Below are 539376 nucleotides of genomic sequence, written 5' to 3' on the forward strand. Positions count from 1 at the left end.
AGGGGATGAATGCTAAGTCTACCTTGCTTAAATTTCAGCTCACCAATTCATTGTGGAAACTTCATGTCACAATTTCACAGGAGCGTAAGGGTATCTCTTCACTGCAGTTAGCTAGGTCTCTTTCCCAGGTGTTGCAGCTAACTCTTCTCCCATCCATGCACAAAGTTTGAGGGTGCATTCACCCTGAGGCTCTGAGTGCTTCCACTCAGACAAATAATCTGCCTACTTTGCAATTAAGACGCAGTCTAAATCACTCAAATGTTGATAGTCTTCCAATGCCTTCCCACAATTTCCACCATGAGGCTTTGTAGTATGGCTGCTCAGACCCACGCTAGGCTAACCTGGAGGCTGATCTTCTGAGTTGACATAGCGAAGACAGGCCCTAAATGTCTTGCCCTAGTTCATATGGAAGGTCTGTGACAGACCCAGGAGTAAAACTCAGATCACCTGATTCCTAGTCCTATGCCTTAACCATAAAGCCAGCTCATCATTATTTTTTAACCTGCTTTTCCATTTGCTTTAAACATTAAGTGCTCATCTAGACTTGGATTTGGAATGTGGTAGATAGTGCCTGTTAATAGCCTAGTGGAGACGTGTTGAGTTAAAGGCGCATTGTCTTGTCTACACGCTATGTAGTTACATGTTAACTAACACCTTCCAAATCCTAGTCTACCCAAGACCTACCACAAGGACAAATACTTACACTATAATGCCAGCATTTATATCCAAAGCCCATCAAAATCAATGAAATTACTCTCTTGGACAACTTCTACAGGGTTTGGATCAGACTGTTCTATTTATTGTACTGGAAATACATGATCTGTCCTCAAAATGAATTAAAGGCATTGGGCTATCCCAAAGTTATAAAGCTAAACGACCAGCCCTCCCAATTCTCCCTCCCAATTACTCCTACCTCACAAATGCCTTCAGCAAGTGAATTCTCTGCTGGTAAAACACATCCTGTGACACCCTTCGTTGCTTCAGATGACAGATTTGAGACTTGTGGCTCAGATTAAAAGCTTGATAATGTACCTTTGGGGGACACGTTAATCAGCATGTTGGTATAGCTGGACAGGCATTTTACTATCCGCTTCTGAATGTCTTGAAGACTTGAGGACACAAATGAAATTCCCTAAAACAACAGATGGAAAATACCAAGAAGCATTTCCGATAACTAGCTGCTGTGCTACATTCAAGGCTGTTGTTTGTTTGTTCGGAGCAACTCACACTCCTTGCTAGAGGATATTGTGAAGGCCAAGACTATAACAGGGTTAAAAAAAGAAGTAGATAAATTCATGGAGAATAGATCCATCAGTGGCTCTTAGCCAGGATGGGCAGGGATGGTGTCCCTAGCCTGTTTGCCATAAGCTGGGAATGGGCAACGGGGATAGATCACTTGACGATTGCCTGTTCTGTTCATTCCCTCTGGGGCACGTGGCATGGGCCCCTGTCAGAGGACAGGATACTGAGCTGGATGGACCTTTGGTCTGACCCAGTATGGTCGTTCTTATGTTTTTATGTTTGTAAAGAGAGTCACAAACTCCCCCTTAATCTTCCTCTTGTTTCTTCTAATTCGTTAAATAGCCGGGAAGCGATTCGCTGTCTCATCCAAGTGAAGTTAATGCACTGTAAATAGGCCTGGAAGGGTAATCAAGTCCAATCCCTTACTATTGCAAGCAACCCCATCACATAAACCCATTCATAAACTTTGGCCTGGTCTACGCTAGAAAATTAGCTCAGTTTAACTATGTTGGTCAGGGGCGTGAATAATTCACACCCCTGAATGGCGGATATAAACCAACCTAAGTCCTTGTGTAGACAGCACTAGGTCAGTGGAAGAATTCTTCTGTCAGCCCAGCTACTGCCTCTCAGGGAGATGGATTAACGACACCAATGGGAGAATCCCTCCCATCGGCGTAGGTAGTATCTACACTGAAGTGCTGCAACTGTGCTGCTGTAGTGTTTTAAGTGCAGACAATCCCTTACCAAGCTCCATCTTAAAAAACTGTGCAGACGCTCTATTCCAGAATAAAAGAGCTTTGAAAGCAGCGTAATTATACCAGAATTAAGTCACTTTTATTCTGGAATAGAGTGTCTATACAGGGAGTTGTACCAGCAGAGCTATAGCAGTATAATCTGCGGAGCGGAGAAGGTTCTGCCAATGCAGAAATACGCTTACCACTATAGAAATGCGAATGATTCTTTTCTTTAATAGAGAATTAAAAAATTTAGGAACTGGTATGTAGCTAAGCACTTCAATGTGCCAAAGGCAGTCTGTGGTACTGGCAGACCAGGTGCCATATCATGCCAAGATCTCCATGCCTCAGTTAAATACAGGCAAATATATAGATTAAATCAGTCTGGCTCACCTGTGTGTTAGTGTTGTTACAATAGGTATTAGACTTATAAGAATGTGTTTAGGCTTTATTGAATGCTTGTGAGTTGCTGCCTGCATTAATCTCGTTCATAACTAAGGCTATGATTATGTCACGGAAGTAATGGAAGTCATGGACTTCCATTGACCTCCATGACATTTTCTGCCCCGGGGCTGGAGCTCCCAGCTGCACCCCCACAGCTCCCAGCGCCCATCCTCGTGGAGGGAACTCTGCAGCTCCCCAATCACCGTGCTGGGGGGAGGTGGGAGGAACACCCCAGATCCCCAACAGCAGAGGGTGCTGAGCTGATCCCGCCTCCCCATTTTGTCAGTGAAAGTCAGGGACAGGTCACAGGCAATAAACAAAAAAATCATGGAAGCTCATGACCTGTCCATGAGTTTTACTACAAATATCCGTGACCAAATCTTAGCCTTACTCATAATTTCTGTATCTCATATTGCGAGGTAATATTTGAGCACTTGCACTGTAAGCTTCTGTAACTGTGTTAGTACCAGCTCGGAGACTTTAACTAGTGTGAAATGCTGGTCTCCAACAGAAGGTGTTATGGCTTGCCTGACAAGGAAGGCCCATCAACACCAGATGGACTAGAATGGAACGTTAAAGAGGTTGCAAGACTTTGTTGTTACTCTCCCCTCCCCACACCCCAGTGAAGATGAGTCTTGAAAATGAATTCCTCCCATCAGCTGAGTTTGCAGCTCAAATCAGAAGGGGGAAAGGGAATAAAACCCCCTAACAAGGAGGAACTAGATCTCACTGCTGCTTGGATTCTGAAGGCAAGGTTTCTAGGCATGAGCAAGGGATCCTGAGCTGCTTTGCCTGGTTAGTCCTAAAGGACACATAGATCTTGCTTATTCTAGAAGCTTCTATTACCTTTTGAAACGTAAGACTGTAACTGGTTTGTGTGTCTGTTTACCTGCTTTAGCCTAGTAAATAACTCATTTCTTTTTCCTATTAATACATTTGTATATAGTTTATTATAGGATTAACTACAAGCATTTGTCATTGGTGTGAGATCTAAGGTACAATTGACCTGAGATAATTGACTGGTCCTTTGTGACTGGAAGTAACCTGAATATTGCTGTGATATGACCATCCATCACAAAGGTAGGCTTGCCTAGGTGACAAGATAGATTGGCATACCCAAGGGGACTGCCAGTGACTCCACGTTAAGGCTATTATAGTGTCTGAAGAGTTTACACTTGATAATTGGTTGGTGAAATCTAAGCATAGAACCCCCAGCCAAGTTGGGGTTTGTGCCCTTGTTCTTAACAGTCTGCCCTGAGGTTGGTACTCACGCTCTTGAGTCACTGCAGAACAGCTTGACATAGTCAGTTGTTTGATTGTTTTGTGCACGTCACAAGCAATAACCTCTTGTCCTCGCTGCATCCTGTTTTTTAATAGTGATATACTTTGTCATTCAGTACTAATAGAAAAGCATGCGTTCGTTCACATGTCAGATAGGGCAAAATGGTTAGAATGAGACTGAAAATGAATTGCAAAATGTCCTACGTGATGTAAAGTGTCAGAAGCTACCAGCCACAAGCCAGGGGTATGGAGAAAGCATCCTTGCCATACTCTATGAAGTGAGCCTTGCCTACTCTGAGCAATTCACACAACATCACTCCTTACACTTCACTACCAAGAGATAAGGAAAGACAATGGCAGCCCTGTCATGCCATTCTCTACCCAGAATGCATAATTAACGCTAAACACGGTGGGGGGTGAGGGGGTTCAGCTGAACTGAGTCTGCCTCTGACAGAGGGGTTGAAGGCATTACATAGAGGGAGATCGACCATCCGTTGTTTTCTCTGACAGTATGAACTGTGAAAGATCTCCAGCAGCCCACGGTTTTGGAGAGAGACTCTCATTTGGAGCAAGTTCTTTTATTCTGACATCTATATAGGGGAACATCATGTCAGATATTGACCCAGAATCTCCAGTAGGCTCAGTGCCAATACAGGCGCTGTCAATGATTTTCTAATCAGTACAATACCGGGCAAAGTACATTGTTTTGTATTTGATAATATTTTAAATGTGGTGATCACTAGTGCCTGGGTAATTTTTTGTTGTTGTTTAGTCAAACAGAGAAGATCCAGACAGTTTATATAAGGAGTCTTGGCAAGTTCAACATTTTCTGTCCCAGGAATCAAATCAAAGATTTATCTCAAAAATAAGTGCATTAGGTTTTACCTTGCCTGACACATCACATGCTACTGAGGATCAATAACCTATGTGGGTCATCTCAGCACTTCTCCCATGTTTATATCCAGTACAGAAAAATGAAGAAGGAAAAAAAAAAACACTCTACTTATTTAAGATCAGTGGGAAAGTTTAGAACCAGCCTGGAGAACTTAATTTACGGATTCAGAAGAACCTAGTTATTTTCCTTTAAATGCATAAATATGCAGATGAAAGGAGACGTGATCTGGCCACTGGCCATCCTGCTTCAGGCTCAATCTAATTATCAGCTGCCAGATCTGCTGCTTTTAAAGTGGTGAGAGTGATTAAAGATGCAAGGGCAATTGAAGAAAGAGCAGTTCTTACAAGAACTTGTTTCTATTTTATAACCCCATGACAGCTTGGCCTTATGAGTGAATCTGCCCATACAAGCTGAGGGAGCAAAGTTCTGCTGATCATAAGGGGTTTTTTTTTTTTCAACCACATGCTTTTAAATAAATTGTGGTCCTCAGGAGATTTTACAGAGATATATTTGCCAAGGTAAACTAACTTCCTGCCCTGAGCCAAGTACAATGCTGTGCAATATAATATAGGAGGCATGGGCGGGGTGCATTTTCGTGAAGAGCAACAACACAAACAGAACAGAAGTTGAGTCCATGAAAAGCATCCGACTGTTCACACCATCCAAACCAGAGAGGGTTGGACCTGAGCTAGATTATGGTGAAAGCAGGCTCTCTCTCATGAGATTTCTGGGAATTTTCTTTTCAGGTTGAACTGGAAATGCCCGTGGAACAGAATCTTCCTGCAGTGCTTGGAGAGGAATGACAGTCTTGTGGTTAAGGCACTGGCCTGGGGTATCTTTTGCAGTGGCTGCCATTTTCCCCATCTTAGATTTGTAGCCCTCTGTTCTTATTTTAAGCAAGGTCAAATAGCCTGGCGGCATCTGTCATCTTTTTGGCCCATATTCACAAGGGGACAGAGTCTGGTTCCACAAAATATGGTCTAGGAAACCCAGAGGAGAATGAGTCTGTTAGATTCATTTTCTCTCTTATTATTAGGATCACCATTTCAGGAAGGAAGCATGGGCTAGCGATCAGGGCACTGAGCTGGGAATCAGGAGACCTGGATTCTCTTGCCTGACGTGTTGCGTAGCTTGAGAAAGTCACTTCACCTGTTCCTCTTTCCTCTGTCATGTCTAGGCAATTATGAGCTCTTCGGAGCAGAGCCTCTCTCTTAGGATGTGTATGTACAGCACCTAGCAGCACACTGGGGCATTGATCTCGGTTAAGGTTTTAAGGCACCATTGTAACAGAAATAATAACAATAATAAGGCTCTGTGCACACAAATGATTGGACACATTTGCACAGGATAACTGCAGGCGCACGCAGAGACCAGGCCACAGAGAAAAGCTGGGCCTCCAGCAGCCATTTGCATATTTGTTTTCCTGTGCCTGCATAGACAGTAAGTGGACAGGCAAGTGATGCAGCCACACCCAGTTGCATGCAGTTTTGCTACTGAAAATGTGACTCTTCCTCCCATTTGAGTTCTTCATTTCAGATATCAAGGGAAGCAGAATATTCTGTCTTCTCACATCTGTGACTTCTGAGGTACAGATTCAGGGAGTCACTGTCCCCTCAAGAATGGATGGTGCATTAATTAATGTAGGTATATCTGCCTAGGAGTAATGTATAACCATTCTTCTCGGATTGCCTAGTAGTGTAAGCAGCTTACAGCATATCATCAATGTGATACAAAGACTGAAGAAAACCTTGATTATTATTGTTTGTATTGCAATGGCATCTCGAGGCACCAGCCCACTGTGCTAGATGCTGTGCAAACATCTAGCAAACAAACTGTGATGTCCTTTCCCTTTAAATGTGCAAGGGACTCTGTACTCTCCCCGGCTCCACAGCCCAAAGCCTCACTTGCAGGTTGATTTCAGTTTTTCAGCCAGAACAATAAAGCAAGTACAGCAAGAAGCTGTGCGTTCATCAGCTCCCTCTGTGTCTGTTTGTTGTCTATCTCCTTCTCTGCTGGCTCCAGAGCTATAACAGAAACAGTCCCTGCTATGAAGGGCTTACCAGCTAAGTAACTTTCTTAGATCATATTTTTTGGGGGGATAAACCATTTAAAGAAATGCAATAACTCTATCCCAAAGTTATGCTTTAGAAGGCTCCCACTATAATTTTATGTTCAGTGCCAAGGCCTAATATTTAAACTGAGAGACAATAGCATCATTGTTCCAGACGTAGCCAAGAATCCTTAAAGAGCTCTTCTAGGATAAGGCTGGGATTTGCAATTTTCCATTATGATAGACTCATGATTCCCTGACCAGATTATATCTTCTAAGAATGAAGAAGTACTTGGCCGCTAACTTATAATCAAAACCGATTTCAGCTCCTAATTTGTTTCACTATTTGGCAAAACAAATGTATTTAGTCCAAACGAGGAATTCATTCCAAAAAGATGAACGCATATTAAAAGAGTTTAGGTACCTGCATTAATTAATTTTGCTGTAAAGGACATTTCACACTGCTCTAGTGTATATAATCATGCCACAGAAGACTGCTTTTGAAAGTATTAATAATACATAAACATGCTCTACCGTCTAGTCCCAGCCAGATGTCTGTGTTGTATGAAACTGTTCTTGTTAATGTAATTGCTAGTAGAGGAAAGGAAGTATTAATCACATTAATCAAGGGCAGGAATTATATTTTGTGATTCTTCTCTGTCTTCTGTTCTTATTTGTTTGCATTTAAGCATGAGGAGAATCTTCCTGCTTCAGTTCATGGGCCTAAGAGAGGTTAGGCTGTATTCTGTCTCTGTCTGTCTCTTTCTCTGGGGCATGGGAGCTATTCCTGGGTTAGTAGCAGAGTAGGGAACTAGGCGTTAGGACTCCTGAAGCCTCATTCCTCACTATCAACTCGCACTGAAGTCCCAATTTCTATCCCCAGCTCTGCCACTGTTTCATCCTTTGTCTATGAGGAAATCACTTAACTGGTTCAGCCATTTGTAAAATGGCTATTCTAATACTACCCAGTGGTGAGGGTGCTAGCCTGGGCTGTGAAAATCCAAGTTCAATTCCCTGCTCTACCACAGACTTCTGTGTGACACATAGTCTCCCTGTGCCTCCCTGTCTCAGCTGTAAAATAGGGTTAACAGTACTTACATTAGAGATTGTGAGGTGCTCAGATTACTCGGGTAATGAGAGCCATATAAGTGCTTACTCACACTGGCATTTTGAGGATTCATTAGTTCATATTTCTAAAACACTGTGAATGTAGCCAGGATGGTGTAAGCGTAAGTATGTTATCTACATTAAACTGTGTGAATAAATGCACACCATTTAAATGTCTGACTGGTCTTATATATCTTCCGTGCATTCATATGCACACAGACAGCACCTAACACAAATAATAAAAATCTGTTCTCCAAGTAATACCAGAAATGCCCCCACCCCGCCCCAGCGAGTTCACTTATCCCAGTTAAGCCAGTAGTAGCACACTCATTTTGGCATCCACAAAAGTAAACAGGTGCCTACACTCCAGACGTAGGTCCCTGAGTCTGGGGTTTAGGAGCCTAAGTCCCAGTTTTGGTTTCACTGAGATCCATAAAACACCTGCCCAACACGGTAGGCACCTAAACTCAGTTGGTGCCTAAGTTTTTCAGAGTAAAATTTCTCCAGGCACCTCTGTTTCCACCTGTGAGCGTGTGCGCTGCTGCCTCCATCTAGGCATTTGGATCCTATCTCCCAGCTAAGCCCCAGAGCGCTTCACGAAGCAGGGAAAGTTAGACATTCACACAGAGGGGCTCGTGTGTGTGTGTGGTGGGGGGCATTCAGGGGCATTCAGGGTCAGTTGCCTCCCCCAGATTGGCCTGCTGAGGGGTGGAGAGGGAGGGGGGCTCTGTCTTCCCACTGCGCCTGCCCCCAGCACGCTCGGCCCCTGTCCCTGGCAGCCGGGCCCGGGCCGGGAGCAGAAGGGGCGGGACTGGAGTAGTCACTTCTCACGCCCGAGTTGCTGCTCCATGCAGCACAGCAGCTGCCTGAGAGAGCCTGGCTGGGGAGTCGGCAGCCCACCCTGTCCCCTCTGCTCCCTGCCTGGGCCTACCTGCCAGGAACAGGGGCCGAACATGCCAGGGCGGGGGACGCACTGGGAGAAGGACAGAAAACCGCCCCCCGACCTGGGGCAGGGAGAGTATGGCGGCCCCAGCCTGGCTGCAAGGTGGGGGGAGGGGTCACTGGGCAGAGGAGACATGTGGGTCTGTCAAGTGTCCTCCCCTTTAGATTGTGGCCCCTAGGTCTGGGGAGGCATGAGTTGTCTATGGAGAGGCCATTCCAGTAGGCGTCCTCAGAGGCCACCAATCTGATTGGGTCCCATTAAAAATCCAGCCAGAGGAGGAGGTGAGAGGTATCTCTGCCCACCTTATAACTTTTAGTTCACCAGTTAGAGCACTCCTCTGGGATATGGGAGACTTGGTTCAATTCTCTCCTCTCTGCCAGAGGGGGGGAAAAGAGAACTCTCCTCTTCAAATCCTAACCAGTGAGCTCCCTGCTATTCTGGTGAAGGGCTCCCCCACTCTCTCCTGTTGAAGCTGTTGCACTCTGAATAAATAATGAAAAAGTTATTAGAGCAGTGGGACTGGACCCAGGGTCTCCCGCCTGCCAGGAGTAGATGAATTATTGTGGATGAATTTGCAAGTATCTCAAGATGGGACTGGGCTGCAAAGTTCAGGAGTGTTCACACCTAGTGTTTGGGCCCATTGGTGATAACACTGAATTTAAAAAGGCCAGACTATGAATGAAAAGAAAGGAAAGGAAAAGTTCCGTTGGTCTATAAGAACATTGAATTCAGGGACTGTATGTTCCTTCTGCAGTTACACATAACTAACCAAGTTCAATCAGAATTATTCATGGACGGGAAGAGAATAAGATCCTAGGAATCTGGACTCTACCTATACAGTAGACACATTTAATATAGTTCTCTGGTACAAACATATACTATGTCTTCTCTCTCATTTCTCCTATCATACCAGCTGTACAGCTAGGAGTGTGTGTAGTGTGACCAACTGCTCTTTGCTTTCCCGTGTATTTTGAATCCTACAACTTGGAACAGTCTCAGGAAATTTGCCTGCATCGGTGGTCAACTGTATTCCACCCAATGAGTCTGATTCACTACTGTCCTGAACCTCGTGAAATCATTAACACCTGGGCAAAGTGTGTGTAAAATACCAGCAAATCTTGGCATTCAGTTTACACACATGTAAATTATAGAAGGTGCAGGATAATGGCAAATCAAGCCCAGTGAGTCTGTTTGTAGTTTCCATTGAGCTATAGATTCATGGAGGGAGCCCCTCTAAGGGTATGTCTTAATTGCAAAGTTAGAACAGGTGGTCAGCACCCCAGTTAGCCCAGCCAAGGTGTGAGCAGCCACAGGGCAAAGCCATTCCTGAGTTATTGAATCCTCACTGGTGTGTTGCTAGGACTTCTGGGGATATATCTCAAGATTCTTTGTACTGTAGTGAGCTGAGCTGCTCTATGATTCTTTCCCAGTGATTTGTGAGAACTTGTGTGTCCTTGTGGACATAGAAGGGGAATTGTGGGAAGGAATTGGAGGACTATCAGCACATGAGTGAATTATCCTGCATCCTCATTGTGAAGAGGGTAGTTTATCAGCCTGAGTGTAAGTGGTATTCAAACTCTAATCCACAATCCCAGCAGAGCCAGCTAGCCTGGGTTGAAAGCACCTCCAAATTCAGGTGAGTAGGTTTTGTGTGTGAATGGGAGGAAGTTTGGGGACAACACCTGAGTTAGAACCTAAGCTAATTCTGCACTGAAAACACCCTGAGCTGCTTGATGAAAAATAGATCCTTACGCTTCACACAATCATACTCTGTGCAAAAGAGCTTTCATTTCAAACAATGTGGACAAGGTTTATTTCAAAGTCTCCTTGACTTGAACTGGTTTTCTAAATGCTGGGCTTTCGTCCAAATATAGATAATAGGCAGAGTTCTACCTATGCTGCATCCACCCTTACGGTAAAAAGGGAAAATAATGGAAGCTTAATATTCATCAAAGGAAACTTTCCGGCTTGTATTTCAAAAGAGATTCCTTGCCAATACTTCAGATTTGGTCTTAAATTTCATCCAAATTGCAGCAAGGTGGTAAATTGGTGTAGGAACCCCCCTCAAAGACACAACCTCAGTTCTCCAGTTCACTGATCAGAGGCTTCATTCCATCCATAACCTATAGCATTCCCTTTCTGTACCAAGGAACTCAGGAACAGCTGAGTGAGCAATGCTGACCTCTGTCAGGTAATCATTAGGCAATTTTGTTACCATAACACTCCTTTTGAAAGCTGATACTGTATTTAAGGGAGGATGCCCAGATTTTCTTAAAAGAATGATATATTCAAAGTCACTGATAATGGATTTCATTTCCTTTTGTGAGACAAACATGATTTGGTTCTGTCGTGCAGTAAATTTTAACAGGACAAATTCATTTTTGGTTTAACTCCATTTGTTTAATTTGCCTTGCAGCAGGATTGAATTTGGCCCTACACCTGAGTCAAGAGATGAGACTCTTCAGCCATGTGTAGTCATGATTCAAGGTGACTTCAGTTCAATTATCTGAGAAACTTGAAAGAAAGAGGGAGTGTTTTACAGCACATTCATCAGAACTTCAGCTCTTTGTAGTCTTTTCTTAAACAGAGTGGGCTGATCCTTGGCTGCAGCATATCTGCCTAACTATTGATTTCAGTGGAGTAATGCTGATTTAAACCAGCTAAAGATCTGGTCAGTATGTGAGCCATGCACTAAAATGGAGTAAAAGTTGTAAAATTATTTAGAATATTTACTTGTGGCAGCTTAGAGACTAATCAATTTATTTGAGCATAAGCTTTCGTGAGCTACAAAGCTCACGAAAGCTTATGCTCACTTCATCGGATGCATCCAATGAAGTGAGCTGTACCTCACGAAAGCTTATGCTCAAATAAATTGGTTAGTCTCTAAGGTGCCACAAGTACTCCTTTTCTTTTTGCGAATACAGACTAACACGGCTGTTACTCTGAAACCTTAGAATATTTAGAGGGTACAGGCTGGGGACCGGCTAAGCAGCAGTTCTGCAGAAAAGGACCTGGGGATTACAGTGGATGACCTGGGGATTACTGATTATGAGTCAGCAGTGTGCCCTTGTTTCCAGGAAGGCCAAAGGCATATTGGGCTGTATTTATAGGAGCATTGTCCGCAGATCGAGGGAAGTGATTATTCCCCTCTATTAGGCACTGGTGAGACCACACCAGGAGTATTGCATCCAGTTTTGGTCCCCCCATTACTGAAGGGATGTGGACAAATTGGAGAGAGTCCAGAGGAGGGTAATGAAAATGATTAGGGGCTGGGGCACATGATTTATGAGGAGAGGCTGAGAGAACTGAGGTTATTTAGTCTACAGAAGAGAAGAGTGAAGGGGGATTTGATAGCAGCCTTCAACTACCTGAAGGGGGGTTCCAGAGAGGATGGAGCTCGGCTGTTCTCAGTGGTGGCAGATGACAGAACAAGAAGCAATGGTCTCAAATTGCAGTGGGGGAGGTGTAGGTTAGATATTAGGAAACGCTAGTTCACCAGGAGGGTGGTGAAGCACTGGAATGGGTTACCTATGGAGGTGGTGGAATCTCCATCCTTAGAGGTCTTTAAGCCCTGGCTTGACAAAGCCCTGGCTGGGATGATTTAGTTGGCGTTGGCCCTGCTTTGAGCAGGGGATTGGACTAGATGACCTCCTGAGGTCTCTTCCAGCTGGAGCACAGCACACTGCAGAAATGAGAGGAATGGGGCTTCTGAATACTGTGTTGTACAAGGCAGGGAATCTCCTGGGTTAGGCGGAACCTGCGTTGCAAGCAGGTGTTTTGATTCTAAGCATATAAGGCATTTGTCTTTGAAGACCCATCTTGCAACAGTAACCCTGTATGTCCTTGTGGTGGGGGGTAACACTCTGGTTAACCTTTTTCCATGAGATTTGGTGAGGGGACAAATATTGCTGTTATAACAACGGCCAGAAATATGTGCACACATTTCCAAGGTCCCCTTTTGTAGCTGGTTTGATTTGTCTGAGAGGGATCACAGTAAATTACATAGCTTTAATCCTTGTTCCCCGACTGGCTGATCAGCCCCACATGATCAGGTGGGTGAGCAGAGCCATTGCCGCTCATTTGCTCAGATCTGGTGCAACTTTCCTGGACAAATCTGACTAAATTGATTTTTAATCTGATCTAGTTAAACCAGTGCAAATCACTAATGTAGACACACTGTACACAAATGACCTCCTAGAGTTAAATCATCAGCAACACACCAAAGAAAGCCAAATTGAGGGTTTAAGCACGGTTTAAACAGGCTTGAGTGCATTTATTCTACGTTAGGGGTTTGCACTGGTTTAACTAAGTCAATATAAACAGGTGCAACTCTTTTAGTGTAGCACCCTCCTGCCTCAAAGAGTGTTAGAATCCGCTCATTCTTCCCTCCTCACTAGCTCTGTGGCTCATTATGGGACCAATGGGCCCTGGCCTTTCTCTGCACCTTCTCTCCAAGAGCAACTCGAAGGCTGTGGGTCCTGTTGGTAGAAGCCCACTCCCAGCAATCAACTCCTGTTCTCCTCTCCCCAACTGTGTCTATCCAGGCTCAGCTCATGTGTCTGGGAGATCCCAGCCATGTACAGGCTTTCTGGAGCCTGAAATTGACTGCCCTGGCGTGTCAGTCAGCCTTCCTGTCTGGCCCCCACAGGTGTCTCGGGCAACTGAGTGGGCAGACAATTGGTGTCCTTGGGATCTGTCTCTTCTCTCAAGCCTCCAAAAGAGCAGGGGGCTCTAGTGCTATAGACAAGGGCCCAGCAGGAATGATAGCAGCGGAAATCTTTGTGCAGTGCTGTCTGTTGCAAGGCACTGTGGAAGAGGGACCGCATTTTGCTTCTCAAATACCATGCACGCTACTCTTCCTGGCAATTCCTTCGCACTGAAGACACCAGATGAGAACATAATTCATCAACCAAAGATGCCAGAGAAGGGCAGGGATAGCAGGTCATGCTTCCCTGCAAAGAATGAGTGCTAGGTGTGGGGTGCATTGTTTAGGGACAGAGGACCACCTGGCCTGGTGGGCTGGATGGTTCAGAGACGTATCAAAATTCTGAATCATTTGAGTTTAAATCCATCACCAGGTTTCTGTGCAGTTTGAGTAAGCTGATTTAGAGTGTGACTTGCTTTCACATGTGCTTTGGCTACGTTAATCTTGGGGGTGGCATGTTTCTGGATATTATTTCTCCGGTAGTCCTTGTGGGCAGGTCATAAAGATCAGCACTACTTTGGATGTATTGTCGGGATCCTGGTGAATGACAGGCCTGCTTATCTGCTACCATTTGGTTCCTTTGCTCTGGCTACTCAAAATTCTGATTTAAAGCCAGCTGCTCCCTTGATTGGAGAGTGCATGATTCATCACTAATCCCCAGGGCATGTCTAAAAGTTGAACTATCTATCCTGCACTTCTAGTGCCACTTCTGCTCTCATCTGACCTGCTGTACATGTATGTACAGCTTAATGTGTATTATCAATGGATGTGTTTTTCCATGTGTTGTTTCATCCCTCCCTGCCTTCTGTCCGCAATCCAGAATCACCCGAGGTATTACTGCATGCTCCATTTCAAACTGACAAAATCTGTAGCCAGAAATGAACTGCATGACTCAGAGAGAATTTCAGGGGGAATTTTGCAGTTCGCAAACTGTCATAGTGAATGAAATGCTGAGGATTGAAAAGCTCACCGGAATTGAACTGGCAAAAATGTTCATGAACAACTTCAGCCACACCCACAAATCACCAGTCTCTATTCATCCTAATTGCTCTATTTCACAGGTGGGGAAACTGAGACACAGAGAGGCTGCCAGTTCCCCCTGGTCACCCAGCAAATTTGTGGCCAATCTGGGAATAAAATCAGAATTCCTGATTTCCAATCTCCTGCTCTAACTCCCTCCCACCCTCAGGCAGGCTTTTCAACAAACCCCAGTGTTTCTGGGCTTGGCTTACCTACCATAACAAGTTATGAGAAAGCTGAGCCATAACTCATCCTGCAATAAAACATGAAGACATCAGACATGCTGTGGGAGTCGTATGATTATTTAAAGCCTAAGCCACAGTACATCAAAAGAGTTGTTCAATTAAATGACTTCACTACGTTACCTTCCATTTAGCAATCAATGGAATTTTTCCCTGCAGGGAAAAACCTTAAAGGGGGGAGTTGGGGAGGAAGTTGGGTCCGCTGTCTTGCCTGTGGTGCAAAAAATGAATCCAGATTCTCACGTCAGTGAGAGATTCGTATGCCGTGCATTTGGCAAGATGCTGCAGTGGAGGACTGTGGGGTTAGCAGTCAGAGGAAATTAATTGATCACAAAAGCAAGACAGGTTTCAGAGTAGCAGCTATGTTAGTATCCACAAAAAGAAAAGGAGTACTTGTGGCACCTTAGATACTAACAAATTTATATGAGCATAAGCTTTCGTGAGCTACATCTGATGAAGTGAGCTGTAGCTCATGAAAGCTTATGCTCAAATAAATTTGTTAGTCTCTAAGGTGCCACAAGTACTCCTTTTTTCTTTTTGTGAAAGCAAGACAGTTTGCTCCCTGGTGAGAACCGTAAGTAGGGCATTCAAAGACTGACAGAGCACTGGCTGGTTTGGTTTTCTGTGTAGCATTACTGCTGACAATTACTCTGCTGGCTACTGTCAAAATACCCAGAGTCCTTCTCCGGCACAGGTTATTGATAGAGCATTTCACGTCTCCAGTCAGCCTCTAATCAATGGTGTTTTCAATTAGAATAAATGCGTATTGATTGCAACAGGGCACGGCTGCTGCTCGGCTTCCTGGGAAGCAAGGCGCCGGGGCAAGACAAGTAGCTAGCCTGTGGGACTGGGAAAGAGCCTGGGGTTCTGAACATTTCCAGTGAATTTGACATTTTCTGGAACATCAAACCAATGAAGATGGGGTCTGATAAAGGTGAATGGTTAATATTGTTAGGCAATGAACGATGGGGCTGATCTAGAGCTCACTGAAATCAGGGAGAGTTTTTCGTTGACTGCAGGGAGAGATCCCAGGAGCCAGTGGCAGCCTGGTTATTGGCCTGGCCATATGATCATTGCTGTGATAGCAAGCAGTCCCCAGAGGAACACATAGGATGCTTCTGGTTGGGAGCTACTGGATTTCCTGTGGCTCCCCAGTTCACAAGACCACTTCAAGACCCCTCTCCACTTGCCCCAGGTGGAAGAGAGGAGTCATTCATTATGTATATAGTGCCCACAGTGTGCTGGTAGGTGGTGATGCGTGGCAGTGGGGCACATGAGATGTGCCTTCCCGATACAGAATATGAGTCTGGGGATGTGTCCCCTTTCTTCTCTTTTTGCACAAGAGGAAACTGTAGTCGGGGTAGGAGGGAGTGTCTTTGAAGCTCCGGGTGGTGAGCACTGTAGAAATCAGGAAGAAAAGAAAGGAGAGAGAACAACCATTGTTCTTAACTCACTAGTTCTCCCCTTCTCTGCCTCCTAATATTTATGACAGAATTGACCAAAACGTGTGGGATGTGGAGGCTAACAACTCTGGGGAACGTGACTATTTCCTATCGGAGACCCCCACAGCGGTTCTTCTAGGGCTAGGATGTCCATGGCCCTGGCATGGAGAACAGGGAGGACACAGCTCACTGCAGGAGGTGCCTTGTGTTGCCCATGGTGGTAAATAGAGTGATAATGGGGGCAGCAATGATACTTCATACTTGGCTTTTCATCTGGGGATCCCAAAGCACTTTTCACAGGTGGAAAACTAAGACAGAGAGGTGAGGGGGTTTATCTAAGGTAAAGAATAAGACTAGAACCCGGGAGTCTTGGTTCCTGGTCCTCCCTTGCTAACCATTTCCAAAATACCCACAGGTCAGCAAGACTGCCTCATATTTGATGGTACAGGAACCCTGACTACTTTACTTGCAGGCAGTGGTGAGAAGAGTATAAATGCTTAGAAAGAAAGATAACCTTCCTCATGACAAATCCTCTGTGCCGTATTTACCATCAGTGAGAGGTTGTATAGATATAAAGTTTCCTAAAATTACCTTAGCTGGACAGAAAAATGTTGAGCATGACATGCCCCCACTGTCCCCCTCTTCCGTCCCTGCCAATGGCACCAATCATTAATACTGTCAGATCTGGGCACTGTGCGCTTGAAATTACTGCATCTCTGGATATCTGAAATATGTAACTCATTAATAGACTTGTGGTATAGATGATATGCACCCATGACTTGATTATACACATTTGCCTTAATTTGGATTAATGCTCAGACTATCTAGGCCTGACTAGAGTGTCAGCATACTTTACACTGGGAGTGGGAATCCTACCTCCAGGCTCCGATCGCATTGTTACTTCAGAGCACTGCCCCAGGCCGAGCTACTTATTCATGACAATACTCTGATCAAGAATAGTTGTGTGTTGCCAATAAAGCAAAGTGCTGGTAAGATTTCCAGTCTTCTTTCTCCTTTTAATGCCACCTGCTGTAAAGCGTTTGCACCTCACTGTATGGGTGCCCTCCCCTGACGTTTCAGCTGGCACACCGCCTTTCTCTTATAGCTCACCAGCAGGGCCGGCTCTAGGCGCCAGCAAGCAAGCAGGTGCTTGGGGCGGCACATTTGCAGGGGCGGCATTCGGGCCATCTTTTTTGCTTGGGGGCTGGCCCTGAGGGTGCTCACCCCCATAGACGCTGTCCCGGCCCCCAAGCTGATGCCGAAGTCCAGGTGGAAGAGCCGCAGCGGGTGGCCAAAGCTGGCCCCGGGACTGGGGCCCAGCAGCAGCAGTGCAGGGGTGCCCTAGGGCCATGTGGTTTGCGCCACTGGCCACAGCCGAGGCATCTGGCAGGCTCTGACACCTGGAGAGCAGGACACTTGGGCTGGGGGCCGCCCCATGGGGCGCACGGAGCCGCCTGCAAGTGCCGCAGGGTGGCCGCCCCCCAGCACCGCAGCCGGGGCTGGGCGAAGTGGCCCGAGCCGCCCAGGGGCTGCAGCAGGGCAGCCAGGAGCAGCAGCGGGTCCACAGAGGGGACCGGTGCCTGGGGCGCTGCTATGAAGGGCCTGCGTCCCGCTCTCCGGGGCTCCACTCCCCACCGGCTGCTCCCTCTGGGGCTGCCCTGCCCTGGCTCCTCAGCCCCCTGCCGGGGCAGTCCCCTTGGCTCTGGCCTCCTGATTCCCAGCTGGTCCTGGAGACGGGAGCCTCGGCTGGAGGGACCCTGGGCTGAGGCGCAGCCCGGGAGCCCCACTGCTTACCCCGACCATGCCAGCGCCAGACCAGCTGGAGGCGAGGGGGCAGCGAGCGGAGTCAGGGTCCCCCTGGGCACGGGGAAGGAGTCGGGTGGATGCAGCCTCCACCCTTGCTAGTGTCATGAGCGGGATGCTGATGACCCGCCCTGGGAAGGAGTTACCAGTGACCCAGAGCTGGGGCGGGAGGGGGGGTGCGGGTGTGTGTGTGGGGGGAGAGTCCAGGGCTGGGACAGCAGGAGGGAAGGGGGGGGAAGCCCAGGGCTGGGGTGGGGGGGCAGCCAAAATTTTTTTGGCTTGGGGCAGCAAGAAACCTAGAGCCGGCCCTGCTCATCAGTTCTCCTAACTGATCCTCCTCAAATCTGACTCGAAGGTTCCTAATCTTTTACTGGGAGAGGAAGGTATTTCTTCTACTGCCACCTAGTGGATTTGACAGAAACACTCTTTGGGGAAAAAAATCAGAGTTTGGTTTGTTTATCAAAGGCTAACTCTAGGGAGTTCAATGCTGAAAACACACAGAGGAGGAGAAAACTCACTAAGCAGGAAAAAACAGGGGGTTGACTTTTGTTCCACCCAATGTGCAAGAAAGCTGGTGCAGCAGGCTCAGGGGGTGGGGGCTGAAAGGGGCCCACTTTGTGCCATGCAGGAACTTGGTGGTTTCAAGTTAGTTGGAAACATTAGTGCACAGCAAGGAAGCAAGTAGGAGAGGAAAAGAGTTGGGGGGAGAAAAGCCCTGAACAAGGGCTTGCATAGTTGCCACTAAGATAAATGCAAGAAGTTTTAGCCTTGACAGAGAGGCAGGGAGGTCCAATGGGTAGACCACAGGCTGCTGACTCAGGAGAGCATGGTTCTAGTCCCAGCACAGCCACTGGTGAGCTGAGGTAAGTCATTTCCACTCCCTGTGCCTCTGTTGTGTCCCCCCCCCCCACTCTTGTCTAGTTAGATTGTGAGCTGCTCAGGGCAGGGACGGTCTCTCTCTGAGTTTATATGACTCCAGCACAATGGAGTCCTGATCTTGTCTGGGCTCTCGAGGTGCTATTGAGAAACAAGAAACCAGGGCCTTGATCCTCTAATGAAATGGGGTCAGACAAACCCTTGGGCCCTTACAGAGATCTGCTGAAATCAGTGCAGCTCTGTGTGGGCACCAGGGTCTGCCCATGAGTGTCCAGTTGCAGAACCAAGGCTGATACGTGCCCTTGTGGTCTCTACATACAGGCTAGTGCTTGTCTATCTCCGCACCACTTCTCTGGACTTAGGCATTTCCTTGGCCATGCCCCAGGGTAATTTTTGTTTTTTCCGCCTACCCAAGTGGATGATCCCATAGAAGTTGCTGCCAACCAAAAGTGCATTTTTATTTGTTCTCTTTTGTGGGGGCCTTTGTCACATTTAAAGCAATGTGCGGATTTGACAAGGAGTTTGAATGGGATGTATCAGCACTGAGCTGCTGCATTTCTTAGCTGAACAATCACCAGTGGTGCCATCTGTCTGTAGATTTTAAAATTCTCATCAGCATTGGTAGGAGCAGGGTGGAGCTGTATGAGCTACTGTAACCCTCCAGTGTATGTTTGTGTTTTATGGGTCCCGCTCTGTGCCTCACCCACAGAGGATATGAGGCAGATACAACAGTGGCAACAGAACCATTTCTCTTTAGCTCACTCTGTAGCAGCTCATGCTTTTAGCTTCTAGTTCAGTCTCTGTCGCGTTGGCCAACATGGTGGCTGTTGCACTGTCTTAGCAAGTCCTCATAATGGTGACTTCAGAACAGGGCCTACTCCTTTTCGGTAGACAGTATGTTCTTTGCCATGCCCAGCTCCCACCGCCATAGTTGCAAGATCCCAGCGTCATTCTCAGTTGCCAGGAAACCACAAAGAAAGAGAAAACAGCTGCCTGACTACCAGGCCATGTGGAATTTAAAAGAGAAGTCAAATAATTTGAAGACTGAGCCATGACTCTCTCCATGGGAAGCAACAGCAACCAAGCTGTGGGATCCATATCCTCAAACCTCCAGACTGATAGGACCTTTCCCGTCCTAGCTAAATACAGTATGACCTTGTGCGGCATGAAAAGACAAAGTGTTCTGGACAAGCAGAAACAAAAGCACTTTCATGTGAAGGTCCAATACTGATGAATTGACTGTAATAGCAATTCTCTAAATGATTAATACATTCTTTTATTATTCCTGCCTGTGTCATAGGTGCTGCTAGAGGAAAGTCCCACGGCAAGTACTGCATAATGGATGTCTCCAGTGATAATGCAGGTGCTATGCCCTCTGAGAGGGCTGCAATTTCGGTGCAGTTTTGCTATGCCAATCCCATATGTAATGTCACTGGCACAAAACTGTCTGTTGTGCTGAGACACTGATTTTTTGTTTTTGGTGTTTTTTTTCCTGCTTGCATCATTGTGAAATGAGAGCACAAGTGTAGCTGTGATGGGTCCCCCTCTGGGGTGCCACCTGGAACTGAGGTCCAGCTGAGCCCTCTGTCTTGCTAATTTGGGTTCCCTCTTGCAATGTGATGTTGTGACAAGCTGCAAAGCCTTCCAAGCTTGCACTCACACCAGCATCCACAGGTAGGGACAACACCCAGTTGTGTTCATGAATGATCTGGCTAGCTACTCATGAACCCACAATAGAGAGGCTACAGCCAAAGTCTCCCCGGCACCCTCCCCGGGACCCCAGAGCTGTACCGTCCTGCCCTGGTCAAAACCCGACCAGTATGAATTTATTACCCAGTCCACCACTTCTATAAAGGAAAGTGGATGTGCACTAACTCTTGTTCATGAGCTGAGATTTATCCTCTTTGCACTTCAAACAACACACAGTGTTTTAGGTAAAATATGAAATAGCTTTATTAACTACAGAAAGATCACTTTTAAGTGATAGCCAACAGATCAAGTAGATTACCATAAGAAATAAAACAAAACACAAACTAAGCCTACAATATTAGGATGAGAGATTATTGATTCAGATCCTATCTGACTGTTGATTCAAGAAGTCCACCAAGTTTCCATACACAGGCTAGAAATCCCTTTAGCCTGGGACCAGCCCCCCTGCCCCCTCAATTCAGTCCTTTTCCTCCAGTAATTTCAGGTGTGTTGTTGTAGGGAGAGTAAGGTCTCCTCATGATGTCATTTCCTTCTTTTTATATCTTCTTTCAACTTGCTGGAAAGCTCTTTTGCTGTGACCTGAGTCAAACAGTTCCCATTGTGTAGTGCTATCTCTGAGAGGTTTCTATTGTACACAGTTCCTGGGGTCGTCCTTGTGCTGCTTTGTATTTCCTCAATAAGCCGTTAACATTGTTTGGCCTTTCTATTGTTGTACTTGAAAGGCGGCTTGTGGGTGTTGTCAACCTCACAACATGTTTCAGTAGCACATACATAGCCAAACTTCACATACAACGATAGCCCATACAATCCACTGAGAGATTAATGTCTAGCAGATCAAGACCTCTAGAATGATACCTCACAAGGCCTACTTTGTACAAAACATATCCTAATTATATGACAGTGGTGAATAAGGGGGTGCCAGGGTGTCACAGTAGCATCATGGTATTCAAAATACCAGATCACATCATGGATCCAGGGCCTGTATTATGCAGGAGGTCAGACTAGATGATCATGATGGTCCATTCTAGTCTAAAATCTATGACACATTGAATCAGTCTAGTCTGGTGTTGTCTGCAGCAGTGGGAGAATGAGATGCTTTCCTTCACAAATCGCCAAAACAATAGAGATGAGCATGAGCCACAAAGTTTGATCCAGATTTTCCCTACACCCCAGAGTTTTCAGGTCTGTCCCCATTTATAGCACAAGACAAGTGTGCAATGATCTACCCAGCAGGGAAGTTTATACATGACCTGTGTAGGTCCCACACCCTGAAGCATGAGCTCTAAGTGTCCACATCGTTATCTCAGCTTGCACTGCTGAAAATGTTATCTAGGAGGGAAAGGAGCACTGGGATTCCCTGGGAACATTCATGCCAATGCAGGACAATATAATTATTATTACCCTCAGAGGATGGAGCGACTAATAAGGATGAAACACACTCTCAAGATCCATCCTTCCCTCTCTGGCTTCAAAGGCCACTTTAAAAAGCATAATTAAATAGCCTGACTGCTAAACCTGCCTTAGCTCTTTTAGTTAATTTCTTTCTACTGTCAGGACATAAAGTGGATGATAATTTCCCAGCAGGCTTACATCTCTACACTTAATGAGCTAATGGAGCATCCATCTGTCTGCTTTTCTGTTGTGCTCCTGCTGTGCTTTTCTACCTGTTGTTCAGTCTTTCCCACTGATTCAAGCTCTGGAGCCCTGTAAAAGTGAACGTTTCTTTTAATCTCCGCTCCAGCTTCTCTGTGTAGGGTGCCACCTCCCGGACAGAGTAGCTTGACTGATGTTTGGATGGCTGTCTGCACTGAGAATTAGCCTGACTTTGGAATGAGACTCAAGTGCATCAAACTTATTTAGACCCAGTATGAGCTTTTCATTGGTTCACTAGGACAAAGTAGAGGTCTGTGTCTTTTCTGGTTTTGGAGGAGGAGATGGAGATAAATATGATGAAAATCACCACTGACAGTCTGTAGGGTTTTATTATTTGTATTAGCATAATGTCTAATGGCCCTAGTCATGGTCCAGGACCCTGCTGTGCTAGGTGCTCTACAAACTGAGAACAATCACATTACCACCTTGAGCCGTGATATAGAAGCAGCATTTGAATACTCATGAAAACAGTAGGTTTAAGCCAAATGCTCTGGTCTGAGGTTTACAGCTGAAATGTCTAACACATTGGGCCAGAGAATAGAAGGACTCTGTGGGTAGTATTAGGAGACTGCGGATATAGGCAGGTTCCCTTGTTTAAGGTGTTTGGAGGCTCCAGTTACAATGCAGTTGAAATCTTGAGTTTTCTGTGATGCTTGGGAGAGGAACCATGCCAGCTTGCAGCAAGCCAGGCTCAAAAGCACAAAGATCATGTCCAGATTCCTCATTGCTCTCACACAGTGGCATTGGTAGCGGTCTTTGCTGTCATAAGGGTTTTACACAGCCACCCATTGCCGTAGTGTCAGAGGGCCAGATTTGTAACAATATTTAGGCATCTAAAGATGCAGACAGTTGCCAAGTCAGATTTTCAAGAACACCGAGTCCCCTAACTCCCATTGAAACCAATGAATGTGTGTCCTGCAAGCAACTAGCTTCCTCCTTAGCTTTTGCCTCAATGTCCTGAATGTCTCCTGTTCACGTTCCCACTTCCCTCTTATGGCAGAAGGGTGAGCACGCACACTAGACAGTGCGGCTTCCCTGCCCCAGCCATCAGTGCTACCTGATAACCTCCTGTCACATCACCAGAGCAGCACTGGGCAGGCCTTTCTCACAGGTGGAGTAACAATCTTCCTGATTCACCTGTGTGATGGCAATCTAGTGAAATGTTCTTATTCAGTGGCAGGTGTGGCAGGACCATGCTGCCATCAGATGAACCTGATGCATCTGAGGTCAGAATTTGGTTGTTAGTGCTGAAGCTGGATAAATCTTGTTCTAATACAGTCACTTTATTATTTTCTTTTCATCTAACACTGGAACAAAAGGAAGGCATGGGCTGTTCTTTGGAGCACAGGACAGGTAGCCCCAAGTTTCTGCATTCTGCTCCCACTTCTGCAACTGATTCACTGTTACCTTTGTAAGCTTCTTTGCCTTAGTTTACTCAATTGTAAAGTGTGATGAATCAGTGCTTTTCTAAAATGCTAAGCATTAAGATATACTAGGTGACACGCTTCAGAATGAAAGGTTTTAATATTTTGTTCACTTTTTAAAAAAGAATGTCTGTTTTGGGAATAAAGCAAACAAGCACTTTCTTTGCCTCAACCCACTAACATTAGTTGACCAATTTACGTAATTTTGGAAAAGCAGTACTGCCAGCTTACAAACCAATCACCAGTTGGGGACAAATAGTCAGCTAAGCCCAGCTTAGTTTCTGTCCCTTCCTTCAGGGCTCTGTTTATATCGGTGGTTCTCAACCTATTTACCATTGTTGGCCGCATCCAATACTACCTGTATAGCCCTGAGGATGGCGCATGGACCGTAGCTGTGTGCTGATTGGGCACAGGTTGAGAACCACTGGTTTATATAATGGAATGCTAAACTGTGTTATACTGTTCAGCCACTAGATGGTGCTGTGTGAAAAAACCTTATTTAAAACTAACTTCCGCCATACACGGCAGAGCATTAAACAATCTTATGAGGAACACTTCTGGTGTGCATAAGCAAGTTCTGTGATCAGTCCATACCTGGTACAGAACTACCTGATGTCGTGTCAAGATTACATTAAGAACACAAACAGAAGGAAAATAGCAACAAAGGTTGCAAACAGAAGGAACAAAGCAGTAAAGGTGGCAGGATCTCATCAACATGGCACTCTTCAATGCCCCAGAGAACTTCAGCTTTGACACCCCCAGCAACCGAACTGTGGCCCTGCCCCACTGCTTCTCCTGAGGCCACACCCCTGTGCTGCCTCTTCCCCAAGAACCTGTCCCCCACTTGCTCCTCTCTGCTCAGTTGCTTGCCCTTACGGCTGGTAAAAAGTAATGGGGCCATGGTCCCCGGCGCGCCCCCCCCCCTTTCTGGTACCCCTGACTGGAAGCAATATTTTGCAGGATTTCGAACTGCAAACAAACTCCACAAAGAAGCTGGAGTGTGATGGGTTGGATCACAGAAACCCCTTTGGGACTTACTATCTGATGCGCTGAGACTACTTCTAACCTGTTTTCCCTTCCAGCTTGGGACTCCAGAACCTTGCCTGTTTGAGCCAGACACACTAGCCTGCTACAAACCCAGACCCAGGTCTGAACAACATCCCCCCGAAAGCTGCAGGCTTAACTGAAAACAGCTTCAGAAGTGTTTCTGTCTCCAACACTCAGATGCCCAGCTCCCAATGGGGTCCAAACCCCAAATAAATCTGTTTTACCCTGTATAAAGCTTATACAGGGTAAATTCATAAATTGTTCACCCTCTATAACACTGATAGAGGGGTATGTACAGCTGTTCCCCCACCCCCTGGTATTAATGCATACTCTGGGTTAATTAATAAGTAAAAAGTTATTTTATTAAATACAAAAAGTAGGATTTAACTGGTTCCAAGTAATAACAGACAGAACAAACTGAATTACTAAGCAAAATAAAATAAAACATGCAAGTCTAAGCCTAGTACTGTAAGAAAGTGATTACAGATAAAATCTCACCCTCAGATGTTTCAATAAATTTCTATCACAGACTGGATGCCTTCCTAGTCTGAGCACAATCCTTTCCCCTGGTACAGCCCTTGTTCCAGTTCAGGTGGTAGCTAAGAGATTTCTCATGATTGCAGCCCCTTTGTTCTGTTCCACCCCCTTATATAGCTTTGGCACAAGACGGGAATCTTTTGTCTCTCTGGGTCCCCTTCCCTCCTTCTAAATGGAAAAGCACCAGGTTTAAGATGGATTTCAGTACCAGGTGACATGGTCACATGTCCTGTGAGACCCCAAGCCTTCATTTCTCCCAGCCTGACTCACAGGAAGGCCTGCAAGCAAACAGCCATCCACAGTCAATTGTCCTGGTTGATGGGAGCCATCAAGATTCCAAACCACTATTAATGGCCCACATTTTGCATAACTACAATAGGACCTCAGGGTTATATTTCTAGTTTCAGATACAAGAGTGATACATTTATACAAATAGGATGACCACACTCAGTAGATTATAAGGTTTGTAATGATACCTTACAAGGGACCTTTTGCATGAAGCATATTCCAGTTACATTATATTTACACTCATTAGCATATTTTCATAAAATCATATAGAGTGCAACGTTACATGGAGATATACAGATATCTTCTTTAATTTATGCTACAGGGAAGCAAGAAGAGCATACCTTTAAATCCTCTTACTTTACTGATGACAGTCACAAAGATATCTATGGTCCTGGCTATGTTTGAGGCATATGTTATACCTAGAGAAATGTAGTTTACAAAAGAGCATTTTTTCATCAGAGAATTCAAGAACCAGGGGAAAATATTGTGTGTTGTATAAGAGCTTTGCATACATTGGCTGAAAACTGTGATTGGGGGAATGAAAATATCAGAGACAGGCTGGTTGTTTGGTTAACAAATAAAAACCTTTCACAGCAGCTACAACGGAAGAGAGATTTATCTCTAACCACAGCTATACAGAAAGCAAAGGAATCTGAGCTGGTGAGACAGCAAAACCAAGAGCATATTGGCAAACTTGAAAAACAAGAAACTGTCTCAGAAGATGTTAACATATGCAGCATGAGTGATAAAAGTCATTACCATAAAACCCCCGAGACAAGGAGAGAGAGATCCCAGGCTAAGAGGGGCAAATTTCAGCCTACATGGACAAGGTGTGGAAAAGAGATGATGCATATCCAGCCAGAGGCACATGATTTAATACATGCATGAAATATGGACATTTTGCAGCTGTTTGCCTCTCCAAAGTTGTCAGGGAGTTGACTTATTGCAGACAGTCAAGAGCCATTGTTTCTGGGATCTATCACTTGTGATGACATAGAGCCTGCCTGGAGAGTGAAACTGAACATTCATGGCAAGACTATTGCATTTAAAATCGACTCAGGTACTGAAGTCACAGTCATCTCAGAAGGGGCTTACAATCCCCTTCAACCCCTCCCAGAGCTGAAGTCACCTGACACAGCTTCTGATTAGCACTGGCGGTATTCTGAATGGTGCATGAGCCAGTACACCACATAAACAACTTATGCTCTGAATGCATTTCTTTTGGTTTTGTATGTGATCAAAAGACCACAGACCAATATTCTTCTCAGCCGCAATGTGGCAGCCATGATGGACCTAGTGCAAAAGGTGTAAGAACTCGATGGACTATTTGGTGGTATTGGACTTTTGAAAAGAGATCCAATACAAATAACCTTGAGACAATGTTGAATTATAGTGTACATACACGTTGCAGGATTCCTATCCCATTACTTCATAAAGTGGAAACTGAGTTAAATAGAGCAGATTGGTGTAATTAAAAAAATATCCAAGCCAACATCCTGGTATGCCCCAATGGTACCAGTTATAAAGAAAAATGGAAAGATATGAATATGTGTGGATCTTAAAAAATGTAATGAGGCAGTTGTGAGAGCAAAATGTAGCCTACCAACACTGGATGACATTCTCCCCAAAGTGAAAGGAGCTACTGTATTCTCCAGGCTTAGTGCCACAAGCAGATTCTGGCAAATTCCTTTAGCCAAAGAGAGTGCTAAACCGACTACATTGATCACACCCTTTGGGAGATTTTGCTTTTGAAGATTACCTTTTGGATTACCAGTGCACCTGAAATTTGCCAAGAAAAGAAGGTAGAACTGTTAACAAACACGAATGGAGTTGTAATTTTCATGGAGGATATTTTGATATATGGATCTTCGTTGGAAGAACGCACCAAAACCTTCAAAAAAGTCCTAAGCCTAATCAGTCAGTCTGGACTGAAGCTAAACAAGGAAAAATGTATTTTCTGCCTACCCCAAATGGAGTTTTTGGGACATCCAATAAACAAAGATGGAATCAGTCCTAGCCCTGAGAAAGTAAAAGCAATTTGAGATTGAATGCACCAACTGATATACCACACAGTACATTATAACATAACTTATATACTGGGGACGGTAAATTACCTTGGTCGATATCTACAAGACTCTTCTACAATGACAAAACCCCTGAATGAACTACCGTTACCCAACGCATTTGGCTATGTGGGGCCAAATCAAGAAATTGCCTTTGGAAAGGTAAAAGAAATGATCTCAACAGCCCCAGTTCTCAAGTACTACGATGTGAACAAACCCACAGCAGCCAGTGCAGATGCAAGCAGCTATGGCCTCGGTGGTGTACTGTTGCAACAACATGGCTCTGAGTGGAAGCCGGCTGCATTTTACTTTTGCACACTCACAGAAGTGGGAAAAAACTTATTCACAGATTGAAAAGGAGTGCCTGGAAAGCATATGGGCATATAAGAACTCTTACAGATATCACTGTGGACTAGATTAGTTTATACTGATAACAGACAGTAAACCACTTATAACCCTCATCAATGGAAAAGACCCCTGGATCAAGCATCGCACCATTGTCTATTACCAAGGTTAATACAATTTAACCTAATTGCTAAATATGTTCCTGGGGAAAAATCTAGTAGTACCAGACATTCTCATGGAGTCCAGCATTGCACTCAACTACCTCTGAGCATGAAGATGACATAAAGGCATAGGTGGATGCTGTGGACACATACAGACCATTGTCAGAAAAGAGACTACTACAGCTACAAAAAGCAACATTGACAGACATGCAACTTCAGGAAGTTCTAAGTTACATTAGGGGTGGCTGGCCCAAGTACCTAAAGGACACTAATAAAGTGACGAGACTACTTTGTGGTGCATGGAATATTAATCATGAGTCCATTTTACTTGCTTAAAGTCAATTCCATTGTAATTCCAAATGAAATGAGAGGAGAACTCCTATATCTTCTCCATAAACGACATCAAGGAGTAACTAAATCCCAGGAATGAGCCAACCTGTCAGTGTGTTGGCCAGGCATCTGCATGTGAAAATTGCAAAACTAACAGACCAACAGAGAGTAGCTGAATTCAGAGGACATGATTATCTTCTGGTCATGGACTATTTTTCCAAGTATACAGAAATAATGTACTTAAAGACACAATATGTCACAACTGTATCAAGAAACTGAAGTGCACTTTTGTTTTCGGTATTCCAGAACAACTAATAATGGACAACAGACCACAGTTCACTGCAGCAGAATAAATCATTCCAATATGACTTTGATCATATTAGTAGCAGCCACATTACCCACAAGTGAATGAAGAGGTTGAGAGAGCTGAACAGACAGCCAAGAAAATGTACAGCAGGAAGATCTATTCCTTGCTCTTCTGAGTTACAGATCAACACTAATAGCAAAAACTGGTTATAGTCCAACGCAACTCCTGATGGGAAAACAACTCAGAACTACTGTTCGAACTTTGGAAAGAATCTATCTCCAAAGTGGCCAGACATGAAGACAGCAACCAAATCGGATGAAAAGGCAAAAAGAGTTTATGAACACTCTCTTACAACAGACATTACTCTGACAGACCACTGCTGGGTCCAGAATTTGCTGACCATGTCAAATTGAATGGAGAAAAAGGATGGACATCTCCAGCTGTCGAAAAGAAAAAGAAGTCAGCACTCAGATCATATGAGATCAAAACTGATTGTGAATTCAACAGAAACCATCAATATTTACAATGTGTTCCTCAGGAAGAACAATCAACAGAGCAAATTCTACAGATGGTGGATGCCAATCAAGAAGACAACTCAAGAATTCCAGACCAACCACAACCAGTCAGGGCAACTAACGGACAGACAAATGACCAAGTTGTTATGTGTTTGGGTCGTGTAATTATAAACCCAATACAATTCAGAGATCCTCAACAGACAGATCTGTACTGAATTTCAAAGATAGCATGATAGTGTAAATATTGTAAATAGTACGAATGCAGAACTTAAAGGGGGAGATGTGATGGAATGCTAACTTGTATTATATTGCTCAGCCACTAGGTGGTGCTCTGTATAAAATACCTCATTTAAAAGGAACCTCAGCCATTCCTGACAGAGCATTAAAAGATCTTATGAACTCATTTGGTATGTATAAGCAAGCTCTGTGACCACCACACATCAGGTGCAGAGGAACATGATGGCTTATTATCTTCACAAACAAAGAAAGAGACAATGTGCAAAACGTAACACACAAAACAGTCTGGTTAAGGGTTCAGATTGGGGCCCTCTGGCCTCCAGTAGCTTGTGAGCAGGCCTGCCCCAACACTGTGGTATGGCAGGGGAGGGAAGATCCACAGGATGTGCCTGCCTGCAGCCTCCTGCTTTGATTATAGGGTGTATGCTCCCTAATCTCTCTTGGTTTCTTGTTCCTCTTTATTATCAAATCAGCTGCTGTTTACCTGCATCAGCTAATTCCCAGGACCTGCCTGCTGGGTTTCTCCCAGGAGCAGGGAGGGCTGCTCCCTGCCTGCCCTGCCCACATCAGTAATGGGGCAGATTGCCCAGTTACATGGGTAGTCTAAGAGGAATGTGTAAATCGACCAATAGGTGCCTCTGTGGGCTCTTCTTATTTGATTCAACTTCAAAGACGATGAGACAGATGTTGTGAAATTGTTTATACTTGTGTCCATCACCAGTGACTTCACTGAAGTTAATGTAGTAACACCAATGTAGAACACGTATAAGTGAATGAGGGCCAATTGGTTTCATTATTACCTACCATGTTACTAGAGTGATTCAAAAATGGCTATCAGCTGGTATTGTTAGGTACTTGCAGGCACACAAAGGAAAACCTCTGTGACTGTAGTGATGAAATATGGGGCAAACCTAATGAGCTTCTTAAATGATTAACGACATGTCCTCTTTCTCACACTGGAGACTAATTAGCCAAGTCAGACATTTTCATTCTGTAGTTGGAAGTAGGACAAGTATTTTGAACATGCTACTGTACTTTTGCCTTTGTTATATAACTAAGGAAGAAGCGAAGGAATTGTTCACAACTCTGCCATCAATTAGGTGTTAGCAGCTGGGGGCCGGACAGGAATCCAGCTTGCATTTAATTCAAGCGAGTTTCTGGAACGTTGAGGACTCCATATAGAAAGCAAACTCACGAGGAATATTTGTTCTTAGATGAAAGTTAAATTTGGTTGTTGCTGATCTAATGCTGCCACAGCATTAGGCTACCCTGCTACGGTAGCCTAAGGCTACCCTGCTAAGGCTACCCTGCACAAGCTAGCTTGACTCCAGCTAGCACGGGTAACAGTGAACCAGTGCAGTGAGGGCTTCAGCACAGGTAGTACAAGCTTGGCATGGACTCTGGATAGGTATTTGGCTCGCTAGCCTGCTCTGAAGCCCACGTTGTGCTGTCTTCACTGCTACTGTTGCCCAGGCTAGCTGGATTCAGCCTAGCTCAGACAGGCTAACTTGGGCACAGCTCTTGCTGCATAGACACATGCTGGGAAGAGGAAGAGAGAGATAAGGAATGGAGGACAGCATGATGGTATTACTTATTATTATAGTCTTTCCTAGAGGCCCCAGCCGAGGCATGGGCCTATTGTGGTTTGTGTTATACAGAGTAAGTGCAATCCCTGCCCTGAAGAGTTTATGACTTGTCAAGTCAGATCAAGGAAGGATTATTAGCTCCACTTTATGTACGGGGAAGCGAGGAAACTAAGCAACTTGCCCAAGGTCACAGAGAAGATCTGTGGCAGAGCCAGGAATTGACCCCTAGTTTCAGTGGCGTTGGAACAGTTTGTATTGCAGGGGTGCTGAAAGCCATTGAACCAAACTGTAAACCCTGTATATGATGGAAACCACTTCAAGGCAGTGGGTGCTCCTGCATCGCCAGCATCCCTAGTTCCAGCACCCCTGCCTTGTTTCTTGCATCCCAGTCTAGTCGATGGGGGGAAGCAGTAGATGTGGTATATCTTGACTTTAGTAAAGCTTTTGATACAGTCTCGCATGACCTTCTCATAAACAAACTAGGGAAATACAACCTAGATGGAGCTACTATAAGATGGGTGCAAAACTGGTGGGAAAACCATTCCCAGAGACGAGTTATCAGTAGTTCACAGTCATGCTGGAAGGGCATAACAAGTGGGGTCCCGCAGGGATGAGTTCTGGGTCCGGTTCTGTTCAATATCTTCATCAATGATTTAGATAATATCAGAGAGAGTACACTTATAAAGTTTAGATGATAGCAAGTTGGGAGGGGTTGCAAGTGCTTTAGAGCAGTGGTTCTCAAAGCTGGTCTGCTGCCTGTTCAGGGAAAGCCCCTGGCGGGCCGGACCAGTTTGTTTGCCTGCCGCGTCTGCAGGTTTGGCCTATCACGGCTCCCACTGGCCGCGGTTGGCCGCTCCAGGCCAATGGGTGCTGGGGAAGTGGCACAGGCCAAGGGACATGCTGGCCACCCTTCCTGCAGCCCCCATTGGCCTGGAGCGGTGAACCGTGGCCAGTGGGAGCCGCAAGTGGCCGAACCTGCGGACGCAGTGGGTAAACAAACTGGTCCGGCCCACCAGGGGCTTTCCCTGAACAAGCGGCGGACTGGCTTTGAGAATCACTGTTTTAGAGTATAGGATTAAAATTCACAATGATCTGGACAAACTGGAAAAATAGTCTGAAGTAATAGAATGAAATTCAATAAGGACAAATACAAAGTACTCCACTTCGGAAGGAACAATCAGTTTGCACACATACAAAATGGGAAATGACTGCCTAGGAAGAAGAACTGCAGAAAGGGATCATAGTGGACCAAATATGTGTCAACAGTGTAACACTGTTGCAAAAAGAGCGAACATCATTTTGGGATGTATTAGCCGGCGTGTTGTAAGCAAGACACAAAGTAATTCTTCCTCTCTACTCTGTGCTGATTAGGCCTCAACTGGAGTATTGTGTTCAGTTCTGGGCACCACATTTCAGGAAGAATGTGGATAAATTGGAGAGAATCCAAAGAAGTGCGACAAAAATGGTTAAAGGTCTAGAAAACATGACCTATGAGGAAAGATTGGAAAAAATTGGGTCTGGAAAAGTGAAGACTGAGAGGGGACATGATGATAGTTTTCAAGTACATAAAAGGTTGTTACAAGGAGGAAGGAGGAAAAATTGTTTTTCTTAACCTCTGAGGATAGGACAAGAAGCATTGGGCTTAAACTGCAGCAAGGGAGGTTTAGGTTGGACATTAGGAAAAACTTAACCACCCTGAATTAGGAAGCACTAAATAAATTTGCCTTGGGAGGTTGTGGAATCTCCATTTTTAAGAGCAGGTTAGACAAACACCTGTCAGGGATGGTCTAGATAATACTTAGTCCTGCCATGAGTGCAGGGGACTGGACTAGATGATCTCTCGAGGTCCCTTCCAGTCCTATGATTCTTTTCATGCACAAAACCAACTTTTCTCCTTGATCCTGGGCCTAATCTGGTAACTTCTTAAACAGGAACACAGCATTGTACTACAAGTGGTGAAAGCTCCTATTTAGCTAACTAAGGTTTTCATAGAGCACCTTCCAGTACACCATATAAGCACGTTGCAATGGGATGCCCAGATTAAATTATACTCATATTTAATACCCGGATGCATAATAATACAAACTTTTGCACTTGTGTAGGACCTGCCATCCCGGGGTCTTGGAGCACTCGGTACGTGCAGATTTCTACAGAAACTCATGCCCTTTCCATCACAATTAACACTGAGTGAGTAAATACTAAATCCATTATTTACAGCACTTTATTCTTCACCCAATACTGTACAGTCACAGTTTAATTTTTATTTCGAGTTTAAAACATCCTAAAGACTACTCAGTAATTTGCAATGGTGTAAGAAATGCAAATGTATCCTTCATTTAACCCCAGTATTGTATTTACTGTGATTAATATATAGGTGATAAAGAGGGTATAGGTTAAAGATGGATGTACTTGTAGGTATTAGTAAAATACCTTTCAGTAAAGCTGGTAAATTGATGTGTTTTGTAGTCTACCAAGAGCCGTCTGATTTTATAAGGCATCACAAAAGAAGGAGGTAAATCGATCTATAACCACATATGTAGAGTTATCACACTCACTGTACAGGGAGAGGCCCCTGACTCAGGACGGTGCAAAACAAGAAGCCTACACCAATACGCTAAAGGCTCAATTTCTGTAGTTCCCTCTGGTTAGGGAAATGAATCCATTAGCATTTCCGATATGTTCCAATAGAGGGCAGTGATATGTATGGTATTTGCCAGCAGTGAGAAACAATACAGTGTATGCATAAGAAAAATGATTATTTTTAAACATTAAGATTTACCTACTCACTCTGTTGTGGCTGCATTCATTTCACTGGGTGCTGTTGGTCTAAAAGATGACTCCAGACTGTAGGAGCCATTGATATTGCATCAAAACATTTTCCTTAACTGATCCAGCTGAATCATTCGTTCCCTGGGGCAGCCTGAACAATGCACCAGAAGTTTCAGAAAGCAACTGACAGGTATTACAGTACAAAGCTAAGCCCACTAGGGCAGTTATTTATTCACTCATATTCAAAGCTCTGGGCACATCTGTATTTCCTCATTAAGTACTGGCTGCTTCTCTAGAGAACATGTGGGGTACATTACATTACACCTAACCCAAATGTATTGACATTCTAAACTGCAGCTGTATCACTGGGAATCATTTGAAAGGTGTTATTAGTCTCTTTTATTATGTTAATGTAAGGTGGAAGTCAACACAAATATTAATTGCAATCCTCTTTAGTTGAATTGCCTTGAACCAAGCAGTTATCGTAATAAAGCTGAGAAGCTTTGTGTTTTATTTTAATTAACTCGACAAGAAAGGCAATTTAAATTAAATGTTTTCTGTTGTGTCTCCAATGCTAATCAGCCGCTCATTATCTTTAATAACACTGGCATTAGTCTTGTCCTTTTTGATTTCAGTGATACAGAGCCCGTGCATGGAGGAGTAACCACGCGCCTTTAACCTTTGCATCACTACAGCCCACTGAGGCAAACAGTAAGAGGGGAGCAGCCTTAGGGGAGTGTGGAGGGAGTCAAGCCCCTTCAGAAGGCAGCAGACATGGTCGGTGACATCTATCAGAAAAGTGAACCAAGCTGCTTTTCTTTCATTTCTGGAGGGTGTCGTGCTTTGTGTTGCAAAATGTGTGTCAGTTTCCAGTTAGGCATTTGTTCCAAAAGGACCTTTGAAAGAGGTGTATGGCAACAGGACCTCGCTGTCACAGAATGAATGTGCAGTTTATAAGGACTGATTAGTTAAAGCACTGACTTCTAAGGCCCAGATTTTTAAAAGTATGTTGGCAGGTCTCCACGCAGCATTGCAACGCATAATTAACTTAGTATCCTAAGTCTAATTGAAAGTCAGTGGGACTTAGGCTCCTATGGGCTAGCTCCTCAGAGATATTTAGGTGCTTTAGTCCACCATATAAGTGCCACTGACATTTCCAAAACTGCCCCTCCGCTGGCATGGTGCTTATCTTTCCACCACTCGACATTCACAAAGCCATTGAAGCCCTGATGAGCAGCTTGGTGCCCTAGTTCATGGGCGAAGCCCCAGTAGCTGCAAAGCGGGAGTCTGAAACTAAGCCAAAGGGCATCCATCTTACCTGCGGGCCTAATCCTGTAGGCATGTTCTGAGCACACCTAACAGCTGATCCCAGTCAGACCCCACAGCAGGAGGGGCAGATGCAGTCCATTAGGAAGTGTGGGGCTTGCACAGAACCTGCACAAAATACAGCCAGTGGCACAGAGGGCAGGTGTGCTAGAGGTATCACCATAAGCAGGAGACAGAGGGAGAGAGATGGTGTCAGCTGCCAGGGCATGGGCTACTTGAATGGCTGTCCTGGCTTAGGCACATACCTCCAGAAGAGGGTTCGCAGCTGAGGCAGGAGCAGTAGAAGTTCCCTAAAAGTCAGGGGGCCACTGGCACCCGAACTAAGGCCCTGCCACCGCACTACCCCTTCCCTCCGACCGCTTACCCTTGGGCCGCCTCTTCCCCCCTGACTCCGAGACCTCGCCCCCTGCTTGCTCCTCTCTGACCCGTCCCCCCCATCGCTCACCCTTATGGACAGTAAAAAGTTGGAGAGCATAGCCCTCTCACTTTTAAAAGTGGGGGGACCATGACCCTCTGGCTTCCACTGTTCCGGTGCCCCTTAGCTGAGGATCCTGATCAGGCAGGGCCTTGGGGGGCACCTATCTCTGGTCAGTCAGCCACACAGATGCCTAAGCCCCTCTCCTCTTCTCACCCCTCTCCTTGGCATTTACTCCTGGCTAGTTTAGGTGGCTCCTTTCTCAGCTGGCCAGCTTGTGAGGATCCCTCCCTTAGGCCCCTAACTCTCCCTATACAATGTAAAGATCAGGTAGTTCTTTCCAGTTAATGCTTCATAGTTTGGTAAACAATATTGTTATTATTTATATATCGTCATAGGACCCAGGAATCCTGCAACCTGTATTCATGCGGCTAATCCCAACGAATTCAGTGATGCTACTTGTTTAAGGATTATTTACAAGAGTGAGGGTTGCAGGATTGGGCTTTTAGTATGCATATTTACTTTGCAAAGTGTCAAAGGTGTAGTGCTATTATTTATACAGTGCCAGAAGTGTAGAGCTGGATATCAAGGAATGAAATCCCCACTTGCACGATCGGACCGTCGAAATCACAACTACATACAATGCAGAAACACAGATGAAAAAGAGACCAGGTTTTGGCTTCTTCCAGTCTCTATACAGAATAATATAGTACAGAATAAATACAGATTTCAGAGTAGCAGCCGTGTTAGTCTGTATCTGCAAAAAGAAAAGGAGTACTTGTGGCACCTTAGAGACTAACAAATTTATTTGAGCATAAGCTTTCATGAGCTACAGCTCACTTCGTTAGTCTCTAAGGTGCCACAAGTACTCCTTTTCTTTTTTTATAAATGTGGAGTGGCTAGTGGTCACAAAGATAAAACTGAAGGCTCAGAAAACATACAGCACCAGCTAGTGAGATGGGGTATTAAAAAGTTGCTGGGTAAATTAATGAATATATTCCTTCATTGCAAATATTATACAATACTCAATATAGGCCTGCTCCTGCTCCCAATAAAGCCAATGGCAATGCTCCCGTTGACTCCAATGGTACAGAATCAGGCTCTGCGTCTGACTTTGCTCATTTCCATGTAAGTAAAGTCTACACACACAATCTGCTTGAGGCCTGGCAATCCTTGGTGCCAAGATGGCATCTATCAGATGAGTGAGGGTTGCTGAGTAACTGCAGAATGCTATGGCCTGTGTTGTGATAGGGAAACTAGGCTGACCCATCAAATCTGTTACACTCTAGGAAGCTCTTTGCTGAACTCCCAAGGAATCTGAGTGAACTTCAAATTCCTTCTCAACAGCAGCATGAAATCTGCAATTTAACCTTGTAAATTCCAGAGCTGGGAAATCTCTGGCTGCATTTATGCACCATTAGTTCTTCCAAAAGTTATATTCTTTGCATCTTAATTTACGGATACTGATTCACTTTTTAGTGTATTCAGTAGAGATTCATACCAGCGTACATACCTTATACTGGACAGATCTGAAATAACTGATAGAGGTATGTTTTTGTGTTTGGACTAATTGGAAAAAATACTGTCCATACAGTCCACATTTTGCATGTAGACAGGATTTCTGTGTTACTCCTCATATTTTCAGAAGGCCCAGCTAACCTTTATAAAGAGTGGGAAGTAAATGAGCCTCAGAAATACTCATAAGGGATAATGACAGATCCAGATCAAAGAACAACAAGCTAAATGCAGCATAGTATCAGTGTCTCAGCCAGAGCAGTCAAGTTTATACATGTGTGCCTCTCAAGTTCAAATTTCCTGGCTATATCATTCAACACTGTATAAACACAGTGGGCCTAGTTCATTCCTGATGTAATTCAGTCAAATCAAATAAAGTACATTTAGAGCATTAGTTACCCCAGGGATGACTTTGGCCCATGCTGTTTAATTTAGATCCTGTCCAGTTTGAATTAACATTGGTTATTTCACACAGCAGGCAGGATTACAAACAGGAGTTTTCTGTTCACCTAATACTGTGTGTGTCCCGGTGCATCATCGTCCATCTTTGGAAAATTAAATACTTAGTCCAGTAGTGGCTAAGCAAAGAATTCATCAAAAGAGGAGAAAATGTGGATTAGCCCTACATCTGCTCCTGTCTCTGCTAAGGAACCGAGTGAAGTGGAGGAGGAGTTTTGCCAGGAGAAACAATAATAGAGAGCTGTGTAGATGTAGATAGAAGTAAAAAGCCTGCCCTGAGGACAACTGTCAAATGAATTATTCCCCCCCTCCCCTCACCCTTGTGTCACTAATTACAATTCTGAGGTGCAGAAGGAATGTGGACATGATAGAAAACGTTTACTTTTCCATGCATTGTTCAAGTGTATTTTTAAAGAGCCAGCATCAAGTCAGATTTTCATCTCATAAATCATAGCTTTTTCCTTCATCATTCATTGTTATGCCCACTAATTTTTACCTTGCTATGCTCAAAATAATATTTTATGCAGTACCATGGGCTACATAATGCATTGCTGGTTTCATCTTGGGGTATTGGCCAGAAGGATTCTGAAACTAATATTCTTTCCATGGCTGTATCAATTGTTATGTCAATGATAGCATCATTTCAACCATCCATAGCTGAACAAACAGTCCTAGATGCATTCTGTTTGTTAATGAGATCGATTGCAGGTAGAATTATGTATGAGATATGGAAAGTTTCATACTCAGGAATGCAATACACCTTTATTTAGTAGAGTGTATTTCATACATACTCCATCATGAAACACTTTTTAGACATAAAATATGCAAGAACTTAGTGTTACAGTAGCATAGTTACAGCCAAGAACCGGGCCTCTTCGTGGTATGTGCTGTGTTAACAAATAGTAAGAGACAGCATGTGCCCTGGAGAGGTTACAAACTAAACAGATAAAACAGAAGGTAAGTCTTGTTATCTCCATTTTGCAGATAGGAAACTGAGGCTCAGAGTGGTTGGATGTTTCTCACAGGATCACACTGCCACAAATTGAACCTAGATTGGCTGAGTACCAGTCCACTGCCTTAAGCATAAGACCATCATGCTTTTCTCAGACATAGCTAACTAGTATACAGGAGGGGGAGTGGGAACTCAAAAGGGAGCCAGGGAAGTAATGAGATGCTCCCAGCTGAGGTTTGAAATGACAGGGAGAGCCAATGCGGTACAAGGATACTAGAAGGGTAACAGGATTTGCAGAGAAGGTGGCTCTTCCCCCAACTATTCAAGGTGGCATGGAGTGAGTGGTAGCGAGTAGCCCAGTGCTAGAAGAGTGGGGGGCCCCGGGAAAATAGGAGAGAGAAAGACCATTCAAGAGAAAGGGACTCTCAAAAACAAAGAGAATAATGTTGGCCTGGTTCCTGAAATGGACGGGGAGCCATAAGTGGAAGTGTCTGGGGGTGGGGGTGCTATGCTTGGTATGAGTAAGCCAGCAGGCAGCAGCATTCTGCACATACTAGAGTCTGGAAGGCTAGGACTGGAATAAACCCATCGTCACTGTGCAGATGAGCATCCGTGTGAGCCCAGAGTAATGGAAGGAGATAGTGCCCCGTAGCAGGAGTTATCGCACCAAGATGGCAGGATCTAGTTCTGCTTTGTAATTTGTCAGGCATGAAATATCTCTGTAGCATATTGCCCGGGGCCTAGGCCTTTTGTTTGAAAAGGATACCAATGGTGGGCTTACCAATTGAGTATCCCCATGAGTTTATTGGTAAATAAAAAACATTTTATTGGCTCCTAGAGAGGATGGGGCCAAATTCTGCCTGCACATGCAAATCTCAGTGGCTTCAGCAGGAGCAGTGCATCCCCCTCTGAGGGCAGAACTTAACCCAATGAGCCTTTTAGAATGGCGGGTCAGCACTTGTGCAACAGGACCACTTGCAGAGTTCAGAGCTAGTCAGCGTGAGAGTAGCAGAAGGAGGTCCTCAAGTAACAGTGGGGAGAAAGAAAGGGGTCTTAAACCTTTGCAAATATACAGCAGCTTTTTGTGCAAATGAACTAAAATGAAAACTCAACATTACAAAAAATCTTTACTCTAAGCAAAGGTTCACTCTGACTGGAACTGCAATTGACACGTTGCCCTGCACTGAGGAAACATCTTGACACTTGACTATACATGAATTTCCTCATACGTGGGCTCTGCTGTGAGATCGATTTCTTAGAGTTTCTGCTGCTCTCTACATTAAAAAATTCCCTGGGGTTTTAATTTTCTGCTCTCTACCCTTTGCACTTTTCCTATCTATTCCTGGCAAGTTAACGTCACCAGTAATACGTTCTTGTAATTTTTGTCAGTATAATTTTCTGATAAAAATAACTATAAACTGATACTGTGTTTAAAAAATGCTGGGACCCATTATTAGTTCACATTAACTGCTGCTTTGATGGCCCGGGGGTGTCATTTCAGCACATCTAATCTAGCTCTGCCAAAGCACTCCGCGCAACGTGCTAGTAATTCCACACGCACCCCCCCGCTGAAAATCTATATTCCAGGATATTACAGCCAAGGTTTCACTCCCCTGCTTCCATTAATTCCTGTCATTGCTGTGAGTTAATAAAGACATAGACAGGAGATGCATCCAGGACATAGCAAAAACACTGGCCTGGAAGGGTTTGTGCCAACAGGGAAAGGAGGATAGTTAAGAACTACAATAGGTGGCCAAGCAGGGCTGCTATTGATAAGCAGCAGTCGTGCTGGAACAGTTGGGGAATAGAGCCTCGATTTCTGCTGACTGTTTGACTTGCATGCTAAAATGTTTTGTAATTGTTACATTCAATTAATTGTACTCGTCATATGTTGCATTGGAACCCAATCCTTTGGAAAACTATACTGAATAGGACAGCTGGTGTGAGTAAATACTGCTCCGGTGAGTTAATGGTTACAAGGTCAGGCCCTAATTTACCTTCCAGGGAACCACTGGACATCACTGTTAAGGTGATGCTGTAAAGTCTTGCCTAAAGTTGGGAAGTCTTTGTAAATGCATTTTCTTTGGAAAACTTTAATTTTTCAGTGGAAATTTGAAAATCAGATTTCTGCTGAAAATTTTTCAATTTTTTTCCATTTGGAAATGCTGCTATGGCACCTCACAGCAATTATAGTTCAACTGTCTCATGTCTCCATTCTCCTTTATGAGCTTTGAGTACATCTCCCATGATGCACCACAATCTCCACTTTTGAAGAAGGGATGGTGCATCATTGGAGTCCCTGGCCATGAAGCATTGTGGGAGTTGTTGTCCAGTTGGAGAGACCAAACCCTAGAAGAGAATGAGGACATGAAGCAACTGAATGACAGCTCCCACGTGTCTTCTCAGCAGCATTTCCAAAGTGAAATACTTTGTGTTTGGGGCTTTCAGTTTTTCAAAGAAAAAGGGGTAAAAAATGCTGTAGAAAGACACTTTTCATGGAAAATTTTGTTTAGTTGAAAATGCAATTTTCCATTGAAAACCACTTTGATTGGAAATTTTTCAACAAGCCTGATGCAGCAGTATGTTATGTTTATCCATACACCAAAAAGCAACCATATCCTTTCAGCCAGACATTTATTTTAGAGTAAGGGAAACAACAAAATAAGGAAGAATAAAAGTAAAGTCTGCATGGCTGAGCACGGTGTTGTCTGTTCTGTGATATGCATGCAGATAGGTATAGTCCTTAGAAATTTAAAGGTGCAGTACACAGAAAACAAAGCCATAGCTTTGCACATAGAGCTACATGCACAATCAAATGTGTGCCCAAGTTTATGGCAGACACAGAAACACGTATTTTTATTGCCTCAAAGACTAATCTCATGTGTTCTCTTCTTCTTCCTCTTCTCTTCCCTCGGTATCTTCTCTTTATTTCTCTCTTCTCCTCTCTACTGTTTGCTTTCACTTTCCTTTTTCTGACAATAATAATAATGAGGATAGGAAAATGCTACGCAGCGTATTTAAGACATTTATCTTCAGTGATGAGTTGATTTGACATCCCTGCATAGTGAATTCCTCAATTTTATCCACAGACAAGCAGCACGGCCTACTGAATAGGGCACTGCACTGGAATTCAGGAGACCTGGGTCCAATACCTGGTTCTTTCCTGGTTTGCTGATCTTGGGCAAGTCACTTTTCCCTGTGCCTCAGTTTCCTCATCTATAAAATGGGAATAAATATACTGACTTTCTCAAACACTTTGAGATCCATGGATGCCTTGATCAACCCTGACCTAGAGAGGACACTTAAATGGTAATGGAGTTGCTCATTCCTTATTCCCACTGAGTCTTTGGCCTCTTTGCAGACATGGACAGAACGGTCACCAGTTTATGCTAATTGTGATGGTGTTTCTTCTTCTTCTTCTTCTTCTCCAAATAAATAAGAACCAAAGTTCATTTGCAAACTTTCCTGCCATCCAATGCCATTGACAAATGCTTGCAAAGAAGTAAATGAAAATGGGTGTGAACGTGACCAGATTGAATTATGCTGCGGATTTTATGAACACCTTAGTGAATAGTTTTCCTCCTTTGTTTGCTCAACTCTGATTCCATTAACAATCCCTTAATTCAGTGGTTCTTAACCTTCACTGCAGCCTGCACCCCTTTGGTTCTCAAAATATGTTCTCGCACCCCTTATGAAAAATCATTGAAGTAGGTCAGTTCTTTAAACCTAGATATATTTTTTGTTTGTATATTACAGTAATTGTTAAAAAATGTATAATGTTAATGTTAATAAATACATAGGTTTGATGAAACAAAGTAGTTGTACTTACGTGCCTGTGCTTAATTTGCATTTTTGATAATTTACCTTCTAAAAAAAAATCTGGCATGTCTCGCACCCCCAGAAAGGGCATCTCGCACCCCCAGGGGTGCATGCGTTCCAGGTTAAGAACCACTGGCTTAATTCATCCCATCTCCCTGGATGGGAGACCTTGACTCTGCACCTTGAAGGTTGCAGTTGATTTCAGTGCAGGAGACTGTCTGGAGGATCATCTGATTTTACTACCTGCTCACTGTTTGCTGCTGGTGATTCCCAAAAGTCTGAAGCTGTGGAGAATCTATAAACTAATTGTGATGAGATGAGATATGATGACTGGGATTGCTATGAAGCAAAGATTCTCAAACTGGGAGGCACAGAATGTATTCATGAGAAGCTTTAGGAAGAAAAACTTACTGCACACATTTTATCCACAGCAATGAATAACTAGCAAAGCTGATTCCTCCAGACCTATCAGGTCCTCAGATGGTGCTGTGCATTTGACTCTAGATGACGCTGAGCATTTTGACGGATTTCTGTTAATCTTGAATAGCATTATAGAAAGTTGTTGTCATCTGTAAATTAATCTGTTTGCTACGACATAGGGCTTGTCTTCACTTACCGGGGATCAACGCTACCACAATCGATGCACTGGAGGTTGATTTAGCGGGTCTAGTGAAGACCCACTAAATTGACCGCCAATCACTCTCCTGTCGACTCCAAAGTACTCCACCGGAACGAGAAGCATAAGGTAAGTCAACAGGAGAGTGTCTCCCATTGACCCAGCGTGGTGTAGACACCACAGTAAGTCAACCTAAGCTATGTTCATAGATTCATAGATACTAAGGTCAGAAGGGACCATTATGATCATCTAGTCCGACCTCCTGCACAACACAGGCCACAGAATCTCACCCACCCACTCCAGCTATGTTGACTCCAGCTATGTTATTCACGTAGTCTAGATAAGGGCATAGTGTGCACATGGACCATGATCACAGTTGGTCACAGTTTTGCTTTTGCTCTTATTACAATGGATCATTGGCTCATTTGTGCAACAGGAAAAAAAAAAAACAACTCAAGTGAAAAACAAAGAAGCCAAAACTGATTTAAGTGAAGCGCTGCTGCCTATATCATTGCATGTACTTGTGTTGCGAGAGAAGCGGGGGAGTAAACTACTACAGACACAAAGAAGGGAGGGCGGGGGCATGATCAAATAAGTTTGAGAACCACTGCTATAGAAGGGTAGATGTATCAACCTCTGGCCTGGTCATCCAGCACACCTCTTACTACCCTTCTAAACCCACGAGTCAGCATTTGTTGGCAGATATCATATGCTTTGCTCCTGTTGCAAATATGGAGGGAAGCTATGACCTCACAGATGCCCCATTATGGTCACCGTTGGCAAGTGTTTTTTTTTTTAATGGTGAAAATGTCTTTCTTGATTTAAATGTGCACAGGTGGAAAATATTAGAGACAAAAGCTGGTGAAGCCTTATTCATTAAAACATGGGACTATTCAGGCCTGATAATGCTCTATTTGGGCCCACTTTTAATAAATCTCATTCTCTCAGGCGCAGGCGAGAGGTTCATCTCTGTCTCGCCTGCTCTCTCTAGTGTTCTAATTGGCATTGATCCTCATACTTTCAATAAAGGAGTGTGGTTTTCCTTCTCTTAAAACAAGATTTAGTATTCCCAGCATGGTTCCATAATTCATGGTATCTGGCACCTCATCTTCCTTTATTACTGAATTGAAATCCTTGGTCACAGACAGTAGCAATTAGTCTCCCAAGCACTTACAGTCCATAACTAAAGCGGTGGCTTTTGCCTTCTGAAAGGATGACATTGCCCCTTCTTAATTCCTCCCAGGACATTCCAGCTCTCCAGTCTTTTTTGTCAGTTAACCTTGGAGATCCAAGCTGTCTGGGGATGTAACTGATTCTACTCCTCTCCGCCTCCCCGTCCAGAAAGGCTGATTTATAGGAATTTTGGTAGGAAACACTGAAAACCTTGCAGAGCCCATTCATTTGCAAGTCTTTTAAGACCAGCCTCATTGCAGAGAGTATCTGTCTGCCTGAATTTTGTTTTTGCAGCTGCCAAGCCTTCTCGGTTTGTAGATTCTCACTTGCTCCTCAGATCCACCACTTGATAGCATAATATTTACATTCAGGGATTGAAGCTCTTTTTTTCCCCCACAAGGTTTGTGGTAAGTAGATTCAGCTGCAGGGGAATATAAAGAGCTCAATCCTACTCCCATGGAAATAAATGGCAAAGCTGCCATTGAAACCAGGGGCAGCAGGATCAGGCCTAAATTGTATAATTGTTCTTTTGCTCCTTCAGTTTCCCCTTGAGACTACCCATTAACGCCTGGAAAGTTTACATTGGCAACCCCCATTAACACTCATTGGAATTATGCTTGGAGATCAACTGTATATTGATGGAAGAATAGGCTTTACATTGATCTCGCTCTTTCTTTCTCTCTGCACTGAGTGAATACTGCAAGAATGCTGGTGAACATTTGCTCACATTTCTTATTTCAGAGTAGCAGCCGTGTTAGTCTGTATTCGCAAAAAGAAAAGGAGTGCTTGTGGCACCTTAGAGACTAACAAATTTATTTGCGCATAAGCTTTCGTGAGCTACAGCTCACTTCCACTGAATGCATCCGATGAAGTGAGCTGTAGCTCACGAAAGCTTATGCTCAAATAAATTGGTTAGTCTCTAAGGTGCCACAAGTACTCCTTTTCTTTTTTCACATTTCTTAGTGAGTGTGATAAGCCCAGTTTGTGTTCTTTTGTATTCACCTTCTGCAAATAGCTGTGCAAACAAATTTCATCCAGACAAATGCTCACGGCAAGTGGGATTTAAGCTTGCATATTCTGTTTGAATTCCAGTATGTTAGCAGCCATTGCTGCAGCTAAAAAACAATTCCACCTTTCAAATGGTAGTTAGCATTAATATTTTCTCCACTTAATTACAATGGTCCTTTGTAACTTCTCCCCGGAGAAAGCAGCTGCTTATAAATAGAATGGGACTGAAATGCCACTGAGACTCATGGACTATCTACTCTTTCCCTCTCAAAGACAAATCCTCTTCCAAGTCTTTGATCTTCTTATTTTATTTACTGTATAGAAACACCTTTGCATAAAGCATTTTCTTTGTGAACCAGCAATAGACTTGTGAGATATACGTTTCTTAGAGATGGCTGGAATTTCTCCCCTCCTTTTTTCTCTTTGAATGTGCAAAGTTCTATTCTGTGCTGCTGGATTCTTGTCACCTGACACAGATAATCTTCTAATCTTCTCTCTGGGGTGACATCAGAGGAGATGATGGAGACTTTTTCTCTCTGGAATACCAAGCTCACATTCAGTTGTGACCAGTAAAAATCTGGCTTTAAAAATCCCAATCTATAGAGCAAAATGTATGTGTCTAATATCAGGATCTCATAGGTACAAAACTACTGTAAATTCTACTGTATATAGTAATTACCACAAATATCTACACTTTATATATTAGTGTCAGTTATAAATATTATTGTAAATGTCATATTCTCCTCCCTTTTTTTCCAATCATCTCCCCCTCCAACATCTGAAAATAATTTGAGAAAATAGCCCTTAATGCTTCTTTGTGATGTATTGTCATTGTTACACATTATCTTGCAATGTTCCCGGGGGAATTCTGTGCCACTGTGTGTGTGCAGAATTCATGTCCTCCACAGATTTATTTTCTTCCCCGCAGAAAAATTACTTCTGACAGGGAAGAAAAGGGAAGCTGCAAAAGCAGTCATGCACCCCTCCCATGTAGCATAGGCATGCCATTTAGGGCATCCAAAGCAGCCAGTGGAGAAGTAAATCACTGTGGTGAGAGAGGGGCTGGGGATGCCCCGGCTGATAGGTCCTACCCTGCACCAGTCTCAGCTGCTAGTCCTGTCTGGGCTGGGGATGGGGGAGGACAGGACGACTTCTTCTCCTGCAAGGAGTGGTCAGGACCAGGCTGGGTCAGACCCACCCCCCAGAAACCTCCCCTGGCTGCAGGAAGCTCTGCCCCCCACTTCTTGCCCCCATTGCTCCTCAGCCATGGGGGGGTGTCATTGTATGGAAAACTGCTCCCACATCGTCCCAGCTCCTGTGCATCTGAACCCTCCCGATGCCCAGACCCCCTACTGAGTCTCACCCCCTGAGCTTCCCGAACCCCCACCCCACTGAGCCAAACCCCCTGCAGCCAGACCACCCCACACCAAGCCTCACCCCACTGCATTCAGATACCCACCGAGTCCCTCCCCTCCCCTTGCATCTGGATCTCCACTGCTGCACCCAGAGCACCCTCCACTGAGACCCCTGGACTCAAACCCCCATCCCAATGAGCCCCACCCCTCTGCACCCAGAGCCCTCTGCTGAGCCCCCCACACCCAGACCCTCTCTACTGAGCCCCAACCACCTTCAGCTGGAACCCACCAATGAGCCCCTATGCATCCAGATCTCCCCTGCACCCAGATTGCCCCTCACAGAGCCCTCTCACCCCACACCTGGATCCTGCCCTCCACACTTTTTGATCCTTCCAGGATGAGCCTACCTGCCCACACCTGGATTGGGGGCCAGGGCTGGGCATGCTTCCAAGATTCTGTCCCTCTTGCTTGCTTGGTTCAGAGGGGAAGGGCTTTGGGGTGTTTCTGGGGCAGACCCGGCCCTTGAGCTGTGTCAGGGTCGGATGCAGCCTCACCAGTGAGTCCATGTCCCGGGAGGGTGGAGGGCAGCAAGCTGATCTTCCACCTCTGTGCAGCCAGTAGCCTGTGCTCCCCACTGCCATGCTGGAGCCCTCTGTATTTACTGACAAATAAAATTTGCAGAATTTTTAAATATTGCGTGCAGAATTTTTATTTGATTGGTGCAGAATTCCCTCAGGAGTATTGCAAGAAACATATTACGCTTCTCTACCCCCCCCACCCCCCCAATGGAAAATCCAAAAAGATCATGTGTCAGAAGACCATAGGGGGAAAATGCCTTTCGTTGGCACTTAATGGTCATTGTGGTTTGGGTCTGAACTTGCTTGCTTTACTCAGGCAACGTTTCCATTGATTAAGGAGCAGAGGATGAGGCCTTTATACCAGCTGTTCTATAACCATTACTTTGCTGTATGATAAATCAAGAACTGAAGTGTAACCATCACAGTGAAGGTAAAAGTTAAGATTGATTCATGGCTTTGTCCTAAATACTAGGAACTGGATGATGGCTCCCCACGCCGACCACTTCATGTCGTTCTGGTGGTGAAAAGGGGCCAGAATGGCCCCCTTGGAAACGACCCCAGTGGAGCAAAGGCACAGGGTCACCACAGGCAGCCTTACCCCATGCTCCTGTGCAGCCCCCAGAGTAGGGAGTGGGGCCTGGGTGGGACCTGGGGCAGGAGAGAGTGAGTTCATCCTCTGGAGACTCCGGTAATTCTCGTATTTTGAAGGGGTGTTCGGTGACGGGAGATACATTAGGCCTGATTCTCCTCTCGTTTATGGACCATTTTACAACAGTGTAACTCAAGTGACTCCAGTAGCATTACTCCTGATTTATACTCGGGTGACAGGAGATTCAGGCCCCTTGTCTTCCCACTGGCCACAACCAGTATGTTTGTTCAGGCAAAAAATGTTTTTATTAATGAATCCATAACTTTGAAAAAAGCGGTGTCCTCTGCTGTTGAGAGCATAGACCATCTACTTCACAGGCGCCTGATTGATACATGAAAATTACCTGGGGACACTTTTAACTTGCAGGACTGACCTTTTTTTTTTTTTTTTTTTTTTATGCTCTAAGTGTCTGATTTTATATGCTGATGTAAATGTACTAATTTCAGCCGACCGCTTCTTTCCATCTCCCCACCCAACCCCCTGTTTCCTAATAGACAGGAATCTCTTCACACAGCGAAAAATATTCCAACCTGATTTGCATAAATTAGAAGGGAGGGAACATATTTCAGTCATTTTCTATTTAAAAAGCATGGAAATCACACAGATGTGAGATATAAATGTCTGCAGAATTGGACTATAAGATGCTCATGGACAAGTGCAAATGTAATAATTAGATCTGACTTGATTACCTCAAGAAATCATTCTCACTCTCAGTGATTTCCCTCTGCCAGGAGAGAGAAATGGAGAGTGAATGAGAACACTTCATCTGTACCACCAGATAAGTGACACGATTAGCGGAGCCCTTTCACGGGTGATTCTAGAGCGTGCCGACCCTGCTGCTCTTACCGAGGTCCAGCCAATGCCAGTCACAGCTTCCTCCGCTGCATGAGGGGTTTGGACCAGCACAACTACATCCATGGCTGGAAATGGGGCAAATTCCACCTATAAGCTAGGCCTAAGGGCCTAATCCTGCAAACCCCTATACCTATGGGACCACTCGGGGTGTGAAGTCACACATGTATATGTTTCATAGAATCATAGAATTCAAGAAGTCATCAAGTTCAGCCCACTGTCCTGAGGCAGGATCAAGTAAACCCAGATCATCCCTCACAGGGGTTTGTCCAACCTGTTCTTAAAAATCACGAAAGATCCATAGATTCTGTTCCCCAGTGAAGAAGTACCCCCTCCAGCATGAGAGAACCCCGTTCTCCCTTTCCATCCCATAAAGAGGGAATTTCTGCTCCTCTCACAATCAAGCCATCTCTTTTTCCACCCACCCCCTATCCTCTTCCCCAGCTGTAGGATAATTCTCTTCACACTGAGGGATCTCCCCATTTTCTCCCTCCTCAGAATTTCAAAGCAATTCATGGATCAAGCCCCAGGTACATTAAAGATGGAATTTTGAGCTGTGAGCCATTGTTATAGCTGTCCTCTTCAGGGACAATGAAGCTTACAAAGCCCAACTTGAAGTGTGTGAGGTCTCAGGACAGAGCATGCTCAATCAAGGGAGTCTGACTGTGGAAAAAACTTCCTGAAGAGAGAGCTGAATCGAGAGCCCTGATCAATGACCATCTTTAGAAAACTCTGCAAACTTTCCTCTTCTAAAAAACCTGTCCACCATAAGAATAGCAGAACTGTCTCCATAAGGCTGTGGATAAAATTTTCATAAGCACCTATGTGATTTAGGCACCAAGGGCCAGATTTTCAAAGGTATTTAGTTGCCTAAAGATGTGGATAAGCACCTAATGGAATTTTCAAACAGATTGGGCACCTCATTCCCATTTGAAGGCATTAGGAGTGAGGTGTCTAACTCACTTAAGCACTTTTGTAAATTCTGTTAGGTGACTATCTGCACCTTTAGGTGCCTAAATCTACAAATACCTTTGTAAATTTGGCCCTTTCTCATTGAAAGTCAATGGGACTTGGGATCCTAGGTCACTTAGGTGCTTAAATTTATTTTACCCTGTATGTTTTAATGACCATGACTTTGGAATAAGACCATGAGCCAGAAGCTTGCTCATGCTCAAGACTCCATGAATTCTTACAAATGTTCTGTGAATGTCCTTTCTGGCAGAGCATAGAAGAATGATCTGAGTTTTTTAAATAGCATTAAACCACATAATGTAAGAATAGATAACATATTCTAGGGCACATAAAACATGCTTTCTAGCACTTTATCATTTTTAACACATATTCCATATGGAGTTTGGTGCTTTGTTCTCTATCTGCTTTAAGGTTGGGCTGTTCCAAGGCAGCAGAGGGAGAACCAGCTCTGGAACAACCTTCCAGAGGAGATCAGGTGAATCCGGAGTCTGATCATCTTTAGGAAATGTTACAAAACCTTCCTCTCTGAGAAAGCCTTTCCATCATAAGTGACTCTCCCAATTTGAGCAGCCCTTTTATTTTCCCCAAATCCCACCAAGAAAACCCTGACCCCAAGCAGAGCTCCAACCCTGTAAATGGGGGTGTGGCCCAGGAACTCCATTAAGGGACTTTGCTATTGCTGTAGATTTTACGTGGGAGGTGCTTAGATAATACAGTGATGTGTGCTGTAAGATAGATAGACAGACACCCAACTCCCATTGAATTTTATGGAGCCTGACTCCCTTGCAGTCCTTTGGAAATCACAGCCTAGAGCCATTATTGACACCTATTTAATAACTCTTTTCTCATATTATCTTAACAATTATTCAAATGTGTGTTGTGATTTCCACTCCCTTTTATTCTTTAACTCAAATTATGGCTCTTGCACTTTTTGCCATGGTGAACACCCAGCCTTACTCATAACTTCACCTTTGCTCTCTATCAAAAGGTGATTCCTCTCTCCCCCTAGAATCCCAGAGTAAATAAGGTTCTGCTCCTTTTTGAATACGATGAGGGTGGAGAGAATTATAGTTTTCACATGAAAAAAAATTCTTATAACCATTAAAAAAACCAAAACACCTTTATGGCCCAAATGGCTAGGAGTAGAAAGTTTAAACCAGGGAGGGCAATAGCCCTCTTTGAGGATAAGTGTCATGAGTGTAAAAATGAAAATTTGTTTTTATGTGACCAAGCTATGACCTTTTGGATAATTGTATGTCCTGCATAAGCCTCTTGCACAGAGTTCTTCACAAAGTCCCTGATCCTGCAAACACTTACTCATGTTTAGCTTTACTCAGGGGAGCAGTTCCATTGACTTCAATGGGGCTATTCACATGCATAAAGTTAAGCTTGAGTGGAAGCACTTGCAAGATCGGGACCTAACTGTGCAAAGTGCCTTGCTAAGAAGGCTGTATATGCATGTGTGGCCAATACACTTAAGTAGTGAAAAGTGCACTGAAGTTTCACAAGAAGTTGGGGAGAGCAGCTGTGCCCTTTGTAAAGTGTGCAAGACAGAGCTCTGCTCTGATGCTCAACAGCTGGAGAAAAAGCAAAGCTCCAAAAGCTGGTCCAGACTGTCCCTCCCAGATCTGTGCCTGGAAGGTTTCTTCCATGTATGGATCTTCCCCTTATCCCTTGGTGCAGAAGTGGGGCTCAGTCACTTCTGTGGAGTCGTCCTTCTCCCTCCAGATCTGACAGAGGGTGCTCTGAGTTTGGGGCTTATGTGGAGGAGGGAGTAGAAGAATGGACAGGGCCCAGAGGGGGCACATAGCCTCTCTCTCCAGCCCTGTAGAGCATCCCTGGAAAATAGAATGCAGGATGCAACTTTATTATCATGTCTGCACAGCTGCCATCCATGTGAGTGTCCCCTCACTGAATAACCGTCTTGTAGCTCCACCAGGAGACCTACAGGTTGCCACAGCCTGGGACACTCCCTGGTAGAGCATCTCCAATTAAGCTTCATGCCAGTGACCAGGAATGAGAAAGGGCCATCAGGGCCAGAGCCTGTGCAGAGGCACAGGACCTCTCCACTTCCCCTTAGTCTCTCAAAGTTCCGGGGCAAGTCCCTTTTCCACCCACTCCAATGAAATAACAATGACCGAATGCAGAGCAGGAATTTCCTCACCTAGCTTCCCCTCTGTAGGGTGTTTTCAGGAGAGGACAATCCAGGACAATAACTGGAGAGAGGCCTGTCCTGGGCACTTTCTGAGGTGCATGGCAAAGGGCAGTCTGGTGTGTCACTGTGCACCATACTCAAGAAAAGCAAGGGCTCCTGAATCATTGATGTCACACATTTGACATGCACCTGGGAAGAGTATATATATACGTACATAGATGTACATATGTATATCTATACGCTCAGCATGCACCTGGGGAGAGTATATGTGGCTTTCTGCCTCGCCTTCCAGGCAACTCCCCTACACCAGGAGCTCCCCAGAAGTGCAAAGGGGATGGAGCAGGAATAGCATCTGCTCCTCTGTAGTGTTTAGAATGTTGTGAAAAGAGGCAGGACTCCTGTGGAGTCTAAGAACAGGACTGTTCAGCTCTGAGGAGCTTTCCCTCTTTGTTCAGGCCCATAGCTAGTCCATAGATCTAGATATATACCAAGGCAAAAGCTACACAGTGTATCTCAGGAATGACACTAACTCAGCAGAGAACTAGGAATGCCCTAGGACAGTAGTTTTCAACCTGTGGTCCTTTGACCCTGGGGGTCAACAGACTACGTCTAAGATTTCCAAAGGGGCCCACGCCTCCATTTGACATTTTTTAGGGGTCCGCACATGGAGAAAGGTTGAAAACTACTGTCCTAGCACTGCAGCTCCCGCCACAAACTTCACCTCACAGCAATTAGCCAGTTTGTTCGATACAGATTTTCAGCTTAGCGCTTAAAAGCAGTTTCATAAATATTCTATGGCCTTTCAAGCCGTGTAATTTGCCTCTGTGACATTAAAGAGGAAACTCTGTGGAGGGGAGGGATGACAACAAATTTATCCACCAATAGCATGCTCTTTTGGCACAAAAGCACATTCTTATCTTTACATCCCATAATGAGAAGGCAAAGACGGGATTGTTGCTACAACTCCCTGGGTGGGTAGATGTACATTATAGGAGAAGGGTTAGATATTTTTTCCTCTGCTTACCCTAACAGAAGAAACTGAGTTTGTATTTTCCTGTGGTTTTTCTACGTACGGTTGAAGAGAACTGTTCACATGATGTCAGACTGCGAGGGACTGGTTGTGGGTAAGTGCCAGATTTATATTTACCACAGTGTCCTGCCGACTACGTATATATTTACCACAGTGTCCTTCACGTTCTCAGATTGCAAAGTCACACACAAACCCGCTCGGTTTTGAAGGGAGTCTGAGCCATTGCAGGGGAAGAAATCTCATGCATCAGCAGAGTTCTGCAAGCTCTTAGTTACAAAATGTACTCGGGTAGCTGCCATTGGGTGGCTAGCCTACGAAGTTACGTTTTCTTAATAAAGGCATGAAAAATAAATGAGACTGCCTTTAGCTAATCAGGGAAGCAGTCTGATTCTGTCAAAATGACAGGATCACAATTTGTGCTCTGGAGCCTCTAAGCAAGAATTTCTGGGAACAGTTCCTGAAACAACTGCCCTGTATATGCACTATGTTAATACATCGATTAACCTTTTCAAATGGCAAGGGGCTGCAGAAAAGACAGCTGAATGCAATAAAGATGGGTCCTTTACTGAGAGAAAATACATACTCTCTGCACTTTATTTTCAAAATCAGTGCCTTGTGTATGCTGCCTATAGCTGAAAAGGTGTCGTTCCCTGACACACATAGCTAGGTCAAACTTTGCTGCACAGGAGTCTGCGGCATGTGGTAGGAAGACATTTCTTAGCCTTTTTGTTTTCTGCCTTTGTATACATAATGTAAACATTTGCTAGATTTTCTGCATGAAAGGAAATTCTTGTGGGGACATTGGAGCGATTCTGTGCCAAGGCTTTTGTTAAATAAAAGTGTTCCATTTAAAAACACTACTTGTATTTTGTCATTGCAAGTATTTGTCTTCTCATATTTATAGTGGAATAATTTAGTTTGACTGGCTTGTGATGGCAGAGAGTCAGAGACCAGGTTCTTGCTTTAAAAGTGGAGGTGAAGAGGGGGGAAAGTGGATGAACCATTTTCCCCCTCTCTCATTGTTTCCACTTCAGGGAAGGGGCAATATTAAAAAAAAAAGGGTAAAAATATGAATATTTTAGTTCAGCATAAGCTGTACCATGGGCAATTTCCTATGCCAGCAGAAGGTCGCTATCATTGTATGAAGGCAGAGCAGAAGTCTATGAAGATGAAAATGTCTTGCTTACCTTATCAATGGGCTGATACCATACCAGAATAGCTTCCTTTCTTCAGCAAAGTTGGCCTTGACTTTAACAGCTTGAGCTATATGTGCTTATTAAGGACTCTGAGTTGAACAGGGATATTTCAGGACAACACTGACAATATTTAGCTGGCATCTGATATTAATGATGAAACTGATATTCGGCATGCAAGGCATGATGGGTGTGAAAGTTGCTTATATCTGAATTATCTTTGCAATTGCAAGGGCCCAGGATGTTTCCTTTGCAGAAAGTTGTTGATAGTGTGTAGCTTTATGGGTTTGGGGTTGTTTTTTTGAGGGGAGGGAGGATGGGAGTTGTTGGATGAAGAAGGGAATAAATATCAGAGATGGGTCGAGCTGTAAAGTTTGGATCTTGATGCAGCTCTGAAACTTTCCTGCACTTGCAGGCTGTTCAGAGCAGGAGGTTTGGTTTCCTCACCATCGTTCTCATATTCTCCCCTCCTTCTCCAGTCATCTTGGCAACGTCTCCAGTCCACTCACTACCTCCTGTACCAGACATCATGGCTGACCCATGCTCTTTTCACTCTCCCTGATACGGAGCAGAGATAGCTGGGTGGTAGCCAAACCTGTGGACACCACATGTGATTTCCTGGATTTAGTGCTGTGCATGTGTAGAGTCATAAGTATCACTATTGCACTGTATGTGGTTATTAAACTATTTTTAATATTCTAGTTGCTGACAGTTTGTCTCATGTTAATGGATTTGGGGAAGACCAAATAATTCCCTTGATGGTAACATTTTTTTCCACCACTATTTGGAAGATTAAAACTTTATCAATAAAATCTCTGTAAATAAGGGTATAAAACATGAATAGAAAAGTCTCTGTTACAATATGATTACAACATGATGGTCCAAATACCACCCTGCTGATTCCGATGAGAATTGTATGGTGTAATTGAGGCCAACATTTGACCTCGTATTTTTAAGACTCATGTTGAATGGGCCTAGACAATAGACTTGCAAAAAAGTTACAGTAATATATTTAAGATTAACATTGTAAAGTGGCTAGACAATACAGATTTATTTATAGCACAGTGTGTGTGTGTGTGTGTATGTATTTACTCTGTACTATAAATAGGTCTGCATTGTCTAGCCACATTACAACGTTAATCTTATATAAAATAATTGTAACAACCTTTTGGAACGTATACGCCTAATAAACAATCTTACAAATTAAAGTTTATAGTTACAGTAAATGAATGCCAAAATTTCTACACGACTTTCAGCCTACACAAGAATGTAGTAGGAACAGTTGCATAATTGTTCAGGTCAGATAAGCGTTACAGAGAAAATTGTTGAATATGTCCTTTTGATTTTAAGTAGCAGGATATGAACTGGCCAATGTAACTTTTTAACAATAAACTTCATTTAATAGTAAAACTCATATTTCTGAATTAGAAAGAACTAGGCAGCTTTTCAGGGTCTAAACATTGAGTTTTTACTTCTGTAACACAGAGGCTTGTGACTTATGTTAGGTTCCCGTATGACTACAGTGTTTCATTGGTTCAGAATAGAATGTTAAATGGGCAGAAGACAACAGCCTGTAGAAAGAAGTTTCATTTTGTCTTTTCAATATAGCATATGAGACACAGAAACTGTCAGAGTTGCAGAAATGTTTAAAATAATTCACTGTCAGACTGGACTGAATTCCACCCAAAATGTGCTTGTGCACTTTAAAGTGCTGAGATCAAAATGATCAATTAGTGAACAGAATTTTTAAATTTATTCCATTAATTTTCCGAGACTATTGTGACATGAGTATATAAAGACAAAAGAAGGATCAGTCACTTCAGGACAAGTGCACTGCCTTCAGTTTCTTTCATATTAGCAATTATTGATATACCGATGCTATCCATTAGTGCGAGGTACATAGATTTACTGTCATTGCTACATGCAGATAAAAGCAAAATACATCAATTATTTAAGTGCTTCCCTGGGTGTGTATTATTTTTCTCTTGTAAGAAGACACAGTTCAGTCTCTGTACAACTGAACAACCTTTCATGCTCCCAGCATTTTGATTAGGAACAAGTGAGTCATAATGGTTCTGGTTCTTACCATAACCTCTCAGACTTCAGATAAACCTCTGAAGTCAAGGAAAGGTCCTTAAAATGTCTGTTCACTTATTTTCCCCTCAGAAACTGTTCATGAGAGAGTACCAGTACAGACTAGTTGTGAATAGCATCATTCTTTTGCTATAGTCCTGGAGAATTCAGCTGTGCTGTGATATAGATTTTTATTGCCAAGAGTGGGCACTACAGTTCAAATACAGAGAATCTCACCGATACATCTGTTATCTTTTATTTAGTAAAATGTTGCTCACATATGGAAGAAAAAGAATTGATTTCTCTAGGTCTGCCGCAGGTGTCAGGGGGCCCAGTACTCTTCCTCCCAAACTCTTATATTTGTTTGTACAGAGGAAGGGAAAAAAAACCTATGAAGTGTGTTCTTGAACACCTCATTAAATATCACCCCACATCAGATGAGAATTGTACATTTCAACATGCCCTGGAGATGTTGTGGGCACCTGGCTAAAATGTGGTGTGCTTCTCGGGAAAGGGATATCCCAGGAACCTATAGGCAGTACAGGTGTCTTACTAGACACACCATCTAGTCAGGTTATACAGGGGTACATTTGGGCCTGCACTGAGAACTTGGTTAGCAGTGCTGTTGATAATGGGTGAAAGGAAATAGAATCCAGCTCACTCTCTCATAGTCACGTTGTCTCCGCAGGACTAATGGGAATCAGAAATTATAAAAATATATTTTTGTCACTAAAAGCAGGAGGGATGGCACAGCAGACGCACAGGGAGCAGATCTGTCCAGGGAAATTGCTCCATTTTTATGTAGTCCCTTTTTAAATTAGAACAAGGCTTTGAAATGGTTTTTAAGGAGGCACAGTGGAAAGTATTTAGCTTTTTGCTCTTTATGGCAGGAGCAGACATTTTGCAGAACAAGAGCCCAATCCTACAAATGCTTAGGCACTTGATGAGTAGTCTCATTAAATTCATGCATTTGCAGGATCGGACCCTAACAATTGGCCCCATGCTCATGTTATGTCAGCAAGGGCTATGCGCAATATAAAATTAGTGCCCCCAATTTCCTGGGGTAAGGAGGAGGCTATGAGCCTTATTTCTTGTGTTTGCCCCAACTGCCCAATACAGATCAGAGCTATTGATTAACTGGAATCAGCCAGCCCTCTCAGGATTGTTGGTCCTCTCGGGCGTAAATGTTAGCTTCCCAACTCCACTCAAAATAGGCTGCGCTTTGTGCAGCACTGCCTTATGTATTGAGGTCCCTCAGCAAGTTTGGATGCTTGAAGACCTGGGCCCTGCAAACACCCCAGACAGTAATGCTAGAGCAACCTTGTAATCAATAAAAGGAAACCACCATAAACTTTTCAGCACTGGGGAAATATGCTCTGAGGACCAAATTCTCAGCTATTGTAAATGGGTGCAACTCTGTTGAAGTCAGTGGGGCTGTGCCCCTTTACACCAACAGAAAATTTGGCCCTGAATGTTAAGTCCAGAGGAGACAGATGCCTTTGCTGGTTATCTGGAGCTTGTGTAACCCACACACCACCTGTGTGTGGTGTTCTGTCCTATCTAGTGGCACCGAGACCACTTAAAAAGAGAGATTAAGGAGTTTGCTCTACAGCCTTAGCTAACAGCAAGTTGGCTTTTAGCTCATGTGGTAGAGACTCATGCACTAAGCTCTAGAGGTCCCAGGTTCAATCCTGCCCACTGACGATCAGGGTCTATTGGCATTACAAGTGGGGGCTCGTCCGGGATTTCAACTGGGAAGACTCTGAAGCATGGGACATGCTTCCTCAGCTAGGGGAAGTATGTAACCCCCACACCTCCTGGGTGTGGTGTTCTGTCCCATGTAGTGGCACCAAGACCACTTAGAGAGAGAAAGCAATTAATGAGTCTGTGCTACGGCCTTCGCTAACAGGCAGTTGGCTTTTGGCTCATGCACTAAGCTCCAGAGGTCACTGGTACGATCCCACCCGCGGCGACCAGCGTCTGTCAGTGTTACACTTGTACAATGCTACCCTGGAAGGCCTGCAAGTTCAGCATTGCAGTTGTCTAGTACATGGAAAACCATATTTCAAATCAGTCTACAAAAACAATGGCCACAGCTTAGAAATATTCCTAAAAGGGTAAAGTTAAAAATCAGCTAATATGTATCATGAAGAAAAATGCTGAGTCCACTGATGCAAAGTTGCTCACATCAAAAAGGAACACTATCGTGTGGCAGGTGGACCAGTGGGTTCTGTTCCTGGTTCTACTATGGACTTGCTGTGTGCCTTTGGAGAAGACATTTCACCTTTCTGCACATTAGTCTCTGTAAAAGTGGATTAATGGATCCTTGCCCAGCTTTGCAAAACACTTTGAAAACTGCAAATGAAAAGCACTGTGTGAGCACTTTAGCACGTGAGAGGTGTCCACTGAGACCATTGTAGAATTATGTATGTCAGAAGAAGCACTAATGGCTGTGTCCAGCAAATTGCTCTGCACGCTCAACACCTTTCATAATTCAGTGAGAGTTGTGGATGATGAATGCACCACAGAATCATTGGGCTAGGTGCAAGAATCGTTTGGCAAAATTCTATGGCCAGTGCTATCCAGGAAATCAGATGATCATTCAAAGATTTTCCAGTGGAATGTTGTTCCATCAGACAATGCCGGTTCAGTGAAACCTGCTGTACTGCTTGGATTGTAAGTTCTTTGATGGTGTCTTTTTGTCCTGTGTTTTGTACAGTGCCTAGCACAGTAGAGCCTGGTCCATGACTAAAGCTCCTAAATGCTCACACAATACAAATAATAAATAATAATAATGATCCCTTGTGGCCTTAAAAATCTATGAATCATCATAATCAGGCCGACAGATATTGAAACATAAATGTGAATCTAGAGCCCCCAGGAGTCTGTGTTTCACAGGAATAACATCAGAGGTAGATTTGTGGTAACAAGCTAGCCCTGCTGAGACACATGAAGGAAAACATGTCAAAAACAGGCCAGAAAAGCCCTCTCTATGCATGAAGCATTTCAAGAGCACCCCATGATCCACAATACCAAAAGGAGCCAAAGGAACATAAAGAGTTAAAATGTACTGTGTGAAGAATCCACCTGCTACAGAAGGACATTAGAATATAAACCTTGGTTAAAACAACTCTTGAGTGAGGCCTGATTGGAGATTTTAAAACACTGGTTTCAGAGAGATGCGGCTGCAGTAGCCTATTCATGGCTTCAACGCACTCCCACCCTCAGATCTTTTGTTGGCTAGTCCTGAAACCTGAAAGCTTCCTAATCAATGTCAAAATTGACGCAATCTTGTTAAAGGGAGAGAGCCATGGGGCTAGAATCTGCTCCCAGTTACACTTGTGTAAATCCAGACTAACGCCAGTGAAAGCAGAATCTGGTCCTTCATCATCAAAGCCAAAGAAAATGAGAATGGGGAAGTGAGACCTGTACCCAGTTATGCTCTTTACCTGGGCTTTGTCTACCCTGTGGGTTTGTCCTAGTTCCAGTAATCTGTGTAGCTGCACCAGTGCAAACCTCCAGTGCGTATAGACACTAAATCACTAACAGTCACAGTTCACACTATCTCAGAGGTAAGATCACTGACTCACTTTGTAACCTTGAGCAAGTCACTTATCCAAGTTATTTGCTACGTGCTTCAGTTTGCTCATATGCAAAGCAGTGATGATACTTAACCACCAGGTTTGTGAGGAGCTTTTATATTTAAGGATTGAAAACTAAACAAACAAAGTGTGATTATTTCAACTCATTCACATAGTTGGTGTTATGAATGTAAATCCCTCCTCTATTAACAGAGGGTGAAGGGCTGTGTGAACCATTGCAATTTGTTTGCTTTTAAAACGTTTGTGATTTTTTTCCAGTGTGCCTAAGTTTGCAGATGCTGCAGTTTGAAAGGTTTGGATCCAAATGAATCTATTCCTTTCCACATCTGAATCTCCTTTTAAATTCATGGGCTTGATTTGGCAAGCTCTGGATTGCCCTTGTTTGTGGGACTACTATTTATGTCAGAATTTTCCCTTTAAACCTGTAACAGTCATCTAATGAGTCTAAAACACTTCCAACTAACTAATGGGATTAACAATAATACATTAAGCCACTGTCTATGACAGGCACAGAGGTAACTCCATGTCGCTCTGATACATTACATTTATTGGGCTATTCACACAGAAGATGTCAAAAATATTTCAAAATCTATAGGAAGAGTGACTATTATCATCCTCAGCTCCCATAGAATAACGACCTCAGGATTTGGCTCCTAGATAGGAAAAGGTTCATCCCTTGGAGGTAATCTTACTGTAGCCTGGTATGGCAGAAGGTACCATGCAAAGAGTTTTCTAGCATTGCTGGGTCTGTGCCCCTAAAGTTCATTTTGCGGATACATCAGTCTTATATCAGGGGGTAGCTGTGTTAGTCTGTATCCACAAAAACAATGAGGAGTGCGGTAGCACCTTAAAGACTAACAGATTTATTTGGGCAGAAGTGGTTTTTTACCCTGAAAGCTTATGCCCAAATAAATCTGTTAGTCTTTAAGGTGCCACCAGACTCCTCATTGTTTTTATCAGTCTGATAGCATCTGCAAACAGAAAGAATCTTGAGTTGCAGGGACTTGAAGGTGTCTTTGAAACCAGCTATTCATGACTGTGGGTCCCAGTGAAGTCAGTGTCAAGCTCCCATTGACTTAAGGAGGAACAGAGTCAGGCCCAAGGAGTGAGTTGCTGAAAAGAATGTTCACTGAACTTTAGATTTCCTTGTGATGCCCTTATCAGCTGACCAACATCAGTAGGTTTCCACCATGAATGATGGCCAGCAGTGATCACTAGATGAAAATTAGCAAAATTGCCAAGCACTGTAGCTTCCACATTAGCTTCCGTCTTCTAAGGGATAGCTCACTGAATAGCAGAGAAGTAAAATAGTTATGCCTTTGCTGTTGCAACAATTGCCAGGAGCGAGGTTGTAGGAGACACCACCACAGGGCAAAGTGGATGAAAAAAATGAAGAATCACTAGCAACCTTCGCAGGCCAGAAGCGTCAGGACCCAGCAGCAATCCATGCAGCTCCTCACCACATGCTCTGATGAGAGAGAACAGCCCTGCAGATCCTCAGCTCCACACAAGTTATTTTAAAAAAATCTGCTTCAGAACCCAACACGAGCCAATTAAAAAGCAGGTTTGCTTGCAGAGCATTTGAGCTGCTGCCTGTAGAGTTTACTGAGCAGAGTAGGTTATCCCAGCAGGAGTCTCTCCTTCCCGTCCAGCAGAGATACAGAGAGAGTCACTCAAATTATAGGTTTTACCCAAAAGTTAAGCCCTTGTTAATCACGGATATGATTGAGGAAAAAATGACACCCTAGCTAATCCCCTGTTAAGCCCAGGACGTCTTATGTTATGAATTTATTTGAAAACTATTTTTAGTGCCCATATGCTGTTGTTTAGAACACGTTTCTCAGAATGATTTCACACTTGGGTTTTTTTATGCTTTTTCATCTTTCCTAAATCATTGCAGTGAGGCCTCCATGACAGATATCTAGCTGTAAATAGATAGATGGACTCAGATCCCTAGATAGGTCAGCTCAGTCATTCCTCTCCAGGAGGATTCACTGAGTTCCATGCAGTTCTGTGTGTGGTCTTTCGGATGGTAGTTTAACAACCAAGATTCTTTCGTGTGTGGGAACTTTAAAGTGCTTGTGGCCATAGGCGCTGACTCCAGGGCTGGAGCACCCACAGAGAAAAATTGGTGAGTGCTCTGCACCCACCGGCAGCTCCCCACCCTGCCCCCGACTCCAGCTCACCTCTGCTCTGCCTCCACCTCCTCTGTGAGGGCGCCGCGTGCCTGCTTTCCCCCCCATCTCCCAGTGCTTGTGCCGTGAAACAGCTGTTTCACGAGGTGGGGAGGAGGGGGAATGTGGCGGGAATGTGGCTGGGGGATGTGGCGGGGCCTGGGCAGGGATTTGGGGAGGGTTCCAATAGGGGCAGTGAGGGGGCGGAGTTGGGGCGGGGCTAGGAGGGTGCGAGCACCCATTGGCACTGGGGAAAGTTGGTGCCTGGGTTTGTGGCACTTAGCCTCGATGGTCAGAGCGTATTTTATTCACATTAAGAGTGCAGGGCACCTAATTCAAACTTGGTTAATTCATATGGGCAAAAGTTTCTAGTGTAGACCTGGCCTTTGATCCAAAGACCATCACAGAACTCACAAAACCTGTGGGTGTGCCTGAAAGCACCCTCCTTCAGGCTGAATAGAAGGAGCAATCAACCCCCCTCCACTTGTATAGTAAAACAGCTAGGGGTTGTAGGGTCCACCCAAGGCAAATGGCTGCATATCAGAATAGAACTAAGCTTATGGACGCAGGGATTCCCTGTGGCACAAATGGATGGAATAGAATGTTGGTTGTAGGCTATGTGCGTTGGAAGCAGAAGGCCTGAAGAAACAGCTGTGAATGTGATCCTGAGGGGAAGCAGAGGGACAGAGTTTCTTGGGTCCAGAGCTCACTGGAGTGACAGAGTTGGAAATTTCTGAGCAGTTCTTTGTTTCTGCGGGTGTTCAGGGAAATAGGACTTTGTGTACATTTTTTGTAAAATAGGCAACACTTTTACAATTGTAGACTGATTCTAGGAGCATACAGTTTTCTGTCCCAGCACTCACGGCTTCACCACACAGAAACAGTAACAGGAGCAGGAAATTTCAAAGTCCCTATCATTTGTTCCAATGAAATACATGTCTTTTGTGTAGTTGGTGTGACACTGCCAATCCTGCCAGACTATAGCAGAACCTCAGAGTTACAAACACCAGAGTTATGAACTGACCGGTCAACCACACACCTCATTTGCAATAGGAAATATGCAGTTAGGCAGTAGCAGAGACAAAAAAAGGAAACACAGTACTGTGTTAAATGTAAACTCTTTTTTTTAAAAAGGGAAAGTTTAAAAAAAAGCTTTGTCAAGGCAAAGAAACTGTTTCTGTGTTTAATTTAAATTAAGATGTTAAAAGCAGAATTTTTCTTCTGCATAGCTGCATTAAGTCAATGTTCAGTTGTAAACTTTTGAAAGAACAACCATAAAGTTTTGTTCGGAGTTACGAACATTTCAGAGTTACAAACAACCTCCATTTCCGAGGTGTCTGTAACTCTGAGGTCCTACTGTATCACTAAACAACTAGTGAAGTACCAAGTTATTATTACTACAGCAAGCTAAGGAAGTGTTGTTATCAGTGATCTGGGTATGAAATAAAAAAGCAGTTTATTTTTTTTTTAAACTGAAGTGCTTCCAGTGATGATATGAATGAGATGGTGTGTTCCTGCAAGACTGATCTGTCATCTTCAACAGACTTTGGTGTCTCCCAACCCTCAAGGAATTGTTTCCTGCATTTACAATCAGTCCCAAAAGGGCAATTCAGGCATAACAGTTTGTGTGAGGGTATTGAACCCATGAGATGGCGGTAATTTTCTCCAGGGAACTGCTCCTGAAATGTTGATCCATCTCAGTGTTGCCAAGTCTCGTGATTTTTGGTGTGGGTTTTTTTAAGCTCAATAGCTGGTATCATGAGACTCTCAGCTTTCATTTAACCACTCCTCCAACATTTTAGTTTACATGGGAAAAGCTGTAAAATGTGAACTGAGTGCACCCTAAGGGTTCAAACCAGAAAGAGAACAAAAAGAACTCCAACTTAGAGCTGGGCAACCTTTTTCAGCTGAAACTCTTTTTAGATTAAAAAATGCAGCTTCAGGTCAATCCAAACATTTTGGGAATTCAGATTGAATTCACCAAGTTGTTTGGCCAAAAAAAAAAGAAGAAATCTGGAAAAAAATCTAAACATTTTGTTTCAGTATTTTCAACATGAAATCTTTCAATTCTTCAATTTGAAATGGTTTTTCATTGCGAACTTCACTTCAATTTAAAAACAAAAGTGTGACAAGCCCCCAGAAGCAAAATGAAACATCAGATTTTGGGTTGAATAAATGTTTAGGTGGACCTCAAATGATTTTTCCCTACTTTTTCAGTTAATTCAAAAATGCAAAATAATTCATGTGATTTTTTTTTTGAATGCTTGGGATTGGCAGTACTGCTATCAAGTTGTCTGGAGTGGCTCAGGAGAATGAATACCAACCTCAGATCAGACTGTTAAGAAGCAAAGCACAATCCCCAAACTGGTTGTGAATTCTATACTCAGATTTCACTTACCAAGTATCAAGCGTAAATGCTCAGGCACCTTAACAGCTTAACCATGGTGTCACAGACAGTCCTCTTGGGTGCTCCAATCTATCTCGTTACCCAGATAAGCTTGCCTTGTGACAGATAGTCCCTTACACCAAAAATCACATCATCATTCAGATTACACTGAGTCCCAAAGGACCAGTCACTTACCCCAGGTCAATTGCACCTTTGATCCTACACCAAAGACAACTCTCATAGCCAATCCAATAATAAACTAACTGAAGATTTATTAACTAAGAAAAAGAAATGAGAGTTGTTTACAAGACTAAAGCAGGTAAACATACACACACAAATGAGTTACAGTCTTAGATTCCAAAAAGTAATGGAGGCTGCTGTAGTATGCAAGCTCTATATGTCCTCTAGGACTAACCCAGGCTAAGCAGCTGGGGATCCTTTGCTTATGCTTAGAAATTTTGCCCTTCCAAAATCCAAGCAGCATAGAGATCCAGTGTCTGCCTGTCAGGGTTTTTATTCCCTTCCCCAGAGTTCAAGCTGCTAGGATGAGTCCTCATGCACGTCACCTCTTCATGGGTGTATGGCGGGGGGCGAGGGGGGCCGGGAAGGGCAAATCAGCAAAGTCTAATGTCCTCTGATATTCCACAATAGCTTGTCTGGTGTCTGTGGGCCTTCTTTTGTTGGGCAGGAAATACCTCTTGTGGCAAACTAGTATTCCACATGTGGTAATGCTTCTCTCCTGACTGTCGGGGGTTTACAGTTTCAGAGCAAATACTTAACATGGAAAACAGATATTATAAGTCAGATTAATGTATGCAGCAACTTACAGGCATTTCATAAAGTCTAAACGCATTGTTATAAATCTAATACTTGCTTCACCAATACTAACACATAGGTGAGACAGGCTGTTTTCCAGCTGTGCATTTGTCAGTGTTCAGTTGAGGCCTTGGGGCTTTCACATGAGCTGGAACCTGGTCTGCCAGCATCACAACTGCTATCTACCTTCCACACCCATCATTCTAATATCACATTTTTCCCTAGTAGGGTTTGGGAGTGAGGCTTGTCAAGAGGGTTCAGTGAGGTTTTTCGATATTTTAGTCAAAATGAGAAGAGGTATGTGAGAAAGAGGGTGAATAAGAGGTTAGGCTGGGAAAAACACACAAAGCCCAGGACTGGAGGGCAGGTGGAGATTTTTTTATCTGATGAAAACTGCCTTTTTAAACACCCAACCACACTTTTGCAAAAAAAAAAAAAAATTAAAATAAATAAAATCCATTTTGAATCATTTTGTCAAAAAATTGGAAATTTCCAAAGAAATTTCTAACAAAATGAAATTTTCTGTTCAAAAATTTTCACAGGAGAAACAATTCCCAATTTTTTCAACCAAACTCTCAAAAATATTTGTGGGATGGGAAAACCATTTCCTGCCCAGCTCTAGTTATGAGGCAGCACAGGTTGAACAGCTAAGAGTTTATTTATTCCAGCAGCCACTACAAATACTGCCTTCCAAACATCAAAAAGGACAAGAGTACTTGTGGCACCTTAGAGACTAACAAATTTATTTGAGTATAAGCTTTTGTGGGCTAAAACCCACTTCATCAGATGCATGCAGTGGAAAAAACAGTAGGAAGATAGATAGATAGATAGATAGATATACACACAGAACATGAAACAGTGGGTTTTATCATACACACTATAATGAGCGTGATCAGTTAAGTTGAGCTATTACCAGCAGGAGAGAGAAAAAACCTTTTGTAGTGATAATTAAGATGGGCCATTTCCAGCAGTTGACAAGAACATGTGAGGAAGAGTAGCGGGGGGAAATAAACATGGGAAAATAGTTTTACTTTGTGTAATGACACATCCACTCCCAGTCCTTATTCAAGCCTAATTTAATGGTGTCCATTTTGAAGATTAATTCCAATTCAGCAGTCTCTCATTGGAATCTGTTTCTGAAGTTTTTTTGTTGTAATATTGCGACTTTTAGGCCTGTAATCAAGTGACCAGGGAGCTTGAAGTGTTCTCCAACTGGTTTTCGAATGTTGTAATTCTTGATGTCTGATTTGTGTCCATTTATTCTTTTACGTAGAGACTGTCTGGTTTGGTCAATGTACATGGCAGAGGGGCATTGCTGGCACATGATGGAATGTATCATATTGGTAGATGTGCAGGTGAACGAGCCTCTGATAGCGTGGCTGATGTGATTAGGCCCTATGATGGTGTCCCCTGAACAGATATGTGGACACAGTTGTCAACGGGCTTTGTTGCAAGGATAGGTTCCTGGGTTAGTGTTTTTGTTGTGTGATGTGTGGTTGCTGGTGAGTATTTGCTTCAGTTTGGGGGGCTGTCTGTAAGCAAGGACTGGCCTGTCTCCCAAGATCTGTGAGACTGATGGGTCATCCTTCAGGATAGGTTGTAGATCCTTGATGATGCGCTGGAGAGGTTTTAGTTGGGGGCTGAAGGTGATGGCTAGTGGTGTTCCGTTATTTTCTTTGTTGGGCCTGTCCAGTAGTAGGTAACTTCTGAGTACTCTTCTGGCTCTGTCAATCTGTTTCTTCACTTCAGCAGGTGGGTATTGTAGTTCTAAGAATGCTTGATAGAGATCTTGTAGGTGTTTGTCTCTGTCTGAGGGGTTGGAGCAAATGCGGTTGTATCGTAGAGCTTGGCTGTAGACAATGGATTGTGTGGTGTGGTCTGGAGGCATGTAGGTAAGTATAGCGGTCAGTAGGTTTGCAGTATTTAATTACCAAAACCATGTTATCCCATCATACCATCTCCTCCATAAACTGATAGAGTTTAATCTTAAAGCCAGATAGATCTTTTGCCCCCACTGCTTCCCTTGGAAGGCTATTCCAAAACTTCACTCCTCTGATGGTTAGAAACCTTTGTCTAATTTCAAGTCTAAACTTCCTGGTGGCCAGTTTATATCCATTTGTTCTTTTGTCCACATTGGTACTGAGCTTAAATAATTCCTCTCCCTCTCCGGTATTTATCCCTCTGATATATTTATAGAGAGAAATCATATCTCCCCTCAACCTTCTTTTAGTTAGGCTAAACAAGCCAAGTTCCTTGAGTCTCCTTTCATAAGACAAGTTTTCCATTCCTCAGATCATCCTAGTAGCCCTTCTCTGTACCTGTTCCAGTTTGAATTCATCCTTCTTAAACATGGGAGATCAGAACTGCACACAGTATTCCAGGTGAGGTCTCACCAGTGCCTTGTATAACGGTACTAAAACCTCCTTATCCCTACTGGAAATACCTCTCCTGATGCATCCCAAGACCACATTAGCTTTTTTTACAGCCATATCACATTGGCGGCTCATAGTCATCCTATGATCAACCAATACTCCAAGGTCCTTCTCCTCCTCCGTTACTTCTAATTGATGCGTCCCCAGTTTATAACTAAAATTCTTGTTATTAATCCCTAACTGCATCACCTTACACTTCTCACAATTAAATTTCATCCTATTACTATTACTCCAGTTTACAAGGTCATCCAGATCCTCCTGTAGGATATCCCTGTCCTTCTCTAAATTGGCAATACCTCCCAGCTTTGTATCATCGCAAACTTTATTAGCACACTCCCACTTTTTGTGCTGAGGTCAGTAATAAAAAGATTAAATAAGATTGGTCCCAAAACCAATCCTTGAGGAACTCCACTGGTAACCTCCCTCCAGCCTGACAGTTCACCTTTCAGTAGGACCCGTTGTAGTCTCCCCTTTAACCAATTCCTTATCCACCTTTCAATTTTCATATTGATCCCCATCTTTTCCAATTTAACTAATAATTCTCCATGTGGCACGGTATCAAACGCCTTACTGAAATCTAGGTAAATTAGATCCACTGCGTTTCCTTTGTCTAAAAAATCTGTTACTTTCTCAAAGAAGGAGAGTTATGGGTGAGGACAAAGTCACAAAGTTCAGCCACCAGGTTTGCTGTGACATTATTGGGGATATTGTTCCTGATGGCTTGTAGTCCATCTTTGAGTGGAATGTTGGTGTGGAGGGCTTCTACATCCATAGTGGCTAAGATGGTGTTTTATTACCCTCTGATCCTACTGACTTCCTGAGGAAACTACAATCCATCACTGATCTTCCTGAAAACACCATCTTAGCCACTATGGATGTAGAAGCCCCCTAATAATCTCTGTAATGATGTGTTTACTTGCAGAATATTATTGAACCACTAGATGTCTCTGTGGTTTCCAGACGGGGTGTGGTCCATGGTCAACAAGAGAGAAAAAATAGGAACTTAAGTTGTGAGCAAGACTGTTTGTGTCTATAATTTGTACTTGCTTTATTTTATAAATGTCTCCTGTTTAAAAAGGAATGTGATTCCATATATCATGCAATCACTATGCCCTCCAGGTCCTGCTAACAGCTGGCAGGATGGACCATTACTTTCTATCCTTGCTTTGCAAATCTGATTAATTGCAGCAGTATTAATTTTATGTCCAAACTCAGTTGGGCTATGAGGACTAGCTAGCTGATCACCTCTTTTTAATACAGTCTTTTAGGACGGACCATGTTTTGGCTGTACAAGGGGAAGATGAAATACTTTCGGACTACTCAACACATCACAAATTTTGACTTTTGCATATTACTAGTTGGCCACACATGTCAGAATTTGCTGTAGGTGAATGTTTGAGCATTCAGGCTTAAAATTTGCTTGTCACAAGTATTTGTGATAATAAAGTTTGTGTGTCTGTTCATGGAAAGCAAACACAAAAAGTAGTTTTCAACTTTGAGTGAAGATCTGGAGAAATTTTTTGTCTTCCAGTGTTTGCTCAGCTCTAATAAGGAATAATGTTTCCTTAATTGTATATAATAAATGTATAATTCTATCAAGGGGTCTGGTGACAACCCAAAACCAAAAAAGTGAAATGTGAGCAGCTTGTTCGTGTTACTAGAAGCCCAAACAGAATTACAGCCTTTAATTATGTGCATTTGAGGTATATTATTTAATGTAATTGGGATGGACCATCTCATTACACCGAAGTTCAACCCCACTCAAACATGGGTTCAAAAGTACAGCTGGAATTGTATTGGGTTTATCTTCCTCTTAGGAGAGAGGATCTGGAAAAAGGAGCAGAAAAAAAATGAAAGAAAAAAATAAATGTAGTACGCGGAGGTCACACATTTATGCCAGGTTAGCATGGGAGAAGGAGGAAGAAGGGTGGGGAAGAGGGCAATGGGGCAAGACTTCCATCCCAAATACATAGCATAGGGTACCTGTCCACAACAAAAACATGTTCCTGTGCGGTTTTTTTTAGAAAAACTGAATCACACTTGGAAAAAATCCATTGCTTCTCTTCATCACCGGTGTAACTTCACTGGGTTCATTGGAATTATTTCAGACATGAATTTGGCTCTATTCATTTAAATCACAGGAACCAGATTTTTTTTTAATTAACCTGTTTTGTAATCCCCAAAAATAGTCTGAGAAGTTTGCATAATCTCCAACTCTACTGAGCTTGTCCATCCCTAACTATAAGCCATGAATACATAATTCCTCTAACATTTTATGGGCTTGCTCCTGCTTCTATTGAAGTTAGTGGTCCAGATTGTGGGCTATGTTTTGGACCATTTACTCTGCTCTGTGGTGTAAAGGGGCTGGAAAGTAGCTAGGTCTCTCCACCTGAGAATTACTTCAGCACAGGAGAGTTCCCTACTACATGGTGTACTTTTAGGGCCAGCAAAACTTCTTGATGTTGCCCCTGGCATGCCTGGGAGTCAGAAGAGATATGTAGGGGAGAACAATAAACCACTGACTGACAGCATCATTGAATCTATGGATCAGTATAACACAGAGTGCTCTCGCTATTCTTAGCTACCAGGCAATTCTTTGGAAATCACAGCAGCTTGGTTGTAAATTAGGGCAGTCTCTGAACTGTGGAGATACAAAAGCAGCACCCTTGTCCCCTCCCATAGTTTCTGTGATGCTCCTTCTGGGAGGCATAGCTTGGAACTGGGGCCAACATCCATATTTCTATTCTCTCCAGGGTCTGCTACCACCTCTGTACCTCTAGTCCTCACTCACTTCTAATATCAATATTTCCTTCTCCCTTTTTAACAACATGCGTTTCTAGTTTTTAGCTCTTCCCTTGTTCTCCCACCTCCCCAACTGGAAAGTATGCATATTAAAATGATCTTCATTTCAAAAAGTGTGTAAGATGGTTATTTTTTCTCTGCCATATACATGTGATTTTATTGGCACTTTGTTATTCTGCATAATGATGCTAAACTAATACCACCGTGTAGGTTACGGTCTAAAATTTGAATTTGTGACAGAAAAGTAATGAATAATAAAGAAAGAAAAAGGGAGTTGAGATTATCTATTTCTTTATCTATCTGCATTTTCTGAAGGGTTTATCACCATAATGTTCAGACAGTATTTACAAAACATATTTTTGATAATGTCTCCACAGAATTTTTCTTTTAATTTCAGTTAAAGCTAGACTTGTTGTTTTGGATTTAAAACCTTCCTGAAATATCTGCAATCTAAATATTATGCCATTTAGTTTGTGCATCAGAACTGGAAAATAAAACTGACTCTAAACCAATTAAATTGATTGGTCAGTTTTCATTGTTTAAAGCAGTGGTTCTCAACCTTTCCAGACTACTGTACTCCTTTCAGGAGTCTGATTTGTCTTGCGTACCCCAAATTTCACCTCAGTTCAAAACTACTTGCTGACAAAATCAGACATAAAAACACAAAATGTCACAGCACACTATTGCTGAAAAATTGCTGACTTTCTCATTTTTAGCATACAATTAAAAATAAATTGATTTGAATATAAATATTGTACTTACATTTCAGTGTGATACTTGAGCCTGTTTTTCACTTCTGAGCCTTGTCTGAAGCCTGAGCCTCAGGCAGCAGGATTGAAACATATAACTTAGTTTCGCAGGACACCCTATGGCATGGCACCCCCCAGGCATTTGCCCTGCTTGCTGCCCCCGAATGCCAGCCCTGCACTTGTGACCCCACCAAACCTGTCCTGTGATGACCCCCACCCCCCCGCGAGGGCTGTAACCTGCAGGTTGAGAAGCACTGATCTAGATGAGATGAGTACCCCCTGGAAGACCTGTGAGTATCGCCAGGGGTACACATTCCCTGGTTCAGAATCACTGGTTTAAACTGAGCGAAACACAGAAAGCTAACCACCAGCATACATCACGGGAAATTAATTAATGTTCAAATTTCTTTCAGTTTTAATGTGGAGTTATTAAGGAAATTTATTTTTGAACACAATTTTTAACCTGACCGTGTCCCTTTAAAATCCCCTATGTAAGCCTATTACAAGCTTCTGTGTATTATTAGACTGATTACAATTAGCAAATATTAGTGGAGCAGCACAGTTCTAAGACATTTATTCTGTTCCATTTATCCTTCCTTTCTCAATTTCTTTCCTAACATAAACCCAGCGCAGATCAGATCCTTTCACACATCAGCCTTCCTGCTAGACAAGTGATGAAAGGGGAGAAGGACAAAAAGAAATATAAAATTAACTGTCAGGAGCAGCTGATGAGTCAAGAGGCTCTTGGGTTAAGTCCCTCACCAGTGTCATTCCTCGCAGCAGTGCCAATGGCATTAGTGGCACTAAGTCACTTATCTCCAATATAAAAATGATTCAGAATCATTTTATAGCTGTAGGCTTTAGTGACTGTAAATCCTCTTCCTTCTCCATTTCCTCCCCTGCTCTTTTGTTTGCCATCCCTTGCCGTCGCGTGCCATGTATAAATTAGATTATAAATCATGTGGAGGAGGGGGATATTTTCGTTTGTAGATCAAGTTCCATGCACAGCAGTGCTACTGTAGAAATAATAATTCCTGAAGGCCTTACTTTGGTTGTGTATTTTATTGAGTCCTTATTCAGACAAAACCCAGTAAAATCAAAGAAAGTTTTACCTAAATAAGGACTGAGGCCTAGATTTTTAAAGGTGTTTAGGCATTGCTCTGCTCAGCATTTCAAGGCCTAAGTGGCGTTGCTGGGGTATGAATCTCACCACACTAGCATGCTGCACACTAATGGGTCACATGGATCCTGTGACTGTGCATTAATAGTGCCATAGTGAGCTACTGCTGACCAAAGCGCGCTACGGAACACTTACTGCAGGGTAGCAGAGTCCACGTGGCCTGGTAATGCACCGTTTGCTAGATCGCTCGAGATTTACACCCCGGCTTGCCACGTGCTAACTCTCTGTAGAGACCTGCCTTAGACGCCTAAGTCGCATTGATGAGCAGGGTATAACAACCTGAACAGAATAGAATAGAAATGAAAGTCAGTGGGCCTTAGGCTTCTAAGTCACTTGAAAGTGAGATTTTGGTGTCTAAGTCACTTAGGCCTCGCAACACTGAGCAGAGCAATGCCAGTACCTTTAAAAATCTGAGTGAAAACTGAGTAAGGAGCTCATGATTTAGGTCAGCAATACTAAGAAAAAACAGGGTGGTCTTTATGGGACAAATCCTGCTATCTCCTGTGGTTGTAGAAGGATATAAGTGCTGCAGTTCCCCTAGCTAGTGTGGGGCAGGAATTGGGAAGCCCCTCTGCCACCTCTACAATTCATTTAGCACAGAGGTTTTCAAACTGGGGGTGTGAAAAAAGTCACCTGAATCCGGTGGAGACTAGGAGCCAGTGGATCGGAATCCAGTGGGAGCCGCCCGGTCCGGTTGGGCCACTGGCTCTCTGCACTGTGGGAGCTAGGGTGCTGGCTGGCAGCTCAGCATCCCTCTATGCTGTGCTCCCCGAGCTGGGCCAGGCTCTTGTCTCTCCCCCGAAGGAGCCTGGCACAAGCTAGGGACCCCCCTTAGAGCCAGCCCTGGCCTGCAGAGCCCAGTTGCCCTGAGATGCTCCCGATGCGCTCGCTTGCTGCTGCCTTGGCGCTCCTGGCTCTGCTGCTGCTCGTCAGCCCAGAGGCAATGTATAGGGGGGTCACGTGGTTCCCCTTCTCCCCCCGAGCCTTTAATTGTGCCTCCCCACCATCAAGAGTTATGCATCGTTTCTGACCACCACCACTGTATGCTGCAGAGCCTGGCTGAGGCAGGCCTCCCCACCACACATTGGGAATTAAAGAACAGGGGAAGGGATGGTGACCGGATTGGCTGATCTATCATTCCATGGATCCATAGATTGTCCTCCTGCAGTGGGGGTGTAGGCAGCTATTCCTACTTGGAGGCCAGAGCAGCAGATGTGTTTATGTCCTTGAGGGCTTCTCCACCCCAAGCCCTAGGCTAGGGCTTGGAGTGAGATGATGATTTCCTTCTCTGTGAAATGCAAAAATGCTGGAGTGCTTTGTGATTTCTTGTGAAACGGTGGGTGAGAGTGGCATTGGGAAGCCATATAGGAATGTAACCTCTGGCAATCTATGGTAGCCCTCAGCTTGTTCCACAAGGGTGACCCCATGGTCACGCAGGAGAAAGAATGTTGATGGTCTGCCAAGCTTCAGCCTGCTTGACTTGCTTGAGGTGGTTAAGGTTTTTATGGTCTGAGTGCCATCCACAGAAGCTGGATGTTCTGAATGCATTTGCAAGGACAGATAATAAGAGGAAACCTGCATGATTTAAAGAAGGCACTGTTTTTCTTGGTCTGGAAAGAGGTAGCTCCAGGAGGTACAATCATTCACCTAATTAAAGTGTTTTTAAGAAATATCCAGGAAGAATGTCACATAAAATTCAAAATCAAAGTCTGTAGGGATTGTTTCTGGAACTGAGGAATGAAGATCAATGTTTAACTGAGATCTAAAGCCAATAAACAAGAGTTAGGGGTCTGAATCACTGATGTTTTCTATTCATTTTACTAGACTGTATCTTTTCCCCTGTAGTCCCCCTCCTTAAGAATGCGCACCACCTTACTACTCTCTGATACGAATCCCAGGGTATGTTTCCTCCAGGGATGTTGTCTGCTAGTGATTCAGCAGTCCTAGTGTTTCTTTCAAGAGCAACTAAAATAATACAGTAAAATAAATGGTACCAAATAGTGAAAGTACCTGATGTGATGCAAAGACAAGTGGGCACTTCATTTTCAGGAATTCTCAAATCGTGAGGGGGATTCCCAGGATATTGGTGTTAATTAAATTAATTAATTAATAAGTGATCTGGTGCTTGTGGTGGGTACCAGACTGGCAATAACAGGGACTGGGCTCTTCTGTTGAATCACAAACCCGTCACTGTGCAGTGGAGCTGCATTATTTACAGCCTTCTGCAGCCACAGGTCATACAAGCTTCTTCACCACCACCCATCAGTGTGCCTCCAGCTGGATCTTGAGTTATCATGTGTAGAAGTGAGCACACTTCATTCTCCATGCCCTTCAGTCTGTCAACAAGGGTGCTGATTGGAGCTGATTCAGGAGGCAGTTTCTGTGCTGTGTTAAGTGAGCTGCCCAACAAAGACTGCAATGAGACCACCAATTTATTTCAGATCGATTACCAAACAGTCACTTCCAGTCACCTTCAGTCATCACTGGACTAGTCTGGATCTGAATTGCCAATTTAGAGTCAAGACCGTAAAACATTGTGACAGTCTCACACTCTGAGGTTAAACAACCACATAACTGACTGCACAATTTACATAATTAGCTTGGCAGAATTTAATTTTGTAATATACTTTTGATGGAGAATATCAATGCTTATTTTTAAGCATTTTGAAACATTTTATCCAATTAAATTTTCACAGTTTCAGGGGTGGTCAGATAATTATGTAGTGACGGTAGGTGTTGAGATAAAGTTTTATAACTCTTAAAGCACAAGGTTTCAACAACACATGTCAAAATATGAAGTAATTTTCCTTCAGTCAGTCTCCAATGTTCTCAAGCAGCATTTTTCTTGCTTTGCTGATCTGTAAATTTCAATTATTATGAATGGACATTTTTTCATCACTTTGTGTGTGTGTGTGTTCGGTGAAATCAACGTTTACTGACAGTTACAGATAAAAACCTGTTCTTTCCAAGCCTACATATAACTCACCCCTGGCCCCACCAGATTCACTGGGCAGAGGAAGGGGAAGGAGGCACCCTAGATCCTAAGAATCACCTTCCTACACACTGTTAGCTTTGTCCATTTTGCTTCTCTCAATCTGCTGGCTCAGCCACTCACTCAGGTCATTTTATTGGATATCCAGCCACGTTTTTCTTTCTTCCTTATGATAACATTTCCCTCCGATTTAATATGTAAATATCACAGGTTATATGTATCCAAAGTGTTTAAAATGATTATGTATAGAAATTTAGTATGTATACATTATACACACAAAAGTTGGCTTCAATTTGAATAGCCCCTCGGTACCCTCTACCTTGAGCAGGGCATATAGTACCCCTGGATACCTCTTTGTGACATCTGCTTTCCCAACTCTCTACTCCCTGCTGTTCCCCCACATCTGTTGGTTCCAGCAGCTCCCCCCCCACATCACTTCCTTACTGGTGTTCCCTGCTGCATAACTTGAGTTAAATGTGCTGTACAGGACATACAGTGGTAAGAGAGTGTGTAGCCTATTATCAGATATCTCAGATTTGCTGCAGTAACAGTAAGATGATCAAAAAATGCCATCATGGCCAAATAGAAAAATAGAAAGGAGCATATATTCTGGCAAGTCAAATGTAAAAGTATAATAAGGCAAAAAAAGAAACTATGTTCAAGCCTCACAGAGTGGAGAAATGTTCCAAGAACAACTCATCACAGAAAAAAATATTAACCCAGTAATGTCACCAGTGGCAGTGCTATGGTGCCATTACTACCACTATGTATATCTGATCCTTGTGTTGGTTGAGCAAGTCAATCAGAGCTGACTAGGGGTAGCCCATGGTGTACATTGACCAGCCTGAAAATACTCACATCGAGCCTGACCCAATACCCATTGAAGTCACCGGGAATCTTTCTATTGGGTCCATTGTGTAGAAAAGTGCTCTAGCTGTTCATCACATGACTTTCTTTTTTATGTTGTTGTTCCTAAAAACCTCAAATTATCACCCATTGTCTCTCACATTTTTGTGTGTGACCCAGTCTTGTGTGATCCATTTGTGAAGCGAATGTTGGGCTGTCAAATCTTTCACAAAGACAATCTCCATGACCGATCTGAAAAACTGCATTGTTACCTATTTCCATCACCTTTTCTGGAATGTATTTCAGACATAATGTATGTCTACACTAGAAGAGGTATAGCAGCATATCTACAGCACTAGGCCACTGTAGCATTGTAATGTAGACACTTACTACAGAGACAGAAGGAGTTTTTTAATCACTGTAGTAAATCCACCCTGTCGAGAGGTGATAGCTTGGACTAGCTTAGGTTGACCAAGCTGTGTCTACAGTGAGAATTAATTCAACCTAACATGTTGCACAGGACATGAATTTTTCACAGTCCCAAGCGATGCAACTAGGTCAACCTAAGTTAGTCCAAGTCATAGCCTAGAGATGGTGCCTTGGCTATAGAAGTGTTAGTAACAGCACCAAACTAGAGTCAGGCAATACGACAAGGAAGAAACATTTGTTGCAAAAAAATAAAAAAAAATCTTAGATAGAAGAGAGCAAAAAATATATATATCACATGTAAATTTAGCAGCATTTCAAAAATGTGTCTTTTGAAATGAATCAGCTATAATACTTAAAAATAAAATATCTTTTGAGAGATATATTCCATTCCACCTTTCATGTGATCAGTGTTAGTGGTTCACAAAAGATTTGAAAAGGAGACTAAATATTTGATTTGTCCTCAGTTGCTAAAGAAATCTGTTATTTCCTTCTGCTTACTTAGTGTATGAGAGTCAAGGCTCATGATTCTTTTTGTGCTTGCTGACTGCTGGAAGCTTTTCTCTCTAAGCTTGGAACTGTGTATGCCCAGTTCTTGAGTGGCATAAATAAATCAAAAGTTAGCTGATGTTGCCTCATTAGTGTGAGATATGTAGTCTGAGCATGTACAGTATGGATAACAAATGTGCCGTGGATCAGAAAATATTTTTGGAAACTTTCACAAATGGAAAGACAAATATATCAGTTTCTATCACCTTCCTTCAATGAGTGCATTTAAGATTACACCATACACTCATTAATGAGATCACTACCTCTCTCTTTAATATTCAGAGGTAAAGATGGCTTTTTTGGAAGACAGATCGTATCTACAGGGAAAAATCGTAAACATAATGATAAAAATAGTATTTTGTTGCAAAGCAACAACAAAAACAATCTGGTTAAGTGACCTTTCTAAAATGAAGACACTAAATATTCTAAAACAAAATATCCCCATCATAAAGGACTTTCATTACTATTCACAAATTATCTTATATATCTTGAAAAAAATGACTTGGCAGCAGCAAATGTTAAAGGCAGCCATATTTACAGTAGTTTCTAGAGAGTATCTGCATCAAAAGATAAAATATGTCAAACATGAGATCCTATTATAAGCAATGGAAAGAGTCATTAATCACAGTATTGCAGACACATTCCCTCTGGAGACTACATTAATAGACACAATGAGTCGCTACTGATGTTTAAAATCCTGTTACCAATGTACTCTTTAGTTTGAGATCAGTCCAGAGCTCTCAATTCCCTGCATGAAGATATCTCTCAGATTTCCGCATGAGCCTGCATAAGAATGCATGCTGTAGCCAAGGCGATTCTCTACACTTTCTTCATGTTTCTTAAAGATAATGGGCCAAATTCTGCTCTCAGCTAGGAGCTGTGCAATGCCATGCCAGCCAGTGGAGTTCCCCAATGTAAGGGCCTCACCCAATGGAATGCATTAGTGTAACAAGGTTTCAATTTTGGCCCACCTGTGTTTGTACTTCATTTAGCAAAAAGGAACTTGAATATATAGAAACTGCTCTGTTTTCTCAGTTAAACAAAGTAATATGTTTTGATTTCCCCCATTGCTTGAGTTGCAATCATTATACAGAACCATTTATACAAGGTAATCAAAGTACCACCATTACCCCTCACTCTATTCTAACCATTGATAATAAATCTACAGAAATCTCTTACCAAATATAAATATATACATCAATTATGATTTCAAAAAGATGCTAATAATATGAGAGCTAATGAAAACAATCAAAAAGAATCCATTTCAGTTTCAGTCTATCTCAATGTGCATCTGTAAGCTAACGCCATTTTTTTCTTATAACAACCACTTGCATGACAAGAATGTCACAGATGGGTCCAATATCATTTTCTCCCACTACACAGTCATTTACAGAGCTGTGATTTAAGCTTTGGTCATTGCCTCTGGTGAATATGTCCGGGGGAGGGGATACTGAATCGCACATGCAGTCCTTCTCTCTTCTGTAGAAATAACTGTACATTGAGAAGCCATGCAACACAGCTGTTTGTTGCTTGCACAAATCAGAGCAGTGAGAAAACTTTCCCCACATATTCATATTTGTTATTGTTGTGCCATATCTGGTTGTGAAAGGGCTTTTATAAAATGCTATACAGTCTTGAGGAAATAAGAGACAGTGATTTATTTGTGAAATTCCTAGTGGAGGCGGAAGCCGTATTTACGTCTTGCTGCTGTAGAGGGCGGTAAATAGAGTGTCCTAATATATTCAGCAAATGATAACATTACACATAGAAAAATACTGAGAAAAAGTGGAGAGACATACACTTGCTGGCTGGGAAATTAATGAGCCAGGGAACCGATAGTTTAGAAAGGGGAACTTCATGGGCACTCCCCCACCTACAGCTTAATCACTAATCCTTAGATTAATTTGATTGTTTTCAGCAGCTAAACCTACATTTCTTTAGCTAAAGAAATCTATGGGAAGTGCTAGATAAGTGTCACTAAATAGTCACAATAGGGTGAAGCCTAACTCCCTTACCTGGGCATGCAGTGCGTAAAATGCAGCAGAAAGGCCTTATTTTTGCTGTGCAATGGGACTACAAAATGAAGTGCCTAAGGGGAGGTAGTCTACATCCCCACTGCACACCATATTGGCTCCAGCACCTGCGTGGAGGGAGACGGTGGATGGTCTGGGGGTGGAGAATGGGTGTGGTCAGCTAATCTATGCTTCCCCTGGCCCCAAGCCCTACATAGGAAGAAACTGCAAGTTACATTTGCTATACCTTCCCAGCCCCTCCTGATGCATAACAGAGAGATTTCATCCTCCTGATCTCTGCACTGTTCTACTGGCAAAACCCTTTTACTCGGGCCTTTGGGATCATGGTTGGGCGCAATAACAGGAATCAGTACATGTTTATTTTTTTCATTATAGCCAATAGTCTGGAATTAATGGCCTTTGAGCCTTACATGATTCATGGCAGGGCATCACATTCATATCTCTAAAATAAAGTGAAAATGTCCCCCTTGGCAGCACTTAACAACTTTCTCTATTACTTTGATGTCTGATCACTTTGAATAGGAAGTGCTTATACACACACCAGTGAAGCTTGTGTATAGCCCTCCACCACTGAAAAATGCTGAGATGGTGCAAAAAGTAGAACTTAGAATTTGTCCTCTAGGGCAAATTCTGCCCGGATTCATGCTTAGTGCAGCTCCATTGACTGCAATGGGGTTGTACCAGGTACGAATCAGGACAGAGTTGGCCCCATTGTATGATATTTACAGGGAGCAGAACAGAGCCATTTCAAGTGCACTCTGCCTTTGCATGATTACCAAGTGGATTTCACAGTAAAATTCATGTATGAAATTGATGATAAAATATATACAGGTCTAAACCTGTCTTACAGGGATGGCGTACCAGGCAAAGTATGTACCCATTCTGCAGCAGAGGAAATACATGCTATAAACTGACATACTTGCATTTCAATCCAACAGATGAGCATATAGCCCTTGGGATGTTGTTCTTACTGTGATTACAAGTAACAACCAGCAGGAGAATGGGGTGGGATGGGGAGTGGAAAGTGGGGAGACAGAAGGAGTCGCATGAAGTGAATAGACATTTTTCTCTTAAGTCATACATATGATGACTACAGACATGGATAAATAGTTCTTACTGTAAAGATGTCAGTGGCAAATTGATTCCCATCTATAGCTCTGCTGGCTGCCTCTAGCTTTTCCATATGTTATACTGTGTGATCATTTTATGCATGGCAAGATAAATGTTTCTGCTCTAGAGCCTGGTTGTGCAACCATTGCTCACATGTGATACTCACACAAATAGTCCCACTGATGCCAACACTAATATGCAGATTGCAGAGACAATTTCACTCTGAGGATTGGAAACTGAAGATAGAGAAACAAAGATTATTTTCTTAAAGCTTTATAGCCACGTATCATGTTCTGACTCACTTCACCTCCTGTGGGACTGATGGTTAGAAAAACCCCCACTGCCATCTTTTTACCACATTTACACAATTCCAGCCTTAGGTTACACAAAGCAATACTCACTCCAGCTGATTCCATTAATGCTGAAGTCACAGGCTTATACTTAGTCAGTACTGATGGTAGAAAATGCTGCTTTTTCAGAGGATTATGTCTACAGCTCAGATGTACAGTGTTTACTGGTGGGAATATTTCACAGTGAAATGCTATTAACATTGGGCGTTTGCTTTATTTCTTATGCAAGATTCTCTCTTAAATCAGATCTTTTCATGGAAAGGGAATAGAAAATTTCAAAAGACAATTGCTTCTACTCCTGATTTTTATTGAATATATTAGGAACATGATACAAAGTATTATGCAAACTTAAAAACCCATAACTGGAATAACTTATATCAGCCTATGACATTTTGTGGCATCACTGTTATATAATTAATGATGACATAGTAATAAAGCATAAACAAACCACAAAAGAACTGAACTATAAGGCATAGCATGTTTGTGAGTTTTTTAATTCACTTACCCAAGACTGTTATAGTTTCTTTTTCCGTTCACCCATTCCAAGTCCTCTTGCTTTCCTGTTGGGTACTAGGAAATCTTCTATGTTTGTACTGCAGTATTTCGTGTGTTCTCAACACACTGACCATCATTAAGCAGTATAAAGATACTTCAATCGGCAGTGTTTTCTCCAAAGCAAAATCGTTCCAATTCATTTCTGGCCTAACTACACTGAAATTAATAGAGCGACCCCAAAGATGAATTTGGCCTAGTGTTCCTTGGTGATGGACAAGTGACATCTTCACAAATAAAGCTATTTCACAATGGTCCTGATCTTTCTTTTTTTTTTTTTTCTGCATGGACTGACTCTTTTGCCAGCATGGAAACCCATGGAAATCAATGGGACTCTGAGGTCCACCCATGTGGAACAAATTCCAAAATTGAGGCCAATATTTCCAGATTGACATATACACACAAATGAAAGCACTAGAGTTTTTAGCAGTAGATTACTGAATACAATGTGCCTGCTTCACCAGAGCATTGCTCCTATTTTATGTCAGTGTAACTATGAAATCAGTGGAGTTATACTGGCATAAAACTGGAGTTATGCAGTGGTGAATCAGGCCCACTATATTGTTTGGTCCCTTTATATATCTTTGAATGGGTGGATATAATAACTGAAGCAGGTGTATGAGTTGTATTTTGCAATGCTCACCATCCCTGCATGCCATTGATTTGGATATTTGTTTGTTTATTTCAGCTGATAGAAAAAAGCCCTCCTCCGGGTTATGCCAGGCTTGGCCATTTTAGTCTATGACAAATACATGCAAGACATCCAACAAAGGTCCTTTAAACTACAAATTGGTTTATTACTGGAATTGTATTCTCCCTTTCCAGTAACCTTGCTAGCCTAAGCCAGTTCTTATGACATCACCTTAATGCTGTGGCTTAAAGGCAGCTTAATTAATTTAGTGTCTTCGTATGTTAGTCTGCTCATTGTAACCTTTACATAAATAAAAAGAAGATAAGGGACCCAGCAGTCTCTCTCATGCAAAGCTCTTTGAATACTGGACATATTTCACCAGAAGCTTCTGAAGCATCTCTGACAAATATGAAATCCATTCCTGAAGAACCAGTTCAGACGGATCACATTGGAGCTCCAGAATTCTGTGCAGGTCACTACTTCTTAGCATTATGTTATTCTGCATCACCACTGACATGACGATTGGTCTGTACTTTATAACTTTTGCCTAAATCTACCAAGTAACTCAAAATCTTTGGTTTTATTGTAATGAAGCCTCTTTGTAAGGTGAGAGCTTGTTAGGGTTATTTTAATGATGCTTTTTTATAGCCTGGATATTATATTATAAGACAGATTCTATTACCATATTGGCATGTTTGAAATATCAAATATGGAGTGGATAGGAGAGATAGAGGGAAAAGGTTTAATGACTTTTTTTAAAAAATCTTTTGGTCATTATGTTGAGCTCTGAGGCCATAAACTCATTTCTCTTAAGTATTCTAATTTCATGGTGAGCATTTTAGCTTGAACTGAAGGCAGAAGACAGCTTTCCTCTTCCTTTAGTATAATTAGAAAAGCTAGACATGTGGCAATAAGTAAAGGGTTGTAAATTTAAACCAAGCTGTAATGGCATTAACAGTTTAATTCCATTTAATAAGAAGGGATTGGTTTGGTTATTAGCTCAGTATTGTGAACAAGCAAACTTTTGGGCAGTAAGAATAAAAGAAGTCAGTTAGTCAGTCACAATATTTGATGTCAAATGTATTTGATTTTCCTGTTTAGTCAATTTGTAAATCTTCTTTTTTATTTTATTCATTGGCTAACAAAAGAAATTCCCATCCATTGATCCTGGAAGCCCAGAAGGACTGGTATTCATGCTGAGGCTAATCTATGTAGATTAAATAGCTTTATGGTCTTTTCCTGCAAATTATACTTTGAGAGTTATATCCAGACAACGCACTCCAGAAACAGCAGCAGATTTAAGAAAGGAGAATGTGCAGTGTGCTGCATTTCCACCCAGCTCCATGTAGGTATCCCGGAAATACCAGATCTACCTTACCAGCAGGTACTAATGGTGTCCAAGGCAGCTAGTCTTATATAACATTAACTGTACTGTCTATGGGCCTAATCCTGTGAGGTGCTGAGTGCCCTCATTTAACTCAATGGGAGATGAGGGGGCTCATCATCACCTGACATGATTCAGTCCCATGAAAAGAGCTCTTGTGAGACAATTAGCATCACGGTGACAAATAGCATTACCTGAATTATGCATATACTGAGTCTACCCTGTGCACAGTGAGAGTAAATGAGAACACCAACAACTTTATCACAACATTACACAGTATCTGACAGTTTAATAAAATGCAGGTAGCTGAGACAATCCGAGAAGTCACAATCCAATCCAGGTGATAAAGGTAAAATCTGGAGCTGATGGTGAGGAATTAAGTTTGTTTACAGTGAGTTTTAAAAAACTGATGCTTAAGAGGAGTGATGTCAGCATTATCGGTGCTCAAGGTCAAAATGTGTGTGGTACTTTTAGGACAGGATCATATTGTTGAAGATGGAAAAGATCTATTAGGCAATCAAAGCTCTTCCCTGACATAGTTGCCCAACAGAGGGTCATATCACATATTACACTGATGTTAGAAAAGTTAATGGTGGTAGACACAACTCTGAAGATACCTGAAACCATGCCACCCCACTTGGAATTGACAGGATCTTCCAGGTGACAGCCACAGAGCTAAGAGGTCTCCTGGAAGATTTGGTCTTTAATCTCAGAGGAGGCAGTCTCACAAGGCCCATTTCTTGGGTAACTGTTACAGGGCAGGAGTAGGTGGAGCTCATGAGTTCGTGGGGAAGTACAGCCATCAATTCATGGAACTAAAGCAATGTGAACGTTTTTGAAAAAGCAGCCATTTTTGCTGTACCACAAAAATCAGTGAGAAGAAACATTTTGCATTAGTGAAAACCCAGGTCCATGGATTGCCTTCAATGTGCATCAGACACATACTGTATTCAACAAGAAATCTATTCACAGGTCTTGCGTAACATAGGGTCCTTCCTTTGTGAAGAGCAAAGAAAAAATCAGTCACAAGCCAGGGGCAAATGAAGCACAGATCCACAATCTGTTCATGAAAATTCATGGCAACAGTTCTGCCTCTAATCAGACACAGCAGGGCTAGAAGGGTAGACTACAAGAGCTGAGTTTCTCAAACTTTTTCATTGTGTTGACCACATTTTAAGATAGAGATTTTTCTGGTGAACAGCTGATTCCTCTCCTCTGTGACCGAACATCTTTGTGCCAACTATAGGAGCAACTGTCTACACAGAAAAGTGATGCTGGGGGCTTGTCTACACAGGAGGTTAGTGTGCAGCAAGTGTACTAAGCTGAACCACTCAAGGGCACATTTAGCATGCAGTAAGAGTGCCCACTCAGGAGTTAGTGTGGCATAGCAAGTGCACTGTAAATTCACACCCTAGTTTTCTGTGCATTAACATCCCCATGTAGAAAAGCCCTGGAGAAGTACATAATATATTTTTAGCTGACTTTTAATGCACTGTGGCATTTGGAAATAAGGAGAAGCAGTGACCAGCCAGCTCTCTGCGAAACACCAGCGCATACTCCCCACACCATAGAGTGGGTGTACTAGTGCTCTGTGAAATGCAGCAGTTTTGCTTTTCAGTGACAAGTGTGAAACATTTTCTTTGTCTTTGGCTCCCACATGTTGAAGCCCTCAGTTGACTTCTGACAGATCCAAAATCTCAATATGAATCTCACTAGAAACTACCCAGCTTTCACTGCTTTGGCGCTGAAATCATACAAAAGTCAATTTCACATACTTCTAACTCAAAGCCATACACTGACCCAGATTGACTTGTAAGTTTTGCTAGCTTTTTGGCACACTTGGTCTGGGTTGTGAGTTTGTAACAAAATGCCAAACCAGATGGGTTTTGCCTAGTTTTATTGCATCGCAAACATTCCACACATCTCTACAGATGACCCATGTTTATAATCAATGTGTAGGCAGCACTAATAATTGGAGGGTTGCTGGTATAGCATACCTCCCACGTCTCTTTCATTCCAAGCCTGCATTCTATGTGCATCCAAAAGGACCTATTGACATCAATTGGGTGTCCCATAGATTTTAACTTTATTGTGCAAGGAACAAAGAACCCAGCCCTTTACAGAAACTCTATAAAACACTTGGGAAGAAACTGTACCAATTATACTTTGCAAACAATAATTATGCTTTTCAATGGTGAGTTGGACATGTCAGTTTAATAAGTGTTTGATTTGCCGGTAACAAGTTTGCTAAGTGGCATTGAAACTGGGCCATGAGTTCCAGAGGTACTTCTATAGGGGAACCACAGAGGGAGATACTGAGCAAAAAGAGAGGGCCTCGAGAGGGTGGAAAGAATTAAATGTAGTATATTTTCCTGTTAAGGTACAAGTGAGTTTGAAATTATTTTGAAGAATGAATGCCTTGAAAAAACACCTACAGTACAAATAACACATAGACCTGTCTATGGAAACACAAGCATTTGCTTTAAAAACTCTTTTTAGGAGGGTAAAAATATGTTACTTGTGGTAAATAAAATGGTCTATTACGTAATAAAAGATAAATCTCTGTTTAGATGTAGTATTCCTGTGAGGAATGACTGTGGGCTTACTGAGTGAATCACTCTGTGACACGTTTCATTGCTGATATTCTAATTGCAATGATGACCAACAGTTCTTACAAATTGTACTGGCTTTCTCATTGCTTAGCATGTGGAAATGTTTACTAGCTAAAAGATCATGCCAAAACATGCAGAAAATGGTGAGTATTATCTGCACACTATCCAGTGTGGGGGTGAGAGGCAAACAAATCTGGGAAGGGAGAGAGAGGGGAAGAAGAAGATTGTAAATGTGGCTCTACATTGCTAGCCAAGTGGGAAAATGATTCAACAAGCAGGGTACCTGGTCGCAACAGTTATGTTATTGCAGGCATTACCTGTCAGATGTGTATGAAGAGCAATGCATCAGCCAACATGGGAAAGGCATTAGTGTATGGGAAAGGCGAGTCATGTTGCAAAAGAAGGCACTGCAGAAATGGACAAGCATGTAAAGGGCAGTGACATACCACAGCCAAATGACTCAGGCAAAATGCCCTGTGAGTCAGATTGACAGCTGGAATGTTGGGAAGGAGAACACACACATACTGTTGGGAAGAACTGTATTAAGTTCACCGCATGCAAACACTGTGATATTGATGGCCAGTCACTCAGCATCTGCTGGGCCCCTGCACAGTTCTATGTCTGCCTAGTACGTGCTGCAGTTTCCACGGTATGCATCCGATGAAGTGAGCTGAAGCTCACGAAAGCTCATGCTCAAATAAATTGGTTAGTCTCTAAGGTGCCACAAGTACTCCTTTTCTTTTTGCGAATACAGACTAACACGGCTGTTACTCTGAATCCTCCTACAGTGTCATCCTGGAGCTCTTTCTGTCTCTTTTTATCTTCATTAAACAGATTAACAGACTGCTTATGTGCTAGGGGGTCACTGACTTCCTGGGTTGTACTTTACAGCTTGAACTGACTCACCTTAATGTATACTTCTACTCCCTGACAGCTACATGTATGGAATGAGGCAGATTGTGACCAGCTGGACTTGATCTCATTGCCATCATCCACATATCCCATTATCTGACAATGGTCCTCTTAAGTGCACAATCCTCTTTGAGGCTGGGCCACACTGTGCTGTGCTTCTGAGCATCATAACAGAGGGCCTGTTCTGGTTCACCTGGGGTTGTACCAGGAGAAATGATATACTGTGTACCCTTCTGATCTGTTGCACAGCACATGAATTAGGGGACCATCGATTCCTACATATTTAAGCTCTACAAAAGTCACCTATTGATGTTATCTTCCAAAAGATTTTATGAGAAGCTCGCTGATAGAAACTGGATTTTTCTGGTCCCTTGTTTTGCCTACACACATTTACATACACACACTTTTAAAGTCACAGTAAAAGAGTTGGAAAGAATTACCATACAAGAGATTTGGGTTTTTTTTCAGACACAGATTAGAACTCACTGGCTTGGAACTTTAATAGTCCTGGATTTTCATAGCCCAGGAACAGGCCAGTCTGAATCCAGGAAAGCCTTACCCATTTGAGGGCTATTTGCATGACGGAGAACTACTATTGCCAGTAAGAGTTTGCAGGATCAGGGCCTCCTGTAATACCTGGACCACAAAGAATAAGATGTTTCCTTATATCCACACACTGGATCAAATTCATACCCTGCTGTAACTCCGCTGATTTCAATGGAGATTAATTTAGTTGGTTATGTGCACTTAATCCCAAAGGTGGTGCATTCCTAAAGTGGATAACATGATCCCTCTGTAAAATTTGTGATTCTGTTTGTAATGAATGAAAGATGTTTTGTGCATACAGTATGAGATGTTATACTCATTGTATATATTCACATAAACCTTGGTCAGGTGTGTCTCTGTACTTAGCTAAGTCTATATAGTGTGATAGGGTCGGGCCAGACGGCTATAGGAGAGTAATAGAAGGCAGATATATTAGCCCCAGGCTAAGTAGGTCCCTTTTCCCTGAGTAAGGTAACAGGGAAGGTTCCAGAACAATCAGGAACCTTCTGGAGAAAATTAAGGCAGGCTAATCAGGGCTTCTGGGTTTTTAAAAGGAGCTCACTTCAGTTTGTGGTGTGCGTGTGAGAAGCTGGGAGCAAGAGGCACTAGGAGCTGAGAGTGAGAACGTGGGCTGTTGGAGGACTGAGGTGTACAAGCATTATCAGACACCAGGAGGAAGGTCCTCTGGTGAGGATAAAGAAGGTGTTGGGAGGAGGCCATGGGGAAGTAGCCCAGGGAGTTGTAGCTGTCACACAGCTGTTCCAGGAGGCACTCTAGACAGCTGCATTCCACAGGACCCTGGGCTGGAACCTGGAGTAGAGGGCGAGCCCGGGTTCCCCCCAAATCCTCCCAACTCCTGACCAGACACAGGAGGAGTCGACCTGGACTGTGAATTCAGAAAAACGGCTAAGCTGAGGGCTGCCTTGAAGCTCCAAGGCAAGCAAATCCGCCAATAAGCGCAAGACCCACCAAGGTAGAGCAGGAACTTTGTCACAATAGTCTCAGGGTGAAATACTGGCTCCACTGAAGCCAAAGGGGGCTTAGCCATTGAATTCAATGGGACCAGGATTTCCCCCCAAAAGTTTTGTTTCACTTGCATGTAAATAATTTGCCTTACTCCACATGTAAAAGAAACTATAAAAAAATCAGGTATCGTGTACATACTGTTTTGTTACTCTACTAGATTAGGGAAAATCCCTGTTTTAATCTGTACTTATTTTAGTTGAACAAATACAGCTATAGCAATAAGAAACCTGTTACCTATGACACTAAGATCTTATCCACTTGCATGGAGTTCTTTCTCCTCTTGGCCCTAGAGTAAGTGGGCATAATTCCAGTGACTTCAGCCTACTTACACCCCACTTGAACTTTTGAGTCCAAAATTCATATATAATACTAAAATGTAAACATAAATCAATGAATAACCGGTCTACATTTTTCTATTTTTATACTGGAACAAAGAGGCTGGGAAGTCTTTGAATAACATTGTGTGTCCAAAACTAGAATAGAAGGGGATTTTTCCATAAATGCATGAATTCCAGAAGGTTGTCATTAACTCTGGTCTTAAAACATATGGCCATAGCTCACTGTTAACAAACTAAGCAGCCATAATTGTAAGTAGATCCTTAGCAGACAACTAGCCTATTACAGTGTTAACAAGACTAAGTCAATGCCCAGTTCTGCGCCACATCATCTAGCAGTAATTTTCACTCCTTTTAATGGAAGCCTTCGACATCCTTCTGCATTACTGCAAATGGACTTGTAAAGCAATGATTATTCTGCATATGCATAGTATCTTGTCTCATAGATTATTTATGACACACTGAAGTGTTTTAAGAAGTAGGACAACACCAGAGAAATGTGAAATACAGACTGTGTATTAAATGGGGGAGGGGAGGTTACAGCTTATAAGAAGGGATTTCATTTGAATCTATCTGTGTATTTTTAATGTGCTGTTCCTTGAAGCACTTAGCTGTCAAAGTTAAAGCGCTGAATGTTTTTTTTTTCTCTTAAAATGATATGATTTCCAATATACTTTAATTCAGCACGTAGATAATTTTTCAGACACTATACTTTCTCACCTAGAAAATTGGTTGCTATGTTGTTTCTACAACAAACACTAATTGCAAAGGATGAGATAAATTACCTGTACAGAAGCACTACCCTTGATTACAACAGAACTGTAAGCCTGAATTGGTTTACATTAATTGGCAGCCCTGTGCCTGGAGTATTGTGAGTCAGGCATAATGGAACACTAGAGAAGGATGGGTGCCTCACACCATGATGGCCACCCATTTGCCCAGATCTCTAAAGATAAAGCTTAGCAATTTTGTTTGAAATACAAAACCAGTACTGGATCAGCTGGGTTGGCTAAAATGAAATCTGCTGTATGCAAACTACATCAGAACTTTATTTTGCCTAAATTTTGCAATGTTTAACATAGCATCAAATGATCAAAAATGGACGTAGATAGATAGATACCTCCTCCAATTAATTCACAGAAAAAGATTGCCAGAAAAGATCAGAACTTACAGAGTGTTTTACATTTTGCTAAGAAAGATTGTCCTAGTCTTGTAACGGTTTGGGGGGATTTCTCAGCATATGCTGTGTTGTGTGCTCTTGTCAATGAAAGATGTCTATGTTAAAGTGGATATGGTCTTATTTTTATTTTTATGAAAAATTGTTCAAATACAATTTACATTTATTTATGGGGGTGGGGAGGGAATCTCTTTACATAGTATGGGATTAACTGGACAGTTCTTTCTTGAGCTTCATTGCCCAAGAAAGGACTGAAGGATTTGGTCCAATCTGAAGTATTTTTTAAAAAAACAACAGTATTCCAATATCTGAGAAAACATCATGTAAAAATCATTCCATAATATTCTGTTCATTAATTTTTTGGATGTATAATATAAAATCCTAGATGTGTGAACAGTCAGTAGTAATAAACAGTGACACTAAAGCACTCCGCTCCCACAAAAAGGGAGACCATCTTTACTCAACTCACCCTATTAGAATTCTATTTTCCATTGTAATTAATGCAGGCTTTTATATGTGCCTATCTTAGCGTCTCAGTCAACAGATTGACCTTGCAGTGTGCCCTGAAGAGCATCAGATGTAACCATATCAGGCCAAGATGGGAAGTGAATCCCAGACTGATGCACACCCCATTGAAAATGCTTTGCTATGTGCCCCAAAGCATAGAGGTCTTGATCCTGCAAGGGTGCCTCTTTAGACTTCTATGCCAGCATGGCATCCCATTGGCTTCAGTGGGACTCCCTGACGATGTAAAAGTCAATACCAGCACATCTGATGTCATGGTTGGGACCTTACAGACCATCAGCTTGAGCATGTTACCTGATCTGAACTCCTGAGGTATATCAAAGGAGGAGAGGGAGGCTTTAAAATACACAGGAGCTAAACCACAAAGGGAGAAGTTTTAGTTCAGCGGATTTATTTTAAAGCCCCATGCTACAGCTCTTAGTCAAACACAACTCCTGTTGACTAGAAGGTCCCTGGTCCTGTTAGAATATTTTCCAAATAACCTAGAAATATCCGGTAGATGTTGTTATTTTTGGAATGAGGTACTCTATGCAGTAGGTTTTTAAAGATCTCTCTGTTGCCAGCTTTTGCTGTCAGAATCATAATGGAACATTTTGATCAGACCTATTAGGTAATGCACAACTTCTGGCACCAAGTTCACTGTCTTCAGTTCAGTGGCCTAATGTTAGGGCTTACCAATGTTACAGATATTAGTTTTCCATAAATTCCATCAACCATAGTAAAACTGGTTTGTTTTTGTTTGTTTCAGTTAGTTTCTGCTTCATATGAATTCACCTGAACTGCCCTTGGCATTGCTGTTCTATTTGATCATTACCCTTTTTGTATTTTTGTCTAGGCTACTTTAATTCATCTTTAAAATAATTTCTGAGTCAAACGGGGAATGGTTCATTCTAATATTGGAATCAGTTTTAGTTCTTTTGCAGGATATGTGAGCACCTTCCTTACTTAAGGTGGGAAATTATTTTTATATTGTCCCAAACAAATGAATATAGAAATATTATTGTTGTGAATCTCAGAGAATCTCATTTATACAAATGTAAGTATTATTAATGAACCTTTGGAGAGGACCTAGAGATTGTAATTCAGTGCATGTAGATAGCTTATTTACAGTAGATACAAATTGCCAGGATGAATAGGTATTTCTAAGGAGGTGGCTTGCATTCTGTCAGATTGAGCATGAGAGATTTAACATGCGCACACCCCTCCAAGACTATTTTTTCCTTAATAGTATATTAATGATCTCCTATTTTCTTAAGTTTTTAGAATTCCTGTAACCATAATAAATACGTTCTACTCCAGATAATGCATTTTAGTTCCATTAAAATCCCAACATAAAAAACACAAAAGCAAACAAATTCAGCTAAGGACCGAAATCTGTGCTGAGCCTTCATCCTCAACACATATCCTGCTGCAAAATAAATAAATAAGCAAATAAATATAAGCTACAGTGACATGAATTAATACTAAAGGTCAGCCTATATTTCTTAGGGCTAAATCCTGACCCCTGTATAAAGAAAATGGGTTTTGCACAGGGGTTATCTGTATGGACTGGAATTAGAGTCACAGAGTTAAAGGCTAGAAGGAACCACCAAATCATCTAGCCCAGCAGTTCTCAAACTGTGGGTCAGGACCCCAAAGTGGGTCACAACCCTATTTTAATGGGGTTGTCAGGGCCAGCGTTAGACTTGCTGGGACCTGGGGCTGAAGCCGCAGCCGAAGCCTGAGCCCTGCCATCCAGGGCTGAAGCTGAAGCCCAAGAGGTTCAGCCTGCAGTGGCAGGGCTTGGGCTCTGGCCCACCCCCACCCAGGGTCATGTAGTAATTTTTGTTGGCAGAAGGGGGTTGTGGTGCAATGAAGTTTGAGAACAGCTGACTGACCTCCTGTACTTCACAGACCACCAACACCACCCAGCGTACATGGACTAAATCCAACAGCTGAAATTAAATTAAAGTATTACAGCCCCTAGGAGACCTGTTTCAGGCCTGGAGTCCCAGTGAAGTTGATTCATAGCTGCTATTGCTGCCTCATGGCTATAATATTCTCTTAGGCCTCTGTATGCTCCTCTGCTGAGGGTTTGGCCAGTTCATTCCTATTTTCATGGATCAATTGGGCACTCTCCGGCCTATGGCATCTGCTTCTCCAGCACTGCTCAGGAAATGATTCTGTATCTGCCAGGAGATTAACTACAGGATGTTAGTGTTTTTTTTTTTCTATCTCTAGATTCTGTGGGCCAAATTCAACACTGGGAGACCACCATTAAACTCTATGGATCATACACCAGAGATTAATTTGTCTCCATGATTCTGATCACTTACTGTGTGACCTGTGGCAAATCACTTAACTTCCTGTGCCTTGGTTTACCCATCCTTCTGTAAAATGAGGATAATTGCAGGAAGGGCGGTTTACTTTGGACATTAGGAAACATTTCCTAACTGTCAGGGAGTTAAGCACTAGAATAAATTGCCTAGGGAGGTTGTGGAATCTCCATCTATCAGGGATGGTCTAGATAATATTTAGGCCTGCCATGAGTGCAGGGGACTGGACTAGAAGACCTCCCAAGGTCCCTTCCAGTCCTATGATTCCATTAATAATGCCTAGTTCATAGGGACGAAGTGAGTTTTAATGTATTAATTAACAGTGTTAAAATGCTTTGATCTCCACAGATGAAAGGAACTTTAGAAATGCAAAGTTTTATTTTCAGTTATTATTTTCAGTTTACACATGTTCCTTGCTTCATAGTGACACTTGTGGGCCAAAGTTTTATTCCTGGATGCATGTGTGGTACTCATATCAAGTGAAATCAATGGGAGTTTTGCCACTGACTTTAATGAGGCCAGAGTTTCACCCCTGGACTTGAAAAAGATATGCTCATTAAAGTCCTCAGGTCAGACAAACACCTGTCAGGATGACCTAGTTATACGTGGTCCTGCCTCAGCATGGGGGGCTGGACTTGATGACCTTTCAAGGTCCCTTCCAGCTCTACCTTTCTATGATACTATGCAGAATTTGTCCCTTTTAATTTCTGCTCCATCAGGCCTGATTCTTACAGCCATCCCTCAGTGAAAAATAGTGAGAGTTTTTCCTCCGTTAGGGTTACAGGAATTATCCCTATTTCTTTACTCTTGTTTATAGCATACTCATAGATATTAAGGTCAGAAGGGACCATTATGATCATCTAGTCTGACCTCCTGCATAACGCAGGCCACAGAAACTCACCCACCCACTCCTGCAATAAACCTCTCACTTATGTCTGAGCTACTGAAGTCCTCAAATCATGGTTTAAAGATGTCAAGGTGCAGAGAATCCTCCAGCAAGTGACCCGTGCCCCATGCTACAGAGGAAGGCGAAAAACCCCCAGGGCCTCTTCCAATCTGCCCTGGAGGAAAATTCCTTCCCGACCCTGAATATGGCTATCAGCTGAACCCTGAGCATGTGGGCAAGATTCACCAGCCAGAGACCCAGGAAAGAATTCTCTGTAGTAACTTCAGAGTAGAAGTTCTCTAGAGCCCTCTCTTTTTCTCAGCTGTTCACTGATACACACCTGCACTAAATGCACCTTTCATGAAATAGTGGTAACTGCCCTTACAAAGAGGCTTTTATATTTGAAGGAAAAGGTTTTGGTAGTGCCATCAACCAATTAAAACTGTGACTCTGCAGGGATAATACGGGGGAAAATGTGTTGACACTGTTTGCAGTGAATTTAGCTATTACCCATATTGACATAGTAAACAAGTAATTCAACAGCAAAATTGATGAAAAGTACATTTGATTTTTACAATCCATTCTCAGGTAAAACTGCACCATAACCTGTAATTATCTGTACAGAAAAGAAGATGCAGAGTGTTGTGTAAATAAATAATTATAGGCTTTTTGACATTTATTCCGTTGTTTGATACCGCTTCTTTGCAAAAATTATAAACTGCTATGTAGGTATAGATATTTTCTCCGATAAGTATTGTATTTAATAGTTTGTACTGATTGTTCCTTCATCATTCCAGATATGGAATAAATAGATAAAAAAATTAATTATTGAAATTCCAATGGACATCTTACACCAAAATCATTGTCAATTATTTATTTGCGTTGGCCAGGGAAAAAGTTTAATGAAACCAGCAGTGCTACACAGTTTCATGTTGCTGAGCAACTATACTGCTGGCCAGTATTTTTAAAGTAAAAGAATACAGTATAATAATGTTTATGCCTGGGGGCTTTGTTGTACCCTCTCACAGTATAACCCATGGGAGTGGGATCAGAGAGTCCAGGACACTCTCCAGGGTCCAGCTCACTGAATTTGTGATGAAGAAGAAGGAGGGGCTTGCAAGCCAGAGTAGAAGAACGGGGGATAGGTTCCAAACTCCACATAGCCAAAGGATCCACAGAAAAAGAAGCTCTAACCTCTTCCATCATGGATAGATTTGCATATAAGAAGAGAATTGAAAGATTGGAACAGTTTAGATTAAAAGGGAGACATAACCGAGGTATTGAAAATAATGAATGGTACTGTACAGCATAGAAAGCTTGGGCACATCTATTCTCAGAATACAATAACAAGAGGATATTGATTAACAGTGAAAGGCGGAATATTCAAAATTCATAAAAGAAAAATATTCTTTCACATAACACATAAATTACCTGTGGAACTCAAAATTACAGAATATTGCTGAAGCCAGAAGCTTAGCATGATTCAGAAAAAGATTAGATATTTATATGGATCTGTCAAGGTTCCTTCCCCACTCTGAACTCTAGGGTACAGATGTGGGGACCTGCATGAAAACCTCCTAAGCTTACTTTTACCAGCTTAGGTTAAAACTTCCCCAAAGTACAAACTATTTTTTACCCTTGGACTTCCACTGCCACCACCAAACTTTATCTGGGTTCCTGAGAAAACGTAGTTTGGACACGTCTTTCCCCCCAAAATCCTCCCAACCCTTGCACCCCACTTCCTGGGGAAGGTTTGGTAAAAATCCTCACCAATTTGCGTAGGTGACTACAGACCCAAACCCTTGGATCTTAGAACAATGAAAAAGCATTCAGTTTCCTTACAAGAAGACTTTTAATAGAAGTAAAAAAGAATCATCTCTGTAAAATCAGGATGGTAAATACCTTACAGGGTAATTAGATTCAAAACATAGAGAATCCCTCTAGGCAAAGCCTTAAGTTACAAAAAAGACACACGGACAGGAATATTCATTCTATTCAGCACAGCTATTTTCTCAGCTATTTAAAGAAATCATAATCTAACACATACCTAGCTAGATTACTTACTAAGTTCTAAGACTCCATTCCTATTCTGTCCCCAGCAAAAGCATCATACAGACCCTTTGTTTTTCTCTCTCCTCCCAGATTTTGAAAGTATCTTGTCTCCTCATTGGTCATTTTGGTCAGGTGCCAGCGAGGTTACCTTTAGCTTCTTATCCCTTTACAGTTGAGAGGATTTCTCCTCTGGCCAGGAGGGATTTTAAAGGGGTTTACCCTTCCCTTTATATTTATGACAGGATCTAAAGAACATCAATAGATAGGATAATTTTTCTTAAAATAAGGAATATAATTTTTCATGCTTCCAGGGATAAGCCAATTATGAATCAACAGAATTGGAGAGAAAATTAATCTGTGGGCAGGTTATTCCATAATTGTCTATTTTGGGGTTTCTTGCATCTTCCTCTGAAGCACCTAAAGACCCTAGAATATTGGGCTAGCTGGACTATTGGTATGATCCAGTATGGCAGTCCTTGTTTATATGTTCCTGTGCAGTGGGTCCGTCTGGTCGTATGGCTCCGAAAGGACTGTGCTGCCTTTGGCTACCATCCCTGCACCTGGGCCATATTCCAGTTCCATGGAAAAGGAGTCAGTGAGAAGTGAGAGTTAACATATGCTACTTCCTCCCACGAGCCTCTGAGGCTTCACAAGCAAAATTAGCAGCCTGGCGATTTGGGAGAGGCACATAGTGATAGAGTGGCTGGACCCCACCTCCAATCCTGTCTGCCCAAACATGTTCCCTCCTGATTTATGCAGCCCCAATCATACAATAATCCTGAAGGGGGACACTATTCAGGCTCGAGGAGGTGCATACTGTGGATCCACTGCTGGCCTCTGCTTCCCTCTGACAGCATAAGGGAGTGGGAGTATGCAGCCCTAAATCAGGTTATGTAGCCACTTTCTCTACCAATAACCACATTGGTGTAGAGCAGTAACAGGCTCTGTAATGCCAACATTATCCACTACTTGTGCATATTTATTTTAAAAAGAGTATTATGTGTCCACTGGGAGTTAAGCTTTTCAATGTTCCTTTTTCTACACTCTCTGAGTCATTTTCCCATAATTCCTAAGCTCACAATATTTTCCCATTACCATAGTGACTGCTTGTGAAGAAGGCACAGCTGAGTAACAACAGGTTTTTACTGAACCCAAATTGGCCATTGGACTGGACCTCAGCTTGTATCTGTGTTACAAAGAACAATCAGTATGAACCACATAGCCCATTATTTCATCCATCAGAACTGTTTCTCTCTTCCCACGCAGAAAAAATTTGCCACCTAGCTGTCAGAGCTAAAAAGCCACTAAACACTCCCAAATGCCTTCCTGCCGTCTCATTGAGCAGCTCTGATCAGTGACTCCATGACTGAAGATTGACAGAAGGACACCTAGTATGGATTGGAAAGTTTAAAATGCCATTTTAATGAATACAGTGTTTGCTTGGGTTTGTTTTTTCTTCAGCTGCATTCCTAAAAATTAGAGATGGACCAAATCCCTGAATCTGAACACCGCTCTATGTTGTACATGGATAGCTGTCCCATCACTACAATGTGTTGAACTAGAACTGTCGGTCCAAACAGCCTTAACTTGATAAAGGAATTAGATTTGAACTTTCTGACTCAGGTCCATGAGTACTCCAAAGATGTCTAACTTTTGTGAGGTTAAATTTAAACCTTAGGTAGGTGTAATCCAAAGAGCTCTTACCCAAACTTGATTTTGCTTTGACTACAGAGTACCAGTTCATAAAGTGGACATTTCATTGTAGCCTTGAAGGTTAATAATTATTTTAATGCAATTATTATGGGATTGTAGCTTGATATCGCAATTGGAATAAAGTATCACTAATTTCTGGGGTTTTAGAGAAAAAAGTTTCTATGTAATGCTGTTTTCTGTACACAAAGTCTCCTTCAGAGAAATGCCTTTATGTAGCATAGAAAGTACTGTTTTCGTATGACCAGATGATACAAATATACAAGAACATTCTACTTTCATGTGCAGTGGCACTTTGTGATATGAAGCCAAATACAGTTTGATTTCAATTAAAATAATTTTAAAATATACTGCTAATAGGGAAAACATCATAAGTGTTACAATTAAGGAGCGCTGTTGTTTCCCAAGATTTATATTTGTCTGGTAAGCAATAAGCATATCCTTTCAAAGCAAAATATAACTGTGGGGAACCCCTCCCACTCAGATTTTGACCAGCTCTAAAATCCAGTGTGAGAAGAGAATCAGGCACAGAAACTATCATGCTTTCTTCAAGAAATAAATATAGTAAGAGTGGGCCCAGTTCTCAGCTGGTTTAAGTTGCTGTAGATCTGTTGACTTCAGCGGAGCTTGCTGGTTTACACAAAATGAGGCTCTGGCCCAGTATTTGCACTTTTTACATAAGTATACTGATTAGTAGGAATTAGAACATGTTTGAACTGGTAACAGATAGGTAGCCCTGCACACCTTGAGCATGCAAGGCTCCCATTCAGTTTTGACTCCATGAGTTTTGCCTTTGTGAATGTTACAGGATCAGGACCAGAAAAGAAACAACACTGCACAAAAAAAACAGACTTTCTTGCATTATTCACCATTGTGATTAACCCTGTTTTGGAGCAACCAGTTCTGAGGGTAGTTCAGTCACCATGCCCATTCAGCCCTCAGGTTCCTAGTTATTACCATTTGTAATGGTGGATTTAGCTATGTGGTGTCCCCTCTCTGTGTATTTTTTTCTTCCTATCTACTAGTAACTAGATAAGGGGCAGTAGATCATTTTGCAAAGGCCACTAGAAAATTGCTTTTGCTTGCTACTGGTACAAAGCAAGACGAAGAGAAGAAAGGCTCTCTCTCCTCCCCAATACCAGTTTCCTGGTTGGTAAAATCATCCCTTCCATTGGACCACTAAAAAGTTATATGCAAATGTTCTGGTAGAAAAGGGTGACCCTAAGTTTTGTATATTAGAATGTAATTGTTGGTTTCCCATATCTACATTGCTTTTTTTAAAAATCAGTCACACTGCTATTGATGTCAATGAGGATTTTAGAGTAACAGCCGTGTTAGTCTGTATTCGCAAAAAGAAAAGGAGTACTTGTGGCACCTTAGAGACTAACCAATTTATTTGAGCATGAGCTTTCGTGAGCTACAGCTCACTTCATCGGATGCATACCGTGGAAACTGCAGCAGACTTTATATATACACAGAGAATATGTTATTGTCTTAAATAGCGGCAAGATTAGGCCCATTAATATTACAAGAATGGTGCACTAGATGGTTCTTTTTACCTTTACCTTACTGGTTTAATTCAGCCCAGCTTAATAGTGACTGAGAATTGTTTTGTTGGTAATCCAAGTTAAATGACTTGATGGACTCAAGCCAGTTACAGAAAGAAATAATCATAGGCAAATGAAAGATAAGGAAAATAACTTTTGACAAACCAAAGGAAGAAAACATAGAAGGCTAATTTGTGTCAACACCTGCCAATGATTGGGTTGCACCAATGGGGTGGAAGTCAGGGCAGAATTTGGTCCAGACAGGGAAACAGCAATTTTCAGTAAGATTCAAGTATCCCTGATTTGCTCATCCAACCTGAACGGAAACAGATATGCTTGCTCTGCTTCTTGTCTGTCTAATTGTATCATTTTCTACAAGGTCACACATTTTGACAATTATAAATTGTGACTCATATTTATTCTTTTCCAGCATAAAGCTTTATTTATTCATTATCCTTGGATGGCAGCCAAGTGTAATTTAAAACAACAGGACTGTGAGAATGTCATTTAATACAGTCTTATGGTAGATGCCAGCTTAGATACCCTTTCTGGGAGGTAAATGGGAGGTGAGGGAAAGTGGTACCATTTACTTGTTTGAAAAGGATTTATTGTTATTAATCAAGCGTGAGAAATTGATTTACACCTACATAGATATCTTTTGTTTTTCTGCTGAAATGATTGCTGAATAAGAAAATAGTTGCTTGTATCTTGTATTGTTTGAAATAAATCACACACTGAAGAACTAAGGAAGAGATAATGTTTTAGATGGGTGCAAGCAGAAAAATCTGGATCCAAATTTCAAAAATTGCCAAAGAAAGATTGGGGGGAGTTTTGGTCAGGGCCCGTTTCAAAATAATATATATAACTGGTGACCATTATATAACTACCAGTGTTATTTTTAATTATTTGTTTATACAGTACCATAAATGTTCATAGCATATACAGGCACATAAAAATATGAGGTCAGATCCTCAACTGAAGTCAATGGAGCTCTGCCAATTGCCACTGAGGATGGCAAGAGCTTACAGGCTAAGTGCCCCATTCTCACTTATATGGGAATAACTTGCATACAGGGATGAGTTTATGGAGTAGGACAAGAGGATTTGGTCCTTAATTTCTCACTCTCCTATAAAAATACTACGATATATTTAAATAGTCATTCTCATGGCCAAAGTGTGTTTACTTTATTTAATAAGAACTGATATTTAAACAGGATGTTTAACAGGAAGAAAGAATCATAAGAGTAAAAGCATTAATTCAAAAAGGCTGTAGGTATTGGTAGGATACTGATAGAGCTGAATCTTAAAGCAAAATCTTAAACTGGAATGTACTGTAGTCATGCAGTGTCCCTTGGCAACCTTCAGCCCTTCATCAACTGCAGGGGGTTTATGTTCTTATTTCTTTTGGCTCATGCCTGCATCTTCTTGTTTAATTTATGACACACATTCCACAGTACTTATCTTTTGAAACTCAATCCACTGTTTTTATTGATTGATTGATTGATTGGGGCATGGGGGGGGGGGAAGGATTGGTTCTTGCACATCAAGGGGGATGAACATTTTTTAATCCAGTCTTTTCCTGAATTATGGGGGCACAAGTGACAAAATCCTTTGCAAATTCCCTCCATTCCGTTATCCATTGCCATGATGTTGTCTTGCTTCTTATTTTCTTGTAGTTTGGTAGCGAAATGTCAAGTGATGAAACATTAGTTTATGTTTAAGAGTTAAAATTCTGCATTGGGCAATATTCTCAACAATGAAATTACTTGTTAGCTGAGGCAAATATATAATTGTTTTTGTTTTAGTGGCTGGCAGGCAGGCAGGCATCAGAGCTGAAGCAGTTTCTCAGTGCTTCATTCAGGGAGTGTCATTATTGCCCCTGTGTCCATGACTCTCGTGAGTGCCATCACTCAAGAAAAGAATGCTGTGCGTGATCTCCTCTGAGATGGATTAGTAATACCACGCCATGGGTGGCAGAGGAGTTTTAAGGGTAGGGCAGTTGCATTCTTTCCTAAAGACAGTATATATCACCACTGTATGGCCCTGCAATCTGACCCATTATGCCCACACAATACCATGTTGAGGCCAGTGGGGCCCTGCATGGATCCAGCCATTTATTTATTTATTTTATTCTATTTAGATTTATATAAAAAATAAAATAAAAAGAGGCACCTATCTAAATTCTAGGCACCTCTGCCACAAATTACAAAACCAAGAAAATTAAACAGCCTGTATTACACAGAACTGATGTGAATTAGGTTGCAGGCTCTAATGTGTCTGCTCTTCGTTGCCAACCTGTGGAACTCTGTGGATAAATTTGGCCCCAAAGTAAATACAATAGCTTAATTTAAAACAAAATGATATTTACCCACAAAAATGAAATCCGTAATACTTGCTAGAATTAATTTAAGGCAATGTTAAAATCTGAAAGCATTGCTCCCCGTTGCATTTTCTGCAGCCAACCAGGTGGGAAGTTAGCAGGTAATTTATCTGCTTTCTTCCATCCCCAGGTGGCTTTGGGGAGATAGTGTTATGAAGGCAGAAGAGGGCTGGGGGTAGCAGAGGCAATGCAAAAAGGTAGGGCTTCTGTGCAGGTGGCCTTGGGCTCTGGCAGATATCAAGGGAATCTGTGTTTAGTGGGCTAAACTCTCTGCCAGTTCCAGGGGATTCAACTTTTCAATCCGCACCTCCCTACGGGACAAACCAGATCAGATTCCATAAGTGCAAATTAATGGAATTTCTAGTTCTCTAGGTAGGAATAATCCATGTGATAATAATGTGACCCACACTCTTTCCCCCGATTTGTACATATAAATATTTATACAACATTTGACAGAAAAATACTAGAGTGTTATTGGTTACCAGCAGGAAAAATACTGAGCTAGTTTAGCATAGGCAAAATTTACAAGTTTTCAAGTGTAATGGCTGTAGTACAGACTTCAAGTAAATTATATTTTTCTATACTTTTTTTAGTCACATAATTAAGGTTTTCCTATCAATCTTTAATTAAAAGGCAAGCACAGCATGTACACATTTATCAAATGAGGTCTATTAATTCTTCTCAGTTTGCTTCTCATAAGACATTAGCCATGATATGTGTCTATCAAATGCCATTTTCTATAGTTCCATGGGAACTAAAAAAAATACCATATACAGGCTCCTAATTTACAGTAATACAAGTTAGTAATTTAAACTCTAAACACAAGTAGAGAAAGTGAAATAAAAGATACTGGATACTTCTTATATACAGTTGATAATAATAAGCTAACGTGGTGTTTAATCTACTGCATACACTTTTGTGTGTGTATTATTTATGTGTCTGACTGCTAATTTAACCAAATGTGCAGCAATTCCCTTGAGATGACTCTATTTACCTTAATTGCATTGTATCCTGATGAGAAAATTATTAAACAGTGATACAGGAAGATGGAAGATTGTAGATATCAGATGGTATAATGCATAAATAAAATAATCCCTCTGCAGATTGAGTAATGTATCAAATAGCGGTCAGGTCTTTTCTCTGTCCACGGACCCTGACATTGGTTTGGGGTGCGGGTGAATAAGAGAAAGAGAGAGCATACTATCTTAAAAAGCAGTTCAGATACCCTGTTTCTTCATTGTTGTCTTCTGCTTCTTCTATCTCCACATTCTTGGAAATTGTTACATTCAAATCAAAATCTCATGCTAAACACTGACAGAAAAATGTCTAGTATTATTGCAGTATGTGTTAAATTGAGAGTTTTTATTGTATATCATCACTGCCGCATTACAGTGACTTTATTTAAATGTCTACTATTATTTTAGGTTTGTTTATTCTAGAGTGTGTATATATGTTCTGAGATATGGATACAAAAATGATATGCAGATATGACCTACCCCACCGATTCAAGCATTTTAAAGATTACTTTCCAAATTCTTCTCTAAATTACACCAAAGAATACCATTGAGTTAAGTGGGTTTACACCAGTGTAATTGAGCAGAACACATTTATTGGCCCTACACATTTATTTGCTTGTAAAATAAAGATAAAAACATATAGAAATGGCCTGCTGATCATAACAGGCTACTTGCATGTGTTTTGTTCAATATATTAATGGGATCTTATTCGCAAATCAAGAGCGTACTATGTTTACACTGGCATGTATTGTTGCCAGTAATTCATTATGAAAGTCTGTAATAATGAGCCAGATCCTGCAACCTTTAGCAGTTCTTAATCATAACAGAAGTTGCACTATATTTAATGGGACTACAGACAAGAGGAAGAACGACACACAGGATCAGGCCCCTACTTTGTATCTTGTTACTATCACACTCTATTATCTCATTCGTCAGTGATACAATCCAAAAGTCATAAACTGTAAATGAATATAGTGTATCTGTGTATTAGCTGGATTTCAAAGTGTGATAAGATACTAATATGACTTAGTGTATCTCTAATAAATAGATTTTGTCTGTTATCAAATTATTTACAGTTGTAACTCAGATATAAAAAATGAATCCTCTCTGGATAGCTCTTCCCTTCCCTGTGCAGAAGGTATGTCTATGGGGAGCCAGCTTCTTAGCACTATCCCTCTTTTTCTATCTGTGGAAGACTCTCCACAGTGACTGTGCAAGGGGCTCTGCAAGAGTTGGGTGGGTGATAGGAGAGAGACCACCCTCTGCAGCACCCTCCCCTGCTAAGCTCAGTCTGGGAGGGAATTACTACAGCTCAGATCTGTATTAACTGCCTCTAAGTCTCCTTGGTCTCTGTTAATGTGCCACCATGGGCAACCCTGACAATGGAGGACTGCTGCCATGGGGAAGAAATGGCAGTTCCATGGTATGCAATATGGTTCTTGCCTCTGTGCATAAAGGGTTCCCCTTGCCATAAAGCCTAAGGAAGCATGGGATTGGGAGGTCTCACACCCTATCTAAGGCAGGGATCACTAAAAACTGTAAAAAGAAAAGGAGTACTTGTGGCACCTTAGAGACTAACCAATTTATTTGAGCATGAGCTTTCGTGAGCTACAGCTCACTTCATCAGCTCATCATGCAGCTCATCATCATCATGTAGCTCACAAAAGCTCATGCTCAAATAAATTGGTTAGTCTCAAAGGTGCCACAAGTACTCCTTTTCTTTTTGCGAATACAGACTAACACGGCTGTTACTCTGAAACTAAAAACTGTGTTCTTGAAGGAGTGCTGAAGGGGAAACTTCTTGATGTGATCCTTGTTGAATTGTCTGTGTCTTTAGCCATGGGATGATAGGATCTGGCATAGATGGCCCAGGGTTGTGATTCTGAGAGAGAATTTTTGCACCAACACCTAATATTATTAATGTCTCAAAGGCATCTGTTGCTGTTCCCATTAGAAAAAAATGTGTTGTTTTCCTGTTCATTTGCAGTGTGTTGCATCTCCTCAGACTAGTACAGGGTGTCAAATGTGTAGATCTAATGCTATACATGCTATATATTTTCTTTGTTACAGGTATTGAAGTGCATTGTATCTAATTTGTGTCAGGATAGTTATGGTAATGAGAATATTATGAATCTGGCTATTGCACTTGCAAATATTTAATAATAAATTGTACAGGTACTGTCTGTAGCATTCATAGGCAGGATTGTTTAGTGGTTAAAGCACATGATTGAGAGTCAGTCTATTTTTGATTCTCCCTCTGGCCTGCTTGTGTAATGTTGGGTAAGTCTTGTGATTTTTCTAATCTCATTTTCCAAATCTGTAAAATAAGGATAATACTTAGTTCAAAATGGTGGCGTAAGTCTAAAATCACTATTTCTTGTAAAGCACTCTAAGATGTTTTAATTTAAGATGTTATCAAAATGCAAAGTATTATTCTTTTCATCTTCAAAGCACTCCATATACGTTTACAATTCAATCTATTTACAAAGTGCTATTTTTCTGAATGGATTGATTTTTCTATAGTATTTACTAATTACACAGAAAACTATACTTCATTACCACTCAAAACAACATGTTGTACACAGGCGTAATGCAACATACTTACATTTGGATTATAAAACATACAAACCTTTGACGGTTTCATTGCACATTTGTTATACTGTATTTTTAATGTACCCAGACTGTGCTTGTATAATCATGTTTCTTCCCTTGAATCCCCTCTTTGCCCATATGTATGAAGCAAGCTTTGTAGTGACACTCACAAAGACCCCTGCTGGTCTTGAAACAGTGAAACTGTGCTATTTAGAGAGAACCATTATTCTAGCAGTTGATGTGTTTGCACAAAGGTGACTAGGTGGTCACTGTTTCTTCCTTTCTTACAGGACAAATTAAAAGAAAATCTTTATTTGAGACTGTGATAGGGCCTAGTCACAGAATCCCACTTACAAATACCTGGAAATAGGTCTGTACTTGGAAACCCTCTTCAGGGAAAAAAGGTCATATTCTGCAATTTTATTCTTTAACAATTATTAGTGAATTTAGTGCTTGCTAAGCTTGCTGACTTAACTGTCTTGGAGGATACAGTCCGCTCACAGTGCACAGAATAGGTGCAGCATGAGCAGTCACAATGCAAGCTTCTTTGTGATGCCCTGCAAAAATGCATTACACTGACCTGAAGAAAACACCACCATGGATGAGGAAGCAATTCAGTCTTTGTGAAAAACTGAATGTTGGTCTCGGCTAAACCTACCCAAAGCGGGGCCCAACTAGTTCTAGTTGTGCTAATGTTTATTGTGATGCAGACTCTTGTTCACTACGGGGCAGATTCTGATACCTTTACTCACACTGAGTAGCAGTTTATTCTGAAAATAGGCTCATTAAGGCAATAGGATTTCTCACAGATGGAAGTGCTACTCAGTGTGAGAAAGGGTATTTGAATCTGGCTCTTTGAACTGAACTAAGATCAACCCCAAACAGCCATCAAATGGTAAAAACTTTCTGTCACTACCAAACTGGACTAGATTTTAACCAATCACCTAGCAGTTAAATACTCCATACCTTACTACTGATTCTATTAACTATGTGGAATGTGCTTGTGTTTATGGACTTCTCTCTCAACATTATTGTTAAATGTAAATAACATGATAATGGTTTTTATGTTCAGTTTCATTTATTTAGCTTTTGTACAATGATAGTATAACTTTCACTAGCCTAACTTCATTTTGACATTGTAACTGGGACTCCTTATCCTTGGTCTGAAATGATATATTAATCAGAAGCTCACATGATAATGCCATACAGTTCTGTGGGATTTCCATGGATATGAATTACTCTACTTTTGATGTGAAAATGCTAAATGGTAGTGTTAATGTGAAATATATAATACTTTTGATATTCACTGCTATTGCAAAAGGCTTAGCAATAACAAAGAAAAAGGAGCAAAACAGCAATACAGTACTCTAAATATCAAAAGTCTTTGATTATTGCATTGTAAATGGGTAGTGAGAGCAAAATTCCTTTGCCCTAAAATCAAAATAAATTATGTACTTGCACTACACTTTGAAGTTATAACTCTGGAAAATTCTCTGAAGGATTTTCAAAAGCTCTTTCATTCTCAGTAACCAATTAATTATTTGCATTTCATTACTCAGTACAGGAAATACTTAAAGAATTAAATAGTTACAAAATTGTTTTTCCAAAAATGAGATGTTGCCCAGAAATTTTACATTTTCAACAATAAACAATCACAAACACAAACAAATCAATCCCTAATGAATTGTTCAGAATGCTCCATTCCCATTTATACAGTTTCAGATTTTCAAATGCACTAGTTTATATTTGTACAAATCAATTAAGTATACAGTTTACTGAATAATGAATTATAAACATAATTTTTTCATTTGTTAGCTGCACCACCAGAGCTCTCACAGACACATTAGTGAAAATCTTTCAGATCTATTGTTCCATTGTGCACATTGTGAGGACTTAAGTTCTTTTTCATTTTGTGGTTCTATAGTGTATTTAATAAGATTGTAACAAGTCTAGAAATCTTTAGAATTAAATTATTATGTTGTTTTTCATTTCTAACCTTTGGCCTCAGAATATAATGGCATAACAGTGTCTAGGGACTTTAACTGAAATTATTTTATGTCACAGCATTCAGCTGATTTGCACAGCATGGATAACTGATAGGTTTCATTCAGGTGTTACCTTTATAGGAAATTTAACAGTTAGTCAACATTAAGGTTTTAGATATTTAATCTCCCTTTAATAGGGCTGCCCTTGCCTCAGTTTTGTATTTAATTTTCTAAATGGCTTTTAATTGCCCATCTCTGAACTGGAGCTGAGCAGCTCCATTTTGTCCTTTCCTCTGTTTGTCCAGATGTTGTGAAAGATATTGGCTCCCCCCTATCAAAACTTCTGGAGCCCTGGGATTTTATTGTGGGTTACCTTGCTGACAGTAGATAATTTACTACAAAGATAATACTTTTGAATGCAATTCTTAATTTAACTCCTACTGTATTGGGATCTCTACAGGCCTATGCAGAAATTTTTTGGCATCAAAATCATACATCATAATGAGGTTTTCATAGATTTATATTGAAGTTGTTTGACATCTTAATGAGGTATAGATTCCACTTCCATTGACACCTTGCTGAGAGCACAGTAATTATGTTTAATCTATCTGGAGCTAATGGGAAACTAGCATACCAAAAATATTTTTCAAAAAGAAAGAGAAAGAATAAACTAAAAATATGAAAAGGATGTTTTAAAAGGATCTAAATTCTCAGTTAATATTTGTATTAAACCTGAACTCTACTTTCCTATGCCTAGATGGTGTAGCAGGTATCTGTATGCTGAAACCCCCCCCACAATATTTACCTAAGGAACAACCTAGTGTTTTTGGAGTGGTTGGATGGACCATACATGCCTTAAAGAAAACGCCCAGGAGAGCTGTGTTAGTTCTGCAAGAAATAATTACTGCACATTTAAAATAGCAAGCAAGCAATTGCTGGACTGAGGCTAAGAAGGGATTTAGATCAGAGGTTCTCAAACTGTGGTGGTCCGCGAGCTCCATTTAGGTGGTCCGAGGATAGTTCCCTCTCAGGTGTGCGCCTGGGCAGCTGCACATGAGAGAATGAAGGGCTACCTACCTAATTAGTGGAGCCGCTCAGGCATGGCTCCACTAATTAGATGCCCGGACCCTGGAGAAGATGCACATGTAAGGTGAGGTGGTGGCCTTGGGGAGAGTAGGGAATAGGTGGGAGGGGGCAGTGGGGTGAGAAGAAGGGGTGGAGTGAATTTGGGACATGCAGGGCTGCAGTGGCCAGAGAAAGAGGCAACTTTCCCCAGCTCCAGGACTGTGGCTGTTGGGGAGAGGCAGCCCTCCTTCCTAGCCTCAGTGCTGTGGCTGCTGCGGGGGACAGAGGGAGAGACCCCCTTCCTTCCCAGCCCCAGCTCAGGGGCTGCCGCGGCAGGGGAGAGAGGAAGAGATCCCTCTCTGCCCCAGCTCGTGGGCTGCCGTGGCGAGGGAGAGAGGGCATAGGCGCCGACTCCGTGGGTGCTCCGGGGCTGGAGCACCCTTGGGGAAAAATTGGTGGGTGCTCTGCACCCACCAGCAGCTCCCCTCCCCAGCCCCCTGCCCCAGCTCACCTTCACCTCCGCTACGCCTCCTCCCCTGAGCGTGCCGCAGTGCCCTGCTTCTCCCCGCCAGTGCTTGTGCTGCGAAACACCTGTTTCACGTGGCAAGCGCTGGGAGGGAGGGGGAATGAGGGGGAACACGGCGTGCTCGGGGAAGAGGCGGGGTTGGGGTGTGGATTTGGGGAAGGGTCCAATAGGGGCAGGGATGGGGTGGAGTCGGGGCAAGACTGGGGGCGGGGGGCATGAGCACCCACGGGCACCAAGGAAAGTTGGCACCTGTGAGAGAGGGCACATCCACTGCATTAGAAAGATAAGACTACTGATATTAAAATATGAGTTGTGTGCTTTTATTTGTAGAACAAAAAAAGTTAATTATTATTACAGTTTTTTTTTTTTATGTAGCACTTTTATCCAAAGCGCTTTACAATAGTTAGCTAATGGTACATACAACATTTGGAAAGATCATTAAGTGGTCCGCCGAGACCCTCAGCAATTTTCAAGTGGTCCACAAAAAAAAGTTTGAGAACCACTTATCTAGATAAAATAGTGATAAGCATAAATATAAAGATGGATGCTGATATGGTGTATATATTATATGGTGCACTTAGGTTGACAATATGCATAATTCATCCCCAAAACTTAAATTGTTGAGATATTTAAATCTGAAAATCAAGGCTTCTAAGTTCTAAAACCTGAACAGTGATAGCAGAACTTCTCAGCAGGATGCAAGTGTATTCTGATCTGTGATCCTTAATATCAGAAACGTCACTTGGGAGAGTTTTGTCCCACTAAATCTGCTCAGTCACTTTACTGGCATCTTCTTGTCTTGTGTAATTTTCTATCCCAAAATTAAGAGATTCATTCTTACTGTACCTTGCCCCCTTGCTTAAGAACATTTTCTTTTAACAATACAACCTCTTCTGCTTTTCACTTGCTTGTATGAAAGGTAATTTTTATAGCTCTCAAAGGCCTCTGCCCCAAGGTGCTTACAATATAAATGAAACCAGAGAAATAGAAAAAGATGAAATCCCTTTTTCTTCTTACTTGTGAATGGAGTGGAGCGAAATTTTAAAATCCCAAGCACCACCAAGCAGGAGTTTGCAATGGAGATGCAGCAGGCCTTTAATGAGTCACAGAGCTCACTCCCTGGACCGGAGATTGTTTTACATTAAGAGTCTTTGCAGTCTCTTCCCAACCTCCTCACCCTCCCCAGCCCACCCCGTTATGTGACTGTGTGGATGCTTCTCTACATCAGTGAATGATAAAACGCCTGGCCGCTGCCTTTTGGATGGGTCGAGTGGTTCAGTCATTTATTTCCATTAGCAAATCTGTCTCCCCGGCCCTTCTGTGTGCTGGGAGCGGTGGCTGCTTCCCCATCTGGTGGCAAAAAGGAGCTCGGCTCGGCCCTCCCGGCAGAGTAGCCAAAGCCCGTGAGCAAGGAGCGTGGGAGGTTCGGGCTAGAGCGACTGGCCAGAAATGGCTGCTTTGCTGCTCAGCCGAACATCAGACACATTCATCATCCCTCCTACTCCTCCTTCTCACCCCCCTTCCGCACCCCGCCTTCTCTTTCACTTTCTTTTTCTCCTTCCCCATCTCTCCCCCGCCTCCCCTCCCCTCCCTGCGGCCGCCCGGCAGCGCTTTCACGCCTAGCTGAGCCGCAGCATCGCTCGCCCCGAGCCAGGCTCCTGTGCTGGTATTTCGGCCTAGCTGCTCGGAGGAGCGCCGCAGGCGGAGACCGCAGAGCTGGGCATCGCCCTTCTCGTCGGGGCTGGGGCAGGGGCTTCTCCCGGGATTCGGCTCGGCTACCCCTGCCTTGCCGGGGGGCAGCCAGACGCAGCCCGCTCCCTCCCTGCCTGCCACCCCCCAGGCGGAGAAGCAGCTCCACTGCCCCCAGCACTGCAGCGAGAATAGCCCCACTGGCCCCCCCACCCACCCCCGCGCGGAGCCGGAGGAGCCTCGACCCCCCCCATCACTCCCCTCACCCCACCCATGAGAGGGAGCCGCTAACCAACCCTCAGTGGGAGAAGTTGAACCAGCCCCCCCTCGCCAGTCACTGGGGGGGGAGAAGCAGCCCCCCCAGTTACAGCGGAGGGAGAAGTAGCCCCCCCCGTTATAGGGAAGGGAGAAGCAGCCCTCCCCCCCCCAGTCACAGGGGGGGAGAGCAGCCCCCCCAGTCACAGGGAGGGGAGAGCAGCCCCCCCCAGTCACAGGGAGGGGAGAGCAGCCCCCCCAGTCACAGGGGGGAGAGCAGCCCCCCAGTCACAGGGAGGGGAGAGCAGCCCCCCCCCAGTCACAGGGAGGGAGAAGCAGCCCCTACTCTCCCCCTCTCGTCAGTGGGAGAAGCAGAGTCCCCCCCCGCCGCGCCACAGGCAGAGGAGAAGCGGCAGCCCGAGCCGCGGCGGAGTGAATGCGTTGTCATAGTAACTGACAGAGGCAGGCAGCAGGCCGGCCCCAGCCGCCTCAGCTCCTCGGTGTGTGGGTGAGAGCAGGGAGCCGCCGCCAGCGCCGGGCAGACAGAGGCCGGGGGAGCGGAGCGGGGAGCGCCGGGATGGAGGACGGATTCTCCAGCTACAGCAGCCTCTATGACACGTCCTCGCTGCTCCAGTTCTGCAACGGTAAGAGCGGGCTGGGCCCCGCCAGAGCCGCCCGCCCGGGTGCGGAGCTCGGTGCTCCCGCGTTGAGCGGGCCCGGGGCCGGGAGGCAGCGGGCCCCGGCGGCAGCCCGGAGTGCGGGAGCTGCCTTGGAAGTGCCGCTGCGCCCTGGCTGTCTGCAAGCGGGGGCTGAGTGCGGAGCCGGGACCGGGCTTGGCAAATCCCCCTTCCGCACCCTCTCCCGAGAGGGCTTTTCCCGGGCTCTTGTGGATCTTCGCCTCTGTTCAAACTGTGGAGCTCCTGATTTTCACTCCGGGGAACAGGGAGGGGAAAACTTTGCCCCGCCGCCCTCCTGTCCCTCAGCGCAAAGCGGACTATGTTTGCTGCTGCTGTGTGTGGAGGGTAGTAGATGGCCCCCTTGTGCTGAACTTCTTTGGCATCTGGTTCGGTCGTGTGCGTGGGTCTGTAACAACGATCTGTTTCCCCCACATAGCGAAAAAGTGGACCCCCACCCCACCACTGTGTGTCCGTAAGACCCAGCTCTGCATTTGAATGTGCACGAGCCACCACCTTGTTGGTAAAACCATGTCCAACTGACACGTGTTTATTTCACATCACCATGTCTTGTATGAAGGGGTAGTGGGGGGGGGGGAAGAGTTGAAAGTTGTAAGTACATGTGCATTAGTTAAAGATTTTCTCTCTGAGGGTTTCATGTTTTGTGTATTGCTGGAGATTTGTTACATGTGTATACTTAAGATTTATGATCCCAAGTGAGGCTATTTTTAGGATAAAATGCTGGGTTGAAACTAAACCCATCAGTTACTAAGTTCTGTAGTTTCTGACATATTTCATAGGAGGGATTTGTTCAAATCGCAGTTGTGCTTGGATGACTACGTGAAAGAGATGCAGCTGAATTTGCAATAAAAGAGCATAAAAAAAAAAGGAAAGGGGAATAACCAATACCATCAGAGGAAATATTGGTATAATTGGCCTTGCAGGATGGTTGGAGGTATGTTTATTTTGATTAGCTGGTGTTTGTAGCTGCTTGGGGAAAATATTTAAGGTAACTTTAAAGTAATATAAAATTTTTAAAAATAATACTAACAATAGAATGCATCAAAAATGTAGAGTTTTTCATTGCAAATCTTAGAACCAAAACTAAAATATTTGAAAATTTGTTTATCCTTTACCACTAAAATTGTAAGTGTAAATGCAGTATTTTTTCTCAAAAGTTTTACTAGATATTGTGTGAGCACATATCTTTTATTCCTTCTTCCCCAGATTCCTTGTAATAATCAACCAGATTTTAGCTGTTCAGGTACTAGCGAGAAGGGAAAGTTAAATTATTTTAGGAGGGCAACTACTAAAACCACAGCTGCAAAACTTCTGTTGAACAAATAGTGATGATGATAAATTCTGCCTGATTTTTCTAGGGGGAAGACCTAGGCTAGCTGTGGAACATAAGAATATACTAACACTTTACAGAATGTTGAGAATACGATGCATGATCCATGTAATAGATTATTATGTGCTGCATATTCTTTATTTTCTGCATCCCTCAGAACATTAAACTTGACCTTTTTGTATTAGTATTATTAGTTTGTCTGTTAGTAGACTTATACATTATGCTTAAATTTAGAGAATAATTAATTTTGTTTCCAGGGAGGAAATACATTATAACTAATACTTTAGCCTCTATAATATATTAGTGAGTTGTTTTGCTGAGCAAAATTTCTAGATTACTTTCTTTTTAGGTCATTAGTGATATACATTTGTGAGCTGTAATAGCTGTCCCTCTGAATAGGTTAAAGAGAATATTATCTGTTGGACATAAATTTCCTATATTGACTTTGTGACTCTGGATAGATCATTGTGAATGCTGTAAATATGCTACAATACATGCTAGACAAAAGTTTAAAATCTCATTTCATCCCTTTCACATGAACTGTTTGAAGGTGGATGAATGACTTATTTACCTGTTTCTTCTGTAACATAAGACTTCTAGGTATTTTAAAAATCATATAATAGCAGATATCACAAATTGTATAATAAGTTAGTCCATTTTATGTGGCATTGTATTAGGGTGACCAGACATCCCGATTTTATAGGGACAGTCCGATATTCGGGGCTTTGTCTTATATAGGTCCTATTATCCCCCACCTCCTGTTCTGATTTTTCACAGTTGCTATCTGGTCACCCTACATTGTGTATGTAGATTGTTCTGTATATAGGAAGAACAAATGGCTGGATCCTGCAGCTTTTCCTTACATGAGTTAGTTTTCAATGAGATTTTCAAGGTGGGTGAGGTAATATCTTTTATTGGACCAACTTCTGTTGGTGAGAGAGACAAGCTTTCCATCTGACATAGACCTCTTCAGTGAGACTAACTTACATGATGAAAGGCTAGAGAATTGGACTCATATTCTCTGCCCTGAGGAGATCAGATAATTCAAACAAACCAGTGTGGCCCATGGGAAAACAACAAAGACAGAAGATACTAGTGGAGATGCTGTATTTGAGAGTGGAGAGGAAGATTGCTTCATGGGCATTTGAGAAGCTCTTGCATGCATAATGGGTTGGTGTGAAAGATGGTATAAGGCTGAGAGTAGGGGAGAGAGTAACAGGGAACAGTTAGAAGATTGGAGACAGCATAGATTGGAAGTGGCAGAGATCTGAGGAGCAAAGAAACGTGTTTGGCGCCTCAGAGAGGAACACAATTTCAAAACCCATATTTTGTATAGAGTGGCCTAGGGAAAAGTAATATGTGAGGAGGGCTGATAGGTAGAACTTGCAAATATAATCATTGTGTGTTTCAAGGTTTTCTATGTTGAGAGGAAATGATTCGTTTTAGTATTTTAAGAGAAGAAATAATGGGAGCTACTGGCCGCTTGGAACTGAGGGGTGTAGGGACAAAAGAAAAATCAAAGATGCATGCACTAGGCAGGGTTAAAATGTGTTTGATGGAGAGGATAGTGTAATGATCAGAGTAATTAGAGAAAAGAGGGCGAGAAGAAACAGAAGAAAAATAAGCTTTTTCATCTTCATTTTGAGTTGTTTTGTTTGTTTGGTATCCAAAAGCCTAGGGGTAAATTCTTTACACAATTAGTTGGTTACAGCAAGTGCTCCAGCCTTTTCATTTTATGGAATACCAGGAAGGGTTTAATAGACCACAGTGTGAGAACCACTAGGTTAGTGGTTGGAAATGTCAGTCACGAGTCACAGCTTCTATTTCTGGCTCTGCCACTAACTCACACTGTGGCTTTGGGAAAGTCACTTAATTTCTTTGTGCCTCAGTTTCCGTATCTATAAACTGGGAGCAAATAGTGCAACCCTAGTATAGTGGGGTTTAATAAGTTAGTTTGCAAATCACCTTGAGATCTTCAGAAGAAAGTCTCCCTAGATATGCAAAATATGTTATTGTTTTAAAGTTAGGTGGTGCTTGTGTACATATTGCTTTTTTTCAAAGTAAGACACTACCAGTTTCTCCTATTGATGACTGTCTTGTGCATGTTTGACAGAAATTACATTAAGGCACCTTCTCGGCAAGCAGAGCAGTCTTTATAACAAACAGATACCCATAATTGACTTGGAATGTTAGAAATTAGATCTTGGATAACATTTCTCAGGCTTGATTATGGAGAGCCTATCTAATATTAGAATAACTTTGCTATTATTCTTAGGAAGGAAGCCATTAAGTTTACCTAGCATATACAGTTAGTCATTGTAAAAAGAAAAGGAGTATTTGTGGCACCTTAGAGACTAGCAAATTTTATTTTGCATATCTAGGGAGACCACCTGATAAATTCATTTTTTTTCATCCTATCCCTGTTTAAATCAATGGGAGATATTGTACCGATAAACCATGAATATAAGAATCTTCCAATTTTGTCCCAAATTTGTACCTGATCCCTTATCTGAAATTCATGTTAGACTTTTTATGAAACCCTGATTTTGCAAAGGATGCCATGACTGTAATTAAAACTGGGTTTGCTTTTCTATCAAAAGTATAACTGCTAGCAGTAATGTCTTAAACCCTAAATTTTCCTTAAGAGGTAGACTAAGTGGTAAGATACCTTACCCGCTACATTGAATTTTTGTTTTTCATTTATATAAATAAAGACAATAATAGCAAAATACAAAGAAAACACAGAGGGTCACCTGCCATGAAGATTTTTGCCATATAATAGCTCTATGTGGCCATGTTGGTAGTAAGTGGTAAAGTCACAGAAATGTTGTTAGTTTCAGGGGAGAAAATAAATTAGCTTGGGCCTTGGTTCATGTGATCGTAGTCATCTTCAGTTGTTTGTTTCAATTTATATCCTTCTTTAGTGCCCATCTGAGCACTCTGACAAACATTAAAACTCAGAATAGTTAATACAATCAACAATTGCAATATAATAAAAATAGACTTCCCATACTTTAATAAAAAGAAAAGGAGTCCTTGTGGCACCTTAGAGACTAACCAATTTATTTGAGCATGAGCTTTCGTGAGCTACAGCTCACTTCATCAGATGCATACCGTGGAAACTGCAGCAGACTTTATATATACACAGAGAATATGAAACAATACCTCCTCCCACCCCACTGTCCTGCTGGTAATAGCTTATCTAAAGTGAGCAACAGGTTAGGCCATTTCCAGCACAAATCCAGGTTTTCTCACCCTTCACCCCCCCACACAAATTCACTCTCCTGCTGGTGATAGCCCATCCAAAGTGACAACTCTTTACACAATGTGCATGATAATGAAGTTAGGCCATTTCCTGCACAAATCTTAGACTAACACGACTGTTACTCTGAAACCTGTCATACTTTAATAGTTATCCACCACTGAGTGAAATAAATACATATACTCTACTCCCTACAACCTACCTTCTCACTAGATGCCTGTATCTGGAGATGAGCCTTGTAGCAGATGGATTTGGGGAGAGCCAAATTCAGAACCAAGGGATTTTAATGGAGAATGCCCTGCCAACGTCTCCCTCCCTTTAAATTTAACTGCAGCAACAATGGATGGGTGAGGGAATTAGCAATGGGATATAGAGTCTATTCCAGTGATTCTCAACCAGGGGCCCGGGCCCCACTGGGGCACTGCGAGCAGGTTTCAGGGGGTCCACCAAGCAGGATGAGGGTTAGATTCACTGGGGCCCAGGGCAGAAAACCAAAGCCTCACTACATGGGGCTGAAGCCCGGGGCCCTGAGCCCTGCTACCTGGGGCTGAAGCAGAAGCCTGAGCAACTTAGCTTCGCGGTGCCCCCTGTGCTGTGGTGCCCTGGGCAGTTGCCCTGGTTGCCACCCCTTAATGCCAGCCCTGGCTTTTATATGCAGAAAACCAGTTGTGGCACAAGTGGGCCGTGGAGTTTTTATAGCATGTTGGGGGAGGGGGGAAGAAAGAAAAAGGTTGAGAATGCCTGGTCTATTCACCTTGTGGGTTACTCGTTCAAATCTAGCAAAGGTTGGTAGTAATAGAAAGTTGTCTCTTTGTTACTTTCCAGAAATGATGTGAAATGAATCAGGTCTTAATTCAGTTCTCTGTGGACAGATGTACACATCACAATACACTATGCACAAATGCATAACTGGCACTGCTTGATGCTTTTATTGTTAGTCTTATAAGAAGTACAAAATTGAATAGGACATAGATACTAAACTATCTCACCTCTTATCCCTAGAGCCATTTCTTCCAGGAGTACATTTTGAGTTCACATGGAGAAGCTTGCAATGTTTGTATTAGCTTTGTAGATCAGTGGAAGACTTCATTCAGTAGCTAGAGCTGCTAATCTTGTATCTTCAGTGAGTGTTAATTTAATACCTGATAATAAAAAATGTTAATGGATGAAACGTCATCCTTTTCTTTGGTATTTTCCTTTCATCTGTTTTATTGCCCTTTTAAATGAAAGCAACAGAGAATCTATCTTTTGATACCTCAGTGTTTGTACCACAGAATTTTGAGGATGTGTGGAATATCAGATAATTTTTAATCAAACGTTTATGCTCACTTAGTGAAATTCACTGCAGTGTGGAGAGCCACACAAAGCCCTTGTGCATCACATATCTACCATGCTGAGGTCTTAATGGGGTGAAAGCAGTACAGAGAGCCTTGTATGTACACTGAACTAGGGTGAATTTTACTTACAAACATTACCCAGTTTTCTTCTGAAGTAACACTGTATTAAGTGCGGCCCGATAAAACACTATCTAGCTTTAATTTCAGGAACAGACTTCTTTTCCCCCCATTTTTTGTTGCATGTAACAGTTTATTTTTTGAGGTCACAGACCACTTTGTAATTGCTGATTGATTCACAGAAGAACTGGAGAAAGTTTTAAAAATAGCATCTATGGACTATTATAAATTATGCAATTTCCCTCCCCCCAAAAAAGTATTCATAAACCCATAATATTATACATTTGTTAATGTGGTAAATGTCTGTGGAATACAGTTGTATTTATATATATATATATATATATATATATATATATATACACACACATACGCACACATTAGGGCTGTCAAGCAATTAAAAAAATTAATCACGATTAATCGCACTGTTAAACAATAATAGAATACCATTTATTTAAATATTTTTGGATGTTTTCTACATTTTCAAATATATTGATTTCAGTTACAACACAGAATACAAAGTGTACAGTGCTCACTTTATATTTATTTTTGATTACAAATATTTGCACTGTAAAAACCAAAAGAAATAGTATTTTTCAGTTCCCCCATTACAAGTACTATGGTGCAATCTCTTTATCATGAAAGTTGAACTTACAAATGTAGAATTATATATACAAAAATAACTGCATTAGAAACAAAACAATGTAAAACTGTAGAGCCTATAAGTCCACTCAGTCCTACTTCTTGTTCAGCCAATCACTCAGACAAACAAGTGTGTTCACACTTGTGGGAGATAATGCTGCCCGCTTCTTGTTTACAGTGTCACCTGAAAGTCAGAATAGGTGTTCACATGACACTTTTGTAGCTGGCATCACAAGATATTTACATGCCAGATGTGCTAAGGATTCATATGTCCCTTCATGTTTCAACCACCATTCCAGAGGACATGTGTCCATGCTGATGACGGGTTCTGCTCGATAATGATCCAAAGGAGTATGGACTGATGAATGTTCATTTTCATCATCTGAGTCAGATTCCACCAGCAGAAGGTTGTTTTTCTTTTTTGCGGTTCAGGTTCTGTAGTTTCTGCATCAGAGTATTGCTCTTTTAAGACTTCTGAAAGCGTGCGCCACACCTAGTGCCTCTCAGATTTTGGAAGGCACTTCAGATTCTTAAACCTTGGGTCGAATGCTGTATCTTTAGAAATTTCACATGGGTAATGTCTCTGCATTTTGTCAAATCTGCAATGAAAGTATTCTTAGAACAACTTGTGCTGGGTCATCATCCGAGACTGATATTACATGAAATATATGGTAGAATACGGGTAAAACAGAGCAGGAGACATACAATTCTTCCCCAAGGAATTCAGTCACAAATTTAATTAACAAGTTATTTTTTCAACAAGTGTCATCAGTATGTAAGCATGTCCTCTGGAATGGTGGCCGACGCATGAAGGGGCATACGAATGTTTAGCATATCTGGCACGTAAATACCTTGCAACGCCAGCTGCAAAAGTGCCATGCGAACGCCTGTTCTCACTTTCAGGTGACATTGTAATTAAGAAGCGGGCAGCATTATCTCCCATAAATGTAAACAAACTTGTTTTTCTTAGCGATTGGCTGAACAAGAAGTCGGACTTAATGGACTTGTACGCTCCAAAGTTTTACATTGTTTTGTTTTTGAGTGCAGTCATGTAACAAAAAAAAATCTACATTTGTAAGTTGCACTTTCATGATAAAGAGAATGCACTACAATACTTGTGTGAGGTGAATTGAAAAATACTATTTCTTTTATCATTTTTACAGTGCAAACATTTGTAACAAAAATAATGTAAACTGTACACTTTGTATTATGCATTGTAATTAAAATCAATACATTTGAAAATTTAGAAAAACATCCAAAAATATTTAATAAATTTCAGTTGGTATTCTATTGTTTAACAGTGCGATTAAAGCTACAATTAATCAAGATTAATTTTTTTGAGTTAATCACATGAGTTAACTGCGATTAATCAACAGCCCTAATATATATAGTGTTAATTCCAATTTGTTACAATTTAATTAAACAGAAGTTATTTTAATCCATGTTTTAACACTGTATTGGCTAAAAAAAATACAGCATAAGGGAGAATTCCGCAATAATAGACAACCATCATTAGGAAATCTTTGTCAGTGTGGATAATATGAAGTGAAACCATCAGTATTAAGTATTTTATCATAAATAAAACAACAGTCAGAATTGTAAATTAAATCATTGGGCTCTCACTAGGAAATCATGTTTTATCTGATCATCAAAGAGTTGTTTAAAAATTAGTGGTACTTTACAATGCTGATAAAATGTGTTTTAATTTCTAATTAAGTATACCAAAATTCATTTTTGTGCTGAAGTCTAAACTACATGCAAATAATTTAAAATGGATTTAAAAATTTCTTTAGAAGTAAATTATTAAACCATTAAGTCAAACAATTCTATATTATTAAGTCTTAATAAAAAGTTTTATTCTGATTTTTTTCTCCTGGAAGTTTAAGGTGAAATATGTCAAGTTGATGTTGCAATTGCTTTTCTGTCACTGGGAACTTTGGTAGGCCATAGTGGAAAGTTTTTACTTTTCATCTTTATGGGTGTAGGATAAGGTTGGGGGGGAATAAATAGGGAAGTTGTCTACAATAATCTATTTAGAGTTATTTGCAATGGACACAATAATCATGTCAATAGAAGCAACTGAAAGTTTATAGAAGGGGACAAACTTTGGCTCAGTCAGCCTGTCCATCCTCCATGAAACTAAATTTAAAATGCTCATCCATTACATGATTAAAATGTGGAAGTAGCTTCCTGGGGATTTTTAGGGAGATGGGGTGGGGATAATGATACGTTAGCATGATTTCACTGAATTAGTTATTTGGAAAGTAATTAAGTGAGATTGCCCCACACTCCATTACTTTCAATGTGTGAAATCTGACATGGTCCATCATTTTCTTGTCTTCCCTTGAAAATGACCTATGATTGAATAAATATAATCTGCTTGTACTAAAATTTGTATCAGAAATCTCTAGTAATTGCCTTATAGAGTTTTAAATCTGAAATAAACATCTGGTGTTAATGTACAATTTGCATTCATTAACAGTATAGCTACTAATAGTAAGGCACTGAGCGATGACCTCCTGAGGTCCCTTCCAACCCTGATATTCTATGATTCTGTGATTCTATGATACTCTAGTTGCTTGGAAAATTATGTAAACCTCTTGTGGGCAAGAAGGAAATCAAATATTTTTTTATTTTTAATTATACCTTTATAATCCGGCAGAATCCACTCTTTCATATTGCACATGCCATCTTACACTTAATAATGTTAAAGCTGCCTGATAATCATATTATGCATTTGAAATATTGTCTTCAGCATTCTCTAGAGCAAAGTTCTCAGAAGCTTAGGTTTCTAAAATTGGAGCTAAATCTTGCATGGGTGAAAATAGGCACATTTGTAGGTGCAAATAGAACAAGGATGTCTATGATCACTATACCTAGAGCAGGTAAAAAAGTAAAAAAAAAATCAGGAATATCTTTGTAAAATTATTTTATTTTACTGAAACTTGAAAAATTTCAATCAGCCTAATTTTGACGAACCACACTGAAAAAACTTGAAATCTCCAGCTGTAGTTTTTTTAACAGGGATTAGATGACAGAAGTATGAGCAGTAAGAAGTCAAGAGTGGAAATTACCTGAGGCTGTAGGAGGTTCTGCTGCTCCTGTCAAGAGCGTTATTGGAAGCATATTGTTTTTACAAACAGCAAGCAAAACTACAGTTCTAAAACTTGAGAAATGCTGATAGTTTTTGCTAAATATAGTATTAAATATCATAGAATCATAGAATCATAGAATATCAGGGTTGGAAGGGACCCCTGAAGGTCATCTAGTCCAACCCCCTGCTCGAAGCAGGACCAATTCCCAGTTAAATCATCCCAGCCAGGGCTTTGTCAAGCCTGACCTTAAAAACCTCTAAGGAAGGAGATTCTACCACCTCCCTAGGTAACGCATTCCAGTGTTTCACCACCCTCTTAATGAAAAAGTTTTTCCTAATATCCAATCTAAACCTCCCCCACTGCAACTTGAGACCATTACTCCTCGTTCTGTCATCTGCTACCATTGAGAACAGTCTAGAGCCATCCTCTTCGGAACCCCCTTTCAGGTAGTTGAAAGCAGCTATCAAATCCCCCCTCATTCTTCTCTTCTGCAGGCTAAACAATCCCAGCTCCCTCAGCCTCTCCTCATAAGTCATGTGTTCTAGACCCCTAATCATTTTTGTTGCCCTTCGCTGGACTCTCTCCAATTTATCCACATCCTTCTTGTAGTGTGGGGCCCAAAACTGGACACAGTACTCCAGATGAGGCCTCACCAATGTCGAATAGAGGGGAAAGATCACGTCCCTCGATCTGCTCGCTATGCCCCTACTTATACATCCCAAAATGCCATTGGCCTTCTTGGCAACAAGGGCACACTGCTGACTCATATCCAGCTTCTCGTCCACTGTCACCCCTAGGTCCTTTTCCGCAGAACTGCTGCCTAGCCATTCGGTCCCTAGTCTGTAGCGGTGCATTGGATTCTTCCATCCTAAGTGCAGGACCCTGCACTTATCCTTATTGAACCTCATCAGATTAAATATATATATATATATTATAAATATATATATATTAAATATAAATAAATAAATAATATGTATATAAATATATATATATAAATATATATATAAATAAAATATATATATTAAATATAGTAGTATTACCCCTGTCCCCCCTCCCCTCCCCAAAAATGGTTTAAACTATATAGGCCTATTATTAGCTAGTGAGAAATCCTCACTGATAAACCCCCAAATTCAGATGCTACTTTGAATCTTTTCTGCAAAGCTTTTTGGATGGCACCAAAAATCTTTTTGGATGGCAGTTTTCTGAAGACTCCATTGCAGGGGCCAAAAGGTGGGTCTTCTGACTCTTCCTTCCAACCCTGAACTGGTGACACAGTTCAAAGTAAATTACGTGGCATTTCCCTATCCGTTGTAATCCAGATTACACTGAACACCAGAGAGGGAAAGTGCATGATGGCCTGTTGGAGGTAGCTGGGGTTAGGGTCTGGCTAGCTTGCTGAAATTCAGACTAGTCTTTATTTGAAACTTGCTGAAGTTCAGACTAGTTTTTATTAGAAACAGTCTCTCCATCCCTAGTTGTTACACACTGCTGTATATCTGCATTATATTTTTCCAAAGATAGACCAAAATTATAGGTCATTGACAGCTGTAGGTGCTAAACTCATCTGAAAAATCAGACCACTTTGATTTAGGTCCCAAAACACAGATTCAGAAACCTAAATTAAGTTACCCAAGTTCATACATTTTGTTCATACCTATGTCCAACTACAGTTAAATCAACTTTAAAAAAAAGGTTTTGTGTAAGAAAAGTCTCTCTTCTGATCCAAAGGTAACATACTGAAAACATTTATATATATGTTTATATATATGGTCCTATTAAAGTCAGTGGGAGTTTTGCCATTGACTTCAGTACGGTTAGGACTTCACTCTGTGAAGTCAGTTGCAAAACTCCCTCTTACTTCAATACGGCCAGGATTTCAGCCAGAACTCTGTGCTTTAACTAATGTATACTTAATATACACAAGTAATCTGGAGGAAGTATTCACTTACTGTCCTAAGCAGCTGATATGTATCATCCCAGAAGTGACTGTATTTCAATAGAGGATGTAGTAATCTTCATTGTGTGAAGTTATTTTTATAAACTGTTTTGGGATTCTTTTTGGATGAACAGTTTTATGCATACTATTATTTATTATTTTTAAGTTAAATACTTATGTAAACATGTGTAGGATTGGAGACCTTACTGAGTAATGCTTGATAATGCAAGCTCCCTCAGCTCACACTGAAGTTAATCTAATGAGATGGTCAGCACCTCAGAAGATTGAGCCCGAATTTTCTGATTCAGGAAAGCACTTTAGAATGTGTTTAAATGTTGTCCTGAATAGGGATACTTTCTGGAATCAGTAAATTTATGAGCAAAAAAGTTTAAAAGAAAAAACAAAGGACAGTACATCACAAAGTGTACTTGATTTTATTTTGTTAGTTGTCATTCATCTTAATTTATTTATATTTTTACATTCTTTATATTCTGCATTATATTTGTAAAAATACTAAAATCTTATTAATGAGACCCTTCTAGCCCCTACAGTAGTCTGGTTTTGTGATTCCTGTTATATCTTTAATGAGAGGTGAGGAGAGACCACCAATCTTTTTATGTAGATTATACATTTTGTGGTATTGCAGATATGGATTTTTGAGGCTGCGCTGTATATTTTTCTTGAGAAGAGACCGTTAGTAATGTTAACAAGTCAGTTAAGGACTCAGGTTGCACTTGATCAGCAGTTTTATAGTTTTATCAAAATTATTTTTCAATAATCCCACTGCAGATACTGAAGATGGAAAATTCATGATGAAAAATTGATTAGCTCTGGATTCCTTGAGAGCAAAGACCAGTGGGTTACACTGAATTAAGCCCCATTCCTGCAACATGTAGTACGTGGACACATGGCTGCATTTGTGCCTTGCCCCAGTAATTTTAATGTCCATAGCAGTCTGCCTGCCTGCTGCCCATTGCAGGACTGAGGCCTTATTATATAGCTCGTTACTATCACTGTTTCTAAGGCAGTATAAAGAAGAACATCAGAAAGTTATTTCTGTTCTTGCAATATGGTTGATTGCCATCAATGATAATGGAGTATGCTTTTACTTCACTTTATATGTCAAGGAAATGTCTAAAAGAATGTAATATATAACATTATTAGAAGAAAACTTTTTCAGGTTTCTTTCAATAAATTGCATTTTTTTTGGTGTTAGGAAAAATAGGTTAAAACACTAGATTGCTTTCTCATTTCCTTTACTAGCACACATTTTCAACTGAATATGTCAAATGTTATGTTAAAATATAACATGGGACTAAATGTTCACTTATGGATTTAAAAAATATGTCTATAGTTCATGTTACTCAAGTGCTTTATAGTTACAATTCAGTAATTTGTGTTAAAAGTAGAAGAAGAAAGTTTAATTCATCTAGGTTCTCACAAAGGATATTGTGGTATGGCGACTGTGCCTTTAAGGACTGAGCTTCCCAGATAGTCTGGGCAGGGCAGTATGAAGATCCTATTATGCACAGCCAGTTGGAACAGAACAAGGCAGATTTCCTGCAAGGTCCTTAAGCACTGAGTGATAACTGAACATCACAGATAAATATTTACATTTAATTGCTTTGTATTGTGTTCATGGCTTTAAGGATATTTTAAATCCTTAGTGATAGCCTGTTTTATCTGAATATCAACTCCAATATGTCATGCCTCTAGTGAAGCAGCAGATGTGACAGAGGGAATGGGAATGCCAGAGTGAACAGGAACGAGTGAATAACTGCCCATACCCTATCTGTAATTTCTGGGTAAGGACTAGAACTATGGTTAGCAACCACTTACTTTAAGAGATAGGCTTAGAATTAAGGATGTGGTTCATTCATGTTGAAGGAGTGTGGGGGAGTACATTCCACTGGCCCTATTTCATGTTTTTTGTAGGGCAAGACTGGGAAAAGAAAAATTGTTGTTTGCACATAGCTGTCTCTGGTTTGGTAAAGTTTGCCTTATCTCTGTTTAACACACATTTGAATAAAAATCAGTTTATACATTTTTGTAAAGCACTTTGAAGATGAAAAACACCACAGGAGAGAGTTTTTGTGTCTGAGTATGGATTAAATAAAACACCACCACAGATCAGGGAGGATGGCTGAAGGATATGAAAGAGGATAGACTGCCTCCTTCACATGTTAGGAGATGGGAAAGTGTGTAGGGCTGCTGAGGGTAAGGGGGTAAGCTACCTACAATTGTGGGAGCCTAAAGATTGGGTGGCAACATGGAGCTGGGGAGAATGGTTATATTGAGGGAAAAGAGAAGTTTGAGACATCCAAATGAGTGTGTGGAGCAATGGGGAAGACATGCAGCCACTATTGACTGTAAGGAAGAGTAAAGAAACAACTTTTGGCTACTACAGACTTGATTTAGATTTGAATTTGGTACATAAAGGTAGAAGGTTCCCTTACATTGTAAATATCCTCAACAATTCAGTATTGGACTGACTCCATAGCTCAGTTATTAGGGAAAGACTATTTTCATGCCGTAAAAGTAGAAGAGTGGTTCAGCAGTAACCAATTCCATGGATGAGATGTGTGTGTTCTGCACTTGCAAATTCTAACCTGGGCTTCTCTAGCTGAAGCACCCTACTGAATACAGCTGATATAGTGAGTGAGGACAGCGATATAGCTGGGTCATAGCCCATTTAGGGATTTAAAGGTGAAGACCTGCTCCTTGAAGTGGATTCTGTTTTGGTCTCAAAAATCTCTTGAGCTAGAGGGACTCAGCAAATAAGGATCCTAAGCAAGAGAAAGCACCTGTGTAGTCTAATCCTATAGAATCTAAATGAGTGGAGTGAATAAAGCCAGCTAAAGTGGCTACATTGACTCCTTCAAGGCTTTTGCAAAAAGAAAAGGAGTAGTTGTGACACCTTAGAGACTAACAAATTTATTTGAGCATAAGCTTTCATGAGCTACAGCTCACTTCATCAGATGCATTCAGCTCACTTCATCGGATGCGTTCAGTGGACTGAATGCATCCGATGGAGTGAGCTGTAGCTCATGAAAGTTTATGCTCAAATAAATTTGTTAGTCTTAGTCTCTAAGGTGCCACAACTACTCCTTTTCTTTTTGTGAATACAGACTAACACGGCTGCTACTCTGAAACCTTCAAGGCTTTGTAGGCTTTGTCATATTTGACAGATAAATCCAGAAACAATCTCTTTGGCTGCTAAACTGCCAACCCAGGGATTTATGGCTCAGAAGGGGGTGGGTATGTGTATATAGAGTGAGATGGGTGTACATTAGTTTTTTCCCCTTACTATATTTATTTTTGTATGAATTTAAATTTTTTAAATAAATGCTTACCCTCAGGAGCTTTTGTTGTCTGCTGAACTTGGCAGCTTCATCTTTAGCTTGAGTCTCTAGGCATGTTCAGTATGAAGTCTTTGAAGTAGCTGCGGCCTGGCTGAAGCTGCTCTCAAGAAGGGGGTGGGGAAGGACAATAAAATACACACTTTTATCACTTTTTTCTCTGCAGCATGTTTTGAGCCATGCAGCTATGTCAAAGAATTCGCACAAAACACCATTTGACATTGACTATATGCCAGTTTCAGCAGACACCAAAGGTCTTAGAGTCCTAAAGAACCTGGGGCCTCAAGTGGTTTCATTTTAAGTGGATTACAGTCAACAGAAAAATAGAACCATTATAGAATTTGTCAAGTCTTAAAACATTAACCAACTCCAGTTTTAAAAGTGGAATGCCACACTCCAGAGAGAGGCAATATGGTCTAATGAATTGAACAGAGTCTAGGAGGCAGAGACTTTAGAATGCTCATCCTGACTGTTTGGCCCTGGGCAGGTTACTTAGGCTTTTTCTGTTTAGTTTTTCCCTCTGCAAAACGGGATAGTGTTACCTACATCACACGGGTGTTGTGGAGATTAATTAAATATATGTAAAGTGTAGTACGTTGTAAATATTCAATCTAATTTACTACTCCATGTTACAGGGTTATGAGATTTACAATCTGCTGCTTGAGGCTCATGATTTTTGAGGTCATGTTTTACCATTTCATCTGAGGCATGTGTCTGTCTCAGCAACTGAATGTTGTTGCATGATTCCTCACAGAGAACACACATGTTGGAATTGATCGTTGGTCTTAGAATTAAATTGAATGATTTGGTTCAGCTTAGAGCTCTGAAGATCCTCTTCTTCAGAGTACAAGAGTTTGTTTCTCAGTCCTCACTTGACCTGATGTTCAACAGAGTGAAATTTTATTTAGTGAAATATAGTTGTTTTCCATTGGTTTAACCTAATTCTACAGTGTCTCCATTTTCATAACAGCACCTGTACATGATGAAAGTCTTGCCATGACTGGAACCTTAATTGCTTCTGTTACTACTATAAATTTGTTTTGGAGAACAGTGTAGTTGATCTGCTGATTCTAGTTGCAGGTTACCATAATATCTTCTAATGATCTTTTCTTCAACTTGCTAAATATTTATTCACTTCTTTTTACAAAGTATAGCATTCCTTCCTATTGAAAGAAACTTGTAAACCTATACAATAAAACTTAAACCATTCTCTATATTAGAAAGTGACATTTTGCAGAAACTGAAATTCAGTAGGATCTCTTGACATGCAAATTTAGATGGTGATGTAAAGTCAAAATCATCCCAAGGAAGATTGCATCCAAGGCTGCATCCAAGGAACAGTCTTAGAGTAATTTAACTGCCTCTGGAGCTATAAAACGTGGGATGTTCTTGGACCTTTTGTAGGCTCTTACAGCCACAGATGCAAATTCACACTGAACAAAGCAGTATTCTAAAAATGACATTTTCCAGCAATGTTGAACTGCTGATTATTTTTACATGTCAAAGCTTGTGGATTATAAAAAAGTCATTGTTCGGAGGCTTCATCATGATACGAAGTAGGTTGTAAAAAGACAACCTGTGATGGCTGCCAGGGCCCTAAATGTAGTCAATATGTAAAGTTGTGTGTAGTGTTTAATTTTCCTTAACCCAGCATTTTCTCACTCATAACCAGCCCTTACTATAATGAATGTGTGTGCACAAAATGGAGGGTATAATTTAAAAAGGAATCAGGTTTGTTTCAATCAACCCAAAAGGAGTTCTAAACAGGCCAGTAAGTGATTGGATCTTCTTATAGTGATGGGGCAGTGCTACTCTAGTTAAGGTTGTGTCACAACTTCTGTTTAAGGTTGACCTTTCTACCTTTCCTCTAAAATCAATGTGATGAGATGAATTCTTATGAAATTTTGTGTGCCTTTGCCAGATGCAGGGTAGAGTCATTTGACATAGGGGTTGTGGAAATGCAAGCTCTGAAAAAATAGCAAAGTTTCAAAATTTCTAGGCGTTTTGTGCATGCGTTTATGTGTGTGTGTGTGTGTGCATGCATGCTCCCGCAAAGCTAGAGATAAAACCATTGCTGTAATGCAAGTCAAAACGCTCTTAATCTGTCAAGTTTTACTCAAGGTAGTGCATGGCACCCGCTAATATTTGGGGGACCCAAACTGAGAACAATATGTAAGAAAATGTATATTTTTACAGTACATGTGCCAATACAGAAAAACGGCTAAAGGGTTTCCATTCTCACCACTTTATATGCTTTAATGCTCAAATATTGTAAGTCCCCTAAAATCTGACTGGTTACATGGATTGCTTTGAAATTTAGTGTGTCTCATGGAGATGTGGGGTAGTATTAATGATCCAAATTTGGGGTCATTCACCCAAGGGGTTCTTGAGTTATAGGCCCCCCAAATCCTACTGAGGAAAATAGAAAGGAGCATAAATTCTGACAAGTGTAAAAGTATAATTTGGCAAGCCAAAAAAGACTCTGAAGCTGCTAGCAAAAGACACAGAAACTAATAGTAATTTTTTAAAAAAGCACATCAGAAGCAGGAAGCCTGCCAAACAAACACTGGCGCCACTCGGTGATCAGGGTACTAAAGGAGCACTCAAGGAAGACAAGGCTGTTGCAAAGAAGCTAAATGAATTATTTGAATTGGTCTTCACTGCAGGGGATGTGAGGGAGATTCCCACACCTGAGCCATTCTTTAAAGTGACAGAATCTGAGGAGTGGTCCCAGATTAAGGTGTCAGTAGAGGAGGTTTTGGAACAAATTGATCAAGTAAACAGTAATAAGTCACCAGCAACTGATGGTATGCACGCAAGTGTTCTGCAGGAATTCAAATATGAAATTACAGAACTACTGACTAATCAGTCTTTGTACCAGATGGCTAGAAGATAGCTAATGTAACACCAATTTTTAAAAAAAGGATCCAGAGGTAATCCTGACAATTACAGGTCAGTAAACCTAATTTAAGTACCAGACAAATTGACTGAAATTTAGTAAAGAGCAGAATTATCAGACACATAGATGAACACAATATGTTGGGAAGAGTCAACATAGCTTTTGTGAAGGGAAATCATGCCTCACCAATCTATTAGAGCCAGTTGGTCTATTGTACCTGGTCTTCTAGAAAGCCTTTGACAAGGTCCCGCATTAAAGGCTAAAGTAGAGTTATCTGTCATGGGATAAGGGGAAGGTCCTCTCATAGATCAGTGACTGGCTAAAAGAGAAAACAAAGAGTAGGCATAGCTGGTCAGTTTTCACAACGGAAAGAGGTAAATAGCAGGGTCCCGCAAGGTTCTGTACTGGGACCTGTGATGTTCAGCATATTCATAAATAAGACTATTATGTCATGGAAGTCACAGAATCCGTGATCTTTGTGTCATTTTCTGCTTCAGCAGCAGGCCTGAAGCTTTCAGCCGGTAAGGGAACCCAGAGCAGGTAGCAGGAGGATCCAGAGCTCTGAGCCACGGTTGGGTGGGCCCCTACAGCTCCCAGCTGCCCCGGGCGGCAGGGAGACCCGGAGCTCTGAGCCAACAGCCCCAGAGCTCTGAGCTGCTGCAGTGGCGGGGGCACCCCGGAGCTATCAGCTACAGTGGCGATGGATGCTGGACACCCTCCCGCCTGGAACCTGAACTCCAAAACCTCTCCCACACGCCAACCCCCTACCCCAACCCTGAGCCCCCTCCTGTACCCAAACTCCCTCCTGCACACCAACCCCCTGCCCCGAGCCTTCTCCTGCACCCAAACTCCCTCCCAGAGCCCGCACTCCCTCCCGTGCCCCAACCCCCTGTCCCCGCCCGAGCCCCCGCCTGCACCTAAACTCCCTCCTGGAGCCTGCACCCCAAACCTCTTCCTGTGCCCCAACCCCCTGTCCCAGCTCAGAACTCCTCCCGCACTCCGAATGCCTCAGCCCCAGCGCAGAGCCTCCTCCTATACTCCAAACCCCTCATCCCCAGCCCCATCCCAGAGCCTGCATGCCCCGCCAGAGGCCTCACCCCCCCTTCACCCCAACTCCCTGCCCCATCCTGGATTCCCCCTCCTGCACCCTGAACCCTCATTTCTGCCCCCACCCCAGAGCCTGCACTCCAGCCCAGAGCCTGTACCCCCTATGACACTCCAACCTCCTGCCTCAGCCTGGAGCCTCCTCCCACACTCCAAATCCCCCAGCCCTGAGCCTCCTCCTGCACCTCAAACCCCTGATCCCCAACCCAGAAGCCGCACCCTCAGCCCAGAGCCCGTACCCCCTCACACATCCCAACCCCCTGCCTCATCCCAGAGCCCCCTCCCACACTCCAAAGCCCTCAGTCCCACCCCACAGCCCAGAGCTCCCTCCTGCACCCCAAACCTCTCATCCCTGGTCCCACCCCAGAGCCCGCACCCTCAGCCGACACCCTCATTCCCTCTGGCACCCCAATTCTCTGCTCGAGCCTGGTGAAAATGAGCGAGTGAATGAGGGAGAGGGAGCGACAGAGGGAGGGGGGATGGAGTAAGCGGGGGCTGAGCGTTGGGGAATAGGGGGGGCAGGGGTGTTCAGTTTTGTGCAATTAGAAAATTGGCACTCCTAGTTTCTGTGAATTTTTGTTTGTTGCCCATGATCTGTCCGTGATTTTTACTAAAAATAAGCGTGACAAAATCTTAACTTTATTCATAAATGATCTGGAAAAGGGGGTAAACAGTGATATGGCCAAGTTTGCAGACAACACTAAATTACTCAAGATAGCTAAGTCCAAATTTGATTGAAAGAATTACAAAGGGATCTCACTAAACTTAGTTATGGGCAAAAAATGGCGAATGAAATTCAGTGTCGATAAGTGCAAAGTAATGCTGATTGGAAAAAATAATCCCAGCTATACATACAAAACGATGGGGTCTAAATTAGCTATTACCACTTAAGAAAGAGATCTTGGAGTTATCCTGGAAAATTCTCTGAAAACATCTCAGTGTGCAGCAGCAGTCAAAAACTAACAGAATGTTAGGAACCATTAGGAAAGGCATAGATAATGAAACAGAAAAAAATGTAATGTCACTATATAAATCCCTGGGACACCTCCACCTTGAATACTGTGTGCAGTTCTGGTTGCCCCATCGCAACAAAGATGTATGAAAATTGGAAAAGGTACAGGGAAGGGCAACAAAAATGATTAGGGCTATGGAACATCTTCCATACAAGGAGAGATCAAAAAGATTGGGACTGTTCATTATAGAAAAGAGGCGACTAAGGGGGGATATGATAGATGTCTATAAAATCATGAATGATGAGAAAATGAATAGGGATGTGTTATTTACGCCTTCACATAATAGAAGAACCAGAGATCACACAGTGAAATTAATAGGCAGCAAGTTTAAAACAAGCATAAGGAAGTACTTCTTGACACAACGCACAGTCAACCTGTGGAATTCGTTGCTAGGAGATGTGAAGGCCAAAAGTATAACTGGGTTCAACAGAGAATTAAGTTCTTGGAGGATAGGTCCATCAATAGCTATAAGCCAAGATGGTCAGTGATGCAACCCCATTCTCTGGGTATTCCTAAACCTCTGACTGCCAGAAGCTAGGTTTGGATGACAGGGAATGAATCAGTCAATAATTGCTTTGTTCTGTTCATTCTCTCTGAAGCATCTGGCTCTGGCCACTGTCAGAAGACAGGATCCTGGGCTAGATGGACCATTGGTCTGACCCAGCATGGCCATTCTTATGTTCTTATTTTCTTATGATTTCCTTCTGCTGCCTTCTAATGTTAAATGGAGAGACACTAATGATCAGGTGAATCACACACCTCATTGAGAGTTATGGCTGTGAGCTCACCCTTCGGATAATGCAACTATGAATAAATTAATTAGAAGCCCCTAAGACAAAAGGGTTTTGGACTGAGTGGCTGGAGGTTGCTACAGTTTGTGAGTCATACGTGGCAAATTTATTTTGGGGGAATGTAATGGAAGTATTTTGGGGACTGGTAAATGCTTCTTGGGAGGGGAAGAGCATTAGGGGTGGGGGAACAGGGGAATGCCAGGAAATGGGGTTGGGGAAGAAGGCGGGGGATAAATGAGGAGGCATTGTAGGGGACAGGAAAGGTTGGGGCTCTGTGGTGCAGATGGATGTGTAGATGAGCCATTTCCCTTCATAGTCTCTCTATCCTTCCTGTCTAAGGAATGATGCTCCTAAATGTTCTAAAATTCACATGCTTATTTGGATTTTCTTGATATTTGCTATGCCTCATGGGAGTGAAGAGTAGAAGTGGTGACCCAAATATGGCATCATTTGAAACAGGGGTTCTGGAGATATAAGGTCTGAAAAAATAGCTGTTCTCCAAAAAGTTTCTGGGTGAGGTTTCTTTTGCACAGAGCTAGAGGTGAAACTGTTGCTGTGATGGGGGTCAACATGGTCTCAATCTGTCAAGATTTATCCAAGGTAGTGCATGGTACATACGAAGTATTTGAGGGACCCAAATTGTGAACAGTATTTAGGAACATGTGCTCTTCTTCGTTTACATAGATGTACAGTTTGGAAAGATTACTTTGTCCATGTGCCACTAAAGAAAAAAACTGTGAGACTAATTCTATGCAGCCTCTTTATGATTGTCTGAAAGTTTGAGAGAATGTACCAACACCATTGCCTTGGTGAATGCCCTGCCACCAGTGTTTCTAGTCCAACCATTTGTATACTTGTGCAATAAAGATTTAATAACTCATGTTGCTTGCTACAAGTTGTCTCTGTTATATTATAATGTGTTTTTATTTTATGGGGAGGTTTACTATGAACACAGCAGAATAGTGAGCAGACAGTCTAATCACAATTTTTGTTATATCAGGTGAGGAGGAACTGGAGAGAGAGACCACTTTTTGTGTGGGTCTTGCAACTGTGGAGGCGGCAGGAAATAAGAATGGGTTGTAGGCAAGGCTTGGATTGGTTGTTTGAGAAAATTTGTATTTTACTAGCTCCTGGGGGAGATGTGGAGGGGGGGGGCACGGAGGGGGGGAGTGGCTACGTCCTGATCTTGGGGCAAGTTAATGTGGTGTTTCCAAAGTCACACAGCATGGAGATTTGGACCTGACAGTGCAGGTACCTTGGCTGCTGAGGGAAAAGAAATATGCGCGCTTCCAGGGTTGCCAACTTGTGGATTCTGGGAAATTCCTGTGTCAGTGTTACAGAAGTTTTCAGGAGAACTTGGAGTACACCATGACATGGGGATTACTAACTATAGGCTGATTTCAGTGGAGAGAGGTAGCCTGCATAGGCATCATGTTTTGCCCACTCTGCAGGGCCCAACAAGTAGCTTAAGAGGTTGTGATCTATCAGAAGTTATTCACTTGGGCAAAAATGATCTGTGCCTTTGTCAGAGTTGTACACCAGGAATATGTATGAGAGCAGATTCGAACCGCATCAGAGATTTGTGTCTAGAAACTATGTTGTTTCTCTCTGCCTTGGCTGAGCTTCTGAATAATTGCTACAGGAACAATATGAAAGCTATTAATAAGTGTTGAAAAAACATGAATCAGGAAATTAGAAGGTTCATGGTCGACCAGAAAATGTGTATTGTGTGATATAGAAACATTACAAACTCTGACTCCTCACTGTTTCTTAGAGATTGGGTATATCTATTGGACAGGGGTCAGATGATCTTTTTCTCAAACATAAAACTGTCAGTATTTTGGAACAGAAACCCTGTCTTGGATTTTTCTTGCCAGCCTGCCACAAATTACACCCTCCAACCATTCTGAAATACGACCAGCATCACCATTTCGCTGTAACACAGTAGTCCTTCACTCCAGGCACTGCGTTTGAGTCTGGCTATAGGAGGGTGAGAAATAGTGGCAACAGAAACATTTTTAAATCAGGGAATGAGGATTTTGGGAGATGCCTTCCCTGCTTGTGGTGGTGGAGAGGTCGGAGTACTAACTCCTATCAAAAATATATATTTCCTGTTCAACGAATTAGAAAATTTAATGGCAAAAAACTACATTAACACAGAGTTAAGGTTGCTTGGAGTAAGTAATCCCCTTGCAGAATGTTGAGTTGAACAAAACTCAGACTTCTGAAAATCAGGAAACACCCAGTAAAGTTTGCTTATACAACATTAACTCTGCCCTCTTTCAGCAATGCCCCAATATGCCCCATTAACACATACACCTTTACCCTGCCAACCCCCCATTTGCTGAAATGTACAAGGTCTTCACCTTGTTTTACAACCCATTCATTCTCACCCACAGGATTCCATCTAACACTATTAAAAGACAAAAAGAAAGGAAGGGGAAAAAAGAAAATTTTCTCTGGAAGCTTGTTCTCAGGTAAAGTCAGTGGGGAGGAGATCCTTGAAGCTGATTTAGTATTCAAAGTAATCCCAGGGGAAATGGATTAATGGGTGCTGTGCAGGTGAGGCAATTGAAGGGGAATCCAATTAGTGTCAAGTCCTATCACTTAATGGAATTTTGCATGGGTTTAAGGAGCTACACTAGTACATCTGTTTGCATGATCAGTGACTATGTGTTGTGTGTGTGCATGTATGTATGTGTTATATTACAAATGGAGTTGGTAGGACTGCGTGTTGTTAAAGTTGGCTGACACTATAAGACCCTGTTTTCAGTGGCTTATTACTTTGCCAAATTTTAACAGTTTGAGCTGAAATTTTCCATGCTTGGTGTCTGCCTCAGAGAGAATTATTTTGGAAAATTTCACCCAAACTGGGTCAGCTGTTTTTGAGAACTAAGCTAGGGAAAAATACATTGTTTTGCCTATGTTAAAAAAATTCTTGAGAACTTCCTTGAAAAGTTCTGGTGCCCCTGTGCATTAGTGGATGGACTTAAAATTTGTCAGGGGTTTGAACTTTGTGTTATGGATGTGCCTTTGCAATCCCCATGAAAGTCTGCCCAAATTTGGCCAAGTTATATAAGCCTTTGAAAAATCACAGTTTGCACATGCTCAGTAGTAACTTCTTCAATTTTAGCAGCTAAAATCTTTGAAGATTTCACCTTTAGTGAGCATTCTCAAGTATCTCTCACCAATCCTATGTGTGACCAGAGGGTGGGGCTGGACACTAGAACTGAGTGCAGGGAGTGAGAGCCTGACTCCTGTGCTCTCAGGGACTACCCCCCTTCCCCACCTCATTTGTTGCAAAAGTTGGAAGGTGTGTAGTGAGTGAGGTAGGGGATTGCATGAAGAGAAAGGATGGTTTCATCGTAAAGATGCTTGAATGCTGCTCTGGAAAATTGGATTTTACTCCATTCTGTGTCACAGAGTTCGTATGTGATGCTGGGCAAATCACTTAAATCAGACTTTTCAGAAGTGGCCACTAATTGTGTGTTCCTCATTTTTTGGGCTCCTGACTTGAGACCCTGGATCTGATTTGCAGAAATGTTGAGTACTCACAGCTGCAACAGAAGTCAATGCGTGCTCTGATTTGAACATGTAAAGTGTTGTAGCTATATAAAGTTAAGTACTCTGAAAAATCAGGTTCTAAGCATTTCAGTCTAGACACCCAAAATTTAGGGGGTACTTCTGAACTTAATCTCTGTGCCTTAGTTCCCCCTCTGTAAAGTGGGGATTATACCAGCCCCTCACCTCACAGAGGTGTTGTGAAAATAAATTAATACTTTTTTTTGAAGCACTCATATTCTGTATTGATGGGCACCATAGAAAAGCCCATAAGGAAACTAATAATTCTGTCTTCAGATCAGCATTTGAATAGTGTTTAGTAAATAATGCATGAGGCCATACACTGAACAATGAGGAGAAAACAAAATATTGAATAGCTGCTGTCATAAATATAAAGGGAAGGGTAAACCCCTTTGAAATCCCTCCTGGCCAGGGGAAAGCTCCTCTCACTTGTAAAGGGTTAAGAAGCTAAAGGTAACCTCGCTGGCACCTGACGAAAATGACCAATGAGGAGACAAGATACTTTCAAAAGCTGGGAGGAGGGAGAGAAACAAAGGGTCTCTCTCTGTCTATATGCTGTTTCTGCCGGGGATAGACCAGGAATGGAGTCTTAGAACGTTTAGTAAGTAATCTAGCTAGGTACGTGTTAGATTATGATTTCTTTAAATGGCTGGGAAAAGAATTGTGCTGAATAGAATAACTATTTCTGTCTGTGTATCTTTTTTGTAACTTAAGTTTTTGCCTAGAGGGATTCTCTATGTTTTGAATCTAATTACCCTGTAAGGTATCTACCATCCTTATTTTACAGAGGTGATTTCTTTACTTCTATTTCTATTAAAAGTCGTCTTGTAAGAAAACTGAATGCTTTTTCATTGTTCTCAGATCTAAGGGTTTGGGTCTGTGGTCACCTATGCAAATTGGTGAGGCTTTTTATCCAACATTTCCCAGGAAAGGGGGGGTGCAAGTGTTGGGAGGATTGTTCATTGTTCTTAAGATCCAAGGGTCTGGGTCTGTAGTCACCTAGGCAAATTGGTGAGGCTTTTTACCAAACCTTGTCCAGGCAGTGGGGTGCAAGTTTTGGGAAGTATTTTGGGGGGAAAGACGTTTCCAAACAGCTCTTCCCCAGTAACCAGTATTTGTTTGGTGGTGGTAGCGGCCAATCCAAGGACAAAGGGTGGAATATTTTGTACCTTGGGGAAGTTTTGACCTAAGCTGGTAAAGATAAGCTTAGGAGGTTTTTTCATGCAGGTCCCCACATCTGTACCCTAGAGTTCAGAGTTGGGGAGGAATCTTGACAGCTGCTCAATTAAGAAGATACTGGAATAAATTTTTAAACAATCAATTTATGAGCACATAGAGGATAATCAGGCTATAAGGACTAGCCCAGGGGTACTCAAACTGAGGGTCTGAGTGGACCCCTGAGAGGGTCGTGAGGTTATTACATGGGAGGTTGCAATTTGTCAGCCTCCACCCCAAACTCTGCTTCACCTCCAGTATTTATAATAGTGTTATAAATTAAAAATATTTTATATATTTAAGTGGGGGGGGGGGAGGGGTCATCATACTCAGAGGCTTGCTATGTGAAAGGGGTCACCAGTACAAAAGTTTGAGAACCAGTGGAATAGCCAGCATGGATTTGTCAAGAACAAATTATGCCACACTAACCTAATTCCATTCTTTGACAGGGTAACTGGCCTCATGGATAGGGGTGAAGCAGTAAATGTGATATTGTATCTTGATTTTAGTAAGGCTTTTGACACAGTCCCACATCACATTATCATAAGCAAGCCAGGGAAAATGTGGTGTAGATGACATTATTATAAGGTGAGTGCACAACTGGTTGAAAGTCTGTCTTCAAAGGGTAGTTATCAATCGTTTGCTGTCAAACTGGAAGGATGTATCTAGTGGGGTGCTGCAGCGATCAGTCCTGGGTCCAGTACCATTCAATATTTTCATTAATGACCTGGATAATGTAGTGAAGAGTATACTTATAAAAATTTGCAGATGACACCAAGCTGGGAGGTGTTGCAAGCACTTTGGAGGACAAGATTAGAATTCAAAATGACCTGGACAAATTAGAGGATTCGTCTGAAATCAATAAAATGAAATTCAATAAAGACAAATCCAAGGTATTTCACCTAGGAAGGAAAAAACAAACACACAGCCACAAAATGGGGAATAACTGGCTAGATGGTAGTACTGGTGAAAAAGACCTGGGGTTATAGTGGATCAAAAATTGAATACGAGTCAAAAGTGTGATGCAGATGTGAAAAAAGCTAAAAACATTCTGGTGTGTATGAACCGGAGTAGCTTATTCTATAAGGTACGGGAGGTAATTGTCTTGCTCTAATCAGCACTGGTGAGGCCTCAGTTGCAGGTGCACACTTTTGGAAAGATGTGGACAAATTGGAGAGCATCCAGAGCACAGCAACAAAAATTATAAACAATTTAGAAAACCTGATCTATGGGGAAAAGCTAAAAAAAATGGGCACGTTTAGTCATGAAAAAAGATGACTGACCGAGGACTTGATGTTCTTCAAATCTGTTAAGGGACTGTTTTAAAGAGGATGGTGATCAGTTGTTCTCTATGTTCACTGAAGGTAAAACAAAAAGTAATGGGCTTAATCCACAGGAAGGGAGATTTAAGTTAGAGATTAGGAAAAACTTTCTAATTGTAAAGGTAGTTGTGACCCAAGAACTCCTTCATGCCAACTGACAAAGATGTTTTTGGAACATTCTGATTCTGGTATTTATGTTCTGGGTCACCAAAGAAAGTCATGCAAGGTCTTAAATGAAAGATAGGATCACATTAGCATCTTTGTGAAATGTATGTATATATAATATATGAGGAGTTATGTATAGATACTGACAATATGTTTTAAAGTCTATATCAAGCCAGAGTTGACGAACAGGTTTTCTGTCAGCCAAAGAGATGTGTATCCATCTATCTGGCTGTTGAAATGTAAGTTAAATATTGTCTCATTCACAGTGTGTCTCCCATCACTTGTCTAAGCTGAGTGCAGATGAAGGATTGTAAGAATTTCAGAAAGGAACTAACACTAATTAGTGAAACAAAATGAGGGAAGAGAACCTTATTTTGAGATATACTTCAAAGGTTTGCTGGACTATATTTGGGGAACAAAAAAGACACCCTGGCATCCTTCACCTAGGGACTAAATGGGAAGTGTGTTTAGATTCGTGAAAAGGGAATCACAACTAGCCTTGGTTGAAACGTTGCAGAGAACATTTAGGGTGAGGTAAACTTATTTAGACAGGAGGACAGCCTGTTAAAAGTATAGTCTCTGGAAAGCATGTTATGATTTTGTTTTATATGTAAAACAAAATTTATTGGCTAAAAACCAATAAATAATACTGGTGATCTTAGTCAGTCAGCTCAAAAGGACTCTTGTTTCAAGATTCTAGTTCAAAAAGGCACTTGCGTAGTTGAAATCCAATAAGAAAGGCTGATGATCTTTTTGTGACCTCTGATAGGAAAGTCAAGGTTCAAATCTGGTTTTTACCTTACTCAGTAGCTCATAATAAATGAGTGAACCAATTTTCTTTATTTCAGCTTAATGAGAATGTGGAATTAATTTTCAGTCACTCATTACAAGTGTCTGTAATATCTAGTTCTTGTGCATCAAACTCAGTCATTATTAGATGTGTGGCATTCAGAGCATGCTCAGAGCTGTGTTGGTCTGGGCATCATATTTATATGTTCCACTCGAGAATACCGAATGCCATATTTTATGGTCAGCTAAAGTAAGGCACACTGTAAAGACACACTAAAGTCAAACTTCAAAAGCATGTCAGGTTGACTCCAGCAGCTGGGAAGCAACAGCTCACAACAGAGCAAGGTGGTGGCAGATTTGTCACGTCACTGTTAACTACTTTGAAGCAAGATACATTAACACCTTATGTAAAAAACATGAATAGCGCAAAGCAAGGATACAACAGCCTGCAATGATCATGGAGAGTCTTATCTGTCCTACGTGTAACGGTGTTTGAAATTCTTTCATTGATCTGGCCTCTCACATACATGTATCCCTATAGTATTTGCAGAATCCTCGTGCTTCGACAATTGACGTGAGGCTCCATCATCATCTTTATGAAGTCTTCTCTTATTACCATATTTGGTACCATTTTTGAAATATCGCTAGTCTGGGATTATTTTTGGTGTTCAGAGGCTTGATATTGGTGCTTAGATGTTCCTTATAAATGTGAGTGTAGTTAGAACTGGTTGAAAAATTATATTTTGTTCCACAGAAACTTTTGGCCAAAAATGGAAATATCTAGATTCAGAAAAGATGCTGTGGTGCCTCATGTGAGCTGTAGTTCAAGTCCCTCACACTCACCCTCTATGGATGGGGTGTCGGACATCTCACACAATGCACCTGTCTTGGTGTAGTGCCTGAAGTGTCTGGAAGAAGGCCACTCACCTTCTGGATCCTTGATCTTTCAGCGCTTCACCTCCAGAGCCCACAAAGACAGCGGGACTCATCTGCAACTCCTTCTGCTTAAGGAAGCCTTGGAGGCTAGATCCTCTGGATCTGTTCAGACTTCAGTTCCAAAGTCTAAAGAGTCAGCGTTGCCCCCATCAGTTGCCCCAGCGTTGCCTCCATCAGTTCTGATCGATGGAAGGGTTCCAAGAAGCCACAATCCCTATCGGGACCAGACTTGGTTACTGAAGGCCCTGAGGTGATATATGGCCGAATGAAGGGCCATCTGGTTAGATCCCACTGTCCCAGTAACAGAATAAAGGATGAGGACCAGTTCAGTTGCCGTCACTGTGCCATACCTCATGCCCCACGGTGATCTGACCCTGACATAACCCTTGCAGCTGCAGGACGAGGGTTGGTTTTGACTGCCTCTTCCAGATCCCAGAAGACGGATGTAAGTGGCTCTCAGTGCCTTATCTCTTAGATGCTGAAGCACCGAGGAAAAAGAAGCATAGGAGCAAGATTACCAGTGTTTAGCAGTGCTGATTTCTGCACATCAGAGCTATCAGATCCACCCAGTTCTGATAGGGCTGCCATGGTTGGGAAGGGAGACCTGTTCCATCTCCAGCCTCAGTAACAAAGAAGATGAGCCCACATGTATCACTGGATCCAAGGATGTCAGAAAAGGATCTGGGGGTTATAGCAGATCACAAACTAAATGTGGGTCAACAACATAATACTGTTGAAAAAAAGCAAACATAATTCTGGGATGTATTAGCAGAAATGTTGTAAACAAGACATAAGAACTAATTTTTTCATTCTGCTCAGCACTGATAAGGCCTCAACTGGAGTATTGTGTCCAGTTCTGGGCACCACACTTCTGGAAAGATGTCGGAAAATTAGAGAAAGTCCAAAAAGGGGCAACAAAAACGTGACCTACAAGGAAAGATTGAAAAAACATTGGAAAACATAATCCCAACTATACATATAAAATGATGGGGTCTAAATTAGCTGTTACCATTCAAGGAAGAGATCTTGGAGTCACTGTGGATAGTTCTCTGAAAACATCCACTCAATGTGCATCCGCAGTCAAAAAAGCAAACAGAATGTTGGGCATCATTAAGAAACGGATAGATAATAAGACAGAAAATGTATTGCCTCTATATAAATGGTACGACCACATCTTGAATACTGCATGCAGATGTGGTTGCCCTATCTCAAAAAAGATATATTGGAATTGGAAAAGATTCTGAAAAGGGCAACAAAAATTATTAGGCATATGGAACAGCTTCCGTATAAAGAGTGATTAATAAGACTGGGACTTTTCAGTTTGGAAAAGAGACGACTAAGGGGGGATATAATAGAGGTCTATACAATCATGACTGGTGAGGAGAAAGTAAATAAGGAAGTGTTATTTATTCCTTTTCATAACACAAGAACCAGGGGTCACCAAATGAAATTAATAGGCAGCAGGTTTAAAACAAACAAAAGGAAGTATTTCTTCACACAACTCACAGTCAAGCTGTAGAACTCTTTGCCAGAGGATATTGTGAAGGCCAAGACTATAACAGGGTTAGAAAAAGAACTAGATAAATTCACAGAGGATAGGTCCATCAATGGCTATTAGCCAGGATGGGCAGGGATGGTGTCCCTAGCCTGTTTGCCAGAAGCTGGGAATGAGTGATAGGGAATGGATCACTTGATGATTACCTGTTCTGTTCATTCCCTCTGGGGCACCTGGCATTGGCCACTGTTGGAAGACAGCACACTAGGCTAGATGGACCTTTGGTCTGACACAGTATGGCAATTCTTACGTTTAGTCTGGAAAAGTGAAGACTGAATGGGGGCATAATAACCATCTTCAAATACATAAATGATTGTTATCAAGAGGAGGGTGATAAATTGTTCTCCTTTACCACTGAGGACAAAACAAGAAGTAACTGATTTAAATTGCAGCAAGGGAGATTTAGCTTAGATATTAGGAAAAACTTCCTAACTGTAAGTGTAGTTAAGCACTGGAACAAATTATCTAGGGAGGTTGTGGAATCTCTGTCATGGGAGGTTTTTAAGAATAGATTAGACAACACCTGTCAAGTATGGTCTAGATAATACTTAATCCTGCCTCAGTGCAGGGGACTGGACTAGATGACCTATCAAGGTCCTTTCCAGTCCTACATTTCTATGATTCTATGTTTAGAATTCCCTTGAATTTCCCACTGTACTGCCATAACCCTCTTCTGCTTTTATTCTCCCAATATTAAGGCAGATGTATTGCAGAAAAGTAGGATGCCCTGAGAGGCCATCAAGGAAATTTAAAAAACACCACCGCCACAAAATACTACTTTTCAATCTCCCTACTCCTCCCCGGCTCTAACAGGATGGTCAGGTTGTCTCTGCAGTACTTCTAATGGCAGGTAGTAAGGGATCAAATATTTCCATTTGAGTCTCAAGCTACTATCCGTACATGTAACATTGTGCTACTGCTGGGCTTCTTTCTGTCCTCTTCTGTTCCCCTTCCCCGCTAATTTTTTATTCTAGGGATTCTTCCCAGAACACAGTAGAAGGAATCATAAATCGTGTTGACCATATGAACTACAAACTATAACTATTAATTGAAAGTGTTTTCTTTGACAAGCCTATTCTGAGGAAGCAGTTTCTTCAACTCAGTGATGCATACATAGAAGAAATAAACTTTTATTTAGATAATCTTTCATTATTAAAAGAAAATGTGTAACTCTATTGGGAAATAACCATTCCCACTTTCCCCTGTGGTGCAAAACGTGGGAATCTCCTAAATAGAGAGTGTTAGCTACATGCAGTTCCAGGGCACATACTCTGAATTTTGGTTTAGTGAATGCTGACTAATTAGCAAGGAGGAGATTGCTGAGAATTTACTGCTAAGTTCATTTTATTTTTTTCTCTCATTTTGTTAATGAGAATAGGGCACCGAGCTGTGAGACTCACGATTGTGATTACTATTATAGGCTGATTTTCTTTTAAACTCTGCTCCTGATTTTAGGCAGTTTATATTTTTGTTTAATTTTCTACTAGCAAATCTATCAGTAAAGAGACAAGAACATTCTTCACAGAGTATTTTAAAATATAATAATTTGATAAGTACTGGGACTACGATTGGGAATATATTTAGTCTAAAGGCAGGAGGAAGAAACTTTTCTCATATTTAACAATTTTTTATTACATATATAGGAGCTACACAATAATTTAGGTTACAGAAGCTATTATTATTGTTAGAGAGCTGACAGTGTTGCTCTTCATATTGCATAAGTGTTACTGTAATTATTTCTAAGTCACCTTTCCCCTTAGTCTCCCAAAAAATTGTGTAGTGTGTGGATTTAGGTGGACATGCAAATTAGTACTGTTTACTAAAAGGTGTTTTTTTTTTGTTAATTTGTTCTTCTGAGCACATGGAAAAACTAATCTGGCCAGTTCCTATTGCACAATATGAGACAGACCTAATCACTCAGAACTAGGGCATATCCTTGCAATGCTAATCTGATTTTAAGTACATATATTAGGGTAAAGAGTGAACTGAAAAGTTGTCCTACCTGTTCAGAAGAATCCTCTGGATAGATATTGCTTTGTTCTTACTGGTGTCAGGTTAAAAATTTACGTATAATTTCTCAACCCACACAAACCTTACTTTCTATGTTCGGGGCTTTCAAATTAATCTAGCTTTCTGTGATGAGAGTATAAAGGAATAATCATTCTGCAATTAACAGAACTCAAATTACAAAGCACATTCCTTAACATTTTGCTGGCAACCAGTTTTGCTTTCTGTCTTAATGAAAAGCAAAGCAATTTCTAAATAGCTTCTAGTTACGAATTTTGTGTGTGAGTGTATGTCTAACCTCCCAGTATAACATGATTAAATAGCATCACCTTAGTCTTTAAACCCACTGCTTCTTACAGGGAAAGGTCTAATCTCGTACAATTTAGGAGCGTCAGATTTGAGTAAATCAGTCAAGTACGCATCAGACGGAGAAGTTCACATGCAGTAAAAATTCAAAAAAAGAAAAGGAGTACTTGTGGCACCTTAGAGACTAACAAATTTATTTGAGCATGAGCTTTCATGAGCTACAGCTCACTTAATCAGATGCATTCAGTGGAAAATATAGTGGGGAGATTTATATACACAGAGAACACGAAACAATGGGTGTTACCATACACACTGTAAAGAGAAGAAAAGGAGTACTTGTGGCACCTTAGAGACTAACCAATTTATTTGAGCATGAGCTTTCGTGAGCTACAGCTCACTTCATCGGATGCATACCGTGGAAACTCTGGTTTACTGTAAAGCAGCCAACACAATTAAAGAACCTCAGCCGTTTTGGCTCTAAAGCCTGGCCATTAGGTGAGAGTACTAAGAGCCTAGCGTTGAGTTGTGCCGCCTCCACGGGGCAAACTCTTGGGGCACCTGTCAGTCAATCCTGGCTGCCCGCTGCGAAGGAGCTCTGAGCTCTAGCAGTTAAAGTCACGGGTGTGGAGAGGCTCTTAGTGCTGCCATTGGGGCACCTGTCAGTCAGTATTGACTGCCCGCTGCGAAGGAGCTCTGAGCTCTAGCAGTTAAAGTCACGGGTGGTTAGGACCTTGGGGCATCCGTCAGCCTAGCCCGGGCTGCCCGCCGCGAAGGGACAGTGCGTCCTAGCGGTTAAAGTCACGGATGGTATAAACGGGCATAGCTGGCACCTCACCAAACATCCTTGGCCGTCGGCTAGATAAGCTATTACCAGCAGGACAGTGGGGTGGGAGGAGGTATTGTTTCATATTCTCTGTGTATATATAAAGTCTGCTGCAGTTTCCACGGTATGCATCCGATGAAGTGAGCTGTAGCTCACGAAAGCTCATGCTCAAATAAATTGGTTAGTCTCTAAGGTGCCACAAGTACTCCTTTTCTTTTTGCGAATACAGACTAACACGGCTGTTACTCTGAAAACTGTAAAGAGAGTGATCACTTAAGGTGAGCTATTACCAGCGGGAGGGGGGGGTGGTAGGGGGCTTTTTGTAGTGATAATCAAGGTGGGCCATTTCCAGCAGTTGACAAGAACATCTGAGGAACGGTGGGGGGGTGGGGTATTTTTTATGCATCCGATGAAGTGAGCTGTAGTTCACGAAAGCTTATGCTCAAATAAATTGGTTAGTCTCTAAGGTGCCACAAGTGCTCCTTTTCTTTTTGCGAATACAGACTAACACGGCTGCTACTCTGAAACCTCTCTTTACAGTGTGTATGGTAACACCCATTGTTTCATGTTCTCTTGTCTATAAATCTCCCCATTGTATTTTCCACTGAATGCATCTGATGAAGTGAGCTGTAGCTCACGAAAGCTAATGCTCAAATAAATTTGTTAGTCTCTAAGGTGACACAAGTACTCCTTTTCTTTTTGCGAATACGGACTAACACAGCTGCTACTCTGAAACCAGTAAAAATTCAGTTTTAAAGTGGTGGCAAACCTCTGCTTCATTTCAATTGTGGATTTACATTGCATCAGAAAAATACAGTTTTTTAACATTTAATCCTTCTAAACTAGTTAGTTAGTCAATACAATGTATTGTAGTCAACACTAAACTTTTTGTCATAAGTACCTCAGCATGGTGTTGTCAAAGGAAACAAAGCTGTCATCTTGTTGTCATGTTATTCTTTATTCTCTCACACAAAAAATCCTCTGGTGTGAGATCTGATTTGAGTTACCATGCTCATTTAGACCCTAGAAGCAGCCACCAGTAGAAGTCGTGGTGCCTTTTAGACTTCTCCCGTGTAAACCTAGGAACTGCATCATTGCTCCAATTTACTGTTTCTGTGCCACAGCAAAAGGCTCCTCTCAACAGCCCAGCACTATGTGATGGGGTTTTGAATTGGGTTTTGGCGGCTGTCCTCCCTTCTGATTCTCCTTTTATTCCCTCCCTGTTGGCAGCCTAGACCCAGAATGTACCTGTGGGGCTAGTAATGTGGGAGACCCCTGTGCCCCAGACTCAAAAAGCATTCCCCCTCAAATGATAGCGGTGCAGAGGAGGAGGGAAGACAGGGTTTTGAGAGGGTGGGAAGAGCCTTGGTACAGGTTCTGCAGTGGTAATGGGAGGCTAGGGCTGGAGAGTTGTTTGGTATACGGTTGACATGGAGTAGCCCCCCATTCTGCCTGGCCTCCAATCTGACTAGTGTAAATGGTAGAGTCTTTATAACCTGAAATCTTTAAATCAAGATTTGAGAACTTCAGTACCTCAGCCAGAGATTATGGGTCTATTATCGGAGCGGGTGGGTGAGGTTCTGTGGCCTGCAATGTGGAGGAAGTCAGACTAGATGACTGTGATAGTTTCTTCTTGCCTCAAAGTCTGAGTCTCCCGCTCTCTTGCCTTACAACCCTGCTTCCAAACTACTCCCTCCTCCCCCAGTACCAGAGCTCCAAGCTAGAAGGGGGTAAAAAGAGACAGAAGCAGAGAGATTATCTACAAGTTGGTGCTATTGTAGCCCCACGCAGCCAGAAAAAACAGCCCTTCCAGTTACATGAGATCTCAGCTGTGATGTGAGGAGGAGTGAGAGGGCTGCCAAATGTGTGAGCGTTATATGAGATGTGTGACCCTCGACAGCTCTGCAAAATTAGTGGACACTTCAGAAAATTTAGGCCATGTTCTTACTGTCTCAGTTTCTCTGCCTGTAAACTGCAGAATCTTTATAACCACATCTGATTGACATACTTATGGCCTAACATTATTGTATGTGGGTAGCAGTGTTAACCCAGGTGTCCTGGTCAAATTCTGTCTCTGATACTTATATTATCACTCCCTAAATTCATTTTCAGCATTCTTTCGTTATATTATTCTTAAATATCTGTGCTGGTCTGTTGTATAGTATACCTTTTCAGTAGCTGTCATGTCCTCTCCAAAGGCTGGCTGCATTTCAGAGAAAGGTGAAGTGATTACTCTATTTTTTACTATACCTACTTCATAGGATTCTAGTAAGATTTACATGAGTAATTCATTTTTAGAAAGCACTTGAAATTATTAGATAAAAGCTGCTAGATAAGCGCAGAAAATTATTTATTAGTAACTCATAGTGGCGCTGACGATTATTGACTATTAGGTAAAATTCAGGCCTGCTGGTGCAGCCTCTAAAACTTTTTGCCACAAAAGAGATTCACCTCTGAGGGTGTGCAGGTTATATTTTTGTTTCCAACTCTTCCCTGTAGTTTCCACCAGTTCGTGCAGCTTTAATTTCTGCCAGGGCCCACCAGTAGAGTTGTTTCATCAGTGCACTGCACCAAAAGGCTTGGCCAAGGCCCCCTTCCTGGAATTTGCTCCAATTTCGGGGGCTATTTCGAGTGGTTGAAGCTAGAGCTAGGCAAAGTGTTCTTTTTTTTTTTTTTTGGTTCAGCCAGCAAAACAAAAAATCAAAAAAATTTCAATTTGTTTTCCAAAATGTTTTCCAATTTGCAGACAAATTCCAAAATCCATTTCGGGTCATACAAAACACTTCATTCCAGGCTAGCTTCAGAAGACCATGTGTGTGCTCTTGTTAGTCTTATAACCTTTAGTACAGTGGTCAGGGCCCTTGCCTGGGATGTGGGAGACACAAGTTTTTGAATCCCTATTCTGGGGTAAAGACTTGAACTCAGCCCTGGTCTACACTACAAACTTACGTCAGTATAACTATATTGCAGAGGGGGTGCGGGAAAATCCATACCCCTGAGCAACACAGTTATACCAACTGAATTCCTAGTGTAGGCAGTGCTATGTCAGTGGGAGGGCTTCTCCCATTTACATAGCTACTGCCTCTTGCAGCAGTGTAGTACCTATGCTGACAGGAGAAGCTCTCCCATTGGCGTAGGTAGCATCTTCACTAAGCACTACAGTGGCACAGCTGCACTGGTGGAGCTGCAGCATCGGAAGTGTGGACAAGCCCTCAGTCTAAGCACTTGCCTGGAGGGTAGGAAATGTGAATTCAAATATCTCCTCTGAATCTGTCAGAGAGAAGATTTGGATCCAAATCTCGTGCCTCCCAGGTAAGGGCCTTCATCAGCAGGCTACAGAGTCATTCTCGCTCTTTGGCCCAGTCAGTGGTTAAGCAGTCATATAAAATGGAACAGCTTCAAGAGGAGAGATTGAGAGCAATTTACTGTAGAATAGCCTATAGCCTGGTGGCTAGGCTGCTCATCTCTAAGTGGGGGAGATCTGAGTTTAAGATTAAACTCGATAAGTTTATGGAGGAGATGGTATGATGGGATAACATGGTTTTGGTAATTAAATATTCATGGTAAATAGGCCCAATGGCCCGTGATGGGATATTAGATGGGGTGGGATCTGAGTTACCCAGGAAAGAATTTTCTTTAGTATCTGGCTGGTGAATCTTGCCCATATGTTCAGGGTTTAGCTGATCGCCATATTTGGGGTCGGGAAAGAATTTTCCTCCTTCCAAATGCTCGCAGATTGGAAGAGGCCCTGGAGGTTTTTCGCCTTCCTCTGTAGCATGGGGCACGGGTCACTTGCTGGAGGATTCTCTGCTCCTTGAAGTCTTTAAACCACGATTTGAGGACTTCAGTAGCTCAGACAGTGAGAGGTTTTTTGCAGGAGTGGTGGGTGAAATTCTGTGGCCTGCATTGTGCAGGAGGTCAGACTAGATGATCATAATGGTCCCTTCTGACCTAAATATCTATGAATCTATGAGTTCAAGTCCCTACTCCAGAGCAGGGATTCAAACATGAGTCTCCCACATCTAAAGATTATAACTCACTCACCCTTCTGAAGCTGGTCCTGCAAAACTTTTTTCCAGTTTACACTAACGAGTCAAATTTACGATTAGTTTTGGGTTGACAAAAACTGCATTTTTCAGCAAATAAATTATTTCCTTGAAAAATTTTACCCTTGCAGTACCACAACCCTCTTTTATGACAATTAATTAATTAATTAATTTGTATTGTGGTAATGACTAGAGGCCAGGGCTGCATTCTGCTACACCCTGTACAAACGTATGACATAGAGTCTATGTCCCAGAGAATTTACAGTCTAGAGCTCTGATCCTTCAGAGCTTAATCATGTGGCTAACTTTACTCTCTTTAACTTAAGCAGAACTATACAGTGTGTAAAGTTAAGTCTTTGCAGGATCAGGGCCTCACGTTGGATTTTTATACTGCTGGATTCCTTCTGCAGTGATCATGATTAATCCATCACTGGGCCCTACACTTCTGAGCCCCTACCTTTTAATCTAAATAACAATAAACGGTTGTATGTTGCAATGACCACAGCTGGGCTGGCCATGCTGTGGATCCACCAGGAATGGATGCTCATCCTGCTGCTGCGTGGGGCACTGCTCACTGTGATGGAGAAGTGGCAGGTCAAACCTGAGTGGCACTGCAATCCTGTGTGTCAGGTCATAATGCCACTCACTTGTACTTTGTCCAGCCGCCCCTCCATCATGGTAAGAACAGCATCCTGAGCAGCAGCTGGATGAGCAGCCAGTCCTGGCAGATCCACAGCGTGGCTATCTGGCTGAGGTGAGTGTGCTGTATGGCTGTTTGGCCCAAGCCACCAATGGATTTGGGCTGTAGGCCTGTGCCTACTTTGCCTATCCATAATCCAGCCCTGGCTGTGGTCTGTGATGGGCTGTGTTAATAGGCAACAGGTTTAACACAAAAAAATGTGAGGTTTCAGAGTAGCAGCCATGTTAGTCTGTATCCGCAAAAAGTAGAGGAGTACTTGTGGCACCTTAGAGACTAACAAATTTGTATGAGCGTAAGCTTTCGTGAGCTACGTCCAATGAAGTGAGCTGTAGCTCACGAAAGCTTATGCTCAAATAAATTTGTTAGTCTCTAAGGTGCCACAAGTACTCCTTTTCTTTTTACAAAAGAATGTATTCGTCGCACAATGCACAGTCAACCTGTGGAACTCGTTGCTATGGGATGTTATGAAGGTCAAAAGTACAACTGAGTTCAAAAAAGAATTAGATAAGTTCATGAAGGATAAGTCCACCAGTGGCTCTTAACTGAGATGGTCAAAGTAATGCAACCCCATGTGCTGTGTGTTCATAAGCCTCCGACTGCCAGAAAGTGGGACTGGATAGAGGATGGATCACTTGAAATTGCCTGTTCTGTTCATTCCCTCTGAAGCATCTGGCACTGGCCACTGTTGGACTGATCTGACTCAATATGGATGTTCTTATGTTCCTATGACTTGAAATGAATCTGAGTCAGTGTTTGTACATAAGTGGAACATGCTAGATAAATGCCAAGATTTAGTTTAATGAGGTAATTCTTTCTGAAAAAACTACTGCTAAGATGTGACAGTTTGGGGAATCTATGTACAATTTACAAATTACAGTTTGATTTTTGTGAACTGTCTTATGACTCTTTTTCTGTGTACTGCCTCATGCTCCTTGTGCTAAGGAGCAGGGGAGTGGCACCCACAAGTCTGACTTTGAAAGACACAGTCATTAAGGGCAATATCAACCAGTGAATTGACCTGGTCACAACAGAATAATAGGATGGCTGAAGTCTGGGGGAGGCCAGTTTTCTCCAACTTCTCTGCAGGGGACTTAGGGTTTGGAGCAGAGGAATTTCACAAGCAGCAGAACAAAGAAACCAGGTGTTAGTGGTAGAGCTTAAAAACACAAGAATTCACACAGCAAGAGGCAGGGGAGAGGAACAAAGGGGCATGCTTTTATAGCATAGGAGAGTGTTTCTGATTTTGTGACCAGCCAAGGGCAAAGAAAGCTGATCTAGAACAGAGGTGGTGTGGAGCGGGAGAGACTCCATGATTGAGAGGAGAAGCCATGAGCTGCATTAGTAGGTTTCTGGACACCCGAGAGGATTCTGAGCTAAGCCAAGAGCATATTCTAATGGTGCAGAAACTGAAGCAAAGAGGTGTGTAGGGTTTTACTGTTTTTGTCTAGATCTGTATATCTTTTGTACTATCTAAAGCAGTGGTTTTCAAACTTTTTTCTCACAACCTAATGGAAGAAATACACTTATCCCACAACCCAAACAATAATACCTTCTGACTAGAGTTTTCATAAAATCACGAGAAAGGGCAATGCTAGCTTTAACCACTTCACTTCAAGTAATAAATAAAATTAGACATTGATGTTACTTGTAAAACATTTTAAAATACAGTAAAGAAGACTATCAAGTTGAATTTCACTTACTTAATGTGATGGGACGGCCTGCCTTTTGTTCATGATCTCTTTCCAATGTGGATCACAAGGTGAAAGTGCTACCCACATGTCAGATGTGCTGTTGAGTCAGTTTCTTTCTTTTGTTTTTAACCATGTCAAAGTCAAAAATCCCATTTCGCACATGTAGGTGTTATGAACTGTAGCAACAACAGAACGCTTATCTTACTTAACAGTGGATATATTGTTTGAAAATACTTATCCAAAAGGATGACAAATTTAATGACTTGTGGTGTGTTTTGAGTGTGCTATCACTGGTGAGTGGCAGCAGCTCTTGTTCTTGCTCAGGCATCAAGTTTTACTCCATCATTGATTCAGGATTTTTGAAAGCAAAAGGATTTTTCACCCCAACACTTTTTTCCTTCAGATTTTCAAACCCCTCTGCAGGGAAGTAGCAACTAAAATTGTTACACAGCGCAGTCAGATGTAACTATGACACTTAATTTCATTTTTTCTTCACTGATGCTATTCTCTTCAGAGCATTGTAACAGTGTTGGGAACATGTAGTAGCTCAGACAATTACTTTTCAGTCATGCTTGTGCTAATGAATTTTGGAATGCTTTTATCTGTTCGCAGTGTCTAAACAAACCATTGCCTCTTCTTTGTAACTTCAAATTCAGTTCATTTAAAACTGAGAAAATGTCAGCTAGATATGACAACTTTATTTAACCAACTGTCATCGTCAAACAAATTTGCCAAGTTAGACGGTTTCTCTAGAAGAAAAATGTGAATCTCATTCCTGAGCTCAAAGAACGAGGAGTACTTGTGGCACCATAGAGACTAACAAATTTATTTGGGCATAAGCTTTCGTGGGCTAAAACCCACTTCATCGGATGCATGCAGTGGAAAATACAGTAGGAAGATATTTATACACAGAGAACATGAAAAAATGGGTGTTGCCGTACCAACTCTAACGAGACTTATCAATTGCTATGGCAATACCCACTGTATTTTTGTTGTATGTAAATTTTCTTACAATACAATACAAGTAAATACAGACTAACACAGCTACCACTCTGATTCTTGAGTTCGTACACCCTTGTAAGCACTCTGCCCTGTGGCAGCCACCATACTTCAGTGTGAAACAGTCAATGAATATGCTCTTGTCAGGGTTCCTCCCCCCTCTGAACTCTAGGGTACAGATGTGGGGACCCGCATGAAAGACTCCCTAAGCTTATTCTTACCAGCTTAGGTTAAAAAGTTCCCCAAGGTACAAACTTTGCCTTGTCCTTGAACAGTATGCTACCCCCACCAAGCATTTTAAACAAAGAACAGGGAAAGAGACCACTTGGAGACGTCTTTGCCCCAAAATATCCCCCCCAAGCCCTACACACACCCTTTCCTGGGGAGGCTTGAGAATAATATCCTAACCAATTGGTTACAACTCATCAAAGACCTAAACCCCTGGATCTTGGAACAATGGAAAAATCAGTCAGGTTCTTAAAAGAAGGATTTTATTATCTCTGTAAAATCAGGATGGAAAATACTTTACAGAATTATTCAGATTCAAAACACAGAGGATCCCCCTCTGGGAAAAACCTTAAAGTTACAGAAAACAGGAATAAACCTCCCTCTTAACACAGGGAAAATTCACATAAAACAAAAGATAAACTAATCTGCCTTGCCTGGCTTACCTATACTGGTTTCAATATTGGAGACTTGGATTAGGATGGGTTGGAGAAGATGGATTTCTGTCTGGCCTCTCTCAGTCCCAAGAGAGAACAACCACGTAAACAAAGAGCACAAACAAAAGCCCCCCCCCCCATTTGAAAGTATCTTGTCCCCTTATTGGTCTTTTCGGTCAGGTGCCAGCCAGGTTAGCTGAGCTTCTTAACCCTTTGCAGGTAACAGGATGTTGCTTCTGGCCAGGAGGGATTTTATAGCATTGTATGCAGAAAGGTGGTTACCCTTGCCTTTATATTTATGACGGCTGTGCTCTGATTTCTGATCATAACGCTTCAAAAAGCCTATTGTTCAGTGAGCTCCTGTTAATGAAATTAACAAGTTTCATTACTTCCTTCAGTACTGCCTTAAGATTGGGTAAATATCTGGGATGCCAAAGCTTTGCGGTGAATGAAACAGTGATTCCAAACAACATTACTAGTTGTCTCAGATATTTTTTTCACAACTCCGCTATTTCTAGCTGTCCTATTTGCTGCACCACCACTTGTAATTCCCTTGCAATTAGCCTAGTTCAATTTGTATTTTCCAAATATGCAGCCATGCAGTGCTTCATGTATCTGTACTCCTGTTGTATATTTTGGTAAAATCAGACAATACAGCAAATCTTCCATAAATTCATCTTGCCAAACATACCTCACATAAACTAACAATGTTGCAATTTGAAATGTCAGTACTCTTGTCAAATTCGATAGCAAAATCCCTGGCTGACTATAACCGAGTAATAAGTTGGGCTTCCAAATGCTCTGCAATATCACACATTCGAGACATTATGTTATTACTGGGAGGAATAGTTCTCAATTTTTTGGCAGATTTCTCATTAAGAATTGTACACACCATATTCAGAGATGCTGGAAGAATAAGCTTCTTGACAACTGTAGGGGGCATTTTCTCTTTTGCCATATGTATACACCCAAATATGATGCCAGTTGTGCCTTATCATTCAAAATAGTTGACCGACCAAGAACTTGCGCTGATAACTTTAATTCCCATTGCTTCCTCTGAAAATATTCAAGAGGCGTATCAACGAGTTCGCCATGTTTTGTTTCTAAATGTCTTTTTAACTTTGATGGTTGTAAACTCTCATTTGCAAGCACCTCGCTGCAAATAACACACTGGGGCTTTGGATCTTGGTTTGTGTTAGCACAAGTGATGAAACCATATTTCAAAAAAGCATCACTATGCTGTCTCATTCACACTTTGGTTTTCTTTTTAGTAGATGGTTCAGATGAGTTGACGTGGCAGAAGTATTGTAGAATTTTCTGTTGCCTACTATGTACTTATACTTGCATTTTCATTTTCAGATGTAGATGGATTTGATGACTGTGTTCCAAACTTCTTTTTCTTATTACAAAATGGTCCATTTTTCAGCACGAAAGTTTGTCGATTAAGCCTCGCAACTTGAGTCTCCACAACGTTAACAAAACCGACAGTATGCGGAAAGCAGTCTTGTTAGATTAGGTGATTACATTCAAAATGGCTACGTTGTGTATGCATGTAGTGCATAATGCATCAGAAACTCTCTGCAAACAAATAAGTCTTACTGGAAATAAGTAAAATGTCCAACATTTAAATGATTATAATGCTATTTTAAAATGGTAATGAAAGACACTTTAAGAGATCATGACATTTTAAATTTGCAAGCGACCCAGTGCCTAATATTCCATGACCTAGTACTGGGTCATGACTGATCTAAAATAAAAAGTAGTCATCATAGACACCTTTGCAAAATCTATGTGTCTGTTTGCTTTCACTATCACATTCTACTGAGGTAACTGTAAATCCAGAGTGCCCTTAAGGTTGGAGCATCAAGAAAGGATGTCCTTCAGCTATGGAGGAATTTGGGGTATCAGCACTGGTCCTTGGGGCCTATGGTAGCTGGGCCCCGAGGACACAGTTCTATGAAGGGGTTACAGAAAGAGAGCCTGTGGGTTGGATCTGTGCCTTCCAGGCCAAGGAAATCAGACAGTGCTTCAGCCTACTCAGACTATGGAAATTTAAGATCACATGGGCCCACTGTAGTGGGACATAAACACAGCAGCCTTGTGAGTGTCCTTTATACTGAGCTTTCCCAGAGCTGTATGTAACCTAAATATTATTATTTTGACATGTCTAAATTTACTTGTAATACTGTTGGGGAAATAAGTGGTTAATCTGCTGTCTTTTTGCTCATCTTGAAATATTACACAGAATTTTGGCATCTGCCCATGCAAAAAAATTAATAGTATAGTTAAATAGGTTACTAATGTCACCTATAGATTCTTCCACATAATCAGTGCATAATCAAGCTCAAACATGGCATACAACCTATTTTTACCGATTTGTTAAATTTTCAAAGAAATACAAATATTAAATAATACATTTTGAAACTCCTTAATCTCCCAAACCATCAGCTCATAATGCGGATTTAGGCTTTCTGGCAATGGCATATAAGATTTGCCATTAATGTGTGAAAATTGATCTTTACAAATTCTCAGTAACTTTATTGACTGATTTTTAACATGCCCAACTGAATAACATTGCAAGCATATCTTCTTTTAACACTTTCCTTTGACAGTCTGGGATTCCAGAATTTACCTTTTGTTATTTGTAGGCTGAACCACTTCAACTATGCTTACTTGTAAATTGCATATCCTTCTATTGGCTCTGTTTCAGACATTTCTTCACATTTGGCTAAGTTCAGTAATAAGATGCTCCAAACTGGTAGATACTTTGAAAGCAGATTTATCATCTGACTCAATCTAGTTGAATAATTTGCTATAAGGAATCTTTCCAATCTATGAGATCATGGATTAGTTAATAAGAAAATAAAGGGACAAGCATGAGGAATGTTCTCTTTTGTGCAGAGTTTTTTTTGAATCCTACAGAATCTCAGCTAAGAAGTAAAAGTAAATGCTAAGAGTTATTGCTTCCAAGTAACACAAATGAAATGAGAAGACCACTACGTTGGGCCTGAAAAAGATTCCTCCTTGATCAAAGATCACCTGAATTAGTTAATCTTCTGAGAAATGCTTTCTATCAGTTAATCAAACAGTTGTCAGAGTAACAGCCGTGTTAGTCTGTATTCGCAAAAAGAAAAGGAGTATTTGTGGCACCTTAGAGATTAACCAATTTATTTGAGCATAAGCTTTCGCATCCGATGAAGTGAGCTGTAGCTCACGAAAGCTTATGCTCAAACAAATTGGTTAGTCTCTAAGGTGCCACAGGTACTCCTTTTCTTCAAACAGTTGTGTATTCCTCATCTGTATCAAGAGTTGCTCAATGATATAGACGCTACAGAACTTGTCCATCCAGTCATTATGGAAGCTCAGGGCTCCATAGTTTAGGTTAAGTTGAGTTGGTTGTTTGTTTTTTCAATTAAAGCAGAGATTCAACCCACATTGTTACGTATGAAAAATGCAGCCTTACCAAAATGACAGTATTTACCCTTTAAGTACAGAATACATTTTCTGAAAATTTTCAAGTTAATCCATTAATTAGTTTGGATTCAAATTTAGCACTTTGTCACATTTTTGTGTGTGTCTTCATGGTCTCAGCTCAGACATGGTATACACAAAAAAATGATAGAGAAGTGAATCTTGAGTAGTTTCAGTGAAGTGGATAGTATTTTAAAAGAAATTTTAGAATCAGTGGTTATTTTTACACATTATCTTTCAAAACTGGAAGTTTCTTATTTAGCAGAGGCTGAAAAATCTCCTTCAGAGAGAATCTCAAGAATTACCCTCTTTCAAAATGGTTAACATCTCCTATTGTTTTCATTGGGAATGAGGCCACAGGCTTCTCTCAGCTAAGATGCCCTTCTCAAAAAGGTCACCATCTCTTTGTAGTGACGGCATGACAGGGGAAAATATGAAAACATCTAGCATGGTTTCAAAATCTGGGAACACGGACCCAAACAGGCATTAGTCATAATGATCATAATTAATCATAATGATATGTTTACTTCATGGCAAAACTACAGAGTAAAACTTGTGTGGGTGTCTTAAATATGCATTTCCTTGTATTATCATGCTTGGCTTTCTTTCAGGGTGGATTTGATTTAAATCAAATTAATTTAAATCATGATTTAAATCACTGGTCAGGAAGACTCTTTAATCATGGTTTTCTACATAAAAGTGCATTCTTGTTGGTTATTATAACCTTAATACATGTACTTCACAACTATGAGATAGATGTAGGTTTCATTTTTAGAAGGTACACATTTTTAAACAGTGATTTATTTTGAAAACTTTTCAGGTTAGTTTTACAGCTATATCAGAAAATGAATGATTGTGTGGTTATTTCGTTTACCAAAGGTAACTGAAGCAGATATTTCTGAAGTTATTGGGAGGTAACTATCTCCAGTTCAACAGCTTACTCATTAATATTTGGAGGATTTTCTTGCCATGCTGTATTGGGAGGACAACATCGCCAGACAGACATTTAAATTGTTTTATTTAATTAAAACAACAAAGTTAAGTATTGTGGATTCAACAGCAAACACATAACATTTTAACAAAACAAGCATATGTCCCTCCCTTCTCACATTTAGCTCCAGACTTCTTCTCCTTGTCCAGATCTATTCCACCCCCAACAATCTTCTATTCATTGAACTTTTTGAAACTTTGCAATTTTAGAGAGAGGATAGGGATTGACTCTGTATGCACTAATTTGCAGAGAGACAATAGAGTTGAGGTCTGTTATTTCTCACTTCTCTATATTATTTATTTATTTAAAACATTTTTGCTGTTAACAAGCATGTTACCTCTGGAGACACAAATCCACAGTTGGAGAACTGCAAAACTAAGCATCTCTGGTGGTATCTTAGAGACTGAGTACTGAATACTATTGGGTAGATAGAAAGATTAACCTAAATAATCTATACAGAAGCCTGTGGAACCCCATAAAATTGGGTCCATAATCCATGAACTATTGGAACTCATTTACAAAACTTTTCTTAAACATTACATGACTATATTGTCTCATACTATAGAATTAGAATATAATCCCTTTTCCATGATGATATCTTTGAGCTATAATGTATCTTAATTAAAACTGTCTTTAGATAGGTTTTTCTTCAAAAAGCATTTTATCAAAAAAATCCAATTTAAATTAAAAAAATCCTATGCTTTCTTTTGTGTTTAATCTCATCTCTGTATTTCCTGGGTTTATAATGCTTGTTTTGGGGACAAGTACAAAATTGCTGTAAAATATTTTAGTTTACATTACTGATATGTATTGTCAAACTTAACTCCATTTTATTTAGTTTTTGTCTAAATAAGAGGCTGTTTTTTACTGTGGACTTAGATTTTCTTACAAATTGCTCTGTTGACATGAAGTTGGTGATCATAATACAAAGAGAGGGTACTAAAAACTAGACTATCAATATGGCATAAGCTTTTTTTAAACAAATATTACAGCTACTACAGAACAGATCAGAACAGATAACTGAATTTTGTGGCTTTTTGTGGCTTTCTCTTTTTAATACAAGTTATGCTTATTGTATTAGTTTCATTCTTAATGTGTATATGAGTTCTGAAAAATGGAATTAAAAATATCTCTTATAGCTCACTTATATTTGTATATGCATTCATGAGCAAAGCAGATTTATCCTAACTGGACTCTAATGCGTCTCATCTCTGATCTTAACCTTTTACTAGCACTTGGTGAATGCTCATTTTGTTCTGTACTCATACTTAATAGAGAACTAGATCCTAGAGGGATGTCAGCAAGAAGGAGAGAGTCGCAGGTGGCCTATGTTGAGAGGAAATGCAGCAACAAGGAGAGGTTGGAAGCTAAATACATAAGAAGCAGGAGGGATAGCAACAGTAGAAGAGACAAGAATTATATGTCTTTTTGTTATTCAACAAGTGTGTGTGTGTGTGTGTGTGTGTGTGGCAGGGGGGTGGGGTGATGGGAAATAATAAAAGGGTATATATTGCACACACTTTGTTACTGGGTTGGTTGCATTACAGATCTTCGCCATATAGGTCACTACTAGTGTCAGTAATCAACAGACAGCTCATCCTGTTGCCAAGATGTCTGCTAATCTTATTTTTTATTGGACCAACTTCTGTTGGTGAGAGAGACAAGTTTTCAAGCCACATAGAGCTCTTCTTCGGGTCTGGGAAAGATATTCCCAGCATCACAGCAAAATGCAAGATGGAACAGATTGTTTAGTTTGTGTCTCTCACCAACAGAAGTTGGTCCAGTGAAAGGTATGATCTTACCCACATTGTCTCTGTAATATCCTGGGATCAACACCGCTACAACTACACTGCATACAATCTTATTTTGGGGATTAATTAGCTGTAATAGCTTCAATAGAAATATCTGTTGCTCTACACAATAGTGATTATGCCACAGTTTGAAAAAACATTTGGTGTGTGTTATGGGGAAACAATTTCCACATATTTGAGAAATTTGAGTTCTGTTTTAGTCAAACCAAGAGGTCTAAAATATAGCTTTGTTCAGTAATTTTAAACATAAATTACATATAATGTTTTTAACATTGACATTTTCAATGTATCTTATTCTAAAAAGCCCAGTTAACATAAACTGGTTACAAACTATTCTTGCAGCAGGGCCACTACTGCTTATGCAAAAAGAAAAGGAGTACTCGTGGCACCTTAGAGGCTAATAAATTTATTTGAGCATAAGCTTTCGTGACCTACAGCTCACTTCATTTGTTAGTCTCCAAGGTGCCACAAGTACTCCTTTTCTTTTTGCGGATACAGACTAACACGGCTGCTACTCTGACATCTGTTTATGCTCAGTCAGTATTACCATTTCAATTTTTGAGTTGTTATAAACCAGCTGTTTAAAAAATGCTGTCACCTGGATTTTGGTATACCAAAAGCAGCCTGTGAACAAACTTTGTAAACAAAAATTATTTGAATGGATTTGGCGGTAAATAAAACATACTAATTTTATGTGCTTTTTTGAAATTCTCTAACAAAAAACCAATAGTTTTAGTGATATTTTGGGCATATCACATGACATTTTGAAAACGTATATTTAAATATTGTAATTATTGTTTGCCTGTGCATACATAATATTTTGTTTTTGTTGTATGTAAATTCAATACTAATGATCATAAACCATGCAATTTTAGTTTCCTATCCTCTGACATCTGCGGAAGACATTGGTTTGACGTATATAGGAATTAAATGCATAGGAGAAAACAATGGCTCCTTTGAAAAAGGAAAGTGTGATTCATATAGAGTCAGAAGAAACAACATATGCAGTGGATGTGCATTAAGAATCGTCCACAAAACTAGGACATCCTAATATGTCTACCGGCATGATAAATATCCATTTCTACCAACAAAAGAGTAGGCTAATTTTTTAAATTTTACTATTGAGGCTTTTGGTGAAATCTGCTAAAGCAGAACTCAGTTCTTGGCTCATTCTGGTTTGCCAAGAGCTTTGCAAGAAGCTTCCCAAATTAATGACTTTTTAGAATGAGTTTAATGAGGGTTTTTAAAGAGTTTACTCTTTGTGTGGAATATTTAAATAAATAAGGCTGTACTTCAGTCATCACTGGATGATTTTACTTGAAGTGACTCACTGGTGATATTTGTAACAGGTTGGCTTTTTCTTCAAAGGCTGGTAGGCACAGGTGAGTTGAATCAGGTAATTCCCTATAACGGGTAGCAGGTGGCTGTAGCAAAGTGGGGAAGTTCAGGAAACTGTAGGAAGTTAGAGAGCCTTTTGCAGGGAAGACCCTGATCCCAGGTGGTTTGGAAGCAAGAGGTTTCAGCCAGGTAAGGCCTGGGAGTGGCCTGCCAAAGTGGGAAAGGCCCCAGACAGGAAGGCCTGAGCGAAGGCTAAATTGGAGCTTCCTGGGAGTGGACAGACTCCACCAGAAAGTGATGTGGGGTTTCCCTACTGAGACCACAGGCAATAAAAGCCTGGGAGTGACTTAGGGTGACCAGACAGCAAGTGTGAAAAATCGGGATGGGGGCAGGGAGTAATAGGCGCCTATATAAGACAAAGCCCCAAATATCGGGACTGTCCCTATAAAATCGGGACATCTGTTCACCCTAGAGTGACTCGACCAGAGGGTAAAACCGACATACTGTGTTTTGGGACTTAGAGTTTTATTCTGGAGTTTTATTTATGTGAATAAACTTAGGCCTCTGAGAAGGGGTGGTGAATGGACAAGAAAAGCCTCTGTGGAGCTTGTTTAAGAAACTCTTTGAGGGAGAAATTGTTACCAGGGCACTGCAGAGGTACTTTTGGGAGGCAGCTGACCCCACTACAGTATTAACAGCAATCTTTTCATAGAATTGTAAAAGCAAACATTTTTGTTATAATTCTGTTTAAAAATCACTAGCTTTTTTGCTTTATCTTTTGTATATTTCTGAACATATCCAGATATTACTTTTTGTATTTGTTTTTTCTTATGTAAATCAGAAAAGTCAAGAATTTGTAACAGGAAGTATGAAGTTCTTCTTTGATTGCACGCCACTTCAGTGGTGTGTGTGCCCTCGCACATTCCAATTCAGATGTGTGCGTGCCCAGTTCAGCAGAATTGGAGACTTTTTCTTTAGTGGTACCCATTGGGCGGTGCATGTGCCCTCTGCTGCCTTGTGTTGCTGCATAATGGTATAGAGGGCGGCACTGCCCTAGCCCATCCTCAGTTCCTTCTTACCATGATCACTTACTGTGATCAGTAGTGGGAACCCGTCGGCTTGCTCCTGCAAGTTTCTCCCCTCACAGGGAATTTATCTTATCTTTCTGTAAATAGCTGGGACTTGTTAGTTAGTTCTTTATATTCATATACGTTTCACTTGTTATTTTTGTTGTTTTATTGGTGCATTGGTTCCCTTTTGTTATGGGGTGCTGACTCTGGGTACTTGGGAATGCCTCAGTCTGTGGAGTTTAAGCCTTGTGCTGGCTACAAAAGATCTATGGCAGTAAGTGACCCTCATTCCACCTACCTAAAATTTCTCGGCAAGGGTCACATTAGAGATGCTGCCAAATTTTCAGGGACTTTAAGCTGTGAAAGAAGAAAGAGAGGCAAGGCTGCGCCACACCCTTAGTGAGGCTGTTCTGCGTCCACCTGATGAGCCCTGCTTGGGGAGTGCACCAACTGCTTTGGTATCGGTGCAGAGTGCTCCCCTGGACACTGGCACTTCCCCAGTGCTGAGGAAGAAGGATAAAAGGTTGAATTCATCCAAGGAGCCGAGGCTTGGGTGTGCTAGAAAATCTAGGTCCCTGGTTCCATCCACCAGTAAGCACTTGCAAGAACAGAGGAAGGTGTCCTCTGGCAAGAGATGCTCGTTGGTACCAACCACTTCACATCCAAGATTGTTAACTGTGACACCGGTAACAGGGCCATCAAGACTGAACCCATAATGATACTGACTATTTCTATGCAACATGAAAGGATCTCAGTATCAGCAAGGCTGGAGGTATATGTGACAGCACAAAACATACTCTCCTTTTTGGTGCTGGACTCCCAAGATTACAGGAGACAGCTCACCCAGTGCAAGTGTATCCTCAGGACTCAGCTATAGACTTGCCTGAGGGTAGTGGCTTTGGTACTATGAGTGGATAAAGCATCAGTCTGTCTCTCGACCAGTGCAGTCTAGGAGGTCTCGACTGTTTCTCGACCAGTGCAGTCTAGGAGGGGTAAACCTACCTTGATATCCCTGGTATCAGTACGTCTGGAGCTGCGCACTTTAATCTCGGCATTGCCTGGTGTGGCATCACCATGATCAGCTGACTCAGGGTCTTCCTCAGAGTCTGAGGTAGGCTCTTATGCCTCTTGCTCCTGAGGCAGACAACAACTCTCCTTTTCCTTCATCAAGAGAGCTGTGTTGCTGATGCCCACCGGAGGCACGAAGATGCTCCAGAGAAAGAGAACCTTAAATCAGTCATAGCTGGAATCATATGCCATGTACGCATGGCTCCAATGAAACCTGCTTCTAAATCCTCCCCAGTTCCTCTCTTTAAAATCTGCCACCAGGTGCCATGAGGAGTTCTAAGAGGATGTCTTCACGACTGAGCAAAATCCTCAACCTTCGGAATATCCACCCACTATGCTGCAGGTGAATCAGTCTCAGCCTCCTTTATATTTGTCCTCATCATTGCCTGATGAGACTGTAGTGCCACAAAACACTTCACCAGTCCAAGATGACTACAGGGCTTACCAAGACATTTTCAAACAAGTAGCTACCTCTCATGATACCCCTTTTGAGGGAGTGTTTGATTAGCCTTGTAAACATTCTGGTTTCAATAGGGCCATCTAGAGTGGCTGTCCCTATCAACAAGGCCTTCCTGGAGTCTGGAAGATCCTTGTGGCAAATGCCATCTTCTCTGTCTCCAACAGCCAAGAGAACCAAAAAAGGTACTATGTGCCTGCTCAAGGCTATGAGCCTTTTTATACCCATTCATTGCCAGGTTCCTTAGTTGTCTTAGCAGTGAGTGAAGGAACACATCTGGGATGGCCTTCTTCTTCCCCAAGGACAAGCATGTAAAGAGACTAGACCTTTTTGATAGAAAGGTTTACTCCACAGCTGGCCTACAATTTCATATCTCTAACCAGCAAGGCTTCTCCCTCTGGGACTATGTAGTTTTCAGAGAAGTTGCCAGAGTATGCCAGGCAGGAACTCCAGGCCATCTTAGCAGTAGGCAAACTGATGGTTAGGATTCTTTGCAAACTTCTTTAGATGGGGCAGATTTGGCAGCCAGCGCTATGGCATCTGCAAATGCTCGTGGAACGGAGGGGAATCTGGGGCAGCTCCGCCTTTTATACCATCACGCAGTAGCATGAGGCAGCAGAGGGCCCATGTGCTGCCCCAATGGTTACTACTAAAGGAAAAATCTCTAACTCTGGTACACTGGGCACACATACATCTGAAGTGAAATGGACATGTGCAACACATCTTGAAGAAAAAAAGTTACAGAATTGGCTAGTAACTTTTTTCTATTTAATAAGAAATGGAGTGGGATACACAAATAAGATTGCAGTCCAAAATAACTCCATTTACATTTGAGGTGAAAAGAGTGCACACTTTCTGTCAGGTTCTAAGTATCTACCAGATTCAGTTATTTCTAAATATAGGATGAATTGTAAAGCAATGTGAAGACCAACTGTAAATTTACAGAGTAAGGGCCAGTCCTTCAAATACTTATACATGTACTTAATTTTTAATATTTAAATCAATGAGACTACTTTCATATATTGTTACTTATGTGCATAAGTGCTTGCAAGATTGGACCAATATTGCATCCTTTTACAAGCGTCTCAGCAAACCAAAAACGTGTATGGGCAATATTTGAGAAATTTCAATCAAGTGAGAAATGACCAGTTTTATTAGATACACATATAGATGCAAAACGGTTTCTTGGTGTTCTGGTATTTTGAGCACTGATAATATTGGCATTTCTTTATAAAGGCAGGAGCTTAGGAGATGTGGGGATAAATAGATTACACTGATACAGAATACAGTACATGCACTGTGGGTGTTTAAGAAAATGGATGTATAACAAGAATGAATCTTGAAAGTAAAGCTATGATTTTAGGGGGCTGGATTTTTCTCAGAAGCCTTTGTTTTCTCACATCTCAAAACATTCCTTTTCGTTATAATTCCACAGGTCTGAAAAAATAAATTATGCTTCCAGGTAACGTAGATACATTCTGTATTTCTTGATAACACATTGAGATTACATTGTTTTCACACCATTTTGTTTAGATGACAGTGCCTCTGCTGCAAGCAGTATGGAGGTAACAGACCGCATTGCTTCTCTGGAGCAGCGTGTCCAGATGCAGGAAGATGACATCCAGCTGCTCAAATCTGCCCTGGCTGATGTGGTTCGACGTTTGAATATTACAGAGGAACAGCAGGCCATGCAGAACAAGAAAGGACCTACCAAAGGTTTGCATTTCAAATATATGTAAACAAATGTATTTAAAATTAGTCAAACATTTATCTGTGTTAAAGTTTGTCATTATTTCAGTCTTTTAAAACACTCAGGATGAACAACTAAATTTAAATTTAAAAACAAAATTCATCACCTACTAAATAGAATACATAAAAAAACAAAAGTAAGTGTAGCGGTCTTTCAGAAGCTCACACAACCTATTAAAGCATCTGCATTTTCTTACTGTTTTAATCCACATTTTTAATTTTCCCACAATTCCTATTTGCTGCCTCTTGACCAAAATTAGATCATAAACTCTTCAAGGAGTGGGTCATCTTCTGTGGACTGAAACCCCTATTTTATCTTGGCAATACTGATGAAGCTGATCAGCCAGTGAAGATGGCTAAGCTGTCTTTGAGTATCTCGTACTAACCTAGCTTGATTCATGTTGTGAAGAATAATGTCAATTTATACAAAGGTAATAAAAAAATTAAGTTGAGCATCCAGTATTACATAGATAGCTAAGGGTTGCTGCAACCAGAATGACATGGTGTAAGTTGTAGTAGTCTGATGTAGTCAGATTTGCTTGCTGTAAAAGTGTGGTGAGTTTGTTGCCATTTGAAAGTTAGTCCAAAATGCATGGTTTTTTTTGTTTTTCCTCTTTTGTTCTATAATCTTAATAGAAGTAATTGTGGCAAGCTAGATGTGAAAACTATGGCTAGGTTCACAAGCTCTCTGATACCTGAATTATGAAAGTACTTTCATTACAAGTGGGATATATTTTCACTTAAAATAAACTTTTTAAATTTATATTTGAAGGAAAATATGCATTTTATGGTCTTTTAAGTAAGTTACAGGGCTGAGAATCAGGGATTTGGACTTTTCTCCCAGATCTACCACAGACCTTCTGTGTGACCTTGTGCCATCAATTACTTTTTAGGCCCTGATGCAGCAAAACAGTTGAGCACATGCTGTGGTGAATTAGGGCCTTTGTATGTTTTGGAGGGGGAGGCCAGCAGCTCACTGTGGAACTAAATTAATGGGTTTTTAAACACACTAGTTCTTGGCTGGAACATGCTGAAGGAGTCCACACTATTATTGTTTTGTCTCTCCTATTGTTGTTAGGGTTGCCAGGTTTTTGACTGGAACACCTGGTCGAAAAGGCACCCCGGTGGCTCTGGTCAGCACCGTCAGCATCACTGACCGGACCGTTTAAAGTATGGTCGGCAGCGCAACAGGGCTAAGGCAGGCTCCCTGGCTCCGCGTGGCTCCTGGAAGCAGCTGGCATGTACTTGCAGTCCCTAGGCATAGGTGTGACCAGGGAAGCTCTGTGCATGTCCCCATCCCAAGTGCCAGCTCCGCAGCTCCCATTGGCTAGGAACTGCAGCCAGTGAGAGCTGCAGGGCCGGCACCTGTGGGTGCAGGCAGCGCGCCCTGCACAGAGCTGCCTGGCTGCTCCTCTGCTTAGAAGCCAGACATGCGGCCGCTTCTGGGAGCCGCAAGGAGCCAGGGCAGGCAGGTAGCCTGCCTTAGCCCCGCTGCACTGCTGACTGGGAGCCCTGAGGTAAGCGCTCCCAGCAGGAGCCTGAACCCCCACCCACACCCCAACTCCCTGAGCTCCCTCCCAGAGCTCGCACCCCACACCCCCTCCCTCACCCAACCCCCTGCTTTAGCCCTGAGCCTGCTCCCGCACTCCAAACCTCTCGACCCCAGCCTGGAGCCCCCTCCTACACTCCAAACCCCTCATCCCCGGCCCCACCCCAGAGCCCGCACCCCCAGCTGGAGCCTGCACCTGCTTCCTGAGCCACTTGAGATAAGCGTGTCCAGCTGGAGCCCGAACCCCGACCCATACCCCAACCCCCTGCCTGAACCCTGAGCCCCCACCCGCACTCCAAATCCCTCTGCAGCAGCCCAGAGCCCCCTCCCATATCCTGAACCCCTCATGTATGGCTCCACCTTGGAGTCCGCACCCCCAGCCAGAACCCTCACCCCCTTTCGCACCCTAACCACCTGCCCCAGCCCAGTGAAAGTGAGTGAGGGTGGGAGAGAGTGAGCAATGGAAGGAGGGGATGGAGTGAGTGGGGGCAGGGCCTCAGAGTAGGAGCGGAGCAAGGGGACCTTAGGGAAGGGGTGAGGCAGGGCAAGGGTGTTCAGTTTTGTGCAATTAGAAAGTTGGCAGCCCTAATTATTGTCCTTGCTTCTTTTGCTGCCAGAAACTGTTTAAGGTCTGATAAAGTAAATACTACTATAAGTAGCTTCAGAAAAAAAAAGCTCCATTCCAACATAATTTTTGAGGGGCTAAGAAGCCCTATGTTACGTTTACATTCAGAGTTCTTTGAGATGAGAAAACAAAGGCCAGTAACTATTGTCAAATTGCAGCCAGATCCATTCTTATTCTTAGGCTTCATGCCAGTGTAAGAAGTACAACTACAGGGCCAATCCTGCTTGCATTGAAGTTAATGGTGCATTGACTTCAGTAGGAGCCGAACTGGATGCTAATATAGCAGATACTTTCTTTATGATGGCAACTTTCTAGGGAGTTTGTACCACATACTGCAGAGGAAGAGCGTCAACTGACATGAGCTGTTCGGCCATCACAAACTACTGAAATAAGTATTGATAACATTTGTGATTTGCTCTAGGGCAATTTCCTGCTAATTTCCAGAAATAGGTGCAACTATAAATATTAATATAAAATTTATTTTTATCATGATATTTCACCTTCATCATCACTGTCTGCTTCCCCCATACCTCTGCAGGGCTATAAAGTAGAATCAGAAGCATCTTAATAATTTGTTCCTTTTAGCAGTTTTGACAAAATGCTAAACTTCAGAGGTGGACATTTTTCTCATGAATTATAGGTAAAACTGTTTTTGAACAAACTGCATATCTCAAACAACTTAAAACCAAACCAATAAAAACGCTTAACAATTTCCTGTATGTTAAAATTGCAGTATACCTCACTTTTAGGAATAATAAAAAATTTCAGAGTGATAGTTTAGAGCAGCAGTGACTAACAATGACCGTTACGGGAGGGATTTGACTAGAGGGGGCCAAAGCTGGAACTGCAGACATCTTGTCATGGGAAGTTGATTGAGACTCAAACTTTTTCCCATCGATTGCACCTTTAACCCGCAGTGCGACAATTATTAAACAAAAAATTGAACTTGGATCTCAAACACTCTCGTGCAAAAGACTGACATATAATAGTCAGGATTTGAAGTGCAGTTATGTCTTGTTTGATGCAGATATTCAACAATTCAAATCAGAGGTGCCATGTTGGGGCCCACCTGAGAGAAAAGTAAACTCCCAGCTCAACTTTTAAGACCTGGCACTGGGTATTGCAGTGGACTGTAGATTCTAGAACCACTGCAGACTGCTCAAATTTTCCCATGGCACAATAGTTAACGTTGCTTGGTTTAAAGCCTAATGAATTCCAATTTTAGACAGCATAATGAAGCTAAGCTCAGGATAAAATCAGTTATTGTTTGTGCAGTGTTGTATGAGCACTTGTGTGAGCTTTCAGTCATGTAGTTAAAAAATACATACAATGAAACTTCAGTTGCTTACCTAGTCCAGTTAGGAGTTCATTTACTAATGGCTTTTAAAAAATTTAATTAGCCTATTATGTAGAGTTTTTATGACTTCCTGCCTTTCTTTTATTTTTGTTTATTCTTTCCTTTTTTCAATTATTGGTTTGTTTGTAATCTTAATAGCCCTATTAATCCATAGATCAGAGTATGACTAAAAAAGCAGCTGATGCTGAGCCTGATAAACATGTCAGTGCTGCTACAACAGGTAAGACTGAAGCAACAGAACTTGCAAAATCAGTATGTAACAACTGACAAAACTATAATATGAATGACTGAGTTACTAGCAAGCTAACAGTACTGACATGTTTGGAGCTATTTGACAGCTGTAGCTATTTAAAATAACTGTAATAAATACAACTAAAAAGCCACAGAGTATGTAACTGATTAATTAAAGAATTTAAAAAGAGTTAATAATGTAACACTTAAGAATTCCAGGTTATTGCTGTATTGCACGCCTTTTTCACTCTAACTTTGTAGTAGTAATAGGGATAGAACATAGATCCTTGTGCTCCCGAAGCACAGGTGCTTACCACTTGATTAGAAGGTGAATCTCCATTAGCTGGTAGCAGTATAGCATTTGTGATATACTGTGGAATAATTCTGATTCTATCCAGGTAAGAAGGTAGGTACACACTTAGCCAGCTCATTCCAACACTTTTTAATAGGTTTGGGTGTTCATACATGTATCCAATTATGAAAACACAGAAGCTGTTTGTCAGCACGTTAACACTACTGCACAACAGTTTAAGACCAGATATGAAGAAAAGCACATCTAGCCAACTGCAATGGGAACTTACTTTGGCAAAACAGAATCATCTGAGTGTTTATATGGCCATGACATTGGTGTTATGAAAAGACCATTGGATGGTTAATGACCACAAGTTTTCAGGACATTGGTTTCATATGTCAACCACAAGGTAGCACCTCTATATTAAAAAAAAAAATGAATACATGAAGAGCAGATTTATATTTTAATGTTATTAGAAAACTTTGTTTTGGTGACTAATTTGCATTGCAAAATGCATGAATCCAATTTTTGTTAGTATCTGTAATACTTTCTGTTCTGGTATTCACATAATTTAGTGCTCCTTCTTGTAAAATGTGCTGCAAGCTTTCATTGCTCAAAATGGACTTCAGTGCTCAGACATGTTGGCTAAAGTCAGTTAACATGCACAAACATACGAAAGCTTGTTTTGTTCAGAGTTTGAAAACCTGAGGTCTGCAAGGCAGTCAGGGGTGGCCCTGGAGCCACATGCGGCTCTTCAGAAGTTAATATGCAGCTCCTTGTATAGGCACCGACTCCGGGGCTGGAGCTACAGGTGCCAACTTTCCAAAGTGCCGGGGGTGTTCACTGCTCAACTCCTGGCTCTGCCACGGGCCCTGCCCCCACTCCACCCTTTCCCTTCCCCTCCCCGAGTCAGCCTTTCCCTCACTCCTCCCCAGAGCCTCCTGCATGTCACGAAACAGCTGATCGGGAGGTCCGGTGAGGGAGGGGGAGGTGCTGATTGGCAGGACTGCTGGTGGGCAGGAGGCGCTGGAAGTGAGCGGAGGGAGCTGATGGTGGGGCTGTTGATGTATTACTATGGCTCTTTGGCAATGTACCTTGGTAAATTCTGGCTCCTTCTCAGGCTCAGGTTGGCCTCTCCTGAAGGCAGTAATGACTGAGAAGCTTACAACAGTCACATTCCAATGTTCTAGAAGCTAGAAAGAGTTATTAACATAGTATAATCGGGAATCATGTGCAGTTTTTTTCTTAGTGCTTTTTCAAGAGTGATTTTTTTTCTTTGGTGTCAGTCTATTAGGACTCTTCCTCATTTCAGTGTTCCCTTGGAGCATCCTCTGTCCTTTTAGATGTAATCTATGGACCCAATAGGAGCATGAGAAAAGAACTAACTTCTTTCCTCAATGAATAAAGTTTAATGGCAAAACTGAGTTACCAAGTTCAGTGGGGCAATGATTGACAGCTTTTAGTTTGTAGAAATAAAACCAGGGTAGTCTGTTAAAGCTCAGGGCCCCATTATTCTAGGCATTGTACAGACACATAGGAAAACATGGTCCCTGGCCAGCATTTACAAACTAAGACCCCAATCCTGCTATTTACTGCATGTCCATGTGGAGCCCCTTTGACTTCAGTGGGCCTTCATGCTGGCACAGTGATTCACCCATGTGCAGTGAACTGGAGGATCGAAGCCTAAGAAGGCTGGTTCTGCCCTATGACAAGACCTAGCAATAGGGCAAAATTGTCAAAAGCACTAAATCCCATTTTCAAAAGTGACTTAAGGTCCTAAATCTCATTTGCTTTCAATTAGATGTAGGATCCTAACAACCTAAGTCAGTTTGAAAATGAGATTTAGGCTCTTAAGTCACTTAGGCACATTTTGAAATTTTTACCCATAATCTTATAGTGAAATATGCATCTCATTCTAAACACCCATTCAGAGCATTTGCTCTTCTATGCCTTAGTACCTACAGCAGAAACTGAATGGACATCTATGATGGAGTAGTCTGCCCTCATAAGGGTGCCGTTCAGCCCATCCCGGTCACGTGAAATGGCCCTTTAAAACAATGGGAACTTTCTTGTGTATGCAAAGGCCTAGGAAATAAGGCTGTACTGGTGGAGAGGACTTGGTCCCAGGAATAAGTGTTTATATGGAGAAAGTCACTAACTGTTTCTTTAAAGGCCTAGGACCAGAAGCCTTGCAGAGTGGTCAGGGCAAGAATCCCCTCTCACCCAATCAGTTGGGAATGATCTGGGAGAAGGGGACTAGCATATTTGCCACCTCCTCTCTCATAGCAGGGCAGAGATCAGCAGGAAAAGGCTGACCTGTGGAATCCTCCAAGATAGAGGACTAATTGGGAAAAGGCGCCCACCTGAGGGTGAAGCTGGCTAAAGCCTTGTAACTTAGAATCATAGAAGATTAGGGTTGGAAGAGACTTCAGGAGGTCATCTTGTCCAACCCCTGCTCAAAGCAGTACCAACACCAGCTAAATCATCCCAGCCAGGGCTTTGTCAAGCCAGTCCTTAAAAACCTCTAAGGATGGAGATTCCACCACCTCCCTAGGAAACCCATTCCAGTGCTTCACCATCTTCCCAGTGTAATAGTGTTTTCTAATATCCAACCTAGACCTCCCTCACGGCAACTTGAGACCATGGCTCCTTGTTCTGTCAACTTGCCCAAACCATTACCCCAGCTCCATAGAAGAGAGCTGGGGGAGACTCCTGTCTGGAGTAGGGAGATCTGATTGCCTGAACCACAACCCCAGCTCCAGGAGGAGGGCCGAGGTGAGCTCCTTCCTGAAAAAGATAGCGCATGGCCTAACTTCATGGCTCATAACCCCCGCTCCAAGAAGAGAGCTGGGGATGGTTGGGGGTGGAATCCTGCTTTAAGAGAGGAAACAATACGGATGGTTTGAAACACAACCTGGTGAGTGCCAGAGAGGCTGAGAAGCCCCTGGAAATGGAGCAGGGGCTCACAATACAAGTGGAGGAGAAGCCACCCACAGAATCTCGGGAGGAGAGTACCTTAGGGTTGAAACAGGGGAACAGTATACAGGAGGAGTTCAATAGAAAGCAGGCCAGGGAAACAGTAAAGGGTTGGGGAGAGATTAGTGTAACCGCTTTATACTGGGCCTTGGCCTGGAACGTAGGGAAGAGGTAGGACTGGGTTTCCCTACCAAACTCAGCAAGAGGGTTTATTAAGGACTGGAGCAAGTGGGCCAAACTCAAAGAGACCAGGGACTGCATGCCCCAGTTAGGAAGACTGGCCTCTTGAAGCACTGGACTTTTCAGCACCCTGAAAGGGGACAGCACTACCAACAACCAGCTGAAGGGCTGAGGTCATGACAAAGGACCAACAAGTGAGCTAGATAGCTAAAGCTCCATCTGAATGCTGACTTCTCATAGGATGGTGAAGAACAGTTGGGGGAGGGGAGGCAGACCTCAAATGGAGTCATAAGGGGAGGGATGTGTGAAAGAGCAGAGAAACTGCTGCCTTGCACAGCAGGGGTTAAAGAAAACCTGTGGGCTCAGCTAGCCATGCCCTGCTATACTTGCAGCCAATGCTGGGCCTGGAGCAGGGAGAAAAGGAAGGATCCTGGCTCAGTTGTGGGCTGTCTATCAAGATCTTCTGAGGCACCTCGACTTGAGCGAAGATCCTCGTAAGCTCCGTAGTCACTCTTTTGGAATTCATGGAGCATAATGGCATGGCTTCTGCGTCTAAAGCACGATATGTGGTCTGTGCTACCCCAATTAAGTACGGGGTCAGCACTGCAACCCATTGGTCTTGGGGCTACTGTGGCTACCTGCTCAAAAGTTTCTAAGAAAGCCTCAGGATCATCCTCAGGCCCTGTTTTGGTAAACCGGATAGGGGTGGGGTTAGTTGTCTCTGCTGGAGCACTGAGTCGCAGTATGGAGGCCACCTGCTGGACTGCCAATTCACCAATTAACTGCTGCAGCTGCGTGGCCATCTGCTGCAAGAGTTGTTGCTGTTGCTGTTCATGGTGGGTGTTTTGCTCAGCTATCTATTTCAGCAGCTGTTCCATCTCCATTCAAGGTCTTCCCTTTTGTTTGGGCTTTTGTTTTTGTTTTTTTAAGTTCCCTTCGGCAGGGACTAGGGCGATACCTATGTTCTCCACCACTTGTGATAGAGCCTTCGGTGGCCAAGCAGCCTAGTGGCTAGATCATTGGTCAGCTGCGTTGGAGGGGGACCCAGACTCTCCCCAGGGTCTTGTGTAGTTCAAACCCCTAAACGGGTTGATGGGTCTGTTTCTCTGCCTGGGGGGTGGTCAAGACCCGCTTCTCTGGGCTGCTACTTATTAGAGTCTCTTTAGTTTGGGGCATGGCTCTGTTAGTTCAGTTACCCCACAGTTGGGGCTTGGCTGCAGGCTCTCCTTGCCAGGGGAAGGTTTACTTGCCTCCAGTGATTGTGCTGGCTGACCAGTCACTGATCCCTCCCTTCAGACAGGCAAACAGAGAGCTCCTGCTTCCTCCCCAAACAGCCTGCAACTGAGCCAGGCTCCCTCCTTTTCTCCCCTCTCCAGGCCTGGTATTGGTTGCAGGTATAGTGAGGCGGGGTTAGCTGAGCCCACAGGTTTTCTTTAACCCCGGCTGTGCCAGGCAGCAGTTTCCCTGCTCCTTCACAGGAGCAAAGCTCATGAAGTCGTATGGGCTTCCCGGACATGTGTACTTTGGGATGCAGGAGAGGGGTGCCAGTTGTGAAACAGCCCAGCAGCCGAGACTTGCTACCTGACTAGCTGCTTCCAGCATTTTAATGATAGTTTACATTTTATATAGCATCTTTTAGTATCGATGGATTCCAAAGTTCTTTACAAACTGATATATCAATTATTTACTGAAACCATTTGATGGGCATCAAGCACAGCAGCTGTTTAAAACAGCTGAGCTCTACTACATTTTAGGGCAGGATTTAAAATGGAAGGAGAATTTAAATAGGCAGAATATGATTTTCAGAACTAGAATTTTGCAAGGAGATTGAAGTTACATTTCTGGTCTTGTAACAATAATAATTGGATCTTTTAATGATAACAGTTGATTAGAACCTGGGTTTTATAGCTTCACTGAGAGATGGTACCTCCAATAGTAATGCACCTTTTAATATCAGACTGAGGTATTGGTTAAATACTAATTTAGAGGGAAGAGAATGCCTCCTGAATCACACTTCTCCTGATGATGCCTTCTTTTGGTTAGTGTCTTCCTCGAAACCCAAAGACTTTGTCACCTTTAGAAAGGTGAATGGAGGATGACCTAGCCCAGCCAGTAGCTCCTACTCTCCTCACAGTTAGGAATACCCCAAGTAAGCAAGAATTTGAAATAATTTGTAGCAGAAGTTATGAGAAGTAAAGTTCCATCAAAGTTCAGATAGCTCTATGAACATTGCAGTTCTTTGGTTTTTTTTTTTCTGTAGGTAGAGAAAACTAGCCATGTTGAAAGCAGCTGATATAAATACATGAAGAAAGTTACTAAGTTCATATTTGCTAATTATCTCCGTAAATTAAGAGAAGCCATTTAAAATCCAGCTGTAGAATGTAAAGATCCTGTTTCAAAACACTTTCTATAACTGTATTTACTTATCTTTATATTTTCCATTGTTTCTATTGTTCACAGCCTTAACCATTGTTTGTTAACTACTATATGGTTGATTTGAATGAAAATCTTTGATAAAAACAGTTCAAAAATTAATTATGCATATGGTGTGTACATAATTTATTTTTCTATATTGTGGGTTTTTTGATCAAGATGACATGAGTAGAGCATCTCAGTTAATAATATCCATGGTTCTATTGATTCCAATGGCATTTTCTCACTTTAAAAATATACGCTGGGTTCTCAATCATGAAACCAAATACTTAAAAGCAAGTTTTTAACGCAGTATATAGACCAGTGGTTCTCAGACTTTTGTACTGGTGACCCCTTTCACACAGCAAACCTATGAGTGCGACCCCCCCCCCCTTACAAATTAAAAACACATTTTTTATATTTAACGCTATTATAAATGCTGGAGGCGAAGCGGGTTTTGGGGTGGAGACTGCCAGTTCGTGACCCCCACATAATAATCTTGTGACCCTCTGAGGGGTCATGACCCACAGTTTGAGAACCCCTGACATAGACCTTGGGAAAGCTTGTTGCATAAGCAACAGTGTATAGCTTCTTTATTGAAGAACACAGGCCTCTCAGAAGGCTATTCACCATCCTTTCTGGTGCTACGTTGAACATGCTCTAGAAGGGAAGTGGATTTATTTTTTTGGAGAGTGGGGTGATTTAGGGTTGCTTGTGTAAGCAGTCCCATTGTACTCCAGTAGCTCCCAACATAAGTAAGAGTTGCAGAATTAGGCCCTTAAGCAGTACAAAGGATATTTCACTTATGTCATTATGAATATGTTTAACAATAAAAATGATTCACCCCTTGTAGCTGAGATTTAGCAAGTAAAATTTCAGAAATGTGACTACAGGGTTATTGTAATGAGAGAGTTCTGAATGCAATAAATTATTCAGCTGTAACTTGTTACTAGTTTAATATTCAGTTTAAATTCTTATAAGAAGCCTATTCCAAATGAGTTCCTTATAATAAATAGGACTTGGCTGAAGTTTAGTTAATTTGTTCCTGTTTAATTTTTAATCCCTACTTTATTGAAACAAAGTTAACACTTCAAAAGCATCTGTGAAATGCGTGTAACCCTTTTTTGTTATCTGCAGAAATAAAAAGTGACCTTTTCAGTGCAAGCTGTGGTTTTACCATCTGTTTGTCTTACAGCTAGACCCTTGGTACAAACACTGCCTTTAAGGACAACTGTTAATAATGGAACCGTGTTACCAAAGAAACCAAGTGGCTCTCTACCTTCCCCATCAGGAACCAGGAAGGAAACTGTGGCACCAGCCACAAAGAGGTATGGAGAAACTTGAAACTATTAAACTAATTGAGAAAGTAGTAAATGTCATTGTAACTCTTTTATGAGTGTGTATGTGCAGTTTTTCGCTCTTTAGATAACACTTTCAAAGCAATGGTCTAGATAATTGAAAAAGTGATTTACAGTTAAAATCTTGTAAAAATACTTACAACATCTTTCTATTCATACCAAGTTAATTAATCAGGCCAAATGTTATTGCAGTAAATACCCTGGAAATATACAATGATTAGTCTATTATTTATGTGTTTCTTTCTTGATTCTGCAGTCTAGTAGATTAAGAGTAGGAAATTTCTGCTTTGGATTTCAGAACATGTTCTGAAAAGTAATGCCAGGGTTCTTTGTTTTAGAAAATAGAAGAAACAAAATTTGGGGAAGGCATGTAGTCCTGTGACAAAGTCATATAATGCTATTGGTCACTTTTTCTCAGTAAAATTATTTTGTGTAGAAATCTAATTTTCTGTGTTGTACAAGGAAATTCACTTATTTCAAACCATATTTAGCAAACACTTTATGCCAGTGAAAACAACCCTGCTCTGACTTATTATTATTAACATGTATTTAAGTCCCTTTAAAAAATTGCTTAAATGTCTTGGGTGTGGTTTAAAAATTAGTATGCTTCATATTTGTGTATTCCTTTACATATTCAAGCTCTGGAAAAAGTGGGATTGGTGGAGCAGGTTCAATTTGGACAAACCAGAGCCGCACTACAGAGCCAGTCTGTTATGCCCCATGGTGCAAAAGATAAAATTCTGTGTACGATTGATTTCTCCTTCTACATTCCCCTACCTTGAATGCCAAACCAGCTTTGAGTGGTGGTAATACTATCAGTCCATGGAAGGCAGATTGTAGAGATAAGAATAGCAATGTGTCCAGAAATTACTTGTGTTTGTAGAAGGAGCTAGGGAGACAGAGGATACAGATTTTACATTAAACATGAGGTAGAAACATATGATGTGCTATGATGGAAACCAGCCATTGACATGATGAAAGGGGAGTGTTGCTGATTACCCAGATTGTTCAAGTTATTGTCACCACAAAGCTCTCAGCACAAAGCAGTTTATACTCTACACCACACAGTGATAGAATCAGGAAACATCACACTGTTGTTTCTGCCTACCTGAGATGGAGTTGGGCCTCTCTGACCTGGGGGCTCAGTGCAGTTGCAGGTACCTTGACACAGGTTCAGCAGTATTGTTTGAACTAGCCCTGCTGATGGGAAGGAAAGATAAATTTAAATGGGTTAAATATCATCAGAATATTCAAAAGCAGGTGAGAACCTATTTTAAAAAAGAAAAACTGTTTTTAGTATTTCAGAAGTAAAGTAACACTGATTTGTATATACTGCACGTTTAGGCTGTTTAATTTTATTCATCATAATTCCTTTCCCTAGCACTAGCAAAGAAGAGTTGTTGCACAAGTAATTGCAAAATAAAATGCAGCATATGAGTATTAACATACTTCAGATGTACACATAGGGTGTTATTCCATACCCTGCCACTAAGAGGTGCAGAACAGAAAGAACTTGCAGCCCAGGACTGGGGGTACCTAAAATGGGTTTTAAATCATCCTGGCACTTCCCTGATTCTGGATTAATTTAGACAGCCCCACAGGCTAACCCCTGCAGCCTATATGCCTCATCATTGCCTGACATCCCTGCTGTGCTAGCTATGTGCTGCAGCCTTACCCTTCCGTAGCCTTTCCCCCAGCATTTCCCCTGTGCTAGGTAGGGCTTGTTGGAGGACAGCCTGTGGCTGTCTTCCTTAGTTCCTGTTCTGTGAAAATTCTTCACTGACCTTTCTACCCAGCGTCAGGGGACCAGAGGGGGGACGAGAGTCTCACCCATAGATTTGAAATAAACAGTGAGAAAATAACCTGAGACACCTCCTTATGGGAGAAAAAACAGTAGACACAGGCAATCTTGCCTGTTAACTAGATGCTTATTAAGACATAAATAAATAAATAAATAAATTTTCTTAGTCTCTAAGGTGCCACAAGTACTCCTTTTCTTATTAAGACAGTGTTATTTCTCTCATTCTCACAGAAATGTAATTTATAAATTCAGGTACTATAGTACGTAAGATAATTGTTTCTTTAAAAAAAGATTTTTTTAAATGAACTGGTACAATTACAAATGTACTTATACGAAATTTTCGCTTTATAGATTCTAAAATGTAGGTTTTAATATAGAATTTGCTACTTTCAAATTTATTTAAGTCTGTCTTTCAGAAATCTATATTGTACACTGTTACAGTTCATCACATAACTAAACTTCAGGAGGAACAGAGATTTTAAAAAGCACACTTGGGTATGAGCTACTTCTTCAATGAATTACTGTGAAAGGAAGACTATTTTTACTTTGTAGATTATTGTCTACTGCTGAAAGCTTTTGATATTGACCCCTAAACTAACTGATAGGATTCCCAGTTTTTATGTTAAATTATGCTCCAGATATTCCATATTTGGGGTAGCTTTATTCTGAATAAGTATTTTATGCTCACAAATGGTGAGAAAAATGAATTCATTAACTGTTTTGTATTTATATTGGGCCCTTCCATATTAAAATACCGTGGAAGAGCATGTGTGTGATACAAATGAAAATGTGTCAGCAAGAAGGAACTTTTTTTTACATAACTCTTTATTTGCATTTAGAAGCTTAAGTTGTTGCTTCGTTTACATAATATGTGTAATTTTAAAGAAACCATTCTATGCTGACTTCAGTTAGTAAAAACAAAAACAAAAGATCATTGTTCTTTTTACACTGAAGGATTTGAAAACATTCAGCCGCTTGTAAACTTAGATATTCCAGAAGCAATCTACCGCATAGTGGTAATGCTTTGTATTCCCAATTAAAATCTAGATTTTGGAGCTGATTTGATATAGCTTTGTTGCCATTAGACAAAAGTATAAGAGGAGAAAATGTAGGGGAAAAGAATACAGGCTGTATCTTGCTCAGTAGGGATTCTGGTGCAGTCTATAGACTAGCATATAGCTTAGCTTTCAAAAGGAAACAATCACTCATTCTCTCTGCTTGAAGAGATTGTAAGAGATCACAGTGGAGCAAAACGGTGAGGACTGGAGATGAAAATAAACAAACTGGTACAAAAAGAACACTATAAAAAGCATGGTTTTGTACAGAGTATAAAATACTTTAATAAGATAAATTCCTGTTGCTTCCAAACTAGCAACATATGCCCTCTGAGAAATTGCTCTCTCTCTTGGAATTAATGTACGACATTCTGTACTGGAGCAACAATGATTTTTAACTGGCATAAATACAAAATCAATATGCAGTTTCAATTAATTCTTCTGTTTTAATACCCTCAACCATTAAGAAAAAAGTTTTTAAATAAATGGAATATAAACACAAATATTCTCTTTAGAGTGAACTTTGAGTGGCAAAACTAATCTATTACATTACGTTACTAACAATAGAAGATATTAATGTATCACACTCAAAGGCATAATGCAATTAAAGCCATAAAAGAGTTCTTGAATTTATTCTAATTAATTTAAATGAAGGTGAGGGAGCATGTTAGACAAAAATTGTTAAACCAAATTGTGCACCATTTACAATTACCTTAATTGGGGCTGGCAAATTTTCTGATTCAAATTTTGACTTCACTTCAACATTGTGGGTCTGAAAGCTCAGCTTGAACTTGAATATTATTAGATTCCTGTTTCATTTAGGAGAAACAGAGAGAGAGAGTGTGTGTATGTGAACGAGAGAGAGCGGGAGAGAGAGGAGAGAGAAAATTCCAATGGAAATATAGATGCAGCAGGCCTGGTATTTATGCCTGCTACTGTATTTTCCACTCCATGCATCTGATGAAGTGGGTTCTAGCCCACGAAAGCTTATGCCCAAATAAATTTATTAGTCTCTAAGGTGCCATAAGGACTCCTCGTTGTTTTTGCTGATACAGACTAACACGGTTACCACTCTGAAACTTCTCTGATGTTTGTACATCAGGGTAGCTTCATTAAAGTCAATGGAACTACACTAGTATAAACTTTGGAAATTTCAGTAAGCCAACTAGGATATTTTCTTCTGGGGTTACTCCCATTAGCCAGGCTAACACAGCACAGTTTTCCCCTGTGTTAGCCTGGGGTTTTGCTAACTAACTAATTTAGTTAGCAAAACCCTTCACTTTTGTTGATATAGATATCTATATACCATACAGTCATAGAATGTTTAACATATTCATTAATACATATATGATTAATTAATTCGTCAGATACCTTTTGACCACTGCACCTCCGCTCTCTCCACTTAGCTATCTCCACCCAGACTTATTCTAATATTGCAAACCTCTGAGCAACTTCAAATATCTTGCACTCTTTAAATACCCAGTTACACAAGTTACCTAATTCTGCCCCTAACCTGCCCTGTTAGACTGGTCTTTGATTCAGGATGGGCTGCTATCAGCCCTGGATAGGGCTTAAGCTCCAATATTTTGGGACTGTGTATATCTAGAATTAGGCTCTTTATGCTTTTTGGGAAAAACTATTTGCAGCCAGGGTGGAGCAACACTTGTTCTAGTCCTGGAAAGGCCCATTATATTAAATTTTAAAGCTGTGACCTTTGTAATAGAAAAGCCGTTTCAGGTTACATTTAGATGTTGTCTTCTCCCTCTGAGTTCTATGAAGTTTCTCAATAATGTAAGAACATAAGAACGGCCATACTGGGTCAGATCAAACGTCCATCTAGCCCAGTATCCTGTCTTCCAACAGTGGCCAATGCCAGGTGCACCAGAGGGAATGAACAGAACAGGTAACCATCAAGTGATCGATTGCCTGTCTCCCATTCCCAGCTTCTGGCAAATGGAGGCTAGGGACACCATCCCTGCTCATCCTGGAATGGACCTATCCTCCATGAATTTATCTAGTTCTCTTTTGACCTTCATAAAGGCCTCTGGCAAGGAGTTCCACAGGTTGACTGTGTTGTGTGAAAAAATACTTCTTTTTATTTGTTTTAAACCTGCTGCCTATTAATTTCATTTAGTGACCCCTAGTTCTTGCATTATGGGAAGGAGTAAATAATATTTCCTTATTTACTTTCTCCTCACCAGTCATGATTTTATAGACCTCTATCATATCCCCGCTTAGTCGTCTCTTTTCCAGACTGAAAAGTCCCAGTCTTATTAATCTCTCCTCGTATGGAAGCCTTTCTCTACCCTAATAATTTTTGTTGCCCTTTTCTGAACCTTTTCCAATTCCAATATATCTTTTTTGAGATGGGTTGACCACATCTGCACGCAGTATTCAAGATGTGGGCATACCATGGATTTATATAGAGGCAATATGATATTTTCTGTTTTATTATCTATCCGTTTCTTAATGATGCCCAACATTCTGTTTGCTTTTTTGACTGCCGCTGCACATTGAGTGGATTTTTTCAGAGAACTATCCACAGTGACTCCAAGATCTCTTTCTTGAGTGGTAACAGCTAATTTAGACCCCATCATTTTATATGTATAGTTGAGATTATGTTTTCAATGTGCATTACTTTGCATTTATCATCATTGAATTTCACCTGCCATTTTGTTGCCCAGTCACTTAGTTTTGTGAGATCCTTTTGTAACTCTTCACAGTCTGCCAGGGATTTAACTATCCTGAGTAGTTTTGTATCATCTGCAAATTTTTCCTCCTTACTGTTTACCCCCTTTTCCAGATTATTTATGAATATGTTGAGTAGGACTGTTCCCACTACAGACCCCTGGGGTATTGGTATTACTTATGGTAAATATACAATACCTTGTTTTCCTAGTATAAGGATACCAAAAATTACTTCAGTGTTTTTAAACCCTCTCAAATATCTGTAAAATAGTTTTATATAAGATAATATGCTGTAAAGGCTTTACTGCCATAGGCTTTCATTGCCTTGTTTATCACTGATCAATGCAACCATCCTAAATATTTATACCATTACTGCACAGCTGCATTGTATGTGTGTATATATGTGTGATGATTTATATTCTTATGCTTATCCTTGTAGTAATAGTGCTTGTTCTCTAGCTTGATATTATCCATTTGTTGATGATATCCTCTGATTTTTAAGAGAATTTAGGCTGCTTGTTGAAGCTCCGGAGATGGTCAGCATATACAGAGTATTGCTAAACATTCTTGTCATACATAGATATATTGTTGGACTGTAAATACGTATTTTGAACTGACCACACATCTGACTGAGGAGCCATAAAATCCACGGTACTTCACTCTTGCATGTAATTTCATATCTTGAATGTGCAGTTATGTGTGTCTTTAATTGTAAGTTTGTTTTAAATGTGTCTTGTTCCACACTTGTTGTATTCACTTTTATTCTGCTTTGTTTATGCACCTCTCAGTCATGGATTAAACAGGTCTGTGAGTCTTCTCAATGCATGCAAACTGAAAAAAACCACTGTAAGGTGAGGGATTCTTGGTAGTATTGTAGTGTCATAGTTCAGTAGGTTTTCCCTGCTGTCATAGCTCAGTCTGTGCAGGGGGGTTATTTTAGTGATGGTGTTTCTATCATAATACATAATTGTAGTAACTATTACAACCTTCAGTATTTTCAGAAATAAATTTTGCAACATATACTCATAACCAATGTGTTTAAATGGACCAGAACTTTTATAAAGTAATTAACTCAGTAATGGTACCTCTACTTTTTGTGCTAACGTTCTCTCCATTATAGTGATGATTTTTCATAATGCAAATTCCTTCAAACATATTTGCTTATTGCAGCTTGTTTCCTAAGTATTGTAAGTCAAACATTTTGTCCTGGTGTTGCACCATTAAAAACTACCTTTCCTGAAATTAATTATGAAGGCAAAATTCTGGACTCAATATTCTTGTACACCCCTATAAATCAGTGTTCTAGTTTCTGTGATCCTTATGCTTCTCATTTAAATTCCAGTTGAAGTATCAGTATGTCTGCTGTGTCCAGAATAAGCATGTCAATAGTGTTCACTGTAGCATCTTAGTTTTTAATTATATAAAAATATGGTATTAGACATACCAAAATATGTGCATGCTTAAATTGATTTAACAGTATGATGGTGTTGCCGAAACCCTTATCTTTTCTTGCCTCGTCACTTCCCTACTGCCTGTCACTATTGCTCATTATGTCAAGGCTAAAATCTAAATTGTAAATTCAGTGAGCCAGGGACCATGTTCTTCTGTGAAATGTCTAGCTCTCTCTTGGGTCCTATAAAATAATAGAGGTTTCATAAGTAGGGTGACCACTGGTCTCTTATTTTAAGGGACCATCCTTTATTTAATTGATTTATCCCTTTTGGTTACCACTCATCCCTTATTTTAAAATGTATTTAAATGTATTAAAACTGTTAAGTAATATTTTAAACATTAAATTGAAGCTTATGATGATTGCATTGTATATTTGAGGCAATAGAAATATCCACTTGAGAGAGAAAAATACATGATATGCTAAAGGAAATGGTGTTTCCCTGAAATATCCCTTAAAATAGAGCGTTCTCTCTTATTTTTCTTGTGGTTTTCCCTTATTTTCTATTCAGAGGTGTAATTGAGGTTAGAATTTGGCACATAATCATAATTAAGGATGCACAAGGGATGTATTAGCAGGCATGTGTTAGTATCAGTGTCTAACGTACTGTGTCATTATTGATGAAGTAGTGCTAGTCAATAGCAGTGTCATACTTAGCCACCAGTTTTATATGGAACTTTTCTGAGAGTAAGGTTCAAACTTCTCAAGTTGCCACACATTTTTTAACTGAAGACAATGCTTTAGTTAAAAAGAAAGCATTCTTAATTTCAGTTCTCTTGTCCTTGTAATTTTTTGTTTTCAGGCTGAGCTTAAGAACTTTACAAGTGAAATTGAAATTTATCATATATTTAAAGACAAAACATTAATGGTAAAACATGAATTGTAAAATATTTTTATTTAAGAAAATTGTTTTGTCCTTCCATGTTAATATACTTTTAAAATGAAATTTCTTTCTCCAGAAAGAAGACAGCATTTTGTGTTGTGGACAGTAATGAAGTTATTTAATATTTGTTGCTAAATTTTTGACATTTAAAGTGAGATTAAAATGTGCTCTGTAACTTACAAATTATCTAACATAGATGCAACAAGTTGCATCTTTAAAGGCATAATTTAGTGCCATTAAGCGATGTTACCTTTTCATTCCATAGCTAGTGAACATAATACAAAATATAGGCCCTGATCCTACAAACATAGGCTTAATTTTATGCACTGGTGTGATGGAGTTCAGTGGGCAATTCATGCAAGTAAAGGCACTCATAAGAGTAAGTGTTTTGAGGACCAGTTTTTAATTGGAGAAACATTAAAATAGACTACATTATAAATTAAAATGTTTTCATTATGTTCTTTATCCCTTTCACCCAGGGCCAGCCTAAAATGTACTGATTTCTGAACTGAAAGCAAGATTTGATCCTTTACTACCATCACTTCCTTGTTGTCAATTTATTTTTCCCAACTACCTATGCAGCTTAGCAACCCACATATTCTCTGTGTTATTTTGTCACCCAAAAGAATATTTTTATTTCAACTTAATAATTTATATTTTGGTTGGGTTTTGTATCAGAATGCATCCAAAACAATTTGTACCACCATCAGGTGCTCCAAAAGAGAGAATATGGTAGTTGACATAAAGCTTTCCAGGATGCATCTGATGTTTCTGACCATGTAGAACTTAAAATGGAGACATCCTTTCAGAGTAGTGCTTGGTTAGGTAGCAACTTAGCAGCTAAATAATAGTGGTTTAGGTCTGGCAAGTTGGTGAAGTGACCACAGTAATCTCTCTCCCCCTTTAAATATAAAGTCTTAAGCGGCCATCTATTTTGCTAGTTACTAAAACTGATTATGGTTGAGTCTTCTGTCTAACTAAAGAGAGCTGGATGCTGAGGGCACACTAAAGAGTGATGCAAAACCCTCCTGGTAGAGACATTCGGAGGAAGGTTGGAAGGGCAAATTAGCCCTCTGAGAATTCCCTCACAGAGGAAAAGGGGAAAAGATCTTTTTAGGATCTATGTTTTTTTTCATAAATGTAAGTAGGAGTGTCACATGTTGACAAGATAATGACTGAAACTGCCGAAATATTTAAGAAGTCTCAGTTTACTCATCACCTTTGGGTATATTAAAACTGGGTTGAAAGTACAGTATAGAGTAGTTGATACTGAATTAAAGACTGAATGGATATGAAGAGACATGGTCAGCTTATTAGTGCTCAAAATTTGACCTACTTTGAGAATTATGTGTAATATGGCTAAGAATGTCAAATGTTATACTTTCTTTTTAAATCTATCCCTCCATTCTCTAAATTTAGTTTGGACTGATGTACAAAAATTGTAAGTGTGACCTCTCTGATATTCTGCTTCAGAAGTCTATGTATCGCATATACCTGAGCAGTGGATATTCCAACTGGCATCAGTGATGCTAGTATAGCACCTCTTGTAGACTGAAAAATAAGCAAAAAGGGAGTCATGTTAATCTCCATTGCAGTAGATACCCAGCAAAATAGTCTGACTGCTGCAGTTCAGTTCTTAATAACCTAAATCATTATCTGTTCTAGAAAATAATTTATTAAATAGGTATGTTAATGCTCTTAGAAATAAAAGTGCAATTAAACTTTCTGAGGTATAGTTTATCAAAATCAATTTGTAATAAAATACTCTTTTATATGTACTGCTATATAACTTACTCCCTTTTTTGTTAGTACTGTCAAAAGAACCAGCTCAGCTGAACGTGTATCCCCAGGAGGTCGAAGGGAAAGCTATGGAGATTCCAAAGGCAGCCGCAATCGCACTGGATCCACCAGCAGTTCTTCTAGTGGTAAAAAGAACAATGAGAAGTATGTGATATTTTTAATGTTTCCCTCTTTCCCACACTGACTGCCCTAATAATGAAGTTACTAATTTTAAATAAGCAACTATTGAAAGGTTGGATTTTCTAATGAGACAGCAATCAGACATGAGATGTCTCTGCTCCTGGACTTCAGGAAAGCAGACTTCGACTCCCTCAGGGAACTGATGGGTAGGATCCCCTGGGGGACTAACATGAAGGGGAAAGGAGTCCAGGAGAGCTGGCTGTATTTCAAGGAATCCCTGTTGAGGTTACAGGGACGAACCATCCCGATGTGTCGAAAGAATAGTAAATATGGCAGGCGACCAGCTTGGCTTAACGGTGAAATCCTTGCGGATCTTAAACATAAAGAAGCTTACAAGAAGTGGAAGATAGGACAACTGACCAGGGAAGAGTATAATATTATTGCTCGGGCATGTAGGAATGAAATCAGGAAGGCCAAATCACACCTGGAGTTGCAGCTAGCAAGAGATATTAAGAGTAACAAGAAGGGTTTCTTCAGGTATGTTGGCAACAAGAAGAAAGCCAAGGAAAGTGTGGGCCCCTTACTGAATGAGGGAGGCAACCTAGTGACAGAGGATGTGGAAAAAGCTAATGTACTCAATGCTTTTTTTGCCTCTGTTTTCACGAACAAGGTCAGCTCCCAGACTGCTGCACTGGGCATCACAGCATGGGGAGGAGGTGGCCAGCCCTCTGTGGAGAAAGAGGTGGTTAGGGACTATTTAGAAAAGCTGGACGTGCACAAGTCCATGGGGCCGGACGCGTTGCATCCGAGAGTGCTAAAGGAATTGGCGGCTGTGATTGCAGAGCCATTGGCCATTATCTTTGAAAACTCGTGGCGAACGGGGGAAGTCTCAGATGACTGGAAAAAGGCTAATGTAGTGCCAATCTTTAAAAAAGGGAAGAAGGAGGATCTGGGGAACTACAGGCCAGTCAGCCTCACCTCAGTCCCCCCAAAAATCATGGAGCAGGTCCTCAAGGAATCAATTCTGAAGCACTTACACAAGAGGAAAGTGATCAGGAACAGTCAGCATGGATTCACCAAGGGAAGGTCATGCCTGACTAATCTAATCGCCTTCTATGATGAGATTACTGGTTCTGTGGATGAAAGGAAAGCAGTGGATGTATTGTTTCTTGACTTTAACAAAGCTTTTGACACGGTCTCCCACAGTATTCTTGTCAGCAAGTTAAAGAAGTATGGGCTGGATGAATGCACTATAAGGTGGGTAGAAAGTTGGCTAGATTGTCGGGCTCAATGGGTAGTGATCAATGGCTCCATGTCTAGTTGGCAGCCAGTATCAAGTGGAGTACCAAGGGTCGGTCCTAGGGCCGGTTTTGTTCAATATCTTCATAAATGATCTGGAGGATGGTGTGGATTGCACTCTCAGCAAATTTGCGGATGATACTAAACTAGGAGGAGTGGTAGATACACTGGAGGGCAGGGATAGGATACGGAGGGACCTAGACAAATTGGAGGATTGGGCCAAAAGAAATCTGATGAGGTTCAACAAGGATAAGTGCAGGGTCCTGCACTTAGAACAGAAGAACCCAATGCACCGTTACAGACTAGGGACCGAATGGCTAGGCAGCAGTTCTGCGGAAAAGGACCTAGGTGTGACAGTGGACGAGAAGCTGGATATGAGTCAACAGTGTGCCCTTGTTGTCAAGAAAGCCAATGGTATTTTGGGTTGTATAATTAGGGGCATAGCCAGCAGATCGAGGGATGTGATCATTCCCCTCTATTCGACATTGGTGAGGCCTCATCTGGAGTACTGTGTCCAGTTTTGGGCCCCACACTACAAGAAGGATGTGGATAAATTGGAGAGAGTCCAGCGAAGGGCAACAAAAATGATTAGGGGTGTGGAACACATGACTTATGAGGAGAGGCTGAGGGAACTGGGATTGTTTAGTCTGCAGAAAAGAAGAATGAGGGGGGATTTGATAGCTGCTTTCAACTACCTGAGAGGTGGTTCCAAAGAGGATGGTTCTAGACTATTCTCAGTGGTAGAAGAGGACAGGACAAGGAGTAATGGTCTCAAGTTGCAGTGGGGGAGGTTTAGGTTGAATATTAGGAAAAGCTTTTTCACTAGGAGGGTGGTGAAACACTGGAATGCGTTACCTAGGGAGGTGGTAGAATCTCCTTCCTTAGAAGTTTTTAAGGTCAGGCTTGACAAAGCCCTGGCTGGGATGATTTAACTGGGGATTGGTCCTGTTTTGAGCAGGGGGTTGGACTAGATGATCTCCTGAGGTCCCTTCCAACCCTGATATTCTATGATTCTTCTGTATTGAACAGAGGATAGTTTTAAAGTACTCTGTCATGTAAACACTTTTTCAAGTTGAGATTACACATTTTGTTTGCCTTATTGTATTCCAAGCTATGAGCAATGTGAAAATTTTGAGTTGCATACAGTAATACCAAAAAAGCTTAGAGTTATTAATCCTTCTTTCCAGTATGTTGTTGGACTCCTTCATGTTACTTCTTGTGATTTTTTTTCTTTGGAGAATGCAGTCATTTGTCTAGGGCATCATGTCTTCCCTCTGCTGATACGTTAGCAGATTTTTAAAGTGACTGTTCATATTCATGGAGGCATTTGGTAATGTCTCCATAGTCAAGGTTGTGTTGAGATTTGCATGTAAAGCAGGACTACAATCTCTGTTTCATACTTTAAAATCTGATTTTAGTTTCCAGGTTTGGCACAAAACTTTTTATAGCACAATTGAAGTTTCTATATTTATTTTAGGGAAATATTTACTAATTTTTGCAGAGGAAGCATGGAAATGTTGTTGTCCTATTTTCCTTATTTCTTTGATTCCTTCCAGATAGCTCATAAACTCTGTGCACACACATGGTAATAACCTCTTGGACATAGGCCATTTTTAAAATTAAACAAACAAAAATTTATTCTTATTCAGTATTCACAGTTTTGAGCTACACAAAGTTTAGGTGACAGAATAGCTCAGGTCCTTCTGCTACTTACATTTGCTGATAGTGCTCTGCAGGTATACATAATGAAGCAGGTCTAGGTTGGGCTTTGGGAGAGAGAGTTGGGGCTTTAGGTAGTATGATGTGTAAGGGAAGCAGGCAGACTAAGTGAGGCTTTGCAGGAATACGAGGGGTTGAGTGGGGCTTTGGAGAACAGGTTTTCCAGGAGGCTGGATAGAGAGAAGAAGCTTATGTGCAGGTTCTTTACAGAGGGCTTGGGATGAAGGGAAGCCCAATGTCTTTACACCATGGCATAGAAACTCTCTCTTCTTCTGATGCTGCTGCCTTGGCTTTCCAATGCAGCATCCCTGGGGAAGACAAATTGCTGAGTTGTTTACACATCTAGGATGGTCTTGGGAGGCTAAGTCACTGGAATGGCAGTCAGGAGAGCTAGGTTCATTTCCTGCCTTTGTCTCAAGGTTTGTGTGTGGTTTTGGCCAAACCATGATCTCTCTGTGTCTCCATCCCCACCTGTAAAATGGGGAGGATAATAATACTACTCTACCTCACAGGATGTTGTGATCATAAAAACGTTAATGTTAATGAGGATCATACAACGACATAGTGCTGCTGTTCTTTATGAAGTTCTTTCCAACCACGACCAGTTGACTGGTTAGGGACCATTCCAGGCTTTCCCCAGATCCGTCCTTAGTGCCTAGATTAGATAATTAGTTAAAGGTTTTAGTGTAGATTAGATAGTTTTTAATCATTAATTAAGGATAACATTTATAGTTAGTTTTAGTCAAGTTTTCTTTGGCTCTGGGATGGCGTCTCCGAAGATCAAGAAACCTGGCTTCAAGAGATCTGTTTCCTGCCCTCAGTACCTCCAACATCTACACATACACTGGATGTCTTGTGTGCCTAGGGGAGGTTCATTCTCTGTTTGATTGCTCTAGTGGTTCTACATTTACTCAGGGCCCTAGAAAGGGACTGCAGGTGATACTGCTCCAGGAGGCACTGGCAGCACAGCTCACGAGATCCAAACATTCACAAAGATCTGAAAGATTCCATAGGCGGGCATCAGCCCCTAATACACTGAGAGCAAAGAAACCTAACACTGGACAAAAATTGTCTACATCACCGCAAAGTATTAAGAGATCTGCAGCTCCAAGAAAGAATTCAAAATCTAAAAGCAGAGTCCTCGTCAATGTCATTGTCTTTGTCCAAAGCCAGTCTATGAGAGAGAGATTTTCTGGATCCCTCTGATCTGATTACACCTAAGGAACTGGAGATCAGAAAAGACTCTGTGACAAGACTTGCTGGTTTGAACTAGAGTAAATGGTGGATTCTCTGTAACTTGAAGTCTTTAAATCAAGATTTCAGCCCTTCAGTAACTCAGCCAGAGGTTATGGGCCTATTACAGGAGTACCTGGATGAGGTTCTGTGGCCTGCGATGTGTAGGAGGTCAGACTAGATGATCAGGATGATCCCTTCTGCAGGGCTGTCCCTAGGGGAGTGCGGGGCCCAGGACAAATCAACCTCCCTGCTAGTCTCCTCACCTACTGCCCGGCATGCCCACCCAGCTGCCGCTCGTCTCCTCACTCCCTGACTACCCGCCCACCCGCTGTTCTCCTCCTCACTCTGTCCTCCTGCCTGCCCACCACTCGCCTCCCTGCTAGTCTCCTCGCTGTCCATCCGGCGTGCCCTCCCACCTGTCTGCCCGACTGCCACTCTCCTCCTCGCCATCCTTCCACCTGCCTGCTGCTCGCCTCCTCACCTGCCTGCCGGCCACTCGCCTCCCCGCTAGTCTCCTCGTCGTCCATCTGGCACACCCCCCTGCCTCTCTGCCTGGCAGCCACTCGCCTCCTCACCCCCCGCCATGCCTGCCCACCCGCCGCTCTCCTCCTCACCACGTTCCTGCCTGACACTCGCCTCCTCATCTGCCTGTCCACCACTCGCCTCCCTGCTAGTCTCCTTGCTGTTGGTCCAGCGTGCTCCCCCGCCTGTCTGCCCAACTGCCACTCTCCTCGCCATTCGCCTGCCTGCCTACCGCTCACTGCTCACCCACCTGCCCTCTGCTTGCCTCCCTGCTAGGATCCTCGCCGTCCATCCGGCACACACCCCCCCATCCGCTCGACCGCTGCTCTTCTCCTCACCGCCCGCCTGCCTGCCTCCTCAGCCCCCTCCCACCTGCCTGCCTGTCGCTTGCTTCCCCATTCACCTCCTCACCTCACCCGCCCGCCTCACCTCCCTGACCACCTCCTCACCTGAATATCAGGACATATGGTGTCCGATTGTACATTGGTCGGGACACAGGACAAAGGGCTAAATATCGGGACAGCCCTGATTTTATCAAAGCGTGGGGGCCCCCAAAGCGTGGGGCCCAGGGTGGTCGCCCCAAGTCACCCCCTGCCCAAAGGATGGCTCTGCCTTTCTGACCTTAAGATCTATGAGTCTATGAAATACTGAGAGAGGGGTATTAGTTCCATAAATTCTTTATTCATCGGCACCTTTCCTTAGAGACGTCTGTGTTCTCTTGTCTTTTGGGGTCATCTGTATGAAACATACCACAGTAATCTTTAATTTAAAAGGGTTATTAAAAATAGAGAAAATGGAATTAAAACAAAAGAAAACATTTGCGTCACACATCTAGATTTACACTTCTCAGAAGTGACACTAGACTAGGTGTTCTCAGCTTAGTTACAGAAGGGACGGGGGGAGAAGAAAACAAAAGAGCTTACATCTCTTGAAAGCAATCCCCTCTCTCTGACCACTTTGGTCCCTTTGTCATCATTGCACTTAGTGTCTAGATAGCAACTCCTTTCTTGTCCCCCTCAGACATGCTTATTAAATCCCCTCCTGAATTTTTCCCAGATAGTTTGCTGAACACACACACACACACAATAGGGTTTGTCAACAGCTTTAATCTCCACCTTCCAGGAGATGTCCACTGAAGAAGATGGTACACTTAACAATGATTGGTAGTTGCCTTTCAAAGGCTTACTGACCTAGTTCAGATACCACCTTTCACAGATGACTTTGGCTGGTTGTACCCACTTATGGACAGGGTACATAAATACTTAAATACTCCCTCAATTATGTTTTTTCTGTTGTCAATGAACTATGAATTATGGACACACTGATATACAAAGGGCCGGCTCCAGGCACCAGCGTTACAAGCGGGTGCTTGGGGTGGCAGTCAGAAAGGGGCAGCAGTGTTCCTGCGGTGCCGGCAATTTGGCAGCAGCTTCTCCCTTTTGCTGTCCTGGGCGGCAATTCGGCAGCAGCTTCTCTCTTCTGCTGTCCGTGGCGGCAATTCAGTGGGAGTTTCTCCCTTCTGCCGTCTGTGGTGGCAATTCGGCAGCGACAGTTCTTGTCACTGCTTGGGGTGGCAAAAACGGTAGAGCCGGCCCTGGATATACAGATACTCTTTAAAAAATATAACATCATTCTCTTTTGGTGTAGTTGTACACTGTTTTTGGACTGACAAGCATAGGTGGCCGATGGACAAAATAATGATGGGATACTGTAGGTGCCAGAGATTCTTAATGTCTGCCATGGTTGGACTAGATTTTCAAAGGAAAAAACTTGACATCTTGTGGGAGAGAGGCTGGGATCCCAGGGATGTGAAAATAGTTGTATGAGAAATGTGAAAAAAGTTTTGGCATCTGTGAGCAGGGTACCACAAGGAAAATATTATTTTTACCATGTCCTCATGTTGTATGTGGTTTTTAATTGATTTTATAAAATTATATGAACTATTACTATGGCATATGAAAAGTGTTGTATGCATGGCAAACTTTAAAAGAAAACTCCTTGATTATTTTCACAGCAAACCCAAGGAACCAATGTTCAGTGCAGGTAGGTTCTGTTTTATTTTTTTCCATTTCTAAAGAGATAACTTGCATGCTGATGCATTTTTTTATTGTACAGTGATTTATCAGGGAAATCGGCTTTCGGATTCAGAGCCTTTCACTTACAGGCCACTGGTGGCCTACTTCCTAGTGGCCAATGGGTCTGCATTGTGAGTGGAATCCTTTTTGGCAAGAAGGCCAAGAACAAAAAGCTATGAAAATGGAAACTACCTTCTTACCAAATAGAGATATTCCTGTTCAAAACAGGATTAAGGTTTTTGTGGGTCAAAGTATATTTGAAGCTCAGACTATGGCTCTCTGTACTATACAATATTTTAAGTGTGATTCTACTCATAAAAATGAGCAAATGCAATTAAGAGATTTCATATTTATGTCTCAGTTCTTTCCTGAGCAAAATTGCCAAGTTACAAATAAAAATACTGTTTTTCTAGCTGAAGCTCTGGAAGCTCATCTTTTGACTTGAAAGTCAGTGTTCTTTTCTTTCCTGCTCATGCATCATCACCATCAACAAGATTCTGCAGGCTACATTCTAAATTTAAATAAGGACAGAGTTTATTTGCCTCTGCCATTAAAACTTTACAAACAATCCTGTTGATGGCATGTGACACAAAATAGAGTACAGCTTGCTTCCCTGTTGGCTCTGCAGAGCCAAGCAAAAGTAAAAAGTAGTAAAAACTTACTTTGTCATTGGAATAAGCAAATGTGATGGAATGCACACTGAAAACAAATCTGCTGGTTCAGCACGTGGTGTTTTTATAGTTACCTTTTCAGACTATAATCATAATTTAAGTTAAAGATGGAGGATTTCTGTTTCTTGGGCTGATAATCAAGACCCCCCAGCAAAGCACATGGTAACTTCCAACTTATATGTATGTGTATATATATATATATATATATATATATATATCTTCTTACTATATGTTCCATTCTATGCGTCCGATGAAGTGGGCCATAGCCCATGAAAGCTTATGCTATAATAAATTTGTTAGTCTATAAGGTGCCACAAGTACTCCTGGGTTCTTCTAAGTAGTCCTGTTGACTTCATTGGGAATACTCATGTACTTATTGCTTCTCTGGATCACAGCCCATGTCCCTCTCATGGATACAAGTTCAAGAACAAGAAAATAGCTTCTGATATGCTACATTTATAATTTTGTCTCATAGTAACTTTTTTTCTTTTTCACTTTCCTGGAAAAGGGCACATTTGGCTTTAATAGTTTTTGTTTCAAAATTTTCTATTGAGATTCATAGGTTAAATTATTCATTTAAGTTATGTGAGTTTGATCTTACCCTTCTGATTCAGGCAAAATTACCACTGAAATCAGTTAGAGGTTTTTTTTCTAGGCAAAGTATATCCCAAATTCCTAAATATTTAATTATTTTTAGCATAAAGTTACATAATGGAGCTTAAACCAATCTTTTAATGATAAAATAGCTCTAAATGTATTACTCTTGGCTAGAAAAACAGAGTTTTGAATGCAGTAACACACAATCCATTGAATGGACCATGGGTCAATGTTTTGTCAAGCAGCAGGTTAGCCTCTAAGAGGATACAGCTGGACAACCAATAGAGCAGGGGTGTAGGTGAGCCTGACTGTACTCAAACCCATCTTTATCTAGCACTTCTGTCTCTGTCTCTGTAATCACAAGGGAAGCGCCGTGTGACACACTGCAAAGGTAGGCATCACTTCCAAAACCTCATAGCTCTCTATGCAAAACTGTTACCAGGGTGACAGAAGCTGTATTTTTATACAGCCAATATACATTTTTATTGGAAAGTTAAAACTCTTCAATTTATTTGAGTAAGGTTAAAAATATTCATGTAAAAGTGTCTGAATTATAACCCTTGATGCACTATAATGATAACAATGGGTTATAATTTAGATTTTGGTTGACTTTGGTAAATGACTTTTTTAAAAATTCAGTGTTGAGAGAGCTATATGGCAGCACCTGGATGTCTCACTGTGTTTGAAATGCTGTTTTGCACTTCTGCTAACATGCCCTGTGATATAGAACCTGCCCTGTTTTTGCTGTTTTGCTGCAAATCTAATGTATGCTTATAGAAACATTGTTTTTTTCCCCTGCTTATATCTTCCTTGGTAGATTGTAGATTTGTCTGAATTATCAGTAAGCAGAAGTAGGTGTATAATTAATTTTAAATGTTTTTTGCACAGTGTAGTAATACAGAATTATGTTTATTAAATGGATAGTATTGATTTCTGAAACATAATTTAATTGGACATTAAATATGCACATATGGTACATGTCTGTAACTTGTCTCTTTGATATAACCAGAGAGCTTGTCTTGGATTTTAGAAATTGCTTATTCTTAACCAGTTTTTCACTAACCTGCATCTTTTAGCTTTCCATCAATTAAGTTTAAGCCTTTATAAAGGAATGACTGTTTTACTCTCAAGACTAAATTTTGGAAGGGGTTTCAACCCCACCACTGTGTATTCATTGTGCAGTTTTATGTCTGAAACTAATAGTGGGTTCAACTGCAGATCTAATTAGCATTAAGACATCTTACTACTAAGGCTGTCGATTAATCACAGTTAACTCACGCGATTAATTCAAAAAAATTAATCACGATTAAAAAAGTTAATCGTGATTAATCACAGTTTTAATCACACTGTTAAACAGTAGAATACCAATTGAAATTTATTAAATATTTTGGATGTTTTTCTATATTTTTAAATATATTGATTTCAGTTACAACACAGAATACGAAGTGTGCAGTGCTCACTTTATATTATTATTTTTTATTACAAATATTTGCACGGTAAAAATGATAAAAGAAATACTATTTTTCAATTCACTTCATACAAGTATTGTAGTGCAATCTCTTTATCGTGAAAGTGCAACTTACAGATGTAGATTTTTTTGTTGCATAACTGAACTCAAAACCAAAACAATGTAAAACTTTAGAACCTACAAGTCCACTCAGTCCTACTTGTTCAGCGAATTGCTAAGAGAAACAAGTTTGTTTACATTTACAGGAGATAATGCTGCCTGCTTCTTATTTACAATGTCACCTGAAAGTGAGAACAGGTGTTCACCTGGCACTTTTGTAGCCAGCATTGCAAGGTATTTAAGTGTCTGATATGTTAAACATTCGTATGCCCCTTCATGCTTTGGCCACCATTCCAGAGGACATGCTTCCATGCTGATGATGCTTGTTAAAAAAAATAATGCATTAATCACTTAGTGACTGAACTCTTTGGGGGAGAATTGTATGTCTCCTGCTCTGTTTTACTTGCATTCTGCCATATATTTCATGTTTTAGCTGTCTCGGATGATAACCCAGCACATGTTGTTCGTTTTAAGAACACTTTCACTGCAGATTTGACAAAACACAAAGAAGGTACCAATGTGAGATATCTCAAGATAGCTACAGCACTCAACCCAAGGTTTAAGAATCTGAAATCCCTTCCAAAATCTGAGAGGGACAAGGTGTGGAGCATGCTTTCAAAAGTCTTAAAAGAGCAACACTCTGATGCAGAAACTACAGAACCCAAACCACCAAAAAAGAAAATCAGCCTTTTATAGGTGGCATCCAACTCAGCTGATGAAAATGAACATGAATCAGTCTGCACTGCTTTGGATCGTTATCAAGCAGAACCCATCATCAGCATGGACACATGTCCTCTGTTGAACCATGAAGACATGTGAATCTTTAGTGCATCTGACACGTACATATCTTGTGACGCCAGCTACAACAGTGCCATGCGAACGCCTGTTCTCATTTTCAGTGACATTGTAAACAAGAAGCGGGCATCATTATCTCCTGCAAATGTAACCAAACTTGTTTGTCTAAGTGATTGGCTGAAGTAGGACTGAGTGGACTTGTAAACTCTACAGTTTTCATTGTTTTGTTTTTGAATGCAGTTTTTATGTACATAATTCTACATTTGTAAGTTCAACTTTCATGATAAAAAGATTGCACTACAGTACTTGTATTAGGTGAATTGAAAAATACTATTTCTTTTGCTTTTTACAATACAAATATTTGTAATACAAATAAATATAAAGTGAGCACTGTATACTTTGTATTCTGTGTTGTAATTGAAATCAATATATTTGAAAATGTATAGAAGATCCAAAAAATGTTAAACAAATGGTATTCTATTATTGTTTAACAGTGCGACTAATTGCGATTAATTTTTTTGATAGTTTGTCAGCCCCATTGACTACCTAAAAGGAGAAAATGGACCTGCATTTGCTTCAGCTCATAAAATTTGTGGGTGCAGAAATACAGGCTATGTAAAAATTTGGTCCTTGGGTTCTTGTTTCTAGTCCTCTGATTCCTCTCTCTCTTTACATTTATAGTTATATAGTGATCTGATATTTAATGACCTTTGCTAAGGAAAGTAGGGGTAAGGAGTGTGCAGTATTGTATGTGTATTTTTCATGCTTCAGTAGTCAAAATTGCAAAAGTCACTATGGTTCAAGTGACCAAATAATGAGAGACCTAATGATCTCCTCCCTTACCTGCCTTTTAATAATCATGATTAGAGTTGACATCACTAAAATCTGTTAACTTTCCAAATGTACAGTCTCATAATGCCTTAATAACTTTAGTGCTGGTAATATATTCTCAGCCTAATCACAGGGGTATCACATGCAAATATGAACAGTGATGTAGTTATCTATCTTGTGCAGTGCAAGAGCATATTTTGTTTCTTGGTAGAGAACTACAAATGTAATTATTTATAAATATCCAAACATGTCTTCAGTGTTATCAGTCATCTTGAACTCCACACATCTGTTAACATTTTAGTTGTGTCCACTTTTAATATTGTTTTCCATTCTTTCACTAGAAATCTCAATTAAAAAACTATTAGTTTTTTTTACTATCGTGCCATAATTATACAGGACACCGTGCAAAAGCAGCGCTGTGACAGAACAACTAGGTTTCCTGAGCACATACATTTCTGCAGTACAATAGCAAAATATATGACATTTAAACATATGACATTTCTTTACTGAATGAATTCTCTCTATAGATGAGACAATAATGAATGCATGTACTCCCATTAAAACACAGCTTTTAGTTTTTAAAATTAAAATAATACTGGCATGTGTGTTAATGATGATTGAAAATCCTTAGCATAACTTTAACAGACCTAAATTGTATACGTTTTATTTACGTAATTTTTTTACTTCTGCCCTTCCATTTCCTCTGTGCACATGATTATTCTGTCTAGTAACTCTACAGATGTCACTGACTCCAAAAGTTCTTGATTCACATGAGAGCAAGGCTGAATCCTTTGATCTGCTGATGGAGCAGCAGAAGTCAGCACGTTTTGAATCTGGACAAACTTCACCAGAAGTTCACAAGACACCCTGTTTGGCCCTGCCAATTTCTAAAAGTCCTAGTCAGACCTTCATGCCATTTCCTAGATCTCCTAGTTTTATAAGCCCCATGAAATCCCCGAGTCAGTACTTTCAGATCTGTTATTAATTCATGCTTCTGTTCTCAGACATATTTCTTATAAGACCCCCAACTACAGTATTTCTAGTGTTTTCTCCTATAAATGTTTACTTTCTATCAGCAAAGTTCAGTTTTGTAGCTTCTTTCCTGTACATCATTTTTCTTTCTATAATGTGTTGTCAGTTTGTCATTTCTGTTTCAATGTTTAGCTATGCTTTAAACACTTAACTGTTTTTGCATGTACGTCAGCATGATTCTTTTTACTATTTGTTTGTGTTTATACGTGATGTACCTTTCACATTATGTATCAAGTGCAAAGTACATTTTTACACTGAGATGCAAAGAATGCAACGAAGTGTTTAAGTATTTTTAGATGCTGATGCTCAGAACTTGTAAATATCCATCAAAAACTAAATAAAAGAATTTTAAGTGGCATTCCTGCGTTAATCGTAATTTTTACTTTGGTGTTTTTCCTCAGTTCTGGTATAAAAAGGAAATATGTACATATGGTATTGATTTTCCCTGAAAGTAATGGTTTGGTCTTAATCTTTTCATTTCTATAGTTCTTTGTTGCATTGTCTGGTTGAAGAGTTTGCTTCTAGTCTCAAAATATTTAGACCAAAAGGGGACTTTATACCCTTAGTTTGATAACCCCTATCTAGTGTTAGTTTGTGACTAAAACTAAAACAAAAGCTACATAATAATACTTCCTATAATAGAAGTTTGAAACGCCATGTTATGCAAAAATATTATTCACTGAGATGATAGGTGGGAGCAGTTGGAGGAGAAATCTTTGCTGATGTGTTTATGTGTAACTCTCTGAACATTTCTGACCCTTTTTGTAGAAGAAGGATATGTAAAAATGTTTCTGCGTGGACGTCCTGTTACCATGTACATGCCCAAAGATCAAGTGGAATCTTACAATTTGGAAGCAAAAGTAGAACTACCAGCCAAGAGGCTTAAACTGGAATGGGTGTATCCTTTTTATGCTAGAGCATTACTGGTAACTACTAATTTCTTAGCAATTGTCTTAAAATTTTGTTATAAAAATTATTTAGCAAAATTGAGGTCTTTATGTTGAATTATTTTCTTTAATGAACTATTAGGCCACATTCACTTTTCAATAGGTGATAATTTCTTGAGGCTGCTGCTCCAGATTTTATGCAAAATAGTCAAGCAGCTCGAGGATGGTTTCACTTAAATGTTGCCTGAAGGTTATGTTTAAAACATGTTAACTATCACAAATTAAAATTAGGCATATTGCAAGAATTTAGTGAACTGTAATTACTAATTATAGTGTACATAAAACAAGTTTGCTTCTTTTCTGATACACATCAGTACTTTATTACGCTATATATATATTTTTAAATTGCATCCTTGTCTTTTTTAAGAGGTGCTATAATTGCAGTACACGGATAACAAAAGGGGTCTTATAGAACATTCTTGTACATGACAAATTCTCTTCACTGTAGTTAGAAATAAAGATTTTTTTTTTAAATGGAGCCTAAAGTTAGACTCAGAAATCCACATTTAGAAGCTAGTCACCTATTATCAAGTTTTGTTGTAAGTGTCATGATAGAAGTGAGACTTGAGCTGGGATTTGATGGAGGATAATGTGATCACTTTACACATTTTTATTGGGTGCTCCTTCTTAGCATAAGGGCAAGCATTGGAGAATGCATGAAGATACTTGCTAGAAAATTTGACAGATGGGCAATGAAGGCTGCATTGGCATAGACCCCAGCCTCCACTCCCTCTACTCCGCCAACAATGTTTCAGTATCTTATACAAAATGATAGTTGTGATGGGGATAGGCCATGACTTCAGTGTGAGTATTCCCATGCTTTGTTTTTTAAAGTGTGATATCTATAGTATAACCTATTAGAAAGCTAAAGTTTTCAATCCATGGAAATATCTCAAAGGTTAACAGCCTCAAGCCAGTGCTGGGTAGTTGGAAGGTTAGAAGGTAGAGGAGGAAACATATTTCCAAAGAATACCATGCTGAATTTTCCTTTCAGACTTTTTTTCCTTTGGATGTAGTCACTGGAACTGTTTCCAGGCTTAGAAGTTAAACTCATGTCTAAGTCTTTGCAGAATACGGGCACAAAGATGTTACTATTTTTTATTGCTATTTGTATTACCATAACACTTAGGAGCCCTAGGTATGGACTAGGACACCATTGTGCTAGATGTTGTACAAACACAGAACAAGACAATGGTCCATGCCCCAAAGAGATTACAACCTAAGTATGATGATAATGGAGTCTCACGTCAGTGTCAATATACAAGGATTCAGCAAACATTATAGGTGAACATGTATATGTGAGGTCAGACCAATGAGAGAAATGCAAAAATGGTTACATGTGGGACGGGCAAGGTTGTCCATGACCATTGCAGGCAGTTGTATCCTTGCTTTGTGGTGTTCACGTTTTTCACATAAGGTGTTAATCCGCCTTGCTTCAAAGCAGTTAATGGCAACATGACAAATATTCAGCCATCTTGCTCAGTTATGGGATCAACATGACATGTTTTCAAGTTTGACTTCAGTGTGTCTGTATATTGTTTGTAGTGGCCTCCAGGAAAAGAAGCGTATTGCTTTAGATGACCATAAAGTATGGCCTTTGGTAGTTTCAATTTGGCCATACAAATGAGATGCTCCGACCAATGCAGCTGAGCTTTTATGAGCATGCTTTGAATGCCAGACATCCAAAAACAATTAAGGATATCAGTATTGGGAATCTTGTCCTACCATTTGATTCTGCAAACAGACTGAAGACAGCACATATGGAACTGATCAAATTTCCTAATGTGCCAGTGATATGTTGTCCAAGTCTCAAAACCATATAGAAGCATTGTAAGCATGACTCTCCAATAGACGTTTAGCTTAGTGCTTATTTTGATGTCCCTATTGTTTCATAGGTGATGTGTGAGCATTCCACATGCAGAACTGGCCTTGGCTATGTGATGGGTAATTTTGTCATCAGTTATGGCATTCTGTGACAGCATACTCTCTATATAGCAAAACTTCTCTATTGTATCAGGAGGAGTGTTGTTGATCTTAATAAGTGATAGACAAATGTATCACTGGACACAGGTTGGGTACATTACTTCAGTTTTCTTTCAGCTGATTTTGAAACCAAAGTGATTGACTGCCCTAGCAAAGTGATCTCATATAAATTGAATGTCATCAACAGAGTCAGCAACCAGTACAGTCATCAGCAAATGAAATCTTAATGAGTTAACCCGCCACTTTTGTGTGAACACAGAAGCATTGCAGATTGCACAACTTCCCATCAGTACAGAACTGGATAAATACTCTTCTGTCAATGTCATGAAATGCATCCATAAGCATAGCCAAAAAACGTTGTTTAGTGCCATTGATGACTGGAAAGAGGTCCAGTATCTCACCATTTTCCACCACTCTGGCCATCATCCCATCATGGAAGGACCGAATGACAAATTTTGCAGGGAATCCAGATATAAACAAAAATTTCCAGAGTCCCTCATGATTTAGAGTCCAGAGTTTTAACTAATTTGGTAAACACTGTATAAAGACCACAGTTTTTCTCCCGGCACTCTTCCTGAAGCTGACGGGCTGTGAAGATCATGTCTGTAGTAGCCCATCCAGACCACAATCCACATTGGGACTCGGAAAAGTTGATTTCCACAAGATAGGCGGTAAGTCTTCAGTATGACCCAGGCAAGAATTTTCCCAGCAACAGAGTAGGGAAATATCATAATGATTATCAGTTTGCCATATCACCCTAATATTTATAGAGGTGGACAATGCTGGCATCCTTAAAATCCTGTGGCACCTACTCCTGCTTCCAAATAATGTGGAAGAGCCATGTGAGGTGCCTTCCAGTGTGGTAGCCACCCTGCTTATAGATATCTGCTAGCATGCCATCCAGTCTGAGTGCTTTGCTTTGTGACATCTGCTTGATTGCTGTTGTGTTCTCAGAAGGTGGGAGCTTGTATGAGTTCTCCTTTTAATGGATGTTGTGGAAGAGCATTAGTTGCGTCCTTGGAAATTTTGAAAGGATGATTAAGAAGTGAGCTGAAATGTTCTCTCCGTTGAGCATGTATTTCTTTTTTCTCAGTTGAGTCAATTGCTGTCCAGTGTGCATACAGGGGTTATCTTGTGCACCAGGGGCTACCACACCGCATGCAGGGTCAGATAAGTATAAAACAAAAAATAACAGATGGATACAGACAGGGAGAGCAAGGAAACAGTATGAGAGTATTGGTCAGCGTGATAGACAGTGGTCTCAGCACATCAGAGGCCTAACCAGTCTCAAGACTTTTGTTTGCCTCTTGGCAAAGGAAAGTTTTAAGGAGGACAGTGAGGTAGCTTTGCAGATGTTTATGGGGTGCTCTTTCCAATCAGGAGGAGCAGCAGCACAGGAGAAAGCACAAAGGTGCTTGTTTAAAATTTACCAAGTGGACAATGGAAGCTGGCATTGTAAGAACCTGCAGGGTTGGGATTCTGGGGGTTGTGGTCTGCTGACACCCCCACATCACCACAGGAGGCTTAGACTGTGCTCCCCTGGGAGGACCCTGTGAGGCTAGGCTCATCAGCAAGTATTGTCCAGCAGGACCTGAGTCGCAGCTCCTCACAGCCTGCTGACTGGCTGGCACCAGTACAAAAGCCAGGAAGCTATGACAGGGAGTTGTCTGAGCAACAGCACAGTCTCCCTGCCTGTCTCTGCTTCAGACCCCGCATGTAAGAGCCCAGATTCTGACTCTGCCTGTCTCCTTATGCCTGACTCTCTTGGTTTCCCCTCTGGCCTTCTGGTACCTGACCCAGCCTGACTCCTGCTCTGACCACTAGGTCTGACCGCCCATGTCCCTGTCATGACAGGCATTCTCTGATTGGAGGTGGGAATCAACATCTCAATAGGTAGGGTGGGGAATAGGCCTTCAAGGTAAAATGAAGACAACTAGCGTATGTTTAATGCTTCTGCCATGTGGTGTAGGCAGCAACAAGGGCTGGGATCAATACCTAAGGGCTCCTCTTAACAATACAAAACAGAAACAGCTTGAGCCACCACCCAGTAATCTTGAAAAATTAAATACCACTTCTGGGTGTCTTCAGAGACGGCATTTCTCCTCTCACAGGCACTGAATCTATGTATAACAAAATAAAACTTATTAAAAGAAGAAAACCCAGCATTAATTTGGGAAAACACTGCAACAATGACTTGAATGTACACAACCAATGAGTAAAACACCTGGCCCACAGTATCTTGGGCAATGTCCTTTTTCTCGGTTTCCCACCTTGCAGCATGAAAGTCCAAGGGAGGAATGTCTTTTTAACATGCCACTCCCCTTTTTCCTCTGCTGTGTTCCACTCAGTTTGATGTCCAAGGTTAGCAACATCCCCAGAGTCTGGGGATGTGTTTGGGTGAGTCACCTTCCGCCTCTGAGGGGAGAGGATGGTTGAGTGATGCCTCTGCATCTGCCCATCTGTGTCTCTGCAGTCTCTGCCGCTGTTTATCTCTGTCAATGTCTCTGCATGTCACTGCTGCTGCTGACAGCTGCCATCATCACTGCTGCCTGTACCTGCAATGCTGTGTTCTGAGGTTCCACCACTTAGTTCCTTTCTCAGTGATTTCAGCTCTGTAGTGATTTCACTGGATAGTGGGGAACCTCTCTGCTGCTGCCCCTTCTGCATTGTCTTTTCACCTCAACACTGTCTCTGTACCAGGTCTAAGGTTCCGCTCCCTTAGATCAGCTTATCAGTGAGCTCAGTTCCAGTAATCACTGAGAAAGAACCAGGACCTTCAAAGTCAGTCTAGTCAGCTCTGTCTTTTCAAACACTTGAGGGAGGAGGGTCAAATGGTTTCGAGGACACTTTAAACAGGGTCCACACCACCAGGTAGGAACATCTGTCCCTACCCCCTCTGACTCTTACTTGGATACGGCATCACAACCGTACACTTAGTGAGTGAGGTTAACATTAGGGTGACCCCGTTAATTAGGGCAGGTTAATTACAGCCCTTCTGCCCCTTTACTCATACAATGAGGAGAACATTTCATTTCCCCTGCATTCAATACTAAAGTGAATTTTAACCCCAAATAGGCAAAACTGATCATTTTGTCAATGTAGGTCTGACTGCTGATACCCTAGGTAGAAAAAGTGTGTCTATGCAAACAGTCTGCTCCTGAGCTCTTTTCCCCCCCAGTTTATCACTAGATGTCAGGGGAGAGCTCATTCTGACCCTGCTTACATATGTTCGATGCAATAAAGAAGCAGGAGCCAGTGGAGAGATGTGAAGAGAGGGGTGATATGGTCAAGTAATAGGCTAGGAGATCCTTGCATCAGCATAGTGACTGGATACGATCAGGGCAAGATTGCATTTGTCAAGGCCAGAGAGAAGGATGTTGCAGTGATCTAGATACAAGATGATGAGAACCTGGACGAGAACGATTGCCTTGTCGGTAGTTAGGAAAGGCTGTATCTTAGAGATATTATGCAGAAAGAATTGGCAAGCTTTAGACGTAGCCTGGATGCAAGGACCTAGAGAAAGATCTGAGTCAAAGATGACACCCAGATTATGGGCCTGAATGACAGGGAGAATGGTGATGGAGGTAGGGTTTGTGGGAGACTAAGAGCACTGTTTTAGCCAGGTTGAACTTGATCTGACAACTAGACATCCATGAGGAGATATCAGAGAGACAGGCCAAGATTTTGGTTTGGACAGAAGGAAACAGGTCTGGAGTAAAGAGGTAGATCTGTGAGCTGTCATCATAGAGATGGGAGTTGAATTTGTGTTTGCAGATTGTAGGTGAGATTATCCAGAAAGGGAGAACAAAAGTGAACCAAATATAAAGTTCTGTAGAGCCCTACACAAAACTGGAGGGAGAATGAGGTGGATCCTCTGGAGGACATGCTGAAGGAGGGATTAAAGAGGAGGAGGAGGAAGACTAGGAAAGGACAGAGTTACAGAAGCCAAGGGGAGGACAAGATTTCACAAAGAAGAGGATGGTCAACTGTGTCAAAAGCAACGGACAGGTCAAATAGGACGAGGATGGAGTACTAGTTCTGACCTTAGGCTAGGAAAAGATCATTAGAGACTTTGGCAAGAGTTGATTCAGTGGAATGCAAGGGGCGGAAGCCAGACTGAAGAGGGTTTAGGATGGAACTGGTGGAGAGGACCTTCAGACAATGACTCAGAACAGCTTATTCTTATCTTAGAGATAACTGGAAGGAGTGGCAGTAGTAGAAGAAGCAGGGGTGGGGTTTTTTTAAGATTGGAGAGACTAAAACATGTGTGTATTGTGAACCAGAGGAAAGTGAGAGGTGAAGGAGAAGAGATGAGGAGGGTGAGAATGGGCATGAGGGAGCTCAGTTGATGGGATGCGGTCACTGTGGCAAGTAGCTGGGTTAGAGGAGGAGAGCAGATGAGGAAGCATCTGCAATTGTGATGGGAGAGAGTTGTAAGAGGGGAGGGGAGTAGATCACTTTGAATTTTGTTCAGTTTTGTCTTGGAAGAAATCCGGTAAGCTATGTGGAGAAAGAAGTAGAGGCAGGAGGAGGGTTTGAGGAGTGACTGAAAGGTGTCAAAAAGGCAGCTGGGATTGAGGACCTGAGATTCAATTAAGTTAGCAAAAAGTTGTTTAACTAGGAAGATGGCAGAACTGAAAGAGGAGAAAACAAATTTGTAGGGGAGGAAGTCACCTTGTTCCTGAGATTTCTGCAGCGCGAGAACAGGAGCAAAGGAAGCAGGTGTTGGGGGTGAGCCAGGACTAGGGGTTGGCAGGTTCGACCTTGTGATGAAAGAGTGGGACAAAAGAGTCAAGGGTGGAGGAGAGTGAAATATGGAGAGAATTAACAGCCATATAAATGAAAGAAAGTGAAGAGAGGGCTGAGAGCAGACGAGAAGTCACAATGATGGATTGGAAGTTATGTAAATGCCAAGTGACAGGGCATGAGGGAGGGGGCTAATGGGTTATCTAAAAGAGACCAGGTGATGGTCAGAGGGGGGGAATTCAGCAACAGAGAAAGAGAGAGTGGTGCCCCTTTTTAATGAGATTTGAGCCATGGTGCAGATCAAATGAAGGCATGTGGGTGAGGTAACACGCAGCTAAGGGGTTGGATGGGTCATCAACATGGAAGTTGAAGTCACAGAGGACGAGGGTGGGAGACTGTGAGGAGAAGAAAAGAGGCAGCAAGGAGCTGAAATCAGAGAAGGCTGATGGGGAGGAGTTGGGTGGATGGTAAATGACAACATGAAGGGGTATGGAAAATTGGCTGCGGTGCTGCTCAAAAGAGAAGAGAGTGGGAAGTGGGGGGAGGAAAAAGGGTATTTTTTTCCAAATAGATAATTATTTTATATATAATAGTTTATTTACATGGAGGAAATCCTTGAGTAAATAAGTTATATGCCATACTACTACTTAACTTCATGACTTTCAAACCCTCCGACTTCTAACCTCTATGGGCTTGACTCTACAATGTATTGAAGTCTAAGGAAGTTTTGATATTGACTTCATTGGGAACAGGATCGGACTTTATACAGACAAATAGGAAGACTGAGCCAATAAAGTGGTGTCCTGTAATCCAATGATAAAGTTTTCATAAAAATAGGAAGTTTTTAGTTTTCCTCTTAATTACCAATAAGTTATCCTTAAGAGAGACAATTGCTATTTTCATTCACGCATGCTTCTTTATTACTGAACAGTTAGGTGTCCGGTGGCCCTTAAAGACTAACAGATTTATTTGGGCATAAGCTTTCGTGGGTAAGGGATATTTTACCCATGAAAGCTTGTGCCCAAATAAATCTGTTAGTCTTTAAGGTGACACCGGACTCCTCATTGTTTTTGTGGATACAGACTAACATGGCTACCTCTCTGATACTTGTACAGTTAGGGTATCTCAAAAAACTTAACAGAGTGTTGGTTGAAACTTTCAAATCTAGTAGCCTAAAATTGGGTTCCTGAATACATATTTAGGTGCTCAAATACAAATGGCTGTATTTTCAGAAATGCTGAGCAATGACTCACTAGTCCTGTTGAAGTCAGTGGGAGGCGCAAGAGTTCAGCACCTTTGAAAAGTCAGGAAACCTTTATTTAATTGCCTAATTTTAGGCACCCAGGTTTGAAAATTTTGGCCTCACTTTCTGCATCATATCCACTCATGACTGAACAGCAGGGTCAAACCATCCTTGCCCATAATGAATGGAGGACAAAATATGTATTCATTTCTATATTATTTTTTTATTAAAAATCACTTCTAAACCACAGTAGATTTATACTGCACTCTATAAACATTATCTCTGCCTCAAAAAGCTTACAATCTAATTGTATGTACTAAAAGCCCTGGGGAAAAATAAAGCATTGTGTTTTATTAATATTGTATGTCAGTGGTTGTCAACCTTTTCCATAACACAACCCCTTTCTTCCATACTAGATGAACTGGGAATATCCTCCCATTTAGTCAGGACCTAGGTGAGACCACACTCTCCCATATTAGCAGGGTCGCCATTTCCCAGATGCCTGTTTATTACATACTTGAGTAAGACAACTTAATTTGGCCAAATTGTGATCTCATTTACACAGGTTTAAACCTGTATTAACTCCAGTTATTTCACTGGACTTAGTTTGGTTTATCACTGGTGTGACTGGCATCAGGATCTGGCCCATTGCCTTTTCAATACTGTACCCGTTAATTGAAATGTATGATGCAATCCTTTACCATCCAGATGGATATGAAACTGTAAATGACGAGGATAATGAATCAATCACCCTGAACAAAGGATAAGGCAATCAATTCTAATATGATGCAGAGAGTGGTACTGGATAACCTACTAGAGTTCTCTTCCAGCCCAAATGATTCTTTCATAGAATCATAGAATATCAGGGTTGGAAGGGACCTCAGGAGGTCATCTAATCCAACCCCCTGCTCAAAGCAGGACCAATCCCCAACTAAATCATCCCAGCCAGGGCTTTGTCAAGCCTGACCTTAAAAATATCTAAGGAAGGAGATTCTACCACCTCCCTTGGTAACGCATTCCAGTGTTTCACCACCCTCCTAGTGAAAAAGGTTTTCCTACTATCCAACCTAAACCTCCCTCACTGCAACTTAAGACCATTACTCCTTGTTCTGTCATCAGCTACCACTGAGAACAGTCTAGATCCATCCTCTTTGGAACCCCCTTTCAGGTAGTTGAAAGCAGCTATCAAATCCCCCCTCATTCTTCTCTTCCGCAGACTAAACAATCCCAGTTCCCTCAGCCTCTCCTCATAAGTCATGCTTTCCAGCCCCTAATCATTTTTGTTGCCCTCCGCTGGACTCTTTCCAATTTTTCCACATCCTTCTTGTAGTGTGGGGCCCAAAACTGTACTCCAGATGAGGCCTCACCAACGTTGAATAGAGGGGAACGATCACGTCCCTCGATCTGCTGGCAATGCCCCTACATATACATCCCAAAATGCCATTGGCCTTCTTGGCAACAAGGGCACACTGTTGACTCATATCCAGCTTCTCGTCCACTGTAACCCCTAGGTCCTTTTCTGCAGAACTGCTGCCTAGCCATTCGGTCCCTAGTCTGTAGCGGTGCATGGGATTCTTCTGTCCTAGATGCAGGACTCTGCACTTGTCCTTGTTGAACCTCATCAGATTTCTTTTGGCCCAATCCTCTAATTTGTCTAGGTCCCTCTGTATCCTATCCATACCCTCCAGCGTATCTACCACTCCTCCCAGTTTAGTGAGGAATATAACCAATCAATTTAAATAATAAGTGCACTTGAAACAAAGCAGGTAGTTTGCACAAATGTCAAAGGATAGTAAAAACACCAGGAATTGCCATGAAAGTATATTGCCTGCACTGCAAGTTTTCAGGGATTTGGTATATTTTCACTGTACAGAAGGGGCTACAATATGTTATTTTCCATGTGTCAGTCTCTTAATTCATAAGAAGTAGTGTTATTTCTTCTTAACAAGAATGCTAGCTATGGGTATAGGGGTCGGGACTGTCGCAGTAACCTATACCTACTTCCAACGGGTGAAACTGTGTATTTCATTGCATCAGTAGTTGTGTTATACAATGTTGAAGAACAACTTCAGAGACATTACACTGGTCACAATGATGATGTGAAGTGGTAAGTCTCCAAAACATTCTTATTTTTTATAGAAATGGGGTTCTGGGAAATGCTAATGTTGCCTTTAAAAAAAATTAATTAATGTTCTTTCCTCTCTGAAAAGAGAATTCTCGTAATTTAACCTCTAAATCTTCATGTGTTAGGTGTTTGTTATCTAAGAGCCTGCCTATTCTCTTGCCTCATCTGATAACTCTGCATTTCCTTCCAGAAGATCTACTTCTATAAACATTAGTTTATAGAAGTCCATCTATCACCATAGTATTTATGTGCTTTTTATTCTAGGTCTGAACAAAGTGCTGGCACAGAGTGGTTATAAAGTGCAGTTTCAGTTTCCTATGTTTGGTTCCCATAACTAGTCTCTCTTTACATACTTAGAGAAGGCGGAAAATCTAGATGTTTGAGTTTGGTGTTAGACCTGCTTACCTTCAGGTTCTGTGGTCTATTTGTCTATATTCCCCTCCCTTATGTCTTTGTTGTTAAGATAATTTGGTCATGACCTTTGTTTATTCTTAAGGCTCCTCTTGGCATTTATACAGTCATGCTGAAAAGTGTTTCTAGCTTTCTTTATCTACATTTCTCTAGGTTAAGCATTATGAAACACCTGTTTGCATCTATAAGATGCTAACAATAGTACTGATAATGGAATCTGGTTGCAACCTTAACTATGTAGGGCCATGAACATGCTCCATAAAATGAATTCATCGCATAGCCTCGTGGTTTTACTGTGAGATTTTAACTTGGATTTTGATTAACTGTTCCATCTCATCTGTCTTTTTCAAACTCTCCTGCTCCTTTGATTTTTTCAAAGCATTCAGGGTTTTAGAGAGTGGGTAATATTCTGTATTGAAAGTAGAGTGAATTCCTTATGCCCTAGCTGTCAAAGTTCATTTTGCTTGGCATTCTGCCTCCAGGACTAAATGAGAAGCAGCTGCAATGAAAGAAGAATTAAATTATTTGCAGTATTGCTTGCTCTCGTCTTAAACAATACATTGACAATTTTCTCTTGGGTACAGTGGTAATTGCTGAGTACATTTTGTTTATCTGAACAGCTGATTCTATGGGTCAAATGGTTTAATTTCTTAGTTCTGGAATTCTATTTCTGAGACTTACATTCACTGACCTAAAATTTGTTCCCTTGTAGAATTTTGAAGCGGATAACAATAGTATTTTTCCAGAGCAAGGGGAAGGATAATCAAAGCCTAAACTCGATAAAAAGAACTGAGTAGTACTGTACTACTGTACTGTATATTAAGATACTGGAAGGGCACAAACAAATCACTCCCTGGTTCTAGTGTCTGAGTTGTAGTGACAGAAGAGTTTGGGGAATAAAAAGTCATGAAAGTAGTTTTGTCTCTATTTTGGGGATACATTTTTTAGATGATACATTCCTATTATGCATTTATATAACTGAAGTAATAAAACTAACTCCATAGACTCTTGTTTTAGTCTGCATGGAATTTGGTATTTGTATGTTACAATATATCATCAATGCTTTAAACATGAAAGTTGACAACTTTTTCTTTTCCAGCCTAGCTGTCCATCCTGACCGGATCACCATAGCAACAGGTCAGGTTGCAGGTACCTCTAAGGATGGAAAAGTGAGCAAACCTTTTGTTTACAGTAACATATTCATATTTCACAAGAGTGTATTTATTCTAGACATATTACTGTATTGTAGTTAGTGGTATGTTACCTCTGTGCAGTAGTTAAATCACCCTTAAATTTTAAAAATTAAAAATGCAAAGCATTATACTCTTAATTTAACAGAAGCTAATTGAATGATGCCAGGGTAGCCAATGGAATTGTCAAGTTCCATCAGCTAGTTCCATTTCTTGATGCTGTCAGTCTGTCTCTGACTCTCCAGCTCCATTCCTTACAGAGACCATGAGGAGGTTTGGAGGTGGGCTCCAGACGAGAGATGGGACCAGGAGATGCAAAATTTTGATAGCTGTGTTTGTCTTGTTTTTAAAAATAATCCACACTGTTATTTGAAAGAAGCTGAATTTTCTTTAAGAGATAGTTTTATTACTTAATGATCAATAAGAGATCAAGAGTAATAATTGGGCCTGATACAGCATTAAAATGTCAATTGACTTAAAAGTTTTATACACACACACACACATATTTTAGAATTTGGCCTTCATTTATTAGTCTATTGTATAGGTAGAATAAATTCCATGCAGTTCTTCCTACTTGCTTTGAGGTAATATTTTTAATCAACACATATTTACAGGGACTGCCCTCTAGTGGATTTAAGAAGCATTTAAGTCTCCATCATATTGAGCGATGTGCTCTATTATCTTTGTATTACTGTAATTGATTGTTAGGAGAGAACTTTAAACATGTACATTTGACATGCAAATAATTTTAATTATTCATATATTGAATTGATTTTAAGCTAAACAAAGATGGTTCTGACCAATGTTATAAAAAGGGAGACTAATAATAAAGTCCTTTTCTATGGCCAACTTTCCACTGTAGTTGAAAGTAATTACGAAGTTGTTTACACACAACTGATTTTCTTGTTTTTGCTTATTGTTCATTGGTCATTTGATACCAGCTAGAAACAGTATAATGTTTGCTGCCGTTAAGACTCTGTGACCTTGGAGCAGGACTTGGAATGGGCTAATTGTAGATCTGATCTTGCAAATGGGAAGTGTTAAGGTGCTTAACACCTCCCACTTAGTACTGGACACCCGGGATTTGACGATGCTCTTTGCCGTGCCGCATTAATCCCAATGACTAGGTATATGTCTGGATATTACTGGGTCATTTGCTAGCCCATCTGTCATTATACAGCAGGAGAACTATATTGGTGTTACCAGCAATAATGATATTAAATGTTGCTAACACTCTCACAAATCTTGGGAGACAGGCCAGTCCTTGCCTACAGACAGCCCCGCAACCTGAAGCAAATACTCACCAACAACCACATACCACACAACAGAACCACTAACCCAGGAACTTATCCTTGCCACAAAGCCCGTTGCCAACTGTGCCCACATATCTATTCAGGGGACACCATCACAGGGCCTAATAACATCAGCCACAGTATCAGAGGGTCGTTCACCTGCACATCCACCAATGTGATATATGCCATCATGTGCCAGCAATGCCCTTCTGCCATTTACATTGGTCAAACTGGACAGTCTCTACGTAAAAGAATAAATGGACACAAATCAGATGTCAAGAATTATAACATTCATAAACCAGTCGGAGAACACTTCAATCTCTCTGGTCACGCAATCACAGACATGAAGGTCGCTATCTTAAAACAAAAAAACTTCAAAACCAGACTCCAGCGAGAAACTGCTGAATTGGAATTCATTTGCAAATTGGATACTATTAATTTAGGCTTAAATAGAGACTGGGAGTGGCTAAGTCATTATGCAAGGTAGCCTATTTCCCCTTGTTTTTTCCTTCCCCCCCCCCCCCCCCAGACGTTCTGGTTAAACTTGGATTTAAACTTGGAGAGTGGTCAGTTTGGATGAGCTATTGCCAGCAGGAGAGTGAGTTTGTGTGTGTGTCCCCGGAAAAAAAGAAAAGAAAAAAAAAAAGGAAAAAAAAAAGGGGGGGGGTGGGGTGAGAAAGCCTGGATTTGTGCTGGACATGGCCCACTTTGATTACCATGCACATTGTAGGGAGAGTGGTCACTTTGGATGAGCTATTACCAGCAGGAGAGTGAGTTTGTGTGTGTATGGGGGGTGGGGGGGTGAGAAAACCTGGATTTGTGCTGGAAATGGCCCACCTTGATTATCATGCACATTGTGTAGAGAGTTGTCACTTTGGATGGGCTATTACCAGCAGGAGAGTGAGTTTGTGTGGGGGGGGGTGGAGGGTGAGAGAACCTGGATTTGTGCTGGAAATGGCCCAACTTGATGATCACTTTAGATAAGCTATTACCAGCAGGACAGTGGGGTGGGAGGAGGTATTGTTTTATGATCTCTGTGTGTATATAAAGTCTGCTGCAGTTTCCACGGTATGCATCCGATGAAGTGAGCTGTAGCTCACGAAAGCTCATGCTCAAATAAATTGGTTAGTCTCTAAGGTGCCACAAGTACTCCTTTTCTTTTTGCGAATACAGACTAACACGGCTGTTACTCTGAAACCATGGGTTTTCACGTATTTTAAAATTTTAAGAAATGCTGATACTCTTTCCTAACATTTTTTTTCAGTTGTTGTTTCTGTTTTAATTTTTTACAGCAATTACCACCCCATGTACGTGTTTGGGACTCTGTTACTTTGAATACACTGCATATCATTGGGATGGGCTTTTTTGACCGTGCTGTCACCTGCATTGCTTTTTCTAAGTCTGTAAGTAAATGCACGCATAAAGTGTTTGTGTGCTGTGTGTATAGTTAAATTATTTAAAGTTTCATATACACAGCATTCTGAAATAATTGAGGGCTAAATCTTGTACTACTCAAGCAAAACTCCACAGTTTACTTCAATCTGTAGGATTTGGATCTAAAGATTTTAATTGGAAGTAGAATAACATTTTTCACTTTCAGTTAGGCAGTAGTGTTTAATGACTTATTGATTTGTACCTACCCATTTCTGAATTCTTTTATAAATGACTTTTTAAATGTTTTGCTTCAGAATGGAGGAAGTAACCTTTGTTCGGTGGATGATTCAAATGACCATGTGCTTTCTGTATGGGACTGGCAGAAGGAAGAGAGGCTGGCAGATGTCAAGGTGTTGCAATAAGATATTTTGTGCAGTAAAATGCTTGCTTGTATGTAGATTTGAATTTTTGTCATCAAATGTCTTTCTGTACCTTTTAATTCTTATTAGTGCTTTCATTTATAAAGGACAAAGAATATAAAGTATATCTATCTGAAATATTTCTTCTCATGGTTAAAAATAATGTGGGGGGCTTTTGGGAGCGACGGAAGGAAAGGGGTCTTGTTTTTTGCTTTGCTGTCATAATCATGTTAGAGTTTATTAGGAAATTTTAAAAAGCAAGTGTAGGGATGTATTAGAGGGCATATAGAAAAATGCTGTAAACAAATTTTAATTTGAGGGCTTCCTCTTAAGACTATCAGACACAGTTTTGAAGACATGCGTCAACTTACAATACTAACAAAATTAGAAAATGTTTTCACTTCAGCTCTTTCCTTCAAGAAATTTTATCCAAAGTGCTTGTTATGTCAGTCTGTTGTTACTTAAATTAAAAAAGAGTAAAAACTTTTCAATCCAAATATGGTACATAAGTACGTATCATAAGTTGACTAATTTGTTTAACAAGAAAACACTTGTAAATTACTCATTTTGTTTTATCTGTATATTAAATTTTGATACATTGTTTCTTTCTTTCTTATCAAGTGTTCTAATGAGGCAGTATTTGCAGCAGATTTTCATCCTACAGACACAAATATAATAGTTACTTGTGGAAAATCACACCTTTACTTTTGGACATTAGACGGGAACTCCCTTATTAAAAAGCAAGGATTATTTGAGGTAAAGTAGTGTATGCTCGTAACTTTTTCTTTTACAGCAATGCTATATGCATAAAGCAATAAAGTTTTTATTTAAGGCTGAAATGAATCAAAACAACATGGTAATTAAACATGCTATTTTATCACATTGTATTTTGTACAGCATTTGTAGTATATTAGTATATTAGCATAGCATGTGGGAATCATAGGCGGTAATCACTACAGTGAAGATCAAAATCTGGTTTCCATTCTACCTTCTATGTTCTTGTTTTTACTTTCTCTTAATTTTCTCAAATTCCTTTTGGGTTGAAAGTTTCCATGTTTGGCCATAGCCCAAAGGTAGGGTTATTTTTTTTCCCCCAAGGGTAATTTGAGAAATTGAGTTGCACATTTATGTGAACATGAATTTTCTTTCCCATATGTTCTTTTCAGATCTAAAGTTCTGCACATACATATTTCAAAAAGAGACAAAGCTAGAAATTCCACTCAGTCTATTTTGTAAATATCATTTTTACTTAAAAGTCTTGCTTTTTAAAAAGTAGGTCTGAACTCCACTTTCACTTTTGCAGTTCTGTTTGCATGCATAGGTACTACAGTTGCAAGCACAAATAAAATGTTTCTGCAATGGGAGGTTTCAGAGTAGCAGCCGTGTTAGTCTGTATCCGCAAAAAGAAAAGGAGGACTAGTGGCACCTTAGAGACTAACCAATTTATTTGAGCATAAGCTTTCGCTTTTGCATCCAATGAAGTGAGCTGTAGCTCACGAAAGCTTATGCTCAAATAAATTGGTTAGTCTCTAAGGTGCCACTAGCACTCCTTTTCTTTTTGTTTCTGCAATGTGTACAGATGGCTACTACGGTGTCTAGTTAACCATTGGTTGTTTAAATTATCTCACTTGCATGTGCAGTCAAAGTAACTGCATTGAGAAATGTCAGCATGCATAATGTGTAACGTGTGTAATGGGGATGGATTATTAAAATTGTATTATGTTTAACTGTATTACATTCCCCTTTTTTCTGCACTTCAGCTTAACTCCTTGATGAAGCATAGGCCAGAGTTCTCTGTTTTCAGGACTTTTCAGAAAGCGTTACACAGAGTTAAATCTCAGGGCTGAGCATAAAGGGGCATACAAATGTTTAGCATATCTGACACATAAATACCTTGCAATGCCAGCTTCAGCAGTGCCATGTGAACACCTGTTCTCACTTTCAGGTGACGTAAATAAGAAGTCGGCTGCATTATCTCCCACTGTAAATGTAAAGCAACTTGTTTTGTCTTAGTGATTGGCTGAAAAAGAAGTAGGACTGAGTGGACTTGTAGGCTCTGAAGTTTTACTTTTTTTTTTTTTGAGTGCGGTTATTTAAAAAAAATTCTACATTTCATTATAAAGAGATTGCCCTACAGTACTGGTACGAGAAATTGAAAATTACTGTTTCTTTTATTTCTCTTTCTTACAGTGCAGATATTTGTAATAAAAAATAATATAAAGTCAGCGGTGTACACTTTGTATTCAGTGTTGTTGATTAACAGTGCAATTAAAACTGCGATTAATCCTGGCTTTTTTTAATCTTGTGAATAACTAAACTTTTTTAACCATTTGAGAACCTTACATTAAGTAAGTTTACTTGAGTAATTTTCTTCAACTTGGCTTGCTCAAGGAGACAGATTTTAAAAAATAGAAACCAACTGGAACACATATAGCCCACATGCTTTATACTGCAGCATTTGAAATTTTTTTTAGCCCAAAGAAAGGGAGAGAAGCAGTGGAGAGGCGACATGGATTGTTTTTACTGAATATGCTATGTTTTGTGCACAGGTCCAGAGAAACTTAGCTAGAGGGCACAGAAACATCCAAAAGTAGGGCATGGCAGTTACTAAGCATGCTCAGTAGCTGTTTGTGAAGCTGTATAAGAAGTTTTAATTTAGGGCAAGTTATAAACATTTTAAAGTTGGAGCTCTTAAATATGTGGCTTGACATTTTCTGTTTTTATTTTTAAATGCATTTTTGAGGATAGCCTCAGTTAAGCAGAGAAAGTATTACAGATGCATTTGTTACCTCCAGAACAAATATACCTAGAGCATCTAAGCCTCACAGAACTTCCTTATTGTTCTTCAAAGAAATCTCAAGTGTTTCTGACAGTGTTTGCAGAACTTAATTTCTGAAAGCGATAGTAGCTCCTGATCTTTTTTCAGATGAATAAAAAGAAAATATTACAGTATTAATATTAGGACTAAGTCTAAATTGAATTAAATATATACAGCTAAAAGGAATGGATTGTGTGTTGCTGTAAATGTACTAATTCTCTACAGAAACAAGAGAAGCCAAAGTTTGTCCTGTGTGTAACCTTTTCTGAAAATGGTGATACAATTACAGGAGACTCAAGTGGAAACATCTTAGTCTGGGGGAAAGGTAAGACCAGACAGATTATAACAGTGCATTGTATACTGCATTGAAACAGGACAATTGTTTATTTTCCTTTGAGTGATTGTGCACGTATACGTTCCATTGTAGGTGTATGTGTGCCCAGTGCCTTTGAGTCAGATTATTTTGACAGCAGTACCACTAGGCAGCACATGCGACCCTACCCTCCTTGTGGTTAGAGCCAAGGGCATAAAAGAGGTGTGACCGCTGCCCCCTTTTCAGTTCCTTCTTATGGCAAGAATTGGATCTCTCCGTCACTCTTGAGCCTCGGTTAGCCAGCTTAGAAAGAGAATTTCTCCCTTTGTATATAATTATAATTCATTTAGTATCATTATAGTTTAGTAGGCAATTAGCTGACAGTGATTTTAGGGATTTTTGCAATGCAGAAATCCCCCGGATTTAAACAATGTGCCACATGCAGGGCTGTTATCACTGTCACTGATAAACTTAAAGCTGCCTAATTTGTTAGGGAATTTGTCCTCCACATGTCTCGCCTAATCAGTTCCCTGTTCTCCATGAGATTTCTGTCTGAAGGTTCATCTCCTCTACAAGGTGATGTGTCCCTCTTCAGAGCCTGACCCTGACCACAAGAAAGTAGAGAGGTCCTCCCCTTGGAGTGCACCTCTGGCTGCCACAGCTCCAAAGCTTAGATCTTCCTGTCTTGCGGCTTCATCAAAGCTTTCTGAGGCTGATAGGCCACACTCCTAATGTCACAAAAAGTCCTGTGGAGCCAAGGTGTCGGCACAAGCACCAACACTCATTAGTGCCATCTGAGGCGGAATTATTGACTCCAGCAGGGCCGCTGGGACTGGTGCCATCTCTGTTACCAGAGAGATCTTCAACCCTGGCACTGTCGGATCCGGTACTAGCTCCCGTGGCTGCAAACTTACTTCTGTTGTTGGTGCTGTCAATGCTGGAGCCTTTCATGTGGCAAGAGACTTACTGTACCTCCTTTTGCTGTACTCACCTCTGCTGCATCAGCCAACTCTGCCTGCACCTACTTCAGCTCTGTCTGCTCCTCCCTCTCAGTTCCATCAGCTCTTCCAGCACCTGCCACGACAGCTTCTGCATCTTCAGTCCAGTACACATCAGCACTGTCGACATCGACTCATCTTTCAACATTCTGTTCACCTTGTCTGCCTCCTCCGGCACTGTTGGATACTTCTTAAATGTCCGTATTTTGGGGGCAACATCATGTATTTCCAGGGGGTGTTGGAGATCTGGGCATAAGACTGACTTAGGAGAGTTATATTTCCTCCTTGATGGACTCTGACCATGATAGACCTTTATTTCTTTCAGATCTCCATGCAGGTCTTATTCTAGGGATGCACGGCCCAGGGATTAAGATCACTACACTTATAAAGATGTCCAAGTATGGTGCCCTCCACCATGAGCACTACAAAAACTTGGGCCTTGTGGACTTCTCTAAGGCTCTCTGGATCTCCACCAACTACACAATCCAGGAGGAGTCACCTTCTGCAGCTCTTGTAGCTACTTGTGAAGCTCGATGAAATCACAAGGTCACCTCTTAACAGAATCCACAGACCAAGAGGTATCAACGGAGGAACCCCTGCATATTCCTCCTTGCATTTCTTCCTTTTCTCCAGATGAGGCAATCACACTGGAGTCAGCTTCACCTCCACCTGAAGACTTCAAGGTCTTTCAAGACCTCATGAGGAGAGTGGCTGCTTCTTTAGGAGTGCAGGCAGAACTTGTGCAAAATAGCTTGCACAACCTGTTAAATATCCTGCAGACTCCAATCCCCCCAGGAAGAGTTGTCCTTCCCATTAACCAATCCCTACTGGAACCAAGCCCTTTGGCAGACACCAGCTTCAATTTGTGGGTGGATAGATGATATCAGGTTCCCCAGCAAGAATATGATTATTTTTTCATTCACCCTACAACAAGTTATAACAAGATTCCGTAGTTATTACTGTGGCAAATGAACTATTGAGGCAGTCACTCCCCAAGGCTACCCCAAAGACAGTTTGAGAGATTGGATTTACATGGTTGAAAGGCTGTACCACTGTGCATCTTCAAATGAGAATCCCAAATTATCAAGCTTTATTGGCCAAGTATTCCTTTATTATTTGGTCTGCAATTTCTAAATATGCAAACAAGTTACCAGGGGATTATAAAGAGCAATTCTTAAAAACCTCCAGTGACAGGGATTTGACCATCTCCCTTGGAAGCATGTTCCAGTGCTTAACTGTCCTTATAGTTGGAAAGTTTTTTCCTAATAGCTAACTTAAATTTCCTTTGCTGCAGATTAAACTGATTACTTTTTGTCCTACCTTCAGTGGACATGGAGAACAGTTGATGACTGTTCTCTTTATGACAGCTCTCAATATATTTGAAGACCGTTTTGAGGACAGCTCTTAATATATTTGAAGGGCTGTGTATGTCCTGCCCCCTCAATCCCATGCCCCAGTCTTCTTTTCTCAAGACTAAACATGCCAAGATTTTTCTAACCTTTCCTCATAGGTCAGGTTTACCAAACCTATTATAACTTTTGTAGGGCTATTCTGGACTTTCTCGAGTTTATCCACATCTTTCCTAAAGTGTGCCGCCCAGAACTGGACACTGTGCTCCAGCTGTGGCCAAATAGAGCGGGACAGTTACCTCCCATGTCTCACAGATGACATTCTTGTTAATACACCTCAGAATATTATTAACCTTTTTTGCAGTTGCAACAGATAGTTGACTCTTATTCAATTTGTGACCCACTATAACCCCCAGATCCTTTTCCGCAGTACTACTGCTTAGCCACTTATTCTCCATTTTGTATTAGTATATTTGATTTTTTCCTCTGAAGTATAGTACTTTTCCCTTGTCTTTATTGCATTTCATCTTGTTGATTCAGACCAATTCTCCAATTTGTCAAGGTCATTTTGAATTCTAATCCTGTCCTCCAAAGTGCTTGCAACCCCTCTCAGCTAAATGTCATTACAGATTTTATAAGCATACGCAGCACTCCATTGTCCAAGTTATTTAAGAAAATATTGAATAGTATCGAATTCAGGACAGATCTCTGTGGGACCCACTAGATACATTCTCTCAGTTTTACAGTGAACCATTAATAATTACTAAGGCTACGTTTTAGTCACAGGTATTTTTAGTAAACGCCATGGACAGGTCACGGGCCATAAACAAAAATTCACGGGCCTGTCCATGACTTTTACTAAAAATACCCACTGTGACTAAAACTTGGGCAGGAGGGCTGCGGGTGCTCTGGGGGGGGCCGGGCTGGGGCCACCGCAGGTGCTGGTCGGGGGCAGGCCACCGTATGCAGCGTGGGACCCCACTGATGCTAGGGTAAGGAGGGTTGGCGGGGCTGTCAGGTGCTTCCTATCTGGCTCCCTGCAGTTCCTAGGCGGTGGAGGAGCCAGGGCAGGGGCTCCACTGCTCCCACCACAAGCACCAGCTGCTGAAGCTCCCACGGGCCAGGAACCACAGCCAATAGGAGCTGCAGGGGCAGGGCCTGTAGGGGCGGGCAGTGTGTGGGACAGAGACCTCCCCGGCCCCTCCGCCACCTAGGAGCTGCCAGGGGACCTTGCCAGTGGGAGCTGGGGAGTTCCCCACCCCAAGGTGAGTGTCCCCCCCGCATTCTCCAACCCCCTGCCCCTAACCCTGAGCCCCATCCCACACACCCAAACTGCTGCTGCTGCAGAAGTCACAGAGGTCACAGAAAGTCACAGAATCCGTGACTTTCCGTGACCTCTGTGACACACTCGCAACCTTAATAATTACTCTTTGAGTATGGTCTTGCAATCAGTTATGCACCAAAATTATAGTAATTTCATCTAGATCACATTTCCGTAGTTTTGTTATGAGAGGGTCATGTGGGATTATATCAAGGGCCTTACTAAAATCAAAAAATATCATGTCTATGGCTTCAATCCATTCTACAGTTGCCCTGTCAAAGAAGTAAATTAGATTAGTTTAGCATGATTTTCTTCTTGGCAATCCATGTTGGTTATTACATATTAACCTGTTATACTCTAGGTCAGGGGTTCTCAACCATTTTCCTTCCGAGGCCCCCTGCAACATGCTATAAAAACTTCACAGCCCAATGGGGAAGGGAGGGACTCCAGACTCTGGGCCAAGTTGGGGGGCCCTCAGACATAGGTATAGTTTGACTTCTATTTAGGGGGAGTGGGGGCCGATGGGGCTCGGGCCAGCTCTGTATGGCGGGATCCAGGGAGGGAGCTTCACCTTTACCCTCTGACTCATCTCAGCAAGCCACCCAGCCTGTCTTGGTTGTGGGGGAGGGCAATCAAAAATTATAACTCATCGTGAGGGAAGAGGGGACTCAGCTCAAAAAGTTTGAAAACCACTCACGGTGCAGGGATGGGGTAGCTAGGGACTGTGCAGGCATGGGGGTAGCTCAGAGTGCAGGGAGAGCTGTAGCCAGGGGCTGTGTGAGGGCAGTGTGAAGCTCAGGGTGCAGGGAGGGGGTAGCTAGAGGCTGTGTGAGGGCAGGGGGGTAGCTCAGAGTCCAGGGAGGGTAACTAGGGGCTGTGTGCAGGCAGGGTGAAGCTCAGGGTGCAGGGAGGGGGTAGCTAGGGGCTGTGTGAGGGCAGCGGGTAGCTCAGGGTGCAGGGAGGGGGTAGCTAGGGGCTGTGTGAGGGCAGCGGGTAGCTCAGGGTGCAGGGAGGGGGTAGCTATGGGCTGTGTGAGGGCAGCGGGTAGCTCAGGGTGCAGGGAGGGGGTAGCTATGGGCTGTGTGAGGGCAGCGGGTTGCTCAGGGCGCAGGGAGGGGGTAGCTATGGGCTGTGTGAGGGCAGCGGGTAGCTCAGGGTGTGGGAAGGGGGTAGCTAGGGGCTATGTGAGGGCAGCGGGTAGCTCAGGGTGCGGGAAGGGGGTAGCTAGGGGCTATGTGAGGGCAGCGGGTAGCTCAGGGTGCGGAAGGGGGTAGCTAGGGGCTGTGTGAGGGCAGCAGGTAGCTCAGGGTGCAGGGACGGGGTAGCTAGGGGCTGTGTGAGGGCAGTGGGTAGCTCAGTGTGCAGGCAGAGGGTAGCTAGGGGCTGTGTGCAGGCATGGGAGTAGCTCAGAGTGCAGGGAGGGGTAGCTAGGGGCCACTGGGAGTTGTGGGCGGCTGTGCCTGTGGCTGGTCAACGTAAACAAAATGTCTCGTGGCCTGCCAGCAGATTACCCTGACTGGCCATGTGCAGGCCGCAGGTCGCCCACCACTGGTGTAACGGCACCCCCTAGGTCTGTACTAGGGTAGAACAATCATATTTCTTATCCTTTTCCTGTGGGACATTTCTGTACTGGTCAGTTACTTTGAAGTAACTCCCTTTCTGTTACTCTGGTAAAGCACTCATCTGCCCTGGTCTTGATAGCTTCCTTATTTGCTTATGCCAAAACTTACTTCAGTGAATGCAATGGGTTATGGGATACATAGCATAAGTGAAGCAGGATATATAAAAAGCATAGGCCAATTTAGGCTATATACCTGCTATTATATTACTATTTTGTGCTTAATATATACTGATCTATGTATGGTGTCGAAAATATATATTGGTAATGAGTTATATAGGTATATATGCTAGTCCGTACATTAGTCAACAGTGTCAAAAGATGCTCTCCCCATTCTTGGTCAGGGGGATCCCATTTCCCCACAGCAGTCCTCCTTCCTGAAACAGCATCCCATGATCAAGGAAGCCAAAGCCCTCTCATCTGCACAATACATTCATTTCTAGGATGTGTGTGTCCCTGCCTGGGCCCTTACCCTCAAGTGGGAGGATGGATGAGAACACCACCTGTGCACCTTAACTCTAATTCCCAGAGCCCTCTAGTCACTGCTGATCTGCTCAAGGTCATACCTGGGAGTATCATTAGTACCCTTGTGGATAAGCAGCATGGGATAGCAGGTCAGAGGGATGGATGAGCCTCAGCAACCTTTCCAAGACATCTCAGATGCTGGTTCCAGGCAGGCAGTGCACATCCTGAGACATCTGGTCAGATTGGCAGATGGACACCTCCATCCCCCTCAAAAGGAAGCCCACGATCATCACCACTCTACGCCTCCTCATGTTGGGTGTGGTGGCTGTGAGGCTCTGAGCACTGGTGCAGGTGTCTCCTATTCTTCAGCCCTTGGAATCTGCTCCTTTCCTCCTGTTGCCAGTACAGCATACCAGTTCTTGACCTTGATGGACTGGGGATCTGTGTAGGAGGTGGGACACTGTCTGCTGCCAAGGTGGCCAGCAATTAGTCTCCTCTCTGCAGAACAGCCAGTTCTCCTTCCTTCTCTGGTGCTGCTGTAGTCTTTTCTACTTAGGTAGCATTACTCCATCACAGATGTCTCCATGTGCATCCTGCTGATGAAGTCCTTGTGCGCCCTGATGCTACGCAGACACACATCCTCCTGGAACTCTCCTACCTGCTTTCTGAGGGACTCTACCACCAGACATCTCTCAACTGAGTGGTTCCACCCTGCCTGGCTTTCTTCAGCAGGCACATGGAGGCCACATTCCCCGAAAATCAAGACCAGGACCTGGGTAGCAGCTTCAAGGATCAGGATGCCTATCTGGCCAGGTGCAGGCAGAGGAAAGCTAGAAGTGGTGTTGGCGATGATTTATTTTCCTCCCATTAGGGGTTATTCCTGGTAGATTGCCCTCAAGTTAAGGGGAACCCCCCAAAAACCCTACCTCCGTGCCTTGCTCCACTGGAGAACTCAGCTGGCTAACTGTCTTAGTCTCCCAGCTGTCTTCATCTCACACACGCCTCTCTCACTTAGGTGCCCCTAATCAATGGCCTATTCAAAAAAAACTACACTGCTTTCATTTCAAAGAGCCCTGCTAGAAACCAGGCGTTAACCCACCTAGCTGCACAGCAATCTAGCCCGGACAATCAGTGGTATTCCATCTTGACCACAGAAGGTATCTTTGATTCATGGTAGGCATAATGCACTACAAGTAAAAGGTACTGCTTTTTGACCTATCCTAAGCCCCGACGATGGGTGTCAAATGCATTGCAATAGTTGCAGCTCATTTGCACCATTCAGGCATCCAAGTATTTCCTTACTTGAATGACTGGCTGGTCTGGGGAAGAACAAGGTCTCATGTTCAAGATAGGATCCTAATCATCAGACATCAAATACTCACTGACAACACCATTGTTATGTTTTATCTGAACAGAGGTCTGGTCTACACTTAGATTTTACATCAGTATTTCTACATCTCTCAGAGGTGTGAAAAATCCACACCCCTGAGAGATGTAGTTATACCAACCTAACCCACAGTTTAGATAGTGCTAGGTCAACAGAAGAATTCTCCTGTCAACCTAGCTACTGCCTCTTTGGGAGGTGGATTACTATGTCGATGGGAGAATTGCTCCTGTCGGCGTAGGTAGTATCTACACTGAAGTGCAGTGCGGTGGTGCTGCTGTCGCATTTTAAGTGTAGGCAAGCCCAGAGAAGGATGAATTAATTGTGCCAAGAAACAATCCGTCTGTGGAACCTTTACATAAAGAAAAATATCTTATTAAAGACATTTCATCTCCCAGGGGTGAGGAATACTATTGCAGATTCCCTCAGCAGGAACTTGGTAGACCATCACAAGTGGTCAATACACAAGGACATTCTGTATCAGATTATCCATCAGTGGTGTTATCTGGTAGTAGACCTCTTTGTGACCAACCTGAACAAGTGCAGTACATTCTGCTCCAGAGCAGTCACAGTCCACGTTCTTTGACAGACTCCTTCCTTTTCTATTGGTCAGGTCTTCTAATGTACATATTTCCTCCTGTCTCTGTCACCCTGGGGGGGGGAACCAGAAGCTAAAAAGAGACAAAGTGACTTTAATCCTTAGAGCTGCAGACTGACCAAGACACTATTTGTGCACTGTCCTACATCAACTATCATTTCAGCCTGCCATATTTCTACCTCTGGTCAAGGACCTTCTGTTTAAGGAATCAAGGCAACTTGCTGCACTCCAACCTATAGTCACTTCACCTCATTTGCATGAATGATCTTTGGTTGAGCAAGGAGGAGAGAGTTGGCTCCCAAAATGTCCAAGCCATTTTGGTGTGCAGCAAAATGAAAAAGGTTCTCAGCCTGGGCTGAGTACCACCAATTGTCACCAAGTAGAGTGAAAATTAGACATATTTTAGACTACCTGCTGCAGTTGAAATTGTGTGGTCTCTCCTTCAGCTCTGTAAGGGTATATTTAGCCTCCATCTCCACATTCACCAGTAGAAGGGCTTTCTGGTTTTTTGCATCCCTTGGAGTCTGGATTTTTAAAAGGCCTCATTCATATGTACCCTCCTGTTTTGATCCTGTATTCTCTTGGGACCTGAATTTTGATTTGTCCTGTTTAATGATATCCCCCTTCAAGCCCTTAGCACCAACTTTGTTATCTTTGTTACTAATAAAGACAGTGTTTCTAGGAGCAATTAGATTTGCAAGAAGGGTATCAGAGCTCCAGGCATTATTAGTTTATGCCTAATATAGTATCCACCTTTATTGGACCTTTCATCTTCAAGGATTTTTGCCAAACCTTCGGTCTAGCAAAGCTGAAGAAAGGCTTCATACTTTGGATGTACGGAGGACTCTACCCTTTTATGTGGACTGCACAAAGTCTTTTAGGTTGTCTCCTAGATTCTTTGTAACCTTCACTGAAAGGATTATGGGCATCCAGTTACAGATCAGTGCATATTTCTCTGGATTTCTGACTGTATCAAAATCTGTTATAATCCAGCAAAGGTTGCTCCTCCTCTGAGAATAACAGCCCATTCCGCTAGGGCTCACTTCACTTCATCAGCCTTTCTGGGTAACATCCTGATAATGGACATCAGCAAGGCAGCAACATGATTGTCAGTAAATACCTTTTCTAGACACTATGCTATCACTCAAGCTTCCTGGAATTATGTCAGTTTCGGCAAGTCAGTGTTGAAGTCTCTTTTCAAATTTCTGAAGTTACACCACCTATAAAGGAACTGCTGCTGAGTCACCTATAGTAGAAAATACACATACACAATCACTCAAAAGAGGGGAAAACGGTTACTTATCTGTACAGTAACTGTTGTTGTTCTTCGAGATGTTTTGTGCACATGCATTCCACAGCCCTCCCATCATCCCTGCTACTTTGGGCATTAGTTAGATGGTGGGTGTGAAGGAATGTAGAGGAAGGCAGCAGCTACACTTCTTTTATGCTTTCGACTTTGAGCTTCAAGGGAGCAGGGGCACATGTGCCCCCTAGTGTTACTGCTGGCAAAAGTCTCTGATGTGAGTGCATTGGGCGCACATACACCTCTGGTGCACAACACATCTCAAAGATCAATAGTTACTGTACAGGTAAGTAACAGTTTTTTAAAGGTGTTGCTGTGAAATTTTAGGCAAAAATTACTACATTTTTAACAAGGATAAACTTGACTTCTCTGGGGGCCTCTGCCAAAGTCTAATCACACAGAATTTGATTTTCTGTTCCCAGGTTTTAGCAACTGTATGTTTGGCAGTCGTAGCACCCAACTGAAATGTAATGTGCTTTCTGTAGTCAAGTGTTAAATTGCAGAGTCCAAGATGAAAATAAAAACAAACTTCTATGCAGAGTGTTACGGATACTACTGACAAATAGGAGAAGTGGCAGAAAGTTATTTTATTTAATCAAAATAACTACAAGCTACAGTATGAACACTATAGGTCTAGTTTCCTTATGGTGATCACATGTACTACTGAAGTTATGCCTGTGTATTGATAGGAGAGCAGGTCCCTTAAAAATTGACAAAAAACCTTTGACAGATTATTTGAAGTGTCACAATAACAGTAGGCTTGAAAAAGTTCCAGTGCTTTTATAATAGAACTGTTAGAACAACTAAAAATGACAATATGCTGCTGCTCTATTTATTAATTTGAATCTACAGTTTTAACAAAAGAAACACCACCTCCATCAATTTCATTCTCTAATAAAATGTGAGAGTTAAACGGAGTGGCTCAGATTTTTAAGAAAACAATTGTGGATAGCTTCATGGTCCCTCACTAATTCTCTGTTTTTGTGATTTCTATAAAGAAAAGCCATTGTCTTAGGCTTCAGGCAGCAGCATTTGCATGAAGACAAACAGCAAAAATACCCTAAGGATATTTACTGTTGGGGGGGTAATGGTGTTAGGAGACTCCCCCAAAAGGGTCTACCGGCAAAGGGAGATGGGATATGGGTCATAGGCACCTCTGTTCCATCTCCCAAGATACTGAAAATCAGCTCTGTAGGGGAGGAAGTGTTGGTGAAATCCTCAGGCAAGGTAGTATGAACTGAAATCCCAATGATCTACTCTTGTAGAGCTTTGCCCACCTGAGTGCTGTTGGTCATCCCATCTCTGCTTCTACTTCTGTTCCTCACAGGCACTTTGTACTGCTGTTGGGGAAGACAGAGGAAATAGTATTGTAGGTCAGCTCCTTTCTCTCTCTTCTCTTTCCTCAGATCCCCACCAATCATACCACAAAGCAAGAGATTTGACACCCATCCATTCCAAATGGAGTTAGACGGTCTGGGCTAGGAACTACACAGCTGTTTCCTCTCCCTTCTTCCCAGCTATCTTTTTGTGCGGTTGGAAAGGGAGCAGGGGTAAACAGGTGGGTGGGCAGCAGCCAGTGGCTTTGCAGAGCAGTGCAGTGCTCAGGAGATCAGTTTGAGTTCATGTTCGTTGGCCCACTAGTTTCTCCTATGGCCGGCAGTATTCTTCTTCCCCCACAGACAATTTTAAATCTTTTTTGGGTGGTGGGAGGAGATGGTAGTAGCAGGGGGAATACTTGCCCTTGGAAAGACTGCCTCACCTGGCCAATTCTTCTGGAGACAGGCACAGGTGTTCTTTTCTTCCCCATCTCTGTGCTGAAGATTTTCTGACTTTTGCTGCTGTTTGAAGGCAAGTATTGCTTCCACCTGCTTGTAATATCCTAAGTTGAAGGCTTTTCCCCCCCCCTAGAAACAGGAAACAGAAAAGAATGCTGTGATCCAAACAAATTCAATTTATCTGCAGTTAAAATAAAAATGATTAAAAAGCAAACAAACAATATCAGTTCCTTAACTTATATTGGCCTCTCACTTTTTTAAGAAGTAAGGATTGCTTAAAAAAAAGTTGGTTGGAAAATGCAAGTTTAAATAATGGAATTGTTAATATTTTCTCCTTGTTGTTCACAATCATTGTGATTCTCAGTTGCAAGTAAAACCTGTAAGTCAATGTAGTTGGGTTTATGCCACTAAGAGATTTACTCTTCGAGCTATGACACATATAACCATTGACTATAACTCCAGACTTGAGGGTGCAGTGAAAAATAAAGTAAAAATGATCCAATGAAATAAATATTTCAGTAATAACCTCTTTTCTCCATATGTCTAGGTACAAATAGAATAAGCTACGCACTTCAAGGAGCCCATGAGGGTGGTATTTTTGCACTTTGTATGCTGCGAGATGGTACATTGGTATCAGGAGGTGGAAAAGACAGAAAATTAATATCTTGGAATGGGAATTATCAAAAACTTCACAAGACTGAGGTGATATTACTGATCTTTAAATTTTACTTATTACTTTAAGTGGAAAATTAAAAAGAACTTTCTTATGAACAGTGCTCCCTAAATCAGTACTCTTGTTTAGGACTCCTCATTCTGTGGCAGTCCCAGTCAAATCAATAAACAGAATATGATTCTTATCATTAAAATGATACATTAACTGATTTGTTAAAGAACCTTTTTTAATTTAATACATCCGTTAGTTGGTAGGAAAGCTCCTAATGAAATTTTGCTTATATTAATTCTGCCCTTCTTTGTCAAATTATTAATAGTGACAGGCATTTTTTAATTTCAGGTTATTACAGTGCTTGGCAATAGTAAATACTACACTACTTTCACACTTTTTATTTTCCAAAACCATGATGGTGGTGATGATGGTTTTTATCACTTTCCTTGCTTGGTCTTAGTCCAGTGGTGAATTTTAACATTGTTTAACAAAAATTTCTTCAGCCATCATGTAGGAATTTGCAAATTCAAACTTTATATGGGAATAGTCCCAGTGAGTACATTTGTTACATCTGAAAAAGCAAACAAAGTTATGTGACCCTTTAGACATTGTGTAGAAAGCATGATCAAAGGAAAACTGTATATTCTGGTGGGTGAACTGTACAGTAACGCCTCACTTAACATTGTAGTTATGTTCCTGAAAAATGAGATTTTAAGCGAAATGATGTTAAGCAAATCCAATTTCCCCATAAGAATTAATGTAAATGGGGGGGTTAGGTTCCAGGGAAATTTTTTTCACCAGACAAAAGACTATATTATATATATATATATATATACACACACACACACACACACACACACACACACACACACACACACACACACACAGTATAAGTTTTAAACAAACAATTTAATACTGGTACACAGCGATGACGATTGTGAATTTTGGTTGAGGTGGTGAAGTTGAGGTGGGATATTTCGCAGGGGATGCCTTACTGCTAAATGATGAACTAGCAATTGGCTGAGCCCTCAAGCCCTCATTGTTGTTAATGTAGCCTCACACTCTACAAGGCAGCATGAATGGAGGGAGGGGAGACAGCATGGCAGACAGAGACACACACTGTGTGTGTGAGAGAGAGATGCACATTGCCCCTTTAAGTTCGCTGACCCCACTCTTAAGTACACTGCCTTTTTAAGTTAAACAGCAAGCTGGGACGGCAGCTGCTACCAGGAAGCTCCCTCCATCCTGAGCCCTGTCGTGTGTCCCCCCTACTCTATGGAAGGTGGGGTAAGCGAGGTGCAGGAGCAGGAGGGAGGGGGCCACCCTGACATTAGCCCTCCCCCCCAGCTCAGCAATCAGGAGGCTCTGGAGAGCAGCTCCAAGGCAGAGGGCAGGAGCAGCACATGGCAGTGGCGGGAGGGACAGCTGAACTGCTGGCAATTGATAGCCTGCTGGGCGGCTGCCGCACAGGGAACTTAGGGGAACGGGGAGCTGATGGGGGGCTGCCAGTCCAAGCTTTGTTCCAAGTCCCCACCAGCTAGGTGCAATGGGCTGCTCTTTTTGCAAGCAGTGGACAAAGCAGGCGGCTGCCAAATGACGTTATAAGGGAGCATTGCACAACTTTAAACAAGCATGTTCCCTAATTGATCAGCAACGTAACAACGAAACAACGTTAACCGGGACGACTTTAAGTGAGGAGTTACTGTACTAGATACTGTAGAGGCATTGCACATGCATTGGCAACTTGGGTAGTGTGTCAGTTTTCTAAATCAAGTAAGAACACCAGCTGTTGGGCTTTCCCTGACTTTGACCACTGAAAATGGTCAGACTTCCTGCTCAGATATTCTCAGTCAGTCCCCTCCATAATGTTTTTTTTTATAATGGCTTATTATTAAATCACTTATTCTATTCACATTTTCCACACTGTTGAGTTCTACGCACCCGATTGCACTGGCGTCTTCTAGGAAGCTGAAAGTTGGGTGCAATTAAAGGAGTGTACACTTACAGAAGCAATAGATGCTATACAGAACTTATGCAGAACCTGTCAGTACCTCCAAGAACAGCTTAGTGATTTTTAATTTCTTTAAAAAAGAAAAGGATTTTGTATACAAAAAGACTTGATCCAATATTAATGTTTCATAGTTTATAAAATGTGGCTGAATTAACTGCTATAAGAAACATAACGTTTTCATTTGCTGACTTGCTTGGTTTTAGTTGTGCAGATTTTTTGTCCCATTAGTGTAGATGCCTTTTTGTGTAGTATTATATAAATTACCATAGCTCTGTTGAAGTCAGTGGAGCTATGACAATTTGCACCAGCTGAGGATCTGCCCTATGGTGTCCTATATTATTTTATATTAAATTGTATAGCCCTGTATTTGATAACACTCAGAGCTGTGTGACTGCTTTAAAAAAATCTATTTGTAAGGCTGTATATCTTGAAATAAATACTTAAAAAAAAAACAAATTAACACTTGAGAAACCATTTTGTACCATCTGAGTCCATTTATCCATTTACCAGTCCATTTATCTATTATGATCACAGATTCCAGAGCAGTTTGGTCCGATAAGAACAGTAGCAGAAGGGAAAGGTGATGTTGTATTGATAGGCACTACTAGGAACTTTGTTCTGCAAGGCACTCTATCAGGAGACTTTTTTCCAATTACCCAGGTGAGCTGTTTCCTTGCAAACTAATAAAAAGCATTAATGTTTTAAAATATGTAAGTGCAATAATAGAACTTGTCTAATGTTAGGAAAATACAGAACTATTTAATTAATTTACTAGCACAGTGACTTCAGCAATAAAGAATCTGATAAAATTAGTACATATCCAAACTGAGCAGAATTTCTGAAGGCTTATTTATACAGTAAGCTAATTTTAATCATGTTAATTGGGAAAGAATTAAACTTCATTAAAGGTTCATTAACTTGGATGTTATTGTCCATCATCTGAAGAAAGTTTGTTTGTATTTGTATAGGGTCACACTGATGAGCTGTGGGGACTAGCCATCCATCCCTCTAAACCTCAGTTTTTCACTTGTGGACATGACAAACACATTACCCTCTGGGATGCTACCAGTCATCGTCCTGTCTGGAACAAAATTATAGAGGTATATACTATTAAGCTCACACTCTTCTCTTTCATGGAATAAAGGTTTTCAAATAAGTTAATTTTTTTGAAAATGTTTTTGTTAGATTATAATGGGAGGGGAAGAATCAGTGAGATAGTATATAATTTAACTTTTTGAAAATGTTTGTATAATTCTAAAACCTGTAGCAGTGTTAAGCCAAATATTCTAAACCACTGACCCTTTCTCTAACCCAAAGCTAACTTGGCTGCTGTATAATACAAAAGGTATACTGTGCTTTAGGCACTTATTTTATTCAGAAGAAAGTCACAAAACTGAAACTGGAAGACATTTGGCCTTTTATCATTTTTGAGAAGTGGCAGATGTACACAGCCTAAATAATTACTTGTCTATATGGAGCAGCAATGCACACTATGGGGGTGTGATTTCTAAAGCTCACTGACGTGTTGCACATTACTTGGTCTGTGTAGACCCTGCTACGTAATGCTAAGTGCACTAAAGAATGTTTAGTACACAGCAGCAGGACCTACACAGATCAGTTAATGCCACAACATGTTAGTGCACTTTAGAAATCACACCCCTATAGCACACATTACCCCATTGTGTAGACAAGCCCTAAGTCTTCAGGCTCATTTCTACCCTCCTCCCCTCTCTGGTATGCAACTTTTGTTATATGGATATTGAGGGAGTATATTAATGCAAGGTCTAAATTTCTTACTTGTACATATAAGTTAGGTCACCTAATTCTGCATTTGGGAACTCATATTAGTTATGTTATAATGTATCTGTTTTTGAGCACTTAAAAGAAGAAATAGGTACTGATTTAGTCCTTTTTTAATGCCTGGTATAGCTTGTTTCCTTTTCAACTATCTAGATAGATAAGATATCACTAAAGGGAGGTTAGTGCTGTTTATAGGACACAAGCTAAAGATTCTGCTCCTCAGCTATGGAAACCCACCAGTAGTCTGTATTTATAATCCTCTTTTTACAGTAAACAGTGAGTAGATTCTTCATATGAGCCATATAATGTCATGTGGTGACTTAAGCTACTTCTCAATTTTCCCTGCTTGCCCTCTTTCACAAGCCAGGGCAACTACACTTGCATTCCCCCTCCACGATCCACCTAGGGCACCCACTTAAAGATTACTGGATCCCAGCTGTCACCTTTCTTGGGCAGAGACCCATGTCTCTCTGCATTCTGACCGGGGTGGTAAGGCTGCACAGCTTTCTGATTTACACTGTGATATTCCCAGCAAGCCAGACGGCCTAAAAGGCCAGCATCTGCTCTTTGCTTTCTCTCCGAAGACTATGAACAAAGCAATTGCCAGCAGTTATAAATTACCACACAGTCCTTTATAAATGAGCACATTTATTCTTAAGGTGAAAGCATTACAGAAAAAAACATGTTAAAAACAATAAAAGAACCTACACACATGAAAAAAAAAAAGCTTACCAGAGATTACCCCAACTCCAGCCTCGGGCTCTGGGAGGTGTCAGTCCCTCAAAACCTACAACTGGGTTTTCCCTGTGATTACAAGTTCAAAACTGTCTTAGATTCAGAACCATAATGAAGGCAGGTAAAGAAGCTGTTTCTTTATACAGCTTGGAGCCTTTGATCTTGGTCTTTGGTGACCGGTAAACAGCAGACAAAGACCCTCCCCTCAGAGTGTAGCTTCAACGTGCTAGGTGTTTGCATAAATGGAGTTGGGTAATTTGCATTAACCTCTCCCTAGGGTATCCCAGGAAATCCACTTAACAGTTATTGTCCCAAAAGTCCATTTTGGCTGCAAAATTTTCAGTATGTCCTTTGAACTCCCAGCCCTCACATCACATCTTCCCCCAAAGGTTATATACAATCCCATTCCAGGACCACACGAATACGTAACCTTAAGACACTAAGGTTTTTTAGTGACATGGCAGGAAATGGCCATATCTGTAACACCTTCCATAAAGGGGAAAAGTTCAACAGTAACATATAAAGTAAATTAAAAAAATCTGGCATGGATTCTCCATCAGCCACCCAAGCTCTCAAGTGAAAACTACCCCATTAACAAAGAGCTGGTCTACACTACACAGGTCAATATAAGGCAGCTTATGTTGACTTAATTACGTCAGTGTCTACACTACAGCCTTCCTCACACCAATGTAAGGCCTGGTCTACACGGGGGGGGAGATTGATCTAAGTTACACAACTTCAGTTATTCACGTAGCTGAAGTCGACATATTTACATCTACTTACCGTGGTGTCTTCACTGCGGTTAGTCTAGTGCTGGTGCTCTCCCGTCGACTCTGTCTGCGCCTCTTGCCCTGGTGGAGTACCGGAGTTGACAGGAGAGCGCTCGGCGGATGCGATAAATCGACCCCCGCTGGATTGATTGTGGCCCCTCGATCCAGCAGGTAATGTAGACAAGCCCTAAGAGCCCTACTTCACCGACATAATAACTCCACCTCCATGAGAGACATAAGGCTTATGTTGTGTAGTTAGGGCAATGCAGTATCCCTTACATCATCAGGATGTAAAATTGACAAGAAAGCCAGGCAGCTAGAGCCCAGCTGCCCCCAGCTCTCCTGGCTATCTGGGCAGTTGGACCCCCCCTCCCAGCTGGGAACTGTGGCAAGAAGCCCCAGTGGCTTCAGAGATCGCTCCCGGGGGCAAGAAGCCCCAGGCTGCTTCCCCCGGCTCCCAAAGAGGTACGGGGAGGGGAGAAGCCCTGGGTGACTTCCCTTGCTCCCGATGGAAAATGGGGAGCAGAGGGGAGGGTCAGCCCACCAGGAGCCTGCAAGCCTGTGGGGCAGCTGGGTTCCTGGCAGGGAGCTGCCAGTGGAGCTGAGAGACTGGGCTTTCAGCTCCCCACACTGGCCTTCTTAGATCGGAGGAAGCGCTCCTGGTGAGGGCGCGCACCACTGACTCTAAGAGGGTAGTGTGGATATGCACAACTGCAGTAATTACTGCGGTGGCTGTAAGCTGACTTAATAACAGCTCGACTTACATTTCTGGTATAGACATACCCAAAAGCCCTTGAACATCTGTAACAAGTGTTAAAAGTGGTACTTTGAATACAGATTCTGTGCTTCCCTGGACCTGCAGCCTACATGTATTGGCTCTAGTCATCCTGTTCATGTACTTACTTTAGATTCAGAGCCTTTGCTTCCTTAATTATGATGAATTAGTGATTTCTGTCTGTTGCTTCTGTACTGCGTCAGCCATTCTTCAATTACACTGCACTAGATCTGTTCAAGTTTGCTAATGTGCTTTCTAGCTCCTAGTTCTTTTTAAGGCTCAGGACTGTTGTAATACATGGTCAACATCTAGTAATCCAGCAATACATTTTAGTAATTTCTAACTCTTTGGGAGACTTTAAGAGATATAGATCCTTCAGACCACCACTTCAAGCTATAACTATCACTTACTTGGCAAAAATAACTGGTCAGTATGTACCTTTGATGATTATCTGTACTGAGATATTGATCTGTCAAAAAACTGTAACACATCAACTGGCTGGAATGAAAGACCACATGTCTGGCTCCGGTGGTTCTGGAATTGAGCCCAAAAGGGAAACACGTATTTGTATGTTGCCAGTTATGCTGTAGTTCCATAATGTTCCTAGACTAGTACTAAGCGGTATCTACTGTAGACCCTTGTTTCCAGTGTGATCTGATAGGGCCCTACACATCTATCCCACCCTCCAAACAGCTGACAGCTTGAGTTTTAGAGTGGACTGTCTACAGATTCCCTGGGGTGGGGAGGGGGAAGGCAGCTGGTCTCCTTCCTCACTTTTCTCACTTTATCTGTTCCTATCCCATCCTCCTGTAATATGGAGTCACAAACTAGAAAGCAAGTGCTGAAGATCTTTTCTTATTGGCTGCTTTCCCCTTTTCATTTGTTTAACTCCTGGTATACTGGTCAGCAATCTCGATGGATTCATGTGACTAGGGAGAAAACTGAATGAGGATCTGAATAATGTACTTCACATAAGACCCTACATAACCTAGGACTGGCTCTACTACCAATGCCATCTCCATGATGTGTTACTTTTTAGTCACTTAACAATTCTACAAATAGTTGGTCTAAAGACTCTGAGATAAATTCAGACCTGTTGTTAACAGGTTTAACTCTACTGAAGCCAAAGCAGTTACACACATGTACACCAGATCTGAATTTGGCCCTCTGACTCAACTAAATCACTTTCCTACAAATGGAGCATTTATAAATTTCTTAGAGTAAATATCCCTTCAGACATACAGGAGTGCAGGAACATGTGTGGAAGCATGAACACTGACTTCCTGGCTCTTTGTGGGAAAGGATCTGCTCCCTTTTCCTTCGCAATGGAATCTGTTTTTTCCTCGACTGATGAGGAAAAACTAACAGAAGAGGCATTGCTGCTTGATAAGTTCCTATTTCATAAGCAATAATTTTTCATTAGTTCAGAAAAATGGCTTTTGTCTCTAGGTGGCTGCTGCAGAATGGCTTTGTTTTTCTGATTTTTTTTTTTTTTTTACAGTAGTATACCTTTTAAGAGATGCTACAGATGCATCCTTCTCACACTCATAAATTGTGTGGTTTTAGTTTGGTCTTCAAAAAGTCAATTTTATTACTACATGCAATTTCTCAGAGACATTGCCTGGAGACATGAAGACTTGGTTGAACAGGTGTTTTCACTTGTTGTTTCAAGGTAGCAGTTCAGTACCCAGATAGTCCCTTCATAAAGTACATGTACATTGCTGACCATGTCTGCAGTGAGGTTCTGGCCTATCCAATACTGTGATGCCAGTTTCCGGGCATGTCTTTCCCTTTGTCTAGGGTACCAGGTGCTTCACCGTGACATATTTATTTTCTTTCAAATGTTTTCTATACAACATATTAAATAATAATACTTGAATTTTGCAGATTTTCATAATGTATTGGAACTCTTCATTATACAATTGTGCATGATCACATTTGTGGTAGCCTATTTCCCCTTGTTTTTTCCTACCCCCCCCCCCCAGATGTTCTGGTTTAACTTGGATTTAAACTTGGAGAGTGGTCAGTTTGGATGAGCTATTACCAGCAGGAGAGTGAGTTTGTGTGTGTATGCGGGTGGGTTTTTGGAGGGGGGTGAGGGAGTGAGAGAACCTGGATTTGTGCAGGAAATGGCCTAACTTGATTATCATGCACATTGTGTAAAGAGTTGTCACTTTGGATGGGCTATCACCAGCAGGAGAGTGAATTTGTGTGGGGGGGTGGAGGGTGAGAAAACCTGGATTTGTGCTGGAAATGGCCTAACCTGATGATTACTTTAGATAAGCTATTACCAGCAGGACAGTGGGGTGGGAGGGGGTATTGTTTCATATTCTCTGTGTATATATAAAGTCTGCTGCAGTTTCCACGGTATGCATCTGATGAAGTGAGCTGTAGCTCACGAAAGCTCATGCTCAAATAAATTGGTTAGTCTCTAAGGTGCCACAAGTACTCCTTTTCTTTTTTCTAGACTACATAATACAGTTTAAGCTAATGAGAGTATTGACAAACATCATTTTGCATATGTTGGATCTGGTCTGATGACATGAAGAGTGTTTATTACAGCTGTGGTATGCCTCAGTTTAAAGAACATTTAACACTGAAATCTCAGCCACAGCACATCACACAGGATCCCATTCAAGTAACATACACTTGCTGAGTCACATTCACTTGGTGGAAGTTAGAATTTAGTCTGACCAAGGTCATAAGTTTTCAGATTCTCAAACCTAAATTTATGTTGGCAGGGGAAGCTTCCGCCAGGATTGGAGAGACCATATCAGCTGTTTTTACACTTGTGAGAACTAGGACACTGCAGAAAGTTTACAGTTCAGTGCCTGGGAGATAAAGACAAATTGGCCTGTACTAGATAAGCTTAGAAACAAGCCATTTAAAAAGGAGAGTGGCAGTCCAGATTTTAAAAATCAAGAGCTAATCATTGTGAGAGATAGGATGGAGACCTTCTAGGTATGACAGTGGCATTACATGTTCCCTACCTTTCTGATTATTGTATTGTTTAATGTACTTGTCTTGGAAAGAGAATTTCCAAAGATTTAAAATAAGCTTCTCTGGAGGTGGCCCTTGGAGTGGCCAAATCAAAATGACAGATACAGTACAGTTATTCTTGAGAGAGACAAAATTCTTATTGCTCACATGAAATTGTGTTGGGTTGTAACCTAGAGGCAAAAAATTAATCAATATACTTTAGGTAAAAACTTACTTACTGTGATAACGTATTTTTAAAAAGTCACGACCAATTACAAATCAAACTACCAAAACAGAGGATCCTGGAAAACCTGTTCTAAGGAAATATATGCTACAACTGGCACCTAGGCCTTTGATTTTGCATTTTGAAGAAGAATAAACTTCGGAAACAAGCTTCCTGTTGTAGTGGAGTGTGCAGGAATGTGAAGAAATAGATTTTAGTAGTCCCTTAAGAGAAGTTAAAGTTGATTTGTACTATGACCTGGGCTATTAAGATATTAACATATACCCGTCTCTGGTCTTATCAGACTTCAAACCAGACTTAAATTGATATAGAAATGGCACATAGTAATAATTTAAAAACTCTTTACATTGTGGTATAACACTAGTAAGACTTGTATACGTATAATGAAGTGGAGAGTGGATCCATGAGGTCTCTCTACATATGTATTTTTAATGTATGTCAGCATTGTATCAGTAAGTCACTGCATGTATTCAGTTGAATATATTGATGTGTGCCTCATACCTCACTCTGTGTGCCTCATACCTCACTCTGTTGAGTATAAAAATATACTTGTATTTTTATATATATATCAGTAAAAGGTTGGTGATTACTGTTAGTATATTTGAGCTGCTTGTTCTTGTTTTGAGAAAAAGATCAAATGAGAATATTAAATAGGTCTAACGTGGTGAAACGACTTAAAATTTTACTTAATATCCTTTTTTAGGACCCATTTTGAGAAAGGGGGCATTTAGAAGTCATTGTATTGATGGCGAAGGACAATAGAATATTATAACGTACCACCATAATAATCTATTGAGTAGTCTGTTAGCAAGATGAAGTTCTTCCTCAGAGCTCTCTGAAGCGCAGCAAGTTCCACTAGCTATCAAACCAGGTCCTTAACCTTCTAACCTTGTTCTGAAAAGAGACGAGTGAGGATCAATCCATGATACAGCTTAGTTTATTTTTTGCTCTCATCTCAAAAGTAAGATTAAGGGTTTGGCTAATTAAGAGTAAATGCTAGAATTAATTTAATAGTCAGACAGGCCTTTGAGGGTATAAAGCACTAAATAAATAAGTATTATTTTTCTTATTACTGGAGAGATGAAAATCCATGCTAGTCATTTTGATTTTTGAGAGAGAGGTACATTTTAACTATAACAGCAACTTAGTCTATTGAAATCAAGAACTCATAAAAATAAATCCATCTAGCCAAATTTTTATAAAGATAAGGCAGTCATCCCAATACTCTTTGCTTGATTAAAGCAGAATTTCAGCTTCTTACCTGGAGTGGATAAATCTTTCATTTGATACTATTGCCTGTTTGTGTTAGAAAGAACTATATAACAATGACTGTCTTAATACTCTTGTTACTATGGTTCACCAGCAGTGTGTTGTTGAGATTAAAATCTTTATTTAAACTCATGTTTTTTGTAAGGGAGAATTTAATACCACAGAATTTGCTCATTTGTTTGGGTCATAGGAACCTTGAAAAATTGAGCACACTTGGGCTACTATAATGATTTGACTACATAAATATAGAAACAACAGATATTAGCTACCAATATCCATATGATTTTGTTTGTAAGTTGCAAAAACATAGGTCTCTCTGCCTCTTAAAAGTAAAGAGAATCTCTTTAGAACCAGCCACCACAGGCAAGGCAATTACAGACTGATAAACCTGTTAGCAGGTCTGCCATACTCACTCCAGTATGAGCAATGACTAGAATATAAAAATATGAATAAATTATGTGGGTTTTTTGAGGTACTATTATTTTATTCCCTGTTTAGCTCTTTCATATACATGTTAATTTTGACATGACATGACAAAAATCTGCCAAAACATTTAACCACTATATGCTTCAGTTTTCTTCTCTAATCTGTAGAATTTTACAGCTCATTCTTTGTAGATTGTGACATAAAGATAGTAAGCCACTACTTACTTTTCATATTTTTCAGATATTATAATGGCAGGTGAAACATTGGGGTTCTCCAGATACATAATAACAACATAGTATCAAATATGCTTAAACATTTATGCAAATGAAAACATTGTAATATCAAAGTGAAAGACCCAGGTTCATTATTTAACTCAAACTTCCACTGACTTGTAACTGGCAGGGTATTGCAAAGATACCTTCGGTGTTGTTAGAGGTAAAGTCAGGACTTGCCACTGCAGCACTCCATGCCATGTGATATATGCAGCAGTAAAATAAACTGCTTGCTCAACCGTCAGGTAATAAACAACTACCATCTACTGATTAGACATTTATATAACTAAATTAGAACCGGGTGAATAATTTATTAAGTTAATTTTACTTCTTCCCCTTTGGGGATTTGTCGAGAAGCAACTTTTTCTCAATTTTTTTTATCTGAAATTATTTGCCAAATAGATCTTAGGTTAGACTGTGCACAAAGGAAAACAGTGTGGCACTGAATATAGGAAACACTGCATTAGGTAATTTTTAGTGGATTTCCAAATGTACTAGTTTTTTCCTCAAATATAAAAAGAGGAGTTTACTCTACACAAAGACTGCGGGGGCTTAGTTTGTTACTGAGTAAGCAATTTTAATTGTGTTTTTACTATTACTGTCTCTTGCTATAAATGTATACTTCCTTTGAAATCTTATAGGATCCAGCACAGTCTTCTGGTTTTCATCCTTCAGGGTCTGTTGTTGCAATAGGAACACTAACTGGAAGGTAAGAAGAACAAAAGCGCGGGTATCCATCAACAGTGGGTATCTGTCCATCTCACCAAATCAAAGTTGATATTCTTGTTTCTCCAACGAATCGTACCAAATTCTGCGCTCTGATGCCTATGCTCACCTCCTGTTGAATTCAACAGGAGCTGAAGGTATTGTTGGTGGTGTTTATTATTATTGTATTGCTATAGTGCCTAACAGCCTTAGTCCAGCACCCCATTGTGTTTGACACTATACACATACAGATCAAGAAAGACTATCTCTGCCCCAAAGAGCTTACAATCTAAGCATAAGACATGAGGCAGCTGATGGATGCAGTCAGACGGATGGGGGAGAACAAGGAAACAATGAGGCAGCACTGGTAGGCATGAAAAGCAGTGGTGGCAGTGCACCAGCCGCCTAACCATTCTCAGGAGTTGGTTGTTGTTGTTGTTAGCATAACAGCTAATGAGAGTTTGCAGGAGGGTTCTGAAGGATGATAATGAGGTAGCTCTGTGGATGTATATGGGGAGCTCTTCACCTCAGATGTGAGGGACAGCACAGGAGAAGACAAAAGGTGTTTGCTTGAAAATTTAACATGCTGTTTTATTATTTTTACCATAGTAATGTCCAGAGCCCCCAACCAAATTTTGGTGAAGGCCTCATTGTGCTAGGCACTGTACAAGCACATAGATAGTAAAGAGACAGTGTCTGCCAGGAGAGCTTAAAACTTAAATAGAGGAGACAGGTGAGGGAGAAAAGAAGTACTACCCCCATTGTATATAGGGAACTGTGACGCAAAATCGCATAGGGAATCAGTGGCGGAGCCTTGATTTGAACCCAGAACTCTGAAGTGCCTTAAGTACAAAACCCTCCTTTCCTTCAAGGGTACCTGAGGGCAGAATTTTGCTCCTAATATTTAAAATATTTGCACTTCATTCTAAAATACTTTTTATTTGATGACACGTGGTTTTAGTAAGTATTGAAGCAAAATTTATTTGGTTCTATGTTTCCCTTAATACAGGGGTGGGCAAACTTTTTGGGCTGAGGGCCACATCTGGGTGGGGAAATTGTATGTAAGGCCGGGGCAGTGGGTTGGGGTGCGGGAGGCAGTGCAGGGTGTGGGAGGGGGTGCAGTGTGCAGGAACGGGCTCAGGGCAAGGGATTGGGACAGAGGAGAGGTGCGGGGTATATGAGGGGGCTCAGGGAAGGGGGCTGGGGTGCAGGAGGGGTGCGGACTTCGGGAGGGAGCTCAAGGCAGGGAGTTGGGGTGCAGCAGGGGTGCAGGGTGCAGCAGGGGCCTTAGGGCAGGGAGTTGGGGGGTGGGGTGCAGGAGGGGTTCAGGCTCCAGCCCGGCGCTGCTTACCTAAAGTGGCTCCAGGGTGGCAGGCTGCATGCCTGCCCTGGCCCCATGTGGCGCCGCTCTGGGAAGTGGCCGGAACCAAGTCCCTGCACAGCCCCTGGGGTGGGGGGGAGGCACAGGGCTCCACGTGCTGCCCTTGCCATGCCTCCAGGTACCTTCCCTGAAGCTCCCATTGGCCGCGGTTCCCCTTTCCCAGCCAATGGGAGCTGCAGGGGGCGGTGCGGGGAGGCGAGGGCAATGCACAGAGCCCTCTTTTCCTCCCCAGCCCCGCCACAGGGACGTGGTGCCGGCCACTTCTGAGAGCAGCACGGGGCCTGCGGCACCACAGGGGGCAATCCCGCAGGCCGGTTCCAAAGACCTGACGGGCCGGATTCGGCCCGCGGGCCGTAGTTTGCCCACCCCTGCCTTAATATCTAAATAAAAGTGAGATGTTTTGGGAGCAGTCTTTATTTTTGATACTTAATAAACTGAAATCAGCATTGAAATGCAGATTTTCAAAGTGAAATAGTTGTAAGTATTTGTAGAAACATGTCCAGAGAACAATGTATAACAAAGCCCCAATCCACCTCATAGGAGATTTATTATGATCTAATTTTTATTTATTTAATATATAGTGGTCCTGATTCTCAGTAACACTAAGCCACCTTTTACACTTTTCTGGCCTTTAAAGTAGATATAAATGTAATTAAATTACATTTTATTAAATTAAATGTCCAAATACTGTAAAAGGGCCTTAAAGAATGTGGTCCAAGATACACGAAAGTATACATCAATCATACTTGCATATAACCAGTGACAATTTGTAAAATGATAATAAAATCTGAATGTAGACATCTGCCTCAATAGTTGATTAATATTCTGTTTATCTACTGTTGAAATGTTACTTTCAGTTGGCTACAAATAACGCAGAAAATGTCCCCTTCCTATTCTTTTCCTTTTAGTGCAAAACATATGGAAGACTGTTATTTTGACATAATGAACAGTTGATTAAAACTACTGTAGATTTGCATTCCTTACTGAGCAATTTATTGGCCTTTTTCTGTGTTTACAACAGGTGGTTTGTGTTTGACACAGAAACAAAAGATTTGGTCACTGTACACACAGATGGAAATGAACAGCTGTCTGTAATGCGTTATTCACCAGGTTTGACACACTCTACTTACTTGTTAAAAAAAGAAGTGATTGTATGCAATATAGGGTTCATTTTTAAAATTCCTCACATATATTTAAATTGGGTATAGATACATGAGTTGAAATCCAGCCTCCTGAGTCAATGGAGCCAGGATTTTACCCAGAGGCTTTAACTCTAATTTCCTGTTGTTTGCCCCTTCAGATCTTGATATTTAGCAGAAATCAGCTCTCTCACTTAGATGTGCGTGTAGTACCATGTTCAGGTTGGCTTTTTTCTCAGTTTCGTTATGAGATCTAACTTCAATATTTGCTATATAAAGCTGCTGTTTTATTTGCAGTGAATCGTATTCCATCAAACAAGGAGAAGAAGAAAATTGCTTTTTTAAAATTTATTAATAAAAGTTTTATGAACAATGCCCATTGTCCATGACACACTAGAACTTCATAGATTAGTTTAATTCTTTATTGTGGGTATAATTATAATTCACTTTTTTATAGATGGAAACTTCTTGGCGATAGGTTCCCATGACAACTGTATCTATATATATGGTATTAATGAAAATGGGAGAAAATATAGTAGAATTGGCAAATGCTCAGTAAGTGACCTCCTTACTATTTATTCACGAATAACAAATAAGCATGTATACTTTATAGTACATATTAATATACTGGGATACGCTATGTTACTGGAATTAATACAATACACTTCTTTTCATAGGGTCATTCCAGCTTCATTACTCACTTGGACTGGTCTGTTAATTCACAGTACCTTGTGTCCAATTCAGGGGACTATGAAATCTTATACTGTGAGTAACAATGGTTTTCTGTGCTTTGTGCAGAGTTGATTGTAGGATAGCTAATGAATTTTTAATTGATCATATAATCACTAGGCTGGAACATATATTTTAATTAGTTGCTACTTTTTAGCTTAAATCAACTCCCATGCAGCTTAAAAACTGAAAATGTCGTCATTTGTTTCTCTTTCTGTAGGGATCCCCTCTACTTGTAAACAAGTAGTGAGTGTTGAGGCAACTAGAGATATAGAATGGGTTACTTACACCTGTACTTTAGGATTCCATGTTTTTGGTAAGTTGTTTTTTTCTCCCTCTCACAAACTTATGATTCTTTGCTTTTCCAATTAGCTAACATTCAGACTGTCATCTTTATTTGAAACATTACTATTCAGATTTCAAAGTGCAAATATAAAACTTCTGTTGCACAATTTTTATCACCATCCGTCCTCCTATTTTGATCCAGGAGACCTCTGATTTAATATTCTTGGTAGCTTTAGATACAATTATTAATTTGCAACACAAGTGAAAACCAATCACAAGCTACCTGCTATGACAAATTACAATTGTTTTTAGAAGCCATGTTTTACAATTAGAGAATTTTCATTTATGTATTTGTATTCCTACAGCACCAAAGACCCCATTCAGGATCAAGTTCCATTGAGTTAAGTGCTGTATAAACAGTGTACAATCCAGTCCCATTGTACACGGTTCTTTACAAACAGTGACAGTCCCTGCCCCAAAGAGCTGATAGTGTAAATTGAGACATTCATAAGAAGTGAGTGAAATGAACAAAAAGAGAAAGGAAAAGGAGGACAAATTCAATAAAAATAAGGTGTTCCAGTTCCAGACGGTTTTGGTTTGTTTCATTGATTTGGGGGTTGTAATTTTTTTTTTACATATAAACAAAATAAACCCCTATGATCAACCATCATTGGTGGTTGACTGCTTTCTTGTAGGCCTCAAAGAACAGGTTTGTTTTGAGGAGGGATTTGAAGGAGAAGAAGGTACTTGCCTCACAGATTAATTCAGGGAGGGCATTCTGCATGTAAGGGGCAGCATGGAAGAAGTCATTGAGACGGTTGTTGGAGAATTCGATAAATGAGGACAGTTATCATTGGAGCTGAGGAAGTGGTAGAATAACACAATAAGAGATAAGTGTGTACAAACAGGAGGGGTAAAGTTGTGAAGGGTCTTAAAAGGTGAGGACAAGATACTGAACTTGGTATGATGACACAGGAAACCAGTGCAAAGATTTAAAAAAAAAAAAAAAGTGATGTGATCAGAGCAACAGGCAAGAAAGATTATCCTCGCAGCCAAGTTTTGAATGGAACAGAGTGGGTAACATGCTGGAGAGAGACCCAGAAAAGGGAAGAGATTGCAGCCAAGAGCCTGAACTAGAGTTTTAGAACAGTGACAGAAAGAAAATGTTGAATTTTGGAAACATCATGGAAGAAGTGGCTAGATTTGGATATGCATTTGACATGCAGGTCTAGAGAGAAGACCGAGTCAAAGATGACTGGCTGTGTATTATTCTGAGATGACAAAATTATTCGCTCTGCATGGACAGCCGCCACATATATTTCAGCTTCTTAGGGCTAGGCTTTGAGAGTCCCTGACACTGTTAGGGTATGTCTACACTACGAAATTACTCCAATTTTACAGAAGTCGATTTTTGGGAACAGATTGTATAAAGTCAAGTGCATGTGTCCACACTAAGCACATTAATTTGGCGGTGTGCATGGCAAGCGTCGACATTCCGAGCGGTGCACTGTGGGTAGCTATCCAAAATGGGGCCAAAAATTTGTCGCAGGTTATGGGTAAATGTCGTCAGTCAACCCTCCCTCTGTGAAAGCAAAGGCAGACCATCATTTCGCGCCCTTTTCCCTGGATTGCCCAAGCAGACGCCATAGCACGGCAAGCATGAAGCCCGTTCAGCTCACCGCAGCAGTTATGACCATTGTAAACACGTTGCGCATTATCATGCACTTTATGTAGAACCAGAACCTGAAAAACCAGGCAAGGAAGCAATGGCAGCGCGGTGACAAGAGTGATGAGGACATGGACACAGATTTCTCTAAAACCGTGGTCCCCGGCAATTTGGAGATCCTGGTGTTAATGGGGCAGGCTTATGCCATGGAATGCCAATTCTGGGCCCGGGAAACAAGCACAGACTGGTGGGACCGCATAGTGTTGCAGGTTTTGGACCAGTGGCTCCGAAACTTTTGCATGCGTAAGGGCACTTTCATGGAACTTTGTGACTTGCATTCCTCTGCCCTGAAGCGCAAGAATACCAAGATGAGAGCAGCCCTCACAGTTGAGAAGCAAGTGGTAATAGCCCTGTGGAAGTTTGCAAAGCCAGACAGCTACCAGTCAGTCGGTAATCAATTTGGAGTGGGCAAAGCTACTGTGGGGGTTGCTGTGATGCAAGTAGCCAACACAATCATTGAGCTGCTGCTATCAAAGGTAGTGACTCTGGGAAATGTGCTGGTCATACTAGATGGCTTTGCTGCAATGAGATTCCTTAACTGTGGTGGGGCTATAGACGGAACGCATATCCCTATCTTGGGACCGGACCACCAGGGCAGCCAGTACATAAGCCACAAGGGGTACTTTTCAGTGGTGCTGCAAGCACTGGTGGATCACAAGGGACATTTCACCAACATCAACTTGGGATGGCCAGGAAAGGTTCATGACACTCGCGTCTTCAGGAACTCTGGTCTGTTTAAAAGGCTGCAGGAAGGGATTTACTTCCCAGACCAGAAAATAACTGTTGGGAATGTTGAAATGCCTATAGTTATCCTTGGGGACCCAGCCTACCCCTTCATGCCCTAGCTCATGAAGCCGTACACAGGCACCCTGGACAGTAGTAAGGAGCTGTTCAACTATAGGCTGATCAAGTGCAGAATGGTGGTAGAATCTGCATTTGGACGTTTAAAGGGTCGCTGGCACAGTTTACTGACTTGCTCAGACCTCAGCAAAACCAGTATTCCCATTGTTATTGCTGCTTGCTGTGTGCTCCACAATCTCTGTGAGAGTAAGGGGGAGACGTTTATGGCGGGGTGGGAGGTTGAGGCAAATTGCCCGGCTGCTGAATACGCGCAGCCAGACACCAGGGCGATTAGAAGAGCACAGCAGGAAGTGCTGTGCATCAGAGAAGCTTTGAAAGCCAGTTTCATGACTGGCCAGTGTACCGTGTGACACTTCTGTTTGTTTCTCCTTGATGAAAACACGCCCCCTTGGTTGACTCTAATTCCCTGTAAGCCACCCACCCTCCCTGCTTCGATCACAGCTTGTCACTATCATTTAAAAACAATGTATTCTTTATTAATTGATTATAAAAATAGGGAGATAACTCACAAGGTATGCCGCGTGGGGTGTGCGAGGAAGGTAGGAGGGAAGGAAAAGGCCACTTCAAAACTTGTTGAATGACAGCCTTTTGTTGCTTGGGCTGTCCACTGGGATGGAATGGTTGGGTGCCCGGAGCCTCCCCGCACCACGTTTTTGGGCATCTGGGTGAGGAGGCTATTGGGAGGAGGGAGGGCAGTTAAACAGCGGCGATTTTAAGAGACCTTTATGTCGACCAAAATGGCTTCGTTGTGTGGATGGGTGCAGGGTTAATTCAATTTAACGCTGCTAAATTCGACATAAACCCGCAGTGTAGACCAGGCCTTAGTGTTTTAGGTCCAGATTTTTAAAGCTATTTAGGTGTTGCTGCGCTCAGCATTGCAACAGCTAACTGATTTAGGAGCCTCAACTGTTGATGAAATGTAGGCTAAGTGCCTAAATCCTTTTTGAAAATGAGATTGAGGCTCCTATATCAGTTAGGTGTTACGATGCTGAGTGCAACAATGGCTAAATAGCTTTAAAAATCTGAGCCTTGGTGCTTAGCTTCAAAGGCTCGTATATTCCGAAATGATGCATATTTTAAAATGAGGATTCTCTAAGTAATAGTTGTATATATCAGCGTTGTAGAAATCATCTGCTGCCTTTTTCATGTATCTCAACAAATGATAACTGTGTTCCCCCCACTTAACTCCATTGGTTGCCAGTTCACTTCAGGATTTGATTCAAAACTGCCATCTATGGTTTTTATACTATAGTTCCTCCATTAACTCTATCCAGCCTGTCTTACAGACTCTCCTCCCCTTAGCTAGCTCTCTATCTTAATATAGTTTTGACTCTGTTGGTGCAAAAGCTTTCTCTCTGTCAGTACTAGCATCTAGAACAGCTTTTCTCTACTTCTTAACTTAATTTCTTTAACCTCGTTCATAATTTTATCCCAGAAGAAAGTACATTTGTTTTTCCTTTGCATATGTCTCTTTATTTATTTTTTACATCGTGATCATGCAAAGGGATATTCCAGCACAGAGTCTCATTGAAGTCAATTGAATTTGGGGGATCAGTATTTTCCTTTGTTATTATATTGTTTACATTAATCCTTTCAACTGTTTTGGGAGAGTTTGTGTAAAAGATGCTATACAGAATAAAATGTATATCAGTGATTAAAAACATGAAACCACTTCCTTTCCGTATATCTGAAGTCATTGCAGATTTATAAGTGGGGGGGGGGGGAGGAATTGCTCTTAAACACTGAATGTCATAATAATTTAATGCTCAACAAAACAAAAAACCACCCCTGACTACAACATTGGACTCTCTCAAATGATTAAGCAACCTCTGTGCTGAGTAGGGGAGTAGATCAAATCTAAAGTACAAAAAACATTAAAAAACTTAAGCAGCAAATAGCTATACACAATGCTGTATAAAAAGAAAATTTAATTTTCCATAACCTGTTTTATTATATTTTTACAGCACACAAAAGCATGCAAGTGTTTTACAGACCAAACACAAAAACCGTATCCTTCCCCTGAAGAACTTACAATCTAATTTTAGAGGTGACATAATATGTGAGACCAACAAGCAATAGGGGACTGGGATGAGGAAGAAGGGTTATCGTAACAAAAGCATGTGATAATTCAGTTATAACAAGCTCAAATCTTCTTGATCGTTCATTAGTCACTTTATTATTATTTTTAATGGTATAATTCTTGTAAACACCACAGGTGGGGTTTTAGGATGAATTTGAGTGAGGAGAACCTGGTGGCTGTACCTTTTTAAAAAGCCTCCTATCTGTGAACTATATAAGAAGTCATTCATTATCTGTAAGTTGTGGAGAAGGGAAGGGGAAAAGCAGTAGTTTAAAATTGTACCTCCTGTTGTTGTCTCTTATGTACACATATATTATGATATAATACCTGAAGGCTCACAGCTGAGGCCCCAGTTCAGCAAAACACTGCTTACATCCTCCTTGTTCAGCACAGGACTATTGCATGTGCTTCATTGCCATTCAGATTTTGGGTCTTATGCACATGTTTAAAGTTAAGTATTTGGTTTTCTGAGTCAGAGCCTGAATCACTAGTAATTTTGAGGGATTTGGAGGTTGGTTGATTTTAAACAGGTGGCCTCTTCATTAATGTCATAACAAAAAATTTAGCTAACATTTCTGTTCTGTATGTGTAGCAGAAATATTAAATTAGTCACTACATGTTTTCAGGTGTATGGCCAGAAGGTTCAGATGGAACAGACATCAATGCTGTCTGTCGATCACATGAGAGAAAACTGCTATCAACAGGGGATGATTTTGGCAAAGTACATCTCTTCTCTTATCCGTGTTCACAATTTAGGGTAAGATATTTACTTTAATAGAGTACAATCTTGCAAACCTTTACAAACATGGGAAATTTTGTTCCTCTGTTGTCAAAAAACCCAACGTTAAATCAACGGGACTACTTATATGTGTAAGTGTGGATTGGCACTTTAATATAGAAGTCTGAATTTTAAAATAATCTGACTTCATTGATAGAAATAAGGTGACAATTTTATTTAATTGTAGTTTGAATGCTATACATAATTAAATATTTGTTACAGTAATGTATATTATTTATCTGCAGTAATAACATCCTGTATTGATATTTTCCAGGCTCCAAGCCATGTGTATGGTGGACATAGTAGTCATGTAACTAATGTAGATTTTCTGTGTGAAGACACCCATCTCATCTCCACAGGTGGAAAAGATACAAGTATTATGCAGTGGCGAGTCATTTAGAGGAAACATCGGTGTGAACACACACAGTCATGAGATGACCATGCACAGAAGTTCTGTACAAACTGTATATTTAAAACTTAAACAGTACATTTGCAGTTTAGCCTGGTCACTGTGATTCTGTTTAAAAATTCTTACAGACCTCAGGAAAATTAAGCCCTGTGCTGGTTATCTTACTCAGTTTAGTGATTCATTAGGTATCACTCCTAAAGAATGAGCTATATTTTTCTTTTGTTGTACAATATATGCAGCAGTACAAGTTTAATATAAAAAAATGTGGCTTGAAAGTTTTCAATACAGTGATATCAGCGGAACTGGTGACTATCTTAACTGTTTTCTACAAACTCTACTAAAATGGTCACAAAAATGCCTTTCAGAATACTGTATATACATGCTTAATTGTCTCACTGTCTACACTTTGTACTGTATATCTACCTATTTAGAAAAATCTATGGCAACATTGAGGTTTCTGATGGATGGTGATGAATTCATACTAAAGGAATAACCCAAGCTAGAAGACACAGAATAATTAACATGTTACATATGAAAATGTGAATGTTAGAATTCAGTAATTTGCATTTTCTTGAGAATAACAAATCTTTAAATTCCACCACTGAGGAACTGCATTCTCTTTCAAATCAGCAGGTTATACTCCAATTTAACTTGAATATCTCAAAAGGGTTTAAAGATGTTTATCTAGTTCAGGTATTCAGTGTAAGCTTAAATTAAAAAAATCTTTTTTACTTGTACATGAACAACTGCTTATCAAAAACAAAAAGCAAAACTTGACCACATCCCCACTATTGGTTAATATATTTAACTAATATGTATATTAATCAGCATGATGCTATATTGTACATGTATAAGATTTTAGCAGTTCATTATAAATGGTAAGGCAATCTAGGCTTTACTTTTTTATGCTTATGGATATTGTATATTTGTATTTTAAGACCAAGTAGACCAAGTCTAAAGATATCTTTTAAAATGTACCATAAACCTGCAGAGGGAAAAGGAAGCATTGGAAGCCTACATGAAATATTAATGTGTAACTTCTGGCCCCTGTGTTTTGTGCATGGATGGATATTTATAGTATGACATAAGATTGTGTTTTGCAATGAAGTAATAGTGGAGGTGGTATAAAATGGTTAAGAAGGCCTTATCAATTTTGATTGTGAAACAGATTGAAATTTATTGTTTATCTTGAGGAATGTATCTAAAGAATTTAAAAGAGCAGAATAATAAGCAGACTCTGAAAAGTTAATATTAAAGTTTTGCTTGTAATGGACAGTAAACATTTTAATTCTCTGAACTCTAAAACACTGGTTGTTTGTTTAGAGTGGTTAAATGAAATGGAATCAATGAATTTTGAAACCTTTTTTATTACATTGCCGCCTGCTATACTGAAAGTGCAGGACAATAATAAATCATGTATTAAAGTGCTTTGTTTTGATGTATCCTTCCTGTGCAATTTAACATAAATTCATTTCTATATTAAAGCTTTACTGTGATCTGCTTTCACTTAATGGGATACATTTTTAAATTCCAAACCAGATGTGAAAAGATTGTTGGGGAATGAAATCTGAGTTTTTGTGTATGTAATTATTTGCATACCTATAGAGGATGCTTTTGAAGATTTGACCAATACTGTGTTCATATAAGGTGAAAGTCAAGAGGACCAGGATTTCAACCTACAAGTTTATTTATTGATTCTAACTGCTTAATACAACAAAACATTTCAAAGTTCTGCTGTTTATTTCTGTACTTTCCTTATATTGTGGAAGAGAGATGTTTTTCATACAGTAAATTATGAATTTAAAGATATGAACTTAAAAGGAATATCATCCCACAGTGGGGAAGATGGTCTTTATATGCAAACTTTACAGATGATCCATATACATGCTTAAGTTCTGTACTCTAATTATTATCACTACTTTCCTCCAAATTGATGAAGAGGTATATTCAGCTTGTTTTCTGGGGCCACAAAATTTCCAAACTGTTTGTTTTAACCAAACCTAGCAACTAAACTCCATATGTCTGAAACTTCTCAGATTACAACATATTAAATCTCAAAATCATACCTGTTTTTACAATACTGTTTTCCAAAACTCTATGAATAAAGAAATGACAAAGATAAGTTGGCAAATATCCACTGCTTTCAGGAATATGTCCTTTCTTTCCTGTTTGCTTCTGATTATAAAAACAAAAGAAAAAATAAGCCAGAACTTTAAAACATAGCCTATTTTTAAATGAATATTTTGCTTGGCTTCATTTTCCCCTCCTGTTCGTTTTTACATATTCTTATTTGTAAAGCTTCTTTTCTCCTTTCCAGCTGGTGCTAGCAAGTATCTGTCAGAATGAGAAACATCTCATCCTGTTTGGAGGACTTGACTTGTTTATACTGCTGCTAGGAAAAGACACGCTGCTGTAATGGGAGAAAAGAACTGACTCAAAAGTATAGTTTCCTTTGAAATGATTGATGGCAAAGAACATAAGGCATGAAAGATCAGGCTTAGGATAATTGGATTGCAGTTACCTAAATTCTCTGGATGAAATCTTGCTCCATTGCAGTTGATGGGAGTTTTTCCTTCAACTTCAATGTGACCAGGTTTTCATTCCTTAGAAGATATACAGATTTGTATGTTAATGTATTTTATGGTCTGTATTATATAGGAGGTCAGATGAGATGATCACGGTCATCCCTTCTAGCCTTATCTATGAAAAGTACAATACTGTTCAATTTAATAAGCTACTTTTTACTTAAACCATTGCTCAAATCTGTTTATTATGTATTTGTTTATGGTAGTGCCCGTTTTGTGTTAGGTGCTTTGCAGACATTCAAGAACTGTCCTGACCCCAAGAAGCTTACAGTTTAAGGACAGACAGACAAGTAGGTAGAGGTTGGGGAAAGGAAATAATAAAAGGATGATTTTTTTTAATTCATACCAACAAGATTGACTAAAGGCAATATGTTGTACGCAGTGTTGTTATAGCCATGTCGGTTCAAAGATATTAGAGAGACAACGTGAGTGAAGTGATATCTTTTATTGGACCAACTTCTGTTGGTGAGAAAGACAAACTTTTGAGCTTACACAGAGCTCCGTGTTTCTCTCACCAATAGAGGTTGGTCCAGTAAACTATTATGTCACCCACCTTGTCTCTCTAAACGCAACATGGCACATCGAGTTTTAACTGGGAGTTAAAACTTGAGAGGTTATCCTAGCAGATGTTCCCTAGAAAATCAGTCTCTAACATGAAGTTTCAGGGAGGATGTGTGTGTGTGTGTATGTAAACACATTCCATAATTTCCCTGAGGTTACTGACACACTGCAATAGTCACAAAATGTCAAACAACTTCAGATGACACTTTCTTTTTTATATTTTCTTAACTCGAAAGGCCAAAGTCTCATCAGTTACAGTGTAATAGCTTTATTGAGACCAAGTCATTTTTAAAAAAAGTGGGGTGGGGAGGAAGGAGGAGAATGCTTTTTCCAGTTTCATTCAACCTGCATAAAAAAAATTGGTTCAAATTGTTAAAAAAAATGGAAAACTTCAACCAATATGACAATGTTCACACAAAAATTCTTATAATTCTAAAAGCCATTTTTAATCAAATCATATTTGACCAATCCTAATTAATACAATTTCCCATGTGATCTCAGGAAAGCATGGCTGATATTCATCAGTTCTCCAAAACACATTAATGTAGAAAATATAGTGGCTTTTTCTTAACATCTGTTTGCACCATGTGATACCAATTCATTGGGAAAATAACCGACCTTTCTGAAATGTTAGATTCCATTTTATCTAGTACTGCTTTGAGATGTAAAATTTTTGCCTAGAACTGGAGCCCTTCAGAGAGGACTAGATCAAATCCTTGAACATACCACAGCTAGTGGGAAAAATCCCTTAACTGCCTCTGAAAAGGCCCAGTACTTCTAACAAATAGATATCGATATCCCTCTTTCATACCTTGGTGGAGCTGCATTTGTGGCTGGATCATGTGAATGGCAGCTCTCCATGCCATCATCCCCCGTCAAACCTCTGGGGGCTTCCCCATATAAGATAATGGCATCCATACTGGCAATTTCTTTCATGGGCTCCCCCTCTGGAAGGTCAGTCTGGCAGAGCTCGGGGGCATGCATGGATGGGAAAGCAACTCCCTCCCATGAGTTTAAGGAGGAAGGTAGCAGAGTCCAGGCATAATTGTTCCAGTCCTCTGGAGTCTTAGCAAAATCTGAATAGTGCCCTCACCAATCTCAGGGTCTCCCCTGGTCTGGCAGGCTGTGTTACAGCTCTCCAGTCGAAATGGGCTGACATGGAGTTTCCTACAAGAATTGAAACATGAAGTGTCCTAGCCTGTAGACAGACTCTCCTCCTATGGGACGCAAGCTAGCTCAGGGTTCTGAATTCCATTCTCACCTTAACTGCTGAAATTTTATTTTCACAGACGTCCAACTACAGAACAGTAGTAACTTGTTGAAAGAAGGAACTCATGCTACTCCTCATTAAAATAGAGGCCCCCTCAGACCTCTGTATTGATGTATCCCTCCATCCTCCTTTACTTGATCTCCGCTGGTCCCTTAGGGAGAGAGTTCTGGTTCAGAAACCAGATGAACCTGATTCACTTACACGTGTCTAACCCTCTCTGGCTAGGTTTGGGAGACACTTGCATTTGTGTAAATCAGGTGTAACAACAGGATCAGATCAATCCCTCAGTGACTAAACTCTATGTTAGCTCATTTCTTGCTAAGATTTTTCTATCCTTTCAGGTATAATTAAAGCTGTGTTAAAAGCTTTATAATCTATTTCACAAAATGCAGTTCGGCAAGTTGGAAACTGTGTTCTGCTCCATAAATATTTGTAGACACTAACAGTTCATAATAGGACACTTACCTTGGATAAAAGAAAAGGAGTACTTGTGGCACTTTAGAGACTAACCAATTTATTTGAGCATAAGCTTTCGTGAGCTACAGCGCTTATGCTCAAATAAATTGGTTAGTCTCTTAGGTGCCACAAGTACTCCTTTTCTTTTTGCGAATACAGACTAACATGGCTGTTACTCTGAAACTTACCTTGGATAAAAAGCCATTTCATATATCAGCACTAGAGATGGGAGTTCTTAAGCAAAGAATATGCTTACAGAGCTAATTTGCATGCTAACTCCCAGAATGCTTTTGTAGCTCACAGCAATGCTGCCATGTGGGAATTGAGAGGTCTAATTGTGCTTGAATATGCACTGACACTCCAAATCTACAGTACACTGTGTCAGAGATTTTCAATGTTCCCAATTCCCATTGAAGTACAAGGGAGCCAAGTATGGTTGAGGCATGCATCAGCTTGCAGGATTGGACCCTGGATTCATGTCTGCCATGAGCTTTGTATGTGAATATCTGATATATGTGAAAAGCAGACATGTTCTGGCAAAATGGCTTTTTGCTTAAAGCAAATGCCTTGTCTGTTATAACAGAAGGCTGCAGGTCCAAAAGAAAATTCTGCTTGACCTAATGTATTTTTAGTTTCATCTTCTCTGTGTGATGTTCTCAGACAAGGGAGAGCTTGTCATAGAATCATAGAAGAGTAGGACTGGAAGGGACCTCAATAGGTCATCCAGTCCAGTTCCCTGCACTCAAGGCAGGACTAAGTAATAACTAGACCATTCCTGACAGGTATTTGTCTAACCTGTTCTCAAAAACCTCCAATGAAGGAGATTCCACAACCTCCCTAGGTAATTTGTTCCAGTGCTTAACTACCCTTATAGGAAGGTTTTCCTAATGTCCAACCTAAACCTCCCTTGCTGCAATTTAAGCCCTCCTCCTTGTAACAGCCTTTTATGCACTTGAAAGCTGTTACGTCCCCCCACAGTCTTCTCTTCTCCAGACTAAACAAACCAGTTTTTTCAATCTTTCTTCACAGATCTTGTTGTCAAGACCTTTAATCATTTTTGTTGCTCTCCTGTTGACTTTCTCCAGTTTCTCCATATCTTTCCTGAAATGTGACATCCAGAACTGGACACAATACTCCAGTTGAGGCCTTATCAGTGCTCAGTAGAACAGAATAATTACTTCTCATGTCTTGCTTACAGCGCTCTTACTGATACATCCCAGAATGATGGTCGCTTTTTTTTGCGAAAGTGTTACACTGTTGATTCATATTTATTTTGTAATCCACAAGGACCTCCAGATACCTTTTTGCAGTATTCCTTTCTAGGCAGTCATTTCCCATTTTATATGTGTGCAGCTGAGTGCTCCTTCCTAATTGGAGCATTTGTCCTTATTTAAGTTCATCCTATTTACTTCAGACCATTTCTCCAGTTTGTCCAGATCATTTTGAATTCTAAGCCTATCCTCCAAAGCAGTTGCACCCTCCCAGCTTGGTATTGTCCACAAACTTTTCTAAATAATTTATAAAGATATTGAAGAAAACTGGACCCAGAACTGATCCCTGTGGCACCTCACTTGATATGCCCTTCCAGCTTGACTGTGAACCACTGATTACTCTCTGGGAATGGTTTTCCAACCAGTTATGCACCCACCATACAGTAGCTCCAGCTAGGCTATATTTTCCTAGTTTGTTTATGAGAAGATCATGTGAGACAATAGCAAAAGCTTTACTATAGTCAAGATATACCACATCTACTATTTCCCCACAGCCACAAGACTTGTTACCCTGTCAAAGAAAGCTATTAGGTTAGTTTGACATGATTTGTTCTTGACAAATCCATGCTGACTGTTACTTATCACCTTATTTTCTAGGTGTTTGCAAATTAATTGATTATTTACTCCATTATCTTTGGGAGTACTGAAGTTAAGATGACTGGACTGTAATTCCTTGAATTGTCCTTGTTTCTCTGTTCATAGATTAGCACAATACGTTTTTGCCCTCTTCCAGTCCTCTGGAATTTCTGTCTTCCATGACTTTTCAAAGATCATCTCTTATGGCTCAGATATCTCCTCAGTCAGTTCCTTGAATATTCTAGGATGTATTTCATCCAGGCCTGGCAACTTGAAGACATCTAACTTGTTTAAGTAAATTTTTAACTTGTTCTCTAGTCTCAGATCCTACTTCATTTTCACTGGTGTTCACTTTGTTAGACGTCCAATTGCTACTAAATTTTTTTGGTGAAAACTGGCACAAAAAAAGGCATTTAGCATATCCACCATTTCCTGTAATTGTCTCCACCCCAACCCACTCCACCCCCATTGGGTAATGGGCCTACCCCATCTGTCCTGGGTCTTCCTTTTGCTTCTAATATATTTGTAGAATGTTTTCTTGTTATTCTTTATGCCTCTAGCTAGTTTAATCTCATTTTGTGCCTTGGCCTTTCTAATTTTGTCCCTACATGCTTGTGTTGTTTTTCTATATTCATCCTTTGTAATTTGACCTAGTTTCCACTTTTTGTAGGACTCTTTTTTTGAGTTTCAGATCATTGAAAAGCTCCTGGTTAAGCCAGGGTGGTCTCTTGCCGTACTTCCTATCTTTCCTACGCATATATTGTATAGTGTGCTCTTGTGCCCTTAATAAAGTCTATTTGAAAAACTGCCATCTTTTTCAAACTATTTTTCCCTTTAGACTTGCTTCCCATGGGATCTTACCTACCAACTCCCTGAGTTTGCTAAAGTCTGTCTTCTTGAAATCCATTATATTTATTCTGCTGTTTTTCTCTCCTACCATTCCTTGGAATCATGAACTCTTATCATTTCATGATCCCTTTCACCCAAGCTACCTTCTACTTTCAAATTATCAAATAGTTTCTCCCTATTTGTCTAAATCAAAACTAGAACAGCCTCTCCCCTAGTAGGTTTCTCTACCTTCTTAAAAAAAAAAATGGTCTCAGATGCATTTCAGGAATTTGGACAATCTGTGCCCTGCTGTATTATTTTCCCAACAGATGACTGGGTAATTGATGTTCCCCATCATCACTAAATCCTGCGCTTTGGATGATTTTTTTCGTCATTTAAAAAAAGCCTCATTCACCTCTTCTTCCTGGTTAGGTGATCTGGTTAGGTTAGGATGCCCCTGGTTAGGAGGCCCCTACTATGAAATTACCCTGGGTTTTTACCCCTTTTCTCCTTACCCAGAGACTTTCAACACATCTGTCTCCTATTTGCATCTCAATTTCAGTGCATGTGAATACATCTCTGATACACAAGGCCACACCACCTCCCTTTTTTCTCTGCCTGTCCTCAGGGCCAGATTAAGAGAGGGGCTTTAGGAGCAGCAGCCCAGGACCCCGGCTCAAGGGGGGCCTCACAAAAATAAATCACAGGCAGCGATCTCCAACTCCGGGCCACTGAAACTCCCACGGTGGAGCAGGGCGCTCAGGCAGGCTGCCTGTCTGCCATGACCCCACGCTGCTCCCAGAAGCGGCCAGCTGCTAACACATCTCTGCAGCCCCTGGCTGGGGAGGTGGCTCCGTGCACTGCCCCGCCCCCAGAACCATCCTCGCAGCTCCCATTGGCCAGGAACTGGCCAATAGGAGCTACAGAAGTGGTGCTTGTGGACAGCACATGGAGACATGCTGTCCCTCTCCCCCCAGGGACCACAGAGGCGTGCTATCAGCCAGCCGCTTCCGGGGGCAGCGTGGGGCCATGGCATGCAACAGTTGGGAGCCATCTGTGGTAAGCGCCTCCCAGCCAGAGCCTACACCTCACACCCACTCCTTCACCCCACCCCCCTGCCCCAGATCAGAATCCCCCTCCTGCACCCAAACTCCCTCCCAGACCCTGTACCCCCTCCTGCACCCCAATCCCCTGTTCCAGCCCCCTCCTACGCCAAACTTCCTCTCAGGGAAAAAACTTGTATACAGGGACCCCACAAAATCTAATAGGCCCGGGCCCACAGGAGAGTTAATCTGGCTCTGCCTGTCTTTCTTGAGCAACACTTCCATACCAATATTCCAGTCGTATGTATTATCTCTGTGATGCCAACTATGTCATAGTTGTGACTATTCAGTAGTATTTCTAGTTCTTCCTGTTTATTCCCATGTAGGGAGGTTGCCTACGTGTAAAGATATCATGGGGATTCTCAAACTGGGGGTCATGACCCCTCAGGGGGTCACAAGGTTATTACGTGAGGGTTGTGAGCTGTCAGACTCCACCCCGAAACTCCCCTTCACCTTCAGCATTTATAATAGTGTTAACTATAAAAAAAAGTGTTTTTAATTTATAAGGGGGATTGCACACAGAGGCTTGCTGTGTGAAAGGGGTCACCAATACAAAACTTTGAGAACTACTATATTATCAGGACGTTATGGGGGGGGGGGAAGAGTGCTAGTAAGTTGCTAAAATTTTCTCAAGTAAATTTGTCTTAATTTGATCTCAAAGAAAAAAGTTTAGCGAAAGCAATAAGGAGGCAGTTTTACAGTGGAGTTAGTGATGGCACATGACAGGAAGGGGGACTTTTTGTTGTTTTAGAGACAGGGATCCTTCCAAACCCTAAGAACAGGGCATAGAAAAGTGTGTATCTTCCAGTTAGAGAGAAGGAGAGAAAACTTCCATCCAGTAGCCCTCAAGCTTAGAGCCTCATATTCTGCCATTTAAATCAACAGAGGGGGATTGAACTTGGTTTCTTAATAAAACAACAAAAAGGCAAGTGATGGAGGCTAAATTTTGACTACACATCACAGGAAAAAGTGGAGTTTTGGGTCCTGGATATTTTAAGTATAGAAGACCAAGAGCCACTGAAGAATGTCCAGGACAAACTTGGCACTTAGCACTGAGTCCAATAGTGCTGCTCTACTCATTTGAAACCCTGATTGTATCGAGAGGGTGAGTTATAATTTACTATAAAAATTGGCCTTAGGAGCCTTGACAGTCAGAGGACGATTCATAGCAACATAGAAGTTTTCCCCGGCATCATGATTGTGATGTGGGTGCAAGAGTGTACAATCTCCCTTGTTGTAAATGGATGAGGATTATGTATTGTATTCGTTTCAGTGTGGTCTCCTTTTGGCTCCTATATTTCATGTCTTTTTGATGTCTTGTGGGAAGTGGGTTCTTCACCTCTAGGTTGCTGGTGCTAGTCCACCCTATGTCAGTTGTTACCACACTGTAGGTAACCTGTATGAAATGAGGTTAGGGACCCCAGTTGAATTCTCTATGGATATGTGTCTACAACACAAAAACTGCCATCTAATTGTGAGTCTTGTCGGCAGTCTTGACATAATGGTCAGTGATGGAGTAGGTCATGAAGACTCCCCCATGGGATGATCAGGGTTGAAGCACATGCCAGCAGGCAAAGTAGAATGAAAACTGGTAGAACATTGTGTGCTGCTCACCATGCTGACCCTGCTCTGAACAAACAGCAGAGTTCTTTCAACTCAGTGCATTTCATGAGCACTAAAGACAAAGAGAAGAAAAATATCAAAAAAGAAAATTCCAGTAAGGAGGCTCTTTCTTCTAGCAGGGTCTCTGTTTTCACTGTGTACTCTTTACAGAGATTTGTATATTATTAATAACTACAGCCCCTCAATTCAGGCTATTAATCAGAGCAGAGTTTTGAAGAACAAACTGGGCATTCCTGCTCATACTGGGATCCTATTTGCACTGTCGTAGAGAGAGATTTTCAACAGTTAGCTGTCCAATTCCTATTGTATTTCAGTGGGACATGGGTGCCTAACTCTTAGGGCATGTCTACACTGCAATTAGACACCTGCGGCTGACCCGTGCCAGCTGACTTAGGCTTGCGGGGCTATTTAATTGTGAGGTGGGAGGGTCTGAGAGCTCGGGCTGCAGCCCGAGCCGGAATGTCTACACTGCAGTTGAACAGCCCCTTAGCCTGAGCTCTGCAAGAATCAGCTGGCACAGGCCAGATGCAGGTGTCTAATTGAAGTGTAGACATATCCTTAGAGTCCACTGAAAATCTCAACTCTAGATGTCAGTTTTCAGCAGAAGTTTTTGTTAGCCTGAAGCACTTAGGGCCTGATTTTCAGAAGAGCTCCATCACATTCAGACACCATTAGAAGTAGCCAGATTTTCAGTGGGAACTGCTGAGTGCTGTGCAATTTTGAAAATCTAGCCACTGATCTAGGTACCTAACAGGGAGCTGAACTTTTTTTGAAAATCTGTCTTTTACAGGTTTATCTAGAAAAAAATATATAGTCATTCCAGGAGGAAACAAACCCTATTGTTCTGTGGAGTTTAACTGTCAGGACTACACAAGCTGCATTGTTCCAGGTTTCAGACTGTTGGCTGAAGGAGTCGCCTCCAGGCTGTTGGACATTATTGTTAGATGGCAGAATTAAAATGTTGGATCTGTTTCCCAGCTGTGTTAGATTACTGTAATCTATCTGTCCTTCGCATTGCTCTTTCACTGCTCAGACATCTTAAACACTTTTATTCTGGCAGTAACCTGAAGAGAGGGCAAGAGCAATTTACTTGGCTGTTCGCTCAGTGTTCCCTTGTCAATGTTTTTAATAAGATGTCAAGGTTTTTAATAAGGACTCTTTCCTTCCCTGTCCAGCCTCTCCTCCAGCTACAGCTTTTGGTGAAATCTTAATCCTGTATTTATGATGTCAGTGTGTTGCCATAGAAATGATTGTTATGTCACACATTCAAGCACTGTGGCCTCACAGTGGTATCTAAAAAGAGCAGAAGGTGTGTGCTAAGAGACTCTGGCTGAGCCACAGTCTGAGTAGTCGGAGAGAAAGTGACAGGAGGCGCAGTTTAAGCTACAAACTTGCTCTGGCATTTCCAGTTCATTTCCAGTGCCTGTTTAGCAAAGGATCTGGCCACATACAGTTTAACAGTCTGTACGTTCCAAACTCTCTGCAACCAAACAAGCACAGCACCTCCTCTGTATCCAACACAGTCTTAGACTGGCTTCTGATTGAAAAACCTGTTTTCCCACATGATTAGCTACATCCCCAGCCAGGTTCAGCTGCACTTCACCTTCTAGCTGGGATTTTGAAAAGCACTCCTAGGATTTAATTTAAAAAACCAAACAAACCAGGACACTATTTGGCTCAGTTGTTGACTTCTCCTTAGGAAACAGCAGAAATGCAGGTCCCTGCCAAAGGGCCCGCAATCATCTATATACCCCATCACAGAAATCAAGCCTTGTTTGAAATGCACACTTCCATTTTTCTCTCCTGCTACAGCTCCTGCCCATCCCATCTTACTCCAGCACAGGCCTATCTGTGGGTCTGCACTATGCTTAGTGTGTTGCCAACTCTAGCACTAGCCTGTAGGCCCCCCATTTCTCATAATTTCTGGACTATCATAAAAAGGCAAGGGCAGGACCTAGGCTATTGCCACACGATAGTACTACAGATATCAGTGAGGATGCAGCTGCTGTTGGTGGTACAGCAAGCCCAGCATAAATTTATGGTGATGGATGGACCCAAACCCAATCCCCACATCTAAACGCTATTGCATTTGGGGGAAGCTTGGAGATGACTTTGCATCTAAACTTTGGGGCTATCCCACTCTCTACAATGAGCCAAAGCAAAAACCCTACACTTTATATCCTCCCTCAGCTTTGGGGAAGTTTAGAGTCAAACTTTGCCCTTCAGTAGATCATCTCTTAGAAAGAAAGATATTAAAATGACTTGGGGCACTGCCACGTCTTCCCAGCATACGCTAAGCCAACTCCTTGCTGTAAGAAGTTCTTCTGAAGAGGTACTTTAATGAAGGAATGTCCTACACACTTTGGCAAAATCCTTCAGAGGAAGTACATAAATCCAGGTGATGGGAAAATCCGACATCTCTGAATAGCATCAGGCTTTGTACAAGAGTATGAACCTCAGGAAAGCATGGAAGCTTCATGTCACAGGGTTTACTCACTGCTGGGACACCCCTTGTGGCTGTCTCTGGGGATTAGCTCTGCCACAACCCCTCTTGCTCACTAGGAGTCACAGTGCTTCCTGGCTTGGCCCTCTGGCCAGATCCTATGCAGATTCCCCTTCTGGGGTAGCCAAGTCATACTGGCCAACTTGCCCACATGCCATCTCAGGCAGTCTTCTGTAAGTGCTGGGCTGTGCCACTTTCCCAGTGGCTGGTAGGGAAACCAAGGTCCACCCTCTACTCTGGGTTCGAGCCCAGGGACTTTGTCAGCAGCAGCCAAGGTCTACACATTCTCAACACTCAAAGCTCTTTCCCTGGGCTTCTTACTACACTGATTTTCAGACTTTCTTCCCTGCAACTCCTCTGGATAAACCCTTTCTGCAGGACTAGGATCCCAGGGCTTCCCTCCCCCCCGGGTTTCCTCCTACCCACCTCTCTGTGCCCAGAGAGCGACTGCAGACTCTCTGCCTGCAGCCCCCTTCTTCTTCAGTTTGGTGGTGTAGCAGACTTGCTTCCTCAGCCTATGACCGCCATGAATTGTATCTTGTACCTTTGTCATGACTTAGAGTCTCACACCTTCCCCAGTATTCTTAAAGAAATACAGAAGGGGGTTGTTTGTTTGTTTTTTTAAATTGGACCCCATTTTCCTTGTATTCTTGTTAGAAGTTGCAAAGAAAGTTTTGTTATTCTGAGTTTCCAATATAAACCTCTCCTTTCACAGGTATAGCCTTTGCAATCCCAAAGGATATGATTTATCATTTTCTGGACCTTAACTGTTAGACATAATCCATCTATGTTAATCAGAAATAAATTACTATTTAATCCACAATGCCCTCTTAGAATTCTAAATAGAGTCATTTCATTCTTCCTCTCGGGGCCTTGGATTACATCAGCATTGTCAACTGTAGGGCATACTTAGCCCCCAACTGCTCTAACTTGCTGGCTTTTTACAAGCCCACCCAACTCCTACCCAACAGGGCTTTGTCTTCAATTAGTGCTTATCATTCAAGCCTGACTCTCCCCCAGTGAAGCCTATAAGATTGATTGGACCCTTCTGAGCCACCTTAGCCACTTCAGGGGTGGTGTGGGGTAAACATTCTTCAGGAGAAAATTATGAGAAGATGGGCAAATCAAGTAGCAAGAATCTCTTCATAGGACATTTCCTACAGCCAAGTGTAGTTTCCAAAGTGACATTGTCTCTCTGATGGGAACAGCTCAGTGATCAACATCTGACCAGCTATTGATGTGACATCTCAGGCAATGGAGGGTTTGCCCAGAAGGACTGCATGCAGTTTTTCACTGACACTCCCATTCCAGAGAAGGAGCAGGTGAATGGCTAATTCTGCACTCTAAGGATAGAGTAGCAGTGGTGGAAAGGGTCGCTGGTGCTCTGCACTTATGAGAGTAGATTCCATCCAATCCACAGGGCTTCTAAGAGAAAACCCTGCACCAAGCCCTTTCATGTAGGCTGGGCCCAAAATACAAGACTGAACCCCTTGAAAAAGGTACTCTGCATGTGGTGGATCTAAGTGAAGACAGCTGAGGGGTGATGTCATTATGATCAAATGCTAGGACCAGTGCAGTCAAGAGAGAAGCTTTGTGGTTTCCAGTGGGACCAGGATTTGACTTGTAATGCAAGATGCTAATTTGTAGTCTACAGCCTGAGAAGTCTAAAGGGTAGGTTGTGCATTTATGGCAATACGTGAAATGCCCTCTCCCTTTTTTTTCTTTAATACAAGAATATGTTACTTGCAAAATATTTGGCCATTGTGCTTGGATAACTCTCTGCACTTCTATATCCCCTTTCATCATGTTACAAACACGTAAGCCTCGCATCACCTTAGCGAGGTTGGTATTATACACATTTTACAGCTGGGGAAATTTGAGGCACAGAGAGGTTGCAAGGTGCCTGAGGGTAATATCTACTAAGAGCTAGGATTAGAAGCCGGGAATCCTGATACCCAATCATTGATTCTAACCAATGGCCTACAGCCCCTCCTCATGCACAACTGTATGTGAATAGATGTATCATTACTATGGAGGCATCTTCTGTAGCATACTCTATTTATAAAGAGCCACAACAATTCTGTATAATATCTAAAAGAAAAGGAGTACTTGTGGCACCTTAGAGACTAACAAATGTATTTGAGCATAAGCTTTCGTGAGCTACAGCTCACTTCAGCGGATGCATTCAGTGACCCTGTGTATTGTGAAGCTGAGGCCTAAGCTATCTGAATAAATGCTTTGTTGCAGGCTTACATCAGATTTTCTTGCCTACTCTGGTTTTAGATCTTAACCATATTTACACATTCTGTCCCCTGATCTTTTTCTCTCTCCCCTCCCCCCATTTCATACTGTAATTTGTCATCATGGACTTTAGTTTTAAGAAATGATTTTATTTAAAAATAAAAATCAACATTCTCACTTTTATTCATAGTTCAGATGCAATTAAAATTGCTATAAAACTCCATAGGTTAATAAAATACAAGCGAACAAGGGCAATCTGCCATATGGCACATGGGCTGGTTTGAAGGGTTCTCACAGAAAAGCCAAAGAAAATAGGTTTTATTTTTTTCTCATAATTTCTAGATAAGCTTATTACATTCACCTGCATAAACTCATCCAAATCCCCTCTGATGGGGTTACTGGGAGGTAATTGATGGGACACCTTGAGTATCACGCCTGCTTTCTGACAGACTCTTCTGTTTCTTCGTGCAAGTAAATGTGTTGTGCCTTCTTTGGACTCTCCGGGCCAGATGTATGTAAACAATCAAGAGAAGATAATTCTCACTTTCCAAGCATTGCTAAATAAAGTTAATCATATTTATGAAAAATGTGTGTGAATGTAAAGTTTACTTTGGAGCAAATAAATAGGACCATTGGTCATTTCTAATGGTTTCCTATCTATTAAAAAACTGGTCCACAGGCCCTTACTAACTCATACTAGCTGTTTGTTCACAAGGTGCCTTATTAACCTCTGAGCACCTGAATGAAAACTGAAAATAGCAATTACCAGAAAGGCATCACTGCCCAATGAGTGCATAAAGCCCCAGAACCCGTGTAAAATGTACACAGCATTATTACGATGTATTATTTCTATAGCACTGGGGGTGCGCTAGGTGTGCATATGCAGTACTGTTTGTACGTATAGATTGCTGTTTGTTCTGTGGGTGCATATGCTGTGCTCAGTATCGTCCGATGCGTGTGTTTATGGATGGTGTGTGTGCCGTGCTTGTATGCATGTCTGTGCATGTGCTCCGCGGGCACTGTAGTCTCTGCATTATGTGGGAGGTGCATAAACACCGCACGTGTGTGTGCATGTCTCCCGGGTGCACATGTGCAGGACTGTGCGCGTTATCTGCGTGTGTGTCTGGGTTCGCGGGTGGCGCATGTAGTGGGCTGGCTGCCGTGGGAAAAGCCCAGCTCCCAGCGGCAGCGGCAGGAGTGGGGCTGGTTGCAGGCTGGCGGAAGTGTTTGTCGGCAGCAGTGGGCAGCAGAGCTCCGCCGGCTTTGTGTTTGTTTCCTCTCTCTCACGCGTCCAGGGAGCGGGGAAGATGGCAGGGCCCCGGGAACAGCTGTCAGCCGCCGAGGACCAGCTCCACAGCTAGCGCCCTCGACGCCGGAAGATGCGATTGCAAGGGCCGCGGGGTGAGAGCAGCCCCGGAGCAGCAGGGAGCCCCAGCCCCGCTTCGTGCAGCCGATGCGGCAGCCTCCGCGCCTCCCTGGCGTTCACCGCGTTCGGGGGGGTCCGACATTAATCACCCGGCCGCAGCTCGCCGAGCCGGACTCGCAGACCAACTTCCCCGGGGACGCACCGAGCGAGTCCCCTGAACTGCGGGGAAGATGAGGTGAGGGTGGCCGGAGCCGGGACCGGGGCCTGGGGGAGGCGACGGACCCGCCCAGCGGGACCCAGCAGCAGCCGGCTGGTTTGGGGAAGCAGCTCGGGGGCGGCTGATCGACATGGCAGGAGCGTCCCACCTGGCGTCCGGTCCTCCCACGGGCGGCCGGGGGGAGAACCCGTGCGCCCGGCTGCAGCCCCGGCTGGGAGCCCCGGGGGCGGGCCGGCTGCTCGGGTAGCCCCCCGCCCGGTGGCCAGGCGTGTGTTTCCCAGGGGCCGCGTGTCCCCGGCCCCCCTCCTCGCGGCGGCGCCCCGCTGCCATGGCCGTGGCTGGCGGGTTCCGCCCACCTGGCTGCGCGCGTATCCGCGGGGGCGGCCCCTTGCCTTGCCCGGGCAGGCCGGGCTGCGAGCTTCGTTCCCCGCCCCCGGACACGCACCTGGCTCGCGGCGCGGGAGGGGAGCCCCGAGGGCAGGGCGGAGGCTGTGGGCTCAGGGGTGGGGGCAGACGTGCTGCCGGACCCGCGCGGCTCATTCATTGGCCTGTGGTTTTATGAAGGCGGGTGACTGGCCGGGTTGCTGAGGCTCCCGGCGAAGTGTGGCCGGGGTGGAGCGCTGGATGTCTGGGCTGGGGCGATTGGAGCCGGGCAAGAATAATGGGGCGGGGGTCCCCTGGATCCTCCCCATCCTCACTCCCAGACAGCCCCTCCCCAGGGTAACACAGTTGCTCTCACTCGCGCTGCACTTGCTTGGCTCGGTGTTTGTGCAGGGGGAGGGGACCCCCTCAGCCCCCCCCCCCCCGCCGAGTTTGGGGGTGGATTTCCCGTGGGCGATTTTGGGTTAGCTGTCTGTCTCTCAAGGACTGGTGTAATTTGCTGCCCTTTGGAGGGAACGGGGGGATTCCTGCACAGGGGGAGGAGGTTAAGCAGCGCTGCGCCTCCTTGTCCTTCCCCGGATGGATAATACTAGTGGGTGGTGACATCTTTGGCAGGTTTGACTGTCATTACTTTAAATCCGTGGGACAGATTATGTCCATGGTTATAAAAGGCTGCAGGCGGGTTTGAAAATAGTGCAGCAGCACAGAGCCGGGAATCTCCAACGCTGATGTTGTTTGGGTAGCACACTCCAGCTTCTGCCGAGGCTCATCTTCCCTTGCCCTCTGGCCTGCAAACCAGCATGTAAGATTGTAAAAGAGCTTCAGGGGAGCAGAGAAAGTGTACCCTTGAAAGATTTCAGTGTAGATCCTTCCTGATCATGCAAAGATCTTCCTCTAACAGGGGGAGCTGGCCAGATTGCTGTAGGTTTTTCCAGGGCAGTTTGGCTATCATGACTCTTAGGAGCAGAGAACATAGATTTCATGTAATCAGAACAGAGCTGGAAGGAAGAGGTCATCTATTTCTAGACCGTAATTCCCTTCCCCCCAAGCAGTGCAGGAGTTCAGTCTGGTTGTAAGTGTCTCAAAGCAATGTGGCTTCCACTGTTTCCCCATCCCACTGTATAATACTGTTGATTCCTTCTGCTTCACCATCTCCTTTATTTATTAAAGCACTATGGCTTGTCTCAGGAATGGGAATCACAATCAAAGACCAAATTGTCTTCTGTGTCTTTGGTGACTTGGAAGACTTTTGTTTTGTATTGCTCATAAGAAAGACAATAGAATTTTAAAAACTTTTTTTCCCCATAGGGCACTCATTATATGCAGCTATATCATGCTTCAAATAGTCTCTTTAAAACTTTTTTTTTCTTTTGGGGAGAAATTTGTTTTGCCGCCTTAAGTGGGTAATTTGATTTTGTATTTTTAAAGGTGTCCATTGTTGATACATTGGTGTCTTTTGGATACAGTCATATTTGGACACTGATACATACCATGGATATTAGTATAAATACTGAATTGGTTAAATCCACTATATACACATTTACTGGCAGGTTCTATCTAACTTACTTCATTCTTCCCTCCTCAGAGGGGAAAGAAAACCCACTTAAAATGTATTTAGGTGTAAAATTCTCCTCTAATAAATGTAGGTTGTATTACTCCAAGAGATCCTGACAGACTGCAATCATTTAATAAAAACCTTCAAGAATCTTTCTATATGTATGTTTTTATTTATATTGCTTTTCAATGGTGAATAGATTACAGTACCTTTCTTTGCACTGAAATGAAATGTTTCTCAGTTTGAAGTAAAAAATTTGCCTGTATATTTTAATTTTTCCTGTGTCCTCAGTTTTGTTTCTTCCAAAGAGATAATCTAGAACATAATGTATGAATAGAGAACATGCCATATATTATGGCTGACCTATTATAACTTATTTTCTCACTGTCTTATAAAAGTGCTTTGAGATCCTCCAAAGATAGATGCTATATAAGTGCAACGTATTATTACTTATTCAGTACTTAAACGTGCAGAAATATTACCTCCCACTGTACAATGAATATTGCTAGTTTTTTTAGTAGCAGATTTTATTTATTTTTGCAAGCATCATGCAGTTCTATCATTTTACAGAAATACATCTATAAACACAATCTCTTCATGTTCTGGCAATCTTTGTATAGTTTCCTGCCGATTTGTTAATCTTCAGTATGTCTTATAAAACACCTCCTTGTGTTTGAGAGGCATCCACAAGAAATACATGGAGCCGGCCATAGTATTTTGGGGTGGGTCTGTGGAGCAGTTTTTCACCTTTACCCTCCCAAGTAGCTAACTTATGTCCACCTCGATCATACCACTGTACACATGGCTACGAGCTATACACCAGTTGAGAGGGCTCGCCCTCAACCTATGTAATTCGTTTTATCGAAAAATGGGTACTGAGAAGCTGCACCTCCTTTTTAACTGTGAGGGTGATCTAGCCATTGGAACAAATTACTGAGGGAAGTGGTAAACTCTACACCTCTTGAAGTCCTCAAAACAAGACTGGATGCCTTTCTGGAAGACGTGTGCTTGACTAAAGTATGATCGTTTCAGTGCAGAGGTGACTGGGTGAAATTCTATGGCCTGTATTAGACAGGAGGTCAGACTAGATGATCTAATGGGTCTCTTCTAGCCTTAAAAAATCTATGAATGTCTCCAGACTTCTGTTGCAGAAGTGGTGCCGGCTTGTGCTGAGTTGCCTACTTTAAAAAAAAAAGAAAATCCCAGGAAGATGCCATATCTAGGTATAGAGCTTTGTGTTTGTCACCAAAGTGAAAGAACACAAAATAAAACAAACTGATGTACAAAACAAAAACTCACCCTGCAGTGATGGCTCCTGGTTACAGGGCCATTCACTTGTGTCCTGGACATCCCCTTGTCATGATGGAGGGGCAGCGGGGCCAAATTTGAGTGAGCGGCATTGCAACCTGGTGACTGAAGTCTCACTCCCTCCCCACCCCTGGTTCTCCCACCCCTGCCAGGGGCAGGATCCAACCCTTCCCTCTTCCTCTCCCCCTCCCCCAGGGCATCCTGTGCTCCAGGGCAGAACCCAGCCCCCAACGTCACCCGCGTTAAAAAAGATAAAACAACATGAAATTCCTAAAAATAAAACAAAAAAATTACAACACAAAAATCTCACAGGGCTCTATCTGTGTGCATCCCTAATTTGAAGGGATGAAACCAACCCACTGCCGTGAGACAAACCGAACCAAATATGCATACAGTAACCATGTACAGTAGTAACAGTGTGCATCATGAGCTTTTTAATCCAATAGTTTTGATTGAAGATTTACCTGAGCAAAGTCTTGACAGTGTTGCAATAAACCCAGCATTTCAATTACCTTATTGCCCTCTCATTTCTACTCATTTAGCAGTTCATGTGGCAGCATATATATAGTGGCCAGCACTTTTAGTTTGATGTAAAGAGAGCTGTATCTGCAGCTTAGTTTTAGTGTTTCCTTTATTTATTTGCTCTAAATTCCTTTCTGTTTTGCTCACATAACAATCAGGATTATAATCACAGAAAAGGAGAATATGCTGGTTTTTGTATATCACCTCATTTTTAATTGCCTTATTTGATCAGACCAACAGGTCCATCTAGTCCAGTATCTTGTCTCTGTCAGTGGCTAGTACCCTGTGCTTCAGAGGAAGGAGCAAAAAACCCCCAAGTGGGTAATCATGTAACAACCTGCCTGTAGAGGAAGTTTTTTCTATCCCTATCAGTTAGTAATTGACTTAACCCCTGAAGCATGAAGCTTGTAGCCTTTCCAAACTTTGTTTTAATCCTATATACTGTAACTGTGTTGTTCTCATTGTCTATATAAACGTCCCTTTGTTTTTTGAGTTCTACTGAGGTTTTTGCTTCAATGATGTCTTGTGGTAAATGAGTTCCACAGACTAATTAAGAGGGTGGGTGGGTGGTAAGCAGTAGTATTTCCTTTTTATTAGTTTTAGATTTGCTGCCTTACAGTTTAATAGAATGTTCTCTTATTAAGAGTAAGGATGAGCAAAAGAGTCTGTTATGCCTTTTCTGTGCTGATTCTTCTTTTTCATCTCTTCTCTAAACTGAAAAGACTGGAAGTATTTAATCTCTCTTCACATGGAGGTTCCTCCCCTCCATATTACTAATTATTTACATCAATTGTCTCTGACTTCCTATTTCTGCTATATCCTTTTTTGAGATAGCATGTCCAGAACTGAACACTGCTCCAAGTGAGGATATACCACTGATATACATGCTGCCATTGTCATATTTCATTACATTCCTTACACATTGTAACATTTTGTTTGTTTTTTTTGACTGCTGTTGCTTACTGTGCAGTGGTTTTAGTAGAGCTGCCCCTGGCTTATTTGGAGTTGTTAGTTAATGTAGATTATGTATCAATGGTTAAAATTATTCCTTCTATTTGTTCATTGCTTTGCATTTATTAATATTGAATTTCATGTGCCATCATGTTACCTGTTGACTTGGCTTTATTTAGTCTCTCTGGAGTTCATCACAGTTTTCTCTAGTTCTGACTAACTTAAATAATGTTATCAAAAAGAAAAGGAGTACTTGTGGCACCTTAGAGTACACAAGTCCTCCTTTTCTTTTTGCGAATACAGACTAACACGGCTGCTACTCTGAAACCTTAAATAATGTTATGTCAGTTGTGCAGAATTTGCCACTTCCCTGCTATAACCTTTTCCAGATCATGAATGAACTTGTTAAACATCACTGGTCCTGGCACAGAACCTTGGCACACCTCACAGTTAATACTGTGCCACAATGAAAGTTGACTATTTACTCCTCTTCTGTGGTTTTCTGCCTCTTAGTTTTTTTTCCATGACATTACAAGTACCTCTTTACCTTTGTGATATTTAATTTTCCTTAATAGCCTCCTGTGAGGGATCTTATCAAGGGGAAGTACATTTTATCAACCTGCTCTCCATTATTCCCTACTTAGCTGACATGCTCAAAGAATTCTAGTAGGCTAGAAGACCTGGTTTTCCTTTGCAGACACTCTGCTGATTAGTCCAAATCAAGTCAGGATCACCTAGGTGTTATATAATTCTATATTTAGTTTATTGCTTCAGCTGGTTTCCTTGCTAGTGAAATAGGTCTCACTGGTTTTGTCATTCCTAGAATCACTCCCTGGTGGTCCAGCAGACTGCCTGATTCTCTTGCAGGTTTCCTGCTTCTGATATATTTAAGGGATTTCTCATTGTTCGTTGTTATATCTTTGACTATTTGTTCTTCAATTTCTACCTTGGCCCTCCTAATTTTCATCATAGCTTGCCCATCATAGCTGATGCTCCTTTCTATTCCCTTCACTAGGGTTAGATTTCCATTTTTGAAAGGATACTTTTTTGGCTCAAAAAAACCTCTTGAACCTTGCCATTTAGCTATTTTGCCATTTCTTGCCTTCATGCTTGCTGCTCTCAGTACTCTTTCTGTGTGCTGGCCATTGCATGTGATAAACAGTATTGAGCCTCCTTTTTGTCTTAGATTTGAAGTATTGAGGGAATTTATTAAACTTTCAAATTAAATGGATTTTCCTTAATGTTGAGCCCACAAATTAAATTAGTTAACTCAAGTATGGATTTCTTGTATCCGAGGAGATCCTAGTAACAACCTCATGTTTCCTGCCTGAATCTGGACCTGAAGATAAATATTCAGCTCTCCAATCTGCTGTTTTATTTCCTTTGATCAGAGCTTTAGAAAATGTAGAAAACTGTGGTGTCAGTCTTCATCAATCAGATTTCCATGGTCTCCACTCATTTAAGCATTGGCTTTATTCCTGTAGAAGTAGTTTGAGTTTTAAAAGATGTCCTGTATTTTCTTTTCACTCATTTCAGAGCTGCCAGTGATCCATAAATCTTCTCTTATTCACCCCAAACCTTGGATCTCAAGGGTACTGAGGTAAAGTTGAAGTAACTGTCATAATTTCTTTGCCTGGGCTGACACAGTTGGGTCAATAAATACTTCTTATCTTTACTCTTACCCCAGGCAGATTTAATCAGCGGTAATCCAAGGCTTCCATTTCATCTGCTCTTCTGATTTAATGCGTAATAATGAGGGCAGTTGCTATCTCCACTCTAACTCAGAGCTCCACAGAGATGTGTCTAAGCTATTCATTGACAAAGCTCCCCTCCTCCATTCCCCTGCTGAAGTTTTAGAGTTGCATACTAAGAAAAGCACAGTTCTCATAGGAACAGAGGCATGACCTAGTAAACTGAGTCAGGCTGTGTGAAATTGCAAACATTTACGTTTTTGATGAGAGACAATTTTGCCACCACCAGATTTTTCACAATGGAGTGTTCACATCAAAATGCAAACATTCAGATTTTTATAGATTGAGTCTCAAAAATCGATCTTAACCCATATGAAATTCTGAAATTCAAAATTATGAAAACAGTAAAGTTTTTCCAAAGAGGGATTAAGAGGCAAATCCTCCCTCAAAATACCCGTGTAAACCTCCTGCCAGCAAAATGACCCCTCAAGCAAAAAACTTCAACGTTTCAGTGTTCTGCTACAGCTGATTGAAATCGTAACAAATTGCAAAGCTTTCAAATTTCACTGAATATTTCATGCAACCCTGATTTGAGAAGAGGCCGGGGAGCCAGGAACTCATGAGTGCTGACACTGACTGTATGCGTTCACTACAGAGTATGTCTTCACTTCTGTTGCTTGGATGCTGGCCCAAACCCTTCTCTTGTCCACTCACCCAGCCCTCTACCCTAAGTGTAGTGATGCTTTACGCCAGGGCTAACTGGCCCAGCTGGGAGTATGCTGCTTCAGATGCTGCTTTCGTGCAGTGAAGACGTAAGCTACATCACTTGAATGTTGATAGACTTCCAGTACCTTCCCACAGTTTCCCCTTTATGATCAGAAGGGCAGACTTATTCACCCACTGTTTACTTGGAAATAATGCTGCTCAGCTTACTGCAGCACCCAGAACCATGGGATACGCCCCCAGAAATCCTAGCAACCCACCCAGGGGAGTGCAGCACCTGTGAGGACACCGTAACTTGGGTATGGTTTTCCATTGTGGCTGTTCAGACCCCGGCTAGGCTAACCCAGGCTTTGAGACCTGGGTGCTGATCACTTAGATTAACTCTGTAGTGAACACATACAGACTCATGGTGGTCTGTAGCAATTTAATCATTTAACTACTTTGGCTCCACTACCCTATTTGCAGAATGAGGATGATAGTACCTACCCGATGAGGTGTTAAGATGTATTAGTTAGGTCCTAGTCCAGCAAAGGATTTAAGCACGTGCTTAATTTCAAGCACACGAGTAATCCCATTGAAGTGCTTATTTGCTTTGCTAGAGCGGAAGCACTTTGAGGATGAAAAGATACAAATGCTAAGTATTACAATATGTATTCCCTGTACTCCATGCACCTCTCTCTATGTATCCTTCCTTCTCCCATGTGCTCTTCCCTCCCTCCTCATCAGTGCCTCTATTCCTTTCTTTCCCTGACTCTCACGCATCTGTTAACTACCCCACCACGGCTCCAATAATGAACAGACATAAAAGAGAATGAAGTGGAACTCCGGGTATGTCTGCACTTGAGCTGGGAGACGTGATTCCCAGTTCACACAGACGTACCTGTGTCAGCTCTGCTTTTATTAGCCTGCTAAAAATAGTAGTTTAACCAGAGTTGGTGAAGGTACTAGTGCACTACAAATAGTAAGGTAGCCAGGGTAGCCCGGGTGGTAGCTCAGGCTAGCCCCTCCCCCCGAGTAAGTACCCACCCGGACCCCTGAATACATAGTCAGGTGGCTAGTCCGAGCTGCCGCTCAGGCTACCTCAGCTACCGTACTATTTTTATCCCATTAATAAGAGCAGAGCTAGTACAGGTTGTCTTAAATACCTTTTAATGGCGTGCTCTCTCCTTTTCCCTCTTACCTTTTTTTAAATTGTTGGGCAATAACAGCGCTCCCTGTGTGTGCATGTGTGTATAGCAACTGGGACACTTGGGAGTTGTCACAATATACAGTATAAATAAATAAAAGTGCAAATATTGTATCTGATACAGAAATAAGCGGTTTTTTTGTTCAGTCATTTTTGGTTAATATCTGTTTCAGTAAGTAGGAGCTTTAGCACAGACTAAAATTATCTCATAACGTAATGGCGTAATTTTAGTAACCTATTGTAATTTTACTGTATTATGAAAGTTGAAAGTTGCAATTTGTTTATATGCTAATCTCTGCCAATTGATGGCATCTTCTTGGGTTGATTCAGATGAACTTCTGATCTCAGCAATCATTTTCTTAAGAAACAAAGGTTGATGGACCACTAAATAAGTCAGGCTTGCTTTCCTCATTCAGCTAATCTCATTGTAGCGCCTGTAACGCAGCCAAGTACGTAAAGCAAACAGGATTTGGCCTGTCACAAATGCACCAAATGGTATAGATTTACTTTTTCTTTAGTGTTTTATACAGTGGCCTGGATACAGAGTCACTTTCTTTTTGCCATATTTGTTGCTGTTACATTTTCCCCAAAATAAGAACTGTCCATTTATTCAAGCACAGACAGAAGGGTTGGGTAGCTTCTCTTAAGTATAGAACTTCAGGATCATTACTGCATCTGAAATGCTGTTTTGTAGGCTGTTACAGAAATAGCCCTAACTCTGCCTCAGTAACCTTGTATAGCAGTAAGTATTTTCCCCTTCTCTCCTCTTGCAATGGACTGAAAGCAAACTTTTAAACCAGCGCACTGGCTGTTTTCAAACTAATGGCTTTGCATTCAGGCTGAGGAAAGCAAGGTACAAAAATCAGCTGTTGTCCTAAGTCGAATGGTTCATTCCTTTTTGGTTCGCGGCTTGAAACTTTTTTCTTGATCACACCTGTTTGTGAGTGGAAGATTATCAACATGCCAAACTTCCCTTGCTTCCCAGATAAAACTTTTTCATATGGAGTAAACATCTTAAGGCAGCATTAAAACAATTCTTTTAATTAAAAAGGAAGAGGGGAAAAAAAAAGAGAGAGAGCTTGGAGAGCAGAGATGTGTGCAGGCAGCTATAACAGAGTGGAGATGAGTGTCAGATACAGATTAAGAGCCAAGCTGTGCCCTAGGATACGTGTATAAAACTCACATTGAAGTCAAAAGGGATTAAGCATATGTACTGGATTCAAGAGCAATATGTATTCAGCCAAATGGGAGAGCGAAGAGGCTTTCTGGAGTCTGAGCTGCTTGCTGGACTCGAGCAGCATCTGTCCTCCTGACCGGAGTGCTGGGATGTAGAATATTAAACCTACCATTACTGCAAAAGTACCTATGAGGGGTGGTACAGAGATACCATGATAGTATATAAGACATCGAATCACCAGCAGCCAAGCCAAACCACATCTTTCTCTCTTTTCAAGACCTTGTCAGATTTGGGCTCTGCTGGAGTCTGGATCCTGGAGCCTGCAACTCCTGACCATCCTTGCTGATCTTAACAGCTGCCCCAACAAAGTAAAAGATTGGAGGCAGAAATGAGGCTGGCTGATGCCAGGCATTAAGACCCTTACACACATGCTTAAGCTTACTAGTGTGGGAAGTTTAATTGATGTCAATGAGTTCAGTGCAAGATTGGGGCCTAATACAGGAGATGAAAATACTGTCCTGATCTTAATGTACCTGGATTAAAAAACAAAACAGCAACAAATATTTTCCTCTCTGAATTTTAAAGAACATGACACTAAGGGAAATCCTATACTCTACAGAGAAGACGACTATGTTTATCCTATTCCTTCTTTGTGTGCAGCAGTTATCTCTCAGCTAATATACAGGAGTCACTCTGAATTGTATTTTCATGTTGTCCATAGGTCCTGGCCATTTGCCGGTATCTGAACTAATTCCACAATGAGATAAACATATACCCCGCATGTGCACCTTGTTTCTTGTACATCCAGGACATTGTTGCCCAAAGTCAACCTCGTGGATATATGTGACTACTCCTGCTCCACGGTCCTTGGAATGTGTTAGTTGTTTGTTATTTATACTGCATCTTGGGTATGTATGGTGCTTTACAAGGTGTTCTGAGAGGATTACAATCTGGAATTAGAGCAAAATCATAACAAATGGAGAAAAGATCAGAAGCAATAAATGAAAGGAGCTGGATATCTCCCTTGCGAGATGTTGTTTCTTGCAGTGAATAAGAAACAAAAGGTTGCATCATGGATTTCTAATTAGTTGCTTTTAAAATATATAATATAATAGATTTGAGGAAGGGACTAGTTGTGGTACAGTGGAGACTGAGAGTCTCTAGGCCTGACAGAAGTGAACGAGGAGGGGTGTCAGGATTGGGCAATGGGCAATCTGACCTAGTGGTCACAGCAGGAGTCAGGCGTCAGGCCAGGTCCGATAGCAAAAGGTCAGAGTCCAAGACAGGCCAGAGGGTAAACAAGGGTAGGTGTCAGGAGCAGGCAGGGTTAGGTTACCAGGAGATCAGAAGCAGGCAGTAGGTGCTGGTATCTCAGGGGAAGTAGCCCAAAGCAGGGAGAACCCAATTGCATGGACAGCTTCCTGTTCCTGTGCTTGGCTCACAGCTTCTAAACCCATCAGGATGCCCAGCATTCTGCCAATCAGTTTCTAGGACTGGGGTCCTCTGTCAGAGTTCAGCGCCTATTCTGATGACCGTTAGCAGGTCACTGGGTGGCAAGTTGGAGCTTACTAGCTCCAAAGAACCCTGAGCAAAGCCAGACCAACACATCTGAGGAGGAGTAAGGTGGGGCCGGGGAAATGGCCTGATTCTGGGCCAGCTTCAAAACTGCTCTAAGTTACCCAGCTACAGGGGAGCTGCTTCACTGGCTGAGGATGAGAAGCACAGTTGGGGTCATGGATCTCTCCTAAGTTCAAGTCCCCTAGATTTGTTTCTTGACAAAGAAGTGCTTGAAATGTGTCATAAAAAACAAGAAGGTGGAATTAAGAGACACCAAAATAGGTTGCTTGTGTTGAGCCAGGTGGCCTTTCCCTTGTCCTAAAGCAGGGGTAGTCAATTCTTTTTTATCAAGATTTAAATTTCTTAATCAAAGCATAGTCAAGGTCCAGAGAAAATAAAACAAAAAATAATAAGTAAATAAAAAGATTTTTAAGGATCCATTCAAAAGCCTCTGGTGTTTTTGACTCTGCTGTATTTCTCTTCACACTGACTCTCTTAAGATACTAAAAGGGCAAAAGCCAAAGCGATTGGATTTGTCCCAATTAATGGTCTTCCAGCCTAACCACAGAAAGTCAGTGCTTCTCTGAATGATATGGGAGGGTACAGAGGACCATTTTCTGACCTTACACCCTATGAAATCCCATCGACTTCAGGATATAAGTCAGGGCAAAACTTGACCCATTGTCTCTGAATTTGGTGGAGTGACACACCAGTAATTTCAAAGAAGGCAGTTAAGTAGCTGAGGACCCTGCCTCGTTCTTGTCAAAAGTTTAAACTTTGTTTTTGATTTAATTAAAAGTTCAGATCTAAACTTTACAATTTCCATCCACCCAGTGTAAATAAGATTTGCTTGTTTTTCTGTCCTGAGCTGATAAACAAAAACTATTGGCAGAATTGTATAACCAAATGTAATTACAAATCTTTGCTGGAAACAGAAAAAAAAAAAAAAAACCAACAACACATTGTTTTAAAATTATATAGTGTGAAAGCTTGTGAGCATTACAGAAATAGCACAGGAGAAAGTTTCAGAACTAGACACTGAACTGGAGAAGATGGAAACAAGTTCACAAAGGGAAAAATGCATATTGTGACTTGCTTCAAACGATGAAGCACCTGTGTTGAAAGATCTGCAATATGAATACTATTTTTCGGTTTAGCTTCATGCAGTTAGTCAGTCAGTACCTCAAACTATGAAATCTGTGTTGAATACTGGTTGCGTTACTGATGGATTTTTAACACTGCTTTCATTCTGTAAGGAGGGTACATGGAAAGAATTGTTCCTACTGCTTAGGGCTCAAGGCCTACATCTTCAAAAGGAGCTAGTGATTTTTGGGTAACATCAATTTTTAGATGCCTACTTGAGACACTGCCAGGTCACAGATTGTTTTGAGTAAATAAAATCCTTTGTAACAATTGCTGCAAAGCCACAGATCTTGGCTCCATTCCCAGGCAATGTATTCTGCTGACGTTTCATCAGGTGATGGAAACCTTTCTGCCACTGCTTGTATGGGCACCAGTGAGAAAAGCCAGTCATTGTAGATTCTATATATAGATATGTCCCAAATGCTTTATTGAAACACTCTAGCAGTAAGGTCAAACTCTGGCATGTGTAGTCAATGAATATTTATTTAATTACTAATTTAATTCAGAGGTCAGATTGATTAACCAATATGAAAGGCATCAGATGTATAGACATATACGAGACTTCTAAGCTCAGATGCTAAAACAATGCCTTCTTTTTTTCTTATACACCCTCCATATCCGCTTGAGCATCTTGTCCATGATATGAGTCTGTTCTTTCAGTCTCCATCTCTTGTTGGCCAAAGTGTGTGGCCACAGATCCAATTTAGGCCTGATCCTGAGAACTTTCTGTGAGCAGAACTTCTATTCACTGCCGTAGTCATTCCTCACATGGGGATGGTATGGGAAGAGCCCAGTCCTGCTAACTCAGAGTGCGAGGATCCTGCTTTGACTATACAAGCAAATGAGAGCAGAAGATTCCCTGAAAAAGCTTATTAGAAATGTCATTAGCTACTAGAGGTCATAGTCCAAATGTGATTCTCTCTTGGAAGCATGGCGTACACCTCCATGTCAGTGAGGTAGGGTTGGAGTGTTGGGTCAAATTTGAATACCCTGAGGCCAGAGCGAAGAAATGTGATGGATTTGAATTGCAGTTCGACTCCACAGATGGCACCTGCATAGGAAGGAAGTTTTAGAGATTCATGCCCTAAATATGATGTAGTGCATATATTTTGTGTCCATATTTTTGTGTGCAGGACAAAATCTCAATGAAATTGAGTACTATAGGACAAACGTGTAAAGTACATTAGGAGGACCTACTTCTGAACTTGCACCACTGAGAATCGGCAGTGATGATATGAAAGTCAGTAGAGTGTAAATAAGGTGAAAATTAGGTTAGAGACTGAATATATATGAAAAGTGACTTTCACACTTCACTGTAGGAAGTGAATCCTTTATGGTTACTTTTTTTTTTTCCCTATTAAAAACCCTAGACAGGTACATTGTATTTTTGTTGTTTGTTTTGTTTTGTTAATGTGCAGGATGTTTTCAAATATGGATTAGTAATCTGTTAATTTTTAAAATAGACATAAATTCATCCTTTTCTAAGATTTTTTTTCAGGACATCATTATAATGTCCCATTAATATCAGCCAGGATATTGCAAATATTGAAAGACTGAGAAATGAAGATTTGCGGTTGCCAGGTCTCTCATTTCTTCAGTAGACTCAAGATGAGTTTTAACAAAGCTAAAAAGCAAGAGGAAAAATCATGAGACAGGGAATTGGCTGAGCCCATAACCTGAACTCAGCAGAGCACACCGACCCTGAGTTAGTGTCCAAACCCTACCCTGGCCTGGGGAATGAATTCTTTTGTATCTCAAAACCACTGTCAACAAATGTGGCTGTTCCTGGGGGTTTTTCCAGGATTTCCTTTGTCCTAGTTTCCTGTAGTCCAGTGGTGTCCAATATCTGTCCTGCATGTAGCTCACCTGGGCTACACAGAGTCAATAGAATCTAAGTTTTCATTTGGAAAAAAAATAAAGTTTCTGACCCTGATGGTTGGAAAGATACCCTTCCAAATTTAAAGGCTGTATAATTCAGTGTAGTGATGTCTTCCTCAGTGTGCAGAGAGCCTGAAACAATGGGAGTGTATTGCAGCTAATTGCTGTCCCAGACCTATAGGCAACAAAATATAAGACAGCAGGGACTCCGGGTACCATGTTGGTTCCAGACAATTCCAAACCTGTCACCTACAGAAATAATTGTGACTGAAAATTGGAAAAGGTTCAGAGAAGAACTACAAGAATGAGTCAAGGTCTGGAAAACATGCCTTATAATGAGAGCTCAATCTGTTTATCTAAACAATGGCTACATTTAGAGTACTAAACTGTACCGATATAAGCACTTATATCAACACATGCTAGAGATCCATGGTAAGGCATTGTGCTATTTGAACTATATCTGTTTCTAACAGGTCTAATTAAAACCATGTAAGCCAAGCCAAAGAGAAGGTTTAGAGGTGACTTCATGGTCCATAAGTACCTATACAGGAAGATGATGTCTGATACTCAAGGGCTTTTCTGTCTAACAGAAAAATGTGTAACCAGATCCAATGTCTGGAAGTTGAAGTTAGATGAATTCAAACTGGAAATAAAGTGCAATATTTAACCACGAGGGTAGTTAACAATTGAAACACTTTACCAGGGCACGTGGTGGATTCTCCATCACTTGAAATCTTTAAAACAAGACTGGATAGCTTTCTAAAAGATATGAACTAGTTCAGACACGAGTTATGGGCTTGATGCAGGAATTACTGGGTGAAATTCTATATTCCCTGTTGTGCAGGAGGTCAGACCAGGTAGATGAACATAATGATTCCTTCTGCCCTTTTAAAATCAATGCATCAATTAATAATTCTAATTAACTTAGTTTAATATATTTAATGAATTAATTACATTAATTTACTCCTAGATGTGATTTCCCTGCATTACTCATGGCCTGATTCTATACTGTATTGCTTTCCCTTGATGTATAATCCCCAGCCATGGAATTTAAGTGCATATACCTTCTGACTAGCCACCAGCAGCACTCTTTTGGTCCACTGCACCCAATACCATAGGCTCCCTTACCTAGTTTTCATGTTGCTTTTCCTACCTTTTCCCCTTTAGCTTCCTTTTATCCTCTGTGATGAACTGGTGATTTGGCCTTATGTATACTATATGGATGAGTGCAACAGAAATGCAAAGATAAATCTGAAAATGGCAGAGATGTTTTCCCCCCAAGAGTGGTTACTTACTGAACATGGATAATTTTGAAGTCTAAAAATGAAAGAATTTCGAATCAAATAGCACCAAGAAAATGCAGTGCCATTTATTTTCCCCTTTTGGATTTTATCAATATTAAGGAAAATTGCTATTTTAAAAAAAAATCATATGTATACATTTTATAAGTAGAACATGCAAATGTGAGAAATTACAGCAAATTTTCTTACAATATTTAATAATATTTTAATAGAAAAATGTTTAAATGATAGAATTAGGATTATATTAATTTTTATCCAAAAGTATCATTTGAAAGACTCAATATGTACAATTGTGGTAATATAAATTGTATATATGATTTTAGTTAAGGCCTTTACAAATATGAAGAAAATTATAGAAACTTTAGCCTGACCCTGTAAATATTTATGCACATGCATAATTTTAAATGAGTAATCCAGTTGTCACTACTCACCTGAGTAAAATTGCATATGTGATGAAGTTTTTGCAAGATCAGGGCCATAGACAAGGGGCTTGATTTTGATCTCACACTGGTGTAATTGAGGAGTAAATGAATGGAATCAGTGGAGCTTCACCTTTTTAAAATCAGGGATTAGTCATTTGTTAAAATCAAACTCTGCATATCTTTAAAGTATAGTTATCATAGGTTGTGTGTGACGCTCGGACAGAGTATGTGTTTGTTATGTAGAAAGCAGCTCTGTACTTTTGCATATGAGAGACTTCTCAATAACATCTTAAAGATAAGTTTAAATTGTATTTATAAATTAGCAAAATGACACAGCAGTCATGGTGTTATTAGAGATGGGTGAGCCAGTGTTGAGTAAATAAAGAACTTACCTGAAATTTAGCCCAAAATTTAACATGAATCAAAACTCGGATACGAAAATGATGGGGCTTGTAAGCACACAGTGTGAAGATTTTTAAAGGGATTTAGGAGCATTGTATTTCTAAATCCCTTTGAAAATCTCTCCCTAGAGCAGTGGTGTCCAAACTTTTCCTGTTCTGCCCAACCCTTACCAGTAATGAAATCTGCTGAACACCCCTCCCTCGATCCCCATTACTACATAGTTGTCTCAGCAGAGCAGCTTGGGCTGAAGTGGGCAGAACAGGGTATACGGGAGGAGCTAGGACTAGAGGCAGAGTTGACCTGGGAGCGGAGAGGGAATGAGGGCAGAGCTGGGCTTGGGGTAGAGCAGGGGGCGGAGTGGAGCTGGGGCTGGAGCTGGGCTGGGTGACGCTCCCTTCCCTCTCCCCATGGGGACTGACACGAGCCCTACTGCATGCCCCCTCAAATATTCTAGGGAGTTCTAGGGCATGCCCAACAGTTTGGAGACCAGTGCTCTAGAGAGAGGAAACGGTTATCTTTTGGTTTTAATTTTGTATACCTATACACTTCCTGGTATCAACTCGGGCTGGAAAAAATGCCAAAATACTGCATGAAAGGCTGGTCTCACCAGCTAGGAGGTTCCAGAAATCTTATGGGACTTCCAGCCCAATTTGATTTGAAACCAGCCTTTGAACTCTGCCCATTTCACCCCTATTGTAATATCAGCAAACCAGACGTTTATAAACAATATGATTCTTCATTAGGTGATGACGATTAGTAAGACTTTGAAAAGATGTACTGTTTAAAGTTATCGCCTTATATGGAGAGTTGCTCCAAACTTGGCTGTCACCAGCGAATATTTTTGGCTCTGGGACAATTTCCTTTACATGGCTCTTCAGTAAAGAATCTCCAGTGTTTGGATAGTGATGGTTAACAAGAGATGGGACTGTTGTATAGGATTATTTTTGTATGAAGAAGAGAGGATGGAATGCAATAAGCAGGTCAAAAATAGAAACAAATTTTATTTGGCCAGAAATTATATGTATAAATCTTAACTGACTTTTAAAAGTGGCCCGTTTTCAAGGCAGATATTTTTAGCACGTCGAGTTTTGTAGATCTGTTTGCTCATTGTTTTGTTGTTGAGTGCTTCTAGATTTGTAGTTGTTTAGTGGGATTCTGTAGATGCCACTCTAGAAGTATATATGGTCAGATCTCTGTCCCCATCCCAATTCCCACCATTGAAAACTGGCTTCTTGGGAAAAGTTTCAGTGGAGAAGGGGGTGGGAGGAAAAATAAGAGAGGCAACTATAATAGGGCATGTCTTCATTGCACAGTTAACCTGGGTTTTAGCCCCAACTTTACTATCATCCACACAGCCAAATATCTGGTTTGGAGGAGCTGTGAGCCTGGAAGTATGGATTACAACCATATATGTCCTTCACTGGGCCTAGAACAGTGGTCCCCAAACTGTGGGGTGAACCCCTCTCGGGGGCTTCAGAGAAATGTGCAGGGGGGCATGATGAGGCATGGGCCAGATCCCACGGTGGGCCGGGAGTGAGTGCCACCAATCCTGCTCTGCCCCCAGCTCTGTTCCAGCCCTGCCTGCAGTCGAGGCCCCAGCCTTGTATGCTGACCGCTGCCCCACTCCTGGCCCCGGCTCCCGAGGTGTGGCAAGGGGCTCGGACAGATTACGTTACAGGTAAGAGAGGGCATGTCATAAACATACAGCTAAGGGGGTCATAAACATACAGTTGGGGATTGGTCCTACTTTGAGCAGGGGGTTGGACTAGATGACCTCCTGGGGTCCCTTCCAACCCTGATATTCTATGATTCCATGATAAGGGTAGCATAAAATCCGTCCTTTACCTATAAGGGATTAAGAAGCTCAAATAACCTGGTTGGCACCTGACCAAAAGGACCAATAAGGAAAGAAGATACTTTCAAATCTGGGGGGGGGGGAGGTTTGTTTGTGCTCTCTTTGTTGTGCTCTCTCGGGACAGAGAGTGAGACCAGGCAGGAAAAAAAATCTCCTAAAACCCTACCTGAAATAAGCATCTAAGATTACAAAAATTGTAAGTAAAGCAAGGAAATGCGTTAGATTATCTTTTGTTTTAGCTTGTGAATTTTCCCTATGCAAAGAGGGAGGTTTATTCCTGGTTTTGGAACTTTGAAGTTGAGCCTAGAGGGGAATCCTCTATGTTTTAGATCTTATTACCCTGTAAAATTACCTTCCATCCTGATTTTACAGAGGTGCTTCTTTTACCTTTTTTCTTCTTCTTTTAAGAACCTGATTGATTTTAGTGTCCTAAAGATAAAGGGTCTGGTCTGTACTTTTATTAAAGGCAATTGGTTAGTATATTATTCTCAAGCCTCCCCAGGAAAGGGGGTGAAGAGACTTGGGGGAATATATGGGGGAAATAGGGACTCCAAGTGGCCCTTTCCCCTGGATGTTTGTCTAAATCACTAGGTGGTGGCAGCAATACTGTCCAAGGACAAAGAAAGGATTTGTGCCTTGGGGAAGTTTTAACCTAAGCTGGTAGAAATAAGTTTAGGGGGTCTTTCATGCGGGTCCCCACATCTGTACCCCAGAGTTCAGAGTGGGGAGGGAACCCTCACAGGGCGTGGCATAAAAAGTTTGGGGACCACTGGCCTAGAACCAGCTCGCTTTGCAGTGAGCATGCAGGCTAAATCATTCAAGTGCTGACAGTCCATCAATGCCTTCCCACAATTCCCCCTCCCCCCCCAAGTTATCCCGCAAATGACTGGGCAAGAATCTTAGAGCGTCTCAGTACAAAGAATTAGGGGAGATGCCCCCAGACACACATGAGTGCATGCAGAAACAGTGAGGATTCAGTAACTTCGGTAGGGCTTTGCCACGGGAATGCTTGCTAGGGAACACTGGTCTAGGCTAATCCAGGTGTTCAGACCCAGGTGCTGATCACCCAGCTTAATTGCACAGTGAAGAGACAGCCTTAGAGGCCCGTAGCAGGCTAGAGAGCGTGACAGGAATGGAAGGACTGAGAGAGGAGCGTGGTCAGTGTGAGAGAGGATGATGGCATTGGCAGCAGCATTTTAGAGTGACTTGAGTAGAGATAGTTGAGAAACAGTGAGGCTAGACTAATCTGAGTGCAGAGCTCCCGGCCATTTCCTCTCCCACCCCTAGCATGCCCTCATGCTGGATGGTGCCCAAGACAAAGGGGGCCTGTGCTGCCCCATACATGGCAAAATTCTCTAGTGGCTTATTGTACCCTCTCTATGCTGCTCCAGGGTGGATAGAAAGTATCCCATTGTACTATGCCAACGGGGAGACCCTTGAGGTGTTCCAGGCAGATTGCTTAGGAAGTCTAGTTTAAGTGATGGAGATGACATGGTCAACTTAATGTGGAAAGCATTAGCTGTACTGAGCCTAAGTCATGGTACTGTGTGGAAACCGACTCCACAGCCCCTTACTCAGATGTGAGAGTGCTATACATGGACAATCCCAATAGTAGAACCTCGGTAGATGTGCTTTAGATAGTGTGTGAGAGAATGGTAACCTGTGGTTGAGAAATGACATCACTGGCAGTTATAGTTACCTGTCTCTGCTGGCTTTAGTCCATCATTCTGCATCATTGACCGTACATTTCTATGGCTGCTAAAGCAATTTGTTTGTCATTGGTCTAATGATTAACCCTGGGGTCAGGTAGAAGATAAAATAAATGAATAACAGCGAAAACATGTGTCAGTGGTACCCAGGGAAAATTGTTACATGTTGGAATGTTACGATACCAGTTCCACTTAAAGCCTCAAAATAGGGCTTACCTGGGACGTAATTGGCACATAGGCTATGTGGTAGACAAACTTCACCTAACAGATCAAATTGAACTGTCATTTACACCTGTGCAATCTCATTGACTGTAGTGGGATTGCAGTGGTGTAAATGAAAGCAGAATTAGGCCCTCAGAAGATATTACTTTGTAGTTGAAAAGTGAGCTTTTAAGTCTTAATCCTCTATGCAGCATCCTACCATGTCATTAAGGAGTTCACTACTAAATGTTAGGAAGGTTTGTTCTTCTTCCTGTGTTTATTCAGGTAGATGCCAAGGCATACATGGTAATATTTTCACAGGGTAAGACTTACCCGTATCCTGACAACACGCTTGATAATGACACCAAGATTTAATAGGCATTAATATGCTCAGCTGTGTGTGGGAAGTTGCTTAGTTCATGTTGGCTGCAACTTTTGACTGCAAACACTCCACCATGTAATTAAATGCTGTAGAAGATCCTCTGGGCCATTTGGTTACTTGAAAACTACTGCAGATATCCAGAGTATTTTTGGTGGCTTGTGAATATTCTTCTTTGTATTCATATAACAGCATTCAAATATATATATAATATTTATCCACCTTTACAGGGCATGTTTTCAACATATGAAAGCAAAAAGGTCCACTGAAATTGCATGGCTACTGGAGGTATCTATTCATATATTATTTTAATTTTTGCTGAATATTCATTTGGTGGTGATTATATTGTAATACCAACACACCCTCCTGCCCAAAAAAGCTGGCTTACCTAATTATGGCCAGTTTGAGGGACATTTCCATGGAAAATTGACATCTGTAGTTCATTTTATTTACTCACATAGTGCCTTCCCTGTCTGCTGTTCAGTTTTCAAGTAGGTTATTAGGATACTAATCAGAAGAGGTGTAACTACTATAAGATGTTATGGGTGTTTTCTTGTGAATATTGATGTGGTTTAATTCTTAATTGCTAGGGCAATTTTTATGCTGTATGAGTCAAATTAAACTTTGTTGTATTAAAAAAGTTGTGGTTTACCATTTTTTATCTAGGAACAAATAATACCTTGACTGCCTTTGATTTCAAATTCATGCTGTCCTGTACCTTTCCTTGGTATGGATTTTATAGTACATTAAATAATTTTCTGTACATAGGCAAAAATCCAGGTCAGGCATATATTTTGGAGGTTTTGATCATATATAGTAGTGTTTCAAACAACGTGTCTGAAAACAGTGAATCTTGTTAATTTTTGGTTAGACAATAATGTGAATGCATTGGTTTCTGATGAAGTGAGCTGTAGCTCACGAAAGCTTATGCTCAGATAATTTGTTAGTCTCTAAGGTGCCACAAGTACTCCTCTTCTTTTTGTGGCTACAGACTAACACGGCTGCTACTCTGAAACCTCTCATTACTTTTGACATTCAGAGCAAGTGCTTTTTCTCTATTACTGTTTTGCCATGTCTTGTCTATTTAATCTGTCGGCTCTTTGGGGCAGGAACCATGTCTGCTATATATTTATACAGCACCCAACACAATGGGGCTCCAAAACCCAACTAGGTTCTTTGAGCATAACCCCAATGAAAATGATAAAGAATGTAATTTTGTAATCAACTTTGTTTTAATTGATTGATTGATTAATTAGAATTGAATCAGTTCTGTGTTATTGCAGAATCTGATACCACTTAACCCCAGTGGTTAGAAAGACATTAGGAATTGTGTCCACTCTACCTGGTCTCCCCACCCTCCCTGAAGTATTAAAGCAAAGCAAATGGTTGTGTTGGAAGCATTTCCGTTTCAATGCTGTGATGAGTTGCTGCTATGTGCTCATCAGCACCTTGGATCCTGTACAGAGCATCTATTAAAGAAAATGGGTGTGCTGTCTAAGCAGCAAGACTGGCCGCAGAGGAGCACAAGTTTGGGACTGATCTCAGGACATCCCTAGGCACTGGATGGATTGCAGGGAGTGAAGCAGCTGATGTTCAGACAAAATCAGAGAGGGGTGAGGGCAGGTTTTTAAGTGCAAATGTCCCTGATCTGGCATACTTTTAAAGCGTCATCAGAAGTGCCTGTATGGGACAGGCGAGCTGGAGGAAGGGGAAACATGCTCATTAATGCATTACTGCTACGCTAGCTTTTTCACAAACCAATTGTATTTACATTGGATATTAACAGTATTAAAGAGTATGGGGGGGGGGGAGGATATATGTTGCCAGACATACTCATGCAACCCGTCCTAGGGTTGTGCAGGTGATGGCATTGGGTCCTGTGTGTTTGTAACCTTTTGCCATCAGAGTATTTTTCTCCCCACACACAGATTCAAGCTTCTTTTGGCAGAATAACCTCCATGCTGGTCAAAATAAAGACCACAGAATGAAGGAAGTGAGGAATTTCTCAGTCAAGAGAGTTATTGAAATGAACAAGAATAGTTTTCTTGTCTCATCACACCATGTCACTGTCTCATGACAAAACATGTTATAAGTACTATAGCTGAAAATGGAACATGTGATTCATTTTTTTTTTCTACTTCAGTATCTGGAGGTTTGATGATTGCCAGTGATAACAGTACCATGCTGTTGCATCAGTACTGTTACCACAGATGCCGTAAATGCCATTGTTCACTAAAGTCTCTTGGGCTATTGGAATTGTTTCAGGGATTCTCCCAATACTAGAATAATCTAAGGGAACCTTTCCCTCCCCCACTCCACTAGACACTTTCAAATCTTATTTTGCTAAACCCAACAACGACCATTGAACTCAAAGAAAACTCTACTGAAGGAGATATTTAAGCAATATCCTTGGCTGCTGTCTATGATCTCCATACCTACCACTGTGCAGAAAAGATAGGGCTGATCAAATTTATCCATACTGCTCAATGTGCTGCCTTGTCTTTATTTTCCTTCTCCATTTCCACTCTGTTTTTGCCTCCTCTCCAACTGAAACTAATGCTGGATCATTCCATTGAGTCCTTTTTCAAAGAGGTCAAATCCACATCACCAAAATTATAACACAGTCCAATGACAAATGCAAACATAGTGAACGTCTTTCCCCTTGCCAAGGTAAACAAGCACTTTATTCAAATGTTTCAATCTGGTGTGATCAGATGGTACCATTGAGCATCTGGATGGATAAGGCATCAGTGGAAACTTGAGTCAACAGAGTGAGTGCTGGACAGGCAGAGAGAGTGCATGCTCTTACACGAAATGAATCTGAACTCTGTGTAGAGCAGAGGTGGGCAAACTACGGCCCGCATGCCACATCCGACCCACGGGACTGTACTGCCGAGTGCCTGAGCTCCCGGCCGGGGAGGCTAGCCCCCGGCCCCTCCCCACACTGTTCCCCCTTCACCCGCAGCCTCAGCATGCTGCACCGCTAGTGCTCTGGCCCACCGCTCCTGCCAGGCAGCACGGTGGCGTGACTGGCTCTGGCATGGTAAGGGGGCAGGGAGCGGGGGTCCCGGCTCCCAGTCAGGGGACTGGGAGCAGGGGGTGGTTGGGTGAGGCGGAGGTTCTGGGGGGGGGGCAGTCAGGAAACGGGAATTGGGGAGGCTGGATAGGCATGGGAGTCCTGGGGGGCCTGTTAGGGGGCGGGGGTGTGGATGCGGACGGAGCAGTCAGGGGACAGGGAGAAGGGGGGGTTGGGTGGGTGGGGAGTTCTGAGGTGGGCAGTCAGGGGGCGGGGGCCAGGCTGTTTAAGGAGGCACAGCCTTCCCTACCCGGCCCCCCATATAGTTTTGCAATCCCGATGTGGCCCTTGGGCCAAAAAGATTGCCCACCACTGGTGTAGAGGGTTAACATAAGGCCTACATACAGCTTGAGTCCCATTTAAGCACTGGGGGAGAAGTTCACCCACAGCCTCTGGCAACATGCCTCAGCCCTGTTTTGGATTGTCATATTTCAAAGCCCCTTCAGTCATTTTCTCCTCTGCTAAGATTTCTGACAGGGATGACCATTTTTGTCACATGGACACCTGTCTAGTAGGAACTAGACTGAAACCACCAACTCATTTTATATAAGCCACTGAACTGCTGTCAAATGGTAATAAATTATAGTAACTAGCACGGCTTTAACCTGGGTCAGATTGGAAGGTGGAAACTGAAAGGCTGGATTTTCCGTTACTTTACTGTCCAGTTGCTGACATACACTTATGTTCTAGTTTATATGTTTCTGTTCCGTAACATAATAGCAATTTTTGGTGCAACGTGGGTCTTTTTCCCCAAGTGATTGAGCTGGGTATCCACGCAGAGAATGAATGACCTTGTCATTGAGCAGTTCTTTGTCTTTTGCTGATTCTGATGTACAGGACTCTAATTGTCTCCTTTTTGACACGTTAAAGCCAGTGTTAAATGCCTGTACTCAGTATGTGAGAAGTTGCAGTGCTTGCTTCTTTATTTCATCTTTATGATGTGCTACATGATTTTGCAGGGTCTTCCAATTTAACTAGAAGGTCTACGGCGGGATTATTCCATTCAGGTTTAAAATGCACTATGACCATGATGGCAGTGGATCAATAAGGCTCTGGCATTTCTTTGCCCCCTTATGTCTTCATTAGACACTTAAGTCATACAAGTTCTGTCAGGAAATCTTATGCTGATCTTCATTCATGTGGACACTGCGACATCATGCTCTAGATTGTCCAATCTAGTGGGAGTCTTAATTAATTTAATGTCAAGAAATTACACCATTAATTTCCTTGTAGGCTGAGAACCATGCTTGAGCGGTATGTGACACTACAAGCCACTGAGAAAACACTGGATAAAAATTAAGTTTTAAACGTTATCTCAATAAGAACTTTCAGCAATTGACCTTTACTAAATATAAAAGCTTTCTGGAGCGTGTTTACCTTTTTTGAGACTTTCTCCAGCCTTTGATGGCCATTGATGAGGGTGTAAGGGCTTGAACAGTAGACTGTTTCTTTAGGTCCTAAGGAGTTGCAACAATCAGAAAGCATGGCAGTGATTTAGTGAATTCAAATGCAAGGTGAATGGATTTGTTTTTAAACAGTATTTTATTAATATAATAATTTAAAGCTGGCATTAGAAATCCCAGTGTTGCACACAGAGGCCAACACGGTGGGAGCTTAGCCACAGTCTTCAGATCAGGGTTGGGCCAAATGGAGGGTAGAAGAGAGTGCTTCACATTTTCTTCCCTCATCACTGTGGGATCTCTAGTCTTAATCCTGACTTTCAAGGTGAAATCCTGGTCTTAGTGAAGTCAGTGGCAAAACTTCCGTTAACTTCACTGGGGTCAGGATTTCACCCTCAGTGTCTAGGAATCTCATATACTTTCACTGGACCCTACCATGAAGAAGCAAGGTGGTTTTCTGATGTCTTTGTTCCTCTTTCCTCTGATAACGTGGAGCTCTTCTTTTTTTCTAAGTAGGATACTCAGAAACACCTACTTTTCATTTCACCTCTCCATCTTAATGTTTATTTTTGAGGATAAGAAATACTTTGATGGCCAAATTCACCCTTCATTTACATCAGACATCAGATGGTGTAACCAAGGGCAAAATTTGGCCAGGTATGTTTTTCTCTTACTACAATATACATTTATTCCCATTTTAATAACTTATTCCATTTTAAACAAAGGAGGCAATGCAAACAAAATCCAGCGTCCTTTCAATGTGCAAAAAATGCTCTTGCCCCAAATGAATTTAATGCAGATTTTCTATAAGTCTCCAATGTCATTTCTTTCTCTTTGCTCTCAAGCACGCTTCCCGGGTTCAGAGTTAGGATTGTTGGAATCCTCAATGAAACGTCCTTGAGAACAAGGTGCATGTTTTACCTAAACAAATAGCTATTTTAGGGCCTGATCCTGCATTTCTTGCATATCCAAAATGCCCATTGAGGCTTGATGTTCAGGGAACACAGACTTCTATGGATTTCTCTCTCTCTCGTTTTTTTCTGCCATGTTTATAAAACACAAGGTCTCTAAAGCCTCTCCAGATTGTTTTGGAAGAACATATGCTTTGCCTTTTGAAGTATTCTAGGAATGTTGCTCTGGTGTCTGTCTTACTCCAGCATCCTGATGTTTTTTTCCTTATCTACATACAGTACATGTAACTTTTGGCCTTTGTAACCTGAGCTTGAGGTATCTTCTGTTGTGTTGTGATTCTTGTCATATACCACTTATGCTTTGGCAACTTCCTACCCTTGTGCTATTTGAGCCACATTTTAATCACGAGGCATGCAAGGAAACCCGTTTTATTCCCATTTTAAAGAAGCTTCCCATTTGGTTGAACCCCTGTCTCCTTTGCCATAGAACTTTTCATGTTGCTTCGGAGATTGCATTGCTCTGTTGCTAGGCAGCTGAAGCATCTTCAGTTACATGCCACAATTTGTGAAATTCTTAAGTTATCTCATTGTTATTTTCTTTCTTTTTATTTGGAAATGTGGCTATTTGGCTTTCATCCTTCTTCATTCAGTTGCACTGATGTGATTTATTAGCATTAACCCCCTGAATTCCTAAGAGCCACATGTATTGGGGCAGATTGAAAGTGATAGCAAAGAAATGGGGAGAAAAGGAGTTAAATTGGTCAGGATTAGTCTACAGTAGGTGATGATTTCTTGTCGCTAAACTACTTTAATGTGTTTTGGCTTCCCTGGAAGGGGTGGATCGTAGTTGTAATCTGTTGCAACATTGACAGTTCATGTGAATAAAAACACTACATGATATTAAAGTATCAGTGCAAGGTTAGAGAGTCTGTTTAGATAGGCTTAATTAATCTATCAGTTTGTAACAGTAATACCATATTTCTGGTCTGTTTCCTCCTTCTCCTCTATTTGAATTTATTTTTGATGTAAAATATGAACCATAATTTAACCATTGAGTTTGTCATGTAAAGTATTTGACTTATTTGGCTTGAATAATAAAGATATCTGCCTTTTATTCTTGGAGTATACTGCATTAATCAGACTTGCTGGAATGATCACATGGTACTCTATGCCTTTCCCTGTTAGCTGCTGCTTGTCAGCAGCTGGCTGAGCTGTAGGCTGCAGGCCAGTATCTGCATACCCTTTCTCTTCAGAATATTTCAAATATACTGCTTCTTAATTATGCATTTTGCTGCAGTTTGACAAACTAAATGGTTCTCCTGCATGTTAAGAAGATTATTTTAAATTTCAGAGAATTTGTCTAGTTACTAGGCCATGTATGCATTTGAAGAATTCAGGTAGGCTCTCTATTTTATACATCAGTGTGCTTGGTTTTTGTTCTCACAAGGTTTTTGCTGTGTAATGTCAGACGGCTCCATAGTTAGTTCTCCAAAATGTAAATCTTTCTTGCATTTTAAAATCTCTACCCTGTGTATTGGGAGAAGTGTGTAGAAGAATGAGCTGCAGGTAAATGATAGCTAACTGCATGACGGAGAGTAAAACTGGATAATTGATTATATCTTGCAGCTTCTGGCTACATGACTATAAAATGTGTGCAAGTACAGTATAGAGTTATAAAACAGAAAGTGTTCTGCTGAAAAGGATCTTTGCTATTTTTGGTTCATGAGACCTGACAGATGCTTCTTCTCTAAAGAATACGGATTATGATAATTAAGGGAAAAATATTGATGCTTAGATCATAGCTAGGATTAGATTTTTGTGCTGCAGCACAGTCTACATGCCTGTTTTTCATAATCCTGTAGCTGTAGAATTTCATATGATATTTCTAAATGTGATTCATATGGTTAGATTGGGGTTGGATTGGGTTTTTGTTTGCAAACATTTGAACAGCTATGCTTGTTAAAGTACAAAATTAGCATATTTATATTTAATATTAGTGCTGCTCAATACTGGGTCCCCCCCCAATATAACTCTCTCCCTATGCAGCTTCAAGGTCTATTTAAACCATAACAGGTTTTTGAAGATAGCTGAAACAAAATGAATAGACATTCTAACACGATTGATGTTTTCACCTGCAATGAAACTGTACTCTATGAAAATTTCTGATCTTCAGTGGGTCTTTCACTTTGTTTTAGGTTTATTCACTGTTTCTTGTAGGTCACACTATAATATTGGCCAGATAAAAATGGTGATAGTATTATGACAACATCAGGGTAATCTCTTGGTATATTTTCTGTTCTATATGCCATTGCTATAATATAATGAAAAAAATCCCTTTGATTTATTTAGATGTAGAAAAAGATGGTTTAAGTATGTAACTGAACGTGAAGGAGATTGGCTTTGCATTCACAATACACATTCAGTACCTGATTATTTTTTTCTATTAAACTTTTTTAACGTCAGACAAAGTATTGATTCCATTTTGTTAATCTGTGCTTTGCCAGATGACGTACGTGTGTGTGAGTACACATCTTGATGCTGACAAGTAGTAGAAATGAGCAACTGGAAAAAATAATAATTAAAAAAACACCATATGTCTAGAATCTAGCCATAAATGATGAAGAAATACAGGCTAACAGGGACTAGAACTTCTACTGCTTATGAAATGCTGTAGGATACTGCCTCAGTGAAGAGATTTTACTGGAACACTTTGTGATGCTGTGTAACTGCAGTTGTCATAGGATTGTCAAGAGATGCTCACAAATCTTGATTTAGCCAATTGTTGGCAGTAAGTTAAATTGCAAACAGGCACACAGTCTACTATGTCTTTGATTTAGTAGTTCTTTATATTGCACCCAAGTGTTTAAAACATATTATTAATACAGGATTGGCCTAGTTCAGTATTTAGATGGAGCACCTATGCCTATAAGATATGGAGTTGATGATTCAGTAGGTGGTGCTGTTCCCTGAATTAAAGACTCAACATGGTGTTAAAGGCACTATGCTGTGGGAGGTCCCATCTTTTTGGATAAAATATAGAACTGAAGTCATGGCCACTTGTGCTTACTCAGGGCCTGACTTCTGTTAACAAAGTAGGTGCTCTCTTGCATGTGCTCACGTACAAAAACATACATCCAGTTTAAATCTCGGATTTGTCTACAGATCGGTATCTGTCTAGCCAAGTGCGAGCAAAGCTTCCATTTGTGCATGCATATATAATTGAGCACATGCAAAATAGGTTTTCATTTGTGCACGTGCAAGTTTACACCTACTTTCTGACTAGATATTGGCCCTAAGGAACCCAAAAAAATCTCTGAGAAAGAGGTGCACAGCCATGTTGTCTTGGACAAATTCCAGATACTGTAGAGTGATTGCGTTCTGTCTACCCAAGTTCCCCCTGGAGTTTCAATTTGCTATAATGATCTTCACTTCCTGGCGAATGGTTGCGTAGTGCTGGGTACTCTTAAACAGCTGCTGGACTTCTCTGCAGAAGCATCTTACTTCTGGACTGGATGAAGAAAGCAACCCTGGTGTGCTGTTTATAAAACACTTATTTGTGAAGCACTTTGGGATGAAAGGCACTTGGTAAATATATAACCAATGCGGATGAGTGGGTGGATGAGTCAAGAGTTGAACCTCAGAGGAAACAAAGGTGCTAAAGTCCATTGGGAATTTCATAATTCCATGTTCTAGCCAAGGGCAGTTTTTTTCCTGACATTGGGACAGGGCATTACCCCCTAAGCAAACTTTTATTTCTTTTTAACTGAGGGTTACAGAAACTTACACAGCCAGGACCACAGTTTGTGAAGTCATTGGACCTTTACCTCCTGACATCAGCTGAGGATCTGGTCCCTTGTCTTTACTAATTACTTTTATAGTCTGCATAGACTCAGTAGCCTAACATGCATTTTTTTTATACGTAAAATGAAGTAAATTTTCTCACGAGCTGGATTTTCTCAACCTCTCACTGATCTCCCCACCTCACTGTGATAGGTTGTTGTGGATAACATTAAGAGAAGATTGCTGTGCTTTTGGCCAAGAATGTACTGTACTTTTGTTATGTCCAATCTAGATCAGTCTTTGTAGCAACAGAAAGCTTTGTTAAACCGAGTGTAGATTTTCCTCTTGTTGCCTTAGGTATATTAGGCTGGGGTATTACTTGGCATACTCCCCAATGAACTAGTGTCTGTCTGTTTCTAATGCACCTTCACCATCACATCTGGGAACTTTCTAGTCCCCTATGCACTGAGTAAAACTAGTAACAATACAAAAAAAGGGAAATTTTATTCTCTTCAAAGTCAACCGTTTGTGAATACGGCAAGTACAGTTGTTTTTCAAAAATTGACATAATGCATTTCAAAACAGAAATAGACTATTTATATTTTGTGTGCATATAGCACCTCTCATCTGAGGATCTCAAAGTGCTCAGGAACATTAATAAAGCCTTATAATAACTCTCTGAAGAATATATTATGATGCCACTTCTATAGATGGGTAAACTGAGGCACAGAGTGATTAAGTGACTTGCAGAAGGCTACACCCATGAGTTTTGTTGCACAGTTGGAATAGAACCCAGGAGTCCTGATGCCTTGCCTTCTGCTTTAACCACTGCCAAATAAAAAATATAAATACCTCAAAATAGAAAAAAATTAATCATTCTGAGTACTGTCTGACTAAAGCAAATTCCAGTGGTAAATAATCCTAGATTTACTTGTTGGCTGCAGTTTTTCCCATCCTATTACCAGCATTTCAGGTAACTCTGGTTGGGAGCTCCAGTGGGATAAGTTTAATAAACAATAAATAAAAGAAAGTTGTTTGTCTTCCATCCTACTCTATGAAAATGGAAATGATATTGAAATTTGAAGTGGAGGCAGATAGATACATCCTCAGAAAGGAATAGCAGAAAGATCTCCAGACCAGATAAAGCCAAGTGCTCTAGGTGGATGAGGGCCTAACTTTCCAAAAATGATTAGTTACTGTGGATGCATCAATTTTTGGATGGGGCATCTTACAGGGGCCTAATTTTCAGAAATACTGAACAATCATCTTTTGAAAATCAGGCCCCCTTTTAAGGTGTCTTAAATTAGGCTCCAAATTTAGGAGTACTAAAATCCTGTAGTTACTTTTGAAAAGTTAGATCCTTTTTCTTGCTAGAGAAAATAACAATATTAATGATCAAGGGAGAGGAAAGGAGAAGTTCAAGGAACATTTTCAGCCTTTGCAAGAATGTAGTTTTTGTGAGTGGCACTGGTATTATAATTGTTAGGGAAAGCCAAAGCTACTTATTGTTCTGAATCCAAGGGATTGTGACTTCACAGGTAAGATGAAGTGACTAGTGAAAAAAATTTACAAAGTGGGGTAGTTATTCTTTTCTGGAAGAGAAGGAAGTTTAGGGAGTTAAGGAAATAAAGCTGCTTAGGTTAAATGGTGTTAAAACAGAAGAGGCAGGGGAGAATGTTTAAAACAGGGTGTCAAGGGTTTTGCAGATTCAGATGCTATTTTTGAGCAGCATTTGGCAGACAGTGTCTCAAAAAACTGATGTAACCTACAGCACTGAATTTACTGCAGTTGCAGCATCATGAACAAAACATTTGTGAGATATTTAACCAATAGCAATTAAGAATTTTTGCAAGCAGGAGTTTAAAACTGACATTTCAATGTCAGTGGACTAAATCCAGTTATAGTTGAGATGGTGCTTTCGTTCAGAGTCTTTAGTGGCTTAAACCTTCCAACAGACCAACCAGTGCCCTTCTTTTTATTCCTTCTTTACAAATAGGGAAATTTAAAATAAAAAAACTGGCATAAAAGTAATGTCCAGGTTGAAGATTTTAATTGCACACCAGAGTCAGAAAATCCAGTTATAATTCCCATAGCAAATATAACTCTGCCACATTATGCATCTCCTGAGGCAGTAAGAGAAAATGGTTCATGGGCACAAACAGGCCAACTTATGGTTGCTGTGAGAACCATTCCACTGACACTCTTGCATCTTGTGAGATTAAAATCTCAATTTTAATGTTATGACTAATTTAAGGCCAAATTCTGTGGGCTTTCCAGAAGCAAATCGCTAAGCGAAACAAGTTTCTTTACATTTATGGGAGATAATGCTGCCCACTTCTTAATTACAGTGTCACCTGAAAGTTAGAACAGGCATTCGCATGGCACTGTTGTAGCTGGTGTTGCAAGATATTTGTGTGCCACATGCACTAAAGATTTATATGAATTTTTCTTGAATAAGGCCCACAAAATGTGGCCGTTCAGTGTTTTGTATTTAATTATGTGAATGTTGAAATCACATTTAAAAATATGAAAAACCCTTCTTTTGGACAGCCAGTAAAGTTATTCAGGCACGCTACCAACCTATAACTGCTGAGAGAATGTTAATTCCTCATGGGAATGTTAAATTCCCTTCCTCAAACAGCTGATTATTGTATCAATGAAAGTTTTCAGCTACATACATTATATTTTCTCAAGAACTGATACCACAGTTGGCCCCATGTTTCATTGATTTAGAAATTAGATGTTTGACGAAAAGGAGTTGTGTTTTTTCTAAGGAGAAGTAACGTGAGAGAACATCCCTGGAGCACACATGACTCTGAATACACTTGCTGGAGATTAAGGTAGTCATGGAAATAAAATGTTCCTGCTACGTTGTAATGATTCTCTTAAACTTTATCCCAGTGATAAAGGTCCGAGGGAGTATGCTGGGTAGGGATGTTTTTACTTGGGAGTAAAAAAAATTCCTGTGAATGGGATGCACGTAACCTTATCCTAGAGACTGAAATATTAGTAAATATGTCCATGTATACTGTGTTTATGCAAGGGGGCCCCAATCCTGACGGGGACATCTGAGAGCTTCTATAATATTAATAACTGTAATGGATAGAGATTTCAGTGGGCAGGAGGATTGCTATAGGTTCTACTAGTCTTCCAGCTATAGTGATTCTGAATTTTATGTCCTCATGGTCTCCACCTGGTCCTTGGAAAATATTTATCTAGTATCCCTATTGTAATTGCTATGAACAAAATTTGACACTCTGTGTGCAGGCAAGATCCAGGCTTGAGTCTTGCAAGACTAATATGTATTATCAGAGATGTATGGAAATGTATGCCTGGCTTTTAAATAAAAACAAGACCCTGAATCCTAATATCTTACTTGAAAGGAATGAAGCTACTTAATCTACACAATGCAGTGATGCTTTTATTAAAAAATAAAAAAATCTGTGTCCAGTGGGGAAGGATGAGCCAGCCTTAGCCTGATCTGCCTTTGCACATCCTTGCATCAAAATTCAATAAAGGTTTGAAAAAGTGTGATTAAGATACTTCCCTACACACAACCACTACCCATTGCTTCTCACTTAGGGTGGTATCTTCATTTGGATGGAGTGCTGGTTTCCACTAGCATAGTGTTCTCTTCAAGAGGTAGTCAGTTTCTCTCCCTCTAGCCCCAACTCCAGCCATTCATCTTCAAGGGAGGCCAGTTACCCACTCTCACCTGTTCCAGTACAGTGTGACCAAGTACACCTGCTGTAAGATCTGCTGTTTTCAACACCTATAAAACATATATATTGTACTTTGTAGCTTCACTACAACTTTCTGCCTAATAGCCTGATCTGAGAATCTTTCTATTGACTTCAGTGTGTTGGATTGGATTCCATATTCCTCATCTTGTTCTCAAAGTCAATGTTAGACTCATCTTGACTTCAGTGGGAGTAGGAATATGGAGCCCAATCCAAAGCCAGAGCTTGGGAGATCCATGCTTTCCTCCCTTCTCATAAGAAGAGTGATTGTGTTTGCATTTGCCTGAACAAAAACTGAATAAGGACCTCACAATTTGGCACCATGAGAGACTGAATTTGAAAGACGTATTCCCAGCTGGAAAAACCATGCCCCATGAGCACTGCATTAATGGACTAGGAGAGGGGAGAAAAACATGGTAATTATGAACAAAAAGGAATAACAATAATAATAATATTCTGTGTGTAAGCAGTGTCAGGATGAGCTCCACCCTGACATCTGGTGGTGAGGTGTGGCAAGTTGTGGAAAAGAACTTCAGGGGCCGATCTCATTTGCATAGGCACACCCACCACGCCTAGAATGAGACCATAGCTGCCCAAATGGTCACACCCACCACGCCTAGAATGAGACCATAGCTGCCCAAATGGTCACTTTGGCTGCTGTGGGATCCCCAGTGTCTCTGTTATTGGGGCAGGAAGAATAAATTATTACCCTGATTATGGGAACTGTGCTTGGAACTGTACGTGGCCTTTCGTTATGATGGAGGGATTCACCATCAACTAAGTAGCACTCGCTAGGCAAGGGTCATGGGTTCCAAAACTGTGTGAAGAGAGAGAGGCTGGGGACAAGTATTAATACTTGGTGGCATGGGCCCCTTGGTGAGGGCCTTACATGCTAATTGCACTTCCTCCTCTCTCCACTGTGGAATATCAGAGCTAATTTTGATTTCATTAGAAGTCTAGTTATAGGCTGCTGAGCTCACTTTGGGCTGACAGTGCACCAGCACTGGGGCTCCCCCTACTACAAGCTGAATTCACCTAAGAGCTGAAATCACTGAGTGTTGTGTTAAGTAGTGGGGGAGCCTGAAGATATATTGTGGAGCAGTTTGCGGGACGGCTGGTGAAGCAGTTCGACGCGGAGCAGCGTGTGGATGGCAGGAGCTGCTTGTGGGCCGTGGAGCTGAGCGAAGGAGTTCGTGGGGCGGCTGGTGGAGCGGAGCGCAGCGGAGCGAAGGAGTTCGTGGGGCGGCTGGCGGAGCGGAGCGAAGGAGTTTGTGGGGCGGCTGGCGGAGCGGAGTGCAGCTGAGCGAAGGAGTTTGTGGGGCGGCTGGCGGAGCGGAGCGCCGCTATGGGGCGGTCAGCTTCAGATCATGTAAGGTGTCTCTTACCCCTGTCCCATTTCCACCCAGGTTGGGAGGTAAAGCTCCACAGATAAACTTTCGAACTCTGAGGCTGCCCTGACCAGGGACAGAGACTTTTGGGGCATTGGACTTTTGGGACTTTGGGTGATTTGGGGTTGCTGGACTCAAGAACCAAAGGGAAAAGGGCATGCCCCAATTTGCCTGGGGTGGGGTTTTTTTTGCTCATGGGTTGTGTTATGAATCCTGTTGGTGGTGTTTCCCCAACATAATGCCACATTGTTTCTCTCTGTTATTAAAAGGCTTTTGCTACACTCAGACTATGTGCTTGCGAGAGGGGAAGTATTGCCTCTTGGAGGCGCCCAGCGGGGGTGATATATATTTGTCCCAGGTCACTGGGTGGGGGCTCGAGCCGGTTTGCATTGTGTTATTGGAATGGATCCCCCTAGATATTGAACCCGGCCCTTGTTGCTGCCAACTCTGACGGGCAGAAGGGTTACATGTGTATTGCGATAGCACCTTCCATATGAAGCCTCAGCATGCTTTACAAACATTAATGAATTAAGCCTCACAATACGCCTCTGAGACTGGTGTTATCTTTGTGGGAACACAGAGGTTCAGGGGGGGACTTAACCTAAGTCTCACACACACAAGCCTGTGGCAGAACCCAGATTCGAATCCAGATCACCTGCCCCTCATCCCTCTCATTTAAACATGAGGTGTTACTAAACTGTGTGCTCTAACAAATCCCAGCACAGGGAGGCAGTGTGGTCTAGTTATTGTAGCAGATGGGACTGGGAGTCAGGGCTCTTGGGTTCTATTCCCAAAGCTACCACTCACTTCCTGTGTGACCTTGACCTCTCATGCCTCAGTTCTCCCAGCTATCAGAAGGGTCTAATAATGATACCTGTTTTATAGGGTTATTGAGATGCTTCATTAATGTTTGTAAAGAGCTTTGAGAGACACAGAAATGAAGTACTTTGCAGAGTAAGTGGATTGTTATTTGATTAAAATACCAAATTTCATGAATGAGGTGAGAGGCTGGCAGGAGCACTGGAAAATCAGTAAAAACAAAAACCTGTGACCTTCCTGATTTTAACACATTGTGATGGCCACTGAGAAGACTTACTTACCAAAGTCCATGATTATGGGGTTACTGTCTCTTTAAAATGACACATACAGCTACAGACTGGTGAAGATCTGCACAGCGAAGCAGCAGCTGAAGGATTTCAGCCACATCAGGCTTGGAGAGTTCAAGCTTAGATCTAAACTCTGGACCAAACTGCACTCTCGTGTAACAGGGCATGTCTCCTACTGAAGTCAAGGGGAGTTGTCTGCTAGTGGCAGGGCTGAATTTGGCTCTCCTCTTCAGTCAATGGGTGTAGCACTTGTACGAGAGCAAAATTTGACCCACTGGATATTGCAAAGTTATCATATAAATATCCAGGTATAAATAGCACCCACACCAGGTGATATGTACAACCGTTTAAAACACAAACAGACACATTGGCCATCTTCACCGCACTCTCTGGAGAGGCGGTAAGGCTGGGCAGAAAAGAAGAAGAATTCCCAGGATGAAAGGGCTGTAAAAATAGCCACATTTCCTTCCAGTCTCGGCAACAATGAGAGCAAAGTCTTGCTCTGCAGAAGAAAAAGGAAGCAAAGTTCTCCTCTTTGGGAGAAGAGGAGGAAGGAACATGAAGAATAACCTTTCCAAAGTGCCTTGACTCTAATTGAGTGTGATTCTCAGACTGCCGTGCTGAGTAGTGTTAGTGTTTAAAGGGGGTACCTAGGATGCCAGGAAGATGGCAGCCCAATGAGGGCGATCACTAGAGCTGACCAGAGGACGATGATTCTCTTTTGTGGCACCTTTCAAGATTTTGTTAATTCTGCATTGGAACAAAAATGAATCCTCTTGAATGTTTTCACAAAAATGGGATTGTATGTCCATTTTCAGATCCAAACCTGAGCTTTTTGACTTGGGGAGGTAGGGGTGTAGCTTGGTGGGTAGGGCACTGGCCTGTGAGAGACCAAAGTTCAAATCCTTGCTTTGCCTGATTCCAAGCAGAGTTTTTCATCCCAGATCACTCTGAATCAGATGGAGCAAGGGTTTGAACCAGGGTCTCCCATGTCCCATACGCTATCCAGCAGGTGCTAGGCTGTGAGAAAGTCCTGCTCTCTTAGTTGAAACTGATCCATCTCCATGAAGCCTGTCCGCTTTGAAAAAACAGCATGTTTCCACTAATTTTAATTTAGGCAGAAATGTTCTGACCAGCTTTAGCAATTGCTCCCTTGCTGCTGTTTGGCTGGAGACTGTTTTTACAAGGGTGGGTTTAGCAGGACAGCAGAGTATCAATTAACACAGTGTTCAGGTTCAAGAGTATCCATCTTTCTGTCCAGGTTCCTAGTTGGCCTTCGTTACCATGTTATCCGGGATTCAAGTAAGAGGGTTTTTTTTTGTTTTTTGTTTTTCCCTTCAGCATGAGGGGGGAAAATCTAAGGACCAGAAGTCCACCTAACACTTCAGTTTAGGTGTCTCAGTGGGCGTGGCCAGATTTTCAAAAGTGCCCTGCACCCAGGTACTGTCATTGTTCTCTGGATGCTGAGCATTCTAGAAAACTAGTTATCATATTTAGGTGACTGATTTGGAGTTGAATAGTTGAGTTCTTTTGAAAATGTGGCTCAATTGTGGGTGCTGAACTTTTTTTTTAAGCGGGCTCTAAACATATATGTCTGTCTAAAAGGACAAGGTTAGATAAAATCTTTGCAGAAAACAGAAAAAAATGTAGAAAGCCCCTAAAATAGTAGAATCTGGTGTAGAATCTGTCAGGTGACAGGTTATTTACAAGTAAATAAGATTAGATAAAGTGTTCTCTCATAAGTGCACACTTAACTTGGCATGCAGACCTTACAGCTTCCTGCAGATGATTTTTCACACAAGGTGAGCAATATGTTTGGGGGGTAGGGCTTTGTTCGGTTTTTTTAGTTTAAAGATATATTTGTTGATATTTCTTGTCTTCAGTGATAACATGGTGGTTGTAGCAAATGGTGGACAAAAGCATTTTCTGATAAGAAAACAAGGCAGGGCTAATGTCAAAAAGGTCCAGTTTAACCCTAGAAAAATTAGCTTCAGGTGAATGAAATGTACTCTGTCGTGTGACCTTGTCACCATGAAAAGCTTTAGGCAATAGCATCTATGCCTAAACTTGAGTGTAAACAACAGTTACAGCACTTCTTGGGAATAGATAAATGCATGTCCCAGTTATGCCAAGTTATTGCATAATCAATATATGTGCTTTGAAAACAAAGCATACATCCCAACCTTAATCATACACTAGAGCAAGGGAAACAAACCCTCCAAGCCAAATGAGTACTGAAACATTATGACATGTAAAAATGCAGTATAGCGCCATTGGCCGCATCCCCATATGGATGGGGGGCAGTCTGATTGCAAGGGGCACTCTGCAAGAAGGACAGTGTATAATATATAGTCAATGCCAGAGGGAGAAAAAAACCTATTCTCAGACTGGAAAAAGATGTGTCAAAACATAAAGATGAAACATCAAAGATTTTTCTTGCGTCTCATATATATTGCTGCCACTAGCACTGGTAATAAATTCACTGAACCAGATTCTTGGCTGTTGTAAATCAGAGTAGCTCCACTGAAGTCACTTTATTCTAATTTTTATCAGCTAAGGATCTGACCCATTGCACCCAACTCCAAATACACTCAGACACCAGGAGCTCATAATCCGAGTTTACACATTTGTTGAATGATCTGCTTATGAGGGGTAGTGTAAAAAGGAGCAAAAGAAAAACTCAAATGAAAAAATAGGGGAAAAGGTGGTGCAGCGAGCTAGGAGAGTGCAGCATGCATACGGAGAGACTGCATGTGGGTGGAGATGCGGGTGGGGAGAAGATGAGGGGGAGCAGGAATTCCACCAACGAATAATACTGTGGGCCAGATTTTTGGCTGGTGTAAATTGATATAGCTCCATCGTTTCAGTCCTTCAGTGGTGCTATGATGTTTTACAACAACTGACAGTCTGGCCCAGTATATATTCTAGATCCTGCTGTACTTAAGGGGAAAGAACTCAAACTTGGGGCCTGATTCAGAGTGAGACTAAGCACACACTGAAGTCAGTGGTCGCAATTGGCCTTTACGATGTGGCCCCTTATGCTGCTCCAGTGGCATAAAGAGGATGTTGACGGCAGCCATCTGCAGAATAACCTAACACGGGGAGTCTCTCCAGCCAGCATAGAACCAGGATAATGGCCCTATACCAGACCATTTCCCTATCCCCAGCATAGGGGGTATGTCAGAGGAGGAGGGACATGGAAGGGAGTGTTAGCTAATCTCTGTTGGCAGAACTGCTCATAGAGGGCCACTGGAAGCCAACCCAGGTTAGAGCATCCATGAGGCTGCTCTAAATTGTAATGGGCAAAAATTGGGGAGTTGCAAAAGGTGACTTCAAGTCAGCTTTTCCTGCTCCTATCCTGCATCCAGTAGAGGGAAGGAGTATTGCAAAATGAGGCCTAGTGAGTGTTGTGGGTGCCCAGCACCTCTGAGGATTTAAGATCTGTGATTGTCTGGAAACGACCATGGAATTGCACATGAAAGAAAACAATTTATGAAATCAGAATCCAATCAATACCTGTGTACTACAACAACGCAAGGGAGGAGAGATGTCATGTCCTTTTGAGGGAAGAAGATCCCTACAGCATAAACGGGCATGGGGATTTCAGGTAAGCATGCTCAAGTCCCAAGCCTGCTCAACCTGGTGGAAAAAGCTGTTAAGAAAAGCTGACAAAGAGGCAAAATCTGTCTATTGCTGTGCTACAATACAGAAGATCACATGCATACTGCAGCTAGGCATTCTTGCTAGCTTGATGATGATGATGAGCAGGAAAGCTGTACTCCAAAGCTCTCTGTATCCAGCAGATTAACCAGCGATTTCCTCAGCTGTATGCTGAGCTCAACTACAGAAGCATTAAAGTAAAAAAAAAGTTAGAAACTCTACTAAGACTGCTTGGTGAAACCATTACTAGACTGCAAACCAGTCAATAAAACAAAGATTAGATGTGGCTAGATTTGGAAAATATCTGTAGGAAGAGGTGCTGTTTGTCTCTTCAGGTCCTACATCTGTGTTAGAGCAAACTCAGAAAGGCAGCAGTAAAGATGGGAGGCCAGAGCCTTCGCTGCTGGGAATAGGCACAGGTCCACTGACTTTGTTGGAGATACCACCATTACGTGGGCAGAAGTTCTGGCCCAGAATCATTATAATTTATTCTAGACCAGAGAAACCTTGGTTAACACAACATCTGTTTTAGGTATGGTCACATTCCGAAGTTCTAGTCAGACTGTGTTTAGTCTACGGACTTGAGAGACACGTTTCCCTTGACAGTGGGGTAAATATAAGAGTGACACTTGGGGCAGGAGACTGAGTATTTGTCTTGGATGCCAAGTTTATTTGCAGACGTTACCAGATATACTGTTGGAGCGATCACACACTAACAGTGACCTCTGTGCTTCAAAACACAAGCACTCAAGCGAGGTAGCAGTTGGTCAGTTGTCCTTGCTTACTCAAAAGTGCATTGCAGTGGATGTGGATTAGTAGAATACTTGCAAGTCTGAGTGAGGAGTACAAGTCTTTATCATGGTGTGTAAGGGTGTCCATAAAGATAAAGAATTGTGAAATGGTCCTGGCAGCTGGGGAGCAGAGTAGAATCTACATGTCACGCTATGTATGGAGTTGGACTGGCTAATCAAAACCAGCCTTTGTAGCTTTCAGTGGAATATTTTTTATTATGGCAGGTAGCCTCCGCTCTGCTTGCATAGCTGTGTGTGGCCAAGTAAGCTCTCTGTGGCAATGACTCAGCATATTTCATTTACCTTAAGATTTCACTCACTCTTTACTACGATTCCATTTGCCCCCCTGATAATTCCCATCCCCATCCCCCTTTCTTTATAGCAATAGCTGCACTTTTACCCTCGGGCTGAGAGAACGCACTGCCTCCTCTGAAGCTGCAATACCAGATGCTAGAGGCTCTGCAAGAGTAATACACTTTGTTCCTTCTCTCTAAGTGACTATGGGATACACGGCCCAATCCTATATCAGTGTGGAGCGCCTGTGTGAGATGCTGAGCATCTTGAAGGCTGAGCGAAATGAGTGAGAGTCCATGGGAGTTGAGAGAACTCATCGCCTCATGGGGGATGCTCAGTACCTTGCAGTATGAGGCCCAGTTTTCTTTCAGTGCACTGACAGAGAAAATAGTACACAGTAATAGCATTTACCTAGAGCTTTTCATTCATAGCCCTCAAAGCAGTTTAAAAAGGAGGGTATCATCCGTATTTCAGAGATGGAGAAATGGAGACAGAGAACGTGACTTAAGTCACTGCCAGTGCTAGGAAGAGAACTGAGGTGTAAAATCCTGGCTCCTCTGAAGTCAGTGGCGAAACTTCCATTGACTTTAATGAGACCAGAATGTCTACCCAAGTACCCTAGCCTGGTGGTTCTCAACCAGGGATATGTGTACCCCTGGGGATACACAGAGGTCTTCCGGGGGTACATCAACTCATCTAGATATTTGCCTAGTTTTACAACAGGCTACATAAAAAGCACTAGTGAAGTCAGTACAAACTAAAATTTCATATGCAGACAGTGACTTGTTTATACTGCTCTATATATTATACACTGAAATGTAAGGACAATATTTATATTCCAATTGTTTTATTTTATAATTATATGGTAAAAATGAGAAAGTAAGCCATTTTTCTATAATAGTGTCTTGTGACACTTGAGGATTTTTATATCTGATTTTGTAAGCAAGTAGTTTTTAAGTGAGGTGAAACTTGGGGTACGTAAGACAAATCAGACTCATGAAAGGGAAGGAGGAGGATCCTGGGAACTACAGGCCAGTCAGCCTCACCTCAGTCCCCGGAAAAATCATGGAGCAGGTCCTCAAGGAATCAATCCTGAAGCACTTACACGGGAGGAAAGTGATCAGGAACAGTCAGCATGGATTCACCAAGGGAAGGTCATGCCTGACAAATCTAATCGCCTTCTATGATGAGATTACTGGTTCTATGGATGAAGGGAAAGCAGTGGATGTATTGTTTCTTGACTTTAGCAAAGCTTTTGACACGGTCTCCCACAGTATTCTTGTCAGCAAGTTAAAGAAGTATGGGCTGGATGAATGCACTATAAGGTGGGTAGAAAGTTGGCTAGATTGTCGGGCTTAATGGGTAGTGATCAGTGGCTCCATGTCTAGTTGGCAGCCGGTGTCAAGTGGAGTGCCCCAGGGGTCGGTCCTGGGGCCGGTTTTGTTCAATATCTTCATAAATGATCTGGAGGATGGTGTGGATTGCACTCTCAGCAAATTTGCGGATGATACTAAACTAGGAGGAGTGGTAGATACGCTGGAGGGCAGGGATAGGATACAGAGGGACCTAGATAAATTAGAAGATTGGGCCAAAAGAAATCTGATGAGGTTCAATAAGGATAAGTACAGGGTCCTGCACTTAGGACGGAAGAACCCAATGCACCGCTACAGACTAGGGACCGAATGGCTAGGCAACAATTCTGCGGAAAAGGACCTAGGTGTGACAGTGGACGAGAAGCTGGATATGAGTCAGCAGTGTGCCCTTGTTGCCAAGAAGGCCAATGGCATTTTGGGATGTATAAGTAGGGGCATTGCCAGCAGATCGAGGGACGTGATCGTCCCCCTCTATTCGACATTGGTGAGGCCTCATCTGGAGTACTGTGTCCAGTTTTGGGCCCCATACTACAAGAAGGATGTGGATAAATTGGAGAGAGTCCAGCGAAGGGCAACAAAAATGATTAGGGGACTGGAACACGTGACTTATGAGGAGAGGCTGAGGGAACTGGGATTGTTTAGTCTGCAGAAGAGAAGAATGAGGGGGCATTTGATAGCTGCTTTCAACTACCTGAGAGGTGGTTCCAGAGAGGATGGTTCTAGACTATTCTCAGTGGTAGCAGATGACAGAACAAGGAGAAATGGTCTCAAGTTGCAGTGGGGGAGGTTTAGGTTGGATATTAGGAAAAACTTTTTCAGTAGGAGGGTGGTGAAACACTGGAATGCGTTACCGAGGGAGGTGATAGAATCTCCTTCCTTAGAAGTTTTTAAGGTCAGGCTTGACAAAGCCCTGGCTGGGATGATTTAATTGGGGATTGGTCCTGCTTTGAGAAGGGGGTTGGACTAGATGACCTCCTGAGGTCCCTTCCAATCCTGATATTCTATGATTCTATGATGCTATGAAAGGGGTGCAGTAGTCTGGAAAGGTTGAGAGTCACTGCCCTAGCCCCTTGGATTGCATTGCTTCCAGGAAGTACCTTCCTGCATTGACAGGGATACATACGCCTAATAATACAGTGTTATCTCCATGATTACCATCATGTTCCCCAGCCTCAGTTAGCTATTTGCCGCTTTTACAGATCCAGACTAACATTGCTACCCCTCTGATACTCAGAGATCAAGTGTCCTTCAGTTTATCTCAACCCAAGTCCTACTTAGGGCAGTACTTTGTATTAGCTGCTGACAGCTTTTATTAAGAAAAAACCATCAACAGGCCAAGTTCTGAGTGATACCCATTGTATTCTTGTCTGACTATATATTTATATCTACATTTCTATCTACTGCTGTAAGTGAAACCATTTCCCTCATAGCTCAGGATACAGAATGTTGCAATGTGACCATCATCTTAGAGAGAAGACACATTTGTTTATAGGTTGGTGGGGTTCAAAAGGTGTAAGATGAAGGCAGTTTGATTTTGTTTTGTTCTTCCAGTCCAAGTTGCTGTATATAGTGACAAGTGCGGTTTCTAGACCGGAATTATTTGTGTGTTAGTCCATTAGACTTGGCAGAGGCCAGAAGATTTGCTTATGTTGCTGAAATTCAAATCTATTTGTCTGGTGTACTTACTGGCAGAATGTTTTTTTTTTTTTAAACACTAAATATCTCATCACTTTTCAGCAGACAGTAAGAAATAAATGAAAGTGCCTTGCATTCATGCATGCTTTAGTGTGGGCAACTGTAAAGATGGGATCCTGGTCAGTTTGCAAAGCATCTGAAAACAACACTTGAAACCCTGAAGAAATATGGATAGGAATATTGTTAAGTATGAGTTATCCAGAGTAGTAGCATATTGCTATTTATTCCAGTCTGCATGAAAGAAAAATGACCAGAAGGGCTGTTCCTGTAAACGCAATGGATAATAATAGTTCTGTATACATCATAGTTAATAGTTCTTTGGACTTCATTAGCTCCTCCCAACCAAGAATCCCAGAGCACTTTAAAGACGTTAATGAATTAAGACTCATAGCACCCCTGTGGGATTGTTGTTATCGCTACTTCACATTTAGTGGAAAAAATGAGGTTAAATGACTTGCCCAAGATGCCAAGTTAATGGAAGTGCTGGGAATACAAATCATATCTCCTACTTCTTCAACCTCTAAACTACTCCCTCTCTAACACTTGGACTGGAATGTCCTGGCTTGGGTTACAATTTCAGGCCAACCTTCTAGGAAAGCAGGAAACCCTAGAGATTGTCTACACTGACGACTGGCTCCAATTTCAGCCAAAAAATAGCTAGCCACAGCTCTCGTGTGAACAGGGAAACCTATTGTAAAATGCACTCGTGTAAAACGTAACTTATAGCAGTTTATCCTGTCTACAATAGGAGTTTGCACCATTGCAGCTCCACTTGTTGCTGACGACTAATGGCTTATATCAGGACAACTCCTCCGTATAAACAAGGCCTAAGTTGTATGTCTCAGACAAAATGTAAAGGTGCTCCAGCATGTAAGGGTTTGGTGAGTTCCTGCCTATCACATGGCTGAGGTGCATGATGTTATTTAAAGCAGGGGTTCTCAACCTTTTTCTTTCTGAGGCCCCCCGCAACATGCTATAAAAATTCCACGCCTGTCGGTGCCTTAACAATTGTTTTTCTGCATATAAAAAACAGGGCCAGCATTAGGGGGTAGCAAGCAGGGCAAGTGCCCGAGGCCCCATGCCACAGGGGGCCCTGTGAATCTAAGTTGCTCAGACTTCGGCTTCAGCCCCAGGTGGTGGGGCTTGGAGCCCCAAACTTCCCGGGGTGGGCTTCAGCTTTCTGCCCTGGGCCCCAGCAAATTAATGCTAGCAGTGCTTGGCAGACCCCCTGAAACCTGCTTGCGGCCCCGCAATGGGCCCTGGACTCCTGGTTGAGAACCACTGATTTAAAGAAAGGGGGAAACTGGTGCAAAGGAAGCTACCAGAGGGAAAGGGTGTGCCCTTTCCACTCCCTGCTGGAAAGCCTTTCATAGTTATTACCCAGTAGTCTGAGCTGATTTATTCTGATTTTGGGGAATAAGTCAAGCCCCGAAGAAAGGGATATGAGGAGACCTGTAGTTGGGACTCTTGTTCTGACCCCAGATGTTGAGGCTGCTCGTGAACTCTCAGGCAGACTTTGTTAGAAGGTTGGCCTGGAATTTGAACCCAAACCAGCACCTTCTGGTCCTTGAGCCGTAACCAAAGATTAACAGGCAACGCTGGTGAATGGGGACTTTTTCTGGGTCAAATATTAACAGGTGGTGGCTGTGCCGTGCTTCTTTCTTTAAGGCTTGCATGTGTTCTAGAGAGTTTAAAATTCTGCTAGTATCACTTTTGTTTTCTGACCTCTTCTTTTCATACTCTCCCTAACTTATAGCTTCTATATTTTGAAGATCCTTCATATCTAACTTCAGTTTTAAGTTTTAAACATGTGAATGCCAAATCTTTCTGATTTGAGCGATATCACAACTTTGTGTGTTTATTGCTTGACTATGTTGCCTTTATGGTAAGTCAAGACAGAATTCACTTGTGAGCTGAGTAGAAGCAAAAGAATGTTAAAAGATTTCAACATTTTAAAGGTATTTTATACAGCTGCTACTGCACCCCATCAAACATGCTGATTCATTGCCCACTTGGAATGAGCACTTAACAGTTCTACTGTAAAAAGAAAAGGAGTACTTGTGGCACCTTAGAGACTAACCAATTTGTTTGAGCATAAGCACAGTTCTACTGTGTTTCTCTGACACCGAAGCAGTTCTCTGGGGTGTTGTAAGCTTACCTTAAATTTTTCCTTGAGGTATGTTTATAATGTGATTCCTGCAGTGCATATAGTAGTCTGCCATTTCTTGAAACCATCCTTCTATATGAATGAGAATGACAGGGAAGTGTCCTTGTTTCCCCAAGACATTTTTCCATCAATGAGTTCCATCAACAGTAAGCCCAGAACAAATGGGAGAGAGACTTTCTTTTTTCCTGTCCTTTCTTGGTTCATGTAGAGGAGAGAGTTCTTAGTGTTCTGGTTCTCTTGTTATTTCAGGCCTCGTCATTTTTGGACCAGACTGTTCACTCATGCTGTGTTTTCCAAACTTTTTGAAAGTTGAGTCCCCCCTTCAGGAAAATGAAACGAGTTGTGCCCCCGATCAACCCCTCCTTGTGTTAAAGGCCTACCCCCAAATTAGTGTTCCTCGTATGGATCTTCTTTCTTATATGCTTCAGTGAGCAGTGAAATCATTAACAATGTTGACATTTAAAATATCATTGGCAGCTGAGTTAGTATCCATGGAAATAATAGGTCTGTTCACAAGTTGTTTCATGTTCTCTGCAAACTCAGGCAGTTATCAAGTGCTCTGGGGAACAATTGAGTCCATATCCCTCCCCATCCCAAACTAATTCTTTGTGACCCACTATCTATGGTAGTGCATCCCACACTATGGGAAGTGCTGCATTAATATTTCTAAAGTAATATTTACAGCAACCTACCCTATGTTAAACTGAGGGCTGTCTCTGCCCAGGAGCTGCATCTCTGCTCTCCTTGTGCTTTGCGGTGTTGTAGCCATGTTAGTCCCAGGATATTAGAGAGTGTGGATGAGGTAAGATCTTTTACTGGACCAACTTCTGTTGCTAAAATAAACAAGCTTTCAAGCTACGCAGAGCTCTTCTTCAGGTCTGGGAAAGGTACTCAGAGTGCCACAGCTAAATACAAAGTGGAACAGATTGTTTAGCAAAGGTAATTAACACACATTCTAAGGGACCATTCCAGGTGAAGTAGCCCATTAACACCCCTGCAGTCATAGGGCAAAAAGGGGGGATTAGCCATGGGTTACAGATTGTTGTAATAAGCCATATATCCAGTGTCTTTATTAAAACCCTGATTTTTATAGTGTCTAGAAAAGTTATGAATTTTGTCCTGTGATTGTATTCACTTAGCCTTGAATGGTCCATTACACTGTATATTAATTATTTATGCTAAACAATTTGTTCCACCTTGTACTTAGCTGTGACACTCTGGGTATGTCTACACAGCAACTAAACACCCACGGCTGGCCCATGCCAGCTGACTTGGGCTGGCGGGGCTTGGACTGTGGGGCTGTGTTTCATTGCTGTGTTCGAAGCCTGACCTCTGGGACCCTCCCACCTCGCAGGGTCCTAGAGCCCATTTCAAGCTCAGAAGTTTACACAGCAGTGAAACAGCCCCACCAGGTAATTCGGCTGGCATGGGCCAGAACTCAGTAGCTGTATATTAGTGCACACTTTCTACTTACCCAGAATGCACCACTGTCAGTCAGATGAGTATGTAAATGACTCATTCTTAATGTTGCTGTGCTGACATCTTCATTGCAATTATAAATACTAGTTGCCATCCCCTCAGCAAGAGAACTACTTTCACTTGAAAATGTACTGATAGCTTTCCTCCTGTCAGCTTAGACAAATGAGAAAATTAACTACACAAAGAAATTTGGCTTAGAGTAAAAGCCATCATCTATTTGACCTAGTTTTAAAGAAGGCACTTGTTTAAAGCGACTGGCTAAGTAAGCAGATGTTTTAGTTGAGGTTAATCCAGTAGTAAAACAGTGTACAGCGGCAAAAAACTTTCCATTTAAAATAAATGGCCACTAAAGAAATATTTATCTCATGGCATACCCTACCTTAAGTGGCAGATATTTTGCTTCTAGAACTAAATGTACTAGAGATACTGAACAGTGTTCTGCAGCATTATATTTTCCAAAAGAAAAGTGCTTGTTGTCCTTACTCATGGAAGAAAAGGTACATATTGAATTAGCAGATCTAGATTCTCTGCAGTGAAACTGCTGTTTAGATCGTACAGGTGAAATGTCAGCCACTTGAAAGTGTCTTTTACAAAAAGAAAAGGAGTACTTGTGACACCTTAGAGACTAACAAATTTATTTGAGCATAAGCTTTTGTGAGCTACAGCTCACTTCATTGGATGCATGCAGTGGAAAATACAGTGAGGAGATTTTATATACACAGAGAACATGAAACAATGGGTGTTACCAAACACACTGTAACAAGAGTGATCGGGTAAGGTGAGCTATTACCAGCAAGAGAGAAAAAAATTTTTTTTTGTAGTGATAATCAAGGCGGGCCATTTCCAGCAGTTGACAAGAACGTGTGAGGAACGGGTGGGGGTGGGGGATAGTTTTACTTTGTGTAATGACACATCCACTCCCAGTCTTTATTGAAGCCTAATTATTTAATGGTGTCCAGTTTGCAAATTAATTCCTGTTCAGCAATCTCTCGTTGGAGTCTGTTTTTGAAGCTTTTTTGTTGAAGAATTGCCACTTTTAGGTCTGTAAGCGAGCGACCAGAGAGATTGAAGTGTTCTTCGACTGGTTTTTGAATGTTATAATTCTTGACATCTGATTTGTGTCCATTTATTCTTTTACGTAGAGACTGTCTGGTTTGGCCAATGTACATGGCAGAGGGGCATTGCTGGCACATGATGGCATATATCACATTGGTAGATGTGCAGGTGAACGAGCCTCTGATAGCGTGGATGTTGTGATTAGGCCCTATGGTGGTGTCCCCTGAATAGATACGTGGACACAGTTGGCAACGGGCTTTGTTGCAAGGATAGGTTCTCAAATCAGATGTCAAGAATCTCGCCAAGCTCGCTTACAGACCTAAAAGTGGCAATTCTTCAACAAAAAAGCTTCAAAAACAGACTCCAACGAGAGACTGCTGAATGGGAATTAATTTGCAAACTGGACACCATTAAATTAGGCTTGAATAAAGACTGGGAGTGGATGTGTCATTACACAAAGTAAAACTATTTCCCGCATGTTTATTTCTCCCCCTCCTCCCCCCACTGCTCCTCACACATTCTTGTCAACCGGTGGAAATGGGCCACATTGATTATCACTACAAAAGGTTTTTTTTCTCTCCTGCTCACCTTACCTGATCACTCTTGTTACAGTGTGTATGGTTACACCCATTGTTTCATGTTCTCTGTGTATATAAAATCTCCTCACTGTATTTTCCACTGCATGCATCTGATGAAGTGAGCTGTAGCTCACAAAAGCTTATGCTCAAATACATTGGTTAGTCTCTAAGGTGCCAAAAGTCCTCCTTTTCTTTTTGCAGATACAGATTAACGCGGCTGCTACTCTGAAACCTGTCATTCTTAGGAAAGACTCCCGTTGACTCCAGCCCATGTTGCATTGCATCTGTAAACTGCTGTCCACTATTCCCCAGGTATCTTTCTTCTTAAAAGTAATAGTGCAACTGATCCTAACTTTTGACTACTGCAGATCTGCTAATGCAACTTTTATAACTACACACATCCTGTTAGCTACAGTTGTTGTTTATTTATAGCTTTTAGGTGACCACCATCACCTTTAATGTGTGAGCATCTTGCACACACTAACGAATTTATCCAAGGTGCAAAGTCCCCATTTTGCAGACGGGTCTAGTCTTACTCTCAGAAGTTGCCTAACTGAAGTCACTAATCATGTAAGAAAAGCAAGCAGGATCTGGCCCCATCTCGCCAGTTCAGTTCAGAGGAGGAAATCTCTAATGTGAGGCCCATTTCAGCAAAGCATTCACCATGTACTTGTTAAGCTGTGCTTAATTCTCATTAACTTGGTTGGGGCTAAGGCCCAGATTTTTGGCATTGCAGCGCTCAGCGTTGCACCGCCTAACTGATTAAGGAGCTTAAATCTAATTTTCAGAAGGGATTTAGGCATTTAGTACCAACAGTCAATTGGATGTAGGTTCCTAAGTGCCTAAATCCCCTTTGACAATGAGATTTAGGTTAATAGATTAGATGTTGTGACACTTTTTGCTTAGCAACGCCTGCTTACTTTAAAAATCTGGGACCTAAGTGATTTGGTGAATTGGGGACTTAACCAAATGTTTATAGTTAGGGATGTGCTTGAGTGTTTTGTTGATTCAGGTTCTTATTCCTCAAATAAAACTGGAATATGACTTAATTTCCGATTAGCCAAGACAGAAAATTCAGAGAATGCTACTCTCATTTCTGTAATCTACCATAATTATGAGTGTAGATAACATATTTAGATATTAGACAGACATATTTAAATATCCACAGTCTCAAGTATTTTGGTTTAACTTCAAAAGCTGCAATCGTTCCAGGTTTGTAAGCAAAAACAAACCCTAGGGATTTCCAGTCCTAGGGAGGGTGGGCAGAAGGAGGATGAATGGGAAGGTGTTACAACAGAACTGTTTGGAGAAATATAAAGCTAATATGGCTTATGATGGGAATAGAGCCTGTGTCCCCATATGGAATTTCAACTAGGCACTTTGACTGGAAAGGTAATATGAAACTGATGCACTTGGCAAATGGACTATGAAGGGCGATATCTAATGCAATTGCAATGTTTTCTTCAGGATTAGTTACTTTTGATTGGATTTGCTGAGTATATTAGATCAAAACAGTCTATTTGAGCATAGTGATAATGTTATGTCCTGAATGGTGAAGGTATGGAGTACCGCGTTTTATGTTGTAATAACACATTTCATGCAGTTTCTTATCTAATGTTCCCTCTGGGATTAATAATCTTCATTGGTATTTGAGGGACCATTGACACTGGCCAAACAAAATGTGCCAGAATCATCTGTGTACGTTACTGTTGAACTGTGGTTCTCTGCTCCCAACATTTCCTCATCTCTTTGCATCCAGAGCCTTCCATATCCTCTCTGTATCTTGGATCATTCAAAACCTCTCCAGTTTGTGCCCTTTGAGTTTCTCTTTCCTTTGCATTTGCTGGCCTCTCTGCCGGAGGCTCCCCTCTTCTGGAGAGTGGTCCTCTCTAGCTAAAGATAAAACAATAAGGGAAGGAAACTTAATTTGCTGCTGTAGCACATGTTCTCTGCATAAAGTTACCTTTGCCAACCCCTCTCCCCGGGCTGCACCTTCTGGAGATGCAGAATGGAATCTGAGCCTAGAAATAATAATGGAGAAGCCCTAAAGACTTGCAGTAGCGCAGCTGAGTAATAAGGCATATATTATATATCCAATCTAATTTACCATTCCAGTTAGGGTACCTCCTGGGGCATTGGATGTGAGATTCTGCTGTGAGGCGATCTGAATGTCTTACTGGCTTGTCTTAAGGAGCTTAAAAAAATTATCTTTCTCAATAATGTTTTTAATTGGATAAAAAGAAACCAACATTTTAGAGTAAAAGAAATAGAAAAGAGAATTTTTTTTTTTAAATTAAGGCTTAGAATTGACTCCGGTGAATAACACATTGTGTCGATTCTTATCCATTCTGATGCTGCTATTATTGCGGCTTCGTTAACGACATACACAGGCAGGCTTCATTAAAACAGAGAAGAGCACCTCTAGGTGCAGGGCACTGTTATCCTGTGTTAAGCATGAGAGAGCTTTCTATTTTGAAATACGAACTGCAGCGTAACAAACAGGTGCTAGAAGAGCAGAGCCGAAGGTCATCATTAGTCTGTTCTCTTCCATATAATGTGCCTGCAAGGCCTTTAGCAGAAAAGATTCTGTCCTTTAAGTATTCCTGAGACCGTTTCTACTGGGGTCTGTGTTCAGATGGGAGCAGCATCTCATACTCTGAATGGTATCATTTGAAGACACAAGACACAAAACAGCCAGTGGGTTACAACTTCTTCTTCCTGAATATAGAGTACAGGGAAATGATATCTTTCCTTCCTTTTAGTCCGCATTCAAGGTACTTCTCAAGGATATTCCTGTTTGGATAGCTAGAATTTATGCCCCTGAAATTGATGGCATTATTTTATAGGGCCAGGATTTAAGAAAAAGAAAGAATATTTGTATTTTTAAACAATGATTAAATGTTTTCGGATGTGAGTTGGCTGGAGCCCATGGACGTCTGATCTTTCCATGAGTGTGGATCCTGGTTAAAATCACCATCCACAAGGTAGGGTCTTTGATCAAAAGCTGCAAATAGCACTGTAACCATGGAGTCTGGAAACACCATGTCCACAATGTGTCCGTGTTCTGCCAACTTTTAATTTCTTCCTTGGTAATTAAGCCACTCACATTCCATCAGTGAAACCTTTATCGAAATTGTTGATTTGACTCCTGTCCCGGCTTGTTCTAAGCATTGTTCCTGATACCAGTTTGAGAGAGGTGGATGATGCAAGTGATTTTAGTATTCCCCCAGTGAAATGTGTTGGGACTAGTTGCAGATCCACATTTCATGGCTGAACAGCATAGATCATGGAAAACGCTCTTTATTTGAGCTTTTGTTAGCAGCTGCAGCAGCTGGGAAATTGTGAATGAACAGGGAAGCGGAAGCTAGAAATCAGCAGCTCTGTAAATGTGAATTACAGAAATGAAATCAACGTACAGGACTCATTCTGTAACTGAGCTTGAAACAAGAAGATATTGAATGTGTGATTTGAATAGAATATTGGCAGTGCTATAGTTAAGGCTCTGTGGGGAGAAAATTCACTCAGGGCTGAAAATGTCTGAGTTTGGGGTGGTGGGGTTGTGTTGGGTGGTGGGGTTAGGGTTAGGGTTGGGGTTAGGGTTAGGGTTAGGGTTAGATGTTTTTATACACACAGACCATGAAAAAATGGGTGTTTATCACTACAAAAGGTTTTCTCTCCCCCCACCCCACTCTCCTGCTGGTAATAGCTTATCTAAATATCTAAATCTATTTTGTAGTGATAAAACCTTTTGTAGTGATAAACACCCATTTTTTCATGGTCTGTGTGTATAAAAACATCTTTTGTATTTTCCACAGTACGCATCCGATGAAGTGAGCTGTAGCTCACGAAAGCTTATGCTCAAATAAATTGGTTAGTCTCTAAGGTGCCACAAGTCCTCCTTTTCTTTTAACTATGACATAGTTGGCATCACAGGATCTGGAATCTTGGGCACTGACTACATGGAGCTGGAGCACCCACGGAAAAAAATTAGTGGGTGATTAGTACCCACTGGCAGCTAGCTTCCCGCCTCCCGTCCACCGGCGGCCCCAGCAATCAGCTGTTCCACAGCATGCAGGAGGTGCTGGGGAAGTGGGGAAGGAGCAGGGGTGGGTTATGCTCGGGGGAGGGGTCAGGAAGAGGTGGGGGCAGGGCCTGGGGTGGAGCAGTGGCGAGAAGGGGTAGGGGTGGAGACTTAGGAGAAGGGATTGGGTGGGAGCGGGGCCTGGGGTGGAGCGGAGGGTTGAGCACCCCCGGCCCTGGAGGAAGCAAGCACCTGTGACTAAAATTTTGAGTACAGCTTGCTCAGGAAGGACAGGTAGGAGAAAAAGGGATGAGGTATTGCTTTGTATATCAAAGATGTATTCACTTCCACTGAGGTTGACATAGAAATAGGAGACTTGTTGAAAGTCTCTGGATAAGGATAAAAAGGGATGAATGTCATGGGGGGGGGGTAGGGGGTTCTACAATAGACAGGAGGAAGAGGTGCCTGAGGTTTTTAAACAACAACAAAAAATCATCCGAAGCACAAGACTTGGTGGTGATGGGAGGACTTCAGCTACCCAGACATCTGTTGGGAAAATAATAGCAGAGTGCAGATTATCCAAATTCCTGAAATGCAACAGAGACCATGTTTTTTCAGAAGGTGGAGAAACCTACTAGGGGAGAGGCTGTTATAGATTTGATTTTGACAAACAGGGAGGAACTGGTTGAGAATTTTAAAGTAGAAGGCAGCTTCAGTGGAAGTGATCATGAAATGGTAGAGTTCTTGATTCTAAGGAATGGCAGGGAGGAAACCAACAGAATAAATATAATGGATTTCAAGAAGACAGACTTTAGTGAACTCAGGGAGTTGTTAGGTAAGATCCCATGGGAAGCAAGTCGAAGGAGAAAAACAGTTTGAAAGAGGTGACATTTTTTCAAAGAGACATTATTAAGGACACAGGCGCAAACTATCCTACTGCTTAGGAAAGATAGGACGTATGGCACGAGAGCATCCTGATTTAACCAGGAGCTCTTCAATGATCTGAAACTCAAAAAAGAGTCCCACAAAAAGTGGAAACTAGGTCAAATTACAAAGGATGACTATAAAAAATCAACACTCGCAGGTAGGGACAAAATTAGAAAGGCCCAAGCACAAAATGAGATTAAACTAGCTAGAGACATAAAGGATAACAAGAAAACATTCTAGAAATACATCAGAAGCAAGAGGAAGACCAAGGACAGGGTAGGTCCATTACTCAATGAGGGGGGAAAGACAGGAACAGAAAATGTGGAAATGGGAGAAGTGCTAAATGATATTTTTTTCAGTTTTCAGCAGAAAACTTAGTAGTGATCAGACATCTACCATGGTGAATGCCAGTGAAACTGAGGTAGGATCTGAAGCTCAAACAGGGAAAGAACAAGATAAAAATTACTTAGGCCAGGTCTACACTACAGGCCTATGTTGACAAGACGATGTCACTGAGGGTTGTGCAAAATCCACGCCCCTGAGTGACGTAGTTATATCAACCATAACTCCCCATGTAGACAGCGCTATGTTGATGTGAGAGCTTCTCCTGTCGACAGAGCTACCCCCTCAGGGACATGGATTAACTATGCCGATGGGAGAGCTCCGTCGTCAGCATAAGAGTATCTTCACTTAAACGCTACAGCTGTGCCAATGCAGCATTTTGAGTGTAGGCCAGCCTTTATACAAGTTATATGTCTCTAGATAGATACGGTCTGATGAAATACATCCTGGAATACTCAAGGAGCTGAGTAAGGAGATATCTGAGCCATTTACAATTATCTTAGAAAACTAACGGAAGATGGGAGAGATTCCAGAGGACTGGAAGAGGACAAAGATAGTGTCCATCTATAAAAAGGAGAGTAAGGACAATCCGGGGAATTACAGACCAGTCTGCTTAACTGGAACAAATAAGCAATCATTTTGCAAACACCTAGAAGATAATAAGGTGATAAGTAACAGTTAATGTGGATTTGACAAGAACATCATGTCAAACCAACCTGATAGTTTTCTTTGACAGGGTAACAAGCCTTGTGGATGGGGGGAAGCGGTTGATATGCTATAGCTCAGGGGTGCCCAACCTGCGCCTAAGAAGGAGCCAGAATTTACCAATGTAAATTACCAGAGAGCCACAGTAATACATCAGTAGCCCCTCCCATCAGCTTCCCCCCGCTCCCAGCACATCCTGCCGGCCGACAGCCCCGCCAGTCAGCACCTCTCCCTCCCTCCCCGCACCTCCCGATTAGCTGTTTTGTGGCGTGCAGGAGGCTCGGGGTGGGGAGGGGAGGAGTGAGGGCATGGCAGGCTCAGGGGAGGGGGTGGGAAGGGGTGGAGTTGGGGCAGGGCCTGTGGCAGAGGCAGGGGTTGAGCAGTGAGCACAACTGGAAAGTTGGCGCCGGTAGCTCCAGCCCCAGAGTCGGTGCCTATACAAGGAGCCGCATATTAACTTCTGAAGAGCCGCAGGTGGCTCTGGAGCCAGAGGTAGGCCACCCCTGCTATAGCTTGACTTTAGTAAGGCTTTTGATACTGTCTCACATGACCTTCCACAAACAAACTAGGGAAATACAACCTAGATGGAGGTAATGTAAGGTGGGTGCATAAGTAGTTGGACAACCGTTCCCAGAGAGTAGTTATCAGTGGTTCACAGTCAAGCTGGAAGGGCATATTGAGTGGGGTCCCATGGGGATCAGTTCTGGGTTTGGTTCTGTTCAATATCTTTATAAATGATTTAGATAATGGCATAGAGAGTACACTTATAAATTTTGCAGATTATACAAAGCTGGGAGAGGTTACAAGTGCTTTGGAGGATAGAATTAAAATTCAAAATGGACAAACTGGAGAAATGGTCTGAAGGAAATAGGATGAAATTCAATAAGGACAAATGCAAAGTACTCCATTTAGGAAGGAACAATCAATTGCATACATACCAAATGGGAAATGACTGCCTAGGAAGGAGTACTGCGGGAATGAGAAATGACTGCGGAATAGGATTGGGGGGTGCTTGTGGATCACAAGCTAAATATGAGTCAACAGCGTAACACTGTGGCAAAAAAAGCAAACATTATTCTAGGATGTATTAGCAGGAGTGTTGTAAGCAAGACCCAAGAAGTAATTCTTCCACTCCACTCTGTGCTGATAAGGCCTCAATTGGAGTATTGTCCAGTTCTCGGTGCCACATTTCAGGAAGATGTGGACAAATTGCAGAAAATCCAGAGGAGAGCAACAAAAATGATGAAAGGTCTAGAAAACATGGCCTATGAGAGAAGATTGAAAAAATTGGGTTTGTTTAGACTGGAGAAGAGATGACTGAGGGGGGACATAACAGCTTTCAAGTACATAAAAGGACTTACCAGGAGGAGGGTGAAAAAATGTTCTCCTTAATCTCTGAAGATAGGACAAGAAGCGATGGGCTTAAATTATAGCAAGGGCAGTTTAGGTTGGACATTACGAAAATCTTCCTTGCTGTCAGGGTGGTTAAGTGCAGGAACAAATTGCCTAGGGAGGTTGTGGAATCTCCATCATTGGAGATTTTTAAGAACAAGTTAGACCAGAGGTGGGCAAACTACGGTCCGCGGGCCACATCCGGCTCGCGGGACCGTCCTGCCCGGCCCTTGAGCTCCCCACCGGGGAGGCTAGCCCCCGGCCCTCCCTGGCAGCCACGCCACCGAGCACAGGGCAGTGCAGCAGCGTGTCTGGCTCCAGCCGGGCAGCGCAGCTGCCAGACATGCTGCTCTGAGCAGCATAGTAAGGGGACCGGGGCTGGGGGGGTCTCAGGGGGCAGTCAGGGAGCATGGGGCCGTTGGATAGGTGTGGGAGTCCTGGAGGACCTGTCAGGGGGTGGTTGGATGGGGTGGAGGTTCTGGGGAGTCGTCAGGGGATGGAGAACAGGGGGGGTTGGAAAGGCGTGGGAGTCTCGGGGGGCCTGTCAGGGGGCAGGCGTGTGGATAGGGGTCAGGGAAGTCAGGGGACAAGGAGCAGGGGGGTTGGATGGGTGGGGAGTTCTGAGGGGGGCAGTCAGGGGGTGGGAAGTGGGAGGGGTCGGATGGGGCGGGGCCAGGCTGTTTGGGGAGGCACAGCCTTCGCTACCCGGCCCTGCATACAGTTTTGCAACCCCAATGTTGCCCTCGGGCCAAAAAGTTTGCCCACCCTGGGTTAGACAAACACCCATCAGAAATGGTCTAGTTCAGTGATACTTAGACCTCAGGAGCCAAATTAGTGATCAACATTACCTGAAAGAGCCACAACAGTGTGAATGACAGGGGAAATATTTAGTTTATATAATATTATTCTCGCAGCAAATAAGTTAATAACAGTGCAAGTTGATAACTTAATTGGTTAATAACACAGTAAAAGCATCTTGACTGGTTAATAACTTAGATTGTTAATATTAAAATACTGTGATTTAATTACTGTGTGCTGCAAAGAGCCTCAGGAGACACATTAAAGATCCACTTGTGGCTTGAGATCCACAGTCTGAGTATCACTGGTCTAATTATTATTTAATCCTCCTTGAGTGCAGGGGACTGGACTAGATGACCTATTGAGGTCCCTTCCAGTTCCGTGCTTTCATGATTCTATGATCACAATAGAAGAGAGCTGGAATTGATTGAGAGTTTGTGCCATGGGAACAGGTATAGAATCTACCAGGAATGCAAGGAATGAGGAGAAATGTGGGGTGTTCTCTGATTCAATTCCCAAAGCTTATGAGTTTTGCTCACTGCTATTGTCCTATTAAAAACAAGAGGCCGCAACTCAAATATTAATTTACTTACACACACACACTTAGGTAGAATAATCTTACAACTGTGTTGCAGTAATGCTCCTCTAAACTGATATAAAAATAAGGTTTTGTATTTGATTGGTCTGTATTAGGTATTTTTTTCATATTCTCTAATATATTTACAGCAAAATTACTAAAATGTCCAGAGCATTTTAGATGTAATGCTATAATTAGCTGAGGGATTACTAAACAGTAATATGTGCTGAATAACCTTTGTACTTTAGCAAATTGCCAAACCTACAGTGAAAGCTGGTAGCTGAAGAATGTGTGTAAGGAATGACATACACCTGACTGCAGACATGGAACACAAAATCCTCATATCATTTCAGTGGGAGCTCTGCATTTGTAGGGAGACCATTGGAATGGGGTTCCTCCATGGGATCTTAACGAGAACTGAGTGCAGGATTTTGCCCTTCGATGTCTTTTGAGCAAATAAATGAAGTGCCCTGTCGAGCCACAATGGTTTTTCTCAAGTTTCTTCATCCTTTTTTAAAGGCAAAGCAGTGTTCTAATGTCTTTCAGTGCAAGTCTCTGAAAATAAAACTGCTGCTGCTAAAGATTTTTCAAGAAAAATACAAAAGAAACAGATGCAATGCAATGGACAAGACTATTACATTTATTTAACGATCATCACCAAAATCAGGATGGAGGAATGCAAACAGAACAATCTATTACTTTTCTGGTTTTCTGTTTGTTTGTTTCTAATTTAGACACTGTAAAGGACCCATGCATGATCACAGGATCAGTGTATACTAGCTACAGATGTAATCTAAAAATGTTGTTTTAATGGTGATGTCATATATGAATCATGTTGTATCATAAGCGAATTAATGTGGTATGACACGACACTTCGTCACCGATATGGAGGTACTTTCCCCAGCAGAGCTGTGTTTTAAAATTCTTTCAGCCATTTTCAACAGCAGATTTTTTAAAATAATGTTTTCTCATTAAGGCATATTTGCTATTACTGATTCAGACAAGCAAAAATATAGGGCCAAATTTCACCATGATTTATACTCCATTCTGTCTCAGTGAAATCAGTGTATAAGTCAGCATGCAGTTTGACCTAGGGTCTTCATTGTGAAGTATAGATAAGAAGAACATTTTATCATCACTGGCATTTGAAAATTATTTCCCAAAATCAATATTTCATTATCCCTAAAATTAATGGAATATTTTCAGCACATTTTTTTAAAATGTTGATTGCCTCTTAATTGTGATAGAAATGCGTCTAGCTTTCTCCGAGGGACAGTGTTACAAATGTACCAGGGCCCACATAGTCCCTGTTATCATGCTGACATCTGTGGAGCTACTCCAGGGTTGAATTTGTTTCTGTATGTGTTAGGTTATATGTGTGTGGAAATATAAGGGAGCTGGTATAGTGACTTTGCACATGCCAGAAAACTTGCTTGCAGCAATGAGAACCCATGGCAGAAGTTAGTTACCCTGATTCTGTCTCCTCCAGAAAGTCACAGGAAGACCAATCCACACATCCTCCAGAACTGTTGTTTCCGAGGGGAGCGCGAGGCAAATCGGTGTGGTCTTGCATATGCAGCTAAACATATCAAGCAGTGGTCCATACAAATAACCATCACTCTTACATATTATTCTTACTCTTAGTAGCAATGAGATGAGAATAGTGCTGGTATCAAGCAGGACATATTAACATAGCTCTTACACTGTATAGGTTTCACTCTCCCATTCTTTAATATTTCAGTAAAAACAACTATTTGTGATATGAATTCATTGCTACAGTAAAGGTCAGATCCACCACAGCACTTCTCCTTTCTGTCTTGTAGTCTAGCAGCATAAAACCGAACTAAGCTGAAACTGATAGTCTAGAAAAACAGAAAACCAAACCTTGTAGATTAAGGAACGAAAATGTACATCTATGTCTATAGTAACCTCAACTTGAAAGCCGGAGCTGCCCAAAGATCACCGCTTCTTCTAATGAATTATTGTAAGAACAGTCATTGTCTTTCTTTGCTTTCTTCATCTCTCTTCTGCAACAGCGCATTGCACCCCTGAATTGTGTGCCAATAAAATGCTTTTGTTTTCTGTTAGTGCCACATATTCTGGGTGGCAGAGCTTGCTTTGGTGCAGCTGGCATCCTTGTGGAGATTACAGGCATCAATTTCCAGATGCTTGGAGCATCTGCAGCATAGCCCGGGGAACTGGAACCTCAGTCAGTTCCTGAACCAAATGGGTTTTCATTTAATAGCACAAAGACACCCTTAAGCATCAGTAATAGAAAGACGTTATCAGAATTTAATTAGATTCAGCATTGTTTAACAAATCTGAAATTAAACACTTTCCTTACAGCATTCAACTAGTACCCAGACTTGGTACCCAGAAAGTTTTATTGATGCCTTGTATTTTCCAGAATGATAACATATTCTTTTTTTGCTGGCGAATCAGAAGAGTTCTTCCTACAACATTCCTTCTGAAAATAGTTAAGGCTTGAGCATTTGAATTTCTAAACTTGGCCCAAGATAGGACTGAAATGTAGAAGGACATAATGCAATAAGAGTATCCATTTGCACACATATATGGTCAGATCTTCCACTGGTGGAAAATAGCATGGTATCTTAGCACATGCAAAATGTATTGTCCATAAGTAAAACTTGGAGGCCTTTTGAAATTTCTGGTCTGGAATGTCTCTTTCCCCGATATTTTGTTCCTCAAACACTAATTCCAATTCACAAAGGATTCTAGCCCTGACCAATGATAACCTTAGAATATTTAAATAAGTCCTAACCTAGAACAAGAACCCAATCAGAGCAATTCTCTGTCTGACTCAATAATGTGGAAGGTCTGGTATTCTCTAATCCCATTAGGCTGGTGTGTTTCTCTTAACATAGTTTACAGAAAGCCTATCAGTTTCTGGCGTGGTCTATACATAAAATATATACCAGCCTATCTATGTCGGTCAGGGGTCTGAAAAAACCATACCCCCTAGCGACATAGCTATGCTTGCAAAACCCCTGGTGTAGATGCAGCTGGGCTTACAGAAGAGGGCTTCTGTTGGCATAGCTAACATCATTTAGGAGGTGATATTCTGATACCACCAGACTGTTCCTTCTGTCAGCACACACACACTACATCTGCACTAGGGGACTATGCCGGCATAGCAGTGCAGCTATATTTATGCCAGCATGTCCTCCGTAGTATAGACATTATCTCTAGAAAAGTCTCCCAAGGGACATTGCTAGGGACATTTAAAATTAAGAGTTCCCTCAATTGGTAGATTTCCAGATGGAAATCCTAATAGATGTGAATGTTGATGCTGGGCATAACACAACTGTGATGAGAGAGGCAGTTGTAGCATGAGTAGAAATTTGTCTGAACTAACAACATGGATCTGAAAACCTCAGACTATTTCTTTCCCCCCGGAACCCAAACATAGATTTGGATCCGAAGCCTGCATGCAACTTTATAACGAGTCCAATCAAACACTTGCAAACTTTGTGAATAGTGATTACAAAAAAAACCAGCGAGGAGTCCTTGTAGCACTTTAGAGACTAACAAATTTATTTGGACATAAGCTGTCATGGGCTAAAACCCACTTCATCAGATGCGTGGAGTAGAACGTACAGTAGGGAGGTATAAATACACAGCACCTCCCTACTGTATGTTCCACTCCATGCATCTGATGAAGTGGGTTTTAGCCCATGAAAGCTTATGCCCAAATAAATTTGTTAGTCTTTAAAGTGCCACAAGGACTCCTCGTTGTTTCTGCTGATACAGACTAACATGGCTACCACTCTGAATAGTGATTGTTGACTTGAAATTTCAATCTGAGGTTTAGGCTCATCAACTCTTCTGGGTGAGCCATGCTGCTGGGAGAAGAGGTAGGTTGGGGAGCATCACAGAGAGAAAAGCATGCTGCATGGATAGCTTGGGAACTGTGGGGCTGACACCGGATTCCTTGGTAGGATGCTGGGATTCTGTAGGCAGTTCCACTGTCCCCATTCAGCCACTAACCCCTATGCTCAATAACTCTCTGATAAACCTTCAACAACTGTTAGTCCCATGATTTTGGTATGACAGTGATTTAAACGAGCTGTCACCATGATTATTCCAGAAACCACAATCAAGGTTTTTCGACCACAAAAAAAGTTTAGTAATAAATTAATTCATTTAACGTGTACATTTATTTACAGCAGTCTTGGGTTCTGCAGTGCGCAACTGCTTAGTCTTCAACAGCTTCACTTGAAAGCAGCACTGGCTCCAAAGACATCTAGTCCACCATCCTATTATCTGGAGAAAAATTGTTTAATAATAGCCACTGGAAAGGCTGTGACAAGAGTGCACAGTATAGAGGCAAATAAAAGAAATAGAACATATATCTGAGTAACAATTAATGTGGAAAACTTGCTGCCCAAATTGCTAAATGCATGTGGGCCTCGAAGCACTAAATAGCCTTATTCGCCATTACTTTGAGTGGTAATTTATCCTTGTGTGAAGTGGACATAAAACGCTTACCACATCAGCTTTTTACGCCCACTTTGCATGGGTGGAAATAGGAATACAAGCTGTAGAGGAGCAGAAATTGAGGCCCAAAGATTCTTCTGCCATGAAACTTCGTAGCGCCACCAAGATTTTCAACGTTCCTGTGAAAAATAATTCTCCTCAGTGCTAAATTTGAGCCCATTGGTGTAGTACCGCATTTCCTCCACAGTGCTATGGTGATTGTCAGACTTGAAAGAAGGACCTGGCTGGAGCTCCTTATTTGACAGTAGATCTGGCATAGTGAGGCTGCTCTGACTTGTCGGACTACAGCACTGGATGGGAAAAAGAAACTTCAAGTATGTGGGATGCAGATGTATGTTTTTTCAGAGACCTTTTCAAGCCATTTATGTCCTAAATCTATCATACCTTTGAAGTTGTGTGTTGAGATGGGAATTCCGCTCTTTATTCTACCTGTGCCTGCATCTTGAGAGGACTTTGGACACTTGAGGTTCTGCCACCCAAGGAGAGGCTGAGTGAAAACCCTTGCTCCTTCCTGTGCTTTCTGGCAGGATTCAGGCAGGACAGGAAAGGAGTCTAGGAGATGGAGGGAGCTGAAGCTCATCAGGCAGTTGTGGGCTATGGAAGAGAAGAAGCAGCCCCAATTGCACGAGGAGCAGACTGTGTGTCAGAAGCTCTGAACAAGGTCTCTGTCTGTGTTTGTTCTCTAGAAAGGAAGAACTTTTATTTTGGAGCTGTTCGTTACCTTGGCGATGGGGAGAAATGTGTGCCTGGAAGAGCCCAAGCTGTGACCTCACTTTTGAGGGGTGTTGCTTTTAAATTGCGAATTCCATTAATTACGCACTGTGCACATCTCTGCAGGTGCCAGGATCATACCAGGTGGACAGTATCTGTCTCCTCCTTACAGATTGCTCTTCAAAAATTATTCAGGGAATTGGGGAAAGTGATCTTCTTAACTTACCTTCAGCAGGAGGTTGTTTTGTTTAAAAGATGTTTACATCATCTTTCGTTTCTGCTGTTAAAGTGCTCTGTTCTTTCACTTCAAAATTCTTATGTTGTTGGAACACTAATGCCTATTAATTCATTCTGTAAACAGCTGCTCTTGGCCCCAACTCCAATTTCGTGTTCTTGGTTAGACTCTTTGGGGCCATCCTTTCAACACACAAAATATGAATGACTCCGGTTAAATCCGTGGCACTCATGCACATTCCAGGCACCTTTTTGCATTCTCCCATGCCATCCCTTATGTGTGCAAGGAGCTCCCCAAGTCACCACTTTGTCCTTCGAGCCCCTTAAACTGTCCTGTGCTATGAGACCAAGAGAGGTTGCAACGGTTAGGCAGTTAGCATGCTTTGTCCACAGCCGAGCATTGTATCCATAGTCCTCTTTGCTATCTTGTGCTGTTGCCCTTCCCTCATCATGTCTGTTTGTTGATTTCACCTGTTCTCTCCCATCTTACACTTAGATTGTTAGGTCTTTGGGGCAGGGACTGTCTTTTATGTTTCTACAGTGCTTAGTACAATATGGAACCTGGTCTCTGATTGGAGTTCTTAGGTTCCCCTGCAATAAAAATAATAAATATAAATAATAATCTGCAAGGGGTGGGGAATAGAGCTGTTTGGCCTGATTCACTTCTCATGCAAGTGTAAACAACGAATGACTCCACCAAAGTCAATGGAGTTCTACCAGTGTAAAGCAGATAGAAGAGGAGAATCAGGCCCCTATTTTCAAGCCACTGTAATTCTCATGTTGGCTCCTGAAAATACTGCCTTTTGGATGCAAACGATCTTTTGGGGCTATTTCCTGTTACTTTGGTGGTGAATAGAAGGTAACATAGTCGGTGTGCTCTGGGGAATAGACTAGTCAGTTCCATCACTCCATGGAAGCATAGGTGCTGCCGCTTTCAAGCCCTGGCTTGAAATGGTTTCCATTATATACAGGGTTTACAGGTTGGTTCAATGGCTCTCAGCACCCTCACTATACAAATTGTTCCAGCACCCCTGCATGGAAGTGAAAGTTACATTATGCTACAGCTGTGCTCCCTTATCCCCCTGGCTTTAAGATTTTCCAGTCATGCTCTATATTCATGTATCTATTTGATTTCTGTGGGCTCCACCCCACAACAGATCTCAGCTTCCACCCAGCCCTTAGCCACCCTATCTTCCCCTCATATGTCTCTATGAACCCTGCTTTCCACTGCTCTTTTTCTGAACTACCCAATTATGGGCACCCCAACAGTCCTAGCTACCCCTCCAGTCACCTCCACAAAGCTAGCCCCTAGGAGCTCCTTGGATACCCCACGAGCCTTTTCCCACATGACTGCATTTAAGATTTTCCCTTCACCCTGCATATTCATATATCTATTTTGTTTCTCTGGGGGTAGCAAGAAACTTTTCACAGGGACAGACGATCACATGCCCTTTCTTCTTGACAAAATTCTAATCGGCTGTTCTAGGAGGGATTGCTTTCAGTGCATTGAACCCATCACCTCAGAGACTCTTGGAGAGCTAGTATTTACTGTGGCGCACGCCTTCCCTATGCTGTGCAGGAAGCACTTGTTTGTGAATCCACCGCAAAACAGCTGCGGGGGTTCGGGGACATTCTGGAGGTACAAAGTCTGTGGTGGATTTCCAGAGCTCTTTGAGTTTAGGGGGCTCCCAGTGACATCAGGAATGCAGGATTGGTCCCCAGAAGAGAACCACAGAAACTCCGCATACCGAATTTAAAACAAAAGAGATTGGCTATCACCCATGAAATCCATGTGTCACAATGGTAAGCACATTCAGTAAGTGTGAAGTAAATTGGCACTGGAAAGAGAGAATATTCTACAATAACTTTATTTAATTTTGACTTGTAAATTCGAAGTGCCCATCCGTCGCTCTGGGTACTTTCACTGTGCTTAAAACATACAATAGCAAATGTTTCCATCAATGGAATAGAATAAGATACAATACAATAAAACCTGCAGCATATTTATAGATGACCAGAAGTAACTGGTTTCATACTTAGGTGAGTTTGACATACATGAATGCACTAACCCATATAACCCACATACTCCTGGTAATTTTTTTTTTTTAAATTGTTTGGAGAAAACTCCCTGTAAAACTGGACTGTATTGAAGTTGGGAGGAAATACTACACTCCACAGCATAAAATGAGTTCCTGTATTGCCGATTGGTCTTCCTGAATGATCCGTCTGTGGTTTTTGTTATCAGTAAAATAGATTAAACTCTGAATCGATGAGTACTTGAATATTTAAAGGCCCCAGTGTGCAATGCAGGGATGCTGTGATCTTTAGAAGGACTGACAGCTTTCCCGCTGGCTATTAACATGTCTGCTTTATACAACATAAATGTCAGAATTGCTACTAGCCTAATTAGAGCAGTAGGTCAACCACTGTCTTTCTCGGTATAGGAGTCTGGGCCACTAGTGACATGAAAGAGAGCTCTTTTGTTGATTTTTTTCATTTTATCCTGTAATATCCTTAAAATGTTTCAGAATGTGGCATCACTGATTATAGCAAAAAGGGCATCTATAAGAGATTGCACTGTAAAAGACTGTTCCGCCCTCTACCCCCACTTTGAAAACATGAACCATAATGTATGGACTTGCTGTGATAATGACAGGCCCTTGCATGGCCCTTAGGTTTGACCTACATGGGCGAGGAGCATTGATTTATTTTTGTTCCAAAGCAAAATGTACTTTCAAAATGACAGTTTAAGCAATTGCAGCATTATAGATCCCAAGACCTATACAGATAGACAAACATGATTTCCTTTCAACTTACTGAAGGGTAAATAGTCTAGCTATTTCAAACTACCTTCTGTTAACTTGCAAGCAAAATAAAATTGCCATAATCTTATCCTTTCCTTACTTTAATGGAGAAATCAATTTGGTGGATTTGGTTTTTAAGTGGAATTTAGCAGTTGTGGCTTTTCCATTTCAAGATTTAGAAAACAGTGGCGCTCATATTGAATGTATGAAAGATGTGATGGCTGTTTACAGTTTAAACCATTAATTTTCTGATGGTTTCTTCAGTTCCTTCTCTTGCCATTTCACCTATCAAGACATGCAGTGCACTACAAGAGAAGTTAGGGGAACAGAACGCAAATTATTTAAAGCCAGCTGCACGTTTTAGCGTGGGACCTCTTTTGTGTGTGTGTGATAAATATGTAAGGTGTTGAATTTACAGTGGAAATCTTTGTGCAAAATTACAGCATTTTTTAGTGAAGTGGGCAAAAATAATCAAGTACACAAGCAGTGATATAATGTTCAGATCAAAGCCTGTATACTGCAGTTGTTTCTTTGATGGGAGAATATCAGCAGTAGGCAGGAGATTTCATCTTTCACCAATGCTGAGTCTATCATTTCTCTTTAAAGAAAAACTTGCCACGGATCTGTGCAAGTCCTGGATAGGCCCTGACGAAGGCTGAAGTTGTGTAGGGTATGGTTCTGGTCTTTCTTTATCATGTTATCACTAGCATTCAGTTGTTTTCATTGCTCAGCCCTGAATACCCATCTTTGATTCTTTCTGCTGTATGCTTTTACTCCCCTTTTCATTTTGTGTAACATGACCCCAAAATGGACTAGATTGGTTACATTCAATTTACTGAAGGCCAAATTTGCACTCACTCATACCCACAAGTAAATCTGAGTAAACAGGCTTTGCACAGAGTGATCTAAAGAAGGCTGGAGGAAGAAGAATCCTCTCACCTAGCCCAATGGCTTGTGCTGCTACTACAAATTAAAGACATCATGAGCTGCTGGAGGCTTCTGATGCAGAGGCTTTAGGCCTGTAGATTTGTGTAGTGGGGCATCCATTGGCCACGCCACGACACACCTCCAGTCTGAGAGACAGCAGAGCTCTGTGGCATGCAGAGTATGGGGAGGTCTGCAGCCACTGAGTGGCCTCTTTGTGGCTCACCCGCCCTTGCAGTAGAAGTGTAGCATTTCCACTTAGGCCTCATTTAGGAGCTTCTGTGCCCATCCTGGGAATGGCAGCTTCAGTGCAATGTGAAGGAAGGAGAAAGGGGTGGTAGCAGCATTTGGTGGATAGCAGTTATTTGTTCCAGTTCTAGCCCATTTGTATTAGCTGTTTGCAGCTGAGTATCCTTCTCCTGCATGTAGCTCAGGGTGCTCTGACTCATGTGCATACACTCTAAGCCTACTTATTCCCTTCCCGATGTCCCCTCCCCTTCTTATACTTCAGCGCACTGTTCATTCCAGTGTGATCTGAGGAGCAAATTAGTCCTGGATCCTTTTGCAAACTATCAGAACTGTGTGTGTGTGATATCACATTCTTACTTGTAAGTTAAAAGATGAGAAGCTGAAATAGTTTAAAATCCCAAGCAATGCCACAGAAGAGGGATCTTCATTCCCTTTCCTGCCTCACTCTAATTTCTGCCCCTCCCTTCTCCTACCCCCAAGCCAGCACTTTTCTGCAGTGCTGCCTCTGTAGAAATTGAAAATCACATAAAGGGATGTTTTCAATTTATAGGAGAGATTCATGGCTTGCTACTGTGTTCTTTTCTTTGTGGAGTGGTTGTCATTCCATGGAAAACGAAAGCTCTTGATTGCCCCAGACATACATGCTGGGGCAATTTTATTGCAAATTTATGTTGCCCTTTTCAAAAAAAATGGGCTGTTTCTGCCAAATTAGCTGCGGCGGATCTGTGGCCAGGGGCTGCTCTTCAACGGGAATGGAATTAAAACCACCTCACCCATTTCCGATGGGAACCGTTCAAAGCCCACTTACCTGAGGTGTTAGGCACCAAATTCCCACTGAATTTCAAAGGGGTTTGGGCACCTAAGTCCCATAGGCCTTTTTGAAAATCCCAGCTAAACAATAAAGGCTTGTCTGCACACAACTGGACCTGAAATAATTGCAAATGGTTTAACTCAGACCATTCATTATTTCTCTGCAGGCCTGTGTCTGGACACTCTTATTTCAGAATTAGTGTCATGATTTTATTTAATTTCAAGCAATGCAAAAATCACTCTTAATTTGGATTGAATGTCCATACACAGGCTTGCACCAAAATAACATAAGGTGTAAATGAAAACTGATTTAGTTATTTTGGTGCCAGTTTGTGTGTAGAACAGCCTTTAGGAGGAGAAGCACGCAAGAGGCAAAGATTATAATCAGCTTTTTGATTTATCCCATCAAATGGCAATGTTTCTTTCTGGGCCAGAGTGTGGTGAGCGTTTACTCATGTGAGTAGTCCATGTGAGTAAATAAGTAAGGGTTTCGCAGTCACCATAAGTAGGTCAGCTGTACAATAGCTCCCACCCACTGAAATAGAATTGCACAGCTGGCTATATGCATCACTGTTTTCTTTTCATGTCTTCCTAACCACCCACCCTATATCATTCCATCCCTCAGAATTATTGTGAAGCTACTGTGGGAAACACAGCCCCAGCCTAAGGGGATTAGTGAGACTGGCTGGGATTCTGCTTCTCTGCTCTTTGCAGTAGAGGCAAATTTTCTATAGCAATTACATTTCAAATTCTTCTAGTGCCCATAGCGAGGTACCATTATCAATATTGATATGCAGTGTTTTTGTAGCCCTTTTGGTCCCTGGATCTTAGAGAGACAAGGTGGGTGAGCGAATACCTTTTATTGGACCAACTCTCTCACCAGTGGAAGTTGATCCAATAAAAGATATTACCTCCCCCACTTTGTCTCTATAAATACGGATAGACCTTCATCATAGAACACGGGATTTGAAACCGCTTTGATGTGCATTGTAATCGACAGCACTACTGGGTGTGAGTGCTGTCTAGAGGTAGCTGGCAGTATGCTCTGTGCAGCACAAACTCCAAGGCAAATGCTGGAGGCGCTGAGAGTACAAGGCCACTACAGGCTCTAGCAATGGGCATTGCCATTAAACACTCCCAGACTTAGTACGTGAAGGCGGATACGTTCCCACGCCTGGCAGGAAGGCACAATGGCTTATGCTGTTACAATGAAGGCTCAACATCGGACGTTTCTAACTCAGGGCTACATCCAGCTCCACTGAAATCAAGAGGAGCAAGATCAAGCCCTCAGCCCCTGGGGGCACTCCAGTACAGGAGTATAAAGGTGACCCTGCTCCATGGGGCTCCTCCAGTCCATCCCTGTTGTGCTGAAGGAAAAGGAAGTGACAGTCAGAATGCAGAGCAGCTCAGGGACAGAACATGTGAGGTTGGAGCAGCAGGCGGGAAGAGGCAGACTGGAAGCCGGCTGTAGACCGAAGGAAAGGGGACAGGTAGCCTGAGAGCTGGGACAAGGAGGCTGGGTGAAAAGCCAAGCAAGTGAGCAGACTGTGGCTGGCAGGGGGCCTGTGACAGCAGGACAGGCCTGGAACCCCACATCTCGTCAACAGGCCAGCTGACCAGATGTGGGGTCCAGGCTTGTCCTGTTATTACTGCCCCCCTGCCAGCCAAAGCCTGCTGGCCATGGTGGTAAATGACTCCAGCTGGTTCTGAGAATCTTATGGTTACCTAATAAATAATGTGTTCGTGTGGTTAAAATACTGGTAGTGAAGATAGTTTAAGAGCTGTAATCCTTCCTTTGCTGTACCAAAGGAGACTGATTGTTTGGGCGTGTGAGATTGGCTGTCTGAAGTATTACTGATAGGGGCCAAATCCTGAGCCCACTTACCTGGGACTATCAGGCCCCAAATTTACATGGATGATGAGCGGTCACTGTGCACGTTAAGTGCTGCTTTGGCTACCAGGAAAATAGGATGCTCCTCTCCCATAGACAGACGAGACTTCCTCCCAGAGGGCCTCACAAAGCCTGGAAGATGGGTCCAGTACATCCAAGTGTGACAGCAGTCATCTTGACTTACACACCGGTGACTGAACTGGGGAACCTCCAGAGCTAAATGCATATGTCTTTGTTACCTGATCTTAAGGGCCAGACTTTGTAGCTGGACCTATATCCTCTGTGGACTGGGCGGAGGGGGAGACACACAATCCGCTAGTGTACATGGCTTGACACTGATTTAGGAGGGGAACAGTGATTCAATGGCACCATGGACATGAAGTACATATTAAGATGGGGATTCTCATCCTCCGCTTCATTGTGGAAATACATTTGCATGTGAACAGGGCCCTTTCACTTGGGCCTGTCTGAGTTTTCTGAGATTATAATTATTATTATTATTAAATATTATAGTGGCACCCAGAGTCCCTAATAAGAATCAGGTCCCCAGTGAGCCAGACACTGTGCAGACATACCGAACGTGATGTGCTCTGCCCCAAATATCTTATAGTCTAAGAATGAATCTAAAGTCTCAAAGACCCTAACAAAGCAACACCAGGTTTTCTTCTTATTTTCATTTGAAAACTGTGTGAATGTAATTTTAAGTGGGGATAAAAGCGAGTGACTGAGCGCAATGGGCATATGTAATACACATGAATAGCTTTGGTTTTAGTTTTCTCTTTTTCGTGGGCGGGGGGAGGACTGTTGAAGACTCACTTTTTTTAAAACAACTATGCGGGTCAGTTGATCAATTGGAACTGGTACACAGCACTATACAGGTGGCAGATGAGAGGACATAAGAAATCTTGAAAACAACTTGAGGTGGCAGTTCTGCATCTACAAGTCCTACCTGAATCTAAGGTACAAAAGGTCCACAAAAGATATTCTAGGGGAAATAGCAGATTCCATGAACTGCTTAATGCAGAGCTGTAAGCTGAAAAACATTCCACGCTCAAGGCTAAAATAATCTGCAGTGCAAGACGGGGACGTTTTGTTTTCACTTATCATGTATTTCACAAAAGTGTTCTCAAAATTCACTGCCTGATTTCCTGCTCTAGTTGTATTATTAAGTAAATAAGGACCATTGTTTGTGTGTTAGAAGCCAGTCATCCTAAACATAGAAAGAGATGAAACAGGCAAGGAGGGCAGAAATATCGAAGAGAAAAGGCTTATGGCAAAAATGCAGACATTACTTTAGAAACTGCTGTTTGAAACTAATGCTCCCTAACCCAGTTCCACTACCTGTCATGAAACTGTAATCTGGATTTGAAAGGAGGTCTCAGAGGTCAATGTTTTATCCATTAAGGTGTTACTGCCTAAACTGAGAGTGCTGCCCAAGAGACGATACAGAGTCTAGCTTGATTTTGTATTCTGTTTGCACATTGGGGAGTTGGTGTAAACAGACCAAATAACAATAAGGTATTCCTCAGATGATAACAGACCAATTATAAAGTTCACCTCATGCGATTGTGCTGTGAATTAAAGTTTCATGCACCGTCTTTAGTTTGGGTAGGTTCTTTGGGGTGCAGTAATAGCCCAATTCAGACCTAGGCGACAGAGTAGTCATAGAATCATAGAAGATTAGGCTTGGAAGAAACCTCAGGAAGTCATCTAGTCCAACCCCCTGCTCAAAGAAGGACCAACACCAACTAAATCATCCCAGCCAGGGCTTTGTCAAGCCAGGCCTTAAAAACCTCTAAGGATGGAGATTCCACCACCTCCCTAGGTAACCCATTCCAGTGCTTCACCACCCTCCTAGTTTTTCCTAATATGCAACCTAGACTTCCCCTACTGCAGCTTGAGACCATTGCTCATTGCACTGAGACCATTGCACTGAGAACAGCCGAGCTCCATCCTCTTTGGAACCCCCCTTCTGGTAGTTGAAGGCTGCTATCAGATCCCCCCTCACTCTTCTCTTCTGCAGACTAAATAAGCTTCCGCCTCAGCCTCTCCTCATAAGTCATGTGCCCCAGCCCCCTAATCATTTTAGTTGCCCCCTAATCATTTTAGTTGCTAGACTCTCTCCAATTTGTCCACATCCTTTCTGTAGTGGGGGGCTAAGTTCCCTCTAAACTGCACTGGCGCACAGCTACCTATTAACCCCCACTCAGGGCTGTGGTGGGGAGAGATGCCTCTCCCCCAGAATGAACCTGCTGCATCAGGGAGAGGCACCCCGCCCTGCCAGCCCCTTCCCGGACCTGCCGCGGTGGGGGGAGAGGCGCCACGGCCCCAGTGTGGACCTGCCGTGGCTGGGGGAGAGGTGCCCCTCCCCTGGCCCCAACACGGACTTGCCCTGGACCTGCTGCGGCCGGGGGAGAGGCGCCCCTCCCTTGGCCCCAACGTGGACCTGCCCCAGACTTGCCAGGCCCACCAGAGCTCTTCCCTGTCCCCAGCTGCTGTGGCAAGAGAGGGCTGGGGGGAGTCCCCTCTCTTTCCCTACTGCAGCGCTGGGGCAGCCTACACCCCCAAGCCCCCCATCCTGGCCCCACCCCAGAGCCCACACATCACCTCCACGTTGGTGTACATAACAAAATTCATTCCGCACATGGGTGTAAAAAATTAGAGGGAACACTGGTGTGGGCCCCAAAACTGGACACAAGATGTGGCTGCACCAGTGCCAGATAGAAGGGAATAATCACTTCCCTCGATCTGCTACCTTATTTGAGGTAATATTAATTTAGTCAGTCTTTCAAAACCTGTTTCTAACTTAAGTCTAATTATAATCTGGCTCTGGACACTGATTTCAACGTTCTTATTGAAGTTGAGAAGTACTGTTGGCTACATTTGAAAGAGAAGAATCTGCCTTTCCTATCTAGTCTGGCTGTGACTCTCAGCATCTTCAGAGGAGGTTAGGAGCATTAGCCATTGGCTTAAAAAGTTGGCTTGAGAGCTTTCTGGCCATGGCTGATATGGAATTGATACTTGAGTGGACACCTTGGTACATTATTGGAATGCCTCTGTCACATCGTATGAGCACTCCCAATTCAGTTTCTTAAGGGAGAGTAAAGGTTTAAAGCTCAGCAGCTGGGTGACAGGAATTGGGGGGCACAAAGGAAGAATGAGGCAATTTAAAACGGCCCCCAACTCCATGCACACATCTGTCTTTTCAACAGAGGTCACTGGTCTTCTAGCACCTTTCATTTCTCACCACTTTCTGCTGTATTCTGATTCTCCACTGTAACACATCAGTTTTCCCCAGGTGCAACTCCAGATAATTCAGTAGCATTCCACCTGGGTAAAATCAGTGTAGCACGATGAGAAACAGGCCCTATGCTGGTAGCTGTTAACACTCCCACTGTGCTACTGAGGCATTTGCACTAGAATACTGGGTTGAAAGTGGTTCTTGGTTTACACACTGCTGCTGCAAAAGAGTGAGGAGGATGCCCAAAGAGTCCTGGCAACCTTAGAAGCTACTCAGACAAATAGAATTTTAAAAATTTCAATATAGTTAATTATCGTCTCTTGCCCTGACCCTGGTGTAGTTGTTGACACCTGGGCAGAGTGGGCAGATGCTGGGTGTGCAAATCCCACCATTTCCATTTGGTAGTATCTCACAGCCCCTTTGCAGAGGAGAATATGACTGCATAGGCCCAAAATGTTCACTCAACGTTTTATTTAATCCAGCTTCTACAAGCTATAGACTTGATTCTATACACTCTTATTTATGTGTAGAATTAGGTCATATTTTTCACAGCTGGTGTATACCTGCATGCACCAAAGCCAAACTCAAGGCCCACTGAACTCAATCAGAATCTTTCTGTTGAGGTCAGTGCATTTCGGGTGAGGCTTTAATTGCTCAGAGCTGTTAACCTTGTTTTGCTAATTTACTGGTGAGTTTTGTTCTCGCTTGTTATGAAACATAGATAGAAAAGTAGCAGATAGCTCTTGTCTGATATACACTTTGCAAAGAACCTGCTCTTGCTCACGTTGAATAGGAAGCTTCCCATTTACTTCAATGGGAGTAGGAATAAGGGCCAAATAATGTTAAGATGCAACTCTGAATGCACTAAGAACCTCTCTGTTACACTGTAAGAGATTCAGGTGTTGAAAAAGAGGAAGAAATACAGAGACATGGTCAATTATAACTGTTATGATAAATCCATTCCCAATAGGAGGTGTTATAGTCTTAGGTAGATTGGCAAGTTTGGCAGTTTACTGTGTCTAAGAGCATTATGGAGAATTGTAGTCTAATCCTTTGTTCTTGTTCTATTCATCTGGGGCTAGATTTTATATGGGTGTGGCTCCAAAGAAGTCAAGCTTCTAGCCACCACAAACCAATCTTTTCCTGCCCCTCCATGTTCTCTGAGAAGTATCACTATTGAAAATACATTGCTATAACAATCTTATGTAATGCTAGGCATTTACTTGGGATTGCCACTGTCCTACACGATATCCCCTCTGTAACCTTGACACATTCCTTCCTAGCTCTACTTCCTTCCTTAAACATTAAAGTTAATAATTTAGCCCTCCTATAGAACATTACCTTCATTTTTTTAATTATATTTTGGGATCTGTTTTTTGTAATGAGCGGTTCTGACTCATTGGGAAAGCACTTTCCAAATTTATCAAACCCATACTCAATCTCTGGCAGTTTGAGCTACTGTATCCTTTTTCCTTTCGGCCCTCTGCCAGGGGCGAGAGGAGGGAACAAAACAATAAAAACCACAATGAATATTCTCTCTCATTACCTTTGTGATTTGTCAAACTCTTAGCCAGAGTCTTGCAGCTCTCTCATGTCTTCATCTCAGTCTAATGCCCCTTACTTCACATGACCTAACCGCGTCTTCTCACTTGATAACTGTTATACCTCCCTCATCCATGCATTTCTAGAGTACTTATGATAAAAGCATTTCCATTAGTATCCAGAAGGCTGTGTCATTGTGCCCTTACCACAATACATGGATCTTACACATTAAGTAAAACATGATATTCAGGTTACACTGTTCAGCAGTTTTGCTTCTGGTGTTGGGTAGCATTGGAAATAAGTTAAATCTAAAAATGAGCAACTATAAAACTTTCTGTAAGAGGTTCCTAGTCTCTGTTTTTTCATGATCGTAAAGTTAATAACCTTCTATCTTTTAAAAATTTTAAATAGCTAAGAAGCCCTCTAAAATAAAAGTAAGGACAGAAATAACATATACAGCTCACCTTGCCTGCTGTCTACAGTTGTGATAACCTTGTTTACTGAGGTAAAAGGAAATGTACAGGGTAAAAATGAGAGTAACTGCTGTAGACCACATGTTCATTGACATTCCGTATTTGGTTCAATGTATGTGAGAATGTCTCTCGACAACTCCTGTAATTAGAAATGAGTGTTAGCCAACATTCAGACCATAAATAGCTGCTCTTGAAACCTAGATCATTTTCTACCTTTTATCTGAAATGTTTTTACAGGGAAAAATTAAAGTAAATCTCTTACAAAAATTAAAAGCTACAGTACAGAGCTGGACATAAAACATTCTGTACTTTTTAATCCTCAACATCTAATTTGAAAAGGCAGGAAAACATTAGAAATGAGCCAAAGCCCCTTAAAGTGAATGGGAGTCTTTTTGCTGACTTCAGTTGGTTTTGGATTAGACCCATAGTGTATGGCTGTTTCTAAACAGAAATATGGAGCTATACATTTTCATCCTTAACTCGCAGGCTCTCCACACTTGGAACCACCGTTTGCTATAATGCCAGTTCTGACAGCCAAGAGATTGCAAGATTGGGCCTTTTCTTTTACTATGGGCTAAAATGTAAATGCCAATGTTTATTTTATAATGACTGTAAAATGTCTCAGACACTCAGAATCCCAGGTCCTTTCATATTTTAATGGGAACATTTTCTGTATCATATTAAATAAACTGCCATGTAATCGTGGTGCTCCAGTTGTTATGAAATTGCTGATTTGTGGTTGTGCAATTAGCTGACTCCAACTAAAAATGGCATTGTAGATATTCTGTACATGAAGTGGCAGATGATGGTCTATGAATTGTTCCATTGCCGCTTAGCGTGGGGTCTGGGCTCATTGCCCTTGTATCAGAGCTTATGGGAGATGAGAAGTTAAGGCAACCACAGAGTTAATACTTTGTAATTCAGCATCTCTAATACAGTACTTACACTGCTAACGTGATACAAGCTATCTGAATCATCAAACAAAAGAGGCTGCTCCTTTGAAAGCAGATGAGGCCTGCACCTGCTGTGAAGCCAATCAGAGTTTTGCTGTTGACATACCGTGGGGCAGCACCGGGCCAGGCCTTTAAGTCTTTACTTCTTGGATTTAGAAAACTTTTTTCAGGATGTATAGCGGGTTCCCATGTTGAACTGGTTAGAGGAAAAAAAAGACCACCTACTAGATATTCACATCAGGGCTAGATGTAGGCCTCAGACAGCAAATGCATCTGATGATTTAACTTGACCCCCTAGTTGCTTATAATGCTGTAAGGTTGGAGGAAGGAATTGGGATTTTTGTGTGTGAAAGGACAGACATTTGTTAAAAGTGGTAGTAATAGTCTCCGGATTATATTTATCTTTTCACATATCCTTCCTGACAATATATTAGTTGTAACTGAAGCTCCTATTTCTTTCCCAGTGCACAGCTATTCCCTGCAGAGCTCCTTCAGGACGGTAGAGGTTGCAGTCTTGTCCCCATGCTGCATGGAGGAGCTCTCCATAGCTTCTACTGAAGCCTCTGGGCACTGATTGTACCTGTCCCATCATTTAGTGGTGTGGGATAGACAATACACAGGGACAGAGATCCACTTGCCTTTCCCTGATTCTGCCCCCAAGTCCCCACCATACACTAGCATATAAGGACTCTCTGGGAAGCTGGGCTTCGTGAGTGTGTGGTAGACACCTTGTCTGCCTCGCCCAATCCTTCCCTTTCTTGTGCAACAGAACCGTACATCATGTTGTTGTTATCGTCTTGTCCCCTGATACTCGTGCCAGGCCATGAAGTTCAAGAATGATTTCAGTCCTTTATGAGGGCTTGAGCCAAGGTGTCAGATCTGAAGAGGGTCACTTTCCTTACAATATTACATTCAAAAGCATGGGCTATATCTCAGTCTCATCTCTGTTTATTTGCATTCCTGTGGAGTGCCCTGTCTGCAATCTCACAATAGTAGGTGTTTTTTCTGCGATGCTTGGATATTAATCACAAGATTTTTTTATTTGTTGACCCTTTATTTCTGCTAATATTTTCCATGATAGGGCATCAATATCCTTAGCTATTGTCATTCTTACCTGAATTTCCTGTCTTCCAACTTTGGCCAAATCATCAGCTACCTCACTCCTATATATACCAACGAGTGATGAAATCCATTGAAAACTCAATCTATTGCCTTGCTTTCTGATCCTCTTAGCCTCCTTATGAATTGTATTGTTGGTAGTGTTCTGGTTTCTCTTGTAAAAGGACACACTGTGATTGCAGAGGAAGTCTGAGGAAGAGCAAGTACACCTCCTCAAAATCTGCATAATTCAGCTGATTAGAAAGATATTGGGGGTGCTTTATCTGCCAAATGTTTGCCTAGTTTTTAAGTAATTATTTTGGGTGCACACTAAGGTTGAAATCCAGGCCTCGTTTAAGTCAATGGCAGAATTCCCATTGACTTCATTGGGACCAGGATTTCACTCTAATTGAATAGCCTCTGACAACTACTGTTGTGGAGCTGGCATGCTAAGTAGGCACAGTAGCATCTCTGTCACATCAATAATTAGCATCTTACTAAATATTTAGAAACCTCCTAATACTAAACAAGTAGATCATATTATATCCTGAATTTTTTATTTTTTTACAGCTCCCTTTGAAGTAAAATGAAGGTTCTGTGGAACGTGGGGAGACTAGAGCCCTGAAAGACTTGTAGTGCATTTTTTACATACAGGGCTAATGGTTAGTGGACAAAGAATTTTTGATCCATTTGCACATGTAATGGATGCAAATCTGGGAACATGAGGGAAAAAATGGTCTTATATATTTATATATGACTGACAGCTGTAAAATGAGTTTTGCAAATCTGGATCTATGTATATTCGTGCATACCTTATGCAGCAGACATGCATATATTGTGCGTACAATTTTTCTTACTGATTTTCAACGTTTATTAGTGTGTCATTTTAGTAGTGAATTCTCACGCCTATTAATTATGCTGTCCGTAAAGGAAAAACATTAGTCTATGCAAATACTTCCTTTTACTGTTTACTCATTGTAATGGGTTTCTTTTTAAGATAAATAATAAAATCTAAATATGAAACAACAAATACGTACGCATAAAAAAGTAATTCAGATAGTCTGAAATATTGTGTTAATTGTGGAAAAAGCATGTTTTCAGCTTGTCTTCTTTCAAAATAGCTCATAGATAGTAGAGTTTATTTTGGATGATTGAGTATAAGCGTCTTGTTGTGCATTCAAACCTAGGACATCTTAAAGTGCTTCTTTTCGTTCTTAAGGAATTAAATGGTTTTCATATCTTGACATGATGTATCATTTTGAGGCTGAGCCAGTAATCTATCTGGGTTCAATCGGTAGCCCTTAGAACTGATAGCATATCTTACATCTCATCCGAAAATCATGCGTGGCTTGCCAATGCAGCTTTCTCTCAAAGAAACACAAATACAGCACCTCGTCCTCCTTCGAATAGTATCCCTCCATTAATATGTTCGGTAGGTGTGTTGCTAAAAAGGTTCCAGTGATATTTATACCGTTGCAGCTAAGGCTAGGCTCTTGTGTGCAAGAAATTCTGATCTTCTTGCAGAGATCTAAACCGATTGTTTTAGACATATGTTCATCTAGCGTTCAGTCCTTGTTAGGTCCCCATAGACCTAGATCCTATTTGTACTTTGTCCCAAGGTGATATTCCCTTCACAGTCCTCTCTTTCTAGTCCAAATCCATCAAGGCATTTTAGCAGTGCAAATGAATGATTAGAGATACTTCTGCCGGAATGTGCACAGTAGTGATTAATTAAATTAACTTGGCACTGGGAGTCAGCACTGGGTTTTATTCCCCTCGCTGTCACTGATTTATTGTGTGACTTTGGGCAAATCACTCAGGACCTGGTATTTTGAGGAGCTGAACACCTACAACTCCAGTTGAAGTTAGCTCAGCACCTCTGAAAATAACACCCTCAAAGTGCAGCTACGGCCAGAAAAAACTGCTTTCTCTTGCTCAATGGACCCAATCACTGTGTATATTAAGAGTCAAAACTGCTTATTTTTAGCAGGAAAATTAAGTGGGGACTGAGTTTGAGCCTCTTTCCCCTCCACTCCCAGGCATTTGGCAGCTAACTTAAAATATTTTTGCGAGGGACCAGACCTATGCCTGTAGGATCAGAGAAATGTAAGGGTGGCTTAGAGCCACCTTTGCTCCAATCCCCACCAGACTTGTACAGAGCACAGCCACTTTGGTGACTTTGGCACAATTATTTTGTGATTTGGGCTAATAATTATTTAGAGACAAATTTTTCAAGCCATGCCCCTGCAACATACAATGGAATGCTGTTCATGCAGTGACAGATTGTATAGCAGTGAGATGAGCAGTGTAAGTCTACCCCCCTGAACTTGGTGACAGAAATACCTGCTGCAGTGAGGCATTTACACACTAAGGGCACGTCTACACTGGCAGAGTTACAGCGCCGGGAGTTAAAGTGCTGCTCAGAGAGCGCTGAAGGGAAACCGCTGTTCTGTGTTCACACTGTCAACTGCCTGCGCAATAGTGCGTTCACATTTGTGGTACTTTCAGTGGTATTTGGAGCGGTGCACTCTGGGCAGCTATCCCACAGAGCACCTCTTTCTCTTCTGCTGCTAAGAGTTGTGGGAACATGGAGGAGGTTGCAGGGCATCCTGAGTCCTGTCTCATGTCTCAGTGCCCCGTGATGCATTGCTTCGCATCCCAGCAGTCCCTGTGCTTCTGTCTGCATTTAGCGCCATCTTTCAACGGAATGGATCCCAAACTGCTGACCAGTATGCTGTTCGCTCTGACCAACACATCACGAGTGGTAGTGGAGTTATTCCTTAAACTACAAAGGCAAGAGGAGTGCGACATTGATCTCACCACGCATAGCAGCTACTACATGAGATTGCTTGTGGCATTCACGGAGGTGTTGACAACAGTGGAACACCCCTTTTGGGCTCGGGAAACAAGCACTCAGTGGTGGCATCACATCATGATGCACATCTGGGATGACGAGCGGTGGCTGCAGAACTTTCGGATGAGGAAAGCCACATTCATTGGACTGTGTGATGAGCTCACCCTAGCCCTGCGGCACGAGAGCTGTCCTGCCATTGGAGAAGCATGTGGAGATTGCACTGTGGAAGCTGGCTACTCCAGACTGCTATCGATCGGTTGCTAACCAGTTCGGAGTGGGAAAGTCGACTATTTCCCTAAGTCTGCAGGGCCATTAGTCGCATCCTGCTCCGAAAGTCTGTGACTCTAGGCAATGTGCGTGACATTGTGGATGGCTTTGCACAAATGGGCTTCCCTAACTGCGGAGGGGTGATAGATGACACACACATTCCAATTCTGGCACCAGACCACCTAGCCCAGGGGTGGCCAACCTGAGCCTGAGAAGCAGCCAGAGTTTACCAATGTACATTGCCAAAGAGCCACAGTAATACGTCAGCAGCCCCCCATCAGCTCCCCACCACCCCCGCTCCCAGTGCCTCCCGCCCATCGGCAGCCCCGCAGATCAGTGCCTCCCCCTCCTTCTTCGCACCTCCTGATCAGCTATTTTGTGGTGTGCAGAGCAACCCCCCCCCCCCGGCACATTGGAAAGCTGGCGCGTGTAGCTCTGGCCCTGGAGTCGGTGCCTAGACAAGGAGCCGCATCTTAACTTCTGAAGAGCCGCAGGTGGCTCTGGAGCCAGAGGTTGGCCGCCCCTGACCTAGCCACTGAGTACATTAATCACACGGGGTGTTTCTCAATGGTTCTCCAGGCACTTGTAGATCACCGTGGGCGTTTCACAGACATTAATGGAGGCTGGTCTGGAAAGGTACATGAAGCACACATCTTTCGGAACACTGGCCTGTTCAGGAAGCTTCAAGCAGGGACTTTCTTCCTCAACCAGAAGATCACTGAGGGGAAGTCAAAATGCCCATTGTGATCCTGGGAGACCCTGCCTACCCCTTAATGCCATGGCTTATGAAGCCATACATGGGGCAAGCTGACGGCAGCAAGGAGCGATTCAGCGACAGGCTGAGCGAGTGCAGAATGACTGTTGAGTCTGCTTTTGACCATTTAAAAGCCCGCTGGCACTGCCTCTGTGGGAAGCTGGACCTGGCCGATTACAATATTCCTATGTTTATAGCTGTGTGCTGTGCGCTCCATAATATTTGTGAAGGGAAGGGTGAAAGCTTCACTTAGGGCTGGACCGCAGAGGTTCAGCACCTGGAGGCTGAGTTTGAACAGCCAGAGACCAGAGCTATTAGAGGGGTGCAGCGCGGGGCCATAAGGAACAGGGATGCTTTGAGGCAGCAATTTGAAGCTGAAAGCCACTAATATTTGTTGCTATGCTTGGGAGTGCAGTGCTTGTAATACTAGGAGGTGATTGGTGCAGACGATGCAATATGTGGATTTAACATAATTGTATGTTGCTTTGCAGGTTTCTTTTTGCTTTAAATTAATTGCTTTCAAACCAACACAATTCTTTTATTAAAAAACAACAACCGGAGGAGAAAATCAAACCAAGAAAAAAAAAAAAACAGCAGTGAGGGGGATGGGGGAAGGGAAGGTCCCATGAGGAGGAGGGGTCCCAGGATGGCTAAAGATTTGTGTACGTCCAGGAGTCGTATCCAGCCTTCTCCTTCGGAGTACAATGCAGCGGGTGCTGTTCTTCAGCAGGGCCAAACTGCAGAGGGATGGGTGTTGCGTGCAGTGGGTAGTGGGAGTCCACAGTGCCGGACTGTGAGGGGGGAGGAGTGGAATGCCGCAGGTATAGACTGGAGCCAGGAGGTTCCTAATAAGTGTGTGTTTGACGGTGTCTGGGGCGAGGGGGGGAGGGCGCATGGGAAAGAATTTTATGACAGCGGCTGCAGGGGAGGGCAGGCGCGGAGCTGCTTGGTTTGAAGAGATAGTATCACCTGGAGCATGTCTGTTTGGCTCTCCATAACCTTTAAGAGCTGCTCCATGGCTTTATTCTGGCATGCCGCGTTCTCCTTTCAGTCCCTCTTCTCGCTGTCCTGCCACTCCTTCAATTCCTGTTTCTCAGCGGCGGAGTGCATCATAACCTCATGCAGAAAGCCCTCCTTAGTTCTTCTTGGCCACTTTCTAATTCTGTGCAGCAGTTCAGCCACCGATAACAAAGAGGGAGGCTGGGCTCCCAAGGTCATCTCTGTGAAGTTTAAATGCAACATTTTACAGAAGCAGTATTGTTTGCAATACAGAGAATGCTGATTCATTGATTTAAAACACAGCCAGTACTCAAACACCTGTCACTGTCTGGCTGACCCCAGACAATCACACATGAGCCACAAGACCCCCAAAATGGTGAGTAGCCCCAGGGGCAGGGTAAATCACTCTTCCTGGACCCTGCTGTACACTGGGAACGTGGCACTCGGGTAGAGCCAGCACTGAAGGGGAGGACTGATAATCATTTCTGTCCTCACACTTCCCACAGGATGTGATCATTATGGAAGATATCTCGCTGCTGAGGGTGAGCAGGGAATCAAGGGAGGGTCTTCTCCAAGCCTGCGACTTCCACCCTGGCCCCTATGCAGCTTGCCTGTGTGCAACAATGGTCTCCCCGCCCCCATGGTGTCACAGCAGCATGGGAAAGTTACTGTTAATGGGGCAAGAAACAAAGCAGCTCTGCTGAAGAACCTGTAGGAACGAATTGCCCAGTATCTCCATGAGAGTTTCCTGGAGATCTCTGAGGCAGATTCCCATGAAGTGAGGGAGTCAATCAACAGCCTGTTCCACCGCTCAGACTAGGCATGCGGTGGGAGACTGCTTCCTGCAACCCTCCTGCCCCCAACAACTCGCTTCAGCAATTCCCAAAACCAAATCCACTTAGCAGGGGCCTCCTCTTCTGTTTCCACTTCACCAACATCTGGCAGTTGTGACTGGCTAGCCTCCTCCAGGGTAGAAAAGAGCTCCTAGTTGCATGCATCTCTGACCTCCGAGTCATCCTCTGCCTCTGGGTCTCCTCCACATCCTCGTCCAAGATTTCCTTCTTCTGGCTTGATCCACTTTTGACTGGCACGCGAGCCACCGAAGTATCCATAATGCCGTTCGCAGTGGAGGTGGGATCGCCACCAAGTATCGCGTCCAGCCCTTTGTAGAACTATCAGTTCGTGGGCGCAGCACCGGAGCAGCGGTTTGTCTCCCGCGCCTCGTGGTAGGTGTTCCACAGCTCCTTCACTTTGACCCTGCACTGCAATGTATCCTGGTCCTGGCCCCTTTCTGCCATGAATCATGAAATCTGTCTGTAGGTATCATAATTCCTACAGCTGGAGTGCAGCTGGGACTGGACAGCCTCCTCTCCCCAAATGCTGATGAGGTCCAGCAGCTCGGCATTGCTCCAAGCGGGGGATCACCTGCTGTGTGGTGCAGCCATTGCCACCTGGAAAGATGCGGTGAGACCACTGCACGCATCACCGAGCAAACAGGAAGGGGACTTTCAAATTCCAAAGGAATTTATGGGGTGGGGATGATGGTTGGTTGGTCACCTGAGGGCAGGGCAGTAGAGTTCAAACCGATGACCAGAGAGGCGAGAACAGGCATTGCGGGACACCTCCCGGAGTCCAGTCGCAGCACTGTAATCGACCAGGGTGTCTACACTGGCACCACAGTGCTGTAGCCCCAGCGCAGAAAGCCACACGCCTCACGTTGGGGTGGCTTTTTTACAGCGCTACAGCTGTGCAGTTTCTGCGCCCTAAGTGGCTTGGCAGTGTGTACACCTCGGGAGTTACAGCACAGAAAGCTGCTTTACTGCACGGAAACTTGCCAGTGTAGACAGGGCCTAAGTGGATGTCGTCTCTTGCTACGCATAGGAGCCAGAGAAAGGACATGCCACTGCGTCCGGGAGCCACTTGAGGTAAGCGATGCTCGGAGCCTGCCCCCCCTGAGTGTCTCCCCATACCCCAACCCCCTGCCCCAGCCCTGATCCCCCTCCCACTCTCCAAACCCCTCGATCTCAGCCTGGAGCACCCTCCTACTCCCCAAACTCCTCATCCCCCAGCCCCACCCCAGAGCCCGCACCCCCTCCCGCACCCCAGCCCCAATTTTGTGAACATTCATGGCCCACCGTACAATTTCTATTCCCCAATGTGGCCCTCTGGCCAAAACGTTTGCCCACCCCTGGTCTGTCACATAGTTTGGTGACATTTTCCTATCTCCCAGTGACTGCTGAGAATCCCACGCACACATCCTGTGATGTTTCACTGTGATCCCAATATGGGCCAGTTGAACAGGTTTTTAAAATCAGTTCTGTGATAGTAAAAAAAAAAAAAAAAAAAAAAAAAGACAAAATAAATTAAAATAAAATAAAAATGTCATAAAATAGCTCTCTATTATCATCTAGAAGCAGCTTTGTTTCCTTGCTCTTGTCACTTACACTTCAGCTTTATTTTTTAAAATCTTCAGGAGTTGTAACCTGGAATAGTATTTACATCAGGCCAGATTCTCTGCTGCATGTTGCAGGAGGCTTAGCACAGGCTGTGTAGCACAGGCTGGGAAAAGGAAGAGGGGGCTGACTCCCACCTTTTCCCTCTCCAAATTCTGACCTGTCTGGGGGCCTGCCTGGTCCCTAATGCAACTTAGACCACCCCAGGTTACGCACTCAGAACTGAATAAGTACTATTCAGCATGAGTAAGGACTGCATTGATTATCAACCCTTTTGAGCAGATACGCTCCACCAATGCAAATGGTGACTTTCCTTGCCTGCACTGAGGGTTTGCACTGATATGCTAGCTCAGTGGTTCTCAAACTATTGTACTGGTGACCCCTTTCAGATAGCAAGCCTCTGAGTGTGACCCCCCCCCTTATAAATTAAAAACACTTGTTTATATATTTAACACCACTATAAATGCTGGAGGCAAAGCAGGGTTTGGGGTGGAGGCTGACAGCTTGCGACCCCCCCCCATGTAATAACCTCACAACCCCCAGAGGGGTCCTGACCCCCAGTTTGAGAACCCCTTTGCTAGCTGCTGAAATTAGAGGTATCCCTCAATATAGACAAGGTCTCTGTGTTTTGTACAGGATCAAGTACAGTGACTGTGTTGCACAAATGATAATAATTCTGTTGGATTTTTTTTTTTGTCACTGAATCCATGACAAGAAAAACTAATTAAATGCTTTTAATATCAACATTACCAGTGGAAAAAATGGCAGTTGATCTCATCTTAATCCATATTCTCGGTCTTGGACTATTGCTTCTTTTCATCTTTTTATACTGAACAAATTTTCTTTTCTTTTCTTTTCTATTTTTTAAACCAAGTGTTATTTCCTGCTCTCTCTTTTTTGGTAAAACTTCCGTTTTCCTGTTTGGGTATAGGGCTTTATGCATACACTCTCAAACTACATTACTGTCGAGTTTTTGTTCCGCTCTATAAATTGGAGAAACAGAATATCTGATTTAGCACGATTACGTGTGACAGATTGATAATACATTGTTTCTGAATCTTCTGCTAAATCCTTTTTTCAATGGCAAGCTGGTAAGTACCTGGGGACTCTACCATGAATATATAATGACTTTGTTGACCAAAATTCATATGGTGTAATATAAAGAATAGCATGTCCTATTTAAACTGTACTTTCAGAAGGTTTGTGTTTCAGTTATGAAAAGATAATTAGATTTTTGTGGCAATAATAGATTGCTCTGATTCTGGCTTCCAGTGCTGAACTTGATTCACTGGGCCAAATTCGTCTCTGTTGCAAGTCAAATGATTTAAGTGGAGTTATCAGAGATTCATTTGTCCCATTGAGAACTGAATGGGAATAAGAATTCACCTGTGTGGATCTCATTGAAGGATCAAGGCCTTATATAGTTTGTTGTGTTGTGTACAGTTATGCATGTGTCTATGTCCTGATGGATAGTGTCATGTTTGTAATTTGCATATGTTTGAATTTTTTAAAATCTTTGTTTAAAACGTTGTTCTACTCAAACACACTCCAATGGCTTTGAGAGTGTTTGTCTGAAAGCATTAGCTGGTGTCTAAAATTTGCATTTTCCGTTCACAGTATAGTTTCTGATTGTGCATGTTGTTTCAGTATTTTCTAAAATTAGTTACTTCTTGTTCTTATTTCTATAAAAAGGGAAGTAGTTTACATTAGCAATGGCCTGATCTTGTAAGGATACTTCATTACAATTTTATATCTCAGCATATGTAATAGACTAATCAAGTCTGTGTCATTTTTTTCCCTACGCTTACCATCCTGATACTTACTTCTAAGAATTTGGTGTGTGTAGTGGAGGTTGTTTGCAAGATGGCATGTGGGACGCTATAAAGTACCGCACTTTATTACAGGAAGATACAGTGAGTAGGTTAAAGAGTTAATGGATCAGTGAAGTGCTGGAGAGGGTGGAGGTGTGCATACATTGCTTAAATAGCTTGAAGGTCAAAGGAAAGCTTCCGCCCTGGAGTATGGCATGTTCCTATCTGTAAGCGGGGGAAATAGATCTGCTCTTGTGGGGAACTTTCCTGGCTTCTGCGCTACCCCGGTTAAGTGGGCTAGCAAAAGGATCTGAGTCCTCGCTCCCACTTCCTTTACCCAGTGGCCTCCCTGCCCTTGAGGACTCCCCTTCCACTCTCCTGTCTGGCAGAGTCCTCGTAACCCCAACAAGGCTGGACCCAGGATTCCTGGGGGGCTCGACCCCCAACCCTGCTGTGGTCACCTAGGACAGGAGCTAGGGTGTCCCCACTCCGGGGTACTCTCTCTGCATTGGACACTTCTCTGATCCACTGACAATTACATACAAGTTAAAACAAATGCAAGTTATTTAATCAACAATTAAATTTAAAAAGAATAAGAAAAAATGGGAAAGGTTAAAGAAAACACATCACCCCGCTCTGTGGCAGGGAGCATCACAAACAGTGTCTCTGGAATGTCAGGGCAGTTCACAGTCTGTTCCTTGTAAATCCCAGGCCTTCTTCTCAGGCCCTGGCTTTGCTGCAGAGATGCTGTGGGTTGGACACTTGCTCTGGTGGTGGCCACATGCTCTCAGGCTCTAAGTGGTAGGACCCTTCTTCCCAGTGTTGCCCCGGCCCTGTCGGGGTTACGATCCAAGCCTGGCCTGCAGAGCCCCATGGCTGAGGCGTCTCCCTGTGCTGGGCCTGCTGCCCCAGGGTCCCCCTTGCTCTCCCCAGCTGCTCACCGCACCCAGCTCCAGACTGCTCCAGCCCCAGCTGCACCACTCGGTTTCTGCAGCTGCTGCTGCTCTGCCTCCAGCTCCCTGGGCTGCTTCTTTGGCCCCTCTACCTCTGGTTGCTACAGCTCTGCTCCCAGGACAGGTTTGCTCTGCAGGCTGCTTCTGTGACTCTGTTCCCAGCACTGACCTGCTTCCTGGGCTGCTTTTCTGGCCCCTCTGGCTCTGGTTGCTGCAGCTCTGCTCCCAGGGCAAGTCTGCTCTCTCTGGGCTGTGCCTCTGGCTTTGGGGCTGCAGCTCTGTTCCCAGCACAGGGTCTGCTCTCTCTGGGCTGTTTTTCTGGTCCCTCTGGATCCAGCGCAGCTCTGCTCCCCAGCTCAGCTTGAGCCCCTGGTTTCTCCTTAGCTCGGCCCCACTCTGTGTGACCCAGGCAATTCCAGCTCACGCAGAGGACGGGACCTCCCTGACCTCCTGACTCCCTGATTAGCCTGCCCGCCCTGTCATTCAGGCTGACCTGGAGCATTGGCCTCTCCCCATTGTTCCTGGGGGCTGTCAGTCTCAGGGTCCGGATTCCCATAGACCCTTCCCCCTTTTTAGTACTGGGAGCTAGCAACTAAAACACCCCCACTGAATGTTAGTAAGGGGGCAACAGTCCCCTTACATATGTATCTGACTATTTTGGCAGGAGTGATGTTTTTTAATGACTAAATTGCTGAGTATGAGATGCCTTTTGTTCAGCAGCTGTTTATATTTTTTTAAGATGCTGAGTTGACGTGCTCCCAAGTGGAGTTTGCCTTGAAACCCTTTTTTCCTTAAGCTAATTGTTCTGTTTCGCAAGAATGTATCAGAACAGGAAACAGAGGAGTTAAAATGAATTCACCAGCTACTACCCAAAATCTTAGCAGGATAAACTAAGTGCTGGGGCCAGATTCTGCTCCCAATTTCATTGGTGTAAATACAGAGCAACTCCATCAGCCCTGATCTGATTCGCTGCTGACTCGCAGCTCATACGCCATTTATATGTGGGTAGCAGACATAAACAAATCAGAATTCTCTATTCATTCACATCAGTGGTATAGTAGGATAGAATTGGTGGGAGATTACTATCAGACCTCTATGAATCATCTGTTACTCTGTGGTGTCTCTTTACATATGTTATACTTGCATCCCAGATTACCTCACGGTCATGTCTCAGTGCTTTGATGCAGCAAGTTACAAGTAAATAACTGTGAGCCTTATTGAGCATGGCTACACTACATGAATTTTCACACTGAAGTGACTAAGCCCCCAAAGTCCTGGCCTACTAGGACTGGACTCTCAGTGTAAAATCTGGATTCTCTATGACTTGTCTCTTCTTTGGTTTCCAGCTCACAAGTCTACATGGATGTCTTCACACATTGCTCAATATAGTGTTTTAATAACCTCAGAAAGGAGAAATCAATTAAGGGGAACACCATCAGCATAAAGAGCAACTTCTGAACCCTGTTCTTTTATAACAACACATAGTAGTTCGCATCGTGCTTGTTAGTCACACAAACCTTCTCTGTAAACTACTTCCTTATCTGTCAGGCATGTTCTGAGGCTTAATTCATTAACAACATCAAGCCTTTTTGAGATGTATGGATGAAAGATGATATATATATATATAATGTGTGTGTGTGTGTAGGGGTTCTCAAACTGGGGGTCGGGACTCCTCAGGGGTTGCAAGGTTATTACATGGGGGGTCGTGAACTGTCAGCCCCTACCCCAAACCCCGCTTTGCCTCCGGCATTTATAATAGTGTTAAATATATTAAAAAGTATTTTTGACTTATAAGGGGCGGTCGCACTCAGAGGCTTGCTATGTGAAAGGGGTCACCAGTACAAAAGTTTGAGAACCACTGAGTACAGGATTGTTGTAATTTTTGTTATTGGTATCTTTGGATTTAAGATATTTTATAGAGACATGGGAGTTTTAACAAAGAAGCAATTTAAGGGCAAGGCTGTGAATGGCTATAGGCAGATGCACAGTGTGGATGGATCTTCCCCCTTTGACAGCTCATCCAAGGGCCAGCCACAATTACAATCCCTCGATGCACATCAAAGGCGGTGGAAAGGAGGCTGGTGCATAGCTTGCCTCCTGTTCACCAGACTTCAGAGTGCATTAGAGAAGGGAGCATAAAAGGTGGTGTGACCTGAGCAGATCCTTCCGTGCATTGGGTCATAGGGGGGATGAGAGACCATGCCTCCCCCTTAGTTGGGCCGGTGGCTAAATGCCCTCAACCTTCACAACAGTTTTGGTCAAGGGAGTTTTCCACTTGTTCCCACTGCTGCTCTAATGCAGGAGCAGAGTCCTGCCTCGCTTGGTATCTGGTAGAGCAGGGGTGAGCAAACTTTTTGGCCCGAGAGCCACATCTGGGTGGGGAAATTGTATGCAGGGCCATGAATGTAGGGCAGGGGGTTGGGGTGCGGGAGGGGGTGCGGTGTGCAGGAAGGGGCTCAGGGCAAAGGGTTATGGTGCAGGTGGGGAATCAGGGCAGGGGGTTGGGGTGTGGGGTGCAGGAAGGGTTCAGGGTGTGGGCTCTGGCCCCATGTCGTTTACCTCGAGCAGTTCTGGGATAGCAACAGCCCGCAGTGGGGCTAAGGAAGGCTCCCTGCCTGCCCTAGGCACGCGCTGCTCCCAGAAGTTGCCAGAATATCTGGCAGTGACTCCTGTGGGTGGGGTGGGGCAGGCGGCACCGCTGCATGCTGCCCTTGCCTGCATGTACCACCCCTGAAGCTCCCATTGGCCACGGTTCCCTGTTCCCGGACAATGGGAGCTGCGGGGGGCGGTGCCTGCAGGCGAGGGCAGTGCATAGAGCCTTCTGCCCCTCCTCCCCCAGGGGCTGCAGGGACATGGTGCCAGGCGCTTCTGGGAGCGGTGCGGGGCCAGGGCAGGCAGGGAGCCTGCCTTAGCCCCGCTGCGCCACATCCCGTGGGCCAAATTGAAAGCCCTGATGGGCCGGATCTGGCCTGCAGGCCACAGTTTGCCCTCCCCTGTGGTAGAGGATCCTCCAGAAGTGATGCTGACTTCGGACAGGAAGTAGAAGTGGTAGATTGTATGGCAGGACAAAATTAGCGACCTAGTCATATCTGCAGCAAATGCTAAGATGCCAAATATGGGAAATGTTTTGCTTGTAGTAACTTGACTGAATGCTTTTTTGCTCTGAAGTTTCTAGAGGTATTTTTAAGCTCTATTTGAATAAGTAGGTTGGACAAAAACTGCAAATATGGTGCCACTCCATAAATGGCCATTTCTTTAAATAATTACATCTAATTAAAAAATATTTTCTTCCCACCCTAATCATTGAAATAATTCTGTTTAGCAGAATAGTCCATTAGAGTTTGCAGCTGACCCCAGCTGCTGCAGGAATGTGGTCTCTATCTTTGTATCTTGTTAACCTCTGAGGTTAATGTTCGTATATCACACTAGCCATACTTCTCATTATGTACAATTTCTTATTTACATAGGTTTTTTTAAAGGTAATGTCGGATGAATTATATCAGCATGTGAACCCAGCTACTACTTGCACAGCAGGTTTAACCACACAAATGTGACTTCCTGTAAAAAGTACAATATGTTAAAAACATATTGTAGAAGGCTTTTGTAATTTTTCCTTGTGAAGTGGATTTGTTGCAAGGTAGAACAAGCCCTTGACCACCCAAATAACTTCTGATATCAATAATAACGATCAGGCTGGTGAGAAGAAAAATAGTACAAACCAAGTTTTGATAAACAAAATGAAAACAAAAGTTTAGGAAAATGTTCACTAACTAGCAGTTTGCAACTTCAAAGAACTTTACAAAAACTCCTTAGTTAATGAAGATAAATAAGTAATTATTAGCATCCTCATTTTAAAAAGTGAGGCATATTCTTAGCTTTTGTGAAATATCAAGTCAGTGGAGCGATGGCTGTTTACACCAGCTGAGGATCTGCTCCAGGGAAACGGACTGAGTTTTGTGTAAGTCTGAGAGCCAGTATGGGCTTCAGTGGTACTACTCACATGCTCCAGTACTTTGCTGGATTGGGGTCCGAGTGCTCAACACTGTGCAGGATGCAGCCTTTAGTTCTGAAATTGGTTAGTTCCATGGTCACTATAATCTTTTGTGGGAGTGAGTTCCATGGCCCAATAAAGGCTATGATCAGCTGTCATGGTTACAGGGTGCGCTGTGGTTTAGCTCCTTTTAGTCCCTCTCAAGTGCACACCTCCTGGGTGGAATTACGTGGCCCCAGTGTTCTTAGACTGGATCTCTGGGCTGCAGCTCCCCTGTGAAACAGTTAGCATGACAGACCCAACTGGGTTTGGCACCTGGGAGCCTCTGAGCAGTTGCTGATTTAAAGAGACTCAAAAACAGCTTCTTCAAAACAAAGGGTTATTTATTAACCCGAAGGTACATAGCAAGCAGAGAAAGAGGCTAACAACAGAAGGCCTATCCACCTGGTCTTACCTAACTATATTCTTTGCTTGCAAGCTCCAGCAGCTGCTGCCTGCTAACCTCCCTTTCTCTCTATGCTGGTGTCTTTAATGGTTTAGTGCTCCTTTGATCTTAGGTTCCAGCCTGGGAAAGGTTCCTTTAATTCCATGCAGTCATGCAGAAAAATATCAAACAGGTAAATTGAAATGCAACTGATATTCATAAAAAATAATACAGATATCTCCTCGTTCTCCACATAAGCATTTTACATTCTCTTTCGTCACAATTCTAGTATGGCTTACATTATCTTTGGTAACCTTTACAATGAACATGGTTCTAACTGCTGCTATAGAGGATGTGGTCCATTACATAGGGCACTGAACTGGAAGTCAAGAGACATGGGTTGTGATTATTATTAGTCATCTTTCTTATGGTAGTCTCCAGGAGTCAACCAAGAACAGGGCTCCATTGTGCTAGCCACTGTACAAACATAGAATAAGAGACCGTCTCTACACTGAAGAGCTTACAATCAAAAGGCTTGTCTTCACTGCAGTATTAACTCAAGGTAAATTAAGTGTTGCCTCTAACTCGACTCTCAGGTGACCACCAATCCCTTATTTTAAGGGATCATCCCTTATTTCTTTGATTTGTCCCTTTAGGGTGACATCCATCCCTTATTTGAAGATGTATTGAATTGTATTAAAACTGATAGTAAGTACCATTTTAAACATTAAATTGAAGCTTATCAATAATTGCATTGTATATCTGAGGGCAGTGGAAGTATACACTTAAGAGAAAAATACATGATGTGCTAGAGGAAATGGTGTTTGCCTAAAATGTCCCTTACAATAAAGCCTTGTCTCTTAATTTTTCCTGTGGTTTTCCCTTTTTTCCATCCAACAAAGACACTTACCCTACCCGACTTCCTTTCACGGTTCTCTACCACAAGGTAGGTGGTGCTTTAAACTCGAGCTAGCTGGCCTAAGAGGAGGTTGGGGTTGCAGCTCCCATGCTGCTGATAATTGAGCTAGTAATCCAGTGGGAACTCAGCTTCTCTGCTGTTAATTCAATCAGTCTGTGCAAATGTTCTCACTTAAGCGTCACTGACCGGAATGTGGGCAGTCGGGCCTAGTGACTGGATCAAGAGTTGGCAGTCAGGGATAGGAACCCAGGGTCAGAGTTGGAGTCAGAGTCCAGAGCCAAGGGTCAGGGTGAAGTCAGAGACAAGGTTTAAAGCCAGGTTATCTGAAGTGGCAAAGGAGGGGAAAGGCTGGGTCCAGGACAGGAGTGGGGCTGGAACAAGGCAGGAGAAGGGCTGGAGTGAGCGTGGGAACAAGCAGGCAAAGGACCTAATGCAAATGTGGGTGAATACTTGAGCTGCCATTGGCCTAATACTGCTGCTGGGCTTAAGAGCATGCCTCTTGGTTCTTCTAGCCAATTGGGTGGCCTGGCCAATCAGGTGATTCTGCTGCAAGCCAACTCTTATTCAGCTCTCAGTCCTTTGTTCCTCACTAGATAGGTGGAGTTACCTGATTCCAGGCTCAGCTGCCAGCCCTAATTCATGACATCGAACAAGGCTAACTCAAGTAGTTAACTTGAGTGTGGCTAATTTAACCTAACTGCAATAAAGACAAGGCCTAAGTAGACAAGACAGACAAGTGAACAATGCGCTGGCAGCAAATATCATATTCTGCATTTTATTTTATTTTTTTGCGAGGTGAGGAGGTTGGTTTTTTTAAAATTTAAATCCTTGGATGGATTTATCTGAGGGGGGGATTCTATCCCTGGCCTGTACCTCAGGTACCCCAGTGTAAATGAGGATAATTATATTTACCATAATTTCTATAGTGCTTTGAGATCTGTGGATGAAAAGTGCAGCTGACCTAGCTTAATTGGTGTCTGTGTTTCTGTTGAAATAATAATAAAATTATTTTCGTATTAAAATTAAATACTATTGTTAAAATCAGCTCAGCATAGTATAGTAGTTCAAATAACCTTATATTTGGAGATCAGTTTTTCCTTTTTACTGTTTTTTACATAGAAAAGGGTGATCTGAGCCTAAGTAATTCAGAGGTTAAATTATTTCATTTTTAAGATTGTCCCTTTAAAAAAAAAAACTGCAGTATTGTACAGTAATGGCCCTGCAGAGATCCTGCAGTAATACACTGCAGTATCTCTACTGTAAGCTGCAGTGTTTTAGACCATTACAGTAGAATATTTCAGTACTTTTCTCATAAGGGAGTGTTTATATCCAGCCATGGGCCTTAAGAGAAATACATTTGATTGTCTCAGCTCAGTTCATAGTAAATTATGGATAAAAAAACCCCAACAACCCTACTATAACTGTAGGGCAGGGCTACACAAAACACAGTGGCATGACTTCTCCCTAAAGGATCGTGTACATTGCAGGAAAACTCATTTGCCTTCACAACTTTTTCCCTGTGAATCAACAGAACATTTTATTTTTCAGCTTGCATAAAAAAGAGCAACATATTTCACATGCATTCATGCTACCATGGATGTTTTCTGAATTATTACATTTTTTTTAATATTATGGAGGGTAATTCTACAATAACCAGAATGCAAATTAACAATTAATGCCATGACATCAATACAATCTGTTCAGTGGGTTTCATTAATATTACATCTCAATCAAACACTTACGCCATTTAAACAATTTTTATTTCTGCCCCAGCTACACGCCTTAAATGATCTAGAATTCTCTTGTTCTATCCTATGGCACAGTACTTTAAATATGTTGAAAATATAGAAATCTCTGAGAGATATTTTCTAAAGTAGCTTTGCAAGTATATTCCATGGTTGCTTTACTTACACAAAAGTACTCAGATTTTAAATAAATTTAGGCCACATTCTGATACCCTTACTCATGTTGAATAGTGTGACAGATATGGCAATTTCCTGCAATGTTGTTGGGAGACTTTATTGAATTATCTTTTGGTGCCCTTAACTGTGAAATATACAACCTTAGTGAACAAATAACCCAATTGAAGTCAGTATTTCTTGTGTAGTAAGAAGCTGCTATATGTGAGCGTAAAGATATCAAAATCTAGCCCTCTAATAATATGTAAATTAATGAGATCCGTGCATGGAGGGGTTCATCTATGTCTGCATATCCCCACTCCTATATGGAAGGTTAGCTCAGACCCATTCCAAAGGCTTCTCTGTGGACCAGCACCTAATGAAAGGTGCTCTGTATCCTTTGATATCACTGGCAGTGGAGGGCCATTCACACCTAACAGGATCAGGACCTTCAAGAACAACTCCTACGTCCTCCACAGAAACCCTGGAAATATATCACATATCCTACATTAGGTAAGATGTTAGCAATGCTGGTAAATGAGCCTTTATCTTTGAATGTTCCAGATTACATGTGTCAGTTTTCAGGGAAGACAAACCATCAGGAAGAAATTATATCTTAACTCATTGTTTCATAGATTCCAAGGCCAGAAGGAACCATTGTGATAATCTAGTCTGACTTCCTGTATAATACAGGTCATAGGACTTTTCCAAAATTATTCCGAGAGCATATCTTTTAGCAAAACATTCAAACTTGATATTAAAATTGTCAGTGGTGGAGAATGCACCGTGATCCTCGGTAAATTGTTCCAATGGTTAATTACCCTCACTGTCAAAAATGTCCAGGTGAGTCACATCATATGCGCATTTAACTTACATGAATTCAACTATACGCACTCAGCAAAAAAAAAAAAAAAGAAAAATAACAAGATACCTGTAAATAGTGTGGGCGATTCCACCCACCATTCCACTCAATGAGTATATGCCCCAGAGTAAGCGTGAGATGGGAGATGTGAATTTGCTGTTCCCTCAGTCAGTCTCAGTTCCCGCATACCTCTCATAGTGTGAGCATCTCGCCATGCTGAGTGTGATTCTAGTTTTTAAAGATACTGTACGTATTTTTCGTACAACATGGCCCCTAAACGCAAGCCAACTACTTCATCTGGTACACAACCGAAGAAACAGTGATCTGTTCCAATGCTGGAGGAAAAACTGGCTGTGTTGGACTTATTGAGAGACAGTATGTCGGTCTCCAACGTGGCATGTAAATATGGCCGCAACGAATCTAGCATCCATGCCATCAAGATTTGAGAGAGAGAAATTTGTCAAGCCGTGGCATCAAGTGCTCCAGTAACCGCTAAGGTGATGAGCCAGGTGCATGATAAGACTTTAGTGAAGACTGAAAAGGCATTAAACTTATGGCTGGAAGACATGAACCATAAACGTGTGCCTATCGATGGCGACACATTGCAAGAAAAGGCTCTTAGCCTCTACGCGCTGTTCAAACCTCCCCCCGAAGAGGGACAGCCTTCTGATGGGAAGGAATTCAAAGCCAGCCAAGGTTGGCTTAACAGTTTTAGGAACCGCTTCAACCTCAAAAACGTGCAGACTACTGGTGAAGCTGCATCTGTCAATGAAGAGGCAGCAAAAGCCTACCCCGAACAATTAAAGAAAATCATAGAAGAAAAAAATGCCCAACTGCACTTACACTTTGAAATCAGAAGGAAAGGCCCCTGGCTTGAAAGCAGCTAAAGAGCACGTGACTATGTTGTTTTGTGGCAATGTGGCTGAGTATTTAATAAAGCTGGGCTTGCCCTACAGGGCTGCAAATCCCTGTGCCCTAAAAGGCAAGAACAAAAATCTCCTGCCTGTGTTCTGGCAATCAAATAAAAAGGCTTGGGTGACGGCAGCGTTATTTCTGGATTGATTCCACAAGTGCTTCATTCCAGAGGTCAAGCGGTACCTCAAAGAGAAAGGACTTGACTTTAAAGTGTTGCTGATGGTAGACAGTGCTCTTGGCCACTCTGCGGCACTCCGGTTTGCACATAACGACATTGAAGTCTTCTTTCTCCCCCCCAATACCACCTCCATCCTCGAACCTCTCGACCAAGGTGTGATTCGCTGTTTCAAGGCCACATACATGAGGCTTACATTCTCACGGATACGTAGCACTATGGATGCTGATCCCAATTATAATGTGATGGAGTGTTGGAAGTCCTTCAACATTGCCGATTGCATCCATTGCTTGTTTAATATAAGTGATGCAATCAAGCCTGAAACAGTCAATGCATGTTGGTGAAACCTATGGAAAGAATGTGTGAATGATTTTAAGGGTTTCCCAACCATTGACAAGTGAAATGCATCGTTCAGGTGGCCAGGCAAGTGGATGGTGATGGTTTTGTTGACATCCTTGAGGAAGAAATTGAAGAATTAATTGAGAGCCATAGAGAAACATTGACTAACGAAGAGTTAGAGGAACTGATAAAATAGTCTACAGAAGATGAAAATGATGACGATGAACAGGAAGAGCCAGCAAGTTGGAATCTTCATAAATTTGCTGAAGTGTTCCAAGCAGCGAAACACGTGAATGATTTAATTTCTGAATATGATCCCTCTCTGGAACGAAGCCTCAAAATCACACATAGTATTACGGACGATTTGAGACTGTATCAAGAAATGTTTGAGACGCTCAAGACACAACAGCGACAGTTGCCGATCACCATGTTTTTCAAGGAAAAACAACCAGCAGCAGATGAGCCTACACAAACAACTTCTTGAGCTGAACCAGAGTCAACCACTTCGTCTACGACTCGCTCTCCGTCACCTCTGTATCCTGGATCGACATCAAGCCCTGACTACCCCCTGTAATTAAAAATACAGTACTGTAAAATTATATTTTGCATATGTACTCTTTATTATATACTGTACATTCTTGTATACGTTATATATTTATACATATTACTATACAGGGTTGTATACACAAAACCATGTACAGGATACTGTACTTTATGGGCGATTTAAGGGATTTTCAAGGGTAATTTTGACCATATGCGATTTTTCCCTTACGCGCTGACTTTAGAACCTAACCCTTGTGTAAGATGCAACTCCGCTGTACGCCTTATTTCCAGTCTGAATTTCTCTAACTTCAACTTCCAACCATTGTTTCACATGATACCTTTCTCTGCGAGATTGAAGAGCCCATTACTAAATATTTGTTCCCCATGTAGATACTCACAGACGGTAACCAAGTCACCCCATAACCTTCTCTTTGTTAAGCTAACCAGAGCAGTCAGCCGCCAGACAAGAAAGCCTGATAGCTCGTCATAAATGTGGTTCTAACATTACAAAAAAACCACACCCAAACTCCTGGAGCCCACACCCCAAACCTCCTCCCACACCCCAACCCTGAGCCCGCTCTCCAAACCCCTTGGCCCCAGCCCAGAGGCCCCCCCACACTCCAACCCCCTCATCCCTAGAGCCCGCACCCCCAGCTGGAACCCTGACCCGCTCCCGCACTCCAACCCTCTGCCCCAGCCCAATGAAAGTGAGTGAGGGTGGGAGAGAGCGCGCGACTGAGGGAGGGGGGCTGGAGTGAGTGGGGGTGTGGCCTCAGAGAAGGGGCGGGGCAGAGGTGGGGCCTTGGGGCAGGGCAGGTTGGTGCAAGAGTGTTCAGTTTTGTGCAGTTGATTGGCAACCCTAAATTAGACCCATGTTTTATCCTCCTCATGTTCACTCGACTATAATGGAAATCCAGGCTGGCAACAGTGGAGTCGGACACCTTGCATGTTAATGCAATGTAATATAATTAAAAAATCAATATAGAAATTAATTACATTTTGAATGTTATGTGTAATGAAATAGCGAATTGGATCTGCTACAGAATATCTCTATTCTCAGTAATCATATTTTTTTAGATGCATCAGGAAATTTATGTATAAATTTCAAAGTTGTGGTTGTTAAACCATGACTAAATACAAATGGTGATATGATCCATACTGTTTTAAGAGAGAGAGAACATAGGCTATTCACAGTCATATGATATAAAGTGTTACTGTATGCCTGCAGTGCATTCCCCTGCCTTACAGCATTAACAACGACTTATGGCCCAGAAAAATAGCTGGGGAAACTTCCCTGGTAGCAACATGAAATTATCATTATCTGGTTTAGGTATAAAACAATGTAATAACCCATTCTAGTTCACACTGAGCTCAGTAGAAAGATTCCCATGGATTTCAATGGGTATTGGATCGGACATTTTATGCGGTATTTGGTGGGAAGTTACTATAGCAGTCGCGTGGGTAAAGTGAGAAAGTAGAATTTAGGCACATAGAGGTGCCTCTTAGTTCAAGGTGAGAGACTGTAGGCTAGAGTCAGGTCCTGGGAGGGACTATAGGGTTTGCAAGATAATGAAGGACTTTGCAAAGAGTGGTTTTTCTTGCATTGTTTGTCTTCTTTTATGTTGCTTTCTGTTATTTTAGTGGAGGCCAAGTAATGGATCTGATCCTGTTCCTGTTGAAGTTAATGGTTAAAAACTCCCATTGACTTCAGGGGAAGCAGGAATTGCGCCTGATATTTTGTGTTATAGGAGAGTTAATTAAAATGCCTCAGCTACTAAATCTGACTTGGGGAAATGCTGCTGTAATGCACATGCACACCTTCAAAAAGAATAGTGCAAAGATTTGGGGGTTTTGTTTAGTCACACAATGTCAATATAAGAGCTATGTGGAGGGCAGGGGTTCCATTTCATGAAGGATTTTGCAATTTTGAAATTTAGCTTCATTCCAAATCAGAATGAAAACCAAAAATTGATAAATTCTTTGTGAAGGAAAAGTAAAATAAAAAATCATTTTTTGTTGAGCACGCTGTTTTGTTTTGACATAATTGTTCTGTTTTGATTTTAACTTCTTAAAATGTTGCATTTATTAGAATATATGGTAATATATAATATAGCACAAAAGTTCAAAATGAAAACTAATTTCAAAAGAAATAAATGAAAACATTTCAATCTGAAAATATTAAAAACTGGACCTTTCAGTATCGTCCAAACTTTTTTCCCTGGTTTTCTTCCAAAAGAAAATTCCAGTAACATCGACTTGATTTTGCAAAGCATTTTAATTTGGATGCAGTATGGTTTGGTCAAAATTTCTCTGGCCAGCTCTCATCAGTATGAATAAGGGCAATTGACATCATGGAGGACACCGTATTTGGCTGCTGAAAGCAGACGTACTTTACTCTGAAGCAGCCTGTTCTTGATGTCCTAAACATTCACTGACTCCAGGGAGAGTCGCTTATGATCAGCAGGTACTCAGCCCTGTCGTAGTTTGGCCTATAGTTAATCAAACAGCTGGGTTTTTTTTTTATAAGCAAACATATGCGTTATAATGAGAGAATGGGGTAGGGGCAGGGCGATGAGCTCCATTTTGTAGTATGACCTATCCTCCCCTAAAAACATCAGAAGTTGAATTGTGCTTTTCAGAAAAACCTTTCAAACAACTGATGTTTTATGATTACTCTGCCAAGAGGTTTGACCAAGTTGTTGTTGTTGTGCTTAAAGGCCCTAAAGGAATTCGGCCCCATTGTACTATAATGAAAAATATTGGTAATAAAAAGTCATTCCCTTTCCCATATAACAAGACAACAGGTGGATGGACATGGGCATATCCTTTATAAGAGACCTAAAGTACATACATAAAGAATACTAGCGTTAATATTTCAGACTATACAAGCTCCTTCTCCTATATGCTCCAGTAACATACCCTACCGATTTTCATGCTGTTAAGTAATAATAGCCTATTATTCTGGATTTCTTAGCTTTAGGATAATTAATGGATTGTCTGCCAATATAGGGCGTACTGTCTGTCTCTGACTATCTATCATACTTATCAGCATCATGTCTGAGCATCTCTCACAGGTAGAAATGACAACAATGAATCTCTCTCTTTCTACCTTGATGGCACAAGAGAGGATTGAAGTTTTTTCTGGTTATTTGTTTCTTTGCTTGTTTTTTTTAAAGATTAATGAGACCACTCTTCAAGCGTTACTGCTTTTCATTAGATACTAGAAAATACTTTACCATCCGCTCATCCTAAACTAAGAAAGAGATCTATGTATGAAGAGGTATGTAGCTATAAAATTATTAGGGTTGTCATGAGCTCAGGACTTATGCTGGACATAAACGATAACAATTTCATTTATATTTTTAAAAGGCCATAGGCCTGATCTTGCACTGGTTACTCATGCAAACCTACAGTTGTGTGCAGGATGAGGGCCCAGATCTTGGATCACAGAAATTTTGAGCATTTACCCATTTCTCGTGAGAGTAGTCCTAGTGTGTGCAACTGCTGGGAATTCAGGGTAGCAATAGTTGAAATACTGGTTGACAGTCCAAAAATGTCAGTGATGGATGTTGAGTATTATGTTCTGTGTTTGTGTGACCTCAGTTATATACCCAATGATATCTGTTTCATATGAAACATGTATTTTTACAGTAATCTGGAGGAGTGCACCGTTTGTCTGAGAGAGCTGTTATTCAAAGAATAAATTTCAGTGGGAGGGAAATAATAAACTCATGTGAAATTACAGAACAAAAATAAACATTTACAGTAACTACCTTATAATGATTATGCACTTTAACAAGATACTTTTGTTGCTTAAAATTGCAAATACACACTAGTACTCATAGGTGCTAGAACTAGAAGTGCTGGGGGTTCTGCCTCACTACTTGGCTTGAAGTGGTTTCCATCATATATGGGGTTTACAGTTTGGTTCAATGGCTCTCACACCCCCACTATACAAATTGTTCCAGCACCTCTGCTAGTACTAAAAAATAAAAAATATAAAAAACTTAGATAAAGTTCAGAAAAAAGCAACCTCTGTTATATTTCTTTAGTTGGGGAAATCTTCCAACCACAGTTCCCCCAGAAAACTCATGTTGTCATTCATGTGTCATTATCTACATTTATTTAAAATTGTTCTTCACATCTTTAGCTCAGGTTGAAAATAACTGAAATACGTGAATCCAGATATTCTGATTTTTTTAATGTAATCTTGTATTTCTTAACATTTTGGGCTACTTCTGAAAGGCGATTATTTCAGTAATTGAACTGCATCTCCCCAACCCCTTGATCTTTCCTTCTTTGCTAGTAAGCTGAAGTAAAACTGTTTTTTAAAGAGCCTGTGTATCTTCTACAGTGTATTCTGGGACTTCTAAATGTGTCATCAAGTTCTGAGTATTACAGACATTAGCTGGATTAGTGTAATTGATTTCTTCAGTTTACCTAACAGGGCTTTTGGTTTGAGGGCCCACTTGCTTCCAGTTTAAATTGTGTGTCTAAACTTTACTCCAATTAATTTGCCAATGAGCTACAACATATTAATAATGTCAAAGCAGATATGAAAGGCCTCGCTTGTCAACAGGTGCAAATTAAATAGAACATTAATGCTTTTGGTTCCCTTTCTTAAAGTGTTTGTGAATTAAGTTTCCACTTAGGTCCTAGTATTGGTGTGCAAGATTAAAAAAAAAAAGTCAAGAAAAGTAACACTGAAGAGTGTGTGTGTATATGTGTTTACACACACATTTAACCATTAAAACATTAATTTGGCAGGCACAATGCAAAATGCCAGCCTTCTGAGGTTAATAGACCGGACATGCAATGTATGGTTTAAATGTATTTCATAATTGTGTTTTCCTCAGAATAGTTTGCAATAAACCACACATTTACTGTATTTTATGGTTGTGTTACTTTTGTTCTCCAGCGAACAGAGTATTTGCCAAGCCCGGGCTTCAGTTATGGTCTATGATGATACCAGTAAGAAATGGGTGCCAATAAAGCCTGGACAGCAGGGATTCAGCAGAATCAACATATACCACAACACTGCCAGTAACACCTTTAGAGTAGTTGGAGTTAAACTACAAGATCAACAAGTGAGTAACTATGTCTTTTGTGTCCTGTACATATCCTTTGATTTCTAAAGATGTAATCAGTTATATAATTAATCCTACTCCTACAAAGGGTATATACATTTATACTCTGTTCCATAAAGCCATGTCCTGTGTGATTTCTTGATCTAGGGCTGTACCTCTATTTATTATAGCTTGTTGTTTGTCCTTTACGTGAGAGAGAAATCTCATTGAACGTTAGGCATGGAAGAATTTGTGTGTTTTCTGCTCCATTTTATTATCCCTGTTTTCTACTGAAGGCTTTGCTCCCTGCTACTCCCCAACTGCTCTTTACTGCTCCATTCATGGTACAAACTTCTAGTATTCCTGACAAATAAGAGATCATTCACTCTCCCTGTGACTCCTGTCTTCTTGTGATGAGTAACTAAGTTCTCATATTGCATTTTAAAAACCTAGGCACATATTCTGATCTCATTTACAATAGCATAAATGGAGCTATGTGGGATTTACACCATCAAAACTGAGTTCAGACTCTGCTCCCTAGTCAATGGCTATCAGTATGATACGGGGGCACTGTCAGCAGCAGTATCAGGTGTGTCAGGCTGAAGTGTGAAAGCATTTGTTCCCAGGAACTATAAGTAGATGTTTCATTCTAAATGTAATATTCACATTCAAGTGAACAAATCACATGATTCTGTAAACTGTTAAATCAATGAATTACTCCCACTTTACATTTTAGAACAAGAGCCGGGGAGTCAAGAGTCCTGGCCCTGTCATTCACTTGTGTGATAGGGCATGTCACTTAACTTCTCTGTCTCAGTGTCTGCCTTTTGTAAAATGTAATGATGCTTACTACTCTGCTTTGAAAAGCGAACTGTGGATGGAAAGTGCTATATATGTGCTAATTAGTATTTAATGTTAGACAATCTGATGTACCCACCGCCTTCATGTTTTTTAAAAGGAAACCCAAATAATTTTTGGAAAATATAGTATGTTGGTTTTCAACTCTTTACAGTGTACTTCTGAAACTGTTTAAAATATTTTTTCATCTCTATTTTTATCCTTTTCTGGTCAGCAAAGATGTTATAAATATACATAACTCTTGAATCTTTTTCTTGTATTTTGAATAGTGCTGAAATATGTAAAGCTGCTGTGTTTAATTAGTAACAAGATCAGATATCTTTGTTTATACTTTGGTATCATTGACTGATGTCAGGATGGTTGTGAAGTAGTGCACATTAATGAACTTCTAGTACCTAGCCCAGTAAGGGAAGCACAAATCGTTGTTTCACATGGGCCCAACATAAATAACAGCTGTTGTAATTTGTATACAATTTTTTCAGCAATTGGGTGATGGTTTTTTTTCCCCCTGAACTACTTATTTGTAACCCAGTGGGCTTTCTTAATCAGATTATAACAATTTAAATTTAGGACAAATTTGAGATTTAAATTGTAAATATTGGCAGTGGTGCTTTAAATGTGTCAGTTCATTAGCTTTAGCCACTGGATTGGATTGCAAAAGTCATTGTTTGCATGAAGTAAATAGGTAGGCACAGGTCATCACTGAAAACATCTGAATTCAGGAGGAAACATATGTAAGAAGATAAAATCCATATGACTACTGAGTGGAGGTGTTCAGGAATTTGATGACAAAAAATAACTGAAGCTACCTGGCACTAGGTTAAAATCTCTTCAGAAAATAAGAAGGTATTAGAGAAAATACTAATTTAAAGATGATACAAAAAATGCATTATAATCACAAAATCCATTGGACATAGCATAAACTGATAGATAAGACTGGGATTTAAAAGATCATTTCCCAAAGCTTTTCAGGTTCAGAATTTAAACTTCTTCACAGCTCTAAATATCACATCTTCTGTAGTGGTTTATTACTGCAACCAAGATTTGCTAAATAGTTGCTTTTAACAACAACAAATGCCATCCAGTGCAAATTGTTCTCTGTTCAAACCAATTCATGTACCCTCATACTGACTTCAGTAAAGTCCCATTGAAAAGTGAGGGTTTGTTAAAATTAACTATTTAGCTAGCAAAGCATGTTTTCTGAAAATGGCCAGATCCTCAGCTAGTGTAAATTGGCATGAAGTGAAATCACCCGGAGCTATGCTGATTTATACCAACTGAGGATCTGGCCCAAAATCCCTAGCACAAGGTCAGTTTAAACTTGTATTGCATACTGATTGGCAGGATGAGAGAGAGAGAGATCAGTATAATCTACATGACATGACCTTTATCTGCTTTTAATGTCCTCTGTTTAATTTACTCCTTTCCCTAGATCTCTGAGTCTTTCATTTTAATTTGCATTCTCTGTCTTCTGCTGCATCTTCTGCTGCATGTAGGTTTTCCCTTTCTTCTCTTTCTCTAGCTGCTTTTTCTAGCTTTTTCTTCTGGCCCTTTTCCTGGTTTTCGTTTAACGACATTTACAACTTAGTCCTTATTTTCCTTACCTTTCTATCTCTGTTTGTCCTTTTCTCTAATTAGTCACCACTGAAAAGCTCACCAAAAAGGTTCCATCCCACTAGTGTAGTTTTTAAGATGATGTTGAGTGTGATCATATGTAAATTTAACAACTGGAAGTGGTCATCAGACCATTTTATAGGTCTTATTTATGGGTCTCATTTGCACGCTTCGTTCTCTCTCTCTCGCTCTTTCTCGGCTGCAATGTTAAAGTACTTATTAACGACATAGTGCAAATGAAGTCATCTGTTTCCCCTGCACAGATGCACGTATCTGTGTAGACTCATACCAGCATGATCAGCAACCCCAAAAAAGCAGCAGCAGTACAGGATGAGGCACTTCTCAAACTGTGGTCACCAGCACTTTAACCACTTCCATTTTGTTAGTCATTCGCCTTGAATATTTGTCTGCAGAAGTCAGCTGCTTTTAGTTTAATTCAGAGGTATGACTGAGTGATTGTTAAGTGAGGAATTTAATATCAAGTGATACGGCCTCAGGAGGAGCGCCTTATTGAGATGCATGTGGCAGGGCTGTGCTGAAGAAATAGACGGGACAAGTCAAAAGTGAATCACACTAGTCTGGAGGATTTACATAAAGTCCCGAGCTAGAAAATTATTATAAAAATGGGCCCTTGGAGAAGGTGGTACTTTTCAGAATTGACCACTGCAAGGTTAGGCCAGTATTGGAGCTTGTACCCTGACAGCATCCTTGTGGTATAAATTTGCCGCATTTTTGAAAATGTTGGGTCAAATTCATCCCTGGTGTAGGTGAGGTACCTCTTTTATTGAAGTTGTTGGGGCCTGGGCCTGCTTGTAGCAGGATTAAATTTGGCTTGCCCTGTGGAGGTATTAGCCATTCTGAGGTTATTAGGCTATAACCCTCTGAATTTTAGAGTATGTACAGTTGGTGACAATCTGGGGAAACATTGCAAGTGCGACAAGCATCAACCTGAAAGGAAATGTCCCTGCATTATTATCGTATAGTAGTGCCCAGATCCCAATCATAGACAAGGCCCCCTGTTCCAGATGTCATACAGATCCATAACAAAAAGACAGGCCTGCCCCAAGGTCTTTACAATCTAAGCATAATACAAAAGACAACAGATGGATACAACAAACAAAGGGAGAACAAGGTAACATTGACACATTCCTGGCCATCATGAAAAGAAATGGTGGCATTGGGCAAATATAATATGGATATACAAATATTTTTTCACACAATTAATAATTAAGCTGTGGAACTCATTGCCACAAGATGTCACCAAGGACAAGAGCTTAGCAGGATTCAAAACAGGATTGGACATTTATGTGGATGATACAATTATCTGGTGTTTCAACAGTAAATATTAAAAGGGATGTGTGATGGGGTGTACGGATCCTGTGCTGCAACAGCTACAATAGAGTTAATGGACAAAGCAACTACTTCCTCACCTACAACTGATTATATAACCAACAGCGGGTGGGATACAAGGCTGCAGCTCAGGCAGAGAGGGACTGCTGTCAGGGTGTCTGTGGAGGACTCTGCACCAGCCACAAACTCAAAGACAGGAAGTGGCCCAGGGAATCAGCAGTGAGTCTGAGGAAGCAGAATGTTGTATCAGCTTAGTAGTACAGGGTTCCGGGACTGGAACACAGAGGAAAGGGAGTGTCTGGGTTCCCATAGAAGGGATTTAAATCCCTCCTAATGCAAGGAGGTAAGGACTACTGAGCTCAGGTTGGGACTGAAGACCTGACATAAGCTCCTAGGACTGTTTGTTGGACTCTTTATTGTCCTGGAAAGGGTGGAGCCCTATAAGTGACCTTATGGGAGGGCTGAGTTGTGAGAAGATGCAAACCACTTCAGGCGCAGAGTGGCCATTGATAGGGTGTGCCAGAGGCTTCTACACCATGCCTAGCCATGATGGGGGCACACTGGCCAGTGAGTGACCCTTCTACAGGGGAAAAAGGGTTTTGGGATCAAAACCATCATGCTTCAGGCCTGAAGTTAAACTCAACTATTGGGAGTTAGAAAGGAGAATCTTTCCTGGTGGGCAGACTAATCCATCGCTGTTTTCTGCAAGGTTTCTTGCACTTTCCTGTTAGACAGCTGCTGCCGGCCACTGTTGGAGCTAAATACTACTCTAGGTGGACCACTGGTCTCGTCCAGTGTGGCAAATCCTAGATTCTGACATATGTAGCTCTAGAGGAAACTTCCCCTAGAAATATTATAATAGCTATGTTCCGAACAGTGGAAAATTTTTCTGTATTTATTTATTTTATTTGCTCCTTTGAAGCATCCAACTTTCCATTTCACAATTCACCTTGTGATCTAAGCACCATCTACAGCAGATGCTACTCTGCCCTCATTCTTTCAGCAAGAGGCAAAGCAGTCCCATGTTTGCTTTATTCTGAAACTACTGACTAAGGAGGTAAAATTAAACTCATACCACTTCCTTTCCTTTTCCTTTTAATGGGAGCCACGCTTTGGAGCATGAGGACAGGTTGTATACTTATTCTTCTGCACATTGGTTTTGCTGGCAACCTGGAAAGTAGCAGTATTCCAAGAGTTAATATGGGTGAGAGGGTTCAGAATTCTGTCTCTCCTCCACTTGAAGTGGTTAAATCCTCAAAGTGAAGGTAGCATTCTGAATTCTTCAGACCACATGGAATTAAATGCTCTGAGACGCAAACTGAAGAGTTTACCTGCATTGGTAAATAATTTATTGCAGCGGCTTTTTGCAATTTTTATCTTTAATTGTGTTAGTCATCAAATGCTCCACACCCTTTAGTGCTCTTCAGATTTGTACAGTCCTGCGTCTGAATACCAAAGACTCTCTCCAGATGGAGAGGACAGACTCTTCAGAGTCGAGAGAGAGCCACACACCAGTCTTCCCAAACGTTTCTTCAAAGGCTCTGGCTCTGCCTCCCTGACTTAAGTTAGTCAGAGACGGTTGAAAAGCTTAATTTTTTTAAAATTGGTAAATGTGAAAAATACTTGCTTGTTAGCCCAGACATAAGACCTCTTTCGCTCTCTACAGACCCATTTCACCATGGGCATTATTCATGCAAACTTCCCTATATTCCCTTGCCTAAGCCCAGAGGGATTGTCTGTAGGATGAGCAAGTAGTTCTGTCTCTGTGTAATTCAGACATTGCCTCCCCCCCTCCTACCCCCCCCGGCACTGTGTCTGCCATCTAGTGGCAGTAATTGTGGTCTTGCAGAACTGGACTGATACTGCTAATTTATATCCCATAGTCAACTGAGCAGCCTTGTGACAGCAACAGACTTCATTCACTAGACACATAAGCTGATTGGGAATGGGGAACAGAGGTGCAAGATTCTGGATGCCAGATTCAATCCTTTGAGTAATCTAAATGACAGCAGGGGGGTTTTGGTAGGGTGGGAGTTGTTTGTTTTAATTATTATTGGGTTTTTTGTTGCTTTATTTATTTTATTTGTATTACAATAGTGGTTTGCAAACCTAGTCGTGGACCAGAGCTCTATTGTGCTAGGCGCTGTACAAACACAGAACAAAAAGACAATCCCTGCTCCAGAGAGCTAATAATCTAGGTATGACATAAGTTTCTGAGGCATATATCACCTAAGTATTTGGAAAAAAAGGATTCTTCCTTAAAAAAAAAAAAAAAGAAGAAGAAGAAGGCAAAGCATAATTGCCCATTTTGCTTCTATTCAGATAAGCTTTTCAAATAAAAATCCCTGTGATCAATCCTGTGTGCCAGTTTGATAATGCTGCTGTGGTGGGAATTATAGAATATCTACTTGAGAGTTCCAGATCCACCACATTCTAAAGGGACAATGCTGATGTTAAACTAACTTGTGCTCTTAGTGTAACAGCTCTCATTCTGGTCTTTCTCTAGTTCTCTGGCTGGCCAAATCATTATCTGTACTGAAAAATATGAAATCTTAAACACAACAACCCACAGATATCTGTCTGAAACATCACCCAAAATGGCTATGTGTCCTGTTTCTGATCTCTCACAACTGTGAATCAGGAGCTTCTCCAGTCAAGTTGGTGGTGACAAAGTAAAGTGGACTGATTCTTACACTTGTAAGAAGGGAGGCTTCTTAAAGGTTTACCCCAGAGTTTCCTTCCGTATACATCCTTGCTACACAAGCCACTCCAGGGGCTATTTAATTATCTGACACCTCAGTATTATTTTCCAATAGCCCTTTGTGGTGAGTGAGCTGCCAAAATGTCTCTGTTTTCTGCTTCCTTCGTCATCTTTTCTCATTCCTGTCTAAACACTTTCACTCATGCTGCCCCCTGCACTTAAAATAGTCTCCCAGACAGTGTGCTGCAAACCCCCTCCTTCTACTCCTGGAAGTCACTTCTTATCACTCAGTGATGGAGCTGATTCACATACTACCTAATCTGAATCCCACTGAAGAAAGAGTCGCATTGACTTCAGTGTGCTTTCAATCAGAATTATAACCTGGAGCTTGATTGGGCCTATTGTAAAGTGAGGGTCAAAACAACCCCACCTGTAGGGGCCAGCTATGAAGTTCAGACCTAGATTTGCAATACTTGAATATTTGGAATTGTTCTTATCCAGGACATAGTTTCAGGCTTATCTCTTCCCCAGCCCCACCTGTTTAGTAAAGAGACAACCTCCGCTGAGCACACTGATATTTTAATGGCGCTGTATCTGTGTGTAACTTTGGACTGTGAGACCTTCAGGATAGGAATTTTTGTATTGGCCTTATGTTACCTGTCATAAAGTGCCAGTGTAGCCTGCTGGCGAGCGTGCATTATAGGTCCCTGTCTGTGCTCAGTCCACAAAGTACCTGAGGCTATTAGGGCATCAATTAGGGATCCTTCGCTATTTAGCTTAAGCTATAGCAGCTCATGCTTTTAGCTTTGGAGGTTCCCAGTTCAGTCCCCGGTGTGTCAGCCAAGATGATAACCATCATACTATAACTACGAACCTTTACTAATTAGATGCCAATCGTTTTAATTTGTCTCTGAGCGTAGCACTTGGCAGCTCCATCTTTAGGAGAAGAAAAAGATGAAAATCAACAAAAAGATAAAAAAACATTGTAAGTGTTTCTCTCCCCATGCCATTAAAATGCTTTTTTATTTCTGTAGCCATGAGTGGCAGCTACAGAACTTGCAGCAAGGCAGCAGGTGGAAGTGGACACTCTGAGTCCTCTGGTACTATCTGTGCTGATCTAATTCTAGACAAAACAATTCCTCCACTTGAGAAACTGGTAGTAACTTGGAGCATGCAGGAGGAGCAAGTCAGGCCTGTGGCATCCACTTAAACATGTAACCTGTTGTGGGGGAGGATTGGTGCCAATGAATCAGTTGCTCCCTTTCTCCAACAACTGTGGGTGATTGCTCTCCAACAGTCGAACACCTATCTGCAACATGTAGGTGTATGGTGGAGCTTTTGAGGGAGGCATGAGCAGGTAACAGATTTTTCAGGTCGAGCCCGTGTGCCCTGACACTGAATCGAACAATTCTAAATCTCCTCAGCAGGCATGCGTCTGTAAATGTCAAAACTCACATTTGCCTACCTTGTTCTGGAAGGTGTGCATACATTTTTTTTGCTATTACAGACCTGAAGTGATCCTTGCCTTTTCTTTCCTATCAGAGAGTTGAATATTTGTAACCTTCATCTATATCTCAAATTGCAGGTAGTGATTAATTATTCAATTGTGAAAGGACTGAAGTACAATCAAGCAACACCTACCTTTCATCAGTGGCGCGATGCACGGCAAGTCTACGGCTTGAACTTCGCAAGCAAGGAGGAGGCTACCACGTTCTCCAATGCAATGTTGTTTGCGCTGAATATCATGAATTCACAGGATGGAGGTATGAGCAATCACTTTGCTCTGCTCTTTTATTAACCGCTCTGCTAGCCTGTGGTACTTGCTGTCTGCATTTACGTACCTCAGTCATATGTTGCAGGTACGCCCGCTATCTGTGCCATGCCAAAACAAATAAGCAGAAAGGTGTAATTTAGTCTCCTTGTTGAGGGTCTTTAATTGCACCAACAGTTGCTGTGGTGGGCACTGTACATATTTGTATGATTTGCTTTTCCTTCTTTCTTTCCATTTTTCACTCAGTCTAGTCCACACCAAGAGATTAGTGGCAAAATTTTGCCATCCTTACACTGCACAGTAGCTGACTGGGCAAGTAGCTCCATTTATTTATATGAAACTATTGGTGGAGTAATGTACAACTCAATGTGGGTAAGAGTGTCAGAATCTGAATCTAAACAAACAAAAAAGCTAGAGGAAAGCTGTGACATCTCATAAAATTTTACACGTAGAACTTGGAGCTTGTATTTCTTCAGGTGTCTTATCTGTCAGTTACAAACGTTGGCTACATTGGCCTACCTCCCTTGCATAGAGGGTACAGTGTTTGGCTTCTGGTTATAGGACACAGTAAGGGCCAAAAATTTAAATCTTGGCTTTGGCTTATGCTGTTACAAGTAGTATATTGACTACATTCAGGTTTATAGTGGAAAGTAATTGCTTCATGAGTGGAAAAGGTGACTGGTGGTGTCTTGCCAAAGACACAGACTCGGGGCCGTATTGCCCAGTGGAGGTCACTTTCATAACCCAAGAGGTTTTAAGTTTCTTCTGTAAGCTTAAAGCCTTTGATCTATAGTATCAGAGTCAAATTCTGCGCTCAGTGATGTGTCTGATTGGGGCTCTGACCCAGAGCGGCCGTTTGCCTCTCTGGTTTTCTGGTAGACTTGCCTCAGCTCCTTAAGTTTCACGTGGCATTGCTTCGGGTCCCTGTTATGGCCTCTGTCCTTCATGCCGTGGGAGATTTTGACAAATGTTTTGGCATTTCGAAAACTGGAACGGAGTTCTGATAGCCCGGATTCCTCTCCCCATACAGCGATCAGATCCCATACCTCCTGTTCAGTCCATGCTGGAGCTCTTTTGCGATTCTGGGACTCCATCATGGTCACCTCTGCTGATGAGCTCTGCATGGTCACCTCTGCTGATGAGCTCTGGCCAGCGTGGCAAGCTGCAGGTGACCATGCAAACAGGAAATTGAAATTCAAAAGTTCGCGGGCCTTTTCCTGTCTACCTGGCCAGTGCATCTAAGTTGAGAGTGCTGTCCAGACCGGCCACAGTAGAGCACTCTGGGATAGCTCCTGGAGGCCAATACTGTCTAATTGCGTCCACAGTACCCCAAATTCGACTCGGCAAGGCCGATTTAAGCGCTAATCTACTTGTCAGAGGTGGATTAAGGAAATTGATTTTAAGAGCCCTTTAAGTCGAAAAAAAGGGCTTCATCATGTGGACGGGTGCAGGTTTACATCGATTTAATGCTGCTAAATTCGGCCTAAACTCCTAGAGTAGACCAGGTCTTAGTGGGATTCTCCTCTGCATGTCTAGGAAGCAGTATCCTGCCACCTGCCCTCCACTGGTCCTTCTTCCTTGTTTGGCCCTTCCTCCTAGAAGAGGACTAGAAGCACAGTGGGTACCAACTGAGCACCAACTCCTGTCATAGCTAGTAGTGACATCATCCACTGCTCTCAGCCAACAGAGGGATTATGCTTGAGGATTAGCCCTATGTGCACATGTTACCCATTGGTAAGTGTGTGTTACAGTTCCCCCCCATGCCCAGTCAGTATAGCAATTCATGCGTTTAGCTCTGGAGGTCCTCAGTTCAATTCCTGGCATGCTGGCCAAGATGAAGGCTGTCATACAAGCCCTCTGTCCATGCTTCCCAAGGAGCCACTTCCTCCCTCCTTGTGGCAGCACAGAGAGTCACAGTGCTGTTTTGCAGCATCCATAAGTGTGTAAAACATTCTAAGTGGATGGACACCCGCTCCTCTCCACCCCGTGCCCTCTTCACTGTGTCAGTGGATACATGGCCTTTTCACTGCATATGGACCTTCGTACTGAATATCCCTCATCCCATGATTTGACCTAATATTAATAAAAATGAATTTTAAATATCAGGTGAGACCATTTTTGGAGTAGGTGGGGGAAGAGGTGTGGTGCTTTAAACATTCCGTCTGCAGCCAACCCAAACTTTGTAGGATTTGGCTAGAGCAGGAGAAGCAGAGAGGGAAACTGATTAATGTAGTGCGTGTTATCTTGGCTGAAGAGGAGTGAAAGGCAGGATGTAAAGAAATGGTATAAACGGTGAATAGATAAACTAAAGCTGAAGAATCCTTTGAGCTCTAGTGCTCGAAATGTTATCAGTATTTTCACATCAGGGAACATCAGAGTGTCAGCTTAATTTTTCTGCTGTTGAAAGGTGGATGTCATTTACTTGATTCAATAAGCTGTGGTGGAAAGTTTTCTCCTGTGTCCTTGACAACTCTCCATTTTGGGGCAACAGAGTTCTTTACTCTAACAGACTTTCAGCATCTCCTTGCCACTTTCCACAGGACTCCTGCATTGTTGCGCTTTAGACCAGCAACAGCAGCAGAAATACTGTAATTCATCTAGAACAAAGGATTTCCCGTCATCTTTGAAGAGCATAACAAATCTAACGGCTCTGTAGTCCCTTCTCTGCTGCGCTGTGCGAAAAACTCTTCAGGAAGGAAATTGAGTCTAAAGAAGAAAAAGTATTGAGAGAGCTAAGAGGGACTGAAGCATGTGGAGAGAAAAAGGAGAGTGGTACATGTGAGACTCTCCAGCTTCGTCACACCCTACCCTGTTTACATTCCAGAGAGATGTACAAACTGGTGAAATTCCCAGAGTCAGGGACAAAAAGTGCTTTCCCCCTGGCTTTTCTACTAGTCCCGATAAGTGACAGAAGTATTTGAAGAGCATGAGAATTTGGGAAAATATCCATCAAGCCTTAAGAAATGTAGTATTTGTTTGTTAATAGCAACCTAATCTAGGCTTTAGTTCCTGATTCAGTGGAGGACATCTACAAACTGTTTCTTTCGTGAATGTGCTTTATGGACTCACTAGTGATGACTCCATTTGGGGTTAATTTGACCTATAAATCAACATGTCCTACATTAAGCATCTACCATCTTGTTACGTAGGGCTAGATTATGACTTCAGGCAAGGGATAATGTGGAAGATCCTTCACCCCATGAGGTATTGTTCGACAGAGACAGTCCTCTGAGTCATTGAGTCACAATCCCTCCCCTGCTTCTTCCTTGCTCCGCATGAGAGAGTGTGATGGGATCCCCGGGGTACAATCTGAAACTGTGGGACCACTGTGCCTCCTTAACTCTCTAGCCTGGGTTGTCTCTCACAAAGCTAGGCCAGTGACAAGCAGCAAAACCCCTCCAGGCACTGTGATCACTCAGCCATCAACAAGTGGAGCTACACACCCAGCTAAACTGCATGAATACTCTCTGAGCCACTCTTGAATCATACAGAGAGAGGCACCAGCAAATCACCCCAGCTCCCAGCCTTGAACCCCAGAAATATACCGTCTTACACCGCTCAAGAATCCCTTGGACAGTGCAAGCCCATAAGTTCACCACTTCTTCAAAGGAAAGTGGACATGCACCAGCCTTTGTAATCTGAAGTGAGATTCCCCAAGCATTTCAACCAAAAACATACTGTTTTACGTTTTATCTAAAACAGATTTATTAACAACAGAAAGACAGATTTTAAGTGATTATAAGTAGCAGGCATAGAGATCAAATTTGGTTACCTAAGAAATAAAAATAGAAACGCAGTCTAAATTCTAACTTTAACGGAGTAAGCAAGAATTGAATCAAGCAGTCTATCACCCTAACAGATTTGCAGGCAGCTCACAGTTCCTCAATACACAGGCTGGATTCCCTTCCAGCCTGGACCAGTCTCCCTAGTTCAAAATCTTTGTCTATCAGACTGTTTTCCAGGTGTTGAGATGTGTGGGAGAGAGGTCAAGTGACGATATCACTGTCCGTCTTTTATACTTTCTTCCAGCTGCTAGAAAGACCCTGGCTGTGACATGGGATCAGGCAGTCCTCAGTGCATACGTGCCCTCTCTGAGAAGCTTGTGGGATAGCGTATTCTTCTTGATGTTCTATTAACACCTGTCTGGCCAGTGATAGCTGCTCCTACTGAAAGGCTGGCTGTGGGTATTTTCCAACCTCACAGAATATTTCAACAACCATATAACAGTACTTCATATCTTCATATATAATGATAGCACATACAATTCAACAGGATGTTATGGTTCAACAGATCAAGACCTACAAACGATACCTCACAAGGCATGCATTGTACAAAACATATAATCATATGACAGTGGTGAATATGGGGGATCTGGGGTGATATGTTGAGGTACAGAGTGTCACAGAGGGGTTGTCCTATTCCTTCAGGAAATTACTTCCATCCTCCCACCATGTTGCTCAACTACTCTGGTCAGTGAGTAGGGAGGGTGGAGCCAAGACTCTGCCCAATCCCTGCCCGCTTTCTCCAGAGAGGGAATAAACAGGGGAATAGCTCCACTTCTTCCTGTGGGCCTGAAGCCAAGGTCCAGATAGCAAGGTGAAGGGGTTCAGCAAGGCTTCCTATTCCCTTGTGCAGGCACATCGTCCCATCCTCAATCTAGCCTTCTTTCAGACAGAAAAAATCATGTAGTTTTTGTTGTTGAGAAATAATTTGGTATATGCAGGGGGAGACCATAGGTTTTAGGGCCTGATTCTGCAACTGTCACTCAGGCTGAGTAATGGTGTGTAATGACAGCAAAACCAGGCTCCTAGACTGGGATCTTCAGAGGAGCCAAGGGGAGATAGGCACTGCAATACCATTGAAAATTCAGTTGGCTCTGGTTGCCCAGTTCCCTTGGGCTCCCCTGAAACTTGCAGCGTCAGTATTTGGTTGTTTCTCTGATACATCTCATTTCTGCTCTTTGCTGCATTGTGGTTGGAATCCTTACCCAAGTCTCTCTCAAAATCTGCAGCATAGAAGAAACAAATGACTTTCACTGTTGCAAACTGTCGGCTTCTCTTTCCTTTCTCAGCTGATTTAATGTGGTGTGTTGAGTCTCAGCACTGCCATTTTGGCTCTGTGATAATAGACTGGGGGATGTTTGTCTGTTTATTGGACACCTAATTTCTTTCAGAGAAAGAGAAATCGATCCTTGAAATAATTTTGATTTTTAAAACCTCCTTCAGTTTTATGTTCACTTGCTACCATCCTTATTTAAGTGCTTGGATAATCAGTAGCCTCTGGTGGCTCTAGAAAAATGTGACTGATTTCATTAAGCACAAGAATTAGTTTAACAGGACAGGCATTTTATTTTTCTTTGGCTCTGGTCTGTCAAATGTGCTTTCATTCAAGTGGAACCGTGTTTTATTTAATTCTGTTCCTATAGATACATTGTTCCCCTCCTCCTTTTATTTTTATTGGTATTTTAAAGTCTTTTAAAACTAAAAATGTGAAAAGAAAATGTTGTGACGCTGCTGTCACCGATTAAATGAGAGGAAAACAATAAAAAAAAATTGTTGACAACATAGTGAATTTGCATGCAGTGTGGTTGTAGCTATGTTGGCCCCAGGATATGAGAGAGACAGCTCATATCCTGGGACCAACACAGCTACAACCACACTGCACACACCTCAAAATGTTGTTGACAACATAGTGAATTTAATATCTTTTATTGGACCAACTTCTGTTGGTGGAAGGGACAAGCTTTTGAGCTTCACAGAGCTCTTCCTCAGATCTGGAAAAGGTGATGAGTGTCCAAGCTCAATAAAAGGTGGGTCAGATTGTTAAGCATAAGGGGCTCACACATGCTGTAGGAGACAACTTAAAATGAAGTGGACAGTTAAGGATTAGCAGGCAGTCTCGGGCGTTGTAATGAGCCATAAACCCAAGGTCTCTGGTAAATCCATGATTTTTATCAGGGAGTCAGATATTGGCACATGCAGGCCCATATTTTCAATGATCCTCAACAAATTCCCTAGAACAGTTAGTGGGTACACACACAAATGTGTTTGTGCGTTGTGCACACATCATGTTTTTACTTCTCTGGCTACCAAATCTCTGCAAGCAGATGGCTCCTTTGCACGTGCAAATAGTCTGCTTTTTGTTACCAAAAGAAAGATGCCTGCAAATTTTAAGAACAAAGTTGAGGAAGCCTATTGAAGATTTGTTCCTGAGATAAAAAGAAAAGGAGTACTTGTGGCACCTTAGAGACTAACAAATTTATTTGAGCATAAGCTTTCGTGAGCTACAGCTCACTTCATCGGATACATTCAGTGGAAAATACAGTGGGGAGATTTATATACATAGAGAACATGAAACAATGGGTGTTACCATACACACTGTAACCAGAGTGATCATTTAAGGTGAGCTATTACCAGTAGGAGAGTGGGGGTGGGGTGGGGGACCTTTTGTAGTAATAATCAAGGTCGGCCATTTCCAGCAGTTGACAAGAACGTCTGAGGAACGGTGGGGGTGGGGAATAAACATGGGGAAATGGTTTTACTTTGTGTAATGACCCATCCACTCCCAGTCTCTATTCAAGCCTAAGTTAATTGTATCCAGTTTGCAAATTAATTCCAGTTCAGCAGTCTCTCGTTGGAGTCTGTTTTTGAAGTTTTTTTGTTGAAGAATGGAGACTGGGAGTGGATGGGTCATTACACAAAGTAAAACCATTTCCCCATGTTTATTCCCCACCCCCACCCCCTACTGTTCCTCAGATGTTCTTGTCAACTGCTGGAAATGGCCCACCTTGATTATCACTACAAAAGGTCGTCCCCGCCCCCCGCTCTCCTGCTGGTAATAGCTCACCTTAAGTGATCACTCTGGTTACAGTGTGTATGGTAACACCCATTGTTTCATGTTCTCTATGTATATAAATCTCCCCACTGTATTTTCCACTGAATGCATCCGATGAAGTGAGCTGTAGCTCACGAAAGCTTATGCTCAAATAAATTTGTTAGTCGCTAAGGTGCCACAAGTACTCCTTTTCTTTTTGCGAATACAGACTAACACAGCTGCTACTCTGAAACCTGTTCCTGAGATGTTTCTTCCATGTAATCAAAATAAAAGGGACAGTGTTCTGGTCTGTCTTTAACCTTTAAATTAGGTAATTTAGCCGCTGGACAAAAGACAGTTTCTTTAGCATACTTGAGTTCAGTACAAGATGTGTTCTGAGTCAAAACACTCCCCGCTTGGGAGCACAGAGTCCACCAATGACATAGGTAATGATGCAGTTGAAGAGTTATGGCCCAACTATGCAGCCCTCTCTTGCAACAGACTCAACTGAGAGGAAAATCTCCTGTTTGACTCTAACTGTGCTGAGTGAATCACCATATGCTGCCTCTGCACAGCCCTTTCTGCACCTGGCCGTTCTCCACAGAGAAGTCACAAAACCTCTATTAATTGCCTTCCTCTATGGCGCCAGAGAAACATTCCCTGTGTGTTCTCATGCATCTTCAGACTCTTCGCCAGGTCAAGCATCCTGGGTTGCCTGCTATATGACGTTCCAGAAACAAGGCTCATTTTCCTGGGGTAAATGCTCCCCTAATTTCTCCTGTCAGTCCCAGCAAATTGTAGACCAACAGCAAAATTCACGGAGCTTTTTTGCCTGACAGGCATATGTTATAATTCTGCCTCTTCAGCCTCCATTTTAGATAGACGCATTTAAGTGGGTGATGAAATTGAAAGTAAAACCCTTCTTCAGTACTTAGTGACACTGCCTTCCCCACTTGGGTGGATTTGCAAATGGCAGCTCATCTCGACATCTGCATTAGCAGTATAGATAAAGGTCTTTCCTCAAGGGTTCCCAATTCAATTCGTTTTGTTAACAGATTCTTTTTTTTTTTTTTTAATTTTAAGGAGTAGTAGATCCTATTGGCAAATCACCACAAGCCTGAGAGCACCAAATGGCAAAGTCACATCCAAAGTACAATGCCCTCAGTGCAGAAGTGCACATTAAAATCTGCCAGGACATCAGAGTCTTTGTGGTAATGTGTCATTGTCAACAGAGCGCTGGATTGGCACTTGGGAGACCTGGTTCTGTTCCCCAGTCTGCCACTGACCTGCTGGGTAATCTTTGGCAACTCACGTCCCTCTCTGTGCCTCAGTTTTCCCGTCTGTAAACTGGGGATAATGATACTGACCTCCTTTGTAAAGTGCAACTTGCCAAATAACTATGGGAGTGACTCTGTGGGGCTGGAAGCGTATATAATGCCATAGTGCAGATCATCTCAGATTTACACCAGAGTTAAATGGTTAGGAAAATTCTTCCAAAGAGTGGAGTGTTAATTGACGTGTGTGTAAATGATAATTGAGTGCTAGATCGCAATTTAATAAGCTGCCCTATGTAAGGGGTCTTGCCTGCATACCTGCACTGTCCCTGGAGCAGACCAGGGCATGAATTGTGACTCTGAGAGTCAGTTAATTTCCTGATTTCCCCTTTGGTTTCAGGAGGTAATCCATTAGTGGCCTCTGCCAGTGGCAGATTACTTGTGCTTTTGCCATGGCTCAGCTGTGCTGGCTGGCGCCCATAAGGGAGATGGAGCAAAATCAATGCAGCTTGTGCTCCTGAGTCATTTATGTGCTTTTGAAAATCCCACCCCAAAGCTACAATGGTACAAAGCTAGATGAGAAACCTTATATTTAAATAACCTAGAACATCAAACTGCAGGAATGGAAAACCATGTGACAGATGGAAAAAGTCTTTCAAGGCCATTATGGTTAGTGTGATCACTGGTTTAACTTAATTCACAACCTGTTAAAAGAAAATAATGCTCTAAATATAAAATTGAGATTCGTGAAAATCAAGCCCTTGCACATAGTGTCATGGTACAGGGATCATACGAAAACATAGGAAAGGGAAATTTGAATAGTTTTATGGAGAAGTGGTAGATGAAAATATTCAACTTATATAAAGAGAGAGAAAAAATTCTATATGGTTAAGAGCATCTAAAATTGCATACAAGAGTCTGGCAAATTACAAAGATTTAAATAGTTGGACTGAAAGAGTAAAGAAAAAGTACTGAAACATGTATGAGAACAAGGGAAATAGCATCTACATTCCAGCAAATTATTTTCTTCTCAGTTTTCAGCTTCTGTTAACAAAGAGCAGAGCTCGGATACCCGTGAGAAATATGTTCTTAAAACAAGGAGGTGGAAGCTGCGGTTTGTACCCAGCAAAGCTAAGAGTGTCACATACCAAGAAATCATAAGTGAAATGGTGGTGGTGTTGAAGCCAATGGCTATGTTGCCATTGGCTTCATTAGGGACAGGATTTTATCCCATGTTTTGTGGGACGGAAGCAGCAGAACAGTTTCTGGACAAATTCAAACTTGTATCCAGAGATGTCTCAGATTTAGACAGAGGTAATAGATAATAATAAGGGGGAATAGCCATTCTTTATTTTCAAAAGGACTTTTTGCTTTGGATGTTGTACTATACTTAGGGAAGGCAATTTACATTATTTTAGGCCAACAGAGAATTATAATCTTTCAAGCTAGAATTGAGCTAGTAAGAATTTCCCTGCAAAAGTAGATTTTGGATTATATTGTTGTTTACAGCTCAACATAAAATATTATTATTGTACTTGGTTATTCTCTTGAAGTTAGATATTTTGAATCCTTCTGTAAAACTTTGTTGGAGCAAATAATTGCTGAATTGCATTTATTTATATTAAATACTGATGTCCAAACTGATAGACTCATGTATTCCATACCATGTTGGTAGGATACAGTTTTGTATCCACTAAAGATCCAAAAAATAAAAATAATTTTAAAACCAAAATCCAGGAACTCAAAACCAGAAATGGAATATTCTTTCATTTTCTTTAACCAGCAAAAGATACAATCAATGGCAAGTATAGGGCCAGGCTCTCACCTACAGGATCCAATCCTGAAGTCTTTACCAGGCAAAATTCCAGAACCTCAGGATTTGGCCTATAAATCTGATTTTCATGAACTGTTGAGTACCTCTAGATCTTGGTATGAGCTAAGATATGTCGTTTGCTTGGACTCCACAGCCCCATTTATAATGTAAGAAGTTGTACTTGTTTTCCTCTACGTCTGTTTGTCTTTTTGGGCTCCTTCTTGTGGCTAATTTAACACTTGAAAATTATTGTGTGTTTCTTTGTAAATATCTAATACAGTTTCGTATATAAATTACATCATGAGCACAGCAATTAAAGGGGGAAATACAAACACACTGCATCCCCTAAAGGGAAAAGAAACTTAGAATAATTATTAGGTGTATTGTCTTTGCTTTATTTTGTTTCAAGCTCATCCTCCAAATTGTTATTAGGGAGGACATACAGTGATTAAATAAGCCCACCTTTCAAAAATAGGGACCATAAAGCATTGCCCATGTCTTCTTGCATTTAAGGATCAATCAGGAGTACCTTTTAGCTTCCCAAACTCTCACTGAAGTCATTGAGAAAAGTTGGGTGGGCAAGGAATGCAGAGCCGGTCGTTAAATCAGCAGTTCAGGGCAGACTGGTCCAATTTTATAATAGATTGAATCTAAAGATGGAGTAGTAAGAGTGCTAGGGCCAGATCCTCAGCTTAGTGTAAATCAGCATCTCCATGATCTATGCTGATTTATACCATTTGAGGATCTGGCCACTGGTGCACAAAGCAACTTTAGTTAAGGAACTATATTATCAGAGTAGAATTTGTACTGCTAGACTAGGTAGAATCCATCAACCCCACAAGTCATGGAGTAGGTTCTGCTCCTCACTCTGTGAGCACTCAGAACGCCAACTGAGTAAAATGATAGAATGTCTGCTAGACTTAGGAGAAGTTTTAGAGTGTTAACAATCTCAATTTAGCCTCTTAGGCAGAGGCAAGGACATAAGAATTTTCATAGCTGGAAATTCCAATAATCAATCTGGTCTGATATCTTGTCTCTAACAGTGGTCAGTGTTGGATCCCCAAGAGAAAAGTGTGGAACCTCAGTGAACCTAAATTGTGTAATATTCTACACTGAGAAGAAATGTGCCTTCAGCTGGTGATCCATTTGTGCTCTGAAGCATGTAACTTTTATCCTAGTTAGTATAATGACAGATTCTGTTCTTTTTCAAACACCTGTGTAATCGTTCTTTGGAAAACCAAGCCTGATGAACTTGTCTCACTTAGCCAAAAGTGCATGAATCAAAGATGCCACTGGAGAAACAAATGCTGAACATGCCCAATGTGAAAGTAACTATTGAAACTAAAAGCAGTGCAAAATATACGTGTTGGAGTGCTGATGTTTGGAGCTCAGTATGAGTGACATTTACTCGTTCGTGTAGGGGTCTCAATAGACCTCAGTACAGTGCAACCACTTGGGCTTTTGTTATGCATAAGAGAGGGCAAGGCCATGTGCAGGGGAACTCCACACCTCTTGCATGCAGTGGAGCTAGGTTCTATGTCAACCCTACATAGTGCAGCAAGAGGGAGGGACATGATGTGGCTGGAGTGTGGACATGACACTTAATCAGTAATCCCAGAGATGCGGTAACCATGAATTGCCTGGTGGGGAATGCATAGAGATTGTAGCCCTTGCTTCAGTACGTGGGCTATAATGTAACAGGCTGTGTAGCTGCCCAGCCTTCAGGATGGCCAATGGAATCTTTTCCCACCAGCATAGTTCTGTGCACATAGTCCTTTTACTCAGATTTTGTGCAGGGCTCTGGAGAAAACAAAGAGAAACAAGGGAACTGGTGGATTTCACTTACCTTAGGACGCTGGTGGCATTCTGCAAACTGGCAGAAAGCTCCTATGTGGAAACTGGCAGCAGCTGGCTTAATGATGCTTTCAGAAAACAAGCCCCCATTAACAAATGCTGGAAGAAAAAAACAGTAATAGCTCTGGTATAAAAATCAAAATGTAGCTCATGTGGAGGTGATGTGCTTCCCAAGTTAGGAGCAGGAGGGAATACAAAACAGGTGAGCCTGACATTTTATATATGCTAGTACTTGCAAAATCATGTGATACTCAGTTGGTGGGGATGAACTTTTCTCTCTTTTATATAGTCTCTTGTGGTATCATGTTGGCAAGCAATTTACTAACGGTCATTTTAAATGGTTCGCAGTAAGAGATACTTATTGTATTATTAATAATACTTGCATGGACAATATGCATTTTGGAGTGTAGGATACAAATATAAAGGCAGTCCCTGTGCTGAGAAACTTATCATCTAAAAGATGGGCACATATCAGACAAATCGGGAGACCTAGAGGAGAGTGCAAGCTTGAAATGTTTTGATTTGTTGGCTGATCTCACTCACCTTTAAAAGCAACTTGAATAGCTAGTGGGGAGCCAGGTGTGGAAAGGAGCAGATGTGTCAGGGTTTTAATTAGAGTCGGACTGCACTGTAACGATGCTGGTTCTGGCGGGACCCAACTGAGAGTGCCAGTTCAGGACACATTGCTTAAAGCAGGGCAGTTACAGCCCAAGGCTGGGGTTTTTCCACCTCTAAGGCAAACCAAACCAGCCAAACAGAGCAGACTTTGGTCTCACCCCACTGGCTAACCACAAGTCACACAAGCAATTCCCTCAGACACTCCAGTTTCCCAGTATCACCACCAGTGGCCCTTGTTATGGGGATAAATGGTTATGAAAACCAGTACCCCAGTAAAAGAAAAAAGGTTCTCTCGATCCCAAAGGATCAAGCCCCAGACCCAGGTCAATATACAAATCAGATCTTACCCACAAATCACACTGTTGCCAATCCTTTAGAATCTAAAATCTAAAGGTTTATTCATAAAAGGAAAGAAATATAGATGAGAGCTAGAATTGGTTAAATGGAATCAATTACGTACAGTAATGGCAAAGTTTTTGGTTCAGGCTTGCAGCAGTGATAGAATAAACTGCAGATTCAAATCAAGTCTCTGGAGAACATCCACAGCTGACATGGGTCATCAGTCCTTTGTTCAAAGCTCCAGTGTAGCAAAGTCCCTCCAGAGGTAAGAAGCAGGATTGAAGACAAGATGGAGGAGCTGCAGCAGCTTTTTATATTCTCTTGCCATGTGGTCTTTCTTTCTTTGTCCCAAAGACAAGCTGTCCATCACATGGCATGAAAAAACCTCAGAGTTCTGTCCATAAGCATGTCCCTGCATGCCTTGCTGAGTCATAAGGCGAGTCTGCCTTCTCTCAATGGGTCAATTGTATAGCTGATGGTCCCTAATAGGCCATCAAGCAGGCTAGGCAGAGCTGTCACCAACTTGTCTGGAGTGTTCCCCAGAAGCATAGCACAAGTTTGAAATACAGACAGTATAGATTCAATATCCAATATTCATAACTTTAACTATAAAAATGATACTCACATATAGACAGCATAATCATAACCAGCAAACCATAAACTTGTCTTAGACACCTCATTTGACCCCCTTTATACAAGGTTTGGTGCCACTACAGGACTTTGGTTGCAACAATGTTCTATACAGTCCCAGTTCAAGTCAGTAATATCACATGCACATGTTCAGAAATTGCATGTATTGCCCCCTCCCCCCCACCCCAGCCTACCTCCTCACACATATTTTGAAGCCCCCAGACAGGTTTGATAGGTTGCTGTAGAGATGGATTCGTTTCCCTTGATCTGTACCGATGGTGATTTGAACTTGCCTAAAATATTCAAATCCAGGGCTTTGGTTTGGCCCATTCTGGAGCCAGAGTGCGGCTGTTAAGTTCAGATCCAGGATGCAGACCTAAGCTTTCCAAAATGTGGAGCAGATGGAATTGTTACTCCACTGTTATGTGTTGGAACATCATCCCTGAAAGCCTCTAAGACAGGATGAATGATCAACATTCAGCCTGTTTCTTAGCTGATACTATGGCTTCTTTCAGTATTACTGGTGCTAATGTTACAGCATAGAACTCAAAACACACTGTGACACACTAGGGCCATCAGTGGGCACCAAGTTTTCTGGTGGCAGCCCATCTTCACTAGTATCTTTGGATGTTGGTGTACGGAGCACTCGTATTTGGATAGTGTTTATTTTAATGAAATTAATGTGTACGTTAGTAGTGCAGTTCACTAGCTTATTGATCTCAGCAGGAGATGGAGATGTTAGTCACTAGAATAAATATAGTTTGTTTAAGGAGCCTAGACAGGCTTTCTTCAAACCATTCAAGTAATGCAAGTGTTCAGGAGGTATTAGTTACAAATGAGGCTAGTCTCCTCTTTTTACCCCATTAAGCTTACTAAATGAGAGTTCATAGACCTCATGAGAAATGCCATGTTCCCCGCATCAAAATTTAGTATAAACCCACCAGAAGTTAAAAATGTGACATAAGCATTTTACATTTTCCTTTAAATCTATAAAATTTCAGGCTTGAAATTCTGGTCCCATTGAAGTCAACAGTCTGCTCCATTGAAGGCAATGGCAAGGCAGGATTTCATCCTAAATTCGTATTATGTGCCCAGTCCTGCCGGACACTTAGTTCCCTCATCTTCCACTGACTTCACTCAATGCTTTTCAGGATTGGGTCCATGTTTGTAGTGCCTTTTTAACATCATTTTTCAGGCAAGTGTGCTTGTTTGATTTGCAATACAAAACATTCTGTGTATAACATGATATATTATTTACCAGTCTGATTTCCTTTGTTTCTAGATTTTGTCATCTCTACTATCTGATTTCCTTAAGCATTTAGCACTTGCCACCCAAAGATATGAAAGCTTTTTAAATGAGTAAGAAACCATGGCACAAAGAGTTGTTCAAGGTCAAATCAGTGACAGGGCTAGAACTAGAATTCTAGGTTCCTGATTCCCTACTTACTGACCCAGGACGCCGCACAGAAGTAAGACACTGAAAAGATCTGGTAGTATGAGAGATGGGCTCCGTTGTATTTTGAAAGGCCCAAGAGTTCAGAGAGGGTTCAGATCTGGGGGTTTGGGTCAGTAGATTATTTTTTTAAAAGGGGGGGAGCATTTAAAAAAAATAAGGATCTGGATTTATATTTCAAACCCTGCTAAAAGTCAGGTTTCAGAGTAACAGCCGTGTTAGTCTGTATTCGCAAAAAGAAAAGGAGTACTTGTGGCACCTTAGAGACTAACCAATTTATTTGAGCATGAGCTTTCGTGAGCTACAGCTCACTTCATCGGATGCATACCGTGGAAACTGCAGCAGACTTTATATATACATAGAGAATATGAAACAATACCTCCTCCCACCCCACTGTCCTGCTGGTAATAGCTTATCTAAAGTGATCATCAGGTTAGGCCATTTCCAGCACAAATCCAGGTTTTCTCACCCTCCACCCCCCCACACAAATTCACTCTCCTGCTGGTGATAGCCCATCCAAAGTGACAGCTCTTTACACAATGTGCATGATAATCAAGTTGGGCCATTTCCTGCACAAATCCAGGTTCTCTCCAAAAGGAGGGGGGTGAGGGAGTGAGAGAACCTGGATTTGTGCAGGAAATGGCCCAACTTGATTATCATGCACATTGTGTAAAGAGTTGTCACTTTGGATGGGCTATCACCAGCAGGAGAGTGAATTTGTGTGGGGGGGTGGAGGGTGAGAAAACCTGGATTTGTGCTGGAAATGGCCTAACCTGATGATCACTTTAGATAAGCTATTACCAGCAGGACAGTGGGGTGGGAGGAGGTATTGTTTCATATTTTCTATGTATATATAATGTCTTCTGCAGTTTCCACGGTATGCATCCGATGAAGTGAGCTGTAGCTCACGAAAGCTCATGCTCAAATAAATTGGTTAGTCTCTAAGGTGCCACAAGTACTCCTTTTCTTTTTGCTAAAAGTCAAGCATTTTAGATCCAGGTTTTGGGCTCTTCTCTAATTAGTGTTAGATCACTGTGCTAATCTTCTGTCATATGTAATACACATAGTTCCCCAACAGGCAATATATTTATTCATTCATTGTGTTGCTTTTGTAGCAACTATTGCCATAGCAACCAGGCACTTTAATTACAGTATTTTTAAAAAGCACAGCTTATACTTTCATAGGCCTTGAACAACAAATAGTGTTGTATGCGTTAGAGACGGGTCTGAATGGCTCAATTTGAAACCATATTTCGAACATCGTAGAGTGTTTAAATCTGGGGGCTCAGGTTCAGATGCATCTCTAATTAAAAAAAAAAATCAAATCAAATAATCACTCCTGGGCCAGTTTGTCAGTACACAACTTTGGACAGTTAAGTGAAAAACAAAACAATTCAAACCAGCAATAACAACAAAACTAACCAAATGATGAAGAAAATAAATGAGCTTTTCTCTGTACAGTCATGCCTGCTAGCTTAAAGCACCCTCAAGCCCATGTTAGAGATTTTTCTGTTTGGACAGAAAAGGTTAAGGGGCAACATCCAGGCTATAACCTGGGCTAACTGTAGCGAAGACATATGTTTGTTGAATGGGGTGCTTTGGTATCTGAGGTCTTTGCTGTTGGAAGGCTTCTAATTGGCTTATCTGACTCTGTACCTTAAAACCTGCCAAACTACTAAGTGCTGTTTATGACTGAAAATGATCAGTCACTGGCACATCTAATGCAAAGGCTCTCAGCAACAGCACCCAAAATATTGCAAGAAAGGAGAGTGTTATAGATCAGTGTGATGTGCCAAATGAAAATAGCAGAATGTAGGCAGCTCTCTGTAGAGTATATGGTGGGGGTGCACCAGGGGAATGCAAGCCCCATCTGCAGAAGGACAGGATTTGCACACTCATGTTAAAGGCACAAAGAGAGTCAGGGTAAAATCCTGGTCCTCTTAAAGTTAATGGCAACATTTCCCACTGACTTCAGTGGAGCCAAGATTTCACCTGCAGTTTATAAAAGGAAGAATGGTACATTCATCATGATAATATGAAAGAAAAGGTACACCATGCTTTCTGCTGACAGTTTTATTTCTGCTCTTGGTGACCATTCTAATTCCTCTAACTTTAGTCATCACAGACTTTAGGTATAAATTCTGTGCTTGGCATGTAAAATATTACCAATAAATACGAACATACAGTACTCCATTTTAGGCTAGTTGATACCAGTTCTTTGTTTCTTATCTGCTACAGTAAAATTTCCCTTGTCATGAACCTAGAGTGCTGCTTTTCCGTCTCATTGACTCTTTTCTCCCAGACTAGATTGCTTTGTGGATTAGCCTATCAATAAGTCATCATAAATGCTCACCCACATACGTCCTTCTTCCTGCAAGTCAGGGTTTACTGGTAGATTCAGAAGTTAACCAATTAGACATGTGCTGTATATTTTTCTTGTTTTCTATCACATCTATTTGTGCGGATGAAATGTTCCAACATGACCGTGTTTCTAAATCATTTTTGCATTTACTGTGCAAATTATTACAGAGGCATCAGATAGATGTGCATTGAATTATACTGTGTTGGGTTTTTTTTCTGGCCAGCAAGGCCTGATGTGCAAGGAAAGCGTTTTTGTACATAACTTATTGACAAAAGCTTATAAAAAAAACGCAACAGAGTAGAAATACATCCTCAGTGATCAGCTTGTTTGACTCATCTGTTACATCAGTGCAAATCATGTACACAAGACCTGCTTAGTAGTCAGTTTTACTTGCACATTTCTGTTTTCTTAAGAATTTACTCAAGCATTGGTAGGTGTGTTTGTGCCTTTTGCTTGTGCCTCTACTGTAAGGTTAATGGGTTTATATCATAGGTCTGCAGAGCCTGGGACAGTTGCCCTTCCTACATTGCCATAAGGAGGCCAGGTAGTGTCACCTTCAAGGAGCACTGTGAAGATTAGGCACTGCAGGAAGTACCACCCAAAAGGTCCAGAGTGACAGCACTATGCATCCTTTTGATTGGTCAAGTGCACTATTTAATCTAGGAGGGTGGCTCAGGAAGTTGTCTGGGCAATCATATGGACTTTCGCCTTATTGTGACTCCAGACTGCACCTAGCTTTGTGATCTCCAGTGTCTGACCCCAGCCTGATCTTGGCTCTTGTCTCCTCATTCCAGCCTGGTAGCTAGTTCTGATCTCCGCCTCTAGCCTGACTCTGACTCTTGTTTATCGATCCTGACTGTAGTGATTATGCCAAACCCTGCTCACTGACTACCATCTTGTGGCCATCTTTGACTGGTGGAAACCAGCCTAGCTGTGACTGCTAGGCCAGGTTGCCTATGCCCTTGTCTTTTTGTAGCTGTTCAGGTTGTGGGCTCGCCAACAAATATTTCATTCCTCTTTCTGAGTAAGCCTTGATGATGAATACCAAGCCCATGTAAATTACACAGGAGATGCATCATTCATGATTCAGGGGCGTGTGTGTGTCTAGTTACATATGGAAACTAAAATTCCTGTTGTTTATAAATAATCGCTTGCTGTGTACTTTTTTCTATTGACGTGATCCTAAATACAGGCCATACTAGGATATTCAAGGTAGGAATCGGGCCCTTGGAGCTCTTCACTGCCCCCTCTTACTCTTTCAGATGACAAGAAGAATCCCTGTGGTTGCTCTCCGTGAGCATACATGGGGGAATCCTAGTACTCCCACTAACATTAAACCCCCTCAAAGACTTGTACCAATAATGGGGGAGTGCATGCTGCATCCTTTTAAAGGCTCCCTTCGCGACTTCTGTGTATGCTCCCAGAGGCATTCTGCCTTCCTCAGCTCATAGAATCATAAAATATCAGGGTTGGAAGGGACCTCAGGAGGTCATCTAGTCCAACCCCTGCTCAAAGCAGGACCAATCCCCAACTAAATCATCCCAGCCAGGGCTTTGTTAAGCCTGACCTTAAAAACCTCAAAGGAAGGAGATTCCACCACCTCCCTAGGTAACGCATTCCAGTGCTTCACCACCCTCCTAGTGAAAAAGTTTTTCCTAATATCCAACCTAAACCTCCCCCACTGCAACTTGAGACCATTACTCCTCATTCTGTCATCTGCTACCACTGAGAACAGTCTAGATCCATCCTCTTTGGAACCCCCTTTCAGGTAGTTGAAAGCAGCTATCAAATCCCCCCTCATTCTTCTCTTCCGCAGACTAAACAATCCCAGTTCCCTCAGCCTCTCCTCACAAGTTATGTGTTCCAGTCCCCTAATCATTTTTGTTGCCCTCCGCTGGGTGCTTTCCAATTTTTCTACATTCTTTTTGTAATGTGGGGCCCAAAACTGGATACAGTACTCCAGATGAGGCCTCACCAATGTTGAATAGAGGGGAACAATCACATCCCTCAATCTGCTGACAATGTCCCTACTTATACAGCCCAAAATGCCATTAGCCTTCTTGGCAACAAGGGCACACTGTTGACTCATATCCAGCTTCTCATCCACTGTAACCTGTCAAAGTTTGACTCAGACTCACAATTTAGCAGACCACTCTGTTTTATTAGCAAAGCTGCTCTGCTAATACATTTAGAAGTGAGCTCCCCGAGTGGGGCTTGTGTCTTTTAATTTATACAGTTTTTTGGAGAACAAGTTACAGAGAAGTTACAGACAAAAGAAGAAAAAGATTTTAGTCACCACCCTTCAAGATCCCTGAGACCAGTGACGTATCTTCAATTACCTGCCACCCTTAACAGGCTCCTTTAACAGCTTCCAGTTAACTTAACTAATTGCCCTTCACACCTTCCATTCTGATGCCTGCTTCTTAGACGTGCTGGCTCTATCTTAATTGCTTCTCCATTTAAAAGCTAACTGTCCCTACGTGTGCTCCCTCAGATACTTTGTAACTTGTTTTGGCATGCCCTCTCATATACAATGTATCCAGCATGTCCCCTTATACAATGTTATACTTCCACAATCCCCCCTTTTGGTCAAGGCTACACCCATGACCAATGACTTACTGGATTCCATACATCAATTGTTCTTTTTAATTACTTTCACTGGTGACATTTAACAACATTAGATTAGCATTCTGGTTAGGGGTAACCTGATGGATGGTGTGTCTTGTGCAGTTTTGGATACAACAAGAAATCAATTGAAAACACACAAAGATTATTAGAATTCCAAATAGGATAGTCAGGATTCCTTGAAACAACCAGTTTCCCAGACTAGAGAAATTGAATAAGTTACTTATCCATTTCCACAAGGAACTTGGTTCTTCGTGGGGAAGGTATGCAATTTGCTCCAGATGGCTAGCACGATTTATTATCTCATTAATATTATCAGGTATGTATACACAGCATTCTGTTCCAATTAGAGCACAGGTCCCTCCTTTGGCTGCCAGTATTATATCTAATGCCCGACGGTTTTGGAGGGCCACTTGTCGGACCGCTCCTGCTTCTTTGGCTAGAGCTTTTAAGCTCTTTCCTGTTTCATTGGCCATGATCTCAACCACCGCTTGTAACCTTAAAAGCCTTTTTGCATGGTGGATTACCCCCCCTACTGGGACTAAAGAAATGCCAACAGCTTCTTCCCAAGTTAGGGGGCTTATGTTATCCACATACCATTTAGCATCTGGCAAGTCCCTCCTTTTTCGCCTGAAATTATGGAGGCGATTTCGTGGGAGGGATTGAAGCACCCGGAATTGTGGGAAAAGCTGAGCAGGATAACAGATACCTGACCAATTTGCTGGTAACACAGCGTAAGCGTTTTCCCCACAAACCCAATGATGTCCCATTAAAGCTGGGAAGGGTTGACTGCAACCCTTTGACATGTAAGAATTTGCGAAGGAGGAATAGTATCCCCCAAAGGGCACAGGATGATTTTCACTGGGAGAAGAGGTAGCATTCACATGACATTTGTAGATGGTGCTGTTTTTCTCAGGGAGGCTGTAGGGGGAGCAAGAGATTGAATCTTTGGTTTGATCCCACGTTGAGAGGAAGTTTATCTTTCCATACCCAGTTTGCCATTCTCAACCTTGTTTGAATAGTCCCATACACCATGGGACACGATGTATTGGCGACAGCTGCTCCTCCCTAGATTCAGCCCTGTCCCATTACACACCCAGCACCAGTGGCCCTTTCCTTTCACCACACTTATAAGTTTAGGAACATATGTTTTTCCCCGCCCCCAAGTGTCATTTTCCTTCCATGTCCTTTTAAGTGGATAGGGTTCTCCAGCAAGCTCTGAGGAATTCAAAGGGATTGCCATGGTGGGGATACTAGCTTGTGAGTGAGCTGGGATGTGGCTGCAGACCCAGCAATTAGAAATATTGAGGATCTGGGCTATCTGCACCTGTTGTTGGATGAAAGAATTGTCACTGTCACTCTGGATTCCCCAGACCCTCAGGACACAGTAGCTGAGGATTAAGCTTCTCAAAGGACACATGTTGGAAGCAGGACCCTTTCTGGTTCCGACACCCCCTTTCGAGGGAACCGCAGTCACGGTTTTACGTCCACCAGGCAGCAGGCGCTAGGCTCACTACTGCTTCTTGTTTGTTGGGTCCTGCTGTCTACTTACCCTCTGCTTCTGGCAACCCTTACGAGAGCGCAGATTGTAAGGTATTGCAGGCTGTTCCTCTTTGTCTTCTGGGGTTGAAGCTGGTTCTGCGTGGTCTTGCAGAGGTGCCTGGTCCCCTTGAGGTGGCACTGGCTTACACTGTGAGGCGTGGATCCATGCAGCGATGCCGGATAATTTCACTGCTGTCTGGGTGGTGAGCAGTACCTGGTATGGACCCTTCCACCGGGGTTCCAAGGCGTGCTTCCGAAGGTGGTGCTGCAGGTAGACCCAATCACCAGGCTCAAGAGTGTGACAGGCAGCAGAGGTGGGTTCCGTCGGCCAAGCTGCTCGCACCTGCGAATGGAAGGAGCTCACAGCTTGCATTAACCCTTTGCAGTACTGGAGGAGCATGCTGTGAGTTAGGTTTAGGTCTGGGGCTGGGGTAATAGTAGCCATTGTTCGCATAGGGCATCCATGATGATTTCAAATGGACTCAATTTGTGTCTCTGGGATGGGGATGACCGAATTTCCATAAGGGCCAGTGGTAAAGCAGCTGGCCAGTTTAACCCTGTGGAACTACAGATTTTTGCCAGCTTATTTTTAAGCACACCATTTCGCCTTTCAACTGCCCCTGCACTCTGTGAATGGTAAGGGCAGTGCAACAGGTGGGTGACATGTAATACCTGGTTTAGATGTTGAACAATTTTTCCAGTAAAATGTGTTCCCCGGTCACTAGACAAAGTGGCAGGAATTCCCTTGGTAGGGATAATGTGGTTTAACAGACATTTTGCAATGGACAATGAATCAGCTTTGCGACAGGGAAAGGCTTCAATCCAACCTGAAAACAGATATATTATAACTAAAATGAATTCATATTTCTGACACTTTGGCATTTGTACAAAATCAAGTTGCCAGTGTAGGAAAGGTGCTTGAGGCAAACCCCGGAACCCTTGTGTTATTTTTACAGATTTGCCTACATTGTGGCTTTGACAAGTAACACAAGCGGCACAGTGGCGGGTTGCAAAGGAGCTGAAATGGGGAGCCCACCACCCCGCCTTACTCATAGCAGAGACCATCCCCTCCTTGCCAACATGCGAAACACCATGTAGCAGGGCGGCTAGAGATGGGTAGAGTGAGGGGGGGCTACAAAGGTACCGGTGGGCGATCGCCAAAGGGAATCAGAATGCAAAGAGCAACCCAAAGCACTCCAGGAGTCTTTCTCTGTTTCTGGGGCAGAATCCTGGAGCTGAGCGAGATGAGACAGGGATGGTGGCGTTACAGAGACAGAGAGGGACCAAGAAACGCTTCTGGTGAAGGTTTTATAGTGGTGGCATGTTTTGCAGCAACATCAGCAAGTGCATTACCTTTTGCCACCTCGGTGTCTGCCACTGAGTGGCCAGTACACTTAACAATTGCCAAGGCAGACGGTAGTAAAACTGCATACAGGAAGGCGGCAATGTAGGGGCCATTCTTGATAGGGGTACCAGTAGAGGTAAGAAAACCTCGAGCCTGCCAGAGGATGCCAAAGTCATGCACAACCCCAAAGGCATACCGAGAATCAGTAAAAATAGTGGCAGAGAGCCCCTCGGCTAGAAAGCAGGCACGGGTTAGAGCAATCAGTTCAGCCACCTGGGCAGAGGTCACAGAGGGTAAGGGCGCAGCTTCTGTGGTCTCAGAGAGAGAGACCACAGCGTACCCTGCAAGAAGGTGGCCTTGGTCATTTCTATAACAGGACCCATCAGTGAATAATACCAGGTCAGAGTTAGGGAGAGGTACATCTGAAAGGTCAGGGCGCGGGACAGTGATAGCGGAGACAGTTGCAAGGCAGTCATGGAGTTCACCATCACTAGGTAAAGGAAGGAGGGTAGCAGGGTTTAACCGGGAGCAGCAATTAATAGTGATATGTGAGGCTGAAAGCAGCAAAAGTTCATACCTAGTGAGGCGAGCAGAGGAGAGGTGAGCAGTGTTGCGTTGCAGAAGGAGAGTTTCCACGGAATGGGGGAACCATGAGAGTGAGAGGAGAGCGGAGGACAAGGGACTCAGACATCTCGACCAGGCATGCTGCAGCAGCTACAGCGCATAGGCAAGGGGGTAAACCCTGGGCTACAGGGTCCAAGGTTGCAGAAAAATAAGCCACCAGGCGATTTCTGTCACCGTGCTCCTCAGTAAGAACCCTGAGGGCACAAGCAGATTGTTCGTGACAGAAAAGGGTAAAAGGCTTGTCATAGTTAGGTAACCCTAAGGCAGGGGCAGGGGCTAAATTCTGCTTAAGGGAGATGAAAGCAGCATTTGCTTCAAGTGGCCATGGCATGGGGTTAGGTACAGAGGATCGAGTGAGTTCTTGGAGTGGTTTAGCCAGAGAAGCATATTGGGGAATCCATTGCCTACAGAACCCTGTCATGCCTAAGAATTTTCTGACCTGGTGTGGAGAGCAAGGCTGGGGAAAGCTAAGGATGGCTTTTCCCCGAGCTGGATAGAGTGTACGGGAGCCCTGTGAGAGAAGGAAGCCTAGGTATGTGACAGAGGTTTGGCAGAGCTGCAATTTTGTGTGAGAAGCCTTATGACCCTTTTTTGCTAAAGCTGTGAGAAGTGTTAGTGAATCAGTTTCTGAGGCAGACAGAGAGGGGGAGCACAGGAGTAAGTCGTCCACATATTGGATCAGTGTGGATCCTGATGGGAAAACCAGATCAGCGAGATCCCTGGCTAGGGCTTGAGAAAAATAGGATGGACTCTCTGTATACCCCTGGGGAAGGGTAGTCCATGTATATTGCTGGCCCTTATAGGAGAAGGCAAAGAGATACTGGGATTCAGAGTGAACTGGGACAGAGAAGAAAGCGGAGCACAAATCTACAACAGTAAAGTGGGTTGCATTAGGAGGAATAGACGCTAGTATTGTAGCAGGGTTAGGAACCACTGGAAAAGAAGGTATGACAATACGGTTAATAGCTCGAAGGTCTTGAACAAATCGCCACGATTTGCCATCAGCCTTTTGAACTGGGAGGATAGGGGTGTTACAGGGGCTGGAACAAGGGACAATAATTCCTTGTTCTTTTAATGCAGATATAACTGGAGCAATCCCAGCCTCTGCCTCAGGATTCAAAGGATACTGAGACAGGCGAGGCAGAGGTTTGGAATTGTCTACAGTAATCCGAACTGGGTCAGTATTTAATCGGCCCACTTCAGATGGGTGAGATGGCCATAGGGAGGAAGAAACCTGAGAGATTAGGTGCTCTAGGGACGGAGTTAAGGGACAGCAAGGGACCGGAGTGGAGAGGGAAGTTTCAGACAGCAGGGAGGCTACAGAATCACATAAGGAAGACTGAGGGATTTGCAGATAGACACCATCTGGGGAGCAGTAAATAGAACAGCCAAGTTTGCATAGCAAGTCCCGTCCCAGAAGGTTTGCAGGGGTGGAATCAGAGAGGAGGAATGCATGCTCCTCAGAGAGGGGACCGACCTGAACAGACAAAGGTTTTGAGAGGGGAAAAGAGGTAGGGATCCCTGTAATGCCAACAGCAGACACAGATTTTCCAGATCGGGGAACCTCAGGCAAGTCAGTGGTGCGGATTGTAGAAAGAGAAGCTCCAGTATCAACAAGGAAAGGGAGAGAGAGATCATTTACAGTCAGGACACATTCTCCAGTAGGGGACAGAGGTAATAAGGGAGCTAAAACTTTGTGAGGTTCCCCAGCATCCCGTCATTGTTGGGGTGAAAAATAGGGTTGGGGATCAGCTGGAGGAACCAGCGGGGGGGTCACTTGGTTTCCCATACAATTATTAGGTCGTCTTGGACACTCTTTTTTTCCAGTGTCCAGGCTGTTTACAGTAGTTACAAACCCCAGTTAATCCAGCCCCCCGCCCCCTTCCGCAACCCCGTCCCTGTCCCCGGTGTGGTCTGCTTAGTCCTGAATAATGCTGTATCTGCAGAGCCATTAACTTTTGGGAGGACTGTTCCTCCTTTCCTTTTAAAGTGCGGTGGCAATGCTCTGCTACTGCCAGCAATTTGTCCATGGTTTCAGTCTCCCATCCCACACTTATTCGTTTTAACATGCTGCCAGTGGCAGGGAGAAGACCATCAAAAAATGCATGTGCCAAGGCCCCCTGCCCATTTACATCGGGCTCTTGTATTCCTGAATGTTGTAGGAAAATATCAGTTAGCCGGGACCTATAGTTGCCTGGGCTTTCTCCTTGCCCTTGCTTACAGCAACGTATTGCTGTCCAGTTTGTTTTAGGAGACCACACTTTGGGAATGGCTTGATGCAGGCGCTTCCAAAGAGCCATACACCGGTCTCTGTATGCCGAATCTGGGCCAGTACTTTTTATGGTTGAGTGGCATGCCTCAGCTGGCCAGTCTGCGGCAGCCAACCATTTTTCATAATAACTGGCAGGAGCTAACAATTTACACAGTTGGAGGAGATCTGTCTCAGAGGGTTCATAGGTTTCACAGATTAACAGAAACTCCTCAGCAAATTTGACAGAGTTTTCCTGTGGTTTGGGAAAACTTTTAACTATAGATAAAAGTTCCATACGAGTCCAGGGCTTATAATCCCATATGGACTCACTTTCTCCCATCTTAAGGACTCGTAAGGGTGCCACAACAGTTTGATCAGAGTCTCTCATTAACCTCCCATCAGGTTCTCTTTTCCAAGAAGAGATGTCAAGAGAATCTTTGCAGTCTGCTTTGGATTTCTTCTTCATAATATTTTGCAGAGCTGCGAGGCCAATGAGGGTATCTTCTTCACTTTCATTATCTGTAGTCACTGAAGATTTTTCCTTTTCTGATCTCTTATTTGCGCAGGAGTATGGTGGGAGTCGGGTTTGATCCGGATCATTGCACAGGACTGGGCAAAGGGGAGCGCTCAGACTAGTGGTGGGAGAGACTGCATCCAATTGAACGGTTAGTTTTTTGATAGAATTTTTAAGAGAGGTGAGTTTTGACTCAGTCCATCTACGATTTGCCTCTTCCCACCACTGCATGAAGCAGTCTACTTCTCCTCTCTCCAATTTGTTTTTTGGGAGGACAAGTTTGCTTTTTAAAGCCTCCACTTGATCCTTGTCCCAAGAACCTAACAGTGACCACTGTAATTTGGGGTTCTCTAGAGCTAATTTGGACCATTTTTCAAGAAACCTACAAGAGTCCGGACCCCTCCTAAACTACATAAAATAAGCTGGAGTTCCCGTAGGGAACTGTTCTACCTTAGACTTCTGATTACCCATCCAGGAGGACTTCACACAGCACTCACACAAGAAGGAAATTTGGGCTCAGCAGAGCGGTACCCGGTGCAACACACAGAAAGGAGCTCACAGGCTACTGCCTCAACTGCCCTTGCTTTCACACCAGGGGTTATACCCAAGGCGTGGTGCGGCTGCAGCTGTGCAGATTCCACTTATTCAGACCGTGGGGACGGGGACCCCTTGGTCAGCCAGTCTCCGGACAGAGATGGCTCCCAGATTCACACACACACCACGGGGAAGACGGATAGACACAAAGACAAGACAGTCCTCAAACCGGTTAAAGCACAAAAATAATAATTACCTGAGACGTCTGATTCCAGAAGCTGGATCCAAAGACCCCTACCCGAACAGAGTGGGAACCAACAAGTTCAATGGCGTAGACTGCGCTGCTGCTGTGTACCTTTCTGTCTTGTGGAGGATCGCTTGGACTAAGCGTCCAGGCGCCGGCTGCCATGATCGTCCTGCAAGGCAGTCAGGGATCACACAGCCTCAGTGAAGCCGCTTGCCATCTCGGTGGAACCTCCAAATTGTCAAAGTTTGACTCAGACTCACAATTTATCAGACCACTCTGTTTTATTAGCAAAGCTGCTCTGCTAATACATTTAGAAGTGAGCTCCCCGAGTGGGGCTTGTGTCTTTAAATTTATACAGTTTTTTGGAGAACAAGTTACAGAGAAGTTACAGACAAAAGAAGAAAAAGATTTTAGTCACCACCCTTCAAGATCCCTGAGACCAGTCACGTATCTTCAATTACCTGCCACCCTTAACAGTCTCCTTTAACAGCTTCCAGTTAACTTAACTAATTGCCCTTCACATCTTCCATTCTGATGCCTGCTTCTTAGACGTGCTGGCTCTATCTTAATTGCTTCTCCATTCAAAAGCTAACTGTCCCTACGTGTGCTCCCTCAGATACTTTGTAACTTGTTTTGGCATGCCCTCTTATATACAATGTATCCAGCATGTCCCCTTATACAATGTTATACTTCCACAAACCCCTAGGTCCTTTTCTGCAAAACTGCTGCCTAGCCATTCGGTCCCTAGTCTATAGCGGTGCATGGGATTCTAACATCCTAAGTGCAGGACTCTGCACTTGCCCTTGTTGAACCTCATCAGATTTCTTTTGGACCAATCGTCCAATTTGTCTAGGTCACTCTGGACCCTATTCCTACCCTCCGGCGTATCTACCTCTTCCCCCAGCTTAGTGTCATCTGCAAACTTGCTGAGGGTGCAGTCCACGCCATCCTCCAGATCATTAATGAAGATATTGAACAAAACCAGCTACAGGACCGACCCTTGGGGCACTCCACTTGATACCGGCTGCCAACTAGACGTGGAGCCATTGATCACTACCCGTTGAGCCCGACAATCTAGCCAGCTTTCTATCCACCTTATAGTCCATTCATCCAGCCCATACTTCTTTAACTTGCTGGCAAGAATACTGTGGGAGACCATATCGAAAGCTTTGCTAAAGTCAAGGAATAACACATCCACTGCTTTCCCCTCATCCACAGAACCAGTTATCTTGTCATATAAGGCAGTTAGATTAGTCAAGCATGACTTGCCCTTGGTGAATCCATGCTGACTGTTCCTGATCACTTTCCTCTCCTCTAAGTTCTTCGGAATTGATTCCTTGAGGACCTGCTCCATGATTTTTCCAGGGACTGAGGTGAGGCTGGCTGGCCTGTAGTTCCCCGAATCCTCCTCCTTCCCTTTTTTAAAGATGGACACTACATTAGCCTTTTTCCAGTCGTCCGGGACCTCCCCCGATCGCCATGAGTTTTCAAAGATAATGGTCAATGGCTCTGCAGTCACAATCTCCAACTCCTTTAGCACTTTCGGATGCACCGCATCCGGCCCCATGGACTGGTGCTCGTCCAGCTTTTCTAAATAGTCCCAAACCCCTCTTTCTCCACAGAGGGCTGGTCACCTCCTCCCCATGCTGAGCTGCCCAGTACAGTAGTCTGGGAGCTGACCTTGTTTGTGAAGACAGAGGCAAAAAAAGCATTGAGTACATTAGCTTTTTCCACATCCTCTGTCACTAGGTTGCCTCCCTCGTTCAGTAAGAGGCCCACACTTTCCTTTACTTTCTTCTTGTTGCTAACATACCTGAAGAAACCCTTCTTAACATCGCTTCCTAGCTGCAACTCCAAGTGTGATTTGGCATTCCTGATTTCACTCCTGCATGCCCGAGCAATATTTTTATACTCTTCCCTGGTCATTTGTCCAATCTTCCACTTCTTGTAAGCTTCTTTTTTTGTGTTTAAGATCAGCAAGGATTTCACTGTTAAGCCAAGCTGGTCGCCTGCCATATTTACTGTTCTTTCTACACATCAGAATGGTTTGTTCCTGTAACCTCAATAAGGATTCTTTAAAATACAGCCAGCTCTCCTGGACTCCTTTCCCCCTCATGTTATTCTCCCAGGGTATCCTGCCCATCAGTTCCCTGAGAGAGTCAAAGTCTGCTTTTCTGAAGTCCAGAGTCCGTATTCCTTTCTTCCTTGTGTCAGGATCCTGAACTTGACCATCTCATGGTCACTGCCTCCCAGGTTCCCATCCACTTTTGCTTCCCCTACTAATTCTTCCCGGTTTGTGAGCAGCGGGTCAAGAAGAGCTCTGCCCCTAGTTAGTTCCTCCAGCACTTGCACCAGGAAATTGTCCCCTACACTTTCCAAAAACTTCCTGGATTGTCTGTGCATTGCTGTATTGCTCTCCCAGCAGATATCAGGGTGATTGAAGTCTCCCATGAGAACCAGGGCCTGCGATCTAGTAACTTCTGTTAGTTGCCAGAAGAAAGCCTAGTCCACCTCATCCCTCTGATCTGGGGGTCTATAGGAGACTCCCACCACGACATCACCCTTGTTGCTCACACTTCTAAACTTAATCCAGAGATTCTCAGGTTTTTCTGCAGTTTCGTACCGGAGCTCTGAGCAGCCATACTGCTCTCTTACATACAGTGCAACTCCCCCACCTTTTCTGCCCTGCCTGTCCTTCCTGAACAGTTTATATCCATCCATGACAGTACTCCAGTCATGTGAGTTATCCCACCAAGTCTCTGTTATTCCAATCACATCATAATTCCTTGACTGTGCCAGGACTTCTAGTTCTCCCTGTGTGTTTCCCAGGCTTCTTGCATTTGTGTATAGGCACTTAAGATAACTCGCTGATCGTCCCTCTTTCTCAGTTCCCTCTTTTCTCTCTTTCTTCTGGAGGTCACATGCTGCCAAATTTCTTCACCGTCCTTCTGTCCCCGCTGTGCAGCCTGCTCTGAATCTTCAGAACATTTTGTCCGTAGAAGCATATCCTGACGTCTGTCCAGGAAATCATCAGTTTCTCTTATGCAATGCAGGGTCAATACTTGTTTCTCCAGACCTTGAACCCTCTCTTCCAATATGGAGACCAGCTTGCACTTTGTACAGTCAAAGTCGCTTCTGTCCTGTGGAAGAAAGACAAACTTGGCACATCCTGTGCAGGTAACAACAGCTGAACGCTCACCATCCACATTACCTTCCTTCTAAGAGCTTCCTCAGGTGTTGTAGTAATTACTCAGAGAAGCCTGCAAGATGTAAGCCTCAGTGGGCTCTCCCCAGGTGAATTCCCAGGCAAACTCCCTCTTTTAGCCTCTCTGTTGTTCGTCACTCAGCTGGTTCGCAGCTGACTGACTTTTTATAACAGTCAAGCCCACTCAAGGCTCACTTGGAACAAAGCGCTCCCAATTCACACTTTTCAAACAATCATAACCTAATGTGGGACAGAGTGGGGGGGTTAGGGCCAGGGAAGGTTGCAGAGCAAGCGCACCTGCACTCACCCCCACACTGGTGGCTCCTGTCACGGGGAGCTGGGCCTGGCTTCCCCACTCCTGGCATTGTGACCTGGCGCACAGCGTATCCGCGCTGCTCAGGTTTGGCCTGGCCACCACTCCATCATCATGATGGAGGGGTGGTTGGGCCAAAGTTGCATGAGTGGTGCTGTGACCTGGTGTGCCAGGTCTCAACACCTGAATGTAGGGAGCTGAATCCAGCCCTCCAGAATAGGAGCCATGGGAGCTGCTACTGTGGGGCAAATTTTTATTTAGTTGTATACATTGTGTATCATGTTATTTTGTTTTTGCAAAAACTACAAGGCTTTAAGTAGAATCATAAGCATATGTGGGGGAGAAGAGTCCCAATACGCTGCCCATTCAAATCAATGTGAAATTTGTCATTGACTTTAACAGAAGCAGGCTCAGTAGACTCGGATCTATTGAAAAGTATTGTTTATTTAGTTTTTAAATGATTTAAACCAATATTATAGTTAAATGGCAGATTTCAGATTTTTTGTGAAAGATTTAAAAGGGGTGGGGGGTAAGATTAACATTTAACTGGTTAATTAAAAATGCATAAATCACCCGCATGGTGATACATTTTGTGTTGCCTTTCTGCTGAACAGTAACAAAGGCCAGGACTTGCAGGTTGGCTTCCCATTGGAGGAGAAATCAGTGACTCACAGTCTGGGTATATCCTTAGTGTATTTTATTTTATTTATCCTATGTATAACAGTCCTGGAACAGAGGTGGTCAGACACCATTCAGGCAAACCTCTCTTTCTGAACTCATAGCCCAGTTGTATTCCCAGGGAGCAACTCTGTCCCAGGAATCAACTACAGTTAAAAAGAGTAAGTTTGAGAATAAATTCTGTTGCCACAGATCCTCCTCCCACCCCCAATAAACTACATCACAAAAGTAACAGCATTTCTTCAAAGAGTCTACACTGCTTAACTTCAGTACCCAGAAAGATAATGGAGCAAATAATTAAGCAACCAGTTTGCAAACACCTAGAAGATAATAAGGTGATAAGTAACAGCATGGGTTTGTCAAGAACAAATTGTGTCAAACCAATCTGATAGCTTTCTTTGACAGGGTAACAAGCCTTGTGGATGGGGAGAAGCGGTAGATGCGGTATATCTTGGCTTTAGTAAGGCTTTTGATTCTGTCTCACATGACCTATTCATAAACAAACTAGGGAAATATAACCTAGATGGAGCTACTTAAATAAGGTGGGTGCGTAACTGGTTGGAAAACCGTTCCCGGAGAGTAATTATCAGTGGTTCGCAGACAAGTTGGAAGGGTATATCAAATGGGGTCCCACAGGAATCAGTTCTGGGGTTGGATCTGTTCAATATCTTCATCAATGATTTAGATAATGTCATAGAGAGTACACTTAAAAAGTTTGCGGATGATACCAAGTTGGGAGAGGTTGCAAGTGCTTTGGAGGATAGGATTAAAATTCAAAATGATCTGGACAAACTTGGAAAAAAGGTAAGTAAATAGGATGAAGTTCAATAAGGACAAATGCAAAGTACTAGAAGGAGCAATCAGTTGCACACATACAAAATGGGAAATGACTGCCTACGAAGGAGTACTGAGGAAAGGGGTGTGGGGGTCATAGTAAATCACAAGCTAAATATGAATCAACTGTGTTGCAAAAAGCAAACATCATTCTGGGATGTATTAGGAGAAGTGTTGTAACCAAGACGCAAGAAGTAATTCTTCTGCTCTACACCATGTTGATTAGGCCTCAACTGGAGTATTGTGTCCAGTTCTGGGCACCACGTTTCAAGAAAGATGTGGACAAATTGGAGAAAGTCCAGAGAAGAGCAACAAAAATAATTAAAGGTCTAGAAAACATGACCTATGAGGGAAGATTGAAAAAAATGAGTTTGTTTAGTCTGGAGAAGACTGAGGGAGAACATTACAGTTTTCAAGTACATAAAAGATTGTTATAAGAAGGAGGGAGAAAAATTGTTGTTCTGAACCTGTGAGGACAAGATAAGAACCAATGGGCTTAAATTGCAGCAAGGGAGGTTTAGGTTGGTCGTTAGGAAAAACTTCCTAACTGTCAGGGTGGTTAAGTACTGGAATAAATTGCCCAGGGAGGTTGTGGAATCTCCATCATTAGAGATTTTTTTTAAGAGCAGGTTAGACAAACACCTGTCAGGAATGGTCTAGATAATACTTAATCCTGTCATGAGCGCAGAGGGCTGGACTAGATGACCTCCCTTCCAGTCCTATGATTCTATGCTCACACACTGAAACGATTTTTTTTTATTATTATTTTTTTAAAAACAACTCTGTGTAACAGCGCCACCTGGTGACTGTGCCATAATAGTATCCTGCTTTAATGGGTTTCACATTGTTTTATTAAGGGTTCTTTTTAAAGATAAGATTTGATTAGGGCTCATGTGATAACACCAGTTCCAGAAATAGGAATTTTCACAACAAACACATTAATATCCGTCTTCACATTGCATAATCAAAACCAACATTCCCTTGTATTTCACGACACATTAAGGTACTCTGACATTTACTTTATTTTTATTATCTACAATAAGGATTCAGTTGCTTTTCTTCAGTTGGGTCTAGATCCACAACCCACCCACCAGACTGTTAAATATTCTGAGGCAAGTCTCTCAAATGTGCCTGTTAAAACTGTTCCAATATGTATAAATATTCATGGGAGCAGCGACTAGACTCTCCCACCTCCTCGCTGATTGCCCTAACCACCAGGCTAGAGAGTTATCCTCGCTGGCTCTTTCTAGCCCAGTGACTATTTAATTATTTATGCAAAGTGGATCAGCTTCTACAATAGAGGCATAGCTAGGAGTGGAAACGTGGGTGGGCCCCGACTTTCGGGTGGACTGGCAAGGACAGACAGTGCTAGCTCAGCTTCCACTTGAAGCCACTTCCCCCCATCCCCTTCCTAGACCTGGTACCCCCAGATACAGGGCTTCACTAGATTTCTGAAGGGGGGTGGGACTAGCTCTGTCCGGCATTTCAGGTACCAGAGTGACACTCCAGGCCACTCTGGCAATGGGTGAGGGTGAGTGCTCCAACCACTGAGCTCTCTACCCACACACACACACAGTTTTGCTTGTCCCTGGATGTCTTTGGTGTGGGTTAGGCATGCATTAAGCACTCCTACCAGATTGGGTCCCACAGGCAAGATAGGTTGGGGGGAACGCCTAGTTTATGAATCCTGCCAGGTCTGAAGCATTAGCTAGTGTGCTGAGCTGCGTGGTGCCATCAGGGCTTAGGTGGTTTTGTGCATGCCATAGCAGGAACTTAGGTGCCATGGGAATTTAAGTTCCTACAGGGTTAGGCAGCTGGTGAGTGGGGTTTTGAGGCTGTCAGTGGTGTCTAAATGTTGGACTTAGGTGGCTAACTGCCACTTTACGTGCCGAAGTCCCTCTGCAGATCTAGCCCTTGGTATCTTGTAGTTTTCAGGAGGGACCGGCAACACTGCATTTCTAAAATCAGCAAGAGCCTGGACATAAACAGTTAAGTATGCACAGAGCTCCACTTCTGCCTCTCTCCACCCCCAACCTTCTTCCCAGCACATTCCCAGAGCTCAGACACCAGCACTGCCATGTAACAGCTGTGGGCTTGGAAAGTGTTCCAAATGTTGGCATGCACATGTCTCACTGTGTTGAGGGCTTTCACCGCTTTTAGCCTCCATTTGTTTGAGTGTGGTGTAAACATGGAGTCATGTCTTATTTAGGCATTATTTATGGTGGCTGGCTGCCATTGTTTTCCTCAGCAATCTTTATAACTGGTTGTGGTAATCAGCTGTTTTATGTTTTCTTTGCGCTGCAATGGTATTTCCCCTCATCTACATTATAAATAAATTTGGGAGCTTTTTAAGCCAATTTCTACTTGTTTTAGAGATTTAGTCCTGTTAAGGTTTCTTAAATTATTTTAAAATGTCCTTTGGGTGCTATCCTTAGCCACCCTTAACCTTCCTTCTGAACTCAATAGCAGATCTGCGTGCAGATTAAAGTTAGGTGAAGATCAAAAACAAGGTTAAGACTCAGTTTCTTCCCTCGGCCTAGTTTCCATTAATATTAGCATGTTTTAAAGGGTAATTATACTCCTTATATGCTATGTGGCCCATTCAGTCCTTGTCTTCCTGATAGGACTGTCAGCAAAGCAGCTTCTTAACAGTTGTTTTAAGAAAATGAAAGTTAATCCTTTTCTGTCAGCAGTAAAATGTTTTTCAAATGCTTTTACATAATGTTCCTGTACTTCTGTTAGAAAGAGACAAGGTAGGTGACATAATATCTTTTATTGGACCAACTTCTGTTGGCCAGAGAAACAAGCTTTTGAGCTTACACAGAGCTTTTCTGTGAGCTCAAAATTTTCTCTCACCAACAGAAATTGGTCCTATAAAAGATGTTGCCTCGCCCACCTTGTTTCTGTAATATCCTGGGACCAGCATGGCTACGACACAGCATAGGAACATATCTGTCAGAATGTTGGGGACATCTGCCAAGTCTTCCCCCTCTATAAGTGCCATGATTTCTCCTGTCGTTACCCCTCACACTTGGGAGGAGCACCCCATAAACCTCGGCAAAGCTACCTTATTATCCTCCTTAAAATTTTCCTTTGCCAAGATACCTAGGGATTCATTTGTATCCATTCCCAAGAGATTGTATTAAAAAGTCATGATATTTACCCACATGAAATAAACGTGTTCATTTATGTGACTGCTATATAATTAGCATATATTTTACATGTGAGATCATGTCATGTCCAATAAGAACTGATATGAAAGTGTCTCCTCTCATATACTCCTGTCCTTACACATTTGTAACACCCATATAGAAATAGATGCCACACTAGCTGTGTATAAGGAACACACGCCAATTTCACACGACTGCTTATTTGGGAAAAAAAAAGTCTATAATTCTTAAAGTAAAATGGGGATATAGATCCTTAATACTGTTGACATATTCAGATAACCGCCTTTAAAAATTAGACCCACAAACAATCTAGATTTCAGAATCCAGTATATCAAGCACCCTCTGACTGACAGAGCTTTATCAGAAGCCATGTTTGCCTCAGCTTCAGGTATGAAAATCAATGAGGGGTATGCGCTTCATCCAGTGAAATGAAAATGTGCTCTAAGAATGCCCACCTAAACAGACCCCTTGTTGTACCTGTAAAACAAATTGACCTGTAGTCAGTACTTTTGTTGTTGTTTGTTTGTTGTTATGAGCTGACGACAGTGTGAGATAGTTATCACCCTGCTACTGACTTGAGCCACATTTGAACCATTGTCCTAGCACTGAAATGCTGTGTATCTGTTTACCAATCCCTAAGCAATGCAGTCCTGAAAATTCACTTGACATGTTATTAGTTAGTGTGTTGATGTTTTTCCAGTGAAAGTAAATCTTTAGATTAGAACTGAGAAAATGGTGCACAGCTATCCCATGAATATTCATTCAGATTTTTAAATGAACTTGTTTCAACTGTGGTCACGTCCCTGGTTGTGTTTCCCTGCTATATATAGTATAGTGAATAAGTTTGCTGGCAGGAGTGTTTGCTAAGTGAGTGTGCTTTAAGTGAATATTACAAACTTTGAATTGGTAATGACAAATATTCTTACCAGAATCCTTATTCTAAGAATTATGCTTGTCTGATCATGGAACAGATCACATGGTATGTTTCTATGTGTCTAATCAAAACAGCTCATATCCGATATTGTCAGTGAGCTATTCACATGCAAGAACTGGTAAAAGACCATTTGTTTGCAGAAACTCTTCAGTGAAAAAATGTCAGTAACACACAAGTTTATCAAAAAACCATCTGTTGGCAGACCGTTTGTACACAGAAAAAGATAAAATTTGCAGAATAAATGGTAGATTTAAAATAATTTACCCAGCTTTAGCATTAATTTTCTTTTTTTAAGTGTGTTATTACAAAACAATACGAAAGTATCTAGTGACCTTGCTGTCACTCTGGTATCAGTTTAGCAGTTTAGAAGGGCTACATTATTATTGATTTCATGCCAGATTTTATAATTTCATTTTTTTGTGATTTGCATTTAATATCACTCTAAATGGTAAAAATTAATTAACAACTCTTCAGTGAATGCTAGTCACTAGAGAATCAAAAATCCCAATCCAGCGTGTGTATTCAGAACATAGCCCTGAATGCACTGGTGAATTTAAGAATCAGTTTGCTAAAAGAAGTTAACTGTGATTAAATTTATTACAATTCACTGGAGACGTAAGTGTGGGTGCACAAGAGCGCTGGTCCAAAACAGAGTGTCTTCAAAACAGCTTCAGACTGCTAATTTTTTCTGAGAGACTCGCTGGAGATTCTCAGGCAACTCATCAGTATTGGTTTATATAGATCAGATGCTAAATAATATCTAGATTTGAAGACTTAATAAGTTATAACCCTTGAAGTTAGTGTTTCATTTTAGCGTTGTCCTGCTTAATTGAAACTAGTTAGTGTTACCATGTTCACATTGCTATTTCAGCACTTGTGCTTAATGCATATTCTTTCTCCCCTTACACTGCTTCTCAGACATGACCTATTAACCCTACTGTATTTCACATTGACAAGTGACATGTGATGCTGGTTATGGGTAGGCCCGGACTGATCTCGAAGACTCATCTCCTGTTTCAGTCTCTTCAAAGTCTGCCTAATCTAATACATATATGGTCTAGGAGGGCTTGCATTCATTTTTCCTGTCACCACGTTTCTGATTGGAGGACTTTAGGTCCAAAATATCCCAAGGAGTCTTAGGGTGCTTGACTGTACTTCAGATAAGTTTTTTTCCCCCCTTTCCTTTGGGAGTTTCTCTACACACCAGATTTCCCTGATTATGCTAGATATTGATTCAGTCAGTGTGTAGCTACAAAACTCCTGATGTGTCAGTTGGATACATTATCCTCTATGTCTAATGTGGAAATCAGTCCAAAGGATTGTTTAAACTGTCTCTCTTCGTATTGCAACTTGGGAAGTAATTTTATTTCTCTAAAATGCCAGTCTGTCGGGCTCGGCAGGATCATCTCAAAGGGGGGAGATGGGCTACGATCAGCCTGAGTATGCATGGTAAGTAGAATCTTAATGTTAATTAAGATGATTTCAAGGCAGTCAATGCCATACCATGACATAAGTTTTTCAGGCAGAACTCTTCATTGATTTCAGTATGGACTTCTTCGCAAAAACTGACGGTGCAATATGGCCTTCACTGTTTTTGTTGGTTTTATTTTTAATTATTGTTATTTATAAGATCGGAAACTGCTTATTATAAACAGAATATGTTATGTAGCTACTATAATCTTGGTTAAAGCAGATGTTTAGTATTCTTTCTTTTAAAAAAATAGAAAGTTTATTTATCTCACATTAGTTGGAAGAAATTAACTGAGGCTAAATGCAACCACTGAATGTTATTCTTTGGTAGTCATTGAAACGTGAAGATTTTCTTCACTTGTCTGCATCAGTTTTTTCATGGCTTGATTCTGGTTCCTCTTGTATCGCTTTTTACAGTGGTGTAACCACATTGACTAGTGGAACAATTCTTGATTTACATCTGTGTGTGAAGAGGGCAGAATGCAGGCCCTTTGAGACTAGCTTTGATTGTAAAATATGATTGATTGTCCTCTTGAATAATAGGAATAACGTGAAATCTACAGTTTGATCTAAATGTGACATGCAGTTATTTTTCCCCCTAACACAAATGGACTACATGCTTCCTGCAGGGCCCTCTGTTTTAAAGCCACACCAAGAGGCTTTCTAATTACACTTCTAATTCTGCTGACTTCTTTGGTCACCTCCACCTTTTTATGATAGATATGCCTATCTGCTTTACAGAGCTACTCTTGGACTAATCCACAGGGAAATGGAAGACAGATGTGTAATTTTACATATTTTATTTTGCACTCGTGGAAGCCATTCTTTCCTGAAAGCTGTCAGTTAGCAGGGGGATGGAATACCTTACCATTGAAGTGTAATTCATTGTGCTAAATCGGAACAACCACATATTCCCTGTACAATGAGTTAAAATAGAGCCAGAGCCATGATTTATTATAACTTGTAAAGGATATTTATATTGTCTGTATTTCCTTAACATCCAGGAAGCAGATCCTGTAGAGTCTGCTCCCCTCAAGCATTCCTAGAAGTCGAACTCACTACCAAAATAAAGCCTTTTAGGCAAAGGATGTATATTAATTTCTGTAACATACTTCAAGTAATACAGTTAGTGTGAGCTTGGTCATATATAGTGTGTAATGCATTGTTATTTAATTGGATGTTCAGGGAATTAGAAGTGGGATATGGAGCTCTTCTTGTCTGGTTCAAATTTCAGCCATGATCAGTAGTGGGCAAAAGTCATTGTTGTTCAACCGATTTCAGAGGTGCTGAGCTACCACCGGTCCTTTGATATCACTGGGAATTAAGGGCGCTCAGCACCTTTGAAAATCAGACTTCATCTGTCCAGTCCCTGACTGAGACCTAATTCTTATAGGCACGTAAACAATCTGATTCTTATTGGGTCCATGTATACATCCCAAAAGCCACTTACTACTTAACTCAGCAGAGGGGCCCATGACTGACTGTCTTGCAGACAGACCTACCTTCTCACTTGTAGAGGGTTTTTTTTTCCAAAACCAGATTAAGGCACATTGGCACGTCACTGGGTGGAAGCATATGCTGCCAGTGCCCAAACAATACTATTTTGGTGGGCTAAGAGAGTACTTTGGTCTCCAGGGCTGTTAGGCCAGCATCTTTCACAAAACTACAAGAATAGGAGAATTAAAATAATTAATTTGGCTCGTTTTGCTACAAACATGTATATAGCTCTCTTGTTCTCCTTTGTTTCCCTTTATGGAACAGTTTCATGGGCAGGTAGAGAGTGCATCATAAAGTATTGTGTCTGTAAAGAAACAATATAAAATACTTCAAACATCCACACTCTGGAAATTATTTTTCAATGGCTAACGTGTAAAAACAAACCCAAATAATATAACAACCCGTATGGAACTGTAAAATGTGTATGCAGCTAGAGCAAGAAGTGCTGTTAAAAAAAATCTCAAGAAAACACATTACAGTTTATTTATTCCCCTAAGCCTAGATCCAGAAAAACATTTTAGTGTGTGCTTCTCTTTAAGCTCTTTCGTAGTCCCTGGGGACTACTTGCCTGTTTTTCTTTGAGCTCATGCTCAAGGGCTTTGTTGGACTAGGGCTCTGAAGAGAGAGTCATTTTCTGACAAGTTTTGGGAAAGGTCACTCTGGTGCCAAGTTCTTCTCTGAGTTTCCTTTACACCTCAAAGCAGGCAAAGGGTGGGACAGGGGACCCTGTTTTCAGTGAAACCATACAGCCGTTCTGGCACTAACTGTCCAGACTCAGCACAGCTTTGTAACCCCTCTCACTGTAGGGGTGCAGTAATGTCTCACGATTAAATCACAGCGGTGCACAGGGCCAGCACACCATTTAAATGGTGCTGGCCTTCTTTGCAGTGAGTGAACATTACTCCAAGTGAGACTGGTTGTTTCTATTTCCTTCTGAGGCAAGCCTTTAATCCAGGGGTGAGCAAACTTTTTGGCCTGCAGGCTAAATCAGGGGTGCGAAACTATATGGAGGGCTGGGTAGGGAAGGCTGTGCTTCCCCAAACAGCCTGGCCCCCGCCCCCTCCCACTTCCCGTCCTCCCTCAGAAGTCCCAACCCATCCAACCCCCCCTACTCCTTGTCCCCTGACCTCTCCCTCCTGGGACCCCCATCCCTAACCGCCCTCCATGACCTCACCCCCTATCCAACCCACCCCTGCTCCCTGTCCCCTGACCACCACCCCCCAAACCTCCACCCGCTGTCCCCTGACTGCCCCCCAGGACTCCCTGCCCCTTATGCAACCCTCCCGCTCCCTTACCATGCTGCTCAGAGTGGCAGGAGCTCGCAGCCACGCCACCACGCTGGCCAGCAGGAGCGGTGGGACAGAGCGCTGGCGGCGCAGCAATCTGAGGCTGCGGGAGAGGGGGGGACAGCAGGGGAGGGGCCGGGGCTAGCCTCCCCTGCCAGGAGCTCAGGGGCTGGGCAGGATGGTCCCGTGGATATATTCTTCATTTTAATGTTCTTCTCCATTTAACAACTAATCCAGAAATAATTGTATATAAATTACTAGTATAGATTCAAAAATTTCTTTGTGTATTTCAGAATTTCAGAGCACCATCTGAGAGAAAATGTCACAAATGAATTTGGTTAGAGAAAGCATTTTTGCAGTGTGTATTGGCTCAGATGTCATTTACTGTGGGGTCATATTTCTTTTATAAATGTATACTCAGAATTAGGGCATGAGAGGAGGTGTCAAACACACACATAATATTTGTTCCTCTTCTCATTCATACATATGTTGGCTAAGTTCTTTGGACCCTGCAGCTTGTTCTTCACACAACTCTAATCATTTGCTAAGATGGTTGACATTATGTCTGGTAAAGAAATTACTCAGAAGCCCGCTGTGAGTTAAACACTAAGAACAAAGCATATGGTACACCCCAAATTTGGAGTAAACATTGATCTTGTTTCCCAGATGTAGATAACGTAGCTGTTGCTAGATCCATATCCATGCGTCTGTGAAAATCAAAGGGTGAGTTCTGGTATACATTCTGTTGCTCCAATCCTGTGTGCAGAAATCCCCAGAAGTGTTCAAGTTAACCATGTAGATCTCTCAAATAGTAGAATTTGGACTTGGGTGTGTAGATGAGCAGGCAGAACATCAGCGTTGAAGTGTTTTATTTCTCTTTTACCTACAGTGCGTCTTCAAACACTTATACATGTGAGTAACTGTAAGTATGTGCACAGTTCCTTTAAAGTTAAGCACATGAGTTAATTGTTTGCAGGACTGCATCCTTTGTGAACAAAGAGCTTGTGGCTGATGCAGTATATTTGATATTGCACAGATGTAGAACCCTTTGCCATTCCTACAGGGCAAGGGAAAACTCCAGCCATCCAACAAAGCAAGTTGAATAAAACTTCATGGGTCAGATCCTCAGCTGCTGTAAATCAGCTCTGCTGGGGTAGAAGAGGTGACGCTGATTTTCACCAGCTGAGGATGCCCATGACAGGAGTGCAGACTTGTAAAATTTCCTCCTACCTGGAAAAAAAAACAAGAGAGGCCATCTAAATCCAAAGCCTCAGCCTTAACTCTGTGTTCCCTTTTTGCTGCAGTAGTTCTTTACCTGACTTTCACCACAAAAGATAATAACTAAACCGCCATTCAGCAAAAAGATACAGTATGTTAAGGGGATCGTTATTCCTCAATACAATAGAAGAGATTCAATCCAGTGTACATCAAAGCAATCTCAGAAGTGCTTGCTATGTTTGAAGATAAGATGTTGGCTTAAAAAAAATGCATAACATCCATCACAGTTATTTAGATCTCTAACTTTTTGTGTGTCAGGGTGATAAGTGTTACTCTTAATATGATTTTAAGTTTTTCCTTTATTACAAGAGAAATAAAAATGACAGGCGCCTGTCCCAGCTTCATTTTAATTTGCACAAAGCAGTCTTTTATTATTTTTTCCCCTTTGAAATGTCAGATCTCCAAAATCTATTTTTTAAAAAAAACCTATGCATGAAAAATAAATATGCAGGGCAATGAGGAATGGATGCAAAATTTGGAGGAAAAATCAGACATTTCTAGGCCATTCTGTCCTACTAAAGTTGACACGACAGCTCTGCACTGAAAGGCTTTCTGTGTGCCGTGCCTCAGTTCCCTGCACAGATGCGGTTCAGCAAGCAGACAGGAGCTTTTCTACTCATCAATGAGCCAGCTGTTAGTGCAGATGACTGAGCTAAATTTCAGGTCATTTGGTAACTAGGACAGGCAGACGTGTTTTATGGTTCAGGCTGGGTGACAGACTAAGAACACCATCAGTGCAATACAAAATTTCACAGTTATGAGCAGCTCAGATGTGTTAGGTTGACTCAGGATGCGAACTCAGTTCTGTTCCTTCACTAGGCTTGCACTTGCTTTGTGTGTTTCGGTGTAAGATATGTTTGGCACAAGAACAGTGCAGGACATTGTGGTCTGTCTTAGCTGGCTTGCCTGCCCCAGCACTGATGATAGCATTCGGAATACTTTTCACCGCACACTGTTTGCAGGCCTTGTTAGCTCTGCTTAGTCATGTCAGCTGTTTCTCAAATATAAATTATTTCCGTTCAGATGAGGGCTTGGTTTCCAGAGAGGCAAAGAAATGCTGGCACTATGATGGGGGCATACCAAGGGAGAATCCTCTGCTTCCCTTAATAACTGGTAAACGTGGGGCAGTAGGCAGGTAGATGATGCAGGGAGCACACAGCGACACAGGGGTCGCAAAGCGGAGTAGCAGCTTGTCATTGGATTATGTTGGTGCTGGAAGGTGGTCTCTGTGGGGGGCTTTAGTGTGGAAAAAAAAATTGGGGAAAGGAGCTGCCCTTTGGTGGTGGTCTGTTGTCTTGATTTGATGGAGATTTTTAATTTTAATAAAGTATCTTATGTCTCATAGTGGGGGCAGCTTATCTTTGTGGCTGAAAATCTAAACCTCCAGTGGCCCCTTGTTTAGCTTCTGTGCTATTGGCAGTCCCCACCTACCAGAAGGCAGCACTCTAAATTCATACCCTTTAAGGCCAGAGGGGACCATTACGATCATCTAGTCTGACCTCCTGCATCAGACACGCCAGAGAAATCTCACCCAATAATTTCTGTATTGAGGCCATAATGACTTTTCTTTGATCTATAGTATGTATTTTAGGAAGTTATTCACATTCCTCGGTAAATTGTTCCAGTGGTTCATTATCCTTGCAGTTAAAAAACTGCACCCGAGTTCTAGTCTGAATTTGTCTAGTTTAAGCTTCCAACCAATGGATCTTGAAGAGCCATCTAGTGTCAAAAGTCTCTTCCACTTGTAGGTACTTGTAGAATGTGATCATGAGCCCTCCCAAGGGAGACAGACACTGTGACACACACACACAAGTCTCAGCATCTGGAGGTTCAAGCTAACACACATGATTCTTGTTTAATAATACTGTGGTAGGGTTTCAAATCCTTGGGTGCCCATAAGGGACAGAATGTTATAAACCTGTGATTAATCTCTATGAATGTATCCATTTAGAACTCCAATCACTACTGCATTTTCACATAAATGTTAGATTAAAGAGGTTCAGAGAGTTTTAGTCAAAAGATACTTTCAAAGAATAGTTGCTTTCGACTCATCAAAACTTTTTCCTGAGAACTTGTAGACTGAATGATAGATCACAGCATATGGCAAATCTGGTCACCAGTTCATTTGTGTATGATTTAGCTAGCATGTTAATCAAATGAGTCTCCTGAGGTACATCTGTTTCTTTTGGTGGATTGGTACCTGGAGCAGTTTTCTTAGGCAAGCTAACATTTGATAGCATAATCAGACACTGAGAATATTTTAAACAACCAGAAACCTGTACATAGCAACAGACAATTTCAATTTCAAATAGTAATAAATTAACTGTTGCACTGCTGTTGCCTAATTTGACTGAGAACATATAGTTCAACACTATTGCTATATTTCAGGTGATTGAGCTAAAACTTTCTCTGTATGTTTGTTTGAATGTGGATGTATCTCATGAACACCTTCAGGGCATGGCAGCTATTTTAACTCCCATTCAGGAAGTTCAGTAGCTCCTCCCTCTCTTTGCTGGGGGCTAAGTGCATATACCTTATCAGTTACCTTTTGGAATTGTTTACCAAATCACCTTTCAAAAGTATTGAGGAGCAATATAATAATCAGCAAATTTAACAGCAAAACCCAAATGATTGATAAGCCGCCATACATCACAGGAAGGGACGGATTCTGCCAACAAAAGTCTCATTGGAGTCAATGGGAGATTTCTCTATGTAGTGAGGTTGAATCAGATCCAAGATGTATTCACCAATGAAATAGTCACAGTGTAACTCAGATGACATAATTATTTTACAAGACCATTTCATATTGGAGAGAATGGTGCACCCAATCATGCATTCTCAGCAGCCAGGATACTGACTGGTGCTTGTTTCTCAGTAATTACTAATTTTTGCATCTAGCTCTAGATCAGCTTGTTGACTAATCACCAAGCCAATTACGGGTACATGAGGCTGCCATATTTTATGAGTCACCCTTTCTGGCATCTGCCCCAGAATTATAGAGGTGCTGGTCACGACTCCTTCATTAAGTTGGAGTTCTGTTTTGTACCTAAAGATGGCATTCAGCTTCTCTGTTTTGTGTGAAAAATACAATGTAATTTCCCCATATTTACAACACTGGCTCTTTAAATACAGAATGAATTTTCTGAGAATTTACAAGTAAATCCATTAATTAGTTTGAGTTAAAATTAATTAAAACTGGGTTCTCTAGGAAATTTAGCATGTCAGTCTTTTCTTTGTCCTGAGTGATCTTAATAATGTTGCAGTACAGATTCTTCAAACTTTCCAAATAGTTAAAATTAATGAAAATCTTATGCATAGGCCACCTTTTGAAGAAATTAGTTTGTAATTAAGTTAAATTATTAACAATTGTATTTAATTGTTATGTTTATATAGACTGTGGACAGATTGATAGCTTAGGTAACTCTTAAGTGGGGCCATTGTGACATCAGAAGTAACTCAACCAATCACCACTTTTCGTGTACAATTTTGCCCCATGGTGACACCATGGGGGGCGGGGGAATATGAATAGCAAATGTGTCTAAAAATCAGTTTAATCTAATCTTGTATCACAAACACTAAAATGCCTTCATTGTAACCTCATTGAAGTGTAACCTTGACTTTGAGTTTTCTGGGGTTGTGCTGCTTGGTTTGGAGCATCATAACCTCTCTGGAAAAAAATTTAGTCTCTAATTACTGATAGGTGCTCTCCACCTTAGCTCCAGTTTAACATAGTTATCTCTAAAATTGTCTCAGGAGATTCTCAAACTTCGGGCTCCTGAGGGGAAGCAAGGAGATTCCACAGGTCGTGGGGATGAGATGCTCTACTCATAAGCAATACCGGCTGATCTTGCATCCATTGACTTCAGTGGTGCAGGATTAGGTACTATGCTGTATCAGGTCTCAGCTAGATTGTTTATCTCTGGTGGAAGCAACCTCATAGAGACTAGGAATGTGTGTGGGCATAATGCCTCACCCCAACTTCTGGTCAGATGACCTCTGAATTCTACTCTGTTTAGGTTCTTATATCATCCTTATCGCCCTAGTATCTGAGTGCCTTCTCCAAGTGTATTAAGTTATATGACTCACATCTGTCCCATGTCAGTGGTGTAATGGGGTAGAACACCTCACGTAGCAGTTGTTGAGGCTTTCAGAGTGGAAGCTGATGGTGGAGGTTGGGAGTGGGGGAAAGCAGCAGCAGGAGCACACCCTGGAGATGGTGTCTGTGATTTTTCAGGGGACAGAGCTGGTGAGCTAAAACAGCCTGCCTAGGAGAGACATAACCTCTTTTAAAGAACCAAGAGCCTCAGGACTCCTCCTGCCGAGGATCCTGTCGGATGTGTAACATTAATGGAGTTTACTTGGCTTTTTCACTGCATTTTGCCCACCACCGCCATGTGTGGACTCCTCATGGTCCCGCTTGTAGTTGCTGGAGTCTCTGAACGGGAGACCCCATCAGAATGTCAGCGAATAAAAATACTTCCAAAATCATAAATCCCAGCATTCACCTTCATTCAGCTTCTATTTATACTTCACTTTCACTAAGACCCCAAGCTCTTAAATGTCTAATGTAGTGGTTCTCAACCAGCGGTCCAGGGCCCCCTGGGAGGCCACAAGCAGGTTTCGGGGGGCCACCAAGCAGGGCCGACATTAGACTCGCTGGGGCCTAGGGCAGAAAGCTGAAGCCCCCAGGGCTGCAGCCAAAGCCTGAGCAATGTAGCTTTGCAAGGGCCCCTGTGGCGTGGGGCCACAGGCAATTGCCCTGTTTGCTACCCCCCTAACACCAGCCCTGGCTTTTATATGCAGAAAACCAGTTCTTGTGGCACAGGTGACCCATGGAGTTTTTATAACATGTTGGGGGGGGCCTCAGAAAAGAAAGGTTGAGAACCACTCATCTAATCCATTTACTGCCTTTTGTAGCTTGTCTATGATTGATAATGTGATGGGAGCTGGGTATAGGAGTAGAAAAAAAAACCCAACCTTAAATTAAAATAAAAAGACAGAGTGCACAAACAAGGTAATGCTCTAATTTTATATATAATGGTTATGTATTACCTCATTTTCATCAAATCTCCAGCTTTCCAGACCTTCATGCTTAACTGGTCCATGCACAGACAGACAACTGCAACCAAACAAAGCCCACTGACTTCACCCATCCTTCTGGCTTCATGCAGGCATGTCTGTCCACACACTATCACTTGCAGGATCGGAGTCTTACTTTGTTTTCATTGTTAAGGGTTTTGTAATTAAAGTTTTCCAACCTCAAAGAAAAGTCCCGCATCCTTCAGTTCAAAACCGTGTTGTCATCACATCTCCTACTGCAGGATAAGCTAAGTAAACAATGGGCATAACAAGGGATTTGTCACTCTCTGCAATATATTTGCCAGTAGTTTGTCAAAATTCAGTTTGCACATAGATTTCCTGCAGGGTGAGGGGGGAGAACAGGACCAGCTAGTTGTGAAAACATTTGCCTTCCAGCCAATTGGCGTCTGTTTGCACTCACAATAGGGTCAAGTTTTGCTTCTGGTAAAGGAGCGAAAGTTGGGGAATTAAAACTGCTTCATGAAGCCTTTTCATATTCATAGGCACAATGTCTGATCTAGCACTACTTGTAGGAATCTGCTACCCTGCCAGGGACATCTGGACCCTAACCTACATGAAGACAAGGACCAAATAACAATAATTCCTCTAAGATCTAAATGATTGAATGGTGTAGAAACATACCTTGGCCTCTCCTGAAAACCGCATTTCTTTCCAAACTCGAGTCAACACTGGCACACAGAGAAGAGCAGGATCCAGCAAACCACACACTGACTTATCCTAAACAGAAAGGGAAGGGGACTGATTGTTACAGACTCACTCTTTCCCAGCACCGAGTCTCCCTGCTCATTGCTTTCTGGGATCCTTTCATCTTTCTCTTGGGCTTTCTCACTTTAGAAAGGAGCCATCTGGCTCTTGTGACCCAATGCAGTACAAGTCCATATTCTCATGTAATAATTATGTATGGACATCAAGGCCTCTGAGCGACTGGGTAGCCCGCTCCCCCTGCTTCAGGGATCATCAGGCCAACCATCTCCCCTTCCCAGTATAAAAGTGTCATCATCGGGGGATGACCCAGTGGCATGCTTTCCTGCCCAGTATACAGCAAGGCATAGCAAATCCTCTATTGGATTGTCTGAGCTATCCCTTTCAAGCATCCTGGTCTTTGCCCATGAATGTACTAATAAAACTGCTGATTTCAGGGATGGGGCAGAGTGTAGAAGAGTGTTATAACTGGCTCATATGACGGGTTGGAAAGTGGACTTTGTTGCCAAGGTATTTTCTGCCAATAATAGGTATATGGAGGGCTATGTGGTAGTTTGCTAAATCTCATCAGATCAGTCCAGGATTTCTCTGAGCTCTGCCTTGGCTATGAAGAGGTATTTTCAGCTGTTGATGCATTTAACCCCTTTGCAAACAGAACCGCAAGGTGTAACAGATAAATTCAGCAGCAAAGGAAACATGCGTGTAGCAGACATTCTTGGCAAGTTAAGCTACAGACAGGCAGTAAGTGGCGCTTTTTTTTTTTTTTTGGTCTGGAATCCATGATGGAGTATAGTTGTGGATTTCTGCTTTTTATAGATTTCCTCATTATTTTTGTAAATTGCCTTCCTTTGTTTTGTGCTGTTACTATTGAGAGAGCCAGCTTGTTCCAGCGGCAAAGCAGAATAGGTCAGTGTGTTAGAGATTGGTGCTGATATTTGCCATTGGCCTGATGCTTCCCTTCATTGCATGATGCAGGAGGGAAATGAAGACATTGGAAATGCCTCAAACTGTGGGATAGTGAAGCAGTGATTTGAATGACACGCTCTTTTCTTCTAGGAAAAACCTTCGGAAGCGCCTGTCCTAACGCGACATATACTATAAAAGTATTTACTAATATTAATATGAATAATTTTATTTATTTTACAGCAAAATGTTTCATATGACGAATGTGTAATTATGCAAAACCCTGGGCATGTAGTGCACTGCAATATCTACCATTATCATAGTATTTTTTGCTTTTTCCTATCATTATTATTATTATCATGATTTATTTTACAGTATTGCATGGAGGCCCCATTCAGGGATCTGGGCACCATTGTGCTAAGCACTGGACAAACAGATAACAATGACACTCCCTGCTCCGCAGAGTGGACAGCCTAAGTATATAGCAAGAGACAAGTGGATACAACAAACACAATGGAGCACAGGAGCCTCTTGAGGCAATTATGATTCATATAATAAGCTGTTGTTGCAGCACACCAGCTGCCTAAACTTTAAAGGTTTTGGAGGCATCATGGCACGGGTGATTTTTACAGAGAGATCTGAAAAAGGATAATGTAGGGCTCTGCTGGTTTTTATAGGGATTTCCTTCCATGGAGAAGGGGCAGCATAGGAGCAAGCACAGAGGTGCTTGTGGAAAAAATTGACTAATAGGCAAATGTCCCTGTAACTGTGCAATAACACACATGCTGTTTTGAATTTAACTACAGCATGTGGTAACTGTCTAGTTTTTAAGGGTGCCCAATGCAGAAGTATAAATACTGTTGACTGAAAATGGGATATAAATAGTTAATAGAAATAAACATTGGAAAATAAAAAATATGCAGTTTGATCATAAAAAGTCTATAAATGTCACCCAATCGGTTTGAGAATATTTCATATACCAAGGATGGAGCTTCTTTAGAGACTGAGCCCACAGTCAGTAGTACTAAATAGGTATCAGGAGTGATGAGAGTGGTTCTTTTTGATATATTTCCAGTTAGCGGAATAAATTGACTCCAACAGGTGATTGACATGTTCTAACTGTACTAAGAGTTTTTCAGTATCTGTGCAGCAGCTCTCAAGAGTTAGATATGACATGCAAAAAAACCGTTAAACTCAAGGGGCCAGATCACTAACTAGTGTAAATTAGAGCAGTTCCATTGATGTGAATGGAGCTACACCAGTTTATACTAGCTTTGGATCTGGCCCAGTGTGTGACAAATGAAGGACTGGGCCAAGTGAAATCACAGTAGGTAGAAGGAAGGGATAAAAGACAGAGAAGGGACTGGTGGGGAAAGGAAAAAGGAGAGGCTGGATGAAAGAATAATAGGGAAAAGAAGACCAAGGGGTACGTGTGCACTGCAACTACTAAAAACAGTAGTTTGGCTATTGCAGCATTGGTGGAGACTCAAGCTCAGACCCAGGGGCTCGGGTGCATTCGAACTCAAGTGACTAGTCCAAGCCTCTGCTGGTGTAGCCACGTCCACACTGCTATTTTTAGTGCATGAGCTAGAGCCCTATTAACACGAGTCTGTCTGCCTGCCCAGGCTGTGAGGCTCACTCCCAGGTGCAATGTAGCCATACTCGGAGAGTAAATATTCTGCAGAGCCTCCTCGTACAAATGACCCATTAACGTCTAGAGGAGTCCTTTCTGTGGGATCTGGCTCATTTGAATAGGGAAGAAGTAGCAGACAAAGTGGGAAGGGAGGAAAGAGGTGATGGGGAGGATCAGAAGAAGAACAGGAATGATGGGATGATGAAAACGAGAACTAAGAGAGAGCAGATGGGGATTTTAAACAATACATATTTAATTCTAAATCCAGCATGTCAGCTGTTACCTAGTGGTCCAAATTTGGCCCTTATGTAACCCCACTGATGCCAGTGGAGTGACACCAAGGGAAATTTGATCCAATATGTACAGAGTCCTTTTCACCAGTATGTATTAGCTTCTCTCATCATTCACAAGCTCTTAATTTATTAAAATTAATTGCACAGGAATAAGTCAGTAAAGCTTAGACCAGGGTGGTCCAGTGCCTGCAGTTTATTTCTGGTTTTTGCAGTACTATTTCAGCAGTGTCTCGTCTCACTGTCCAGATAGTGTGTCAGATGATGAAGTCCAGCGTTCAAACAGTGTGATAGGTTAGGAAGAAAGTCTGAATAAATATTTAAATGGAGAGGCCCACTTCCCTGACATAGTGGTGTATTGATTACACTTGGTGTAACCTGGCCTGTAGTGGGACGGTAGGTAAGTGCTGATCATGAGAAAGTTGCATAGAGGATTGTTCTAAAGCAGGCGCTGCCATACTATGGTCAGCAGGGAATGGATTTGTCATTGCTTCTGCCTCTGCCACTGTGACTGCATCATCCTTTGCAGAATGTCGTGTAGGTGATGGAATGTTTTTCATCTGCTGTACTTTGCCTTGCATGCCTCTTTGTGATGTGAACTGCTGCTGGAGGCGGGAGCGGTATTTCTTCAAATTGTATAGGTTTGACGTGAGCACATTTTAAAATGGAAACATTCTGCACTTCCATCAGATTCTTGTGGCAAATAGTTTATATGCTTTAAATTGTATTTGACTGGTTTCTTGTCTTTTGTTAATTTCAGTAGATTGGTACTAAAATGCTGAGTTGTTAACAATATTTGATGGAAATGATCCAACCAGCTGGACCCTTACGTCGGCAAGGGCTGTTAAACCAGGAGAAATCATTAGTGTACAGTGTATAATAATTATTCTTAGCAGCACATTGATTTGTTTTTCTTTCTTTCTTTCTTTCCTTTTATTTACTGCATTAAAATATCCTATTGCTCATGTACCAATGGAATTAGAGTATCGTTTTAACAGTACCAAAGTATGTTCAAGAACAGTGTCTTATACCAGCTTTAACTATTATGGGAATGTCTACGCTGTAATAAAAGAGGGGTCAACAGACTCAGACAAGCTGCAGGGCTATAAAATTGCAGTGTAGATGTTGGGGCTCGGGTGGGAGCCCCGGGCTCTGAGACCCTGCAAGCGAGGAGGGTCACAGTGGAGACATATCCTTTATGTCCTTCTCCTACAAAGTGCTGAGCTTCTCCTGGAAGCTGCCTCGCACACTCCACTCCTCTTGACTTCTCTGGAGTTGAGGGATTAGGCCCTTAGGCTGTAGAAATTCAAACCATTTAAGGAATGTATGTAGGTTGAGGGGGGAAGTTCTTGCACCCCTTGAAGCAAATGGAAGTTTTGCCTTTGACTTCAGTGTGAGCTGGGTCAGGTCCTAAATCTGCATTCTTTTTTCCTAATATTTTTTATAAAGGGTGGCCTGTTTGTTTTTTATCTTGGAGTACTAATTTGCTCAAGTTGCACTTATAAGGCACTCTCAACTTCACACATGAAAATCCATATGTAATCTCTGGATACATACCAATATAAGGCCATGTTTCTGCACTAGTCCTTCAGATCCCTGCACCTGTCAGTATGGTCCCATTGGGTTCAGTAGGACTCTGGGCAGGTGTCTGTGCTCGCTGATCCTAATGCAGAATTATGATGAAAGTCTGGTCAAGAATTGTCCAATGTTTTTTCCACAAATGAAAGTTAACTGTACCTTTTTCACTGCACTCTTGTTATTAATTATTAGTATTGCAGCACTCTGAGGCCACCAAAAAATGTATCCTGATAACCCCTGCAGTAGACTTTCTTGGGCTCCTTGATTGGGCCAGTCCTCCATATAGAGGAAGGGAAAGAAAGGGAAGTCTCCAAGTGTCGCCTGCTCTGATTTTATTGCATGTTTTGCGATATTTACTGTTTTTCTTAAAGCAAGTACAAGGGAAACAACTTTTGTTTTAAAAAAAACGTTTCTAGCACTCCTCATTGCAGGAAAACAGCTTGAAAACATGAACCCTAAAGGTTCAAAAGTGAGAAGAGAAATACAAACAACCAAAATATTCTTTCTTTAAAATATCATGAGTTTTAAGCCTCGTGATTGTGGGGCCTGACTTATGATTTCTGAACCCATTATGTTGGCATTACTGGCTTCTTGTGCCACCGCCTTCTTCTGTTGATACGTACATGAAGCCAGATCCGAAGGAGCCCTAGCCCCAGAATTAATTAACCAGAGCAGAGTGACTTTGTTTTTTTTAAAGGAGAAGGTCTTCCATAGGCTAAACACTCACAATCTATGATTTAATAAACTTCTCTTAGGAACCTTTTGATGGTCCTGCCATAAATGTAACTTAACATTTAACTGATTGAGGTGCTTATGTTCCATAAAGCCGTCTATGGAAACAAGGGCATTTCTGTAAATGTAGCAAAGTTTCAGCCTCCCTTCATAGCGGGAAGGAGCTGCTAACCATTGTTCTGCTGCTCAGTGTTCCGGTAACAGGTGGCAAGCCTGTATTAGCCTGTATTTCATTAGGACATAATTGAACAGTTGCTGAATTATTTGTTTCTGGCTCAGGGCTTTAACACAGCAAAACAATACTCCTGGGATGCTCCAGTTGCGCCTTTCCATGAACTCTGCTAAATGTGTTTTCTGCATTCGTCTCACCAATCCCTCACTATTTCATGGCTTATGCACCCCGGGGGCCTGATTCCGCTACCACCCGCCAGTATAACTCCATTTACTTCAATGGATCTACTCCCTTTTGCACAGTCCGAGCACAGAATCAGGCCCTGGCCGGTTTCATAAAGGGCTGTGTCTGTACAGTGGTTATCACGCCCAGTAACAGACACTGACAAATCTAGTCACGTTCTTCTGCAGCGTTAATGGACGGGAACCCTGTGTTGCTTCATGCTCGTTCTTCGGGGGGGGGGGGTGTTAATGGCGACAAGTGTCACGTGAAGAAGGTGCAGAACCAGCAAAACAATTTGCCTTCTGCCATGGGGAAAATTTTGATTTCAGTTGCACTGACTCTAGACTTGTACCAGTTTAGGTGAGAGCACAATCTTCTTCTGTATTGCAGGCTGCTTGACACTTCCGTGAGAGGTAACCCTACCTGATATTGACTGAGCAGATACTGCTAGGATGAAGTGGGCTTGACCAGTGTCCCTAATATATTAAATATGAATATGGTCTCTCTTACCACAGGGCACCTACATCTGCTTAGTTTCAGGATCTACTTTATCACAGAAGCATCTTTACTGTGTCCAGAGCAAACAAAATTCACATGTTCCCTCATGGTTTTCTCTTCTACCTAACTAATTAAACCACTATTATATAGGACTAGAAAGTCCTGTGCCAGGACAATGACTGATGATTATTTTAATACCTACCTCACTGTGTGTGTATCTATCACAACAGATTTAAAATTCACTAATTAATAACCCTGGCAGTTGAGGACGCTAGGCCAATAACTTGCTGGTGTGTTCACTACTATTTCTTTATTGTGGGATTCCTCTTTTGAAATCTAGAGTTGTTCTCGCATCCAATACTCTTTGAGCTTTTAGCACATTAGGAGCCATATTTTCAAACAATGGATCCTTTCTTGCACCTGTTTTTGCACCTGTTTTTTTAATAAAACTGTACACACATTTGTGTGTACATTTGCACTTACAAAGGATGCAGTGTTGTGGTTAGAGTGGGGAACTGCCAGCCAGGACTGCAGGCTTTATATTCTCAGCTTTGTCTCTGTCTTAGGCATTGTCTACATGAGAAAATTGCACAGGTTTAACTTAAATCAGATTTTAAGATGGTTGTTAAATTAATGCAAACACCTTTATGGGCACTCTTATTTCAGTTTAAAATGGGCTTGCTTTGGGTTAGCTTAAACTGATTTCTAATTGGCTTAAGCTAAACTCTAGTAAGTCTGGTTTAAACCAAAATAAGAGTATCCACACAACCTTTTGTACTGGTTTAACTAAATTAGTTTAAAATCACACCTGTCATTAATCTGGGGCAAACTTTCTTGAGTAGATAGGCCTTAGTATAACGTTGAGTACATCATTTAACTTTTTCTACCTCTCAGGATTGCTGATGCTAAATTTACACTTGTAAAGTGCTTTGTCATCCTGAGAGGAAAAGTGCCACAGATGTGTAGCTGATGACATTATAGTATTTATTCAATATGAAAAGTGCTCTATAAAATCAAGTTCCACCCTGCGACATTATTTAAAAGCAATTAGAGAAGCACAGCATCAATGCAGTATTTGTTTTAATGTATCTAGGTTGTCTGTCTAATGTCTAAGTATAACTTTGATTTACATAATAAAAAGAAGACACCTAGACAAAGCCTGTGACATTATTAATATTACAACAAAACAGCAGCATTAATATAATTCAGAATGGAACTCTGCCAGCTAGCCGCCTATGAAAAAGCTTCCTTTCATCATTCTGGAGAGCAGTCTCCAAAAAACCCATCTAACAGGTGTATTTTTGCAGCATGTCTGGAAGGTCGCCAAATGTGGGCTGTTTCCCACAGTCTAGTGGGGAACAGGGTCTAGAGTCCTCAGAGAGAATGCCTTGCCAGCCACCCCTTTTCTTTAATAATGAGGGGGATCCAGGTCAGCACCCTTGCTTACCTCAGCTACTGCAGTATGGCACAGGGAGAGAGGCTGTCTCCAGGCTGTCCCCCAGGTAAGCCGTCCCTAGGCCGCTTAATAGGTCATAACCAACACTTTAACCTCCACCCAGAGACTGATGGGAAGCCAATGCTGATCCCAGAGCACTGATGTCAGGTGCTCGCTCAAGATGCAGTGCTCAATAAGTGAGCTGTTGTATTCTGTACCAGCTTCAGTCTCCAAATGGTTTTAAGGAGTAGTCCCATGCAGAGTACATTGCAATAATCTAATCTGGACATCACACATGCATGGGTAATAATGGCAAAGTCCACATCTGAAAGAAGAGGTTCCAACCTCTTGGACAGAGGCACATTGTAAAAATTTGACTAGGTCACTGCTGTAGTATGCTCATCAAACAGCAGCTGGGGTCTAAAATCACCCATGTTGTGAACCCAAGTAACTAAGGGTGGACATACTCTCTCAGGCAAAGGGACTGATCTTACCTCTGCCATCTCCTCCAGCTGCTTCCGCCAGCTCACCATCATTACCTCAGTCTTGTCTGGGTTGAACCTCAGCCAGCTTGCTCTCATCAATGCCCCAGTCTCAACTAGCCTTGGCTAAGGTGCTGTATATGAGGTGTTCCAATATCACAATGAAGGGACTAATTTAGAGCCTAGATAGGAAGTAATTCCTCTCAGTTTCTCAGGTGAAGTGAAGAGGCTGTGGTTGGGGAGACAAAATCCAGTCCCCAACCCAGGTCCTGGACATGGTTCTGCAGCATAGCACCTCTTCAGCTGCTTCTTGAGCCCATTGGCTTCAGTCCTCCAGTGCCACTTGTTTGGTGAACTAGGGCCACTATATTCATATAAATGTGGATCCAATGACCCTGTCATTAGCCCACCACCATGACCATGCTCAGCACGCTAGCCTGTGTTTTGCTGGCACAGTGATCCACCCACTGCATAGTCGGTATTGGTGTGGAGGCCCCACTGTGAAGCTGCTGTGCTGACTTGCAAAAATCAGTGTCAAAACTCGAGCAGTTGGGGAAATTCTCATTGGAGCAGTTTTCCATTGGGAAGTGCTGTTTTGACAAAGCCAAAAAAAATTGTGAAATTGTATCGATTTGAATGAAATTTTGTTCAGGAAAAAAAGATGGGGGGGAGCATTTCTGAAAATGTTAAAACATGCCATTTTCGGAATGAAAAGGTTTGATTTTATTTCATTTGGAAATGACTTTTTGTTTTGACATTTATTTTATATTAAAAAATTAAAAATCAAAATAGAAATGAAACAATGAATTTATTGAAACAAAACATTTAAATTGACCTTTTTCTTTTTTTAAATTTTGTTTTGCAAAAAATAATCAAAATTTTGCCTTTTTATCCTGATTTGAGACCAAACAAAATTCCAAAATCTTGAAATTCTTTGAGGACAGAAAATCTGTTTCCTGACCAGCTCTAGGAAAAACTATGTGTGGCGTAGATGAGAGTTCCTGTTTCTCTGAACCCAGGTTCATGGATGTTCAGAAAAATGATTGTGGTTTGCTATTTTCTTAAGTATGTCCAGGATCAGGTAGTGCTTGCATCAGTAAACACACACAAAAGAGCAGAATACAAAAACTGTGTTAGGAAAAACACTGCTTGAAATTGTGGGTTGTTCCCACATAAAACAATAAGAGGGCTCCTTCCTGCAAAGGCTTTCCATTCAGAGTCAATGCAAGCAGTAGCACATAATTTCTCTCAGTAACAGATATCTAGCTTTGATCTCATTTACTGACTAATTTTCTGAGTCAAAACAATAATAATATCTTTCCCCCTACAATGGCAAAGTGCAATGGTAATGAAATAGCCAGGTTTTATTGACAAAGTTCAGCAAAAGTTCAATAGAAATTGGCAAATATACACAATAAGACCCACAATCAGAATAAGCTTGGTAACAGTATCATACTGCAGAGAGTTCCCTTTCAAGCCCTGTTAGTTCAGTCAGGGGAAAGGCGAAAGCTGTACAAAAGGTGATGGAGCAGCGTCAGCACCAGGAAGTTGCATTCAGTTAGATTATAACTAGGCCAAAGGCAGTGCTGCTGGGACTATCAATGTCACATAGGGCCAAGGCTGATGAGGAAGAAACCAGCCACTGTCAGGAACTGATGTGAAAACAGCAAATGTTTTCTGGGTCGGGAAGCATTATGGATAATTGTCATCAAACAAAAAAGGGAACAAAACTAATATGAAAATTTTCCAGTGTCTGTATACTCAAAAATAGGCCTAGAGCTCAGTCACAAGATGTTCATATAAAATGCAATAAATTATTACAAAGCAAAGAGGCATGGAAACATCAGACACCAGCAATACATCTCCTGAATTAATTGATAAAAATGTAGATTGCAGCAGCCATGAAACTGAAACAGTGCAGGAACAGAAGGGTATCCCCTGATCATTGTATTCAGTCACACTGGCCGGGGCGGGGTGTTCCCAAAAGCTGTCAGGGTAGGAGGTAAATCATGTTGCAACTTGAGAGGGATGTTTATATGGGGATGTCATTACCAGCTGCATTGATTGCACATGTCTGCTCATATTTAGAAAGCACATGAAAATGTGAGCAGTTAAATGCAGATAGCTCCATTTAATTAAAAAAAATTTCAATTTAAGCTATTGTCTGTGATCTGTCTCCCGCAGCACATGCATATATGAAATCAGGCTGTTATGAAAATAATCCCTGCATTCAATATTTGTGTGAGCTTTGGCAGAGCACATTAGAAAACTAAAACAAGCCCAGGGATGAGGAAGGACTTGAGCAGCGTGAGACTCCACCATTGTGGATTGTAAGACCCTTGCAAACTTTTAATCAGACTTGGGTTTGCATGGGTTTGCAGGGAAGTCAGACTTGAAGCAAAATTCAGCCAGAACCACAGTTTCCCTTGATAATCCTGCCAGGTTTACCAGAAGCTTAGCCCAGGTTTGTAAATTTATTGGAAAACCTGACCTAAATGTTGGGTTTTGAACAAAATTGGATGCATTTTTGTCAGTTTTGCAGTGAAGATTTCTCATTTCCCTAGAAAAGAGTCATTTCTGCCTATATACGGAGATCAGAGCTGGAATGTCTAAGGAATTATTTGGTGATGCTCGTATATAATCCTGTTAAGGAAGGCGGTGGGGGAAGTGAAGGGGAACAATGTATGTTCCCCTCCATGGTCTAGGTGGGGATGCAGGGGCAGCAAAAGCCTCAGAGGCTCAATATTCCCAGTTATCCCAAGTTATCCTCTGAGGGACTTTTCCCCAACTCTCATGTCCAGACCACTGCCTACCCCCACTTTCCAGATTTGGCAGTAAGAATCCATGCTGCCACTGGCTAGGGTGAACTCTGTGACTAGGGTATGCAGCAAGCGTTAATGCTGGTTCGAGCAGCATTATCTTTCCACAAATGTTAATATCATTCTGCAGTCTTTTTGTTTTGTAGGAGAGAGGAGACAAATAAGCCACCCAGTGCAATTTCATCTTTCACTACTAAGCATACCCCTCTTGCCCCACAGCCAGTGGGATACATGGAATTTCTGAAGTTTTGCATAGCCACGTTTCCTCTGTGCACGGCCTTGCCATGGAGTTTTATGTGGTTTTATTCTCACCTACCCACCCATGCAGAGGAGCACAGGGGATTGAGTCATTACATGCTGAGACTTCATTGCTGTCCTTCACTGACAGTGACATATTATGCATCCCAGTTATCAAGTCAGTTCCACACTACCACCTCAAAAATGTAACTCTTTTACAAAATTCAATAACCGCAAAATCACTGCATTTTATTGAAAGCAGCTTGAGGGGGATATTGGGTCAAACGCAAACATTTGTGCAGAAGAGAACTAACCTGTGCAGCGAAAGGAGTAAAAGTTTATGTTGGAAAACATTTAAAGCAGTGGAGGATCTTTTTCTGTCCAAAGATTTTCATACAGTGCAGGGATTTCTATCTGAGAACATAACTCTGTTTTGCAGATACATTCTAATCTTACACTTACAGCACTAATTGTCACAATATCCCAAGACATCTGACAGAGAACTAATGGAACTTTTTGAGCTACGTGGCAGTATACACTGAGCATCTGAAATGACCATCTGGCCCTTTAAATGAATATACATGTAAATTCCACTCCATCTTGATGGAAGGGGGGGGGTGTGTAAGAGAGAGAGAGAATGTCAGTTGTTTAAGTCCTGAATAACTCCTTCCCATCTGACTTTTTCTTTTGCATGTATGGAGAAGGCCATTTCTTAAGATGTCATAGAGAGTTTGTCAGTTTCAACCAATAAGTGTTTTTAATGAGGAATAAAATATCTTCACTTTAAGCACATTACACGCTGTTAACAAATAAAAGAAAACAAGATGCCAATTAAAATTCTTTAACTAGGATCTTAAATAAGAGACCCTGCTAATGTGTTAATGTACAGAACAGAGGTATATGGAGCCCTCATCAAGGAGATGAAATCAAGTTATATTAATATAATTAAGCAAAAAAGAAATTTAAAATAGAGTTGGCAGAATTCAGTTCGGTCTGTTCCATACTCTAAGAGCTGGAGCTACATAGTATGATTTTTGAGATAAAGGGACAGATTTTTAAAACCTGGCCACCTTTTTTGCATCTACAAGTATGTGTGGGCTATTGACCTGTGAGCCTGACCTGATCCTATAGAGGTTACAAGACGAGCTTCATTGAGATATTATGTATAAAAGTGCTTTTATTAGTTATAAGTGATGCCAGTATAGCTAAAACACAAGTAGGGGAACATACAATATGAGTATTCTATTAAGGTAGGTTTCAGAGTAGCAGCCGTGTTAGTCTGTATTCGCAAAAAGAAAAGGAGTACTTGTGGCACCTTAGAGTCTCTAAGGTGCCACAAGTACTCCTTTTCTTTCTTCATATTAAGGTAGGCGTGGCAATAAGCTGAGGCCCAGGGATGCCTAGTAGTTATAGTAGTTACAATTTTGTTAGCTTAAGAAGCATAAAGACTTAGCATTAGTGACCTAGGACAGTGGTTCTCAAGCAGGAGTACACGTACCCCTGGGGAACGCAGAGGTTTTCCAAGGGGTATGTCAACTCATTTAGATATTTGCATAGTTTTACAACAGGCTACACAAAAAGCACTAGCAAATTCAGTTCAAACTAACATTTCATACAGACAATGACTTGTTTATACTGCTCTATATACCATACACTGAAATGTAAGCACAATATTTATATACCGGTTGATTTATTTTATAATTATATGGTAAAAATGAGAAAGTAAGCAATTTTTCAGTAATAGTGTGCTCTGACACTTGAGTATTTTTATGTCTGATTTTGAAAGCAAGTAGTTTTTAAGTAAGGTGGAACTTGGGGATCCACAAGAGAAATCAGATTCCTGAAAGGGGTATAATAGTCTGGGAAGGTTGAGAGCCACTAAGCTAAGGTTATAGTATTTAGCAATAAGCGCCCTGTTGTAAACATGTTAACTGCAAGATAGTTTAAGCTGGAAAATAACCAAATCGTAGGTGGGTTTTGAGCAACATGTACCCTCACAGTTAGCCGCATTGACGTACTGGAAATATTGGGAAAGGTGTTGATGGTGATGCAAATACATTGATACATCTAGCCTATGGCAACAAACCGAACCCCTAATTATGGTTACCTGAAAAGCTACTTATGCAGAGGGACTGAGACTTAGTTAAGTGGTCACTGATATGTAAATTTATGAATTAAGAGATGTAACACCTGATTACTACTGGTGGGTTCATCCTATTGTGATGTTCTCCACTTACTTTTCTGTCCAAAGTGAATCACCAGGGATGACACAGAATGGCAAAAGCCAGAGTATGGTCATGCCAGGGATCTCCACTGACCTTGTTACTTCAAATGGTCCCCATAAAGTTGTAAGTATGAACAATGCAGGAAACCACTTTACTTATCTGATTCTTATACTTACGTTTATTAATTTTTCTGATTTCAATTATATTTGTCTAGGACCCTGTGAGGTGGGAGGGTCCAAGACCTTGGGCTCTAGCCTGAGCCCAGAAGTCTGCACAGCAATGAAACCGCTCCACAGCCTGAGCCCCGCGAGTCTGAGTCAGTTGGCACAGGCCAGCCGCAGGTTTTTCTTTGCTGTGTAGACATAACTTCTGAATCCTTGGGCACAGTGGCGTTAATGACACTCAGGAAACCAGTCTTTAAAAACAGAGAAAAATGGTACCAACAGTTTTTAAACCCTTATAAAATAATTTTTCAGTAGAATCTACTGTGTCATAGAAAAATACGTGATTATGTGGGGTGAGCTAGACGGGTGCTAATAAAACTTTTGATGCCCCGTTTAAACTCACTCCTGGCTTTTCCTTCTGTCAGTGATCATTAAAAACTCAGGCCTATAAAACCCTTATGCCACATCACTCCATCATGTACATTATGTAAGCTCGGTGTGTGTTTCTATCTGGAATATGCAGATATCGACACCCAGCCATCCACAGTATATTATTGCTGTCAGTAGTACAGACTGCTGTAGGTAAGCTTGCGAATCAATTTCCATTATACCCTCTTTTTTTCATGCACTCATAACTTTCAAAAATATTCACCTTTTCAATGCTTTTTGTCTGCCCAATGGGACATTTTTTTAAAAAAATTGAGAATTTGAGAGAAATCTCAGCGATTTTTGAGTTATGAGAGGAGTCTATTAGATATATATATTTATAAATATTCTGATCGTAAGCATTTTGTTCTGACTGTCTTGGAGGATAACTCAAAAAAGGCTGAACCTTTAAATTTGAAATTTTACAAGCCCAAAGTCTATAATGATTCTGTGCACTGGACACTTTATGGCCACGTTATTTCAAAATGTTCCCTCTAAGGAGACTTCTTGTAGCATTTAATAGAGTTTTGTAAGTATCACCCATTGACTCCAATGGCAAAACTCCCATTGATTTCAATGGGGCCAGTATTTCACACATAGAATTTAATAGAGCATATATTATTAATAACTATGTTTGTTATTTATTTTCATTCCTCTCAGAAAATAATATGTAAACACTAGTGAACTTAATAAAGGTGTCCAAGAAGAGAAGCAGATTAAACTGCTAGGACCAAATGCAGAGATGTGACCTAAATTGGGACATAAGTTAAATGTTGGTAAATCAGCATATGTTAGTGAGGATTTAACTTGGTGTAACTCCTTCTGGGAAGGTGGACAGTCAGGATTGGAGAAGGAAAAACAAAGCCTGTAACAGACATGCTTTATCTTACATAGTCTCACATCCTCCTGGTTGCAGAGTAACAGCCGTGTTAGTCTGTATTCGCAAAAAGAAAAGGAGGACTTGTGGCACCTTAGAGACTAACCAATTTATTTGAGCATGAGCTTTCGTGAGCTACAGCTCACTTCATCAGATGCATACCGTGGAAACTGCAGCAGACTTTATATATACACAGAGAATATGAAACAATACCTCCTCCCACCCCACTGTCCTGCTGGTAATAGCTTATCTAAAGTGAGTATCAGGTTAGGCCATTTCCAGCACAAATCCAGGTTTTCTCACCCTCCACCCCCCACACAAATTCACTCTCCTGCTATCTTAAAACAAAGAAACTTCAAATCCAGACTCCAGCGAGAAACTGCTGAATTGGAATTCATTTGCAAATTGGATACTATTAATTTAGGCTTAAATAGAGACTGGGAGTGGCTAAGTCATTATGCAAGGTAGCCTATTTCCTCTTGTTTTTTCCTACCCCCCCTCCCCCCAGATGTTCTGGTTTAACTTGGTTTTAAACTTGGAGAGTGGTCAGTTTGGATGAGCTGTTACCAGCAGGAGAGTGAGTCTGTGTGTGTATGGGGGTGGGTTTTTGGAGGGGGGTGAGGGAGTGAGAGAACCTGGATTTGTGCAGGAAATGGCCTAACTTCATTATCATGCACATTGTGTAAAGAGTTGTCACTTTGGATGGGCTATCACCAGCAGGAGAGTGAATTTGTGTGGAGGGGTGGAGGGTGAGAAAACCTGGATTTGTGCTGGAAATGGCCTAACCTGATACTCACTTTAGATAAGCTATTACCAGCAGGACAGTGGGGTGGGAGGAGGTATTGTTTCATATTCTCTGTGTATATATAAAGTCTGCTGCAGTTTCCACGGTATGCATCTGATGAAGTGAGCTGTAGCTCACGAAAGCTCATGCTCAAATAAATTGGTTAGTCTCTAAGGTGCCACAAGTCCTCCTATCCTCCTGGTTGTTGCTTTTTCTTGCTTTAACACTGCCCTTCTGCCGGCTTGGTACTTCAGAGGCACCAGCTTACATTCCCTCACACTGACCTATGCAGAGTTACCAATATGAAATGTACACTACTGTTTACATGACCTCCTACATTTGTCCTCTGAGTGCTATAAATCAATAAGTGCTGTTGAGGCTGCCTTTATGAATGGTGTGGATGAGAGAACAGTGAAGTGAAGTTGAGCAACCCTCTTAGGGCAAAGAGCTCTCTCTGATCCATGCTGTGATCTCTTGTCCTTTGATACCTATCACCATTCTGTACTCATTCTGCATATTGGATATGAATGGAAGTTCCACACAGAGAACTTGCACAGTGTCTGCAGCAAAGGATAGGTTGAAAAGAGCCTATCCAGCCAGGCCTGGTTTAAACTCTGTAGAAACTTAAACTGTGCAGCTTGGTTAACAGTTGTACCACATCATCCTTTCAAATGTTGCAGGTCTGCAGATCTTCACTCTAACACAATTACTTGATATTGTCTAAAGTTATCACCAATGCCTATGAGTTACTTGATAGATCTGTTCCGACATGCTGATATTGGGCCAGTTTCTCTCAATGAAACGGAAGCGATTTACTACACCAGCTCAGTATCTGACTCAGTGTATGTTAAAATTAATAAAGGGTAGAAAACCTGCTCCTTGAATCTTTGCGCTGATCTCTCTTATTACGTGTGCGCAAGGAGTCTGTGAACAGCACTGTGTTTCAGAAATGGTAGCAATGTTGTCACCGCATTTGCTTTGCTAATTATAATTGGTTGTATTTTACATAGGTCCAAATATCCAGCGCCAGGTTCAGAATGGGCCCTCTCCGGATGAAATGGAAGTGCAGCGAAGGTAAGAAATAAAATTTGAAAAGAATGTATTCGATTCAAATGATTTTATACTTAAAAGAAATGACCCATGTGAATTATACTAATTATGGCCCCAATCATGCAGTTGTAGTCAGTGGGGCTCTACCAGGGCAGAGAGGTCTGCTTGTGTATATCCATTTGCAAAATCTGGCCCTGATTTGGTCACATTCAGGTTGATGGCACCTGTAACTGGTCAGACTTAACACTCTGTAGTTTCCCACAGTTCATCTTTTGTTTGTTTGTTATGGGTTTATCCAAAAAAATTTGAAATTAGGAAATATACTCTGGCTCCAGCACACAAATTGAACACTGCATATCTCCAATGGGCAGAGTCCCCATTGTCCCATGTACACCCTGGATTCCCAAACAGAACCATTCCTGACTCTATAACAGTGTGGCGTCTGTGTGTCATTTGTGTACACACATACACATGCATTCACACACATTTAAAAGAGAAACCTTCTACCGGCTCATTATTATACTTAAAAATCACTAGCCAGACTGCTTTAACCAGCACTTGGCTCACTTAGGAATGATAATTTTGTACTTTGAATATCATTATTCTGAAAATACTTGGTGAGTTCAAACTACTTAGTTTTAGTGAATTAACGTGATTTTATATTTTATTTATGTGCAGTCAGTGTATAGGAAGCAGGACACCTTTGCTAATAGATGCCATTTTTTCCATATTTAACTTCTTAGTTGTTTTATACAGCTAAATTCTGGCATGATTCTGGCTTATCTGCAATGATTTTTAGTTACTAAATAGTAAAGAACTCAAACCCCAGATATTTTTTTCAACTAAAAGGCAAGAATAAGATATACTGATATCCAGAGATACAGATAACACCAGTTTTAAAGTAATTTGCATCATGTTTTAGTGTGCTTTTTTCTTAAGCTTAATAAGAGAGCTTTATATGATCCTATATTGGATCAGTTCTTAGCAGTAGCAGATCATGTTGCATAGACCCCCTGCTATTGGCAGTATGCGTTCCTGGTGATGAATTTAACCCTTTGGGTCTGGTGCTACTTCCTAAAAGGTTTATAGTTCCCTTTATTAGGATCATGCCTTGACCTAGGATGACAACTGAATAAAACTTTAAAATGGAGTTGTGAATCCAAATAAGAGTCCTGATCTAAATGTGTATCTTGGCTTATAGGCCACGGTTGTTTTCTGTCTCCTGTTCTGCCTTGTCTCTGACTGTATGTGTGTCTGCATATTGACATCCAAAAGAAATTATGCTTAGGTTGCATTTTGTTGCATACGTCACCCATAGCCAAACTGTAATGCTAATTTTTGATGTGACGTGCTGATTCAGCCAGAATTCCTCCTGGGGCATTAGGGAATGCACAATGGAGCAGGAGCAGCCCCTTCCTTTGAAAGGTGCAGCATGGACTCCTGTTCATACTGGGCCAACTCTGTTGACCAGAGTGAAGAGTCAGGGCTGTGTCCTTCTCCTCATTCCACCAATTTTATGGAGGCTGGCACTGTGGCTAGTAGTGCCTGTGCTCCCCAGTTAGACCGTGGGCAGGTGGACAAGAGGAGAAGGCTGTGTGTCCCAATTCCCCAGCCCTCATCCAGGTGCACAGTCTGTCCCATACAATGAACACCACTAAGCAGGCTTGCAGTTACAGTCTGCCATAATACAGGTGACAAAGAATGACTGGATCAGACCTTCAGCTGGTGTATGCTGGAGCACTTTGAAGTCAGTGGAGCTACCCCAATACTCGCCAGCAGAGGACAGAACTCTAAGAATTTAAGGAAAGGTTTATTGCCAAGATGTTTTTTTAAATTAGAAAGTTGCAAAAATTTCTCTAAACAAGTGGGCCCAAGTCATTGTTGGAGTGAGTGGAGTCACAGCAGGGGTGCAGTTGGACCTTCGGGGGAATTGACCTAAAGTTTGGAATAAATAAGAAATAGCTTTGTCAGGATTTTAGTGGAACGTATTTGCAGAACGCAGCTAAGACCAAGTGGCAGAAATTGTAGAAGTCCGTCTTAATGACATCACAAGCACTCAAGGCTCAGAGGGCTTCTGCTATGCCTGTAGGAACAACTCACAGTCAGGATATCTCCCCAGGTTCCTTTGGGCCATGGTGCCGCTTACTACCCTACATGCCACTGACGTACTCTGTTTGCTGGTATGTGGGCACGCAGGAATCTCTCCCCTTTGGGACACTGCACCCCTGGTGGTATAGGGAGGGAGTAGTCGCTGCTCTCCACTAAGCACCAGTAGTACAATTCTGCCTGGTCCTTGCAATGCCCCACACACTGCAAATCCACGTAAGGACCAGGCAGGATGTGGCCCATAGAAAAGACTTCAAATTTAATGAAGGTTTCCACATCAATATTAAAGACAGAGGGAGAGACTGTTTCATTTCAGAGAGTCAAGATTTATTTTTGGGACTATTCAACTTTCAGAAAGTTCACAGAGGAGACTCCCTGATGTGCACCAGTATGCTGGTGGTGGTTCAGAGAGGTGTGGGGAATATGCGTGTTTTTTGCAGTGCTTTGTGTGAAATATGCCCTGCACAATATGAGCCTAATCCTGTTCTTATTGAAGGCTATGTCTGCACTGCGGACATATGCTAGCATAGCCCTGCTGGTCAGGGATGGGAAAAGGTGTGTGATCCCTCTGCTGGCAGAAGTCCCTAGTGTAGACGCAGCTATACAGACAAAGCTGCTCTTTTAGTGGTATAGCCCTGTTGTGTTTGTTGCAGGGGTGGTTTTACTTTAACGGTACAGAGCATAGCTTTGCTGATATAGCTGCATCCATACTTGGCGCACTATGCCAGTATAGTACAGCTGTATTTCTATACCAGTAAAGAGCTAATTTTATAGATACTGTCTAAATCAATGGGAGTGGCTGGGTGCTCAGAACTTTTGAAAATGAAGCCACAAATATAGGTGCCTAAATATAGATGTAGGATCCTAAGACCTGGTTTACACTTAAGTTTTACCAGCATAATTATGTCAGTAAGGGATGTGGGTTTTTTACCAACACATTGTACCATACATATGCTGGTAAAAGTCCTAGTGCAGTTACTGAACCAGTATTGGCTACGCCAGTAGATGCACTTTTATAAGTGTGTCTACACTAGGGGAGAGATCCTGCTTCGACAATGCCAGCATAGTGAGAGCAACCAAAGGCCTAACTGTAGGTGTGTCCGTTTTGAAAATCTTATCCTAAAGTTTTGTGTGAGCAGGAAAATGAAGATGAGGAAAACAATGCAAAATGCATTTGTTTAAAAGATTTTATTTAACTATTTTAAACACAACATAGATTAAAGTCACAGGGCCCAATCTGGCTACTCCTACTCATACTGAGTAGTACCATACTGGTATCAGTAGCCCTTAATATGTACATAAGGCCCTCTCCTGCAAATCTTTACTCACATAAATAATCTTTCCTTAGTTCCATTGATATAAATGTGACAATTTATGTGTGTAAGGTCTGCTCACATAAACAAATGTTTGTAGGATTGAACCCTTAGCACATGTAGGGTGCAGCCGGCCAGCCAGAAATTCAAGTGTCTGCATTGGGTCCTTCCCTTGGGAGTATATACAGACTTGCAGTTCCCAGCTGGGCCAAGCTCCCCCTCCAGCAGTGGGAACAGTTAGGGAGAGAACGTTCTGCTAGATTTTTCACTTCAGCCCAGCACTGGGACCGCAATGGGACATGCAACACGCTGCCCAGACTCCATCTCTTACAGTATAATTTCTATGTGCCCTTACTGCTCTTCCAAAAATTGCACCGTTGCGTACAATTTATACCCTGTGACTTCATGTGGAGGAGTTACATGCCAGGTTTCTATTGTGAATCTAGTACAAGATTGATCACTGCATAATGAATAATCCTAATTATGGATGGGCCAATCCATTGCTAGGAGCCTAAAATGTAGGAATGTCTGTCATGCAAATTAAAGCATTTAACTTTATTTGTACATACCCTAATGTAATTTTTCTGGACATGTCATTTACATATAGTAAAAATCATAAGTTTCACAGTAAATCAAATATATGTATTTTAAAATACAATGCATATAAAATATAACAGGGAAAACCTATTTAAAACGGCCGCTGCGTATTAATTCATTATAGGCAGAGCTGGTAGCACCACCTATAGTTAAGGTTACTCGACTGTACATAAAATGAGGCTGGGGTCCTATGGAAAATATATGACGTGATTATATAATTAGACAGTATCATAATGCATATACACAAGAGGACCAAATTAAGTGCTTTGACTTTTGAATGCCTGACTTTGTAAATGTAACATTCTTTTGTGTCACCTTAGAGACTAACAAATTTATTTGAGCATAAGCTTTCGTGAGCTAGCATGCTCAAATAAATTTGTTAGTCTCTAAGGTGCCACAAGTCCTCCTTTTCTTTTTGCGGATACAGACTAACACGGCTGCTACTCTGAAACCATTCTTTTGTATGTGTAATATAAATATAATTTCCTTCCACAATATGAGTCACATCTAAGTGTTGTTGAAATATATAGTTCATATCATGTCAATTCTAAAATAGCTAACTGTTAATCTAGTTTTAGCTGTTCGGCTTTTTAGTTAACCAAAGAAAAGTCAAATAGAGATTATATCAATTATAGTGAGCAATATTTCTTCAGGACTGTTAGTGTGAAAGAGAGGACCTCTAGTGGGAAATTTGGGGAACTGCATAACTCAATAAAATGGAGAAGATTTTTGGAATGTTTTATTAAACCATTGATTCAGAATATTCTAATAGGTTGCTTTGTTTTATGTATTTCCAACCAAGAGCCCAACCCTGCAAAGCTTTACATATGAAAGTATTGAAACCAACACTTTGCTCATGTTCATAAGGCTATTAAAAATTCAGCAGAGTAATTTTGTGGTCATTGCTTATTCAGACAGTCAAGAAATATTGGTCCTGTTGATCTCAGCAGTAACTGAGGACAAAATTTGGCTCATGGTATTTAAAGTATTACATGATCATTCTGTTAACCAGGTGTCTAATACTTTGTTCACCTGCAAAACTCTATGGTTGTAATAAAGGAATTTTTTTATACACCTCTGTGAAGCAGTTGGCTAGGTACAATCAACCACTAAACCCAAATCACATTTCTTTAAATTCTTATCAGTATACTGCCATTCCTTGTGCCCCATATCAGCACAATATTTAAGCATGTGCTTAACTTAAGCACATTAGGTATCCCATTGACTTTAGTGGAACTCCTCAGCTGCTTCAAGTAAAGCATATGCTTAAGAGCTATGCTGGATTGGGATCTGAGATACTGCAGTACTCTCTTACTTTAAGTCCATTGGCTATTCCACAATTTAATATCCATTATAGAATTATCACATAAATTACAAGCTTCTGTTACAAGTATTTGCAATATGCTCCAAGTGCAGGGCCCTATTCTGATCTCACTTTCTCTGGTGTAAATCAAGAGAAACTCCACCGAAATCAGTGGAGTTATACCAGTGTACATGAGATCAGAACTCACCTCAGCCCTTTCGGTCTAGCCCTTATTTCTATAATGGGCCGATTAATGCCCCCATAGATGCAAACTCTATTGCTTGGGCCCATCTCAGTGTATAGAACATTTTCTAAAAAGAGTAAAAAATAAAACCAGAATGTTTTAAAAACCGTTGTTTTAGGCAAGTGATGGAGCAGCAGCAGCAACAGCGCCAGGAATCTCTGGAAAGAAGAACCTCTACCACAGGCATGTATCAAACAGTGCAGTGCAATGTAACTGTAAACAATGCAAACATATTCCTCTCCCTTCCTGTCTCCTCTAGCTGTTGGTGGTTGTCATGTGTTATTACAGAAATAACTGGCCTGCTAAATATAGCTATAATCATTATGGGATTTCAAAGCATTTTCAGGTAGAGACTTAAAGTAATAAATTGGAACATGGCTGCATTATTTCACCGATTTGACTGAAATTTAAAGTCCAAACTTCAGTGCACACAGCGCAACTCAGATGGGACATGTAATGGTGGATTTAAGCAAAGCTTTGTGCTCTTCCAGTCCCGTGCTAGCTTTGAGACCGGCTTAAGACTGAGCAGTGTAAAGGCTGCTCTAAATTATGCTGCTGCCCACAGTGCCAAGGGGCTGATGTCACTGGGGTGCAGAAAAGGCCACACTTTCTACATAGCCACAGGGAGAGTGGGTGGCATAGGAATCACTCTACTAGCTCCATGGCACTATAGGATCCCCCTACCTAGAGATCAGCTGTCTGTGCCTGGCTCTTCCAGCTTTCCACGTGGTGTACAGAATAGAATCTGACTGTAAGAGTCCGTTAGTTGGAATAATAAGGTGAGAGGGCTTGTGTAAGTTTAGTGGGAAAGTATACCTGATAAGTGGTGAGGTGGGAAGAGAAGTTTCTGTCTACAAAATCTGGCTTTTGCTTTTGTGAAAAAATATGTAAAAAAGAAGCCAGAATTTTTTGTGAATCTGGGGGGGGAAAGATTAGTTTTTGCTCAGCTTTTTTTAATTTAAAAGCAGCTCAGTTGTGTCCACAGAAAATGTCACCTGTGGCAGTCATACACAATAATGCTCCACAGCTTTGAACTCCTAATTTGGGCACACACAATTGTGTGCCATTTTGTGTCAGTTAAAACAAATGAAACAAACAGATGTGCCTCTGCTTCTGCAATGAACGTTGACGTAGGCATGATATGTGAGATAGTGACATTTCCAGCTGAGCGCCCTCTTGCATGTATGGAGGCATCTCTGTGCTGTTCACAACCTGTGTGCCTGTCTTTATGTTCAAAGTGTCACTTGCCACTGTCCTTGGAACAAAGGTAATGTGTGTAATTCTGACTCAAGATGGTTTGTAGGGTTAGAAGAAGCTTTACAAACATCAAAGCAAAACCTCTAGCCTATGCTGTGTGTGTCACTGCTTTGAACTAAAGGAAGGAACAGCTCTCAATTGCTGCAGTCATCTGGACATCACTAAAATCGTGACTACACCATCCTTTTTTATTTATTATTTTCTGCTTTCATTTACTTTTTAATTCCTTGTCTCCTAACCACTCTGCCTTGTTTTCATTCCTTGCTGTATACCCATTTTATTCTTTTCACTTTTCTTTTCTGTTCTTTTAGTTTCTACCCTTCAGATAAAAGTGTCTTCTTCCCCCTCCCACTGCCAGTCTCCTCCTCCTGACTACAGTAACTACAGTGCTTCTACTTCCGCTGGTGCTGCCCCTCCACCGCCATCTTATGCCAACGTTATCTCTTCAGCATCTACCATCCCCGAGTCCAGTAGTAAAACCTCTTTCAAATCCTCTAACAGAGCCAGTGAATTCCCACAGCTTCGTCACAGACATTCTGCCTCTGAGCTCTCACCCTCCCTGGGTTCCTTCTCCTCTCCAGTATGGCCAAACCACAGGACTGTAACACAAAGCATCAAACAGATCTCTTTGTCCCCACCGCCTGAACCTCCTTCCCATTTTCCATTTGCACCTCACCAGCCTGTTAGACGTTCCTCTCTTTCACACTCTCGTCAGTCTTCCTCTTCTCCTGTAACATCTACATCCCCCGTGCAGAAGGGTTTTGTCCTGCAGCCACATATTCCAGAGGTCCTTCCTGTGATTCCTGTCCAGAATGGCAGAATCAGGGGATCTACAGATATAACAGTCCAAGAAGCCTCTGCAGATGTACCTCAGATAGGCCTGAACAGCCACCCTGAAGAACCTCTAACCACACAAATTCCTTTAAACTCCTCTAGAACCCAGGTAAAAAGCGTGGATGGGTCTTTCTTCTCATACTTAGAAACTGTACCCATCTCTCAGCTACCAGTTATAACCAGCCCTGCTGGTTCCTTTATCCAGGCTTCTTTTCAGTCCTCCCAACCTTCACCTCATCCTCCAAAGCAATTGTACCAGGCCATGTCACACTTTGTTTCATTACCTCCCGCTTATGCTGCTGTATCTGAGGTGAATTTGTCCAAGAAGACCCCTCCTTTCATGACTTCATCAACCATTTCCCACTTGAGTAAGTACTTGTTTTGAATTAGTTATAACAGTTAAAAAAGCTTTAGATTTGACCTGACTGTTCATAAAGCCCAGTTTGCTCTGCCCCAGGACAATATGTGGGGAAAACTCTTGAGTAATTGAAGACTAATACTACTGCACCAGATAGTTCAGACAAATAGGGAAAAGGTATAGAAGGTTAGTGCTATAACTGGTGGTAGGCTTGACACAAAACCTCATATCCAAATGCTCCAATCTTTGGGGAGAGAGTGTTTTTAAAGTCTGAGGCCGGATCTACTCTAGAAACTGTTGCAAGTGTAATAATGACAGTTGGGGCATAATATTTTTAACGTTTTTTATACTGATGAAAGGCCTAGTATAGATGCAGAAAAAGTGCTCTTGCCAGTCTGGCTTGTTTCATTTGGGGAACCAGTAAAAGGTAGACCTGCAAAAACACTCTTTTGTCCATATAAGTTGCAGCTACACTAGGAAGATTTGCCAGGATAGCTGAACCAGCAAACCTTTTCCAGTGTAGACTAGCCCTGCGTGTGGATCTGTATTTTGCATATGGCCTGTATTGTTAAAATGCCTGGATTAGAACAGCTCTGTGTTGTGCTGTTCAAAATCCAGATCAGGTTTTGCAAGTTGGACCCATCTCTCTGTATAAACATATTGTGCTTAAATGGATGTGCCTAGAGAACTTGGGAAACATTTGTATATTTCGTCCACTGACAAATTTCCTGCCCCAGATATTTCAGCTGTCTCTGTTGGGTCAGACCCACAACTGGTGTAGGTCACTGTATAACCATTTTCTTCAACACACTTATTCCAGTTTACACCAAAGAAGTATCTTGCCCATTATTTTTGAGTGAGGTCAATTTATAATCTCAATTATTTTTCAGCCAGGCCTCAGCCTGGCCTCTAATTTTGTGGGTGTAAATTTGCACCTATAATTCACTGTGCTCACAATGAATTGCCAGCTATCTCATTTGTGGGCCCACATAGGTAGGGAGATAGCTGATGTACTGCTAATAGCACCTATAATTCGTTGCAGGAGCAGCATTGTGAGCATAGTTATTAGCAGGAGTAATGTTGTGACCATAATGTTGGAGGTTATCACTGACCACAATGATGGTTGACGTTATTAAAAAAGCAAAATTAAATAGATAGACAATCAGGCCTTATTGTCTGAATATCATTCCCAAATTTTCCCTGTAAACCAATTAAAAAAACCTCTTTCAAATTAATGTTTGTTGCACAGTTGAGTTTGTAATTGAATAGCAACAGAAGCCTTTGATGAGATGGAGTAATTCTAGGTGACATACCATTGATGGAATCCTCATTCTGTTGTCCCATTATAAATAGGAGAAATATACCAGAGGCGGTAACCTATTCGAATCAGTCCATTGAAGGACACTGCTACACGCAGTAGCTTCTGTTGAAGTACACCGTGGCTAAAATTGAACACTTGCCCCTTAATTTTCAAAGACTGGCAGAGGATTTAGCCACGCAAATTTCATTAAATGGAAGTTGTATGGAAATGTGTAGCTAAAGCCCAGGATTTTATTTGAAAAGTGGACTTTGATGTTCACAGAGTTAGTTGATAACATTTATGTATCTGCATCTGAAAAGTTAAAATGAAGAAGAGATATCCCAAAAGTAAACCAGAAAGTGTACTCTGTGTTGAGACAGAACAGTAGCCTGACCAGAGGAAGGGATAGGTGGTGTTTACATATTTCAGGGGTTTTGCATAAGGACACAGCTGCCAATGATAACTAAAAAGCAGAGGATGTACCATTGACATACTCAGCGTGTATCATTCTTCTGATTGTATGTCATCAGACCTTCATTCACCCAATTGTCAATACGGGTTGTATGTGAGCAGGGGGAGAATGTTCTTTATTTTTATTTAATCTTCTGTATGTTTCAGGTCCCATTCTTCCACCTGGTCATCCCTCTGCTGCCACAATCCCTGCTTCGTCCAGTGGGCCCCCACCTCCGCCACCCCCGCCAGTACCTCCTCCACCTACAGGAGCAGCGCCACCTCCCCCACCTCCACTGCCGGCAGGTGGAGGACACGGGGGTAGCACTGACGATGGGTCAATGTCAGGACTAGCAGCAGCCCTGGCTGGTGCCAAACTCAGGAGAGTACAACGGGTAAGGTTTGTGGCACTGGGGTTTTCACACAGTCTGGCCTTCACTGGAGAATGAGGAATGCTTGACCTAGTTTTATTTAACCTTCTGCTAATCTATTTCATGGATAGTCGGAATTCATTACAAAGCCCAATGAAATGTGTTTTAAGTGACCATTCCATGGACCGTGACAAGTCAGTTGCTTGTACAGGCTGTTATTGAAAGGAAGGCTGAAAAAGATTTGTGCTGGAAACAGGGGTGAAAGTAAAATTAAACTCTTACCGGTACAGGGCTGGCTCCTTCCCCCTCCCCCAGAAGGGGCGGGGCTAGGGGTCAGCATCCCCCAGCCACCCCATCCACGCTGCCTGGCCCGTGGCCAGAGCCCCAGGCCTTTTTAAATCGCCGTTGGAGCCCCAGGGCAGCTGCTCCTTTTGCCTCCCCTCTTCACCCTCCTTCTTCCCCCGCCCCCCGTCGGTGAGTGCAACAGGGGGCACAAAAGGGGAAGCAACTTAAAGTCAGCTGTATGGACTGGTACCGGAAGCCACTTTTTACCGGTACGCCGTGCTGACCTGTACCGCCTTACTTTCACCCCTGGCTGGAAACCTGTAGGGTGAAATCCTGGCCCTATTGAATTCAATGGCAAAACTCCCATTGACTTCAGTGCAGCCAGGATTTCACTCCTAGAGTCAAATTTTTAAATAAGTTAGGTGCACAGTCGCATACACAATTACTGCAGGTGCACATTCAGTGGCTATTTATGACCGTTTGCACTTGCCTTTTCCTGAGTGCAGTGCAGTGCAGTGTGGCTGGGCCTTTAAAGTGGCCACTTGTCCATTAGAAACAGTCCTTAAAGCAGATTTCTATGTTTGGTTTTATAATTTTCAGGAGGAAATTTTCCAATTGGTTTTTTTTCCTGACTTGTTTTTACAGTAATTCACACTTTGATCCTCACTGCTCAGTGAAGATTAACTAGCAGGTGCCTGCATCGATCTCTCATATGACTAAGACATAATTGGTTTCTCTCCAGCGTATCCTGTAGAATACTCACTAGTATTATGCTATCAACCATGAGGATAAGTAGTTAAAACGACACTAGACTTATCAAATAAAGGCTTGATTGTGTAGCCTGTGTGTGAGTAGGCGCTCACTGAGAGGAGTACGAGTTGCATAATCTCACCAGAAATTCAGAAGCATTTTGTTGTCATTTTCATCATTTGCTCAGGTATTTACAAAATCCACGGGGGGTTTCCCAATCCTAATATGTGAATTAGCCACTGGGTTTGACCTGAATTACATTTGCTTCCGTTCTGGCCCATTGTGCTTCCTGCCTCTGACTGCATGCTGCAATCCTGGTGCTTTGCTCCGAGTGATTATCTAAACTAGTCAGAAAGGGCCGGTGCTTACAATAAATTCCTCTGGTGACTTGCAATATCAATTTGTGTCTTAAGCCAGAAGATGGTTCAGGAGGCTCCAGCCCCAGTGGGGCCTCTAAGAGCGATGCCAATCGAACAAGTAGTGGAGGAGGAGGAGGAGGACTAATGGAAGAAATGAATAAATTACTGGCAAAAAGGTTTGTACTCCATCCTAAAGTAAACCCTAGAACAAGCGCACCAGCAGACAGTGGAACAATTCGCTTTCGGGATCTACTAGCAATTGGGTAGCTCCAATGCCTCTTTGAAACTGGCAAAACTCTGTATGGGATATAGTATTGTGGAAGTTCAAGAGATCAGTTTAACAGCCTGCCACGCTGCTATTCCTGTGTAGGTGTTATTCCCTGGACCCCCCCACCCTTTTTTTTTTTTTGACACAGTAAACGCATAGGTGTTGCCACCAATGGTGTCAGACCAGCTTGAGCTGCTCTAGCTGAGCCTGCAGATTCTGTGGGAGCGAGAGCCTTAGAAGTTACTGATTTTTCTCTCTGACTTTGCTGGTTTACAATCTACGTCAAAGCTGCTGTGTTCTAAAGGAATGAGCTTCAACAGAGCCCCAGCCAGATAATTATTACGGGGTATATCGAGGGGAATGGACCAAAAAAGTATCCAAAACTGTAATAACAAGATTGCATATTGGTAGCCTTTGAGGTAGTAAAATAAAATGTCGCTGTACCTCTTACCCAGCGAATACAGCACGTCAGCTATGATGCCAGGTTGAGCAGATTCCTTGATGAGTCTACATAGGGTTGAAAGCAGATAATTCCCACCATAGCACTTGTGCTTCATGCTCCCTGGATTCCCAAAGAATAACTTTCTAAAATCAATGCAGTGCAGGGGGATTAATGCTTGTTATTAGCAATGACATAGGAGTATTTACTAGGTAGTGACGGCAGTACAGGATGCATTCATGTGACTTTTTGGTGTCCCTGCAGCTTCTCTATGCTGCTGGAAATCAAAATGTACAGGTGAGTCGCATCATACGCGCATTTAACTTACACAAATTTAACTATACGCGCTCGGCAGAAGAAAACCAAAAATAATGAGATACCTGTAAATAGTGCGGGCGATTCCGCCCACCATTCCACTCAATGAGCATATGCCTCGGAGTGAGCGTGAGATGGGAGATGTGAATCTGCTGTTCCCTCAGTCGGTCTCAGTTCCCACGTGCCTCTCCTAGCATGAACATCTCACCACGCTGAGTGTGATTCTAGTTCTTAAAGATATGTATTTTTTGTACAACATGGTCCCTAAACGGAAGCCAACTACTTCTTCTGGTGCTCAATTGAAGAAACAGCGATCTGGTCCAACGCTGAAGGAAAAACTGACTGTGTTGGACTTATTGAGAGACAGTATGTCTGTCTCCAGCGTGGCACGTAAATATGGCTGCAACGAATCTAGCATCCGTGCCATCAAGATTCGAGAGAAAGAAATTCATTAAGCCGTGGCATCAAGTGATCCAATAACTGCTAAGGTGACAAGCAAGGTGTGTGATAAGACTTTTTAGTGAAGATGGAAAAGGCATTAAACTTATGGCTGGAAGACATGAACCGTAAACGTGTGCCTATTGATGGCAACACATTGTGAGAAAAGGCTCTTAGCCTCTACGTGCTGTTCAAATCTCCCCCCGAAGAGGGACAGTTTTCTGATGAGAAGGAATTCAAAGCCAGCCAAGGTTGGCTTAACAGTTTTAGGAAACGCTTCAACCTCAAAAATGTGCAGACTACTGGTAAAGCTGCATCTGCCAATGAAGAGGCAGCAAAAGCCTACCACGAACAATTAAAGAAAATCATAGACGAAAAGGGCTACCTTCTGGAACAAGATTTTAATGCTGGCAAGACTGGGCTCGTCTGGAAAAAAAATGCCCAACCGCACTTACATTTCGAAATCAGAAAGACAAGCCCCTGGCTTCAAAGCAGCTAAAGACTGTGTAACTGTATTGTTTTGTGGCAATGCGGCTGGGCATTTAATAAAGCTGGGCTTGCTCTACAGGGCTGCAAATCCCCGTGCCCTAAAAGGCAAGAACAAAAATCTCCTGCCTGTGTTCTGGCAATCAAATAAAAAGGCTTGGGTGACGGCAACGTTATTTCTGGATTGGTTCCACAAGTGCTTCATTCCGGAGGTCAAGCAGTACCTCGAAGAGAAAGGACTTGACTTTAAAGTGTTGCTGATTGTAGACAATGCACCTGCAGCCACCCTGTGGCACTCCGGTTTGCACATAACGATGTTGAAGTCATCTTTCTCCCCCCCCCATACCACCTCCATCCTCCAACCTCTCGACCAAGGCGTGATTTGCTGTTTCAAGGCCACGTACACGAGGCTTACGTTCTCACGGATACGTAGCGCTGTGGATGCTGATCCCAATCTTAATGTGATGGAGTGTTGGAAGTCCTTCAACATTGCCGATTGCATCACTTATATTAAACAGGCAGTGGATGCAATCAAGCCTGAAACAGTCAATGCATGTTGGTGAAACCTATGGAAAGACTGTGTGAATGATTTTAAGGGTTTCCCGACCATTGACAAAGAAGTGAAACCATTGTTCAGGTGGCCAGGCAAGTGGGTGATGATGGCTTTGTTGACATCCTTGAGGAAGAAATTGAAGAATTAATTGAGAGCCATAGAGAAACATTAACTCTTTGTTAGTCAGAGGAACTGATAAAATCATTTACAGAAGACGAAGATGATGACGACGAACAGGAAGAGCCAGCAAGTTGGAATCTTCATAAATTTGCTGAAGTGTTTCAAGCAGCAAAACACTTGAATGATTTAATTTCTGAATATGATCCGTCTATGGAACGAAGCCTCAAAATCACACGTAGTATTACGGAGTATTTGAACCATATCAAGAAATGTTTGAGCAGCTCAAGACACAACAGCAACAGTTGCCGATCACCATGTTTTTCAAGGAAAAACAACCAGCAGCAGATGAGCCTACGCAATCAACTTCTTGAGCTGTACCAGAGCCAACCACTTCGTCTACGACAAGCTCTCCGTCACCCAAGCTCTTCGTCACCTCCGTCTCCTGGATCGACATCAAGCCCTGACGACCCCCTGTAATTACCCACCTGTACTTACCCCCAGTAATTAAAAATACAATACTGTAAAATTATATTTTGCATATGTACTCTTTATTATATACTGTACATTACTGTATACATTATACACTTATACATATTACTGTACAGGGTTGTATACATAAAATCATGTACAGTATACTGTACTTTATTGGCGATTTAAGGAATTTTCAAGGGTAATTTTGACTATATGCTATTTTCGCCTTACGTGTTGACTTTAGAACCTAACCCCCGCATAAGATGCGACTCCACTTACTGCCTGTTGCATAGAGAACATAGACAAGACTGAGTGGAAATAGATGCCCAGTTCTGAGTGTGCAGGCCGGTTTAACCAGCAAAGCACCTATCACTCAGAAGTCTGTCAAGACATAAGCAAATTCTGCCCTCAGTTACTTCTCTACAATCCTATGGAAGTCAGAGGGTTAGTTTGGGGTAACTGCCAGGAGAATATTCTCTATGGGCCTCACCTGCAGTCAGATCCACATGGGTGCAAGGGTCCCCCTGCATAGATCCAGTTACAGGACTAGAGCGTACATTTTTAATTTTAACTGTTTATTCTTTTCCCCCTCCCTTTTCCCTTCCCTTAGAAATCTCTCCCACCATAGGTAGCCACCTATCTTAAAACCTGTACAATCAATAATTCCCTCACAACATTCCATCCTTTACAGATTAATAAAATTCTCTCTACTACTTTACACTTTTGACGTATCCGTTGGCCGTTATTAATAACATAACACCTGGCATTGACCATTATTTTTACTGATTATATGTGCCAATGAAATGTTACTGGTCCTAAATATGTTTGGGTACGTCCACACAAGTGTTTCTATTCCTTGGCAGGACATGAGATATCACACCTTAAAAATCACATCATTCTGATTCCCTTCTTGGCTTTTTCTTCCCAACCTTCCATTGTAATGTTCATTTTATCAGCCTGTAGCTCACAAGTCACTAATGTCAGAGATGCTTTTGAGTTTATCTTAAAGGATTTTTTATTGTTATACAAAGTGTAAACAGGGAAAGAGTAAAAATGCAGGAAGAGGAGGAGAGGAATAAATAGGAACGGGTCCACTGTTACAAAGCATACAGATTTAAAATGGCTAAATAATGTTCTCTGCCCCAGAACTTTTCTTATTCAAATGGCCTTGTCCAGACAGCTCTCCAGCCCCTATTGGTTTCAACCAGAGTTCTATACACACAAGACAGGTAGTTGTAAAGCACCATGTAAATGTACAGTCCTGAAAAACTGGTTATGAACAATATAAAATGCCAAATATACAATTATCTCTGGTTCATTTGAATTAGAATAGTTATTCACTGGATTCAGTGGGTCAGATTCTGATCTCACTTTGTGCTGGTGTAAATAAAGAATGAAGAGTAAAACTGTTATATTAAAGTTGTAATCAGGCCAGTGACTAGCGCTGTATAAATAATCAGAACAGATGGACAGACAGACTCCAGATGTTAAGGAAAGTCTCCATCTCTTATGCTTGGAAGTAGTAAGCCCCACAAAATGTGCATCTTTAATGTGTGGCTGTAATCTAAGAAAGTGGCTAATTAAGTGTGGCGTCTATTTTCGCCAACAGATGTGGACCTTTTGGTGTATGCAGAGTCATATATGCTCACTCCAGTGACAAAAATAAGCTTTCCCCACATTTTACTCCTGTTAGCACTGCACAGCCAACATAGCTGAGACTGAGTGAGCCACAGGTTCTGTTCCCCCGTGGGAGTCTTCAGAAGAATTGTTTACCAAATTCCACCTGTGCAAACCCATTGAAGGCAATAAGACTGCACAGGTGTCCACTGAGAATGTCATCTGAACAAAGTGCAGTTACACGGGTGTTAGTGAGGACTTCCTGTGACCTGCAGAACTTTGTTACTGGTGATGATGTACGAGGTGCAAGGAGAACTTGACTCTTATGGTGTCGCAGGTTGTGTTTACAGGGCTGGCAGTCAGAAAAAAAATCTTTTTCCTTTTTCAACTGAACTCACACGATACAAAAGTCATTGAGAGACCAACAGAATCCCCATTTTTCAGCATAGGTCTGCACATTTAAGGATGGAATTTATCCAGAGTAGGCACAGTGACTGAGAAGCTGCGTTTCAGGTGATATAAAGCATTGCTTGCAAGACTTAGTGATTCCCATGATAGCAGCTGCTATAATCATTTCAGAACTGAAGTGGAAACAAAGCAGAATGAAGTGCTGTCTCACAAACCACTATCATTTCTAGGCCCGTCAATTTTGCTGCAAGATACCAGAACTTAACTCTAACACTAGCCCCTCACCCCAGCAGTGCTTTTCTTGGCGTTGGTCCACAGAAGGATTGAGAAGTTCCAAGACCTCTGACCACTGGAATTGTCATTCCCCCAGGTGCTGACTTTTGTTTTTGCCAGTGGATGCTGCTCTCTGCCGCTTTCCGCCCACCCCCCATCCCCATGTGAGCGGCAAGCAAGGGTGAGGCCTCAGGGGGAAGAGGCCAAGTGGGTGCGGGGCCTCGAAGCAGGGGGCAGGGCCCACAAAAGATTAACCTGTCCCTATGGGTGCTGAGCACCCCCTGTTTTATTTTAGCGGGTGCTTGAGCTCTGGATCCCCTATGGAATCAGCACCTATGGTGACTCCCTGGAGATATCAAATACAGTAAAGTTATTAATGCTATTAAAATGATATAAACGATATTGAACCTGTCCCCCACCTCCGGTACACATACACACCAGTCACACAGCATGGTAGATCTTAGTTTCATGCTTTTTCAGAATTTAAACACAGACCACCTCTGTTTTTGAAATCTGTGAGGCTTTTCCAGGAAGAAGGAAAATCCCTTCACAGATTTTTCCTATTCAGTTGGTAAGGGGTTTGGAATTTGGTTTTGAGAGTTGTGTGGGGTTTTATTTTCCTTCTGTGGGGTGGATGTTGCTGGCCTCAGAGTCACAAACGAAATAAAAATGCTGCCAGGTTAGTGGAAGAAAAATCTAATGAAGTGGCTTCTGCACGTGGAGGAGTATTTGATGGATTACAGTCATCACAGCCAAGGTCCATGTGATATGTGGAACTGCATTGCACCTAATAATCTAAAATAGGAAATCAGACATCCCTGAATCTTTCTGGCTGAGAGCCCTACCCCCCAGATTAGGTAGATTTTCCTACAGCTGCCAGGTAGCATTCACACAATACAACTCTCCCATACTGCTCACACAGTCCATCAAAGAGACAAGGTGGGTGAGGTAAAATCTTTTATTGACCCTGATTCTGTTGGTGAAAGAGACAAGTTTTCAAGCTTACTGAGAGCTTTTCTTTGGGTCTGGGAAAGGTGCTCTGTGGGTATGTCTACACTGCAATTAAACACCCGCAGCTGGCCCATGTCACCGGACTCAGGATCACACAACTATAAAACTGCAGTGTGGATGTCTGGGCTCAGGCTGGAGTCCAGGCTCTGGGATTCTGCCTGATTCCAAGTGTCTACACAGCAATTTTGTAGCCTATCCCCAAAGCCTGAGCCCAAGTCAGCTGACATGAGCCAGCTGTTGTTGTTTAATTGTGTTGTAGAGATACCCAGAGTGTCAGAGCTAAACAGGGTGGAATAGATTATTTAGCATAAGTAGTTAACACATATTGTAAGAGACCATTCAGTGTGAAGTGGACAGTTAACACCTCTGCAGTCATAGGACAAAAAGTGGGAGTTAGTGGGTTATGGATTATTGTGATAAACCATAAATCCAGTGTCTTTATTAAATCCAAGAAGTTTTAGTGTCTAGCAAAGTGATTTTCAGGTTTCCTCTGAGGATGAGGACTGAGAGATCAGATGTGGAGTGATCACTTTGTGAAAAGTGTTCACACACAGGTAGTAAGGCGTTTTTGACTTTTATAATTTTTTCTGTGAAAGTGAATAACTCTCCTTGTCGTTCTTATATTGTGGGACCAACATGGCTACAAGAACACTGCAAACAGTCCATCAAATTGAGTTGCACTTGAACACATCTTGGGCTCGCTACTGCTGGCCACATAACAAAGCAGCTATGAAGTCTGTGCCCAAGTGAAAAGGGTGAACATTTGTAAATGGAGGTGAGGGGGTAAAGAATGAGGGAAAAGGAGGATCCCAGATGCACCTAGATTGTTAGTTCATAGTGTGTGATTTATGCTCTGAAGATGCAGTGGGCCTGAGTTTGCTTTCAGTTACGCTAGTGCAAATCAGGAGTAACTCCATTCACAACAGTAGAGTTAAACTGATATAAAAAACTGTGTGAGCAGTAGAGTGAGTGGTTTTGTTAGGATTAATTAGATGATGTTTGCACAGTACTTTGAAAATGTAAAGCACAATTTAAGTGCGAGGAATTATGCTGATGAAAAAATGACAACTTCCCTTCCCCCGACCTTGGCGCCAAGCTTTGCAGAGGATAGAAATGTGGTATGTTTTCTCTAGTACTTTTAGACATTAAGCAGAGCTTGAGAATCAAATGTGCATGCTCCCACTCCTCAGGAATCACATGATCATTGTGGCTAATGTACTAAAAAGAAAAAGAAAGTAGAAACTGAACAATACTTGTTTTCTTTTGAGCTACGTTGTGGTTTGTAAGCCTCTCTAGAGAGAGAGCAGGTGAACTCCTAAACAGCATGAACTCCCAGAGACACTGGCTAGTTCAGCCAGAATTCCTCTTGTGCTGACTCTACTAGCCAGGGTAGGAGGAAGGGCTTCCTCGCTTCCAGCCCCTTGGCAGTGTCCACCTATGTAAGTGCTAGTCTGTCCTGAGTGCAAGAGCAGGAGATGGGCCACAGGCCTTCCAGAACCTCCTTCTCCCACTTTCCTGGCCCTCTTATATTTAGATTGCGCCATGCCTCTCATAGGAACTAAGATAGACTGAAGTGACCTATTAGGCCACTGTCCCATCCCTCTGCCAGGACAGGATTGTTCCTATATAAATAGGCTTGGCAGAATTCAATTTTGTTTTTATTTATAAGTTCAACAGATAATATCAGTGTTTGCTTTTAAGCATTGTTTTATATTTTTATTGATTTCAGTTTTTGCAGTTGTGCAAAATAATGCAGGGGGGGCGGAGATCAGACGACAATTATTTAGTGACAGCAGATGTTGAGATTCAAAAAGTTTAAGCTTTATAACTGTTAAATCACAAGTTGTCAACATCACATATCAAAATATACAAAGTAAATAGCCTTAAATTAATCTCTAATAACTTCCCAAGCTGCATTTTTTTCTTACTTTGCCTATCTGTCCATTTAGATTATTCTGCGTGGACATATGTTTTCAGCTGTTTATGTGTACACTGAAATTGATGTTTACCCACATTTACTGATAAAAATTAAATCCTTTCAAGCCTTCTTATAGATCACAGCTGTTTGTAACCTGTTTATCTGTTGAGCCACGTAGAGAGTGATGCTTTACCCTGTGTCAGGCTGACAAAGCAATACAGAATCTTGGTCTCAGCTCAAGTATTTTTCATTCAGCTTTCTCTAAAGCCCCTGAATGCTACAGGTACCATGAACCTGAGGGCTTAGCAGTTCTACAGCCTTTGGATTGGCTTTTGGGCATTCAGAATCTCCCAGGATCCACCAGAGGCACAGGGCTATCCATGTGAAAGCCCAGGCCTGACTACTGGCTCTGGCTCTGGCTCCCTCCTGGCTTCCAGGCAGCCAGAGCTTTCCCTCACCTCCTGCTACCCTGGAGCCCACACTCAAAGGAGATTGTGGCACATTGGAAATGTAAATGTGTCCCCAGGCTGCACTATCTGCTCTGTGGATGCCCTTTGAGGCTGGTGGGGCGTGTGTGTGTGTGTGGGGGGGGGTTAATGTGCATTTCCGCCAGCCCCACATCTCCATGCCCATGTGCAGATCCTTGGGCCTACAGATTGTGCTCTCTGGGTCGGGTGGAGGAGGCAGAACGACTGAGTTTGGTACATGGAGAGTCCATTCTGCATGTGGATTTAGGGGGAAAATAATCTGGCCCAGTATTAGAACATCCACCTGAGTAGTCTATGTGCTTTAAAAATGTCTATGTGCCAGTTCTTTTTATTGTAGGAGCAGCCCTATACCTTGCAAGAAATTGCCTCTTAGTTGCTCAATGCCATATACATTTCCCTTACCCCTGTTCCTTTATACTGTACAACCCTGTACTTCTAAATGGAACCTTGACTCAAAATATTGATCCCCTGCCTGAAGATCCTGCTTCACAGAGGCCTAGTTTGGATTCTTAACCATTGCAGCCTCTTCTGCTAAAGAAATTCCACAGCAGTAAAGCTAATCCTCAGCAAGGCACAAATCAGTCTTTTCAAATGACGATTGAAGCCTTGTGCAGGAAATGCATTTCTAAAGGGTTGACTTTGTCCTACTTTTTTACCCCTGTGCAAAGGAGGAAAGCAGCGTCACAGTCAGACAAGCCAGCTGACAAAAAGGAAGAGGAAAGCCAAAACGTAAGTGAAGCGTTCACTAGTATTGTGTGTCTGTGAAGAAAAAGCGTCTCCCAAACTAGCTGATATGTTGCGATTGCTTGAAGGCTGGAAGCACAATACTTGCCCACTGCACACACAATGAAATGACTAGCAAATGTTCACACAAGCTAAATTCAACTGCTCCAGTGTACTTAGAAACAAGAATCCCTTCTTGTTTGTTCACAGACCAGATATTGTCTAAACCACATCAGTGGTTGCCTCTTCACACTATGCTCACAGTGGTGTTTTTAAGGTTGAAGAGGCTCCCCCTCATTTATCCCTCGGGAATATTTGTGCCACCCAAAAGGAAAAGCCCCTGGTATGGTAAATCCTATTAGTATCTCATTTCAAATCAGTTCCACATATTTTAGTTCAAGTTTGTTGCATCCCTGGGCAGCAGACGTCAGCTGAACTGACCCGTGTCATCCATTAAACATGATGGCTTTGGAAAGTAGATTACTTAACCCCTCTGTAAAGCAAAAATCATCTCGCTGCAGATGACAGATTACATTTAAAGCAGATTTCCAATGGGGAGGGGGACAATACTTTAGCCACTGAGCTGTTCAAAAGCTGTAACATATCTTTGTAAATGCATTCTATACCATCAAGTGTCCACTTGTGTCAGTTTGGTAGATCAAACAGTATGAAATTTGGGCTCATGGAGGGGATAGTAGTTTCAGTGCATTTCTGTTTGAACCGTTCTGTCCGTGTGCTGCTGGATGTTTCAGTTGTCCTCTAAAAGATTAAGTGAGGGCTTTGGTTTTGATTGAATTTTAAAGTGAACTTGGTGCTTGTGAAAGGAGCCACATTATCAGCCAGGAGGCTGAAGTCCTTTGTTTATCCACAGAACAGTTACAGCCCAGGAGAGCTTCCCCACCAATCACCATACCTAGGGTATGTCTGCACTTCAATCAGAGGTGACTTCAGCATGTGTAGAAATACCTGAGCTAGCTTTGATCTAGGTAGCTCAAATGACAATAGCAGCAAAGCCGTGGCAGCGTGGACTAGCAGTCTGAGTACATACCCAAGCTGCTGTGGGTTCGCTGCCATTGTCATTTCAGTTAGCTAAATCAAAGCTAGCTGGGATTTCTACATATGCTGCAGTCACCTCTCTGATTGCAGTGTAGGCATCCCATAGAGGCAGCATGTCTAGGAGGACAGGAGTAGTGCAGTCACCACTCCCATGCAGTCCTTTGCCTTTCTGCTGAGACTTCCATCAGCGCTGTTGCTATTGGCTTATGGCCTTGTAGTGCCTTTAAGGCAGAGCCCCATGCTGTGGAGGCTCACTGCCAATGCAGGAAAGTCCGGAGGCATCATGCCTCAGGCACACTGACACTGCAGCTTCAGAGAGCACCAGCCTCAAAGACAAAACACCACCTGCTCCCCTCTCCTCTTTGGGGCATGGCCCCAGGGCTTCCCACGATATTTGGAGAGGCTTGCTGCAATCACGATGCTGAGGGTGCTTGCACTCCGTGAGAATGAAGGCTTATTTTGCGTGACCCCTAGCTAGGTGAGCAGGGCTGAGGCTGCCTCTATGGCCATCCACTCTGCTCACAGCTTTTCCTGAAGCCTGGGTTTGAACCATATACCTAGAAATGAAAGGTACAATTACCCAGACTCTGCTCTCCCTCCGCTGTTAAATGCTACTGTCTGCTTTGCCATCTGCTTTGCCATTAGCTCATATTCCACTCAGACCTTTAGTTGAGTCACATTGTAATGGGCCTTCCTTAGTATGATGGTTCTGGAATTCCCCCATTGATTGTGCAACAATAACAACTTTGCAATACCTTTATTGTTGCTTTGGTACCTTCTATCAAGCCTAATGCAAAGCCAGCAGCCATTCAAACTAACTGACTGCTTTTTCATTTTAGCTGACATGTTTAGTCCTTTGTTATAGGAAGCTCTTAAATAATAATTACAGATCAAATACATTAGTCTGGATTCTGCTCTGTTGTAAAGATTCTCGATTCTGCTCTTTTACCCTTATGTAAACCCCAGTGACTTCAGCCCAATTTCTATGAAGAAATATTGAATGTCCTATTTAGGATAGCTAAATAAACTGAAACTGCTACTACCATCGTTAGTGGAGAGATTGGTCTAAATCCTGTTGTCACTTACTCCTATGCAATCCAGCTGAAATTATACGCGGGTAACAGACCAGTATCTGGTCCTGTATCTCTCCAGCAATACAGACAGTTTCTGAACTTGGGGATTAGTTAGCTCAAAGAATGGGCAACGGCAGCCAACACCTTTCAGTCATGAGCATGAGACCAGCCGTGGTTAGTAGGTAGTAATGGAACGGTAACATTTATTGCCCACAGAAGGACAAGCAATGTTACTGTTTGCCCTCTGTTCAGTGACCTGAGTTGGTAGGTTTCAGCTGAGTTCGTAGTAGAAAACAAAAAAGAAAAAGAAAACACGACCCATCCGAATGTTTCCCCTTGCTGGTCTTAGTGGAGCGACCAGAGTTTAAATGGACCTGGGAGTGACCTACCATCTCACCTTCGAGGTGGTCCCCTCACGTCAGGGTTGAGGCACATGAGCAAGAAGCTTGCACTGACGCCGCCTGTTCTGTGGATGAGCAGAGAGCACAGTCCATCATGTCCATCGGTGACTGTTCACTTGAAAAATGTTGAGTCGAAATTTAAGAAACATCTTATTTTTCTTTTTTAGGAAGATGCTAGCACCTCACCTTCACCAGTCACACGAGGCCCTAGCCAGCAGCAGAATTCTTCAGGTATTAAATCTAATTATTAGCACTCTTCATCTTCTCCTTAATCCAGTGAAACATTTTACCATTGGAATCTGGGTTGATTATCTTAGCTCTGAGTAAGGGGGATTTACTAACAGAACATCTACAAATAGTTTTTGTTTTAAAATCTCTTTTGAGCAATAAAGGGTGAATGTGAATTTTCTTCTCAGATCAGCATAAAGATAGAACAATGAATCTAGTTGTTTGGGCCCAGATTCTCACACACACTGAAATCAGTGAGAGTTAGGTCCCTAAATACCTTTGGGGATATGGACCTTGGTTTCTAAGGGTCAGATCTCCCGTTGGCTTGTATCTGCATACGCTTCCATTACGAGAGTTAAGGGGAGCTGTACTGATTTATACCATCTGAGGATCTGGCCCTTAATGCAATTGCTATTCACGATGGGCCTGATCCCACAAGGTGCCGTGCCAAACGAAGGACGTTTGAGAGGCTCAGCACCAAACAGAACTGGGCTCTTAACATAATGTGGTTTTCAGTGATGAAGTTGAGAACAAAAGATTAAACCACAGATCATCTACAGGTCATACAGACGCAACCTGGTGACGATCCTGGGACTTGCAAGCCTTACAAGGACACCCTTCCAATAAAATGAGCACTGAGGGCTTATCTACATTTAAAACATAGCAGCGGCAGCTCCGCTGTTGTTGCACTTCAATGACCAGGCTTCCTAAGCCGACAGAAGGACTTCTCCCGCCCACATGGTAACTCTAGCTCCCTGGGAGGCAATAGCTAGGTTGACAGGAGAATTCTCCCATTGACATAGTGCTGTCTACGGGCTGGGGAGTTAGATCGGTTTAACTGCGTTGCTCAGTGATGTGAATTTTTCACACGCACCCTGGGCAACATAGTTATAGTGATCTCATTTCCTAGTGTAGACCAGGCCTTAGTCAGTCCTTTGGGACCGTCAGATCAGCATCACTTTTGAACGCAGAAGGTATTGTTTGCTTGCTTGTTTTTGTGAAGATGAGGAAGATCAGATTGAAAGGGTGCATATGGATGAGCTGTAGGATTTTAGGGCTTTCTAAGCTGTTGAACTGAGTAATTCTCTTAAGAATCATAGTTGGGGGGCTCATGTGTGCCTACAAATCCTTACACACACAAGTTGTATCTCATTGACTTCAGTGGGGCTATTCACTTACATATGGTCTACTTCAATCAGAAAGATTGGGCTCATAGTAAGGAACTTCAGGAAAGGTTATATACTTCTAGATATGCCAAGGCAAGAAAAATCAGGTATTTTTGGCTGAGTGTTTTGTAAAAATATACAGTGGGTTTGGCATTTTGTAACCTGGACCATATGAAATCCTCCATGGTGATTTGCATAGCTGTAATGCTGCCATCCTTCTGAGATATCCAGACACTTTACAGTTCTGTTGTCCCATTGACATTTGAACTAAATATTATAAAATGTAAATAGCCTTTTTATTCGTGATATTAGACACATGCATGAGAATCCACTTAACTGGGTTTATCAGAGGGATTCTCCACCTTTTTCTGTTCTGTAGACCACTTTGTAAGCATGAGAGCCTCTTGTAGACCCAGCTCCCCAGAACCCTACTGCTTTATTCTCAAAATGCTTCATACTGCAGGCCACCAGGGGTGATCCGGAGTCCAGAGACCACTAGTGGCCCATGGTCCCCAGCTGGAGAGCTGCATGTCTGTCATTTTGATGAAAAAGTTGTTGCAATTAGGAGAAGAGGCCCTTTAAATGTAGAAAAGTCTAGAAAAACAAAATGAAAATATTGTAATTGAATTAAAATTATACTCATAGTATTTATTCCTTATTTCTTCTTTTACTATTTGAGTGATTTTTGTATTAAAAAAGCAAAACTCAGAATTCCATATCTTTTAGTATGAGGTTAAACATCACTTAACTGCTTGGCACTAGCTAAAGGGGATCAAGTGTCATTGCCCCTCCTCTGCATAGATTTTTACTAATACTGTCCCAATTAAAAGCAGCAGTCATTATTATTCATTATTGCTAGCCTATCTGCTCCCTTGGATACATCTCTGTAAAGCCTCCATCCCATCTGAATGAATAAATATATAAGAAAAACAGTTTCATGTTTTTACTGGGCAAGGGAAAAAACCAGAACAAACAGTAATTCTTCATTATTACTTTACAGACCCTGGGAAGAAGCCATGGGAAAGAAGCAATTCTGTTGAAAAGCCTGTATCTTCATTACTCTCTAGGTGAGCTGCACGGGTTAGTCTCTAGAATAGTAGCACAGTCTGGACTGTAAGCATGCTATCTACATAACGTGTGCTCAATTCGTGTCTTATTTCATTCCATTGCCATAGAAATCCATCAGTGAAGAGTCTTGAAGCTAAGAGCCCCATACAATCCCAACTACCTTCTAGGTACTGAAAAATGATCTGGCTTCTTAACTGTCTCAGCTTGTCCTTTGGGAAATCATGTCATCGTTGGTACAGCAACTAACATTCATTTGTCCTTGTCATGACTGTCCTCAGCCTGTTGTGATTTGCTCCTGTCTGCTGCTTTACTAACTCTGAGCCAGAGGCTGGTCTCAATTGGGCAGAGTGATTGTGAATTTGCGATATCTGATATCAAAGAAAGTTTGGCTCAGGGAGTGAGTGGTAATGCCATGAACTGCCCTAGGATTTCTGCCCCGGTGCCCTTATTCAAGTAAGCTGTGCTTAAGTATCACAGAAGTCAACGGGACTTAAGCATCTTTCCGGGTGATCCTTCCTAACAGGAAGGGTGTCCTCTGCTTGTTCTCTCATTCATACACTTTGTGGGTGGGATTTTCAAAAGCGCTCCCTGTTGGCCCAGCTCTGCTCCAGCAGCGTCAGTGGGCGTTTGACCACAACCAGAGTGAGACCACCACTGAGTCCCTTCAGAAAACCCTACTCGTAATCTTGCTCATAGCTCACGTGGGCAGCATAAGGATCAGAATTCAGGAAACACAAAGGACTTGGTTGTGCAGCTCTTTGTTGGGCTGAAGGGCCGCTGGAATCAATGCAAGACTTGCCTAAGAACGAACTTGCGCCTAAAGACAATAGCAGAGCCAAGGCTGAAATGTTCTCATTAGGCATAGGCCACTTGATCTTTTTGTAAAACGCTTCATAAAGAGTCACCAATTTCAAAAAAGGGTTCATAACCTCTACTGGCTATTTTAACAAAGCAAGCCTCTCTTGAGGTCAGCCCTTTCAATAATGTCCACTGCGGTGCCCTTGGCGATAAAAAAGAGACAGGACTCGGATGTAGTTACACAAACCTGAAGTCTTTGGGATGCTGGGCCAAGAAACACAGCTTGTGCTGTACAGCCTTACCGCTCAGCCCTCCTAAGGCAGGACTCAGCAATGGGATGGATTGCTGACTACAGTCACTAATACAGTTAGTTTAAGCAAGCATCACTTTTTTGGGTTTACCATGATTTTAGCAGCTGACTGAGTCCTGAGCAGTCAAGACAGTGTTTATTTTTTAGGAAATGCAGGTGTGGAGGAGAGACTTAATTTTCAAATGTTTGAGTCAGCCATTGATCCTGCAAACCTCCATCACTGCTACACTAACTACACAGTGGTGCTGTAGCCATGTTGATCCCAGGCTGTTAGAGTAAGAAGATGAGTAAGGTAATATCTTTTATTGCACCAACTTCTGTTGGTGAGAGAGACAAGCTTTGGAGCGTCACAGAGCTCTTCTTCAGGTCTGGGCACTGAGAACGTTTCTCAGACCTGAGGAATAGCTCTGTGTAGCTCAAAAGCCTGTCTCTTTCACCAGCAGAGGTTGGTCTAATAAAAAATATTACCTCACCCGCCTTGTCACGGTAAATAATTAACAGCCATGAAGACTCTACTTTAAAGTAGCCATAGAACTGTCTAGAACTTAATATTATTGATCAGAACTCTTTGGATGAAGTGTTACATATTAATTCACTCCTCAGCCTCTCCGCTGCATTTTAAGATTAGAAAACAAGCTCTCTTGCTGGATGGTAGTGATCCGCTGCAGTCTGCTGTCCCAGTATAGTGCTGCTTGCTTCACAAGATAGGCTGGCTGCAAAATACTCCTGAATGGCACAAGAGGGAGTAATGGAACTTTTAAAAAAGTTAACCTACTCAAGAGCTGTGTGTTGGGATTTCATCTAGGTTAGGGGTTCTCAACCTTTTTCTTTCTCATCCCCAGCCCCCCTCCGCCCCCACGCTATAAAAACTCCAGGGCCGAATGGCAGGAGGGGGTTGGGGCTCTGGACTTCAGCCACTGGCTGGGGGATGGGGAGGCTGGGGCTTCAGCTGCAGGGTGGGGGGACTCCAGGCTTGGGGCTTCCGCCCTGTGCGGGCACCGGGGCTCAGGGCTTTAGACTGAGGGGGAGCGCTGGGGCTCTCGCGGCTTCAGCCCCGTTGCTTCGCTCCCAGGTTCAGCCCCATGATGGGTACTGGGGCTTGGGGCTTTAGCCCTGAGGGAAGTGCCAGGGCTCCGGGGTACCGATGGCTCCACTGCCGGTGACTCCGCTCCTGGCTTCAGCCCCGAAGGGGACACCGAGGCTCAGGGCTTCAGCCCCGCAGCTCCATTCCCGGCTTCTGCCCTGAGGGGGCACTGGGCTTCAGCCCAACCGGGGCTCGGGACACCCAGCTTCACCCCCATGGCTTCACTCCTGGCTTCAGACCCCCCGGGGGCACTGAGGCTTGGGGATTCCTGTGGTTCTGCTCCCAGTTTCAGCCCCACACTTCAGCTGTGGAGCCCCACAGCTCCCTGAAACCAGCTCAAGGCCCCCCCAGGGGGCTGCGGACCCCTGGTTGAGAACTTCTGAGCTAGGTGTTTTGCAGCCAGTGACTATTAACATGCTTCAATCATAATGACAGTAGCAAACACCACACGGCTTAGTAAACATTGCAGAGAATTGATTTGCTCCTTTATCCTTTGTTTCCATTTCTCAAGGATGAAGCCCGTGAGCAGCAGCAATGATGTGGCTATGGATGCCTTAGATTTTGATCGAATGAAACAAGTGAGTGAGTGGGTTTTTTGAGCGTAGGGAATTTGATATGGGTAGCTGTCTTTCCCCTTTATATTTGTCATACATGAAGGGCAACTGGTCAGGCTAAATGAAGATAGAAACATCACTTTTTGCCTTTCTGTTTGCCCAAACTTACAAAGCTCCTATTCTATTATGGAGGAGATCAGAGTGGATCATAGTGGTTCCTTGAAGCTCAGAGGGAAACAGTCCCACTGTTATTGGATCAAAATGTTTGTGCAGCAATGCCATCCCCTCTTCCCTGGTACATCAACAGGTACAGAACTCAACCCCTTTGGTAGTGAGAACGCAGGTCCAGAACACAGAACCACTGGACCTAAAGGAGTAAAGTTATTTAGCTGATAGCAGTAGTGGGTTTTTATCATCTATATGGACCGGCCCATAATGGAGGCCATGGAATTCTGAACGTACATCTTTTGTTTTGTCTCATCAGGAAATATTGGAGGAAGTTGTAAGAGAGTTACACAAAGTGAAAGAAGAGATCATTGATGGTAAGAAATATCAAAATACATTATTTTTCTAAGTTTGATCCTGAGAGATTTCACTCAGATTCAACACATAAGAAAATAAAAGCTGCAGAGAGTTCCTCAGAAAGTAGTTTTACAACTACTTTCCAAGAAGCTCTTTGTTAAATATGTATTAGTTATATGTAAATATGAAATAGCTGTGACAAGTATGGATGTGACTATTGCTCAGACGCTGGAGTGGAACCACAAGAGACAGAAGTATCTACCCAGAAGTATCCACTGAATTTTGATCACTCAGTTGCATTTTTACATGCCTTGTTTGTCTGTGCTCTGTTCTGAAGCTTGAACATAAGGCATTCAGTCTCAATCTTTTCAGCAGTTTTGCGTTGCCTTTTGGGGATGGCTTAGCTTTTTCCCGACATCCTGATTTCATAGTCAACTGTGTATATATATCAAGGCTTCATGTAAGGGATTTTTATGAGCAATACAAAGACTGCACTCTTCCATGCATATCTAACTGAGATGCTCAGCACTGGTTTAAATGCAGACCAGAAAGAAGGAAGTTCTGCCGTCCTTGGCCTTTCAGTTACTCTGCTATGCTATGAATTCTCACCTGTGGTAAATAAAATAGGGTTTTAAATCCTCACATAGAACAAAACTGAGTTTGTCCACATTTGTGTGGCTTTGTTCATTCAGCAAGTTTTGCGCTACCTTAAACAAACTAACTAGATTCCGATACTGGCTGCTGTTCTAGGTGATAGGTGTTTTCTCAGCTAGTACTGTTCCAAGACCAAAGGATATTGTTTACACAGCAATAAAAACACTCCATTACAGAATTGCTGGGGTCATTGAACTTGTTGCTAAGGCAACTGAAAAGAAGCAAGAAGAAATCTTGTTTTAGTATTTACAACTCCATCCCCTAATTTGCTGTATGAGAATTATTAATTATCGGTGGTACCATATCAGAGCATTGATGTGTCAGGGTGATGGTTCTGAGAAATCCCCACAATGCATCTAGCAAAGTGTGTAATAGCATAACACGGGGGCCAAAATCCCCTTCCCAACAGCTGCAGTGATCATAAACTAAATCTCAGAAGATTTGTTTCTCATAAGCTTGTTTTTTAACAATATTCTAGCAAAATACAGTTTTCTAGAATTATTTTGAAACTACATAAAAAGAATACTAATTTCTATAGACTGCGACTGTCAGTAGGAAGTTGTAAGGCTTTTCCATGCACATCAGACGCTAGCATAGAATGACAGGTTTCAGAGTAACAGCCGTGTTAGTCTGTATTCGCAAAAAGAAAAGAAGTACTTGTGGCACCTTAGAGACTAACCAATTTATTTGAGCATAAGCTTTCGTGAGCTACAGCTCACTTCATCGGATGCATACTGTGGAAAATACAGAAGATGTTTGTTTTTATACACACAAATCATGAAAAAATGGGTGTTTATCACTACAAAAGGTTTTCTCTCCCCCCACCCCACTCTCCTGCTGGTAATAGCTTATGTAAAGTGATCACTCTCCTTACAATGTGTATGATAATCAAGGTGGGCCATTTCCAGCACAAATCCAGGTTTTCTCCCCCCCCCCCCACCCCCCCAAACAAACCCACTCTCCTGTTGGTAATAGCTTATCTAAAGTGATCACTCTCCTTACAGTGTGTATGATAATCAAGGTGGGCCATTTCCAGCACAAATCCAGGGTTTAACAAGAACGTCTGAGGAAGGGGAGGGGTAGGAAAACCAAGGGGAAATAGGTTACCTTGCATAATGACTTAGCCACTCCCAGTCTCTATTCAAGCCTAAGTTAATTGTATCCAATTTGCAAATGAATTCCAATTCAGCCGTCTCTCGCTGGAGTCTGGTTTTGAAGTTTTTGTGTTGCAACTTTCATGTCTGTAATCGCGTGACCAGAGAGATTGAAGTGTTCTTCGACTGGTTTATGAATGTTATAATTCTTGACATCTGATTTGTGTCCATTTATTCTTTTACGTAGAGACTGTCCAGTTTGACCAATGTACATGGCAGAGGGGCATTGCTGGCACATGATGGCATATATCACATTGGTAGATGCGCAGGTGAACGAGCCTCTGATAGTGTGGCTGATGTGATTAGGCCCTGTGATGGTGTCCCCTGAATAGATATGTGGGCACAGTTGGCAACGGGCTTTGTTGCAAGGATAGGTTCCTGGGTTAGTGGTTCTGTTGTGTGGTATGTGGTTGCTGGTGAGTATTCGCTTCAGGTTGGGGGGCTGTCTGTAGGCAAGGACTGGCCTGTCTCCCAAGATTTGTGAGAGTGTTGGGTCATCCTTCAGGATAGGATGTAGATCCTTAATAATGCGTTGGAGGGGTTTTAGTTGGGGGCTAAAGGTGACGGCTAATGGCGTTCTGTTATCTTCTTTGTTAGGCCTGTCCTGTAGTAGGTGACTTCTGGGAACTCTTCTGGCTCGATCAGTCTGTTTCTTCACTTCCAGAGGTGGGTATTGTAGTTGTAAGAATGCTTGATAGCGATCTTGTAGGTGTTTGTCTCTGTCTGAGGGATTGGAGCAAATGCGGTTGTATTGCAGAGCTTGGCTGTAGACAATGGATCGTGTGGTGTGGTCAGAGTGAAAGCTGGAGGCATGTAGGTAGGAATAGCGGTCAGTAGGTTTCCGGTATAGGGTGGTGTTTATGTGACTATTGTTTATTAGCACTGTAGTGTCCAGGAAGTGGATCTCTTGTGTGAACTGGACCAGGCTGAGGTTGATGGTGGGATGGAAATTGTTGAAATCATGGTGGAATTCCTCAAGGGCTTCTTTTCCATGGGTCCAGATGATGAAGATGTCATCAATATAGCGCAAGTAGAGTAGGGGCGTTAGGGGACGAGAGCTGAGGAAGCGTTGTTCTAAATCAGCCATAAAAATGTTGGCATACTGTGGGGCCATGCGGATACGCATAGCAGTGCCACTGATTTGAAGGTATATATTGTCCCCAAATGTGAAATAGTTATGGGTGAGGACAAAGTCACAAAGTTCAGCCACCAGGTTAGCCATGACATTATCAGGGACAGTGTTCTTGACGGCTTGTAGTCCATCTTTGTGTGGAATGTTGGTGTAGAGGGCTTCTACATCCATAGTGGCCAGGATGGTGTTATCAGGAAGATCACCGATGGATTGTAGTTTCCTCAGGAAGTCAGTGGGTTTGGGGACGGGGGGGAGAAAACCTGGATTTGTGCTGGAAATGGCCCACCTTGATTATCATACACATTGTAAGGAGAGGATCACTTTACATAAGCTATTACCAGCAGGAGAGCGGGGTGGGGGGAGAGAAAACCTTTTGTAGTGATAAACATCCATTTTTTCATGATTTGTGTGTATAAAAACAAACATCTTCTATATTTTCCATAGTATGCATCCGATGAAGTGAGCTGCAGCTCACGAAAGCTTATGCTCAAATAAATTGGTTAGTCTCTAAGGTAGCATAGAATGAACTGTGTGGTCCATTTGTTAGGTAGAGGAAAGAGAGTCAGAATTCTTTGGCTCTGATCCCACCTGGCTGTATGACCTACACTATAATACTTGACCTGTACATATGTACACATAAGGGCAGTGTGAGGCTTAACTTATAAAGCACTAAACAGTATTATAGAAATGTGACCCTTATTTTTGTGTGTGTATTAATACAATGTATTGTTAAAAGGCATTAAAAAATTTGATACTATTTGACTAAGATTTGCCATTTCGGGCAACATAAATGGTGGTGTAAGGCATCCTAATTGTGCTGCCATTGAAATCAGTGGGAGTTTTGTCTTTGATTTAAATGGGAGCAGGAGCAGACACAAGGAGTGCAATTTGGGTGGCACGGGGGCAAATTTTAACATGAGAAACAACCATTAGGCGTGTGTAAGAAGGTACAAAATAGAACAGCCCTTTCAACCCTCCAGCCTTCCACACACACTTTTTTACTGCTTCCTCTTGTTTTTCCCCAGCTGCAATCCAACCCTTCTGCCCCCTTTGCTATGCAAGTTACTCGCATCCTCTTACCAGTGTATAACTTACACTCCTTCTGCCATTGGCTCTGAGTATTTACTGCCTGTCACTGGGAGTAGTTGTCTGAATTAACCTTTCGGTTTGGTTTTCCAGCCATAAGGCAGGAGTTGAGTAGAATCAGTACAACATAATGACTGCACAGCATCTGCGAGGTACTAAGGATGCTAGGAAGATTGGATCATTTCTAAGTGTACCAAGGTCATGCAAGATGGTGAAAGAGGACACCTGCACTGTCTTTGTTCTTAAACCCTTTTTATTAGCAGACTGAGCACACTTTGAAGCTTGCTGCTGCCTTGGATTTGCTTCATTTTAAAAGTCTTAATCTAAAGAAAATATTAAATTTTAAATTTCTGGATTTTTTAGATTTCATCTGACACAGCACATCAGATTTGTCAGCCCTTTTTTGTATTTTGAATTTGCTTATTTAAATGTATTATGTTTCTTTTTAGTAGTAGGTAAGAAAACATGTGAACCATTTGCTTTTAATAGATGACTTCAAAGTCATTTTACTGGTAGTCTGCAATGTAAATGAAGACCCTTTGCCAACAGAAATGTATTGTGGCATCACCAGAAGAAACAGAGACATGTTAGTTGTCAGCTGACAAGGTCTTTGACTCAGTTATCACAATATTAAAACGGTACGTCAGTGCACCACAGTATCTGTGTTCATATTGGTAATAAACTGTTTATTGTCCATATGGCCCTGCTTTTGGTTTTGTTCATTAGTTGCTCTAGCTTTGCACTTTAATTTCACTGTGTTGCTGTGGTGTGTTTTCTTGCTGGTTTTGGAGGCTCTGGTGAGAACACAAGAGCAAGGCTGCCTGCATGTTGTGAAATCTCACGTAACGTTCATTTTTAATAAAACAAGCAGGAGAGGCCCATCCATGTAGCATTAACCAGCATTTCAGAATCTGTCCAAGCAGGCAACTCATTACCTGCTCCCCTTTCCCTGACCACTCCTAGCAGTGCAAAGCCAGCGGTGCAGCAGCAGCTCCAGGAGGGGAACAGCTGGCTGCTAGCCCCATCTTCCTGCAGCAGTTGAGGCACAGAGTCTTACCTCTGCCCTCCGTCCATGTTGACCAGGGCCAGACTGCAAACAGGCTACTAGAATCTGGAAATACCACATCCCTGAGTCTGTCACAGCCCTGCAAACTCATATCGTCATCAGTAACATTTACTGACCAGTACTTGGTCCCAGTGTCCCACTGCTCCACTCAGATCACCACTAACCCCTCCCCTCTCTCACTCATTCACTTCCTGTCTCCCTCCTCCTCCTCCTCCCCCACAAAAACCCCAACCCCATTCCCTGACTTTTAATTTGTAAAGGGTTTTTTGTTTTGTTTTCAAGAAGGCTGCAGCCTACTCAGAGTAAGGGTGGGTGACAGTTAGTAAAGCTGCAACAGCATGGTTGCAGTTATTGATGATCTAAAAATTTCCCGTGGTTGCTCACATGACCCTACTCCAGGCAAAGCCTAGAGGCTGCCTTTAGACAACAATCCAATTGAGATTGGGCATTTCAACCTCTGCATTGTCACACCGCAGTCCTGGAGGCAACCTTGGTACCTGGTACTTGACCTTTATTTTCTGTAGTCCAGCACTGCCTGCCCACTCAGCTCTTACTACTTGTGCAATAAGTATGGGCCATTCTTTCAGCCAAGTATAGGCTTGAGAATTTCTCCTAACTTAGGTCTGTTTAAGATTTACAAGAGCAGAATCCTTGTTCTGTACTCCTGCCCTGGATCATTTTTTAATGCATGAGAGAAATCAAACAGTTTGAGCTCACTTCTTATTAAAACTGTCATTTCCCACCTACAATTGCGACTGAAGCAGTAGCTCCTGCAGTCAGCTTTTTAAAAGCCCAGATTGCTTGAACTGTGCAAACTTCTTATTTCATGAGTGAAGTCTAATCAGCTGAAGAGCATGTAGTATTTTATTTAGGCTTTTGGCCTCTCTTTGAGCAGTGCTAAATTAATAGCAAAACAGAAAAAGCAGCATAGAGGCAAGTAATGAGGTAGCAGCTGATACAACAGAGGAAGGATGGTTTGCTCAATAGTAATCAAAGACGGCCAAGAAATTAGGAGAGGGTCAGGGTGCCTTGTAATGTTAGAAGTTTACTTAATAGAGATCCAGTTTATCAATCTGACACAAGTCTCTCAGGCAGGATTAAGAAATCTGCCATGCTAGTTTATACCATAAACTGAAAGCAGCAAGACCAAGTGAAGCAGGATGGAGGGAGCATTATGTTTAGAAATAGCAGAAGTTTAGACATTTATGTACAGTTTGTTTTTCTGTACAAACAAAATGATTCACAGACACTTTAAAGTAAGATAACATTGTAGAAGAGTGTTTAGTCTTAAGCTAGTCTGTTAACAGTTCAGCACATAGTGCAGTTGTCCTGTAAGATGTTAATTCAAGGTATTAGAAACCCTGTTTCTCAGTTTGCACCTCCAAAAGAATAGAAGCTTATGGCTTTTCCCTGAATACATTAGCCCCAGAAAGGCTATAGCTGATCTCCTCTTGGACTATGGTTCTGTGCTCAGTCATAATGGCACCATTCTTATTCAACAGATGCATATGTACTATATGTATTGAATCATGCTTGCAACCATCACAGGAAGGAGGTTAGCCCTGCAGAGCTAATTACAGAGAAAGTTGAATGAGCAGGGTTTTATTCTGACTCACATGTTCAACAGCATCAGGCCTGATGTCTCAAGGGGAGTGTGCTTGGCAAACTGAAAAGCAATCTCTCCACTACATTGATTAAGTTGATCTGACACAGATGAGAATAGGAAATGAAGTTCCAGCTTCATTTGTACAGTCACTGTCCAGATAACTTCACTGGATGTGACAGACCATACCATGGCAATAAGATTCCAGCTTTTTTTTCCATCTACTCCATTCTGGGTCTGTCCCTGCCTTCCCAATCCCAGATGATGTGGCAGCAATATTGCAGCAGCTGTTGACCCAGCTGTAATCTGTTCAGAAACCAAGATGTAGCTCAGAGATGACTGTACTTGAAGTAGCATGTATAATACAGCCCTAGCCCTCATCCATCCAAAGAAGCAAGAGGTTGAGTTTGCTCTTGAATCCAGGCTGCCTCCTGCTTGCATTGACCTATTCAGGCAAGCCAACCACCTGTTTGAAGTATGTTTCTCCATTCCTCCCAAGCTTAGAAGCATTCTGTACCCCAGGACAGGTCTAAATTGAATCTCACCCACCACACATGCATGATCCTGATGAAAAGGGGGAAAAAATGTTTAATATGGATTTAAAATGTAAAAGTTTCACCAAGGTACAAAGGATGGTGAATCTATGTAGCCTCTGCTATAAACATACATGTGTGATACCTGCCAAAGAGCAATGTTACATAAGCAAAAATCCTTTTAATAAAAGTTACAGTATTCTAAAAGACAGTGCCTGTCGTTTGCTTCAATATTTTATCACCTTTAGTACTACAGAAAAGGTAAGTGCATAGAAATATTACTTCAGATCATTTTTAGCTCTGAAAACTCAAGTTCACAAATTTTGGATTTTTTTTAAACATTATTAATGAAGACACTAAAGCAAATCTATTGGTTTTCTGTTGCTAGTTTGCATATTCTCTTAATCCGTGAGTAAGGACCAATGGTGTCATCAAAAACAAAATCCCAAAGAACTCGAACCCAAGACTGGTGCTGAGGAAGGTTGTCATAATATTCTGCTGCTATCTTCTTCACCTGAAAAGAACAAGAGACCCATTTAACCAGCATTGCATTGTCAGGGGTTCTTCTGTATCTAGTTTAGATTGTGTCTTGCCCACTGTAACTTTAAGATCAAGTCTTTCAGTGAAAAAGCATCCCATGTCACAATCTGCTGAATGACTATGAATGACGTAGCATTTTTGACAACTATTTCTACTGGAAAGAAATGTTGAACTAGAATTCCATATTTTCCTCTGAGTATTTTTGCACACAGTGTTTAGTAGTCCACTTTATATGACTGAAATACTCCAGCAACAGCCTTGCTTGCACTAGAAATAAAAAAATATTACAGAAACCAAAGTCTGTTTAGCTGTAGCATCTAATTCTGCACCACTTCAAGTTTCCCTATTTAATAGTTGCTGTTAATTTAGTCTCAAACTAATCTGGCATCCCGTTAAATTTTCCAGTAGACACGGGCCTGATAAAGAATTCAGGGATGTTCTGGTTCTAGAACTTTGGTTAAAAAAAAAAACCCAAAAAAACTCTGATCTGTATCCAGGGCCAGTTGGAAACTTCATAAGAGGCTCCTATCTCCAATGGCAGAACCAACTGTTTGGTCCAAACATGCCCCCAGAATTTGAAAAAAATATATATATATATTATATATATATATATGGCTTTGAATCTAATCTTTGTATTTTGGTTACACGGGACTAGAATTCAGCAGCCAGAAGTAAGTCTTTTATGAGAAGGGAAGGGAGACATGGATTAGTCTGATTCATCATGAGAACAAGACCTTGTTTTGAGCTATCAGGACTCCATCACAGCATAATTCATGTATTTTGTGCCACCCATTTCTGAACATGATTAAGGGTTCAAGAACAAGTGGCAAGTCCGTGAAAGATCAAACCAGTTCAGAAGACACAGTGAGTGCTGCTTGGCCACAGTTCTGTTTCTCCCTGTGCGCCATTACTAGCTGGTATTGTAGCTGCACACCTGATCTCAGAGTGACAGAAATTCACCTTGCCTGCTCTCAGAAGTGCTCTCTCTGTTGCTGTAGGTAGGTGCAGGCTGCCCTTCCCATATAGCGGAGTTTCCATTTGGGGGGCTGTAAACCTTAAGTGACGATATCTGAACAAGTTTTTTTAAATCATTTTAAAGATTTTTAGTGGGACAAGACAACAGCTGAAGTGTAGCTGGGGCAGGGAGTTGGTTTTGCAGGGGGGAGGGACAGCCTGAAAAGGAAGAGATGTCAAGAACTCATGGAACTGGGACGCTATAGCAACTTGAGCACGAGCCATACAGTGGTGATACAGTTGCTATTACCAACAAACAGCTCAGCCCTCTGTTTCTGCACGTACTTGAGTGTAGCAGCAAGAGACTCAGTGGAGCTGCTCTGCGTTTGCACAAACTGGCCAAGATTATTCTTATCTAGGCAGATTTTTATTTTTTTTAAATTAAACTCAGCCCTTTAGACAAACAACGGCCATAGTGCCCCAGGCAGAGTAGTGGAGCTGAAAGCAGATTTCCTTCCAGAACATTATTTACCCAGTATTTAAAAGCCAGCGAGGTTGTTAAATGCAATAAAAATTCCCCCATCCCTTCCCCCATTTAAACTTGGGCTTTTATGAGCCATTCTTCCCATAGAGCCATTTATATGCAAGTTTTTGACCTTCAGTGAAAGAAACTCAGATAAAGTTAAAGTGTAAACCAGTGTTAGTCACACTGTAAATTCATTTACCTGTTTTTATACTTCTCCTTTAGCATGAATTGTGTAATACAGTCCCAACACCCAAGAAAAGAGGAAGTTACTATGTTAATAAGGACTTGGATGAACAGTGCTATATAAATGCAAGGGCTGAAAGCAATCCACAAGCCTTACGAACAGTACACACACCTCCCATGAGATAGGGTATTGTTCCAGGACACCAGGGTTAAGACCCAGTTCTGGTTATCACATTCTGACATCTCATAAAAATGCCACTGTTTCCATTAGAAAATATTCTTCACAACCTATTTTAAAGCTATTGTGAAGGGGTGATATGCAGTATTATAACAGTTCCTTCATTTCACCCTAGAGATGGTGACCATGCCACTGTTCCCTCTAATTTTTAACAGGCCATGTGCACAAAAAAATTCTGTACGCACAGTGAAAAGAAAAGGAGGACTTGTGGCACCTTAGAGACTAACCAATTTATTTGAGCATGAGCTTTCATGAGCTACAGCTCACTTCATCGGATGCATACCGTGGAAACTGCAGCAGACTTTATATATACACACAGAGAATATGAAACAATACCTCCTCCCACCCCCCCTGTCCTGCTGGTAATAGCTTATCTAAAGTGATCATCAGGTTAGGCCATTTCCAGCACAAATCCAGGTTGGAGGGTGAGAAAACCTGGATTTGTGCTGGAAATGGCCTAACCTGATGATCACTTTAGATAAGCTATTACCAGCAGGACAGTGGGGTGGGAGGAGGTATTGTTTCATATTCTCTGTGTATATATAAAGTCTGCTGCAGTTTCCACGGTATGCATCCGATGAAGTGAGCTGTAGCTCATGAAAGCTTATGCTCAAATAAATTGGTTAGTCTCTAAGGTGCCACAAGTCCTCCTTTTCTTTTTGCGAATACAGACTAACATGGCTGTTACTCTGAAACCTGTACGCACAGTGTTTCGTGGTGCGCGTGTGGTTTAGGATCTGTGTGTGCACACACTCACAGCTTAGAGGGAACAGTGACCATGACCCATATGTGGTATTCATGTATCAGTTCAGGAAAGGGTGATTGAATGGGTAAGGTACTGGCCTAGGACTCTTGAGAGCTGTAGTTACACCCTGGTTCTGCAACGAACTCCCTGTATGACCTTAATCTCAAATCATACTCCCTCTGTGAATCAATTCCTGTCCCCCATTCTGTAAATTGGGATAATCCTTCATTTCCCCCGTCTTGTCCATTTAAATTGTAAGCTCCTTGGGACAAGCCTTATCATTATGTGGTGTCTACTAAATCGGGCCCAGAGCCCAAGCCTCTAGGTGCTACTGCAATACCCATTAATAGTTACATTGGCAAAGCACACTGGGATCTTCTGGGAAGTGTAAAATCCTTTAAGACTATTAGATTATCTCCCTCTCCACTGAAATATAGCCACCACCGGCATGGAAAAGCAACTGCATATGATGGTTAGTGAAACTAGAGAGAGAATTTTAGGTAAACTGATTTGGCCAGGATACCAAGGGAACATCCTTACTCTTGCAATACTATCATGGGCTTCTTTTTAAATGGCCCTGGATAATCAGAAGCTTGGTTTTATGTCCCATCTGAGTCTACATCTCTAACAGCATATTTCTCTTCACCACTCCTCCTTCACCGTAATGCTAAGTCAGTGGTTCCAAAAAGACCAAGTGCTATCTATTAAGCATCACCACCACTTCCTGAAGCACTGGGATTTTCCTCTGGCTGCCATGTGGGTATGGGCACAGGCTGTTTAATTTTCAACAGGCATCAAGCTCCTCATTGTATTGTTCTCTGATCCCATGGTTAAGCATCCTGCTATGTTGACAAACTCCTGCCCCTGTTTTGAAGGGAGCTGAACACAGCTGGCTTTGTTCAACAATCAGTTTAAATAGCAACTCTCAGGCTGTCTATGCTACACAAGTTGAGTGTGCCCAGAATTGTATCATCCCTTAATATGCTCCTAACATCTCATGTAAGAGGGCCCTACAGTTTATAAGCACACCAAATATGGGTTCAGTAAAATATGCTTCCAGCAAAGTTAGAGCCCAGTTTAGTGCTAACTGGATTTAGGCTGGAACAGTTTAATGTGAATAGCACTAATGAGTCAGAAAGTTTTCCCAATGTTGTCCCACTCTGCATGGGGAAGAGGCTTTATATCTCCCAGAGACCCACTGTTTCTGAGAGCAGAGCCAGGCTCTGCAGGATTGGTACCTAGGGGACATACTAAAATGATTTAGAGCAGCCCCACTGTGGCTGTAGGGCAAAATGGCACCATGAGTTGGCTGGTCTACCGTGGACCCAGCTTGTGCATAAAGCAGTTCCATCCCACCAGTTCAGTTAGGAAGGGCAGTCCTATAACCGACCCGGGGGCACGAGTAGCAGCATCAGTACACCTCTGGGACTGGTACCAATAGAGAGAGAGAGAGAACAAAGCATCGAGCTTTAGAAACCTTACCTTAAAATATATCTGTTTGAACAGTAGTATTAGATTTAAGGAATTATCTACAATGCCAATATTTCTTATTGGAGGATTAAAGTTCATGATATCTAGACACTCAACTTCCCTGCTTTTTATCCAGCACTTACAGACTGCAGCTGTACCGTACTCCATGTCCTAAACATTGATTAGCTGGTGTCTGGAAAACACCAGCATTCTGAGGGTTAAGTCTGATGGCCTATTTCCTGTATTGTGACGTACTGGAAAGTGCACTGAAATAAAAGCACTGAAGTTCTGTGCAGTTCTGCTTTGTAATGTTTGTTGACGAACTACCCCTATAAAGAAATCCAACATGAAAACAGTGAGCATGTTTAGTTGTCTATGCTAACAGCATCACAAAACATGAACCATGTACATTGATTTAGACATAAGGAAGCGTATTTTAATGCAAGTTTTATTTTAAAACCATAACACTGACAGATCAGCAAACTGAAGTTAAGTGCTATTAAATGTACTCTGGCCTGATACTGCAGATAAGGACAGGTACCCTATAATAGTTATCTTTCCAGTCACTTAACATCTGCTATAGTATTACTCGAGGGCAGTAGTCCACAGTATTAATTTCATTTGATTGCATTACCATTATCTCAAAGAAAATGGAGGCATTGTGATTAAAGTATAGGACTGGGAGTCAACGCCTGACTCCTATTCCTGGCTGTGCCACTAGCTTCCTGCATTATCTTGGGCAAGTTACTTTACATCTCTGCCTCAGGACACCCCCCCCCCCAAAATCTGTAAAATGGGTATACCAATACTCCCTTTCCTCAGAGGGCTGGTGTGAGGCTTAACTTGTTGGTGTTTGTAGAGAGTTTTGATACCTTCAAGTGGAAGGGACTACAGCAGCCTGAAGCATCGCCCTAATGTCTACAAGAGGCTGGATAACTAGTTGGCAGGTGGTATGTTAAGGCCAGTGCTCATGCTCCTAAGATGTACTGTGTTGTTGTTTGCTTGTGCTCCCCCTTTAACCAACGAATGTCTCTTCTCTTAAAGTTCTTGCAAGCACTGAGACAGGGACTTTGTTGTCCTTGTCCTCCTCCTCCTCCTCGTCTTTCCTTAGACTTTCAGTACTACTAAAGCACTTACTTTGGAAAGTGATGAATACAGCTGTACTAAAGCACTGGAATCGCAGTGGCGTCTAAGAGCTCCAGTTATAGCCCTGTACCCTATGGTGCGTGGGTGCTGTAGAAAGCAAACAGTGATAAAAGTAGATCATAAGCTAGCTGTGAGCAACTGGATAGTTCTAAGGTATGCGTAAAAAGCCAGCTAATTCCACTGCTTCTGCTGTCAATTTAAACTTGTGCTTCAAACAAGCACAGCTACTAGAGTTATTCTGAGGCTGTCAATCTAGGAAATCTGGTTTCACACCCTGCCCAGTACTTCCCCCTCAAGTTTTATGAATAACTCCTTTGCCTCAGGTAATACCCAGGATCTTTTTTTCTAATGCTAGGGGTGGGAAAGACTTGCGTTAGCCTTTGGAGCATTTTTACAAGGGTGTTAACTCTTCAGATAAGCAGAATGGATCTTTCTTCCCCTGGTCAGAAAAGAATGCAATATTAAATTTGACAGTGAAAAAAATTCACACAACGACTAGCCAGCCTTGAGCAGAACATGTTTTTCTTCAAAATTGGTACTTCAGGACAGGATACTAATTTCATGGTGTACAAGAAAAGCAGTCATCCCAAAGCTGATTGAAGGAGGAAAGGAGTTCTGCTGCCATCATAGGAGGCTCCCATTTTAACGGCTACTAGGTTACAGCCTAGCCTAATGTTTTCTGTTTCTATTCAGAGATCTTCTGAGGGTCACACTGATACAGGTTTTTCCAGTGGCAAACATGTTGCTTGGGACATTCTGAATGAGCCATCTGTGGTAGATAAAGCTAAATATCAATTTCTGATAAACAAATGAAAGTGCAGTACAAGGTCCATTTATTCCCTCATTTCCCCATTATGTGCGAGACCTGATCATACTCAAACAGCTCCCATTTTGTACTTGCTGATAGATAAAGCTAGAGAATCTACATCTAAAAGGACCAACTATATTAGAGGATTTAACAAGTCCAAGGTTAAGCACTGCAGTTAAGTAGACCTAATGAAGTAAGTTTTATCTGAATGTGGTAACATTTCTTGAAATTTTATTCAAGAAATCAGTACAATTTTTCAACCATCAATACAGCAGAGTGTTTTGAGGGCCACTCATTCCATCCTAGCCTGTCTCCTTTAAGTGAGCCAGTGCAGCATGTGCACAAAATGGTCCCTCCAACTGTTGCAGTATTGTGCATTGTGATATATCCCATAATTTTATCACGGCTCCCTGGAGCAGGTGCAGCATGCATTTGTTAGTCTTTGATCTGTTGAACTGAAGGGTTTTTGTAGTGCCCAAAGCCCTGAATGCTTATTAATATAAAGCAGGTACAATATAACCACTCTGACCATATGCAATACTATATCATCACCTACATATTTGGCCTGTTCCAATGGCTCCTTCCATTGGTTGTCCTGCCCACAAAGTTACACAAGACTTTGAGAGCCAGGAGTTATTCCCTTGAGAGAGCTAGGTTTAAGCTCATTATAACTAGTCCAGCTACTGCCTTTGGACAGGGATGCTCCAGGTGGGTCAGGTGCTTGCTGTTAAAATAGAAATTAGAAACAAATGTATTTGCCAATGTTGTGAATTTTGTGCACTAGAGCTGGTAGAAGAAAACAAAACTAATTTTTGCAGGGAAAGTATATGTTTAAAGTAGGTCTCTAGCATTTTTGGTAACTGAAGAGTGAAGGGAAAAGTTCAGTTTTGATCTTTCTAATTAAAGTCAAAAATTTCTACCAAAAAAAAAAAAGTAGCTTGCAAAAATTTCCACATCTGCCAAAAGCTATTTTCTGTCAAAGACATCCACGGAAAGTTTTCTGCCAGCTCCAGTGTGCAATAGCTTTAAAAATTTGTCATAATCACAACATATTCATTTCCTTCTCTTTACATCTCCTTCTAAGTTCCAAAAACCAGAGTAGTCTGTACACACTGACCTGCAAGTGGGACATGCTTCCAGACAAGTCCATGACTCCCTGCTAGTTTCACACCACCACCCCACACCTGCCCATTTTATACAGTGGGCTCCTCCCCACTCCTCCCTCCTTCCCCCACCTCAGTGAAGAGGTGGGAAGAGGCACCAGTGTTTGTTTGAGTGCCATGAAGAGGCAGGGGTCACATTACTGTTTTTGTAGGTGTCCCTTTTTCAGGTCTCACTAGTCTGGAACACGTGCCTCACAGCCAACCCGAGGGGCCCCCCCAGCAGAAGTACACACATTCACTTATGGAACAACACTATTTTGTTTGTGTGTGCAGAATGTACTCACTAACCTTACTCTGCTTGGCTATTGCAGAAGCAGATATCTTTATATTCACATTTTAAAGCATGATCAATAAAGGTAATTGCAATCAAAACTTTAAAATTAAAGCTACTTTCAGGAAGGCTGTGTCCTGCATTCTTCTCATTGGAAGCAGGGAAGCTTTGAGGGAGCCAAGACCAGCTGAAGACTAACTTGACTGATTTGGGGTCTGTCACCACCCTACTCCAGGCACAGGTTACAGAGCCATCACCTGAAGGGTAAGAGCACTTTGGAGCGGGCATGGAAAGCCACTTAAAGAGTAACACCTGCACTTCCCCACAGACACCAGCACTGAAGTAGCTCGCATTGAGCCTCAACAGGGAGGAGTCATGCACAAGGATTGCTCAAATTCAGTGTGCCCACAACAGTCATGGGGATGCTTGTGAAGTGTCAGGAGTACTTGGATGGACAGAGCATTTACAAGCATAAAGTGGTGCTTGAACCAATATGGAGAACACCAGAGTTCTCTGCAGTAAACAGTAGTAAAGTGGAGTCCATGCCATAACTTTGCCTCAGCTTCACCACTCCTTTTGTATCCCTCTCTCCTGTTGGCCTGTACACAAAGCTTCCAAATATTCCACATTTGAATCCGTTCCTAAAAGGGGTTCTTCCATAAAGCCCAGCATCAACCACCAAAGCAAGAAGAGCTGTTAGGCAACTTGTAACAAAACAGAGACCAAGGCAAAGCCATCCCTGGCCCTGGACTTAGGTAGTCAACTCTTGGAAGTCTAATTTTAGACATATAAACATGGCTGGATTTTCAGACAGTGAATACTTGCACTTTCTGAACATCAAGCCAATTTCATACATTCCAGTTTTGGGGACCTATAACTGAAGCATCTACAATCACTAGTCACTTTTGGCCTGTGTCTCTGAACTGTGTTTTCAAAGGTTCAAATAGATTCCATGGCCAGAAGGGACCACTGTGATCTAGTCTGACCTGTAGAACACAGGCTATAGAACGTTCTCAAAATTATTCCTAGAACAGATCTTTTAGAAGAACATCCAATCTTGATTTAAAAATGATCAGTGATGGAGAATCCACCACAATCCTTGGTAAGTTGTTCCAATGGTTAATTACCCTCACTGTTAAACATTCATCTTATTTCCAGTCTGAATTTGTCTAGCTTCCTCTTTCAGCCATTGGATCATGTTAAAACTTTATCTGCTAGATTGAAAAGCTAGTTATCAAATATTCATTCCCCATGTAAATACTTTAGACTAATCAAGTCACCCCTTAAATTTCTCTTTGTTAAACAAAAAATTTAGCTCCATGAGTCTAACACTGTAAGACAGGTTTATAATTCTTTAAAAACATTCTCACGGCTCTTCTCTAAACCCTCTCCAGTTTATCAGCAGCCTTCTTGAATTGTGAGCACCAGAACTGGACAGTATTCCACCAGCAGTTGCACCAGTGCCAAATACAGAGGTAAAAAACTTCTACTCCTAGGTTCCCCCATTTATGCATCCACAGGTTTGCATTAACTTTTTTGGCCACAGCATCACACTGGCAGCTCATGTTCAGTTGATTATTCCCCATGACCACCAAATCTTTTTCAGAGAGTTACTACTTTCCAGGGCAGAGTCCCTCATTATGTAAGTATGGTCTACATTCATTGCTCCTAGATGTGTACATTTACTTTGAACCATACTAAAATATTATATTGTTTGCTTGCACCCAGTTTACCAAGCTATCCAGATAGGTCATTAATTCAGAGCAATCTTATTTGCCACTCCCCCCATTTTTGGGTCATCTGCAACTTTATCAGTGATGATTTTCTTCCAGGTATGTGTTAAATAGCATAGGGTCAAAAACTGTTCCCTGCAGGACCCCACTAGAAACATACCCATTCAATTATGATTCCTTGTTTATAGGTTTCAAAATGTAACTATCGGTTAGCCATTTTAAATGTGTACCATTTTATATTGTGCTAGCTTTTCAATCTAAATGTCATGCAGTACCAAGTCAAACCCCTTACAGAAGCCTAAGTATATTATGTCAAGACTATTACCTTTATCAACCAAACTTGTAATCTCATAAAAAAAGTCATTGTGACATAATCTATTTTCCATAAACCCATGTTGATTTGCATTAATCACATTCCCCTCCTCTAATACTTTAGCAAGTCCCGTATCAGCTACTCCATTAATTTGCCCTGTTGTCTGTGTCAAGTTGGTAAGCTCAGTGAGGCTGAACCCAAGCCAAGCCCTCATGTTCTGTTCAGCACTAAACATAGGGTCTGCAGTTACACTTCTTTACAACTCAACTGGTGATGTGATCACTGGACAAGTTCCACTTGATAAATTGCTGCTGTTTTTATAGTTTACACAGAAGCAACCAACTCATTTTTAAGCTATTCACAGGTCCTGTTCAAGAACAGCCAAAGAGGATTTTGACACTAAATGTAAATAATCTGAGCCACCTCAGCATCTGGTATGCAGAGTAGGATGTTCCATTGCCAACTTAGTGTACGCGGCAGACACGTGGCCATCTCAGCTATCCCCATATACAGGAGCAGCGGAAGCTCTCGGGGGGGGGGGGGGGGCGGCATGAGTGCCCAAACCATGGCCCCGCCCTCCCGCACAGTCCCTTCCCCACCCCTGAGGCCCTGCCCCTTCTCATTTGTAAAAGTGGGGGCGGGCCATGGCCCCCTACCTCCCATTCCGGTGCCCCTGCCCATATATGAAGGGCACCATTTTAGACATAGATGTACCTCCATCCCATAAAAACCTACTCATCTATTTCCACCATTGCACATATACTGTACACCAGTGGTTCTCAAAGCTGGTCTGCTGCTTGTTCAGGGAAAGCTCCCGGCGGGCCAGACCAGTTTGTTTACCTGCCGCGTCCGTAGGTTCAGCCGATCGCAGCTCCCACTGGCCGCAGTTTGCCGCTCCAGGCCAATGGGGACTGCAGGAAGGGTGGCCAGCATGTCCCTTGGCCCACGCCACGTCCACAGCCCCCATTGGCCTGGGGCGGCGAACCGCGGCCAGTGGGAGCCGCGATTGGCCGAACCTACGGACGCGGCAGGTAAAGAAACTGGTCTGGCCCACCAGGGGCTTTCCCTGAAGAAGAGGAGGACCAGCTTTGGGAACCACTGCTGTACACACCACAATAAGCTGAAGAAGCCGAACTTAGGAAGTTGAAGAGTTGGAACTCTTAGGTAATGTTTTTCCATGCAAAAGAAATCATATTGTTAAACCCCCTTGCACTGTTTGTGTGTAAACCTCCCCCCACACACACACACACTCCCATTTCTGGCTCTAACTTCTATTTTCTCCCACAGTGGCCTTTGGCAGGTTGAAAGATGTGCTTTAGCCTTAGTTAAAAGTGGCTATTGCTATAATACACGCCATTCCAAATTAAACTGCTCTAGCAACTTTTACAAGGATCCACATATATGCTTACCATTGGCAGCTTGCATCCAGGAATGCTAGGGAAATCATGGTGCTCCATGTGGTAGCCTGCATTAAAGGTGATCCAGTTGAGAGGTCCATAATAAGAATAGGTTTCATAGCCTTTTAAGAACATGTAATGTTCTGCTATGAAGTGCCCGGCAATAGGATGCAAACCCATGCAAAGTAACGTGCCTGATATTAAATAAACGACAGGCTTCAGGCCCCATAGGTAGTAGATTATAAAATCAATAGAGAATTGTACCAGGGCATTAAATATTTCCATCTGAGTAACTGTTTTGGGGTTCACATAAAGAGGTCTCAGGCCATAGAAGAGTGGTTGGAGGATGAGCCAAATAAATTTCCGAAATGGAGTGCAAAAGAACCAGCCTTCGAAGTCAGTTGGAACATCCACATCCAAAGCGTCTCCACCAAGGTATCGATGATGGTCAATGTGGTATTTCTTGAAGGAGGCGGAGTAAGGAAGTCCAATTGGCAGGTTGGCAAACACTGCAAACCATCTATTCCACTTAGCCTGCTTGTTACCAAAGGCAACATTGTGTGAAATATCATGGATTGCTAGCGCCATTGAGTGATTGATGCAGCCCCCAAAAGCATAAGCCCAAAAGAAAATCCATTTCCAAGATAAATCTTTCACCAAGTAGCAGGCTAGAAGCTGTGTCAACACCATTCCAGATACAATCCATTTTAAGTGGGGATCTGGTCCCATTAGAGATTTAATTGTTGGATATTTGGCTGAAAGGGGGGAGAAAAACAAAAACAAAAAAACTCATTAAGTATCAGGAAAGTAAGCATGGTCACCACTTGCATTCCTCTCTGATTTCTTCCATTAAGTTTATGCACAGGGGCCTAGTCTTGCTGAAAGTAATGCACAGGTACAGAATTACTCCCATGTGGTGTGCATTAACCCTACTGAAAGAGTAGTTTCAAACACTGTTATCCTGCACCAAGCCTCTCTTGAGCAAGTGTACAGCCCTGGTGTCTGGTCCCTGGTACCATGTGCACTGGGAAGTGGGATGGGAAATGTGTGGTTGTATCCTAAGAGCCACTAAAGTAAGAACTTAAGGAGCATCTTGTGTCAAGCGAGTCACTCGCTTGGCTACTTAACCCGATCTGATGGTCATTTCTCTGCTCTGGATAACAGCAGATTGATGGTAGACCCACAGAATGGACCCCAAAGTAGACAGAGGTGTTTTGACACCCACAAACCAGGGGTGCTAACAGGGGGGCAGAATATTGGACACAAGACACATCCATAGAGAGTACTTTTGTGCTCTTTTGTACAGGCCCTAATAAGGGGAAAACCAAGCATTTTACTCATTAATCTGACCTTTTAAAAATCACCAATGGTTATATCAGGAACCAGTCCTTGTTTGCACTGACATAAGAGAAACCAATGTTATAATTATCAGGAGAAAAAAAAGGAAGGAAGATAAGTGGTAGATTTCCATATCTTTGTGTTCATTAGCCTTAGTAAAGTTACAAACCAGGGACAGGTATGAATGCCACCCAGAAAAATCCATAATAACCTGATATAGCTCCGATTGCAATATCTTTCCATGGTGCTGTGAAGACAAAGAGCTAAGACATCTATTATCCCCCAGGCTAGTTCAAGATTGCTGCCAACAGAACATTTACTAATGCTCTGTCCAATCCAATTTGGAGTAGTTATGAATATGTAGCTACAACATTAGGGATCCATTACAAGACATTTGTTATATGGTAGGAACATACTTTACATCTTTTATATCAGAAGTATTTGGCAACATACTCCTTCAATTGATCAGGGTGTCCTATTTAGCACTTTACTCTTTTGGGTGCATACCTATAAGAAGTTCTATTTTAGCTGCTAACCCTCAATTTACACAACATGATGGGATAGAATTAGTGTGTAGTCAAAGATACTGATGGTGCTCAGCATTTCCAGTTAATACTAGCTGTTGGGGAACACTGAAACCCTTGGATGAAGGTGCTCTATAAAGGCAGAGTATTTGTTACTTTAAGTGCCCATAACAGGAGCTGTGGATATTCATGGAGCATAATGCACTTTATTATCATCACTATTGAAGAAAAATAAAGAAACCACCGTATGTTTTACATAAGGATCATGAATTCAGATTCTTCCAGAAGGTATTACCCATTCTATAAGTTATGATTTATTCTTTACAACAAAAGAATCAGATTAATTTGACTAAATATATTGTGGGGAAATCTTGAAATCTCTACTCATGCTCTTGCTTGGGAGCCGGAGGGTTGATTGGGTGGGATTAGGTCAGACTGACTGAGGATGAAGAGGAGTTAAATTAGTAACTCAGGGTTAGAATTGCTCTCTGCAACCCAGTAACATCTCACAGTGGCCAATACCATATGCTTCAAGGAAAGGTGCAAGAAATTCTACAGAAGGCAGTTATAGAATGAGGTTTTATATCCTTATTAGATAGGATAAAAAAAAAAAAAAAAAAACACACACACACCACAACTCTGGATGTTCTCCCCCATGCCAATAGTCTGATTTTGAACCATAAGGAGCTTTTTGTTTCAAGATATCATGCAGCAATGAATTCATAGGTTACTTATGTAAAGATGTATTTCCTTTTATCAGTTTAAATATGTTCCCTTCTGGTTTTGTTGAATGTCCACTTGATTTACAAAAGGAAAAAACCACAAGAATGTGCAATTTACTTTTTGTGCCCCATTTCAATATAGCCTCCTATTAGGTCCCTTCTTTAAAGAAATCCTATATCCTTTCCAGTTTTTCCTCACATGGGAGTCTATGTCCTTATCACCCATCTTTGGAGCCTTTCGTTTATGCACTATACATATTAGTAAGTATAACTCACATGGGGAAAGTTACAGGATCAATTCCTTTATCTGGGAACTGAGGCTGCAAACTGTATTTGTGTTCACACTGGGTGATGGGTGAATTTTTATAATTAGACAAGTAAAATGTCATCTGACCATTACACCACATTTGCTATTTCATGAAGGTGTGGAACAGTGCTGCTGTGGATACTGTAAACATCGGAGGCAATGCAAATAAGTTCTGTGACTTTGCAGCAGTGACAGGTGTAACATATACAGGATATGGAAGTTTTGTACTAAAATAAAGATTCAATTAAATAGAAAAGTGAATTTCCATAATCTCAGTAATTCAGTATTATTTATAATGTGGAGGTTCCCAGAGGCCCCATTGTGCTGGACACTGTACAAATACATAGGAAGACACACCCAGCCCTGAGAAGCTTGCAACATCGCTTTTTTTATTCCTGTTACCAAAGTACATATGAGCCCTAGTTACAGACTAGGGCCCCATTGTATTACGTGCAGACATGCCAAACCCCCTATGTTTCTAAGGGAGGAAGAGACATGCAGAAATTGGGCTTGTTTTTGGCTTAATTGGCTTGTGAGTTGCTTGTTGGCTAGTTTTTGGCTTGTAGCATGTTGCCATTTTTTTTTAATTGGCTCCTGGCAAGCAGAGGCAAGGGTGGGGGAAGAGAGTCAGGGGTGCACAGCGGGTCCACCAGTCCCAGACTGCATACCATGGGAATCTGGTCACAGACTGCAGGGGTTCTTAGGGATTGGCTTGTTTTGAAATGGGATTAGCTTGATTTTTGGCTTATTGTGAAAGTCGGGGTGCTTGTTTACCATGTGAAAGTTGGCAACTGATCAGGTGCTGTATAAAGCTAGCAGCATTTATGACACAAGGCCTTCATATAACATCTCATCCTGAAGGATGGCATCATGCAGTCCTTTGCTCAGATTGCCCACTGCAGGCATTAAACCACATACAGTGCATTTCTACCTAATGCAAACACCCACAGGAAAAATGTCTACTCATGTATTAAAAGGAAAGCATCTCCTGAATAGTTACACAGTTCAGATGCTTGTCCATTATCTCAAAGCCATTTAGTAGCTTAGAGTATTTTTGCGTCCATATTTAAAAGATAATAGAATAGTTAACCAATTGTGCAATATGTGATACCTTGCACTAGAATGTAGGCACCAACCACATCTGAAAGCAACATTTTCTGAGCAAGCCATACTGATCGAATTGAAAGATCCAGTAATAAGTACAGGAAAGAGCTTGCCGTCAGTACAAGTACCTTACCATCTGTATAAATTTAGATTAGGAACAAGATTGTGGTTAATTTCAGGAACACGGTACATGAGAAACCCCGAAGTAAATACTGGCATAATAGTTAATGGCACAGAAAGATTGTCCTTAGGTTAATACTGCCAAACATTTGTTGACTAATTTTCACATACTTTTTAGTCTCCTATGCCATTATTGCACTGCCAGAAAATAATAGAATTGAAAAGAATAGTTGAGATTTCTAGGCTTGCTGTACTGACATACAGTTGGGGGAGGGGGGGGGGGAAGATAACAAGGCTCTTAAAAAGGCCTCCTGATTCACGAGAGCAGCACATGCAAAGTATTCATTATTTTGTTGCTCAGACATATGCAAAACATCATGGCACATGCTAATGAGGCTCAAATTTAATATAAAGGATAAATTTCATCCTTTAGAATAGTCAATCATAATTGATAATTGCAGTTTAACCATAACTAAAAGACGACATGCAGATGAATGAGATCCACTGACTAAGAAGAGCTTTGTCAAAGTGGGTGTTTTATACAAGGTCAACATTTATTTATGAATCAGGCTAAGGTATTCCAAAAGGCATAGGAAGACAAAAAACTTAAATGTTTTCACTTGAAAAAGTAACACACATTCAGAGCCTGGGATACTACCATGATAACTTTTCATGGATGCCTAAGGTCTTTGGCCTGTGTGGGCTAACAATAGCTATAAGCCCTTTGTGTGTCCTAAACAGAAACAATGGTTCTTCAAGAAAATCTCATAAGGCTACTTGAATTGCTTGTGCAGCACTACAGGTAGGAAAACTCATTTTAATGGACATTTCAGCCCTTTGTTGTAGCACAGCAACTTAGTAAAGCATCCTTAACGGTAGGTGGTATTATTAGAACAGACAGAGCAAGAGTAGCTCCAGGGGATGCTGGTCAGAGCCTATCTCAATTTGCTTTTTGCTTAAAAAGGGCTTGTACAGTGTGAAAGGCTGTGAATAGTTCTAGAGGTAACAGATCTTTTAACACCCTGCAGCATTTTTGGCTCAAACATATAAACAGCACTGAACTAGAGTTTGAAACCCTTACTAGAAAAAGTGACTAAACAAACACTGACTACTTGCATTGCACAGTGGAAGTAAGGGAAGGTTTCACTGTGTTGGGATGGTGCCACATTGGTGTGGCCATACTAAATGAATGGTGTAAGAACATGGCTTGACATGACTGAACTGCAAAAGAGAATTTTGGGACGAGAATCCTTCTCTTAGCATCAGGCAGATGCCAGAGGTGAAACTTACTGCCTCCATGCTGCGTTTATGATCAATACTGATCTTTGAGTCAGCAAATATGTCCACTTGAAAGCAAACACGTGTAGAACATCTTGAGTGGAGCCTGGGCTGACCAGGGCATCTCAACCCTGTTGAAGGACATCACGCAGGGGGCTGAAGTGAATGACTGATAAGGGAGTGAATGTGTGGTAATTTTCAGTTGGCACCACTCTGCAGTCTCCTCCTAAAGTATTAATTGGGTAAAAATTAGTAGCCACATGCCCACTGGGCATGCTTTTAAGACATGTGACTCCTTTGAGGACGTAGAGTATAAAAATCAAGCAAATTAAATTACTGTTGAGGGATTCCTTAATTAACACTTAAGGAAGCAATGATGCTAGACAGAGTAGCCAAAACTCTGCTCCATGGGCTCAAGTAGGACTGAACCAGAAGGGTCTCCAGGCAGCCAAGGCCTTGCCTCGAGGGAATCCGAGACAGACCAGAGGGCTGAGGAGACCAGACCTGGAGAGAAGAAGCTGTCCATAGAATTGGTAACCACTTTCTCTGTTTGCCAAGCAGGAACTGCATGAGGCTAGCACAGAGCCTGTTTGTGTATGTTTGTGAAAGAGAGGCTCACTAAGAGGAATGTATAGCTCTTAACATATTAGTTCTTAATGTCGAACATAGGAGTTATGTGCTTAATGTAACCCTTTACTGCATGTGTAATTTTTTCTCAAATTAAACTGTAATGTATGCAAGATAATTACTGTGGACCTTTTTCACTGGTATGACAGTAATCTGCTCCACTGGGTGCCATTAAAGATCCATTCAGGAGTAGTAGCCCCCTGGTGCCAACCACTGCACTTTTAGAATGGAGACATCTCCTCCCTGCAGAGCTACCTGCCATTTTGTATTCAAAGGTAGCCTCCTCCAGGTACTGTGCTCTTTCGTGGACACCTTATTTTTGTTTTGTAGGGTTCCCTTATGCAATGAAGGTCACTGATTGAGAGTAGATGGCTGTTCTTTGTGTATGGGAAACAAAACATTTTGTAATTATTTCTTTTAATAATCTAAGTTACTAGCAACAAAATTAAGGACGTTTACCCTAAAAATACCCCTTTAAAAAGGTTCAGACTGAGGAGCATTAGTAGGCTACAAGTCATTAACTAGTGGTTGCTTACTGAGGTCACCCCAGTCAAAAACGGTTTTGAAAATACTGTAGCACATTAGAGTCAGTCATCTTGTTACATGAATGTCATATGTGAAACTTGTGCTGTGGAATTAGTCTTCCCATATCTAAGACCCCTCAGCCAAATAGGTGCAGGGCAGGATTATAGCTATACAAATAGAGATTTCCAATTACAGTTGGAGAAGTCTTTTCGACATGGCAAGAAATAAATAGCGGATAAAACCTACTAATATTGGCAGAGGCTACTGCTCTGTGCTCCCTCTCTGCATCAAGAATGGCAGTTGATCTCTTGCTCTGGGCTCCCACTAGTGTTGCCTCAGAGATCTGAGCAAGTGCTCCATTCTCACATGCAGAACAAGAGGTGGAGATCCAATCAGGCCTGCAAATGGCAGGACAATAGGGCCATTTCTCCTTGCTGACATGAGAAGCTCACATAGTGGCATAATTATGCCCAGCACGTTAGAGAGAAAGACAGAAGGGATGCTCTATGGCAATAGTAAGGAAAGGGAGCTCTAAATAAGTAGGGGTTGGAACTATACTTGTGTTTAGCAGAGAGAGGAAGTTTTATTCCGTCATGTGTCTCTTTACTTTGACTCATGGACTAAACGACAATAGCAGCAACATGCATGTGCAATGGAAGTAAGGACATTCCTCACCACACCAGGCTTTCAAAGGGCCTTATAAGCAAAAGGGGGAAAAAAACAGTGACACCTGGGCCCCCAAGACAGTGCCCTGTTAAACATGAAGTCACTCTGTAATGACTCCCTGCCAGAACAAATAAGAGGCACCAAAAAGCACAGCATATTTAACCTTACTACACTGCTGCGCCCTTTAATTGATCTGGTATTTATATGGAAGAAGGATCAAAGTAAACGTATTTTCACTTCATTCTCTCATGAAAAGACTGTTTTTCAGCAGCTCACCAGAACGAACAAACCCTTTTTTGTATTTTAATCCCTCCCTTCACCCACAACCCCCAGCATGCTATCTTGGGGATACTAGCACCACCTAATGTATCATGATAAACCAGAAGGCTTTAGATACAGAAATATTGCACTCACCAACCATTAAACTCCCTTCCCCCACCCCCATTTTGGCCTAGGTGAGGCAATATATCCGCCATAGGTGGCCAAGGATCTCCTAATTTCTCTATTCCCTTGTAGAGCTCTTGGACCAGATGAGGACTGGATAGATTCCGTTCAGAAACCCTCAATACAACTTTTAATTAACCACCAGGTGTGCTGTTGAATGACAAGAAACACTGCAACCATGGGATGTTTGTGGTGATTTTGTGTTCTTCTCAATGTTGGCCCAAAAGCGACAGTTTGATATTGAGAGAGAGCAAAGCCAGTACTACTTCAGGTATTATAATTAGAAAAGTATTTGCTATTAGGAGACCAAGGACCAAAAATGTAGGAAACTAGCCTAAATACTCCTGAAAAGTCACTCAAGGAGTCAAAATATACAAAAGCAAGGAACATTTTTACAATCTGAACTTCAGTTGGTCTTAATTTGAGCAAGTCAAATAAAATAAATATTTAGTCTAAATGAGAGGTTGGTTGTGATGTTCCCTAAACATATCTGGGCTTTCAGTTGGGGTGGTTTATTTCAGATGAAAAGAATCAGTGAAGACAAACTGTAAAGTCTCCATGAGTGAAGCATAATATACGAGTGTCAACAGCAGCCACTTTGAACTCACTCATCACAGGGTGTATTTTTTAGGTACAGTAAGGTGCCCAATGTACTACAGGATACATAGTAAAAACAGCCTTAGGCCACATACCGATGCAGCTGTGCTGCTGTAAGATCTCCCATGTAGCCACTCTATGCTGACAGGAGAGAGCTCCCCCATCAACATAATTAAACCACCCCCATTAAGCGTCTGTAGCTATGTCAGCAGGAGACAGTCTCCTGCTGACATAATGCTGTCCACAGTGGCACTTCTGGGGGGTGTAACTTGCCGCTCAAGGTATTTTTTTTCCTCCACACCTTTGAACAATGTAAGTTACACCAACAAAATTGCTAGTGTAGACACAGCAGCCAAATAGCCTCTATGCCAATGATTCAACCATAAAGTCAGACACCAGAAAGCTAATTTCTTGCACTTGCTCGCTAAGGCTATGTCTACACTACAGCCTAAGTCAACAAAACGTATGTTGCTCATTCACACCCAAGTTACACAAACATAAGAACTTGTGTGCACGATGCTATGTCAGCGGGAGAGGTTCTCCTGTCAACAGCGTATGCTGCTCACAGAAGTGGTTTTTTTATGTCAACAGAAGAGCTCAACCCCGTCGGCATACAGCATCTTCACCATCTGTACTAGAACTGTGCCACTGCAGTGCTGCACATATAGGCATAAGTCTCTTTCACAAAAAAGACTTCTAGTAAGAGCAAAAGAACGGCCCTACTGGGTCAGACCAATGGTCCATCTAGCCCAACATCCTGTCTTCCAACAGTGACCAATGCCAGATGCTTCAAAGGGAATGGACAGAACAGGGCAATCATCAAGTGATCCAGTCCCAGCATCTGGCAGTCAGAGGCTTAGGGACACCCATAGCATGGGGTTGCATCCCTGACCATCTTGGCTAATAACCATTGATGGACCTATTAACTTCTAATATTTAAAAAAAAAAAAAAAACACAATTATAGTTTTGGCCCTCACAACATCCCCTGGCAAAGAGATCCACTGGTCGACTGTGCATCAATTACACTGTTTTCCTTAACAGGAAACAAAATGAATTTGTCCTCCTAGAGACCTGGTAATTAGATTTAGAGTTAAAAGGTAAATCACTTTCAGCTATAACATTCAAAGCCAGCCACTGGCAAGGTTAACTGATTCAGTCTTTATCTCAGCTGTATTTAAGCACCTCTGTTCTTTTAAAGTAAGTTCTGTGAAGCAAAACACCATTCTCCAGTAAAGTTTATTAGAATGGTTTTCTAAACTAGACTTGATCATGCATGCAAGTGAGGTCTCATTCTATCTAGGCCTTAATATTCTGCTCATTGTGCTATCTGGATGCCTTTATCTAACTGAAACTAACATTCATTGTGTTTGAGTTACTGATTTTTAAATGATGTTCTCTATCTTACAATTAAGAATTGGCACCACGCACTGTGGGTGAAAACAGTCTGGGCCAGGTAGTGATAGACACAGCACATCCTGGAGTCAGGATGGGTTTCAATCTCATTATACCTGGTTGCAAACATAGGACATCTCCTGGACTGCACCATACCTTCTAGCCCATATCTCATCAGGGAGAGTAGAATATTGACCTGTATGAAGCCCTGCATGACCACTGGCTGATTGTGTCCTTTCTCTTCTCTACAAATTATCTGTCTTATGCTATAGAGTATAAAGGTAAAATATGAACTAGGAAGCAAGTAGAAGGAGTCAGCAACGGCTTCCACTACCCTTAACACTACATGGCAGGGGGAAGAAGTGAAGATATTTCTAGTCTGTATGGGATACAGCACCAGGCACGTTGTCAGCTCTCAAATAATGGGATAGCCATAAGGAGGAGAGGGAAAGTGAGAAAGACAAAAGGAAGGAGGAGAATAATGGGTAGGAACAGAACCTCAGGAGGCTGAGGGGAAAAGAAAAAGAAAAGGAGACATTACAAAAAAAAAAGGGAAAAAGAATAAGATGAAGAAAAATTGGAGAATAAGAGCAATTAAATTCAAACAGAGGGCAAAAATGAAAGCAAGAGATGGGGGGGAGGGGAAGAAGGGGCACAAACAGGCTAAGGGAGCAAGTCCAGTTCCTCCTTTGCCCCTGTTCAGGTATGAAGAGTTACACCATGGGATGGTCAGCAGTTCCAGACCTGTTGAACTGTGCTGCTGTGACATAAGATAGAGTGAAAGTCTATCCATCAGAACCTATATTGTATAATCAAAATCTTGAAACTCACTTTCTGAGCAATGGGCAGTTAGTACCAATTGTGGAGGGTGAACATTACTGGCTCACAAGATGAGATGGTCAGAAAATAGTGAGCATGTTTTGAAGTCTGAATTTTTTTATTTTTCTGTCACCATCGCCCAAACATCCTTTTTCAGTGACAAAATGGAAAAAAAAAAAAAAAGAAAGAAAAGGAGAGAAATGGAAATGGGGGTGGGGGGAGAAAGAGCGGAAAGAGCGAACAACTTTCATTTTTCTTTGAATTTTGTTGAAAAATTGGAACATTTAAAAACCACTAACTTTTTCTGTTAAAGTGCTCTTTCAGGAGAGAGAACATTTCATCAGAAAAGTTTCAAATGAAAAAATTCAGCTAGTTCTAGTCCCAGGTAATGGCCCACTGTGATGCAGGGTGCCATCTAGCAAAGGGTTCACATTGTTCTTTACAAGCAACTCCTGTCTGAGACCTGACAAACAAACACTTTGCTTCCTTGGTGTTTATCCATAAAGGATAGCATATGAAGACTCTACTGAAAGCTTGCAACTTATCAATACTCATTGTGAGATGTGTGTACAAGGAATAATGTAACTACATTCAAAATTATGATCTTGGAGTGAAAAAATGAGTCACTAGGGAATCATGTGTCACAGTAATAGGCCATTCAAGCAGGAGGAAGTTGTCATCCCTCCTGGGCTAACCAATTACATAGTGTATTGCTCAATTGTCCACCTTTGCACCAATCCACGAAAAAAAAAAAAATCAATGAAAAACCAAAGAAATTATAAGAAGCAAAACCACTGGTGACAAGGAATAGAACAGTGAGAGGATGGCCCTGTCTGTGGATAAAGACAAAAGTTGGATTCAGTATACCACAGAGTGTAGAAAGACATTGTGCATCCATTCATTGAGGAGGTACCTTGATGAATGAGGGTACTTCATGAAAGATTGTGTCCTGGCTCCTTGGGGCCAAGAAACACTGCAAAAGACTTAACTTTGGTAGTGGGAATCTACACTATTAGATATTAATATTACTTTCCCTATGTGTTCGCATTTTGTTTTTATGTAACCATGTTTTCATCACTCACATTTGTGTCTGTTTCAATCTCAATTTTCTAAGTTATTTTGTTTTACTATACTCAAACAGAGGTGAAGCGATCAGAGGTAAAACTGCTAAACTATGGTGCACTGTTCCGTTGAGAACCAAGGATTCGGGATATCTGTGGGTATCCAGTGATTCGGGGATGGATATCACAAGGGAACACTGTGAAGTGACTCAGAGGCAAGGGTGCATCTATTGTCAATAGGTAGGGCTGGTATAGCCCAGAGGAGAGTGCTTGAGTGGCCAACAGACTGCTTGCGTCAAGGAGCTAGCACAGAAAAAAGACTCCCTTATGCTAAAGGCAGGCGGCAATAAGGTGACTCACAGCCCTAGTTGCTCCAAGAAGTGTCACACTCATAAAAAAAGAAAACCCATCAGAACACACACATTTTTTCTATTTATTAAGCTGTTTCCCAGAAGGATGAAGAAAGCACTGGACAAGGACTCCAGAGACTGGGGATCAACTCCCAGCTTTGGCCTAGCCATTTTGCTGGCCAGGATAGAAATAGTTTTTGCTTGCCCTCCTGCAGCTTTCCACATCTCCCCCTCTGCCCCACGGGCTAAGCCAGTGGTGGGGAACCTTATTTCCCCTATCAGGGGCCACTGACCCACAGGAAAAAAAAAAAAAAAAAAATCAGTCATGGGTCACACAGCCCCGCATGGGGGTGTGGAGGCTCGGGGCTTCCCCTAGGCTCTGGGGCAGCGCCAGAAATGAGGGATTCAGGGTGCAGGAGGGGACTCTGGCCTGGAGGTTGGGGTGTGGGATGGGGTGAGGGCTCCAGCTGGGGGTGCGGGCTCTGGTGCGGGGCTACGTATGAGGGGCTTGGGGTGCCGGAGGCAGCTCAGGGTTGGGGCAGGGGGTTGGTGTGAGGGAGGAGGTTCGGGACAGGGCTCAGGGATGGGGGTGCAGGGTCTGGGAGGGAGTTTGGTGCAGGAGGGGGTTCTGACCTGGGGTAGGGGGTTCAGGGTGCAGGCTCTGGCCAGGCAGCGCTTACCTCAGGCGACTCCCAGTCAGCAGCGCAGCTTGGCTAAGGCAGGCTCTCTGCCTGCCCTGGCTCAGTGGGGCTCCCAGAAGCGGCTGCCATGTCCAGCCCCTAGGTGGAGGGGCCAGGGGGCTCTGCACCATGTGCACTGACTGTGCCCAGAGGCATCACCACCACAGCTCCCATTGGCCACGGTTCCCAGCCAATGGGAGCTGCGGGGGCAGCACTGGGGGCAGGGACAGCACATGGAACTTCCCTGATTGCCCCTGCGCCTAGGGGCTGCAAGGACATGTCGGTTGCTTCCAGGAGCTGACCAGACTTTTAAAGGCCTGGTAACCGCAGCTTTCCCCCACAGCAGGGGGGGTCAGTGCTTGTGGCTCCAGCCCTGCAGGGGGGCACCAAGGCTCAGGGCTTCTGACTCATGGCGTGGAGACTTGCTGCAGGCCAGATCTGGTCCATGGGCCATAGTTTCCCCACCCCGGCGTAAGTAAAGAAAACCACAGCTAGCCAATCAGAATGGAGCCCCCAGAAAGCCAGCCATTTGGAGCAGAGCAAAATAAATAAATAAATACATACACATACATACAAGCTAAATGGCACAGCAACTTGGCACCCCCTCGAAGCTAGCATTCAGAGCAACTGCTCTGTTTGTCCAACCCTAGAACTGGCCCTGACCACAAGCTTCCTGTGTTACAGTAACAGCTGGTTCAAGGTAGTGCCTATGTACTCCCCCTCCCAAGATCAGGGTCCCACTGAGCTAAGCACTGTACAAACATATAAAGAGTCCCTGCCCTGAACAGCTTACTAACTAGCCAGGACAGATGAAAGGTGGAAGAGAGAAACATTATCCTGTTTTAAAGATAGGGAACTAAGACACAGCAGGATTAACTGAATTGTCTGAAGTCCTACAGGAGGGCTGGCTGGGCCAGGGGTTCTGGGTTCAGTTCCAGAATCCCACTCTACTGTCTTAACCACAAGATATATCTGCCTCTTTTACAAGTCATTTAAGAGCTGTGCCCCATTTCACAGGAAGAGATAATATCTCCCTACCTTATGGGGTGTTGTGAAGATAATAGCACGAGTACTTAGATAAGCAACAACACAGCTGTATTCTATACAATTGCAGCTGATGAGCAGTGCTGGATTTACAATAGTTCCAGTGGCTCCAAGGAGCCAGGCCCATGCTCAGAAGGGTCCCCAGCCTGCTCCACTTGCGCTGCAGCCCGAGACCCCGCTGCGCCCCCCTCCCAGTTGCTCCTCTCGGCCTGCCTGCCGGCTGTCCGAGGCCTCCTTTCCACCCCCTGGCCCCAACCACCGACTCCTCTCTGCCCCCTGGCCGGACCCCAGTGCAATTCTGGCTCTGGGCAGTCTCTGCTTCCTACCACCTGTGGGGCCCTGTCTCCCCGGAGCTGAGCTGCCTCAGACTGGTGCAGAAGTCTGGTCCGTCTCAGCCAGGTGGTTGAGGGAGACAGTGTGGGGGCTTGGCTGGGCACCTGCAGGTAAGTTGGTCCTGAGGGAGCCCTGCTGGGGCAGGCCCTGGCCTGGCTGACGGTACCACTCCCAAGGGGCCGGAGCGATTCCCCACATCGGGACCAGCCATGGCTGCACTGCTGGCTCAGCCCAGCAGAAACAGTCGCCTCCCAGCAGGGCCTGTGAGTGCGGCCAGGAGGCAGGATATGTGGGAGGGGGTCTCTGGGGGGTCTTGGAGGGGTGCTAGGCTGAGGGGGCAGGGAAGATCTGTGTTTGTTGGGGTACTAGGGAGTGGGGGTTCTGTGTGGTGTGCTGGGCAGTTGTGGTGGGGCTGGGGGTGTGCAGGGAGCTGTGCATTTGTGGGGGGATCTAGAGGGGGCGCTGGGCACAGTGGGCGGGGGGGGGGCGCTCTGGCCATAGGGAGTCAGGAAGGTGTTGGGCGGTGGGGAGGGGCTGTGTGGTGTAGCATGGACCCACCCCTGAAGGAAAGGGGTATGATGGCACCGCAGGGCCAGGCAGGCCACTGTGCATCTGGCAACTGCTGGTTTGTAAATAGTGCCCTCCCACTGAGCTGGGCAGAGCAGGGCTGCCCCTGCCCTGCCACACCCCATTGCCTCTGGCTGGCCCCTCACTCTGGGGACTGACCTCCCCACACCATGCTCCATCTACCTCCGGGGTCCCACAAATGGTTAATCCGGCCCTGCTGATGAGTGTTTTTCAGAGGTAGCCCCCATAACAAACACATTTCTGTACTGCAGCCTGGAAGTGGACATCACAGTGTACAAATGAGAAGTATACGCTGTGACACACAAGTGGAAAGCGAAGTGATTTTTGTGGCTTGGGCTCAAGTCCTGAAAAAACACACCAGAACACACTTTATGTGCTGTACTATCAGTATACTCAATAGATTTCTCTTATTTAGGAATCCCAGTCAATATACTCAATGCCTGTTTGATAAATAGAATGGCCAGGCTCTTTCCTCATTCACATAACAAGAATTTAACTCTAAAAAAAAAAACAAACAAACAAAAAAAACACACTGTTCTAAGATTACAGGTGTCTAGCTCAGAGGCTGGGGGGGGCACGCAGGAGGAGAAGAAGAGGGGCTGTCTTGGATGGGTGAGGTTATGCGTAGGAGGTCAAACTAGATCAGAGGTTCTCACAAGAAATATTTTGGTGGTCTCAGAGTGCAGCCACCAACTCTTGCTGGTGGCCACTGACAATTTTTCCTAAAACACTTAATTAACTTTAGGAAAAACAAATAAATGTGCATATATAAAGGTCCAAATCATTGTAATTTATGTAGAGTTTTTTTGCAGACAAAATAATCAACAGTTGTCTCTATTCTTTACTGGACCTAAACAGAATAGAAACACAAATAAAGGTGCTCTGCATGTTTTGCTTTTTTTAAACGCTTGCTAGCTAGTAAGTCTGTTACTGTGAAAAGGAATTTGTTGATATTACTTTTCACAGCAGACTTACTCAGCCCCAGCAAGCTAGGGGGGGGAATTAAGTTCTGGATGGGGAGGTGTGTAGGGAGAGGCAGTGGCAATTGGGGGTGCAGATAGAGGGCTGGAGGAGGCAGCAGAGGCCAGGACGATGGTGGTGGGTTAACCTGGGGCCAGAACATGAAACCCTGTGGTTGGGGGAAGGAGCCCACCTCCACATGGATGAAGACCAAGTTCCACTGCCCCCAGACAGGTAGTGAACTCCCACTGATCACCTGCTCCTACAGTGTTTGTGGCTCCAGAAGGGGACAGGGACCAACCCCTGCTGGTAGGTCTGGGGCAGGGGCCGCTGCTTTGCCCCACTCATCACCACCCACGAGGCTGTGGCTGCACGAAAAGCCCCCAGTGGCTGCATTTGGTATGCTACCAACACTCCCAGCTACCTTCGAGACACCACTGACTTCCTGAGGAAACTACAATCCATCGGTGATCTTCCTGATAACACCATCCTGGCCACTATGGATGTAGAAGGCCTCTACACCAATACGCCACACAAAGATGGACTACAAGCCATCAAGAACACTATCCCTGATAATGTCACGGCTAACCTGGTGGCTGAACTTTGTGACTTTGTCCTCACCCATAACTATTTCACATTTGGGGACAATGTATACCTTCAAATCAGCAGCACTGCTATGGGTACCCACATGGCCCCACAGTATGCCAACATTTTTATGGCTGACTTAGAACAACGCTTCCTCAGCTCTCGTCCCCTAAAGCCCCTACTCTACTTGCGCTATATTGATGACATCTTCATCATCTGGACCCATGGAAAAGAAGCCCTTGAGGAATTCCACCATGATTTCAACAATTTCCATCCCACCATCAACCTCAGCCTGGTCCAGTTCACACAAGAGATCCACTTCCTGGACACTACAGTGCTAATAAACAATAGTCACATAAACACCACCCTATACTGGAAACCTACTGACCGCTATTCCTACCTACATGCCTCCAGCTTTCATCCTGACCACACCACACGATCCATTGTCTACAGCCAAGCTCTGCGATACAACTGCATTTGCTCCAACCCCTCAGACAGGGACAAACACCTACAAGATCTCTATCAAGCATTCTTACAACTACAATACCCAGCTGTAGTAGTGAAGAAACAGATTGATAGAGCCAGAAGAGTTCCCAGAAGTCACCTACTACAGGACAGGCCTAACAAAGAAAATAACAGAACACCACTAGCCGTCACCTTCAGCCCCCAACTAAAACCCCTCCAGCGCATTATCAAGGATCTACAACCTATCCTGAAGGATGACCCAACACTCTCACAAATCTTGGGAGACACGCCAGTCCTTGCCTACAGACAGCCCCCCAACCTGAAGCGAATACTCACTGGCAACCACATACCACACAACAGAACCTCTAACCCAGGAACCTATCCTTGCAACAAAACCCGTTGCCAACTGTGCCCACATATCTATTCAAGGGACACCATCACAGGGCCTAATAACATCAGCCACACTATCAGAGGCTCGTTCACCTGCGCATCTACCAATGTGATATATGCCATCATGTGCCAGCAATGCCCCTCTGCCATGTACATTGGTCAGACTGGACAGTCTCTACGTAAAAGAATAAATGGACACAAATCAGATGTCAAGAATTATAACATTCATAAACCAGTCGAAGAACACTTCAATCTCTCTGGTCACACGATTACAGACATGAAAGTTGCGATATTACAACAGAAAAACTTCAAAACCAGACTCCAGCGAGAGACTGCTGAATTGGAATTCATTTGCAAATTGGATACAATTAACTTAGGCTTGAATAGAGACTGGGAATTGCTAAGTCATTATGCAAGGTAACCTATACCCCCCGCCCACCCCCCGTTCCTCAGACGTTCTTGTTAAACCCTGGATTTGTGCTGGAAATGGCCCACCTTGATTATCATACACATTGTAAGGAGAGGTTTCAGAGTAACAGCCGTGTTAGTCTGTATTCGCAAAAAGAAAAGGAGTCCTTGTGGCACCTTAGAGACTAACCAATTTATTTGAGCATGAGCTTTCGAGAGTGATCACTTTAGATAAGCTATTAACAGGAGAGTGGGGTGGGGGGAGACAAAACCTTTTGTAGTGATAAACACCCATTTTTTCATGGTTTGTGTGTATAAAAACATCTTCTGTATTTTCCACAGTATGCATCCGATGAAATGAGCTGTAGCTCACGAAACCTTATGCTCAAATAAATTGGTTAGTCTCTAAGGTGCCACAAGTACTCTTTTTTTTTTTTTTTTTAAGATGATCATGATGGTTCCTTCTGACCTTAAAGTTTAGGAGTCTACTTTTGAGGAAGTGTCTCAAGGACCTCATTTTACTAAATATTTAACTAGATTTGAATGTTTTTGAAGTACTATATTTCTGGTGATCCAATCCCTGGTTATTATAAATCTTCACAGCTTTAACCCATGCCAAAGCATGTTGCGAGTCACTGGAATGGGATTTTTTTTTTTTTCCTGTCTAGGGCATGGGTTCTACGAATTGCTGACCTCTTTGCCCCAACCTGTCAAACTGTGGCCTGCCAGGCCATTCTTACACACCCTTAGAAAAATTGTACCTTGCTCTGCCCTGGAGTGAGCAGGGTGCACCTGATCAGTGTCTGATCACCACTTGATCTCTGATCTCTCCAGGCACTTGAGATTTGGGTTACAATTCAGTGCAACCCCCAGTAATGGCTCATTGGCCTGCTGTTCCAAGCTGCTGCTGCTATTCTCTCCAAAAGGGAAGGCTGCTCAGTTCTAGTCTAAACTAACTTAGCTATGGGGAAAACCTGCTAGATCAATAAGCCAGTGCCTCCTTTGTAAGGAAGACAGAAGGCTCCAGTAATAAAGAGTTTGCAAGCTGGAGTAGGAATTCTCCTGCAGAACATGCCACAGCTAACCAGTTTAACCTTGCAGGCCATAGGCCAGAGCAGTTTGCTGCGGATTTCCCTATCCTGAATGAATCTCCCAGGGTTTGTGGGGGGTGGGGGGGAGAGAAGGGGACAGAGAGGGAGAACAAACAGGGCAAGGGCAGATTGTCACCCACAGGGCTTCAGAGGAAGACAAAGTAACTCCCACGATAGCAGCGTCCCCCCGAAGGGGCAGGGCAGGGTCGCCCTCTAGGCGCTGCGGCGGCTCCCCGGCGCGGGGGACGCGCTGTCCGCGGGAACGGGCGAGCGACGGGACCCCGGAGGCAAAGCGGAGGGATGCGGCTCAGCCCCGAGAGCGCGGGGAGTGCCAGGCGCGGGATTACAACGGGCAAAGGGCAAGGGCAGAGCCGTTCATCGCCGTCTCGCCACGGCAGCAGGGAAAGCAGGTGCCTGCCCGCGCCCTCCCCGCGACGGCTGCCGGCTGCCAGCAGCCGCTCCCCCGCGCTGCCCGCGCCTACCTAGGATCTCCCACCGCCGCTGCGTGTGGGGCTGCTCCGTGTAAACCCACTCGAAGTCCCCGCGGGTGACCCTGTTGCCCATGTTCGCCCTGCCAGTGCTCCCAGCTCCGCGCCCCACCCCCCCAGCCGGCCCCAGGCTTTATACCGCCTGGGCTCACCTGAGGGGCGGGCGCAGGCTCGGCCCGGCCCCCGCCTCCCCGCCCAGCCCGGTTCCGGGACTGCCTGCTCCTTTCTCCCGCCAGCGCTTCCTCCCACCCCGGCCCCAGCCCTGCCCCGCGGCTCAGAGGGGAGGCCGGGTTGGGGGAGACACAGGGGTGAAATGTGGGCGAGACTGGGTTACCCTGGGCCGAGCTGCACCCGAATGGGATGGGTCAGGAAGCCTGGTGAGGGTGAGACTGGGTTACCCTGGGGTGGGATGAAGTGGGATGGGTCAGGAAGCCAGGTGAGGGTAAGACTGGGTAACCCTGGGGTGGGATGGGTCAGGAAGCCAGGTGAGGGTGAGACTGGGTTACCCTGGGATGGGATGAAGTGGGATGGGTCAGGAAGCCAGGTGAGGGTGAGACTGGGTAACCCTGGGGTGGGATGGGTCAGGAAGCCAGGTGAGGGTGAGACTGGGTTACCCTGGGGTGGGATGAAGTGGGATGGGTCAGGAAGCCAGGTGAGGGTAAGACTGGGTAACCCTGGGGTGGGATGGGTCAGGAAGCCAGGTGAGGGTGAGACTGGGTTACCCTGGGGTGGGATGAAGTGGGATGGGTCAGGAAGCCAGGTGAGGGTGAGACTGGGTAACCCGGGGGTGGGATGGGTCAGGAAGCCTGGTGAGGGTGAGACTGGGTTACCCTGGGGTGGGATGAAGTGGAAGGGGTGGGGTGGCAAGAGTGAGACTGCAATGGGCTATGCTGGGTTACAGTGGGCTGTGGGGGGTGGGCTGTTTTAGAGCTGATGGCCTGTGATGGGATGGGTTACTGGAGGGTGGGAGTGGGTTGGGTTGGGTTGGGTTGGGAAAGAATGGGATGGCTCCTGTTAGAATAGGTTACACATGGCTGGGTTGGGATGTTGGATCATATTAAAGAAATTCTGTAGTAAAATCACAAATGAGTTTGTTTCCCCATACTTTAAATTTTAAAGTTTTAAGTTTTAAATTCCAGGGTATTACTAATTAAGAGGTCTCTTGATTTTTGGTACTGTTTCTCTCTGTGTGAAACTTGCAAGCTGCTAATTGTGTTAGTACATTCTAAGACAGAGTCTGTTCTCAAAGCAATTCTTTGTAACAACAACTACTCACACAGAGAGAGACAGAAAGCAATACTCTGTAACAACAGAAACAGCACCCAGAGACTCCCCGCCCTTTTGTTGTATTCATCTCACTTTGTTAACAATTGTAATTAAAATAGAGATAGAGGATGTATGTGGATGTATGCTTGGTGTGGATAATAATTGAATGATCAGGGAGGTGCCAGCCTAAGAATCCAGTGTCCATCGGCTGAAGAAGGCGTCAAGTGGAAATAACCAGAGGACCCCCGGAGGGCAGACTGGAATCCACCCAACAGCCTCAAGAATGGGAGAACCAAAGAACAAGATAACATCTGGCAGCACGGAGCCGTCAGGAATGTGCCATCTGCTGATTGATTCAGCAACAGCGTGATGAAGCAATTCCCATAGACTGGCATAGGAAGAAATTTCTATAAAAATGGACTCTAGAAAGTGAGAACTTTGGGGTCTGATTCTGCAAACCAACTTCCAGGAGCAACGGATGAGCATCTGACAAGGCCCTGCTCCCTCCTCATGTCCAGGCCACCTGGCCAGTGACTTGGCATGAGCAACTCTAAGGCTGGTAAGTATGATAACAACCTTGCAGAACCTGTGTGTGTGTGTTTGTATGAATGAATGTGTGAATAAATATGAAATTGAATGGAATGTTATAGCTATAACTAACTGCCTACTATGATTCTTTCTGTATTCACAATAAATGTGGCATTTTGCCTTTTCCCCTTTAATAAGATCCTGCTGGTTTTTATTTTATTGGTATAACAGGGATAGAGAGGGCTGGAATTGGCTGGGTTGGGTTGGATGAGTTTTTGGAAATAGGTTGGGTTACAAGGGGTTGGAATGGACTGCGATGGTGTGTGTTAGAATGGCTTACACGTGCATGGGTTGGGAAACAATGGGTTGAAATGAGGTGGGTTGGGTTGAAATGTGTTATATGGAGATAGGTGGGTTAGGGTACAAGGGGTTAGAATGGGATAAGTTGGAATGGGTTATATGGAGATAGGTGGGTTGGGATACAAGAGTTTTTAATGGAATGGGATGCTTTTTGTTAGAATGGGTTACATGGGGATAGGATGGTATGGGTTCAAATGAGGTGGCATGGGTGGGTTATACAGGGATGGGGAAGGTTCAGATAGCTAGAAGAGTAAGGAATGGGCTGGACTGGAGTGGGTTAGCATTAACTGCTTCTGGAATTATTTATAAGTATTTTGTCCTGGGAGAGTTGTAACAAGACTTCACTATAATGAACAGCATAGTTTCATTTCTTTTATTACATACTTAATGCAAGAGTGTAAAGAATGCTGCATGACACATGTCAAGGCTGATTCCCCACTCTGGCACTTTGAGTGGAGAAGATGGGAGCCCACAAGGATTCTAAACATTAATATTGGCCACTCCAGGCTTGTATTAAACTCCCAAGGTTACAGCTTTTTTGAGAACCCAGGAAGGTGCACTTGGGAATTCCTTCCTGTGGGGTACCCTCAAGCCCTTTCACACCCCCTCAAGGGAATAGCTGAAAAAGAAAACAAAGGAAATCAGCTGTGGCCACCAGCTAATTAAATAATGTGCACAAACCTTTTAGGACACAAAATCCAATCCTGTTCTTAAAAAAGGTAAATTTTATTAAAAACAAAAAGAAAGAAATACATTTGAAAACGCAGGCTATTGCTAGATTTAAAAAACCCACTTACAAAAGTTAAGCATCAAGAATAACCTTCTTGAGGTCCAGCTTAAAGGTTACAAGCAAAACAAAAGCATTTGGGTTTAGCACAGTGGAGTCCACAAGCCATAAAGAAATAAAAAGAAATAAACCTAATCGCATCTTCCTAGACACTTCCTGATCTACTTACATATTTGGGGTTTCAAATGAGTAGTTTCTAGGTATAATCTGATGATTTTTCATACCTGGCCCAAAGCTTCTTACAGCATTGCTGCTCTGCTCCCTCTCTCTGGAGAACAAGAGACAGACAAAGGGGAAGTTTTTTCCCAATTTTAAAAAGTTCTAGCCTTCCCACTGGCTCTTTTGGTCAGGTGCCCACTCCCTTCCTTTTACCTATACAGGGAGACTTTTTAACCCTTTACAGGTAAAGCAAGTAGAGAACAACTACTAAGAGGGATTTTATAGCTAACTGGCTGGGTGGGTGTCCATAGAAGGGAGCTACCCCCACCCCTTTCATTTATCACAACTCACATTTATCAGAAAAGTCAAGAGTAGAAGTTCAGCGGAAGGAGTTCTTGCTACTTGACATTGTGACCTTTCCTCCCTAGGCTATGGTAGCAAATATTGAACAAGAAATAAGTGCCTTTGTGGGGTCATTTCTTCTTGGGGGATTCTGGGTACCTGTAGAATGGACTGTTGACATAACTTAGCTATTACTTCTTTATTACATAGACATTTTAATGTCAGATTGATGCTATGTCTACAATGCAAAAAACACCAGGTAAGTTCCTAGAGGATAGGTCCAGCAATGGCTATTAGCCAGTATAGGCAGGGATGTAATACCATGCTCCGAGTGTCCCTAGCCTCTGTTGACAGAAGTTGGGAGTGGATGACATGGATTGGATCACTCAATGATTGCCTGTTCTGTTCATTCCCTCTGAAGCACCTGGCACTGGCCACTGTTGGAAGACAGGATACTGGGCTAGATGGACCATTGGTCTGACTCAGTATGGCCGTACTTATGCTTTGGGATGTTTGTGGTTTGGTGAGGTGTATGCTACTAAGTGGGGGGCAGGGAGGGGAGCAGTGCTTCTGCGTGATTTGTCTAGAAATGAATGTCCGTTATGGAATTTACATTGATTGATGGATAATGATACAGCTTACACTTCCTTATTTTTGAGCATCTTCTCCCCTATGCAATTTTTTTTTACTCCAATTGTGACAAATGATCCATCAGCATTTAATATCACCTCCATAAAAAAAGAAAATATCTTTGAATATTTCTCACTTTGCCCTAGTAAAGTCCATGCACTTGTTTCAGATGCAGGCAAAGCTTTGGAGAATCTCCTTTTGAGGAACCTTGCCAAGTGAGAATGATACAAATCTTTATCCCTGTAATGTAGATAAATACTTCATGCTCACTTCCCCACTTTCCTGTGTTGCACTGTGGAAATGCTTGACCTGGATGAGAACTCTTCCTTCTTTCTTCTTGATAGAAACAGGATGTCACATTTCTCCAGTCTCCTGGCCATTTTCAGGCAGTATTTTCAGTAGCAATGAGCAGTCAAACCATGATGAATCTGTTGCTGAAGCTCCAGCTCTTACTAAGGCATAATTCAAATATTTGAACACAATTGATCCTCATTCTAGAGATGAGACGTAAAAAATGTAAGGTGGTCAAAATCTGAGACATCCATATATTAATTACTCTCTGTCTAGACATCTTTTCCTGAACACCTCAAGAAATACTTAAGATGGTCAAGTAGGAGCTGAATCTATTCTTTGATCACTGCTTGTAATTTCTGGGATCCTTGTTATTCTCTACATCTCTTAATCCTGGAGTCCTTAGTTTATGTTTCCTTGTTCTGACTCTGCTTCTCAGGAACAATGGAAAGTATTGTTGCTCCCTTGATGAAGTCAGACAAAGAAGGTTTCTCTAAACCCAAAGGTCTTGCTGATCTCAATGATTATATAGGTGCCAATCTTAAATGGGAAATGTTAATCCCTCCCCCTAAGAGCCTAATGCCAGGAGGAATTGATGAGAAATATTTGTACCCACTCATGACTCCTTTTGGGAATACTTTAGGAAGAATGGGATGGTGTTCATAAATGCCATGAACTCTCTTCCCCATCCACCATATCCTTAGGTTACCCAAAGAGCATCCTCTGCCTCTTCTGATATGGGTATTCTGCAATCTTCCATATACCTGTTGTCCCATAAATTGAGACTAGGTGTGACATTTACAGAGAAAATCAGAGGAGATCTTGGCTACTGGTTTTGCTGGATCCCAAGGTCAGCTCTGCTCATCCCATTAGTCCTAGGTATACCCCACGTACCACCCTAAATAACTTACTCTAGCCTTCTTTGCACTTTTAAAATAGCTGTAGATAATTAAGTCCCAGACTTTTTGTCCTCTCTTAGCTTGACTGCATATTTCTCCATCCTAATCTTTCTTCATAAATCAGTTCCTTGGCTTCAGCCTCCTCATATCTGAGTCACTCTTCTCTGAATTCCATCCAGTTTTTCAGTATCTTTCTGGCAGTAAGGTCCCCAGTAACAAATTCAGTATTCCAGGTAGTTATATCAGAGTCATACAGAGGAGGACTATTGCTTCACTGCTCCATCATTTGATGCCTCTCCAGGTGCAGCCCTGAAATTATATTGGGTTTATTTATTGTTATTCATAATAATTATTATTAGGGCTGTTGATTAATCGCAGTTAACTCATGTGATTAACTAAAAAAAAAATCCACGATTAATTGCATTGTTAAACAATAGAATACCAATTGAAATTTATTAAATATTTTTGGATGTTTTTCTACATTTTCAAATATATTGATTTCAATTACAACACAGAATACAAAGTGTACACTGCTCACTTTATATTATTATTTTTGATTAAAAACATTTGCCCTGTAAAAATGTTAAACAAAAGAAACCGTATTTTTCAATTCACCTTATACAAGTACTGTAGTGCAATCTTTTTATTGTGGAAGTGCAACTTACGCATGTAGATTTTTTTTGTTACATAACTGCACTCAAACAAAACAATGCAAAACTTTAGAGCCTACAAGTCCACTCAGTCCCACTTCTCGTTCAGCCAGTTGCTAAGACAAATAAGTTTGTTTACATTTATAGGAGATAATGCTTCCCACTTCTTATTTACAATGTCACCAGACAGTGAGAACTGGCATTCGCATGGGACTTTTGTAGCCGGCATTGCAAGGTATTTACGTGCCAGATATGCTAAACATTCGTATGCCCCTTCATGCTCCAGCCACCATTCCAGGAGATATGTTTCCATGCTGATGACGCTGTTAAAAAAAATAATGCATTAATTAAATTATGACTGAACTCTTTTGGGGGAGAATTGTATGTCTCCAGCTCTATTTTACCCACATTCTGCCATATATTTCAAGTTATCGTAGTCTCAGATGATGACTCAGCACATGTTCATTTTAAGAACACTTTTCACTGCAGAGTTGACAAAACGCAAAGAAGGTATCAATGTAAGATTTCTAAAGATAGCTACAGCACTCGACCCAAGGTTTAAGAATCTGAAGTGCCTTCCAAAATCTGAGAGGGACAAGGTGTGGAGCATGCTTTCAGAAGTCTTAAAAGAGCAACACTCCAATGCAGAAATTACAGAACCCGAACCACCAAAAAAGAAAATCAACCTTCTGCTGGTGGCATCTGACTCAGATGATGAAAATGAACACGCGTCGGACTGAACTGCTTTGGATTGTTATCGAGCAGAACCCATCATCAGTATGGACATGTCCTCTGGAATGGTGGTTGAAGCATGTAGTGACATATGAATCTTTAGCGCATCTGGCATGTAAATATCTTGCGACGCCGGCTACAACAGTGCCATGCAAACGCCTGTTCTCACTTTCAGGTGACATTGTAAACAGGAAGCAGGCAGCATTATCTCCTGCAAATGTAAACAAACTTGTTTGTCTGAGCAAATGGCTGAACACAAAATAGGACTGAGTGGACTTTTAGGCGCTAAAGTTTTAAATTGTTTTATTTTTGAATGCAGTTACATTTTTGTACATAATTCTGCATTTGTAAGTTCAACTTTCATGATAAAGATATTGCACTACAGTACTTGTAATGGGGGAATTGAAAATACTATTTCTTTTGTTTTTTACAGTGCAAATATTTGTAATAAAAATAAATTCAAAGTGAGAACTATACACTTTGTATTCTGCTATAATTGAAATAAATATAGTTGAAAATGTAGAAAACATCCAAAAATATTTAAATAAATGGTATTCTATTATTGTTTAACAGTGCAATTAATCATGTGATTTTTTTAATTGCTTGACAGCCCTAATAATAATTATTTTTATTTTATTAAGTTTTTTCCTGGCATTAGCCATTGCAAATTCTTTTTTATCTTACTGTCCACCCTCTCCTCTGGGTATCTTTCAACAATATTGCCTTCCAACTTACTCCCTACAATTAAATATGCAGATTGTGGATCCTATTTGCCCAGATATATTCGCTTGCATTTTTCCAAGATGAATTTCATTTTGTTAGGTTTCTGTCCATATTTTAATCTCTCTAGATCCCTCTGCATTTCCTTGTCCTGACTGGCATCCACAAGCACTCCCAAATTACTACAAATCTATGCAATTATATATATATATAATATACACATATTAATATATGGTGAAATCCTACCCTCAGATACAGATGCCTACTCCTACTTTCAGTGAAGACAAGGAGAGCTGTATGTGCCTCTCACATGGAGGGATTTAGCCCATGGTAGATAAACCACAATAGAGATAATTTTAGTCATCATCTGTGGAGGAGGGTATATTCACACCACTGGGTATAAGTTGGTTTACAAGAAAGTGCCAGTCTATTGGACAGTCATGGGGAAAGAAGTCATATACTTATGTACAGAACAGATGCAGCAATAGTGTTGGATAAAATTCTCCAGACTACCCAACCAATGTACTTTAATATTCACCTTAAAGGACCACTCCTGGAAGTGAGAGATGTATGTATTTGACAGGCTTGTTCAGTCTATGGGGAGGGATAGCTCAGTGGTTTGAGCATTGGCCTGCTAAACCCAGGGTTGTGAGTTCAATCCTGGAGCGGATTTAGGGATCTGGGGCAAAAATTGGGGATTAGTCCTGCTTTGAGCAGGGGGTTGGACTAGATGACCTCCTGAGGTTCCTTCCAACCCTGATAGTCTATGATAGTCCTTGGCCTCTTTGCCACAAGACTAAACATTAGAGTCCATTAAAGTGGTGATTAATGAGCACCTAATTAACAGATGACTAATAATTAACAGATGACTTTCTGTTCTGTGATCACCAACTAATTTCACATAAACCATAGAACAACCTTACATAGCTTACTGACCTGTGATCTAGATTTGGTCCTATAACACACAAGTAAAAGACTCTGTGTCCCATTAAGAGGCCACTGAGTTATCCAGTCACATCTGCATTTATGTTTCTCTCTGTTATGAATGAGTCCTGGAGTTTCATTAGCACAGCTATTTTGATCAGCTGACATTAATGGAATAAAAATCAGTGTATTCATTTTATTAGAAACTGAGTTTCACAGGCTTTGTGATGCTTGAAACAGCACATTCGAAAAAGTGTTGAACGTAGTGGTTTTCTCTTATGCATACAAATTATTAAGTAAGATGCACCTTTGTGAATAAGGTGTATGGAAAATATGGAAAAATCATATTTCATATATTTATTCTGATCGGGCTATTTTGCTTTTAATAATACTTGGCTTTTATATAATATTTACCATCCATAGATCTCTAAGCACTTTACAAAGGCAGGTAGGTATCTCTAAACCCATTTTACAGATGGAGAAACTGAAGCACAGAGAGGGGAATGACTTGACAGAACTGGAAATTCATCCCAGCTCTCCTTTCTCCCAATCCAGTGACACAGAGGCAAAATCATGATGAAAATTATTGATTTTATTATATCAAGTAAGTGATACAAGATAATTTGGTCAGTCTACTTAAGTAACTGCTGTACTTCCACTTCTCTCTTACACTTAAACTAGCTTCTTTAAGCCAAATCTTGCCACTGATCTACACCTGGAACTCTCCACTGAACTCAGTAGGAAGTTCTGAAGAATTGATGGCAAGATAAATGGACATTAGGGGATTTTTGTTTGTTTGCTATGTAAACCACTCTTTTGATGGAAATCTGACATCTAGTGGTCAGTTAGATTAATCACAAATGAATTTTCTATAGATACTATTTAGTAACTTTTAGTTTTCTAGATCTGAATTAGCATTCCTCAGCACTTCTAATTAGAATAATTCTTCCTTGACATTAACTGTTGAAGATTTTAACAGAAATTCCATTATCTAATCTATCTACAATGTATTCTATCACCATGGAATCTAGACAGAATTAGAGAAATACGTCTGTAAAACAGCAGTGCTTGGATTTAGGGTGAAGGCAAGTGATTGTAACTCCCTCTCTGTTCAGTTCACAAAGGATATCTGTTTGTTAAGGGGGCAATTAGGAGCGCAAATCCTTTAGTTCAAGCTGCAGAAGCTTCTGCTTTAGCCCTGGAGGTACCAATTCAATCCACAGTGAATATCAAAATGATGATTCTTATGTGATGATACATCCAAAAAGGGATGCATTTTTATTCTTAACCTTTTCTCATCCAGCAGAATTTGGCTCAAAGACTGATTTTAGCACCTAGTTACCATGGTGATGAGCATAATAACAATGCCTAGATAGTTTTATTACATTATATTAGTGGAATCCTTAAAGTAAAACGTACATCAAAGGACAGTTTTCAGAGCCAATCAGTTTTTAAGATTAATCCTAATTTCTTTTTGGATTGACTAATTAACCACCTTTCTTTTCTATGCCTCTCTTAAATTATGATTGTAGTGGATAAATGAACACCCAAATGGACAATTCTGTTCCCTAAAGCATTCCTGTTTATAATAGAAATTGCTTGACTTTACCATCTAAAAGTTTTAGATCTTTTTGCAGTGAATTGTTTAAAATATTTTAGAATGTATTGGCCCCACCTTTATCCCTATCCTTATCTAATTCAGTCTTACAGCAATTAACTAGCAATTAACAGGATAAAGCATAGGCAGTAGGAAAGCCATCTGTATTGGATTGGAAATAATTTATTTTACATAAATACTACTCCAATTTTATAATCTCATTCTCTCTTTCTTTACCACATCCAAAACAATTACAACCTTTCTGAAGATAGGTGGCTCTGTAAAGCATTTTATTTTGTTCGATGTTAGGATTTGTGGTTATTTTCTCAGTCATGTGAGACAGATTTGCTGTTCCGTACTATAAGCACTGAGCTATGAATAGGGAATGTAATCATGGAGCAATTCTGCCGTTCTGGAATTTCAGGAACAGTTTTACTTTGATCCCAGGGTTCTAATATAAACTGTTAATAAGCCTCAGACAGGTATGCATTGCTTCTAAAGCAACAAGATTATATATAAATAGATATTAATATTCCCTAATTATGAATATACATGTAGATTATTCTAGTCCGATTGGTTGTTTTTCACATTATTTCTGTGTAGGCATTACATTTACCTTTGAGCCCAAAATATATGTGTCCTGAACACAGAGGGTACAGTCCACAAAGCAATTTAGGCACCTAACTTCCAGAATTAGGCACCTGCATCATTGGCGTGACACCACTGCGATCCCAAAAACTTCTGCTTGGCTGCTGCCTAACCCAGTAGGCACCTAATTTTCTACTGTAAAAGTTCCCTAGGTAACTAAATTATAGACCCCACCTTTGTCTAAAGTTTGCACACTGATACTTCCCTCTAGGTGCCTATGTCTTGCACATTTTCAGTATAGCCTTTTGAACTCCTAGGGCTCACTTCTGTCACATGTCCTCCCTAGAGAGTTTATATACAATCCAGTACCACAATAGTGGCTTCCAAGCATATTGCAAGAAATTACCATACGTGTTACAATCCTATAACTATTGAGCTATGGGATATTGAGCTGTAGGGCTCCCTCAGTGTATCTTGTTGAAGCATTTCCACTAATAAATGAATAAATAATGAAAGAGTGATTGGAGTAGGGGAACTGGACCCGAAACAGGATCTCTCACTTCCCAGGTGGGTACCCTAACCACAAACTACAGAGTCTCTCTCTCTAGCTCTTGCTCTGGCCCAATGACTATTTAAGTATTTAATGACAGTGGAACAGTCGTTGGGCCAGAGGGCAAGAGAGAAAATACATATGAGACTGACACTGTGGTCCAGGAGTTAGGGCACCAACGTAGGAGACCCTGGATCCAGTCCCCCTTCCCCAGTCATGCTTTCATTATTTATTGACAGTGAAATGGCTTCAACAGGAGAGACTGAGGGACTCCCCATATCAGAATATCCCATAGCTCAGGGGTTAGAGAACTTTAGTGAGCATGGGGAGAGCTCTGTTCAAATAATTTCTTCTCCCTCTGGCACAGAGAGGGGGGAATTGAACTGAGTCTTCCACATCCCAGGTGAATTCTCTAACCATTGTGCTAAAAGTTATTAGATGGACAGTGGCACTATCGCCTCCTTCTTCTAGCTTAGGTGGCCCCCACCTCCCATGCTGGTTTTTGTGAATTGCTGTGATGTTGCACTCCATATGTTTTATGGAAATATGCTAATGAGTGTGAATATAACATAATTGGAATATGCTTTATGCAAAAGGTCTCTTGTAAGGTATCATTATAAAGCTTATAATCTACTGAGTGTGTTTGTATGAATGTATCATTCTTGTATCTGAAGCTAGAAATATGAAGTATTACTCTGAAGTTTTATTGTAATTATGCAAAGTGTGGGCCATCTTGATGGCTCCCATTAACAAGGACAATTGGTTGTAAATGGCTCCGTTTACTTGTAAGCCTTCCTGTATACCATGGGTACCAGTCAGTGAGTAATTAAGTCTCACAGGACATGTGAACATGTCACATGATACTGGAATCCATCTAAAACCTGGTGCTTTTCCATTTAGAAGGAAGGGTGAGAACCCAGAGAGAGACAAAGGATTCCTGCCTTGTGCCAAAGATATAAAAGGGGTGGAACAGAACAAAGGAGGATTGGGCCAAAAGAAATCTGATGAGGTTCAATAAGGATAAGAGCAGGGTCCTGCACTTAGGACGGAAGAACCCAATGCACAGCTACAGACTAGGGACCGAATGGCTAGGCAGCAGTTCTGCGGAAAAGGATCTAGGGGTGACAGTGGACGAGAAGCTGGATACGAGTCAGCAGTGTGCCCTTGTTGCCAAGAAGGCCAATGGCATTTTGGGATGTATAAGTAGGGGCATAGCGAGCAGATCGAGGGACATGATCGTTCCCCTCTATTCGACATTGGTGAGGCCTCATCTGGAGTACTGTGTCCAGTTTTGGGCCCCACACTACAAGAAGGATGTGGATAAACTGGAGAGAGTCCAGCGAAGGGCAACAAAAATGATTAGGGGTCTGGAACACATGACTTATGAGGAGAGGCTGAGGGAACTGGGATTGTTTAGTCTGCAGAAGAGAAGAATGAGGGGGGATTTGATAGCTGCTTTCAACTACCTGAGAGGTGGTTCCAGAGAGGATGGTTCTAGACTATTCTCAGTGGTAGAAGAGGACAGGACAAGGAGTAATGGTCTCAAGTTGCAGTGGGGGAGGTTTAGGTTGGATATTAGGAAAAACTTTTTCACTAGGAGGGTGGTGAAACACTGGAATACGTTACCTAGGGAGGTGGTAGAATCTCCTTCCTTAGAAGTTTTTAAGGTCAGGCTTGACAAAGCCCTGGCTGGGATGATTTAATTGGGGATTGGTCCTGCTTTGAGCAGGGGGTTGGACTAGATGATCTCCTGAGGTCCCTTCCAACCCTGATATTCTATGATTCTATGATTCTATGAAAGGGAGCTGCCAGTTATGAGAAATCTCCTAGTTACCACCTGATCTGGAACTAACAAGAACTGTACTGGGGAAAGGATTGGGCCCAGACTACGCAGGAGTCTAGTCTGTGAAAGAAGCTTATTGGAACATCTCTGAGGGTAAGATTTACCTGTATTCAGTTTCTTAAATGTATTAGGCTTAGACTTGCATGTTTTATTTTATTTTGCTAGGTAACTTACTTTGTTCTGTCTTTTATTACTTGAAACCACTTAAATCCTACTTTTTATTCTCAATAAAAACACTTTTGTTTATTAGTAAACCCAGAGTAAGTGATTAATACGTGGGGGAGCAAACAGCTATGCATATCTCTCTATCAGTGTTATAGAGTGTGGACAATTTATGAGTTTACCCTGTATAAGCTTTATACAGAGTAAAATGGATTTATTTGGGGTTTGGTTTGGATCCCAATGGGAACTGGGTGTCTGGGTGCTGGAGACAGGAGTACTTGCTGAGCCATTTTCAGTTAAGTCTGCAGCTTTGAGGGCGTGGTTCAGACCCTGGGTCTGTGTTGCAGCAGGCTTGTATGTCTGGCTCAACAAGGCAGGGTTCTGGAGTCCCAAGCCATCAGAGAAAACAGGCTCAGAGATAGTTTCAGCACATCAGGTGACAGTCCCAAGGGGGTCTCTGTGACTGAACCCATCACAATTGCATTCTTAGATGCCTCTCTCTCCCCATTCATTGTATAGATGCCCAGATGCCTAACCCAGCTTTGCAGATCACAGGGTTGTGCCTATGATTTTCTAGGCACCTACAAGATAGGCACCATGATGCTCAGCACTGCAATGCCTAATTCCCTTCATGGATTCCATCTCAAGAACCCAATTTAATAAGAAGTAAAAGGAGAAGCAGTTTTCATATATTTTTCCACATCATTAGTACTGGCAGATTATGCTTTATTCTAAACTGGAGAGTGAGGAATAATCTGTCGATAAAAATGCCTGTTTGTACTAACCAGCTTCTGTTTCCCTGCTAATTCATGATATGTTAGACTCCATGTGATACATTAGCAGATTTTGTGGTATACATACAATCATGTTTTCAATCCTTTAAACACTTGATTCCAAGTAACATATTTCATCAATCATTTGAACTCAGAAATTCTCTTCTCCCACCCAAAAAAAGCTAGCTGCCTTGTTTGCAGGTGTAACCATATGTTTCAGCTGGTAAAGGTGGGTAGCTGTCATAAAAAATTCTATGGAGAGTCCAGACTCAAAAATATGTTTGCCAATCACAGGGAACTGTATGGTGCTTATTCAGTTAAATCTCCTGAAATGATTAGAAAATCTGGGATCCCCGATGGAAGATAAGGAAACAAGGTCAAGCTGTGATTTTCCCCTTTTAATATTGATGATGGATTTCCTGTGTAACTTCACTACACATCATCAGTGCTTTGGCACACAGTAGGGCAGCATCCACTGGCCCCATCAGGCCCCGATGGACCTACACTTGCGAAAGTATCCACTAATTTTCAGTATTCAGTGTGAAACACCTAGGATCTAATTTTCAAAGCCGCAAACCACCTCTAAAAATCAGATCCAAGGTGCCTCGAAGTGAGTGCCGAAAACCTAATGCACTCAAAATGAGTGGGCTCTTGGAAAAAAATAGGCCATGGACTCTACATCAAAGGGCTTTATAGTTGAAGACTCACTGCTTTTTGGGTTGGACTAACAAAAGAACCAAAATCTCTGAGAGTCCTGCCTATCCAAAGGACAAACTTCTGAAAAGAGAGGGCTTAAGTAAGGTGCAGAGAAGTGCTTCGGTTTTTGAGACTGGCTGGTCCAAAAAACCCCACATATCAGGGAATGAGCTTCAACTAGAGAAAAATTTCCCTACTTGGAAACAGATAGATGCTTCATCACAGAAACAATTCCACCTGGAAGTGCTCTACAGATGTCAGTTTGAAAACCACCATACAGTCCTAGGCTATTTGCCTTAATAATATGAAACTGCATTGAATTCCAAAGGTTATGTTGCACTACAAAATCCTTTTATATGGACCAGGACCCTATTGTGCTAGGCGCTGAACAAGCACAGCACAAAAAGACACTTCCCACTCCAAAGAATTTATAACCCACAGCTGTTTCTTGAAAATTGTTGGCATTTCTAAATGGGTGTTTCAACAAAAAATATTAGCACACTGAAAAGTAAACTATACTTCTACATTTAAATATTTTTCATGCTTAGTTTTATATGATAATATGTTAAAATATATTTTATTACGTGTGAGCTGTTGGAGTAAGTATTCATTTTGTGTTAACAGGCACAGCATATATTGTTTTGTAGGAACATGATTAGTTTGGCATAGGAAATTCTGCTGCCCTCGTGCTGCCATAGGACTGCATTAACTTACCTTCTTTTTTTCTAAATGATTTATTTTAGTAATTTCGGTCAGTAATTCTTCTCTCATGTGGTGAAATGCTGGTTCAGGGTCTGATCTTTCATGCTGGGTGCCATCAACTCCCATTGACTTTAATGGGAGTGAATGGTTCAGCAGCTTGCAGGATCAGACCCAGAGTGCATAACCCATGTAAACAGATACCCAAGTGTGGGGCTCAGGAGCACTACCATTACTGCGGGCGATATGGATGTGTAGCAGCTGCAGGCTGTTGCTCCCAGCTCCCCGTATGTTTACTGACAACACTGGCCATGACCCCCACCACCTTCCCATCTGTGAAATCACCTCTGTGGACTCTCCACCCAGCTGATACACATTAGTTTTCAGTGTTTTGGGCCTCCTGCATTCACTGTGATTTGGCTCTTTGAGACTTCAACACACCTATCACATGGACAGATCTATTCTGGACACCAAATGGAAAAATGAAGTCTGGTGAATTAGGAAAGCACAATTACAAATCTTCATCCATCAGAAAGAGGGGAAAATCGTGAACGAGTTAATGTATTTGCATTTGTCTTTCAGATTCATAATCTAATAAACAATAATAATTTTGCTTAGATATAATTTCACACATTAAATCTAGGGGGTTAAATGATGCTCCCTTTGCTCACGCAAGTACTCCTCTAGTGCCCGATTCTTCTCCCATCTCTTAATGCAGTGTAAATCAGGGTTAACTACTGGGAGGCATATCACACCCATTGACTTAAGTGGGACTACTTGTGTGAGTAACGCAAGCAGACACCGTGTGTGTGTGTGTGTATAAACTACATACAAGGGAAATAAAGGGTAAAACTTATCAGATGAGGGTTGTTGCTAGAACAGTTATACATAATTATAATGATTTAGAGGAGATAGTGGACAATACATTAGAAATGAATTTGCAATGTGAGGTGGCTGCAAAAACCAGGGCCCTACTGTGCTGGGTAAGGTAAAAGCAAAGATAAAAGAAAATCCTTGCTCTGGAGGATTTACAGCCTATAAAACATGAACATGACAGGTAGAGGGAGAAGGATGTAACATATAAACAAATTAATATGGTGAGGAATTGGTGCAGCTTTGTTAGTTATGTGTTTTGGGTTTTTTTTGTTTGATTTTTATTAATTGGGTTTGAAGTAGGGTACAGAACAGCAGAAATGGGGCAATTAGTAAGAGTAAGTGAGAAAGAAAAGGAAGGCAGGGAAGAAGTGACAGTATAAGCAATTCATCACCTGCCTAGCTACAATCAGTAGTTAGAGTTTGGTAGTCATCATGGGAGAGGTGAATCTTAAGGGGAGAGTTGAAGGAGAATAAAGTAGTAGCTATACAGATTATATCCAGGATTTTTACCACATGTAAAAGGTGGTATGTGGGAAAGTACAAAGATATTTAACAGAAGTTGACAGGTAGGGAATAAGGGTGGCTAAATTGTGAAGGGCCTTAATGATGAAGACAAAAATCTTGTTTGATGCAGAGGTGAAGGCAGTCAATGGAGGGACTCAAAATGACTAACTCCTTCCTATGGTTTAGCTTTAACAATAATTCAATCTGTACCTGAATACTTTGCCAGAAACTGAGAATGGGCAACAGGGGATGGATCACTTGATGATTACCTGTTCTCTTCATTCCCTCTGGGGCACCTGAACCTGGCATTGGCCACTGTCGGAAGACAAGATACTGGGCTAGATGGACCTTTGGTCTGACCCAGTATGGCCGTTCTTATGTTCTTACTAACCTAAATTTCCACCCTGAGCTTACCCCAGGTTTCCCCCTCCAAGACCTCTCTTGTCTTAACTCTATCAGTAGAAAGTCATTCCCAGGGAGAGATAACACCTGCTACACTGAGTAAGCAGAATTTATTCAACAGCTTATGTAGGCCTCTAATAGCCATTAAGAGTGTGATCCAAGAGAAAAGTCTTGTCTTAAAAACAGTGACTTTATTTTCCTGTCATGTGTAAGTGTGTCTGATATTTGAACTCATTTATAAGCAATTCAATGCTTAACTATTTCTAAAACTGCTTAGTTTAGATATTTTTAAGCCAGTAGTAAACAAAAACATTGGTCTTAATATATAATAGATAGGTGTTGGGTTACAAGGGAAGTGATATTCTTTTCCTCCAAAGCTATTCAAATATTGGGCAGAATGTTGTGGGTGATACACTTTTAACAAGAGAAAGGATGGAATATTAGAAGCAGAAAGTTCCAAGGGAGTGGATTTGGGCAGTTTGGGAGAGGAGGGGGAAAAAAACAAAAACAAAACCACCTTCAGTGACAGAAGTAGCACAGAAAGGAAAATGGGAACTGGTTGTGGAGGAGAAAGATAGCTAAGCTGCTTAAAGTATGTGAGAGAGGACGAGTATTAGAGAACTGAAAGTAAGTTGAAGAAAGAAAAAGAAAAAGAAAAAAAGAAAAGAAAAGAATACTCAACTAGGAGGACTAGTTAGGAACAAAAACAGCCCCTGAGGGGGAAAAAAGGGATGATCCTGGTTCTGTCTTTTACAGGATGGAAGATGTTTAAGAGTTTACATTTTTGTCTGATCTGCCTTTTCTTTCAAATATATTTTTCTTCTAGTGAGTGATTTCTTGTTTTCAAGGGACTAGTTATCTAGTTCTGGTTAGATGTAATTGAGGGCCATTATTGAGGTATGGGGCATATGTTTACCTTACATGTGAGACAGCTAGTATGTTTTGTGTGAGAGAGGTTTAGAGGTGACACAACAAGACTGGATTGGTGCAGTTACAGGGGCTATGACTTCAAATGCTGCCAACTAATAGACCACCAGAGGAAAACCAGGAGAAATGTGGTAAGAGGCCAAAACTGCAAGATGCGCTGAGCACCAGCTGCAAGCTGCTTGGTGCCTGATCCAGCAAAGTACTGAATATTTTTTCTAGGCCCATATCCTGTGTAGACTTATGCATGTGTTTAACTCTGTGTACTGTGAATGGTCACATGGATTTCAATGGGACGACTCAGTATGTAAAATTAAATATTGGTAAGTCTTTACAGATCTGTGATTTTACATACTTAATTTTACATACTGAGTCGTCCCATTGAAATCCATGTGACCACTCCCAGTACACAGAGTTAGGATATGTCTACACTACGAAATTAGGTCGAATTTATAGAAGTCGGTTTTTTAGAAATCATTTTTATATAGTCGATTGTGTGTGTCCCCTCACAAAATGCTCTAAGTGCATTAAGTGCATTAACTCGGCAGAGCGCTTCCACAGTACCAAGGCTAGCGTCCACTTCCAGAGCGTTGCACTGTGCGTAGCTATCCCACAGTTCCCGCAGTCTCCGCTGCCCATTGGAATTCTGGGTTGAGATCCCAATGCCTGATGGGGCAAAAACATTGTTGCGGGTGGTTCTGGGTACGTGTCGTCAGGCCCTCCCTCCCTCCCTCCGTGAAAGAAATGGCAGACAATCGTTTCATGCCTTTTTTCCTGAGTTACCTGTGCAGACGCCATACCACAGCAAGCATGGAGCCTGCTCAGCTCACTGTCACCCTACATCTCCTGGGTGCTGGCAGATGCGGTACTGCATTGCTACACAGCAGCAGCTCATTGCCTTGTGGCAGCAGACGGTGCAATAGGCCTGATAACCATTGTCATCATGTCCGAGGTGCTCCTAGCCGCCTCGGTAAGGTCAGTCAGGAGCGCCTGGGCAGACATAGGCGCAAGGACTAAAATAGGAGTGACTCGACCAGGTCATTCTCTTTAGTCCTGCCGGCAGTCCTTTTGCACTGTCTTCTGCCGAGCAGTCAGGAGATGAGGATGGCTAGCAGTCCTACTGCACTGTCTGCTGCCAGCCAAAAATGTAAAAAATAGATGGAGTGGATCAAAACAAGAAATAGACCAGATTTGTTTTGTATTCATTTGCTCCCGCCTCCCTCCTTTCCTCCCTCCGTGAAATCAATGGCTGACAATCGTTTCGGTGAGGTCTGTCAGGGGCACCTTGAAAAGTTTAATGGAGATTCAGTCCTGCCTGAAATATTGGGGGGAGGGATAGTTCAGTGGGTTGAGCATTGGGTTGAGTGTTGGCCTGCTAAACCCGGGGTTTTGAGTTCAATCCTTGAGGGGGGCCATTCTGTGTGACAGTTGTTTTTTTTCTCCTTGATGTAAAGCCACCCCCTTTATTGATTTTAATTCTCTGTAAGCCAACTCTGTAAGCCATGTCGTCAATCGCCCCTCCCTCCATCAGAGCAACGGCAGACAATCATTCTGCGCCTTTTTTTCTGTGTAGACACCATACCACAGCAAGCATGGAGCCCGCTCAGATCACTTTGGCAATTAGGAGCACATTAAACACCACGTGCATTATCCAGCAGTATATGCAGCACCAGAACCTGACAAAGCAAAACCGGGCGAGTAGGCAACGTCAGCGCAGTGACGAGAGTGATGAGGACATGGACACAGACTTCTCTCAAAGCACGGGCCCTGGCAATGTGGGCATCATGGAGCTAATGGGGCAGGTTCATGCGGTGGAACACCGATTCTGGGCCCAGGAAACAAGCACAGACTGGTGGGACCGCATAGTGTTGCGGGTCTGGACAATTCCCAGTGGCTGTGAAACTTTTGCTTGCATAAGGGCACTTTCATGGAACTTTGTGACTTGCTTTCCCCTGCCCTGAGGTGCAAGAATACCAAGATGAGAGCAGCCCTCACAGTTGAGAAGCGAGTGGCGATAGCCCTGTGGAAGCTTGCAACGCCAGACAGCTACCGGTCAGTTGGGAATCAATTTAGAGTAGGCAAATCTACTGTTGGGGCTGCTGTGATGCAAGTAGCCAGCGCAATCAAAGATCTACTGATATCAAGGGTAGTGACCCTGGGAAATGTGCAGGTCATAGTGGATGGCTTTGCTGCAATGGGATTCCCTAACTGTGGTGGGGCCATAGACGGAACCCATATCCCTATCTTGGCACTGGAACACCAAGCTGGTGAATACATAAACCGCAAGGGGTACTTTTCAATAGTGCTGCAAGCCCTGGTGGATCACAAGGGACGTTTCACTAACATCAACGTGGGATGGCCGGGAAAGGTACATGACGGTCGCATCTTCAGGAACTCTGGTCTGTTTCAAAAGCTGCAGCAAGGGACTTTATTCCCAGACCAGAAAATAACTGTTGGGGACACTGAAATGCCTATATGTATCCTTGAGGACCCAGCCTACCCCGTAATGCCATGGCTCATGAAGCCATACACAGGCAGCCTGGACAGTAGTCAGGAGCTGTTCAACTACAGGCTGAGCAAGTGCAGAATGGTGGTAGAATGTGCATTTGGACGTTTAAAAGCGTGCTGGCACAGTTTACTGACTCGGTTAGAGCTCAGTGAAACCAATATTCCCACTGTTATTACTGCTTGCCGTGTGCTCCACAATATCTGTGAGAGTAAGGGGGAGACGTTTATGGCGGAGTGGGAGGTTGAGGCAAATCGCCTGGCCGCTGGTTATGCGCAGCCAGACACCAGGGCGGTTAGAAGAGCACAGGAGGGCGCGGTGCGCATCAGTGAAGCTTTGAAAACCAGTTTCATGGCTGGCCAGGCTATGGTGTGAAAGTTCGGTTTGTTTCTCCTTGATGAATCCCCCCTCCCCCCCTTGGTTCACTCTACTTCCTTGTAAGTTAACCACCCTCCCCTCCCCCCTTCGATCACCGCTTGCAGAGGCAATAAAGTCTTTGTTGCTTCACATTTATGCATTCTTTATTAATTCATCACACAAATAGGGGGATAACTGCCAAGGTAGCCCGGAAGGCGTGGTGGAGGAGGGAAGCACCGGGGGGGGGGGGGGTGGAGGAGGGAAGGACAAGGCCACACAGCACTTTAAAAGTTTAAAACTTATTGAATACCAGCCTTCTGTTGCTTGGGCAATTCTCTGGGATGGAGTGGCTGGGTGGCCAGAGGCCCCCCCCCACCGCGTTCTTGGGCGTCTGGGTGAGGAGACTATGGAACTTGGGGAGGAGGGCGGTTGGTTACACAGGGGCTGTAGTGGCAGTCTGTGCTCCAGCTGCCTTTCCTGCAGCTCAACCATACGCTGGAGCATATCAGTTTGATCCTCCAGCAGCCTCAGCATTGAGTCCTGCCTCCTCTCATCATGCTGCTGCCACCTTTCAGCTTCAGCCCTCTCTTCAGCCCGCCACCTCTCCTCATGGTCATTTTGCGCTTTCCTGCACTCTGACATTGTCTGCCTCCACGCATTCGTCTGTGCTTTGTCAGTGTGGGAGGACAGCATGAGGTCAGAGAACATTTCATCGTGAGTGTGTTTTTTTCGCCTTCTAATCTTCGGTAGCCTCTGGGAAGGAGAAGATCCTGTGATCCTTGAAACACATGCAGCTGGTGCAGAAAAAAAAAGGGACAGTGGTATTTAAAAAGACACGTTTTCTAGAACAATGGGTACACTCTTTCATGGTAAACCTTGCTGTTAACATTACATACATAGCACATGTGCTTTCGTTACAAGGTCGCATTTTGCCTTCCCTCACAGAGTGGCTAACCTCTCCCCGTGGCTAACAGCGGGGATCATTTCTGTTCAGCCACAGGCAAACAGCCCAGCAGGAATGGGCACTTCTGAATGTCCCCTTAAGAAAAGCACCCTATTTCAACCAGGTGACCATGAATGATATCACTCTCCTGAGGATAACACAGAGAGATAAAGAACGGATGTTGTTTGAATGCCAGCAAACATACACTGCAATGCTTTGTTCTGCAATGATTCCCGACTACGTGTTACTGGCCTGGAGTGGTAAAGTGTCCTACCATGGTGGACGGAATAAGGCTTCCCGCCCCAGAAACCTTTTGCAAAGGCTTTGAGAGTACATTCAGGAGAGCTTTATGGAGATGTCCCTGGAGGATTTCCGCTCCATCCCCAGACACGTTAACAGACTTTTCCAGTAGCTGTACTGGCTGCGAATGCCAGGGCAAATTAATAATTAAACACGCTTGCTTTTAAACCATGTATACTATTTAAAAAGGTACACTCACCAGAGGTCCCTTCTCCACCTGGCGCGTCCAGGAGGCAGCCTTGGGTGGGTTCCGGGGGTACTGGCTCCAGGTCCAGGGTGAGAAACAGTTCCTGGCTGTCGGGAAAACCGGTTTCTCTGCTTGCTTGCTGTGAGCTATCTACAATCTCATCATCATCATCTTCCTCATTCCCCAAACCTGCTTCCATGTTGCCTCCCTCTCCATTGAAGGAGTCAAAGCACACGGTTGGGGTAGTGGTGGCTGAACCCCCTAAAATGGCATGCAGCTCATCATAGAAGCGGCATGTTTGGGGCTCTGACCCAGAGCGGCCGTTTCCCTCCCTGGTTTTCTGGTAGACTTGCCTCAGCTCCTTAAGTTTCACGCGGCACTGCTTCGGATCCCTGTTATGGCCTCTGCCCTTCATGCCCTGGGAGATTTTGACAAATGTTTTGGCATTTTGAAAACTGGAACAGAATTCTGATAGCACGGATTCCTCTCCCCATACAGCGATCAGATCCCATACCTCCTGTTCGGTCCATGCTGGAGCTCTTTTGCGATTCTGGGACTCCATCATGGTCACCTCTGCTGATGAGCTCTGCACTCACCTGCAGCTTGCCACGCTGGCCAAACAGGAAATGAGATTCAAAAGTTCGTGGGCCTTTTCCTGTCTACCTGGCCAGTGCATCTGAGTTGAGAGTGCTGTCCAGAGCGGTCACAACGGAGCACTCTGGGATAGCTCCCGGAGGCCAATACCATCGAATTGCGTCCACAGTACCCCAAATTCGACCCGGCAAGGCCGATTTCAGCGCTAATCTCCTTGTCGGGGGTGGAATAAAGAAATTGATTTTAAGAGCCCTTTAAGTCGAAAAAAAGGGCTTCGTCGTGTGGATGAGTGCAGGGTTAAATCGATTTAGCGCTGCTAAATTCAACGTCAACTCCTAGTGTAGACCAGTTCTTAAACACATGCATAAGTCTGTGCAGGATATGAGCCTAGAAGAGCATTTAGGATCCATTCTTGAGAGGTAATTCAGCCAGTTACATGTAAGAGAAATGGTAGGGAGAAGAGACTTGTCAAGGGGGAATTTAGTGCTGCTCTTGCCTGTAAGATGTGCACATGCATATCTGAAACTGATGCCCTGAAAGAATTTAGCAGTACCAGGGAAGAGGAGTGAAGAAAAAGGAAATGATGAGCAGCAGAAATTCGCTCTGACAAACTAGGACTAGGACTAGGATTTAGTTTAGCAGATTTTAAGAAAGGAGGTGAATTATTTTAGAAAAATTATCATTTCTAAAAATGTTAAGTGTTTATTTGAGCTGATCAAAAATTATAAAGATTTTTCATGAAAATTTTTGAAATAGCTTTCTGCAGGCTTCACAAAAATGATTTTTCATAAAAACATGCATAGAAAATGTTCTTCATTTGTTTCCCTCTCTTCCTTCCTCACCCTACTTTTTCCCCTATTTCCTCCTTGTATTTGATAGTTTGAGCAGACAACCCCAGAACCACTGGTGAGAGAACATAGGACAAAAAGTCCCTTAAGTTTGAACAAGTTGATTCCTCCATTCTGCCCATCACCCTGTGCACCTCCAACAAGCCATCTCCATATTATGTGTCTTGATTTGTGTTGAGGGTGATATGGGGGAAACTATGAGCCCAATCATTCTTTCATTTGAGAAAACCCACAGGAATTGGGGGGAGACATAGCAAAAATGTTTCCCCCTGTGAATTTTTCTCCTGAACTGTTCTGTTGGGGTCTCCACTCAAACAGGGGATGTGCAGGAAGCCACGGGCATCCACTCCCTGTACTGGCTCTGGAGGCCCTCTACCCTGTTTATTATCTATTGCTGTTCCTCAGAACACCCTTAAAGGAGTGAGGGGTGGGGATGTTCACTGAAGATAGGGCTGCAAAAAGGTAATAGAAAAAGGAGTTACCTTTTGTGCGGGCAGGGACTCCCTTGACCCCTTCCAGACCCTGCTCTGTCCAATCCTCCCCAGTTCATAGCACACGAGGTGTTCTTTGAGTCAAACAAACATTCAGAAGAAAGGTGTGTCCCTTCACATAACCCACCCCTGAAGATGAAAAGGCCATTCTGGGGCACTTTGTCTTCATCCCCGATCTCCTGTGAAAAGAAATCGGTGTTTCCCGCCTGATGTTGTACTCTGAAACTATAGGATAGCGCAAGACACCAACACATAATACATTGGTTTGTGTTTTTCATGGTGTGGATCCAGCGTATGGGTGAGTGATCTGTGACTAGGGAGAAAGGGCTACCCAACAGGTAATATCTGAGAGAGTCCACATCCTGTCCATTGCTAATTCCTCCTTTTCAATAATTGAACACATCTTTTATATAGGTAATAGCTTCCTTCACAGGTATAGGATGGGCTGCTCTGCTCCCCTGAAAGCTTGTGAGAGGATGGTGCTAAGTCTGACATCTGAGGCATCTGTGTGCAGTATGAACTCCGAGGAAAAATGGGGGCTGAACAGCATGGGTGCCTGGCATAGTCGTGTTTTCAGTTCGCTAAAACTTCCTCACATTTCTCATCCCATTGGATCCTCTTATGGTTGCTCCCTTTCATGAGGTCCATAGCGGGAGGGTGCTGCAATTGAGGTGAAACCAGGGATAAACCTCCAGTAATATCCTGCCAGGCTGAGAAAATACCTCACTTGCCTCTTCATCTGGGGAATGGGGTATGCTGTGAGGACCTGTACCTTGTTGACCACTGGTTTCAGAAGGCCACCTCCTCTGCAGTATCCCAAATAGGTTATTTCCTCTACAGCTAACCTATGTTTTTCAGGGTTGGCCATAAATCCCACATCCTACTGGGCTTTTAACACTGCCTTTAAGTGTTGCAGGTGGTCTTTCCAGGTAGGACTGTAGATGATGATGTTGTAGACGCAGCATATTGATGGTGGGGCAGAGGATCCTGTTCATAAGCAATTGGAAGGTTGCGGCAGTTCTGCGGAGGCCGAAAGGCATAGTCTTAAATGGGAAGTGCCCACAAGGGGGAGGAGAAAGTTCGCTTTTCGGAGGATGCAGAGAAGGGAATCTGCCAATAACCTTTTGTTAGGTCAGTAGTGCTCAGGTATTCTGCTAGTCCCAGCCACTCATCTACCCTTGGCATTGGGGAGGTATTGAATTTCAAGATGGCATTAACCTTCTTGAAGTCAATGCAAAAGCGAACCATCTGGTTTGGGAACAAGAACTATGGGGCTCCTCTATTCACTTTTGGATTTCACATTTCTTTCCCCCCCCCCCCCCCCCGCAGCATCGCTTGCATTTCCTCTCAGACTGTATCCTTTGTGGCAACAATTTAAGGTTCTCCCTCGGCAGGTGGAGAATACAGTCGTAAAATCCTCGATCAGTGGGATGAGCTGCCTCCTTTGCACAGGAGAGAGTCCCTCACCCCCTGGAACTGTCGCCAGCTCTTGGCCGCTGGGTCCTTGGGGCCCTAATTTAGGTCCTGTCGGAAAGGGAGTTAGCAGCAGGACCTCCCATATCTTCCGAAGTTTGAGAAGATTCACATGAAAGACCTTGGTTTTTCTCTTCTTATATCAAAGTCCATAGGCCCTACCTGTCTGACCACTTCGAAAGGACCCTGCCATCAGATCATTAATGTAGACTTGGCTGAGGGTAGTAGTAGAAGGAGATGATCACCTGGGTGAAAAGTCCACAGTCAAGCCTCTCTATTGTAATTTTTTTCCTGTGTGTGTTGGGCCTTTCCTCAGATTCTCCCTGGTGAACACCCCGAGTTGTTCCCTTAACTGTAAGACATATTGGGTTGCACGGAAGGCCCCCCATGTCTTGTTCCTCCCAACCTTCTCGTAGCAAGTCCAGGATCCCCCACACTTGGCGATCATAAAGCAACTCAAATGAAAAGAGCCACATAAAGGCTTGCAGGACCTCCTTTATGGCAAACAGGAGTGGTGGAAGTAGCTGGTTGCACTGCTTTGGATTGTGACTGACAAAGCATCTCAACATTCCCTTCAGCATCTTATTAAAGTATTTCTAGTAGGCCATCGGTCTGCTGGTGATACACTGAGGTTTTCAGGGATTTGACCTTCAGAAGGGAGCATAATTCATACATCAACTTGGAGGTGAAGTTAGTCCCTTGATCTGTTAATATTTTACTGGGAAACCTCATGTGTGAAAAGAGCTTCAAGAGTTATTTCTGTGGCTTTTGTGGAGCGAAGAGAAACAGCCTCCAGTTACCTGGTTGTGTAGTCGACAATCACTAATATGTACTGATGCCATGATGCAGTTTTTTCTAGGGGTCCAACCACATTCACTCAGATCCTCACAAAGGGTGTCTCAATCAAGGTCACAGGGAACAAGGGTGCCTAGCTGACACTCTGGGTAGGAACAACAGTATTCTCTCACCTCATGATGCATGCCTGGGCCAACAGAAACAGGCTAATACCTGAGACAATGTCTTTTTCTTCCCAGCTGCCAGCGCATCATATATCATGCACAAACTGCAACATAGTCTGGCAGTTCCTGCGCAGCACCAGCAGCTGGGCCCTCACCACCCTGGTTTGCTGATTCCTTTCCATTTGGTAGAAGCACTCTTTCTTGAGTGTGACGTGTGGATACTGCTCACCATACTGAGGCTCTGTTACTTCTTCATTTACAGAAGCCAGTTGTTCATATGCATGGCTCAGTGTACGGTCATTCCTCTGTTCTTGCACAAAATTCCCAGCCTATAGAAGGACTTCCAGGTCTCAGCTGCTTGCCTCTTCTTTCCTTGTGGGGGTCAGTGGCCATATTGCTTGGGATGTTCCTTCCTCGGGGTTCCCCAAGGCTTACCAACCTCCAGAGAACTGGTTGTAACAATTGGCCCAGGGTCTCCTTGCTACCCGGGCTTGTGTATTAATGACTTGTCTACGATATGTATTGACAACGCAATGGATACACTGCCGGTGGATCATATTCTTAGGAGTGATGTCACCTCCCTCCATGGCCCTCCCACTTTTTGAAAGTGGACAGGCCTGGCCCATCTACTTTTTGCCACAGGCCTTCCTGCCCCACCCCTGGCCAGGCTGGCAGCTGGAGCCCATCTGGGGAGTCCAGGCAACAGGGGGTGCCCTCCAACAGCCAGAGGTGTTGGGGGGGGGCCAAGAGCAGTCCCCAGCCTGTGTCCCCACCTCCCAGGTCCCCTGCCCAGGGCAGGTGGAGGGTCCATGCTACAGCTCCCCAAAGCTGCCTGGCTTTTACTGTGGCTGGGCTACAGCTCCGAGGTCCCATCCCCTGGCCGGAGCCAGGCTGGGGGAGCCACAAACCCTCCGTCTGCCCTGGGTGGGGGCCATCGAGGTGGGAACACAGGCTGTGGGCTGCTTTTGACACCCTCCATCCCAGGCAGGTGGAGGGTCCACAGCTCCCGGCCCGCTCCAGCTTCTGGCTTGGCCAGGGGCTGGGCCTCAGACAGAAGGAGCAGGGCAGAGCCAGAGGGAGTGGGGGCCCCTGGCCGCCCCGCTTTTGGGAGGGCTCCACCACTGCTGCCTCCAGCCCCACGGGCAAACAGCAGGTGTGTGGGGGGGTCTATCAGGGATGGGGCGGAGTAGAGGAGGGACACAGTGGGAAAGGGGGGTCTTGCAGGGCTGGGGGTGGAGGAGAGATATGGCAGACAGCCTCACGGAGAGAGCGGTGTGAGGAGGGACGCCAGGAGCAGCAGGTGGGGAGGACCTCATGGGGGTGGGGGGTCCTTGTGTGGAGGGGGTGGGGTCAGGGGCAGAGCAGGAGTGGAGCCCTACGGCCATGGGCAGAACAGGTGGGATAGGGACTACCCTCCCTCAGGGGAAGCTTCACCAACCACCCATGTGGCCTGTGCAGCCTCCAATGGTCTCCTTCTTAGCTGACCTGCCTCTGTTGTCAGCAGTCTCTGAGGTGGAGCCACCCTCTTCTGTTCACCACCCCTTCTTGGGGCAGGTTTCCCTTTTTAAATTCCTCCCGTTCCTGGCAGAACAAGCCTTGCAGTTGCACCTCCTTAGGTTTAACAGGCCCAGGAGAGTTTGCCAGTCTCCTCTGCACCAGAATGAGAGCCTGTCCTTTCACACCTTTCCATAAAGCTAATGGGGAGGGCATGATGCATGCTCTCAATGCTGTCCCCAGCTCACTGCCTCCCGCATGCCAGATTTCTGAAACTGAGATGATCCCCCATCTCCATATGGAGAGGAGAGAGTCATGTGCCAATCAAGGGGTGGAACCAATATTCTTAAGAATCTGGGGAACTGAACTGGGTGCAAAATACTTCCATAACTGGCAAAAGTATTGAGTGCAGGGAAATGCACATGAAAGCAGAGATGTAGTACTTTGCACTTTCACTGAACCTTTCATTCAAGGATCTTAAAACACCGAGAGTGGATTTTTAGCCCTTAACTTGAAAACTCTTATGCACATGAGTAACTTTACCCAGGTGAGTTAACACAATAGGGCTAATGAGACTATTCATGTACATAAAAAATACTTCAGGGCATTATGCTATGACCACCCATAACTTCCCCACTGTGAAAATTAAACTGATAAAAACGCTTTAAAATAAACCTTGATATTATCTGTCAAAAATATATAAACATAAAATTTGCATACTGTCAAGTCTACTCATATTTTGCAGAAAAAAATCTGTCAGAAATGTTTGAGTTTTAAAAATGTTGCAAGCACTATTTTTCCATATCCCTCTGCCAGTAAATCAAGGATGCCTTAGGCCCACGAATCAACTGCTCAGACAGAGGGAAAAATTACTACTTGTACCTTCTGGAAACTTTTATATGGGATCAAAAATAGCTTTTCTATATATAAGAATGTTGCAATGCTAATGTTTCGTATCATCCAGTTTAAGACTAGATATAAGTTCTACAGATTCCCACTGGTAAGACCAGTCTCTTCTAACCCTGAAAATTCATGAGAAATTGGACTCTAATCCTGTCATTGGCCCAGAACTGAATATTACCTATCCTGAACTTCAGACTTGTGTAACTTTGTGGGAAAACTCCACAGTTAGGGGCAGCAGGAGGAAAGCTTGTTTGTTTTAAAGCAGGAATGTTTGTTTTTTAAATGGTGGCTATATGAAAGATGCACCCATGTTTGGAATATCAGTCTTGATAGATGGACTAGTTAGTAGTCAGATAGCAGGTGTGGTCAGAGGTGCATGAAAAATGGAATTTAATTACATGACACTATCACAATATGAAATATTGAAAACCAAAACATTATTTGAGGATCAAGAAACCTGGAGATTTCTAGGTAGGGAAGGAGTGAGGCTATCAAAAGGAGAAAAGAGGGGAAAAAAGTAGGAAGAGAAGTAGAGATGATAGCATGATAGAAAGGTAGGGCTTGAACTGTGGTAAATTATTTTTAAATCAGGCTAGCTTTCAGGAGCAGTCTAACAACACTTTTGCCCATTTTTTGTTTTTTTGTTTCCTTTAACATGTGAATATTATGTTTTTGTTATAAATGGAATGCTTGTTTACTCATTAAACATTTCCAGGGCTAATAATACCTCCAAGATGAGTTTATTTAACAATATCTTCCTACCACTTATTTACAGCACTTTCCGTCAGTATATCTCAAAGCACTTTTCAAAGAAGGTAAGTATCGTACCCCCATTTTATAGATACAGAATCTGAGGCACAGAGGAATAGCTAGGTTGTTTTCAGTGGTGGCAGATGACAGAACAAGGAGCTATGGTCTCAAATTGCAGTGGGGCAGGTCTAGGTTGGATATTAGAAAAAACTATTTCACTAGGAGGGTGATGAAGCACTGGAATGGGTTAACTAGGGAGGTGGTGGAATCTCCATCCTTAGAGGTTTTTAAGGCCCGGCTTGACAAAGCCCTGGCTGGGATGATTCAGTTGCAGTTGGTCCTGGTTTGAGCAGGAGATTAGACTAGATGACCTCCTAAAGTCTCTTTCAATCCTAATCTTCTATGATTTGCCCTAAATCATGCAGCAGGCCAGTGGCAGAGCTGGAAAAAGAATCCAAATCTTCTGAGTCCCATCCAGCCCAGTGCTCTGTCTACTAACTAGAGCATGCCTAATTGCAAACACTTTGACTTCTGCATTTATTCAGCCCAGGAGATAGCTTATTACAACAGGGACAACAACTAATGTCTATTTGTTTAATTTTATATTTAAATGCACACATGCTTACATGTTTGCAAAGATAAAGAAAACACCCCCATGAATGCAGAGCATTTGGAGTGACATTTTTTTCCTCTGTAGCTATTCACACAATAAACTGTGCTTGGGCTAAAGTCCCTGGAACACGAAAAGGGCTGGAACTGGAAGGGTCTACAGCCGTTCGGGGCAGGGGAATCAAAGAAAGTGAAATGACTACAGCAGAAAGCCAATGCTTTTCAGCAATGTGTCCTTTTTTTGAGGGCTGTTAAGTTCTGTGACTGAAGGGGTTGTGTTTTCAGAAGAAAGAAGGCTAAAACAAAGAAGTGCTTAAAATATCCATTCATACCTGGAGTCACTATTTGGGGGAAAAATCCATCTGGCATAAGCCTTGCTAGGGGTGGGAAAATGCCCCACTTAACACGTCCATCCTCCCTCCCTAACCTGATTCTACTCATTATGGACTTTTAGTAGCAGGTAATTATATTGTACATGTAGTGTTCACTCCACATAGCAATTGTACACAACTAACAAACTGCAATGTACTACTCATATAAATTCTACACTTCAGTGAACCAAGTTATTGTTCATTTCACTTGATTATAGAAGTTGCATTGCTTTAAATCTACAAATTCGGGAGATTGTCTTCAATATTGTTCATCTGCACAGGAGCAAGATGGAGCATTCTCATTGGCAAGCAGTATTTTAACTGCATAATTTTAGTTTATGATTGAATGAGATAGCTTGCTGAAAAACACCATGCAGTATACATGTCTTCCCAGAAACAACTTTTTCCCCCCTTCTTGAGCACGTAGGCAGCAACACAGTTGTAAAATTCAAGTAGATCTTCATTTTCCAAACTGCCCCGTATGGATTTGTGGTGCTTTTCAGAGATAATACACAGCCTCTACTCCAAAGACTGTACAATCTAAGGCCCTGGTCCTGCATAGGGATCTTCTTCAGGAAGTGCTTCATTAGGACTTCATGTAGGTACAAGACTCTGCATTGGCAGATCTCAATGCAGGATTGGGGTCTAAAGGCCCAATTCTACAAGTCTTTCTTGTGTAGTAGTCCTACCAAAATCAAGGGCTTGCAGATCAGGTCAAACAGAGGAGGAAGGATCAGAGGGGAAAGTTAAAAAGTGATTAGGAAATAAGGATACTTGTTGGTTGCAGTCTACATTTATTACATTTTTAATATCACATTTAAAAGCTGCATCTGATTTTTCATATTACTTGTTTTGATATATTTCATCTTGTTTCATTAAGGCTCTTTGATCACTTGAACTCTGTTTCATGTTTGAAGTTTTGCATATCTGATTAACTTGGCACAAGTATACTAGGCAGCCTAGTTGGTTGGTGGGGGTGGTTGTTATTTGTACTTAGGTGGAGTAGAATGGAGGGGGTGTCATTATTTTTAGATTTAGCCTAGGTCAACAGAAAGGATTAAAAGGAAACAACGATCATAATCATGCAGTAATTCTTACCCATTACAAACCACAGAATATGAAATGAAATGTTTTGAAATCCATTTGCTGTCACTTTACTGGTGGACAATGACAATCAAATCAATTTCACTTTTGTTTAATCAGTTTCATTTTAATGTTTTCAGTACTGGAAACTTAGTTTTAAAACAATTTTACAGTGGAATTTCTGAATAAGTTGTTGAGTCATTTTTATAAGCTTTTATGTTTAAAAGGAACTCATTCTTACAAACTGGAAACTTTGAACCAAATTTAAATTGACACTGTTTAATCTGTGATTGAAATAGACTACAGGGTTTTCCCAAAATCCTCCTTGGGAATTTAAATGCAGTCATTACTGTACTACCTGCCCGAAAGTTAAAAAACAAACAAAACACTCCAATTTCTAACACTGTACAATTACCTAAATAATAGCAAGGATAGGAGAGTAGTCAGGTCACTG

At 42.2% G+C, this 539376-nt stretch overlaps 5 protein-coding genes across 8 annotated transcripts; 3 read left to right on the forward strand and 2 right to left on the reverse strand.

Moving 5' to 3' along the window:
- The first annotated feature begins 110637 nt into the window (after positions 1–110637).
- Positions 110638–249212, forward strand: EML1 (EMAP like 1). Of its 2 annotated transcripts, XM_077820475.1 has the most exons (23): positions 110638–110704; positions 164175–164357; positions 175208–175340; positions 181703–181765; positions 185057–185191; positions 191958–191986; positions 198280–198409; positions 208388–208537; positions 210066–210135; positions 212741–212851; positions 213137–213232; positions 213863–213997; positions 216285–216384; positions 227731–227885; positions 230393–230518; positions 230827–230958; positions 239770–239837; positions 242236–242324; positions 242811–242908; positions 243031–243118; positions 243303–243398; positions 248661–248791; positions 249087–249212. In XM_077820475.1, exons 1-23 carry the CDS (start codon positions 110638–110640, stop codon positions 249210–249212), a joined length of 2511 nt encoding a protein of 836 aa, XP_077676601.1. The 2 variants fall into 2 exon arrangements, with proteins under 2 accessions (XP_077676601.1, XP_077676602.1); XM_077820476.1 differs by lacking the exon at positions 181703–181765.
- A 16323-nt stretch (positions 249213–265535) lies between these two features.
- EVL (Enah/Vasp-like) lies at positions 265536–474254 on the forward strand. 3 transcript variants are annotated; one of them, XM_077820483.1, is made up of 14 exons: positions 265536–265839; positions 367942–368110; positions 376198–376375; positions 440176–440239; positions 445897–445961; positions 450146–450372; positions 451797–451918; positions 461216–461276; positions 463968–464031; positions 466195–466261; positions 466370–466429; positions 468966–469032; positions 469493–469550; positions 473650–474254. In XM_077820483.1, the coding sequence occupies exons 1-14, from the start codon at positions 265835–265837 to the stop codon at positions 473685–473687; spliced, it is 1245 nt and encodes a 414-aa protein (XP_077676609.1). In that variant the 5' UTR covers positions 265536–265834; the 3' UTR covers positions 473688–474254. The 3 variants fall into 3 exon arrangements, with proteins under 3 accessions (XP_077676609.1, XP_077676608.1, XP_077676610.1); XM_077820482.1 differs by lacking the exon at positions 265536–265839 and adding an exon at positions 351141–351284; XM_077820484.1 differs by lacking the exons at positions 265536–265839; positions 466370–466429 and adding an exon at positions 351141–351284.
- On the forward strand, positions 447289–448254 carry LOC144265810 (ena/VASP-like protein; the record flags this gene model as incomplete). Its single annotated transcript, XM_077818815.1, has 1 exon — positions 447289–448254. A coding segment is annotated over one exon (966 nt), but the record flags the coding sequence as incomplete, so codon positions are not given.
- Positions 474255–477125: 2871 nt separating the features above from the next.
- On the reverse strand, positions 477126–507228 carry DEGS2 (delta 4-desaturase, sphingolipid 2). Its single transcript, XM_077820485.1, has 3 exons — positions 507147–507228; positions 488258–489000; positions 477126–477272 (listed from the first exon to the last, which is right to left on the reverse strand). Exons 1-3 carry the CDS (start codon positions 507226–507228, stop codon positions 477126–477128), a joined length of 972 nt encoding a protein of 323 aa, XP_077676611.1.
- Positions 507229–528070: 20842 nt separating this feature from the next.
- On the reverse strand, positions 528071–530585 carry LOC144266577 (uncharacterized). The gene is made up of 2 exons (XM_077820008.1): positions 529360–530585; positions 528071–528711 (listed from the first exon to the last, which is right to left on the reverse strand). The coding sequence occupies exons 1-2, from the start codon at positions 529910–529912 to the stop codon at positions 528071–528073; spliced, it is 1194 nt and encodes a 397-aa protein (XP_077676134.1). The 5' UTR covers positions 529913–530585.
- Between the last annotated feature and the right edge of the window lie 8791 nt (positions 530586–539376).

Source organism: Eretmochelys imbricata, chromosome 6 (assembly GCF_965152235.1).
Source record: "Eretmochelys imbricata isolate rEreImb1 chromosome 6, rEreImb1.hap1, whole genome shotgun sequence".
Taxonomy (NCBI): Eukaryota; Metazoa; Chordata; order Testudines; family Cheloniidae; genus Eretmochelys; species Eretmochelys imbricata.

Coding starts and splice junctions, on each gene's coding strand:
- DEGS2 (XM_077820485.1), bottom strand. CDS start 507,228: ATGGGCAACAGGGTCACCCGCGGGGACTTCGAGTGGGTTTACACGGAG. Junction 489,001..507,146: donor GCGGCGGTGGGAGATCCTAG/GTAGGCGCGGGC, acceptor CCCCCCTTTCAG/CCAAATATCCAACAATTAAA. Junction 477,273..488,257: donor CTGGATGCAAGCTGCCAATG/GTAAGCATATAT, acceptor TGTTCTTTTCAG/GTGAAGAAGATAGCAGCAGA.
- EVL (XM_077820482.1), top strand. Junction 368,111..376,197: donor TTAAACTACAAGATCAACAA/GTGAGTAACTAT, acceptor CTCAAATTGCAG/GTAGTGATTAATTATTCAAT. Junction 440,240..445,896: donor GAAATGGAAGTGCAGCGAAG/GTAAGAAATAAA, acceptor CCGTTGTTTTAG/GCAAGTGATGGAGCAGCAGC.
- LOC144266577 (XM_077820008.1), bottom strand. CDS start 529,912: ATGATGGAGTCCCAGAATCGCAAAAGAGCTCCAGCATGGACCGAACAG. Junction 528,712..529,359: donor AGGTGGAGAAGGGACCTCTG/GTGAGTGTACCT, acceptor TTTCTGCACCAG/CTGCATGTGTTTCAAGGATC.
- EML1 (XM_077820475.1), top strand. CDS start 110,638: ATGGAGGACGGATTCTCCAGCTACAGCAGCCTCTATGACACGTCCTCG. Junction 208,538..210,065: donor CACAATGATGATGTGAAGTG/GTAAGTCTCCAA, acceptor TTTCTTTTCCAG/CCTAGCTGTCCATCCTGACC. Junction 239,838..242,235: donor ATAGGAACACTAACTGGAAG/GTAAGAAGAACA, acceptor TGTTTACAACAG/GTGGTTTGTGTTTGACACAG.